General features: G+C 43.7%; 7 protein-coding genes and 1 non-coding gene across 11 annotated transcripts; 5 read left to right on the top strand and 3 right to left on the bottom strand.

Annotated features, from left to right (window-relative positions):
• The first annotated feature begins 100,973 nt into the window (after positions 1 to 100,973).
• GPRIN3 (GPRIN family member 3) lies at positions 100,974 to 103,406 on the top strand. Its single transcript, XM_077814570.1, has one exon. The coding sequence runs from the start codon at positions 100,974 to 100,976 to the stop codon at positions 103,404 to 103,406; it is 2,433 nt and encodes an 810-aa protein (XP_077670696.1).
• Positions 103,407 to 166,643: 63,237 nt separating this feature from the next.
• LOC144264460 (U2 spliceosomal RNA) lies at positions 166,644 to 166,840 on the top strand. The gene has a single exon (XR_013346061.1). It is a non-coding gene; the product is annotated as a U2 spliceosomal RNA (small nuclear RNA).
• A 4,264-nt stretch (positions 166,841 to 171,104) lies between these two features.
• FAM13A (family with sequence similarity 13 member A) lies at positions 171,105 to 359,857 on the top strand. 2 transcript variants are annotated; one of them, XM_077815021.1, is made up of 24 exons: positions 171,105 to 171,179; positions 174,366 to 174,555; positions 182,650 to 182,859; positions 191,723 to 191,903; positions 206,750 to 206,909; positions 213,844 to 213,924; positions 249,515 to 249,687; positions 297,634 to 297,675; positions 308,705 to 308,749; positions 311,034 to 311,213; positions 314,448 to 314,634; positions 318,169 to 318,245; positions 319,320 to 319,362; positions 325,706 to 325,856; positions 334,810 to 335,023; positions 336,472 to 336,610; positions 337,628 to 337,709; positions 337,836 to 338,056; positions 339,416 to 339,499; positions 344,578 to 344,673; positions 346,359 to 346,442; positions 350,330 to 350,526; positions 350,818 to 350,919; positions 352,921 to 359,857. In XM_077815021.1, the coding sequence occupies exons 1-24, from the start codon at positions 171,105 to 171,107 to the stop codon at positions 353,045 to 353,047; spliced, it is 3,141 nt and encodes a 1,046-aa protein (XP_077671147.1). In that variant the 3' UTR covers positions 353,048 to 359,857. The 2 variants fall into 2 exon arrangements, with proteins under 2 accessions (XP_077671147.1, XP_077671148.1); XM_077815022.1 differs by lacking the exons at positions 171,105 to 171,179; positions 174,366 to 174,555; positions 182,650 to 182,859; ... (2 more) ...; positions 213,844 to 213,924; positions 249,515 to 249,687 and adding an exon at positions 283,491 to 283,747.
• Positions 359,858 to 364,864: 5,007 nt separating this feature from the next.
• HERC3 (HECT and RLD domain containing E3 ubiquitin protein ligase 3) lies at positions 364,865 to 477,714 on the bottom strand. 3 transcript variants are annotated; one of them, XM_077815018.1, is made up of 26 exons: positions 477,624 to 477,656; positions 477,535 to 477,589; positions 458,231 to 458,494; positions 436,921 to 437,080; positions 434,713 to 434,789; positions 433,860 to 434,081; positions 427,067 to 427,158; positions 426,167 to 426,297; positions 424,403 to 424,563; positions 422,184 to 422,260; positions 417,531 to 417,655; positions 416,651 to 416,713; positions 414,345 to 414,456; positions 408,197 to 408,386; positions 406,457 to 406,620; positions 404,339 to 404,452; positions 402,726 to 402,749; positions 402,543 to 402,632; positions 400,712 to 400,882; positions 399,735 to 399,878; positions 398,132 to 398,298; positions 396,832 to 396,898; positions 394,811 to 394,893; positions 386,522 to 386,705; positions 384,601 to 384,703; positions 364,865 to 366,475 (listed from the first exon to the last, which is right to left on the bottom strand). In XM_077815018.1, the coding sequence occupies exons 3-26, from the start codon at positions 458,454 to 458,456 to the stop codon at positions 366,267 to 366,269; spliced, it is 3,156 nt and encodes a 1,051-aa protein (XP_077671144.1). In that variant the 5' UTR covers positions 458,457 to 458,494; positions 477,535 to 477,589; positions 477,624 to 477,656; the 3' UTR covers positions 364,865 to 366,266. The 3 variants fall into 3 exon arrangements, with proteins under 3 accessions (XP_077671144.1, XP_077671145.1, XP_077671146.1); XM_077815019.1 differs by having other exon boundaries at positions 416,651 to 416,710; positions 477,535 to 477,714; XM_077815020.1 differs by lacking the exons at positions 394,811 to 394,893; positions 396,832 to 396,898 and having other exon boundaries at positions 477,535 to 477,714.
• Positions 477,715 to 494,385: 16,671 nt separating this feature from the next.
• LOC144263917 (E3 ISG15--protein ligase HERC5-like) lies at positions 494,386 to 537,067 on the bottom strand. Its single transcript, XM_077815023.1, has 23 exons — positions 536,533 to 537,067; positions 534,242 to 534,374; positions 532,737 to 532,813; positions 531,228 to 531,449; positions 530,230 to 530,321; positions 529,206 to 529,336; positions 528,118 to 528,275; positions 525,557 to 525,633; positions 524,416 to 524,516; positions 523,119 to 523,178; positions 522,068 to 522,173; positions 521,100 to 521,283; positions 520,563 to 520,735; positions 519,175 to 519,273; positions 513,300 to 513,401; positions 513,085 to 513,207; positions 503,208 to 503,351; positions 502,254 to 502,420; positions 499,725 to 499,791; positions 499,425 to 499,507; positions 498,285 to 498,468; positions 496,770 to 496,869; positions 494,386 to 494,925 (listed from the first exon to the last, which is right to left on the bottom strand). Exons 1-23 carry the CDS (start codon positions 536,783 to 536,785, stop codon positions 494,711 to 494,713), a joined length of 3,051 nt encoding a protein of 1,016 aa, XP_077671149.1. The 5' UTR covers positions 536,786 to 537,067; the 3' UTR covers positions 494,386 to 494,710.
• On the top strand, positions 506,589 to 509,221 carry PYURF (PIGY upstream open reading frame). Its single transcript, XM_077815024.1, has 2 exons — positions 506,589 to 506,944; positions 509,063 to 509,221. The coding sequence occupies exons 1-2, from the start codon at positions 506,727 to 506,729 to the stop codon at positions 509,202 to 509,204; spliced, it is 360 nt and encodes a 119-aa protein (XP_077671150.1). The 5' UTR covers positions 506,589 to 506,726; the 3' UTR covers positions 509,205 to 509,221.
• Positions 509,270 to 510,006, top strand: PIGY (phosphatidylinositol glycan anchor biosynthesis class Y). Its single transcript, XM_077815025.1, has one exon. The coding sequence runs from the start codon at positions 509,270 to 509,272 to the stop codon at positions 509,483 to 509,485; it is 216 nt and encodes a 71-aa protein (XP_077671151.1). The 3' UTR covers positions 509,486 to 510,006.
• A 3,831-nt stretch (positions 537,068 to 540,898) lies between the features above and the next one.
• Positions 540,899 to 575,177, bottom strand: LOC144263922 (putative E3 ubiquitin-protein ligase HERC6). Its single transcript, XM_077815026.1, has 23 exons — positions 574,921 to 575,177; positions 572,593 to 572,752; positions 569,679 to 569,755; positions 567,165 to 567,392; positions 564,312 to 564,406; positions 562,907 to 563,034; positions 561,812 to 561,957; positions 561,097 to 561,170; positions 558,977 to 559,104; positions 558,216 to 558,275; positions 556,806 to 556,899; positions 555,079 to 555,268; positions 553,588 to 553,736; positions 553,378 to 553,494; positions 552,593 to 552,703; positions 550,795 to 550,965; positions 549,610 to 549,756; positions 547,386 to 547,552; positions 545,670 to 545,736; positions 544,582 to 544,652; positions 543,059 to 543,242; positions 542,852 to 542,954; positions 540,899 to 542,307 (listed from the first exon to the last, which is right to left on the bottom strand). The coding sequence occupies exons 1-23, from the start codon at positions 575,174 to 575,176 to the stop codon at positions 542,096 to 542,098; spliced, it is 3,135 nt and encodes a 1,044-aa protein (XP_077671152.1). The 5' UTR covers position 575,177; the 3' UTR covers positions 540,899 to 542,095.
• Between the last annotated feature and the right edge of the window lie 1,539 nt (positions 575,178 to 576,716).

Below are 576,716 nucleotides of genomic sequence, written 5' to 3'. Positions count from 1 at the left end.
AAATCTGACTTTGCATCCCAATCGCTAGGATACCTACAGGGGAGTAAACTACTACTATCCCCTTCAAACAGCAAGACCCAACAGGCTTAAACAGATCTAATTGCTGTATAATGACTTTTTTTATCCCATGCAGATTATTTCCAAGCAGCATGAAACATAGTGCAGCTAAGCAAGTCCCATTCTTTCCAGGCCTGATGCTACCCCACTTCCTACACATTCACTGGCTTTTCCAGCTCCATCTCACCTTGATCTTCAGGGCCATAACTGTATGGGAGTTGGGGGTGGAGTGTGCTCCCTTCTGTGGTGGCTGCATCCAAAAATGGCAGACCTGCCTGGGAACACGACTTTAAGGGGTTCCAGGATGTCAACCCGCTACCTCCCGATGGCCCAGAGAACTGAGTCAATACTCCAACCTGTTTTCCTGCCCAACTCTAAGCAGCCAGTACAGGTGGGGGAACGCAAATATCCATTACATAACACTTGATCTAAACAAGAAGACCTTCAGAAATCCTCTTTATCAAGGGATGAAAGTGGTGGAGGGTAAATCTACTGCAGGGTTTATCTCTGGCACAGGAAAGAAACTCAACGGATGTCTTTCAGCTATTGACGACAACCACTTGTTCCTTGTCAGTAGTGTTGGTAGCAACAAACTACAAGTGAGTGGAGAGCAGTAGTCCTTCTATACAATGTTCTGGACTCTTTTCCTATGGATCCTGTATTAGTTTTTCCCCTTACTGCTTGTAACAAAATGGGGAAATGAGATTAAAAATCCAATACTGAATGCAAACAGACCATTTAGGGTATACTTTGTTTGGGAGAGCTTTGTGTTTGCTTTATGGATATAACCTTTCCAGACATTGGCTGCTTCTGGTGTGATAAATAAATATTATCTTTTAAAATAGAAGCCTTGCATCACTGCAGACGTAATACAGTTGAAAACATGGATACTTAGTCACCATAAATAACAAATGGCCATTTATAGGCACTCAGCTGCCTGTCAAACTGTGTGCTTTTAAATACACAGGAAGATAGAGTGGGAATGCTTTGACTTAAAACTGCACATAAAAGCATAATTTTCTTGAATGTGGCAGATGATAGAACTGAGATTCCCTTTAAAAACCTGTCTGAAGTTTTTTGTTTCTCAGTTATTTTTTTTCTGCTCTCCCAAAGTAAGCACAAGCTTTTACACTAGAGAGAACATATGCACTTGCACATGATGTGGGTTTTTTTGTTTGTTTGTTTTTGCACAAAAAGCAAGCTGAGCATGAGCAAAAAATGCCTGGATCAAAAGCCAAACTTCCCCAAAGGATGGAGACTGCTTAGTTCTGAGATTTTGAGCTTGCCTATCTCTAGGGCAAACCTGTGATGCAAAAAAAATACAGGGGGATGATACACAGGGCCAGCCCACAACATTTTGGCACCTGAGGCAGGGAGCTTAAATGATGCCTCCCTGCCACCTCGCTTGGGCCAAAACTTTGAAAGGTCTTAACTCTGCCTTCTTCCTGTTCTACTCCTCTCATGGTACTGCTCTGCTAACAACTTAAAGTGCCTTGTTCAAAAATTGTAAGTGACACTTAACTTTCAAATGCCTGAACAGCAAATGTAACTTTTCTTGTCAGCATGAAGAAAAGGAGTACTTGTGGCACCTTAGAGACTAACCAATTTATTTGAGCATGAGCTTTTGTGAGCTACAGCTCACTTCATCAGATGCATACCGTGGAAACTGCAGCAGACTTTATATATACACAGAGAATATGAGGTATTGTTTCATATTCTCTGTGTATATATAAAGTCTGCTGCAGTTTCCACGGTATGCATCTGATGAAGTGAGCTGTAGCTCACAAAAGCTCATGCTCAAATAAATTGGTTAGTCTCTAAGGTGCCACAAGTACTCCTTTTCTTTTTGCAAATACAGACTAACACGGCTGTTACTCTAAAACTTGTCAGCATGATAAACACTGGCATTTTTATCTGTTAGAATAATCTAAGTGGTGCTTTCCGTGCCTTCTCGGTTGCAAAGGTTTGAACTGCTTCCTGAAGGTCCACAGTCTGGGCCAGTTCATGCTCTATTGAGATGGTTGCAAGGCCAACCAGCCTCTCCTGTGTCATTTGTGGAGCGTAGTGTTTTTTATTATTCAGCTTGGAGGAGCTGCATTCTCCACTGGCAACTGTTACAGGAAGTGTTAGAAGTATGCACAGAGCAACAAAAGCATTTGGAAAGAGGGTGGTCATCTTAGTTGTGCCCATATTCCAGAACAGCCTTAGGAGTTGATCCTGCCAAAATGTATCTTGAAAGGGCTTTCAGTTCATCACCTAAATCACTCACATCAATATCGCACATGTCCTTGTGTGTCAACACTGTCTCTAGTGCCCTGCATCACTGTTGTAGGTCTTCTTCAGGTATAGTGAGGAGTTTTGGAATATCAAACAACATCCCAAATATACCGCTGTGTTCCCTGAGCTGCGTGAAACTTTCTTCAGCTGACTGTATTGCACAATCTAGCACCTGGTTAAAGAATTCCACTTTGAATTGTTTGGGGTCTCTTAGGGGATTATCCCATGCCTCATAATCAAAATGTCGTCCTCTTCGATGATTCTTGTATTTTTGAATGGGTGGGAAAATGGCTTCAGTGTGAAGTTCCTCTACCAACTTCTGTGCACTCTTCAGAACATTTTGAAATCCCTCATCCAACTGGTAAGACTGTAGGTATGACTTTGCTTTGTCCAGTTGTTCCATTGCTCCAGATATATCGAGGTCAACCAACTTGGAGTCTCTTGCTTACAACATTTATTTCAAAGAGTATGTCATGCCACAACACTAAGCCACACAGAAATTTGAAGTTGTGTGATTCTGGTGATTCCATTTCCCTCTGCCACTGTTCTCCCACGAACAGTTCCTGTCATAGCATTATCCTCCATAATGGCAACTATAACATCTATCTTTCCAATTTGGTGTGTTAGGCTTTATCACCTCCACTCGACTTTCCCATCATGTGGCACTCAGTGGTTTCAGTGTCAGATGTTCCCAGATGTTGCTTCAAAATTTGTCATCGATGCATTGTTGCAGAGAAATGCTTTGAATGACATTAAATTCAGCAGCCTCACTAGAAGCTGATGCTGCATCAGTGACCACCAAGTTCAATGAATGAGAACTACATGAGACGAAAAAAGCTCAAGGGTTTAACTCTCAGATCCGTGTCTGCACTCCTCTGTTCTTTCCTCTCATGTTGGCAACGTTATCATAGCCCTGACCTCTCATGTCCGCTATTGCAATTCCCGTATCTTCCAGCTTTTTAAGAAGCACATTTGTCATACCAGCTCCTGTAGTATCAATGTCAATAAAATCTAGAAAATGCTCTGACAGTCACCATTGCAGGGCCATTTTCACTAGGTTCTGTTACAAAACGCACCATTAAAGTCACTTGTTCCATATGGCCAATGTCAGGTGTGCAGTCCAGAATAATAGAGTAATATCTTGCTGACTTCAGATCTGCCACAATCTTCTGTTTGACATTTGTTGCCAGTAACTGTATAATCTCATTTTGAATTGTTTTTCCAAGGTGGTGGTGACTCCTCTTAGATGCTCCTGGAGTACACCATCAAACTCCGCCATCAGCTCCACAGTTGTAAGGAAGTTTCCATTGTTTGGCACGTACAGCTGATCTGAAGTGCCACACGGTGCTAGGTTTTGGGTAGCAAGCATTCTCACCATGGCAATGAGCCCTTTCAGAACATTTTGCCAGTAAAGAGACTCTGATGCAATCTTCTCTTGATGCTGATCTATGGTGGCCTTTACCCTTAGATCATCTCAAGTTCTTTCCACCTATGGAATGCTCTCTGGTGATTTGCTGCCTTCTCATGGCATGCCAGATTTCTAGCCAGATTTTTCCAGTCCTTTCCATACAAAACCAGTATGCAGCATTCTGGGTTTTGGCACACATAAGCCATGGCCTCTGCACTTTGTCACCATTGGGGATTTCACGCCAGTAATGTGGTGTTTGGAAACTTCTATTTTCATTGTCTTTGGGGAACACAAACTTTTTCACTTGCTGTGGCCCATGCAGTACAAGGAAGTCCCTCAGGCTACTGCTCAAGTAGGTCCACAGTCCTGGATCATCTCGACTTAAGGAACTAAACTCAGCAGCAGCTGTTTCTTGTGCCTCCACCACTCTTCTCTGATCAACACTTTTTTTTCTTTAGGAATGTGCATGGTTACATCCATTGGAGATATGGATGCTGCAGTCGCTGCCAGGTCACCTGCCCTCAAACTGGAAGATCAGGCATCTCCTCACCATTCACATCCTCGCTGGGGCCAGAAGGCTCACCATGAACATTTGTGTCTAGGTATCTGAGGAGAGCTCCTTCCTGCTTAGATAGAAAAGCTTCCTTTGCTTGCTTGCTTTTTCTGAATGCTGCCCCAGTGGGGTGTTTCCTTCTTTCACTCATGACTGCTGTTCTGTGCCAGCTGTAGAGAGACTCAACACTCAGTTGAAGGGAACAAATAAGCAGGCTGGTCGCAGGGCCTGAGTGGGGGAAGATATCAGCATCTTAAGGGCCTAACTGGTTCCTACTACTTCAGTGGACTGCCTGTTCCCCTCAAGTGGGTTCAGGGAAGTAGCAGGAAACAGGAAGCTCCCTGAGAAGCTGGTGTTAATCAGCCCAGGCGGCTCCTGGGGGTGCTAGAGAGGTACATAAGAGGCTCCTCTTCCTCTCTCTTTTTGTTATTCTCACTCACCTTTTTGCCTGCCTAAGTCTCTTGTGCCCTCCTTCCTCCAGCACAGCACTCCACCGTCTGTGTGTCTAGAGCAGAGAGAATACTTATGCACCAACAGCAGACACAATTTTCTACACTCTGGGTCCTAGTGGTACCCTGCCCCCCCGTCTGTCACCTGAGGCAGCCACCTCAGTTTGTCTCATGGGAAGGCCAGCCCTGACAAACCATCACCTTGGTTCTCATCCCAGACATTCAATATTGAGTATCTACTTCCAACAAATACAAAACACCATGGGTGAAATTCTGGCTCTGCTGCAAAACTCCCATTGACTTCACTTCAGTGGGGGCTAGGGTTTCACCCCAGGGTGTTACTCAGCTTCAGCTGAGTTATTGCACATGATTTCAGCTCAAGACAATAAATCGTCCATGGTTCTGAAAGCTTTGTGGTGCTGGAATGAACTTTGCATTCCTAATGACACCCTGAACCCAGGCAACGTTTGCTCTTTTACAAGACTAGTGATAAAGGATTTACATGGTTCTGGTTATAGTACAAACGTCTCTGGCTAGAGGGTGCTTTTTCAAGTGTTGTCACTTACATAAGGTAAACCATGTTAACCCTTTCGTGGTGAGCTATGCAGATAAAATACTGAGGCAGCATTGCCTGATATGGCAGGCTAGCTACTTCAAACTTGTTAAGCTTGATCTCTATATATCCCACTGGGCTAAGTGGCAGAACAGGAGAAGAAAACAGGAACTGCATGTCCAACTAAGACATCGTGGTTTTTCTCTTCTGCTTATTTTACAGAGCACCAATAATGTATGCAGAGCTCCAAGGAGTGCATGCACTGTAGTAAGTTGTTTGAACTAGGACTTGGGTTGTCTGGGAATTAATTTTGGACTTACAATGTGTAATCACCAGCTAATCTGTAGGAACAGGTGACTTACGTTTGGCTTGCTTATGTATATATCACATTTTGGTACCATTCCCATATATTGGGAGTATGAATCTTGAGCGACAGCCCTCCCTCTATATGGGGGGCGGGGGTGGGGACTTGTGCCTCCGAGGCAGATGACTTCTGCATGGGGAGAGGAATCCTATGGGGTGAGCATGCTCTCTCCCCCGCCCCGGGGGGGTAAAGTAAGGATCTGGCCTTGGTCAGGAGCTCAGTCTGTTTGCATGTCCTCCTCCTTTCCTCCCCCCATGTCTGCCTTATCTATTTAGGCCTTGTCCACCTGTAGCTCCATGCCACAGAGCAAGGCCTCTGGCAGCGGGGAAAGGCTCTGGAAGCAGGGAGTCAGTGCAGCATCACACTTCTAAAAATAGCCAAGTAGACTGGAGGCACTGCTTGGGCATGTAGAGAGCCGGGTAGGGCACATCTATACTCCTCTAAGCAGTTCCCCTATGTCTACACTATCTATCCCTGTGTTAGCTGGGTGTGCAGTATCTGTACTCAACATGCTGCCACGAGTGTAGACGTAACTTTAGAGTGTAAGCTTGTTGGGGCAGGGACTGCCTGCTACTGCATTTAACAATGCCTAACAAAATATGCCCCCTCTTGGTCAGTCCTTAGGCACTACTGTAATAAAGATAATATTAAAACTACCCTCTTTTATCCTCCTAAATCCTAGTTTACTATGGACCTTGTGTATCTGGAGCATGTTAAGTGTGAATCTTAGACCTTTCCCTATACCAGGGGTTGGCAACCTTTCAGCATTGGTGTGCCGAGTCTTCATTTATTCACTCTAAGTTAAGGTTTTGTGTGCCAGTAATACATTCTAATGTTTTAGAAGGTCTGTCTGTATAAGTCTCTAATATATAACTAAACTATTGTATGTAAAGTAAATCAGGTTTTTTAAAATGTTTAAGAAGCTTCATTTAAAATTGCAGAGCCCCCCAGACCAGTGGCCAGGACCTGGGCAGTGTGAGTGCCACTGAAAATCCACTTGCGTGCCATAGGTTGCCTACCCCTGCCCTATACTTTTACTACAAGGGAAACTTACTGCTCCAGGTCCTCTATTCCAGTTCTTCACCCATGCTGCACTCTTGAACCTTCCATTATCTCTCCTCTGTCCCTACCAGCTGATCTCCCAGCACTCTGCAAACTCTTCCAAGCCTGCATCAGTTGTCCAGACTATGAGCAGAGTAATGCCGAAACTGTTCCTGACTATCAGCAGGAAGTCCTGACCTTCACTACCAGATGGCTCATAAGAGACTCGCAGCTCACAGTAAGAGGGGAAGAGACCAATAACACCAACTAAAACTTGATTATGAGAATACATTTCTTATAACACAACAAACTTGCCTGGTCATTTCCAAGATCACTAATGTTGTCTTAGGTGGATCACCTATTCAGATGATATCATTTTAGCTTCCTTTGGAACATCCTTGAACTTTCATTTCCCTATTCTCTGCATGAAAGCAGAAGCAATGTTGGTGTGAAGGTTTTATTTTTATGGCTTGGTCCAACCTCCTTTCCTAAGAAAAAGAAGGGAAATTTCATACCCACAGCAAAATTGGATCGTGAAAGAAGCAGTGCAATGACAACAGATTTTCTTTGTTCCTAGTGTTGTAGTGGTTTTCTGCCTATCATCATCACAGTTTGTATTTAGCAACAATGTGCCCATGAGTTATAGTTCTTGTTCCCTGAAAGGCTTCAAATTGCTTCCTCTCTTCCTTGCTCTCTTAACTGAAAATATTTTTGCATGTCCACTCTGATCTAACATGCCCCCCAAAACCCAATAATGCAGATTGTGATCTGATACAGTATTGGACAAATCTATTGAAGATGCTGAAACAACATGGTAATGCCATATGGGTTCCACTTTCAATTAACTTAGAATGAGACCTTTGCAAGTTCATATACACATATAAAGGACTTGTACAAGCTTTGTGTCACTCCAACTCCTTTCCAAGCATTTCTCCCTCAAAACCTCAGATTGCTATGGGCTCAGTTTGGCAGTGGGAACTGCAAAGCTCAAGGGGTGAGCACAATCTCTCATGGAGCTCCCCTGAGAGTGCCTACTGCACTGTCACTGAGGATAGTGCAACATGCTCCTCCCTGCATAACTAGCCAGCACTGATAGCTGGTTAGAAGGGAGCAGGATCCTGGTCCCCTCTTCTCCCCACACTTTTTGAGATACTTTGCATTCTAGAGCATGGTGGTGGTCGTGGTTTGTATTACTGCAGTGTGTAGATGACACACCAAAATCAGGGCCCCACGATGCTAGGTGCTATACGAACATGTAATACCGTCCCTGCCTCGGAGTGTACAATCAAAACAGACAGTGGGAGAAAGCAAGTAGTCTCCCCCTTTTACAGATGGCATGGCACACATGCAACTTGCCCAAGGTCACAAAGGTGGCATTTAGTAGAACCAGGCACTTGAACAAAGTCTCCTGAGGCCTACCCCAATGTCTTAATCACAGGGCCATTCTCCAACTCTTATCTATAAAGGTGAAGAATGAATTAAGAGGAGCTGCATGATGCAGCCCACAGAGACTGCTAGAAGCAAACATCCTCCTAATATCTCTGCCAACTAATACCACAATAAAACAAGATTTTTTTTTTTCCCTGAGGTAATGCATATCCTTTTTGGCATGAATGCAAATATGTAATTGTCTCTAACTAAACGAGCATTTAGAGAGATTTCATCCATTTTCTATTTGCTGTGCAACCCTTATGCAGACATTTATGGATTCAATGGCACTTACGATGAACAGGCTTTTTCCCCCAAGCCGAAGTCTCCAATGTGACCTCCATAATTCAAACAGATATATTATAAAGAGCCAGATAGGTATTCAGTGTAATGTGTGCAATACTACACAATAACATTAACAGTTGATAGAGGTCATGACAAGATGAAATATTTAGAGATGCACATGAGCCAAAACCCAGTGAACTGGAAGCCAAAATGTATTTGAATAAAGGGGGTGTTGAGCAATTTAGAATAACACCTTTGTAAAAATCAAAGGTCATCCCTGGGCAACTTGTGAACAGACAAAGGGCAAATTCTATCAAACACACTATTTCTCAGCAATAACTTGCCCAGCTCTAGCTTCCCTTTATGCTTTTTAAAAAAAAAAAAAAAAAAAAAAAGCAAGGGGAAGCCCCTTTAAGACTTTCTAAAAGAAGAGGGGAATAAGTGAATGTTTGTCTTGTCTTAGTAGTATTTCTTCCTCTGAGTCCTTAAACAATCCCTTTTAAGGTATTTTCTCCTAAACTCAGTCACTTTGCGCAAAAATAAACCTCATCACCGCTGCTTAATGTTGTAGTAGTAAGAAAGGGGAACAAACATCTCGGCTCTCCAGTTGTCTGCTAAGGATATGTCTACACTGCAATAGACGTGGCTGGCCCACTTCAGCTGACTTGGGCTGTGGGACAAGGAAGGTCCCAGAACCCAGGCTCCAGCCTGACCCCAAATATCTACACTGCACTGAGCCGGAGACAGCTGCCACAAGCCAACTGTGGTTTTTAATTGTGGTGTAGACATACCTTACTTTAGCTCTGTAGGTAGTTGTTTCATGGACTATGTTCCCCTAAACCTAAAGAAGGTTGTATTGCTGGATGTGAAGAAATTTTACAATACGTAGTGGCTGATTAAATTATTTAAATGCAGAGGTTAAGACAAGGGACTTTTAATAAAAGTAAATAATTATGCTGGACCATTCTGACCAGGAAATAATGTAAGTAGATCAGAATGGAAAAAAACACTTTGCATCTTGGTCTCTAATGTTGCAAAAAGGTCTAATATTTATATGTGAGAACTAGCATGTGATTTAAGACTTAATACATAGGCTCAATATTAACATTCCAAAAGCAGCCTTCCACAACTCCATCTCGACTTCTGAGACCATAACCATCCAATGTGTATCTAACTTGGGTATTTATATTGCCTCCGCTACTATCGTACGTGGACACCTTGCAATCTTTAATGCAGTTATCCTCACAACACCCCAGTGTGATAGGACATTGCTGTTGTCCCCATTGCACAGCAGCACCGAGCCTGTGACTGGCTGAAGGTAACAGGGCGATTGTGGCAGAGCAGGGAAGTGAACCCAGGCCTTCCAGGTCCCAAATGGGCAGCAGAAGTTTCCTTACATCAGTGCTTGAAGCGTGGCCCCGCCCCTCATGCCACCCCGCCCCTCATGCCGCCCCACCCCCTGGTTGCTCTTCTCCACCTCTCCCCACCAGCTCACGCTTACAGTCGGGGGGGGGAAAAATGTGGGAGGGCATGCCCTTGATACAGAGTGTTTGGAGAACAACTGAACAGCAAGTGATTGAAAAACTACTCCAATTCTTTGAATGGCTAGTGCCCTGTCAAATATTAAGGAAGGACCCAGGCCAGTTCTCTATGGCAAGATCCTGCCACATGCAGAGAAATCTGACCTCAATCCAACAAAGCACTCAGGCATATGAATAGGAGTGAAGAAGCAGAAGGTTGTGGCCTGTGCACATTTCAGGTGAAAATCGCCTTCTGTGTGAAAAGACCCCCCCGCAAGGCCAGTGTGTAACATACCTCCCACTTAAGCCCTCTTTTCCAGGCTTAGGTTCTGTGTAAGCCTCATGCTGACCCTTGTCACAGCGGGTGAATTTTATCCTGGTGGAATAATCTGCTAGCTAGTGACAGAGCACTTCCGGTGGTGGTTTTTCAACAGGTAAAACTCAAATGAGCAGCACTGATGGCTCGTCCTCTTTCGTAGTTACCTCTTCATAGAGAGCAAAGAACAGTGCTGTTTAGGGCAGCATTGTTGACACAAGTTGTGAGGCACCGAATCAATCTGAAAAGGAGGAAGCACTACCCCACTGTTCCCTTGGGACTCTGTTGCCCTTCCACTCTCTGAGTGTTCAGTGATTGTGAAAAGTGCCTTGAAACTAACTACTTGTCCATAGAGTTATCTTGGCCTGGGGCAGGGGCGGGGGGGAGCAGCACAAGCTTCCCTGCCATTGCTCTGCCTAAGGCTATGGCTACACTACAAGGCTTTGAGCGACCCTTTGAGCGGGTGTGCCGCTGCAGCTGTGCCCCTAAAAGGCATGCGGCGTAGCTGCTGTTTGTCAGCAGGAGAGAGCTCTCCTGACAACCAGTAACTTCCACCCCTCACAAGCAGCAGCGGCTTTGTAGGCAGAAGAGCGCTCCTCCTGATGACAAAACGCTGTTCACACTGGCGCTTTTCATCTGTAAAACTTTTGTCGTTCAGGGGGTGTGGTTTTGGGGTTTTTTTTTTTTTAACAACCCTGAACGACTGCGACAAAGTGCCAGTGTAAACGAACCCTAAGTTCCCCACACCTCATCAGAAGGGACCATCTATACAAATAAGGTCATTCTGTCTCCTTGCCTGGTTTACCCTGGGCCTCTCGGCTGAGACTGCTGACAAAGGCCTGACTCCTGATATCAGTGAGCCCTGCATATGAAGGGCTTGCAGGATTTAGGGCCCCAACAACCCATTACAATGATTTTTGTGATGTAGATGTGTCTTGGCTCCCAAGGAGACTGAAACCACTGATGCATTTAATAAAGACAACTAAACAGCCATTAATGACTTATTGATCTTGGGTGTATTTTTAACAAGTGACATAGTGATAAAAGCTCCTGCGGTCCATTACAATCCCCTCTGCTATCCAGCCTCCATTTTTATTTTTCCTCTTAAATTATTCAGTTGACTTCACTGTTACCAGTCCACCTGTGAGACCTAAAACTCAACATCTGTGAGCTCCTAAGACTGGAACTAAACTATGTAGGCTATATCAGGCTGGTAATGCAAGGACACTGTATGCAGTGACTAACCCAACTGCAGAGAAAATCCTCTCTACTACCCATCTTTCTCTGTAAGCAATGACTCTGTCCTCCACGGCTCCTTAGAATACTAGCATATTCCATACCTTATGCTGGGGGGAACTATAGCTACCCGAGTCTGTTTTTCAAACACGTACAGTTCCACACTTCACAAGCTCTTCTCTTGGAATGGCTTCTGACAGTGCCCTTCTCCCAACTCCTCTCTCAAGATGAAGCCAAGTGAGGGGCTCATTTATGCTATTAATCTTTTTTATGACTGCGGAGAACTGGTTATTTGTACGGGGGTAGCACCTACGAGGCCCTCGACAGACATCCAGGCCCTATTGTACTAGGCACTGTGTGACCATAACGAAAAGGTGGTCCCGGTCAAAAAGCTTAAATCTACATATAAGATGAGACAATAGGTGGTTACAACAAATGGATGAGGGAACAAAAAGGAAACCGTGATATAGCGAAGATCAGCTGAATAACTGACCGCCTTGGCACACTAGCTGCCTTACCATTGTTGTATGGAATAGGTAGCATGGCAAAGGGGATTTTTAAAGGAGAATAATGTAGCGGGGGGGAGGTTTTTTTTATGGGGAGCTACTCCCATATGTAAACGGTTATTAACCAGACCATCTTTCTGGACGGAACAATGGTACGTACTGGAGAGGAAGGGTGAGTATCCACATTTTGAAAATAACTAAAGTCTTGACTTCTCCTCACCAGAGACTGGGGTTCCTAGAAAATGCTGACACAGCATTGCAGTCCTAAGGCACCTTTGGCGTGGGGAGGGAAGGCTGCATGTCAGAAGTTCCGTACTTATGACGAGAGACTAAACCACAGTCTCTCCTGCGTATCCAGCTAGAAGTTTACAGTGCTTTTGGCACTTCCCCAAAAGCTCAAGGGATAATCCCACTTTCCTGCCTAACACTGCCCCCTCTCTCTAAACAGGCACGAATGTTCAAGGCTGTTTGTGATGTGAGTTACTTCTGTGCCCATGATACCTGCCACATTTGTCTGTGCAGCCACTGCATTAACCCTTTCTAATGCATTGCTTTTGTCATGCACTTCGGGATACACTAGGTATGACGGATCCTCTATAAACCCCAGTTTCTTATGGCTGATCAGAGACTCAGAGCTAAACTGAGAGGGACTCATACTCCCAGGAGCAATAAGAACACTGTGGCTTCAGATACAACTGCTGGATCCAAGCCAAGATCACTGTAGAAGCTGTTATTTTGCTTCCTGGCACTCTGCCTACTATAACTAAACATACACTTAATCTTAAGACAAATGGGACCTAACGAAGCCCCTCTTGTTTGTGAATCTTATAAACTGAAAGGTTTTTCCTCCTTCTGTTTTCAACAGAAGTTGATGTAAAGCCAAAAGAGTATGTGGGAGTGGGTGTGGAGTCCAACCTCAAGCCTTTATATCTGATGAGGCTGTTACTAAACTAAAATGCCTGTGTCTTTGCATCCTTCATACTGTCTATAGGCAGAATGGAAGCTGGCAGTTCTGCTTTAATTTTTGACAGTTGATTTATATTAAGGCTGGATCACCTTCCCTGCAGAAACAATGCAACTCTTAAATCTTCAGCACTTACTGCTTTGGACTGATCTTTGGAATCAAGGCTTTACAATTTGATTTATTGCTTGCCAGCGTACTAGGCTTACAGCAGGTGAATGCCAGCAGCTATCTATTTCCTTGCACTTAAGTCTGCTAAAGGGATACTGCCAACTAGATTTGTTTTATTAAAAGTCTTACAGAACCTGTAAGATGATCAGAAAGATTTTGATTTTCTTCAACTGCAAAGAAACATCTCATTACCACATTCCCCTGTAGCAAAACAGCATCATTTTCCTAGTGCACAAAAACCAAAAGCTGGAAACAAAAGTGAAACTGTTCATCTGGAATAATTAAATCCCCTTCTTTACTCCCCCTGCACAAAATGGCAGACAGCTTCCATGTGTTTGTTATATCGGAACTCAGTCTGAACACGCTGGGCCTACTTCCCCACTCATTTTCACCACCTTTACACTGCTAGGAAGAGGTAAATCCAACTCCTCTGATCCTAGCCAAGGAAGAACATGGCTGATTAGAATGCTCTTATGCTAGTAGTTTTCCTACTTACTCTTAGGACAAGAGTACAGAATTGCATGGCCTCAACTAAGGGTTTATTTGCCACTTGTGTAACATAGTGTGATTTTTAAATTGGTTTAGCTAAAAGTGCAAACAGCTGTGTGCACGCTGCTGTTTTGAATCTACTTCATTTCAGGTCGCTCGGATCAATTAGGAATGTCACAGTTTGAATGGTGTAAATATTCTCAGGTCACAGTGCCACTTCAAATAGCTCTTAAAGCTGCTTGTGGGAAAGTGTTGGAGTGAAAAGTTTGACTGACTAGCTAGGTGCAGGCAGTAGAGTAGGGTTTTTCAAAACTCCTAGGAGATCTTGACACTCAGTTCCCATTAATTTTAATGGATCCTGGGAATCCAAATCCCTTGGGCAGCATTGACCATCTCAGCATAAACTTTACCTGCAGCTCCCCAATCAGATACTATTTGTGCCTGTCACTGCACAGGAAGAGGAAGTAAATGACAGGCAAGTGGTGCCAACATCAGGCACTCTGATGGGAAACAAATGTGAGCCAAGGCATTGCATGTCTTGGCAGGCCTAGCAGAATGAATAGCCAAAATACAGCTGGTGGGAGTCTGAAAGAGACAACTGACTTCTAACAATAGCAGTCATGCAAGAGCAAGAGAGCAATGTCCCCAACATCAGAGTGGCGGGGGAGAGCCACGTAGGGCCAGGATTTCACCCAAGTTGTATAGCTTCCTGGTTTTTTAAAAACCAACAGCTGAAGTCTCACTTTGACTCTCTGCTCTTGTAAAAGTGGCGGGGGACCTATAAAGACCTGTGGAGGTCAGGACCTCCATTTCCGGTCTCATCCCAAAGACCGGAAAGTGAGAACAGCAGGGTGCAAGTTCACCACCCCTAGTCCCAAATCCAGCCACCGGGTGAGGGGGAATGGGATTAGCCTCCTACATAGGCAGCGGTCTTGTACTATAGCAGCCAAGAGACCAACTGTTTCTGTCAAATGTGGTGTATTGGGGAAGCAATCACATTCTGAAACCACAGATCACTGTCTCGTTGGAGGTTATAGGTGTACACTAAAAATTAGCAGTGTGAGCATTGCGGCAGGGGCAGCAGTTCAGGCTAGCCACTGGAGCTCAGACTCAAAGGGTCCAACAGGCGCGGAGTTGGGCAGTTAGCCTGAACTACTGCCCCTGCCACAACATCCACCCCATTTTTGGCATGCTTACTCAAGCACAGATAGCAGCTGGAGCACTATGTAGACATACCTCCAGGGGCTCTCCCAGGCACTGTGAAGTCCTCTACCATATTGCCACGAGCACACGTGCCTGCCAGTCTCCTGTTCCAATTCAGCAGATTGTAAGGGGAATGGAGCTATCGACAGTGTGTACATGGGAAAAGCATTTAACATCCCTTCCAAAGAACTTAGAAAGGGAATGGTTCGGAAGTCTGATCCCTAGTTTTAAATCCCTGGGCCGCCTTTTCCACTTAGTGTGTGGTGGTCTGATGTGGCTGTCAAGATCCAAACCAGTCTGAAGTACATGATGTTTCTACAGTAGCTGTTCCTCACTAACAGGGCTCTGATTAGACTATGAATTCACATTTGCTGGTTAGTTTGACCAAAAATCAATCCCCTCCCCACCCTTTGTCCCTCTTGTATATTTAGCTTTGAAGCTTTTGAGGGCAGGGGTTGTCTGTCTCTTACTATGTGTATGGGCAGCACCTGGCACAATGGGGCCATGATGTTGATTAGAGCCAATGGATGCTACTAACACTAATAATTAACACTGTTGCTTTGATTCTTTCTATTTTCCTTCATCAGACCCCTCCCCGCTTTCCATTCTGAGAGCTGGGCAAGGCTAATTGTTGGCTTGCAACAGGCTGATAAAACAGTGCTACACAAGAAGCAGCTGTCACAATCTCTGTATCCTGTCGCCCTCTCTAAGCAGGTATCCTGATAATTGCCATGCTTATGTCAGACAGGAAGCACCATGGGAGTGGCTGAGCATCAGAAATTTTCCCCTGTTGCCCTAGGCAACTCTGACCAAACTTGCTCAGACCTTTCTTTGCAAGATGCAGCAGAAAAGGCACATTTTTCTTTTTCATACCCCTCCATAACATCATGTCTTAACTAGCTCACTTCAGTGAGAATCTCTTCCTACCCCACCCCCATTCTTCTTAAAACTCTCAAGTGACTGATTTGGTCTTTTGGAGTAGAAAAGGTCATGGGGGAACCTAATGCTAAATAACAACTCGGCAACTTATTGCAGCCGAGGAGTCCCATGTAACAGTGGCTCTCAACCTTTCCAGACCCCTGTACCCCTTTCAGAGTCTGATTTGTCTTGCATACCCCCAAGTTTCACCTCACTTAAACTATTTCTTACAAAATCAGACATTAAAAATACACAAGTGTCACAGCACACTATTACTGAAAAATTGCTTACGGTCTCATTTTTACCATACTATAAAATCAGTTGGAATATAAATATTGTACTTACATTTCAGTGTATGGTATGTAGAGCAGTTTAAAGAAGTCATTGTCTATATGAAATTTTAGTTTTACTGCTTCACTAGTGCTTTCTATGTAGCTTGTTGTAAAACTAGGCAAATATCTAGATGAGCTGCTGTACCCCTTGGAAGACCTCTGCGTACCCCCAAGGGTATGTGTACCCCTGGTTGAGAACCACTGTCATAACACTGAAACTGGCAATCTCCTTTTGATCATTATAAATGAATCTGGTGACCTTCTTCAAGAAGCTCTCACACCTCCATTGTTTGCAGCAGGCCTTGAATATCTTGCAGGGGAAACACACTCAGGCTACAGATGTACCTTCTAAATTTTCCATGAAATTCTATTCAGCTGTTGCTGAGACATAAATTAGTTATATGCCATCATAAATGTGTGTGGTGCTTTGCAATCACAAAGTTAGCCTCAGAGGCCTGTTTATGTCTATACTGCAGTGTAAGCCTAGGGTTCACACTCTTTCTCAGACCTAACACTCACCCCTTCCATCCACATACAAATAGTGTTGACCCAGGGTCCCTGGATCCACGGGTGTGGAGGTTTCAGGCCCTGTGGCTCTGCAGTGTAGACACAGCCCTATTCAACTCGTGCTTTAGGAGTCTGCCAAAAGTATTCCCCAATCCTATGCGCTGACTTTCTCTGGCCTCTGGCCAGGCAAATTTTCCCACACTGCACCAGAAATGGAGAGCACGCTGCTGGTGTGTGGTTCTCTTCCCCCGCGCCCCCCCCCCCCCATGTGGGTCAAATTCTCCATTGGTGTGATTGCAGTTACTCCTCCTTTACACTGGTGTGACTGAGAACCGAATATGCCCCCAAGTGGTTCGCAGAAGGTGTAAATTAAAGTAGTGCAGCTGATTCTATAAACTCAGGGGGAACCCTTGAAAAGAGCGCCAAACTTAAAGGAATACAAGCTGTCAGGAACCATATCCCTGACGATGCCACAGAACCTGGTGGCTGAGCTCTGTGACTTTATCCTCCCGCACAATTATTTCAAGTTTGGTGACCATATATACCAGCGGCACCGCTATGGGCACCCGCGTGGCTCCACAATATGCCAACATTTTTATGGCTGATCTGGAACGCTTCCTCAGCCCTCGTCCACTCACGCCCCTTCTCTACCTATGCTACATTGATGACATCTTCATCATCTGGACGCATGGGAAGGAAACCCCCTGGAAGATTTCAGTAGCTTCCACCCCGCCATCAACCTCAGCCTGGACCAATCTACATGGGAGATCCACTTCCTACACACCACGGTGCAAATAAATGACGGTCTCATTAACACCACCCTATACCGAAAACCCACCGACCGCTATGCCTACCTTCATGCCTCCAGCTTCCATCCCGGACACACCACACGATCCACTGTCTACAGCCAAGCACTGAGGTACAACCACATTTGCTGCAACCCCTCAGACAGAGACCAACACTTACAAGGTCTTCACCAAGCTTTCTCAAAACTACGATACCCACACGAGGAAATAAGGAAACAGATCAACAGAGCCAGATGTGTACCCCGAAGCCTCCTGCTGTAAGATAAGCTCAAGAAAGAAACCAACAGAACTCCACTGGCCATCACATACAGTCCTCAGCTAAAACCTCTCCAACACATCATCGGTGATCTACAACCATCCTGGACAACAATCCCTCACTTTCACAAGCCTTGGGAGGCAGGCCAGTCCTCGCCCACAGACAACCTGCCAACCTGAAGCAGAGTCTCACCAGCAACTACACACCACAACATAGTAACTCTAACGCAGGAACCAATCCATACAACAAACCTCGATGCCAATTCTGCCCACATATCTACACCAGCGACACCATCACAGGACCTAATCAGATCAGCCACACCATCACCGGTTCATTCACCTGCACGTCCACCAATGTAATATACGCCATCATGTGCCAGCAATGCCCCTCTGCTATGTACATCGGCCAAACTGGACATTCCTACATAAAAGGATAAATGGACACATCAGATATTAGGAATGGCAATATACAAAAAACTGGAGGAGAACATTTCAACCTCCCTGGACACACAATAGCAGATTTAAAGGTAGCCATCCTGCAGCAAAAAAATTTCAGGACCAGACTTCAAAGAGAAACTGCTGAGCTTCAGTTCATTTTCAAATTTGACACCATCAGCTCAGGATTAAACAAAGACTGTGACTGGCTAGGCAACTACAAAAGCAGTTTCTCCTCCCTTGGTGTTCACACCTCAACTGCTAGAAGAGGGCCTCATCCTCCCTGATTGAACTAACCTCATTATCCCCAGCCTGATTCTTGCTTGCATATTTATAACTGCCTCTGGAAATTTCTACTACATGCATCCGACGAAGTGGGTATTGACCCATGAAAGCTTATGCTCCAATACATCTGTTAGGGTATGTCTACAATACAAAATTACTCTGATTTTACAGAAGTTGATTTTGGGGAACAGATTGTATAAAGTTGAGTGCACGCGTCCACACTAAGCACATTAATTCGGCGGTGTGCGTCCACAGTAGCATGGCAAGCGTCGACATTCTGAGCGGTGCACTGTGGGTAGCTATCCCGCAGTCCCCACTGCCCACTGGAATTCTGGTCTGAGCTGCCAATGCCTGATGGGGCCAAAATTTGTCACGGGTGGTTATGGGTAAATGTCGTCAGTCAACCCTCCCTCCATGAAAGCAATGGCAGACAATTATTTCGTACCCTTTTCCTTGGATTGCCCGAGCAGATGCCAGAGCACGGCAAGCATGGAGCCCGTTCAGTTCACTGGAGAAGTTATGACCATTGTAAACACCTCACGCATTATTGTACAGTTTATGCAGAACCTGAAAAACCAGGCGAGGAGGCGATGGCAGCACGGTGACAAGAGTGATTTCTCTAAAACCGCAGTCCCCGGCAATTTGGAGATAATGGTGTTAATGGGGCAGGGTCGTGCTGTGGAATGCCAATTCTGGGCTTGGGAAACAAGCACAGACTGTTGGGACCACATGGTGTTGCAGGTTTGGGATGATTCCCAGTGGCTCCGGAACTTTCGCATGCACAAGGGCACTATCACGGAACTTTGACTTGCTTTCCCCTGCCCTGAAGTGCAAGAATACCAAGATGCGAGCAGCCCTCACAGTTGAGAAGTGAGTGGCAATAGCCCTGTGGAAGCTTGCAATGCCAGACAGCTACCAGTCAGTCGGGAATCAATTTGGAGTGGGCAAATCTACTGTGCGGGTTGCTGTGATGCAAGTAGCCAGTGCAATCATTGAGCTGCTGCTATCAAAGGTAGTGACTCTGGGAAATGTGCAGGTCATACTAGATGACTTTGCTGCAATGGGATTCCCTAACTGTGGTGGGGCTATAGAGGGAACGCATATCCCTATCTTGGGACCGGACCACCAGGGCAGCCAGTACATAAACTGCAAGGGGTACTTTTCAATGGTGCTGCAAGCACTAGTGGATCACAAGGGACATTTCACCAACATCAACGTGGGATGGCGGGGAAAGGTTCATGACGCTCGTGTCTTCAGGAACTCTGGTCTGTTTAAATGGCTGCAGGAAGGGATTTACTTCCCAGACCAGAAAATAACTGTTGGGGATGTTGAAATGCCTATAGTTATCCTTGGGGACCCAGCCTACCCCTTAATGCCCTGGGTCATGAAGCTGTAGACAGGCACCCTGGACAGTAGTCAGGAGCCGTTCAACTATAGGCTGAGCAAGTGCAGAATGATGGTGGTGTGTGCATTTGGACGTTTAAAGGGTCGCTGGCGCAGTTTACTGACTCGCTCAGACCTCAGCGAAACCAATATTCCCGTTGTTGCTGCTTGCTGTGTGCTCCACAATCTCTGTGAGAGTAAGGAGGAGATGTTTATGATGGGGTGGGAGGTTGAGGCAAATCGTCTGGCCGCTGAATACGTGCAGCCAGACACCCAGGCGATTAGAAGAGCACAGCAGGAAGCACTGAGCATCAGAGAAGCTTTGAAAACCAGTTTCATGACTAGCCAGGGTACCGTGTGACACTTCTGTTTGTTTCTCTTTGCTGAAAACCCGCCCCCTTGGTTGACTCTAATTCCCTGTAAGCCACCTGCCCTCCTCCCTTCGATCACAGCTTGCTTGCAAAGGAAATAAAGTCACTATAATTTAAAAAAACATGTTTTTCTTTATTAATTGATTATAAAAATAGGGAGAACTCACAAGGTAGCCCATGTGGGATGTGGGAGGAAGGTAGGAGGGAAGGAAAAGGCCACTTTTAAAACTTGTTGAATGATGGCCTTCTGTTGCTTGGGCTGTCCACTGGGGTGGAGTGGTTGGGTGCCTGGAGCCTCCCCCCCCCCCCCTCTCCCCAGCGTTCCTGGGCGTCTGGGTGAGGAGGCTATGGAACTTGGGGAGGAGGGAGGGCGGTTAAACAGGGGCTGCAGCGGCAGTCTGTGATCCTACTGCCATTCCTGAACCTCCATCAGACGCCAGAGCATGTCCATTTGATCTAGCAGTAGCCCCAGTGTTGCATCCTGCCACCTCCTGATTTTTCTGCCACCACCTCTCATCTCAATCTTCCCTCCTGTCCTCACGTTCATCGGCCGCTTTCCTGTACTCTGCTATTGTGTCCCTCCACACGTTCTGCTGAGCTCTGTCAGTGCCGGATGACTGCATGAGCTCAGAGAACACTTCATCGCATGTGCGTTTTTTGTTTTGTTTTTTTGCTGCCTTATCTGAGAGAGCCTTTGAGATGGAGGAGGGAGGCTTGAAACATTTGCAGCTGCAAGAGGAAATAAAAGGAAGTGAAGTATTTTAAAAGATACATTTTACAGAAGAATGGCTATACTCTTTTACAGTGAACAATACTTCACATTACATAGCAGATGTGATTTTTGGTACAAGGTCGCATTTTGCATCTTATATTGAGTGCCTGTGGCTTTGGTGGTAGATGTGCAGGTGAACATGCCCCTGATGGTGTGGCTGATGTGGTTAGGTCCAATGATGGTGTCCCTTGAATAGAGATGTGGACAGAGTTGACACCAAAGTTTGTTGCAGGGTTTGGTTCCTGGGTTGGTGTTTTTGTTGTGTGGTGTGTAGTTGCTGGTGAGTAGTTGCTTCAGGTTGGGGGGCTGTCTGTAAGCAAGGACTGGCCTGTCTCCCAAGATCTGTGAGAGTGAGGGATCGTCCTTCAGGATAGGTTGTCGATCTGTTACAGCAGCGAAGGTTCAGTTACTCCTACTTGCATCCACTTACTGATATATATCTCATACCATCTTCTATATTGCCTCTCCATTTGGCCTGCCAATTTAAATGGTAACAAGCTCAGACCCGTAGTCCCTGACTCAGAGTTTGCAATTTTCTCTGAAGAATAAGGTACTAGGGAGAGCATAGATGGAGGTAGCAGCTGGAAGGCTAACGGCAATGACCATGTTTTAAGGAGAGATTTGAGGGATGCCGGCAGACAGTGTTGTCACTGATCAACATAAAGCCAGGCAGCTGTTAAAACAGGCTTTTGCCTTATCCCATTCTATCTCTATGCAACACAACATGCATTCGCACCCTTGAAGAAAGGGACCTACACTATAGAGACCAATCACTGGGATGCGTCAGAGGCAGCCAATCAGGAGCCTATTCCATGTTGCTAAATTAAGCAACAGAACAGGGACCAGAGCAGACATGGAAGGTAGGCTTCATAAATCAAATTTCCAGACAGGGTTACAGCCTTGCAGTTGAAAAGCAAACCATGCTCGCTCAACCCCATTCATGTGGCTCCAGGCTTCACTTACAGTTGCTGAACATTGCAGCAGCTTTTTATTACACAGATGACGAGAGCAGATATGTTATTACATATTTGCTAAAGCCAATTCATATTTTATACATTAAACAGGTGTTATACATATTGGACCCCATTTATCCCTGACCCGCGAGTCATTCCACTGACTGCAGTGGTGTTCTACAAGAGAAGAATTTGCACCATTATATTTATTGGGCTTAATAAACCACTTCATTATTCCAGTTTTATGCCAGTATGATGCTATTGACTTGACAGTGGTGAATCAGGCTGTGATGGCCTATGTACCCTCACACAGGCAGCAAAAGGGTTAATTGTAGCCAGAGAGCAACCAGTGCAGCTCGAGTGCAGGGGCATTAGGAGGAGCTGGTGCCAGGTCAGGCAACTCATACAGAAGGGACTTCAGACAGTAGAAGGAAGGTGGTTGGGGAGAGTAGGAGTTTGGACCCTCTCCCAAGCACGGAGCTCTAGCAAAGGTTCAAGAGAGAGACATGGACCTGCAGACTAGGAGAAAGCTCTGAGAGACATCCCAGGCTCTGCAGCGTTCTTTCCTGCTCTCATACACACGGAAGTGGTAACGGGCACATCCACAAAAGGCCCTTGGTACATAAAGCCCAGATTTAGTGGCCACTTCAATCCACAGAACTCCCACTCCATTGCCACCCGACCCCATGGGTCCCTAAATTCACTCCAGGCCTAAATTTTTGCTCAAAAAGTTATTTGGGGCCTAAGCTTCTGCCATCTTGGCCCCAGTTCTGTTTCACTTCAAACTCTGGGGTATAACTAGAAGTGATGGAACAGGAAGAAACTCAGAAAGGGAACATGTAGGCTAGCAATACCAGGAAACTTCCATATCAGTGGCATCAGCAGAATAGTCTCCCAAGGGAAGTAATGGATGCCCCAAAACTTCAGCTACTTCCAAGTGGCCAAAGTACTGGAAATTACTACACGGAGAGGAATAATCCAGCCCTGCAAGGGATGGATTGTTAACAAAGCTGATGTTTTAATTTTCATCATTCGGCTGTTTAGGTCATATCCCCATGAGATGAATGGAAGCAGTTCAAACCTTTTCTTAGGGCCAGACTGTGATATCCTTCCACAGTTAGTAACACCTTACCCTCACAAGATACGCCAAAGACTTCAAGGACATCCACTCCTCGTATAAGGTACTACTTCACAGGCGGAATCTGGCTTTCAGGGCTTTCAGGGCCAGATTCTGGCCTCCTATACATTAGTGCACATGGGGAGTGAATCTGCTCAGAGTGCAGTATTAACTAGTCTTTTGTCATAGAGACGTTCATTCACATAGACAGCAAAGGATGCTCGGTCCTAGCCACTTCCCCTTTTTTGCAAAAGGCCTATGGGCTGCATATGCAGCTCAGACAAGACCCAAAAAGGGGAAGCCTCTCAAGAAACTGCCTTTCCTCTCAGCACAGCCCTCTCTCCACCTTTCTGTTTGTGGTTAAGGTGGTTGTATTCATCTCAGCACTACACAGCCTAAGTGAGCACACACAACCGCATTTGCTCCAACCCCTCAGACAAAGACAAACACCTACACGATCTCTATCAAGCATTCTTACAACTACAATACCCACCTGCGGAGGTGAAGAAATAGATTAATAGAGCCAGAAGAGTTCCCAGAAGTCACCTACTACAGGACAGGCCTAACAAAGAAAATAACAGAACGCCACTAGCCGTCACCTTCAGCCCCCAACTAAAACCCCTCCAACGCGTTATTAAGGATCTACAACCTATCCTGAAGGACGACCCAACCCTCTCACAAATCTTGGGAGACAGACAGGCCCCCCCAACCTGAAGCAAATACTCACCAGCAACCACATACCACACAACAGAACCATTAACCCAGGAACCTATCCTTGCAACAAAGCCCGTTGCCAACTGTGCCCACATATCTATTCAGGGGACACAATCACAGGGCCTAATAACATCAGCCACAGTATCAGAGGCTCGTTCACCTGCACATCCACCAGTGTGATATATGCCATCATGTGCCAGCAATGCCCCTTTGCCATGTACATTGGTCAAACTGGACAGTCTCTACGTAAAAGAATAAATTGACATCTGATTTGTGTCCAGAATTTATAACATTCATAAACCGGTCGGAGAACACTTCAATCTCTCTGGTCACGCAATTACAGACATGAAAGTTGCGATATTACAACACAAAAACTTCAAAACCAGACTCCAGCGAGAGGCTGTTGAATTGGAATTCATTTGCAAATTGGATACAATTAGCTTAGGTTACCTTGCATAATGACTTAGCCACTCCCAGTCTCTATTCAAGCCTATTTTCCCCTTGTTTTTTCCTACTCCTCCCCCCTCAGACGTTCTTGTTAAACCCTGGATTTGTGCTGGAAATAGCCCACCTTGATTATCACACACATTGTAAGGAGAGTGATCACTTTAGATAAGCTATTACCAGCAGGAGAGTGGGGGGTGGGGAGGGAAAACCTCTTGTAGTGGTAAACACCCATTTTTTCATGCTTTGTGTGTATAAAAGATCTTCTATACTTTCCACAGTATGCATCCAGTGAAGTGAGCTGTAGCTCATGAAAGCTTATGCTCAAATAAATTGGTTAGTCTCTAAGGTGCCACAAGTACTCCTTTTCTTTTTGCAAATACAGACTAACATGGCTGTTACTCTGAAACCACACACTCTGTGTTCTTCTTCCTTCCACTCCCCACTCCCTCCCCTGTATGAATCTTTCAGGAACTAGGTCCTGGAGGGTAATGGTTGGGGCAGGTTCAAGGTCACTCTCTATGGAAAGCAATCATACTTCTGCCTCCTAGGGAAACGAGATTAAAACAAGTTGGCAAACACCACACGCTGTGCTAGAAAGATTCCCACTGCTGATCCGTATGGAAAAGCAGTGTGCTGATTACACTACAAACACACTGTATCACTTTTCTGTATGGGAAACTTCAAATTAACTCATTTATCCCAACTCACTTCACAATCTTAACATGAATTAATGTCTGGGTAGAATCAGTTAAAGCTATTCTGGCAAGCCTCAGCATATCCAATGAACAGGAGCTTTTCTAGAATTGTCCACATAACCATTACCCGTCCTCCCTATATACAGAAAGATGTTTTTCTTATCCCAGCTGAGTCGGTTACAGATATGGAAATTCAGTCGGAATATGTTTTGGAAATTCAGTGTTTTCTGGGAAAAACTGCTGCTACTCTGTCTTTTTTGGTCAGGGAAGTATTTGTTTATCAGTATGGGGGTGTTGTAAAGAGATTGCTTTAGTGTAAATTGTAGCTGTTACGAGGAAGCTACAGAATTGTTATGGAGAAGTAACTTGTGCTCTAGCACTACTGTGAGACTTTCCTAGTGGTTGGTTTTTTATCCTGGGTCCAAACGTGCTCTCAATGGGAACAGGAGCAGGGCCTATATTGTCTCTTTCCAACTTAGGATTCAATCTGGTAGTCTCTTCAATAACCTTTACTCCCAGAAGGCTAGAGTGTGGCAAGCTCTTACACCAGTGCATGGGGAGGGAACCGTCTGAGGAGCTTTTCAGCCAGACTGTACAGCCCATGCACGGGCTCTTCAGAGTTGCAGCCACTATGCTCAATGGATCATAGGGACAGTTCCCTCAGAGTTCACCAGAGGGGCAAGGAGGAGGCAAATTCATGGTCCTCCACCACCTTCAACGCTGGCCCACAGAGCAGCCTGGCCACATGAGGGAATTAAGTAGCACCTTCCTTAATGGTGGTATGGCCTGTGCAGATCCCCATGAGGTGGTGTGATTCAGAATTCCCTTCTGCTCAGCCCACTGGCTGAATACCACAGTGAGGCCCACAAGCAAGTTCACTGAGGTCACTGGGACTACTTCTCTGAGTGAAGCTTGCAACTTGAGCCCCAGCGCTGCGTTGTTTATCCCTTGGCATCATTACATGCACTCTTTGGAAACTCACGGGCACGGAAAATTAAAAGGGTGCCAGCAATAACACACATGCACACGTGTCACAGGTAACCTGACCCGACGAACACTGGGAAAGCCCCAGATCAGCTGGGGTGTTCGCTACTAAAGGTAACACTCACAGAAATGAACAGGACAGAGCTTTCCATTCGCTTTCAAGTGACTGGAACATGAGAGAGAGAAATAGAATGAGGGAGTGACAGATTTTTCTCAGTGGGGCTCTGATTCTGCTCTTAGTGCTCTGTCGATTAGCACTGCCTGGAAGGTACATTCAGAGTATAAATCTAAACGTTTAGGCTATTTCAAAGAAGGCCAAATATAGACCCCAATCTTGCAAGGGTTAATTATGCCTATGGGGTAGTCCCAGCCTGAGACACCTCGAAGGCCTGATTTTCAGAGGTGCTGAACATCTGCTGTAGCCGCTGATTTCATTTGGAGTTGTTAGTGCTTTGAATAACCAAGTCCAAGGAATCTCAAGTCCCTGGAAATCAGTGGCTATATGTTTGGTACTGAGACCTGCTACTGGCCCTGGGCCTGCCCCTACTGAAGTAAAAAGCTGGATTCCAAATGACATAAATGAGCATCTGGCTGTGATAAGTGTCTTTTTAAAAAAAAATAGATATAATATGAATTTAGTGAAGGTGAAAGATGCCTAATGGAAAGACCTGGAGAAGGAATCCTCTGTTTCTCAGCACTGTATTGTGTTTAGAGCTCATGCATGGATATCTTACACCCCTATCTGCAGAGGAGGTAAAGCATACACAGTCTCTCAGCCCTGCATTGGAGGGATCGCCCCATGGGCAGCAAGGTCCATCTGTGCAATAATGGAATACAGGTAACTGGGAGACAGAATAACACTTTCATCAACCTGGCCTCTTTGAGTCAATACTGGTAAAGGAGCAAAGAGGGCTTGCTTCTCTCTCCATTAGACTGGTGTTCATCCATGGAGTTACCGCTGATTTAAACAGAGGAAACCAAGAGCAGAATTTGGCCCTGACTGTGTAAATCAGGAGTAGCTCCACAGAGATCAGTGGAGTTGCACCAGTGTAAAACCAGGGTCCGGTCACAATTGAGCCCAGTTTTGTTTACAGATTTTAATAAAAAGCCTTTAAGGGGATTTTTTTTAATGCAATGGAGGTTTTATTTTGCTGTCTTGTTTCCTATTTTAGGAAAGTAAGTCAGTTCACCCTTAATACCCAGTGTATTCTTCCAGTTGTAAATCATATCCTCTGTGAGATACCCATGGCCTTTGGCACAGGTATGAACAATTCTCCTGCTACCTATTAAAGTAACTATGTACTTATACATACCACAGTAATATCCACTTTGCAGAAAAGTAATTGAATCTTACCAATATCTCATTGAATTGTTTAGCTAGTGCTTGATGTGTGCAATTTCTGTGGGCAGAAGAAGTTGAAGAGGCACCAGTGGCTAGAAGAATGTATGCAGTTACACCACCATAAAGGCTCTTCCCATACAGGAAGGGGAATAAGCTAAACCATATAAGACACCTTTATAGCACTGTGACTGTGCCCACACTAGGGATTGTACCAGTATAACAACTATGGTAAAAAGTTACACCCTTCACCAAAATAGTTACCCTAGTACAAAAACTGTGTGCAGACCAGGCCTAAGGTCCCTTTACACAGCTACAATGTACATTACATGCCAGAGTATAAAGGGGCCTTAGTATAAATGAGAATCAGGCTCAACAAACGTTATTTTCTTAATGCTGTGTCACTTAAGACAGCTACTAGAAATTCAACTCAATTCAAACTTCAAACTTTTGCTCAAAAGCTTTGCGAATGTCCCAACAAATATAGACTGGATCATATGTGCAGGGGGGCAGTTGTGAGTGGTTCACACTCCTCCCCAAAGAAGACCAGTGGATTTTAACAGGGTTGGGGGTTTTTTGTGATGGAATGATCTGAGTGTCTGTTTATATCTGTCTACACATGGGCAATCCATAATGTTTCTGGGGGCCTGGACCTACCCCCATTCACATGAATGGCAAACTCCCATTCACCTCAACTGGAGTAAGAGCAGTCCTGACCTCAGTTACCACTGCTATTCATCTAAACAGAAAACTTCTGATGCTGAGTAGTCCAGAACTCAGTCATTAATATTGTTGTTTGCTTATTTATGCATTAAGTGTTGACGCTGTGTTTACCTTTTGTAGAGAAGGTAGAAAGGACAAGGATCGTGCCCTAAGGAACTCTCACGCTACAGATGGTGATGGCTTCATTATTCAATATGTTGCTTAACTAGCTGCATGTAGAGAGTTGCAGGAGGCTGACTTCCCAGCCCCTAGAATGAGCCACATAAATGCTAGCCAGAATTGCAGCCACTGTTCTTAGGGAACTCATGGACTGCTTCTCCCAGAGCAACTTGCCCCAGAGAGAGTGTGTAGTAGATTGCAAAGTCCTAGTACAAGTAGAGTCCCCAGTTGCATTGTGTCTGAGATGGAATGGCTCCGGTGTCTCTCACTGGAAAGCAGGCAGCACTGCGTACCTCCTTTGCTTCAGGCTAAGTGCTCTCAGTACAATCTAGCTACTAGGGACTAGAACTGACCAAACAATATTCCTCAATTTTTTTCAGTTGATTCCACGATATTATTTGGGCAAATAATTCACACTGTTTTTAAAAAAAAAAAAAAAAAATCATATGCCCATCTGTAATATTAAACTGCTCTCTGCTGAACTAAAATGATAGTCAGACTGTCAAACATAATGACACCGTGGGCTCTATAATATGGTTGTGGCAAAATAAATCGAACAGTAGAGTTGTATACAATATTTGCAACATTGCAGGTAGTAGCCTCTGGCTTGAAATAACTGTAGTTTAACTTACACCTCTCTCATGCAAAAGGTTACTTGGTTTCTGAGGTTTTCTAAATGAGTTCCTTAACTTTAGCATGTTTCCCAGAAAGCGACACAGTAAATCTTTGGATTTAAAACTGAGGAAGTGATAAGAATGTTAAGCCGTATTTATGCTTTTTTTTTAACTGATTAAAAATGATTCATGTCTTGGACAAAAATTTGATATAAAAAGACCCTTGTACATTTGTTATTCCAGAGATAAGTGTACTATTTGGCTAGAAACAAGAATACACTCACTCTGTGTATTCCAAAAAGTGAAGAGCACAAGGGATTTACAATTTTCAATAGCATCTTTGAAACTCATAGGGACCTGATCCTTGGTTCTGGCTGAGCTGCAATGTATTTTGTTGGGAGCAAAGGTAAATTTATGCCACCTTTGCATTCCTCTGATCCCTATGGGTTCCAGGGGCCAGTTCAGTGCCCAACATAAAGTAAAAAGAAAAGGAGTACTTGTGGCAACTTAGAGACTAACCAATTTATTTGAGCATAAGCTTTTGTGAGCTACAGCTCACTTCATCAGATGCACACTGTGGAAAGTACAGAAGATCTTTTTATACACACAGACCATGAAAAAAATGGGTGTTTACCACTACAAAAGGTTTTCTCTTCCCCCACCCCCCCACCCCACAAACCCACTCTCCTGTTGGTAATAGTACTCCTTTTCTTTTTGCGAACACACACTAACACGGCTGTTACTCTGAAACATAAAGTAAAGCAGTTTCAGGGCTACTCTAACTTATAGCACCTGCTTTGGTCCTCAAGGGGACACTGCAACAACCAAGGATTGCCAGAGAGCACTGTTCTTGGTCAATGCCCCTCCCCTCAAACAAGTCCCCAGCATGCCCCCTTTGGGGGAGTGACCTACAGCCAGCTGGGAGAGGTCGAGAGCAGTTGAGGATTTCCTTACCCCAAGGGCATTCCCAGTGAACCACTTAGGACAACTTAAAGCTTCTGTGCATTGCTTGGGACAGAACCTCAGCTGGTGTAAATTGTCATAGCTCTGGATCTGTCCCTAGAGAAGCAAAAAGCAACCTTGTTTGGAGCACCAGTACAGCTCATAATGTAGGCCTTTTCTTAAAAAACAGCATGCACTCCAAGACCTGATTTTCCTCTAATTTACAGCTGTGTAAATCAGGAGCAGTGGCATTGAAGTCGCTGGAGTTGTATTGGTTTAAAATTTGAGAGAGGGGAAAATCAGGTGTAGATTTTTATTAGCCAGACATTAATGCAATGTTAGGAGTTCTGTATGCAAATCAGGGGTGAAAGTGGGCCAGTATGGTGTACCGCTAAGAAGCCGGTACCGGCCTGTATTCAGCCCCTGTAAAAGCGCTGCCCCTTCCCTGTCAGCGGCCCTGCTGGTAGGGACCCTACCAGCAGGACCACCAATGGGGGAGGCAAAAGTGACAGCTGCCCCGCGGCCAGTGATTTAAAAGGGCCCAGGGCTCCTGGCTGCCGCCGCTGCTACCACAGCAGCAGCCGGAGCCCCAGACCCTTTTAAATCACCACCGGAGCCCCCAGGGCCAGGGCCAGGGCCAGGCAGCGCAGATGGGCTGGCTAGGGGAGGCCCTCTGGAGCAACAGCAGGGGTGAGGTGCACAAAAAAGAGGAGCAACATTAGAAACACTGAGCCTTAAGTTGGCTCTGAGTAATCAGACTGTTACTTTGATAAAGGGACATGAAAACTCTGAGCACAAAAGAAATAGTTTTCCTTATGTAAAAATTGATATGGCTAATATAATGTTATAGAAGCTAAACTATGAAAGCAATGTGCATTTTTCCCAGGATATGTGCAGTGTATATTTTAGAAGGGGTAAAAGAAATGCAAACAAAACATGCTACTTAATTAAAATCCTGGTAGGGCTCTAAAGGGAGCCACAATAGGTTGTATTGTCTTTTTCAGATTGCTGTGTGTTCTGGAAGCAGGAGTTGAAAGTGAAAAGAAATCAAAACTTGGGTGGAAGTTGATTGTGTCCCCTTTAAGACAGAGTCTCTGAGCTGCTGATGGCTTTGGATCCAAAAGCAAGCCAGAAAGCATCTGTTTTAATGCAAATTACCTAACAGATAGAGGAAGGAGAGAACTGCAGCATGGCACCATTGGCTGGCCCAATATCATTAGAAGAAAACAGATAACCCAGAGTAGAAGTCAGTTACAGTGATTGGTGTAAGAAGGTTAGAGCCAAAGCCTGACAATAAAATTCATATATTTATGGAGAGAGAGCGAGATCAACACTCAAAGACCATCCAGAGCTCTGAGATAATAATAGACAGCCCCTGACTAAGTCAGCCCTGATTACAGAATGGGCCCCACCTGAGAGAAATTAGGTGATTCCAGGTTTTACTACTGAGTGGGCCCAGCTGAGAAAGGGCTGGAGGAAAGAGAATGCAGGGAGTCAAAAGGTGCCTGCAGGGTCTTCAGTGAACACCCAGGGGACAGATTGGGAGACCTAGAAGGGAAGTAAAGAGGTGAGGAAGGAAATAGCGCAGGGAAAACTGCACTATGGGTAGAGGATTTGACTAGCTGTGCAGTACAGGGCCCTGGGCTGTAACCCAGAATTGAGGTTGGGACTGGATTCCCCTACCAACCCCAAGAAAGTGGCATACAAGGGTAGTTGAGCCCAGCAAGGGGGCTGCAGGCTGAATGTGACCACGGTTTAGAACCGGTTGTTAAAGGGGTGGGCAAACTGTGGCCCATAGGCCACATGCGCTCTGCGGGACCGTCCTTTCCATCCCGCCTGAGCTCTCAGCTGGGGAAGCTCCCCTGAGAATTTTTACTCACCCAGCAGCACTCCGGGCCTTTGGTGGCACTTCGGCGGCGGGTCCTTCACTCGCTCCGGGCCTTCGGCAGCACTTTGGCGGCAGGTTCTTCAGTGCCACTGAAGACCCTGAGCAACTGAAGGACGTGCTGTCGAAGTGCCGCCGAAGACCCGGAGTGACTGAAGGAACCGATTCTTCTGCTTCTGGCAGCTCATCACTGGTTGATGGGGTAGGCTACATAATGATTCCCTGTTCTCTTCATTCCCTCTAAAGCACCTGGCATTGGTCACTTTTGGAAGACAGGGTACTGAGCTAGATGGACCTTTGGTCTGACCCAGTATGGCCATTCTTGTGTTGAATAAGTTTCATAAAGATGTATTCAGCTATTGAGGATCTAATCATCCCAGAAGCAGTGTAACATTTTCATGGACTCTTATTTTGCTGGCGTCTGACTCTGGCCACAAGGGTTTCACTACATAGTTTTCCTCATTCAGCTGCTTGATGACCTTAAAGGGCCCATCCTGGGCAGCCTGTAGTTTGTTCTTTCTGACGGGAATGAGAACCATCACCTGGTCCCCGGTAGCATGGAGCAGGCACGCGCTGAGTGGTTGTACCAGAACTTTTGCTTCCCTTGGGCCCTGGCTAAATTCTCCCTGACCAAGTCCGGAGCTCAGCGAGCTTTTCCCGGAAAGTCAGTACAGACTCCGCCTCTGATTTTTCATTGGGGGAGGCCTTCCCCTCCCATTCATCCCTCCACAAGTCCAGAGGGCCCCTCGCTCTCCTCCCATACAGCAACTCAAAAGGACAGAACACAATTGATTCCTGGGCACTTCCCAGTACGTGAACCAGTCCTGTAGGTGCTGGTTCATAAAGGTTTTCAGTATTATCTTTAGGGTCCCATTGAACCTCTTCACCAGCCCGTTGGACTGAAGGTTATACACTGAGGCCCAGGTGTGTCGCACCCCACACTTCTCCTACAAGCACCAGAGCAGAGCTGGCATGAAGTTGTACCCCTGGTCTGTAAGGACCTCCTTGGGGAACCCCACTCTGCTGAAAACGGTCAGCAGTCCGTCTGCCTCGACAGAGGACATGGCCATCTCCTTGGGATAGGGAGTAGCAAAATCTACCACCATCAGAATGTATTTTTTTTCCCTGTCCGAGTTGCCTTGCTGACGGATCCCACTGCGTCCACAGCCACCTTCTGAAAGGTTCCTCTATGATGGGCAAGGGCCTCAAAGCTGCTTTCCCCTTGTCCCGGGCCTTCCCCACCCTCTGGCAGCAGTTGCAGGACCTGCAGTACTGCTGGAGGGCATCAAAGATCCTGGGCCAGGAAAAGTTCTGTAGCAGCTTCTGCTCTTTGAGCAAACTGTCTCCAGGGCAAAAAGCTTCCACAGCTTTGACCTTCCTGGGTCTGACCTTGGAGCATTCAGCATCCCCTTTTCACACCGTGCGCTTCCCACAGTGAGTCCACACAGGCAGGGCTGCTGGGGAAGCTAGAGGGCCCTGCACCCCAACTCCGCAGTCAGAGGTGACTCTTAGCCAGCCGATAAAAGAGAAGGTCTATTCGTCAACAGGAACACCAGCGTAGAACAGAGCTCGCTATTACAGACATCTGTAACTTTCAGCCACATCTATCTTAGAAATCCAGAGGAGGGGGCCGGGCCAGCCCGCCGATGGCCGCAAGGCCAGTAAGAATTTAATATTGCTGTCACCCCTCATGCAAATCCTTACACAATTTGATGGATGGTGTTGTTATTTCTTCTTACACCATAAGGAAGTTGTAAAGCACAGAGGGTTTTATTTTGTCTGGTTGCCTCTAGTTTCGTTAAGTGGACATTGTTAATCCTATCTTGTGACAATGTGCAAGACCTTGCATCGTGTGTGATGAAAAGGGAAGCAAAGCCATCCCCAGATTTTTTCAGCTTGCTCTCACCAGGATGGGAGGGAAGATCTGACAGCAAGAGAGCTTGGGGAACTTTTCACGGCTGGGGCAAAGGTGAGGGAAGGGAGGATTTCATCAGGTGAGGGTGGAGTTGAGAGAATTCTCACTAGAAGCTTGGGGAAAATGGAGCCAGCTAGAGGGTCAGTGTACTTCTGGGGTGGGGAAGGTTTTGGTAACTGGAGGGATCAGAGCACAGGGCAGGTTTTGTAGCTCCAGGAGATGGGGTGGGAGGCCCCAAGAATTTGGCACCAAGGGGAGCTGGGCTGGGAGTGTGTCCCTGTAGCTGCCCCAGAGGGCTCTGTAAGCTGGGGTCACTAGTTTGGGCCACTTGGGTAGAAGGTGCCAGTTTGTACCCCCGAGCAATCTAGTCTCTTCTTCCACTGCATCAAAGGGGAAGAGCTCTCATCTCCTTTATGCATGAATTTGAAATCTTCCCTGTCACCGAGTGGGGGGGAGTCAGGGCCCTACACCCCCACTTCCTGCGATTCACTGTGACTCTCAGCCAGCCAGTAAAATGGAAGGTTTATTGGACGACAGGAACACAGTCCCAAACAGAGCCTGTAGGTACAACCAGGACCCTTCAGTCAAGTTCTTCTGTGGGACAGGGAGCTTAGACCCCAGCCCTAGGGCTCCCTCCATTTCCCCAGCCAGCTCCAAATTGAAACCCCCTCCAGCCGTCTCACCTAGCCTCCCTCTAGTTCCACCTCCAGCGTTTGTCCAGTTTCCTGGGCAGACAGTGTCACCTGGTCCCAACCCCACTCCTGGGCTCTCATGTTACACGCTCCGGTATCTTCCCTCAAGGAAAGTCTCCCATCCCCAATGCAGACAGTTCCAGTAAAACTCCCCTGCAGCATTCCCAGGTCAATACTCCCCACTCCCTGCTGCGTCATATCCCCTTTGTAGAGCCCAGGGTACAGCCTGTCTGTGGGCATGACAGCTTGCAAGAGGATCGGAGATGCTGCACAAAAACAAAACAAACAGTCCCAGAAATGTAGTCTCCAATGGGGAGAGTGGAAATCGGAGCACCAGGGCTTTACTCGGAGGGAGCGGAAGAAGAAAGGGGAGTGCCACGTGGGTGGTTATTAGCCAGCTTTTCATTAAGTTGATCACAATTAACCTGAAACATCCCCCTAGTCAGGATGTTCATGGTGAAGAGGGGTGATCACAGCCTGATGTCCGTGGCAAGCCAGCCTCCTCCTTCTGCAAGTGAACTGGGGTCGGCTGCTTTTCTGACCCCGTGCAGCCACAAACTCAGCACGTGCCTAGGTAGGTAAGAATTAATGATGGAGGTGCAAGTAATTTCATGCACACAACTGGTCATGTAGACAGTGATTCTGTCTCTGTGCTTTTCCTACACTGGAAAATGGCATTTGTTTGGTTTGTTTTCTTCAACATTCACTATAACAAAATATTCACTAAAGGTTTTAAGTTGGAACATTTTACTCCTCACTGTCTTGCTCCTGAGCTTCGACACATCAGCCCTGAAGAATGATCCCTGGCTTCTCAGTGAGCTGGGAACTCCTTGTAACCTAAGGAGAGTTAATTAACCAGAGTAGTTTTCCCAATTCTTTCTCTAACACCAACACATTAAGAGAAAAGGAATAAATTATTGACCAGTGGGTGATATGCTTCAAAATGTCTCCAATGCACAGCGGTGTTAGAGGCCGGACGAATCTGATTAATTGGAACTTCTAGTGGTGTCATCCCATTTACGAGAAGGAAGATGCTCTTTTGCGCATGAAACAGGTCTCAAATGGTTTCCTTTATTCATATTGAACCTGCAGGTTCTCTAGAGAGTTAGAGACAGCACAGCTGCCACAGATTTTCCCCTAATTGAGGAAAAAATATGATTGAACTAGAGAGAGAGACCATGCCATTAAGTTTCTGAGAAGTCTCTTGAGGCCACCAGAACTGTACTCATTTACAGCAGCTGAAGATCTGGCTCAGGAGACTGTCAGCTTATGTGCTGGCTGACTTTACACCATGCTTTTCAGGGATCATTAAGAAGATTTTCTTTATTTCAAGAATGACCATCACCACAGCATCTAGGCAGTAAGGCCAAAATTTTCAAACGAACTCGGCATGCAAATACCTTTGCACCAGAACAGCAATGTGTTATCTTCCAGCATCTTATCTCCTGTGAAGGCTTTCTGTATGTGTGAAGATGTACTACGGGAGTGTGACTTAGCTTGCAGGGCGGGAAGCTGACTTTATCAAACGTCTGTTTGCTCTTCATTTTACCATTTGTCTAGGTTCCTTTACTCCTTCCAACTGCAGGTCCCAAAAATGGTAGAAATGTAAGTTAATAGTGATGATTTCAGTTTCAAATCCACCTTCACTCACTGTAGCATCCTAAAATTTAGTAGATGTAGGTGACCTGCAGAGTGTGGCTCATGTAACTTATTCCAGTGAGTCTCCTCTTGATTTTAGATTCTCAAGGAGAGCATTAAAAAGAACAAGAAACATCACAAAGGTTCAATCACTTCAAAACAAACAGTCTCTTAGCACTGGGCCAAAGGAAGAGATGCTGAGTTAATTGACTATTGACTCCCTTAAAGCCTGGGACAGTAAACTCCCATTGAAGGTACAGGAGGAAATGAGTTATCTTTCCTGAGCTGTGATGCATTCAAACTCTTATCCGTATATAAGAGAATAAAAGATTGGTGAAAGTCACTGAACCTAATCCCAAATCTCCCTTTGTCTGGTCAACTAGAGTCTATCTACTTTTTAGCTCAGAGATGAGATTAAACTGTACTAACATTATTGTAAGGGACTCTAGCTTCAAATATTCCCAAAAGTGTCCTGCTCTGAACACACAGTTCTGTTCACCTGGCATCTGAGCTACTAAAATGGAAATAGAATGTGTTTGCTTTGATATCTTACTGGATCTAGCTTCCAGTGAAGTCAGCAGAAAGACTCCTATTGATATGAATGGGAGTTGGATTGGGCCCACAGAAAGTGATCCGTGCTCCTACCCTGCTTAAAAAGGGGGAAAGCGTTGTGGCTGTGAACCATCTAGCAAGCCTATCACAAGCTCAGTGAGCCTACTCTGCAGGGATGTCCTGCATCTCACAAAAACAGCATTCTAAAGAAAAGCCGGCAGTATAGATGATGATGATTGTGTCATTTTTGAATGCAGGGCTAAATTGATCTTGTTTGGCACAGCCCTGCATTGGGGATGGTGCAGAGATGCACCACAGATGTGCCATCTCAGTAGGGCAAAATACTTCCCACAGCTCCCTAGTGTGTGAGAGATTGCACAAACCCCACTACCCTTTGGAAACAGCTCTGCAGTCCCCCGAAAGGAAAGGGTGCAATTCAGGTCTGCCTTGAGTAAACCACAGAAAGGTGTTCAGGCTCCTTATTCCCTCCCCACTCAATGCACAGCCAGAATCTAACCTAAGACATGACCATTTTTCTTGTACTATGTTATATTAACTTGCCATGCTTCCTTATAGGATTTAGCATACCTATAGATCACCCTATATGTCAGATACTCAAACTGCAGTGATTGGTGTGGTATAAAACTCTAAAGAAAGTAGAATTTTGATAGCTACCCCAAAAATAGTACTTGGCCCACTGTAAAGTTTAAAAACTAGACAATTAGAAAATATGTACTTTTATTCAGTTGAACCAAAATACAGATAAAATAGCAGATATGTTGACTACTGCAACACATTTAATGTAATCACTGTCTGTTTCATCAGTGTTTTCATAAGTGTTAACATTCTAGAAAAGGGGTATACATAACAGTGTTTGCAGATGACATGAAATGATAAAGTTTTGTTCAAAGTAGAATGAACTGCAAAGAACACCGGAGGTGGCTAAACAAAGCTAGATGCGTGGTAGATAAAATTGCTGATTAATGCAAAGTAATGCACGTTGGAAGGAATAATTTGAAGTACTCCTAAAGATTTCTGGGTTCTAAATTACCTAACTACCCTGCAAAATGTCCTAGGCATCACTGTGGACCACTCAATGAAAGCATCTGCTTGATTCACCATAACAGCTCTTAAATTGTTAGGATGTATAAAGAGAGAAAATATGTATTATAATTCTACTTTGGCCAGGATGGTGTCCCTAGCCTCTGTTTGCCAGAAGCTGGGAGTGAGCAACAGGGGATGGATCACTTGATGATTACCTGTTCTGTTCATTCCCTCTTGGGCACCTAGCGTTGGCCATTGTCAGAAGACCGGATACTGGTCTAGGTGGACCATTGGTCTGACCCAGTATGGCTGTTCTTATGTTCTTATATTTTGGTTCCCTCACCTATAAATAAAGGTATAGCAGAAACAGAAAGGGTTTTTAATATTGTGGCACGTTTGTTTGGTTGCTTGTTGCGGATAACTTGTAAGCAGCAGCTACATCTAAATAAATTGCTCTTCATGAGAGAGACTCAGGCAGAATGGACTTTACTGCTTATATGCACAGTTTGTAAAAATAACTGCATCACAGCTGACAACAAGCATTTATCCAAGATCTAATTCCTATTCACTCAGATAAATAGAGCTAACATGACAAACACCAATAGCATTGTCTGATGACAATAATATTTTGGGACTGGACATAATTAGAGGCATGGAAAGACTTACCTACCAGAAGAAATTGAAAAGATTGGGTTTGCTTGTTTGGAGAGGAGATGAATAAGAGGGGACAGATGAGGTATACAGAATAAAGAATGGTTTAAAGAAGGTAAATGAGGCACATTCTCAGAATACAGGAACATGGGAACATCCTGAGAATTGGCAATCTGAAAAATTAAAAAGAAATACTGTGTTACACAGTGCAGAATTATCCTGTGAAACCTTGCCACAGACACCACTGAGCCCATAGCTTAGTAGGATTCAAATGAGGATTAGACATTTATATGGTGAATAAGAACACCCATAATTACAACAGATAGGATAAAGTGTTCTGAAGAATGTAAAGCTTTATACTTCAGGGCACTAATTGATGGGGTTAGAAAGAAGCCTCCCATCTGGACAATTTATTTCATTCATTGGTGTTTCATCTTCCTTTGAAGCAGATGGTTCTGGTATCTGAGATGAGATACTAGACTGAATGGGTCATTGCTTTGATCTGTTACGCCAGTTGCTATATTTCTGTGCTTAGCTCCTCCTTCCTCATGCCAGATATGTTTTTTGATTGTAGGATATAGTTTAGCTCAAACTCAAGGGTTTTTTTGCTGCAACAATTATCACTGGTATTTATAAATCAAGGTTGATGTGTGAGCATTTCCTTGGGGGAGGGGGTGGCTTCTAGTAACCTGCACATGCAGTCTTCTCCCTGGCCTCACCAAGAGCCTCTGCACCTGTTCAGATCCTTCATTCTCATTCCCCCTTTCAGGTTCCCTCTCCCTACTACTCATGGATTTTTGTCCTCTATGCTTCCCCTACAGTATTTTCACCTATATGTTCACCCTTCAGCATCTGCTCTGGCTCCTTTCCTCGCAGGGTGCAACTGGCCTAAGAACCATGCAGTGAGGCCTGGACAGGGCAGGCAATGATGATTCAAGATCACCCTTCCTGGTGGTCCAGCCAGTGATGCTGTTGGGCGCAGTGCGAGGGGAATCCCTATCCTCCTCTCTCTGTACAGCTCAATGGTAGCTGAGTTGGAAGGGCAGGAGGTAGCTGCTACTGTCTGGGAGACACATCGCAGGCAGTAGCAGCAAACATAGGCCTCACCCTCTGGTAACAACTTGTGTCAGAAGCCGTACCCGCATAGTGCATGGACCAGCTCTGAGGAGGTGTATTCATATGCAGAGCTATACTAACGCTTCTAATTAATGGATTCATGACCTGAACTTTAATGCACATGGTAGACGTGAGATTTATAGTGCCACCATATCATGGATTTTTTTAACTACCCAAATTTATATTTAGAAGCGTATGTATTTTTAGTTTACAGCTCCCTACATCACTCCCAACTGCCCCTTAAAAGAGTCCCTAGCTAATCTTCCTGTTGCCTAAACCCATCAAAATATCAAGAGGTTTTCAGTCATGTACAACCTACATTGTGTGATGAGAGAGATCTGTTAGGCAATCTAGGTATCTTCCTGCCAATGCAAGATTATTCCCAACAGTATATAGCAATAAAGGCCCTGGTCTTGCACAGGCTGACTCCTTTGAGGCCAAGATAGGGTGTGTCTATGCTACAATTGAAGGTGCGATTGCAGAGTGGGTAGGTAGGCCTACCAACGCTAGCTATAATCTAACGTGGCTAAATTTAGCAGTCAAGACATGGCAGCACAGGCTAGCCCGGTTAGTACATACCCAGGGTTCCAAGCAGGCTTATACAACCTGTGCCGAAGCCCATGCCGCTGTGTCTTCACTGCTATTTTTAGCCACGCTTGGTAAATTAAAGCTGGAGCCACTATGCCTATATGAGCCGCAACCACACCTCCAGTTCTTGCAGTGTAGACATACCCTGAGTTACACTGCTGTAAAACCAGTATAACTACTGAGAGTAAAATTAGACCTGGACACTATGGTTTTTATATTGCAGGGGTGTAGTACAAGATGACACATCAGGAAGGCGTATACAGTGTTGGCCTAAAAGTGAAATGTTCGCTATAATTATGGTTCTTTATCATGCTCTGATTTTTTTCTCTAAAAAACCAAGTTATCTCCTTTTTCATTTCCATTCAGGAGAGAAGCAGAATGGAAGTGTACAAGAGGCATGCATCAATCAATCAGTCAGATTTTTATATAGATGGCAGCACTATGTCATCAGATTCCAATCAATACCAGCTGATTCCTGTGCAGTGATGGCAATAATTCAACCGCAAGGAATTCTAAAGATAGATGTGGTGGTTACTGTCTAGCTGGGCAATCGGTCTAAAAGGTTTTCAGTGATGATATGCCAAGAGTGACTTCTGTTCAAATAAATGTTGCACTCGGTTGACTTGCGGGATGAAAACAAAATCTCAGTCTTTGACAAAGCAGGAAGTCAGTGTATGCATTGTTACATATACGCTGAATGACTTCATCAGAAATATCTGGACATCTCCCCATTATGGCCATGAATTTTTAAAGTATGACAGGTTTTTGTTTTAAAACTAACATTTTAAAGGGAAGGGGAATTTATAGCTCTGGAAAAAAACTGTTATTCCACTTTAATGAGAACATCAGGAAAGAGATTTACAGTTGTGATCTGTGGAAATACACTTGTTATCTATCCAGTTCTTTCTGGGTTCATGCAGCAAGGTGGTTGCATAAGCAGGTAGGTATTGTGGCCCTATTGTTTGACCTTGGTACTGCTGCATATGTACCAACATACCATGTGATGGGTGCATAAGAAATCACTGCATAATGGAACTCAATTTTGTTGACACAATCAGAAGTTAACAGTATAAATTACTGACTCATCACATGATTGTTTTAAGCCATTTATGAGATGGGGGATTGTTTTGTATGGCATGTTTCACATTTAACAATATTGAATATGCAAAATATGTGTGAAAAGGAAATAGCAGAATGTAGAATCAATCATATGTAAATACACTACACAACCAGCTACAGTGACCCCATAAGTGTCATGACAGAGTGACCAGAAGATTCCCATCATACCAGAGAAATTGCAGCCCAACCAGAATCTGAAGTTGTCAGGAGACTTATGCTGAGGGTCCACTGTAGCCCTTTGTTTCTTCAGGTATTTCAAAGTGAAATGTGACATTGGTGTAAGGATTTGCAGAGTTAATATAACACAGTGGAGTTGAATAATTGTAGACTGTGCTCGTGTTAACTGCTCATTTCATGTGATATTTTTTTTTTAACCCAGAAGGTTTAAGGGGAGAAATTCAGAAAATTGTGAGGAAAATGTTGTCAGCAGTACCCACACTCCCCCGCTGTAAGCTGCATTCTCTCTCCCTGTCTAATGGTATAAGAGTGCTGTTATTGTGGCTGAACTGTGCATCCATTTGTGAGATGTCTGGTACAGACCATTAAGTATGTTAGAGGGGAAAGGAGCGTGAGATGCTGTGAAACACGTGGAATGAATATTTACTGCACTCTCTGGGTTGTGTGGAGAGTGCATGATCAGAGAAGGTACACATACCACACCACTTCACGTATTTTCTTTCTTGATGCACTTGGCTCTAATGGTACGGTTATCACATAGCACAATACAGCTGTTTCATATCAGGGAACACTACCATCTTCCCACTGTAAAGAGAATACGTTTCTTTGTTCATGTATGCATTGTTTTTAGGAAGGGGATGAGAACCTACATAAGATCATTAAACTTTACTATTGCTAACATTGTGTTTATGGTGCTTTTCAGCACAATCCTCAATAGGAGTTTTGCCTGACTAAGGAGTGCAGGATCAGGCACGCAGTGTGTGCCTTTGGGCTCCTTTCATATACTTTTCAAAATATTTGTATTCATTTTCTTGAACACACAATGTGCTGTCTAAAACATACTTGGATATAATTATAAGACAGTATTCATTGTTAGGTACCTCAGGAAAAGCTGTACAAAGAACTATTATATAAACACTATTACAAACAATGGACCAGATCTTCAGCTGGTGTAAACTGGTATAGTTTCATTACCAACAATGTTATACTTTTAAATTAGAAAAATTCTCAATTATACCATATCCTATTTTTTCAGTGACAATAAATTCCTTTCATTTCTTTCAGCAGCTTGGTGATAAACTTTTTACCTCATATTTCTGGTACCCTTCTATGACGGATATGGCAATTTCCTGCAGTAGCCTAGACAAGCCTTCTTGAATTAAGTGTAAATATCTTAGGAGTTCATTGTGGGACAGTATGTAACATCTCTAGTGGGGAGACATGACTAATGTAAACCCTAGGAACTGTTATGAGCTACAAAGGACTCTCTTAAATAATGTGCCAAACAAGAATGAACTTTTACTTGAGTGGGTTTCCTAGGAAATACTTGGAAGGAGGAAAGAAACCCATTGTCAGCTGATTACCTGTTCCTAGGCTCCCAGGATCAAAGGCCCAAACTATAAAGTAGTGACTTTCCAATTCATGGGGGTTCCTGTTCTGAGCCAAAGGTGTTATGAACTTGTAACCACAGAAAAACCTCTTATTGAGGTTTAAGGTTTGACCACCTGCCAGAGCCCCTGTTGGAGTTGGGTTGATCTCTGGTAAGTTTATTAGCAGGCATGTAATATTTTATTGTTTTTAATAAGTTTTCTCTGTAATGCTTTCATCTTAAGAATAAATGTACTGGCTTAGAAGTGGCTGTGCGCAGGCCTGTTGAGAGAAATTTTGAGCCACAATACATCATGTTCACCGAGGCCACAACCCCCCCATTTCACTTAACTTACACTGACATTACAGGTACTGTTATCCACCCTTTCCTCCCCTCTTGTCAGCAATATGGGGTAACTTCTAACTGTGGCAATTACACTGTTTATAGTCTCAGAGGAGAAAGCAAAGCAGGTCTGTTTGGGCAGTCTGACTTGCCTAGGAACTCACAGTGTAGGCAGGGAACCATGCGGCCGGGGAAAACCCCGGTAAGGAGGGAGAGAGAGGTGAGTCTGCAGCCAAGACAGGTGATGACTCAGGAACCAGAAGCCTAAAAGTGGGTGCCCTGGGTGGACCAGGGGAATCGCAGGTGCAGGAGTCCTGAGCTGTGATACCTTCCTTGTTCAATATCCTATACTAGCCTTCAAAACACTATAGACGCTCTGTTGTAACAGTGCATTATTATATGTATTATAGTAGTTTGTAGAAGACCAATCAGGATTTCTCACTCAGATGCTCAGAGTCTAACTGGTTGCCATATGTGGGATCAGGAAGGAATTTTTCCCCCGGGTCAGATTGACACCGATCTTAGGGGGTTTAGCCTTCTTCTACAGCATGTGGGTGCAGGTCATGTGCCAGGATTAACTGTGTATATCTCACTTAATCATTCCCCTTCCATTGCAGAGGCCTGGAGCACTGGTGCACCTCAGTTCCTCCTATTCTCTGCCTGTGGCATGTAATCGCCTGGTCTTCTGTGGTCTTGTTTCGATTATTGGGTTTCGTGGGTGGGTGCTGGGTGGTGCTGGCTTGTGCTATGCAGGAGGTCTGCCTAGATGATTTCGTGTTCCCTTCTGGCCTTAAACATTTATGACTCTACTATAAGGTCCCTATTGCACTGTGAAAATACATATTAGAAGACAGTCCCTGACCACAAAAACTTTCCGTCTTAAGATCCCAATGCAGAGCAAGCTTGTAAACATGTCCTTAAGTCCATTCCTATACTGGACAGCTCTTAAGCATGTGCTTAAAGTTAAGGGGTATTAGAACTCGAGAAAACACATGGGCTGGACTGTGAGAAGCACTTGAGCGTGTGTGTGTGTGCGCCAAGGGAGGGAGCAAGGAATGCTCTCCCCCCCCCCTTTGAGTGCCCCATGATAATTTGGATTATATAGTATCCCTCAGTCTCCCTTTTCTCTGATGTATTAGGATGGATGTAGTGAGAAAAAGCACTTCAAGAATATTGGGACTTCAATGACACCAAGGATAGGTAGCTCAAGACTTCCTAAAGGAGTCTTCCTGCATTGTATGTATGCTACTTGTAGGTTATCCCTGTATATTAGTTTTTTCTTTTCAAAATTATACTTAGCCCATTTCAAAGAAAGGCAGATTGAAGTCCGATGGGGCCTGATCCAAGCCCACTGAAGTCAGTGTGAGCCTTTCCATTGTCTTTAGTAGGCTTTGGATCAAACCCATAATTTGGAAGGCACAGAGAACATTTAAAAAGTGTTGTACATGTCCTTGTATGTTTAGCTTCCATATAATTTTGTTCACATTTCTTTTTCAATCAGACTTAAGGTTGGATTCCAAAAACGAGGTAAGCGTCAGCTATAAATACAGAGATGAAAAATTTCAGTTTCCAAAAAATGCCAGAGTTGGGATAAGGACTGCTCTTACATCTTTACATGGCATGTGATTTCCTGCTGTGCACTGAACATAGCTGTAGGAGGGAATTAACTAAGATTTTAAATTTGAGTTCAAGATGGGTGGGAGAGAAAAGCCCAGTCAGGAAAAAGGAATCATAGAACTGGAAAGGACTTCAAGAGGTCTTCTAATCCAGTGCCTTGCACTCATGACATGACTAAGTATTATCTAGACCATTCCTGACAGGTATTTGTCTAACCTGCTCTTAAAAATCTCCAATGACAGAGATTCCACAACCTCCGTTGGCGATTTATTCCAGTGCTTAATCACTCTGACAGTTAGGAAATTTTTCCTAATGTCCAACCTAAACCTCCCTTGCTGCAATTCAAGCCCATTGCTTCTTGTCCTACCCTCAGAAGTTAAGAAAAACAATTCTTCTGTTCTCCCTCCTCCTTGTAACCACCTTTTATGTACTTGAAAACTGTTCTGTCCCCTCTGTCATCTCTTTTCTAGACTAAACAAACCCAATTCTTTCGATCTTCCCTCATAGGTCATGTTTTCTAGACCTTTAATCATTTTTGTTGCTCTTTTCTGGACTGTCCCCAATTTGTCCACATCTTTCCTGAAATGTGGCGCCCAGCACTGGACACATTACTCCAATTGAGGCCTAATCAGGGCAGAGTGGAGCAGAAGTATTACTTTTCGTGTCTTGCTTAGAACACTCCTGCTAATACATCCCAGAATGATGTTCGCTTTTTTTTGCAACAGTTTTACACTGTTGACTCATATTTAGCTTGTGATCCCACAATGACCCCCCAGATCCCTTCCGCAGTACTCCTTCCAAGGCAGTCATTTCCCATTTTGCATGTGTGGAACTGATTGTTCCTTCCTAAGTGGAGTACTTTGCATTTGCCATTATTGAATTTCATTCTATTTACTTCAGACCATTTCTCTGGTTTGTCCAGATCATTTCAAATTGTAATCCTGTCCTCCAAAGCACTTGCAACCCCTCCCAGCTTGTTATCGCCACAAACTTTATAAGTGTACTGTATACCATTATCTAAATCATTGATGAAGATATTGAATAGAACCGGACCCAGAACTGATCCTTGTGGGACTCCACTCATTATGCCCTTCCAGCATGTCTGTGAACCACTGACATGATTACGCTTTGGGAACGGTTTTCCAGCTAGTTTTGAATGATGTTAAAGGGGTGATGGAGAGTCTGCAGTGGAAGACTGGGGATCACAATCACGCTTTAGCAGCTGAAAGCCCAGTACAGCAGTGGCTCTCAACCTTTCCAGAGTACTGTACCCCTTTCAGGAGCCTGATTTGTCTTGTGTACCCCCAATTTTAAGTTCACTTAAACTACCTGCTTACAAATTCAGACAAAAATACAAACGTGTCACAGCAAACTATTACAGAGAAATTGCTTACTTTCTCATTTTTACCATGTAATTATAAAATAAATCCATTGGAATATAAATATTGTACTTGTATTTCAGTGTATATAAAGTAGAATAAACAAGTCATTGTTGGTATAAAATTTGTTTGTACTTACTTCCCTAGAGCTTTTTATGTAGCATGTTGTAAAACTAGGCAAATATCTAGATGAGTTGATGTACCCCCGGGAAGAGTTCTGTATACCCCAAGGAGTACACGTACCCCAGGTTAAGAACCACTGCTGTAGAGAGTAGTGAAGTTGGGTAAAAGTGAATTTAATGCCAAGGGCATCCCATGTGGTGGTAACAAAAATGTTGGTCCAACGGTATATGGGCCTCTATTAAAAATCCAAACAGGGAATCTTGCAACTTCAAAAAAATTAGGAAAGCTGCATCAGCTTTAAGGTCTGCCACTACTGAGGTGCATCTGAGAACTGGGAGACCGCTTGTAGATGCTAGGTCTACAAGTGCTGGAGGCTGGCTCTTTTTCAACAAATGCAATCGCTGACAAAGGGAAATTGCATCCTCCAACCTTTCTTCTTGGACGAGTAGGGGAAGCTTCACGGAAGTACAGTTAATAGCAGCAGGATAAATTTTAAGCCATTGGTTCTGTATAAATAAGGCTGGTCATTTAGCAGAAAACTAGGGAGGAGTCATGCTTTGACTTGATATTTAGGCACATAAGTGGCCTGATTTTTTTCAAAATCACTGAGCAAATACGAGCTGCTGAGAGGTCAGCACCTGCAAATCCGGCCACATTTATCTGTTTCTCTAACTGGATTTAGGAGCCTGACTTTAGATAACCAGGTATGAAAACGTGGGGTGAAATTTTCAAATGTGCCTAGGGCCCAGGTGTTTAAAGGTATTTAGGCATTGCTGCACTCAGCGTTGCAACATCTAAATCACGTTTTCAAAGATGATTTAGGCACTGGAGCCTAAATACCCATTGGCTCCTAAATGCCTAAATTCCTTTTGAAAATATAAATATATTAGGTATTGCTGTGCTCAGCACAGTGACCCCCAAACACCTATAAAATCTTGGCCTATATGACTTAGGAGCCTGTGTTTCATTGACTTTCCATGAGACACAGGCTCCTAAATTACATTAGAAATTTTACGCCTTGCTCTTTAAAAGTGTCCCCCTCGGTTATTGTTGTACACTTTCCCCTGCCTCCAGGGAATGAGTTTTAGTAGTTGGAAGATTGGATGGTTAAAATAATGGCTGTTGGCTTTTGGCACAAGTGTAAAGAATCGATAGTAATCATCAAAAATATATCTTGGATTTCACACTGTTGTATAAACCCAGAAAGCCATAGTCTGGAATAAATCCTACTACATAAATATGTGCTGATGTTTATGGCCACTGGTGGGATATAAATAGAACATGCAATTGGAGGGGGTGTAATAAGTGTTCCATTTTTTCTGACTCACAGATGCCTGCTTAACTCATGAGAGGGAGAGAATCAATACCAAGCCCTAAGGGGTTTTCTGCAGAACTGTGGGCGGAAGCTTTTGTTGTGTGTGTCCAATGCAAACACTTGCATTAATATGGATCAGGGAAATGTGATTTATTGTTCACATCAGAGATAGAAAAGACTGGCCAGATCACCTACTCCAGTGTTGTTTAAACTTTTCCATACTGTAACCCCATCTTATAACAGAATCCTTCCTGCTTTTAACCATAAAGCATTTGGGACCCTACCCTCATTTAGCCATAAAGAAAGGGAGGATGGTTAAGAACCCCTTTGTTGAGAACCCATCATTTATTTTGTTCCCTGACAGCGTAGAATCATTGTCTCCAGTTTGCAGTAAATAGATATAGATAGTATTTCCTTCTTCCTAGTAGTATGAAATTCTATCTACAATTTTTAGACAATTTTAAGAGCAACTTTTAAATGCAGAAAATCTACAGGTATGCTTGCCACTACTGCAGAGAGCATACCTGTTTTTTCTGGTTCACGACGGGCAAGTTGGGCAGAATTTTCAAAGCAGAGACCAGATTTGTGTATGGAAAAAGTCACAGGAAAAGTTTTACCTTTCTTCACATACAAATTTGCCACAATTCTAGAAGTAAATTGTATAGCTGTGCAAGCAAGTTTCTAGTTAGATACCTAAATAAACAGCTGTTTGCAAACAAACTTTCCTAATTTGCACAAGTAGCCCTAGTAAATGCTTATGGATTTTATATGCACGGGTCTCCCTCTTCCCATATAAAAATGATGGCCTGCTATGTCCACCTGTGTCTAGAATACAGAGAAAGAGTTTCACTTTAGGAGCTAGAGAGAAAAGATACTGCTCAGGCCTAATAGATGATGCAAAGCAACCCTCCATGAGCACCCTCAGCAGCCCCAGCCCCAGCCTAGCTGCTGCTCCATGCAGCTCTATCTCTGACATTTCTTGCCAGTGAGGGGAAAGTCACTAATCCCTTCCCCACCACCACTGGGGCGCTTTGCAGCCTCCTTTCCCATGGCTGGGAGAAGCAACAGTGTCCGCTGGCAGCAGGGAGAGCTCTGGGGAGCAGAAGTGGGGCTGGTAGGTGCTGGGGACAAGCTCGCTGAGTGGCAGAAACCAGGCGGCCTTGGGGAGGCAGCACCTCCAAACACATCCCTGGCATTACCCGCCTGCCCAAAGGACAGGGGAAGCGATAGGAGGTAGCAAGACAGGGCAAAAGGGCTCACCCACCATCCCAGCTAGTGGGCAGAGGGGCTTGGTCCCTACTCCCCTGTGGGCAGATGGCAGAGGTGGGGGGCAGAGGAGCTTGCCCCTCCCCCGGAGACAGATGGCAGAGGGGCTCAGTCCCCTGCTTCCCTGGGGCCAGATGGCAGAGGTGGGGAGCAGAGGGGCTCGGTCCCCCCCCCCCCACGGGGCAGATGGCAGAGGTGGGGCCGCAGGGACTCAGTTTCCTTCCCCAGACAGGGGCGGGCGGGGGGGTTGCACGTGCAGCAGGGGGAAGAGCTCCCCCCCCCCTTGAATGTAAAGGGCCAGCTCTCTCCTGGGGGGCGAGCCAGACCATCCCCGCCCGGGCAATGGCGGTGCGGGCGCGGGCGCGGGCTGGCAGCGGCGGATCCCACCCGGGGTCCCGGGAGGCTCCGTCGCGCGCGCCACTGCCCAGTCCCTGGCCGCCCGGCAGCGCCAGCGGCGCCCATCTGCGCGGCCGGCCGCGGAGCTCCCGCCCCGCCCCGCCCCGCCCCTGCAGCCCCCGCCCCGCCCCGCCCGCGGGCTGCGCGGTCACTGGCGGGGCTCGCGCTTCCCCGCGCGTGTTGCCTGGGCGGGCTCGCCGCTCCCTGGATCGATTTGCCTTGCGGGAGCTCGCCCCCGGGATCTCTGCGGCCGCCCCCCAGGGAGGAAGCGCTTCCTTTGCTGCACAGAGGATGGATTTCTCTGCAAGGTCATCCGTGCCTTCGGCTGAGCTGCGGCGGCGGCGGCGGCTGCCCGGCGGCGTTGAAGGTAAGGGAGGGAGCCCGGGGCCGGTGGCTTGCGGGTGTATGTTGATTGTACTTGGGGTGCTTGGGGTGGTGTGGGTGTCACACGGTCATCGGGGCCGGTCCTGCTCCACCCGTCGCTTCAGTGCAACCTGGCTTGCTTTGCCACGGAGGGAAAGAAACCGCCTTGCACCTGGAGGCGAACTCTGCCTGCAAGTATGATCAGGGCAAAGCAACCCCAAGGCATTGCCATTTGCAGAGGGCTGGGGACGGGCATAATACCAGCGAGGCACAGCAGGAAATGCCTTGCCTGACAGTGGAAATCGGGGCTGGCAAATGGGGTGAATACAAAACGCCCCCGCCCACCCACCCACCCACCCAAATGCTTTGCTGCATACGCGAGGAATAAGCAGCAAAACCGGTCTGGGTAAGGGGAGCGTGGCGGGGCCGGCGTGGGGGATGCGTCTGTGCCCTGCATGTCTGCAGCCCAAGGTTGTCGCTGTGAATTCTTAAGAGGCTGAAGCGTGGACAGGAGGAGGGTGACCCTTGCAGTTGGATGGGGGACCGCAGTCTGGGTCCTCTTCTCTGTCCTAGTGCAGCACTGGGGAAGAACCCGTTCCCATCCAAAACACTTGGACGTTGTTTGCTAAAAGCTGGTGTGCCTTTGGGATTATCCCCCCCTCCAAGGAGTCTGGGTCGTGGCTGGGGCTGGAAGAAATGTTTACTACAGCAGGAAGATAAACAAACAGAACGGTTGGGATGCAGGCCCAGATTCATAACGTATTTACACCCCATTTATAGCAGGTGGAGGGAATTGCTGTTGAATATTTGACTCTGAAAATACATTGCAGGCATTTTACCAGATACCAGCTCAGGGTCAAATCCTGAGGTCTTTACAGGGAGTGTGTCTTACTATATGTCTGTACACTGTCTAGCGTAGGGCTGCTAGGCAATACTGCCATAAAAACAATAACAAAATAATTAGGCAAACCCTCCACTGAAGTCAAAGAGGGCCTAATTCTGCCTTTTAATTACGCAGACCGTGTAAGAAAGCAGAATTGTCTTCTCAATGGCTTCAGTGGGAGTTTTGCCTGAGTAAGGGGTGCAGCAATGGGTCCAACCCATTTATTTTTTTCCAGTCACAAGTGCCGCATGTTGTTTTTTTAACTTCTTCTCATGAGTGTAATGGTCACCTCTCCATTGTAGATCTGGGCAGAGAAACCCAGATGAGTCTTGAAAAGATAATTGCTCAGTTGTTTGTTGGTTTCAGAATTATTTTGTGTTTGCTTTTATTTCTGTGGTTTGTCTCTGGGAAGCTGGTATGGTTTTTGGTTTTCAAAATGAAATAAACAGAATAGTCGGATGTTAAAGGAAGAGAGGAGGGAAACAAGGTGCTGTATTTCCATCTGTAAAAGATGGGTTTGAGTGGCAAAAATGAGTTTTGCTGCAATGTTGCTTTGCTATTCAACAGGGGAGAGTAATTACCCTAGCAACAGCACTGTTGCACAGTACAACTACTTGCCCAGACACAAGTGACGAAAAACAAAACACTCCATATCTTTTTGCGGTGTCATTTGTTTCAAAACCTTTGATTTTTTTTTTTTGCACAGATTTTTGTTTTTAAAGGAAGGGTTGGGTGGAATAAGAGTGAGGTGGATGACAGAATGAGGCTTCACAGCAGTCATCCTAAAAGAGACTAGAGAAAAGCCTGTGAGCAATACTTTGTATCCCCTTCCCAATCTCTGTCCTTGGAATGTACTTTTTCGAGGAATGAAAATACATGTTACCCTATCCTTCCCCTTGTATTTCCTAAACCAGAGTTTTCCAACCTGTGCATTCAGTGGAAGTCTGCTGAGAGCTGGCTGGTCACATGATGTTAGTTCTCTTTGTTTCCAGTTGCTAAAGTGAATTAAAAGAAATTAACATTCCATTAAATACTTTCCAAATGTTACTTTTTCCTGTAAACCAGTGCTGTAGTTGCCACGCTGTAGTAAAGCGGTTGCCTGAGGGAGATGACATTTGTCCGTGCAGGAATAGGAGTGGGGGTGTGCAAAGGACAATCACTCTGAGATGTGGGCCACGCTGTAAAAAACGTTGAGATCCCTGGCTTTGAGCATTACTGCCATTCCATACCTCAGGGTTCATAAATCTTCCAAAATCCTGTTCCTGCTCCCACTGAAGTCAGTGGGAAAACTCCAGTTGACCTCAAAATCAGAGATTGATGTATTACAATGGGGGAATCACAGTTCTTCACATGAAGTTCTTCATGCTTCCGATGAAGTGAGCTGTAGCTCACGAAAGCTTATGCTCAAATAAATTTCAGAGTAGCAGCCATGTTAGTCTGTATTCGCAAAAAGAAAAGGAGTACTTGTGGCACCTTAGAGACTAACCAATTTATTTGATTGAGCATAAGCTTTCGTGAGCTACAGCTCACTTCATCGGATCCGGTCTGTCAAGGCCTGGGGAAGCCTACAGAGCTTAGGAGCTCTGGTGGGCAGCAGGGAAGCCCTGCTGAGTAGCAGGGAAGCTCAGGTGAATTTTAAGATTACAGGAGTCACTGAAGAAGCGTTACTCCAGCAGTCAGTGTTGGGTTCTGCTGCTATGTAGTTGCTATTGCTTCTGCCTTCCCTCTATTCACTTGTGTACATTATATCAAACTCTGAATCCCAGAGCACTCTGCTTCTCCATGAAGATGGGAGGAAGCTGTTTCTCTTCCCCAAAATATGGCACAGGGTTGGAGATAATGCATTTCCTGGTGTCTTCTCAGCACTCCAAAATGACTTTGCGGAACTTCCCCCTCAGAGGGATTTTAGGAGGGATGGCAGGGAGATGAGGTGTCTCAAGTTCCAGGTGGTGGATATGGATAGTTTTCCAATTTATGTCTCTGACTGCCCAGCTGCTGTAGCCAGGAGCACTCACCTGAAAGGAGAGACTGGGGACAATGAAGATTGCACTGATACCTGTCCCCTCTGGGGCGGACTGTCTCTACAGTGGTTCTGTGAACCTGAGGAAAGATGGATTATGAGCAGCATTGTGTTTTGTTGCTAGTTCAGTGAAACATGAATGGTGCTTCTCCACGCTTTCTATTTTTTGGGGGTAAAGAACTAGAGGTGAGCAGAAGAGGTTAAGAACTTTGATCTGCTACCACTACTTTTTCTTTTTTCTCCTTTTCCTTCTTCAGACACTTTTGTTGAATGGTTGAGATTCTTGTCCTTTCCATGTGGAAGATGCAAGCCTTCCTTGTCCTGTCATGTGTTGTTGTGGATCGTGGGATCATAGAAGTCAGAGAGGGAAAAGACTTAACAAGCAATTTAGTCCTATCCCCTGCCAGTGCAGTATTATACATTTTGCTCTTGTATCTCTTTTTATGCTGCTCTGTCTGACATTTCAAAGCTTTGCCTCTTGAACCAGTGTGAATGGTAGTCCATATTGTTGGCCAAGCTAAGAATGAACAATTTACCTCTCGCTGAAGTGTTGTATTATTATGTAAAGAGTTTAGCCTTTCAGATTGTCATTAATTGGGCAATTCATTATAATAAATGCTTGTCCCTACCAGGTACGTTACTTTAGGATGGCAGGTTCTTTTAATGGTGGTGCATAAAGCAGTCCATAAAAGAAATAGATAAAAGTCCACTGTTTCATGCTCTTTAAAGCTAACTAGAAATTAATAAAGGTCTACATTTTCTTGCTTCTCAAATAAAGATCACACCAAGGAGTAGATTTTTTTATTTTTATTTTATTTTATTTTTTGTTGTTTTTTTAATTAAAGAAAGGTAGAGCATGGGCATGGTAACTAAATTATGTGTGAGTATCTATGAATTAGTTCATTATAACTTTCTACATTTAAACATAAGGACATGCAGCTCTGTTAAAAGGATACTGCTTATTTTGCTGGTCTTTAGAAAAAGGAATTTGCTTTGCTCTCTCTCATAAATTTACAAGTCCAATGTGTATGTAGTGATGTCTGAGATCACTGCGGCACCTGCTTTGGGTTACCTCTTAAACAGCAAGTGTGTGAGCACAGATATTCACTATATCTATCTATCAGTCCCTCATCACCACAGTGACTGCATGCCTCCCAAGTATTTAAAAATAGGAAATAATATATGTCAAATCTATTCTTGGTGGAATTATAAAGTTAGTACTACAGCAATGTTTCTTTGACAATTTATTAAATATGTGAATTTTTTAAAGGAAATAACAACCTCCTTTTTATATCCTGTAAGAGCAATGGCTTGATTGATGTTTAGTTTTGTGTGCGCCCATGAAGAGCTTCTTTCTGCAAGGAAGCAAAGCTGGTGAGGGGGCAGTGAATTTTTCCTTTTAGTTGGTTCCGTTAGTCTTCTCTCTTGCAGGAGTGAGTTCTATGGTCCATATCCAGCTACTGGCAAAATTCTTTCTCTTTCACTCTTGAGCCTCCCCGTATTGTCTGAAGGCATACGTGCTGGAACTAGAGGTGCAGGGGGTGCTGTCGCTGGCTTGAAGTACTAATAACCCAAATAGATGGTTTCCACCTTCAGCACCCCCACTATAAAAATTGTTCCAGCGTCACTGGCTGACACTTTCATCATTCCAGTGGATCATGTCTGCCATGATCATGGTCAGAGAAATGTTCTCTCAGGCATTTAAGTGCAATCCCATGTGTGGTTTCCATACCAGGGCAGAGACTTTTAAGAGGACTCGGTTCAATGGAAAGCCAGGGCCAAGGATGGAGCCCAGATGATGCATTCACAATGACCTGTGTTGCTAAGTGGTTGGGCTCCTGTTTTGTACCCATTGGAGCTTTATTCAGGATGTGTGGCCTCATTCTTATGTATTATGACTTGCACGCTTGGAGGTCACATGTATGTGGATCAATGTGAACAACACTGAGTCTGATGTGATGGGGTTCAACTTTCTGGCAGAGGGAAGTGGGTATTTTTGACACTGGCTTTTTGAGCAACCAGTGACATTTAGCAGTGTAACAGGACTGAAATGCTTTGGACTTTATTAACAATCTGAGGGCAGATGCCTTCAAGCATGAGGGACATTACAGAACAACTTGAAGACTATCAGTTACTATTTTTAAGTTATAAGAGTAAAAAAACATTACTGGGCTAACCATCTTCTCTTTCTCTTTCAAACTACAAAAGATTGCTTCATTTGCAAACATTAAAGGCCCAGACATGAACTTATTCCTGCAAGTCTTCCCTCTGGGGATGGCTTAGAAGCAGGTGGATTATATTAGTATATTCTGGGAATGGTAAAGTAGGTCAAATTTGAGGCGTAAAAACCTTGCTATTCTTATGTTTTTTTATTTTACTATTTAACCAACAAAACACCACACATAACAAAAATTGAAGCTGAGGCATGCAACAGATCGTTAATATTAAGGGCCAGATGCTACTTGTTGGTTTCCTCTCTGGTGCAAAAGGCAAAAGCAACCTGCTACTTTCAGAATTACAGATATAGACGGAGAGTGAAACTAGATAGCATAAAATAGATAGGAACCTAGAGTGAATTTTTACTGGTGACTTGCAAAACATTGAAAACAGTCTTTTAACGCATTGCACTGTGTTCTTGGTTTCATTTTATTTCTTTGTTTTATGACCAGGTGCTCTCTCTGGCCCAGTGAGTGTTCCACTGTGGATAAATACGTAAATAATCATTGAAAGAGGGAGAGAGAATGGCAATAGCTCTGTAGCCCAGTGGTTAGGGTCTCTACGTGGGAGGTGGGAGACGCTTGATCCAGTCCCCAATTCCAATCTCTCTAATTATTGATCCACAGTGGAGCAGCTTCAGCAGGAGACAAAGGGAGCCACACATCAATATAGCCTATTAGTTTGAGCACTGTCCTGAGAGGTGGGAGACACCTGTTCAAATCCTATTTCCCACTCTGGCAGAGAGAATTGAACTTTGGTCTTCCATATCCCAGGCAAATGCTGTAACCACTGAGCTAAAAGCTATAAGGTGGGCACCATTACTATCTCCTCCTCCAGCTGGATTTTTGAATGGGATATGTTCCTATAGGCATGCTCAGAGGCCACCCGTGACTTAGAGCGTGGCATGCACATCTTCCCTCAATTCATGAATTGCCCTGAGGCTTAGGCAGGAGGTAGGAGTCCTGATGCCTATAGTGAGCAGCAGTGCGCATATCCCAGGGTATAAAACCTAGGCACGTAGGGAACTTTTACAGCAGAAAGTTAGGCACCGAGTGAGTTTAGGCACCTGCAGGATGAGGCAGCAGCTGAGTGGGAGTTTTGTGGATCGCAGTGGTGCCACGCCCCAGGACAGCAGCGCCGAGGCTCCTCAGTTGCTTCCTGGATTACACCCCACCGTCTTACAAGAGACTTTATGACAGGATGAGGTGCAAAACAATGGCAGTAAAAGATGTTTAACTGGAATACAATCATTCCTGGTACTTTCTGAGTCAAAGAAAATTGATTTCCCCCTCCCCCCACAAAGAGAATGCTTTAGATAGTGTCTCTGAATAAATGTTTTACATTCATTTCTAACAAATTAAAACGAGGTGTATGTGTGTGTTTTCCATTGTGTTGTACACGTGGACTTTGAACTCGGAAACTGTTCTATAGCAACAAAGACATGCACTGATTGATATTTGAATCGTAGCGATTCAGTTACTTATTAAAGGTGAGCAACTCACTTCTTGTTTAGAGTCAGTGGCCAAATGTTTGAGTTTGCACATTTGTGGCAAATATGAAAGGGCAGAGATGTCGGTACCCTGCTGTGTAAACATGGAAAAAGTGTAATCGACAACACTCACGACCCCATTCAATCTACTAGTTTGAGAGAGAGAGAGAGCTTTGTGGCTAAGAGGCAGTTTAGTACTGCTTCACACTCTCATCTGTCCGCTGCTGAAGAATGGACACATTTACTTGGGTACAACTATTGAATTGAGGTGGAGGAGAGGGAAATGCCAAAATGCACAACAAATATTGCTCACAATGAATTATTTCACCAGTTATAGTCCCCCTGCCCGTGTATTATAGCCTGTCCTCTTGGAGAGACCGACTTTGTGCTTTCATAAGTCTTTTCCACCCCGGACTAATATGATATAAAAAGTAAATGGTGGAAAAAAGAAATCTGATATGTTGCTGTTACCAAGTTTTCCAAGTACAAGGAGTAGTTCACATTCAAAAAGACAAAGATTCTACTATTTTAAGAAGGATCCAGCTGCAGGTCACATTTTTTCCAACATGATGTCTGTCTGGACTGTAGATAGTAGTAGCTCCAGTAGTTGCTTTCTCTATTCACTTTACTATACACTAATAGTAGCATCATGGGATGTTTAGTTCCATTTATTTGATTTTGCTTTCCCAAGGTGGTCTCTCTTACCACAACATAAAGAAGCTTCTTAAGGGTGCTGAAAGATTTCATGTCATTCTGATGACAAGATCATGAGAGTTCAACCCTTCAGAAACAACGAGGAGTCCTTGTGGTACTTTAGAGACTAACATTTGTTTGGGCATAAGCTTTTATAGGCTAAAACCCACTTCATCAGATTCATGGAGTGGAACATACAGTAGGGAGGTATAAATACACAGCATATGAAAAGATGGGAGTAGACTTACCAAGTGGGGGGGGGGTCAGTGCTAACGAGCCAATTCAATTAAGTTGGAAGTAGGCTATTCTCAACAGTTGACAAGAAGTAGTGGAAATCACTTTTGTAGTGTTAATGAGGCCAATGTAAACAAGGTGGCCCATTTCAAACAGTTGACAAGAAGGTGTGAGTATTTAGCAAGGGGAAATTAGTTTTTGTAAAAACAACGCAGAGTATTTGTGGCACCTTAGAGCATAACAAATTGATTTAGTTTTTGGAGTGACCCATCCACTCCCAGTCTTTATTCAGGCCTAATTTGATGGTGTCCAGTTTTCAAATTAATTCCAGTTCTGCAGTTTCTCATTGGAGTCTGTTTTTGATGGTTTTTTGTTGAAGAATTGCCACTTTTAAGTCTGTTATTGAGTGACCAGGGAGATTGAAGTGTTCTCCTACTAGTTTTTGAACGTTATAATTCTTGATGTCAGGTGTTCATTTATTCTTTTGTGTAGAGATTGTCCGATTTGGCCAGTGTACATGGCAACTCCTTCAAAGTATGAAATACAACACTGCATGCTCACGTAAGAGACAGCATTTGTTAGCCCTTGCTTTTGGTAAATTAGTGTAGTGGAGAATTTACAGAGATACAGTAGAACTTCAGAGTTACGAACACCAGAGTTATGAACTGACCAGTCAACCATACAACTCATTTGGAACCAGAAGTACGCAGCCAGGCAACAGCAGAGACACCCCCCCCCCCCCCAAAAAAAAAAAAAAAAAGGCAAATACAGTACAGTACTGTGGTAAAAATTAAGGGGAAGATTTGACAAAATAGTGAAACTGTTTTTCTGCTCGTTTCATTTAAATTAAAGATGGTTAAAAGCATTTTCCTTCTGCTTAGTGAAGTTTTAAAGCTGTATTAAGTCAATGTTCAGTGGTAAACTTTTGAAAGAATAACCATAACGTTTTGTTCAGCGTTATAAACATTTCAGAGTTACGGACAATCTCCATTCCCGAGGTGTTCATAACCCTGAGGTTCTGCTCTAGCTCTTTCCTTGCTTCCGTGTTGAAGGACTCAGGGCAGGTCTGCACTACGGCAGGGATGGACGCTCTGAGATCAATCCACCAGTGGTCAACTTAGCGGGTCTCGTAAAGACCTGCCAAATCGACTGCAGATCGCTCTCCAGTTGACCCCTTTACTCTACCCCCGACGAGAAGAGTAAGGTAAGTTGACGGGAGATTTTTCTCCCACGGTGTAGACTGTGCAGTAACTTGACCTAAGGTATGTTGACTCCAGCTACGTTATTCATATAGCTGGAATTGCATAGTGTAGGTCAACTTACCACGGTAGTGTAGATATAGCCTTAGTTGAAGCTCTAAGGAGCACATAGTAGTTTGCAACCTACCAAGTTGCTGGTTGGAAAAGCTGGCAAAGAACACACATGGGTGGTGGTTTTATTTTCATAAATTCTGTTTGGCAGTGCTGCTGTAAGTAGAGGTGGCTGCATTCAGAGCGCTACCTATTGGATAAAGGCATGTGGATACCAAGATTATAATACACTCAACCATCTTGTCTTAAGAATGTATATTCAGAAAATAGTAGTTTTTTGATAGGAGGAGAACTAGGGAGCACTAAGGAGAGAGGATTGAGGGTGGCATGAGGAAGAATGTAAGAGGGAAAACTTTGGCAGTGGCAGCACTGTCTTGAAGGTGGAAGATAGAAGCTAAAAAAGGGGGTGAGGAGGAGGGAGGACGATACGGCTGCTCTCGTAGAAATGGAGGATAATTTTAGACTGGAGTTGAGGTGGGAGTCTAAAGAGGAGGTGGTGCAGGTTGGTTAATGGACTAGCCTTCTATCCCAGAGACCAGGTTTCAAATCTTCTTTCAGTCAAAAGTGACAGCTCGGCAGTTCCCTCTTAGTGAGAGATGCCAACCCTCCTTTCTTGCGGTCATGCTACATAGCACACTACTTTCAGAGGGAAACAGATTTTTCCAGTTTTACTTTTTCCCTTTGGTTCACGCCAAGATTCTCGAGTGTCAGACACAAACCAAACAGGGTTTCCCTTCACTGATCTTAAAAAATTAAGGTGACTGGAATCCTGCCCTGGCTTCGTTTTATTCTGTTTTATTTCACTGTCTCCTTCCTGGTATTATTTTTTCTCATTCTCTTCACATCCCCAAGCACTGGTCTGTTCAGCATGTTTGGTAAAAGGTTTGCCAGCATCCACGCTGAGCATACACTTATCTGCAGAAACCCATGGCCCCTGCTCTATCTTCTTTTAACCACCTCATGTCGCCACAATTTTTGACAGGGCTAATTGTTTAATTAGCGCTGAGTGGCACAGCAAGCAAGCAGAGCTGTCAGAAACAGAGCTTTATAAAATAGGTCATTTTACATGCTCTGCTATTTATTTCTCAGAACAGCCATCCCCACCCTTGAATTCTTCAGAATCTGGTTCCTAACCAGTCTGCGTCCCTCTTGAAACATGGCTCTCTTTTTCCACTTCCACTCATCCTATCCTATAAGAGATGAATTTTCTTGTACAGCAGAGCTAATCAACACAGGCTGAAAGGGTGGCGTTGGAGACTTGGTGCATTGGACAAGATAGAACCCATTATAGATTCATAGATTGTTGACTGATTTTATGCATAGTAACACCATTACTTACTAGTACTAGCGTTCACCAACTGAAATTTACTGCAATTAAGTGCCACGTACAGTAATGTGATTTGTATCTATTTTATCACTGCTTTTTTCAGAGAGTTTATGTAGGTAATGATAGAGCAGTTTCTTGCAGTGTTTTAACAGTTGGAATTAGTCCAAAAACATTGGCAGCTTTTCCACTATGTTTTGCCTCTCGACCTGGCTGACGTGCTGAGCGGAGAGAAACATGGGATATTTTTAGCTATTGCTCAGGTCTGAGTCGAGGAAAGCTTGACAGGATGGTATTTTATGGACATCTAATTTAACAGCTTCCTCAGCCCCAGGTAAATAAGACCATTAGCATAGAGTTACTCATGGTGGATGAGACAACAGGGTCCATCTGAACTAATATCCTGCTCCTAGAGGTGCCAGTGAGGGATACTTAAGAGCAAGACAAAACCCAGCTCACAATACCCTCTGCCAATTATGCTATCCTGGAAGGAGGATTCCATCTCCGCTTCCTCGGTAGAGCTGCTTCAACCCAAAAGCTTTGTAATATTGTGATCTAACTTCCTAGCTAAGAAGATACTACACATTATGATAATCTATGATAGCACCTAGAGGTTTCAATCGAGATAGGGCCCCATTGTGCTCGGAATTGTACATAGATAGTTGTTTATTGCTATCTGTATGTTCAGTTCCCGTCTCAGAGTTCAACAAGGTTGGTTGGTTGGTTGGTTTTTTAATGTGAGATTGCCCCAAATCTATGGTCTCAGTCATGTAACTGACTGCACTTAGTCACAGGGGTGCACATGCACACAACTGTGGGCAGGACTGGGGCCTCTGTAGACAAGACAGAAGGTGGAGGTAAAGGTATTAGAACTGAGGCAGGAGAGAGAGAGAGAAAAAATCAAGTTCATATAATAAGGATACTGGAAAGCCAGGCATATAGATCCAGATCTCAAGTGTCAGTCCAGCTCTTGCAGTACAACACACCATCCAGTTCTGGCGCAGAGCCCCCTTCTTACCTGCTAGTTAACAGATGACATACATGTTTTAAGTGCCTTGGTTTTAGAGTTTGGGTTTCGTTTTCTGAATGCCTAGTTGCCTGCTAGCAGTGATCTTTCAAAGTAAATTAATTCAGGCCAATCTGCCCCAATATATTTCATTTCTTTGTGTAAATCGTCTGCAAGGTCAATGATGTAGAACTCATGCATCATGATTTGACAGCCAGCGTGTCCAAGCAGCAGAAGCCTGTAGAGCAGTCAGTAGCTACAGAGAACAAATTTCTGATGAACTATGCCCATAGATCATTGGCTATTAACACCATTACACACCATATTGATCTTTTTTTTTATGTCCTCCCGTAAATCAGAGCGGGTTTATTATTAGAGGTCTCCAAATAGGTAGTGAAGGATGAAGTCTCTGTGTATGTAATCTACAGTGGGAAGGCTTGCATTTCTTTAAAGGAGTAGCCCGTCTGCCTAGTTGAAAGGCTGGAAGAGCCATATTTCAGGATTATTGTTAACTACAGTTAGGTACCTGTTCTTTCAAATGTAGGCGGAGAGAGAGAAGCAAATAGTTTATAGTGACCGGCTTGAAATGAAGGCTCAGATAAGCAGTACTGCATCCCTGTGGTCAGAAAAAAACCCAAAACCCTGAGCATATGACAGGCAAAAAGCACCGAAAAGGGAGCAGGTTTTCTCTCTGCTAAAAGGAGCAGGCATTTCCTGGAATTTAATTCTCTATGAAAGTGATAAACCTTCGCTTGAATATATAGATATAGATAATGATATGAATTAAATTATATCCTGCCATAACTGACCCAAGTTAATAAATGTCACGGCCGTCTCTTGGCGTGGCATCAAGGTCATGCTATAACATTAGCTGTTGTTGTGATCCAGAAAACAAATAGGCTATTTTTGTATGTATGTGTGCGGGGGGTTTCTTAAGAGAACATGACAGACAAATATTAGTTAGCGTGATCAGGATCCCAGATTGCCTTCTAGTGACGAAGATCTTTTGGTTCATCATTTCCAGTGACGTGAATGTGACAGCAAACAAAGAGAAGCCAAAAAATAAAACAAACAACCTGTACAAGGTGTTACGCAGTCAGTTTTGCTGCTAAGCTTTCCTTTGTGCAGAAGGACTGCTGGTTCGGGTAGGGAACACTAATACTAACCGCTGCTGGGGACTGCATGCGGTAAACAGGTACAGCTAGAGAAGATGACTAACTTTAAAAGGGGTTGTAAAAGAAAATAGCTTCCTCTCAAATTATGATAGCAAACATTTGTAGGGCTTGATCTAGCATCCATTGAGGTCAGTGGGGTTTGCAGTAGCCCCATGTAATACAGTTCAGAGCATTTTACAAACCTGAACTCTCACAACTACCCCCCGGAAGGAAAACAAGGCAGAGAAAGTAAAGTCATAATCTTCAACTTAGTGTGCCTAAAATTAGGCAACTAAATTTATATTTAGACACCTAAGTAAGTGGCTTGAGGTTCAGAGGTGCTGAGCACACATGGTCAATGGAAGATGCAGGCATTTGGAACTATGACTGGGTCTCTTGCCTTGGCTGACAAGTTTTCCTGCAATTCCCCCTTAAAACCCACTACTTGCACTTAACATTCACACATGAACCTGATCGCTAGTTCTGCCTCCACTCGTTATTCACCCCAGTTATTTGATTTGTATCCTATTTATCAGGATTGAGTCCTGGCCCTATGAATTCATGCTCACCAGGGTAAGACTCACTGGGAGAACTTGCCCAAGTAAGGGCTGCTCACATGAGTGTGTTTGAAGGAGTGGGCCCTTCAAATGCCAGGGGGTAGAGACCTTGTTTACTTGCTAGAATCTGATATACTCTTAGAGGCCCATAAAAATAACTAACCATAAACAGCCAAAGGATACAAAAAAAGAACACTGGGGTGGACTGAGAAAAGGATGGGTGGGGGGGAGTATCCTCTGTTGCACAAGTAGGACAGCTCTATTAGAACAACACAAAGGAGGCTTATCGGGGCTCGGGATCTGGCCCAGTGAATTATCTTGCTTCTGATCGATGTTACTTACATCACCTTCTTCTCATCCCAAAGGATCTTTAGAGACACAGAGAGTGGTATAGCATCACCCTTTATTCCTGTCCATGGCTTGTTCTTTCATTAAGCCCAGCCTGGTTATATACCTGCAGATGACACCCCACCATATAGTCTGTGGTCAGTTTCTAGTTCTGACAGACTGGTTAGATTTCCTTTTTTTGGATCCTATCATCTGTTTGTCTTCTGCTGTGTCCCCGTGATCATAATTTTTCCAGTTGCAGCCAGTCCCATACCCTGATTTCACATCCTACCTTCCCAACTTCTTCTTTTGTTGTACCACTTAACTGCTGCATTTCAACCTTTGATCTATGGTCCCTTTTCCAAAAAGCAAACACTTCATCTTCTTGGCATTTATTTTAAACCCAAGTGTACTAACCAATTATCTGAGGTAACTAAGAGTATCTTCGTTAATTCAGATGTGTCTGTAAATTGTATGAGGTCATCAGCACAAGCTAGAGAGCTTAACTCTCGATCACCCTACGCCAACTTCAGCCTCGTCTGACGCCACAGTTTCTTGCCTACTACTTCTTCTAAAACTGGCCTTAATCTGTTGACAAATTGCAGTACTTCCGTCATGATTTTTCCCAGTACTGATGATAAACTTATACTTTCATAATTATTCAGATCAGGAGACGCTCCTTTCTTCAGGTTTGGTACAACTATAGCCATTAGCCAGTCTTCTGCTACCTCTTCTTGCTCCTATTCTTTCAATGCTTTGAGAGCACGTGTCCCACCAGCTTTTGGAGTCTACAGAAATGCTGAGTGTGGCAGTGATCATGAACTAATGGGAAACATTACGATTCAGGTAAAGTCAAACCGTATGAAAATGATATACGAAAAGATTAAGTTGTATGGAAACACAGTCAGACCAAAGAGGCAACAAATGAACTGACAACAAATGACAAGAAGTGTTGGAAGTATGGAAGGATCATCTTGGCAAATTGCTGAACTCTGCTGTTCTTCCAGATGCAAATATTCTAGGCATGTGAGATGACCAAGGCACCTTGCAAGGTAAAATGGATATCCTCACTGAATTACCCTCAGAAGGTGAAGCAGTTAAAAAATGGAGACGTGGCAGGAATAGATTACATATAATTAATTTTAGTCGGAGTTGCTTACAGGCTATGGGGCCCAACTTCTTGAATCTTCTGTGGTCATTTACACTTGTGCAAACTGGGTATAAACCACTATGATTTGGTAGCGTTTGATTCCTATCTTGCACTGTTGTAAATAGCTACTCAAGGGGTAAGGGAGTGGGAAATCAGACCCTCTAGGTTTTGTTTGATTGTATTGGCAAGGAATTGTAATTAAGTCCTTTCTTGGAATGTATAATGGGGCGGCTGCTGGCTTCTGACTCTGGCGCCTCCTAGTGGCCCATCTGGGGATTAGTTCACCAAATAGTCTGGTGCCCTTTCCTGGGATAGCTCAGCCTGTTGTCCCACTTACTTGCTCTATGGCAGTGGTCACCAACCGGTAGATGGCGATCGACTGGTCAATCAAAGAACCTCTGCCAGTCTATCACAATGTCCAGCCACCAAAAGTCCGATCATGCAGCAGGGCTCAGGCAGGCTCCCTGCCTGCCCTGGCCCCACGCCATGCCCGGAAGCGGCCGGCACGTCCAGGACCATCCCTACCCATATGCAAAGTATGCAGCTGTGTAGGGCACCAAATTTCCTGGTGCCCTACACAGCTGTGTGCTTCTCCTGCCCTTGCTCCGCCCCAGCCCCGCCTCTTCCTGCCCCTGCTCTGCCCTAGCCCTGCCCCCACTTCCCTGAGGACTGCAGCAGGGGTCGGGCCTGCAGTCACCGGCAGCAGTAAGTGGAGTGACCTGGCCCCAGCCTGTTCTGCTCCCCTGGCTCCCAGCTGCATCGCTGGTGAGTGCTGGGCGGAGCGGGCTGGGGCCAGATCACTCCACTTCCAGCCACCCCATGATTGTGGGGTCGGGCCCACCCTGCACTCACCGGGCAGCAGGAAGTGGAGCGACCCAACCCCAACTCGGCTCGTGCTGAGGGGCGGTTCCCCCTACTCCCCAAACCACAAATCCCGCCCCCCCGCAGGGGGCTGCATAGCGCACCAAAATGGATAGGGATGGCCCTGGGCACGTCCCTGTGTGGGGAGGGTGGCCAGCTGATCTCTGTGTGCTGTTCCTGCCTGCAAGCACCGCCCCCACAGCTCCCATTGGCTGGGAACGGGGAACTGCGGCCAATGGGAGCTGCAGGGGTGGTGCCTGCAGGGATAGGTAGCGCACGGAGCCATATTCCCTCCCACCCCTTGGGGCCATGGCGCAAGGACATGTTGGCAGCTTGCGGGAGTGGCACGGGGCTGGGGCAGGCAGGGAGCCTGATTTAGCCCTGCTGCGCCACCGCCCGAGGCAAGCACCGCCCAGTGGGAGCCCGCACCCCAGCCCTGAGCTCCCTCCCGGAGCCAGCACCTCATACCCCGTCCTGCCCTCCTCTCCCAACCCTGAGTCCCCTCCTGGAGCCAGCACCCCGTACTCCCTCCTGAAGCCCTTACCCCCTCCTGTACTCCAACCGCCAGCCCTAGGCTCAGCCCAGAGCTCCCTCCCACACTCCGAACCCCTCGGCCCCAGTCCAGAGCCCGCACCCCAACCCCGTGCCCCAGCCCGGTGAAAGTGAGGGAGAGCGAGCGGGGATGGAGTGAGTGGGGCGGGGCCTTGGGGAAGAGGTAGGGTAGATCCTGGGTTGCCCTTAGATTCAAAAAGTGATCCTGTGCTTTAAAAGGTTGGAGACCACTGCTCTACGGCCTCTCTTGTGCCCCTGGAGCTCCAGCACTTTCCTCTTCGTGGCTTAGCCTTACGCCAAGTCACATTGATGTGTCTCCTCCTCTCTTCCCTCCCCCCCGTTCCAGGGTATTATCCTCAGCAGTCCCCAAATAGGTTGCCTCTAGAATGCCACTCCCGCAGTGGCTTGTAGGGGAACCTGGGTCCACTCTCTACAGCAGGTTCAAAACTGAAGTCTAGGTTTTAATTCTCCAGGCCCTTACTTCTCCTTCCCTGGACTGCTCCCTACTTTCCCCCCTTGTATGAGGAACTGTGACTGCAGGCTTCCTCACAGAAGTCCTCCCTCCCTGTTGCCAGCTCCTTGGCTTTAAAGAAGCCCTGCCTGTTTCTGCCCAGGTGAGTTTCATCCCCTATTAAGCCTCATTGCATCTTGGCTCTCCTCCAGGTACAGCCTATGGCTAATTTGGCCTCTCTTGCCTACATTAACTCCTCCAGGGCTAGTGTGGCGTTAATAATCCCTCTTAAAATGCAGATGTGTGAGGTGTTGACTGAAAGTCCGGCTCCATTCTGGAGTTCTGTGATGTAAGAGATCAATCCAGTGGGTCTTCTCCCTGAGTGACAAGGAGGTGCAAGAAGTGAGAAGACAGGTCCCTAGTAAAGATTCTAGTTGAAAATTTTCAGCTATTTGCACTAAATTCCATCTAATCTAGTAGGTTTTGGAACACAGCAACAAAGCCCAGTGATCAGTCGCTCCCTGAGACTACTGGTTGTCCATCAGAAGCCAACAGAGACATAGAGACTAAGTGAAGGATTATAATAGAATCTACTGGAATTTCCTGTAAAGGGGATACTCAAAGGGTCTGACTATTCTCTGATACTTGTGTAATTCAGGAGTAGCTACATTGAAGACAACATATAAAAAAAAATTAAGTGAGAGGGGAATTAAGACCAAATTTTTCTTGGGGGTGAGCGGAGGAGAGGGGAAAAAAAGCTGTGTGAAAGTATTGTTTCGACCCAGACTGCCTAGGACACTGATCTGATTTCACAATCCAATACACGAATGCCTGGAGGAAGGGGTGAGAGGTGTTTCAGACAAAGGGTTTAGCTTACATCAGAGAGGGATAGAGCCGAACTGTAGTTTTGTGGGGTTAGGGGAACGCTGGCTCTGGCATTTGAACAGTGGAGCAAGAATTAAGCAATTAAACCCATGACTAAACTCACTGAGCCTGATTTCCCAGTGCTTTTTCATCTTGTGTGGTCATTTACACCTTCATAAGGTGATTATAAAACACTCCCAACTCAGAAGGCTTGTGTGTTACACCCACTCTACACTTACTCTGCCAGATTCAAACCAGGGTGATCTGAGTCCAAATAAGCCAATAATAGAGCCTTTCTGCTTTAGAGCTGTAAGATCTGGACCATGGTATGTTTCCAAAAGCCAGGTTTATGCTGCTACACTGGTTTATATTAGCTCAGGATCTGGCACATGAATATTTTCCTAAGGAGGCAAAAACTTCTGTTTTCTGTTTGTTCATAAGGATAACCCCAGCTTCCAAATCCATGCACCCCTATAACTTTTGTGACTGCTTTAATAGAATTATCATTAGGCCATAGGAAAACTCACTCAGGTCAATATGAGAGGAAAACGGTAAGTGTTCAGTCTTTACATGTTGTTGGGAACTCCTCTATTCATTGGCAAGTTTTGCCAAGTTATATTATAATACAATCCAGCAGCAATTTGGCATGAATTAAGGAATGTTCTGGTATGAAGGAGAAACCACCATTATAAGAGCTCTTGGAATGGATACTAGAATATTGTTTGGTATGATCCTAGAAGTTGCAGATAGAGAAAGACCTGTTTAAAATCACTGAGTCCATTCCTTTGCAAGGGAAAAGTGTACAGTGTCAGATATCTGGCTGATCCTACTCCAGAGACCTATATTTAAAATTAGTTATTCAAGTCAGACGATAGAGGGTTGGAGCTAGATGGATGAAATTCTCCACTCTGTGTCTCCTCTCTTGTGTATTCAGACTTATTTCTTCTCTCTCTCCTTTTAGGGTGAATATAAGAACCAGAGGGGCTACATCCTCTGCAAATCCAATGTACCTGGCTATGTGGGGATTCCTTTAGTGTAAGGGCATGTGACAAAGAGAAAGATGGTATAGTCAAGGTGCTGCTGCATTCTGGTAATCCCTGGCTGTCAGAACAGCTCCTTGTGCGGGGGAGCATTATATCTGACCACAGTTTAGAGCTGTCGTCAGAGCTACTCTAAATTGTACTGGGCGGACAAATTGGGCCACAGCCAGTCCCGCTGTCAGAATGTCCAGGGCTTAAAGATTGGGTAAATGAGTTCTCCCCTCCCAGCGGTGCTAGAAACCATACTGGTACAATTGAGGATCTGGCCCTGAATCAGGGGGGAAATTGGCCTTTAGTATTTAACATCTTAACCTTACTCCGTTCAAATGCCACTCTCGTTACTGTTAATTTTTGTCACTTTTAAGCACCAGTTTCACAAGAAATGTCCTGGCTGATACTAGGTTCAGCCTCAAAGATGAGTCATTCGGAAAAGGATAAAACATAAGTATATGCAGGGTGGCACTGGAGGAGGCAGAACAAGTGTGATAAAACATTTATCTGGAAGAGGATACTCAGCAAAATTGTATGGAAACATGACGACAGAATTATACCACCCTGGAAATCTAGTATCTTACAACAGTAGTTAAGTTTTATAGCAGTGTGTCATGCTGAGTCATCTGAGTATTGTTAAAACAAAATGCTAATTCATCCTGCAGGGTTGATCATTAGTGAACGGGCTTAAATTCAGCACAGGATTATGAGAAACCCACGTTTTCATCCAGGCTTTACCCCCTAATGCCGCCATTTTTAAAGCTCCCCTGAGTAATCCTGGTCGGTCACTACACTTTACTGAGTTACTGATCTCCATCTCGTTCCTGAGGATTACAAGAAAAAAATGCAGAAGTGTTCAATGACTATTACTGTTTTGATGTGGTGGGAAGATGAAATAGTATCATATGGCTATAACACTCTTTCCATTCCATTAGTAGCTCTGGAGGATTTGAAACAGAAGGTCCGAAAGTTACACATTTTCAAATCGGCAGGTCCAGATAACTTGCACTCAAGAGTTTTTTAAAAGAGCTGGCTGAGGAGCTCCCTGGACTGTTTATGCTGATTTTTCAATAAGTCTTGTTCCAGAGGACTGGAAGAAAGCTAAAATTATGCCAGTTTTTAAAGATGTTAAACAGGATGACCCAGGTAATTATAGGCCTGTCACCCTGACATTGATCCTGGGCAAGATAACGGAGCTGCTGACATGGGACTCAAGTAATAAAGAATTACAGGAGGGTAATGTAATTAATGCAAATCAACATGGGATTATGGAAAATAGATCGTGTCAAAATAACTTGATGTCTTTTTTTTGTTGTTGAGATTATAAATTTGCTTGATAAAGGTAATAGTTGACGTAATATTCCTCGACTTCTGTAAAGCATTTGATTTGATATCATGCGTCATTTTGATTAAAAACCTAGAATATTATAAAATTAATATGGTGCTCATTAAATGGATTAAAAACTGGCTGGCTAATCGGTCTCAAAAAGTAAATGTAATTGGGGAATCGTCATTCAGCAGGTCTGTTTTCCGTGGGTTCCTGCAGGGATCAGTTCTTGGCCCTACGCTAGTTCAGCTTTTTATGGGTGACTTAGAAGAAGACATGAAATTACCACTGATAAAGTTTGCAGATGACACACACATTGGGGTAGTGGTAAATAAATAACGAAGATGCCAGATCACTGCTACAGAGTGATTTGGATTGCTTGGTGAAATGGGCCCAAGCAAACACTCTGTGTGTGTGTGTTTTTGTTTTTAATGCAGATAAATGTAAGTGTATACATCCAAGAACAAAGAATACTTGGAGGATGAGGCACTCTAACCTGGGAAGCAGTGACTGTGAAAAAGATACTGAGGGGTAAGGGATAGAAAATCAGCTGTACATGAGCTCCCCGTGTGAAACTGACTGAAAAAGGTGAATATGATCCTGGAAGGCATCAACAGGGTACTCACTAGTATGAGCAGAGAGATGATTTTACCTTTATATTTGGGACTGATGCACCTGCTGCTGGAATACCATTTCCAGTTCTGATGCCTACAATTCAAGAAGGATGTTTATAAATTGGAGAAGCTTCAAAGAAAAGCCATGACAGTGATTAAAGGATTAGAAAACCTGCCTTATAGTGATAGACTTCAGGAGCTCAATCTATTTGGCTTAACAAAGAGCAGGTTAAGGGGTGACTTAGATTATAGTCTGTAAGTATCTGCATGGGGAACAAATATTTAATAATGGTCTCTTCAGTCTAGCAGAAAAAGATAACACATGATCAAATGGCTGGAAGCTGCAGCTAGACAAACTCAGACTGGAAATATGGTGTAAATTTTTAATGGTGAGAGTAATTAACCATTGGAACAATTTACTGTCAGTTGTGGTGGATTGTCCATCTCTGACCGTTTTTAAATCAAAACTGGGTATTTTTCTAGAGGATGTGCTCTAGGAATTATTATGGGGAAGTTCTATGCTCTGTGTTATACAGGTCAGACTAGATAATCACAATGGTCCCTTCTGGCCTTGGACTCTGAAGAATTAGCACTTCTAATCTACAGATCTCAAAGCATTCTTACAGATCGTGAAATCAAGGCACAGAGAGAGTGTGACTTTCCTGAGGTCATCAAAGAAGTCAGTGGCAGAGCAGGGAATAGCATAATCCAGGTCTTCTGGCTCCCAGTCTGTTGGACCATGCTGCCTCTCACATTTGTACAACTGGCACTAATTGGCCTCTTGTTATCAGCAGTTTCAGCCAAGGATTGAATGGGCAGAAAGAGTCCCACCCTCTGGAGCTGAATGCTTCAGGTCAGACTTGAGGCCCATCAGCGAGATAGTTTTTAGGCATTTGCACTGCTCCTATTGCACCTGTTCTGTGCACAGACGGTTTTTAGGACTAAATTCAGCCTTTAGTTTCACCCATGCTGGTTCATTCATCTCTAGGCAGTGAGGTTACTGCGCTGGGGCTGAGAACAAAACCTGGTCCTTAGTCTGTAGGAAGGTTGGACAAGTTGGATCGGTGGTGACCATGGAAAGGTTTCATAAATAGGGGGTTCAGCGGGATTGATCTGATTGGTTTAGCCATCCATGCCCTTTTCCACACAGGAATTAAACAGTAAGGGCCAGATTGTGTCTGGCCTAGCAGATGCACAAGAAGGGGAGGGCACAAGCAGTCTTCTCCCCCTCCTCCTTGAGCATCCCAGACACGAAGGCCTGACAATAATCGTCTCTGTTCTGGTGAGGATAGGAACTATTCCCGCCTCTTCCCCCTTCCCCCATCCCCTCCATGGGTGCAAATCACTCTGAAGGGGACAAGGAGGAGGTGAGGCACAATCCTAGCCATTGTGGTGGTACAGCTTTGCATCATCTGTAGTCATCAGAATGTCAAATTGTACAACCAGGCCATAAGAAAAGAGGCCTGCAAAGCCTTCCCTTGAAAAATTCCTGTGTAAAATGGTTCCTTTTGGAAGTAAATTCCAAACAGAAAATGCCTGGTAATATCAGAAATACACATTGGCATGATACTGGGAAATTGCTGAGTAATATGCATCCGACTCAAGTGGGCTCCGGGGAATATCCTCTGGAAAATGTATTTTTATTATAAATTGGTTCATTTTAGAACTGTACTCTTCCCAGCTGGGCAGGAAGGCCGCCTTGCCAAAGGAATTGGCATTAAGTATACCCACACTTTGTCCCCAAAAACAAGACAAATATACTGGATGTCTTGATGTAGCACGCAAGGTTTCCTCAGCAGGGTTCCTGTACACCGTGTATTTGTGGGTATTCGCATGATCCATAACATCAGGCTTGTGAGAATGAGAGCAGAAGTTACCGCTGAGAGTCAACCCAAATAGGCAGACGAAAGGAAAGAATCCAAACCATGACTACTGTAGCCACACAACAGTATTGCCCAGGAGGAAAAAAAGCTGAAAGGGGGACAGAGGTAGTAATATTTTTAAGTAGCTAACAAGCAAGGCAATGGCAATTCAATTATCTTCTATTGCATTTCTCGTCATATTTTTAACAATCAAGCATATAACAAGAGTCAGTTACCTTCAGTAATTAACTGCATCCTGGACTCACATGCCAAGATAACCCACTTATCATGTGCTCCCCACTAAGACCATCTGCCACCTTCTAGTGAGTAGTGAATCTCACATAGTTAGCATTTTACCCTACATTTCCTGTAATTGTCTTTAAACTTAGTTGTGGTCATTGTGAGTGGTCTGAGCTTTATTTAATCAGACTAGCCTCTAGCCACCAGTTTTGACCACAGGAGTTCAATTAGCTGGCAACCAAGGCAACCCCAATTACTTTAAAGCAGGTTATGCTGAGTAAAGTAACTAGCAAGCAAGACACTGCTTAGCATAAATTCAGTGAGTGAAACTGGCCTGTTATAAAAGGGTGCAATCCTCTTGAGATCAGTGGAGTTGCACTAGCTCATAGTTAAATTTGGCCTGTTAACGTAGGTGTAGAGACAGAAATATTAACATATGTATCCAAAGCACTGTAGGTTCCTACAATCCTGACACAGGAAGTCAACCAGAAATGTCCTGGCAGTCAGCTGTATGTAGGTAAGTGATTCAGAATGAAGGGAGGGCAGATGAGGTAGAGATGATTTGATGGGGTGGCTGGACTCTATACTGTATCTAGTGTGTAGGATGTCATTTTAAATTCCTATCCTCTTATTCTACAGCCAAATGATCCTAAAAAGGTTCCTGGAATTTACAGGGAGACACAGATGTCTCCATATAGCTGCAGATAGTGCAGTTGCAAGGCCTAAGTTCTAGGTGAACACTGAAGAGTGTAAAAAGAAAAGGAGTACTTGTGGCACCTTGGAGATTAACAAATTTATTTGAGCATAAGCTTTCATGAAATACAGCTCACTTCATCAGATGCATGCCGTGGAAAATACAGTGGGGAGATTTTATATACACAGAGAACATGAAACAATGGGTGTTACCATACACACTCTAATGAGAGGTAAGGTGAGCTATTACCAGCAGGAGAGAAGAAAAACGTTTTGTAGTGATAATCAAGGTGGGCCATTTTCAACAGTTGACAAGAACGTGTGAGGAAACGGGGGGGGCGGGGGTTGGAGGGGAATAAACATGGGGAAATAGTTTTACTTTGTGTAATGACATATCCACTCCCAGTCTTTATTTCAAGCCTAATTTAATAGTGTCCAGTTTGAAAATTAATTCCAATTCAGCAGTCTCTCATTGGAGTCTGTTTTTGAAGTTTTTCTGTTGAAGAATTGCCACTTTTAGGTCTGTAATCGAGTGACCAGAGAGATTGAAGTGTTCTCCAGCTGGTTTTTGAATGTTATAATTCTTGACGTCTGATTTGTGTCCATTTATTCTTTTACCTAGAGGCTGTCCGGTGTGGCCAATGTACATGGCAGAGGAGCATTGCTGGCACATGATGGCATATATCACATTGGTAGATGTGCAGGTGAACGAGCCTCTGATAGAGTGGCTGATGTGATTAGGCCCAATAATGGTGTAAACAGTAGTAGGGACATTGACTGGATATATAGCTTGTTGTACCATTTGTCCTTGTGTGGACAAGTTGCTGGACCCCCCCCCATGCTCCCTCCTGGCTGGATGTGATATTGCAACACTTTTTGACTCACCTTCCCTACCTTCTTTTGGCCTACTATGGTGCAGGGGTTTCCTGACCCTTGACTGACCACTTCACAGAGTCCAGCCTCTCCCTGGGCCCCAAAGTCCTTTGGCAAAGTCCACCAAAAAAAATGTATACAAAACAAACCTTCAGCCTGGGCTTATCGGGCAGTCCTCGGCAGAGGCATACCTCTGTCCCCCAGTCTAGAGGCTAGCGCACCTCTTCCCTTACTCAGAGTTTTTGGTGGGCTCCAGCTCATCTGTGTCCCCATCTTAGTCAGGCTTCCACCTTGCCTCTGGAGAAGTCTGTCTGGTCTGTCTTCCTCTCAGCCTTCTCTTCAGGCAGTGGAGAGAGAGGGAGACTGCGCATATGCGGGCACTTCCAACCTTCTCTCCTCTGAGTCTCCTCCCCAACCAGACTCACCCAACTCTTCTTGGAGAAAACTTGCTCTCCCCCAGCTGGGCTTTGCTTCTAACTAGTCCTTGCCCACCCTCTGCGACCTGTGTTGGGTAGACATCCTGTGATACATGAAGCAGGGGGAAGTAGCTCCCTCCGATGGACAGCCAGCCAGTTAGCTGTAAAATCCCTCTTGGTCTGTTCCCTGTTTGCTTTACCTGTAATGGATTAACAAGCCCACAGGTAATAGAAAGAGTGGGCACCTGACCAAAAGAGCCAATGGGAAGGCAGAACTTTTTAAAATGGAAAAAGAAACTTTCCCTTTGTCTGTTGTTCTCTGGGCTGCAGGGACGGAGCAGCAATGCTGTGTAAGGCTTGAACCAGGTATGAAAATTCATCTTCCATACCTAAAGAAATTATCTGGATAGGAAATGTTTAGTTCGACACAATCAGGTTTATTTTTAATTTTGGCTTGTGAATCTGCTCTGTGCTAACCCCTGATGCTTTTGTTTGCTTGTAACCTTTAAGCTGAACCCCCCAAAAAGCTATTTTGGGTGCTTAATTTCTGTAATTGTTTCTTTTAAGATCTAGCAAAAAGCAAAAGTTCCAGATGTAATTTTTTTCCTTTTTGTTTTTAATAAAATTTCTTTTTTTTTTTTTTTTTTAAGAGTGGGATTGGATTTTTGGTGTCCTAAGAGGTTTGTGCATGTCATTTGATTAGCTGGTAACCACACCTACTTTCCTTTTTTCTTTTTTCCCCTCAGCTCTTCCCGGGGAGTGGGTGAAAGGGCTTGAGGGTCCCCCACAGGAACAAATTCCCAAGTGCTCCTTCCTGGGTTCAAAGGGGTTGTTTTTTTTGCATTTGGGTGGTGGCAGCATTTACCAAGCCAAGGTCCGAGAGACGCTGTAACCTTGGGAGTGTAATACTAGCTCGGAGTGGCAAGTATTAATTTTTAAAATCCTTGCGGGCCCCCACTTCTGCACTCGGAGTGACAGAGTGGGGATTCAGCCTTGACACATCCCATCACACTTTGCAACAATTTATGCCCTGATCCTGCAACTCACTCCACAGGGGCAGACTTCATTGACTTCAGTGGGGCTCCCCAAGTACATAAGGATCTGCACACCCAGAACAGCTTCCAGGATGAGGGCCTTAGTGAGTTCATGCACAAATGCTGATTTTGATAGAACCTTTTTGGGGTGCTCACATCTAGCACAGCCTAGAGCTTTGGTTGTACCAGTGTATTCTGGGTGTCCTGAAGAATCCATCCCATTACCACTGAGAGAAATTTTTGAGACCTTCCAAATGCCAAGCACTATATTATGGGGTGGCGTTAAGAAGACTAGCTGAATAAGTGTAGCTATGCTGCTTTTGTCTTCTGTCCACACTGCAGAGAAAACATTGTAGACTGCACTGGTTTAGTGGAACCTGTGCTAAAGACTTCATCCCATGTTTTGCAACAAAATGGTATGGCCAATGTTTGTAAAGCATGGTAGTTGTGTTGCATGGACACTCCAAGCTCAAAGTATTCCAAACAATGGTTTGTCTCAACATAGTCTCACGAAGTGTAGACAGCACCACTAAAGAAAAAGGCTTTGAGAAGGAAAGTTGAGTGGGCTTTTAGCCCTCTGATCACTCTTGATTTGGCTGCAGGGAGCAGTTTTCCTGTCAGCTCACTGGATTTTTTTTTCTGGCCAGTTATTGAATGAGCTTCTCTTGCCCACATCTTGAATTAAAACCAGTTAGTGAAAAGTCCTTTCTTTTGTTTTCCTGGCTGACTCTGCTCTGGCAAGGCTACAGAAGAGAACTTGGAAAAAAAAAAGGGGGGGGGGGATGGGGGGAGCTCAATTTGATGGAGGCTGTATCCAGTTTGTGGGGATCTTTTGGTTTCCCTTTGGAAAACTTTGGAAAAAATGGGAAAACATTTTAATGTCCTATTAATTTGCTACTGTTCCCTCTCGTTCCCCCTTTTTACAGATTCTAAGGCCAGAAGGGAGCATTAGATCATCTGGTCTGGCCTCCCGTATATGTAAGCCGTAGAATTTCACCAGTTACCCCATATGGAGCCCCACGATTTGTGCTTGACTGAAGTACATCTTTCAGAAAAACATGTGGTCTTGATTTGAATCCATCACTTCTCTTGGTAGTTTGTTCCAGTGATTAGTCACCCTCACTATTAATGTTTGCATATTTATAATTTGAATTTGTGTGGCTTCAGATTCCAGCCACTGGTTTTCTTACACCTTTCTCCTCTAGATTAAAGAACCCTTCAGCACCTGGTATTTTCTCCCTGGGAGGGTATGTATATGCTGTTGTCAAGTCACCTTCTCTGTGATAAACTAAACAGGTTGAGCTCTGAGCTCTACAAGACTCTTCCCCCTCCCCCCCCCCCAAATAATTGTCAAGACTTTTTTCTGTTCACTTTTATCCATGTCCTTTTAAACATTTGGACACCAGAATTGTATTCCAGCACAAGTCTCACCACTGGCAGGTACACAGGTAAAATCTCCTCACTGCTCCCCTGTCTGTACATCACATTAGCTCTTTTTGCAGCAACATCATACTGGGAGCTTGTGTTGAGTTGTTTATCTACTATGAGCCCTAAATCTTTTTTTCAGTCACTGCTTTGCAGGCAACAATCCCCCGTTCTGTAGGTCTGGCCTGCACTCTCTGTTTCTAAGTGTGTATACACATTTTTATTTGGCTGTAATTAAACTGCGTTTTGTTTGCATGAGTCCAGCCTATTCAAGCCATCCAGACAGTTCTGTGTGACTGCCCTGGCCTCATGATGGTTTATCTTTTGGCCAATCTTCATGTCCTCCACATACATTATCAACACTGATGTTATTTATTTTATTTATTTATTTATTCTCCCCTTTTTCAATTTGACTTCCCTACCTTAGGCCAAATTAATCAGTTTCTCCTGTCAGGTGCCAATGACTGAATCTGTCCTTATTGAGAAAGTATTTCCTGTCTGTGATTGACCAGAGAGCAGGCTTTGCAGAGATGGGATTCCTCTTCCTTCCGTTTTTTCTCCCTGCTTTTCTCTTCTATCTGTTACATCTCCTTCCTTTTTCTTTTTGTCTTCCATGTCCCAGAACAGAGAATCACTTTCCATATGGCAGGAGTACAGCTGCATCTGGATTATTGCGTTCAGTTCTGGTACCATGTTACCAAACAGATACTGATAGATTAGAGGGAGTTCAGAGAAGGAAAAAAACAATGATGATATGGGTCTCAGAAGGACCGAGTCATGCTAGAAAGGTTTGAAGAGCAAAATATGTAGCGCTCGTCTGTGTGACGCGCAACTGCAGAGGTGGTAACAGTGGCAAATATTTGAAGGGCGTTAAGACTAAGATTGGAGGGTACAAGATGGGATAATTAAAAAATAATGAGCTGAAACTACAAAAAATTGTCCATTTATACTGAACATCATGAATAGCCTGTTGGCCTTGAGATATATTAAGCTGTAGAATAGTCTGGCAAGGGAAATGGAATAAATGACAGATAAGGAATAAATGCGGAAAGAGCACTCAAGCCCAGGGCCAGAAGGCCAACACATTTTTGTGTCAAAGGGGATAGTTTACATTCTTCCTCTTTGCTCCCTCTTTCTCTTTCAGCTGTCTTTGTTTTCATGCTGCCCTCCTGCCTGCTTACCAACCACAAATTCATTCACAATTTGTACAAAATATACAATATAAATGGGGCGGAGTTCATCGGCCCAGTACTGGAGAATTATAGTGTTCCAGGGATCAAGGGAACAAACATTTCAGGACAAGTTTCCTGCTCTGACTTGGTGAAATAGGATGACTATCGGATAACCATGGAACTTAGCTAGATGCCTTGCTTGGCTGTGAGTCCCCACGGAGCAGACATTAAAGCTAATGAATTTCTATCAGCCTCAACCTGATCCTTAAACTAGAGAGCAAATTCCCCACAATTATCAGGGGAAAGAATCAGCTACATGTTCTGCTGGGAAAGAGAAATGGGTGAGAGGGTTGAAATGGGGCCATGGGATATTCCTGTCCATCTGCAACGCTAGCTAAACGCTGACTCTTTCTAGCCACCTCCGTAGCCTGTCTGTATTCACAGAGATGTTTGTTTTCCCAGTAACTCGATGTACAGTAAATCTAGGAGTTTTCCCACAGCTGCCAAAGCTTGACGTCTGCAATTTTTAGAAAACCAGGGAGCAGAGTGATTCCGTGGGACCAGTCTGAGTCGGGTTAGAGAAATTATCTTTATTGATTAATGGGTAGATAAGAACCCTGGGGATAGCGCAAATGAGGCTCTTGAGCTTAGTGACAACTAACCGCTTTGGGACAGGACCATCTTTTTGTTCTGTTTGTACGGCACCTAGTGCTATAGGGTGCTGATCCATGGCTGGGGCTGCTGGGTGTTACAGCAATACAAATAATAAATAAGTTTCTCCTCGTTTTTTCTAGGTCTCCAGCCTGGGATTACTGGGCCATAACTTTCTGAGCCACTTATCCCTGTGTCTGCTCACGTCCTTCATCCATTCTTGGTCTCCTTTTTGTCCCCTCCACTCCTGCCAGCTGTCTGTGAATGTACAAACAGTCCATTTAGAAACCAAACACAATCATTGGGCTGTCCGTACCTTGTAAAAACTAAATAGTGTCTATACCAAAAATACACATGGCTGGTCACTAACTCAGTGTCATGACACCCGATGTTTAGTTAACATTGGATATCATCTCTCCAGTTACACTGTCATTCTTGATCCCCTGCCTCCCTATATCCAGCAGCCAAGAGGTGATAGTGTTGTGCAGCAGCATAAATAGGGCCATTCTCAAGACTGCCTGCTTAATTCTTGCACCCCGTTGGTTATAGAGCCGCAATAGCAGCAAGCACTTCCCCCAGGCCAACTATTGTTCTTGGTCAATGGCATCTAGTGCTTGTGCGGTTACGAGGGTAGCTTCTTTCGTGCACTGCCATTCTTAAGAGAGTCAATAGCAGGTCAGCAAGTCCCTCTGTGGCAGCTTTCTCTGTAAGCTACCCATTTGTTTTCTCAGCTTCAGCTTCAACCCACCCTGAAGCATTGCAAAGGCAGCTGGTTGACTGGCCCAGCACTGATCCAAGTCATTCCTTACAGCAGCAATCCAGCTGCAGGAAACCCCTCTAGAGCTTCATAAATTGGAAACGTTTTAAAAAATGAATACGTAAATGCAGATTCCTATGTCCACATTTAGGCACTTAAGAAAGTGGCATAAATGAGAGGAAGGTTGGCCTTATTAAGGTACTGGACTGGGACTCAGGAGATCTGAGTTCAATTCCAGGTTGTTTTTCAGACTTCCTATGTGACACTGGGCAAGTCACTGGGTCTCTCTGGGTCTCGGTTCCCTGTCTGTAGAGTAGGCTTCATAATACTGCCCACTCTTTGCATGTTTAGACTGTGAGCAGCAACTGTGTTTGTGTGTGTGGTTCTCAGCACAATAGGGCCCTGATCTTGGCCCTTCTTAAACATGGGAGACCAGAACTGCACACAGTATTCCAGATGAGGTCTCACCAGTGCCCTGTATAATGGTACTAACACCTCCTTATCTCTACTGGAAATACCTCGCCTGATGCATCTCAAGACCGCATTAGCTTTTTTCACTGCCATATCACATTGGTGGCTCATAGTCATCCTATGATCAACCAATACTTCAAGGTCCTTCTCCTCCGTTACTTCTAATTGATGCGTCCCCAGCTTATAACTAAAATTCTTGATATTAATCCCTAAATGCATGACCTTACGCTTCTCACTATTAAATTTCATCCTATTACTATTACTCCAGTTTACAAGGTCATCCAGATCTTCCCGTATGATATCCCGGTCTCTCTCTAAATTGGCAATACCTCCCAGCTTTGTATCATCTGCAAACTTTATTAGCACACTCCCACTTTTTGTGCAAAGGTCAGTAATAAAAAGATTAAATAAGATTGGTCCCAAAACCGATCCCTGAGGAACTCCACTGGTAACCTCCCTCCAGGCTGACTGTTCACCTTTCAGTATGACTCGCTGTAGTCTCCCTGTTCACCATTTCCTTATCCACCTTTCAATTTTCCTATTGATCCCCATCTTTTCCAATTTAACTAATAATTCCCCATGTGACACGGTATCAAACGCCTCACTGAAATATAGGTAAATTAGATCCACTGCGTTTCCTTTGTCTAAAAAAATCTGTTACTTTCTCAGAGAAGGAGATCAGGTTGGTTTGGCACGATCTACCTTTTGTAAAACCATGTTGTATTTTGTCCCATTTACCATTGACCTCAATGTCCTGAACTACTTTCTCCTTCAGAATTTTTTCCAAGATCTTGCGTACTACAGATGTCAAACTAACAGGCCAGAAGTTACCCAATCACTTTTTTTTTTCCTTTCTTAAAAATAGGAACTATGTTAGCAATTCTCGAGTCATATGGTACAACCCCTGAGTTTACAGATTCATTAAAAATTCTTGCTAACGGGCTTGCAATTTCATGTGCCAATTCCTTTAATATTCTTGGATGAAGGTTATCTGGGCCCCCCGATTTAGTCCCATTAAGCTGTTTGAGTTTCGCTTCTACCTCAGATGTGGTAATATCTATCTCCATATCCTCATTCCCATTTGTTATGCTACCATTATCCCTCAGATCCTCATTAAAGACTGAGGCAAAGTATTTGTTTAGATATTGGGCCATGCCTAGATTATCCTTGACCTCCACTCCATCCTCCGTGTTTAGCGGTCCCACTTCTTTCTTTGTTTTCTTCTTCTTTATATGGCTGTGGAACCTTTTGCTATTGGTTTTAATTCCCTTTGCAAGGTCCAACTCTACTTGACTTTTAGCCTGTCTCACTTTATCCCGACATGTTCTGACCTCAATAAGGTAGCTTTCCTTGCTGATCCCTCCCATCTTCCACTCCCTGTATGCTTTCTGCTTTTTCTTAATCACCGCTCTGAGAGGTTTGCTCATCCAGCTTGGTCTACAACTCCTGCCTATGAATTTTTTCCCCTTTCTTGGGATGCAGGCTTCCGATAGCTTCTGCAGCTTTGATTTAAAGTAATCCCAGGCCTCCTCTGCCTTTAGATCCATAAGTTCTTCAGTCCAATCCACTTCCCTAACTAATTTCCTTAATTTTTGAAAGTCAGCCCTTTTGAAATCAAAAACCCTAGTTGCAGATTTATTTTTGTTAATCCTTCCATTCAGTTTGACCTGAATTAGCTCATGATCACTTGAACCAAGATTGTCCCCTACAACCATTTCTTCTGTGAGGTCCTCACTACTCACCAAAACCAAATCTAAAATGGCATCCCCTCTTGTCGGTTCAGGAACTACTTGATGAAGGGATCCATCAGGTATCGCATCTAGGAAAATCTGAGCCCTATTATTATTACTAGCACTCGAAGTTAGTCTCCCATGATCATGCAGTTTCCATTAGTATTTACTTCATTAGAAACATTTAAAGAGGGCTCTATCCATATCCAAATTTTAGATCCCGGCAGTCTATAGCACACCCCACGCAGGCTCTAGTAGTTTTCTTGCCCAGTGTAATTTTTGTCCAGACAGACTCTGTCTTATCCATTCCATCGCTTCTTATTTCTTTACATTCTACCTCATCATTGATATACAAAGCAACTCCACCACCTTTACCTTTATTTCAGTCTTTCCTAAACAGCACATGCCCTTCAATACCTGTAGTCCAGTCATGACTACTATTCCACCATGTTTCTGTTATCCCTATAATATCTGGTTTCACTTCCTGCACCAGTAGCTCTAGTTCCTCCATTTTGTTACCTAGGCTCCTCGCATTGGTGTACAAACATCTTAATTTTTGCTGTTTGGCCTCGCTCACATTCTGTACCCGAGTAGGCACGGTCATTCTACAGCCAGTATAACCTATTAGACTGGTATCCACACTGCCCTTCCTCCTTATGTCCATTTTCTTACCCACGGCTGTATCCTTTCTTTCTTCGTTTTCTTCCCTCTCAATGCTAAAATCCGGCTTAGAGATTACCTGGACATCTCCCAACCATCTCCCTCAAATTCCTAGTTTAAAGCTCTCTTAATCAGTTGTGCCAGCCTCCATTGTAGAAGTCTATTTCCTTCCCTACTCAGATGAAGTCCATCCCGAGAGAACAGTCCTCTGTCCATGAATGCCTCCCAGTGGCCATACATCCCAAAGCCCTCCTTATAGCACCACTGCCTAAACCATCTGTTGACAGTCATAATCTTGTCACACCTTTGTTGCCCTTCTCTAGGAACAGGCAGACTTCTGTGGTAATAAAAAGTTGCCCATTTTAAAAAGCACATCAGTGAAAAGAAATGGTGTTACCAACCCCTTCCTGATCCTGACCGAGTGAGGGATCATTCGGTCACTTGGTGCTGCCCTTCTCTCTTTAGGCCCTTGAGTGTTCTCCTCTCTAAACCTCATTTTAAACTCTTCCTTTTCTCTGTAACTGGCAAGGGACGTGTGAAGCATTTAGTGATAGTCTGCAAGGAGGTTACTCTAGGAAAATAAATCACAGTATCTGGCTATTCATAATGGCTGTATAGTTGCCATATATTTTTCTCACTGCCTCAGGTAAGCATTTGTCTGTATGTCATCTGCTTTTCATTTGAGGCCAGTAATTGAGCTCTAAGCTGTGAATGGTCTGCTTTCACTCTCTGCTAGGTTCTGTTCCAGCAGACTTGGAAACAAGGAAAAGAAATTTCACACAACCTTGCTTCTTCGCAGCTGTTCTCTAGCAAGATGCAGCATGACCTCAGGTCACTCTTAAGATTTACAGACTAAGTGGAAGAGCTATTTGAGTGGGGATAGCTAAAACTACTTGAAAGCGGGGGCGGGGGGAAGACAGGGTCATCTAGATTGACAAGCAATTGTTGGATGTTAGCTGACAAACTAAATACAACTTTAAGGCCACATTAGTCTCGCTTTTTGGACATTTTGGGGCTCATTTGGCCCTCAGAGGACGAAAGAATTGCATGGTAGTTTGAGAATCCATCTGGAGATGGGCTAGTTGTGTTGCTGCCTCAGTGGACTGATGATAGTATACAGCTTTTCATCTGTAGGTCACCAGTTTGAAATGCAATCCAGGGTAATGATGGCCAAATAATGTAACTGAACATCTAAAATAAATCTCACAAAAAGACAGGCCAGTCCTTGTCTACAGACAGCCCCCCAACCTGAAGCAAATACTCACCAGCAACCACATACCACACAACAGAACCACTAACCCAGGAACCTATCCTTGCAACAAAGCCCGTTGCCAACTGTGCCCACATATCTATTCAGGGGACACCATCACAGGGCCTAATAACATCAGCCACACTGTCAGAGGCTCGTTCACCTGCACATCCACCAGTGTGATATATGCCATCATGTGCCAGCAATGCCCCTCTGCCATGTACATTGGTCAAACTGGACAGTCTCTACGTAAAAGAATAAATGGACACAAATCAGATGTCAAGAATTATAACATTCATAAACCAGTCGGAGAACACTTCAATCTCTCTGGTCACGTGATTACAGACATGAAAGTTGCGATATTACAACAAAAAAACTTCAAAACCAGACTCCAATGAGAGACTGTTGAATTGGAATTCATTTGCAAATTGGATACAATCAACTTAGGCTTGAATAGAGACTGGGAGTGGCTAAGTTATTATGCAAGGTAACCTATTTCCCCTTGTTTTTTCCTACCCCCCCGCCCCCACCCCAGACGTTCTTGTTAAACCCTGGATTTGTGCTGGAAATGGCCCACCTTGATTATCATACACATTGTAAGGAGAGTGATCACTTTAGATAAGCTATTACGAGCAGGAGAGTGGGGTGGGGGGAGAGAAAATCTTCTGTAGTGGTAAACACCCATTTTTTCATGCTTTGTGTGTATAAAAAGATCTTCTATACTTTCCACAGTATGCATCCGATGAAGTGAGCTGTAGCTCAGGAAAGCTCATGCTCAAATAAATTGGTTAGTCTCTAAGGTGCCACAAGTACTCCTTTTCTTTTTGGTGTGAAATGAGCATTTTTCATTAAAGTCCTTAAGTCCTTCGTTAGCATTTCACACGATTTCTTTGATGGATAATTTTAATAGCAAGGGTATTTACCATGTAAATGTTTGCTATTACATTGTGACAGGAATAAACAAGCTAAAACAATACAAGTAACCTTCCATTAATTTTATGAAGTGAAGCATCCAAAACACTTGCACATTTACAATCGCTTTGATCTAATACACGAGTAAATTGACCTGAATAAACTGTAGCATGACCCGGTCAGCCATCATCGTACTCGCTTCACTGAGGATGGAAAAAATAGGGGCAAATTTAGTATAAAAAATGAACGCATTACTTTGAAATAAACAGATAATTAGAAGAAGAAAGTAATCAGAAAGAGAGGGGTTGGTTCAGAAGGTTGTTAATGGGATATATAGTCTTCTAGCCCTAGGTCACCGGTCCAAATCCATTACAGGCGGTGACTGAAGTTCATTACCATCGGATGCCTTTTGGGTGGAGTATATGTCATGAATTGTAGGCCCAGTTGCTAGTGTACATACACTCACAGCACAGACAGGCACAATCATTAGTACCTGTGTTCGTCAGCAGAGAGGCCAATAATTGAATGTGCACAGAGAAAGAACTATCGTCTGGTCCTTCTGGATGGCCCCACCAGCCATGCAGTGGGGCAGGGTGGGGGAAGTTTCATTGCCACTGCCTATAGGGTAATTGTTCTCTGGATTCCAGCCCCCAGGGCTGCCAATACAGCATCTTTTACCGGTACAGCACTCAATTCCCTTCTATTTTTTGGTTTAAGAGAGGGATCTGACCAGCTAGTTTCATCCAATCAGTCTTATTTTCTCAGGGCTGCCATAGGGGCAAAGTCAGTGTAAGGTCTTTCAGAGGAGACCTTTGAAACCAGAACCCTGTCAGCCGTGTGTGGATACTGAAGATGCAATGGCACGTTTTGTAAGGGTAGGGATTTTCCTGGGTGCCCTTGTCTAAAGTGTTCTCTCTTTGGGAGTCAGTGGTAGATTCGCTGTTGCCTTCAGGCTCAGACAGGGCTCTGCTACATTGTATATTGTTAGGCCCTGACCCAAAGCCCACTGGAATGAATGAGAAGACTCCCATTGGCTTTGGTTCAGGACCAAGTGCTTTGGTGCCATGCTGGGGTGAAAGATGCTCTGGTGAACGTATAGCTTGGTAACTGTTATGCATTCATTTATCATTGCAACAGACATATACCATTTCCACCGGCACAGTAGGGGGCCTCGCAGGCAGGAGGAACTTTACACTGTCTCATTTTGTTTCGAACCTTCAATGAGTTCTGTTGCCCTGCACAGTAATACGTAGTGGGTGCTTTCAGGAGGTGCTAAGTATTCTGGATCATATGTTGTGAAATAATAACGATAAATTATGTTCCCCAAAATAGATTTTGATTGTGTACCAAAATCAGTGCATAGAAACTATGTGCAATTAAAAAACAAATATAATAAAAACTTCTGAAATAAATGAAAGGAACAACACTAAACGTGGAAGGAGCATTCATGTCCATTTTGGCTACACATACAGCAACTGTGGCGCTCTCAGGTCAGTGTATGTGAAGCTGTGTCCATACTGTCCCCCAGCATGGAGGGGTAGGGGTGCGGCCCCTGACGCCGCATGGAATGGGGAGGGGGGAATGCTAAAACAGAGTTCTCCACTGACTGCAAAGGGAGGCAAGTCCGTGCTTGTTGAACCTCTAGATCCATAAGAATTGGCAAGATCTGTATTTTCCGCCGGAGAAGGTCCACTATGTCCTGGTGTATCTCCCAGCAGGAAAAGGAGAGGGACTGTTGGGCTAGGGACTCCTAGCTGCTCTTTCCTTCTCCTTACAGTCGGATATATTCACCCTCCAGGGCCTCTGTTCAAGTCTGATACAGCACCGCCTTGCGGGATCTCACTAAACATGTTGTCCCAAGTTGCATTTTTCTCTCCTTCTTGTCGTGCTCAGGCATTCCGCAGGTGTGGGGGGGACACCCCGCAAACCTGCAATGGCAGCAGTACAGATAGAACACACAGAGGTACCGTTGTCAGTCTAGTCACAATGGACAGCGGACGCTAAGATTCAGAGCGCTTTTCCCTTGCTCCCCTGAAGTTTTAAACAAAGCATGGTAATTGACACTTCAGAGCATCTGCACATGGCACTGTTCTCCAGGCCTAGCCATGGTGAGTATGGCCCGTCAGGGGCTGGAGGGAAATGAGAGATTTATTTTGTTGCATGAAACAATATGAGTCTAAGGAAATGGCACTGAATACTGGCCCCATTTTTTACAGGCGATGATGATTGTAGCTGATACCTCAATTCTGAGGGTAACAGAGGCACTGAGCACACAGCAGCTGCTGACATCCCGAAGCCACTCGAACCCACATGCTACTAGCCCGTGTACTGCAGTGGTGCCTGCTGAAGTTATTGCCAAGTGGCGTGGGAAAGTGTCCTACCATGGAGGAGGAAATAAGACCGCCATCCATAGAAATTTTCAGAAGAGGATAGCAGAGTACCTCCATGAAAGCTTCATACTGGGGTTGGGCGCCATCAGTACGTTTACACATTGTAATGGGAGGTGCATTCATATGCTTACCCAAGGTTTCTTCCCTTGAATCAGGTTCACTGGTGGTCAGCCACCGGGATTCACTGCGGTGGAGTCTCAACCAGGTCCTGGCTCGTGGCATAACTGGACCTCCTGGTCGCATGTCCCCCTCCTCGTCCTCCTCCCTGTTCATGGCCAGGGTCTGTGTCTTGGGCTCCTTGGATATATCATTGGTGATCCGTGTAGTGCTGGTGGGGTCTCCGCCAGGCATACAGCTTGTTGTAACAGCAGCAAGTCTGCGGCTCGGCACCAGATTGACTGTTGGCCTCCCTGTCGCAGTTCGTTCACTTTCACGCAACACTGCTGCTGGTCCCTGTCATACACCTTTGCCTGCATTCTCCATGCAGTCTGCTTGCAGATGTCAATATTTCATAGCTCTGCTTTCCCAGCCTCTTCTCCCCACGGGCCCAGGAAATCCAATACCTCTTATCTACTCCAGGCTGGAGCATGTAGCCAGCACAGTCAGTTGGGCAGTTGTGCACAACAACGGAGAGGTGCTAGGTGTGCTTGCCAAGCTGGGCAATCAGGAAAAGGCATTTCAAAAATTCACAGGGTTTTTAAGGGGGAGTGGGTGGGACTTCCGGTCTCCGTGACCCCTAGGCAGTGGAGTTCACAACTGTGACCGGAGTGGTCAGTGTCAGGGGTTGTGGGTCATCTGCTGGAGGACTGTTCGCATCGATATAAGTCCTGAAGTGTTTACACTCGCGCTGCATCGACCTCAGTACGCATCCATGGCTGAGCACCGCTTGGGGAGGTGGTGGTGTTGAATTATCATAACTGTACATTGAAGGGAGACAAATTTAAGTGTAGACACATGCACAGACGGGTCGACACAAGGCAGCTTACATTGACCTAATTTTGTAGTGTAGACCAGGCCTCAAAACAAAAGACTATAGGCAAGTCTTAGGTCCAGTGTAGGATAAAAAATGAGCAGCTTTTCTCCTACTGTAGGTTCTTCCAATGGCAGAATCTCCTTACAAGTTAGAGTTACACAGTGGCAGGCAGGTGCTGCTATGGTACTTTTCTTGGTGCAGTAGCAAATAGTCCAGATTGAATAGGATGCTACCATCATTTCTGGTTTTCTTTCTCCACAGTTTGTTGGGTGTTTTACTTGTGACTCGCTATTGGATTTTTTTATTTTATTTATTTTTAATAAATGCCATTGGAAAAATGTAAATGTTGGCAATTTACATTTAAGAACTGAAAAGTGTTTTAGAGATGGATGGCACCTTTTATCTTTTAGGGCATCAGTTCAAATCCGGCCCTGATCAGTAGTGACCAAGAGTAATTATCTTCTCACGTCAATACGGAATGTGGTGTTGGTCTCAGTCCAGAACCCAGTAGACATGTGCCCACATCATAAAAGCCACCATCCTAATTGGCACAGCATTAGCAGAGAGAACAAGATTTGTACAGTCACTTCACCTCTGAGGTGATCACTCTGCATTCAGATTAAGGCACATTGTCGTTGCAGTGTGGGGAAACTTGTATGGCTACTTGCTATTATTGTAGCTGCTCTGTGGAGCTATAGAACGTCGGTTTTCAGTGCCGTCACCTTTCAACTGCACCAAATTTCATGCATTTTTTTTGAAAAAGGTGTTGGGTGGTGCTTTTAGATTTCATCGCCATTTTCATCTTTAAAAGAAAGCGGGGGGGGGGGGGGGAACGAGGCAGTGCAGTCACTGCTTGTATAATAGGTGGCTTGTTGTGCGTGCACATGTTCGCTCCTTCAAAACCGTATCTACCCCAGAAATCAGCCATAAACAGAATGATCCCATGCTGCCTTTGAGAAATCTCATATGTGAAATTATTAAATTGAATAGAACATGCAGATAAGTAGTAGGATAAATGTAACAATGTGCAATAAAAAGAAACCAAATAGGGTTTTGCCAACCAATCATGTCCCTGCTAGGCTGGCAATGATACGAATGTAAGTGTAACCTTAGCTGATATAACTGTTGTAGCTGACTGGCAATTTGTCTAGTCATTGTTTGATTTGGCTATTTCTATATACTTGTAAACCATTTATCCTTTCCTTTCACCTTGAAAGAAAATGACTGTTGAGCTTTTAGCAGTGTTCTGTAATGAGCTTGTTTTCTGGCAAGGAATTTTAAGTACCTTGCAAAAGGAATTGTTGTTTTAACAAGCACTGTAACCTTGGACAGAGAGCATCAGGAATGAGGCTTTCCAGTCAAGACCTGTTGACTGAAAGGCAGAAGTCACAGCTTTACCAACTTAGGGGACTATAGGCAGAGCTTTACTAGCAAGGTATTGCATTTTCTGACATTACCTCCTGCCAGCATGGGAGCACACAGGGGTGAAACAGAGATGAGGGAATGCAGGGGTTTTGAGTGAAAAATGGACCATGTTTTCAAAGGAAAACGTTAAACATCCGCAAAATCAGAACATTTTTTGTAAACTTAAAATGAAATACAAACTCCTCTAATTTCAGGTTTCAGATTTCATTGCAAACATTTCACAGCCCTAGGCCCCAATCCTGCAAAGGGGTCTGCTGACATGGACCTTCACCAGCACATGGAATCCCCTTGACTTCAATGGGGGAGACTTCATGGGTATAAAGATCTGCAAAGATGGGTCGTTTTGCAAGATGGAGCACAAGTTTGTAGCCTGATACACAGAAACCTGAGTGTGCAACTGGTACAGTCATCTGTAATCAAGTGCAATATATGAAGATGCAGCGAAGTGAAGAGAAGCTGATTTTAACCCCTGGAGAATTTTATTTGTTATGGTATAATACTGGCTGCCAGAGTGTAAAAAAAAAAAAAAAACATAAGAGTGAACTTTGGCCCAAATTACCTGCACCCAAAGGGTATATATCAGAGAATTGCTGAATAGCAAGCAAGTTCTCAGGAGGACTGTGAGAATATGAGCTAGAGCTGCAAGGGACTGTTGTTTGTATTCCACTGGCATAAGGAAAATTGGTATAGCACACAGTGAACAGATTGGAAGATACAGTATTAAGGCAGAAGTTACACTTCCTTTTAAATTACAATCAATTAAGAAGACTTCATTTACCCCTTCTGGAAGTTTTTCAGATGAAACAAAATTACTCAAGATAGTTGAATCCAAAGCTGACTGTGAAGAGTTACAAAAGGATCTCGCAAAACAGAGCGACGAGGCAACAAAATGGAAGATGAAATTCAGTGTTGATAAATGCAAAGTAATGCACATTGGAAGATATAATCCCAACTATACATACAAAATGATGGGGTCTAAATTAGCTGTTGCCACTCAAGAAAGAGATCTTAGAGTCATTGTGGATAGTTCTCTGAAAATATCCTCTCAATTTGCAGTCAAAAAAGCTAACAATGTTAGTAACCGTGAGGAAAGAGAGAGATCATAAGACAGAAAATATCATCATGCCACTATGTAAAGCCCTGGAACACCCACACTCTGAATACTGCATCCAGTTTTGGTCACCCCGTATCAAAAATGATATATTAGAATTGGAAAAGGTACATAAAAGGGCAACAGATGATTAGGGGTATGGAACAGCTTCCATATGAGGAGAGATTTGAAAGACTGGAACCGTTCAGGTTAGAAAAGAGACCACTAATGGGGATATGATCGAGGTCTATAAAATCATGAATGATGTGGAGAAAGTGAATAAGGAAGTGGTATTTACCCCTTTCTCATAACACAAGAACCAGGGGTCACCCAATGAAATTAATACACAGATTTAAGACAAACCAAAGGAAGTACTTCTACACACAATGTACAGTCAACCAGTGGAACTCATTGCCAGGGGATGTTGTGAAGGCTAAAGTATAACTGGGTTCAGAAAAGAGTTAGATACATTCATGGAGGATAGGTCCATCAATGGCTATTAGCCAAGATGGTCAGGTATGCAGTGCCATGCTCTGGATGTCCATCAATCTCTGACTGCCAGAAGGTGAGGCTGGATGACAGTGGATGGATCACTCAATCAATTGCCCTGTTCATTCCTTCTGAAGCATCTGGCACTGGCCACTGTCTTACACACAGTTTTTGAACTTCTATGACTATATCAGTTTAGGAACTGATCTAGTTAAAGAGGTACAACCCTCTAATGTGAATGCAGTTATACCGATATAAAGGTGCTTATATCCGTACTGATTGTACAGGTTATCCGACTAGGGGTTGTACTGTTTTGACTGTATCGATTTCTAAACCGATATAGCCATCGCAGTACAAACCTGTGTAGACCAGCCCTTTCGCTCAATGCCATGTATTTAATAGCTCTACATTCAAGGGCTCAATCCATAAACTGTTGAGCGCTCCTGTGGGGTGCCCATTGAATTCAGTGGGATCAAGGGCACTTAATGTCACACAGGAAACACTACGCATTTTGCAGCAGGAGGCCATAGTACAGCGGCTAGGGTAGCTAATACCTAAACAAATTCCGAGCACTCAGCATATGGTCTGTAGGAACTGCTACAACTGTGGAAAAATTGGAATTTGAAATAAACGAAGTTGTATTGCGTCTGGTCCGCTGGGGTTAATCAGTTACAGAATGTCTTTCTCAAAAAGAAAAGGAGGACTTGTGGCACCTTAGAGACGAACCAATTTATTTGAGCATAAGCTTTCGTGAGCTACAGCTCACTTCATTGGATGCATACCGTACTCCTTTTCTTTTGTATGTTTGAATTTTTTATGGTGTTTTTTTTGTTTTGGTTTTGTGTAATAGATTTTTAATAGAAAATATTTTAAATTGGCTTCTGGCTAAAATCTGTCAAGTTTCAGCTGTCTTATTCTTAATATACGTAGTTGAGGGGTCCAGAGGAAGGCAGCGAGCGCTATGGCTGGGGGGGTGGGGGGAGGGAATGGGATGTGGGTACGGATGTGCATGTGGAAATGGGGCATGTGGAAATGGGGTATAGCTATAGGGGGGTGTAGTGCGGTACAGGAAAGAGCCTGAGGAAATAGGGGAATAGACTTCAAAGGGACTACTTCCATGCATTAAAGTTAAGCATGTGCATAAGTGCGTTGCTGGTTTGGGGCTAGAGTGCTCAGCACGTTACAGAATTAAGGTCTCCCTGGGCAGTGGGAGTTAGGGAGAGGACTCAGCTGTCACAAAAACATGTTTCTTCCACTTAGGCTAAAGCTACTCCAGAAAAAATTCCTTCAGAGTGATTGGTAGCTGCTCCCTTTCAGTCAAAATGGGAGTACTGTGTTATCACATGCTTTGTTCCCAGCATTTTGCCCTTGATTTCTCACCTATTTTTTCACCTGCTAACTACCATTACAAAGAAAGCATGAGTACAAGCAGACGTTTTTCTGAAGCAATTTTCCCCAGTTGTTCCTCTCAGATTCATAACCTATTCCTTTTCTCTCCTTTATCATGTTTGAGTATCCTGTCATGACAGTGGCATCAGCCAATTGTGAGATGCTACAAAGTGCATCTTTTTATTCAGACTTCGGGGAAGGAGGAGCATGAGAGAGGTTTTGTGAGGGGGGCTGTTGATGGGTTTTTTTTGTAATTTATGTCAAAGGCACTTAAAGTGCTAGACCGGTGCTCCGTGTTTTGTTTTTGTTGTTGTTTTTAGCTGGATGTTTGTGGGCGGGGGGTTGGGTTTTATTTGGTGAGGATGGTTCTTTCATATACTACAAATTATTGGGCCAGATTCTCGGTGTAACTTGGCAGAGCTCCATTAACCTCCATGGAGCTATCCCAATTTACACCAGATAAGGATCTGGTCCCTAGAAAGCAACAATAGGCAGGACATTCACATTTCCTCTGATTGCAGTGCTCACCTCTGATCATAACGGTTTTTTGTAACGGTTACTGTATCGCCTGACCATTAGAATTGTATAGATCTCAGATTTAACCCTCTTCTAGCTAAAAGCAAGTTTTCACGATGCACAGAAAGCATGCTCTAAACTCTGAACAGCATTATTTTTCCAGACTCAGAAGGGTTCAGGGTGTAGCCTGTCTTTGTCCTGTGCTACATACAAGCCCTTTTAATACATTTAACAAATGATGCTGAAATAAGTTTCCCTGTTTGCAAAAATAACGTGGTCTATAATAAAGGCTAGAAAAGAATCCGCTAACGATCCGTGATCTGTAGTATCGAAATTCCGGGGTGGGGAAAGCACTCATGAGAAGAAGTGCTTCAGTATTGCTCCGTATCATCTGATCCGTACAAACAGGGGAAGGATGGTGCAGCCTCTGCTCTCTCCGTGCACGTGGGAGAGCTCCATGAAGAACAGTCACCCACACTACTCCTGTGGCAGCATGGCTCCTTATTGCTTCCTGCTTAGGACTATGCCTAAGGGTGTGTCTACATTGCAAAGTGAAAGGGTGATTGTAGCACAGGTAAGCACACCTGTGTTCGTTTTAATCGAGGTAGCATGGATGACCATAGCAGTGTAGACATGATGGCACAGGCTTCACCACGGGCTAGTAACCAGAGTGCATACTCATGGTCCCTGGAAGGTTTTGGATTCTCTGGGGATATCTTACTGAATCATTTCCCTGCCATTGTGGAGAACTTTAGGCAGTGGTGCACCTTGGTCCATCCTGTTCTCTGTCTGTGGCAAAGAATGGCCTAGTGTCTTCTGGGCTGTAATTTTTTGATCTAATTTTGGTTGTTGGATTTAGTGTGCGGGCACTGGGTGGGGCTGGTGGCCTGTGATATACAGGCAGTCAGAGTAGATGCTCCGGTGGTCCCTCCCGGCCGTATTGTACAGTTGTGACTCGGGTAAGGCAGGAGATAATACAGCAGACAATCAGACAGACAGAATGAGCGTAGCCGAGTGAATAATGGGAATGTACCTCGCTCCCAGAAGAGCAACCTTGCAATATTCAACCCATCCTCTCACCTGGGCTGAGTAAAACAATTTTTTCGGTATTAGTCCTCATGATCAAGGGTGAGCCAATAAATTCTGTGCAAGGGTTGGTTAAGTTTACATGTAAAATTTGCTGAACTGCAGCCTAGTGGATAACCTTTGATCTCCATTGTTAATCAGAAGCAACCAACAGATAGTCACATGGGTTTCATGTAAATTCTTACAGAAATTGTTGGTGCCGTGTTCTAACATATCAAATCTGTGCATGCCTCTGTCAGCTTTGAAACAGTGTTCTTCCTGGTTTTGGAAATGCAGACTCTGATTATCATCAGAAATGTCAGCAGCACAGCAAAAGAAATAGAGATCATGTCTGTAATGGACTTGTAACTCTTTCAGAGACCAGTTTGTCTCAGACACAATTCCCCTGCACTCACGAAAGCAAACGTGAATGACAAATGGCACACATCTCGATGTGTACGGGTTCCAACAGACCTGTACTGTAGCTACCAAATCGGTATGACCTATCACAAATAAGTCCCAGTGAGTGTGTCACCAGCCCATCCTGCCAGTGCACATTGTCCCTTCAAGGAGTAATGTCTGCACATCAGCACTAATAACAGTTGTGTTCCCATGTGCATAAGGGAATGGAGCTTTAAATAATTCTTGCTTACAGTTTGGCTTTGCTTTTGGACTGGAGCCTGCTAAGTGAGAGATGTGGCTTTTTGGAAAGCTATACCCACTTTCCCTACAACGCACATGAAACACAGGGAATCCAGGTGCATCCCATAATATCATCCATCACCTTCACATGATGGTAGCGTAGGATGGTATCTTACTTTGAGCATCTTAATTCCTTTCTTTCAACTATGTATCCCAAACCAGGCAGGATGATATAAGTCCAGAGTGTCTTGAGTTAAGATAATTCCTTTCAAACTGCTTTACTTTCTCAGCTGTCATTTGTCTCTACTTCTCTGTCTCTCATTCATAATGACAGATCTAGGTCCCTCAGATACCATGAGAACATAAACTACAACCTATTAATAGAAGCCCCTGGAGAAAAAAAAAACAAAACAAACCCTCCTATGCTAAGACCATGAAATTACAGCACTCCCCTGGAAAGACTGAAGTGGAAATAAGTCTTGGTATCAGAGACATGTATGTATGAAGCTAAATATCAAAACTGGTGCTCTGTGATTCACATTTTCGGTACTCCACAGCAAATTGTAGAACATCTGTGTCTTCTCCAAAATTAAAAGCCCAGAGGGAAGGCTGATGTTGCTACTGTTGCAGAGTACATGTTGTCAGAGTGTTGTCAATTCTTGCAGTTTCATTGTGATTCTTGTTATATTTTGTGCTTTTTCTTAAAGCCCCGGCTCCTGGAGCCATGTGATGATATCAGACTCTCAGCTTTCATTTGAAAAGTTTCTAACCCTCATGTTTACAAAGCAAGGCTTGAAAATGTGAACCCTAAAGACTCAAAAACCAGACAGCAAATAAAAAATCTTGTGACTTTTAGGTCAATTTCATTATTTTTTGGAGGCCAGACTCATGACTTTTGAACCTTGGGATTTGGCAGTATTGACAATGTTAACTAATCATTGGCATACTTCCACATGTTTGCAGATTATTTGTAAAGTAGAGCTTTAGCTTGCAATTCTCAGGCTTTTTTAACATTTGCAGGATTTTTGTTTTTTGACAATAGAGGAAACTATAACATTGTTTTAAAAGGGGGATATGCTGAAATAAGTGGTAGATTCTTTCCACCTTGATTTGAAGTTAACAAAGTCGTTTGCCTGGGAAATGCCTGAGATTTTAAAAAAGATGCGCAAACCACACAGGGATTCTGTCTGCCCATACAAGTCATGTATGGACTCTGGCAGGCTTTCAAAACTTTTTTGTGTTACTTGTCTCAAGATGTCCAGGAAAATTCCACCCTGGAATAAGATATGACATGAAATTTTCAGGTGGATTGATTTTTGTTTGAAAGAAATGATTTTGGTGTTGAAAATCCATGGTTATTACTGGGAACTGCTTTCCATCTTTATGGTGACACTAACACCTCTTCCTCATAAAATTAAATTTCAGATGATTTCTCCAGGTGAAACACTGAACACATTTCACCTGAGCAATTCCACAGAGATTTCGGTTTGTCTTGGCATGTTTTCCTTCCTAATATTGGGTTTTATTTTCATGTTTCCTCCAGTGGCTGTTCGCCTGCCATAGGTTTTTTTTGTTCCTGTGAATTTTTCACTGCAGTGTCTGTCGGACAGTCTTTGCATAGTTTATTCAAGGAGCCCAGGATCAACGTGTGCTTGCAAGCAGTAACAAAGATAACTTCCACATGCTGTAGTCAGTTCATTTGGTTTCCTTTACATAAAGTTTCTATTGGCTTCTGATTTTGAACTGTCATACTCTAGTTCCCGTTGGTTGTTTGTTCTCTGACAATATAAATAGCTTGGTTCAAGTTCTGCTTTCGTTTACACTTGTGCACGCCCATTGGATTCAGTGGGGTTTCACCGGAGTCACTGAGAGTATGTCGACTCTCTGCAATAAAAAACCCGTGGTGCTGAGTCTCAGAGCCCAGGTCAGATGACAGGGGCTTGCAGGACTTGGCCTACGGGGCTAAAAATTGCAATGTAGACAGGTTCAGGCTGGAGCCTGGGCTCTGAGACGCCACAAGGGTTAGGGTCTCGGAGCCTGGGCTCCAGCCCCAGCCCGAATGTCTGCAGTGCAATTTTATAGTCCCGCAGCTATAAAGCCATGAGCCTGAGTCCGCTGACCTGGACCAGCCGCAGCTGTGTCATGTATCACAGTATAGACATACCTTGAGTGGAGAATTTGACCCTTGCCTAAATTAGATAGCAGAATAGTTCCCATTTGGTGATAGCAGAGTCAGTTTTTCCCCATTGTTTTAATTAGCCATTCCTTATAAATTAGGTCATTGATATCTGTTGTCATTCTAGCAGATGATTGTAGCTCCCTTTCAAGATCTTTCATTCTGCTCTTGTGTGCCCAGAAACAGAAAAGATACAGTGTTGTACTGTAGATGGAAATACCCTTGCCTGCCATATACAGCTGGAGCAGCGAAGTGATCATCACTCCGGGTACGCTGTAACTAAAGTAGGTGTTCCTGTACAGCCTTTGTCACAATAGGTGGAGAGCAGCCTGTTGGACAGATCACAGAGAGCCAGATTCTGCTTCTGTACCTCACTTACTCCTCCAGCAGTTCCACAGATGTCCGGAGAGCTACTTGAGGGGTAAGGTATTGTTCGACAACCTTGCCTATTAGAAAAGGGCCAGATTGTGGAGCCATCACTCATTTCGGGGGGCACTTCCTCACAGCAGTATTGTCATTGACTTCTCATGAACAAGTGCTCACAAACATGAATCAAGTCTCCACAACCTGAGCCTAATTAAATGTATTTAATGTTCTGAGGTTAAGTGAAACATCTGTGTTAAGTTCTCTTACCCCACTGAAGTCAACAAGGCGTCCTGGGGGTAACTGAGGGCAGGATCTTGTCCCTCTGCAGTGGCTATCCCTTGGATAGGCAGTGGAGTATAGTTTTAGTGATCACGACTTGACAGGTCATTTGAATGAATAGAATAAAAACAACTTTCCAATGCCATTTTCTATAGGTGCTAATGCATTTGCACTTCACTTTTGCAGATCCCTGGGAACTTGCTTATATGCTTCATTCAGAAGCAATTTCTTTGATGTTTTCAAAGATAGGAAGGAATCTCACCTTTTTGAAGGGAGTTTGTAGCTGAAGACCCTTGTGGGAGGGCCAGACAAAGCCAATTATAAATAACCTTATAGACCTGCCTTGGCATGAAGAAGCTTGTTAGAAGCTGCTTTCTTGGCAGGAATGAATCAAACATACCCATCAAAACAGGGGTGAACCAAACTGATCCTTCTGCCAAGTTTCCTCTAGTGTGTGTATGTGAACATCCAGTAGGCAAATACATAAGGGTTAGGAGATGAGAAATATTTATACAAGTTAGGAAAGAGCTCAAATTCATGTGGAAGTCTGCAGAAGAGCTACAAGTGAGGTATACCCAACAAGCAAAAATATTTATACAAGCTGCCAACATTTTATTTTACGTAATATTCTACAGAGTTTACTTTCCGGTGTCCAGAAGTACGCATCTGCATATGTGTGGTCCATCCCTCATTAACTAAGGGGCAGTTTCTATGGCCATTTTACGATCAGTACCAACAGAAGCGTGAATTGCCAGTAGCATTTGGCAGGATGGACCAAACCCTCAGAAAATTATTTGGAAAAAATAAGTGAATAATTCAGTCATATGAACACACCAGGGACCAGATTATTCTCGCCACAACACAGGGGACAGGGAACTCCTTGTGAATCCCTGATCATCCACTGCTCTTCTCTGGATTCCTATTTCAGAGCTTGTGCTCCACTCAAGCGCCCTAATGCGTGTCCTGATAAGAGAAAACAACGGAGTATATGTAATATATCTGGTTGCCGTTTTTAGTGCTCAATATCAATTTTAAAAAATAACTTATCCTGACTCTTGGAAGCCATGGCTGTGGGATCATGTCTCACTAGTGAGACTTTTATTGCTTCAGCTGGTAGGTGATGGGTACGTTTTGAAGCCCTGTGTCAAAAAAATGAGATACTACACCCAAGTGTAACTCCTTTGGAATAGACAAAATGTACATGAGGTCAGACTAGATGATCGTGATGGTCCCTTCTGGCTTTACAGGCTGTGAGACTTGCTCAGTTTTTCCCAAGAAGGTGTGGGTTAAAGCAGTTCCTAAAAGAATGGCCCTCCCGACCCCAGCGCCTCCAGTGGGCAGGTTTAAAAAGTAGGGATCCAAATCTCAGCAGGTTAGTTTTCGATAACATGCCATGTCCCCAAAGTTTTGTAACTAAGCATTGCCTGTCACTGAAAAGAGTTTTCTCTCTTTCCTTCCTTCCACCAGCAAGTCACCTAACAAAATCTCTGACGACCAGAAAGGAGTGGTCCTGATTCTGATCTGACTCCACCAGCTTTACTCTGTTGTGATTCCATTTACTCTAGTGTCAAAGGAGAATCAAGCCCAATGGGTGAAGCCTGTCTGGTGTGCTAATGATCAAATCATGAGGGAGGACTGCTTAAATCCAGCCTTTTCTTCGTTAATTTTCACTGGGTCTGCAAGAGGAGCTGGCAAGTACATTTGCTTGCTTCATAAACCAATTGATAGACCTAGGGAGCACAATCCTGCTCTCCAGAGTCTCTAACTCTCCTAGCCAGACTCACATACACTCTGTAGCAATCAAGGCATTGAACACCACCAGGGGGACTCCCCTTTAGCAAGACTAGGGAGTTCTCCCAGCCCTCATCAGTGTAATGTGAGGGCAGATTCTTCACCTGCTCAGCTGGAGAAGAGCTGTAAAAGGTCCTGGGTTGTAGTTTTGCTGTGCTCTTTCCGTCTCATACAGATCTGTTCCTGAGGTCAGCCAGGGAATATTGCATGCAGATAAACCTGGAATTTCCATGTTGCCCACACAGACCTGCATCCGATATTTATGCTGAAACTTATTGTCATGAGATGTAGATTTTTACAAAGGTTTTGGAGATCCCCTGCAACCATCGTGAGATCAGGGACCATGTTGATGTCAGTTTTTTCTGCCACTGACTCCCTTGATATTGATCATATTTGGAAGGGGAAGGAGGAGGGAAACAAGAAAATTGGAACAGGAGCCACCAAACCTGCCCATTCCCCAGTGCACAGCCACGAAGGACGATTACTGGTGTCTAAAGGTGGGATAACTTTCATTGTGTGCACAGTGATGGCTACTGGCTTTACATCAACTGAGAAATGAGGACTTGTGGCCTCACGCAAGGAGTTTTTTTGGCTTATTTTATATAAACTCCCCACTTCCTGCTCAGCTGATCAGAAGTTGTACTTGGAGCAATTTGGTTTGTGAATTTGTATGGGATACCGCAGCAAGATTCCTGTTAAGAAGTTCAATAGCCAGTGGGACCAATAGCCATGGTATTTTAGGGCTGGCTTAGCCCTGGACATTTTTGGTTGGGTAGAGCCCAAAGGCACGCCAAATTAGAGATACAGAGTTAAAACGATAAATTATGAATATCTGGAGGACATCAAGTTAATGAATTTGTAATGCGTCACCATGTTTTCCTGTGTGCAAAACTAGGTTTGCTGTATTCATTTTGATTTTGTTTCCATTAAACCCCTGGGGCCTGCTTCTCCTCTCACTCTCAATGCACTGCATCTCAGGGGGAGTTTTACTGAAGTCAGTGGCAGAGTTTCACTAACGCAAGTCTGGTGTACAATGAGGGGAGAATGAGACCTTTTGTTGAAAAGGGCACTGCTGGCATCAGTATCAACATCCCCACTTTACAGATGGCAAAATTGAGTCCCAGAGTGGTGGTATGACTTGCCCAAGGTCACCTAGCAGGCCAGTACAGAGATGGAAATATAGAACCCAGTTTCCTGAGTCCCAGTCTAGCACTCCACTGGCAATGGAGATGTGGGAGGGGCTTTGAAATGAAAGCCTTCTGGGGGAGACAGACAACCTACAACGTAAAAGAACAAGGCAGGGATTTTCCCAAGTGCTACCATTGATCTAGCTCTGCTTCCATTGTCGTCAATAGGAATGTTACCAGTGAATTCAGTGAGAGCAAAGTTTTGACCAACACTGAGCTCTTTTGAGAATTCCACTCTAAAAGCACATTTTAAAATGTATTCCGAGTTCAAAATGAGAGTTACCCTGAGGTTCAGATAATTCTGCTCCCTCTGTTTAAAATTCCCCCCTGCTGTTCCATCTGGAAAGGGTATTCTTGATATCCTGTTCCGTGGTGGTACTGAGTTTAGCTATGTTTCACTGGACAAATGGTTACTCTTCAGCAGTGGGCAAACAGATGTGTATACGGGATCTACCTGTAGTTCGTAAATCAGTTAATACATTTTGTCAAGAATGCTTCTAGAAGATTATAAATGCAGAATTGTTTTCCTTTATGAATATAAGTATACATAGTACTTCCAGTAGCACAGCCAGAATCAGTTCTGGTGTTTTTCTTAACATTAGTCCACAGTATTTCATTCAGCAGTTCATTTTAGCAACCAGGTTTTACTTCACAAATATTAGTCTGAAGGCATAGGCGCCAACTTCTCATGGCGCCGGTGGGTGCTTGTGCCCCCCAGCTCCACCCCCATTCCAATCCCTTCCCCCAAAATCCCCACCCAAACTCCGCCGCCGCCCCTGAGCATGCCGCGTTTCCCCTCCTCCCCGGCTCCCTCCCAGCAATTGCCACGCGAAACAGCTGTTCCACGGCGGCAAGCACTGGGAGGGAGGGGGAAAAAAGCAGGCACGCTCACGGAGGAGGTGAAGGCACAGGTGAGCTGGGGCAGGGCAGGGAGCTGCCAGTGGGTGCAGAGCGCCCACCAATTTTTCTCCGTGGGCGCTCCAGCGCCTATGTCTGAAGGTACTAGAAACTTGACACAGAGACCTGTCTATCTTCAATAATTCTATTGCAATATAAAGCACCTCACAATCTTTAGTGTATTGGTCCTCCACAAGTCGGTGAAGTTAGAGAAGTATTAACCCCATTTTACAGATGGGGAACCAAGGCACACAGAGAGACTTAGTGACTTGCTCAGGGTCACATGGGAAGTGTGACGCATAACAGGAATTTGAACCTGGATTTCCCATGTCCCAGGCTAGCCTCCTCGCCATGGGATCAAACTTCCTTTCTGCAGGTTCTTGTATCTCTAGCTTTGCATTACTTAACGTTATTTGTTCAATTCTGACGGCAGAATATTTTCCACAAACCATCCACCCAGATCCCACTTCCCCCTTTTTTTTAATAGCTTTAGGTGCCAGGTCAATCACATGACTAAATCAGTGCACAACATTCTTATTCTTTTCCATAAAATAGTCAACAACCAGGGCAGATTTTGATGCATTTGTAGCTAACGGCTACCTCTGCTTCTCGATCCTACCTTGGAAATAATTGTATGGAAAAATATTTGAAATTCAAATACTTTTTATTCTGCAAGTGAAAAATTACTTAGGGGGAGATTTTCCGAGGCACAAAGGGGAGTTAGGAGCCCAACTCCCATTGACTCAGTGCGAGTCAAGCGCCTGACAGCCCTTTGTGCCTTTGAACATCTCCCTTAAATATTAAAAAGTATTTTCCCTGCTTAAATCCGATTGCTGTTAACGCTGTGTTTCCTTCTTTAACAGATTGGCTCTAAGGGAAAGTTGTTCCTGATCACATTCCCCTTGATACAAACACTGCTCTGCAAGAGTATTGCTGGAAGAAGCTGACTGCAAGCTACAGCTCAGAGAAATTCCATGGGGACGGTACCAGATCCTCTGAGGTCTGCCCAACTTTTGTTGGTTGCCGCTTCTGAAGAGAGAGATTGCCTGGGAGATCCGCAATCCACTAAGCACCAGCACAAACAAGCAAGCATAGAGAGGAGCAGTAATGGCATTTCTTATACCAAGGCTGAATCTGCTGGAGTTTGCTTGTTTGACCTGAACTGTACTGTAGTTTCCAACATCCAAAGGGATGAGCATCTCTACGGGGATGATACTAGCCAGCAAGACATGTTTTTGCCTGGGTCCTTCAGCCAAGCTGAAGAAGTGCCTCCTGCATGTACCAAGTCGGCCAGTAACTCGGAGCAAACGGGCAGCTGTGACGCCACAGTGCAAGCACAGGTTGTAGCAAAAACCTCTGCAGCTGGACATGCAACAGATATGATGCCAGCTACCCACAATTCCAACCAGCTTATACAAAGCGACCTACCAAGGATAAGGTCACTGGCACAAGTTGATGACTGTGCAGTGAAGGTCTGTGGGATGAATGATCCAGTGGAACTTCAGGAGTTAAATTATCCATCCCTAGACAACACTATCAAGGGTAGTGAGTCCTGTCACCATTCTTCTCAGGCAAATACCCTGCAAAGAATAGACATGGAAAAAGAGAAAGCAGTGGAAATAACTGACCCTGGCTTCTCTCTGGCAGCCACTGCAGTGAGGGACTTCAAAGCTATTCCTTTTCTGGGGATCAGGCCGCAGGTTTATTCAGAAGCAGAGATAAGGGATGCAAGTGATGTGAAATCCTGTCCCACTTTTAGGACTGCACTTGCGCAGAGCAATAAGGCTTTGCCACAATCCAGCCTTGAGGGGACACAGCCCTTGTGCGAGGCAGAGAAAACAGGACCAGTGCTGCCCCAGCTCTCCAGGTTCAGAGAAGTAGGTACAATGACAGTCCAGCCTGAGAGCACATCTTTAACTCGGGAGGCAGTAATCAGGACATGGCGTGATGCTGAGGTTCAGGCAGTGGCCAGTATGGAGAGCAAATCCGCTTCCACCAGCCCAAGTATCCTTGCTGCATTCCTCAAGGGGAATCCTCCTTCAGAGGCAAAGGAGCAGTTGCACGTCATTTATCAGAGTGGTGGTGGGCAGAACCAGTCAGAACTTGTTGACAACTTGGCATCACTCCAAAAGCCAGCCTGGTGTCCTGATATGCCAGAAGGGTACGCTCTGACAGCTGCGATGGATCCAGTGAAAGCTCAGCCTGCCCAACTGCAAAAGCATCAAGGAGACCCACCTGACACCATCTGTCCAGTGCTGGCAGGTAGCATAACACCTGCCTGTCCATGCCCCCAAGGAGCCGGGAACACCCAAGGAACGCCGGCTGATAGGGCAGAAACCCAAGGAGCCTGCTTGGCCAGAGACAGCACAGACATTCCTCCACTGCCATCAGATGCTGCAGTCTTACTGAAGGCAAAACCTGTGTACCAGATTACGGTTAACACCAGTAATCAACCTGCAGCACCTCAGCAGTCTGGAGATGGTGAACCCCACCCATCTCCATTTACAGCCGTCCCTGAAACAAGCAACAACTTTCTGCACCAAGTCAGTGATTCAGAAAGTAACCAGTCACCTGGACACGGACACGGTAGTGTACCCCATGGAACTGAGCAGACAGAGACCCTGTGCAGCGCAGCTGGTAGCAGCACTGGTAGGAAGCCTTGGCAGTTCCCGCGTGTTGATGAAGTGCAAATCAGTCCGGTTAATGTCAAAACCGAGAGAAAGCCAAAGAAGGAAGAAAAGTTCATGTTACTTGAGGCTAAAGGAGGAGTTAACATGGGCACTGGAGCCGCTGCTGGCTCTGCGAAGGTATATGCACCACGTACGGTTAAAACGGAGCAGGACAAGATGTTGGAAAAAACTAATCAGGCAAAGAAGTCCAGCAGCCCGAGTCTGCAAGCTGGATTGACACCTGAGTTGAATATGAATTCTACGCACGACACCCATAGGCTGGGGACCCCAACAGCTCCACCATGTCAAATTAGCAAGGCCAGTGAAACCAGGAAGGAACCAACAGCTGTTCCTGCCTCTGCTCCACGACTGCCACATCTTGGGGAAAAGAAGAAAAAGCCCACTGTGGCCACGGAGGCCAAAGTACAGGTGCAGCAATCCAAGCACGTCAGAGATGTTGTGTGGGATGAACAAGGCATGACATGGGAGGTATATGGTGCTTCGCTAGACCCAGAGTCACTGGGGATCGCTATCCAAAATCACTTACAAAGACAAATACGAGAACATGAGAAACTGATCAAGGCACAAAGCACCCAGAACCGGAAATCGATTTCCTCGGATACATCTTCAAATAAGAAACTTAAAGGGAGGCAGCATAATGTGTTCCAGTCCATGTTGCAGAACTTTAGGCGACCTAACTGCTGTGTCCGACCTGCTCCTTCTTCTGTGTTAGACTGATAGGGGTTTGTGTGTCCACAGGTACAACCCCCTCTCCCCAAAGGTGGAAATAAACCCCACTGCTCCGTTGTATTATCTGGGATTATAATGCAGTGACCGTGGAAATTCTTACCGGAAATTTTCAGAATAGTCACTCCATTGTCCCTTGATGAGGTATCACCCCTTTGTTATTTCCATAGTAGACCCTCACCCAGTCTACTGTCAAATGAAAAGCGAGGCACTTTGCAAAAGCACAATTTTAAATTGCCAACTGACTGCAGTGAGAATGGGATCTCCTGACAAGACATGAGGCAGAGAGAAGAATCGTATAAGTGTTTATAAAAAGTCATTTTTTGTTGTATCACAAGGACTAGCATAAGGTGTGGTGGTGATTGTTCTTTTTAATTAAACTAACCTTAAATAGCTGTAAACACACACATACTCTCCAATACTAACAAATACAAATTCCTTTAAAAAAAATCTGCATTGAGTTAAGTGCATGAAAGGAATAAGGGGTTAAAAGCTTTGAGTGGTAACATAGAAAAGGGGAATTTTCAAAAGACACCAAAGTAGGTAAGTGTTCATCTCCCCTTGAAATATAACAACATTTGGTTTCCTAGCACCATTAGGCTTCTTAGGAAATCCCAGCATTAACTAATAAAAGATGTAACTGTTGATGAGGGGAATCACTAGAGCTAGCCATTAAAATTCAGAAGTAGAGAAGTAATTATGAGGAATGCTCTGTAGTCCTTTTAGAATTCTGTTTATTTTAAAAGAAAAGAGCTTTCAGGCATATTCTTTCCAAAGAGAAGAATGGTGAGCAAATCAAATACGAGCTCTCAGATCATTCTAGCATCCACTGAAACATGTGAGATTCTCTACTTACAATTACTTGCATCTGATGGCAAGTCACCTTTTGTGTGATGGTAAATCTTCATTCCAAACTCCAGGGGGAGAGAACTGGCTCAGATTCTGAACATGTAAAAACTGACTTGAGCCCGTATTGTCTCTCAAGCCTGCAAGTTGATAGGAATCCCAAACTGGGAGAGCTTGAAGAATTCACCACAAATGTACAGATAAATTATTGCCCAGTCCTGCGAATCTATGGGAGCGCCTCCTGTGGAGGGCTCGCAGCATTGGGCCCTTAGCCATGAACTAAGTAATTTAATTGTATTGCACTAACATTAATGCAGTTGAGTTTTACACAGATGCTCATGGAAAATGAATTCCAAGCTTGAACACCTAAGTGCTCGTAAGTAACGAATCTTAAAATTACATGCATGAGTACTCGGAAGTAGTAAACTTTATATGCAGTTGGACATGGCTTGTCACTGCAGGGGAGAGGGTACCACCAGACAAAACTAAGCGAGGTATGGAAGGAGTTAAATCAGCCAGCCATGCAGATCTGACTGCACCTTGGCTAGTAGGACCAAGCACAGTCATACATTACTTTTTATAGTAGCGATGAGAAAAAAATATATTTAAAATCCTCACCCAGGTAGTAAATTTTACAGAGGTCTAACTTGTATAGGAACAATGCCTCCAGAAAGGCCTCTGAGGGATCCAGGGATCCAGGACAAAAAAAAGTTTAAAAAATTGATCGAAAATTTCCCAGGTATTGCCGCTTACCGGTTACCTCTCCCTAAACTGTTACCTGTCCTTGAGAGAGTCAAAGCCTCAGTAACGTTTTCAGACACTTCCTCTTGATCCTAAAAGTGCTGCTCAACTGGTCAGAGAGAAGAGCCCCAATTAGCCATCACAGCCCCAAATAAATATTCACAGCCAACTGTTAGCAATCAATTAATAAAGTAAAGAGATAACTATATGCTGAACAAATTCAAACAATTGGAATAAACCTGAGAAAATCCTGATCTACTTGCTGCATGTCTACAGTGCACTTAGACAACTGCGGTTGGCCCGTGCCAACTGGCTCGGGCTAAGGGACTGTTTAATGACAGTGTCGATGTTTGGGCTCAGGCTGCAGGCCAAGCTCTGGGACCCTCCCACCTCACCAAGTCCTGGAGCCCGGGCTCCAGCCCAAGCCCAAACATCTACACTGCCATTAAACAACTCCTTAGCCCGAGCCCCATGGGACCGAATCAGCAGGCACAGGCCAGCTGCAGGTTTTTAATTGCAGTGTAGACATACCATTGGAGGCTAAATTAGTTGAGTAAAGTATTCAGCTGGAATTATTTCAGTTCCAATCTTCATGAGCCAGATTCACAGCAGGTGGAAATTGGCATAACTTCATCCAAGTTAATGGATGTATGCCAGTCTCACACCCTCTAAGGCTTTGGCCCCATGTTTCTTTCAAACAGATGTGTCTAGTTTAATATATACAGACACAATATACTGTGCATGCAGCATTATTGGAACTAGATAGGAATGTTTCTAGTCATCCTCTGCTATGGTTCAAGGTAGAACAGACTGTAACTAAAATCTGGTACTGGGCCCAGTGCTGCAGTCCTGTTCAAGCAAAACTCCCATTCTGTTTATGAATGTATGATTTATACCACTGTTGTGGCCTGATCCCGCACCCATCATAAGCAGTGGCAAACCAGTGCAGAACCAAGACCTTAGTGAACTGACTACCAAAACTCAAAGGTAGCAAGTACTTTCCACAAAATACGGGGCTACTATCCGAAATACAATGGTGACTCAAGGTGACAGCTCTGCTCTTGTCATAGTGCAGTGTAATTCATGTCATGCATGTACTTACACTGTGATGTGCAGAATAACTAGTGCAACACAATGATCTATATGTACATGTACTGCAACCTATTTAACGTCATGTAAATGCACATACTGAAATCATGCAGGATAACAAACTTCAGGGCCCAAATACTCCACTGGCATAAATTGGAGCAGCTCCATTGAAGTCAATGAAACTTTGCCATTTGCACTAGCTTAACGATCTGACCCTTTTGTATAAATGATCACAGGGTAATAGTCTTGTATGTTACAGACGCTCAGGGTGACCACATAACTTGTGAGAAGTTTGGTGAGGCCGAGTTGCAGGATCATTCCAAATGAGTGAAAAGAAATGAAAAGGAGTACTTGTGGCACCTTAGATACTACTGTTACTTTGAAACCTGAAAAGAAAAGGTTTATTCTGCTCTTCATTGGGATGTCCCCTGAGGGGAAAGTGGTTGTTTTTTAAGTTTTATTTTGTGATTTGTAAAGTTTTTGCATTTTGATCCTGGCTGAGTTTTGGGGCTCAAGCAGCTAGCTGTGGCAGTGGACTTTAGCCAGCAGGATGTCTTATCCTAGTCTTGCTGTTTGTTTGCCTTTCTGCAAAGCAAGCCGCTTTGACATGATCTTAATACACTGATGATAGAAGGAGTGCATCATTTGTAATAAGCTGTGGTTCTGCAATCCGCTGCCTTTTTAACCCTGAAAATAACAGCCCAATTAAAAAACCATGAATTCTGATGCATTGCAATTAGAGAGCAAAGCTGTTACCTTGCGTCACTGTTACGTTTTGTAGGTTATCTGCATTTTTAATGGAAAGTGTTTTCCCACCTTCAGTTTTGGCATTGAGGCTCACCCAGGGCCTGATGCAAAAACCCGTGAAGTCAATGGAAAGATTCCTAGTGACATCAGTGTGCTTTGGATCAGGCCTCAGGTGAGTTGTATGACTGATACATATTGAGTGTAGCATCCTGTGAGAGGAAAGGTATTAAGTACTTTGTCATATATCTCTCCTGAATAAGAGCTTTCTCACTAAGAAAGGTGTATCTGCTTCCGAGTGCAGCTTTCCATATTTATCAGATGCTATTTTGGGTGTTCCTTGACCCCTCCCCCACTTTTCATTTTACATGTTGGGGCTAGCACAGGAAGGCTCAGTACCTTTAACAGAAGTCTGATGACTTTGCCTTTGATTTAAAACTCCTGAAGATAAGAGTGGAGATCCAAATTGAGACACTGTCAATTTGGAGAAGAAGTGACCTAAACAGACATGGCTTTTGAGCACAAAACAAGAAGTGAGAGAGGAAGAAATAAATTTTTTTTTCAGCTGTGCGCACTGACAATAAGTGGAGTGTGCATACAGAAAACATGGAATGATGCTTACCTAGACTTACCCCTGGCTAATGAGAGTGCACGATCACTCGCGCTACAATATTTTAGCCAAGATTTTCAAAAGTAGCTGGTGGGTCTCGGTGCCCAACTTGAGTCAGTGTAAAGGGAGCTGATTCTCAGAAAGGGCTGAGCAGCTGCCTTGTGTAAATCACCTTGGAAAATCTTGGACTTGGTCTTTAATGACACACGCTAATATTTTGAGGTTAAAAGAGGCCATGCAGCTCATCTGGATCTATTTGCCCATCTGTCTAGTGTATATACACTGTCTTGATTTTCTTCCTGACTTCTTGTTTAAATCTTTGTTTTTCCAATAGGTTCACAGTTCTGTTGCTGCCTTTCATTAAGGCCATTCCATTTAATTATCCTGTGTATAGGTCACATTTTACATGGCACGCATTATAATCCCTCATATTGTAAATTTGAAATCATTACCATGCAGCAGCAGAAGCCTTTGAGACAGTCTTTACTGTGTTTATAATATTAGAGTAGTAGTAAATAGCATCTGCTAATAAATGGTAGCAAAGTGACTATTTCCCCAAAAGCGTGATATACAATAGTGTTTCCAGTGTATGTTTCCACATTTGTAAGATTAGCAATATTCTCCAAGCTTGAGCATTTATTTCCCACTAATTTTCCTACACTGTCCACTACCGTCTGTGGGATATTTGGGGGAAATTGCTGTGATTTGTAGAAAATCCTGTCTTCAGCACTGTGTGGCTTTGTGGCTTTGGTTTTTGCACTTCCGCCGAGGACGACTGTTAAATAGGAATTATTTTGCTTCCACCAAAGACTGATCAGGAATGGTGATGGTCATTTATTCCTGTCTGCAATGCCACATACCTTCTTATACTGTAGATCGTGTTATACTTCCCAAATGTAAATGTACTGCAATGCTCTTCTCAAAAACAGCCCTGAGTAATTACCTTTTCATTGATGGAACCAAAATTTGTGGGTATGTCCACTTTGGGGCCCTTTTCATCCCCAAAGGGGACTTAAATCCCATAAAGCTTATATAATATAATATATTTTAGCTTAGTTTAATTAAAGTTATTATTTCTAAGCTCAGTACTGAATTGATTCTTAACTTTCCTTTTGGCATATTTTCAGGCTTACAATACATTAATTCCATTCCTCCACCCTGTCATGTCACATTACTTTAAGTGGCCTCCAGTCTTACTACTGAACTTGGGCTGACACATATAGGGATTCTTCCTATGTACGTCTGTCAAGGACATACTTTTTGTTTCTTTCCATCCCCTCCTAGCATTGTGAATTTCATGTGGATTTTTGCGTGGAATTAAATGTGGGCAGTATTGTTTGGTAAGGCGAGTTGACAAGTTTGGCGTCTCTTACCACGTTTGTGTCTGTGTTGGCACCAAAGAAGTTCCCAATATTTGCTGCAGTGTTGTTGTTTCATGTTCAGGTTTAAGCCTTTTGTGCTGTTTGTTCTTGTGACTTCAGCTCAATTCTGCTCGCACCCTCATCAGCTGTAGCCATGCCTGATGCCCTGTGAAGTGATGTCAATTGAGGAGCCTTTTGTCCCTTCCTCTATTATTCCCCGTGTTATAAACTTTTGTGATTCATTCTAGTCTGAATTGTCCCTGTATGAACTTGTTAATAGGAGCATATAAATGTATGATTCAGAGTGTCCTGGGGGCGAACTGTGGCTATGGATATTTACAGAGTTCCATGGACTTCATCCTGCAGCCCACTCCCAAAAAATATTTTGAAAATCTGGGCTCAGTTTGCTCAATTTAGACCAAAATTTGCTTGGCGCTTAATGACAGAGGATGAACACGTAGATGAACTGAGTAAAATAATTGTTTTGCTTCATGAGGAATCGGCAAGATCTGTCTTAATTCCCTGCAGCTGTTTCTAGTTGTAACATTCACTAGCCTATCCATCCCTCATCACAACTGAACAACCTCTCTCGAAGTAAAGTATCGCCAATACATTTATAAACTGAAACTAAAAAAGTGAGACTGCCAGGCGGCTGCGTCCAAAAGACTGCTCAGGCATCAGCGGAAAGACTGAGATGGTCAGCAGAGCATGACAACAGAATGATCCTTAAAAACATTGTTTAATGCTAATCTCAGAAATGTCTGTGAAACTGTACGTGGACACAACCGCCTGCTGAAATGCATTCGAAGCCAAGCAATAATGTGTCCAAAAGAGTCAATAAACACCAGCACAGCTCATGTAAACTAGTCTATATTTTTACTTTGCTCTACTAGGGCAGAATTTAAGCAACTTGATAACTAAATGCCAGGTTAGAGCTTTCTCCTGCGTAAGCTATCTAGACAACCATGTTTAAAATGAACCTTGTTGGAGCTACTGGAGATTTCATCATCAACAAAAGGAACCTTATGCTTGGGGCAGCACTGACCTGTCATGGAGCTTAGCAAGGAATATGATTATGTAGCCATCCTCCCACTGGCTGGGAAAACTTGTTCTTGGTTTCAGCCATGTTGGTCTCAAAATCAGAAGTGTGTAATCAGCCTGGTGGGATGAAAGAAAATACTGAAAAAAGTCCTGTTTGCCTTCACACACACTCCCTGCACTACTCTTGCCCTGTGACCCAAAACCACACTGCGGCAGTTAAATGGTTAATAATATGAAGGAATACTATACAGAATGGTGAAAAGAAGGTCCACATGTAAAGTGAAACTGAACGACATATGTCTTTCCTATGGGTAAAAATGTCTGAAAAGCCCCAGGTTTCAAAACAGAAGGTAGAGTAACAGATTGAAGCAACCCTTGTATTTAATTTGGTGTAGGTAAAAAAAAATGTGGAAACCAGTCAGAGGAAAGGGAACAAGTTCCATGTTGGTGTATCTCTTGGAAAGTTATAAGTGGCCAGATAGATTTGGGATAAGTGGAGTTCATGGAAATAGAAAAGTTGTTTCCATCTTGACCTCAGGAACACTATATTTTTCTAGATTGGGAGCCTGAGCCAGTTTTTAGGATCCATAAACATAAAGCCAAGGGGAACCCCCCGACTCAGGCAATTTGCAGGATAGTCCCAAACATCTGTGGAGTCTGCCGTTGTCTGAGGTCATTGATCTGGGTTCTGTTAGCTTTGCATTGGCTTGGGCAGAGCCAATAGATTGAAGATCTGTGTGCTTTCTGCTAGCCCACTCTGGGAAAAGACCACGTGGGCAGGACTCATTCTGGCAACCAACCTATTAAGTGGCAGGTGGAAAGAAATATGACCCTCCCCTCTCTCAAGGAAGGATGATCAACCACCTGTTCCTTCCCTCTTATCATAGAAGAGGAGAGAAGGGATGAGAAAAATGAGGGAGAGGGAGCAAAAAGGAGGAGAAATTGAGTGATAGGGGCTTTACTAGGGGCTCCCCAAATCCTGTATCCAGGAACACACTGGTTCACTTTATTTTTTGCAATTCTTGCCTTTGGCTTATTCTGAAATAAAGAATCTGTATCTGCAATAGTCCCGGTTATTGTACGTTCCTAGACGTTGATTGTTTTGCTGATGCATATAAATGCTGTTGTGTCATGAAACCTAACTGGTAAAAGTAACTGGCAGCACCGGAGGTGAAAAGTCTCAATCTGTTGTTGGTACCCCTGTTACGCATGGGTCTTGAGAAACAAACCCGAAGTCAAAGTATGTCCTAGGGATGTGGGGAAAGTGAGTGTGCTCTCTAAAGTTATTGTTGTTAGTGTTCTCACTAGCCTTCATATTTAACTAATCTTTTTGAGATTTATTCTACATTATTGTGTGTCATCGGCAACATTAACTATGAATGTACGACCGATAAATGACGACCGATTTAGTGCCTGATCCAAAGCCTATAGAGATCAATAGAAAGACTCCCATTGATTTCCCATTGGCCTTAAACTGGGAAATGTAACAGAGACCACAATATCAGTAGTCCCTTGTTTTAGGACTCAATTTTGCAAGGTGCTGAGAATCTACTGATTGGTGCTGAGCACCCTTAATGTTCCTTGACATCAGTTGGTGTTGAGACCACTTCAGCACCTTGGCAGGATCAATCCCATGGTGAAAAAACAGAAGCAGTATGTTGAAAAGTGCCCCAGAATCTTGTAGTTATTGACTAAACTCCAATCATAAGTGAGAGGAAGGTGATCCAAAGTCAGTTGAAAAGACGGACAAGTCAGGAGTAGTGTAGACAAAATAAAAAAAAGTATAAACACCAGAGTGCTTATTGTTGCCAGTGGTGTGGTAACAAAAGGGGGTAAACTAACAAACTAAACTCTCTAGCAACCAAAATACTGTGTATGGAAGTATCTATATAGGTGTGGTGATGGCTTTGAAATCATAACTGAATTATGGACTTCTTCCCTACGCAGAAAAAAGATTAGCTCAGGTTTATATTATCGGTATGTAGGAGAAATATTACAGTACTGTAAACTTTCTGACTTTTAAAAAGAGGGGCTTTTTTCTTTCTTACCATATACCAAGGTATGTATAAAAAGTACAAGCACTATCAATATATTGGACTTGAGTCTCCACTGCCTTTCTCCTTGTGTAACCATCTACACCTTTGCAAAGCGAGTGCCAAGTGCCACCCAGTCAGAATGGGTGTTTTACACCCTCTTTGCACATGTGTAAATGAGTACACACAGTGCAAGGCCATCCAGCCCCTTGAGTTTAGGAATAATGATAGTAGTGTGCCACCTGATATTTCAGTTCAGAGTTTGGAAAGCCACTGAGATCTGAACGAGTCTTTTACATCTCACCTTTCGCTGGTTGGTGTCGTTTTCGTAGGTAATGTATTTGTACTTGTGATCTAGAAAGAACTCACGTTTTTCAAAAATGGGTGCCAAAAGTTATGCTCCTAAGTCTCTCCTTATCCAGGTTAGCAGCTGGCCTTATTTCCAAGTGCTGAGCTCCTGAATCCCTTGGGAGTGAGTGGCAGCTGCAGGTGTTCAGCTGTCTTGAAAATCAGGCCACTTATTACAAAGCTTCAATATAAATTTAAGAACCTAAATTTAGTTACCCATCTTGGCCAGTGTAGGCATTTCAAAGAAAAAGCAAAGGAGTATAGCTGGGCCGAAGATGATCAAACACCCAAAATGAAATAAAAGTCAGCATCAGTTATTTTGAAGGGCAGTGACTAGTTACTTTTCCCCTCTGTGCTTTTCCACGCAGCTGTTTTCCCCAGTGTTTTGTACTGTATCTTAAGTCAGACCCTGGCAAAGAAGGTGTGACAGGTTCCCCCCTGCGCTGCCACATGGAACTGGGGTACCACTGAGCCCTCTGACTCACCAGCCTGGGCTCCCTCTCAGCACCATGCTGCTGTGACAGGCTATAGACCGCTCCCGGTCCTACACTCTCACCAGCATTCAGACACACCTGTAGTTACATGCAGGCTTTGGCCAGCCAGTGCATGAACCAATAGAGAGGCTGAAGCCAAAATAACTCCCAGCTCTCCAGCCTAGGACCCCAGAACTGGTCCTGCCCTGGTCAAAACCCCTACCAGTAAGAATTTATTACTCAGTTCGCCTCTCGCTCAATGTGGAGAGGAATATGCTTGTGTTAAACCAAGCTGAGATTTTCCCCAGACACTTGAGTCAAGGGCACACTGGTTTAGATTAAAAACACAAAACTTTATTAACTGCAAAAAGATAGATTTTTAAGTGATAGCAAACAGATAAAAGCAGATTACCTACTAAATAAACAACACAGACTAAGCCTAAAATACTAGAAAGATTGGCTATGAATTAGCAATTTCTCACCCTGACTGATGATATGAGCAGGCTTGCAGATTCTCAAGGCACAAGCTGCACTTGCTTTGCAGCTTGGGATCTCTACCCCCGTTCTAAGTCCTTTTCCTTGGGAGTTTCTCTTAGGTGTTGAGTTGTGGGGGAATGAAGAATAACAGATGAGGTCACTCCCTGCCTTATATAGCTTTAGCATAGGGCAGGAACCATTTGTTCTAAAAGCAGTTCCTAGCCCAGTTTGTGGAAAAATACAGGCACCCAAAATGGAGTCCAGAGTCACGTGGTCTGGTCACATGCCCTTGCAGAGTCATAGTTGCCATTACTTACAGGCTGGCCGAAATGTCCATAGGAAGGCTAAGCTATTCAACTGCCCATTGTCTTTTTGTTGATGAGCCATTAGCACTGTTTGGCTTCTTCATTGTTGTACCTGAAAGGCTGACTGTGGGTGTTTTCCAGAGTAAGCCCATTTAAATACAGATCCATAATCAATGTTCATAACTTCAGATACCAAAATGATACATGCATACAAATGATAATTATATCGTGCAAATAACTTTCCAATTGACCCCTTATATGACCCATCTTCTGCAAAATGCATCATAATTATGCCATAATCACATCCTAATTTTACTATGATGAATATGGGGTGTAGTGTCACGGGTTTGGAGAGTTGGAATTCTCTCTTTACCATTCAGGCAGACTTAACAAAGGCAACACTTTTAACAAGTACCAGCCTCACTTGGGAGGAAGTATTTTTGCCTCTGGTACTAAGTTTATAACATGTGAGAGAGAGAGTGTGAGTGAGTGTGTGTGTGTGTGTTTTGGAGAGGGGTCTCACACACACATTGCGTACATACTAACAAAGGATGACATTAAAGTCACGTTAGGCACTGGCTTAACCCCAGAACAGTAAATGGAGGAATTATCAGTGTTAATCTATTGTGATACAGCAGCATCTCCAATAGCAGATACTCATTATCTTAGCATAAATGGGCAATGTCTAATTGTTTGTGACTGAAATAATTCTTTTCCATCCCCTGGATATAGAGGGTCCAGAAAACAACAGCATTGGAGTGTTCCTCTCTGCATGGGGGCAGGATGCCAGCATCCATGTGAAACTCTGCTCCTGTGTGGAAGTGGCATCCTTTCTCTCCACAGCAGAGGAGTTGAAGGCTCAGGAAAGAGCAGGGTGGAGGTTAGTGTATCTGTGACTATGTGGCCAATCAGCTATTTCACACCCCCTTTGGATGTGGTCCATTACTGCCCTGGGGTAGCTGCAGAGCACTCTGCAGCCTAAGGGCAAGATTCCCCGCACCTCGCTGAAAGACAACTAACTGATCTTGGGGTCCAGATCATCAAAGGAGTGTGCAACAGATGAGCTTGCAGAAATGCACGCTGGCTCAGTGTGCCTGCAGAAACCCACATTTGCACATGTTACCTAACCTGTGTGCATAGAAAACGGGTAATTGCAAACATAAGAGCCCATTTTGCACACATTGGTGGAGTTTTGCAACACACCCACGAAACCTCCCCACCCTTTAAAATATTAGGCATTTAATGTCAAACCCTGGAACAAATGATGTATATCATAGGAATGCTGCCAGCAGAGACTCTAGCAGGTGTTGCTACAGAATATTATCCATTATTTACCAAACCCTTCTAAGCAGTTCTGACACAGTAACTTATCCTTTTATTCTGAGATGGTTCTCCCGATAGCTTTTTCCTTTATAAGTAACGAAGGGTTTCAAAGATGCTGTATGAAACTCCCAAATTTAGAAGCTATCTTGAAAAACTGCACCTCTATGGAAGAGAAGGATCTGTCCACTTGTGGTACACAAAGCCAACTATAAAAACGAGTTAAAGTCTCGGCAGCCCACTGAGGAATTAATGGAATTTGACTCCAAAGATAAATGGAGAGATGGGGGTGAACTTTAAATGCTTGGCCATTCCAAAATGTCATTAGAAAGATGGCCACAAATCTGTTGTCAAAAGATTAGAACCTATTTATGGGCTCCTAATGCTGACTAATGTTCTTGTGGCTTCATTCTTTTTCTAATCAAAATGACTGAATGTGGCGTACTGTACAAAGTAGAGCTAGTTCTCGGCATCAGAATGTACTTCAGCATTAATTTTAGACCTAACATTAGAAACGTGCATGTAAAGACGTTGTTCAGTGATATTAACATTGCATTTAGACCTGGTCGTATCTCTTACGAAATCCTGTTCAGTGTTTTACATCACCTGGTTTCCACAATAAATACAATAAAATGAACAGTCTTAATTACTTTTGGGTCTCTGGGTGTGGGCTGGGAATGTGGAGAAGAAATAGGTTTATAAGAGTCACTGTAAGCCTATGAGTATCTACATGCAACAACAGACGAGTGCTTTCTGAAATTTAGGTGTGAAGCTGGCTGCCTAGCAAAGACTAGGGCTATGGCCGGGGCCGGGGCTGGGGCTGGGGCTGGGGCTGTGGCTGTGATTCCCAGCTTGCATACATATACTTGCACTAGTTCTCATCAAACTAGTGCACTAAAAACAGTAGGGTAGCCACAGTCGCCCAGGGAGCGGTGGCGCAGGCGAACCCCCTTGAGTTCATCCCGATAAGGCCCAGCCAGTTTTGTACCCATGGAGGCGAACCCATGCTACCGCCCATGCTGCTGTGGCTACGCTCCTATTTTTAGCATGCTAGCCCGATGGGAACTAACCCTAGTACATCTACTTGCGCTGGGAATCGGAGCCCAAGAGTGCTGGAAAACCAACATACTTAGTCCCTGCGGGGGAGGAGAAGAGATTGTAGCCAGCTTTGAGAGAGCTAGTTCAGGTAACAGAAGCTGTACCGCCGCACCTGCCGTCCTGGCTACATACCTGTTGAGTTGAGGGGAGGTGGGCGGGTGCAAGTCCACCCACATCAAAAGGCCTCTCCCCCCAGCCTAAGGGGAAGAGCCACTAAACCCGGGGCCCAAATGATTTTGGGGGACCGCTAATAAGAAAGCGGGAAACCCCGGACAGCACCTACTGCTCCTCAAAGGTATCGAGGGAGACAGCAGACTAGGTAGTCCATGCTGCACTGACTTCTCTGCTATTATTATTCAAACTAGCTTGACCAAAGCTAGCTCAGGTATGTCGTTGTGGACTGTAGTCACACCTTTGATTGCAGTGCAGACACACCCTTAGCTTCTCCTCACCCCCTGTCCAGGAGAAAAGTATGCTACATCCAGCACAGGAGGCATATCCTGTTTCCAGGTCAAACAGTTGTTTAGCCCTGGAGAGATGTAACTTAAGTCACCACAGCCATGGAGCAAGCTGTCCTCTGTCTTCCCCACATTCCGCCTGTGGAGGAGGGTGCTCAGAGCGTGGGTTTCAGAATAACCCTCCCAGAGACAACAATACTGTTGTCACAGCACAGAGGATGACTGACTTACCCCTTGTAGCAGTTCGATCACATAGGGAGATGTGGTTTTGTCATGTGCCTTCCTGCTCTCTTCCAGCAGGTGTCCCAGATGGCCTGACTGGCTCATCTGTGCATTGACACCGGGTGGGAGCAGGTCCATGAGTTGCATTCCGCTCTCTAATCTTGCCTGGAGTACTAAGAGCCTCACCTGGTGTAAATTGTCATCACTGTGTTGACTCAAAGGGAGCTGTGACAATTTACACCAGATGAGCATCTGCCCCCAAAAGTCACATGATGTTGTTGCTGCCTGTGCCACGTGTATATGGGGCTTCACACGCCCTTTTGTTAGACGAAATAGCATGAGCCCAAGCTGCTAACAACCATTTCTTTGGACAATTACACAACTTGCTTTATTAATGAGCTCTCCTGGATCCTATTGGGTGTGGTTCAGTTCATCCAGGTGCCATTGTCTGCCAGGGATTAGTTAGCACATGGAGCGCCTGGAGCCTACTGTATTTCAACAACAGATGTGGCTTTCAAGGGTTTTCCAGCTATTTGCTGCCAATGAGTCTCTTGGTTATCGCCAGCAAAACCTATGAGAGCTCTCCCTTTCCTACCCTGCTCAGGGATGCTTAATATGGCGCAGATGTACGCTAAAGTTTAAAGAGCCCATCCAGCCCATGGAGGGGGCTTGCAAAAACATGACACTTGTTGGGTTGCTTGTATAAACCCATCACTGCCCAATACCATCCTGCAGCGATAAGCGGACAGTAAGTTGGGAGCCAGTTCATGTGAGCATGAATCTAAGCAGCCAAGAAATATGGCCCATTTTCACTGCTGATACGATGCCAGGAAACAACTCTAGTGGCATTGCATCTGCTTACATCCACTCAAGAATCAGTTTGGTCCTATCTGTGCAGATTAGTTCTATTAATTGAGGCCACAAGATTCACAACATAAAAGGAGAAAACATCAGAATAACCCAAGCTTAGTAAACTATGAAACCAGAAAACAAAAGTGCAAAGCAGTTTGGGACTCAGTTTGTGTCAAAGACACTGCAACATGTACTGTGAGTGGAAATCTCAGGAGCTCTCTCATGAGATTTCAAAGCCCAGGAGCTTGAGTTACATATAGATAAGCAACCTGCATTTTAGATGCTTCTCACTGTTTTCTAAAACCAACATGTTTAAAGCTAGGCACTGAAATCTATAAGCAGGCACTGAAATAAAAATGACTGCATTTTTAGTGGCAGTGATCACCCAAAACTCCCACTAAAATCACTGGGATCCATAACTGCTCAGTATCTCTGCATATCAAGCCACTTTTCATTAGATGCCTTTAGACAACTTAGATATTTCGCTGTAGGCAGTTAGGATTGAAAAGGTTAGCACACATTTTCAAAATGTGGGCCGGCAGTGAATTGTGCATGCAGCCGCGTGTCAACTAGCCATCAGGAAATGGTAACCTCTTACCCTTTTTTATACCAGTACTGGTGGGCATGTGTGCAGGGGGATGCGTTTGCCACAGAGATGCACATTTTTGAAACTGTAGTCCTGTATCTTTACTAGAATCCAGGAAGGTGGGAATCAGAGCTGTGGTGGCTAGCCTGTAAAGGAATTTGCCTTTGCTATTCCAGCTCAGTGTTGAATGAACTTTGAAGAAAACCTGTTTCTTCGTGGCCTGTTGTGTGCTCCAGCACAAAGACGGGAATTGGGTCATTCGTGCTGAGGTTCTGCTTTAATTCTGTCACTCCATTTATTTCCTTTCCTAATTAATGCTGAGAACTCTGCTCGTGCTAATGCTTTGTCTCGCTGGTTATGCCTGTTACTCAGTCCCAGCTTAAGCTGTTATTACAGCATATCAGAAAAATGCAGGTGAGTGATGATTTTAAGAGCTCAGTGCCCACAGGCTGCTGAGCAGGGGTGGAAAACGTGCAGAGAGCTAGAGAACTAGCATTCATGTGTAACCCTTCTGCCCGTCAGAGTTGGCAGCAACAAGGGCCGGGTTCAATATCTAGGGGATCCATTCCAATAACACAATGCAAACCGGCTCGAGCCCCCACCCAGTGACCTGGGACAAATATATACCACCCCCGCTGGGCGCCTCCAAGAGGCAATACTTCCCCTCTCGCAAGCACATAGTCTGAGTGTAGCAAAAGCCTTTTAATAACAGAGAGAAACAATGTGGCATTATGTTGGGGAAACACCACCAACAGGATTCATAACACAACCCATGAGCAAAAAAAAAACCCACCCCAGGCAAATTGGGGCATGCCCTTTTCCCTTTGGTTCTTGAGTCCAGCAACCCCAAATCACCCAAAGTCCCAAAAGTCCAATGCCCCAAAAGTCTCTGTCCCTGGTCAGGGCAGCCCCAGAGTTCGAAAGTTTATCTGCGGAGCTTTACCTCCCAACCTGGGTGGAAATGGGACGGGGGTAAGAGGCACCTTACATGATCTGAAGCTGACCGCCCCATAGCTCCATAGCGGCGCTCCACTCCGCCAGCCGCCCCACAAACTCCTTCGCTCCGCTGCACTCCGCTCCGCCAACCGCCCCACGAACTCCTTCGCTCCGCTGCGCTCCGCTCCGCCAGCCGCCCCACGAACTCCTTCGCTCCGCTGCGCTCCGCTCCGCCAGCCGCCCCACGAACTCCTTCGCTCAGCTGCGCTCCGCTCCGCCAGCTGCCCCACGAACTCCTTCGCTCAGCTCCACGACCCACAAGCAGCTCCTGCCATCCACACACTGCTCCGCGTCGAACTGCTTCACCAGCCGTCCCGCAAACTGCTCCACAATATATCTTCAGGCTCCCCCACTACTTAACACAACACTCAGTGATTTCAGCTCTTAGGTGAATTCAGCTTGTAGTAGGGGAGCCCCAGTGCTGGTGCACTGTCAGCCCAAAGTGAGTTCAGCAGCCTATAACTAGATTTCTAATGAAATCAAAGTTAGCTCTGATATTCCACAGTGGAGAAAGGAGGAAGTGCAATTAGCATGTAAGGCCCTCACCAAGGGACCCATGCCACCAAGTATTAATACTTGTCCCCAGCCTCTCTCTATTCACACAGTTTTGGAACCCATGACCCTTGCCTAGCGAGTGCTACTTAGTTGATGGTGAATCCCTCCATCATAACAAAAGGCCACGTACAGTTCCAAGCACAGTTCCCATAATCAGGGTAATAACAATTTATTCCTCCTGCCCCAATAACAGAGACGCTGGGGATCCCACAGCAGCCAAAGTGACCATTTGAGCAGCTATGGTCTCCTTCTAGGCGTGGTGAGTGTGCCTATGCAAATGACATCGGCCCCTGAAGTTCTTTTCCACAACTTGCCACACCGGAAGGCTTCCATATAGAAATGCCCACAGGGCTCAGTAAAGGAAGTAAAGCTGTGTACCTACACTGTTGCATAAGGTCATTTTCATGGGGTGGTTAACCCGAAGGGAGTCAGGGCCCACTTAACCTGTGAAGGGCTTCTTTAAGGAGAATGAGCCCATCTCAGCCCTCCTATAAGCAATTAGCTGCTAGCCAGGCAGCGAAATAACAATCACCTGGAGCTGGTAAGAAGCTACCAGAACTCTGCCCAAGAAGGTTAATTTTAGAGATGGAAGGCTCCTAAGGAGAGGAGCTCCCAGAGAAGGCAGTAGCAGCAGAAGGCGGCTGCGATTACCTGCCTGCGAATCTCCCCTAAGCCAGCAGGTGACGGGACTGATTTAAAGGGAACCAAGGGAGCAGGGTTGGATAAGCTGACTAAGGTTTATAGCTAGCCTGAAACACTACTCTGCTCCAGTAAGAGAGGAGTGGCATCCTTATTTGAGGAGTGTGAGTTTGTTTAAAACTATAACCTTGCTTGGGGAGGAGGGTGCTCAGAGAAGATGCTTGTTGGGATTGGCTCCAGGCCAGGAGACGGGTTGGACTTGAGGGACTAATGAGATAGGTTTGCACTTGGTAAAAGGAGTTAGTAAACAAGACCCCACAAAGGGGGCATCTTGTTCTCAATTGCTGAGTCTGAGTAAATGATTTTAAGCACCAACCAGGCTGCAAGGTGAAGTGCTTGAGGATGGTGCCCTGTGATAATCAGTGTATGGATCGCAGAGAGGACCCATGTGATGCTCAACAGAGGTAAGTGTTCATTAGTAGTAATCTGGAAATAATAATGCATGTCAGCACTATCTGCAGGTGGAGGCTACAGCGCTAATTTTTCAAGTGCATGTCAGCAAATCTCTTCTAGACCTTCTGGTAGAGGTGGGCCTCGAAGTGAGGGTTACAAATCAGTCCAGGGAGAGCATTCCATATGCCGGGGCAGGGTGGGAGATGAGAGAGGTTTTTGTGAAGAGCTGTCGGGTAGGCAAATGAGGATGGAGTCACTGGCAGAGCAAAGAAGACAGTAACAACTCAAGAAGAGCAGACATATTTCTTCCCCCTTGGTTGTGGAGTTGCCCTTCTCCTTCTCATGAGCGAGCTTTCTACATTTAGCTTGCTGGGATGAATTCAAGACACAAGTCTTTGAGGCTTACTGGCTTAGTGTCTATATCTTGCCAACCTGATCTCGAGGAACAAGCCACTGTGAAGTTACCAGCTAAGAATATCTAGCATGCTGCTCTTCAGTAAAGGTCCAGAGTTGCTGGCTCAGCAACCCCTGTTCATGTGGCTGATGTCAGGGGACAAGATCTCTGGGTATCTCTGTCTCCACGGGATATCTGTGGTTCAGTAGCTCTTACATGCTGCTCTGGCATCAAGGCACAGGCCTCTCTGAGGGGTGTGGCACAGCACCTCTAGCTGGGTAGGCATGGAGAACAGTGCTGACACTTGTTCAGGTATGTCTCTTTCCCTTCCATGGATGAACCTCACCACCACTACTGTTTTCCCACACTCTAGTATCAGTCCCCTGATCAATTAGTTACATCAGAAATGGTGACTTATGAAACTAAGGGTTTGTAGAGGTTGGTTTTTGCTAGAAAACAGGACTGACTTTTCCATCTCTCATAAGAAATTAAATCAGGGCCAATACAAGGCTGTTCCCTAAAGTATATTCTCAAATGTTTTGCCCATGTCTAAGTAACCCAAGCAATGGGTGGGGGAAATTCTGCATTCTAATTTATTTCCTGTCACGTTGTAGGGGTGCAATCCAGACCAGTGAGGGGTTGTCACTGCCTGCCCTGGAATCCTGTGTGCCTCAAAATGCCCTGCTACTATAGCTCACAACCTGGACACCAGCAACAGCAGACAAGCATGCAGGTCACACCCTGAGCATCTGTCCGCTAGACAGCCCTGGTTCAGCAGCTCTGACCCCAGCTGCTTGTGTACAGCCCCCCACTGGCTTCCACCAGCCTTTATTTAAACTAGTAGGATGAACTCAACACACTGGCAGTCCTGAATTTCCCCTAAACTGTGTGCCCTGAAGCGTCCAACCCTCACCTGAACCACTCAGAAGTAATAAGGTTTGTTGCTCCTTTAAAGAGATTAAAGCTTATTAACTTTGAAGGGAAGGGGTTACTTACTCCAGTAAACACTGCACTGAGTTGGCTTATGGTAAAAATAAAACTTTTTTTGCTGGGTCCCCCTTTGAAAATATTTCAGGTTGTGACAACACTTCCTCCTGCCCTCCCCCCCCCCCCCCCCCCGGAAAAAAGTGACAACCACCCTATACCATGGCCACCCTTACTTCTGCGCTGCTGCTGATGGCAGCACTGCCTTCAGAGCTAGGCACCCAGCCAACACTCTCTGGCCATCCAGCTCTGAAGGCAGCACATAAGTAAAGGTAGCAATGTCATAAACCCCCTATTAGCTTGTGACTCTCTTTTGGGTGGGGACCCCCAGTTTGAGAAATGCTGTGTTAAGTGATGCCAAGTAAAAGGAATAAAAGTCGAGCTTGTTGCAAGCAAAAGTGAAAAGGTGCATCTAAAAGTCTAAAACTTGATCGAGCAAAGTACAGGCTTTGTTCAAGATAGTTTTTCTCACTAGCCACTCACCAACCATGGCCAACTTTCCCTCCATCAGAACCTTCCTCAGAAGAACAAGAGGCTGGCTTCCCTTGTCTTCCTAAAAAGAGGTCTGCCTAAGCAAGTTTCTCACCTATATTCAGATCCTAGAGACTTTAATCTCACCCTTCACTGAAGGACCCATCTCTCCCAGCTTGCAAGAGCTCTGGACCCTTATCTGTCTAGTGATTGATGCCAAAGATGGCTTCGGTCTTTGCTTATATTGTCTCAAGTTCAATGGCTTTGTTTCAAAAGGCAGGATGACCTCATGTTGTTTTTCCCCTTCCTGTGGGCCTCCCATCCCCCTGCATGTAAATGGGCTTTCCATTGTTTTGATTCTACCATGTTTAATTTATGTAGGAATCAGGTACATTGTTGTGGTGTCCCCTCCTGTCCACGTGATTTCAAACAATATAGTGCATATCAACTTTTAAAATAAATATCGTGACATTAGTGTCTGAGGTGCAGTATGTCAGGCCTGACGAGTTGCTGACGCACAGCAGTGAACCACAAATGGGCCTCTGTGTCACACCTCCTTGTTAGGAAGTTTTCCTGATAGTCACCCTAAACTTTGCTCTTTTTTTCAGTTTAATTCCACTCTATCCAGTCATGTCCCTTCACCCACCCTAAGCAGAGGTCTCTTCTCCTGGGTGTGTATGCCATTCAACCACTGTGCTTACATAAATCCCACATTGTACATCACTACCTGGCTTATTGTTTCTTTTGCCTCTGATCGTCCATATTACCCCCACATTTGATCTTGGCAGGCTCATTGAAGAAACATGCAAGAATTGCACAGCAAATATTCTGCGCCAAAAGAAAAGTGACAGGGAGCTGAATGACTGGAAAATGTGCATGCAGCAGTGATTCAGCTCCATCCTTCTGCTATATGTTTAGATGCTGCAGTTCTGTATTCATGGCAGAAGGCTGCCCTGGCAGCAACAAGAAATATGATCCTGACAACGCAGCTTTCCCCCTGCTTCAGTGTTTTATACAGAGGGCTTCCTTAATGGAAAACATGGAGAAGCAGCCAAAGCATTCACTGGAACTATTGTGCAGGGTGGGGGGAGAGTCAAATGGGGCCCAGTCAAGGGCAACCCCTTTTCGTTTGTGTGATTTTTGTAAGCAACTCGTTTTTGAATGTAGGTGAAACTTGGGGTATGCAAGACCAATCGCACTCCTGAAAGGGGTACAGTAGTCTCAAAAGGTTGAGAGCCACTGAATTAAGAGTTAGATCAGAGGGGTCAAACGTGGCCTGTGGGCTGCATCTAGCCTGTAAATCTAGGCAGACTCAGAGCCAGCAGACTCCCATTTAAAAACAAGTTTCTATCTTTCAGGCCTGCAAAGAGAACCTTCTAAATGTAACCCAAGTGTAATCAATGCAGTCCTGTTTGCCTAAATCTGCAAGCAGCCTGAAACAATTCCTCACAGTGTGAAATCCCCTCTCCCTTATTAATCTGATAGGAGTGCTAGCTGTAAAACCCAGTGATGATATGTTCACGTTTTAGTGAAAGGCCTGGAGAAAGGGGGTGGGTGGGCTTGAAGCCCATGGAGTGAGGGGAAACGAGTGTCTTGCTGCAGGGAAGAAAATGCAGAGGGGGAAAAGAAAATGGGGAACATTCCAAAGACAGGAAAGGAGGGGAGGAAGGAAAAGAAACCCAGGGCAGAAATACCAGCCGCTTAAAGGGAGGCAGATTTTTCTCAGGGAATGATGAATGTGAAAATAGTGCTTTGAACAAATAAACACTTATGACACAGGCCATTTTTTGTCTTGAACTCTCTGCAAATCTCTTACTGACGTCAGTGAGCATTGCACTGTGTACAGTGGGGAGTACCTAGTCTTAAATTTATACCCTGGCCCAAAGACTGCCATTTTACACACACAATATGCTCTCTCCTCTGACTGAGTTTGATCCCCGTGAGCTAGATCTTGCTGTTAGCTTTGTTGTGGCACAGGGGAGCCAGTGAGTGTGGCGGGCGTCTCTTTTTCCCCATGCAAGTAAAAGGTTAGAATCTCTTCCTAGTGATTGCAACAGGAAGCAGCCAGATCTTTGGAGTAATTCTGTTGGTTCACTGCAGTGTCACCAGAAATGACTTTGGCTCAGTTCTACATTTATGTGTGTTCAGGATTTGAGGATCACACTTCAAAACTTTCAATGAGCTGTCAAACCTTGACAAGACTTGAAAAGACAACAAGCCTTGGCAGCACTTTTGCATTGCATGGCTAACTGTCTGCCAGGAGCAAAAGTGACCCTCCTCACGTCTACACAGTCATATGACCAATGGATTAGCATTCTTCGTGATAAAATATTGCAGCACGCTACCACCTAAGCTGCAGGTGTGACAATTCTACCGTGGTTTGAAATCTATAATGTGTTGTTCACAAAGGGTTAAATCTTCAATGTATGCACAGGCTTGGCAGAAGGGGAGCACCAGTCAGTCACACTGCTCCATGGTTGCTATGACAGGGTTTCAGTACTTAGCGTCTGGAGCCCCTGTGCCTCCCTTCCATGGAGAACCGTGTAAATGCATCAGTGGATCTGCTGCGATCCCTTACCGACCTCCTCCCTTCTGCAGTGCCACAGAGCAAGCCATGGTGGAGCATAACTTAACAGCATGTAGTAGATGCAGCGTCTGCTCATGAAGCCTGCTCCTCCTGCTCACAAGAGCAACACTTTGGCTGCATTTGATGTACATGGCAGGAGGGAGGCAGACTTCACCCCAAGAAGCTGTGCATTGGACACACGTTTGTTAGGTCTAGAGCTTAGTTCCAGCATGCATTGCTTTAGTAAATGGGGAAAACCAGTAGTCTACCACTTACCCACCAAACCAGGCAGCAGTGCCGTCTCCCCATCAGCACCCTCCGCCAGTGCACCTCCAGCCTGACTTAGTGGGCCTGCCTCCAAGGGTGAGCCCATTCTCCAGTGCCCATCCATGCCTTCACAAGGTGGTTAAGTGGTGCCAAATATAGTGGCTGTTTTTGGAGCTGCGGTATCTATCCACTGGAAACTGGACTGAGACAACCGTCCCTTTCACCTAGACCACCAAATAGCCACCAGGCAGTAAGAACTTTTGGCCCCCAGTGCCAGGGTTCCATTTGAATTGATGACCTAGAAGTGAAAGGTTCTTCTATATTCCATTACGTAGGCTCTGGCTTAATGCTGGATAACCTTGTAATTACATAAATCGAAATGAAGTCCTTGCATGTGACGAGTGCACCAGCCCTCACCCAGAGCCATATTTTTCTTCATGACCCTCTCACAACAGAGGAGCCAGGGCATGAGTTCTTTGCCAAAGGTCATCCAAAAGTCACGCTGCTTGTCGCAACGTATTTCAGCTGCTCTGCTTGGTCCAAGTGTGTTCGTCCATCTGCTTCAGCGGGCACAAATCTCAGGCAGGAAATTTTTCAAGCCACCCAACCTGCAACTACGATCATCTTCCAGAAAATTTAAACAAGATTTAGTGTCTAGAAGCTAAAGCTAGATAAACTCGGGCTAGCAATAAGCTGCATGGTTTTAACAGTAAGAGTAATTAATCATTGGAACAACATACCTAGGGATGTGGTGGATTCTCCATAGCTTCAAGTTTTTAAGGTTGAATGCGTTTCTCAGATATATACTCTAGCTCAGCCCCAAGATATGTGCTTGACACAGAAATTACTGGGCAAGGTTATCTGGCCTGTGTCATGCAGGAAGTCGGACAAGACGATCATAATGGTCCTTTCTGGATGTAAAAATCTAAAGAGCTCCTCTTCCTCCATGTGGCTGTGCATGATGTCATAGAAGGCTTAAACTTGCAAGATACTGAATGTTTCCTCCCACTCACCTTCCATTGAGAACAGTTGAGAGTTGGTGATGCTCAGCACTCTCAAATTGGTCCCTAATTAAGCTGATGGAAAGGGGAGCACAACACAGACCACGTGGTCTAGACACATGATCTACAGTTTGAAACGCCAGCCTTCCAGCAGTGCATGTTTTGTTTTGTTCTGTTCTGTGTATTGCTACGTGTGTAGCCCTTTGCTGATTAGCACTGAGAACCTTTGTGGGAGAAGTGGGCTTTATGGTGGGTCCGAGGGGTGGCTGAGGTGGGTCACAGCTAAGAATGCCAAACTGCGGGCAGAGTGGTAAAACAGAGCAGACACACCCCAAACTCCTGGCTTATTCTATAATTAGATTCACCAAATCAGTATCAAAATTGAGCTCCTGTGTCACCACACTGGCTAAAAAGCCGCCAAAAACACAGTCCTACAGGCAATCCAGCCCTTATCACCACCCAGACGTGGACTGGATTGGGGCTGGTTGGATAGCCCTGTGTCTGGTAACGGACAGCACCTGCCAGCCTCATTAGCCAGGCCTATAAAGGCTGTGAGGAAGGGGGGAGAGAAAGGCCAGACACAGAAGGAGCCTTCTGGTCTGTTGCTGGCTAGGCCTGTACTTGGCAAAGTCAGCTGCAAAACCTGTACATAGGTGGACAGTGGTGGTGGGAAAGCAATTATAAATAAAGAACACTGGTGTCGCATCAAGCTGAGGTGTTCCTGACTGATTGGAGCGGGCAACAGGGGCCGAAACCAGAGGGGCCCAGCATGTGCCTCGCTACAGAATCATATACATGGCAAGTGATTTTCCAGGTTCATAGATGAGGATCACAGCAGTGATGTTAAATGTGCTCGCTTGCAAAAAAAAAAAAAAAAAAAAAAAAAAAAGGTCTCCAGTTTACCCAAGCAGGTTGGGGGTCATTCAGTCCATTGTTTAAAGCTCCTCTGTGTTAGAAATCCCATCCAGAGATGTGGAACAGAACTGAAGACAAAGCAGTGATGTCACAGCTTGCTATTTATAGCTCAGCTTCTCTGTATGGAAAGTTACATACTAACCAATATGGAATCTTTGATCATATGTCCTTACATGCTTTGCTGAATCAGAGGGGTAGCCATTGACTCCACTGTCTCTGAGGTGTCTTCAGGAAGGACTCCCTGAAAAGCTGATTTCCTTCAATGGCCCATCACCACATGGATGGCCATCAGCCAATGATGGCGAGCCTGAATGTAAACTTTCCTGGGCGGTGTCACCCAGAAACACAACACATGGTTGAGATAAAAATACATAGCAAATATTCCTAACTTCAGATACAAAGATGATAAATGCTTATGAACAGGATTATCGTATTTAACAGATTGCAACTTTTCCATTGATAACTTGCATTACATACCTTATCAGATTTAGTGCAACTGTGCATCAGTAGTGATTGTAACAGAAGTGGGCACCTGATTATCATTCTTTCTATACAGCATCACAGTGGGATTTGTATGAACACAGGGTATTCTCGAGGCCTGATCCAAAGCCCAGGAAGTCATTGAAAAGGCTCCCATTGACTTCAAAGGGTTTTTGATCAGGCCCTTAGAGTGCAAGGAGAGGACACAGACTACATAATGCATGTCACGGGGATGAGACTGTACCTACAGGAGAAGTGACATGGTTCAAGGAATCGGACTCTAGACTGGAAGCCAGGAGATGTGGATTCTTTTCCCTGCTGTGTTACTACATCTCAGCTTTGCTTCCCTTTGTCTGTTTAGACTGTAAACTCTGTGTCTGAATAACACAACAGAACTCCAATCTCTGTTAAGTAATAGTGATAAGTGAGAGGGATAGAATACCAGTGAACCATTTCAGGAGGGCAGCTGGACTGGATAGCTCCCATTTGGGAGCAGGAAAGAGGAGAGGTCAGCAGCAGCTTGAAAAGATCACAAGTTTCTAGAACAAAAGCCGCTAAAGGGTGCTCACTGAAATAGTGCATCCTGGGTACAAGAGCCCTTCAGGTGTGTTACAAAGAATCTCACAGGCCCATGCACAATGGAAGAGGTGGAGCTTCCTGGCCAGGAGTCTGTGCTATATGGACCAATGCTAAGGGCCCAACCTGACCTGACAGATGCTAATGTATGGTAACAAACTTCCGCACTAACTGGGAGGAGGTCTACGTTGTCAAGGCTTTTTGCACCATTTCAGACTGTTCAGTAAACGTGGGAGACACTGTGCTATAGCTAATGCCATCTGTTTCTCCTAGCACCCTTTGATATACTTTAGGACGTTTTCTGCCATGGAGTCTTCTGGTAGCTTTCTTTCCACTGAGCATAAACTACATCCTGATTATTTTTTTCCAGTGAGGCTGACCGACAGAGGGCATCCCTCTGATCTTTACCCATGAGTGATGTTGAGATTTAAATAAAATTCCTAAATTCTTTGGCCTCACAGAGAAACTCCTGCTCTACGAATGCTCTGGTGGTTAATAATTTTACGAAATTAAGGGATTTTCAGGAAAAATTAACTAACTTGATCTCCATCTGGGAGCCATAGGGAATGTGCCTCTTGTCTTTACCTATTTCCTGGAAAAAAAATTTCATCTCTGGGCCAGTCAGCCTCCAAGTTCCTAGCTTCTTCAGGGGTTACAAGCAGATCAGAAGTTCACCATGGCATGATGTGAGAGCCTTCTCCAAGGGACACCTCCCCAAATACTGCACATCAACACAGGCTTTATTAGCTATATGTCTTTCATGTTAAACTTTGGTTTATATAGCATATCCTAAGTAGAATATTTAAAAAATAAAATCTAAGTACAAGTTAGAGCTAAAGCGTTCACCTCTCTCCGAGGGTGCATGCAGTCCAATACATCTGTCTCATTGTCTCGTTAAGTTACAGCTGAGTCTGAATCAAAACCCCATGGGCTAGATCCTGAGCTTGGTGTTAATTGGTGTAGCTCCATTGGCACTATGCTACCTTTCACCAGGGGAGGCTGTGGCTCTGATTCAGAATACCCCTTCAGATCTCAATCTGAATTTCACAGCTGGCCTCACAATATATCAGAAGCCAAATCAAAACCTTAGATCCCAAAAGGTTTGGGGAAGCTTAGATTTGATTCTGATCCCAACTTTGAGGCTCAGGTTTATTGACCCATAATTTGGTGGCCTACACTCCACTTCAGTCAGGTCTATCTTATTATCTATTTGCTGTTACTGCTCATCCCCTGCCCCAATTTCTCTTTTACTTCACTGTTTTGTCATAATCCTTGATTACGAGCTCTCACGGGCAGGGAAAACCTTTATTTTTATGAGTCTGCATTGCACCTAGCACAACAGGGCTCTGATCCCTGATTGGGGCCGCCAGGTGCTATTGCAATAATGAAAAATAATGTATTTGTTAAATGCTGACCGCGCACTTAGATAGTAAGCACAGCGCAGTTAGTGCTGACCGTCCCTGCCCTGACCTGCGGCTTGTTTTGTATTTCTGTGAATTGAATTAGCCATTTGTCATAATGTTCCTGTTTGAAAAATATTCCTCTTTTGCTGTAAACTGTTTGAAGTCCTAGACGGTTCTTTTAGAACTATGGTATGATGAATTAACAGGCCTGGAGACTGAACTTTGGTCTTACCCCTGACGTTGTCCACAAGCAATGAGGCGCACTGCTGATGCACCATAGGGAAGCTTGCATGGCTCTTGACTGTGCTATACTTTATTTCCAGCGCTCTTATGGTCCCTTTGGAATGCTCTTAATCCACTAGCTAATTGCTCAATATACAATCCAAGAAAGAACATGGGTTAAAAAAGGTATAAACCATTAAATGAACAGGCTATAAACTGTCTTAAAGCAAGCACTATCGCAGAAGCAGGGTGTCTTTAACTCTTCCAGGCACTGATATGTCTGCCTTTGGGGAAGAATTAAGAACTTCAAGCAAAGCCCACAAGGGCTGAACAAGTTGCTGTGACATTGCTTTAATATTTGCTTCTCTCTGAGCAGCAGCTCTGTGTTGGGCATTAGTGCCACTGTGCCTTAAAATATCAACTATGAGGGGCTCCTTGGGCAACACACAGTGCGAAGGATGACTGGAGCTTTTCCTATGGTTTTAACGTCTGTCTCGGTCCTGATTTCCTGAGTCTTTACAAAGAAAAAAGTACGTCTAGCAGTGAATTTGCAGGACTGGAGTAACTCCTGCTGGGAGGGTTTAAAGTAACGTCCAGTCTATCCCTCCCAGTGGTGGAATATCATTAGGTTGTAACAAAAGCTGTTTGCACTAGACGCTTCATTCGATTGATTAATTTGCAATACTACTGTAACTCTTTCCGTGGAAGGGGTAGGGAAAGAAGTGGATATGAAGGGGAAAGGGTCTGAAATTGCCCAGCAATAACTACATTTGCACCCACAGAGCTGGCTGAAAATCTGGCCTTATGGAAGTCAATGTTAAAACTCTGATAGATTCCATTAGTGACAGGATTTTACCGCAGGTAGCTAGATGTTTCCCAGCATGCATTTCAAGCAAAAAATGCAGTAAGAATTATTTGCCAGGTTGAGGCTCAGCTGAAAATCAGACTCTAAAATCTCCCCAGCCAGACTTTAATGCAGTGAAGTTCTGCTAGGAGTCAAGTTCTTGTTACCCCTTTTGCCCTAAGTGGCTAGCCAAAATTTAGGATCTTGTCGGTTGTCCCAGTCAGGAGGAGAAATTGATGGAGTCTGGTACCTTTTGATTCAATCTTCTCTACAAAGAATGTACGAATTCCTTTTTCCACAGATGAGAGGAGGAACCAAATCACCGTTTCCTTGCACCAAACTCCTGTCAGCCAGTACCCCACCCAAAAGCCCTCTCCAGTCTTTTCTCAGTGTTTTGCTACAGAGGGTCTGTTCAGGCTGTCTCTTGCTTTCTGCTCTCTGACTCTCTCTCTGCGCCAAAACAATATCCAGCAACGCCAATATCCCCACATCGTTTGAACTCCTGAGTGGACTCGCATATCAGTGTTCTGGGCAGTGAGATGCTTACCTGTCTCATCTATCTTAAATGAAAGGCGGCAATTAAATCTATAACATTTATTTACATTCCTTTATCAAGCATAAAACGACTCCAGCTACAATGAAACAAGTCTGTCAGGTCCACCCATGACATTGGCCAATAATTATCACTTTTGCTGACGGACGGCCCTGTTTGTTCCTTATCACAGGCCTGAGCAATCACGAAGCAAGTCTTGCCGAGACCTGAGAGGTCAGTTTTGTTCAGAAAGGTTATCTGCTTTTATCTGTTATGCATTTTCACTTCACTGCTCAACTGAGCCCCTGACACAAATTCCCTGTGTATTTCCCCTCCTTAGTATTTAAAAAATGATTCCAAACCATTAAGCAGCTAGCTGTAACTCTTTTCATGCAGTGTTTCTGACATTTATTTAAGTGGATGGTGCACCAGCCTAAGCTAAACTAATCAGCACTGTTATTTATGAGATGCTCCTTGCCTCAGCAGCAGTGAGCAATCTTACCTTTCCTTGCCTTCTCAGGTAGGCGTGTCTCAGATTTATACATCATTCAATGACAAAAATGCCCCTCAAATTACTGAGGAAGAACGCTAGCTCAGTGTGTTTAAAAAACCCACTATTGAACAGTAAGAGGAAGTGTGCCTAAGAGAGAGAAATAGACCACTGTCCTGAACAAAAGTATTTTCTGTGGTCGTTGAAAGAGCACTCTCCAAGAAAAAGTCAAGGATACTTGCACCAAATGCCCTGTGATAAATATAAATGCAGCCTTCCATCAGCAAACGTAAACTGTCGTCCACTATCATATCCTGAGGGGCATTGTAACTGGAGGAATTGTTTGTGTCTGTTTAAAGGAACAGGAAAAATTTCATGCACAATATCACCAGGTTTGAATTAGGTGAGTTACAAACAGAGCTCAGACCTTATTTTACTACAATCTTGTCTCCCTTTTCATTCCTTCCCATTTTCTTCCCTTCAAATTTGGTTTGGGAGACAATGCAAGAAAATGTAATGGTCCTTTCAGTATCCAGACCCTGATTCAGCAAAGCTTATAAGAACATGGGTTGGGTGTGTTTTTTGTTTTTGTTTTTTTTTTTTTAAGCAACATGTATGCTTCAGGGCTGCTTTAAATAGGGATAGTGGTACAACTAACTGGCTAGCTGACTGGCCCCATAATGGGAGACAGTAATTCTCTAGAATCAGATGTTTGTATAAACTATTCCGCAATACTGGATTAAAAAAATCACTTTTTTAAAAAAAAAACAAATATCCCTGTCAAAAAACTTGCTTGCTAGATCAGCAGATATTGAACACGGAAGTGGCATATGAACAGTCAAAATGTATTTGTTTAAAAATACAGCTCTGCTTCCAAGAGTCAGATTTTAAAGCAACATCAGCCGTATTTTAGATTCACAGACTTCATTCTGAACATCTGCTATCTCCTTCTGTATACGCAGGCCATAGAACCTCTTCCCAGTGATTCCTGCATCAAGCCCATAACTTATGTTTGAGCTAGACCATATCTTTTAGCAAGATGTAAACCATGATCTAATAAAGTCTTAGGCCACATCTACACTAGAGACCTTACCGTGGCACAACTGTACTGATGCAGCTGCGCCGTGGTAAAATCTCCCGTGTAGCCGCTCTGTGTCGACAGGAGAGGGCTCTGTCATCAACATAGTGCTGTCCGCACCTGTGCTTCTATCCGTGTAAACTGTGTCGCTCACAGGGGTGTTTTTTCACATCCCTGCGTGACAAAAGTGCTGGTGTAGACATAGCCTCGACATCTCTTGGATAAACTGAAAAGACTGAGATTCTTAAGCCTCTCACTGCAGGGCAGGTTTTCCAGACTTTGTATTGCTCCTAACACTTTTCTGAACCATTTCCAATTTGTCAACAACCGATGTTTGAACGTCTTCTCATTTGGCAGATTTGAACGTGGCCCTAGAACGGTCAGTCTCCAGCTACGGGTTCGGAGACATTGTTAATGCAAGCATTTCCACTCCCTCTGCTGTGTGCCTGTCCTGTGGATACATAGACCGTTCTCCAGAGTTGTTGATGCAGAAACTTTCACCAAACCTACTTTCACAAATAAATACATGTGAAGACTTTGGCAACAAGTTGATTGAAGAGAGCAAATGCTGCGAAAATGGCAAATCATGCAGTATGAGGGATTGTTTGTGTTAGAAACTTTTGTTTAAAGCCACAGACAACATAGTAATGAAAACAAGATCCCAAGAACTGCTAGTTTTCCTAAAGAAGCCTTTATGTTGTTCCTATTTTTGACTTGGCTTATAAAAATAAGAGCTGTGCTATGTAAGCAGCATCTTATGACAGTTTTCACTTCATGGTGTGCTTGTCATTTTTTGCTCATTTATTTGAAGCCCTTTTATACTTAGACCTTTCCTGTTTACTTTGTTGGAGGCATGTTGAATAGTGGATTCAGAATTTTAATACCCCAGATTTCTCACTTTACAGATGTTCATTAAGGTAATGATTAAAATGATTGTTGCAGAAAACTAAAATATCCTTGATTACATCACCCTGATCACTCTTTCTCTTTCCCAAATAACACCAAAGCCTGACAGCAGCACCACTGCTGTTAATGGTGTGTCAGCACTGTCATTATCCACACCTGGTATTTTAGGGATTTGCACCTCGGCTGTGAAAGACAAACAAGGTGGTGTGATCTGTCATCTCAGCCCTGGTGCACACCTGAGAAATCATTTCCTCTTAATTAATAAATCCACACTAATAAAAAGGGAACTAAAGCTGTGAACATAGTATTCTGGAGAATTATTTGACGAAGGGTAGGGGATAGTATGTGTAGACAGTTATTACTCGATTGTTGTTGTTTATATTCTGATTTCAGAGAGACAAGGTGTGTGAGGTGATATCTCTTATTGGACCAACTTCTGTTCATGAGAGACTGAGACACAAACTTTTGAGCCACACAGAGCTCTTCTTCAGGTCTCTGTGTGGACTGAAAGCTTGTCTCTCTCTCTCTCCTCCAAAAGTTGGCCCAATAAAAGGTATTCTCTTTCATTTACACACACACACACACACACACACACACCCTTTGTCTCTTTAATATCCTGGGACTTACATGGCTAAAACTGCACTGTATTGATTTCAGTAATGCCAAATCCACCTCCCACCATTCATTCAAACTTTGAATCAGACCCTCCCCCAGATTAAGACAAGACTAGCTTAAAAATAATTTTAAAATCTGGGCTCTTTCTCTTCTGGTTTCTGAGCTTTTAGGGTTCATGTTTTCAAGATTTTGTCTGCAACCATGAGGCTAGAAACCTTTTTTTTTTTTTTTTAATGAAAGTTGAATCCTCACACATTCACATGATTCCAAAGCTTGAGCTCTCAGAAAAACACCCAATAATGTGATTCTGGCAATCAATTCAAGAGAGCTGACAGCACTGTTAATACTTTGACAAGACTTTTCAGAATCTTCTTCTATTTTAATATGTAAAACCTCAGGTCCTGCTCCTGTTCCCTGTCAAGTCAATAGCTAAACCTGAAGCAAGACTTGGGGCCTCAATACATTTTCAAAACAAGCTTTAAAAAGGAAAATTAAATACTGACAATATTTTCATAATAGACTAGACCCTCAGGTGCCATAAATCAGCATAATTCCATTGACATGAATTGTGCTATGCACATTTAAACCAGCTGAGGATCTGACCCAGAGGGGTTCACTGAAACTGGCAAAAGTCAGGAAATGTAGAATTGAGAGGATTTTTGTTCTCCTTAACCTACCCCGTGTATAGCTCTTGCATCAGCTCTAGGCTCTATCTACAGTAATCTGTTTGCTCTAACATCTCTATCCATGGTATCTGAGCACTAAAAGAAGGAAAATCCACCACTGTTTGCTTTTCCATGTAAAAAAACCAAAATTCTCTGACAACATGAAACACGAATTTTTATGTTTTTTTTAATAGTGGGAAAATGCTGAACTTTAGTTTCCCTATTTATTTATATAAATAGGGAATCAGTTGAACACAATATTTTATTGCTATATTTACAATTTTTCAGCAAGTTTGAAGCCTACCAGTGCCATCAATCATTATAATACAATTAACGCAATGATCCAGTAATAGTGCATTGTTTCTTTGTCAATGGCCCTGCTGTTTCAGCCTCTTGTTTTCATTTTTCAGTTTGTTTAGTGCTTTCCATGTGTTCTACAATTGTCTGCCTTCGAACGTAACCTACAGCCTTGCTGCTTAAAGTACAGAACAGCACATTACCATCGACATGAAATTTGTCCTTGCCAAACTCAGTGACATGGTCTTTAGAGGGGATTTTTAAAGTTTTTGGCATCTTTTCATAACTTTAATTACTCACAACTGAAGGCTGAAGTGAAATTTGTGATGCATTAAAACACGAACCCTATGCGCCATTGAGTAACCTATATATGCCAGAAGCAATTTATTGGAGCTTAGCTATGTAAATTTAAAGCACATTCAAAAATCAACCACAAGAGTGGGAGGTTGTGCACCTTGAATAAGTGACACCGGTACTTTCAGTAAAATTTTAGTATTTATTTTTTCACAAAATGTAAAAACTAAAGAGTCTCTGTGTTTTTTTTAAAAAAAGTGAATTCTGCGTTTTTCCATGGCAAATGGATTTTTAGGATCCCTGCTGTTCAGTGAACATAATACTGAGGCAGAACGTGTGGGTTAAAGATGCTGTTTTTGTGCATTAACTGTGCGTGTCATGGTTTTGAATGGGGTTCAGTTTAGCTGTTCCTCCACTGTGTTTCATTTCAATTCTGAACTTTGTCTGAGGTTGAAAGAACCAATTTGGCAAGAATTGTCTCAAATGTTCACCCATCTCTTGAACTGAATGGAAAATGCGGGGCAATGCTCAGCTGTCCTTATGAAGATAAATATCTTCTAAAATACAAATATGACCTAAATTTGCAGACCAAAATTTAAGAGGTAGCTTTCTGCCCCTGAGAAAGTCACGTTGCTTGGCTCCATTGTTACAAAGTGTGATGTTGCCACCAGAGGGAGCTTTCATCTAAACATAAGAGCCTTGTGCTGTATATTAGTACAAGAGCATCTGCAGAGCAAGTTAGTGTTTCTATTCGCTGACTCCAGCAGTTTATATGCTTCTCATAGGACACAATCATGAGTCCAATAAGTAATAGCAGCCTGTTCTTTATATTCCAGTGTGACCTAATTTAAGAACAATCTGAAGACTACTTATCTGATCGGCCCTCCCCCAAGAACCTATTAAAAATGTTGGCTAGTTTCCTTTCCCCTGGAGATGGTCCAACTTTGGGGTGTTGTTTTGTCATAGAAGTAAATGATTCAAGATCACTTTCTTTTAACACAACTTTTTTTGGTGAATTTCCATATTAATAGAAATATTTTTGCAGTATGTGTATTCACAGGTGCACATCCCACAATGCAGAAATTAGACTTGCAGACTGAAATTGAATCCAGTTGTGTATGACTGGCATGAAGCTGAGATGAGGCTCAGGGTAGAGTCATTAAAACCCTGCTGAATGCAGGCTGCCATCCAGCTATTTTCTGAAATCTGTTTGTTTTTCTGCAGACCTAGGTACTGCAATCTGACACTGCTTATAATTAAAACTAGGAGAGCTGCAATTACAGCAGGGAGTGATTTCTTGAGCAGAGGTTTTGTTAACTAAACAAAAGCCTGAGAATCAAGGCCCCATATATTATATGGCCACAGCATTTATCAATGAATCCGCCCCTTTCCACAAAATTGTACACACAGACTCAAGCTTTCATTTTATAAACAAAAGTTTCATATACTTAACAATTGTGAAGAAAATCTTGAAAGGGTGACCAATGCAGTGTTGTCTTCCTAAATTTGCAGACAGCCTGAAACAATAGCTATGGGAGGAGCAAACTGCCCAATACCACTCCAATGAGTGGTTGACTCTGAAACCTAAACACGACAATTGAACCAGCAACACTGTTAACAATTTCACTGCTGCTCAGTTGAGTAGAAACATCCACCTAGTGTGCTGATCCCAAACTTACTCCTGCTCCTCTATAAGTGTCAAAAAGCCTCACATGACCCTTATCAAGCTGCCAGAAACTCGAGCGTCCTACATGTATGCTGGTGTGTTTTGTTGGCATGAGTGTAGGATTGTTGTATTACTTACAAGGGGAGAAATCAGGAGTGAATAACATAGGGACTCCTCTGCTGATAATACCTTTGTTACAATACACCATCACAGAATTTGTATTTGCCATGTATGTTAGAGGAAATTCTTTTAGAAATGTTTGAGAGTTTTTAAACTTTCTGTCAGGACTATTTTTATATATCTTCCATCTGTAAAGCCGGGTGACAAATAAATGTAAAACACCCCCTACAATGACTTGAAATAGCTTTCCTATATCTAGAAATGTCATGATTTTAAAGTCCAATATCTTGGTCTCTTTGAGAGGTAGAAGCAAGTGCCGTGTGTTCCACTGAGAACCCAAGAATATTTGCTTCACAGTAGTACAAAGTGCTGGGAGGGCAGTTCCCTATTTGGAGTAAGGAGGAGGAAACATTTTCCTGGAAGGCTAGCTGATTTTTAAAAGATATTGAAAGCAGATTGCAGTTGTTCACAGTTCTGGAATGTTTGTCCATCTCCCCAGTACTTTTTCTGGCAGACAGAGTACCGGTGATGTGATATTGGTATACAATTATTATATGATTAGGAAGTGTGAACATAAGGAATCCTATTTTGTATCAATCGGTAATACCATTGGGTTCAGACCTAATTTGCATACTGTGGGGTGGGGTAAAACACCAATTACAGGCTAACTGGCTTCAATGTAAATAGACTACACTAATGGTGGGTTTAGACACTGGACTCAAGTGGTTATATCACCCAGTAAGAAATATGAATTTGAATTCATAGTGGTGTCTGCAGCTGCAGCTAATGGAGCAATTGGTGATGACACCGTAAATTGGGATTATCCACCACTGATCAAAATGGTGAATTTCTCACGAGGCCTGAGGAAGAACTCTGTGTAGTTTGAAAGTTTGTCTCTCTCTCACCAACAGAAGACGGTCCAGTGAAAGCTATTACCTCACTCACCTAGCCTCTCTCCTGTTCTTGTAGTTGACACAGCGACAGCACTTTTGTATGCAGGAGAATCCTACCGTGTTTTGAACCGGGAAGAGTTGTTCACTGTGACAGGTCACTTTCCCACTGAATCCAGTGAAAAAGGAGAGCAGAATTTAATAATGTTTCTTTCCATGGTCAGGTGATTGTTAGAGGCACTTAAATACCATTGATGGATTTAGATTATAGAACCTAGATAGGTATCCATCTAAAGTTGTCCATTACTGTGGTCAGTGGGTAGGTAGGTTGCTCAACCCATAGATGGTCAAATGTTTTGTTTCCACTTTGGTCAGCAGAGCTTACTCGTTTTTTTTGCTCAGCTCTGGTGACACTAATTTCTACAGTCCTGATTAGTCCCTCTTTGGATAACTGATGTCCCAAACTGAGTTTTATTTGTAGTGCTATAGCACCTAGGAGCCCATTGCGCTAGGTGCTGTACAAACATGGAACAAAGACAGTCCGTGCCCCAAAGAGTTTACAATCCAAGGCTAAGACAAGAGGCAACAGATGGAGACAGACAGATCAATGGGGAAGTACAAGTTTTGTTAACTTGATATCAACAGTCCTCTTAAAATATCTTTTAAAGAAAACTAGATGATGTACCATATTTGAGCCCTACTCCAGATAAGCACTTTAGCGTATGAGTAAACCCATTGGCTTCAATCAGATGACTCGTGTGCTTAAAGTTAAGCAGATGCTTAAGTATTTTGGTGGACTGGGGCCTTATTTTTGTCACCATAGAACTCTTGAAATTCAAAATACTATTGTCCTGACACATCCATAAAAAATAGAACAGATAATAAGTTATGGCCCAACATGACCCAGGTATGTTGTGCGTGTAGCTTGCAAAACTGGAGTGACTGATTTATTTGGATACATTGAAAAAGTACCTGCCTGAAGCCCTAGACACTGATTTAAAACATGACAAACTTCAGATAAACATTCAAACAAATTATGACTTCCTCCAAAAATTCAGTTCAGCTCCGAAAATAAAGAGCACACCAAAAATGAATCCCCCTTGTCATACTGAGGTTTGAATTCATGTTTATTCTTTGGAGTGCCTATAGTCCTTGCCTTTAAGCTCACACATACATAACATCCTGCCAGGTGTTTAAAGATTTTGGTGTTCCCACTCCAGGTGTCCCCTGAGAGGGAGTGATTTGTAATACAGATTGGCGGCAGCCACAGTGTTCCAAGTCTTACAAGTCTCCTGATATTTGGTGGTTTTCTTAAAGCCCCAGCTGCTGGAATCCTTTGATTAAGGGAAAACTTCAGCTTTGATTTTTTTAAAAAGTCAGTTTTCTAGCCTTCATGGTTGCAGAGAAGTCATATAAATGTAAAATGTTAATCAAGGTATATTTTCACTAGACACCCCATGTTATAATATTGGTACAGCATGTCTATATCACGAGCACTGTCTGCTAACTTTAAAATGGTTGGAAACACACTTTTTCTTTAAAGCCAGTTAGGTGGTACAGGGACATTAATAGAAGAGGCTTTTCTTCAAACAGTACCTCTCTTCCTATTGGTTGAGAGGTCTAAAGCTGTCTGCTCCCCCATGTCAGGACTCAGATGGTGCATCTACACAGCAAAAATGAAACCTGCACCCGCGAGTCTCAGAACTGGGGTCTGCTGAGAATTCACACTAGTGGGGCTTGCACTGCAGTGCTAAAAGTAGCTGCAGTGACACTCCAATGGGGAGTGGAGCTCAGGGTCTGGGGAGAGGGGAGGGTTTCAGAGCCAGAGCTGGAACAGCTACATAGCTATTTTTAGTGCCATAGCCTGAATCCGCAGACCTGGACTCTGAGACTTGCGACTGTGGGATGGGTTTTTTGGCTGTATAGATGTATCCTCAGTGATGGAGGGGGAACCTGCTGGAATCCTGGGATGGCAAACCTCTTCCTTCTAATCTCAGTGCTTCTGAGTCCTGTTTTCATGCCTGTTGTTCCTCTGTTTTCATACACGAGTCCTTTGAAAACCCCACCCTGAGTCAGTAACACATTGGAGAAAATAATATTCTTGCTATATTTTTTTCAGACTTCTCCATGAGCCCTTAGCAGCTCTTTAAAGCTATCCTTTAGGCCCCAATTGGCTTTGACTTCATTTGTTCTGGAGCTCATCAGCCACAGATAACAGCTGAAAGGTTCAGGCTGAGATGAAATCCTATTTTTGCCATGTTACACTCATGGCATTTGTATTTGATGGGGGAGAGGGTGCATTTTTTTTAACCCTGTCCCAAATACAGTTACAAAACTGATATAAAACACAGAAGCAGATGGCAATTAGCCAGTATGAACAGGAGGGAAAAGAGAGATCTTTGAGGATCAAATTTGAAAAAAGATGAAAAGTCAGTGAGATGGAGAGATACAGGAAGGCTGCTGGAGCAGAGAATGTTCTTACACCGAGAGTGGTGAGCTTATTCAGCACTTTCTGGCCCTTTACCTAAACAGGGAGAACAAGGGACCAGGTTTTCAGCTGATGTAAATACAGGATCTCTTATCATTGTGATCTGGCCCATGGTGAAGTTACACCAGAAGAAGATCTGGCCCAAGAACTATGAGGTAGGCTGAGGGAAGCCCCCAGACCTTATTTTTTTTTTATTAAAGGAGCATATATTTTAATTGGGTAATTAAATTAATGGGCGGGGGGAGGTCAGAAAAGCTGCTTGAGAAAGAGGGTGATATGGTCACATGTATTTGTGCACATAGATTATGGGCTGCATCATGGGCCTGGAGGTTTCTTCCCCAAGGAACTGCAAGATCTGTGGGGTTTGGAACTCTCTTCTCCCACACTCCTGTGGAACATGATTGAGGTTCTCCCCCAGGTGAACCTTTCAGAGATTCATGGGCCTTTTGTCCCTGTCCCGGGGTTTTATAGTTTCATTCCTCCCTACTGTCACTTACTAGAAACTGTTCCAGATTTACCCTGTGGTAAATAGGAACAAAAACTAGCCCACTGAATTGTTACAAGACAGGATGCATCAACCTACATTTTAAGAGGAATTTAATTGGTTTCACAGATGCCAAATGTCTTCAAAAGGTCACGGCGTTACTATTCGTTCTGGGAGCAAAGAAAGAAATAGATAATGAAACAAGATCTCCTAGGCAGAGCTGGCAGTGATGCTGTGGTGATGAGCGTCATTTAAAAAAAAAAAAAAAGCCAGAAGGAAATGTATAACTTTTGTATTCAGTACAGCGTTTGGATGATGTGCAGTAAATAAGGCCTGGGGCTGCACATTGAATGATGAGCATAAAAATAAATATTGAATAGTCCATCTGGTGCACTGAATGAGGGGAGAAATAGTAGGTGACCATGTAATTCGAGACTGGCATCGTGCATATGAGCAAGGAGGCTGCATTAAGGTTGCAGCGGGACAGAAAAGGACAAATGGCTGAAAACCATACAATTCCCATCCACACACTAACGTTAACTGGCCATTGTAGATAATTAGGTGGCTGTATCAAACAAAGACAGAAGTGACCATAAGAAGTTTGAAACAATGTTTGAAATAATTATGTGGTTGAATAAAAATGAAGACACTTGGGCCAGATCCTCTGACTATCAATCATTGTTGCTTGATTACCTTCAATGGAGCTATGGCAATTTACACCAGCTGAGAATATTTGTGGTTGGTTAGGTCACCAAAGCTACAGTTAAGGTTGTGGGCTTGTTTCTCATCCTACTAATATTAGTTTTACACCAGTGTAACTCTATGAATGTCAGTCAAGCTATTCCTGATTCTCACCAGAGTGAGAGCAGAACCAGGCACTGTATATTTATTTCAAGATTCCAGTGATTTCTTTTTTGGTTTGTTTTTTTTTAACAAACCATTTGGGTGGATAAAAGTGCAACCTTATATCAGACAGCCTAACGTAGGCCCTGATTCCCCCACTGCCTGGCACCTTGTGTGGTCATTTACACCTGCGTAAAGTGGATGTAGCAAATCAGAACAGTTGTGTTCTTCGTTTTGCCCAGCTGTAAGAGAAAACACAAAGTGCCAGGTAGTGGAGATTCAGGCCCTTCTTGTCCATTTCCATAAAATAAAAGCTTCTGTTCTGTCCATTGTCTAACGGCTGTGGAAAAGATTGTACCTGTCTCAGCCTTGAGTACAGGGACAAAATAATTGCCAGTTTCAAGAACAAAAGAGCCCTTCGCAAGTGTGCTTTCAAATAGGTGGTTTGCAATGTCACCAAGCCCCTGCTCTGAGACACTTTATAGTAAGACAAAGGCAATTGAGAAGGTTCAAAGCTTCAAAAATGATATACCTCACATGGCCATGTCATGGGAAAACCATTTACAATCCAATCTTTTATCGGCTAAGATGTGGTTTCATCCCCTCTATTTTTACATCCACTCCCATTTGGAAGGGAGGAGCTTCATATGGCATACGTTCTTTGAGCTGCTTGACCCTTCAACTCCATTTTCAGTATGCAATGGTCTGAGTATCTGGGGAACAGCAGACCCACTGCAGCATGAATTTTCTGATGAGACTGAACACTTTGGTCAGGAGCATCTTTGGGATTAATGCTAACCCAGAGCAGAGCAGTAGTTGGACCTCAAGAATCAGGAGTCTGTCACTCACCAGATGAGAAGCCAAAGGGTAGGGTCTGACAAACTACATGTGTGTTTTGGGATGGGGGTGGTGTCTTGTGAATCTCTTGCTTAAATAGTTCATCAGCGGGTGTAACTTGGTGTAGCTCCATTGGAGTCAATGCAGCCGTGCTGATTTACACCAGCTCGGGATCTGTGTGCTGTAATAGATTTAGATATCCATCTCTGCCAACGTTTAGAAATTTGGGGCTCTATGATTTCCCCCCAAAATAACACTTGGTGAAGAGGAAAATCTGATGGCTTCCCTTCGTGGTATGTGTAGGTGCTTAACCCACGTAACTGAAGTGGTAGTTCATTGGTGGTATGCAGGCAGCGGTGGTATTTTAGGCCAGGTCCTCAGCCTCCAGCATGGCTGCTTTGCAATGCTAATGGCTGACCCAAGAGGCCTCAAGGAATCTCCATGTGGCTTAGAGCCAGAAAAGCCAGCACTGTCTCATCCTCTCACAGCCCTCAGCACAGCGGCAGGTGGCATTTAGGCCCTGATTCAACCCCCAGTGTAAGTTAGAGCTGAAACCCATCCATGGAGAATGCTTTAACCTTAGACCTCATGCAGGTCATTCTGGCTTTGTGGTTGGCTTTGTGCCAGGTGGACGGCAGTTCATAGATGGAGCTGTGGTTGCTAATGTAGCTGGGTTCTGATACCTTAACTGCTTTCAAGGTTAGGACCAAACCCTTAAATTGACAACAGAAGCAGGCTGAGAGCCTGAGGAGGGACCAGAGCATAGGCATCTGTGTGATCTCTCAGCTCTTTCCTCAGGTAAAGGCTGCATGTTATATATCTTCTGCTTGGTCAAATGGCAGGGTAACCAAGGCCATCTGCTGCTTAATCCCTGCTGGTCCTGAGTACATCCTGGCAGTATTTGGAGGTGGGGGAGTAAATATTTTCCAATACTTTGCATTTTCCATCACCCAGAGTCAGTGCATTGTTTTCACACTGAGTTTAGATTCAATGAATTAGTTATCCAGTGTGGAGGTGACAAATGCATTAGATCACTGTGGCCAGGTCCTCCTCTGGGAAGATATAACCTCAGTGACTGTTACCTCATCTGTAAAATGGGGTGTATGCTGCTTACCCGCTCTGATGTTGTGCACTGAGATCTATGAATGAGCAGTGCTCTAATTGCGAAGTGTTGTTGTTTACAGGCTACACGAATAGCCTACTGTTCACTTTGTAAAGTACATAAAGGTAAAGCCATTCAAGAACTAAGAAATGTAGCCAGGATCATTTGAGCACAGAGACCTCCTGTTTCTACTGAGGACAGACTGAGCAGTTAACAGCAAGTCCCTATGCTGCATATTCCCATGTATAGGCAAGGGTGCTAGACTTCACTGGCTAGAAATCACTGGCCACTCCATGGGGGAGAGACAGTAGAAGTAACTTTGTATTCTCCAAACCAGCACTGACAGCTAAGTCAGCTGTCAGCTACAGCAGGGAAGGAAGGCTGGGGAAATTGGGGTAAAGCAGAACAATCAGTCGCTGATGTGTCAGGTATGTTGACGTTCTTTCCATGCAGCCAGGGTCTAATAACTGGGGACTTGTTGACAGAGAGTGAGCGTCGGATTCTGCTACTTCTCCCAGAAACTCTCGTGCATTTGGAATCCATGAAGAGAATACAGTCAGTGTTCGTGTGTATTTCATAGCAGCTGAGATTGCTTTTGAGCCAAATCCTGGATCAGGATCAGAGCGTACTTGAACTCTGGGAAATATTGAGTCTGGATCCAACTATAAATTTTCCAGCTCAGCAACCTTTCTAATGTGGTGTTAAATAAACAGGATTTTTAAAAGTAGTGTAAGAATAAATCCAAATACAGTGCTCGTTCAGTGCTTTGTGAACTACATTTCCCAGAATGATGTTGGGGGAGGGGGTGAAATGTACACAAGGATGGTATTTACAGTATGACTAGAAAAATGAGAGAATGTGGAAAAAATATTTCCTGGCAAAGGGCCAGATTTTCAGAAGTGGTCAGCAACTGCAATGAGTGGGAGCTTCTGGGTGCGGCGCACCTTTGAAAATATTGTCACTTCATTTCGGTGCCCAAATGGGAGCAGCTGTGGGCTGAGCTCTTCTGAAAACCTGACCTAACATGTATTTGTTCTCCAATTATCTAGTATCTGTCTCTATGGACAAGATCTTCAAAAGGTAGGCTTCTACGTTGGAATTTTCAGAGACCTATGGGAGTTGGGTGCCTAATGCCTTTAGGCATTTTTTTAATATTTCCAGCCCTGAATCCTTATTTAGACTCCATAAAGAGTAACTGAGTGTCCAGCACTTTTTTGAAAATCAGGTTACTCAGGTGCCTAAATATCAACTTAGAAGCCTCTTTAAAAAAATTTAAAAAAAGAAAACCTTGGCCTAGAAATATACCAATTCTTTTTACCAGTTTACGGTGGGACTACTCATGTATTTCCAATTGCTGTACGACAGTGTAAATAAGAACTATTTGGCTAAATCCGTCCTTGATGTAACTCCAAACACTTCAGTGGAGTTACATTAAGGATACATTGGAATCCTTGCTCTGAGGTAATTTTGCACGGACCATGGAATCCCTTCCAAAATCTTGAACATATTTAGTCAGCCAAATGATTCATATTGTTTCAATTACCATCCTGGAATACTTTGTAGCCAGTGAAAAACAAAACCGCTGTTGACGGGAAGCTGATGAACCCATTAAAGGGAGCCTGCAGTGAACTGCCATAATAATACCAAGAGTTAACTTACTGCTGAAGAGTGTTAATACTGTGAAAAGTGACTATGTAAAAATGGCACCTTCTTGCTCACAGCTGGGGTGTGTATTTAGATTCAAATCTGCTTCCTCTAGTCCTCCAGAGCCAACAAAGCTTAGGGAGAGTGAGCTGGATTTTGTTCCTTTTTGAGGAGCCACAGAATTGCTTACAGTCAGTAATACCTGTTCAACCTCATTAAAGGTAATTAGGTTGTTCAGGTGTCACTGAGGAGGATGCACTTTGGCTTGTAAAACACTGTTATTCCTGTTGAAGATATACGGAGTTCTTTCCTCCTTGTGTAACTCAGATCCAAAGAGAAATGGACAAGTACTCCATTTCTTTTTGCGAATACAGACTAACACGGCTGTTACTCTGAAACCTGTCAGATCCAAAGGTAAGTTTGCAGGGCTGGCACTCAGGAAAAAAATAATCATTTTACCAGAAACAGAGTACGTTGACATGGAAATCACAAAGCCACTAAAAGTGGGGCCTTGCAACACCATTGGCATAAAATTCTGTTTCAGAGTAGAGCTATACTTTAAATGACTGTTGCCCTTCTAACAAATCTGAACAGCTCATGCTGGATTCACTGCCATATGACTCCACTGAAGTCACCAGGATAATAGTGTCACCAGATAATAGGTAAGGATTAGCTGCATGAGTATAGGTTCCCAATGCACTTTGCATTTTGATTAGAAAGCACTTCACAGGCTCTTTGTAGGCCAATGCTGACCACTAGTGAAAACCCTAACTCTGCTCCCATGCAGTTAATGGGAGGTTTGCAATTGACTTCCCTGGGAGCAGTGTTCCACTAATGCTGAGCACTTTTGGAAAGCCCACCCTCTGTGCAAGGATCACTTCACCCACGACTGAACAGCATCCACTTTGGGAACATGGCAGCTCTGTAACGGTGCACAGCAACACACAACGCACACAGGCGGGGAAGGAAATTCATTAAACACATCTTAACAATTAAATTAAACACAGACTTTTTTCTAATAGGGATATTACAAGCCATGTAGCTACTGTATGAGGTGAATAGGATGCTATTCATATAGCCTGCCTTTATGGGCAGACTTTAGATCAAATGTAATATAATAATATTGAGCTCAATATGCTTCACTAGGGTGGGTAAGGAGGATAACCCCTTTTACAGATGGGGTAACTGCCAATATCTCATTCCTGAGAATATTTTTGACCCCAAAACTTTGGTTGCATCCTTCTCAGGTGTCTGCTCAGTCTTTGCAAGTTTAATAGACCGAGTGCATCTTGCAGATATTATGAGAGCACTGTCGCGATTCACAATGGGCCACTGGAAAGCATTTCACTGACAGCTGAGGGATAGATAGCTCAGTGGTTTGAGCATTGGCCTGCTAAACCCAGGGTTGTGAGTTCAATCCTTGAGGGGGCCATTTAGGGGCTCTGGGGCAAAAATTGGGGATTGGTCCTGCTTTGAGCAGGGGGTTGGACTAGATGACCTCCTGAGGTCCCTTCCAACCCTGATATTGTATGTATGAACGCAGCAATAGAAAATAATGTAAGTGTATAGTGAGCTGCAGGTTGAATCTGGAGAGTGACAAAGCTTGGAGTAGATGAATGGGGAGAAAAGACTTGTCTTTAGACTCCTTAAAGAAGTGGATGCCTTTGCGAGGAGGGCTGGAAGTTCAGAGAGCATGAAAACGCTAGTTAAGGGATCCTGAGTCTGAGTGATAGGTTTTATTATTACTATGCTATTTCTGTATTGTGCTTATTCTTCAATATACTGTTCCTTGCCTTTCAAGCCCACCCAACCCCCTGGGTCTGAGCTCAGGTGTCTAGCCTGAGTCTCCCCGTTCAACATCCACCCTGCTAGTTTGAGCGAAGCTAATGCAAGTCTGTCCCTCCACACGGACCACCTCGACCCAGCTGCACTTTAGATCTGCCCATAGTGATCAGGCTGAGGATAACGGGTGGTTTAGAGTTATCTTCCTCCCCAACCCAGTCCAGGTCATGGGCTGAGCAACACAGGGATCTGGCCTTATGTGCTTAAACACTATACAAGGGCTAGCAATATAGCTATTACACAAAGCAAAAATGGAAAAGGCCCAGGAATCACCCACTGCAAAAGACATGCTTTGCAAGGTAATGTCATGACATGTTCTCCCCTCCATATTAATGGGAGTTATATGCATCCAGTATCTAACATAGAATAGGTGTCCAGAGTCCCAGGCCAAACATCTCTTGCCCAGACAACAAACTGTGACAAGCCAAAGAACAGAAAATCCAAACATGGGTAAATCCTCCCCGTTGCTAGCGAGGCAAGCATCCTTCCTGTATGCTTTCTGGCCTGTCTGTGTGATCTCTCAGCCCTTTCCTCAGGTAAAGTCTGCATGTTATATATCTTCTGCTAGGTCAAATGGCAGGGTCACCAAGGCCATCTGCTGCTTGATCCCTGCTGGTCCTGAGTACATCCTGGCAGTATTTGGAGGTGGGGGATCAAATATTTTCCGATATTTTGTACTTCTCCGCCCCCCCTCCCCCTCCCCCAATGACTAGGGAGGTGGTGGAATCTCCTTCCTTAGATATTTTTAAGGTCAGGCTTGACAAAGCCCTGGCTGGGATGATTTAGTTGGGGATTAGTCCTGCTTTGAGCAGGGGGTTGGACTAGATGACCTCCTGAGGTCCCTTCCAACCCTGATATTCTAAGATTCTATGATTCTGTGACTGCCTTGGATCCCAGTTCATAAGACGTAATAGTCATCTCTGAAGCCTTCGTATTCACACAAGGAAAAAGTAGCTCTGCAGGCAGGGCAAAGGTCTGTGCTGGATGGCTCCACTTTATTGCATCTCCAACAAACACAGAATAGTTTAATCTAATTTGAGATTTCAGGGGAATTGAACATATTAATACCCTGCAGAGCTGCAGGGACATTGAGAAATAGTTTCTTCCGATGGACAGCCTGGACTTGCTCACTTACAATGAAGAGTAGTAATAAAAAAGCAGAAACCTCGTGAGCAATGGAGAGTACGGAAGCATTGCTGACCAGCGGCTGTGTTAGGATATTGTGATGCACTGCCACCTTGTGTTGCATTGGCTATCAGCAATCAGCATCTCTATGAAACAACAATTATGGCCCTACCCTAGGGTGACCAGACGGCAAGTGTGAAAAATCGGGACAGGAGGTGGGGGATAATAGGAGCCTATATAAGAAAAAGACCCAAAAATTGGGACTGTCCCTATAAAATCGGGACATCTGGTCACCCTACCCTACCCTGAAGTGCCTGATTAATGACTTCTAGCTCATGCACAGTGATTAATGCACTTCCCAAGCAAAACTGATTAAGTTGGAGTCAAGATAGCAAATTTGTATCAATTATGAAAAGGAGGGGGAAAGTAGAACATTGTAGTTTGTTGGAAGGCAAAGAAATTCTAAGTTATTGTTACAGTTTCAAAGCCCATCAGGTCATATGGAAATAGAGTTAAAGTTTCTCAAATAAAATTCTGTCCTTCCTCCCTGTATTCCCACATGCCCGCCACTTGAATTCATGAGATAACTTTTCACCTGTATGCCAATTGCATTCACAAATTTTAGGCACAAATCTCCACTATGTTGTCTCTTGTTAGACATACTACTGTATGTATTGGGCAGCTACAATATGTGTGCCCTGGACATTACACGATATACTCCTCCAATTATTCTTTCCTTGATGAGTCAATATATGCCAACCTCTTGCCATTTTTTATGTGTCCATCCCAAAACCACAGGCTTGACCCACCCCACCTTCTCGGTGTTTACTCAAAAGTCCCCAGTGCTACACATCTTGGGCTTGAGTCATCCCTGAGATAGGCTAGCTTCCACCAGGGAGGAGGGTGCCTGATAGTAGAATTCAGCCAAAGGGGTTCACCACTGGGCAAGCAACACTACAACCCCACTCACCAGGGATCCATACCCAGGAAAAGCCATCCCACAGCTAAGCTTGTTCTTGCTGAGACAGAGCTTTAACACAGTGACTCACAGCTCTGGATGACCCGAGACATGCCAGAAAGGCTTAAAACAGGAAAGAGCTGAGAAAGAACAGACAGTGGATCCACTGCTCTTAGTTGTGTTGTCATTATCAGCATTTTATTTTTCCAAAAAGGGTGAGAGTGACTGAAAAAGGAAGTGGAACAGGAGTTTAGTGCACAGACTGAAAGAGTATTAGTGAGTTTCTTTGGGATGCGGGCCTGGACATCTCCAAATATAGAGAGTAAAGCAAAGAGCCAACTCTTCCTGTCACAGCTGCTCTCAAAGGATAACTGCAAGACAAAAACTAACAGACATATCTTCCAGAGTCTAACAACCTCTTCAGGTGTTAAGAAAAATAACTTGTAAGACTTTGTGTCACTGTGCCATCTGGTGATGTCTGTCATAACAGTGTTTCCTACAGTTGAAAATTTTTAGGAATTGGCAAATAGTTAATAACTCAACCTCAGTTACAATTGATCTGTTGTAAATGGTGTGGTTTAATTGATTTATGAACACTTATTTATTATTATTATTTGAAGTATTTGCCTTATGGCTGTCCAAATGACCTCTGCTTTGTTCAGAGGGTTTAGTACCATACCAGGAAATACGGTAGAGAAGGGTTTTCTGCCCTAATGTTTTTGCTTCCCATCCCACTGCACTGCTGTTCAGTATGAAACTCTGAACTGATGGGAAGGAGGTGCTGAAAGCTGCTTCCCTTGATTTCTGGCATTTGTTTGGATTGTTTATTGCTTTTTAAACTCCAGCAGCCCCACACTCAGAGAGGTACTTACCTTCTCCCAACAACCAGCGGCACGGATAGGCCAGCACTGTGGGCTCAGACTCTTCTCTCAGTAAAGCAGGGGTTGCAGCTGGATTCTAGTGCTATCTAGTGCCCTATTAAATCAGCTGACCTCTCCCATCATTTGTAGTAATGCATGAATACATATCCAAACAGAGTCTGTCAGTATTTAAGTTTCTACGCCAGAGGAATTGAACTATCAGCTCTTGGGCCCAGCTTTTGAAAGGTATTTCAGCATTGCTGTGCTCAGTGTTGCAATGCCTTGCTGATTTAAGAGGCTCAATCTCACTTAGGGCTAGTCTACACTGGCAACGCTAAAGTGCTGCCGTGGCAGCGCTTTAACATGACTTCGGTGGTCGCGGCAGAGCGCTGGGAGAGAGCGCTCTCCTATCGCTCTAAAAAACCCACCTTCATGGGGGCGCAGCTCCCGGCGCTGGGAACGCAGCTCCCAGGCCTGATGCACTGTCTACACTGGCGCTTTACAGCGCTGAAACTTGCTGTGCTCGGGGGTGTTTTTTCACACCCCCGAGTGAGAAATTGCAGCGCTGTAAGTTGCCGGTGTAGACAAGCCCAAAGTCGACATAGAAGCCAAAGTCCCATTGACAGTTGATTCAATGTTCCGAAATTCCTCTTGCAAATGCAATTTAGGCTCTTAAATCAGTTAGGCGTTGCAATGCTGAGCACAGCAATGCCTAAACACCTTTCAGTATTTGGCCTGGGGCTTTATGGTGTGTGTTTTTGAGGCAGCTGGGAGGTGGGGCTTGGAGAATAAGTCCATATCATTTTTAACTGAAAATATTACAATCCTGATACAAGTGCACATGCTCATCATTTCATATTCCTACACTGGTTGTCTCATATGCCTCCTAAAAAATCCTTAAGCAGGCTAGATCCTGCCAAGTGCATGCATAAAATATGCCGGGTTTAGAAAATCTGGGCAAGGTTCATCATATATCATACATCACTTTTATAATATTATTGCCATTTATCACTGGGCAGCATTTCATTACTGGGTAATAATGCCATCAGGCACCAGCATTTATCTCCTCTTGTAACGTAATTCATCTTCAGTAGTTTAATCATTGAAGTAGGCTCAGTTAGTGGGGACAACACTGTCTGTTCATAAAACTCTCTTCATTGTTCCCAAACGGTTGCTGGCAATTCTGCACTACATTGTGGGGCTGCAGTATATTTGTTACAGGCTTTCTGCTCTCTTCCTTCCCCTCCCCCTATCAGATTGGTTATTCTTTGATTCTTTTTGCAACGCCCACCAGACTAATTATGTAAACAGTTTATAACCCTTCCTGTCTCTTGGGACTCAATGTGCTGCATACTTCAGTCCTCTCTATGCCAAAGCGGCAACATCAGTCATCTAACGTAACTACTAATCACTACAGAACCATGGCTGCCAATGTCCTTGTTCTGAAGGTGAAATAAATCCTTTACGCTCAGTTACAAATGTGTATATCCTATGAATGAGCCAACCAGCAACCCAGTGGTTGTTCACAACAGCCTTGGAGGCAGTGGGGTAGAGGCACTTGGTGGCAACGGTTGCTGCTGTGTTTGGCTTTTTGAAATCCATCTGAGATTTGCTTCTTCTCCCAGGCCGTTAAATTTTAAAGGTGTTTCCCAAAACTTAGCTGGAGCGAATTCTGGCTAAACAAAGGGAAGACAAAGCGATCACCAAAGCCAGAAAGTTATGTTTCTAGAACAACTGGGACACAGGAACCTTGGAATTGCCAGACTGCATCACAACTGAGGTCCATCTATTTCAGTATGCCTTCTCTGACAGTGGCCTCTGTGACAGATAGGGCAATTTCTTGCAATACCCTGGTCAAACCTTATTGAATTAAGTTAAACAGTGAATTAGGTTTATGTATCCTTGTGGCCCCAGGGCTGGTATGTATTGCATAGAATATCAGGATTGGAAGGAACCTCAGGAGGTCATCCAGTCCAACCCTCTGCTCAAAGCTGGACCAATCCCGAATTTTTGCCCCAAATCCCTAAATGGCCCCCTCAAGGACTGAACTTCAAATCCAGACTCCAGCAAGAAACTGCTGAATTGGAATTCATTTGCAAATTGGATACTATTAATTTAGGCTTAAATAGAGACTGGGAGTGGCTAAGTCATTATGCAAGGTAGCCTATTTCCTCTTGTTTTTTCCTACCCCCCCCCCCCAGATGTTCTGGTTTAACTTGGATTTAAACTTGGAGAGTGGTCAGTTTGGATGAGCTATTACCAGCAGGAGAGTGAGTTTGTGTGTGTATGGGGGTGGGGGGGATGTGAGAAAACCTGGATTTGTGCTGGAAATGGCCCACCTTGATTATCATGCACATTGTAGGGAGAATGGTCACTTTGGATGAGCTATTACCAGCAGGATAGTGAGTTTGTGTGTGTGGTTTCTGGGAGGGGGGTGAGGGGGTGAGAGAACCTGGATTTGTGCAGGAAATGGCCTAACTTGATTATCATGCACATTGTGCAAAGAGTTGTCACTTTGGATGGGCTATCACCAGCAGGAGAGTGAATTTGTGTGGGGGGGTGGAGGGTGAGAAAACCTGGATTTGTGCTGGAAATGGCCCAACCTGATGATCACTTTAGATAAGCTATTACCAGCAGGACAGTGGGGTGGGAGGAGGTATTGTTTCATATTCTCTGTGTATATATAAAGTCTGCTGCAGTTTCCACGGTATGCATCCGATGAAGTGAGCTGTAGCTCACAAAAGCTCATGCTCAAATAAATTGGTTAGTCTCTAAGGTGCCACAAGTACTCCTTTTCTTTTTGCGAATACAGACTAACACGGCTGTTACTCTGAAACCCTGGGTTTAGTAGGCCAATACTCAAACCACTGAGCTATCCCTCCCTTTTTCCATAGGAGAGAGGGACCACAACCTTTCCAGAACCAAGAACAGTGGAGGGCAGTTAGGCAAATTCACTCAGGTTGCAACATCTCTAGAGAGTTACCATTAACTGGAGAGAGGCATGAATATACTGTTTTAAACTGGATTCTCCAGGAACCCTGTGAGAAGAACCCTGCAGCAGGCAGATGTGGGATAATTTCCTCCTCCCTGTCCCCCCACAAACATTAGTTCTCATCCTGATCTCTAATCATTAGAGATAGTCTTAAACCCTGAAGTTTGAGGTTTAATATCACTTCCAGCAAATTATCATTAATTCCGATAACTCTGAATATTCTTAATGTCCATATACATGCCCATCCCTTTTTGAATCTGGCTAAATTCCTATTCTCAGTTTCATGTGGCAGTAAGTTCCACAGTCTAATTATACATTGTGTAAAAAATGTGTTTCATTGCCTGTCCACTTTTTCTTGTGTTATGGGAAAACAGAAGTTCCCAATCTACCTTCCTGAGACCATTCATTATTTATATACTTTCACCGTGCCCCCTCCTATTCTTCCCTTTTTAAGGTAAACAAGCCAATCTCCTCGATCACTCATCACTGACCCACACTGCATGCAGTATTCCAGATGAGACCATACCATTGATCTATAGTCTCCCTATTAGTCTCTTCCTTAAATCCTAATGTTTTTGCTTTTTTGACTGTGGCTGAGCTTTGAGCAGTGGTCTTCACTGACCTGTCTACAGTAATACCCATGTCCCTTTCTTGGGTTGAAGAGTATAGGGGTGTGAGTAGTCCCTCCAGTATGCATTTATGACATAGAGGCCCATTGATGCCAGCTGGTAAAAGGTTCACTACTCTATCAGCAACTCCTATCAGGCCTGACAAACTCACTACACCTAGCACACTCCTTTCATAATGTTCACCCATAAAGAATAATACATGAGATATCTAATAGCAGCTGATGTCATAATGATCCGCATAATCATTGTGAGATGTATGTAGGCCACTGGGGCTGTATAATTGCAGATCCACTAGCCTCACCCTTCTGCCCACACCAGGCGATTTCTTAAAGCACAGGGAAGTCACAAGGAGCAGAGCTGTTCAGCACAAGGAAATCACACATTCCCTCCACAGGCTTTCCAAGCTTTGCCCCCAGATGCAGGGGTAACTGCTCAAGGGACAGTCACGTAGGCAGAAGGGGTGGAGTTTTGCCATGGAAGGATTGAGTTTTCAAAGATGGAAATAAATAATCATTTTGCACGTAGGACCTAGACCTGCAATCCTTAGTCACGTGAATGGATCTTCATGTGTGAGAAAGGGTTTGCAGAACTGGGCCTTTATATAGCACATTTCATGTAAAGGTCTCAAAACAAATGTGGAAACTGAGGCACAGAAAGGTTAAATGACTTACCCCAGCTCACATAGCATGTCAGTGGCAGAGCTGGGACTGGAACCTATGTCTCTTCTCGTATTTCTGTGCTCTAAACATGACTCACTAACTAATTAATTACCCTCTTGCACACACACTCACTGAATGTACACGTGGAAATAATGCTGATTTATGGATGCACCACTATTGCTCCTCCATTGAAAATGTGCCGTGTTTCAGATCAGAATTGACTCAGGTCCCAGTGCCACAGTGCATAGTCCAATGAGAGTTTTATCTGAATAAGGATGGACTAACCACATAGAACTCGGGCCCTGAATGCTTTTATGCTCCAGAAAGAGGGAAAATTTTCTGTAGTAAAATTTGAGAGAGTCTCTTCATAGGAAGATCATAGATTTTTTTTAAGGCCAGAAGGGACCTTCATGATCCTCTAGCCTGTTTTCCTGTATATGAACAGAATTTCACCCAGTTACCCCTGTATTGAACCGAATAACTTGTGTTTGAAATTATCCACCACTTCCCTTGGTGGTTTATTCTAGTGGTTGATCATCCTCTGTGACAGTTTGGGGAATTTGTCTGTGTAAAACTTAAGAAATCCGGATTGATTTTTATGAAGTCTATGAATAACACTGACCATCAATGTGTATTGAAACAGCCATTTGCTAGCAAAGACTGGTCATGTATCTCACAAACCCTGTGTGGAAACTGCTATGGGAAGACAATCAAAATGTTAATGTGCCCTAGTAGAACAATGAATGTGCTAAAGTGATTGTCTACCTTCACAGAAGCTGGTTCTCCCAGGTTGTCTTTTGCAGGGTGTGGCTGGAATGGAAAATCCCCAGGAAAGAAAAGGGACAAAGAAGTGTTAGGTGCTGATGTTCAAAAAACACATGCTTTCTGTGTGGGGAGGCCTTTTGACTGTGGGACCTGAACAATCTAAGGACGGAGAGCTCCGGAATTGTGGGTATAAGACCTTGACTGGAACCTGAAGGCTAAGCAGGAAGAGAGGTGTGTGGGGAGGACCTGAAACCCCAGAAATGACTGACCGATGCCCAAAGGGCTCTTGGAGTGCAAGGACAGTGGATGAGAGATTTGTGTGCAGGTTTTGTTGTTTGTTCTATAGATCTGTATACCTCTTGTATCTTCTCTGTGAGGAAAGTGTGAAATCCCTTTGCAGAGTCCAGGTGTTTCTTGCTTACACTGTCATGCACTCCCTGAAGAGGGAAATAGTAAACTAGAGAGTCCACAGCTTTGGTGGAACTCAGAACATATAACAGCTACTAGGGAGGCTCAGGAGAGCTGGCACTATTCCAGGGCCTAGGCAATTAGCCTAGATAGTCTCTTCTGCCAAGTTCGCTGCACTCTCCGGGGAAGACCCAGAGACACTGCCTCAGCTCTACCTAGCAAGCCAAGAGCACATGGTTTGGGTCCAGAACAACAGCCTAGTGAAGGTTCATGGGGGTTATTCAGGAGAGCTGTAACAAACTGATGGTTAAAAATGTGTGCCTTGTTTCTAATCTGTATTTGCCTGGCTTCAGCTTCCAGACATAGGTTCTTGCTATGTCTCTCGCTGCTAGATAAAGACCCCCACCCCCACCCCCCTTTTTTTCCTCCCAGGGTGTTTTCTTTCTGTGAAGGTACTTACTCACCACAATCAAGTCACCTCTTCATCTTTTTGACACCCTAAGAGGTCCTCCAGCCCATGGTCTCCTGAGGTACCTCCTCAAGAAGATAACAGCAGCTGGGAGGAATAGGTTTGGACTCCCCTGCCTGGCCAATTTTTGCTCCTGACCAACAGTGTGCAAAGGATCAGTGACGGTGCAACACCATCTGTCGCCTCAGCTCCAAGAGGAAACCACCCACAATACTGAGCACCCCAGGGCCAGCATGCTGGAGATTTCTCATATGCACTTGGTTGGTTTGTTTCATTGGCTATATATGTATTTAAAATTAGGATAATTTCCTAATGTTGTTAAAAATGTTGATAACACTTTAAATTCTCTACAGAGAACACAGATCTGACATTGAAGTCTAGATTAACTTCCATCAGACAAGTGTAGCAATCAGCTTTCTACACTGTGAGGATGAATCTCCAGGGCATTCTCCCACTTGGGAACTTATTTAATATTGCAGCTATTATCTGTAGAGTCCACACAAGCAAGATTTTGTTCATTTAGAAGTACCATCTTGAATTCTTCCCTGTAATTATTTTCAGAAGTCTGCATCTGAAACACTCCTTCCCTTCACTGTGGATAAAACATCTGTCTGATGTAGTCTATTCTATTTTATAGAATATTTATGTATTATATTTTATATAATATTGGCTTGTGACAACTCCACGTCAGAATTACAGTAGCATCAGTAGGAGACAAGCCTCTATCTAAAGAATTTTATATCCATAAGTACAGGCTAATATTCTCCTTACAGACACCTAAAACTAAAGGAGGCTAATCTGAGACACTTTTATCGTCTTTTGAATTTCGCATCAGTATGTATCAGTAATACTGTAATTATAATATGGCCACTGAGGGGGAAAGTCCAGTCTAAAAACTCTCTGCATTAGACTGCTATCCAGCAGATTTGCCCTGTAAAGCTGGAGGATCTCTGAGCTGTCTTGCTAAATTGACAATTACTTGCTTTGGGTGTGAAAGTGGGGAAATACAGAGGGAGATAAACTGGAAGTGGCTGACAAGTTGGACACAATAAGTATCTCATTACACATTGTATCATAGTGCTGTAGTCCTCCCTTGCTGGTTTTGGTGGAACTTTGGCATGACTTATGTGTTTATTTTAATTTCTGTACCATCTATTCTCCCATCCCCTTCTGAGCTAATTCAGTGTCTTGCACTCTTGGCCAGTGTCCTACTAAATCTTTATCGCTATGTGTTAGTCTAGTTCATTAACTAGCTCACTCACCACTGTTGGCCTGATCTCATGCTCATAGAAATCGATAGGAGTCCGGCCATTGGATCAACCTCTATCACATTGTGAGATCTCTAACCCGGTTCATGCAATATTATTTGGAGAAAAGAGATAATGGTGGATTATTCCAAATGTCCTAAACCTTCAAGGACTATCCAAAGCAAATACTATATGTAAGTACCCGTATTTTATTATCTTCAGCATTTCCTACAGGCAAGAAGTCAAATAGCAGATTTACAAATGGTTAGACAGATAGATATTTGGTGTTAGCAAAAACAATTTCTCCTAGACATTGCCACTTTTTTTTCTTCCTGAATTGATGATAACTTTTAGTCTGACAAATAGTCAAGAGACATATTTTTCAAGCTATTTAGTTTTTTATATCAAAGTAGCCACACCTAGGAATTTGTTGCCTCCAACAAGAATTAACATTAAGTGAAATATTGGATATATCAATAAAGTGGGGGTTAAAAAGACAGCTCAGGGGAAAACTCATCCTGCTGAACAACATCATTCTAGTTCATCACATGGTTAATTTTATTAAGAGCTAAAATAAATACAAGTGTCCCTCCTCTGTTGGCTTTTACATTGGTGTCCATCCTCATAGTAGCTGAGCACCTCCTAAGAGTAAGAATAATGATCTCTCCCTCTCTCCTCCAGCAAGAAACAGGATGAGTTTGAAGGGGGTGGGGTTCAAATTCATCTCCAATACTTTGAGATACATTGATATAAAATTGGAGTAACACAATCATATGCCCTGGATTATTGATTAAAACTGGAAGCATTTTCAAGATCTAATTTATTCTTCACTGTTTGTGCTGCCTTATTCATTTCTTTAAGTCTGGACAATGAACATAGGCTAGTCAGTTTCTAGTCCATTTTAATTTCTGATTTTCATGCATTAGCACAATGCTGGCACAGGACATGAGTGTTTGCTTGTTTTGGTTTCTTAATGTTTTCAACTGAATCAAAATAAAAACAAGGACACACTTGCATTATTCTTAGGTTTTCAAAAATGTTTTGATAGTTTTTATCACAAAACAAAACAAAGATTTGGGGGAAGGTTTGGTATTCTATTGACCCTTCAGTGATTGTATTTGGCAGGTGACTATACGACTGTCATCAAGCAAAGATGAATGGAAAGCTGACTAAACCAGAGTGGCAAATAGAACCTCATCCACACTCAGCTTAACAAACTAATTTTTCAATAATGGCTGAATAATTGTGCCAGCAGAGCTTGAATCTGCATGCACTGATTGGATTTATAAGTATCTATTTGTGTGCAGTTAACTAGTTTACAGGCCAATACAAGCAGTCAATATTGACAGTCTTACAATGCTGTGATTTTTTATTATTGTAATCCACAATATCTGGTGGAGTTTTTTTCTTAAAGCCCTAGACCTTGGGGTAAATACACCTGGATCAGAGCTTTGTGCTTGCTTTTTTCTTTTTTTTTTTGAAAAAAGCAAGTTTCTAGCCCTTGTTTCAGAGAAAAAAAAAATTGAAAATGTAACCTCTAAGGGTTCAAAACCTAGAAGATCAAGAAAAAATGCAAAATCCAGTATTTCAAAATGTCATGTTTTTAAGCCAGTTTCATGATTTCTAGGGGGCCTGATGCATGACTTTTGAATGCCTAGAGCTAGCAATACTGCAGTTTCCCCCTCTCCTAGCTGCTATTTGTGCAAACAATTCTGCCTTTTCCAAGTGACTGGTGATTTTGTAGCCCTTCTGCAGGAGTTTTGCAAGTTGAAAAATGGTGTGTGCAACTCAAACTACAGTTCTTTTCAGTAGGTTTCTGTATGAATCTTGTCTGGTAAGTGTCTGAGTTCCTGAACCTTTGCCAAAAAGCTTGAGGCATATGACTTCAACTATTTTCTCTAGTACTGGAATTTGGCTGCCAGCTCCGAGGGACCCATTGTGATGTAGCCAGACCTCCCATCATGAAAGGTACTTGGGCTCCTTGTTGAGCTGTGTAGGAGTGCTCAGTGCTGGCATAATTCTAGTGCTGCTCCCTCTCTCCTCTCCATTTTTTACCCTTTCTCATCTGCTTGGGCCTGATTGTGCATCCACTGCATATGAGCAACTCCTGAAAAGGCCAATAGGAACTGCTTGCATTGCAGCAGCTGCAGAATCCAAAGTGTATGAACTTTCTTTTTAGAGTCTGAATCAAAGTAATTACCATAAAAGTATCTGGGGAAACACATCACAAGAACTGTCAGTGCGGTCTTTACGCAATAATGTCATTGACTCCCCAGACTTCCACTATTCAAAGAATCTTTCACTTGCAGCTCTTGAGTCCTCGTTCAGGAAGCTAGCATTGAAAATTATGTGTTTGGCTACTCTCCATGAAAGAAATACTCAATAAGGAAAATTGTGGTTCGGGGTAGATTGAAGAGAGAGGGAAGCTGAAACCGTGTTTTTAGAATTAGTGCTTTGTTTTGTTGAATGATATCTTGACTATAACACAACCCATCCTAGAATGCCTCAGGCTTACTCTACAACAGCTTACTTGCAGCTAATTTTCAGGTCTCTCAACATGTAGTGCCAAGAACACTCTTGGAAAGGTGATACTGTAATGATTTTGAATCAGAAATAAATCTTACAAAAGTTTGACTTCTAGGAATTTAATTTCAGAGGGGGCAATCCTCAGCTGTTCTGACAAAGTAATAGTTAAAAACTTACAGCAACTCAGAAGCAGAGGCGGAAGGATTAAATGGTTTAGGATTAAAGTCCATTAAAAGAAATTACTTGTCTGCTTCACCAGATAAACTGTTCCTCTGAACAGAATGTAGGTGACTATCTTCAATTTCCTAGTAAAAACTGTGGGGGCGGGGGGAGAAAAGAAAATAAAATCCATAGATTTTTCCTTGGCTGAAAACACATTCTGTCAGTCCCTCACTGAGGTAGGAAAGACCAAGGCATGGATCTTGTGTAGGCTACAGACGGCAGGGATCAGATCCCAGCACGCAGACAGAGAACTAATGTACCACAGCAGGTTTCCCAAATGCCTCCAGCCCTAACACTGCTTCTGGGGCCTTTTCTCTCATTGGGATCAAAGGGTTATTTTAGGGGCCAGAAACTTTAATCTACAAATTTTCTCCTTAGCTCAGCTGAGCTGAGGACAAAAGTCTTTTTTTTTTTTTTTTAAAAAAAAGCAGCTCCCAAACAGAACATCATTTGGACTTGGTGTTTGAGTTTATTATTACATTTTGATCTTTTTGTAGCCCAAGAAATAAAAAAATTTAAAAGGTGAAGCATACATCATTCACTACAATTGTATTAAGCAATCAACTTCTATTTAAAATGTGCAGTAGTCATACTTATATAGGCTCCTAGCCAGCAAAACATGAAAGCATATTTACATATTTCATTAACTTTACACAACTGGGACTATTCATGTGCTTAGTGTCACAGTTGTTGGCTATCTGCTTTGTAAAGTTGTCAGTCCAATAACTAAAGTGTTAATTATCTCTCAATGTATGTGTATAGGCTGAGATGAAATTCAGGTGAGTTCCTGTGTTCCTATTTGCTATAGGTGCTTTAGATCAGCAAAATGGTGATGCTTGCAATTGTTATTCCACCCTGTGTCAAAGCAGTTCCAAAGCCAGCAGCAGAGTACTTGCTTCTCAGCTGATGCCACTGTTGTTTGGATAATTCTTTGGCATTCTTCATGCTATTAAGGAGTGCCAGAACTATAACACTCGTGTACAAATGTACCTCCATTGCTATTATTAGGAATGGTAATAAGAAATATTTATTAGATAAGTGCCCAAAGACTCCAGTGGGGCTGGGGGCTGCACAAATATAAAGACAGTCCCTGCTGTAGGGGATTCACCATCTAAAAGGCACCAACCAGGAAGAGCTCAGGAAGGGAAAAATAAGATGAAAGAGAGTGAATGTGGTGAAGGATGGGCATAGCTGGCTAGTTCAATGGGCCTAGATTGTCAATGGAAGTTAGGAGTCTAAATATCTCTGAGGAGCTGGGCCCTGATTTTTGTTTTTAGGTGGGGGAAGCAGTAAGGTGAGGCAGGGCAGGAGCAAAGGCATTAGTAACCATAAGTGTAAGAAAAGGAAGGTAGGGGTGGAGAAATGGTCAGAGTTTCCTGCCTTGCCATGATCAGCAGACAGGGTTTGGTAGGCAGCCAAGGACAAGCTGTTGTCCCCCTAAGACAATGGCCTTTCTACCTCCTCCTGCTATTGCCTAGCCTCCCCTCCCTCTTCCACATAAACCCCTATTCTTCTCCACAGGCTTATGTATTCAGTGATCCAACCCCACCTTTTCCCTGTGGCCGGGCTAGGAAAAGGTATCTTACCGTGAACCCTTCTACTGTGCCTGGGCAGGCAAGGTGCAAGGCAGTGGTGGGGGTCATGCAGCATCAAGCCAGTACTGAAAGGGAAAGAATTTGGAAATCCCCTGTCACTCTCCATGGTAATCTGCTCCCCTACTGGAAGCCCTCTGGTTTTAGGCTAGGACTAGTTATGGACTCAGTTTCACTGGCAGGTTCTCACTTTCACAGGCGCCCTGTTGCAGGGCCAAAAGCTTGTCTGGCAGGGTGCCCTGGAAAAGCCCGCCCTGCAGCATGTCCCATAGCAACAGCAGCAAGGCAGCCAACCTAGCTGTGACTATAGTAAGAGGAGGAAAGTTATGTTTGCTGCAGGGCTGCGCCCCTTCCTGCTGTGCCCCTGCAGAGGCAGTGAGATGCAGCTGGCATTGAAGTGAATGGCAAAGCTCCCATAGATTTCACAGACTGTCATGGGTGCATCCCTACCCCGCTTCTCCTCCTTGCTAGAGCGCAGCAGGCGCGGGAACGCGATTAACCGGCTTTGGGCGGGCTGCCCCCCCAGGCAGGATGGAACGTTGTGTCGGCAGGCGCGAGACAGGGCCGCTAGGCACCCACCACAGCTGCTTTGCGGGCGCCTGGCGGCCTCGGGCGGAGCGCCCTATTCCTGAGCAGGGCGGCGGCTGGGCCGGAAAGCCATGGTGAATCGCCGGGGGGGGGCGGGGGCAACGTGCACGTGGAGCGTATTTACAAACAGAGTTGGGACAGGGAGGTGCCCCCGCTTTACCCCACCCAGGCACGGCCCGGGGAGGTGGCGTGGGGGGTGTCCCTACCGCGCTCCCCCGCCTCCGGCTGCAGACAATGAGGCGGAAGGTGCCACGTTAGGCGGGGAAGCGCTTTGAGCAGCAGCTGCAGCTTCCCACATTGCGACTACTCAGGTAGGAGAAGGCGGAGGGCTGCAGCCGCTAGCGGGGCTCGGCCCTTTAACCCCTGCATGCAAGCGCCGCCGCGCAAGGCAGCGGCGATTGGTCTAGGCGGAGGAGGAGCCCGCTGCGGCCGGGGGTGTGTGACCGCCCCCTAGCCCCTGAGGCTAAGGGAGAGCAGCGCTCTCCGGCATGCCAGCCCAGGAGCCCCCCGGTGCTTTCGCTGTTGACTGGGGGGGTGGGGTCGCCCCCCTCCCCGGAACCTCTGGCTCTGTCCTGTGTAGGGAGCGCAGGCGTGGGTGAGGAAGGAAGGGGGTTGGCAGCACCGCCCTCGCCCCATGGTCCCTGCTCCGGTGCCCTGAGCTTCCCCTTCCCCGGGGAATGGCGCTAGGAGGAAAACAAGGGCTGTGCCTGGTTGCGGGGGCGGGAAACACCTTCTTGATCTCTCCGCACTTCCTCGTGGTAGCGTGGGGGGAGCGCACACCTACCTGTGCCCTTGGCCGCTCTCTTTCCGGGAGCATTGGAGATGGGGAGCTGCAGGCCCGGGCACAGCGCCGCTACGAGGCTAGTAATAGCGATCGTACTTCGTACATGAACGGGTGAATCCTCCCAGTGTCCCGTCTGTGAAATAAACAGCCCAGCTTTACAGCTGGTGTAACTAAAAACAGGGAGGCCAAGAGCTACATTTTCAGAAGTGACCCCTGATCACCGGGGCTCCAAATTTCCAAAACCGAATTGTGTGAAATCGGTTACTCAACCCTTGGACGCAGTGTCTGGCAATGCGGCCCTACAGGATTGGTGGCAAAGGTGTGAATGGAATCTAGGCGCTCTGACTCCACTCTCAGCCCTGTCTTCTAACCCCTGGGCAGACTGATAGGCTTTTTTAAAGAGGTGCTGTTATCTAGGGCAGTGGTTCTCAACCTTTCCAGACCACTGTACCCCTTTCAGGAGTCTGGTTTGTCTTGAGGACCCCCAAGTTTCAGTTCAACTTAAAAACGACTTACCTACAAAATCAGACATCAGAATACAAAAGGTGTAAAAAAAAATTGGTTACTTTCTGATTTTTACCATATAATTATACAATAAATCAATTGCAATATAAATATTGTACTTACATTTCAGTGTATAGTGTATACAGACCAGTATAAACAAGTCATTGCCTGTATAAAATACTGATTTGTACTAACTTTGCTAGTGCTTTTTACATAGTCCGTTGTAAACCTAGGCAAATATCTAGATGAGCTGATGTACCCCCTGGAAGACCTCTGTGACTCAAAACAAATTAATTCAATTTAAAAAATGAATCACGATTAATTGCAATGTTAATAATAGACTGCCAATTTGAATTTATTATAAATATTTTTGGATGTTTTTCTACATTTTCAAATATATTTATCACTTACAACACAAAATACAAAGTGCACAGTACTCACTTTGTATTATTTTATTACAAATATTTGCACTACAAAAAGATCAAATAAATGGTGTTTTTCAATTCACCTTATACAAGTACTATAGTGCAATCTCTTTATCATGAAAGTGCAATTTACAAATGTAGAATTATTTTATTACATAACAGCGCTCAAAAACAAAACAATGTAAAACTTCAGAGCCTACAAGTCCACTCAGTCCTACTTCTTGTTCAGCCAATTGCTAAGACAAATGAGTTTGTTTACATTTACGGGAGATAATGCTGCCCGCTACTTATTTACAGTGTCACCTGAAAGTGAGAGCAGGTGTTTGCATGTCACTGTTGTAGCTGGCATTGCAAGGTATTTATGTGCCAGATCCGGTAAACATTTGTATGCCCTTTAGTGCAAGCTACAAGTCAAAGCACAATCTTTTGTTTATCTTTTTTTACGGTGCAAAAATCATTTGACAGCCCTACTGTACAATAAATCAAACTCTTCTGCCATCCCCAATTCAGAAAAAGATGTGTACATCTGGCAGTGGTATTTGTGGTATAGTAGATGGGCTGACTTGTTTGTAAACCTTCTTTTCCTTTGTTGCATTTTCTTTTTCATACTTCTGAGAGTCCCAAATTCAACTGGTTTTAGTGAGTATTGTTGCATTATTTTATAAAGTCACGTTGCAAAGGATGCATGAGAAGATGCGCTAAATTTTTTTTCACGTTCCCTGGCTTTCTGAAACTCCACCACACGCTGAACTAGTTCTAGAGCATGAAAACAGCAAGGAGTTTCAGTGCTGGTGCTCTGCCTGCACAAGCTCTAAAGCAAGTGATTATGAATATATGCCATACTTTCAGGATGGGGGACTGTGTCGTGGGAAGCAGTGACTTTGAAAAAGATTTGGGAGTCATGGTGGATGATCAGCTGCATATGAGCGCCCAGTGTGACACTGTGCCCAAAAGGGCAAATGTGATCCTGGAATGCATAAACAGGAGAATTTTGAGTAGTAGAGAGGTTAGTTTACTTCTGTATTGGGACTGGTGCAACCACTACTGGAACACCGTGAATTGTGGGCACTAGAACTGGACACAAAGGACACTGGAAAATTGAAGCGGGTTCAGAGAAGAGCCACGAGAATGATTAAAGGACTACTTATGGTGCCAGAGAGACTGCTATGAGAGGAAATGGACTAGATTGGGTCAGTCTGTGCATTTCCAGTGTTTTCTGCACTCCGGCCACACCTGAGGTTTCTTGTCCTGTCCAATTCCCTTAATCTCTCTCCAGATCTGTGCTCATCACCATAGTATCTGAGTTTATTTTTTTCTCCACTGTTCTAAGTTGTGGTATCCAGGGATGCGCATGCCTCCTGCCCCACTGGAATTATTAGTGGGAAGAGGGAATTTAAATTAAAAAAAAAAAAGGAATTGGGAGTGTGGAAGTTCTTCAGCCCAGCAGAAGGTCAGGCAGTGTGGTCAGCTGTAGCTGTTTTCTTACTGCGGCTGTCCACAGCATTTTCCACTACATGCATCCAATGAAGTGGGTATTCACCCATGAAAGCTTATGCTCCAATACGTCTGTTAGTCTATAAAGTGCCACAGGACTCTTTGCGGCATTAGCAGAGAATTCTCTAGTTCTTCCTCTGTGTGGGCAAGAAAGGAATGAAGGGAGGGTCCAGGAATACATAGACTGGCTGTTGTCAAGGCCAGCTCCCTGTTATGTGTGGGCTGTCATGGTAGCAATGCTGTATTCTGGTGTGACAGTGGAACCCATGAACAAAAGTCACTTCGAACCGTTGTGATATTACGTACCGTGGAAGAGGGGGATTATTTGTGGGAGGGATGTGGGGAAGTTCCTTTGAACATTTAAATACTCCTCAAACCTTTCTTTTCCTCTAGGGAGTGTTGCTTCATCACCTGAAGTTTAGATTTATATGCCTAGCCAAATAATTTTGGAGTTAGCTTGTGCTCTTGTGTGTCTTTGCATCACGTGCTGGTTATTACCTCTAATTAGAGAGCTGATAATATAGACCTGTACATCATGTCCTCTGGATTACAACAGAGTGTATTTATTTCAAAAGCCTTCGAGCAGCATCTTCTGCCGGCATTAATGTGGTGGTACAGCTCCGTGCTGCAGGAAACCTCTATGTGATTAAAGCTAGCTTGGCAGCCAGTGATACTCAGCTTGTGGCTCTAGAGGGCCCTGGATATATCGCCTGTGAAATGCACAGTCTGATCGGAACCCTTCATGTGCTGGCCGTTCTTGGGGTTGGAACAGTGGTTGCATAAATGTTTCCCATACAGGAGCACTCTCCTTGCTGCCTGACGCATTTAAGTGCTTAGGACGTACTAAGATCAAAGTGTAATGTCTGTTCTTATCAGTTTAATATCTGATATGTCCTTTATTTGAGGACTGTATATTTAATTGATTTTTGAAACAGGGATATGGAAGAGGAGCTTGCTCTGTCCACCCCATGCATTGACCAGGTATTGCAGTGTTTCCAGAAACGGTGCATCTTCTTTTGGAGGGGAAGTGGGGGTGGGGGGTAAGGAAGAGGGAGAGAGAAGCCAATGTTATGTCAAATAGTGGTGTAGAAGCAAAAAGCAATCATGGTGGAACATGGTATTAAGTTGCAATGTTGCATCACTGTGATTTTACCACATTAGTTTCATGCAATACCACAACCAAATACCCCGAAGCAGAGTTGGGATGTCTTACAGGAATTATTTGGTGACTCTCTGTGATAGGGATGATTGCTACTGATTTTGTTCTATACAGATTTTGTGAGTCACTTATGGCAAATCATTGAAGGTTTCCTAGGTAGGGAGATTCACTGCAGTTAAGAACCTCTGTGTGTCTGGGTCTGCCTTACTTCTCCAATGCCAGAAATACAAACTGATCCTTGGAGCTGTTGATGCAGCCTGTTTTCCTTCTGACAATTCTCAGCCTGACCCCTGGTCCAGTAACTGCTGGGAGTGGGGGAACAAGTCACCCAGGAACATGTATCCAGGGGAAGGACCAGGGAATGCTTAAACCTAGGCTGGTATTAGATGGTAGGTGTAAGAGAAGATTGGACTGTGTCTGTGTGGACAATGGGACGCTGAGCTGCGGTGCTGCAATGGGCAAAGTAAGTGGAGGTGGGATGGGGATAGCAGCATTTGGAAAGCATCTCTGGTTTGGAAGAGGGATCGAGGAGTAGACGATGCGTGTACTTGTGAGCTCTCTGAAGAGGTTAAGCAAGTACATAATAATAATACTGAAGGAGGAGACCCATTGCATTTTAATGAAGATAGTGAGTTTAAAAAAATGCAGGCTCTGGCTCCTGTCCGTTCTTGTTAATTGCATCTTTCAGTTGCAGTAACTTCTCCCTGGTGAACACTACTCACCATTGCCGCCTTTGGCCAACTGATAATTTTTTACTCTTCCACTATTATGGAAATGAGAATTTCTTGTCCACTCCAATAAATAGGTTTATGAAAGCCTTTTAATAAATCGCTTGTTATTTATCTTGGGATCATGGTTTAAACCCATCACTCTTGCGGTCCACATGGACAGTCTGTTCCCCAGAGACTGTTGACCAGATCCTAGTCTGAGATGTTATCTGGTTTCACCTTTGTAACTACAATGGAGGTTAAGAAGAACATGGCTTTGTGTGATTTTTGTGAAAAGCACATTAGGGGCTTAAGGAGGGGAATGGAATAGGAGGATGTTGACTCAAATCCACTCTTGAGTCCTATAATTCCTTGAAGGAAATAGAAAGCTAAAAGACAGTTGATGTTAAGGTAATAGTAACCATCTGTTACTGTTACCTTCACCTGCAAAGTGAGGGAATGGACGTATTAAATTGACAAAACTTTTCTTAAAGGAGAACTGAAATTTAATATAGGAGATTCTAATACTTTCACCTAATTACAAAAAAGACTCAGTCACTTACAGAAAAAATCTCCTTGGTCCCAAGGCAATATTTATGTGGCTGATGTCAGCTGGGCCCATCCCCTTCCCGTCTGACTTGCAGTTCAGTTCCTTCTAACCTACCCCTGAAAAAACTCTCTTGTCTCTGAACACCTAATTTTTTCTCTTGAAGTTTAATGCTCCTGTACCTGATGGCCCAGCCCACCTCTAAGGACCAGATTTTCAAAGGAGCTCAACCTCTACTTAGGCACCTAGATCCTGATTCAGGAAAGCAGCAGGTATTCCTGACAGCACTATAATTACATGTTTAAAGTTAAGCACATGCCAAAGTGCTGTTCTGAATAGAAATGGACTTCAGTACATGCCAAAGTGCTCTTGTGAAGTGCAAAAACAACGAGGAGTCCTTGTGGCACCTTAGAGATGAACGAATTTATATGGGCATAAGCTTTCGTGGGCTAAAACCCACTTCATCAGATGCATGGAGTGGAAAATACGGTAGCAGATATATATACGCAGTACATGAAAAGATGGGAGTTGCCTTACCGAGTGGGGGGGTCAGTTCTAATGAGACAGTTCAATTAAAATGGGCTATTATCAACATGAGGAAAAATCACTTTTGTAGTGGCCCATTTCAAACAGTTGACAAGAAGATGTGAGTAACAATGGGGGAAATTAGTTTTTATAGTGACCCATCCACTCCCAGTCTTTATTCAGGCTCAATTTGACGGTGTCCGGTTTGCAAATTAATTGCAGTTCTGCAGTTTCTCGTTGGAGTCTGTTTTTGAAGTTTTTTTGTTGCCACTTTTAAGTCTGTTATTGAGTGTCCAGGGAGATTAAAGTGTTCTCCTACTGGTTTTTGAATGTTATAATTCCTGATGTCAGATTTGTGTCCATTTATTCTTTTGCGTACATGGCAGAGGGGCATTGCTGGCACATGATGGCATATATCACATTGGTAGATGTGCAGGTGAATGAGCCCTTGATGGTGTGGCTGATGTGGTTAGGTGAAGTGCGATTCCAAAAGAGTGCCGAATATTCAAAAGAGCTCAGCACTTGGAATGCAGTTGGAAGATCTGGGCCCTTCTTTTAGTGCCTAACGGGAGCTGAGCTGTTTTGAAAATCCAGCCCAGAATTTCAACTCCTAGTTGACAGGTTTCAGAGTAACAGCCGTGTTAGTCTGTATGTTAAGTAATTTCTGATCCTTGCTGGGAATCAAACTCTGGTACAAGCCCGAATGAAAGGGAACTGGGCAGAGTCTGGAACTCTCTCTAGTGCTCTTCCAAGTGTTGCAATCCGGAATTTTATGGATGCTTGAATACTGTCAGTTACTGGTAGCATGTCTCATGCTCCTTCCCCCGGCTGTGTTAGGGCTTGTGTACATGGAGCTCTAGTGTGCGGCAAGCAGGGATGTGAATACAGAGCACATTAACTTGCCACACACAAGCTGGCCATGTGGACCCTGGTACCACGTGCTATAAGTTCTGTAGTGCACTTTGATGTACGTGTTTGCAGGGTCCACTTGCCCAGTACATGGCAGGCTACCATGCTGTAGATTTAAACCCTGGCTTGCCATCCACTAAGTCTCTGTGTAGACAAGCCATTAGTCTCTCTGTTCCTTTTGCCATATGACCAGTACCACAGGAGAAGAGGATGACCCAGGAGGATTGTTTGTGTCGTTTAAGCTTCAGGGGAGAGGAGAGAGGAATGAGCGGTATCACAGGCATTTCAAAATTCAGGTCGTGTAATGGGTCTCCTAGTACTGTACTCTACCCTGCCATTTCTAAGTACATTACTGGATTGAGATGAGGTGGCATATTAGTGCTGAATTTGAGGTTAATAGAATTATGCCTTCAGAAACCTTACATGAAAATTTATCAGCTCATGCACCAATCTACTTGCCTATCTTTTGCCGTGATTGAGGCTAATAGCAGTGGGAAAAGATAACATTCACCTGTGTAAAAATAATAATGATAATTCTCTCTGGGTGAATGGAGACATTTTGCAAGGCTGACTTAATCATACATAAAATTGGTGACAGAACTGTGATGTCTAAGACTTTTTCACTTTAACTGTTAAATGTGTTAAGTGAAAAAATGTCACTGTAAATTGCTGCAGGAACATGCCCCATCAATGCAAAAGGCCTAGATGTTGCCCCTGTTCTGATGCCATCCAGAGAGGTGCCATGGTTATTTGTCAATAGCTACTTAATTATTTTTGTTGCCAAAATGTTAGAAGGAATTAATGTATTTGCTACTTTGAATTGAATGGCAACTGCAGTTTACTAGGTTCGGCTAAATGGAGCAGTCAAAATGATACAGAGGGAGTGATATATGCGAGATGCACTCTACACAGAATGTATTTTGTTTTGAAAAATCAGCATTGCTTCAGAAAGTTGAAAAGTTTGTGCCTTGGCGAGTAGTGCAGTGTGGAGTCTTCGCAAAGGGATTTGTTCAGCCTGAAGGTATGTTTGAGTTTTGTAACAGGCTGGAAGGAAGAGCGAAGTATTAGTGTCACTAACTCAGAAATGGGAACAATGATGCTAATGCCGCAGTGTCACCGAGCGTTAGCCTCTGCCTGCCTGTAAGAAATGCCTGGTAATTAATGAAGAGATGTTAACGACTTAAGTACCAAGTCACATGACTCCTCCAGACTGCCAATAAAAGACTCCCTGGAATCAGATTTCAACTGCAGGGGGCTGATCCCAGCCATGTGTATTGAATCAAAAGCTAACTTCGCAGGAGATTCATCCAACGAAATTATAAGAGTTCCGTAGCAATTTTTGGCCCATATTTGGGGGGATATTTTTGTCTTTTTCCCTGAACTGTAAGGCTTTCATGGCATGGAATCTTAATCGCCGTCAGTACTCTGCTTAATGCTTTCATCCCATCTTCATCAGTTCGTCCAGACACTTCCTGAAAGAATGGGGGCAGGCGCATTAGCCATCTGTGTGAGTACAGGCTGCCTGTTGTATGCTGTGATTACTCCGAGTATGCGGAGGGAGGCCTCTCGTTTATTAAACTGCGTAAACTTAACAGTGTGTGCATTTACAGGGGAAGATGCTGGATAGTATCAACATGTCTCAGATTGGCTGGCTTATTTTTTTCATCTTTCAAATCTAAACTAACCAATCACTGTGGATCTAGTCAGGATTTTCCTCTTCTGCTCCATCCACAACATCCTTGCACTGTGAGCGATTGTTAATTTCATGGGGGGGGGGGAGGGAGGAAATGAGTGAATATTTCCTAGTTTCTTTCTCACTTTGACTCTGAATTGAAATACAAGTGCTCTCTCTCCTGTTTATATTAGACACCTTGTTCAGGAGGCTGTTACACTGGGAACATGTTTCAGAGTAGCAGCCGTGTTAGTCTGTATTCGCAAAAAGAAAAGGAGGACTTGTGGCACCTTAGAGACTAACCAATTTATTTGAGCATAAGCTTTCGCTAAGGTGCCGCAAGTACTCCTTTTCTTTTTACTGGGAACATGGTACATGTACTAGAACTGACATGTTTTTGATTGATTCAGTAAACTAAAATGGTATGATTGGTATTTCTCCTCTCTTGTTTTTGCTCCTAGTCTTTTCACTCTATTTTATGTTTAGATGACCTGTTGCCCCTTCAAAACAGTGTCTAGTGATGGTGAAATTGATTGACAGTTTTGTTTTTTAACCACAGGCCAACTGCAACATGTAGTTTAATTAAGATAATTTGAAAAGGGAAGACGTGAAAAAACGTGTTTCTGAAGTGTGTGACTAGTCTTCTAAAATTCATACTGCTGTCTTTTGTTACACTCTGCAATGCCATTAAGCAAAAAAATGGTTAAGTGGGCCAATCATTTATATCTTTATCTAAAAAAGCAACCAATTACAGGAATCAGTGAATTTAAAAAAGAGAGAAGTATACCCATATTTTGATTGATTTTTTTTTTCTCAACTGAGACTAGGTAGGATTCAGTCGGCTGCTTAGACACTGCCACAGGGAATGACAGGTTTCAGAGTAGCAGCCGTGTAAGTCTGTATCCGCAAAAAGAAAAGGAGGACTTGTGGCACCTTAGAGACTAACAAATTTATTTGCGCATAAGCTTTCGTGAGCTACAGCTCACTTCATTGGATGCATTCCACAGGGAATGGTTTCTTACTGATCACTTAAGTAGGGGTTTTTCTTTCTGCTAGAGGCAAGACTCTTATATTTTACATACTTAGGTCTAACAAAGATTTATAAATATGTCAGGAATTACACAGGATATGTCAGCTTTAAACAATTTCCTTTTTCTAGTCTCTGTTAAAGGATAGGACTGGGAGATCTGGATTCTGTTCCTGGATCTTTTACAGACTTCCCTTGTAAACTTGAGCAACACACCTCACCCCTCGGGGCTTCAGTTTCCCCATTGTGAAGTCGAAATGGGTTACCACTTACCAGCCAGTGATTCTTTGAGGCTAAGCGCATGCATTAGACTTTACAAGTTTGGGGCCTTTATTAGAAAAGTGTTTCAAGATCCTCTGATGGAAGTTTTATTATTTATTTGTCTGGTCCTTACAACCCAATCTTTGCATTGGCATGTATCTTAAATGAAAATAGCTTATGGTAGTCACTTATCATTCTCATAAGAAATATTATTTCTTAAATGGCATCTTGGCATCAGTCAGTGGAAGCTGGACTTTGAACATGAACTATACTTATTTATCATATGTATTTAAAAGGTGATCATTACAGCATAATTTTTAATTATGTGGACTTAAACCCTTTCTCAAAAGTATGGAATATTTATAACTTGTTCTATAGCCTTAGATACACAAGCAACATCTTCTGTGTATGTCAGACCAACACAGTCCAAGAAAGTCATTTACATACCAGATAGAACGAAGTTGCCAAGTCCTGGTATCAAACAGATGATTCTAGTACACATTTCCTCAGAGAAGCTGTGCTTAGCAAAAAGATGCAGCAATCTTGGTAAGAAACAATTAATGCAAATTCTCTGTCTTGTACCTGGAACAAGGTATAGCCTGGCTTAATAGCAAAGTCTGGGCAAGTGTTCAAGTTAGTTAATGAGGTGGAATTGAAACATCATGTTGCATTTAAAGAGATTAGAAAATAGTCATGTTTATTTGAAAACAAAATAATCAGTGTGAGTATTGTTAAATAGCTCTGTCCCTTTATGTTGTAACGCACAAATCACAGACAAGACTTGAGACATTTCTACCAGGTTTCAGCGAGGTATCAGTGCTTGTTATCAATACATTCCCAGATTCAGCTGTTTCTCATGTGCCACACTTTGAATTCCATTGTGTCATGGATCATGTCCACAGGTCTTGTTAGCTGCTAATAAACTTGATGCCAGAAATATGTGCAAACACTTTTTTAAAAATGCTGGTTGAATGGATTTAGGTGAGTTATATTCTGCTTACCTAAATAAACCAAAGATGATGTGATGGATGGTGCGTTAAGCTACTGCTAGATGAAAAGAGTTCCTCTTTCAACCGCAAGCTACCCTATCTTGGTTTACATTTTTACCCTTATCTATAACTTACCCTGTTACCATTAGGTTTTATCTGGACACTTTATCTTGTGGATTCTTCATCTCTTGCAGTCTTAAGTCAAGGTGGGTTATCTTTCCAAAAGATAATGGTGTCGTTCAAACAGAAGTTATGAGCTTGATGCAGAAATTATTGAGTGAGGGAGGTTCTTTTCTCTGTGTTATATAGGAGGTCAGACTCGGTGGTCAGAGTGGTCCCTTCTGGCCTTAAAATCAGAGTCAAAGTTGATGATTGAGATTTTGCAGCTGACATACGTGGTCTCTCCTGAGTCTGGCCCACTGGTTACTGTAGCAGTATAGCTTGGATACTCAGCAGTGTATTATCCACCCTGTCTCTTAGTTACAGATAAGTTGTTGCTTTGGGCTCCTCCGCCTTACTTTCTTTTTCCTTTCGCTCCCCTTGTTCTCTGTCCTACCAGTTTATAATGTGCTACTTCATAGAGATTTTGTTGTGGATTAAAGTAAAACAAAACAAAAACCCAGCCCTGCAGACTGTTCTATTTCAAAACCCAAAAGCTTAATTCTTAACTGACATGCCTGTGCTGTAACTATGCAAATAAATGTGTAGTAAATGTGACTGACTGCTCTCTTGTGCTCCCTTAAGCAAAGTAAATCAGCAGTGAGGCTGAAAGAAGACATGAAAAAGATAGCAGCACTGCCACTGAACAAGCAGAGGGATGATAGCTGTCAGAAGGTGTTCGGTGTGAGTCTCCAGGACCTCCAGCAGCAGGGTCTTACCAAGAATGGCCTCCCAGCGGTGGTGTGGAATACAGTAGAATATCTGACCCAGCATGGTAAAGTTAACACAGTCTCTTTCATTTAATAGTGTTATTTATGTAAGCCTCTGCAAAGGAAGTTTTCTGTTTATTTTCGTTTATTTGGCATGAAAACTGAATCAAGCTGTGGATCAAACTATGTGCTGAAAACAATACTGCATTTGGCTTTCCTTTCTTGGTTTGGTTGCCTTTATGTGGAAGTATATTCAAATGGACATTCGCAAATGTAATCTGCTGTGTTGTAAAGTGACTATAAAGAATCTGTTCATTTTATAATTCAAAATGTTTTTATAACTAGCCTTCTACTATTGCTTGATTAAAATTAACCAGATATGCTCATCATTTCCGACTCTAGGTCCTACACATAAGCATAGTAGTGAATGTGTATGATAGTGAATAAAATGCCATGTGTAATTGTAAGCCCCAGAATGGGCTTTTTGTTTTTATCAACTAGCACTGGAAGGTTTCATGTAAGCCTCTGAACTTCCAACGTCTCCTTACATACATTTAAGTTGTAGAACAGAATGAACTTCTTTCTCAGCGGATGAAATGCACCTCTTTGCAGAGGGCCAATGAAGGCCATTGGTATGTAGGCAAAGCCCTTCCGTGGCTCTTAAATGATGGCTAAGTCTTGTGCTGGCCTGCTACATAGGAGTGAATTTCACCCTGTGAGAATTTACATCTTCTCGTCTCACCCTGGAGAGTGGAACAATGTCCTTTTTAAGGATCATCCTTCATGCCTGCTTTTTACAAGCCCTGTAACACTGGTTAAATTGCAGTGTTTTGGGTTTCCAGCCCACACTTTGAGAAAATAACCAAGCTTTTTTAAAAAAAACTCATAATAAGCTAACAGGGATTAATATAGGAGGTGAATTCCCAGTGCAATAGCTGTTCGTGATTAACTCTTAACAAATAACTTTCCAAGTAGGTTAAGCTAAACAGGGACAAAGCACTCTTCTTCTGGAATAAGTGTCCACCTATAGTTATTCAGGAAGAGCTGTTCCTGGATTATTCCACGGTCAGACAAGCCGTAAGATATTTCAGATGTGATGGAGGAGGGAGAAATCAAGGGCCTGAGTCTCTTTTCACTTAAACTTGTATAACTCCATTTCAGTCACTAGAGGTACACTGGTATAAAAGTGGTGTGAGATCTCAGTCACCGCCCAAGACCTTTTCATAACAGGTGATGTGGGTGATTGCTGTTTGGGGTCATGGTTTGGACCTCACTTTTGTTTGTTTGATTTGGTTAGTGGGAAGGAGGGTTGATCATTTTTAGATTCATTTTCATTTTGTGTCATAGCAATGAGGAGGCCAATTTGGTAATGCCTTGATGTAGTACTTGTAGCATGTACAACCCTTTGGAATTGGAGGCACAATACCAGTCCACTGGTGTAATAATGTACATTGGAGAATGATTAGGATTCTCAGCATACATTATGGTGAAATCTTCCCTAAACCCTTGAGAAGATTAGTAATAAGTATTCCTCTGTTATATGCGTTGTGAAGGGCCAATAGTCTGCCCTTGGGAAGTAACATACAGTGCTTGGGCCAGATTCTCCACTACTTTGCCTGTCTGACACCAGGGGAGGGTCATTGTCATAAACTGATGCAGTGCAGTGGGGTCTCAAGCCACGTGTATTTTATAGTGGTGCAGTGCTGTACCTGTATTACTTTGTGGCTAAAGTGTGGTTGGGGTGGGGATGAAGATTGACTGGTGCTCCCTTTGAAGTCTTCCAGTGTTCCTTCTTAACTGTCATGAGAGAGCGTTGTGGACTGTGATAGCATATAGTAATGGCAGTAGGCTGGAAAACTTGGTGTTTTTTTTGTAAGAAGGTTCCTAGAGCAGATGTTCCTGTGGATTTTTCTCCTCTCCATTGAAAACATTTCTCTGCAACTACAATTTGCTTTCCCAAAGTCTCTGAGCAAGACTGTGGACTTTGTTTAGAAGGCGTCTTGGCATTGATCCCCAGTGGTGGGTGGGTGTGAATGAGCAAGCCTCCCACAGTGCCATGACCACTTAAATGAGTATTCCTCTGCGTACACGAGATGCTGCTGGGTTTTGCACAGCTTCTTCAGCTCCTTCTGTTTTCCCACGGTACCCCTCTGGCCATCATCTTGTCTTCTTTCACTTGGGTTTCCTCGGGGACTCTTCCTCTGGTTTTGTTTTCTGTTTGGATTCTTCTTTATCCAAACTTAATAGCTTCACATTTTCAGTTAGTGAGAGAAACAAACTCCTCTGGAGTTTACAGGCTGAGAATGGCTCCCCTTTCTGTACCTCTGAGTGTGGCCTCTTTATGTATCATCTGACAGATTTCCTTTTCTTTATTGTCCCAACACCTTGCTGTTTGAGTTTAATTTTACATTACATATTTTCCTTTTCTACTGTCACTCTCATGAGGATGGCAGGGGAGCAGAGATGGGCGAACTGGAGCAGTCAATTTCTGCGGGATTTAAAAAAAACAACCCATGAACCCTGTTCTAGCCTGTATGGCTGGAGACAACCTTCCAAATGTGAATCAATGCAGTGCCTGATTTTGTCACCCCTATTCATTCTGAGTAGTGTGTTACTCTGTGAGGAATTGTACTGAAATCAGGTAGGGGATTAGCTGAGACCCATCTGGTGAATGTACCCTTTTCTTTAGATACATGACTCCTTCCTCTTGGTTGCTCTGTGCATCTCTGATCTTTAGATTGTAAGCTTTCCAAGGCAGGGCCTTGTAGATATTGCGGACCTGTGCAATAGTAAGCATGTAATAACAGCTAATGTGAGATCATTCATCAGCAAGCCTAGCACAGTCCCCTAGGTCAAAAGTGAGACTGATGGAAGACAAATCCGAGGACTCCAAATGGCTTCTGTGAGTGGGCAGGGTTGTGTAAGGAGGGGTCAGGAGGGAGGAAAGGGATCTTTGCTATTCAACCCCTCCTTAACCTTCTGGCTACATTTATTGAGAGAAAAGGGGATGTGTCTGCTACTGTGCCCTTCTTCCAACCTCCATTGTTGAACCCAGGGATGTCCTCTGTTTTTCTACAAGCAACAGCAGAAGAGAATTGACCTGCTTTTTTATTGATCTAATCTGCATAATGAGAAATACTCTTCTTTCCCAGTAGATTCACGAGGCCATGGGCTAGGGTTGCCAACTTCCTAATTCCAGAAAACCGAACACCCTTGCCCCGCTCCTTCCCTGAAGCCCTGCCCCTTCCCGAGGCCCTGCCCCCGCTCATTCCTTTCCCCCTCCCTCTGTCGCTTGCTCTCCCCCACCCTCTCTCTTGTGCTCATTTTCACTGCAAGGCCTAACCAGGCATATTTATTGTTTTGACAGATGTATTATGCTAAATTCGGTTTAATTTGTTACAGGACGCTAGAGCTGGCAGCAAAATCATCAAAAAGGGTAATTTAAAAAAAAATGAAATTTCACAAAGGTTTTCATGATTCTTTCCCTCCCCTCTTCCCATTTTTCGTAACCAGCTCCATGCACAGAGATGCAGTGAGGGGGATGGGAGCGTAGAGGGGTTGGGACGGGGAGGGATGCAATGATGGGGGTTCGGGGCGGTTGGGATGGGGAGGGATGCAACGATGGGAGATGCGGAGGTGGGACACAGAGAGGGGGACGGGGTGCGGCCCCGTTCCCAGCACTCGGAGACAGGGATACACATACCTCAAACTCCTGGGTGCCGGCAGTGGGGCAACAGATATGCCCTTAGGCGAGCCACGGTCTACGGCTCAGCTCGAGCCCAGCCACACGAGCAGCGCGAGGAGAAGAGGGCCAGGCAGCAGCAGGAGAGGTGTGCTCCACGGGACCCTTCAACTGCCGTCTGCTGAGCGCTCGTGAGTCGTGCTAGTTCCTCCCCGACCTGACCCAGCCAATGGGAGCTGCGCCTGCAGGCGTGGGGCAGGGCATCACGTGGCCCCCCCGGCCACCCCTAAGACTAGGAGCCGGACATGCCGGCTGCTTCCAGACCCGGGAGCCGCGTGGCGACTAGCAGGGAGGTTGCCAACCCCGCTGTGCGGCGCAGCATCGCCGCGAACCGCACAGTCAACGGCCTGCCAGGATCCCTTTTGGACCGGGTGTTCCGGTCCAAAACTGGACACCTGGTCACACTACTGTGGGCTGCCTTTGACTGCCACGTTCTTGGGTGAAGAGACTCTGTGAGTTTGTTTTCACTGCAATTAAAAACCCGTGGCTGGCCCATGTCAGCTGATTTGGGCTCACGGGGCTCGGGCGAAGGTGTTTTGCAATTGCAACGTAGGTGTTCGGGCTTGGGCTAGAGCCTTGGCTCTAGGACTACGTGAGGTGGGAGGTTCCCAAAGTTTGAGCTGCAGTGCAATCCCAAATGTCTGCACTGCAATTAAACAGCCCCTTAGCCTAAGCCCTGTGAGCCCGGTCAGCTGTCACAGGCCAGTCCCAGGCATCTCATTGCAGCATAGACATGCTCTGTGTATTACAGATGATTGGAGTGAGATTACCACCACCATGCTTCAGTGTTGTTTTATTCGTGTGGCACGATGACTTGTGAGGATGAAGGATAGGGAGAAGATGCTTGGGAGCCAATCAACTAATGGTCAAGGGGAAAAGATCATGGTAGTATCCTACTGGTGTATTGAGAAAATGGACTGGTGGTGGTACACTGCGCTCCCTTAAAGAAACCTGACACCCAAATGCCCCCATCTGTCTGCAAATATAAACTGACTGAATTAGATCCTCGTCCCTGGTGGAAACTTAAGTGAGCCCTGGGTTCTAAACTGAGACGGTGATGATCTGATAAAGATATAATCCCCATCCTTCTCCAACGTGAAAACAAGAACTAAAAGCTGTCCGCTTGGGTGAGAAGAGCCTGAGATAAACTCACGGTTTTCAAGGCAGCCATGAGCTCCTAAGCTAACCTGGAAGAGCAATGTTCTGCATAGATGTTGAAGTTAACTAGGAAGAATAACTAACACAGCCCTCCATGTGAACTCGGTTAATTTAGATGGGAAATAAGAGGCACACAGTGCACCACCACTAATGCCAATTCAGTTCCATCCTGGTGCTCTTACTAGAGTGAAAACACACATGAATGGTCACTGCTGACATCTGAAGTTAGATGTGGACAACCCACTATAGAACCCCTGTTCAAGTTCGTCTTGAACCGAATGCCTAGCCAAGCTAGCTGCTCTGGCTGTAGGTCAGCTGTATCATAGAATCATAGAATATCAGGGTTGGAAGGGACCCCTGAAGGTCATCTAGTCCAACCCCCTGCTCGAAGCAGGACCAATTCCCAGTTAAATCATCCCAGCCAGGGCTTTGTCAAGCCTGACTTTAAAAACCTCTAAGGAAGGAGATTCTACCACCTCCCTAGGTAACGCATTCCAGTGTTTCACCACCCTCTTAGTGAAAAAGTTTTTCCTAATATCCAATCTAAACCTCCCCCACTGCAACTTGAGACCATTACTCCTCGTTCTGTCATCTGCTACCATTGAGAACAGTCTAGAGTCATCCTCTTTGGAACCCCCTTTCAGGTAGTTGAAAGCAGCTATCAAATCCCCCCTCATTCTTCTCTTCTGCAGGCTAAACAATCCCAGCTCCCTCAGCCTCTCCTCATAAGTCATGTGTTCTAGACCCCTAATCATTTTTGTTGCCCTTCGCTGGACTCTCTCCAATTTATCCACATCCTTCTTGTAGTGTGGGGCCCAAAACTGGACACAGTACTCCAGATGAGGCCTCACCAATGTCGAATAGAGGGGAACGATCACGTCCCTCGATCTGCTCGCTATGCCCCTACTTATACATCCCAAAATGCCATTGGCCTTCTTGGCAACAAGGGCACACTGCTGACTCATATCCAGCTTCTCGTCCACTGTCACCCCTAGGTCCTTTTCCGCAGAACTGCTGCCTAGCCATTCGGTCCTAGTCTGTAGCGGTGCATTGGATTCTTCCATCCTAAGTGCAGGACCCTGCACTTATCCTTATTGAACCTCATCAGATTTCTTTTGGCCCAATCCTCCAATTTGTCTAGGTCCTTCTGTATCCTATCCCTCCCCTCCAGCGTATCTACCACTCCTCCCAGTTTAGTATCGTCCGCAAATTTGCTGAGAGTGCAATCCACACCATCCTCCAGATCATTTATGAAGATATTGAACAAAACCGGCCCCAGGACCGACCCCTGGGGCACTCCACTTGATACCGGCTGCCAACTAGACATAGAGCCATTGATCACTACCCGTTGAGCCCGACAATCTAGCCAGCTTTCTACCCACCTTATAGTGCATTCATCCAGCCCATACTTCCTTAACTTGCTGACAAGAATACTGTGGGAGACCATGTCAAAAGCTTTGCTAAAGTCAAGAAACAATACATCCACTGCTTTCCCTTCATCCACAGAACCAGTAATCTCATCATAAAAGGCGATTAGATTAGTCAGGCATGACTTTCCCTTGGTGAATCCATGCTGGCTGTTCCTGATCACTTTCCTCTCATGCAAATGCATCAGGATTGATTCTTTGAGGACCTGCTCCATGATTTTTCCAGGGACTGAGGTGAGGCTGACTGGCCTGTAGTTCCCAGGATCCTCCTTCTTCCCTTTTTTAAAGATTGGCACTACATTAGCCTTTTTCCAGTCATCCGGGACTTCCCCGGTTCGCCACGAGTTTTCAAAGATAATGGCCAATGGCTCTGCAATCACAGCCGCCAATTCCTTCAGCACTCTCGGATGCAACTCGTCCGGCCCCATGGACTTGTGCACGTCCAGCTTTTCTAAATAGTCCCTAACCACCTCTATCTCCACAGAGGGCTGGCCATCTCTTCCCCATTTTGTGATGCCCAGCGCAGCAGTCTGGGAGCTGACCTTGTTAGTGAAAACAGAGGCAAAAAAAGCATTGAGTACATTAGCTTTTTCCACATCCTCTGTCACTAGGTTGCCTCCCTCATTCAGTAAGGGGCCCACACTTTCCTTGGCTTTCTTCTTGTTGCCAACATACGTGAAAAAACCCTTCTTGTTACTCTTGACATCTCTCGCTAGCTGCAGCTCCAGGTGCGATTTGGCCCTCCTGATTTCATTCCTACATGCCCGAGCAATATTTTTATACTCTTCCCTGGTCATATGTCCAACCTTCCACTTCTTGTAAGCTTCTTTTTTATGTTTAAGATAACATCTAGTGACGCTCTGTTATACAGACAGAATTTGCATTTTATGGGGGAAGTTACCTCTTTAAATGTTAAAAATAGCCCATTTTTTTCCAAAATCATCTAGCTTAGCCTTTTTCCAGAATGACTTTCTTATTGGAAGGTAAAGAACGTCTTATCTCTGGGGGGAATTTGTTACTTTGCCCAACTTCTCGCACAGCAATGCCATTCTTTACTGTTCTGCAGTGGTTCCCATTGTCCAGCAGATGTCAGAATAGCATTTCACATTGCAAGATTGCTTTCTGTGCACAGGTGTATTCTGCAAGTTGGGCCTTGTGTTTTAACCATGTCTCTTTCTGACTCTTTAAAATGTTCCATGCTTTGTTTGTAATCCTTTTAGTATTAAGCTTCAGCATGAAAGAGTAATTCTGCAGAACTGGTTTGAAAGAATGCTACGTTTTGGTTACTGGGGTGCTTTTTAAGAAAATATACTAATGCTCTTCAGTTTTGTGGAGTTGTTCTACTTAAGTGTTTGAATCTAGGAATGTCCTTGGAATGTAGTGAACTTTTTAATATGATGTAGTTCTCCTGGTGTCCTCTATGGAAGATGTAAATTTCTTTTACTTACCTGAACAGGTACACTGAAGCAAATAGGGGACTTTTCACATGAATGAAGTTACTCACATAAATGGTAGCAGGATCAGGACCTGACTGGGCACCAACTGAAGTATGTGGAAATAGGTTCCAGCCATTTGTGCCCAAATCCAGAATGATGCTGAATATTGACAAGTTATACTGAAGTCATTAGGCGTTGTGGGTGCTTGGTAGATATTTGTAGGACTCAGGAGCTGGTCTTCAACATTCATTATTACTTTATCTAGAGAATCCACTGGCTAATAGCTTTGTGATATTTGTGGTGTCTTGGTTACTTACAGAATGGTACTGTTGGGTGTGCTAACTGAAAGCCAAGTGTATGTTGTTTGTTTTACTCATGATTAATATGTAATTACAGGGCTGACACAGGAAGGTCTCTTCAGGGTGAATGGTAACATGAAAATGGTGGATCAGTTGCGTCTGAAATATGACCGAGGGGAGGAAGTGGAGCTGGCTAAAGATGCTGATGTGTGCTCAGTAGCCAGTCTGCTGAAATTATTTCTGAGGGAGCTGCCAGATGGGGTGATCACTTCTGCATTGCATCCCAGATTTATACAGCTTTATCAGGGTGAGTACAAGTAAAATCCCTTGATAACCTTACATGTAGTGGCTTTCTTGGGAACCAGAATTTACAGACTCCACCTGCCCGTATAGCATTTCTTGCTGTCTTGCTCATTTTGGATTTCCCTTGGCATCAATCACCATCTCCTCCCAATGCATTTGCTTGCTTGCGTGTGTGTGCACAAACATGCACTCCTAACAATTTGAGTGCAAAACAATGCACTGATGAGAAGAGAAAGCGAGGCCACAGTCGCACTTTCTCCATGCCTCCCCCTTGGGGTGATGTGTTCTCTTGGAAATGCAGTGAAGAAGCAGTCCAGGAGTGCAGGAATTGCTTTTGTAACTGGCCCTTGTGCAGGCTGTGCAAATGCAGGAGAAAGCTCTTTGCACCCTTCTCCACACTGAATATTCACATACACAAGGACACACTGTTCCATTGTTGAAAAGAAGGTGTCATTGTTCAGAAGGGCCCTTTCCTGGTTACAGCCATACTTACTGATGATGATTATTATTATTTTAAGATTTCATCAGCTGCGACTTATCTACCTATAGTGCCTCTTGTATTTCATTGCTGTTATGAAATGGAAAATTGTTTAATGCCTCGTCCTCCAAAAGGTCATACCAGTGCATTATGTTGGGAATTACCAACACAGGTAGGCAGCCATTTGGAACAACACAGGTAGCCAGCCATTTGGAAAGCTCCATTCATACTTTGGAATCCACAGGCAATTTCCCCTAGGAATGGAGAATTCCTCTGGATGGAGATATATACTCATTTCCTCTCTAATTAACAGAGAGATCTGGCCACTGAATGCCACTGTTGCATTTAAAACACATTGGTGCAGTGACAACCTATAAAGAACAGCAAATAGAATCTTTGGAAAGCTGAGAATCTTGTAGAGCTTTAGAGTTCTGCATGACAGTCAGCTCGTGGGAAACCAGAAACACCAGCTGTTAGTGAACTTCCACTTTGCAAGGCAGGGTGGATGCGTGTGAAAGAGAGCGAGAGAGCTGCTAAACCCCTTAGTTTAGTTTAAAAAAATTGTTTAAGTGAAATTGACAACCAAGTGTGTTAGCTTTAAGGTTGTTACTATTTATTTCCACTGAAAAGAGGATTTAAATGTATGGAAATGAACACCAATACACTCTCAGTTCATACAATCCCAGATAAAATATCACAACATATTCTAAAGGCACCCTTAGCTCCGCTCCATAGTCTCACCCAGGCCCTGGCACAAGTCTTCCAGGAGAGGGTTTGCAGCAGTGCAAGTCGCTGCCATGCCTTTGGCAAGGTGCTTGTAGCAGGCCACCATTGCCCCAAAAGTGGTGGTATTGGCCAGAGAAGATGCATGGGTAGGTGATGCACTGGTTCTAGCACATCCCTATTGCAGCCTCTGCCAACTGGCTTCTGTGGTGCACCTGGCAGAAATTAATGCTCCCTGCCATGGTGGAGGACATGTCCATCCCTCCCTCCCTCCCTCCCTCCCTCTCTCTGTCTGTACAGAGAGTCTCATTGGTACAGGGAAGTGTGATTGGTACTTGCCCACCCAAGCAGCGTGAATCAAACCTATAGACTAACAGGAAGCATCACTGCTTGGAGATTTTGTTGTTGTGATCAAGTCCCCCTTGGAAGTGCTCTCCAGCCCCCAGACTAGGGTCCCCTGTATAAGATTGTTTATTCATTCATGTCTTATCTTTTTGCTGCTTGATTTTTGCCTTGTAAAGACCCTGGTACATTCTAGGAACCAGTCAAGCACAAGCTCTGTACATAAAGCCCTTATCCCCTTTCACAAGTCACTTCCTTTCAGCAGGCCAAGTTGTTACGGTAACTTTCCTTCCAGAACACAGGAAGCTTTTTCTTGTATAAGCCTTTTGTTGCATTCCTCCCTGGAGTAGGTATGTATTGAAAAGTGGGTCCCACTGTGTATTGTTTGTTTTTTGGCACTCTGTGTATTTATGTTGAAGAGCAACCTAATTATAATGCTTGCTAAAGAATGTTCCTGTGCAGTCATGGCTCCATCTGAGAGTGTTCTTTTCTTCATATGTTGTATCTAGAGTGAGATCATATATTCCCCATTCTCATCAGTAGCCGTGTATGGCAAGGTGAGGCACATTTCTGGCTTTCTGTAGTATCATTGGAAGGGCTTCCTAGTACGAGAGAAGGGAAGATCTGTTCTGCAACAACAGTTCATTCCTGTGTATCCCTTTATATCCTGCTTCATAGCCAAGCGCTGTCCCAATTAACTCCTTAAAGACAGAGCTAAAATATGGGTTCTCAACTTCTGTTGGCCAAGTTTCAGCCTGAGAAATGGGTCCAAGAATGGAAATGGATCTCTTCATCAAAGTATTTCAAATCCAGCACTGTAATAAAGCTGGCCCGACTTCCTGCATGGTGCATTGTTATTGGCTATCGCTGTTCATTTTTTTGAACATTGCTTGGCTTGTATTTTCATTTTGATTAATATCATGGTTAGCAAGGAGCTAAAAGAACAACTTGTTTGTTGTCTAAATGCACAAGATACTTATCAACCAATAATGACACTTGAATCTGCATTTCATGTGTAGATAACATTTAGTGCAGCAGTAATAACAGTAAGGACGCAAAGCTTTAGAGAGGGAGAATAAATGCTGCTTTATGAAGTGGATTATGAGACCCATCTCTGCGTCATTATGTTCCTGTTTTGGGTAGTTTACCCCTGAGCTACCTGTTTACATTATTATAAAAGGTGGGGTTTTGGTATTTCTTTTATTGACTTAAACAAGGTGTGATCTGTTGCCCAAAGGCAGGACCACATCTTAAACATGTCACTGTGTCTGACAGATGAGCTGATGTAGGTATATTTTTAGGATGGTGTATGAATGAATAAAAGAGGGTTTCAAAGTTTCCCAACTCCCCATTAACCACAGTAGCAATTGTAAAACTTAACTCATTGCATGGCACTTCTTAATTATTCTCAGTCATCGTGTTTGGAAATGGGAGGGAAATGAGTAAGGGGCAAAAGGGATTGAATTAGATGATTAGCTAATGCTTACTGCTCGTTCAGAGAAACCCAATATGTATAGAAATATGATGACCCATTACAAAGCTGTCCCCATTGTTCAATTATGTGAATGGGTAGTGACATGCCATGAGACTAAAAACGACCACACAACTGTATCCCTCCCCTCACGGACTGTCGTCTGCTTACTTCTCTCTCTTTAATGCACCCAATCACAGTTCTGTGCATTTCTCGATGCTGTGCATTATGTCTGGAAGTAGCTCCCTTTTTCTCCAACTTCTCTCCTTTCTTCAAGTCTTCCGTCAAAGCGCGCTTCTTCTGGCTGGGCTTTTCTTGTTCATCTCTGCTCCGTCTTGTTGCCTGATTTTTTTTTTTTTTTAAATAGTATGTGTGCTCACACACAAACTAAGCAAACCTTGTTGTCACGATACTCACCCAAGAGCAGTTTTCACTTGTTCCCTGTTACCCTTCTTCCTCCTTTCCACCATTTAGGGCCAAATTTTCAAAAGAGCTCAGCACGCTGGATCCTGTACTGTTTTTGAAAATCTGGCCTTGTATGTCACAGTAAGAGCTGCTGGGCGCTGAGCACTTCTGAAAATAGGGCCCTGATTCAAGTGCCCAAACTGGAGCTGTGCTTCCTTGAAAATCCGGGCTGTCACGTGTTGTTGCAGTGATGTTCACCTGGTAATTTAGGTCACAATGCTGCGAAGACTTAAGCACATGCTTAACGGTGTGCATTGTGTGTAGTCTTATTGAAGTCAATAGGACTATACAAAATCCATAAACGTTACTGACTTCAGTAAGATTACTCACAGAGCATAAAGCTGAGCATAAGGTGCATAAGGATCAGAGCTTTAGATTGTGAAGTCCTGAGGCCGGGACTTTGACTACCTGCTATTTACTTGTCTGTATAGTACCGTGAACAGCAGTGACACTCTATAAATGATTGTGTTTTCTGTGCTGTCCACTAGTTGTTAAGTGGTTCTTAATGCTCTATTTTAAAATGGAATAGAAAACTGTAATAGCAGATGATCAAACAAGCCAGGAGTAGTCTGTGTGCTTGGTTGTCATGGCACGAAAACATTTGTGCCCTCTGATAAGCTTCAAAGAGAGTGCCCCATTTAGAGAGATACTGTCAAGTGTGGTTGAGACAGATTTACCCTAACACGTTTACAAAGCCCATGCAATGCTATGTGTGTGTTTCCTGCCTCCTCACAATTCATCAGTCTTCATATTTATTGTAAGTATTAAGAGGACTGAATAAAATGGAATGTCACTAGTGGTGCAACTTGTAGATTTGTGCCTCTTTTTTTAAAATTGTGGTGGCGAGGGAAGGCTTGACTTCCAGCCCCTCTTATATGCTTCTCCCCCCTTTCCCCCCGCCTCGCAGGGGGTGTCGAGAGAGAGCAGCCACCTTTGCATATCCCCATTTCAGCTTGATGCGGAGAAGCTGTATAGATGCCTGTTCAATGAAGGAGGAGAGGGATCGGTGCTTCACACTGTTCAGTAGAAATGTGTTCTCACTCCCAGACTGTTCCTGTCTGACCACCGAACAATCTGAGCTTCTCTTGAAATCACTGGACATGGCATGCCTAAGATCAGAGTAATGCTGAGCGAGGGCGAGGGTTGGATCCTGCGCAGGGCTAAATACTCCTCCTGCTCCTGATGAATACCTTGCAGGATAGTACACTTAATGAATAGGGAAATCAAGGCCATTGAATTAAGTCTGCTGCTGTGATATTGGTAGCTTTGTTTACCGCAAGAATGCCCTCCTGGCTTCAAAATATAGCGTAGAGAGGATTAGCATCTTGCCAGTTTTTCCAGGGATGAAAGAACCTTCAGTAGATGGAAAAGTACCGAACAATCTCAGTTGCCAGTTGGAAGGTGAGAGAGACAATTAGCTCTCAAAGGCATTTCCTAATCAGGTAGTTAGGTGTGGGGAGACATGTTTTCCCTGAGTGTTAGGATTTGGCTTTACTGATCATAACTGTAAGCTTCTTAGGGGAACAAATATTTAGAATAGTAGGCAGTGTTTGCTGCCTAATCAGAAGTATTTGTGGAGGTTTAATTCTAATGTTCTCGCAACCTTGTGGCAGTGATACTGACCTGGCTTTTTAACCAGTTGTTGTTAAAACAAAAAGGTAGTTAGTAATCAAATCAAAGGGATTACCCAATTATCTGTGCAAATTGAGATACTATTAACTTCCTTATTATAATTGCTTATTATCCCAGCCTTTCAAAATTGTCATAAGTCTTACGAGCCCTAGTAAAAAGAAAGAATGGAAAAAAATAAACAAAAACCCTACTAAAAAGAAAAGAAGTACTTGTGGCACCTTAGAGACTAACCAATTTATTTGAGCATAAGCTTTCGTGAGCTACATGAAGTGAGCTGTAGCTCATGAAAGCTTATGCTCAAATAAATTGGTTAGTCTCTAAGGTGCCACAAGTACTCCTTTTCTTTTTGCGAATACAGACTAACACGGTTGTTACTCAAAAACCCTACTGTCTCACCATATGCTGATGGATGATAATGAGGCATCTAATGGTATTTTAGCATATGTCTTTCAAAAAAAAATTACTTGCCATGGATTAAGTGAGAGAACAGAATTTTGCAAATCTGCTTCGTGCCATGTTTGACCTTTTCCCTTTGAGGAAGGCGCTAGCTTTTGGCTGCAGAGAGACCAGCACAATTAAAATTAATGTGTGTCCTGGAATTGTCAGGTATGTTTAGACATTAACTGTGAATGAATTCTGATTTAAGCTTGTAGTGTAAAAAGAGATAGAAATAAGCTTAATTTGTAATGTGCATTGAAATTTTTTTTAAAGGGCTTCTCAAATCAGTACATCGTATAATCACTAGCCTGAGAAACAGTTGTCTCTGGTATTTCAACATGCTGTAATTCCAGTTAATCTAATTTATGAGAAACTATACTGAGTGACTGATGTGAGAACATTTATTGCCTGGCCTTCCTAAATTACATGCAAGATAAGTCTTGTTTAATTTTTAACTGTAAGAATGTCTGACTGCGCAAAATATAAAGCACATCCCAACCTAACGATCGTGCCCTCAGTCTCCAAACTGTGGCAGTTGTAACCATGTTGATCATTCATATTTTTCTACTTCGCGCTCTTCTTTCCCCAGGGTACTCTGTAATTCACCCTGAAAATAGTTACTGGGCACAAAAGTGTTTTTTAAAACACCAACTACTTCCTTTTTTTATTATTATTATTATTACTATTATTATTATTCACAGTCTCTGTTAAAGGGGTTTGGGAAAATGTAAGCCAAAAATAGGATTGTTTTGAAAGTCCTTGGACCTGTGGCTTAGTGTACGGAATTGTCCCCTACTGGTATTTGAAACTGAGGGCACTATATCAAAAACATCAGTTCAGGCCTTAAAGCATAACCTCCATCTTGGCTGTCAGTAGCAGTAACATCATTTTATGTATCCTCTATCCTAGCCTCCAGCCATGAAAGGGCAAGCCCACAACACAACGTCCTGTCCCTTCTTTTGCAAAGCACTCTGCACGAAGTGCACAAAACATCGAGCTGTTCCAAAGCAGCATGTACTTGGCATGTATATTGTTCTAGTACGCACTTGCTGAGTTGCCTCAGTCACAACATGCATGGTTTAGGCTGTTTACTGGACACGGGTCTCAGAAGTCCCTGACCTCGTTGGGACTTAACCAGAGGATGCTCTGTTCCAAAACCAGAAGGCTTTACCTTTTGAACTAAAGAAGCTCTTTTTGACTCTCAGCATTATGTATTCTCTCTTCAAACCACTAGCTGCTTCGGGACAAGACCCTCTTCTGCTAGGAACACATAGTACAGGGATGGGCAACTTTAAGGTAGTACACGGTGACAGAATCCACTAAAACCCTTTGGTGGGCCTGGGGATGTGATGTGGTGGGGGAGAGAGGTCAGGTCCTGGGGAGAGGCTGGGTAGAGGTGTGGAGAGCGAGCCCACCCGTGCTCACTCCTCCAGGGTGGCTGCTGTCCTGAAGAGGTGGCACAGCTCCCCGCTGTGGCCCGTTGGATCTTGCCTCAGCATCATGTGACATGCATGTCTGCACACAGGTGGGGCCTCCCCTTGTGACTCCATGTCCTGCCCCCTTCTTGGCCCTGGTGCTGCGGGATCGCCTGCCCTGAACTAGTAAAGTTCAGGCCAAGTGAAGTTATCCGGCAGATTAGGTATGGCCCCAGTTGTCCATCCCTGACAAAGTAGGTCAGTATCGGTGAGACAGAAGAATTCAAGTGGGGTTAGATGGAGCAAGGACGTCTCTCCGGTAGGAAGGGAGAAACATGAGGAGCTATAAGTGTTACTGAATACATCTTAAATCAGTCTGAGGAAAAAAACCTTTGTTACCTGTCAGTTTTACTTGCAGCATTAAAATTAGGTAGAAGCAAAACATTTCTGAATGAAATGATTTTGTCAAAACAAAATGATCTGATTGATCCAAAATGACTTTTTTTAAAAAAATCAGAGAACCTTCTTCATACAGCCATAGAGCAAAGGGAATGGTAGAGCTGCAGCAAGACACATTGCAAGATCCAAGAGCCATCCTCTGAGATTGGGAAAGAGCCCATGGAATGGCTGAGTGGGAGAAAGCGATCGGATAAATTAGAGAGGTATGGTACAAAGAGAGAGAGTTTGTGACTAGTGGAAGAAGCAAGGGGAGAAGATAGGTCAAGTATAGAGGGAGAGCAGGGAAAGGGGAATCGTAGCCCCCTCCCCCCCCACAAAAAAAGCCCTTATGAACCGGTGATGGTGTGGCTGATCTGGTTAGGTCCTGTGGTGGTGTTGCTGGTGTAGATATGTGGGCAGAGTTGGCATCGAGGTTTGTTGTATGGATTGGTTCCTGAGTTAGAGTTACTATGGTGCGGTGTGTAGTTGCTGATGAGAATATGCTTCAGGTGTCTACACCAGTGACACCATCACAGGACCAAACCAGATCAGCCACACCATCACCGGTTCATTCACCTGCACGTCCACCAATGTAATATACGCCATCATGTGCCAGCAGTGCCGCTCTGCTATGTACATCGGCCAAACTGGACAATTCCTACGTAAAAGGGTAAATGGACACAAATCAAATATTAGGAATGGCAATATACAAAAACCTGGAGGAGAACACTTCAACCTCCCTGGACCCACAATAGCAGATTGAAAGGTAGCCATCCTGCAGCAAAAAAACTTCAGGACCAGACTTCAAAGAAAAACTGCTGAGCTTCAGTTCATTTTCAAATTTGGCACCATCAGCTCAGGATTAAACAAAGACTGTGACTGGCTAGCCAACTACAAAAGCAGTTTCTCCTCCCTTGGTGTTCACACCTCAACTGTTTGAAGAGGACCTCATCCTCCCTGATTGAACTAACCTAGTTATCCCTAGCCTGATTCTTGCTTGCATATTTATACCTGCCTCTGGAAATTTCCATTACATGCATCTGATGAAGTGGTTATTCACCCACGAATTTATGCTCCGATACGTCTGTTAGTCTATAAGGTGCCACAGGACTCTTTGCCGTTTTTACAGATCCAGACTAACATGGCTACCCTTCTGATACTTGCATGGTAAAAGTGTGTTTTGAGGCAGGATTTGTGGGCAGAGGTTTGTCACACAGGTATAACTGCACTGAGTTTAATTTGCATTAATCTGGATTTAATCCTATGTAAATATGGGCTGGTCTACACACAAGCTTGCATCAGTTTCTAATCTAGTTATTTCAGTGCAAGTTTGTGTGTAGACCAGCCCTTACAAAAGAATCTGATCCTGATCATTTAATTAGTTTAGTTAATGTCCATCAATAAATTGGAGGTGAGGAAAGATCGAGCTCAGAAACCATGTTCTTTCTCCCCCTTTTCTTCCCAGACACTAGAAACAATGCTGAGAAGGAGAACAACTTGAAAGAACTAATAAAAGAGCTGCCTGATGCCAACTATTGCCTGCTGAAGTACCTGTGCCGGTTCTTGATCCGAGTTGCTGAGCATCACACGGCAAACAGAATGAACATTTTCAATTTGGCCACCGTTTTTGGACCAACTTGTTTTCAGTAAGTTCATGGGTTTTTTTTTTTCCTCCCCTTTCTTTCACTTCAGCTGAGCACGTTTTGAAGCAGGTGGCAAGAGACGCAGCTCAGAATTTTCACCGTTTCAGTTGATCTTATAAATTCCCTGAACAATGGATGCAGACTTTAGAGGTAACATTTGGGGTTTGGTTGTCCTTTCGGGGCGTGAGGAGGGAGTTTGTTAGCATTTTGAAACACTTTTTTTAAGCAGTTTGTTAGGTGGTGTAGACAGGAGAAAAATGGAGCAGAAAATCCCCCAAATTTGTAGAAGGAAGAAAGTTGCATCTACACAGCTTTCTTCCTTTTCTGCCACACGCCAGGGAGGCTTCTCTGCACAACATCTAGAGAGGGGGCAGTTAGGGAAGAGAGCATCACAGGGCAGCTGCTGGATGCTGCCTGCTCCATGATTCCAGGTAGTGAGACATGCAAATCCTCTTGATTCAGGAGTGTGTGATCCAGATCCAATGGCACTGTGGCGCTGACGGGAGCTGTGCTCCTAGAGGACCCAGAGACCTATCTGGAGGGGATGGGACTCTGCAGAGAAAGAGGGAGTGGGATTTGACACTAGATTCATTGGTTCTACTGACTGCTTCCTTCTGGTCCAGACTCCTCCTCCTCCTTTCTGGAGGCAAGGATGTAATGGACTCCTCCAGTGCTAATGTGAAGTTTGGAGTTCATTGTGATGGAGTTTCAGATAGTAGGGCCCTGCGCAGAGATGCAGAGTTTCTTCCTACTCACTTGTTTTTACAGCCATTAACCTCCATGCTTCAAAATCCCAGGTGGTTGTTGAAGTAATGATTATTTTAGATAACCTCACTGCATTAAGTGATGAGTATTCTAGTAGTCCGTGCTACCAGAAGTGTCAAATTATTGTCGTTTGAAACTTTAACCAGCCTGTTGGTGGTGGGGACATGGTGTTTTTGGTTTCCTTTGAGGTTGAAGAGTCCATAAATAAACCTGAAAGTTACAGATAATAATATTGTAAATTTTATTGTGTTGTTAGTCTCCATCACTGGAATCAGAAAAAACAAACTCAGTACCACAGGATTGCAAAGACTGGTGTATACAGAGTCACATATGTAGGTCACCGTTAAAAAGCCAACATTTACCAGCAGTTACACCCCGGGGTAGAAATGGTCATGAATTGTGACTGAAGATTTGCATTGGAAAATGCTGCTTTGTTGAAACCAAAACTTTTCCTGGAAATGGGCAAGTTTTGATGAAACTTTCGTTGGGGAAAGTTTCTGAGGTCCAGGATGGAATTTCTGGTCGAACACAAGAATAGTTAAATGCCCAGGGGCCCGGGCATTTGCCTGGGTTATGAGAGACCTAGTTTCAAGTGTCTGTCCCAAATCAGGCAGGACTTGAACCTGAGTTTGCCACATCATAGGTGAGTGCCCTGACCACCAGCCTGTTGGCTAGTTTGGGTTGGGTGTGTCTTTGGTTTTGTTTGGTTTTTTTTTTTTTTGGTTTAAAAAAAAATTTGAAAGGTCTTGGTTTTTTCCTTGATGTGCAATGGGGGAAACATCTGAAATCTCAAAGCTTCGCAGGACAGGAAGGCTGCTGCCACCCAGCACCAGAAATGGGTGTCACAGCAGCTATGCAGGGCATTAAATATTAAAAAATATGTTCTTGGGCTTCTTTTTGTCCTTGGAATCTGTGGTCTTGCTCATCAGTGAGTAAGCAGAGAAGTTAATTTTTTACCAAAGCAGAACAAAACGCTTTACAAGAAGAAAATGAAGTTCTGCATTGTAGCCTCCAACTCCTCATGACTCCTCATTCATTTTCTTAATGAATGACTCTCAAGATGACATTTCTGTCCAACAGAGCTAGGTGGAATGATGTATTTTGATGAGAAGGGAAGGAAAAGGTGGCACGACCCACAGGTGGAAATGGAAAACTTCCAAAGAAAAGCAGATCAGTGGATTTCAAACCTAAGTATTTGGTACGCTCGAGCTGAGGCTGTGCCTGGACACAGGCAGACGGGGATGCCTTTGGCCTCATGTAGGTTAGATTTATTTTGCCTAAAATTCTCCATCATTGCTGCCAGCTACACCATGATAGCAATGGGGAGTGCTAGCATAGATGGTAGCCTGGTAGCTGCTGGCGTTTTAGACCTGCTCTGACAGGGTTGAAGGACCGGATGGTTACAGTGCTGCTGTCTGGTCTGTACTAGAGCTCTGTCACTGTTGTTGGCAATGGTCAGAATCTAGAGACAAAGGAAAAGTGAGTGTTGATGCCCAGGAAAATGAAGTGCCAGGATTCTGTGTGTTTCCACCTTTTTAGTCACTATTTCTCAAGTGAAAAAAAGAAAAGATCAAAATACCAGGTCAGTGTAGTTCTCCACACAGAAAAGATAAAGCCCCTATGCCTAGTTACTGTTGTTTTAAGGTCGCAGTGACTGAGAAGGTCGTGGGGCTGATCTGTATTCATTTACAAATACTGTATGTTACCCAGTGTTCGGGATGGTAGCAGTATGACTGTACTGGGTTAGTAGAATGTTTTATATGTATGCTGGTTTAGTTTAATAGCAGGCCTGATAGGAAACTAACAGGAAGGCAACACAATGGTCCCAGATGAGCAGCCTCCTGCCTGAGCTATTAACTGGGAAGTACTAGCAGAGTAATAAGCCTTGTTTTGCCACAGCTGGGATCCAAACACTCAGAAGGACACTAAACAATTCAATAGTCCCTCTCTTGGGCAGGGGAGTCATTGTCAGGGAACTGTCCCTTGGAAACAAATTGATAAGAGACATGCTCCACTGGAGGGTCTGAAGAATCAAAACCTCCCTGGCCCCCTGCCAAAGGGTGATGAGGCTTGAATAAGACAGGCACGCCTATAAACGTGTTGGTCTTTATGCTTTGTTCCAGCTGCTAAAATTAAACAATACTCTGGTTTAAGAAAAATGTCTGGTATTCACCACTGATGGTAATCTCCCAAAGGGAAGACATGCAGGTGCCGGTCCCCGTTGGCTTATTTTTCTTCTTAGCTTTTGACAGTTGGCTGCTATATCTTTACAAGATCGAGACATGTCAGAGTGAAGAGATGTAGATTCTTATTTTAATAAGTCCACATTTATTTTCAACCCAAGAAAATTCTTTTAAACATTTCATCAGACCCATTCTTCTAGCAGCATGGTGCCATTGAAGGAACGGTCCTCAGTTGTTCAGGGATCTGCTGGTAATAGGTAATTATACGCTATAGTGAGGAGAGAGAGGCTTTAAACCATGAGCAATAATTCAGATTTCTTCAGCCCAGTTTTCTGGTTGTGTAAGTGCGTGAAACTGCAACTCAGTGATATGACATTCTGTTCAGCTCTCCTGGCTAGCATGGAAGGGAAACGTAGGACCAAGGCTCTGTCCTCACGCTGCTCTGCCCTCCCTTCTTTGCATCCAGTACCAGAGGCGCCCAGATGTGTCCTGTTCTTGAGCTCAGGAAGCGCTAAATGTCGGCTCATGGATGGTCACCTGTAAGGGATGCAGGGGTCTCTGGCTAACAGTATGCTGTGCGTCACCCCAGGGTTTCTGTCCTGAACAAACCTATCTCACTCTGAAGTAGATGAACAATATTGGTTCTTTTCTCCCCCACAGAGAGGTTTGTGTTGAGAGGGAGAAGCTCATGTATCCAACTGTAAGTGTTGATATAAGTTGTCTAGTGATGCCGGTTACATTGCTTGGAAATAGTACAGGAAAATTTCCTTGTCTGATCTGTGGAGTGGAGCGTAGTTAGCAATTGGATATTTTCCTCTGAGACTTCCCTTCTTCTTTAGCTTAGCTTGCCCAATCATCTCCTGAGCTCCATACTCCTGATCAGGCCTCCCCTACTTGTGAGGGAGAGGGTTCGTGGAAGGTCTTCTACAGGGGCTGTGTGCAGAGATGGAGCCGGGATGCAGCCGCACTCAGTGGCATTCTACTCTGCAAAGCCTTCTGACAACAGAGTCGATATTCATACCCAAGTGAGTGCTGCTGGAATGGTCCATGCCTGCATGCCAGTTAGAAAAGGGAATTTTGTGTAAGAACTGGGTGGGTGGTGAATGGTGGCATGCTCCTGTGGGGGTGAAGGGAGGGGAGAGGAGGAGCAGGCAGGAGCTGACCATGCATAGAGGTAGAGCATCTTGCCAACACAAGGATCTCTGGGGATTAGGGAATTCTTCCCTTCATGGGAGATGCATTAGACGGGAACTCCGTAGGTGAGCTTCTTGGAATCACCTAGATCCTTTGTACACCTCCAGTAGGTATTTCCACAGGAGGGTATGGTGTGGTCCCTCCAGTGTATGTCTGTTTTTATTTGGATAAGGCCATCCCATGTGCCATTGTGGAGCCAAGAAAAATATAATAAAAATGCAGGTTTCCTGCTCTCCCACAAGGCCTTGTCTGCAATCGGAAATTCCTCCGATTAAGCAGTTGATGGAGCTGTGCTGGGGCTGACCCATAAGAGTAGACAAGGGCAAACCGAGTTTTGCAGTGATTGAGCTAATCAGGTTTTACCCCGATTATGAGAAGGGATAAACCTCCATGAGCCCGGTCTGTGCAAACCCTTGCATGCCTTTGTCTATGCTTAGGGGTCAGCATTGATGCAGCCATATCTATTGCTGAATAAGACTATTCCTGAGTGTGGGCAAAAGCGAAGAGTTGCAGACATGCTGATTTTTCCACTGAGAAGTGGAGCTGGAAGGAAGAGTTCAGTAAATCCTAACCACTAATTCCAATTCCAGTATAGTCCAAAGTGAAATATTTAGTAAGGGTGTCTTTTGAATTAGGATAATAAGGGATTTATTTTTGTAGCTCTGATTTCAATACAGTTGTTTGTAATACTCTCCTAGATCCTCACACATGTCTTCCATTTCTATCAATCCTACTTTATAATCGGTACATCGCAGCAGCTGTTTGAAGTGGTGGGGATTTTCATGCCCAAACCCTTGACTTTTTCTTAATTTCTTCATGTAAAGACAGAGGCAAACTAGCAGCATGCTAGAAGTTCTAGCCCCCACAGGGCAAAAGACAAAATTGCGTTCTGACATGAACTAGGAGAATAGAAATAGCAATTAAAGCATGAAAAATTGCAAAACTGCCCCAAAGTTTATGCTGCTAAAAATTAACAAATACCAGAAATGTGATACTGGTGTGTAAATAATTATTAGGTCAATCATGAATATTTTTTGACGTTGCTGCATGACAATTTCCCCCTCTCACTCCTCCTTTTCTGTTACAACATTAAAAGGCCGCCTGTTGACACATTTACAGTGCTCACTGACGACTGTTAATTTCCCAGTATTGATTAAGAGAGAGGTCAGTGAATGCTAAAGTGATTTCTGGTGGTGTCGATTAGTTGGTGATTGTTTCAGAACCTGTTCGTCAACTAACAATTTAAGGCCTTGATTGTTTTATGGATTATTTTACAGAAACATTTCCTTATTTGAGTTTGATTGCATGGTAAATGAGTCTAGAGTAATAGCTTTATAAAAAAAAAAACCCCACCCCATTAAATTGTTAAACAATGAACAAGGCTCCCAATGTCAGCAACATGGAGATCCATTTTTATTAGTAAATTAAATGCTGGCAAAAACACTCAGGCAGAACAATGTAATGTACTTGTTTGACTTCCTTTTCTCCTTTGGAACGCAGTTGCTGCATGTATTTGTGAACTGTCACAAATTGTTGCAAAGTGTTACAATCCAGTGTAAATGGTGCAGAGAGAACCTGTAGAAAGATGTGCCCAGCTGAAACAAAGAGAGAGACCTTGCACAACAAACTAATAATTTGTTTATAAAATAAAATGTAGCCAAGGGCAGCATCTAGCCTTGAATATCGGGGCTGGTGGTGGCCTAATGTTCGTGTCATAGTCTACAAATTAATAACAATAAAACCTTGTAGTTATGTAGAACTTGGCATCTGGAAGGACATCCAAACAACTTTTCAAGCTGGATATAGGAATCTTTCTGTTCCTCAGTGAAGTTCATCTCTAGGATTGAATGTGACAGCTATTACTATTAGTGCTCACAACCGACATAACAATTTTGGACAGGAAACAAAGAAAAATACTTCAGCTAGCTGAAACTGATGGAAGAATTTGTAGGCAGAGTGGGCCTGATCCAAACCCCACTTAAGCCAATGGGTGTCTTCCATTTGGTTCAGGCCCATTATGATATCGCTAATTGGAATATGGCTGAAATGGTGGGGCTAATGCTCCTGTTTCCATAGGATCCCAAAGAGCACATGTGGTCCTGACTGTAGTTTTATGTGTCAGCTGAAAGACAGCCCAGTGCCCCTAACACCATGTTGGGACATTTCATGTGTCTCCCAACAATTCATTAAACAAAACATGACTTTTTAATTAACCACAGTGGCTTTCACTGGATCAGAGCAGCAGCAACAACAAAAATAAAGTGTCAAAGTGAATTGAGTTGGCACAGTATGAGGGATCCTTATTTTGGGGTGTTGTCTCCAGACTCCTGTCAACTGCAACTGATTGCCATAGAAAATGTCCCACATCTGAAAGGTGCGCTTACCATGGTTTATAAGCTGTATGCTCCTCCCCTGTAATTTTGAAAGGATAGATTTAGCCGTTAAAACTCCACCTTGTTTATAAGCGTCACAAAACATTTTGTAAACTCCATAGTCTGTGGAGTTTGTAAACTGTGTAAACCAAATAGCCTTATTCAAGGAGTTTGGAAGCTTGACAGATCACAGAGAAACATTTGTAAGCTCTTCAAACCAAACAGCTTCTATTCTGGAAACATAGCTCTTTAGGAAGGTGTAATTTTATACCTTCCTCTGCCAGCGCTGGTAAACTGTGGTCCTGTATAATTGTTTCTTGAAATCACAGCTAAAAACATGTTTTTCTTTTATATCTTCCGATTTTTTTTTCTGCTTATTACTTTATTCTGCATTTGTATTACTTAAATCTGTAAATTGGTGATGAAGGTCTGTAGGAAAGCTCCTTTATGGAATGATGATGTGGTGGATCATCAGGAAAGACAAAGCAGCCACAGTGATGAAATTTAAAATAGTGCAAATTGTGAGTGCCTTTAAAAGCAGATGGATGCTATTTTAAAGCACAGTATTAAACGGCGTTGCTTTTTCTGCTTGCTGGATATTTGCCCTTTTGTGATGACAAAATAAGTTTAATTGCCTCAGGTGAAGGCTTCTTATTGTGATGGGCAAGAACATTTTTCTTTCTGATGTTGTTGTTGTTTTGCAGCTGGTTTCCATAAATAGGCATTGTACCCTTTTCTCGTCCCTTGTGTCTTTCTTTTTTGTAGTGTGGTAGCTGGAGAACGCTTTCCAGAGGATGGTGATAATTCTTCAGAAGAATTTTGTACATACATGGATTTTGACGCCTCTGGATTTTATAACCCATCTTACACATTTTATAACAGGGAATAGAGGAAATTTACACAGATCAAATGCACAACAAATATTGGCTGTTTTAGTCCAGTAGCTATTGGTTCACCCCTACAAAGGTATGCACATATTTGGTTTCAGGAGGATTACTTGTGCTGAGTAATTTTTTCCGGATCTGGCCCTTTGAATATCTGAAATATTTCATATGGAGGATTACTGTGGGTTCTGAATAAGGGTCCCCCCCAACTGTGTCCTCTTAATCAAACCTATATGGTGTAGTACTTTGTGCAACTCTCAGTTTATGTATCTGCAACTAATAAATTTGCAGCCTACTTGAAACCCACTCACAGATGATCATGTGGGGCTGCACATGTAGCCTCCTGTCAAGAAAAAGCCATCCCTTTGAGTTTCTTTTCTTTTTTTAGTGAAACATGTTCTTTTGCTTGGGCAGGTAAATTTGGACATTGACAGATGCCCTGCTAGGAATAGGGTTGAAGTCATGGCCAAACAGTAGTTTGACTCGTAATCTCTTGGAACCAGGCTCTGGCGCATGAATGAAACTTTCAGAGAGGGTGCATATTCTCCTGTTTGCATGCACCTTTTGTTTTCTGTTCCCACCAATTCTCTTGCACTCCAAACCTGGCTATGGGGTTTTAGGCCAACAGTGAATTGCAGCATTCCACAGACTGCACTTCTGCTTCACTTATTTGCCCTAGATAACTATTTCACCCACAGCTAAATCATTATACCCTCTTGTAGTCTGCCAGTGTACAAACGCCAGTGTGTACAAACGCCAGTGTGTGTGCATTTTAAGTACCGGTAAATTGTCTCTGATTTACTCTTAGAATCATAGAATATCAGGGTTGGAAGGGACCTCAGGAGGTCATCTAGTCCAACCCCCTGCTCAAAGCAGGATCAATTCCCAATTTTTGCCCCAGATCGCTAAATGGCCCCCTCAAGGATTGAACTCACAACCCTGGGTTTAGCAGACCAATGCTCAAACCACTGAGCTATCCCTCCCCCTTGCATCACTGTGTCTGAAGAATGCGAGGAAAAGGTGTGGAAATAGACCACAGTATAACTCGAATAGTACGCTATGAACCAAATGTGCTTTTCAACTTCTGTTTACTGCTTGGAAGAATAAAATCTCTGTGTGAAAAAAAAAATAAAAAAAAATGGGATTTTAATATTTGTAATGGCTGAGACTTAGATTTGTTTTCCCCCTCTATAATGTGTCAAGTATTTCTTGGGATTCCAGCATGGAATATATTGATTCTGTGCAAGGGCTGTTTGCTGGGCATATTTGCTGTATGAAATCCAAGGATCCAAACTCTGCTTTTGGTTTATTGCTTAATTTGCAAAAGTTAAAAAAGTGACCTAAATTTCAACAGGGGTTATTCATTTGAATTGTACCTATTTTGGCTGCTGGTGACATGTAACGCATACAGACATAGCACACAGACTATTAGAATGAAAGTAGAGGGACTGAATCTTTAAAACTAGAATTGTTGTTTAACTTGCAGCATTGGCCCGAAGTGCCTTTCAGGCTATCTTTGGTTCCATTTTGTCTCAGCCCCCACTGACCCTGCGCCTGCAATGAGCTCTGCACACCTGGACTGTACATTTGGGGCCAGGGTATTCATTAAAAAATACACCTCAAAACACGCATACATAATTGCTGTAATAGTCACTATCACAAATTAAGCTTGGAATATAACTCCTGTAATGTACAGTGCTATTGACACTGGTTGAAACCTTTTTGAAGAACTTTCCCTTTGAGGTGAAACTCTGTAGGAGCTCACTCCAGATATTATTTTTTAATTTTGGGTTTGAAGAAAGCAATTTAAGCCATTTTTGAGCTACTGAAGAATGAAGGAAATATATTTTTTAACTAAAATATATAAATACCTTTTTTTTTTTTTTTTGCTGACTGGTAGCTCAAAATCACTTAGACAAAAAATTCAGATGTGGCACATACCTAGTCCTCAGTGAGGAATAGTTATTGTCAGCTGTGAAGGAAGAAAATTCTGAGTTAAAAAAAAAATGACGAGTTGAAATATTTGCTTGTGAGCATGATGAGTAGGGAATTTCTAAGACTTTTGCAGAGCCTAAGGAAGCCTTGTTATAATGAAATCCAAACGCTACAGACATGGGTTAGTTGATAAAATCACCCAGCCAAGAGTAAAATTCTGGTCCTACAGCTCCAAAACACAGGCCCTTACCTCTTGAGCTAAAAAGAAAAGTTATCAGGCAGTAGTGCAAGGCCACATATCCTGTGTGTGGGCCAGCACTAGAGCCAGACCTACATATAAACATCATTATGTCACAGTCAGGCATGAGGAGATTTCTGAACATTTGTCCTGCCTTGCTAGGGGTTGGCCTGGAATTAATCTCTGGTGCTGCTTGGGAAGAAGTGTTGTTGATTTGTCCCTTGTATTCTCCACAAAGATGTGACCAAAGGGTATGATTTCCCTTCTCTTACTAGACCCAGTGCTAGTCAGGACTTTAGTACTGCCGCAGCTACAGCAGCTCACTCCTCTGGTCCCCAGTGATCATGTTCAGCAGAGTAGGAGTAGGCATTGTTTCAGCTCCCCATTGAAGGGCTCATCAGTGAGGTGTGAGGGGAGCTTCTGAAGCCACTCCTTCTCCGTGATGCTACTGGAGCATTCATTGGAATGGGCAGAGCTCACAGGGCAGGGATCAAAAGGACTCTGTTTCTGGACTGGTTGCAAAGTTGAACCGATGTGAGTAGGAGGAGAGGAGAAGTAGGAATAATTAATGTGAGTGGGGGGAGTTTTAGGGAGTCCCATTTGTTTCTTTTTCCCGTTCACAAAAATACCAAGTTTTTTGCATTTAATTTCCTTATTTCAATGCCATGTTAAGGCAGTAAACTGCAACATGGAAAATATCAGAAAATAAAAGAAGGTTCTCAAAAGAGTGTCAAATCATTCCTATTTCACATATCTATGTAATAGCTCTTTATTGTTAATTAGGCAGTTACAGTTACATTTTAATACACAGTTGGAGTAACGTGGAGGAGGTAATGTTACTCTGAGGGCCTTAACTTTTAATATTGTCTGACTTCTTTCCTGTATAAATGATTAAGTTGCCATAATATAGTTGTTGGCATCTAATTATTAGTTACAATACTATAATCCTGTAAGGTGCTAAGTGAGTTCTGGAAAAGCTGTTCTTGAGCAAAATGGGACTGAGTCAAAAACCCACTGAAGTCAGAGGAAAGATTCCCATGGACCTCGGTAGACTTTAGATCAGGCCCAGTGTTTGCCCTCTTTGGGGAGTTCCTATAGCACAAGAAGTTCTGACACAGAAACGGTATGGCCAGTCCTGTTGTAGACCATGGGTGAGAACAACGTAACCCGAGGCAAAGCCTGAAGATTTATCACTTCTAAAGCATTCCAGAGTTAGTTCTAATCCCCAGCAATCTAGCATTTTAGCATTATCATCTAAGTTGAGGTGTTAGTTTTTTGTTTATTTGTTTAAATTCTGTGAGTGGATTTATTGTTTGTGAAGGTGAGGGATGAATATTACTGGCTGGAGATTAAAGTTTGCACCTTATTGCTCACTCGTTGACCTGTAAGACGCCTGTTATTGTAGACCTGGGCTACTGCCTCTGACTACAGGCTGCCCCTTGTGTGTGCAATTTTCACTCCTCACCTGATCCAAACTAGACAATCTAGGCCGGGGTCTCAAATTCAATTTACCTTAGGGCCAATGCCAGTCCTCAAATCCTCCCAGCAGGCCAATAATGCCACTCATGCCACCCAGAACCCGCCCCCCCAAAACTCTGCCTCCCCCACTTGCCTAAGGCTCTGGGAGAGAGAGTAGGAGGTCTGGGGTAGGGAATTGGAGTGCAGGCTCCGGGAGGGAGTTTGGGTGCAGAAGGGGTGAGAGGTTGGGCTCTGGGAGGGCGTTTGGCTGGGGGAGGGGGTCTGAGGTGCAGGCTCTGGGATGGAGTTTGGGTGCTGGGTGCAGGCTCTGGGATGGGTCAGGGAGTGGGGGTGCAAGAGGAGGGGGTGGGGTTGCAGGCTCAAGGAGGGGGGAGGGGTGCAGGCTTGGGAAGGAGTTTGAGGGTGGGAGAGGGTGTGTGGGGAGGGGGTGCAGGCTCTGGGATAGGGTCAGGGGGTGCGGCGCTTACCTGGGGCTCCAAGGCGGGGCGGGCTGGGGTGCCTTGGTGCGCTGCTGCCCCCAGACACCACCCCTGCAGCTTCCCATTGGCCGCACGGGCGCTCGGGGATGGGGCAGCATGAGGAGGCACAGCCCCGCCCTGGCAGACACGTGGAGCGAGCAGGCAGACGCCACTCAGCTCCGCTGCGCTGCTGGGGCCCCGGGCCATTGTAAATCACCGGGGGGAGACACGCCCGGGGTGGCAGGTGGGGCCAAGGGAGGTGGGGCCCCAAAACTGCTGGAGCCCCACGGGCCACACTGGGGAGGTTTGTGGGCCGCAGAAGCCCTGCGAGTTTGAGACCCCTGATCTTGGCCTTAGAGGCAGTAATAAGGTTTTGTGGGGGGAAAAAACAATTCCTGAAAAGTAACTTTGTGGGGTTGGTTTGTTGCCTCTTACTGATCTCTAGGTTAAAAAGGCTCAGGTTACAAGTAAAGAAATGTTTACTTTTCTAATTTTCAGCTCTTCAGACTCACCCTGCAATCTGAGAGTCATGTTCTATTTCCATTATCTGCATCATCACCACTAAAAAGGGTCAAGGCCTCTGTTACAAGACAGGGCAAATGAGGCCCCTGGATACACCTGTGGTTGGACTTACAACTCTGTTGTTATTGCATGATGCCCTCAGTGATCTTTTGGTTGTGGCGTAGAAGTGCCAGTGATTGGATCTGTTGATGCATGAAAATGAAATAGATTTCAGCTCATTCTCTCTTAGCTCTATCAACTCTGAAGGAGGAGCAGGAGTAAAGTGCAGTAAAAACTTTATTTTTGTCACTATCATTGGTGGATATGACTCTGAATGCATGAAAGGAGCAAATAGATGCTGTTAAGAGTAGAATTGCATTGTAAAATTGTGTGTGTATGTAAATAAAATGTCTGGAATGTTGGTAGAGTGTTACTTCAGTGGATAGCTGAAGTAATGCGATAACCAATGAGAATGAAAATAATTGATCCAATAGAAATCTAGCACACTACTAGATTATCCTATGTCTAATATTAATGATTTGAATTATAAGTACTACTTCAAATTATTAATGTTAGACGTAGGATAATAACACCAAAATTGCACCCAGTCATGTTCCTAAATAACATGAAAATATTTGCAGGTGTGACATTCCTCTGGTGTATTTTGTGGGCTATTACATATCTAGGATTGTTTTGTATATTTTCCCCACTTGTTGAGTTTCTGTTGCACAACTGGGTTTCAGTGGTAATTATCATATGTCTGTTCTGTCACCTCACATCCTGTATATGAAATGAACTGGTGACTACTAAAGATTGCAACGCCGCTCATGGAGATGGTGTTACTGTGCTCGTGTAATGGGCCACTTACATCAGTGGGAGGCAAATTTAAGTTTAGACTCATGCACAACTAGGGCAATGCAAGGCAGCTTTTGTCAGCATCGCTTAGTAGTGTAGACCAGGTCTAAAACCAATCAGAGAGATTGTGAAGCTGAAGGCTTAGGCCAACTCTAGGCCTACGTATCAACTGAGAGTCTCTCAGGCTTAACGCTGGTGGAACGTTATTCAATTTAAGTGATTAAAATTACAGTAAAATATGTAGTGTTTGGACTTTCCTAAATGCTGGTGAACGGACGACTTTAATACTCATGCTCATCTCTGTATTTCTCCTGTTAAGAGTAATATCTATACATGTATGTTATATAACTCTCATATGTCTGGGACAGATTTCATGATAACAAGTCATTGCTGAGTTTTGGTACACCACTTAGAGGAGAGATGGGTCAGTTGATGCCCATTAAAAAGCAACATGTCCAGAGGGAACTCCTTGAGTCTCCGTACAATAGGTAGCAAACAGCTTACGGGACAATGAAGAAGGGGGAACTCCCACACAGGATGACTTCACCGAAGAATTACCTCATGGACTCCTCCCATCACCTTTTGCATCTGTGAGCAAGGGGGTCAGAACAGTCATATGGCAGGGGTTTGGGATAAAAGCTGACTAGTGGAAGGAAACAAGATTCTTTTTACCAGACTGGATCCTAAGAGGCAACAACTTTGTCTGTCAGGTAAAGGACCCTTGGCTGCCATAGCTGGGATAAGCCTCAGAAGCTGAACCTATAAGACTGTTACTTTGATCAGAAGTTTTATAAAATAATAACCGAAGTTTGTCTTTGTCTGTCTCTTCAATATTCTTGTTCAACTGTGTCTTGCTACATTTTTATTTAAAATGAATAAAGCCTAGATAAGTTTATTACAGGTTCGGACTTAGTGTTGTCTTATTGGATAGGGAGATATGAGGAGGAACTGACCAATGGCATGTGTTTGGTCCTTCAGGAACAGAGGAACTCAGATTTTCTGTGATGATATGTTGAAAGGGGTCTGATATCACCTGGGTACATTTACTTGGTATCAAGAAGGACTGTGATTTTCAAAGGGACTGTTTAAATTTGATATTAAGGCTGGCAAAAGCAGAGGGAGTTATTAAGCAGTGTGGTTAACTTTCCTGTTGTTGAACAGTCTGCTCTGACATGGAACCCAGTGTTGAGATAGCAAGGAGAGTGACAGAGACAGGGTGTTAAGCCTCTAATGTGTGTGTGTGTGTGTTTATGTTGCACATTTAATAGCACTTTTGTGTATAGTCAGTTTAAGTGTTCCACCAGTATAGTCAGGTGGTCCCCTGTTGTTTGTGTGGATCTGTCGCATGGCAACAGGTGAGAGAAAAAATTTAAAAAATAAGAAAATATGATCGTAAAACCACAAAAATTGTCAGAGGGATACAAGGGCAGGTGTCATGCTTGAAACTACTTTTTACTAAGTGTTTTTTTTTTTAAATTGAGTAGATTACATGTTGCCCATGGTTCTTTGAAATGTTTGCAATTTTGGTCACACTTTATAATGTCCACTTATAACTAGTTTAAGGGGTTATAAATGACTAATTGCTAATCAGTTAATTGATTTAACAGCAATTGATTAGCCATGTATTGAGTCCAATGTGTTAACAAATTACTTATAACCATCTATGCAACATAGTGCTCATGTCTGTAGCATGCTTATAACCTCTATTTAGCGATTTCTAAATTATTTATAAATGTACCATATAATATAAGGTGTGACCACATTTTTAATAGCGGGTCAAAGTAATTGAGAACAAATGCAATAATTGTAACCAAGGTAAAGTTTGAATGTTTAGAACTTCTTTCATTGAAAGCCCATTCACAGGTAAAGGGAGTTTTTTCTATGTACCAGCAAGAGTATCTAGTACAATATGATGGCTATGTCCAAGAACACTGGTATTTTGAGTCCTTCTAATGCTCTGCTTGATGTTTCATCCAATTTTGCAGCGTGCCTTCTGGATTTGAAGGTATGAAGGAACAGGAAATCTGCAACAAAATAATGGCCAAAATGCTGGAAAACTATAATACCTTGTTTGAGCTGGAGCACACAAAGAAGGATGATGAAAATCATGCATGTGAAGAGCTAGCAAGAATTATTTTAGTGAAAGTGAGTACCTGTAATATTGCCCTTTCAGTTTTGATGCAATGCTGTGATACAGGTGAGACCATGCAGGGTGCAGTCTAGAATTCTTCACAAGCTGGATGGGAGGCATTGATACTGGTATAATACATTTCTCTGATATTGACCTTCATATGCTGCTACCACTATTTCAGTCTTCTAATGACTCTGTCGTTTAGCAGGTCATTTTTCTACTGCCATTTGCCTTTTGATGCCCTGGGAGTTTATTCTATTTAACAAGTTTATTCTCTATTAAATTTAACATAGCGAGTGCCTATGATTAAACAGGAAACATCTCTAATAATTTCATTTAGTTAAAATAAAAAGGTGGATCTAAGAGTGGTGGGGTGGAGGGGGTGACGGAGGTCCGTGTCCAAGACAAGCGAGTATAATGCCCAGGGGCCACCTTGGCAAAGGTTCAGTCATGCACCGACCTAAAACATCATAGTCCCTCACCACTGACTTGCAGTAAAGAAAGTATCACCTTCCTGGAAAGACCTGTACTTCTGGAAGCAATTAACTGTAGACCTGTGGCTAATGTTTGGTGTTATTCACAGTCAATTTGGTATGATCTAACCAAACACTCGGGCAAAAAGAATAAGAGCAACCTGTTTACTCAAAGCTGCATAACTACTTAATGGGCCCTTTGACGGTGTGTGTTCTGCCATTCCTGAAAGTCACCTTCCTTGTATCCTGGCAAGTGTCCCTAAACCTGCTGATTGTGTAATAAATTCTAGATGGCGCAGTGGAACTTAAAAAAGGAATGATAATAAATTAGTTCAGTATGCAGGAGAAAGTCCATGAGGTTCCAGATTACAAAAACTCATGCATCAGCAGAAGGTAGCAGCACATTGCTCCCTGTCACAAAAATACAATTACTTTACAGATTTATTGACTTGCTCCGGGTCACACAGTCCAGCAACTTGCATGTGGTTTGTGTGCAAAGTCAATTCTTCTTGCAAAGCTATTGAGTAATTCCCATCTACCATTGGCTAGTGGGAGATTTACAATAATTGCAGTGTTTGCACAAGTGAAGAGTTTTTGGTCCAAATTCTGATCCGATTTACACCCTCCTGCAATCCCGTTAAACTCTGATGTTGCATGGGGTATGAACCAAGACAGAATCTGGTGCAGCAAGCATTGGCTACAATTTGAAAATGCAGGTATGCCAGAGCCTTCCAGCTCCTCTTTGCCGGGTCCAGTTGGTTCATCCTAGGGTGCCAGTCTCAGTGGCCTCCCAACCCTCATTCCACATGGAGAAGAGCAGCAGCTGGGGGGAGCCTTTGCAGCCTCCTGACATCATCATTTCCTGGACTCTGAAATCTGGACATGGGGTATTTCCATCCCGTTCATCATTATCTGTTTTGCCATTGGTTGTACTACCCTTGCATCCAACTCCCTCTCCTGCCGTTGCAGTCCTGCAGGTGCCCAGCCTCACCTTCCCAGTCCACAGTGCCCATCTCTCCCCTTCCCTGCCTCTTCGCTTCTCCCTCTTTCCTCCCTTCATCCCACAATTCCTGTCCTTATACTTTAACCCCAACTTGTCCTTCTGCCCCCAATCCAAATTTAAATTTATATAGTAAAAATAAAACAAATGTTGTAAAATAACCACTTTGTGCTATCAGGCCCTGGTCTCTCCTACCCCTGATCATTGTGTCTGTATGTTATATATTTTCCTCCACCCTTTTTGGTGTATTTTTAGCGTTGTTTCCTCCTAGGTGTGTGCTGCGACACTAGGGTACTGGGACACGATTCTGTGGGAATCCTTTATTTTGAAACGCTACATGAAGAGACCAGGGGATGGGAACAGAGGGGTAAATAGGTGAAGAAAATGAATTAAAAAATGTTTCTCCAGCACTGGTTTAGACTTTTAAAAACATCAGTGTTGGCACAGAAAGATTCCTGATGCAGAGCTGGGGGCAAGCGCCAAGGGCCTTGGACAAAGGCCTTTTGTATTTTTGTATGGTTCTGTGCCTCTATTTTGTTGCTGAAAGGTGGCGTGGAAATCAGGAACCTGCTTTTAGACAGAGCCTTAGTATAGATTTTTTTTTTCTTTTCTTTTCTTCCCCGTATCTTCTCTGTCTTTCATGAGTGCATTTCAGACACGTGATTGCCAGCTGTCCTCACATCCTGCATACGTAATGCTCTACTTTTAGAACAGGCACCAGGCCTATTCTAGGTATTTGGTGATAAAACATGATACAAGGGGATTATGGCTTTTGCCATCACTTCCCACTTAGGGACTGCAGCATCTTCCCTTGAACTCCGTTATGCTCATCACCTTCTTGACCTCATGTGACACATGACGCCCTGTGGCCTGGATATCTTAAGATCTGCCCAAACTACAAATAAAACCTTTTGCTTCCTTAAAGGAAGGGAATATGCTCTTTTTAAAACTAAAAACGTGGATCAGTCGACCAAGGCCATGCAAAAATCACAGGTGGTTTTTGAGTTGCATTTTGAAAAAACTCTTGAATGCAAAAACCATGCAAGATGCAAAGCATTTAAAACTCAGCACCTCGTAGTTTTATTATTGTACAAAGTGCAAGAGTTTTGAAAAATTCAGTGTTTTGGAGGAAACCAAAAGTAAATAGCTTTATGAGAAGGAAAAAAGAGAAGTGACTCCACAATGCTATAACAATGTAAAATATCAAAGGCGAGATTGTGACTCTTGCTGTGTGCCTGCACAGGGCCGGGGGGGCCTAGTGAGCATCTTCATCCCTGCATGTGTTTCACCTCTCTCACAGATGGGCAAGGGTGGGGACAGGACATTGGCTCCACTCCCCTACGTGCTCAGCTGCCATGCACAGGAATATAAGATGTGCCAAGGAAAGGGTTGGCTTTCCCCATGGATCAGTAGGGAAGCAGGGACTGAATGAAGACTTTCCAAGTTACAGTTGAGTCCCTGCTTTGCTCGCTCCTGGGACAGTACAGCTGCATGCTGCCTGTTACTCAGGCCATATTGTAAGATTATAATCTCAAAGCAATGAAAAAATCATCAAGGCTGTTCCTTAATTTTCGGTACCCTTCAATGACCTTGAGAGAGTTTCTGGACCACTATCATATAGTGGCATAATTATCAAATTGGGGGTGACTCCTTTCTGTGGTATTTGCCAGCCTAAAAATAAGAGAGAAACTAGTAGAGTAGGTGCACATTAACAAAAGGGTTGTGTGTACAGATTAGATACCTATCTTGTGTTGCATACCTCTGATTTACAAGAACCATAAAATAAGACCTCAGTGCACCCTCCTAATTTCGGCATTTGTGGAGTAGTGTCACATCAGAACTTGGATTCCTTGACCATCCATCCAGGAAAGAGGACAGCATAACTGGACTGCTGTGTCTGAATTGCACTGTGCGTATATGTGTGCTAAAAGAAAATGTTACTCATGTTCTGCTTTATAGCAGAATTCTCAGCGTGTTTAGATATGGTCTTGACTCAGTTTTGTGGCATTAAACTGAAAAATAACGTACATAATTAAAATATAAATCAATTTCCCATTTCATTATTGCAATTTATCACCTGACCTGTGAATAAACTTGTTTAAGAAACCTACCCAATAATAATGCTTCCTTCCATTTTTATGTAGTTCCTTTCATTCTAGAGGATCTCAAAGTGCTGTTCAAACTGCAATTATAGACAGTCTAATAATACAGTTAGCCATTGTTATGCAGCCACATCTGTGATGAAATGTGACAACTGATTAGCAGTGATCAATAATGCTAATTGTTATGAATCCCAACAGTTATGAATTGGAAGTGAAGAATGTCTTTATTCAGTTTGAACTGAGGAGGGAATCTAGGCAGGCAGAATATAATTACCCCAGTGAGTCTTGCCACATAACTACTTCTACAAAAAAAATATAGTGGGATTTTTAATTACCAGAAACCATCAAGACCTCAGTCTTACATTGTATCTCAGGTGAAAGGTGACACTCCAGTAGCAGGGTGACTCTCAGCAACATGCTAAGGCCTTGGTTGAGTGCTGACTTGGATGGCAAAGTGCAACCTGGCTCCCGGCCACGCAAAGTTTTTTCCTTTGGAGGTCTCCCACCCAAATATCTTTTTAGCAGAACACTTTAAATTTGTAATCACTGACCAGCTGACAGCACAGAGATGAAAATGCCTGCACTGAAACACAATAGAACCTGCTTAAGCAGTGGGTTGAACAGGGCTTGATGCTGCTCCTCGTTTAGCTATAGGAGATGTGGCAAAGCCTTGGAACTGTCCTTTTCTTCCCTTTTTAGTGACAGAGCAGACAGCCCCTGTTTGCCTGGATGCAAAATACCAAGTAAACTCTGTTTATAAAATTACAAGTAATCTCTAGTTTCAGAGTAGCAGCCGTGTTAGTCTGTATTCGCAAAAAGAAAAGGAGTACTTGTGGCACCTTAGAGACTAACCAATTTATTTGAGCATAAGATTTCGTGAGCTATATTTCATACAGTTCATGCATCCGATGAGGAGGGGAAGTTAGTTAGGGGATTTGAAACTGTGGAGTGATATGAAAACTGATCTCCTGCCAGCTTTTTCTTTTTAGGTGGTCTGTAGTTTTCCCTTCACCCATTTCTACTATTCAGCTAAATGGTTCCACTTCACATAGGGATTAGCTGGCAAACCAGATTTCTGCACTTGGTGCTTTAAATCACAGCAGTGTTCTAGCAGATGTGTGTGCTGCTAGCCCAGCATCATGTCCACTGTTGGTCTATGAATGCTTAGTTAGATTTTTGTGAGAGAACTATCCAGTGCGATTGTGTTTGGAAATGAAATCGTTTGGGGCCTGATCCTCAAGGTGCTGAGCACTCTGGGCCCAGTCCAGTGAGGCAAAATACTTAAGCATGTGCCTTACTTTAAGAGTATGAGTGATCCCATTGACTGCAATCTTAGCCACATGCTTAAATACTTAATTGGATCAGGCCAGAGGGCTCAGCCCCTTGCAGAATCAAGCATGTTATCTCCAGGTAGAACAATGAAGGTGGAGGTTCAAAAGTAGTTAGTGTTGGTCTAACTTTGCTCCCATTGAAGTCAGTGGTAAAACTCCATTTCCACTTCGTACTTTTGCAAACCCCACCCTGAGGTTACTGGACAGAAAACATCCTGCACACAGCAATTTTTAAAATAATAGTCTCCCTCCCTTTCCTCAGCCCTCTTCTCACAAGTATGTAAAACAGCCTAAGCACTTCTATGACAATGGCCAGAAAGAGTTTCCCAAAACTGTCCCCTTGGGTGGCTGGTGGTGAAGTCCCTCACTTCCTCCCTAATTTTAATCAACTGATCTTCCCCTTCACTCATCTCTGCTGAGATACTGGACATTATATATGTAACAAACACAAACAAGTTGTCCCTCCACTGGTCAGGAAAAGAAGGACCCGTGCTCTAGTCCCAAATGTGTGTCTTCCCCTGGGAAGCTTTTGAAGTTCTGAACAGCTTCCTTCTAATTATGTCCAGTTTAATATTTTTCCGTGCCATTCTAACATTGTACAAAGGCCAGAGTTTTCTAAAGGGCTCCGCATTGGCCTAACTCTTCTCCCATTGAAGTCCGTGGGAATTGATCCTGTTTGAAAATCCCTCCTTAAGGCTATAGTAGCCCTGATGAACCTTGCAGGCTTCTTTTCTTTCTGTATTACCATATTTGGACAAGACAACAACCGGTCTCTCTCACCTGGCCTACAGAGCAATCAGCGTTTATGATAGCAGACTCAAATAAGAGAGCAGAGAGCAGTGTGGAGAAAAGCACCTGTGAATATCTTTCTTTGGCTTTCTGGGTAATGTTTCCTTGTTTAGTGACTATTGTACTTCAGTGTTATCCACCAATGAGCAGATGGGCATATTTATAATAGGAGCAAAAAGTGATTAGCTAGGGTGACATTTTAAGATGAGAGCTGACAGGAAATGAGCAGTATGAAATGTGTAAGGGAAAGTTTACAAGCCTCCAAATGCTTCACCTACAGCAGTGTGTTTAATGCCAAGGGGGGGAAAGGAATGCTATTATGTTTAGTCTATGTATAAGTCAAGTAGGAATGGGAAAGATCAGATGATCCTCAAATAATCACATGTATAATTTTGGCATCTCTTTTGAATGCTCTTGACTCAGGAGCTTTAAGTATTATTATTTATTATCAATAATACTTAATTATTTGTATTACTTTAGCACGTGGGAGCCCTATTAATAAACCAGGATCCCACTGTACTACACCCTGTACTTACATAAAACAGAGTTATTGTTTTCGTGTTATTAATACATAAGAGTTCATTTAGTTGAATTTAGCTGAAGCACTTGCAAAATTATAAAGCAATAGATAGTGGTGTTGCTAACGTCAGGTCTATGCTGCTTGTTGGCATAGCTTTATTAATTAGGGAAGTGAAAATCACATCCCTAACCCTCATAGCTATGCTCCCTCCCTCCATGTAGACACAACTTAAACCGAAGTATGAGTTGCGGGTATACTTACGTCCCTGGGGGAGCTAGTTTAACGAGCCCTTAATATAATCCTGAAGACATACACAGATCTGCATGTGCACCAAGGATGTAAAATTTCCCTGCACCATGTTTTTGTACATAGAACGCCACTGTGAAGTGACAGACTGCATTGAAATATTCTGTTGTGAGGCTAAAATAGAATACTTAAGGTACAGCAGATCTCAACTATTATTGAATCAGGTGGCAAATCTTTTCCTGCCTCCTTCCATCTCTATTTCTCGGGTACCTTCTTTAAAGAGAACCACCAAATTTTTGTCATTTGAAATCATGAGGGAGCTTTGCCTTTGCTTGGTGCCCTGTTGTGTGTGTGTATATATAAGCAGGCAGGTGCTTGGCAGTAATGCTGAGTGATCTGAGTAAATAGAAAGTTATTTGTGTGTGTGTGCATGTTTATTTTTAAGTATTTTTATTGTCTGTTTATTTTTGGGGTCTCCTTATATTAGGCCAGTTGTGAGCAGTCCCTGCCTATCAGTCTGACAAGAGCTTTAGAAAGAGAGGCACCGAAGTCAACGCCACGAAGCAAGGTACAGTAAAATGGGCATATTTGCAGACACACCATTCTGTTGTGGTTCAGTTTCCCTGCCAGATGGGAAATAAGAATTTTTTTACCTGGTCTTAAAGGGAATGAGAGGTTTTCATGTTGCCAAGATCCCCTTGGTCGTCTTCTTCAGATTCCTCAATCTTCATGCTGCTTCTCATTAATCAGTCACACAATTGATCAGTCAAGTTTCACAGGAACCCTGAGCGATAGATACGTATTATAACCATTTTAAAGTTTGATAAACTTGAGGCCGTGTTTAGAAGAAGGGCATGTTATGAGAAGGCAGACCTACTCTAGACAGGTTAAGTGTAGATATTTTTCACTGTGCGGAGTTCACCAGATTCTGAACTATGGTATTTTGATCTTCACTACTTTTAGGGTGGGATTTTCAAAAGGGCTTAGCATTGATGCAACTCTCCTCCCATTGTGATCAGTGGCAAAACTCCCGCTGACTTCAGTGGGAGCAGAGTTCGGCAGGCACTGTGCACTTGCGAAAATCCCATCATTAAATACGTTCAAGGACAGGTAATGCCTAGTAGCATACTGGCCTGTGTTGGGGTCTGAGTGGAGTCACACCACCCCAGGGGCTGTGTGGGAAGGCAGAATGCTTCCCTGGGTTCCTGGGTACACAGTCCAAGCACAGCTGCTGCACTATTTCTTAAGAGAGTGCCACATGATCTTCTCTGCATTTCTGGCCATTTCTGCTGGCCATTGCGGAGCATGGGGGTTGGGGTCCTTGCCACACCTCTACTGTAGCTCTTTAGGTTGTGGCTTGTGCCCCAGAATGTTCTCGAAGTAAGCAGTCCCTGTTCTCAGGACAGCCCAGTAAGTGCAGTTGTGACTGGTTCCTGTGCAGGTCTGAGAGGGAACAAAAGCTCTAGCTATCGGTTAGACACATTCTGTGTCTCTTCTACCAGGTCCAACCACCCTTAGGCCCCGATTGTCTATACTTAGAGAGAACAAGCTTGCATGTAGTTAATAGCACATTTCCAGTAATTAGAAAAGTCCTATCTTGTGTACGTAGGGAACCTCTGGGACAGTAATTGAACGAACTACGTAAGTACATTTAAAAGTAAGTATTTGGCATTCCAGTAAATTATTTATTTTAAAATTCAAATTGATGAATTCTCTTTGGGCTGTTTCTCTATGGCAAGTTTCTGCTATTGTGCGTGTGCTTGACTTTTAGATCAGCAGCCCAACTTCTACTTTTTCAGGGCTGGCTCAAAGCAAGAGTAACATGAGATGCTAGTCTGGAGAGCCTGAATTTCTCCCACATCTAGGTCATGCTTTTCTTTGAGGTCATGTTCTATTTATGGATTACTTTACAATAAATAGATAAATCAGACACCTGTTCTTAAACCACTCAGAGAGAACAATAAAGGTCCTTAGTGCTGATCCAAGCTTTGCTGTTCCATAAACAAACCCATGTTACAGCACGTACACCTAGCTTTCTGGTAAGTTGCAAGGAATTGTAGCCATGCATTTGCTTTGGCAATGTTTCTTTGCAGGTTTTATTTTAATTTTGATACTGATTCCTTATTTAGCATGACAGTGAGGGTATGTCTACATGGTAGTGTAAGCCCCAGGTTAGTGGGACTCGAATCAGCAGACCCGGGGTTCAAGAACCAAGGGCTTGAGTGTCTACGTTGATTGATTGTTAACCGTACTTTAAGAATTTTCTTACCCGAGTTCGAACCTCGATCTCTGATGTCCACGCTGCAGCACGCAGACCCGAGTCAATCCAACCACATCCCAGAATCCCTAGCACCCTCTTGAAATGTGGCTGCTCTAGCCCTTTGACTGTGATGCATTGTGGGAAAACGTGACTGTCCATCCTGCACATTGCAGGAAGTTTGAACAGCCCGCCAACACATCCTGCCAAGCAGTCATTTTGGTCTTTGCGCTCCTAGCTACGGGACCCAGCAACATGAAGGAGGCATCTTTTGATGAACTTCTCTTGCTTGCACTTTCACTCCTGTGTCAGGAAATTGACAGAGCTTCCGTGAGATGCGGATGCATGGTTCAGCAGTGTTTTCTGACCCACCAAAGGCACCTCACAGACCTTATGATGGAGAAGGAGGAGGACACAGACCTGGCGGACTCAAACTAGTTGTTGCTGCATATGACACTTGGTACAGCCACTTCCGAAGCATGGCCACAAGCACAAATTGGTGGGATCCCATTGTCATGCAGACCTGGGATGACCAGCAGATAGTCCAGAGCCCCCGCATGAAGAAAGGTACACTTCTGGAACTTTGTGAGTCTTGTGCCCTTAGTTTGCCATCCTCAAGTTGTACATGAGTACATAAACCACAAAGATGTAGGCTTTTGTGGATAACAGAGGTCAATTTATGAATGTTAGCGGGGTGCAATGAAAAAGTTCATGATGCCAGGGTTTTTTGCCGGTTGGGAGTCTACATTCACGGATAGGCTGGGACACTATTCCTACCAAATGATATTGTCATAAATTGAATTACTGTCCCCACCATTGGTTTGGAGGACCCTGAATACCTCCTTTTGTCTGGGCTCGTGAAACTGTGTCCTGATTTCCGAGGCCCTGACAGAAGACAGTTTTTAATTACACTCTCAGCAGGTGTAGAATGGTGGTTGAATGTGCTTTGGCAGATTGAAATCCCTCTGGAGGTGTCTGCATATCTGTTTGGATTCCATAGTCATCAGTGCTGTCTGCATTACTGTAGCTTGCTGTGTCTTTGTGATGCCCGAGGGTGAGCTATGTCTCCCTGAATGGACCTGTGACAGCAAAGGGCTGCTGAATGCAACAGGTCACTTCACTGTCTTCACTCGGCACCTGCTGCTGGCTTCCTTCAGGCCCCATGCTGGGTTCTGGGGCCAGTAGGGCTCCATCCTGGCTGACCAGGTCATCCTACACCACCATTGACTCCATGCTCAGCACAGCACCCAATCAAACTCCTCATAAAACGGGTGTGATGATGGGTTGCCTGAGGTGCGGTTCTGGTCTCTCTTTTTTTCTGTACTCAATCTTGAGATGCTTAATCCGCTCCCTGCACTGGTCATTGATCCAGTAAATTTGCATCATTCCTAGTTTCTTCGCTATTTGCTGGTATGAGTGGTCATTCCTGGTCCTCTTACTGAAGTCCATTGTTTTTTCTGGCCTTGCACCAGAGATTTACCAAAATCTGGCTGTGCTCCTGTGACCATGAAGCTGCTTGCTTCACGAAAGACGACTTCTGGTCAGTCTCTACTGCTGGCACAGAAGGCTCTCTCCTGGTGTGTGTGTAACCTGGTGTTTGGAAGCCAATGGAAGTGTTAAATGCTGACTGACCGAGCTGCTGTACTGTACCAAGGGAAAAGGAGTACTTGTGGCACCTTAGAGACTAACCAATTTATTTGAGCATAAGCTTTCGTGAGCTACAGCTCACTTCGTCGGATGCATTCAGTGGAAATGGAATGGATCCGATGAAGTGAGCTGTAGCTCATGGAATCTTATGCTCAAATAAATTTTTTAGTCTCTGAGGTGCCACTAGTATTCCTTTTCTTTTTGCGAATACAGACTAACACGGCTGCTACTCTGAAACTTGTCTTTATAAGGATTGTGGTTAGAGAGGAAGTTGGCCCATGGGACTGTGGGATACTTTTGGTGGACTCCCAAGTCGGGAGGGCTGCCTCTAAACTGCAAAGCAATAGACCCTAACCTGAGAGATTTGTGTGTAGATGGAAATGGGGGTTTGGGCTCAAGCCTGAGTCTCAGCCCTGGCTTATGTTGCAGTGTAAACATCCTGACCGTCATGAGACCTTGAATCATTCTCATTAACTTTGCTTATGGCATCTTAGCTCTTAAGGTGTCAGGTGTGACAGATGCTGAATGTGTGCAGATGGATATGCTAGATGGAAACACATGTGGGTCTTTTGTCTCCTGAACCCACTTGTTGAACTAATAACAGTGGGGGTTACAGTCACAGAAAGGGGACAGCAGAAAACGAGCCACCTTAAAATGTTACTGATGTTCCCTTTCCAAACTCAGGACTCACAAGCTCAACATGTGCTTGCAGGATTGTCTGTTTAACCCTTCATGCATTTATTATTGAATGCCCCTCGATTGCCAAAATGTGTGTTTTGCTGTATGAATATGGAAAAGTCTCTCTGCCTCACACATATAATTAAATAAAATCCCTATCTGGCAACTGTGGAGAGAACACATTTTAAGAACAGAGGAAAATGGGAAATTTTAAAAGTTGACCAATTAAGAGCAACTTGGCAACAGGGAAAGAGTGTATTTTATATGTGTAGCAAAACTTTTTTGTAGATGCTTTTCATTTCCTTATAAAAATGTTGCTACGTTCTCTAGCACCAGTCCCCAACATTCCGGCTTATCAGAGCGTTCCTGCTGTGTTTGGACCATTACTATTGTATGCTGTAGTGTTTTCTAAAAAATGGGTGTCTCCATCTCTTTTTCATCACAGACTACATTTCAAGACCCTTGTGTATGTTTTGTTGCAATATCTATAACAAATGAAGTAGATTAAGGCTGTGTCAAAGCAGAGCAAAGTCCCGTTTATTTTTTTAGTAAGAGATATGGTCTCAGGTAAAAGGCCACATATATATAAATAAAATCTTGGGAGGACAAAAGGAAACGAAAGGAGAACTGAATGTGGGTATTGGTTACACAGTGAAACAGTGGTGATATATATTTGAAAGCTATTTGGCTGCGCTTTTTATTACTTCCATCTCAAAAGTCTCTGTTGTTTGGAAAGATCGTAAAATAGGTTCTGATGCACCTTAACTTTCCTTCCCAGGCCTCAGTAGCAATCGAGATGAAATCAGCATGTTTAAAACAGGAGTTTTTATACCTCATTATATGCCTTGTTAATCATTCTTTTATCTAAACAACTTTGCTTAAATAATTTCCTCTTTCAACAAGGATGTTTTTTCTTTTCCTGTGAAGCTGAAAGCAAATAGGTTCACATAGTGGGGGATGGGGTGTGGAACACTAGTGGCAGCAGAGGGGGTTTTCATGCTTATGTTAAATCGCTGTGCGTGTTTGGTTTTACCCAGAAGAAAACTTACCACGGTGGTGGTTTCATGAACAGATAAATGAATAAAAATGAGTTAAGAATCTAAGAATGGCCATACTAGGTCAGACACAGTGGTCCATTCTGTTTTCCGACAGTGGCCAATGCTGGGTGCTTTAGAGGGAATGAACAGAACAGGGCAATTTATCGAGTGATCCATCCCCTGTTGTCCGGTCCCAGCTTCTGGCAGTCAGAGGTTTAGGGACACTCAGAGCATGGGGTTGTGTCCCTGACTACCTTGGCTAATAGCCACTGATGGACCTATTGATGGCGTTGTTCCTTTCAGCTAGCTTTCTTGACTTCTCGGCAGCCCTTTGTTTTGAGAGAACTCTGCTGCACTAGGACTGCACCCCGCTCCCCCCATCCCTTTTTTTTTTAGGTCAGCATTTTAACTTAAGGACTTATTGCTATAAGATTAAAGTTGTGTCTGTTTGAACATGGTTCTTTGTGCTGAGAAGGGAGTGTTAAAGCAAGGGGCTGGACGTCGAGGCTCGGGTTCTGTTCCAAGCGCTCTTTGACCCTGGCCAATCTATTCAGGCTCAGTTGTTGTTTTTTTTCCAAAGGAGTCCAAGGGAGTCAGATACCCAAATCCCACTGAAATTTGATGGGAGTTGTTCGCCTAATTCCCTTAGGCTGCTTTGAAATTCCCAGGCTTAGCCTCTTTGTACCTTAATTTAGCTGTCGAGAATAGGTAAAGATTATTACCATCTCACAGGGCTGCTGTGAAGCTTAATTCATTAGGGCTCAATAGTGAACCACTTTACACAACCATGCAGGGGAGAGAGGTGGAGTAAACTGCCCTCTTACTTCCTTTGGTGAGCTACCTTCACTGCATGGGTGGCGGGAAGAGCTTCCATGAAGTAGCTACTCCCTCTTTTATACCCCCACATTGCCACTGGCTAGCACAACTGAGCCAGGGCAGCTGGGGAAGTAGTCTATACCAGGTGTAGATCTGGCACAGATTTTACACGCCCCCCCATCCCCACGCACTCCCAGACTAGTTTTGCAGAAACTGTGTGGCATATTCACTGCTGATACAATGCCGGCACAGCTCCATTGACTTCAGAACAGCAGCCCCACGTTGATATCAGCAGGGAATTTGGCTCTGTGTCTTGAAGAGAAAGTGTTGGTAAAGGTTTGTTTGCTTCCTGACTGATTCTATGTGAGCAGCTCTGACTGGAGAAACCAGTTATTAAGCATTTGGAGATTAAGTCTGCAAATGTCAGTGCTAATCTAAGTTTTCACTAAAAATGGAGAGAGCCATGATGGTTGGTCAAAAAATATTCATAGAGTAACTATTTTAACACGTTTGTGGGTATTTTTAAGATATCACCATTGCTCTGCATTACGGTATTGGAAATGCATTGGTTGTGATTAGATCAACGGCAATAGGGAATGAGGGTTGGTAAACACTGTTAGTTTTGTTTTATTGGTGGACGTTAACTTTCTTCGCTAAATACTATGGAGGTAGTGAGACAGGGTTTACAGTCAGCTTTGCCAGCGTCCCATTTCCAGCCCTATTTTCAGCCGCCCCCCTCCTTCCTGTGTTAATTTCATTAAGTAACCTCCTTTTGGCCTCTCAAAACTCCATGCTTAGTCTCAGAGGAAGGTTGGTTATTTATTTATTTATTTGCCAAGTTCCAAGGAAACGGACCCAGCTGAATGGAGTCGGGGCAAGTCACATTTGAAATGTTGGTAGAAGGATCTAACGTGTTTTGGCATCTGTTAATACCTAAAAAGAGCTTAGTTTTCAAACCTCAAACTTAATATAAACTTAACGCACTTAAGCAACTGCAATACAAAGCAATGGTGTGCTACAGATATAAAAGATCTGTCAGCGTTTCCTTTATAACTCTGCTCTTTTACGGAGAAGCTTTATAGCTCTGAGATTACGCTATATTAAAGGTTGATGCCTGGCAGGCTGTTTACACTTGTTCAGCATTTTGTTTTAAAGGGCAGAGACAAATGTAATATCCTGTCCAGTTTGAGTTTCGTATTGTAACAGGACAATAATGCAAGATACAAACATGTAATATGGACTATTCCTACTGAGTAACGGCAGCCTAAAAAGGAACCAATGGACAGTCTGTACTGTCAAAAATAAATAAATACATGGCTGCAGATCTGCACTATTCAAAGTCTTTTTGTTGTTGCTCTTTACAGTCATAATGCAGAGCCCACAGAAATATTAACAACACACCTTTTGATATGTGGACATCTCAGACCCATCACCAAGCCAGCAGGAGCCATTTTTTTTTTTTTCAGCTATCTTGGCTTCAGTCCAGTCTTCACTGATGTGTGTCACAGAGGAATCGAGTGGGTGCATAATCCCTGCAGAGAGCTCAGCCCCAGGAGGGTCCCCTATGCATTAGCACCGAAGGGGAAGGCCAGGCAGGAGGACCAGTGGAGGCAGAGAATCCATTGGGATGCAGATTCTCCTTTTCCTCCCCAGCTCTGTGAGGTCAGTGTGTGGGGGTGTGGAGCCTGCTCTGCAGCCTGAAGCAGGATTCCCTGGGCAATTGGCAACTGGGGCTAGTAAGAAAGGATTTGTCCCGTAATTTTAAAGTACTTATTGAACATTAAGTCATTGCTAGAAGACTGAGTCCCATCTTGCTTTCTGAGCACTGTCAGCTTTGGGCAGTTAGAAAAATTAGTCTGATTTTTTTTTTCCCCCTTTCAAGAATTAGAAGAGGCCCTTGTGCCCACATGCAAAAGGACCACACTCAATTTTCTGGAAAGGTAGCATCAATCCATTTACCTTACTGAAAAACTGTATAGATAAGAACTGGGATAGCCTGAACTGGTGCAGACTCGATCGATTCTGTGCCTGGGTGGACACAACAGGCTGGCATAGTTGATGCACTTTCAACTCTAACAGCTGTCATCTTTATCAGTGATCGGAGCTAACAGGGAACCTCCTTAGTTTGCTAACGGAGGGGCCCCACTTTTCCCATCTCCCTGGCTCTCCCCGTTCACACAGGCCATCCTCTCCAGATTTGCTCAGCCAGCCGTGTTCCCCTCTCATCCCGCTTTATGACCTCATGTATTGTTCCCACCCCCCTGGTTCTTGCTGTAGCACTCCTTAACCCGTGGTCGAGCTGTGGATCACAGGCTGACTGCCTGCCCTGCACGGTATTCCCCTTTCTCCCTGGCCATGCTCCCCCCTCATGCTGCTCCGTTATCCCCTCTAGGAATGCCCTGGGCTCTACTCTCCTCCTTTCTACCTGCCTTGAGCAATGTCAACTCAATTTCACATCCAGGGATTATTCACCTACAAAATGAGTGGGACGAAAAGTATTCTTGAAGTGATGTAATCTTTTCTAAGCAGGGAGATCTCTGTAGTTAACTGGTTTAAAATAGTATCCAAGTGAGGTCTCTAATACATTGAAAAAGCAGAAACTTCCTTTAGAGTCACTTACGGATCGTGTAAGGAACTTGGGAACATGAGAGAGAGAGATTCTTGGCCAGCGGGATGTTTTTGGTGGTAGGGAGAAGGAGCTCATTGTTTGAGGAAATATACAGTCAGCATGATCTAGGGTACTGGACTGGGACTCGGGAGAACTGGATTCTCTTCTTGGCTTTGCCACTGACCTGCTGTGTGACCCTACATCACTTCTCTCTTTCTACTTCCACTTTTTGTGTGGCTTGTCTATGTAGACTGTGAGCTCTTCAGGGCTCCGTCTTTCACTGTTGTTATTTGTATTGTCATAGTGCATAGAAGCCATAGCCATGAACCAGGACCTTGTTGTGCTAGGATCTGTACAAACCCAGAGCAAAAGGACTGTCCACACTCCATAGAGATTAGCCTTACTTTGTACAGTAGCAAGCACATTGGTTGGGGCCTCTAGATGCTATTGTAATACGAATTATAAATAATAATAATAGTCATTTTGAGCTAAATACATGGTCCAGAAGGGGTTAAGCAAAGCATTTGTTTCCACAGAAGGTCGATTTAAAAAAAAAAAAAAGGGTGGTCTAAAAGTGCCTCAGTTCACGAGCAAGTATGTAAGGGATGACAGAGGTGTCACATCATGCTGACAGATTTGTGACAGGAGTCGCTGCTTATCAAAGAAAGCAAGTTAAATGTACGTTCTCTGCCATTCCTTATTATTATGCACCTACCTGCTTGGGAGGGGAGTGCTGTTAAGTGATATGACCAATAGGTGGATTCTGACAATTTATCATAAGGATATTAGATATTTATTTCAGCCTACCAAGATGTGGACTTACATTGTGGGGTTTTATTACTGGCAGTAAACCCTACATGGGAGAAGTCCCTGCAGGTGCTGTGGGGGCCAACTTCCCCATCCCCAGTTGGCAGAGGGTGTTTTTTTGTAAGAGCCTTGCAAATGATCAGGGTAGTGGGTAATTTTCCAAATGTAAACAAGCTGATTACACAGGTCAGGAATTTAAACATAGTAGAGAATGTACATGCAGAGGTCATCTGGAACTGCTGTTAAGAACACAAAACAAAAGTCCTGCCTTTCAGATGCTAGCCTGAAATCTGGGTGTATATAGCATGGTTTTCCAAGGTTTTTGGCAAGGATGAGGAGAGGATGCAAGTCATCAGTCTTTTCCTCCCACCCCCAGTGAGGCTGTTTGGAAATCTAACGCAAATATTACTTTTAGCTTTGGTAGTCTATAAAGCTGAAGATGGGGAAGACATGCAGGAAGGGAATACTTGAGAGTAAAAAAGAGCAACATGGTGGGATGTCACCTTTTGTGGGAAATTCATCCTTTGTTATTGCTGTCTGTTAAACCTTGATTCAGTATTTGATGTGGTGCTTGCCATGCACCTGTGAAGTATCATAGCCTTTTCCAGGAGTTGTACCAACACTGAATGGAAATATTCTTTTAGAGCCTGTCCAGCAGAAATTCTCCAATTTGGTTTATCAACCAAACTTGTAATCTCATCAAAAAAGATATTAAGTTAATTTGACAGGGTCTATTTTCCATAAACCCATGTTCATTTGAATGAATTACATTTCACTCCTTTAGTTCATTATTTATTGAGTCCTGACTCAGCCACTGCATTATTTTGCCTGGTATCAATGACAGGCTGGCAGGCCGATACTTACCTGGCTCATCCTCTTTACCGTAGTTAAAAATTGGCACAACGTTAGCTTTCTTCCAGTCTTCTGGAACTTCCCCGGTGCTCTAAGGCTTATTGAAAATCAACATTAATGGGCCAGCAAGCTCCTCAGTGAGCTCTTTTAAAACTCTTGGATGGAAGCTCTCTGGACCAGCGGATTTGAAAATGTCTAACTTTTTAGTAAGTTCCATTTTAACATTCTCCAGAAATACTAGTGGAATGGAAAGAGTGTTATCACCATCATTCTTTTTCCCCCCTCAAATACAGAACTGAAATATTTATTGAACACTTCTGTCTTTTCTGCACTGTTATGGATAATTCTACCATTTCCATCTAGTAATGGACTGATACCATTCTCAGGATTTTTTTTTTATCCTAATATATTTTAAAAACTCCTTATTGTCCTTAACTCTCCTGGCCATAGATTTCTCCTTGTGTCTCTTGGCTTCTCTTATCAATTTTCTACCATTCCTAACTTCTGATTTATATTCATTACTGTCAACCATCCCTTTTGTCCATTTGTAATATATATATTAATTTTTTTACAGCTCCCTTTGCTTCCCCTCTAAACCAGGTTGTTTTTTTTTTTTTTAATCCTCGCTGTGGCCTGTGGGTTTTTGTGGCATCTAGGAAGGTGTTCTTAAATGATTTCCAATTGTCATTCACGTTTTTCTGATTAAATTCTTTCTCCCAGCTGATTTGGCTCATACTTGTTTTCAGGTTTGTGAAATTGGCCCTATTAAAGCACCAAGTATATATATCACTCGTCTGGACTTTATTCTGCTTGCATATTATAAATGTGATCAAGTCATGATCACTTGTACCTAAGCTACCATTAAATTTTAGTTGTGTGATCAGTTCCTCTTTATCTGTTACAACAAGGTCTAAGATAGAATTCCCCTATGTTGGCGGCAACACTTTGTGAGTTAGGAGATTGTCATCTATAATGTTTAGAAATTCCAATAATATTTTAGTATTGGCAGCATGAGACCTGCAGCATATGTCACTCAGATTGAAGTTCCCCATGATCACACAGTTCCAGCCCACCCCCCACCCACCCCCGCTTTGTAAATAGGTGCTTAATGAAGCTGTCATCCTGCTCCCTAGTTTGATTTGGTGGTCTGTAGTAGACACCGACTGGTACCTCATATTGTGCTTGATCTGTTAGGACCTAGGACCAAACTTTTTGGCCTGAGGGCCACATTGGGTTTCCAAAATTGTATGGAGGGCCGGTTAGGGGAGGCTGTGTCTCCCCCAAACAGCCAGGCGTGGCCCGGCCCCCGCCCCCTATCTGACTCCCGCACCCCCGGGACTCCTGCCCCATCCACCACTCCCTGTCCCATGACCACCTCCAGACCCCCCCAACTCCTGACTGCCCCCGGGACCTCTGCCCCTTCCAACCCCCCTGTTCCCTGCCCTCCGACCGACCCGACCCCTATCCACACCCCCTGACTACCCGCCCTCCCCAACTCCCCTGCCCTCTATCCAACCCTCCCTGTCCCCCTACCGCGCTACCTGAAGCACCGATGGCTGCCGGTGCTGCAGCTGCACCGTCCAGAGCAGCGGGTCAGGCTGCGGCTCTGAAATTGCGCTGCCCGGCCTGCCCAGAGCATTGCGCTGTCGGCGCAGCAAGCTGGGGCTGCGAGGGAGGTGGGACACCAGGGGAGGGGCTGGGGACTAGCCTCCCTGGCTGGGAGCTCAGGGGCCGGGCAGGAGGGTCCCGCGGACTGCAGTTTGCCCACCTCTGACCTAGGTCCATCTGAGTTATCAGTGACTTAAAAACAGGTAATGCCAATTTTGACATAAAGTGCCGCTTCCCCACCCCCTTTTGCTAACTCTAGACTTCCTAAATTGGTTATAGATTTTAACCGTCCAGTGGTGCTAGTCATCCCACCGGGTTTCAGTAATACCAACTAGATTGAATTTATACTTTTAAATGAGCAATTCCTAGTCCTCTTCTTTGTTACCCAGGCCCCGAGCATTGGTGTATAAGCAAATCAAGGATTTCTTCTCTTCTTGTCCTTTGGTTCCTTGATTAATTTTGTTCTCAATATCTCAATTTTGTGCTTAGTGCCAATATCTTCCTTCTTCTTACCTTTCCCTTTTGCTATTAGTTTTATCCCTCCTCCAGCTAGCCTGTTTACTCTTTTTAAGCCCAGAGTTTCCAGTGGGATTGAAAAACAAAAGAACCCATTTCCAAAAGAGCGGTGACGGATATAAAGAATAACAACCTCAGACAGAGTGACAGTAATATTGGCTAGTTAATATGTAAAAGCAAAATTGGCAATAGCAAGGAATCTAATAGACTTTTTCGTTAAGTTTGAGTCAATATATGAACACGAATATCCTGCAAATGTTAGGCCTTCAGGTACCATGTTTTCATTTTTGTTTGTGCCCTTATTTCTGATCTTAAAGAAGGTAGACTTGTTAACAATCATTGAAACCAATAAGAATGTTGCTGCTGACTTCAACAAGTGAAGGACTGGGCCATATTAAAAATAGGAACAATCTGTCACTTCTTACTCTGCCAAAATTCCTGTTGTTCATTTATTTGGTTCTTTGAACTCTCATTGATTTGAATGAGTGTTTTGCCTGGATAAGGAGTGCAGATCATGGCAGTAAGTGGCATGCAGAGGAGGGCCTTAGGAAAAATTCAACATTTCAGCAAACCATGATGTAGGATTTCTCTTATCCTGTGGCTGAGCAGATTTTCTTCAAGCATTTTGTCCTAATGAGTTGCCTCTGGTACCCGTGTGACCTGTGTTTAGCACTTGCACGCCACCAGAATAATAGTAATAATTAATAATCTGAAGTAGTCCCCATATTCTGAAAACAAATGTACAAATTACAGTAAAGGAATCTTCAAGCAGAGACTCTGAAAAGATCAGTCCTAGTGTTAAAAAACAAATAGTAATATGACCCCCAAAGGGTAGGCTTGAGTGGTAAGGAAACAACGTGCCAATCATATATTTCCATCCTTTTAGCAAAGTGCTTGTGCTGTAAATATGGAAATAAGATTTCTGCACTAGTAAAAGAAGCAGATGTGCCAATACACCAGAGCTGCTCCACTGAAGTCCATGTATGTAGGTTTGAAAGGCTCGAATACATTGCTGGGAAACTTGTCTTTCTCCATTTATGGTGTTGCTCAACTTACCATCATCACAAAGAATTACAGACTAACAAAAGTATTTGTGGTGCCTGACTGACATCATTGGCATTGTCCTATCCTGCATGATAAATCAAGAGACATAGGCAGGTCCTTCAAGGAAAGTGAATAGTTTATATTTACACCCTATTTTTCTCCTACCCCATACTGTATATTAACAGCTCATTAAAAAGGGGAGGAATCTAAAGCACTGAAATAATTATACTGGGTTCAATTCTGCCACTGTTACTCTCATTGAGTAGTATTTTATCCGTCCAAAACAAACTGGTAAAACAGCAACAGAAACACAGTTGCTCTGTCACCGCTGTTAGTTTGTTGTGGCCATCTGAATCAAGAGCAAAGAACCACAGCGGAATAAAAGTGACCCACTGTAAGATATCCAGTTTGCAGCCTCTCTCCTGTTTCTCATTTGGAGAGAATTTATTTAAAGTGGTACATGCATAATTACAGAATTAAATTAACAAATTTAATGTGATGATTAGGAAAATCTCTGTAATGGTGCGACTGTATAAAAATATGCCATGGGAAGAGGCAGAAGCTTCCATTTCTTGGAACATTTAGAACTAGACTGGACAAAGCATTGGAAAATACACTGTGGAGAATAATCTTGTATTGACACAGGGTGAGCAGGGTGATCTCAATCATCTTCTCCATTCCCAATTTTCGTAACATTTTGCTTTTAGTGTTGGCACACCTCTAATTTTAAATAGGAGTTATGACAGACAAGTGACTCATAAGAGAAGTTACTCATCTAGTCAAGTTGGGCCAGATTCTTCTTACACTAGCACTGGTGGAAGCTAGAAGTAATGCCCCTGAGGAGAATTTAAAACTGGGAGTTAAGTGAGAGGAGAATCAGAAACCCACTTTAGACGAGAACACCACAAAGATGACCATGTAAGACTGTTGTTGCAGGAATGAAGTAGTACAATAATTGCTTTCATTCTGCTGAACTGAGATGAAAAACAGAAAGAGCCTGAAAGCAGGTGACCCTTTGATAGTACACTAGTAAGTGATTCATCATGGATACTAAACAGCATATTGTAGACAGATTCATTTTAATATAAACTTGCATTTCATTTATACAGAATGACACTCAGAATGAACTAGGGGTATGCACACAGACAATGCAACAAAAGCACTCAGGAATCCTTTAAACCAGGGTTCTCAAAGTGGGGGTCGGGACCCCTCAGGGTCACGAGGTTATTACATGAGGGGGTCATGAGCTGTCAGCCTCCACCCCAAATCCCACTTTGCCTTCAGCATTTATAATGGTGTTAAATATATAAAAAAGTGTTTTAATGTATAAGTGGGGGTGGGGTCGCACTCAGAGGCTTGCTGTGTGAAAGGGTCACCAGTACAAAAGTCTGAGAATCCCTGCTTTAAACATTAACCTGTATGTGTCTCTCTCCTATTGATTTTGGCAAGAGATCATATTTGTACTGGAAGGCAGCATACAAATACATTTCTGTAGTTCTGCAGAAACACTACAGACTGACAGTTCATTACAAAATTCGCAAATCCCCCATTCCCTCCGTCTGTCTCCCTTCCCTGCTCGCTTTCCTAGGGTGATTAGCCAGGATTGCATTATTCTGCATAAATCTTGGTGTTCTTCTCTACTAGTTTTACTTTATTGTATATGTTTAAAAATAATTGTCATCAAAGGGCTGACAACAAAGCTTAATTTAGTAATTTGAGATATTGAATCATTACTATACTGTAAGCCCTGTCATTTAAAAATCTGTGTCTAAAATGCAGTCACCAGCATGCAGGTAGGCACCATTCCAAACATCAGTTACCTGCTATAGCACCACGAGTGTCACCCTGCCAGATTCATGCAAACACAAGACATTTTGCATATATTTTTTTACCCATGTCTGCATGCAAAACAGAAATGTTGGAGAGAGGAAAGAAGAAGGATTTACAGCTAAAGAATTACTGGCATATTAGGCCTGATTCACTTCTTCTTTGTACTTGGTGGTTGCGTTTACACCATGTATGGACTGAACACAAGGCATGTGAAACAATCATTGTGATATCAGTGCTCTGCACAAGTGTGAGAACCACAGTGAAAAGCAAGACAGTGAAAAATCACATTTACATCTGGGGTGGAAATATTAATGATTAGGGCTTCTTATTTTACGTTAAAACCAATAAAACTCTTCAGGGCAGTTTTTGAGAATAGGTCTTCGAAAACAAAGCCCATCCATATCTCTTGTAGCCCCTCCCTGCTAAATACGTCTGATATTGTTGGCATTTTAGCAAAACACTCTTAGATGCACAGATTTTCAGGGCCGGAAGGGACCATTAGATCATCTAATCTGAGCTCCTGCATAACAGCAGAGTAAGTCTACTGTCTTTTCATGGCACCCCATGTCAGTAATGAAAAGTGAAGCTAAAATAAGAGCTCCAGTTCCCCAGTATAACACAAGCCAGAGAATTTCCCAAGCCAGAGTTGCACCTATATTGAGTTCTTTGTTTGCCATGTGGGAGAATTCCCAGGTTCCAACGTAGTCTAATTCTTTGGTTTATTGCATATGATGAACTTTAGAAGTACGTGGCTGTGGGAGTTCAGTTATATTATGTTCTGTCTTTACTGTTTATGTGAGAGATTTGGAAACTCATGTATTCAATCCATCCTGTCAGAAATACTTCCAGAGTTAGTTTTTGGTATTGGACTAATCCTTCCCATGCTGTACAACAGCTGATTTATAGTAAGAGACCACCTATCACTGGAAGCTTGGATGAGTTGGTAGTCCATGTGATAGGGGCTTGGGGAAGAACTTAGTTTAAAAAAAAAGTGGGGGTCAGGATTGGGGTCTTATCATGAGCTTTACATGTAGAGCATTATTTAGCCTAACACCAGCCCTTCTGAGTCAAACAAGGAACAGTTAGGATCAGGACAGCAGCTGCTTATGTAAACAAATATGGAGGCACAAGGAAATGCAGTATGTCTTGCTCCATCAAGAAGCAGCAGGCATATGGATAGGCCTTTCCAACAACACACACACACAATTAAGTGCAGCTAAGGCCAGGGATGGCAAAATGTGGCATGTGGAATTTTGCAAAGCTGTTCAAAGCTGCCTTATTTTTAATACAGACTCAAGTCATATTAATAATGCAAGTATGCAATGTTCTCTCATGATTTTAGTAGCCTGAGACGTCTGGTATACATGGGCTGCATTTTCTTATTAAGGATGAGGACAGCTGCAGTCTATTCCTTTTCGTGCCTTCTTTCTTTACGTGCTGTTACCAAGAGCAGTGAATAAATAAGTTCAGATATGCTTAGCATGCTGCCATCGTTTTAGGAGCTCTGATAAAGCCATGCAGAAAGCAGTTTCCCAAACTGGTCTCATGTCTCTAGAACAGAATGTATCTCCCAGTATTGATTTTTCCCTCATTCTCAAAACAAATTCCTCCATCTGATTCCTTGATTCCTCTGAGGTTAGGTCTCAAAAGTCTTTTATAAAAGTGGTTAAGCTCAGAAAAAGTGTCTATGGAGAAATGGCATCGTCTTTCACAACAGATCTGCTCCTTGGCTATGTTCAGAATCATATCTGTTTACTTGAGTAACTAAACTTATTGCTCTTTACTTGAGTTTGCCTTCAGAGACAACGCAAGTGAGAGACCATGAAGTTTTGCATATCAACAACAGAATTGTTAACAAAATTGCAATTACAGTGCCAAATTATACCTTGAGAGATACCTGTTCAATCCGTTGACTGAGTTGGGTAGCTATAAGTGAAGGCAAAAGTTGGCACTGTAATTGCAATTTAGTTAACAATTTTGTTATTGGTATGCAAACCATAATAAAAGTAATTTATGTGCTGTTTGAAACCAATGGGATTGGACAAGTATAACTGAGGATCGAATTTAACTCCTAGAATCTTTGTTATTGATGGTGATTCTTGAGCAAGAAAGACAGGACCTTGCCTTCACACTGGGGAACAGCAGGATTAGGTGAGTAGGGGGAAATACCTTTTTCCTTGTTAAATGGAGCACACTTGATGTGGAATTCACCAAGGGGGTAATAAATAGGGAACCCCATAATGCCCTACATACAGTTATTTTCTAGAGTAAATTTGCTTTTTAAATCAAGTGGAGAGGTTTCTAGAACCAGGATTTCTTGAATGAGTGAACTGTTGCTTGGAAGTCATCCCGACAGAACTCCACCCTACTAGTGAAATATTGTTCTATATATTCGAGCAATTGTGACACAGATTTATCCTCAGTAATTAGTATCTTCTGGCATCTCCTCTCTGGAATTAAAAAAGGCTAACGCTCCAGTCCAACAATGTATTTAAATGTGCACTTAACTTTAAGTATGTGATTACCCCCGCTGAAGTCAACAGGACCACTCATGTGCTTTAAAGATAGCATGTGCTTAGGAGGATTAGGCCCCAAAGTAATATCCAACCCTGTAAATCCCAACCAACTTTGTCCTCCATAAGGTTGGAGTGGAGAAACACTCCTTAAAATATCAGTGCCAGGGTGAGTCTTAAAGCTTCAGACATTTTAATATAGCAGTGAATCAAAAGCGTTGATGTTTGAAAAGGCCAGCTGCACAGAGTAAATGGTTTAGTGATATATTATTTAAACATACAGATACAGTAACCATTCAATCTAGATCATTGTAAATGAAAATTATGTTGATTCAGTTAAGATTTTTGATGTCAGATAAATCCTTCACACACATGGCATCTTATTTATACTAATAAACCTTATTTAACCCTTCCCTGGTAATTATTTAGATTTTTTTTTAAAGAAGTTATTGACAACCAAAATGGCTCAACCATGTTTCTTCAGAAGCTGTCAGCAGCATATGACTTACCAGGGCCCTGAATAACAGAGGCCAAGTTTCTAATCTCCGTTACACTGGTGTAAACCCAGAGTAACTCCACTGAAGTGAAGTTTCAGCAGTGTAACTGAGATCAGAATCTGACGTAGACAGTGGTGGATGTGGCAACAGTAGCATAGAATGTGATGACAGGGGATGTGGAATTTTGTGACATCACTGTGGCGGTTTGGAAAGGCAGAGCTTGTGCTTTGGTTTTGAGCGAGTGTGAGAATTAAAGACTGAATCTGGTGTGTTCAGCTGCCTTTGCTGCCTATACTAACCTTTCTGGCGGTGTGCATAAATAAATCTTGGTAAGACATATCTCTCGCTTTCTTCAGACTCACATGGTGGTGTGTTTTCTAGTTGAAAACTTGATTTGAATTAAACCTCTTCAAACATGCTTTGTGTGTATATTTTTAACATAATGTCAACAGTATTTTAAATGATTGGTCAAGTTATTTTCTTAAATATTTTCACGATTTAGGCCCCAGTTCAGCAGGGTGTTTAAGCACATGCCTAACTTTAAGCACCTGAGTAATCCCACTGACTTTAGTAGGGTACTTGTGCTTAAAGTTAGGCATGTGTTTAAGGGCTTTGCTGAATTGGTGTCATAGTTGTGAAAATGCCGTTATAGTTCTAATTTATTTGGTTAATAAAATATCAGGGGGAATGAGTGACACTTGTAACAGCCTATGTTGGGAGAGATGGAAATGAAGCCTGGTAGATGTGCAGAATCAAGATTGGCACTTGCTTCTGTATACGGGGATATTCTGTAATGTGTTCTGTCATGTAATGAATCAGGCCCTGAATTGTTAGATACAAATAGTACTTGAGAGGGGATGGCATTTTGGCAACAAGGAGGGGGGTAATTAATTTTATTTTTTTTAAATGACTCCCCAGATTTAAAATCCAAAATTTAGTTCCTCCATCCTGGGATGGCATGGGTGCGGGGGTGTCCAGACACAGTGTACTCCTGACTTTGCTCTGTCTCCAAGCAAGTCTATGGCTGTGATGTTGGGCTGGTAGGAGGATTGTGACACTGCACAACCTTTGATGGAGTATAATGCAGGAAGAAATTGAGATCTCTGGGAGTTCCATAAGGGACTTAAAGGATGCTGCTACCCCCAAAAAATAAACAACTGGGAACAACATGAAGTTCTTGAGAAAATCTGTCTTAAAGCAGAACCTAAAATAGTTTATCTTGAATGACCCAGGTGGTAAGCTTACAGGTCTGTGTATATGTGATTTGAAACTACATCAAAACTATTGATCATTCAAATGGAGTGAATATGTTTGCGTCAAGAGGCACCAGTGGTCAAATACAAAATGTAGGTAACTAGGCAGGTGGCTCATTTCCAAGTTACCTGATTCGACAAATTGGGTAAGTCAGGTTCAGTGAGAGCGAGTTAGTTGTCCTATAGGTGAGAGATGCATCTGGCTAAGGCTCCTCCCACTTCCCCAATTGTTCATGAGGCAGAAATAATGCTGATAGATAGATAGATTGCATGTTAAAATATACAGCTTACATTGAGAGCTAATTGAAGTGTTTTAGGCAAAATCTTAGACTGGTGTTAAATTCAAATAGCATTCTGCGGGTTCTAAATCAGTCTGTCTTGTCCCAGCTTTAGCAAAACCAAGAGCCTTTACCTGTTCAGTATAGTGGTTAGGCTAACATATATCAACCTGGAAAAAGAAGAGGGTCTTTGCAACAGATTAGATTGGTAAAATGTAGAGCCCTTCAAATAACACATACATCTGTATCTAGGTACGTATATGGTTCCTATCATCTTAGTATCAGACCACTTTTATATTTTTAAGATTGCAGTTTCACTTGTATAAATCATATTTTGAATGTAGTTGATTTTGCAACCAGGAGAGTGCTGTTATAATGAAATACTAACTGAAAGCATATTTTTGTGTATGCTATTTTAAACTATAACTAGCCGATGTTATTTCCGCTTTATTTTGATTGCCTTATTCTGACTTCTTCTTTGTTTAAATGTATATAATTATGGAGTTATCCTAACTATATGGATGTATAACTTAAGATACTGGGGAGTATCTTTTTTCCTCCCTCAGAGGATGAGTGAAGGTCTTTGGTGAAGAAGGATGATCTGTATTAGGATCTGCAACTTTACTGCATGCCAGTGAAGATATAACTAGATATATTCACTGCCTCACTCATGGAATACTTATAATCCCTTGTGACTCTGAGTGCCAACTGGCCAGGAGTACAGAGGGTGTATAGGGGCTGTAGGGGTCTCCTGGTTCCAGTGTATACATTCTAGTTCACCAAAGAGTGTCATATGAGGTCTCAAGAAGAGCCAGTGTCATGCTGGGCATCAGTATCATTGTGAAATATGCGTACCGATGGTGTGGAAGACATCACTTATGTACACTGAAAATGATGTTCTTAACGGCTGTGGCTAGGGACTGGTTCCAGCAAAGGTAAGAAACAGGATTTCTGTCAGATAAGAAATTTTTATCTGCTTACATGTTGGATACTTTCATGCTGGGTCTCCTCTCACCAGCCTGAACTGAATGCTAATGAAGGACTGTGAAAACTTCAGAAAGATAAAAATAACAGGAGGAAGTAAACAGTGGGCTGTGGAGGGGACCTACCTTGTGGTGCACATCAAAGATTTGATCGAGTATAGTTGGGGGGCAAAGAAGAGACCCTATCATCCTTCACATAAGTAGTAAATGGACAGTGAGTTTGCTTCATGGAAGAGGGGTCTCAGCCAGGCTTGGTTGAAAACTCTGGAGAGAAATTTGGGTGCGATAAGCTTCATTAGACAGGAGGTAACTTGTTAGTTAAGTTTAGTCTCTAGAAGCATGTTATGATTTTGTTTTTATATGTAACCATTCATTTCCGATGTTCTTATTTGCTATCACTTGAATCTCTGTTCTTTGATAATAAACTTATCCTTGTTTTCACTATAAATATATCTAAGTGCTTGGTACGTTGTGTTCCTTTGTGAACAGCTGGTCTGGTAATTCTGTGAGTGTCCAGTGGATAAGGGGCTGGACGCCACAGGAAATGCTCGGAGGACTCAAAGGTTGGTGCGTGCCTATTGCTGACCCAGATAGAGAAAGCAAGGCCTGTGGGGGCCTGGAAGGTAGTGTTTGTGTTGCCAGGAGGCTGGTGGTTTCAGTGAGTTGACCCATAGCAGGTACAGACAAGATTTCCTTATGCTAAGGGCAGATGATGGTGAGGTGCCTCTCAACCTTGAGTACCTCTGCGGAGCATCACAGCCTCCTCTTTAGGAATACAGAAAGCTAGGATTTGCCATACTGCATCAGATCTTTAGTCTATAAGATCTGTTATCTTTCCTCTGAACTTGGCCAATGTCTAATGCTTCACAGGAAGATGGAAAAACCCCCATAGTGCACCTAGCCAGTTGTGAAATACTAACAGTGAGGACTGCAAATGGATGCCTTCCTGAATGGTCAGTATATGCCTTGAGGGGAGAGATTTAATTATCCTTATTTCAGCGTGATTCAATACAAATTTTTACATTGGCCATAAAAGTATCCAGTCTCTTTTAAAGTTCAGATACAGTTACTGACTTCTGTGACCTTGCTGGGACAGTGAATGGCTGAATCCAGTCTGTGTGAACTGGTATTTCCTTGTATTAATTCTACATGATCCGATGGCTAATTTCACTCAGAGACTTTTTGTTTTCATATTGTTGGACAGCCCCTCGCACCTGAACCAGAGCACAAAATCTGTGTATTCAGCACAAAATCAATTCACATTTCAAGTCATGAAACAGCTGTCTCTGGATTTAAAATATAGGTATTTTTATTGTCTTAAGTAATACATACAGTAAAATGTATGTACACAGACACGCCCTAGCTCTGCTTGAGCTAGAATGCTAAAAATTACAGTGTGTCCATGGCAGCACGGGCAGTGGCTTGGGTTAGCCACCCAAGTACAGTCTCACCTGCCACCCCGGTATGCACTCAGGTGGCTAGCCTGAGCCACCGCCTGGGCCACACAGCCACTCTGTTAGCATGTCTTGTCTACCTGACTTGGGAACACAGGTGCCGGCTTCCTGCAGGCCCCAGGGGTGCTCAACCTCCCACTCCCCCGCACCTGCATGCCGCGAAACAGCTGATTGCAGCGGGTGGGAGGCGCTGGGAGGAAGGGGGAGGAGTTGATCGGCGGGGGGGGCCACGGGCGGAGGAGAAGCACTGAAGGAGGGGGGAGCTGGCAGAGTCGGCGCCTATGCTTGGGAAGCACGTTCCCTGCTGCAGTGTACCCTTCCTGCACAGACCCACCTCTTAAGATAGTGCAGCATGTGCTCTCCTCAGTGAAAGCCTCCTTCCCTTGAGAGGGAACCATATCTCACCGTCCTGCTGTCCCGCTGGGATAGCTAATAGCAGCTGTAGCACAGTCTTTGCGTAAAGGGTCAGGCATACTCCTGTCTTTGTCATGTGTCATTTGAGGTTCAGCTTCATTAATGAAAAGGTTATCAGCAGACAGATGTTAGGCATTTCACTTTTCCCTAAACAAAGCTTGCTGTTTGGCCTGTCCTTGAATTTATCGGTATCTCTTAACATCAAACAACATTAAGTTGTTTACTCATTCAGAAGGATTTCTGTTCTGTGGTTCAGCTTGGTGTGAGGCTTATGCACTGATTTTAATCTAACAGGAGACCGTCCCCATTTGGTACAATTAACATCGTGCCAGAAAAAAAGCCAACCATTTTTCTCCAGTGCAATCTGCAGCAACTCCTAATTGTACCAGGATTGCTGTATACTGGTGGCTGGGAATGCAGGAGGTTGATAAAAAGCATAGAGAAGGTAACAACTTTTGTGGATATGATGGTGAACATGCAGAATTTTTTAAGGCATCTCCCAAAGCAAAAGCAAGTGGCCTTAAGCAAAAATCAGAAACACTCTGCTGTGTCCAAAGGTCAGCCTGAGGGAGGCAAAACTATTGCCTCCATGAGGAGTTATTTGTAATTAATGAGGAATGATATCTTTTCTTTTTCTAAGAGTATAGTTACCTGCACAAACTTGCCATGTCGTGCTAGTGTTGTCCTGTTTGTGAGGAATTAAGGGGACATTTGGGATTGCAACAAATCTTGACCCCTACGGAGCCCAACAGTGTGGCTCTGATGAGCTGGAGGAAGGGGCTCCTTGCAGAGAGAGCTTTAGAGATGGGACAGAGACATACATGGGCAGGAGTTCAGGCCAGGACTGGCAGACCAATTAATCCCACCATGAGAAGGCAGAGGTTGCTAGTGCTGACCTCTGATTCATGACATTTACCCTCCCATCTGTTACCAGATTTGCCTGTTACTTTGGGTTATGCTCATTTTTTCGGGGGTGGGGTGGGTGGGTGGGTTCTGTAATTCTGTCAATGTACTCCTTGTGTCACTTGTGTTCTCATATGGAGCTCTACTTCTGCACGTTCCCTCCCAGTGGAGCTATCCTGCAGGACCTAGGTTCCCCAGGGCTGGGATCTTCCAGCCCCAGAATCAGATGAATACACACATAATAACAGAGCGCATCTGAGAGGACAGGTTCATCAGCACACTCAAGCTGACCCCTTATATGCCCCTGGACTCAGCAGGCTGGGTCGAGCAGCACTTCCAAGCTGCCACCCTCGTACACCCCAGGTTCAGCACGTCCCTATCCCCACTTTCATGTTACAATTGTTCTGGTAGTAACCCACTTGATGAGCAAACCCCAGAGGATTTTTGGACGCTGCAGGGATCTTTAACCTAGGCATGAGGAGCGTTGCTGCAGAGCGAATGAGGAAGCCAAAAAACACCCACGAGGGGAAGAGAGAGAGAAAAGCAACCAGCTTGACCATGGAAGTTATTTATTGCCAGGTAATAACCACAGGAGAGCCAAACAAACAAAACAGTTATAATATTAAATCTAACTTAAATTTGATTATAAAAGTCAGATTTAGAAAAGTGACTGATCACACAAGTCAGGGTCAGAAGGCTATACCTAGAGAGAGAAAGAGAGAGATGTGTCCTTACCACTCCATGAAGCTTGAGTCGATTGGTGATGGCTGAGGTTCTGGAATGCTGGAGACAGGCAGAGCCCCGAGCACGATCAGTCAGGAGAAGATGAAGTCCCAATGGAACTGATGCAGATTTTGGATCCAGGCATCAGAGCACTTACCTGAGCAGGGGTAGGAGTTTTTGTAGGGAAAGAACAATGGTTCAAGGGAGAACATAAGATTTGTTTGTGGGTAAACTGATGGCTCAAGAGAGTATACCAAAGTTGTTTTGTTCAGGCTAGACAATAGGAACTGATCATTTCTATGGGCGGTGTTCCTTTGAGGGAGCTCACGAAGCAATTAGGCATCTTCAGTATTTTGGATACCAATAAAGTATTTATTACTAGAATTGGTCTGATAACTACTGAGCTGGGTGTGTGCAGGTGTGGGTTCATTAACATCTGGAGCAGAGATTCCCCCATCATGCAGTGCTTTCCTGCTTTTCTGGTCCGATAGTTCAATGCAGTTCTTGCCTTGGAATTTCTGTTCTCCATTCTGTATGCTAATGGAGATCCCTCTCTGTCCCATCTTCGATGCAGATGAGGCTAGGGGAGTTTCCTTAATCCTGTCATCCTTGTCCAGAGGGGTTTAGGTGCATCTCTCCCTACCTTTTCATTGCTTTTTGTAAGCTTTTCTTCTGATTGGCTTTGGTTCAAGCAGAGGCTGGGGGAGCTGGGGGGAGGGGAGAAGGTCTTTTGTGAGTCAGACAGGCTGGGTACTGCATCCTGGTTCCCCAACAACACAGAGCAGATTGGTAACACACCCCCACCAGCTCTCACTGTATAGCCCTTGGATTTCAGTTCCTAACCAGCTCTAGCTAGCCCAGTGTGTAGAACTATGACATGTGAGGCAGCAAGATGGTATTCCCCTCAGGCAGAGGAGGTCTCACAGGGGAAGTGGGGAACTGTTGTCCAGCAAATAACCACAATACTATGGTGTTGTGTTACAACATTGTCTTGTTGCTTGGTTCCAAATAGTATGGAATAGAGAATGAAGCATTCCTTTTTTTCTCCCTTTACCTATTAGGTTTGGTGTGTTGTAATTGTGCAATGAAAATCCTAGCCTAAAATCTGGTTTTACAAGCATAATTGTCCCTCAGAGTTTGTGTGATACAGATATTGGCTTGTAGCAGTAGCATTATATAAGTGATCCCAATACCAACACAGGAAAGAGGGAGAAACAACTTTAGAGAAAAATAAAAGGATTCACTAGGATTTTTTTTCCTCCTATGGACACCTGTGTGACGGGTTGGATCACAGAAACCCCTTTGGGACTGGCAACTGGTGCACTGAGACTACCCCAGACCCATTTTCCCTGCCAGCTTGGGACTCTAGAACCTTGCCTTGTTTGAGCCAGACACGCTTGCCTGCTGCAAACACAGACCCAGGTCTGAACCATGTCCCTTAAAAGCTGCAGGCTTACCTGAAAACAGCTTAAGCAGTGTTCCTGTCTCCAGCACCCAAGTACCCAGTTCCCAATGGGATCCAAACCACAAATAAATCCGTCTTACTCTGTGTAAAGCTTATACAGGGTAAACTCATAAATTGTTCGCCCTCTATAACACTGATAGACAGATATGCACAGCTGTTTGCCCCCTCCCCCCAGGTATTAATACATACTCTGGGTTAATTAATAAGTAAAAAGTGATTTTATTAAATACAAAAAGTAGAATTTAAGTGGTTCCAAGTAATAACAGACAGAACAAAGTGAAAAGAAAAGGAGTACTTGTGGCACCTTAGAGACAATTTATTTGAGCATGAGCTTCGTGAGCTACAGCTCACTTCATCCATGTCAAGGTTCCTCCCCCACTCTGAACTCTAGGGTACAGATGTGGGGACCTGCATGAAAAACCTCCTAAGCTTATCTTTACCAGCTTAGGTCAAAACTTCCCCAAGGTACAAAATATTCCACCCGTTGTCCTTGGATTGGCCGCTACCACCACCAAACTAATACTGGTTACTGGGGAAGAGCTGTTTGGACGCGTCTTTCCCCCAAAAATACTTCCCAAAACCTTGCACCCCACTTCCTGGACAAGGTTTGGTAAAAAGCCTCACCAATGTGCCTAGGTGACTACAGACCCAGACCCTTGGATCTTAAGAACAATGAACAATCCTCCCAACACTTGCACCCCCCCTTTCCTGGGAAATATTGGGTAAAAAGCCTCACCAATTTGCATAGGTGACCACAGACCCAAACCTTTGGATCTGAGAACAATGAAAAAGCATTCAGTTTTCTTACAAGAAGACTTTTAATAAAAATAGAAGTAAATAGAAATAAAGAAATCCCCCCTGTAAAATCAGGATGGTAGATATCTTACAGGGTAATTAGATTCAAAAACATAGAGAATCCCTCTAGGCAAAACCTTAAGTTACAAAAAAGATACACAGACAGAAATAGTTATTCTATTCAGCACAATTCTTTTCTCAGCCATTTAAAGAAATCATAATCTAACACATACCTTGCTAGATTACTTACTAAAAGTTCTAAGACTCCATTCCTGGTCTATCCCCGGCAGAAACCAGCATATAGACAGACACACAGACCCTTTGTTTCTCTTTTTCCTTCTCCTCCAGTTCTTTGTCTCTCTTGCTTCCATAGCTCTCCTGTGAGCAGCCGCTTGGTGTTGTTCTGCTTCTCTCGCTGCCTCCCTTTCTTGTTCCTTCTTCAGTCGCATGAGTTCTATCTGTCTTTCATGTTCCCTTTGTCTTTCCTCAACCTGAAATTTGGCTAATTCCAGCTGTAGTCGAGCTGCAGATTTTGTCATTCTAACCTCTCTGTTTTTAACTAACTTTACACCCGAGCTTTAGAAATAAACAAACAAAACTTGGCTGTAAAACTTTGCTGTGCTGGAATAGAATACCTATTCTCTGATAGTGATTGTCAGATGAAGTGAGCTGTAGCTCACTTGATGAAGTGAGCTGTAGCTCACGAAAGCTCATGCTCAAATAAATTGGTTAGTCTGTAAGGTGCCACAAGTACTCCTTTTCTTTTTGCGAATACAGACTAACACGGCTGTTACTCTGAAACCAGAACAAAGAGAATTACCAAGCAAAATAAAATAAAACATGCAAGTCTAAGCCTAATACAGTAAGAAAACTGAATACAGATAAAATCTCACCCTCAGAGATGTTTCAATAAGCTTCTATCATAGGCTGGACGCCTTCCTAGTCTGGGCTCAATGCTTTCCCCTGTTACAGTCCTTGTTCCAGCTCAGGTGGTAGCTAGGGGATTTCTCATGATGGCTGCCTCCCTTGTTCTGTTCCACCCACTTATATATCTTTTGCATAAGGCTGGAATCATTTGTCCCTCTGGGTTTCCACCCCTCCTCCTTAGTGGAAAAGCACCAGGTTAAAGATGGATTCCAGTTCAGGTTACATGATCACAAGTCCTGTGAGACCCCAAGCCTTCATTTCTTGCAGCCTGACTCACAGGAAGGCCTGCCTGCAAACAGAGCCATCCACAGTCAATTGTCCTGGTTGATGGGAGCCATCAAGATTCCAAACCACCATTAATGGCCCACAGTTTGCATAACTACAATAGGACCTCAGAGTTGTATTTCATATTTCTAGTTTCAGATACAAGTGATGCATTTATACAAATAGGATGACCGCACACAGTAGATTATAAGCTTTGTAATGATACTTTACAAGAGACCTTTTGCATGAAGCATATTCCAGTTACAATTATATTCACACTCATTAGCATATTTTCATAAAATCATATAGAGTGCAACGTCACAACCTGAACAATAGTTTTTTATTTGGAAAGCCTCAAGATATCAAAGCATTTATAAGTCATGGTGTTACAGACCAAGGGGTGTGAACAGCTCTAAAAATTCAGTCTGACACATAGTGTCTTGTTTGTTTTGCAGAGTTGCCAAAAGGCTCTCTTTCCATTACTTTTTCTAGCATTGTGTGAGGCAGATTCTACAGATGAAATGTCTGGCAGAAGTATTCTGTGGCGGTATTGGTCATGAACATAAGAACAGCCATACTGGGTCAGACCAAGGATCCATCTAGCCCGCTATACTATGGTCCATCAATGGTCAATGCCAGGTGCTTCAGAGAGCATGAACAGAATAGGCAATCATTGAATGATCCATCTCGTCATCCACTCCCAGCTTCTGGCAATCAGAGGCTAGGGATACCCAGAGCATGGGGTTGCATCCCTGACCATCTTGGCTAATAACCACGGATGGAATAGCCTTAATGAACTTATCTAATTCTTTTTGAACCCAGTTGTAGTTTTGGCCTTCACATCATCCCCTGGCAGTGAGTTCCACAGATTGACTGTGCACTGTGTGAAGTACTTCCTTTTATTTGTTTTAAACCTGCTGCCGATTTATTCATTGGGTTGCCCCTGGTTCTTATGTTATATGAAGGAGTAAATAACACTTCCTTATTCACTTTCTCCACACTATTCACAATTTTATAGACCTCTATCATATCCCCTCTTAGTCGTCTCTTTTCTAAGCTAAAAAATCCCAGTCTTTTAATCTCTCCTCATACAGAAACTGTTCCATACCCGTAATCATTTTTGTTGCCCTTCTCTGTACCTTTTCCAATTCTAATATATATTTTTTGAGATGGGGCAACCAGAACTTCACGCAGTATTCAAGATATGGGCATACTGTAGATTTATAGTGTCATTATGATATTTTCTAGTGGTTCCTAACATTGTTAGCTTTTTTGGCTGCCACTGCACATTGAGCAGATGTTTTCAGAGAACTATCCACAGTGACTCCAGGATCTCTTTTTTTTGACTGGTAACAGCAAATTTAGATGCCATCATTTTGTATGTATAGTTAGGATTATGTTTTCCAATGTGCATTAATTTGCATTTATCAACATTGAATTTCATCTCCCATTTTGTTGCCCAGTCACCCAGTTTTGTGAGATCCCTTGGTAACTCTTCACAGTTTGCTTTGGACTTAACTATCTTGAGTAATTTTGCATTGTCTGCAAATTTTGCCACCTCACTATTTATCCCTTTTACAGATCATTTATGAATATGCTGAACAGCAGTGGTTCCAGTACACATCCCTGGGGGACCCCATTATTAACTTCTCTCCATTCTGAAAACTGACCATTTATTCCTGCTCTTTATTTCCTGTGTTTTAACCAGTTACTCATCCATGAGGGGACCTTCCCTCTTATCCCATGGTTGCTTACTCATTCGAGGCCCTTCCTTCTTATCCCATGACTGTTCTTGTACTTAAATCAGTTTGCCTACAATTTGTTAAGGGCATAAGGGGAACTTTCTGCCACTTCCTGGCCTTGGATCACTACTCCCATATCTAGCACGGCATGTGAGTCTGCTCTGTTTACACACACATTTATTTATTCATTTATTCCTTATTCATTACAGTATTATAGTAGAATTGTTTACATCTTCGAGAGTGTAATTCCTGCTGCCTCTAACAGGGAGCTGTACCTTAAAGTTACAACCGAGCCTTGTAGTTTGCACAGAATAACGTGTGTGTGTGTGTGTGTGTGTGTGTTCATACATAAATGTTGAATAACAACAATTCCATTCAAGTCACAGAGGCAGAAAAGCTCTCTATTCAAATACTAAAATAATAAAAATAATTTATGATTTTATTAATTGCATGGAGTTTTCTGCTGCTGTGACTTGAATGGAGTTGTTGTTTAACATTTATACTGTGGTAGCGCCTAAAGGCCACAGTCAAGTTGGTCCTCATTGTGCTAGGCCCTGTACAAACATAAAACCAATGACAACAGACCCCACAGCCTCAGGAAAGTGAAGGCTAGGAGTGCCAGCTTTCAAAGAAAAATACACTTGCCACATTAAGAAAAAATATTGCCACTGAGAGGTCATTTCTTCTTCCCTTGATGAGTTTAGTGGCTAATTAAGTGTGTTTATTTTATAATGCTCTGATTCTAGTTTTAACTATGATTTTGCATGAGGAGCCCCTTTGAAACCCACTGGCTGTCTGGGTAAGCAAAAGGCTTGTTGCATTTGTCAGGATTGGAGCATCAGGCCCATGTCCTCTTGCTCTTTGAAGTACAGCAGAGCAAATTCTGTTCTATTTAAGGCTTTTAATAATGGTAAATCCTTTATATTTCATTCAGTCATCAATGTTTATAGCTTTCAAAGCAGCACAACCAAATGATCTCTATATCAGCTCCTATATACATACATCTCCTTGTGCAACATAAACTATAGTAGCATCAGGGATATCTGGATAAATAAGGCACTCCACGTTGTCAAAAAAATATCCTATAGACTTATTGAACTGGAGTCCTCGCACCCCAGTGCTGGCTTCAGACACCCCCCATATCTCCCAGAAGGACACACAGCTTCACTTTTTGTTTCCTCCAGTCACCTTCAAACCAGTCCAACCTGCAGTATGGAGCTGCTAAGAGCCAGATTCTGAGGCTCATACTTCAATGCACACAGCCCCACTGATTTCAACAGAAAATTGCTACCGCTTGAGGAGTGGTGGCAAAATCTGGCTGTAAAGGTGAAATCCTGGCCCCATTGACAAATGGGCCCAATTTACCCCTGGCAAAAGGCCTATTGACTTCAGGGAGGCCAGGGTTTCACCCTAGGTGTGCAGCCTACAGGCTGTAGGCCAGAGACACTGAGCAAATGCTATTTCACTTAGTTTATTTGTTGCTGAAGTCACTCTGTCTCTGGTGCATGTGACATAAATGGTAGAACAGGGAAAGGTGACTCAGCCTGAGGTGCTTGTCTCTTCCCAGTTCATCTTAATCCCACCTTCCTCCTTTGTTTCCATAATGTCTGTCCCATGCTCATGCAGGAACAAGGGTAAATGCTTCTTATGGTCATCTATACCCTTATTTTATCCACTGTAGAAACTTAGATCAGGCGAGCTTCAGGCCTTCTCTTGTGCCTGTGCATACAAGTGGTGAAATGGTGGCCGAATGACGTGAAATTATACCTGCCTACAGTGGAAAACTGAAAGCCTGAGATTTCCCTTTTCATTGACCTCAGGCCTGCACCGGTGTACCTGGGTTTCTCTTTGCACTGACATCTCGAATACATTGACGGTTTTCATTTTACATAAGGAAAATAATAATGCTCTATGAGGCACCTCACTATTCCCTGCCTTAGTGTGAGGAGGACTCCGGCAGCCAGAGGCAACACAAGCGTTCCCCTCTCAACCCTTGCAGACTTGGCTGCCTCTCTGCAGGTAAGTAATAGGTACACCCCAATGCCCCCCTCTCCCTTCCAGCATTCTGAGCATGCCCTGGAGTTTTTGGCTCCCGTTCCACTGGACACTCAAGAGAATTTGCAGATCCACTACTTCCAAAGGACCAGTACACACCAGCTTACCAGTTACTCCTCAGGATCACCACTCTGCTCATCACACAGCACATAGATACATTTACCATAAAAAGAAGAATTTTGTTTAAAAAAGAAGTGAGATTTGAGAAGAAGCAAGTAGAATTAATGGAAACAAATGGTTACATATACAAAATAAAATTATAACATGTTTTCTAGAGCCTAAACTTACTTAGATAGTTATTGTCATGTCACATAGAGCAAAAGCTTACCCAAATCCTTCCCGTGTATTACAGCCAGACTTGGCTGTGGTCTCACGTTCACAAGATAAGTCACACTGTCCCCTTGCCTCTTCAGTGGAAAGATCCCCTGTCTCTTTGCAATCCCAGATATATCAAAACAGTCCTTCAGTCTTATTATTTGTAAACAGGACACCTCTACTCATTGTTCTTTCCTGTGGCCTCCTTCTCTTGTTGATCTTACAGTCTTTTAATTTGTATCTGTCTCCACTTGCAGACAGGCTTACGTTGTGGGACACAAAATGCAAAATATACAGTTGACCAGACAGAGAGAGAGAAACATGTCCTATCCCCTGCCTGAACCTCCTGGTGATCTACTTTTAACTTCAAGTCTTTAAGAACTTAATTTCCAGTATAACCTAACTTCATAAATATTAGTGATACGTACATTTCATAATGACTAGGATGACCAGTGCATTCCTGGTTCTTGGTAGAGACCTCATATGCCACCTAAACACCTGTGCCCTCTGTCAGTTGACACCAAGAAGTTCCTGGGTTACATGCCCCCTTTAAAAGAATCCAGAGGATGGTAGGAATTGTCTCCTGTTGGAACAGGACCTCTCCATTGCTCCTCTACTGTCGATTCCATACCAGCCTGCAGCTGCATCACCACCAATGGTGCTGAGATTTTGGATAGTGTTCTGACAGCTGAAGAAATTCCTCAACAGTGAGAGTCACAGGCCAAAAGCCTGAAACTAGGTAGATATGAGTGCAATTATTATTATCCTTACGTATCAGATATGAGTGCAATTATTATAAACCTATTCATAACCAGTTTCCGGAGACATCTATCATTCTCTCTCATAAATCAGAGAATCTCTATTAGATCACCTCAGGGTTATCTTATGCAGTGTTGTTGTAGCTGTGTTGGTCCCGGGATATTAGAAACACAGGGTGGGTGAGGTAATATCTTTTATTGGACCAGCTTCTGTTGGTGAGAGAGACAAGCTTTCGAGCTTACACTGAGCTCTTCTTCAGGTCATTGTGAAATGACCTTCAGGGCCTGAAGAAGAGCTCTGAGTAAGCTCAAAAGCCTGTCTCTCTCACCAACAGAAGTTGGTCCAATAAAAGATATTAGCTCACCCACCGTGTCTGAGATATATTGTTATTATTCAGAACAGACAGGAGTGGCTGTAAAAATCAATGTCCAATCACCCCAAGGGGAGAACAGAAGGTTTAAACCCGCAAAATAAGCAGTTAAATCAACTGATTGTATCCAGTGCTAGTGTACTATAAAATATATTAAGGTCTTTTATGAAAGTGTACCCTGTTCTGTACTTGATGGTGGCTATCAGATATGTACACAGACTATGGTTATAAATGTATGTATTTGTGTATGTAGAAAACTGTACTTCTAATTTTTGGGGAAGCTTCAGCTCCACCTAGGGTGACCAGACGTCCCGATATTTAGTTATTTGTCCTGCGTGCCAACAGATGTATGGTTGGGATGCCATTTGTCCTGATATTTTGGCTCGGGACTGGAGGAGTACACTGGTAAGAGGTCACCTGGGATCCCGGCGGTGCTTATTTGCGGCGGCTCCCAGGAAATGGCGGGCAGCAGGACCCTGCAGCCCCTAGGCACGGGGCGACCAGGGCGGGGTCTCTGCCTGCTGCACCTACCACAAACACTGGCTCCGTTGTGGCCAGTGGGAGCTGTGGGTGCGGACAGGGCGCAGAGCCTCCCTGGCTGACCCTGATCCTGGGGCGCTGCGTGCTACTCACGCCCCCAACTAAGTCCTGCCCCCAACCGCTTCCAGCCAATGGCAACTGGAGCCAGTGCTTGTGGCAGGTGCAGCACATGGAGTGGAGACTCCGCTGGCCGCTGCTGACCCTAGGAGCCAGAGGAACCTGCCAGGTGCTTCCCAGTGGGTGGGAACCGACCCCCAGGTAAGTAGCAGGGCTGCGGCTGGGGCCCTGTGCCCGCAGTTTGTGGCGGGGCTGTGGTCGGGAGCTGGGGCTGTATGTTTCTGACAGGGCTGGAGCGGGGGCCGTGTACCCCCGACCCATGGCGGGGCTGGGGCCCTGTGCCCCCAACCCTTGGCTTCCTCAGGCTTTGTATCCTCCTTCCCCCATAGCTCCAGTGGGGGGGGGGTGAGTCTGTGGCTGTCCCCCCACCCCCATGTGTCCTGATATTTTGTTCTTGTCATCTGCTCACCCTAGCTCCACCTCACAGCAGGGTGGTGAAGCAGTCAAGAAGGGAGAAGCATCTCCCAAGCCAGATGTTTACACAAAGCCAACTTCAAGTACCCCTCCATTATCCAGCCTGGGAAATGACAGTGAGGAACCATTAGAGTTAATGTGAAGACATTGACTCAGCTGGGAATTTCCTCACATTTCATACCTATAGTGACTGAAGAAAAATACTGCAACCCCTTTTAAAATGGAAGGGGTTTGAAGTGAAATCCATCCAGAAACTGAGGGACAGCCTCTAGGCGGGAGGCTGTGTGTGAGTATTGGGTTTCCTCCTTTTGACAGGAGGTATGCTGGGAAACTGTGCAAAGGCAATAGTTAACTTGTATTCAAAAAAAGGATTTTATCTACTATGGAAGTGTAAAATCCAAGGGTGCGACTTTTAGTTTGTGTGATTTGTATGTGTTTGCTTCCCTATATTATTTCATCTTTGAATCTGTGGTTTTTCTATTAAATAAACTTTTGGTTTTTATTCCAAGCAGGATTCTGGTGTGTAAACTGTGTGGAGTGTGGGGAGCACAAGTGACGTGATGACTGGGGGGGCTGGTTTCACGCCGTCAGTGGTGATGAACCAGAGGGGAACTGTCTGAGTGTCTGGTAGTTAAGAACTTGGGGAGCACAGATATGGGGAGACTTGGGACTACAAAGGCTGTTGGTGTCACCCTTCAAGGGGTAACTAGGCTGGTGGAAGCCAGAGTGAGACCTTGTGTTTGTGGGCACAATACTGATGTCAGGGATCCGAGCCATAGCAACACAGAATTAAGACACCTTAAGGTTACAGGACAGGCGGTGACAGAACCCCTTACAGGTCTGGGTGATTTCAAAATCATCACAGTGGCTTCATAGCAAAAGTTTTGGCAACAGAAATATGTAAATCCCTTTCCTCCCCAAGTAACAGGTGTTCCATATGTAATTGCTTGAAGAAAATCCATCCTGTCCCTCCTTTTAAGTCTAATTCCTGCATGACTTCTATCAGTTGCTGTCCCCAAGAACTAATATTTTTCCTGTGTTGTAAAAATATTTTTCTTTCGGCTCCTGTTTATACTTCCTAACCTTTCCGGTCCAAATTTCCCATTTGGATGTGTGTGTTTGGCACCTGTCCAAGTCAGTGGGAGTCCTGCATGGACACATGAGTGCAGAATTCAGCATTGAGAGATTTTGTCCAAAATTAAACCATACTACTTTTGAGCATTGTTATGGATATATTTATCCTGGGGAGCAGACATGCAGTATGTGTTGACATTAACTGCAATTAGAAGTTTGAGCTGCCCTAACAGATTTTAATTCCATTGCTAGTACTTCCTGTCTTTTACAGTCTCTGTTTCCTATTCATCTCAAGGAGAAATAATTAATTTGTCTTTTAGTCATCTATGATATCCTACCGTCATGTAGAAAATAACTTTACAGTGATTGCAATTACCTTCCTTTGGTTAATTTCCTTGATGATCAGCTGACACATCTTTTCAGTCTTTATTTTTTTTTTAATTGTTTTCATCTAGTAAAAGGTTTGGTTTATACAAATGTTTTGCAGTCTGTCATTCTTTGTTATTTATACACTATTCTAACTTGGCTTTCTACTACAAATTAGCTGGAAAGGTTGCTGTGCCCTTCTTTCATTTTCATTTTGTTCTTTTTTTTCTTCTCTAGATCACAAAGTCCACCAGGGAAGGGTCTATACAGGAACGTCTCTTGCCACAACCAGAGTTGTCAGATGGAATTCCTCAGGTCAGCCTCCGATTAACTGACAGTAGTGCATGTTTGGAGGAAATGGATTTACCAGATGAAATCTCTTTCATTAACAGTGCTGCATTCTTCTCCAGGTTAGTGCTCCTTTCTTTTCATAAAATACATCTGTGGATGTGTTTATATTCGGAGTATTACTATATGGCCAGGACAGAAAGCAGGTGTGTAGCTTTGTATCAGTATTGTACATGCTGCTGATGCTCAGATTTTAATCTTAAAGCAGCCAGTTCCTTTTACATTAAATAGGGCCTGCATCAGGTTACCATCTGCATGGAATAAAACATTATGCTACATGCCTAACTAAGCAAGGGGACCATAATTCACCCAGATTCCCAAATGCCCTGACGCTCTTTGAAATGCAATTTAAGACATCCATGATTTAAGACTAATGTATTTCTAAGATACTAATTGGGAACTATGGAAATATTCAAATATACTCTTAATAAGAGGATACATACCTAAGCCATTTTTATGATGTCTTCAATTTTATGTTTCATAGGCATGTGGGGGCAATTTTTAAGCACTCCTGTTGGGAGCCAGTGAAGAGGGAAAAAGGGTAGCTTAAAAATACTTTTAAAAAATAAAATTTCTCAGCTATACTGTAATAAAAGGGCATCAGTTCATTTTTGCTTTTTTCACAGTTTATTACATTAAGTTTAATATTGAAATAAATTTCACTAACTGGTAGAACTTAATCCCATATTGCTTTCTGTATATACCATTACCTGGCAATCCAGCTCTTTTCTTCATTTATACACATGTTCATGCACACATTTGCCTACTCTTATGGCACACTTGCACATAGGGCTGAATTATTAAAAACGTGCATGGTCCAAATGGAGTACTGTGTGCAAACAGATATTCAGATGCATATATAAAAAGAACACACAAGTTTGTTCCCCATAAAAATTTGCATGCATATAAACCTGGCCTGTTTTGTAAAGGAATGTGGTTGAGAAAGCTGTTAAACATTTGAAACTGTGTTGAGAAATGTAGATGTGTTTCTGGAATAACTGAACACACAAACTGAAGGAAGGTTGCTCTTGCCGCAGGCTTCCTATGTGACTTTAGTCTTGTGACTTAATCTTTCTGTGTCTGAGTTTCTCTGTTTGTAAAATGGGATAATAATACTTACTTGGCTTATAGGAAGGTTTTGAAGCTAAATTCATTAAAGTTTTTAAAGTCACCCTTGAATAGAAGGAAGTACAAAATATTAAAATAATTTTAAAAATGGTCAGTATGGTGCAGTGGTTTCTGAGGCTGCTGTGTCAATGTGAGCACACTAAAAATGTGTGTATATGTATATTATATATTACGTCTGTATGTGTCTGCACGTGCACACACAGGATGGACGATGCGCTGGGAATGAATGAGTTGTGTAGTGCGGTGGTTCTCAACCAGGGGTACCTGTACCCATGGGGTACGCAGAGGTCTTCCGGGGGTACATCAACTCATCTAGATATTTGCCTAGGTTTACAACAGGCAACATAAAAAACACTAGCGAAGTCAGTACAAACAGATATTCAGATGCACATGTACAAACTAATATTTCACACAGTGACTTGTTTATACTGCTCTATATACTGTACACTGAAATGTAAGTACAATATTTATAGAAAAGTACAACCCCTGCCAATGAGTTCCACGGATTGACTGTGCATTGTGTGAAGAAGAACTTCCTTACATTTGTTTTAAACATGCTGCCTATTAATTTAATTGGGTGACCCCTGGTTCTTGTGTTAAAATAACACGTCCTTATTCACTTTCTCTCCATACCATTCACGATTTTATAGACCTCAATCATGTCCCCCCTCAGTCATCTCTTTTCCAAGCTGAACGGTCCCAGTCTTTTTAATCTCCCCTCATACGGAAGCTGTTCCACACCCCTTGTCATTTTTGTTGACCTTCTCTGTACTTTTTTCATTTGTAATATACTTTTTTTGAGATGGGGCGACCAGAACCGCACACAGTCTTCAAGGTGTAGATATGCCATGGATTTACATAGAAGCAATATGATATTTTGTTTCTTATTATCTGTCCCTTTCCTAAAGGTTCCTAATATTGTTAGTTTTTCTGACTGTCACTGCACCCTGAGCAGATGTTTTCAGAGAACTATCCTCCATGACTGTAAGATCTTTCTTGAATGGTAACTTAGACCCTTCATTTTGTATGTATAGTTGGGATTATGTTTTCCTATGTGCATTACTTTGAATTTATCAACATTGAATTTCTTCTGCCATTTTGGTGCCCAGTCACCCAGTTTTGTGAGATCCCTTTGGAGTTCTTCTCAGTCTGCTTTGGATTTAACTATCTTGAGTAATTTAGTATTTTCTGCAAATGTTGCCACCTCACTGTTCGCCCTCTTTTTCCAAATCATTTATGAATATTTTGCACGGCACAGATCCCACTGTTTATCTCTCTCCTTTGTTTCCTATCTTTCAACCAGTTATTAATCCACGAGAGTACCCTCTCTTATCCCATGACTGCTTACTTTGATTAAGAGCATTTGGTGTTGGACTTTTTTCAAAGACTTTCTGAAAGTCCAAGTACACTGAATCCGCTGGATTATCCTTGTCCACATGCTTCCTGACTCTCTCAAAGAATTCTAATAGATTGGTGAGGCATGATTTCCCTTTACAAATTTAACTATGCAAAGTATTGTTTGCAGTCAAGGTATATTGCAGTGCATAAAATATGTATTTTATCCTTTCTGAAGTCCCTGCTCTGCACCATGTTGACTGTTGATATAGAGAACAATTTTATGTTGAGGTTGAAGTATTTCTGTACGTATAAAAAGAGATAATTTTGTCTTTCAAAATAGGTGGAGTACTGTTTGTACCAGCAATCTGTGCCAGGTACCTAATATATATATGTTCTCTCAAGAATTACATCATCTTTAAAACTATGTGCTAAGGGCAAACTGCTTTGCATACAGTAGCAAAAAACACAACTTTAAGCCAGGCCCTGTGGAAGAAGGGGTAAAGTGAATAAGCATGCGCGCACACACATTTTCCCAGGACTTCTCCCATTTTGAAAGTGCGTGGGTATAAATGGCTGTCAGAGCTCTACCAGCTAGAAAAGAGGAACATGCATAAGGCTCTGATCCAGCAAAGCACGTGCTTAACTTTAAGCACTGGTCCCATTGACTTCATTGGGATTAATTGTGCACTTAAAGTTTTGCGTGGCTCAAGTGCTTTGGATTGAGGTTCAAATGGATTTTTTGTTTCAGGAACAGGGTTTGTGAAGCTTATTCAGTCACAAAGGAGGAAAGGCCTCCTTCTGCCAAAGTCTCTAACATACAAGTTCGAAGCTACGTGTGCCCAAATATAACAGTAACAGAAAGCGTAAGGCTTTCTACAGCCCAAAGGTAAGTGGGAAGCATTTTTCACTCAGCCAAAGCGCAGGGTGGGAGTGTGTTGTGCTGAGCAGAGGTCCTTTCCGGATGCTGTTTATATTTCTGTAGAGTACCAGATGTTTGCTACCTATAGACTTGTTAGCATCTACCATCATGAATCCCCTGCCAATTAATAAGGCTTTGCTGCGTATCGCTCATAGCCTTTGCATATTGGGGCTGCATCCATTCTTGATCCTGGCAGCATTTTCAAGGACATTTGCCTGTACTGGGAGATTAACACCCTCCTTGCTAGACACAGCTATTACACACAGACTTACCTGGCTAAGAAGTGTTTTTCCAGGTACCTGCCTTATCACCAATTTACATATTCAGGTGGTGGGGGAAAAAATCTGCAGGGAAATTTGAAAGAAAAATTACATGCAGATTCCAGGACCTGAAACCTTAGAGCAGGCTGCCAGTCTGAAGTCACTTGGGGATCCTAAAGTGTAAACCAGCTTTTGGAGTGCTTTTCATCCATTCTCACCTTGTGTCATAGATCATAAACTCTTGTTTATGGCTGCAGTCTTAGCTGCCGTGGGATTTGCCAGCAGAACTACCGTGTAGTAGCTTTCCAACCTTTGAATGTTTTCAAAGGGAAGCTTGTTTACGTCAGCGTTTCTTTCACAAAGTAACTTATATTGCCTCTTGTCCTAATTCCTACCATCGTACTGGCTTATATGTCGTTAAAACAAGGTGTGGGTTTGTGTACATAGCTGCACCCTGTTCTTAAGGATGATGTTTGTGCGTTCAAACCGTAAACTGCTGAGGTGTCAATACGTATATCTGTACGCTTTAAAATATGTACATAATATAAACACTTGCCTTTTGTTTTGCTCACTTGTGACTTTCTTTTTAGCAACTTTCCTTTAAAAGCAACACAAGCAAAAACTTGTCATTGTTCCGTGGTATGTGATGTGATAAGAACTTGATTACATAGTGCTGAGAGAACAAATCAAGCAGATCTGTTTTTTTAGTTTATCTGGGTATTATATTTGGTACATATTTATTACCCAAACTAACAACTTCCCTTATCACACAAGAGCCTCTATAACAGGTTTGCATAAGGGATCAGAGCCAAACAACAATCCCTGCCCTGTGAGCTCTCCTGAATCTTGGAGAAAACTGCTGATTTCTCAACAATGGAGCAAAGGTTTAGGGTGAGGTTGATTATAGAGAGTGGTAAGTTCTTTGGGACAAGGAATATCTTCCTATATGTCTGCATAGTGTCTAGCATCTTTGTGGGGCTGTAGTAATATCCTTAATAAATAATGGCTCAGTGAGGCACTATTTTTCATTTAATCGAGATTTGTTTTCTCTGTGTCTGCCTCTCTCTGTGCTTTAGGCTCTGTTGAGTTAGTTTTTCCAAGCTGACTCACTTAATCTTGAGAGTACATTTCTCTCTACCCTCATATGCAATCCGTTCCCTTCTTTCTTGCATTGTGAGATGCTGGCAGTATGAACTGTTACATAATGAGTTTTCAAGAAATACATTCTCCCAAGGCACAAGCAACTAAGACTTTTGCGATTTATGTTTTTGTTCAGCTTAGGTGATTGTGATCTAGTAGCTGGTTGTGGTCTGAACTGTCACTTTGTTGTCCCTTGGCCATCTATAATCAGGTCACATTGTCAATTAAAATAACATGTGAACACATTATTTCTCCTCCAGTAATTCACCTGGTTTGATTGCAAAAAAAAATAAAAAATAAAAAATTCAGATGCCCCTCTCTTCATCAGCCCAGGACAGGTAAATTGCTACCTCTTTGGGCTTAGAGTCTGTATGCTAGAATCAAAACACCTTATTATCAATCCATGTGAGCATTGGCACCTCCTTGTTTCTAGCAATCATGTTTTAGTCTCTTTGCCTAGAATTTCTCTGGTGACACAGTGGTGGCTGGAAAGCTGAAGAGTATTCTAAATCTTGTGGTCTGAACAGTGCATCATAAGTAGAGGTTCAACCAGTGGAAACAGCAAGAGTTCTTGATGGGACAAAGAACTAACAGCTTACATGTGAGAGAGAGGTCTATCACTAGCTGTACGTGTGAGACTGCATTTGATTGACTCATCTTTTTAGTGGCTGATCTGGAAAAAAGATACTTCTTTCATTTTGTGTGCAAAGGACCTTTCTGTCCTATGTGTGGAAACTATTCTGGGGACTCAAGGACTATAAGGGTATGTCTAAACTGCAGTTAGACACTGGCTGACCTGTGCCAGCTGATTCGGGCTGGGGCTGCGAGGCTGTTTAATTGCAGTGTAGACTTCCAGGCTCAGACTGAAGCCTGGGCCCTCGGACCCTGTGAGGTCCCATAGCTCAGGCTATAGCCCAAGTCTATGCTGCAATGAAATAGTCTTGCAGCTTCAGACACAGTAGCCCAAGTCGGCTGTCACATGCCAGCTGCGGCTCGTTGTTTGCAGTATACATGTAGCTTCAGTGGCCCCAACGAGCACGTCATTCTAAGAATGATTCTGTATCCCAGTTGAGGCATAAAGAGAAATCTGAATTGAAACTCTTTCCAGAGTTCAGGCTTTTCCTCACTGAATGGGAGGATTGTTCAGTACTTCCTGCTTTTCCCTGGTGGAGAAAGACTTTTCTTCTCATGAGGCCAGCGAGAACTCCTTACTCTGGTGCCTGGGGAGTCCGATGGAGTAGTCATGCTACATTTTGCCTTAAGCAAATTGGACTGCACTCCTCCTCGAAGAGTTTGGAGGCCTTTTCAAGCATGAGATATCAATGGGCTCTTGCACAGAAGAACAGGCAGTACTCAAATGGCTGATGAAGTTTCAGCCTATCCTTGAAAAGTCAGTTGATTTTTAACCCTGACACCTAGATGTACATCTCTGCACATCCCCAGCAGTTCATTATAAACAGATAAAATTGACAGTTCAGAGCACTGACCATTTAATGTTTAATACTCGAGAATCAGTGGATCCTTTTCTCTTTTTATTCTTGGTGTTTTCCCTCATGTGCCAGTTGCATTGTTCAGCGCTGAAGATCAGTGTAGCAGGCAGGCCGGCTCCAGGCACCAGCTTTGCAAGCAGGTGCTTTGGGCGGCATTCAGAATGGGGCGGCCGTCCGGTTCCCGCGGCGGCAATTCGGCGGCAGCTCCGCCGCTCTTCCGGGCACGGTGACTGCTTGGGGCGGCAAAATTGGTAGAGCCGCCCCGGTAGCAGGATTCCTTTTCAGACATGAATACACCAGGTAGTTTTGCATTTGAAGCTTTGTGATTTTTCTTCCTGTTGTGCTTTCCAGAGAGCATCTTCCCTGGCCATCTCCAGGAAAGACTAGTATAAAAGGTCCCAGTGCTGAATCAGAATCATGCATTTACTTGTGCACTTTCCCCAGTTCAGCTGCAAGAAATGTGGTGTGGAATGTTATGTGCGTGTGCAGTGTAGTGTTTGCTGAAGGAGTTCAGCTATGATTTCCCATGACAGAGATATTTTTAATCAAGGTAGTCAGCTGGATGTCAAGTGAAGAGAGGGGTTACAAGGGTAGGCTTGTCACTTGGTGCTCCTGTCATTTTGCTTGGACACCGGACTCTCGCTAGAATGCACGTCTATATAACGCGAATTCGGATATAACGCGGCCGCAGCTATGGATCCCAAATTTAAGTACTGTACAGTACAATTTTTTTTAGTATAGACACGATAAATCAACCGCTGAGCGCTCTCCTGTCGACTCTAGTACTCCACCAGAACGAGAAGCACAAGCACAATCGATGGGAAAGCATCAGCTATTCATGCTTGATCAAGGTGTTATCGCCACTTTAAGCAGCACTATTGACGGACGTTGATACGACAAATGATAGAAAGCGAGTTGTCTGTCACCGATTTTCTGAAGAAGTTGACTATAAAAGACTTCTTTTACATTGGCGGCGATTCCTGGAATTTATTATGTGCTGAAACGATAAACCGCTGTTGGATGGTGGGTTGAGAGAGTCGTTTGGCCACCCGCTCCTGGAAGAAAATAAAGTAAGCAGATCACAGTCTGATGAGGAATTCGACTTCGAGGGATTTACAGGCAGTACGACCAAACAACATTCCAGAAGAAGAGGAAGATGAAGTGGACGTCGTTCCAACGTCAGCTGCGACCGTAGCCGGCTTAGAGACTGCTTTGAGATGGTGTGAGACGCAAGACGTTGAGCCTATAAAAATTATGCAGCTACATAGCCTTTTGCAGTTTGCTAAGCCGAAGCAGCACAGCAGCACAAAGCAAAAGCAACTCACCGACTTTTTTAAGAAAAACTAGACTAGTTTATTGTAATGTTTAAATCTCTAATAAAGCAACACTTCTTTTCTCGTTTCTTTCCTTCAAGTAGGAGTTTATTTTCTAAGGTTTTCTATACTTCATAGATGTGACATTTACTGTATACAGTAATTTCATTTTAACACGGTCCCCGCTATAACGCAGTACTTGGCATGGATCCCAAATCCCACGTTCCGGTCCGGTGTATCTGTAATCTGAGCATTTCAGTCCTGTAAAATCCTTCTCCTTCATGGCCTAAGGAAAAACAGATTTGTATTTGTATTTTTATTTTTTGTAAGTGATTTGGGTACTGAAAGGGTCTGCTTACCCAGAAGTAGTGGAATCTGCACTTCGCTGCATTAGCAACCTGCCTCAAACTTGACTCAGAAGGACCACTGGTTTAGGGGTCAAAAAGTAGTTTTGTCTCCATATCTGTTTGGTCCCTGGTCACTCTGCCAATTGTGGTAGCATGATTTGAGTGCTATGGTGCTGTGGATCACTGGGAAACTCCCAAATGTCCATCTGCTGTTAATGACTTTCCGTCATTAATGACTTGGCAGGAATCTGACTAGTGACCCACAGTCAAAAAGAAAAGGAGGACTTATGGCACCTTAGAGACTAACAAATTTATTTGAGCCTAAGCTTTCGTGAGCTACAGTCACGGCTGCTACTCCACAGTCAAAAGGTTCTGTTACCCCATTGCCAATTCACTGAGTCAGCCAGGCCTCTCATAATTTCTGTACTTCCTTATTTTATTTTACTCCCTCAGAATTTTAGGATCAAGTGGGGATGGATTCATAAAGCTGTGATTGGTAGTGAGTGAATGTTAAAATGATAAAATACATAGGTTAAGAAAAGAGTAGGGTACATATGGGTGCAGTGCTTAAATTATTCAGAAGTACAAAGGTTGGTTTGAAAGTAATACAATATACATAGTACATAATCAGCAATAACCCAAATAAGATTAATAAATGTAACAATACAATTTAGATATTAGCATCCAAGTATTCGTGTACATCACTCAGGGAAAAAGTTATACAGAGAGTTGGTTGTGGAAAGCAAATTGATGGCTGAGTGAAGATTGTCCTTCAGTAATTGAGAATTTACAAAATTGTATTTAGAAAATACAATCTGTCAGAGAAGTGTTTCAGTTACTTTCTCGACTGCACTTATCACTGGCACTCCAGCTCATCTCTCCTAGTATTGCTGATGTCCAATGATGTGTTTTAGTTAAATTACTGTTAGAAATTACCCAAACTTAATTTGATTATTATTGCTGTGCATAGCGCACCATTAGTTTATGCAGCATTTTACAAACACAAACCAAAAGAAGTTCCCTGCTCCAAGCTAGCGGACTTATTCTGAACCTTCTTACCATGAATTGTTTACCTTACTTTGGATTGTTGATATCACGAGACTCTGTGAAGGGATTGCAGAATATTTTTAAAGATGTAAAAAGAAAAGGAGTACTTGTGGCACCTTACAGACTAACCAATTTATTTGAGCATAAGCTTTCGATGAATCCGATGAAGTGACCTGTAGCTCACGAAAGCTTATGCTCAAATAAATTGGTTAGTCTCTAAGGTGCCACAAGTACTCCTTTTCTTTTTGCAAATACAGACTAACATGGCTGTTACTCTGAAACCTTTAGAGATGTAGTTGCCCCTCTGGGCAGCTCTGGCTTTTTAAAATTGTAATCAAGATTTTAAAAATGAGTGGCTCAAGTGTTCCTATCATTGCTATGTCTAGACATTTATTACTGCACAGGCCTGGCATGTTGTCTGGTCATTTCAGGAATTAATAGTTGCAGTGGCCAGTAGCAGATGCTTAAGAGGAAGGTGTAAGAAATACTACAGTAAGCAGTTATAAAATAACAGGTCTGTAGGGAAAGTTTTCTCTTAAAGCCCTCATTAGTTTATGATCATCTTATGCCTTGAAGCATGAATGTTTATATCCCATCCAGACAACTTGGGGTTTGGTTTTGTTGTTTTAATCCTTTCTATTGTAATTCTGGATGTTCTTGTTATCTATGCAAATGGCCGGTCCTTTTCTGAATCCAGCTAAGCTCTTACCCTCAGTGGTATCTTGTTCACTCATAAATTTGTTCAAAATGGCCACTTCAGAATCACAAGAGCATCTTCTGCCTCAGATTTCAGAGGCAAAATGTTCTCTTTTTGCAATGCTCACAGCCCTGCATCAGCCTGAGAGCTAAGGATCAAATGTGAATCTTAAACACTGGTCATAGCAGTGAATGGCACTGATTAATAGGCTGCTGAGCTGGCACCATTGTATTCAGCTGTGCAGGAAAGCAACGTTCATGTTCGTTAATATGAAAGGTCAGGTAAAGTGAGGCTAGCGTGCAGCAGAAACAGCCCACAATTTTGGGTTCAGAGAGCTAAAGGCAAACAGGATTCTTGCAGTAGGGGGTTAATATGCGTAAGGCCTTGTCTACACTGCCACTTACAGCGCTAAAACTTTCTTCGTCAGCTGTGCAGACATACCCTAAGTCACAGGGTTTCTCGCAGCCTACATCTCCCCTCCTCCCAGCATTGGTCTGACTGCCAGTTCTGTCCAAATGCAGAGATCAAGTTACTATCTACAGCTCACTCTTCTCATAGTGACAGGTTTCAGAGTAGCAGCCGTGTTAGTCTGTATCCGGAAAAAGAACAGGAGTACTTATGGCACCTTAGAGACTAACAAATGTATTTGAGCATAAGCTTTCATGGGCTACAGCCCACTTCATCGGATGCATAGAATGGAACATATAGAAAGAAGATAGATATATACACACACACACACAAAGAGATACAGAGAACATGAAAAGGTGGAAGTAGCCATATCAACTTTAAGAGGTTAATTAATTAAGATGAGCTATTATCATCAGGAGAAAAAAACTTTTGTAGTGATAATCAAGATGCCCCATTTAGACAGTTGACAAGAAGATGTGAGGATACTTAATATGGGGAAATAGAGTCAATATGTGTAATAAGAAAAGGAGTACTTGTGGCACCTGAGAGACTAACAAATTTATTTGAGCATAAGCTTTCGTGTGCTACAGCTCACTTCATCGGATGCATTCAGTGGAAAATACAGTGGGGAGATTTATATACACAGAGAACATGAAACAATGGGTGTTACCATACCCACTGTAACGAGAGTGATCACTTAAGTGAGCTATTACCAGCAGGAGAGTGGGGGGGAGGGGCAGGAGGAATAAACATGGGGAAATAGTTTTACTTTGTGTAATGACACATCCACTCCCAGTCTCTATTCAAGCCTAAGTTAATTGCAGATTGCAAATCCAGTTTGCAAATTAATTCCAATTCAGCAGTCTCTCGTTGGAGTCTATTTTTGAAGTTTTTTTTGTTGAAGTATTGCCACTTTTAGGTCTGTATTTGAGTGACCAGAGAGATTGAAGTGTTCTCCAACTGGTTTTTGAATGTTATAATTCTTGATGTCTGATTTGTGTCCATTTATTCTTTTACGTAGACACTGTCCAGTTTGACCAATGTACATGGCAGAGGAGCATTGCTGGCACATGATGGCATCTATCACATTGGTAGATGTGCAGGTGAACGAGCCCCTAATTGCGTGGCTAATGTGATTAGGTCCTATGATGATGTCACTTGAATAAATATGTGTACAGAGTTGGCATCGGGCTTTGTTGCAAGGATAGGTTCCTGGGTTAGTGGTTCTGTTGTGTGGTGTGTGGTTGCTGGAGAGTATTTGCTTCAGGTTGGGGGGCTGTCTGTAGGCGAGGCCTGGTCTGTAACCAAAGATCTGTGAGAGTGAGGGATCGTCCTTCAGGATAGGTTGTTCACATAGTGCCTTCCAGCTGAGCCTGAGCCCAGTCATTTCCTCCCAACACCCATCTCGTAAACCACTTGACTGTCTGGTAATTGCTTCAAAAAGAGCATTCCTTTGTAGTATATCATTTGCTCCGGAAGAGGCGCTAACTCTGGAGGGTATTATACCACCTGTCACACAACCCATCATTGTCAGAGTTGGCTTCCATGAATCTGCTGCTTGCAGATTGAGAACAGTGGATTTTTGTGTGACTCTTCTAAAACTTCTTGTAAACAGTTGCAGCTTATCCCCTTCCACACTGTCTATTCCAGAGTAAACAATGTGCTGTGAATACATAGAGCGACGGATTAGCTTTTAATCAATAAAAAAGACATTTTTGTATGATTGTCTCTTTTAATTCTAGATGGATATGAAGATTGACCTTTCAAAACTGCATGTTTTTGTCAGTGTTTGTCACATCAATTAAAAAAAACTGTTTGTAATTTTAACTGTTCGGGCTTGATTTTTAACAATGGGAGCTGCTGGTTGCAGAATAAAATCTGGCCATTAGAGTGGACTTGTTCCCTCTGAAATCAGGGCGAGTTTTACAGTTGTCATTGCTAGGAGCAGAGTTAGGTGAGTAATGAGCACTTTCAAAAATCCCACCTGCCGCAGTTAATATTCAAAGTGTTTGTCATTGCAAAGGCAGGCAAAATCAGCTCATACTAGCCAATCAATGTGAATGAAGCATTGCACTTAGGAATGGCATCGCAGGGGCTGACTAAGGCAGAATTATCCCAAGAGCTCTGACGGCGAGTTTACATTGCAGTGCCTGAATGTATTTGCTTGGCCTTGCATTCTGCCAGCTCTAACTAGCAACCAGAGAATGGCTTTCTCATCATCATGGGCTCACCCTTATCTTGTCTTTCCTCACTGTCTTTGGGAAAGCTGCTCTGTCTGTGGTACTATCATCACACAACCTCTGCATTCCCCAGCCACTTGGTAGCAGTCCCTTGTGCTCAAGAAGGTTATAAAAATGGTTCCAGGCTCCAGGGCCTTATCTGCACTAGCATTTCACCCAGTGGTAAACCCTCTCCACCCCTGAGAGCATAATTGTTCACTATTTTCAAGCAAAATTGATGTTAAATCTGCTTAATGTTAAATATGCTCTTAGTCTGCATGAAAAAAGTCTGTTTTTAATCGTCGGTGCCACTGTGCTGGAGGAGTAGTTAGCTTTCTATCTAGAAGCGTCACACCTCTATGGGATCTTGTGTGTTATTTTATTTATTTGTATTCCGTGCTACGTGTAGCATGGAAAGATACCACTCAGGATTAGATTAATAGACTCATAGATTTTAAGGCCTGAAGGGACCATTATGACCACCTGCTCTGACATAACAGGCCAAAGAACTTCACTCAATAACTTCTGCACCAAGACCTTCCCTCCTGAAACGGGTACCTAGATGCATAACTAGCCACCTGCACATGCATTTACATGTACGATCACAATAAATGCTTCTACACACACACCTGTGAAGTCTCCTATCTTCCCTGTCAGGCTCCTGATTTCGGAAGCTCTCTCTTTAGCTCCTAATTACGAGTCTGAGGGTATGTCTACACTACGAAATTAGGTCAAATTTATAGAAGTCAGTTTTGTAGAAAGCGTTTTTATACAGTCGATTGTGTGTGTCCCCACACAAATGCTCTAAGTGCATGTAGTCGGCGGAGTGTGTCCACGGTACTGAGGCAACAGTCGACTTCCGGAGCGTTGCACTGTGGGTAGCTATCCCACAGTTCCTGCAGTCTCCGCCGCCCATTTGAATTCTGGATAGAAATCCCAGTGCCTGATGGGGCTAAAACATTGTCGCGGGTGGTTCTGGGTACATATCATCAGGCCCCCCTTCCCTCCCTCCTTCCGTGAAAGCAACGGCAGACAATCATTTTGCACCTTTTTTCTTGAGTTACCTGTGCAGACACCATATCACGGCAAGCATGGAGCCCGCTCAGCTAACCATCACCGTATGTCTCCTGGGTGCTGGGAGACGTGGTACTGCATTGCTACACAGCAACAGTTTATTGCCTTTTGGCAGCGGACAGTGCAGTGTGACTGGTAGCCGTCGTCGACATAGTCCTGGGTGCTCTTTTAACCGACCTCGATGAGGTCAGGGGTGCCTGGGCAAACATGGGAGTGTCTCAGCCAGGTCATTTCCCTTTTAAGTTTCGTCTCATGGGATTGAGTCCTACCGGCAGTGCACTGTCTTTTAATCAGTAGCCAGCAGAAGACGATGGCCAGTAGTCATACTGCACCGTCTTCTGCCGAGCACCCAGGAGATGATGATGGCTAGCGGTCATACTGCACAGTCTGCTGCCAGCAAGGTGTATAAAGGTAGATGAATTGTTTCAGAGTAACAGCCGTGTTAGTCTGTATTCGCAAAAAGAAAAGGAGTACTTGTGGCACCTTAGAGACTAACCAATTTATTTGCGCATGAGCTTTTGTGAGCTACAGCTCACTTCATCGGATGCATACCGTGGAAACTGCAGCAGACTTTATATACACACAGAGAATATGAAACAATACCTCCTCCCACCCCACTGTCCTGCTGGTAATAGCTTATCTAAAGTGATCATCAAGTTGGGCCATTTCCAGCACAAATCCAGGTTTTCTCACCCTCCACCCCCCACACACAAATTCACTCTCCTGCTGGTGATAGCCCATCCAAAGTGACAACTCTCTACACAATGTGCATGATAATCAAGTTGGGCCATTTCCTGCACAAAGTGGCTCAAAACAAGAAATAGACCAGATTTGTTTTGTATTCATTTTCTCCTCCCTCCCTCCCTCCCTACCTCCGTGAAATCAGCGGCCTGCTAAACCCAGTTTTGAGTTCTATCCTTGAGGGGGCCATTCAGTTTCTCACAAAGCCACCCCCTTTGTTGATTTTAATGCCCTGGAAGCCATGTCGTCAGTCGCCCTTCCCTCTGTCAGGGCAACGGCAGACAATTGTTCCGCGCCTTTTTTCTGTGCAGACACCATACCATGGCAAGCATGGAGCCTGCTCAGATCACTTTGGCAATTAGGAGCACATTAAACACCACACGCATTATCCAGCAGTATATGCAGCACCAGAACCTGGCAAAGCAAAACTGGGTGAGTAGGCAACGTCAGCGCAATGACGACAGTGATGAGGACATGGACACAGACTTCTCTCAAAGCACGGGCCCTGGCAGTGTGGGCATCATGGTGCTAATGGGGCAGGTTCATGTGTGGAACACCGATTCTGGGCGTGGGAAACAAGCACAGACTGGTGGGACTGCATAGTATTGCAGGTCTGGCACGATTCCCAGTGGCTGCAAAACTTTCGCATGCGTAAGGGCACTTTCATGGAACTTTGTGACTTGCTTTCCCCTGCCCTGAGGTGCAATAATACCAAGATGAGAGCAGCCCTCACAGTTGAGAAGTGAGTGGCAATAGCCCTGTGGAAGCTTGTAAAGCCAGACAGCTTCCGGTCAGTCGGGAATCAATTTGGAGTGGGCAAATCACCTGTGGGGGCTGCTGTGATGCAAGTAGCCAATGCAGTCAAAGATCTGCTGATAGCAAGGGTAGTGACCCTGGGAAATGTGCAGGTCATAGTGGATGGCTTTGCTGCAATGGGATTCCCTAACTGTGGTGGGGCCATAGACGGAACCCATATCCCCATCTTGGCACTGGAGCACCAAGCCGGAGAGTACATAAACCGCAAGGGGTACTTTTCAATAGTGCTGCAAGCACTGGTGGATGACAAGGGACGTTTCACCAACATCAACATGGGATGGCCGGGAAAAGTACATGACATTCGCGTCTTCAGGAACTCTGGTCTGTTTCAAAAGCTGCAGGAAGGGACTTTATTCCCAGACCAGAAAATAACCGTTGGGGATGTTGAAATGCCTATAGTTATCCTTGGGTACCCAGCCTACCCCTTAATGCCATGGCTCATGAAGCCGTACACAGGCAGCAAGGACAGTAGTCAGGAGCGGTTCAACTATCAGGCTGAGCAAGTGCAGAATGGTGGTAGAATGTGCATTTGGATGTTTAAAAGCGCGCTGGCGCAGTTTACTGACCTCAGCAAAACCAATATTCCCACTGTTACTACTGCTTGCTGTGCACTCCACAATATCTATGAGAGTAAGGGGGAGACATTTGCGGCGGGGTGGGAGGTTGACTCAAATCGCCTGGCTGCTGGTTATGCACAGCCAGACACCAGGGAGGTTAGAAGACCACAGGAGGGTGCGGTGCGCATCAGAGAAGCTTTGAAAACCAGATTCTTGACTGGCCAGGCTACGGTGTGAAAGTTCTGTTTGTTTCTCCTTGATGAAACCCCCCGCCCCTTGGTTCACTCTACTTCCCTGTAAGCTAACCACCCTCCCCTCCTCCCTTCAATCACCGCTTGCAGAGGCAATAAAGTCATTGTTGCTTCACATTCATGCGTTCTTTATTAATTCATCACACAAATAGGGGGATAACTACCAAGGTAGCCCAGGAGGGGTGGTGGAGGAGAGAAGCACTAGGAGGGGTGGTGGAGGAGGGAAGGACAAGGCCACACAGCACTTTAAAAGTTTAAAACTTTAAAACTTATTGAATGCTAGCCTTCTGTTGCTTGGGCAATCCTCTGGGGTGGAGTGGCTGGGTGGCTGGAGGGCCACCCACCGCATTCTTGGCCGTCTGGGTGAGGAGGCTATGGAACTTGGGGAGGAGGGTGGTTGGTTATACAGGGGCTGTCGCAGCGGTCTGTGCTCCTGCTGCCTTTCCTGCAGCTCAACCATACGCTGGAGCATATTAGTTTGATCCTCCAGCAGCCTCAGCATTGAGTCCTGCCTCCTCTTATGACGCTGCTGCCACCTTTCAGCTTCAGCCCTCTCTTCAGCCCGCCACTTCTCCTCCCGGTCATTTTGTGCTTTCCTGCACTCTGACATTGTCTGCCTGCATGTATTCGTCTGTGCTCTGACAGTATGGGAGGACAACATGTGCTCAGAGAACATTTCATCGCAAGTGCGTTTTTTTCGCCTTCTGATCTTCGCTAGCCTCTGGGGAGGAGAAGATCCTGTGATCCTTGAAACACATGCAGCTGGTGGAGAAAAAAAAAGGGACAGTGGTATTTAAAAAGACACATTTTATAGAACAGTGGGTACACTCTTTCACGGTAAACCTTGCTGTTAACATTACATACATAGTACATGTGCTTTTGTTCCAAGGTCACATTTTGCCTACCCCCAGCGTGTGGCTAGCCCCTCTCCCCTCCCCGTGGCTACCAGCGGGGAACATTTCTGTTCAGCCACAGGCAAACAGCCCAGCAGGAATGGGCGCCTCTGAATGTCCCCTTAAGAAAAGCATCCTATTTCAACCAGGTGACTATGAATGATATCACTATCCTGAGGATAACACAGAGAGATAAAGAACGGATGTTGTTTGAACGCCAGCAAACATACACTGCAATGCTTTGTTCTACAATGATTCCCGAGTATGTGCTACTGGCCTGGAGTGGTGAAGTGTCCTACCATGGTGGATGGAATAAGGCTGCCCTCCCCAGAAACCTTTTGCAAAGGCTTTGGGAGTACATCCAGGAGAGCCGCGAATGCCAGGGCAAATTAATAATTAAACATGCTTGCTTTTAAACCATATATAGTATTTTAAAAGGTACATTCACCAGAGGTCCCTTCTCCGCCTGGCAGGTCCGGGAGGCAGCCTTGGGTGGGTTCGGGGGGTACTGGCTCCAGGCCCAGGGTGAGAAACAGTTCCTGGCTGTCTGGAAAACCGGTTTCTCCGCTTGCTTGCTGTGAGCTATCTAGAACCTCCTCCTCATCATCTTCCTCGTCCCCAAAACCTGCTTCCGTGTTGCCTCCATCTCCATTGAAGGAGTCAAACAACACGGCTGGGGTAGTGGTGGCTGAACCCCCTAAAATGGCATGCAGCTCATCATAGAAGCGGCATGTTTGGGGCTCTGACCCGGAGCGGCCGTTCGCCTCTCTGGTTTTCTGGTAGGTTTGCTTCAGATCCTTAAGTTTCACGCGGCACTGCTTCGGGTCCCTGTTATGGCCTCTGTCCTTCATGCCCTGGGAGATTTTGACAAATGTTTTGGCATTTCGAAAACTGGAACGTAGTTCTGATAGCATGGATTCCTCTCCCCATACAGCAATCAGATCCCGTACCTCCCCGCTTGGTCCATGCTGGAGCTCCTTTGCAATTCTGGGACTCCATCATGGTCACCTCTGCTGATGAGCTCTGCATGGTCACCTGCAGCTTGCTATGCTAGCCAAACAGGAAATTGACATTCAAAAGTTCGCGGGCCTTTTCCTGTCTACCTGGCCAGCGCATCTGAGTTGAGAATGCTGTCCAGAGTGGTCACAATGGAGCACTCTGGGATAACTCACGGAGGCCAATACCATCGAATTGTGTCCACAGTACCCCAAATTCGACCCAGCAATGCCGATTTCGGCGCTAATCCCCTTGTCGGGGGTGGAGTAAGGAAATCGATTTTAAGAGCTCTTTAAGTCGAGAAAAAGGGCTTCGTCGTGTGGACGGGTGCAGGGTTAAATTGATTTAATGCTGCTAAATTCGACCTCAACTCCAAGTGTAGACCAGGGCTGAATCTCCTGGGAAAATAAGGAGACTTAAAAAGAAAGTGGAGGTGAGATGCTGTACTCTCAAATGCTTCTGCTTTCTGTCGTCTCAGCTTTAATCTAGGGACAGTGCAACCTCGGTGAGGCCAGAGAGACTAGAAGCATGGGGGCAGAGCATCTCGCCCCCACTTCTTTGCAGAGCACAGAGATTATGCATTGTATTGCAGGTAGTGTGTGTAGCTCCCCTTGTGTAGCAGGGAGGGGCTTTCACAGTGAGAGCTGTGGTGAGAAGAGCAGGACCAGCAGTAATGGCAGAGCAGGGGCTGGAATTGGCCTCGAGGATCCCATCTCTCACTGAGCTAGGCAGGTGAGTCTAAACCAGTACCCAGAGAGACAGTCCCCCCTGAACGAACCAGAAATCTCAGGGATATGGTCCCCCTGCCCCCCCTCCCCCCGGATGTCTATGTTATTTGTTTGCCCTCTTTTGGTGGCTGCTGAAGTTTCTGACATGAGACACCCCCCCGCCCACTCATCAGGTGTCAGTGAACAATGGTTTAAAAGTCCTATTTCCAAGTGTTTAACTTAAGTTTGTATTTATCTTTCACTGTCTCTAGGACACCTAAATGGCTAGTAACATTATTTTATTTTAACTGACTGCTGTGGTATTCCTGTTACTGTAGCAGAGCAACAGGTACTGTGGTGAGGGGGCAGGAGCAGAAAATGAAAACAGAAAGAAGCAAACCCAGAGCAGGCCAGTGGGGTCATGTGTATTCCTCAGATGTGTCAATTGAACTATTGCATCATTTGCATAAATTCTCCAGGTTTCAGACTCACCAGGTACACACATACCAAACAGCTCTCAGAAACATAGTGCCTCACCAGGTACACACATACCAAACAGCTCTCAGAAACATTGTCCCGCCCAGGAGCAGCTCAGTGCAGTGAGAAGAAAAGAGGAGTCGGAGCTAAACTGCTGTTGCTGCCCTAAATCTGAGTCCTGCAGCCCCACCCCTTCCATCAGTGGTGCCTCCTTGCCCAGCTCCAGCCTGGAATGTGAAGAGCTGGTCCTGGGAGCAAGTCTGGAGCCCCACACTTCCTCTAGCACGGGCTAGGAACTGCTCACACTCACATCCACCTGATCCTCATTAATCATCTGGAGAGAGAGCCTTCTATATTGTCACCAGCTACGGGAGACTACCAGTAGTCAGGGGAGAGCTGCTCACTTCTAGAACCAAAGGGACATATTCCCAACAGGGTACTCGGCCACTTACCATCCAGCCTACCACCAGACACCCAATACATTATTCTTCACCCCCCACAACCAGTCACATCTCAGCCAGTTTCCACAGGATGATCATCATCGTTCACCACCTCTACTACAGTAAGAATCAATTGCCTGATGGGCTGACATCTTAAGAACTTCTGTGAGGTGTTTTAGGAAGTATAATGGGTGGAGAGATAGGAGGTCTGGAGCACGAGGGAAAAAGTGAGTGTTTTGTGAGTGGCCTGTGTGTCATGATTGTTGGAGTTATTTTGGGAATGGGAAACAGTGAAATGGATGCAGGGTGTTTTTGTTTGGTTTTTTTGGTGTGGGAAGAATTTTATGCAGAGAAATGGATCATCCCTGAACTTCAGTTTGCGAATGACAAAGACTGTGGTCGTGGTGAAAAATGAGGAGGACAGGTCAGTGATACAGCGCTGGGGGGTTGAGGGGGAGCTGATAGGGAGGCTGCCATTGGGTGCTCAGCACCCACCATTTTTTCCCTGTGGGTGATCCAGCCCCGAGCACCCACAGAGTCGGCTTCTATTCATAGGGTCACTTCATTCATAGACTCATAAATTTTGAAGGACCATTGTGATCATCTTGTCTGACCTCCCTGCATAAAACAGGCTTTAGGACTTCCATTAATTAATTCCTGCTTTGAGCCGAGTATCTGTGGTTAAACAAGCATATCTCTTAGTAAAACATCTAATTGTGATTTAAAATTTTCCAGCAAAAGAGAATCCACCACAACCCTTGGTAAGTTGTTTCAGTGGTTAATTACCCTCACTGTTAATTTTTAAAATCATATTTCTAATCTGAATTTGTCTAGCTCAGCTTCCAGCCGTTAGATATAGTTATACTTTTATCTGCTAGATTGAAGAGCCCTCTTTTATCAAATTTTTGTTCCCCATGTAGATCCTAAAAGACTGTGTTCATCAGGTCACTCCTTAACCTTCTCTTTGTTAAGCTAAATAGATGGAACTCCTTGCGTCTTTTGCCAAAAGGCATGTGTTCCAATCTTTTAATCCTGGATGTGGACACCAGAACTTGACAGAATTTTCCAGTTGTAGTTGTATTGTGCCAAATACAGAGGTAATATAGCCTTCCTACTCCTACTTATACCTCCAAGGATCACATTAGCCCATTTAGCCAGTGTTGCACTGGGAGCTCATGTTCAGGTGAATTAGCCACCATGACCTCCACGTCTTTATCCGAGTCAGTGCTTCCCACAGTAGAGTCCCCTATCCTGTAAATATGGCTTGCATTCTTTGTTTCTAGATGTGTGACTTTGTTTGGCTGTTCTGAAATATGGTTGTGGAATCCCTGCCATTGCAGGTTAGTCAAACATCTGTCAGGGATGGTCTGGGTTTATTTAATTCTGCCACAGCACAGGGGGATGGACTAGATGACCTCTTGAGGTCTCTTCCAGCCCTACATTTCTATGATTGTTTGCTTGCTTCCTGTTCACCAAGCGATCCAGATTGCTCTGTATCACTGACCTGTCCTCTTCATTTTTTACCACTACCACAGTCTTTGTCATTTGCAAACTTGATCAGTAATGTTTTCTTCCAGGTCATTGATAAAAATGTTTAAAATAGTGTAGGGCCAAGAACTAAGTCCTGCGAGGCCTGCGTATAAACACACCTGCTTGATGACAGTTCCCTGTTTACAGTTACGCTTTGAGATCTATCAGTTATTCATTCATCCTTTTGAAATAAACTGAATCCCATGCAATATATATAGCTATTTTGGACAGGACTGTTTAAATGGGATATTCAGGCTACTTTACGTGGACAATTAAGGGTTACGCTTTGAAAATGCACCTTCTATTTATACGCACACAGTGTTTTGATTATGCACAGGGACCATCTTACGTAAGCAAAACTCTTTCCAATGGATTTTTCACATAGAAATGCCATCATTTACATTCACAAATTATATTACACCAAAAACTGCACCTATCCATTGTGTTCACAATTAGTATTGGGTTATTTTTTTAAGTTGTTTAGATATTTTCTTTTCCTTGTAACATACATCAGACTTCCATCAGGCATCTGATTAGGAGGTGCTTATATCACTGCTTCACATGTGATGTGTCCGAAAAGGAGAAGCTACTACATAATTTACTAAAAAGAAAAGGAGTACTTGTGGCACCTTAGAGACTAACCAATTTATTTGAGCATGAGCTTTCGTGAGCTACAGCTCACTTCATCAGATGCATACCGTGGAAACTGCAACAGACTTTATATATACACAGAGAATATGAAACAATACCTCCTCCCACCCCACTGTCCTGCTGGTAATAGCTTATCTAAAGTAATCATCAGGTTAGGCCATTTCCAGCACAAATCCAGGTTTTCTCACCCTCCACCCCCCCACACAAATTCACTCTTGTGGGGGGGTGGAGGGTGAGAAAACCTGGATGTGTGCTGGAAATGGCCTAACCTGATGATTACTTTAGATAAGCTATTACCAGCAGGACAGTGGGGTGGGAGGAGGTATTGTTTCATATTCTCTGTGTATATATAAAGTCTGCTGCAGTTTCCACGGTATGCATCTGATGAAGTGAGCTGTAGCTCACGAAAGCTCATGCTCAAATAAATTGGTTAGTCTCTAAGGTGCCACAAGTACTCCTTTTCTTTTTGCGAATACAGACTAACACGGCTGTTACTCTGATACATAATTTACTAAATATTAAAGCAGTGTTTAAGAGGCACAGAACTGATCTTTAGCTTTAACTGAAAGTTTCATCAGAACAGTCAGGATCTTATTTTTTCAGTGGGTATCTTATGTGTGTATCACAGTGAAGGGAGGCACTGGATAAATGCTATACTGCTTTTCAAGTGGCAGACACCGCCACAATCCTTATAAAGACAGGTTTCAGAGTAGCAGCCGTGTTAGTTTGCGTCCGCAAAAAGAAAAGGAGGACTTGTGGCACCTTAGAGACTAACCAATTTATTTGAGCATAAGCTTTTGTGAGCTACAGCTCACTGCATCGGATGCATCCTTATAAAATCCATTAAGTAGATCAGTTATTTCCTCAACCTCCTACTTCTGTGCTGTTCACAGTTCCTGGTCTCTTGTCTCTTTTCATACTCTGGGGAAAATACTTACGATGCAGTAAAGTGTTTAAAGTAAGGAAAGAGGAGAAAGCAACAGTATAATAATGATTGCCATGATGCTTTCTGTCCAAATCCTTATGTTCAGCCTCTAAATGTTGATTTTTGGGAAGCTGAGATTATTTGTCTCAGCCGGTGTCTTTTTTTTTTTTTTTTAAAGAAACCTTGATAGAAGATTATGAGTGTAAGTTGTTCAAATTTGGGTGCCGATATGGATTTAGATGCCTAGTTTTAAGTAACCCAGTTGAAATATTTTGGCCTCAGACACTTTTACTTTTTTCACTCATTTTTTGTTGTTTATTTCTGCTAGCGCATACAATATGCTAAGAGCAGTATAGGTACAAAAGAAGGCCCTGTCCCTGCCCAAACTAGCTAATTTCTATCGTGCCTATACTCTTTCTATGCAAGCGCACACACCTTTGTGTATGAGAGTAGGGGTTGCATAATAACAATGCCTAGCTCTTATATCTTTTCAGCAGTCGTTCTCAAAGTGCTTACAAAGGAGGAGAGTATTATCCCCATTTTATAGATGAGAAACTGAGCTTTGGAGAGGTGACATGACTTGCCCAAGTCGATCCACCAGGCTAGTGGAAATAGAACCCAAGTTCTCCCATGCCAAAGCTCTGTCCACTAGGCCATTTTGCCTCTCATGTAAGAATGATGGTTGATTCCACTCTGAGTCCTTCCTGATATATGGTAGGGATAAACCTTGAGCTGATGTTCTCTTGAGGTGGTGATGCCATTTATCCCATGATAAGCACACAGCTTGTGAAATGTACTCCCACTGCAGGCAAATTAGTTTTTGCCAGCTTAAGCAATAGAAATTTGATAGAGAGATTAAAACATGCATAAGAGACTTTATTTCGTTTAGTCTTGGAAACAGATTTAACAAGTACAGACAACAATCAACAACAACAAAACTTGTGTGTTGCTCAAGTTTTACATGTGATAACTAGCCTCAATTGTGTGGGAGCATAATTTAAAAGTATGATTGGGAGACCGAAAAAAATCTCTGCTACATTTAAGATAGTGAAATGACTTCAAATTAAATATGCATTGTCCAATCTGATATTACTATTACAGGTAGCTACTGTAAAAGGAGGGAGATATATATAGATGTATAGGTGTGTGTGTGTGTGTGTGTGTGTGTGTGTGTATGTGTATATATATATATATATATATATATATATATATATATACCTATACATCTATAGAAATAGATATCTCCAATATGAAATATCAACAAGCAGAGGTTTTTGGTTTGTGACATAAAGTGTTCCTGGTCTGCATAGTGTATAGTGAGAAATGACTCGTGCTGCGAGATCAAGGATAAGGGAATTTTGCACTGGTGTAGCTACACAAACGTAGTAATGGGATAAAATCCCCAGTGATGCACTGCACCAGTGTCAATGCAGGTTTGCACTGGTGTGACTTACCCCAGTTTGAATAGCAGATAGTCCTAGCCATAGACATGGCTGACCTCAGTCCCATAGAGTAGAATCATAGAATATCAGGGTTGGAAGGGACCTCAGGAGGTCATCTAGTCCAACCCCCCGCTCAAAGCAGGACCAATCCCCAATTAAATCATCCCAGCCAGGGCTTTGTCAAGCCTGACCTTAAAAACTTCTAAGGAAGGAGATTCTGCCACCTCCCTAGGTAACGCATTCCAGTGTTTCACCACCCTCCTAGTGAAAAAGTTTTTCCTAATATCCAACCTAAACCTCCCCCACTGCAACTTGACTCTTTTTTGACTCTTTCTCACATTTTCCAATGTCTACACCATTTGATTCTTAAAGCTGCCTTTACTCCAGAAATAATTAAAGCGTTGGGAAAACAGGGCTTCTAGCAAAAGGCCAAAAGTTAGGTTTCTCTATCTTTGATCTCTCTGCACTTAATGGGCATTAAAGTTTCGTGCCAGCGAACGTGTGGGGAAACAGGAGCCATGATACCTTGCCGCAGACTTAGCATTTTAGAAATGTTAAAGATTCAGCTGAGGGAAGGGGTGCAGGAAGTGAAGGCCCCTTGAAGGGAAACACCATGGGGAAAAGGCACAAAGAGGGTGAAGCTGAGTTTGAAGTGGTGGCTCTGTAGGGAGCTTTAAGCATACTCGCCTGAGCCCTACAACTTATTTTAGAATAATGCCAGGAATGGTCCTCTTCTGATGCAAATTTCCAAGTTAATCTTTTGGTAATTATCACCTCCCCTTTCATCTGAAAATTCTCTGCAATCAATAGACTTTGAGTTAAATGTGGGAGCTGATTTTTTTTTTTTTTTTTAAAGCTGATTTAGCATTCTGTTGGCAATACAGTAGAACATCAGAGTTCTGAACACCTCAGGAACGGAGGTTGTTTGTGACTCTGAACAAAATGTTATGGGTGTTCTTTCAAAAGCTTACAGCTGAACATTGACTTTGAAACTTTGAAAGCTTTGAAACTTTACTATGCAGAAGAAAAATGCTGCTTTCCCTTTATGTATTTAGTAGTTTACATTTAACACAGTACTGTCCTGTATTTACTTTTGTTCGTTTGTCTCTGCTGCTGCCTGATTGCCATCTCCAGTTCCAAATGAGATGTGTCATTGATGGGTCAGTTCGTAACTCTGGCGTTTATAACTCTGAGGTTCTACTGTACCTGGATTTATAGAAACATCATATGGCAGTAATTGCTGTTTTATATGAAAAATAGAGCACTGCCTGATAAATATCAGGTGCATTTAATATCAAGTCAGGAAACTATACTATGCAAGGGTTTTTTAAGATCAAGAGCAATTTTATATATAAGATTATGTAAATCTTCCTCTTATCTTGTGCTTGGTTTTAGATAAATAAAAACACATTTAATTTAACAGGAAACCATGGAGGTTTGTGTGTTGCAAATAGTCACTTACTTGAGAGAAAGGTCAATAATAACACCCAGGATCTGAAAGGGCAGAGAAGCCTATGTCAGCACTGCTGCTCTTTTTTTAAAAACCAGAACCACTTTATAATGTGCATGGGTGTGATTGTTACGCCACAGAGCACTACATCTGAAACAATCTACAGAAGCATTGCTAGTGACCTTCCAGTGAGCCTGTCAATAGTAGCAAGCATAAAACAAACAGCTTAACACACTAAAGCAGAGCCACTTCTCAGTTTATTAGCCTCTTTTATGTGTTTCCATGACACACCCCCTGCTCCTGTGTGTCTGCAGGACTGTCCATTGTTTTTGTTCTGTTTTGTTTTTTCAATGCAAACTCTTCCTTCTCCTGCTGTGAGGGACCAGGAGGTGTAGATTTTAGGCATCCTTGTCTGATGTCTGGCAAACCTGTGCTAATCCCTGGGGGTCTTTTGGTTCTCAAAGGATCTGACTGCTCATGACTAATTCATATGATCTACATCCACATGGAAGCTTTAAACATGTAGTTAACAGACTCTGGCCATAGCTTCCCCTGAGTCTGTGTCTGGCTCCTCTGGGCCTTAATGTCTCTTTAGGCCAATGCTGTCAATGTTGTGTGGGGGGTGGAGGGTGAGAAAATCTGGATTTGTGCTGGAAATGGCCCAACTTGATGATCACTTTAGATAAGCTATTACCAGCAGGACAGTGGGGTGGGAGGAGGTATTGTTTCATGATCTCTGTGTGTTATAAAGTCTGCTGCAGTTTCCACGGTATGCGTCCGATGAAGTGAGCTGTAGCTCACGAAAGCTCATGCTCAAATAAATTGGTTAGTCTCTAAGGTGCCACAAGTACTCCTTTTCTTTTTGATATTAAATCAGGGTTACAAGATGGGGTTGGAACCACTGTGTTAGAACCAGCCCATAGATCACTAGAATTTTAGCTCCTAAATGGGAATGACCAAGGGCATTATCCAGAGCACTATTTATCCCTTCCTTTAATCCCTATCCAACAAGCAAAATCATCCATTTCCAAGGAATAACTTTTGCTGCACAGTGGTTTTTTTATTTATTTATTTTAGATGTGGCAGCAAAGTCATTGCTCATTTCCTGGGAATTGTTGGCCAGTGGGTAATGCGGGGATGCCAGAAACTCTCTACATGCCTGCCTCAGTGTCCCTTGAATGCAGGATCATGTTCCAGGTATCAGAGAATTTGTTTTCCAAGACCCCAGTGTCCTAGAACAACTGGTTAGTGACCCGACGCATCCCACCATTGGTGGTCCCAGCTTATTTTCCCCCCCAGCTTTCCTCATCTTGGAACATGAAGATCGAGGGGTCAGGGTTTTAGGTTGCCATTGGCAGCAGCGCCAGAGTATGTGGAGGCAGCAGATTTTGAGGGCATCAGAAGTAGGATTGCCAGGTGCCCAGTTTTCGACCAGAAAGTCCGGTCGAAGGGGGACCTGTAAGGTGTCCGGTCAAAAGTACTGACCGGACACCAAAGGTCCAGTTACCACTTGTAAGGGCACTGAAACAGGAGGATTGCTGCCTGCAAATGCCACCACCAGCCTGCCCCCTGCCAGCCTGGCCTGGGGATTGGGAGGGGCCAGAGCACCGTGGGGCGGGCACCGGGTAGTCAACCCATACCAGCCCCTTCTCAGCCAGGGCCACCTCCTACCTGCAACTCCTGACTAGGCAGGCAAGCAGGCTCTGGGTCAGCTCCAAGCCTGACTCTGCAGGGCACAGGAAAGTCCTGAGAGGGGGGGAGAGACTGGAACCAGCAGGGAGTAGGGCAGGGGGGGATCAAGCAATGGGTGGGAGGGTGTAGTGTCCAATCTTAAGAAATTGGAAAGTTGGCAGACCAAGTCAGAAGGGGCATATTGGGAACATCAGTAAAACTAACCTGTGCTGTTGCTTCAGTGCACTTTCCTTGTACCATTTGAAATGTGCAGTTCCTGTCTATTCTCCTCCACTGTATAGAGCCTGGCTTTGTATTGTTGAATACCGTGTAAACTATTTATTATTTATTTGCATTACGCTCGTGGCAAGGGGCGCCAGCTGAGATTGAGGCTCCATTGCACTGGGCCTTGTATATACCCAGAGTAAGAGTCAGTCACTGTCTTGAAGAGCCCAAGATGTAAATAAAACAAAATCCATATAAAGTATTATTAATAATATAATCTCCTTGTTAAAACAGATTTACTCAGATCATAGGTGCCAACTTCCTCTACTGGGGGGGTTCTCAATTTCTGCCCTACCCCCTCCTCAGCCCACTCCACCCCACCCCACTCCACCCCTTCTTCCAAGACTCCCCCACTCACCCACCCCGCCTCTTCCCGCCCCCATTCCACCCCTTCCTCAAGCCCTATCCCCACCCGCCTCTTCCCCCAAGGCCCCAACCTCGCCCTGCCTCTTCCCTCCCCCAAGCGTGACCTGTCCCCGCTCCTTCCCCTCTCTCCCAGCACGTCCTGCATACCACAGAACAGCTGTTCCGTGGCTGCAGGAGGCACTGAGAAGGACAGGGGAGGAATTGATCAGCAGGGCCACCGGGGGGCGGAAGGCACTGAGGGAAGCCAGGGGAGCTCCCACAGAGTTGGCGCCTATGACTCAGATCCTCTGTGTGGTTGGAGAGGAGAAATCAAATCTGCAACCCCGTGCTCTGGGTTGTCCCTCGGCCTCTGACTGCCATATGCTAGGACTAGATGACAGGGGATGGACCACTTGATGATTGCCCTGTTCTGTTCGTTCCCTGGTATTGAATACGTCTATCCTGATACATGGATTTTAAAACCAGGATAGAAGTAGTAAAGTAGAACACACGAGTCAGGCTAGAGAGAGATTCCTTAAATGAAGGGGGTGTGTGTGGGTGTGTGTGTAAAAGATCTCGTGGTATTTTTCATAAGAGTATGGAGTGTATGCTGTGTACTTGATGAGAATTTCACTCCTTGCACTTTTGTGTAGTGTGATGTGTGCCTTTTACCCTCAGCATCAGAGATGGCTGCATTTCAGAGATGTGTCTAATTACTAAAGCACTTTAGGATCTTTTTGATATCAATGGCAGTCACTGTATATACAGTAAAATATTAGAAAAAATGTACAAGTAATGAGAATATTTATCTGCTCAATTTATCGCAAAGATTCAGTTATTTTGATGCTTTTTCTATATAATTTTTGAACACTGAAGGGTGTTTACATTAGAAAAAGCTACTGGGCCAGATTCAAACCTGATGCAACTCTGTTGAAGTTACTAGAGTTGTGCTTGTGTATACTAGGTTTCAATTTGGCCCCTTTTTCTTAAGAGACTGATTTCTGGCATTAAAGCTTATGCTCTTTGGGGCAGGGACCATGTTTTTGTTGTGTTTGTACAGCGCCTAGCACAGTGGGGCCCTGGTCCATGACAGGGACTCCTTGGCACTACCACAATACAAATAATAAATGATGATGATGATGATTTATTATTATTAAGGTTTAAAGAGATCACTTCGGGCTGGTGCATTCGAAATGCCTTTAGAAACATTGGTACACATTGCTGAGGATAGCAGTAATTCCTTGAGAATCCCTTTGCAGCTAGTCGGTGTCAAAGGGAGGCAGTTTGGTTGTAATCTCAGGGCATGGCGACACTTGCAGATGTAGAGCGCTGTGAGTTAAACCCACCTTCGTACAGCACAGTAGGGAAAGTGCTGCAGTCTGTCCACACTGACAGCTGCAAACACACTGCAGGTGCTGCAAATGTGGCCACACCAGTGGCATTGGGAGCGGTGCATTGTGGGCAGCTATCCCACAGACCACCTCTTCCCGTTCTGGCCCTGTGGCTTGTGGGAAGGGGGTGGGGAGTGCGGGGCATTCTGGGTCCTGTCCCAATGCCCCTTGATACATCGGTTTGCATCCCAGCATTCCCTTTGCTTCCGTTCACATTTGGCACCATCTTTCAACAGTTTTTGTACTGCGTGCTCTGTCTTCCCTTTCGCTCTGTGGGAATGGAGCCTGAACTGCTGAGGAATATGCTGACGAGTCTCACCAGCACGTCACGTTTGGCAGTCAAGTTATTCCTCAAGATTCAAAGTGACAGCGAGGACTCCAACGATGATATCAACTCGAGTAACGCATATGACACGAGTTTGCTTGCTTAAAGGCTCGCTGGCGCTCTTTGTATGGGAAGCTGGACCTGGCCGATAACAGCATTCTTGTGGTTATATCTGCGTGCTGTACCCTCCATAACATTTGTGAAGGGAAGGGTGAAAGATTCACTCAGGCATGGAACTCGGAGGTTCAACACCTGGAGGCTGAATTTGAACAGCCAGAGAGCAGGGCTATTAGAGGGGCACAGTGCAGGGCTGCAAGAATTAGGGATGCCTTGAGGGAGAAATTTGAGGCTGAAAGCCAACAGAAATGTCTGGTGTGGTGCCCTGCACAGGAGTGAAGTGCGGTAGGAATCTGTGTTTTCTACGTATGCTACACTGACTTGCAGTGCCTGTTGCTTTCCTGGGCTAAGGTTTCTTTTACGTTATGCAATAATAAAGATGTTTTCAAAGCCAAAAAATCAGTTTATTGAAAAGAAAAACAACACAACTGCTTGGGAATCACAAAGGGCAAGGGGGTGAGGTGGGGTGGGGAACGGTACAATCACAGATTTGTGTATGTCCTGTCTGGAGTGCTGTGCAATGCGTGCTGCACTTCAGGATGGCTACACTGCATGGTGATGGGGGTTGAGTGCAGTGTGTAAGGGTCATAGTTTTCAGGGCTGGATGGTGAAGCTATGGGTGTTGGAGGCAGCAGGTGGCGGTAAGAACCCGGATGTTGGGGAAAGTGGTTTGGAGGTGATGTGGTGGCACAATGGAAAGAGTTTGGGGACAAGGGCTGCGGGGGAGGGCGGGGGTGGTAGTGCTCTGCCTGCCTGGTTACAAGCGCCTGGATCGAGTCTGCTTGGCACTCCATGATGCTTATCAGCCGCTCTGTGCTTTGGTGCCAGCAATCTGCATTCTGCTGGAGGACCCTCCTTTCACTCTCCCGCCACTTCTGCACTTTTTTGTTTTCATTAGTTGAATTCTGCATGACTTCATGCAGCATGTCCTCTTTGCTTCTACATGGCCTCCTCCTGATTCTTTGCAGCCTCTCGGCCGTTGATAACACAGACAGCTGAGATCTCAAGGTTGCATCTGTAAAGGCAAAATGCAACACTTAACAGAGGCAGCATTGTTCACGCCAGACAGAGCAATGATTCCCCTGTACTCAAGAGCAAGCACAGTCTACACAATAGCATAATTTGCCTGTCCCAAAGCGAGCGCACATAACACACGGGAGCCCCAAAAGTGTGAGTAAGCACAGGGTCAAGTGTGACTGATGGTTTTACAGCTATACTGTCCTCTGGGTTTCTGTGCCTTGGGGAGAGCCAACAGCGGCAGGGGGCCCCTATACTGAACACTGTCCCCACATTTTCCACAGCAGTTCATCCTGGAAGCTATCTCGCTGCTGAGGGTGACCTGGGAAGCAAGGGAGGGTCGTCTTCTGCAATGCGGCTTCTTCCGTGGCCCATATGCAGCGCGCCTGTGTGCAGCAATGGTCCCCCCGCCCCTCATGGCACAGGGGCACAGACAAATTAGCCTGACTGGGAAAAGAAACACAGTGGGTCTCCCGAGAAACCTGCGCAAGTGCATTGCCCAAGTTCTTGCTGAGACCTTTGAAGAGATCACTGAGGCCGATTACCGTGATGTGAGAGAGCACGTCAATGCCCTATTCCGCACCTAGGCATGCATGCAGCCCTAACTCTCCTCACCCCAAGAGCCCGCACCGAATAACTTCCTTCCCAAAATAAAAGCCGCTTACCGGGAACCTCCTCTGGTGTTTATCCTTCCCCCAAGCACCGGCCACCGTGACTGGCTACCTTCCTCCTGGCTTGAGAACAGCTCCTGGCTGCATGCCTCTAGGGATTCCGGGGTGTCTTCCTCCGCCGGAGCACCCTCGCTCCCGCTTTGCTGCTGCCCCTCCTCCTCCTCCTCCTCTTGCCTTGTTGAACTGGGCTTTGAAGTGTCCATGGTGGTCCTCGGAGTGGAGGTGGAGTCGGCCCCAAGTATCGCGTCCAGCTCTTTGTAGAAACAGCAGGTTGCAGGGGCAGCACCGGAGCGGCTTTTTGCCTTGCGGGCTTTGCTCTAGGCATTCTGCAGCTCCTTCACTTTAACCCTGCACTGCAGTCATGGCCCCTTTCCATCAGACCCCTTGATATCTGCCCGAAGGTATCGTAATTCCTACGGCTGGAGCGCAGCTGGGACTGGACACCTTCCTCCCCTAAACACTGAGGGAGTCCAGCACCTCGCCATTGCTCCATACTGTGGATCTCCTGGCGCGTGGAGGCATGGTCACTTGGAAAGATTTGCTTAGAGCACTCCACGCCTGGCTGAGCAAACAGGAAGGGGATTTTCAAAATTCCCAGAGAATTTAAATGGTAGGTCTGACGGTTGGTCACCTGAGGGCAGGGCAGTAGAGTTTAAAGTGATGACCAGAGTGGCTAGCACAGGCATTGTGGGACGCTTTTGGAGGCCGATCAGAGCCCACTAACAGACCAGGGCGTCCACAGTGAGGCCGCGGCGCTCCAGCGGGGGCACAGCAAACGTTATTCCACTCGCTGAGGTGCAGGACCAGCAGCGCTGTAGCCGCGGAGACAGAGCGCTGTACGTGCCTTGCCAGTGTGGATGGGGAGTGAGCTAGTGTGCCCGGGGCTCCTTTACTGCACCGTAACTCGCAAGTGTAGCCAAGCCCTCAGTCTTATACCATTAGTCCAATTCACTAGGACACACAGCTCCACCATGGACCTGTGCACATGGCTGGAATAGGTCATTGTATTTTCAATGTTTCTTAAAAAGAAAAGGAGGACTTGTGGCACCTTGGAGACTAACAAATTTATTTGAGCATAAGCTTTCGTGAGCTTTCGGATGCACATCGATGAAGTGAGCTGTAGCTCACGAAAGCTTATGCTCAAATAAATTTGTTAGTCTCTAAGGTGCCACAAGTACTCCTTTTCTTTTTGCGAATACAGACTAACACGGCTGCTACTCTGAAACAAGTGTTTCTTAGTCACTCATGACATTTTTGAAACACAAATAAACTTCTAGTTAAGTTATGGTGAATTAGGCAAGAGGCTTTGCTCACTGTTTCATGAAATTGTATCTGTGCTGTAAATACAAAGGATATAAGTTTGGCATCTTGCTTAGGTATGTCGCATTTCCAGTAGCCTCTAAGGTTGGGATCTGTGCTAGCAATTTATGCCAGTACAGTTGTGTCGATTCAGGGGTGATTTTTTTTAAAATGACATTTCTATACTGGCAAAAGCTTTAGTGTAGATGAAATTATACCAGTTTAAAAGTACTTCTGCCACTGTAGCTGATTTCTTTCGGGAAACCATTATAAGCTATACCAGCAAAAGCACCCTTTTGCAAGTATAAGCTGCATGTAGACTAGGAGGGTTTGCTGGTATAGCATCCTTTCTGCTGTAGACTAAGAGGGCCTAACCTGGTTGGCCTCTATGCACTACATTAACATTATTATTAATTATTTGCCTTGTGGTAGCACCGAGAGACACTAACTGAAATTAGGGCTCTTTGTGTTAGGTGCTGTATATAGTTAAATAATAACTGAAGTGCTGCTGATTCCCGTGTTTTTTCCTGTTCTGAGGACAAACAGATTTCAGTCCCCAGAGCTTTCAGCCTGGCACTTTTGACTTGCACAAAATTCACTGGAAAGAAAAAGATCTCTTTCACTTAATGGCTCAACAGCCGTAAGTTGCATTTTCAGGACAACTGGATTCTGATCTCCCTTGGATCATGTCTGTGACTTTATGGCTGTTTAAATCCCCAAAGCTATGCATTTTTTTCTTTTTCCATTGTGACTCAGGACCCATCCAATCCCTTCGTCATTAGAAAACCAGTTGTTTTCCCAGCGTACTTGGGTTTGACATTCATTGATTGTGTGTATGTGGCAGGGCTTTGTCTATTAAGAGCAGGACACAGTTGCATCAAAGGATGTTCTGTTCCTGTCCTCCCCGCAAGAAGCGAGAGCTACGTGCCTGACGTGATGTCATAGGTCTGGAGTCAGGACTGCAATCTGCAGAAGACATGCCTGCAGCAGGGTGAAAACAAATATCGACAGGAAATGCAAGCAGGCATGGCATGCACAGGGATCACGTAGGATGCTTCCCCCTAGAGGGACCTGTTGTGCCTTTTCACGTCGTCACGTCAATTTAAAAAGCAAAAATCTTGCTGCTGCTGATACCCGTGTTGTGTTTTTAATCTTCCTGGTGATCTTCGTCTGGCGGACTAGCAATTACTTCCTCGTGCCAATGCAGTTCCTTGCTGGAACCTTTTGTCTCCCTAAGAGGCTGCGTGTGTTTTTCTCAGGAGCAGCCATTGGTTGCCGTGTCCTCTGATTGTCAGCCTCAGCAGTGGAATCGTTGTGGGGGAAAGTTTCCAGTTACCAGGCTGGCAAGCCCACAGAAGAGGAGGAGGTAGGCAGACAGAACTGTTGCAGCTGCGATGCCTGATTGGCTGGACGCTTCAGCTGCTTCTCTGGAACAAAAGGTCAAGGAGTACTGCAGCAGCAGATCAGACCGCATTACTTTTACTTGCAGAAGTTTGGAGAGGGTACTTGGGAGCTAGCTTCCCAGAGTGGAAGTAGCTTGCTGTATTCTCCTCCAGTGAGTTTTCTCTGTGTCGCGTATTGCAGTATTAATCCTGCGCCTCTCTCTTGTGGCTAGGAAATAGGAATGCACTAGTGTGAGAAGATCTCCGCTGCAGAGAAAAACCTGTTGGGGGAAGAAACAGTTGTATGTTACCAATATAAACTTTCATTTCAGGAATGGCTTGTGAAATCATGCCTCTGCAAAGGTATATTGCTGTTGTTTTGTTTTGTTTTTTTTACTAGCTATTATTTAGATTCATGTAGACATTAATCATTAACAGGGTTGGAGTGATGCCATGGCAGTAGCACTTGTACATTGTAATAGCACTGTATATTATGTATGGATGACTTCTTTCTAACAGTTTACAGGATATGATTTTTTTTTTCATTGCTGCGTGAGACTTGTGTAGTTGTTTAAAAGTTCATCTTATTCCTGATTAGCCTCAATGTAAAAATACTAGACTTGCCTCCTTAATCTCCTCCACCTCAAACATGTCTTGCCTATTCTTTATAGCAAATAGCTGAATTTCTAGAGTTCCTGAGGCAGGTTTACAGGATGTGTCTGACCATCTCTTTACCAATTCTTTGGAGCATATGAGCCACATCTTTGCTTTGTTTTCTGTGTGAAGGATTCAGTCATAAGTGCTGGAACTAAGGGTGTGGGAAATGCTGCAGCACCCCCTGGCTTGCAGTGGTTTCCCTTATACCCAGGGTTTACAGTTTGGTTCAATGGGTCTTAGCACCCCCACTATAAAAATTGTTCCAGCACCCCTGATTTCAGTGCTTAGTACAAACATGACCCCATTCCTTTCCAGGGAGCCTACCATGATGACACAGATGGGTATTTTGAAAGGGTGCGAAGAGATTTAGATGCCCAAATAACTTTCAATGGGATTTGAGTGCTTAAAAGCCCTTTTTGCTGTTGTAAATTTCTCTCCTATTGATGGACAGGGAGTTCCCATCCCTTTCCTGTAATGTATAGCTGTTGTGCAGTAATGAAGAATTAACAGCTGGACTGACAGAACACAACTAGAGATGCCCTGATCCTCTGAATACTTTCATCCAGATACATGTCAGGTGTAATCCTCCTTTGTAGTTGCCTTAGAAACAGGAAAAGCTGGGGTTTTCACTGGACTGTTCTCTTTTCATAGCACCTGGACACACAGCTCCTTAGAAACAACTGCTGATGTGTGTCTGTGCTAAAACACTGTAGGGTAAACTGCAACTGGGCTCTTAAAATGGAAATATGTAACCAATTAAGGGGGAAATGTAATCAGTCCCTTGATTATGTCATTAATATTTTTGCTGGCTGGTGTTTTAATTTTCTAAATGGTGTGTTTCCTTTCCTCTTCAATAAAATATGGTGAATATTCACCTTCATGCTAAACTAAAGACCAGTGAATGCAGTAAGTGATTGATCCGTGCTTTTTCAGCATTGTTCTAAGGAGTTAGCGTTGTTAACAGCTTCTCTAAAGTTGCTGTATTTTCCTTGCAATGATAAATAGGAATTGAATTTGATGTCCAAACCATATTGCCCTGCTCCTGGACGCAATGTACTGTGGAACATGGAGAATCAGCTCTGTAGGCAGATGTGGGGGAGCTCTGTTTTGCAGTGATGCAGTCAAGAGGCCTTCATGTGGATGTCTGCAGAGAAACAGAAGTACTGTCTGTGCCTTACAGGATCAAGTATTCACTGTGATGATTTCAATTCCAAGATACTGTCTCTCTGCCGTCAGAACCAGTGGCTGTTACTGTGTTCTCTGCAGCAGCCTCTTGACTGTAAATGTGTGCTCTTCTGGGGAAAGTAGCTCTTATTCACAGGGCTGTCTTGACTATGCTCCTTGTTTCTGTTAGTTGAAATGATTTAACTTGAGAGCAATTAGAAATGCAATGTGTTTGAACAATAATGCAGTTGATTAAGAAAGGAAGCTTTTTTAAAATTCTTAATCGGTGATGAAACTGTGCACATGGTGTAGAATCATTTGGGTTTCCTATTTTAAAGTAACAGTTTAGAATAGACACATGAATATTGTATCTCCTTGGTTTCTACACCCCCTAAATTCCCTTAATCTCTAGACAGATGCACATAAAGTCCTGCGGGCACCCTACAACATCATTCTCTCCACCACACAATTCTTTCATCCTAAAACTTCCTAACGTAAAATCTCCTTTCTTCCTACACTGTGTTTTCACTGCAAAAAAGGTGGTGGTGGGGTTTACAGAGGAATCACTGTGCCTTTCCGATCCTGTGCCTTACCTTTTGTAGCGGAGACAAGGGACCCGGTGTTGACCTTGCTTAGTTTACTTAATGATAAAAGTGCAGTGCCTTGGCACCATTAATACTTTACAGATGGAGAGCTGATGTGTGTTACGGTATCCTGTGGTAAAACGTATTTTTTTCGGCAGTGAAGACAGAGCCTTAGATTCCTGGGTGCACTGCTCCCATTGGCTAGGCAGACTAGTGACAACTTCCAAGTGCTACTCCACAGACCAGCAAATGAAAGCACTTGTGCAATGAGCTTCAGTCCCCTTCTCCCTTTTCAGAAAACAAATATCTTCCCAGCAACCACTAAATTTTGGCCTGAATCCTGCAGTGATATCTGTGTGGATGAACCTCTGCATCATGGACCAGGGCTCATAAGCACAAAATAGACTGTAAGGTCTTGGGGACCCAGACCATCTTTCTGTGATGTGTTTATGCCATGTCCACAACTGTTGGTCTCTGATCTATATCTGAATCTAGCCCGAAAAATCAAAATATTTCATTTTGTACATGAAATATCATTCAGTACTTCTGAATTTTTGTTTTTGTTTTGTTTTGTTTTCATTTTGGCAAAATAGACACACGTTGGCAAAATGTTTTGGTTGACCCAAATCTGCTTTTTTCGGCAAAGAAAGTTTCAGCTGAAAAATTTGCCCAGCTCTAATCAAGATATTCATGTCGGGGAAGGTCTGTCTAGATATCACAGAATATTATATAATTATCTATGCACGTAACCATGTGTACTGTACATACACATTTCATGCTATATATAGATGTTTATCGAAGGAATGGTATGTGAATAGACATGCTGTCTTTGTAAGAGAGAAACACAGTATACGTGTCCAGGGCATACTTTCTTGTGGTGCATGAGGTGGAATGTCGAGTGTATGTGGTACTTCTTTGTTCCCAAAACACTTATTGCACTCCTGTTTTTCAAAGTCAGCATCAGGAAATGACATTTTTCATTTCATTTAGTTAATACAGGGGTTCTCCAATTTTGGGGTCCTGACCCACAGTTTGAGAACCGCTGAGTTAATACATTAAGTATTCTTCTGAATAACAGTAACATAATTTTATTATTAGCAGTACTATTGACTCAAAATTTCTTATTTATTTTAGCTGAGTGTGTGTATCATATTACAGACTTCATGAAGTTGAAACATGTGGCTGCTTTCACAAAATGTACCTTCCACATCTCAGGTTCAAGGAGCTGGCTGATAAGAGAGCCATGTATGTGATTTAGATTCTCAGTGGCCTCTAATTTTTTTACAATCTGCCAGAAATTAACAAATTGGAGGAAGGAGTAAGAAAACCATGTCAGATATTTTTAAACCCTTTTATGGGCTGATGAGTGTAGCTAATGATTTCCAACTGGGCTGCTGGTGATGCCGAACTCCCTTTGTTCCCAATCTGATTGTTTCATTTACCGTCTCTGTTTTTATGAGTACAACTGTATTTTAGCTGGAGTAAAATGTTCCTATTCTAGTGTGTTTTCTTCTTGGTGGAATTGTGGACAGGTTGTTTGTTTTAGCTTTTCTTTTTCAGAGCAATGAGCAGCTGATCAGAAAGTTGTATTGTAAGATAAACCTGATGAAATCATATTGATCCTTTGAGTTCGTTGGAGGGAGGGTGATACAGAAATCCAAAGTGCTTTATAAACATTAGTGAAATAAGCTTCACCGTTGAACTCTGGGGGGTAGAGATTGGAATTATTAAACCCATTTTACAGGTGGGGAAACTGAGGTACAGATCATAAATGACATATGCAAGGTCAGACATGAAGACAATGACAGAGCAAGGAATACAGTCTATATCTCTTGACTTCAAGTTCCAGGCCTGATCTGCTAGATCTGTGACTCAGTGCCTATTGAAACCACTGAATGGGAGTCTTTCCATTGACCTCCATGAGAGTTGGCTTCCAGCTCCTAAAGTGCAAGCCGATCTGCAAATCTTCTCATTTATTAAGCTTTGCCTCCAGTTTTTTTTCTGTGATAAATATTCTGGATGTGATCAACATTGTAAATGAAATATAGTATTGTTAACTTGAACTATCTGTAACCAAGTTCAATTACTTTCTCTTGCCAGCAACGGCAGATCAGAGAAGAAAATCTAGATTTTTATTCTGAAAGATTGGGCCTCTCCATATGTTCACTTGACACCCATCAACTTTTTAGAAGCAGTCCAGAAACAAAAAGGCTTACAGTTACTTAGTCAGTTTGGTTCCTTTATTGTGCAATGTGTGTGAAAGTGATTGTACATCTTGCCACTGTTAAATTCTAGGAAAGGGTGCAACTTTGGCTGGAGTACACTTGGAGTCATTCCTTCCACCTCCTTCTAACCTATTTTCTGGTTTTATCCAACTGGAGAGCATTGCCAAACCACAAATAAGGAGACAAAACTCTGCCCTGTCTTCTTTCTTTTTTTTTTTAAGATTAAAATTAGTTGAGATTTATGATTAAAAAAGAAGGAAGGAAGGAACAGGATTGAATACTATTTACAGCAGCTTACAAAGATAAACATATCAGTAATATAACAAGATACAAGCAGAAAATAATTGTACAAAATTACACAATCATAAGTTTCCACAACATGCAAATAAACAAAATTAAATATAAATATGGCCTGTAGTTTGCAGGGGGAAGGGCGTGATTCCACTCTGCTTATCGTGCTGTTATAATTAGCGCTACAGTTTTATCACAGAAATTTTTAATACATTTCATAGCAGAGGTGTGTGGGAAAAGATAAGTCAGGGAAAGGTGGGAGTGAGGAGCCCATAGGGGGGGTTTTGGAGAACAAGCCCGCCCACACTCACTCTTCTGCGATGGCTCCTGTCTCATGGGGCTGGGCCTGACTGGGTGTTGCAACATGGCCCACGTGCTCGTAGTACCAGTCCATAGATGGAGACAGAGGGACAGATGGACCAAAAGTGAGTGGCATTGCAATCCCATGCGCTAGGTCACAACGCTGATCAAATTTGGCTCACTTCCCCTCTGTCTCCATCTACAGAAGGGTAGATGCTCCAACTGAATGGGCCAGGTCACAATGCCTGGAACGGGGAGCCAGGCCCAGCTCTGTGGGACAGGAGGTACTGCTGATGGGTCATGAACTTCATTCAAATTCACAATTACCTTGAAAACCTCTGCACCAAAATCGTAGCCGTATTAAAATAATTTCTCTTTCCACGCTGCTGTTTTGTAATGTGAGAACACTAGCAAAATATACAGCAAAACTCTGACCAGGCTGAAGGAAGTGTCACTGCTCTTTTTGAGTCTGCAGTCCTTCATCTCCTTGTCATCAGGAATCAGTATATATTATTGAGGCAGTGCACATGTAGATACTTGGTTGTGGTTTAAATGATACGTGCCTATACTGTATAGTGGATTTCTCTCAGGTTAAAAGAGAATGACTTCCTATTATAGACTTGGTACTGATGCCTGAGTCTTGTTGTTGAGACATAGGTTAGCTAATAATAAGACCTTCTCAGTGGTACGACATACTAATCCTGCACATTTCTCTCAGCTTGTTTTTATAAAATTGGCCATTTTTAAAATGCCAGATAAATCAGTGCTTTGATCAGCACAGATGCTCAACCTCATACTAAGAGGTCATTCTGCCTTCCTTGCAGCCTGCAGTCATACCACCACAAGCCATTATCTTACAAGCTAAGGCAGGGTCTACTTGGGTCAACACTTGGATGAGAGAAAGAGAAAGTCTCCGGTTTTGTGGAAAATGGAGTAGGAGACTCCTCTGACCCTTCTAAGTCAATGCCAGGCTGGTCCCCGAAATATTGTTAAGGGCCTTTTAGATTATATATGTGGCATAGGTTCAGGAGAAAGATAACTGTTATTGAATAGATATCTAATGCTTTGTTGCATAGGCCCTAATCAGCAAAAGTACTTATTTGCCTAACTTGATTTCAGTGGGATTGCTGACATGCTTAAAGTTATACACGTCCTTAAGTACTTTACTGCACTGAGGCCATCAGGAAGAGAAGTGCTACAGACATAAAATCTTTCTGAAATTTGCTGGATATGAAAGTTGATCTTTAGGTCATCCACAGAACAAATGAAGAGCACTGGTCTCTGTTTAAACAAAGACAGGTCATGCCAACAGTTACTCCACAGTGGTTTCTGAAATGCCACAGCACCCCCTCTGTAATTAAAGTAGGAAACCACAATGGTATCTCTTAATAACTGAAGTAAATGTTGATTTTTAATGGTGACCACTCAGAGTGCTGAAACAGCTGTTACAACTTTGTTAAACTTGTGTTTCCTCTTATTTACATAAAGGAAGCTGGATTTTATTTCTACCAGTTATTATGCCGCCTCCTTTCTTTTTTCTCCATCACCCACCTTGATAGTATGGCTAATGTTTTTGGTATGAAGCTTCTTCTCTTCAAAGAACCTGAAATATCCTGATAATATTTCTCATTAGCAATCCTTCCCTTTCTCCCATGGTTGTGGAGGAGGAGAGTACAAGGGAACAGTTGTGATGTTAAGAAATCACATGCAATAAAGATTAATCAGGTATGTCAATCTTGCACCTTTCACTCAGACCACGTCGGCTTTAAAAAATAATGGAGTGCTGAAGAATCTGTGGGGAAAACTGTACATTCAGTGCAAAATACTACCATACCGTGATATATCGGTTTTCTGTGAGGACTGTTTTATGTTTCCAATAACTTCATTATGCAATATTCTATAGAGATTTATAAATATTGAAGATCAAAATAAGCAAAACAAAAAAGTGCCACTAAAATCTTTTGCAAAAGAAAAGTGTTGCTGTCTCTTACACATGTGCATTAGCCTTACACGCTCATTGTGAATGGAAGGAAGAAAACTAGACTGTGATATCTTTTTGGTCTCAGAATAGCAGATCTCCCAGTTGAGCCCAAAATAACAAAACCTGTTTTAGCATAGATACCAGTAGTAAACTGATACCGTTGGCTTTTCCATGGCGCCTCCAATTGTCTGTATTAAAAGTAGCAACAACAGTGTATTTCCATAAAAAGTGTTGTGACAAAAAATAAATTGATCTATTTTGAAGTCCAGAATAGCTTTTTAAAATGTGATGGAGAGGAAAGAAGAGCCTTTATTTTTATCTAACTTTTGGGGACAGAACAAACATGCAGTCTATGGCACAGCAGTAGGAAAACATGACCTTGGCTGAATAGTATACTCTACTGATGTCTAGCTCCTTTGTCTCCACTGCAAAACATTGACCTTTCAGTCAAAGTACATTTTGAACTATTCTAATTTAAAACAAATGAAGGATTAAAATCAAGGTCCTTCCCAGTCTCTGTACCTTTGCAGAGCTGCCTTTCTGACAAGGGTGTGATTGTGGAGAGCTCTAGCCAAGTACAGGACTGGCCATTTGGTATCCTGGGCCGTAAGGGTTCTGGGATATCCTGGGGTGAAAAGTTTGTCAGTCCTCAGTACTGGTTACCCTAATCAAAAACTATCAGTCCAAATGGACAAGAATTTAGCTCAAGCTCTGGGAAAGGCTCACCTGTTCTCTTACTTTATCTAACAAGAAATATGAGGAATATTGTTTTTAAAAAATATTCTTCACTGAGAGCATGAACACAGGTCAGCTGCAGGTACAGCCTACCTTTCATGACCATGGGAAAGGGAAATAATTTCCAGGATAGGTACTCACAGATGCATTGGCTGTGAATGTTTGGCCTTCAACCAGAGGCACAGTGGAACCTTGAGAACTTGCCATATGATGGTGGGAACATCTTTGGGGAGCCAGTGGAGTCCATCCTTACAAAGGCTCAGGAAAGCAGTGGCGCAGCTTTGTATTTTATAAGCATTCAGAAGTTTAAATTCAGATTTCCACATTCGTAATAATAGTTGTCCAGTGTGTGTGTGTTGGTCAGTTTTTGTAGAGAAAACAATAACCCTCTTTTGACTTGAACTGAGTCAGAGTTCATGAATACATCCCTTACAGTGTGTTACCTGCATGGCACAATTCCTGCCAGGCTATATTGACTGCTGGCTAAATATAGTGCAAGGGTGTTTTTGTTGTTTGTTTTGGATTATGACAGTGTACCAATAAACAGTTCAAACTTCATGGATGTCAAAGCATTAAATATTTTTTTGGTTTGTTCTTTATGGGTAATATGTTTTGTGTGTTTTTCCATAAGAAAAATATTTGCTTCAAGATCAAGTAGCCTATTATGTGTTACACCAGCTAGGGAACATTACTGGCATTCTACCAGTCTTTCAAATCAGATTTTTTTTTCATCAGCTCAGTAGGAGACAGGAATGCAACATTTCTTTAGCAGCAAGGACAACTAAAGATAAATGCATTGAGATTATTATTATTTATTATTTATTTTAGCAGCAAGGACATGATCAGGATTTAGATGTTGCTGTGGGATGAGCGAGAAACTGCCTACTTTTGAAGGATTGTCTGAAAATGCCATGCACGTCTGTTCAAAATCCTAATTGTGGGAAATCTATCAATGTCTGGAGCATAGTTAACCCCTCTGCTTCCCAGTCAACTGCTTAGCCATGCCAGTGAATGGAAGCTGAACAGACAACTATTAACTTAAATCACTTCTCCTCTCCCCATATATATTCAGTGCCTTGTGGCTATAAATAGTGTGTAACCTTTAACAGGGAGATGGTGGGAGTGGAAAATCATAATTTACAACCAAAAACCCAGTAATTTTTATTTTCTTCATGTGTTCTGTAGTTTACAGAAGGACTAGCAGGTTCTAATGGGTGGATAGTCTGCTGAGGACTGTAGAAATCTAGAAGGTACCGGAAATTAACGTTAGAATTGCTCACTCATTCTACTACTGTGCAAACAGTTGACTTGGTTTTACAGCAGTAAATGCTAAGTAATCCTTTCTTTCTGAAAAGGTCATTGTCTAATCCCTATTACACAGTGCAGTCCACTTAAATGTTTACGATTTCTTAAAGACTTCAAGCATTTTGTTCAGGGCCATGTTTTGAAAGGGAGCAGGTGAGGAGTACTTTTTACTGTGTGTCATCAATGATAGATCCCTCAGAACAAGATGTTTCACTGTGCCACTCTGTGATCTTTCTGTCAGGAAACATCTTAAGTGTCGCTGGCAGTAAAGGAGTCTTGTGCAAAATACTTTTCAATCCATTACCATCCTACTGATATGGTGTAACTATTGGAAGATAACCCTTTATGGTTTAAATCACATTGTTTGTTTGTATATCTTGCATCTGATTTTTCAACGCGTTAAAGTAGGTAGAAATTAGTTTAAAAGCTCTTGTGTGAGGCTCCCAATTCTCCTCGTACTACAATTTGTGTGTTTTTGTAAACAAGATGTTACCTTACAGCAGCAGGCTACGAAATGTTGTTTTAAATTAAAAATGGTAATAATTTATATGTGGGAATTTTATTTGGATTTCCAGGGGGCTTGATAATCTAACATCCAGTTTTGGGAATGCCTAGGTTACATGGAACTCGTGGTTCAAATCTGGGCATGGTTTACAGGTCTTCAACCTTCCAGTGCACACTCAATCAAGTAACTAACATGCACTTGTCTGGGGGAGGATGTGCTTTTTGGAATAGATCTTAAAAACTGAGATAACTCGCTCTTTGCGGATATCAAAGCACCATAGCATACTTCGTAAAATTAGGGTAAAACCCAGTGTTCCTGTCCCAAAGTCTTCCCCTCTCCCTGTGATGGTGCTGTGACACGGTATGTTGCCACCATTCATCCCAGAGGTGGCTGTCTGTTAGTGCTGGTGGATATAGACAGTTATAAAGCATTTAAAGTTATTATTTAGCCTGTGAAATTTCATAACTCTGTAAGCTAAATGAGATGGTTCTTTTTTCCCCCTCTGACTAATGCTGTCAGTGTAGTTTTTCTTCTGGTTTACTTTGCAAAAATATATAGTGATGAATATATATGTTTGTGTACGTAGAAAACTTGTTTAATGGAACTCATAATGCAATGATTTTACTTGCAATCAAATGAAAATATAACTCAAACAGCAGCTTCTTCCGCTAATGCTATCACTTCAACAAACCCATCAAAAAATCTCGAGTGGATATCTATATAAGAAAGTTATTTTGACCTTTTAATGTCATTGTAATGTTTTCTGTGACCTGGGAACTAACTGGGAGCCCTAAGATAGGGAAAGACAATGTGTATGGGTGCGACGAAGTTGATGTCTGTTCTGTACTGAAAGGCATTTGATGTTGTCATACCAAATTACACTGATGTCTGGAAGTTCTGACAGCACTGTGGATTGTTCTGCACTTCGGCTTTATTTTTTTATGTTCTGCATAGGCCATAGGGACTGTATTGGCATTCAGGCTATAAATAAAGCTGTTATGTTATTGAAGTATAATGAGTAAATGATGAAAACTCTGCCTCTGTCCTTATGAATCATAAGAACCTTTTTATTGATTTAATAAAGAATGGGCAACAGATTATAGAGAGACAAATATACACACATAAGGACTACATATGTTGTTGTGATTAGTTTCTTTCGGTTATAGATGCTTGTCTTTGTAGAATGTGTTATGTATACATGCTGTAGTTTGTCTTCTGCAAAGCAATAATAATAATAATTGGCCTTACATGACTCTCTTTAATTCTTCAGAATACTGTACAAGCAGTAACTACTGCTCTCAGCTCTCCTGGGAGGTGGGTGTTGTTCCCACTTTAAACACAAACAGAGATGCTAACTAAGTGACTTGACAGGGCACAGGGGAGCCTGATTACACAGCACCTCTGAAAAGTACATTGTGTGCTCCCCTTTACAGGAACAGTTAAACCAGCCAGTGCAGGAGGTGGGGGAACCATTGCACCTACCCCCGCTTCCCCCTCTCGCTGAGCATAATCTTGCCCAAGCAGTGTAGAACTAATCTTTGGAAATGAACAACAAACTTTCCACGGATGGTTGAATTGTTGGATCAGTTAGAGGAATGGGAATGCTGCAGAGTCATTGTTGTTCCAGACAAAGTAGTCATCCTGGGTTTTGCCAGATCTCGTAATTTCAACAGTAGCCTCCATTCCCTTCTCGGTGGTATTTTATGTTGCCTTAGAATTCTAGACCACCGTGGAACCTAAAAACATAGGTGTTTTCTCAGAGAATGGAGCTGTCATTTCATCATGAAGATTATTTGCCATCTAGTGACACAGATATCTGTCATCTTGTCTAGACATTTCCCTTACTTGCACTCCAACAGGGGATGAAAAGGATAATGCAGAAACATGCCTGTAGTACTCTCTATATGCTGGGTTGATTTCATTCTGTTTTTAAAAAATTATTTATGGATATGTTTGGTGTTCATTATGGTGGGGCTGTAATTGCATTGGCTAGAGTCAGTAAATACAGCCCGAGGCAGATTTCGCTTATGAAGCTGTATGTGGCTGGCTCAGGGTCAAGTTCAACTTGTGGATGCTCAGACAGCCTCCGTTTGACTCCATTGGGAGTTGCTGATGTATGTCAGAGTACAGTACTTGGCCCTATTCCAACAAATCCACAGAAACTTTCTTTTCACTTTTATTCTGTTCTTAAAGATATATACCAAGATACTTTTGTAAATGTACGAAATTACACTGTTTAACATCTCAAACGAGTCATGGAGTTAAGGATAGGTGTTTCGCTAGTCCTCACTGCTGGCCTAGCTCTGCTCCCATTAAAGCCAGTGGGAGTCTACACTGACTTCAACAAAATCAAACTCAATTGACTCAGTGTAGGCAGAGTTAGGCCAGCCCTGTGTAAATGTAAACATTAGCAGTAATTTTCATATAACAATCAGTTTCCCTCTTGATTTATCTGATAAGACCAAAGTCCAAGATTCTGTGTATCTCTCTCAAGAGCTGATGACATCTTAAGTGTCAGGGAGCCAGCTGCAGCAGGATCAGTCTCCTGGCAACTCACTGGGCACAGCTGGCAGGGGCTGCTGGGTTGACTGCACTTCCTCACTGGGCGAGGGGTGTAGCTAAGCTACTACTTGGCCCAGCAGCAGCCAGAGCTTGCTTGGCTGCTCAACACATTCCACGCTACAGCTGCTCTTGGTTCTGCTTCCTGTTCTTGTGCCCTCTTCAATTCCTACCCTTCTCCATCCTTGACTTCTCTGGCTCACCCTTTGACTGTGGCATTCAGCTTCTGATCCTTGGCTCTGACCTCCAGCTCTGCTTCCCAGCCACACTCCCGGGTGTGTCCCAAGGTCTTTATTCTTGACTCCAGCTCCACGCTAACCTCGAGGCCTGGCCACCCCTTGGCTCTGACCATTGGGCCTGACCACCATGTCCTGGTTGTGATCGTGATATCAAGCTTCTGAAACAATGGAAAGACTGTAGAGAATTCTCTGTTTCCAGTGCACATGAGTTTCTCAAATCTTTTACTATGATTATTTATTATGTTTAAAATAATTTATACAGATCCCCAAATTTACACAGCTCTTTGTGGGCCTGATTCACAGCTCAATGACAATGTTGGAAAGACTTCCGCTGATTTCAGTGGGCTTTGGATCATGTCCTATACGTGTGTAGAGTAAGGCAAAGTTTCTTGCCCCAAAGACTTACAATCAATGTCTCTGTCTACCCGATGCATCTGACCATAACATGCATTTTTGTATGGCTTGATTAGGGAAGTTTGTGTTCTAACGCTGGGTTTGTATGGTGGCTGGGACATGATTACATAACTGTGTTGGAGGAGGGTCTGTGAATAGGAGTTGATAATACCAGAAACAGTCTTTTCCTGCACTGTTCAATCTGCTTTAGAATCTGGAGATCCCATTCCTGAAGTGGGAACACTGAATTGCCGCTCAGTGTCTTGTTTAGGTATGACTGAGAGTGCAACACAGTTCCTTGGCATGAGTCTCTAATCTTTTATTTTATTTTTTTCCATGCTACAAATAGCAAACATGTAGACACCTGTTCCTTGACACAATTCGACTTCCAGCCCTTATCCTGCAAACACTTACGTGCTTAACTTTACTGTTGTGAGTAGCCCTATTCGCAGCAGGAAAATTAAGCACATGCGTAAATATAAGTAGGATCAGGGAACTAGAACAAACTGGTCTTTAAACAATACAAAGGCAAATACTGAACAGCGCTTTGGAGAGGAGAATCCTTTAGCGCTAAATTGATTCTAATTGTCAACAGCCCTACAATCAGTGGAGTTGCGCCTGGGCTGAATTTGGCCAGTAATCTCAAATCAGAGACTCAATGGACTCAAGTCAAGGAGGAACTGGTTTTTTTTCATCTGTATTTATTTTAAAAATGGTTGAGTTTTACTCAGGCCTGACTCACGACTGTGCCACTCCAGTTTTATACCAGTGCAACTCAGTTTCATTTAAGTAGAATAAAACCAGCATATTGCAGTGGTGAATCAGGCCTAGAATTTTTCACTCTGTGCACACCTAGTTACTAAATTGGCATCTTAAATGTTTTTAAATAATCTTTCTTGTTTAACAGAAGGTTTTTGGTTTACCTTTACTAGCAGGTTATTCAATTCTGGAACTGCACGAAGCAAAAGGTCTGGTTATTCTGTTGGCAGAATTTCTGTATTGTTGCTATGGGAATAGTCCTTGAAGTGCTGCAGAATTGCAGTGACTCCTGACGGTTCTACAGCAGATCATTCCACATTCATGATCACTGGCAAATTAGTTGGGATTTCATGACTTTGAGGACTATAATTTAAAGTTCCGTTCCATAAGTTATTGTAGAACAAAATACATGCATTGAATATAGCCTCTGGGCCAGACACATGGTGTTTTGTTTTTATCTTGTTTTTGAAAGATCAAATGTTTTGCTACAAATTAACCTGCTAATAAAGAACAGAACTACATACTAACTTTAAAAATGTGTTTTATTTTTAGTTCCCAAGAAGATGAGCGGCCTATGTCACCCTTCTATTTGAGGTATTTACTACTCCTCCTTTTTGTTGGTTTCTCTGTGTGGGAAGGACTTGATATTTTAATATAATGTTGGGGATGATGCCAGATATGTGTGAACAGGCTCTAATTAAGTCTAAGATTATTGTTTAATGTCATGATCACCGGCCAGTGGGGCAGGTGAATCCTCTGAGATGTAAAAAGATTGAAAGCTTGTGGGCGTGGGGTTTGATTTAACATCAGACTGGTCAACTTTTCAGTTAGCGGATGAACTTGATTTTCATGTTGATTACATAATTTCATTACATCATTTCGTTCATTAAATAATACTCATGCTGTACCAGCTCAGTGGTGGCTTTGCCACAAGCCTGAGTAAGAGACAGCACATAGTTGCACTGCCCCAGAAACCGGGTGGAAAGTCAGCAGCCATGCAGTGGCTGCTCTCCAGCTATTGCAGGAAGCCAGTGCAGGAAAATAAGAAAATGCCTTACTTCCAGACATGCCTGTTCAGGGGGGAATTGCCATCTGTCTGGATGAGAGAGAGAGGCTTGTGAAGGACTCCTAGATCTTGAAAGGTGTGTTTGGGGGGTGGTTTATTGATTGTCATAGCAGTGGAGATACATTTGCAGATTGCTAGGTAGCCTAAAATTTCAGCCCATCGCTCTAAGCTGTATCTCTGTCTACCACTCTGAATAATTCCCCTCCCTCTTTGGTGTTTACACTTGGATACTGGTGGACTCTCACTGTATTTCCACCTTCCCCTGTTAGTTGTTGCCTAGAAACTTCACTCCTAGCTCTCTGTCAGAATTACTGATTCCCTCCCATTTAGATTATTTTTCCTTCCCTTACATTTTTCCATGTGGAATCTCATTTTTGTTATTTTCTGCCCATATTTCTAACCTCATTAGAGGCCTTTGTTGTTGTCTCTCTATCCCGCCTGGTGTTGCAACTTTACCCATTTTAGCATCATCTGCAAATTTCATTAACGTGCTGTTCGTTCCATCTCCCAGATCATTAATGAAAATGTAAACCAAGATCAGACCCTAACATAGATGCCTGTAGTATCCATGCTAGGTAGCTTCCCCACATCTCAATGCATTTTCATGGATCTATTATGCCTTAATGCTGTGTTTTATTTTTACTCTAAAATAGACAATTCCTTGTAGATATTGTTACAACAATAGCTAAAAATAAAAGATCATTGGACAAAAGTTGAAACAGATATACTTCCTTCTGACTAACCCTGAAGGTTGTGGTAGGGGGAGGGAATATAATAAGGACTCTTACTAATTATGTGCCATACTGTTTTCCTTTGAGTTTCCTTTCTGTTAAAAATGAAGTTTATATTCCTTTAAGATCTGATACATGAAAGCATTCCTATTCAGGAAAGCTCTTAAGCCTGTACTTTTTTCTTTTTTTTTTTTAAGGATGGACAAAGCACATGCCCAAGTGCTTTCCTGATTTGGGACCTAGTGAGGGCTGAGACCTCCCTTAGAGCAGAAATCTCCTGGAAAGAAGATCCAGGAAAATATCAGTTGAGCTGGAGTGATCAAGAGAGATTAGGATGCATGGTTTGAGTGGAATTATTGGTGAAGAATCAAGAAGCCTATTAGAGGGAAGGATGGACTCTGTGGGATTAGAGGAACAATATTTCTTAGGAGGAGGAAATTAGAAAGATTCAAGTGGTCTCCTAAGTATAGGTTTGACTTTAATGGGAATGGATGAAGGCGATCTGAAGGAGGGGTGACTTTGCAAGTTTGAAGAGGAGTAAATGAGAGCCAATAAGCAGTTTGAAAATGAAGAAATGGCAAATAAGAGCAAAGAGGGAGTAGCACACCTTGTGATACAAACCCTCATGCCTAGCTTGTTTCTTTGTAACAACACTGAGAAGCAATTACTGGTAAATAAAACCAACATTTCTGATGTGTTGTTTATCACACATCAGAAATGTGTAATTGTTAGGCTGGTTGCCAGGTGGAGGTAATTTGACAGGGGAGCCAGCGCATGCTGGGCAACGGCTGGTGCTTTTTCAGTTCAGAGCTCCTGTGGTGGGTGGCAGATTTTCCCATGTGACTTTAGGGAAGCAAATGACGTGTTGTAATCAACTTTGTTCCAGGGGGAGTGGGGGAGAGCTCTTTGAATCAGTGCATAAGTCTGTCTGCTGGTCCATTTTATTTGTCCTGGTTTGCCGTTAGCCAAGTTTACATAGTCTGCAGCCTTATTCATGTGATATAACAACTGAATGATTTAATGTAAATACATAGGGATATGGGTTGCTAGGAGTGTAGCGGTTTCTGGGTTTGTACTGTAGTACAGTAATTTCATGCAGACAGTTATGTAACATGCTGGGTGGATGTGAACAAGAGCTGTTCATATTCCAAATGCTACGTAATTCTTGGCTTCTGCCAACTAGAAGAACATTCTATCACTTTTGTGAATGTCATGATGTTTTTATTAAACTCAGTTACTTGATTCTGTATTTCATAGTCCATGCCTGGTGAGAAACAACTTTCTTTTCCTTGATCTTACTAAAAAAAAAAAAGAAAGAAACAAAACAACCGAAGGGCAAGAATTAGTACTTAAATGATGTTCCGCTTATTATTTTGAATCAAAACTGTTCGTAACCCACTATTATTAAAATATACTAATTAAAAAAATCCATCTTTTGGGGATTTTATTGGAAACTGGGAGGAGAATACTACTCAAGTAAGTCTGATCAAGATCTAGTGCACTTGCTCAGAGGTGCTGTATTGAATACCTTGCAATATGAATATTGCAATAATAAAAGAAAAGGAAAACCTTACTGGCGATTGTCCTAGAAGTTCATGCTTGAAGGGCATATGTGTTCCAGAATGTCTTATCATCAAAGCCATGTGAACATTAGAACTGAAATTGTTACATAAGAGGGAGTGCTCTGGACTACTTAGCTTATACAACAGGAAAGCAAATGTCAGCTGTGTTAGATAACGTAGTTTCACGTGCAAGTAGCAGCTGGCAAAGTCAATTCCAAGTAAGGGCAGTTGCGCCCAGTCTGGTAAGATGAACTAATAGAAGGTAATAGTGATCTGTGGTGAAGTCTATGTTCTAGAAATTATGTTGTCATATAGACTATTTTTAAAGAAATTTCTCAATGGGTATATCTTGACGTAAACCAAAGGAATGGAAAAAGCAAATAGCCTGATTCATGAGTTACTATTAATGAGCTGCTTTGAGATGCAGGGCTGTCTCACTAATGAGTACCAGAGGCACAGGAACTAAAAGTGCGGGGAGTGCTGCAGCACCCTCAGGTTTTTACGTGGGGTCACTGGCTGTGTGCCCAACCCCCCAGTCTTGGGACCCTGCTCCCAGGATCCGGGCCGGGGCTCTGCAACTGGCCCCGTGCCTGTCCCCAGCCTTTGTCCTCTTACCCCATCCAGGTCCCCCCATCACGGAGACACGGCACTGCTCCCGGTCCCAGCTGTCGTGGGGGGGACGCACGGACAGGGGTGAGGGGCCTGGCTGTCAGCACCCCCCACTATTAAAAGGGTTCCAGCACCACTGATGAACACTGTATTGAAATGATACCATGCCCAACCCAGGTCTTACTGAAGTCTGTGGCAAAACTTGATTGACTTGAAGTCTGGCCCTGCACACACTGCATTCATGCATCAGGTGGTTTTCCCCAGTGTTATCCTTGTGTTTTTCCTTTCAGTGCCACCATTCTCTTTCTTTGTGGTAATCCCCCTCCCACTCTTTCTCTCTTTAACATCTGTCCCATGTTACACAAGAGAAATGGTCTTATCAGTGCAGCATTACTGACAAGAGTGTTAGCCTGTAGGGTCTGTATGGGTAAGTCATGCAGTGACATTTACTGTATCTATTCAGATGTCAGCCTTTCAGGACAAAATTGAAAATCTGTTTGCAGAGTTATTGGCTGTTACTTAAGGGGCTGATCCGTCAATGTCTTGAGCACCTCCTGAGAGACTCCGAGTCATGTTAGCTAGTCAGAACCCTTTCAGTGTTGGGCCCTTTGAAAAAATGAAACCTTGTTTGGCTGGTGGTTCTGTGCTCCACTGCATGTGCAATAGATGAAAGTGGAAGGGGCGACAGAAGCCTGGAGTATAGATCTCTGCGTACTTATTGCTGTACTCCAGTAGAGTTCTAGCCTTAGCCAGGGTACTTGCGTCACTCAGATATCTCTGCTTTGAACAGTAGGTGCCAGTGTCCACCAGTCACAGGAGATTATACCCGAACTAGGGATAAAGGGAGGCATATATAAGAAAAGCAAAGGAGAATTGCTGTTCTCCATGGGATTAATTTTTCCTGGCATTAAGATAACCATGAAAATACAGTATACCACATTACGGTAAGGCTAATTGTGTTACATTTGAACTTCCAAAAAATGAAAATATTAAGAGAAGGTTGAAATCAAGTCCTTACCATGGTTGGACATAGCTAGGCATTTGCAGCACATCACCATTTTCAGATTTTATACACAAAAAAGAGTCCTCTTCTGCTTTGAAGATTTGTACATCAAATTTCAGCATGAAGCAAATTTTTTATAATGGAATTGTAAATTTGAGACAAAACAAGGTCTGTTACAGACCTTAAACTATAAAGGAGAAAGCACCTAACATTACGATTCTGGATAATAAATAACTTTTAGATAGATTCCAACATCTTCTGATACATTTAAATATTGAAAAGTCCCATTGTTAAACCAGAGGAATTATGTACCAACTAGACTTCGGAATTTTTCTGTTTTTAAAAAGCTGTAGAAACTGTTTTCACTGGCATTTTTCCTCAAGCAGCTTTGCTAGAAGAGTGAACTTGTTTGCCTCTTCTGTAATTTTCCTTTGGTTATCATTTACGTTTTCTTTTTGAACATTTTGCTTCTCTGCATAAAGTAAGTAACCTCCTGTGCAAATGATAGCATTAGTCCCAAGCTCTGAGCTCTCCATAGCCTGAGACCTTGATAATTATAGGTCATTATTGATGGCCAGAAAGCAACACTGTATGCTTTTAAAAATATTTTTAATGTTTTAGATTAAATTTATAGATGTTTTCCATGCTGTTTTAATGCGCCTTCCCTGGGGCAGAAGGGAAAAGCCAGTCCTGTGCAAGATTATAGTACGGTATGTTCTGACTAATTCTAATTACAATGTTTAATATTCGACAGTAATACATTTTGCTCTGCAGTGCCTCTGTTATTGCGTGGGGAGGGAAGGGGGGAGAGGGGAGAAGGTTTTCAGTTCCTGAGTAACTCATATGGCAAGTGCAATAATAGGTAAATGATACACTCTGCACAAGGTGCAGATATTGGGAAGTTTAATTCAAAATCATGACAGGGTATATTCAGTTTAGATTAAAAGACTAAGATTAATTAAAGAGGTAAAGAGTTGTGGTACCCAAACTTTTCTAGTTCTGACCTCTGTGGGAGCCATGACAAATGTGGGATCAAGTGCAAAATGAAATCACCCTCATTTGCACATTTTTGGTAGCTTTATTGTAACAAAGAACTATACGTGAAATTCTGGACTATGCCTCTAAGAGTATGTCTACACTGAAGAAGAAATTGTGTTCTTAACTGGTGTTAAAATAGCAGTGAAGGGAGGGAGACTCGGCTTTAAATTCAGGTTAACAGTGTGAGTTAAAACCTAGAAGGCAGGGCACCCTCATGATCATGAGTTAAAAGTGAAGTTGCTGGATCTTCACTGCTATTTTAACCCAAGTTAGTTAACCTGAGTTAAGAACACATCTTTTTTTTTCAGTGTAGACTTTCTCTAAGAGACACAAACACAGAATTTGTAGACCAAGTGGGGTATGGCGAAGGTGGCTTAAGCTACCTTCAAAATCTCCCAAGTCTTGACCTTCCCTGGGAGCTGGAGAGGACTCTGGCATAATTTAGACAGCCCTGAGGGCCTGTCTAAGTTTTATGGCTGCTTCCTTGGGCTACCCCAAGGGCCACAGCCCTGCCCAGAATCTCCACAGTGTTGTGTGCTGCAGCCCCGCCCCAGCACCCCCCGCTCCTGTCTCCATCCCCCTTTCCCAGCAGCTCCGCTACTCCTGGTCTTGTAATGGGGTTCTCAGAGGACAACCTTATGGCTGTCTTCCGCAGTGCTTACACTGGAGGGGAATCCTCCTCAAGGCAGAAACAGGGTTTTTAGGGCCCATTTACACCACTCCAGCTCTTTTACCTCTTGTAAAGGTGCCAGAGCAGAGATGAGACTCTAACCCTATATTTTTACCTTGATGACTTACATGTGAAATCATACTCAAGATCTTTTAAGATTAATTTCCAAAGATATCCAACCAGTAACTAGTTATCTTGAGATGCATGCCTCTCCGTAACATTGCTGTGTTCAGTTTGCCTAAGTCCATGCTACACTGATTGTAATTTCCAGCTTTCAGTTTATTCGTGTCAGAAGTTTATTTGCAATATTTTAAAATAGCATAAATAAACAAGGAGAACAGAGGCAGAAATGATTGAGCAAGTGATGAAGGCTTACTCTTTGCTAACAGATCCTTTGGGTCAGATTCTCCTCTTACGTCAGTTTGACACCACTGGAACTCCATTAATTTCAGTGAAGTTACTTCTGTTTTGCCCTTGTGTACGAGGAAGATCAAGCCCCTTACAATGAACGTGCCCAGCTTTGTAATATTAGGTGAGACTGGAGCTAATTCTGATAAAAACTGGTCTGTTGAACTGTAACAGAAATAAATCAGTCCACTTGCCTAATGGGCCTAAATGGAACAGTATATAACCCCTCTCCCCCCGACCCTCCTTTCATTGGAGTTAATAACAATGAGAGCTGGGGTTGCTCAGTACCTGTAAAATTCAGGTGCCCATAACTAGGTGCCTAAATATGAATTTGGAGGCCTACCTTTAGGCACCCAGGTTTGAATGTTTTGGCCTTTATGTAGCTGGATATTAACTGGCTTGTCCTGTATTAATGGAGTAGTACTCGAAAAATTTAGCATCTGTTGTCCGAGATGGAGAGGGACCTGGAGGATATGGCCCTGACAGAGCTGAGGTGTCCATGAGACTTAGGTTGTATTTGCAAGTCTAGGGAGCCAGGTGTAAGCTAACACTGGGGCTCTCTGGTGATTCAGACCCCTCCCCCCCGGGGGAAGAAGTGTGAGGGGGTTGTGGGAGCAGGTCAGTGAGGGGTTGGTGTTTAAAACAAGACTTTTGTCAAGAATTAGTGGCCTAGGCTAGTTCTGAGGGAGCATGAAATCCCAGAACTGGATAACTCTCCAACTAATGTCAGTGGGGCTTGGGGTGGAGCAGTAGAAGTGCATTATAATGTAATGAAAATAATTGACTGTATATATGAATGAGTCAAACGCAGACGGAGAAAATTATTCACCAAGCAGGACATGAGTTCACATTGTTTCACTGATTGATGAACAAAGCTGCTATTTAGAGGCAATTAATTACGCAGTAAGACATGACAAGTAATGTGTTTGGGGCATTCATAGCATGCCTTTGGTGCCTTGTGAAGCATGAAGCTGAGGACCAAGTGACTTCAGCCACCCAAGAAGTTCAGCAAACCCCTAGGAAATTGTTGCCAGAAGTGTTTCTTTGCTCTTAGCTTTTTGAGAATTTCTCATTAAATATCTCCATGTATTTACTGGAAATTAACATAGTCAGAAATACGTTTGTGCCTAACATTCTAAAGCTATTTCATAATTCTGTTGACTCCGTCAAGAGATTTTTTAAAAAATGGCCTAACTTCCTGGCTAATGTTACAGAATGGAGTAAATAAACCCATTTAGCAGTGCATTTTAATTAAGCTTCAAAATTAAATAGCATGGAAGGCCAATTACTGTGGAATTATAAGAAATTTAGTGTATCTGAAAACTTCTCCTTCAAAATCCCACTATTATTGAGAGACAGGCCCAGTAAAGAGCATTAACATATCACAGGACCAAGAAAAAGTTAAATCCTATTTCTTTTATATGGCCATGCTTACTACATAAAGAGGTAGTTTCTAAAATTTAAAAGGGCTAATGAAGCTTAAATTTTTTTTGAAGTACTTTCTCTTCACCAGGTGGTGGTGGTGATGGGGTGTGTGTGTGTGTGTGTGTGTGTATTTACTTCATGCTCTCTATGTCCATGAAGTAATTTTAAAATCAGTATTGTCTAGCTCTCAGATAGAACCTATACAGTCCCTTAGTAGATATTTTAACAGCTACCCCTAAATAGTTGCCATATGTATATGTGTCATCAGAAAATAGAAGGTTTAATGGACTTGAAACTGAATCAGTGTTGGTGAAGTCAGGTTTGTTATGGGTTAAAATCACTACTCAATATACGTGAAGGTTATGAAAATGTTTGGAATTTTATACACTGTCTTGCATTTGATTTTTTATTTACTTTTTGCCTAGAAGAAGGAACTGCACGCTCTAATAATCCTTTCTCCCCAAGTTTAAATGAAATTACATGATAAAAGGCAAAAAATAGTTTTAGGGAATAATAATCATTCCCCCATAAACCTTCAAAATTCTGCCCAAAGTGTGAAATATCACTAGTAAACAAATGGAATGAAGAGCTCAACACTACAGTCATGAAACAGGAGTTTCCTTTTTTTCCACAACAGTAATTTTGCTGGAATTATATGGTATAAAGTGAAGGAAAATGCTATTTTCTGAGTTTAATCTCCTCTTAAGCGTCCTCTCCTTTTTTAGACCCCATGTCTTTTTAACAGAAAGCTTATTGGGGATGGAGAAGCGAAGAGAGATGAGATAAAGGGCAAGTGAATATGTGTGTGTTAGATTTCTATTATTTATATATAATACATATCAAATATTGATATGAGAAAGTACAGAAATTGGCTGTAAAGTTAAAGTACAACCACACTTGTGGCAGTGATACATTTGTGAGAAATTACATTTATTATGCGACTTTGGCCACTTCATCTGCCTTCTGCCAGGCAACCCATTCTCCGTGGGATTTATTCAAACCTTCCAAGAAAAATATTTAAAATTTCAACTCTTTGAAGTTGCTGAGGGGTCATGGGGAAGAGACTGTAGTGGGTGGGTAGACAGCAGGTGAAATGGTCAAATATGTATGATCAGTAGTATAGCCATGGGATAAATTAAATTAATCAGCTAGATATCACCTACATGTGTGTTGAGGAGAGTCTTCCTCTATATCTGTCTCTTTGTGTGTGTGTAAGGATAATATTAAATACAATAAGATGATACGAATGATAAGTGTACTAATCTGAAATATACAACTGTATGTGTATTCTAATGGTATAACATCCATGTATATACATGGAATCGACTGCCAAATACACATGTGCTTTCATGCTATGTGAATCCTTTGAGGAACCGTGTCTGGGTGAACAGTGCACAGGTGAAGAGTGCACAGGTGAAGCCATAGTTGAAGGGAGTGGCGTGTGTGGGTGCACTGCGCTAATTTACACACACCAAGCTGGTTAGTGGGGATGCACTCAATCCCTTGCAGGAACTAAAAGCCTTCTGGCTTATCTACAACATGTGGGCTTGCAGTAGTTCTGTCCTCTAGACCTGTAGAGATGTGTGCTGTTGTGTGACTTTACTAAACTGATTTTTGTGACACTTTTATTTTACCTCCTCCCACCAGTTCAACCTCCTCTCCCTACCACTTGCTACCAGTGACGTGACAATGTGCTTGCCTTCTGAGGAGAGCGAGTGCTCCAGCCTTTTGGCTGGCATCAGGTCTCTGCAGGGAAGCTACAGTAGTTTGGTGGGAGAAATATTAAAGAGAAAGGATAGAAAAAACCTTAGAAACTGTAATTGGTTTAAAGTAATAGAGCAATTGTTGAATCATCAGCAATTAAAGTTTCTGAAAGGATGCACCTTGCATGTATAGATTAAAAACACTAAATTTCTATTAGTGCGGCACAGTAAACCTAGAATTCTTGAGTAAGACTTTCACAAGTCCCTCTTGTAATCTAGCATAGTGTTGTTTTACTTCTGAGTACACCAGCCAACCCTGCTATTGATTCTGTTGCTGATAAGAAGATAAAGCCAAATGCAATGTTTAAGCTAACTTATTTGGTTTAATTAATATTGTAGGCGGGATGAACAGGAGTGAAATCTCATGTGCCCTCTTATCTTCAAAGTTGAGTCAACACATGGGGAGCAATCTGATGGTACATGGAAAGGGGAGGGAATTTCTTTGGCCTAATCTAATCTGACCCTGCAGTTAGATTGCAGAGCAGTAATGGCCATGCGGGATGGCACGTCACCTTACTTGAAAGTGCTTTGAACAGTGAGTGGTGACAACTAGAATTCTGTTATTTTACCTCTTCCTGAGCCTGGAGTCAGACTTAGAGGCAAACAGAAAGGCGAGAAAATATACTTAAAAACAAATGGTGGCGGGGAGCTAAGAACATGAAAAACAGGGAGTTGGGGCAGGGGAATCTGGGAAGAGGAAATATGTTTTACCTTTTTCCTGATGAGTAGTTTAAAACCTGTTAAATGTTGAGTCACTTTATAGCGTGTACGTTTTGAAATCTTGACTCAAAAGAACAGAGCTCATTTGATTAAACTAAGTGTGATCTACAGCTGCAGAATATTCAAGAGAAGAATCATAATGTGCTATACCTAAAATACCTTCCTTTTGACTGTAGTCTCTTGGTAGTAAATGACAAGCAATCCAATTCTGAGCGTACTAACCTTGTATAAATGTACATTCTAATAGTGTGAGTCAAAATTCCGTTGAGGGGTCAGATAGCTCAGTGGTTTGAGCATTGGCCTGCTAAACCCAGGGTTGTGAGTTCAGTCCTTGAGGGGGCCATTTACGGATCTGGGGCAAAAATGGGGATTGGTCCTGCTTTGAGCAGGGGGTTGGACTAGATGACCTCCTGAGGTCCCTTCCAACCCTGATATTCTATGATTCTAAGCTTGTCATGTGCATATGTAATTCTAGGAGATGAATTCCTGCTGATGAATCATACCTTTAATTAATTTAGTAGATGGTTTGGTGTCTAAGAAAAGGCAATGAGAGAAGAAAAGCCAACGTTCTCCTTCAGGTGTTCCACGACAGTACTTTGGTAATTAGATCTTTCTTCCCTTTCCACAGTGCCCATGTATCCCAAGTGAGCAGTAACATTCCTGCTACTGGAGAGTAAGTGTCTCTGTTTATTTTTAAGTTTTGTTGCTGTCATTTGTTGTCTACTTAAGCTTTTAAAAATGTTATTCTCTTATTTTTCTGTAATAGCCTAGTACTGTCCAAAGAAAAGTGCATTGTGTATAGTGATCATAAACCACTTCCTCTCAAATAAGTGCCTGGGTGTCGTAGTTCCTTGCTTTTTTCCCCACACCCGTGGGATGTTATGGTTATGTAACCACGGAGATTTCAAGAAGCACAACCTCACTGTGCTATAAAGAGACTCCTTACCTGCCTGACATTCAGGTCCCAAATTTTGGCATATGAATTTATTCTTGCCCATATGTTATATACACACACACACATACACATTTAGCAAAGTTAAAATACACTGTTATGATATTGCTAATTTTTTTGATTTGTTTGATTTTTCTGAGGGTTTACAAACTCAGCTAACATAATAGTTAGCAACAAGTTTATAAACTCTTCAGTGGCCTCTTGGCCCATGTAGAGGTTCACATTCATAGCTAACGCTTTCAAAATTAACCATCAGATTCTCTCAAGAAATCATTTTAACATAAGAACATTTTAGTGCGCTAAATGTTATTGAACATGAATGAATGAAACAAATCTGGAGTTTCTAATCAAGTCTTTTGTGAGCCATGATGTTCCAGAGAACATAAGACACTTCAAAATATCGGGGGAAGTGCGAGAGAAATTCCTTTTTTTTTCAAACTGTCATGTATCGGAAATGTTTGTCTGATTTATCTCAGTCTTTACCTCCAAACCCTCCCCTGTCCCAAAAATAAGCAGAAGAAATTTCAAGAAAAAAGGAACATTTTTTCCACAAAGTGAGAATGCGAGGGTTCAGTTAGGTTTACAATGGAAACAGTCTCACAACCTTGACTCTAGTGTCACTACAGTGACTCCATCACTGTACTGAAGTGAATAAAAGCTCTGCTGCTCACAGTAGTTCTTATTCCAATCTCACACCAGAATCAAACAGGAGTCATTCCATCAAAATCAGTAAGTTGCAGCAGTGTTAAAACAGCATGGGATCAGAATTGGGCACTTATATATAGTTGAGTAAAGTTTATGATGAGTTGCCCTACTGTGTGGTCATCGTACTTGTGAGAAGGTAATCACTCATCATTCTCACAGGTGCTACTATTTCTTATATAATTTTGTTTCACCTGGTGGAGATATATGATGAGTGTAACTATGAATAGCCTTCACCCTGATAATCTGTCTGTCCACACTTTCAGTAGCATGCCCTTAACATACACTTATTAAAGAACTTGCTGCACACACATTCATGTCACTTAAGGTCCTTACTTCAAAGAGCCTTTCCTTCTGGCAGGCCTTTCACAGGGGCCAATCACAGTTGCAGTCTGTGCATTCTGTCACAAGGGACTGCTCCCTCCTAGCTCGTCTGGGAGTCAGTCACCCCAGAAGGATGGGGGCAAGTTAAAGAGGAGGCATGACTATAGCCCCAGCCTCACATCATCCAGGCCAACAATGCTGGTCAGGTGCAGTGAGGGAAGTGCACTGCACCATCGGAAGCGGAGGTGCAGCGGGAGCATTCTGCCGGTGCACCAGGGAGCTGTGAGAAGTGTTGTTCCTCACCCGTACACACCGCTCCACCCGCTAGGGGTGTGGGTCAGCACATGAAGAGCCGGTGAGAAGGGATGACGCAGGCCCGTTTGCACATATTTGCATCATGCATGCACCAGCCATCCAAACCTAAAGCAACCCCCCTACCCTGGGTTTGCTTGTCATGGGTCACCCAGCATGAGGTGTTTTGCCCATGTTGTATCCCTCTTTCCACCACCACCACCCCCAGTTTTCCCCCTCCCTCCCCAGAACTGGGAGTGAATTTAAAAACACACAGTAAAAAGCTGTAGACCCTGTTATCTTGGTATGGGTTGTCTAATCACTTGAATCTTAAATTCTCATTTCAAACTAAAGTTCTTCATGTCGGGGTCTGTTAATTCGGGGGGGCTCCAGTTAGGCACCTAAGTAAAAATGGACTCCTCTACAGAAGTATTGAGTGGCCATAACGGCCGTTGACGCTAATGGGAGCTGAGAATGCTCAGCACTTTTGAAAATTTGGGTCACTGCTTAACGTGCCCCATTTTAGTCAACCACATCTGAACAATTTAGCTGATGTCTTGCCATGCGTCTGCTATCCTTAGCATGTTTCTGACACTACTGCAGTTATTAAAAAATTGTGACTTCTAAAAAGGGAAAGGTTTTCTGGTAAGTTTGTAAGTTTAATTGACCTTATTTTTCATCTTGACAGATATTTAGAGAAGACGATCCGCTCAGCAGTGGAACAGCATCTCTTTGATGCTCATGGCTCAGGTGGGCAGAGTTCAGAGGACTCCGAATCAGGAACATCATCAGCCTCTTCAAATGTATCCACCAGGCAGAGGAGGCGGCATCACAAAGAGCAGGATGAAGGCCGACGAAACAGAGACGTGTATGTTCACGATTTCTTCTCCTTTAAAAATGATATTTCATTGATAGCATCATAATCACACCCATTAAATAGGCAAGACAGTGGCTCCGTTATTGCAAGCCTTGGCCCCCGTTCCGCAATTGACAGCGTACAGAGTGCACCTGTGCTGGGCTCCATTGGCTTACTTGGAGCTGTGAACTGCAGAACCAGGGCCTTGATTTGTGGTCGTTTCACAGCGGAATGGGCTGACGGGTGTCAGCCTAAAAGTAGTGTTTGGTTTTTGTTTTAATTGTATGTATCTGGAAACAGTAATACTCCTGAAAAAATCAGTTTTGGCATTTGTTACTTAATACTGGACAAAAAATAACCCTTTCAAATGCTTTTGTATAACAAAACAGCTACAAAATTGGGACCAAATTCTAGTTTCACATGAAGAAAGACAGCTTCTGTTCAAATTTTGTAGTGCTCTGTGTGTGCATTTGGGAGAAGAACGTGCCCCTTTTATTAATCAAAAATCAACCATTTTTATCTCAATGGTTATAAGACAGATAAACAGTATTTTGAGACAGCTTTTTTTAAATGCCTCTCAAGGATTAGTCATACATAGTATTCCTCCTGATGACATACAGCATATAATACAGATGTGTCACCATCGCATTCTGAATAGAGGTTGTGTTCACACACCGATCTAAGGATTTTTTTTTTTTACTGAAAGGAAAAAATGTGACCTTTCCCCACTTTTAGAAAATAAAAAGTATTTTTAAATGGGCAAGATGTTTGCACAGTCTAAGCTGTTTCAAAATACATATATAGAAGACTTCATCCCAAGAATGTGTAGTATGGGTGTGTGAGGGGAATTTGATATATTGCTATTTTTTGTAGGGCAGTACAACTGTATACGACGGCCAACATGTTTAAACTCAGACCCTGATCTTGCAAACATTTACACGTCTGTTTAACATTAAACGTATGAGTAGTCATATTAACGTTAATCATGTGCATAAGTGTTTGCATAATTGAGGGCTTAAAGTTAGGCTCTTAAATACATATTATAGGTGCCTTTATAAAAATTACCTTATTTTCAGAGCTGCTGAATACCCACAAATCTTACTGGAGCTACAGGCCTTAGCATTTTTTAAAATCAAGCCACTTTTATTTCGGGGGCCTAACTTTAGGCACCCGGGCTCAAAAATTATAATCCATGCTACTTGACATCCAGGAATATAGATTCATAGATTCCAAAGCCAGAAGGGACCATTGTGATCACCACTGTGTATAACACAGGCCATAGAACTTCCACAAAATAATTCTGAGGGCATATCTTCTCGAAAAACATCCAGTCTTGATTTAAAAATTGTCAGGGATGGAGAATACACCACGACTTTCGGTAACTATGGGATGTTAACATAGCAGAGAAATGTTCCTGCAGTAAAAGCATTTCTAACTGACTTTTCAGGTAAGTAGGTCAGAAGCGGGCTAGTGTACGTGTTTGGCAGCATATATTGCAAGGCAGTTTTTTCTGCACAGCCTCCGCATCGCATTGTATATTTGCTGTTCGTGCTTTCTAGCCCATTTAGCTGCTAACTCTTCAGTCCTGTATTTATCCCAAAGCCCCAGACATTAATTTAAAGCAAATCAAAAGTCCTAAATGGCACCGACAAATCAGGTCATTTCTCTGGTTTCATAGGGATAAATTGTCCTGCAATCTGTTATGGTAAATTGTGAAAATTGAAAATTTCATTTGAGACCTTTTTGATTTTGGCTGGCTTTATCTCTTTGCTGTCTGGACACAGGTCTAAAGAAGGTCCATGGTGCCACACAGCACAGTGGCAACATACAACTGGGATAGTATTTATGCCGTAAATATATGGATGGGCTTACATTTTGCACACCACGTGACCTACCGTCTAAATGTAATGAATCGCATCTCAGTGGTTTCAAAATAATAATTGCACAAAGTTAAATGGGTCTGGTAAGCCTTATCCAGAGATTTATAATTCTCTGTCCTCTACCTTTTCCAGGGACAAAACATAGAAATGACTTGTGACCTAGAAAATAACTAGAGCATTTTTTAAAACTATGAATACTTTTGCCCTCATGAGGACTAGCCAAACACCTCAGTGTCAGATTCTCCTCTCTCATTTACACCAGTGCCACACCAGAGCAACTTCCCTGATGTTACTGAAAGCAGAACTTGAGCTTTGTACCTCGCTGTACAAAACTGCTGTGGATGCTTACAACTGTTACCCACCATTCCAGCCTTCCATCTCTGGCATGATAGATGTGCTTTTAGCCTGAGGGAGCATAGAGGTTGGGAGGAAGGAGATACATATCGATATACAAATAGAAGATACAGTGATGCATGTATTTTTGAAAGTGTCTCTATTATTGCACATAATAGAAAAACACCTATTAAGGAGGGCAGAGGAGTGGCACTGCAGAAGAACAACTGCAGGGAAAGGGAGCTAGCAGAAGATCTTCACCCTCCTAAACAAGGAGGCAAAGATGAGCATAGATGACATGTCTGGAAAACACACAGATCTGACTAGACAAAACAGGAATTTATCCCAGTGCCCAATAAGAAGCATTTAAGCAAGCAAACACATTTCCGTGCAACACAACAAATCACACAGCCCTCTCTCACAGCAGTCCAGTTATTCTTGATGAGGCATTTTCGTCCCCATCCTGTTCTCTGTTGTTTATCACTCCCTCACCCTTCCCAAAAGAGGCAGGGGGTGGTGGTGCAGTGGAAATCCCTCGTGTGTTCTTACCCTGCAAACTTGGGTAAAGAGATGAGTTACAGTAGGTTTGGGAGACATGCCCAAATTCTGCTTTCAATTATACCGGAAATTATTACAAGTTGTTAGTTGCTAAAAAAAAAAAAAAAACAAAAAAAAAACCCCAAACGTTTTGTCTCTGGGAAAGTTAACTGGCATAACCTTTTAAAAATAACTAGTACAGCCAGGGGCTGATCCATTCTTTCCACTGACTTTGGTGGGAGTTGGATCATTTCCCCAGTGCTGATGACCATGTTTTCTCATGCGATGTAGTGCACCTGTTTTTAACTCCTTGTTGGGATTTCGGATGTCACAACCTTTGTTGTGTTTCTTGCAATAGGTTAAACGCAGATGGGGTTAAAGAGACAATTCCAGAACTGCACCAGTCAGCATAATGCATTTCTCTGCCAATAGCATAAATGCAATAGGATTGTGTTTTTAAAAAACAGCTTGTTGCAATGTAACTTGCCTTCCTCAGAGAGGTCATCAACAAAGAAAACATTCCTTCTGGATTCGGAAGCCTTGAAGATTGTATTCTGACTCCTCAGGAAGTAGAAAAATTACAAGAAAACAACTCCGGGTATATTGGAGAAAGGAATAAACCAAAACGGCAGAAATCCAGCACCAAACTTTCTGAGCTTAACGATAACCAGGATAGCCCTGTGGTAAGCAAACATGCCATACAAAGTACAGAGAGCGTCAGTATCATGTTGGGAAAGAGCATCCCACTCACAATCAAGCATCCCGCTTCCCCACTGCCTTGTACCTTGTGTAGCCATTTATACAGATGTAATCACTTGCACTTTGCACAGATGTAAATGGCTGGTTAGGGCCATGGAGAATCAGGCCTTACACTTTTAACAAGTTTCAGAGTAGCAGCCGTGTTAGTCTGTGTCCGCAAAAAGAGAAGGAGTACTTGTGGCACCTTAGAGACTAACCAGTTTATTTGAGCATAAGCTTTCGTGAGCTACAGCTCACTTCATCAGATGGATGCACGAAAGCTTATGCTCAAATAAATTGGTTAGTCTCTAAGGTGCCACAAGTACACCTTTACTTTTAACAAGTGCATTGTGGTTACAGAAGGGCCAAATTCAGACACTGACCCTCTTAGTCTACACATAGCTATTTTTGTTTTTAATAGAGCAAAACAATATGGTTTCAAAAATAGAGTAAGGAAGTGAAATTTGTCCCCAAGCCTGCAAGATTTTAGTAGGATTGAGCCTGTTCAGCACCTCACAGATTGGACCATCAGCTTGTGTGGGGCTTTTTTTTTTTTTTTTTAATTCTGTCCGATAGTTTTCCGTCACATTGTAGCTTATCGGTGTGGTGTTTGTAGTGAGTGAGTGCCAGGGCATTATCAGTGGGTGAATTTGGTGGTTACCCTTCCTCTCAGCAGCAGCTGCATTTCAGAGGTGCTGTATACAAAATGCTTCGGAGTCCTTTAGGATGAAAGGTGATCAATCTAGATACATCACACCTTTTGACTGCAAACATATCTGGCGCATTTGCAATGTACTGCACATCGCGAGCACAGTGGAATGTGCACAGCCTGTAGAAGACATGGGTTTACATTGTGCAGCCTTTTTGTTTTGAATCACAGAATGTTGTGATCCCTGTTTGACCTTCCCAGTAGAAGACAGTTTGCCCACCGTGACAAACTGCAGAAATCGCTGATGCAACATCTCCTTCCCCGTATAGCCAACACAGGCACTAAATGTTGTGTTAGCAGTTTAGAACTTACAGCATATTTCAGCGTGGGCCATTGATGAAGACAGGCATGCAATGCCGCATGATACTTGGCACATCACAAACTCTTAGCACCGCTGGTAGCATTACAATACCCTGAGAAAAGAGTAGGCTTTACCAGCTGTGGAATATTTTCTCTGGTTGTTGTTGGTTGAGTTCCAAAGTCTCCTATAGGTGAGTGCCCGTTAAATGTGATATGTTTTGTTTTGAAAAAGTACATCGTGTTCTGGCACACTTGTTTTAGATTACACAGCCGTGGTTTATTTATCAGGCTAAAATGTACACAGATACCGAAGAGGGAATGAGTTGGGTTCTTTTGTGTATTAGATAGAAATGGCATTGATAAAATGAAGGAAAGAAACTGAGAAATCATAGGCTCTGTGTATTAGATTTAACATGAAGCAACAGTATCCGATCGCATATAATAGACATTTAATGTCTGCACCCTTTGAGACGCTCTCTCCTTAGAGCTGCCGCACGAGACAGATTTCAGCGTTTGGGCCAAGAGTGTAAGTGCAAGGCTCTTTTGTGGGTGTCCAGGAGGTGAGGACATGCAAGGAGCCTCCCCATCCAAAAAAGATCCTCTTGCACAAGGTAATTACAATTCTGAAGTAACTGGCCAGAGTCGAGCTAAATGCTCTGTGGCGGCAAGCACTGACCGTGCAGTAGCGTCCCTGTGGGACAGTATATGCAGTTGCCTCCCTTCCCTCTCTCTAATGGGGAAGACTCATCATTTTCTTTGGTGGGGGATTCTTCTTCTGCTTCCCATTACTGCGTTAATGGATGGTACAGTGACAGTCCACACACATGGGAAATAGTTCTCTCTTTATTTTAAATAAATGTGAAGCAAATTAGTTTCTGCAGATGTGGGGCCATGTTCTGGCTCGGTATACACATATGCAACTTCCACTGAAGTATCACTGAGAGCCTGATTTGCTTTTACACTAAGGCCCATTAATACCACTCCTGCAGTGTAAAGAGGCGTGAAAGTGGACATTACACTGATGTCCCCATTCAGGCCCCTTCACTCAGCCAGAGTGAAGTCTAAATGAGAATCTGGCCCAGATTGTGGCCTTTAAGAAGGAAAGACTGTCAAAATATCTACTTGACTGAATACCTTGGGGTTGAGGGGTGGGCGAGGCTCTAACCCAGTGGTCTCCAACCTTTTTATGCCCAAGATAACTTTTTGAATCTAAGGGCAACCCAGGATCTACCCTGCCTCTTCCCCAAACGCCCCACTCACCCCATCCCCTGCTTCCTCTGTCGCTTGCTCTCCCCAACCCTCACTCACTTTCACCAGGCTGGGGTAGGGGCTTGGGGTTCGGGAGGGGGTGCGGGCTCTGGGCTGGGGGCCAAGGGGTTCGCAGTGTGGGAGGGGACTCAGGGCTGAGCCTGGGCCAGGAGGTTGGGGTGCAAGCTCTTGGAGGGAGTTGGGGTGCAGGAGGGGGTTCGGCATGCAGAAGGGGGTATGGGTTGCTGGCTCCAGGAGGGGGCTCAGGGCTGGGGTTTGGGGTGCAGGAGGGGATTCAGGGTGCTGGCTCTGGGAGGGGGCTCGGGTTGCATCTTGGGGTGCAGAAGGAGGGCAGCACTTACCTCTGGCAGCTCCCGGTCGGCAGCAAGCACAGCGAGGCTCAGGCAGGCTCCCTGCCTACCCTGGCCCCACAGCCCTCCTGGAAGGGGCCAACACGCTGCTGCGGCCCCTGAGGGAGGGCAGAGGCACGTGGCTTTGCATGCTGTCCCTCTCTGCAATCACCACCCTCGCAGCTCTCCCGGTCATTGGGAGCTGCGGGGGCGATGCTTGCAGGCAGGAGCTGCTCGCAGAGGGAGACCTCTGGCCGCTTCCTGGAGCGGCGTGGGGCTGGGATAGGGAGTCTGCCTTAGCAGCAGCCACGCTGCACTGCCAGAGCTTGGGAACGACTGGGGCATCCTTTAGGATCGACCCGTCGATTGCGATCGACCCGTTGGTGACCACTTCTCTAACGTCTCTCAAATGAAGGGCCATCAAATTGCATTGCCTATAACAGGGGTCGGCAACCTTTGGCACCTGGCCCGTCAGGGTAAAGCCGCTGGCGGGCCGTTCCGGTTTGTTTATCTGGAGTGTCCACAGGCACGGAGCCCCGCAGCTCCCACTGGCCACGGTTTGCCGTTCCCGGCCAATGGGACCTGCGGGAAGCAGTGGCTAGCACATCCCTTGGCCCGCGCTAGCTGTTCTTTGTGAAACACTTTAAGGGCTTCTGGTGACAGGTACTTGTTTAAGTGCCACACTGTTGTTTCTGTTGCAGGAAATTGATAATAAAGCATGCTTTTTTAAATTGTAATTGTATGAAAGATAGACCTATGGCTGCTGTTCCCCTGTTCCATGTAATACTTGGTTTGGATACAGTGTTGTAATAGCCTCCAGCGTTGTTGTTCTTTTTATCTAATTTATTATTTTAACCTTTGCTGTGTTACAGAGTATGGAAAGTTTTAGCTCCTCAAGGCCGACAGCCAGAGCAGGACCTGATGACATGGAGGTTTTGTCTGACGAAAGGTGACTTTTATAGCTTACGTTTTGCTCTCCAAGTGGTTCTATATGATGTGATTGTTTCTTCCATCCACACTGCAGCTGAGAGCATGCTTCCTAGGGCAAGCAGACAGACACTTGCTGGTTCTGCTCAAGCTAGCTTGCTGAAAATCGCGCTGTAGCGTGGGTAGTGGGCAGCAGCTTGGGCTAGCCACCCTATGTGTATGTAGGGGCGATGGGTGGGTGTGTACTCAGGCACTAGCCGGAACCACCCCTGTTACCATGGCTACGCTGCTACTTTTAGTGTACTAGCTCGAGCAGGGCTAGCATGTTTCTGTCTCCCTGCGCTGGGAAGCATGCTCCCATCCGCTGTATAGACAAACCCTCAGGAGCCCATGGGGGTGACTTTCAGTTTGCTGCAGAGGGGCTTCATCACCACATTAGCCGCACATTGGACTTGTATAGAGAGGAGATTGGCTCTGCAGGAAAGCCTCGGCCCTCTCTTGTATACCAGAAGGGGGCTTGGCGCCTGTGCCACATAGAATAGCATGGAGAGTAGGGAGATAGGCCCCAGGATCTGTTTTCTCATGGGTACTGTAAACCCCAGCACACACCCCAAGACAACTGTTGCAGAAGGGCAGCTGATGCACTTCAGCACAGCTCCCTGGCCCCAAGTTTGGGGGTCCCAACCCCCTTTTCTGCACTTCATTTTCCTCCCCCACCCCCCGAGCCCAATCACTCAACTTTGCTTGAGTGAGGAGAATTTTACTCCATCACTGCATTTGTGAGTGTAGGGTTTGTTGGGAGATGTGAATTTGTTTGGATTAAGGGCAGCAGAATTTAATTCTGTTATATTTTCCACAGATAGCTTCTACGAGGAAGCAAAATGGATGGGATAACAGCTTAAAGTGCTGTGACACTCACTGAGTATCACACATTTACTATATTTACAAGCAATAGCAAGTACGCTCAAATCCTTTTAAAAGAGATGGTATTGGCAATGATAGCCAAAGTATAAAAAGTAAGAGGGTACAAAAGTCTGTTTCCTTTCACTATGAGACAGTCTGGTTTATTTTTGTTTCTTTTCTTTTTTTTAAATAGCAAAGAAAATGAAAACGATGATGTGTTTTTCATGCACTCGCAGGTTGGTATCTTCATATTTGTTGAGATTTGGTCCTGGGCAAAACAAACAAAAACATTGAATTTTATAGAACTAGCTGGTCAGGACGGTAAATGCTTCGAACGAAATGTTGTAACTGTGAGGCAGCGCCCTGACCTCCAAAATGGAGTTTGCTTTGTTTTTCTCCTGGATATAGTTGAACAATGAGGTGTCTTTAAAACATCTGTTCCTTTCCCTGTAACCCCTACTTATCAAAAAAAACAAAGTCACTGAAGTCAGCAGTTTGACATTGAGTTCCATAAAGATCCTGGTGAGCAGGGCATGTGACCGATTAGTTCACCATGTACTGAGATTAACTTTGTCTCTCCTGTTTTTTTCTGAAATAATTTTGGTCTTTTCTATATGACTTCCCATTGTGGCTTCCTAATCTTGGTGGATAAATTTTCATGACACTGTCTGATGCAAATTGAATTTTTTTCCCCCTTTCTGTCTTGGGGATGGTGACTTGAGGGAGGGAATTGCTTATTTAGAAGGGGTCTGTTTCTGCCCTATGCTAATCATTTTTCACCCTGGCTTCTTGCCAGCGACTCTGTAAGTATTCTAACATACCCTGAGAAGCCAGCAAGGTACGGTTCAATTGGAGTGATGACCTGAAAAGCATTCATGCCATCTTTTTACTGCACATTTCTTTTCCTGTGCCGGTGCCTCCACAAGACTTTTTTGTCCCTTAAAGTGGCAATACAACAAGTGCAGCTCTGCTGGTAAGTGCCAAGAAGGAGCGCCAGCATAAGTAGGCTGCGGGCATTTTAATCACTGGTTCATTTAGACAGCACAGCAGTTAAAATGCCACTGGAGACTTATCTGCAGTAATGCCCCTTTAGTTACTACCGCTGGTGGAGCTGCATCAGTGGCAGAGTGGCAGATTTTAAGAGGCATGGGGAAAAGAAAAAGCTATTGTGAACAAGGGCTATCTGAATTCCACGTGACGGGTTGGAGGTTGAGAGGGGGTCTGCAGCTGATATTTTTTAACCCATCTGCTCGCGCTGTTTAAAAATAGTAGCTGCTCTTTTGTTGACATTGTTAGACTCTTTGATTTCCAGCTGTGTCGCTCTCAAGAAGCAGGAAGGGAAGGGAGAACGGGAAGTGATTGTCTGAAAATGATGCATTATTGGGCTCAGCGTAGCCCTGTCATGGCACGTTGCTACAGAGGTTATGCAGGCCATGTTTTCAGTGAGGGAGGTGGCTCTGCCTTAAGGCTCAATTTGTAGCTTTGCCACGAGCTCTCAGCTTGACCAGAGTTCACCCTGTGACTCAGAAATGCAGTCTAGTCCCCAGTTTCCCCTTGGCTCCAGGGAGGGAAACAATCTGTACCTGCCCTGCACCAGGTACAGATAACTCCACGCTGGCTCAGCTGGGCTGGCTAGCACACTTATGGGGGCACAGAGGGTACAGCCCAGGCTTCAATCATGCCTTGCCCCTACCTCTCCGTGCTGTGTGGGAGAGGACACAGGGGTCTGCAGAGGCTGCTGTCTCCAAGCTCCTGCATGATGTGGACGAGAACTTCCACAGGAACTTCTAAGAACTGACCCTTGGATTTCAAACTAGTTTTGTTTTGTTTCATTTTATTTTAAAAAATCTGGAATATTAAATTATGGTTTCAGAATGAACTTCTCCTTATAAAGAACTTAAAATTCAATAAGAAAAGTGCAGCATTACCCCTGAGATCGCATTATATAGGAATTACAAGGTCAAGAAAATGTTGCATTCCTTCACGGTAGTTTTACATTCCTTGTGCCTTGTAAGCCTGTTGATTAGGGGAGCTTAAAACATACCTTTTGTAACAAACAACTCGCTCACAATAAGTGAAAGGCTTTTACTTACCCTTCCACCCACCCACTTTGGCATTGGTTGTTGCACATACAGTTTTCGGTTTGCACTGGACCCTGGATGCATGCATGTAGAGCCCCATGTGTTCTGCACTTCTGGAGCATTGGAATTTGCCAGAGTCCATCCTTTGCTGTAGATATATGCTCCAGAATCTAAATTTTCCTTTTAAAAAAAAAAAAAAGTTTCTAGCACTTAGGGTTGCAAAGGAAACCTTTCCAAACCGGAACTGAATATAACCAATGTAAATGATGTCTGTCTGCATCTGCATCCACCCTGAAACAGTAGCTCTCAGAGGCATGTAAACTGTTCCCATTCATTTCAGTGTTGACTTCGAAATGTAACGGTGCCAATCTGTTCATCAGCATATTAACTGCTGATTATAGTGACATCCAGCTGATGTGCTCATTCCACAAACTAGAATGGCTTCCCAGACCTTTCAGGTCGTAAAAAAAAAAAAAAAAGAAAAAAAAAGGTGTGAGGGGCTTCAACTGCAAAAACCTCTAGCTTCCACCTGCCAGTGTTTATAATACAGTTAATGCATTTCCAGTATTCAACTCTGCAGCACGTTAAACATGTCAGGGGTTGAGTAAAATAAATGGAATGGAATGCCAAATGAACTAACAGAGGGGTCCTGTCGGGTGGTATTATCTTTCCCCCAGTTAAATCACTAAAATCTTTCATTTTTTACATTTATGCAAAGCTGCAAATGATTCCCCAGATGCAGTGAGACTTGCATAATTCAGGGGGTTAGCCACAGAATGATTAGTGTCTTGTCCCTCTTGGAAGGTGTTCCATGTTTCACAGTTCTAGTAGTTTGTTGGTGGGAGGGTCAAAGAGCCCTTTAAAACAAATGCAAAAGAGACTTGGATTCACTTCTGGATGTTAGTAGAATACAGACTTCTGACACATTTCTGTTTCTTTCTTACATTTTGAGATGGCTGAGTACAACATTGTCATACACAGTTGAGAATAAGAATCATGTTTTGGTCTCTGTTTAGACGGCACCTTGTACACTTACTATAACCAAAATGATAATCGCTATCCTCATTCCCCATAATAAGCATAAAAGGCTACCTCTGCTTTGTTGTCTTACCTATGAAGAAACAGGAATGAGCGATACCTGTAGCCTATGTCATTCACTTCCATTCTGGCTCTAGCACCAGCATTTCAACTATGGTGTTGCAATGTGCTGCTTGCCCCTATGGCATCTTCCACCCCTAAAATGAACAGCTCAGTAAAGGACCTGATTTTTTTGAAAGGGGTCAGAACCTGACCTTCTCTTTTGCAGCTCCAGTTTTGCCAGGTACAAATAAATCATGTAAATATCAGCCTACCTGATTTGTTGATTTAGTCATGTAGTTAAACTCTAAGTGGCATCAGTTGCAATCCCAGTTATTTACAACTACAATATTTGTTCCTACAAAATGTAGCTGTGAAAGATTTCTAAAAATCCTATCCAAAGTGTCTCATTGTACGATTTTTGTTGTTTAATGTTACTAATGCCAAGAGTATATTATGACTTCAGGCTAGTAAGATCAGTACAGAGTTCTTTAGATTTGTAAGGCCTGGTAATCTGTTGACCCCTAAAGCATGCCGCTTCCCATTTCTTCTGTTGCTATTTATACTGCCAACTCAGCTTCATAACGGCTGGAAGTCACTTGCATCAGGCAACCAAAAAGAAAATTTTTGTCATTAAAATAGTGAACTATCCATGGAACTGTAGGTTGAGATTGTTAATTCAAATGCATTAGGTTACACTAGTGCACATCTGTCGTTTTGTCTCTCTTGGGTTTATGCCACCGTTATTCTTCAGAATGTCTAATGGTTTATTCATAATATTAGGAGCTACATGAGTGAGTAACTAGCCCAGGCCCTCAAGAACTGAGAGTAACTGATTGTTATAACAGGACAGATCCATTTTTAAGCAAGAATTTCAAATATTGCAATCAACTAAGTGACCTCAAAGGAAAACACATGTCATTAAGTTACTATGTCCATGGAAATATTTACAGTGTGGTGAAATGTACCTATCTGGAACATGCATTTATATCTGCTGCAGACATAATGTATCCCGAATCATGATGAATCATGAAAGTATAAGGTTGTTGTGGGAAAACAGTTAATTCTGTAATAAGTAGAAATGATGGTAATAAGGTAAATTACATTTTCTGGTTGCTGCCTTCTAAATGGTCCCTTTATTCCTGAATGTTCTGTTAGCTGCTAAAGAAAATAGTTTAGTATACTCCAGTTGCTGTAGAAACTTAGTATGGTTTTTCCCCTCCGATGCTTTTATTAATTACATCACTTCGAAAGCTCATTGCAGGATTTTTAGTCTTAAATTAGTGTGATGACAACACAAGGGCAAATTATAAAATGGTACAGTTTGTCCTTTAGGGAGTGGATAACACTCTTTGTTTCTGCCCTGTCATGAATCCTGTTGTTCTAGGCATCTGTCATCATTTAAATCTCTTCAGGAAAAAAACCCACGTTTTTGTTGACTGTAAGGAAATATTTTAAGTCCACATGTGGGAAGCAGCTTGTAAGATATTGGGTAGGGAATTGACATTTGTGCTTATGATACACACGCTTAGTGTTGTCAAGTATTTCCTTGGTGCACTGTAAAACAGGGAGAGTTAAGTTCCTAATTCATAGTAATATCAGCTAGCATTGCCTTATTTTTGTTAAATAATGTTTAAAAAAGCTAACCTACAGAAAAGAGAAACAAAATGCAAAGTTATACAAAAGCATTACATAGCAGTATTTTTAAATACCTGGAACTTCAGCATCAAGGTTATAAATATTTAAAAAGTCAAGATATCATGCATATTCTCTGAGCAGTTTTCTCTATTGTAGAATATTCATTGCTTTGCTGAATACAATAAAATTGTTGTGTCTTAGAATATTATAAGTAGGACACAAAATTTGTATGTGAGTTAGGGACACACTTGTATGCAGTGTCAATTCTGACAGCTCATTCCGTGCAGCTTTGAAGTGTGGGCTGGATCCAGTGTCATTGTCTGTACAATGACAATTCTCTTTGGTGACAAGTTTTTTGGACACAGAAACTCTCAGTATAATCTATATCGCTCACTAGATTGCAAGAGGTTCTTTTTGTTTGTTCATTCGTTTGTTTTTAACATTCTGCTTGTTAGTTACTTACGTCACTGTGTTCTATCAGTTAAGAATAAACTATGCGTACTGAAATCAAGTATTATGTAACCGTTTATGTATAGATCATCACTACTGTTTATATATTATAACTACTGCCTACTCTGAATGCTCTGTGTTTGTATAGGTCTATATACATACATACGTGCTTTACTTTCTCTTTTCTCTGTCCCCCCTCCCCCCACCATCCTGAGTAGTTATGAAGGTCATTATTCAAGACTGTTCAGATTCCTGTGCGTTAGCAGCCCGCAGGGACAGCTCCCCTACTTTGTCTGATAGTGACAGAACTATTGAGGAGATCAGAAGGTGATACACACCGTGTGTGCACACGCACAGCATCTATGCTGTTATGCACACACTTGCAGTGTATGGAGTGGGAGAATAGCAGTGATTTCTGCATGAACACGCAGCCTATGTAGTATTCAGCGGGTGAATAATAGTGAAGCAAGCAGCCGTTGCTTCCTGCTAGATATAAATTATGGATCACTTACTTGACAGCAGGTTGTGTGCTTTAAAAAAGAAAAAAAAAAAAAGTACTTGCTCTTTTCTTGCATTTTTTTGGCTTTTTCCCAGGGTCTGCACTACTTCCAGCTGAGATGCCAAACCCTACTGCCGTTTAGATTTGCGCAACATTGCTTTAAAGCCCAGAGCTCCTCCATAAATAGTTCTGCTCTCCCCACGCCCAGCTAGAAAACAACCACAGGAAATCAGGGCATGTGCAGCCAGCACAGCTTAGCTGGCACTAATTGATCTGAGCCTGCCCAGCCTGCATGAGAGCATTGGTGTACGGGGCCTGCGCTTCTCGCTCTCCCGACGCTGCTGCCTCAGGAGCAGCGACCGCTGCTTTTAAAAGACACCATGTTGCTCCCGTAGCCTTAGCAACAGCAACGGCATTTTTGTTGATGTTCCAAAGAGTTTCACTTCTTTAAGGAAACGCACCCACCCTCTCTTCCCCCCTCCATCCCTGTTCTTCCCAGTCAGTGATTCGAGGCTTTTTTCAGCTGCATGCAGTTGTCTGGACAAGCAGCCTTGGGAGCTCCTTGTGGCTTCCTAAACAAGGAAAAGTTCAAGGAAAGCAGATGGACGGATGTTTTTGCCACTGTGAGTGACCAATTAGCATTTTGGGGTCACTGAACAGGGAATTTATTTTCTGAGCTGGAAGCATAGTGGACGGTTTGTTTTTAATCTTTTAGCTTAAAGGAACGCATACTTGTTGCTGCAGCTATAGGTATTTTTTACCTCCCTCTCTGAACATTACTTTTTTATTTTTTCTTTTTTTTTTTTTTCTTTTGCTGTGTGTTTGGGATTATAGCAGATTTCAAGCATGAAGATTCAGGAGCACTCGAGCATTCCCGAAACCAAATTACAGAGGAACCAAGATGCTGATGGTCAGGAAGATAGCTTCGTCTCAGAAGTGCCTCGGCTGGACTTGACAGCATTGTGCGATGACAACAGCTGGGAAGGTACAGTTGTGTGCTTGCTGGTATGACACAAAGAGAGAGTGAGGGAAACATGAGTGGGGTGGACGTATCTTTGGGTTTACAGTGCCTGGCCAAAAACAACAGGAAATGTATTTTGATCTGAAGTCTGGAGGAACTGGAAATGGAATATTGGATTGGTGCCAAGTCGGATTGTAATTTAGGGAAAGGAGGGAGAATGTGTTTGCTCCTTTCTTGCAATGATTCTTCCTTTCTGATTTAAGGTTTATTCTTTTCATGGTGTTTTGCAGCTCAGGCTAGTGAGGAGCTGGATCCCACTTAAACAAAACTGATCATTTTATAGACAGAAGAGAATATCCTGCTTTTTCCTTGTGCTACCCCTCCCCATTCCCACCCTACATAGATATGAAAATCAGGTTTCAAGAAAGACTATTCTATTTCCTATCCTCCAGTGGTCCTTAGGGACAGGCTTCCCTAGTCTGTGTTATACTCCATGTAGAATTCTATTCACCAGGTAAAAAAGTAATGTTAAGTTGCTTGCAGTTCAAATGTCTTAACGCTGTGTCTTAGTTTGGTTTTCCAGAGGTTTTTTTTGCACTGACTCCATTAATGGGTTACATATATTCAGATGCACTCAACGATCTTTTCAGTATAGCACTTTGCAGAGATGAATGCAGGAGTTGTTTGTTTTATTGTTTGCATTGCATGTAAATAAACGCTGAAATCATACTCCTGAGTAATTTACAGCATGTAGGCTGCATGTTTGTGGGGAGGGGAGCCACTTACTATAATAAGCATTTTCCAATCAGCAAAATGTCCAGGCTTTCTGATCTATCCCAGAGATGCTAAGGGACCAAGTTGCTAAGGAAAATAACTTTTTTTTTTTTTATGCATATTGTTGAATTACACAATTTGGGCCCAATCCTGCGAGATGCTGAGCAACTCCACTATCATCAAGAGGAGTTGAAGGTGCTCAGCATCTTTCAGGATCAGATCAATTATGATTCCTGCATATATCCCTTTCTTCAGTGTGCAAGTGAGTGTGCTTTTGTTGTTAGTCCTGAAACTTGGCAGGCGTGGATTGGGAGGAGCTCTTGATATAGAAAAAAGAGTGTTTAAAAAAGAGAGAGAGAGAGAGAGAAGCGTGTAACAGGCATCTGCTACTCTGAAAAACAAAACCTGGGAGCAGTGCAGCATGTTGACAATGGCCAGGTTCTTTGTTCCTGGTTCCATAGCCTACGTGACACATGTCTTTTGCTTTCCATGACAGTGTAGGGCTGGGCAGACCAAACCAGTAGCAGTGGGTGCTCCTGATTCAAAGTCAGGCCACCAGCTACCTTCAATTGCATTGAATTTCTCCACCCCCACCTCCAGCCTGGGAATTCCCTGGATGATATCATCATGTACAACACATCTGATGAAAGGGCAGCATGTACTGAAGGAAGTCTCCCAAGAGACCTCTGATTCATTATATTTTATTGGGATTCTCATTAGCCATAACCTGAAGGGCTTGGACAAGCATACAAGTATTTGTGTTTTCAAAGGTGACATAGGCAAGAGTCTCCCCTGTGTATTCTGCTGTCACTTGAACCTTTTAAAATAAAAATTATTTTCTTTCCTTGATGCCTGTGCGTAACTCCCATTGACATTAACGGAGTCGTACGTACACCTCAAGGGGAGAATAGACTTATAAGCCTGTCTCCCAGAAACTGTCCCACCTCGTGATATGTGCTTTAGTTCCGATTCAAAGAACTTTTCTGGAAATGCTCTGACTTGCTTAGAGACTCTGGACTATTGTCATGAAAATGAAAGGGGTACGTGTGGGTGTATTTTTAAAAAGCACTTCTTTCAGGCTGTTTTTCTTCCTCCTTCCTGTTTAAAATACATATGTGATGGAAGAGGAGTTTGGCAAAAGGGACAGCCAGAGCAGGTGAGACATGTGTCAGTTGTCTCCAAATGTCACCATTTTGTAGCTGCAGTACGAGTGCAGCAAAATGGTGGCTGCTGTCTCTTGGTGAACAGGAGACTTTGAACCATTTCAGCTATGAATGTGTGATCAAGCTGGCAGTGGCTAAAAAGAGGAAGATGCTAGCCCAAACTCATACATAATTTCCACGTCTAGAGCCCGGCTTTGTCCATGAGATGACTCGTGAGTCACTGCTCACAAATATGAGTAAGGGGTTCACAGTCTGGCCCCATTCTTATGATCTGGGCAGTCTGACCCACGTGGCAGTGTACATCCCTGCATGTCTTCCCTCTTCCTCTGAATTGGCCCTGCAGCTGTGCTCGCTTCCATGGTAAACAGCAAAATCTTCCAAATTCAAATACAGTGTAACTGAGCTCAGAATCTTCCTTAAAATCAGTGAAATGGCCAGTTCCTTAGGAAAGCAGCTCATGGTTTGGACTGCCTGTGAAATTCTAGCATTGTGTACTCCTCATTGCATACGCTGTTACATGTTTAGATGCCACAGAACTCTGGGTTCCTGGTGGATTGGCTCATAATTGGCTTGTGAACACAAATTCAGTAGCTGAGACTCCCTTCACCTCCAGGTATCACAGCCTCCAATTAAAATTCTTAGGAAAGATCTGAGGGGAAGCAGATATGAAAACAGTTCTACAAGATAGTCTTGTGTGGGGAGTGGCTATTGTTCTCTTACCTTTACACACACAGACTAAATCTCATCATTTTTAAACCACAATGTCTTAAAGCAAATTAAAGTCTCTCTCCCTTGGGGGATTCTTCCAGGCACTTCACTAGAACTGTGACTGTTATCACTGAGTATCTTTTGGGGGTGAGGACACAAAGTAGCAATTACGCTACCCACCTGAGGTCAGCATCAGGTTAGAAAATGTTCATCTTTGGGACCGCTGAGACTTCAGAGTGCATGGATAGCTCTGTGAACCCCAGCCCCTCTGTGCTCCTTGCTCTGATCTAAGCAGTGTACGGAGGTGGCCCACTTGTTGGCAGCTAGAATGAATTCAGATTTGAGGCTTGTCTACATGTGGAGTTGTTGCTGATTAACTTTCTGAATGTCCAGGCCCTTACACAGAGAATGGTTATCCCCACGTGGGGTGACATTTGTTCTGTCTGCATAAAGACTGACTATATGGGTCCTATGCAGGAGGAGTTTGGGGAGGTGCAATTCTTCTTCCTTCCCTCCCCCTCCCCTTCCCCCCCTCTCCCCCCCCACCCCCCCGCACACACACACAAGGGCTACCATTCGGCTGGAGTAGCAGCTGCAAACTCTCAAGGACGGGAGCCAGTGGATCTGCATAAAAACAATCTGCGGCTCCTGATGTGGGCCCTCCCTGGACCACCCCCCACATAGCTGGCACACAGACCAGTCTTGCGCTACACAGGGTGTGCACGGGTACTCTGGTGCAGCCCCTGCAGGGCTTAGAGTATGCTTTGCAACAGCCCCTTGCACCAGAATGAATTTCACTGTGGTGCCCATAGGCATTGAAAAAAGAAGCTATTGCTGTGCAGCGATGCCATGGTTTAATAGGATACATTCAGTTGACACAAATTGAGCAGGTTTTGTTCTCAGTCAGAGCATACAGAGGGTGAACTGGGCTGTTTCTGCATCAAATGCTAAGGTGAGGTACCGATAAAATGCATTTCACAAAGAGCAACACTGGCCCTGCACCTCATCTCTGCTGCCTGTAAATGGGTTCTGTACTGAGGGCTGTTTTTGACTGCTAGGGTAGCCTGCAAAGTCAGTGAGTCTGTGCAGGCTGGCAACAAATAAAACAGAGCGTTTCCAGAACCGCTCCCATCACAAAGGATTTTAATCTAGTTGTTGTGGATCAAACTGCCAGGAGTGGAAGGGACACCCTGCTGCTTTCATAGTCAAACGTTGCTTTGCAAAATTACCACAAAACTTTACTGGTTTGGGCCCCAAACCTACTCCCCCACCCTTTACCACAATGAAAATGAAAGTGAAAACAACTAATGATATGTAATGTTCCCACTTGCCTAAGGCTAGTCATGTTTTCCCAATGGGAAAGTGGAATATTGCTGGGGTGACCCAAATTGTCTGTCCCCCAGTTTGCTGTCTACTTTGTCTTATTTATTTTGCCTTAGAGTATTAAAAGAACACTATAAACTAAAATTTAGACCAGATTTTGTCATAAAAATCTTCTGTTAAAACCCACAATCAACAGCAGTGCTTTGACTTCTCTAATATAAATTTTTTTTTATCCCTGAGCTAAGATGTGATAATGCTTCGTTAGGGCTATATATTATTTTGATACACTAAGAGGGGCCACAGTATAAGAATATTTTTTTAAAATAAAAAGTTATTCTCTCTACTGGTACAACACCTTTCATTCATTATAAAACTAGTATGTGTGTTAATTAATACAATAATTGTATTAATTAATTTTAAAAGATCATTTTAATTCCTTTCATTTTCTTCAGCTTTTTCAAATGGAATTTAGGGCAGCACCCCAGCTGATAAACACTGGTATCGTTCAGTTGCTTCACCGGTTCACACTATCTGAAAATCTGGCCTTCATGTGTTACTCCGCTATCTGTCTCCTTTCAGAAATAGTGCTCCTTTCAGTGCTGTACAGCACTTTGTATATCCTTGTCCAGTCTATGGATCCATTTCACAACTGCATTTGCATCGGTATGCATAGATTTTAAATATGGTTAGGTGACGTTTCATCCTGTAGAGGACCACATGAATTTTGTGAGGGTAAACAAAATAAACATATGGAACATTCCCTATAAGAGGATAACAGATGGTCTTGAGATAACCATATACATTTCTTCAGCCTAGAGACCACTACACTGCATTTTCCACACCTCTTGATTTAAAATACTTCTATTGTCAACTGAAGAACATCACTTATCCTTCATATGGCCATTTGTTAAAGAGGGAACATGGTAACATATATATTTGCACCTACAGAATTGCACGCATGCACAACAGGTGGCTGAAAGATTCAATGACAGATTAGCTGTGGGACTGTGAAAGGTAATATACCAGTATTGAAGAGGAGAGTGAAGGCTACAAACATAATACTCACATTTGCCTTTTCCACACAGACTCGGAAGAGACAACGCTAAAGGAATTGAAATGGAAGTTCCAAACCGACAAATAGAATGTTCATACATACACACTCTGAAGTGTTTACACCCATGAGCACAATCTCTAAGTAATTTCTTCCCTGTACTTAGGCATGTCCCTTATTACTGAAGAATGAAAAAAGAAATAGAAGTGCTCTGGTTGCTGGGTAGAGGCATGGAGAGACTCCCCTATGGAGAAGTGGTTGACAAGACTGGCATTGTTTAGTTGAGAGAGAAGGTGAATAAGAGGAGACATGATAAAGGTATTCAAATTAATGAATGGCTTAGAGAAAATAGATAGAGCACTCCTATTCACCTTTTTACTAATGCAAGAACAAGGGACATTCAGTAAAGCTGAAAATACACGTAAAACTGATAAGAGAAAATATTTTTAACACAAGACATAAATAACCTGTGAAACTTATCCAGTCCAAGAATTTAGCAGGTTTTGTAAAGTCTTAGTTGTTTAGATAGGGAATGAGAGCTTCCATTATGAGAGTCTGACATTAGGTAAGATAAACACATAAATGATACAAATCCACATGCTTCAGGCCATAAGCCAACCACTAACTGAGAGGGACTAGGAGGAACTTTGGGTCAGTTATTCTATAATTGTGCACGACAAGGAGCATTTGACACTAGCCACTATGGGAAACGAGATACTGGACTAGTTGGACCATTCATTGATCTGATTCCATACAGCAGATCATGTGTTCCTTTGCTACTTGCTCCATTTCTGGTCAGGCTTTGTTAGCCATTGTGACCTCCTGATCTAATTTTTTCTAAATATTACACACCGCAAGTGGAACAACTAACCCAAAGAGTCAAGACCTCGAGGAATGAAAGTGGGAAATAGTCCGTTTTCTGAAGCAGCCATTTGTTCCATCCAAGTTTCAAACTTTCGTTCCTTTTAGGACTTCCTTCTCCTCCCCCTTTCTGACCCATTCTCCTTTAGAATGTGCATTTCAGCTTGTCATCTGTATTTGAAATTAATCTGGTAGCGCACATGCCTCGGTCGCTGCTGACTGTAAAACCACTTGTCTCAGAGCCCTCTTGAGTCATTTTGTGGTACCTGATATCAGGAATGTAAATCTGCCTCAGGACAAAGTCACATACGTCTTTGTTCACAGGTTGTGTAGTAGCTGAGTTTGTTTACTACTATATGCATTCCTTTTTGCCCTCATTTTTTCCCTTCTAAATCCCAGCAAGGCATAATACTAATCCCACTGACTGTAAATCACCCAAATGCTTCTTATTTTAGAAGGTCCGACTCTAAAGTTGTTAATTCTCCGTGATGGGAAGAGGGATAAGCAGAAGAATTATATGAGATTAATTTGACCAGTGAGGGTGGGGAATCAAAGGATGCCCCTTTTGCACTGGACATTAGTTTCCACATTTCACTACCACGGAGCCTCAAAAGACCTTTCTGAAAACATTGGGCTGTGTTAAATTCAGGGAAATAGTTGGATTCTGGAATGCATATGGCCCCAAATCATCAAAGTTTGATTCAAGGGCTCGTAGATTGTGGGTTTATTTTTTAACCTTAAACCTCTGTATTTTCTCTCTCTCTCTTTATTATTGGGTTCCTTGAGCAAAGCATTTTCAACACCAGGAAATGTCAAGGATAAGGCAATTTAGAAGACATTTGCTGCAGAGATTATGGAAGGGAACTGAAATTTACATTATATATATATAAAATATAGCCCTACCAAATTCACGGTCCGTTTCAGTCAATTTCATGATCGTGGGATTTTAAAAATAGTAAATTTCATTATTTCAGATATTTAAATCTGAAATTTCATGGTGCTGTAACTGTAGGGGTCCTGACCCAACTCTGAAGGCAGCAGGGCAGAAGTAAGGGTGGCATGGTATGGTATTGCAAACCTTACCTCTGCGCTGCTGCTGGCAGGGCGCTACCTTCAGAGCTGGGCACCTGGCCAACAGCCACTGCTCTACAGCCACCCAGCTCTGAAGGCAGCATAGAAGTAAGGGTGGCAATACTACAACGCCCTACAGTAACCTTGTGACTCCCCCGACAAGTCCCTTTTGGGTCAGGACCCGCAGTTTGAGAAACGCTGGTCTCCCTCGTGAAATCTGTATAATTTCGGGTAAAAATAGCCAAAAGACCAGATTTCAGCAGGGAGACCAGATTTCAGGGTCCGTGACACATTTTTCACGGCCAAGAATTTGGTAGGGCCCTATATATATGTATAAACTAGTGGTAACATGATGTACACGTGTCTTGTAGTTAAAAAATTACACATCCATCACAGCTGAATCAGTGCATCTTTTCTGCATCTGTGGTCCTTTGGGGCTTTTCTGGAGTCTGGCCACAAGTGAAAGTTTGCCTTTTCAATCTCAGAACCCTATAGAAGGGCCATTGTGCGGATACCACCTACCATTCCTTCAGGAGTGACTTAACTTTCTACGAGCAGCATCAGTCATTGAGGCAGAGGGGTGCAATTTTCACTCCCATACCAGTGAGGCGACATCTAGCTTTTGATGCATAAATGATGTAAAGCACTTTACACCCCAGTTGGTACTGAACTGAGTATTCTCATTAATTCAGTAATGCAGAGGACATTGGGCCATACGGTGATTTTACAAGAGGACAGGAATACGGAAATGTAACATTATGCAGTAAATGGAAGGGCTACATTTTTCAAAATTTACAAAATAAAAAGGCCTGATCTCTCTCCTTGATATAAGATCGGTATCAGAACCTGTATCTGCAGGAAGCAGATGATTCTATCGCTGTTTTCAGGCTCTTTCCAATGATTCATCACCCACTATTTGATGATTTTTCTAACTTTTTTTATTTGATTTCAGAACTTCTTGTTAGAATTACTTGTTCAAAGCACAACTCTTAGATCGTCTAATCCTGTGGTGCTAAGTAGGAGCATGCAAACCAGATTAGTAAACTATCTGAACAGAGAATGTTAGACCCCTTATGGCATCTGGACAGAGTGATCACGGGATTGAGATGATTTTTTTTCAGTTTGTTCCAGTATGCTAATTGGCATTCCCAAAACAGATTTCCCTTTCTCACACCCCCAGTCTTCCGAGATGGTTACTTTTACCGTCAGCCGATTAATTCAACCCGTGGATGGGAGATTTATGAACAGTGCTAGTGTGAGAGTGACTGGGTGGCTCCTGGTGTCATTTATTTATTTATTTATTTTATTTATTTTAACGTGAGAATAATTGAGCCTGGATGATTAATTATTAACACTTTTATAGCTGCAATAGGCTAGACACAACTCAGAACAATAGTAAGATCTGAACCATGCCCCCATGAGATAAAAATTGACTTTTAGCCATGATGCAGTGATTGAGGGTATCATAAAGCAGGGAGGGGATAAGGTGGGGAAGGATGAGGGGTCATAACAATGTGATCACCTTGTTAATCATTTACGGCATTTGCACATCTTGTGAATCAACTGATTCCTCCTGCACGTACCGTTCTGCAGTCCTCAGTTACCTCCTTTATACTTGAATATATTCAAGTCTGTTCAGTTCCAGCCCCAAAGGTTTGGACAGCAAAGGGGGAAGGTGCTGTCAGGTTTAGTGTCTCTTGGAATCAGTGAGCAATGATGACTGGCCAGATTTAGGGCTTAGTTCTCCACTGCCTGGCACCTTGTGTAGTCATATACACACCTGTGCAGCGTGCTCCCATTTCAATCTGGTAGCATTTCACACTCCTTCTGCCCTCACTTTGCACACAAGTAAAGGGTGACGGCGGGTGCCAGCCAGTGAAGAATCCAGCCCTCTCTGTAAAGGAGGGGAAAAGTTGAGAAGAATAGGGCTTTAAAAATTGTCCCATGTCTGTGGTGATCATTGAATGCATTTAGAATAAGGAAAATTAAAGCTCACTTTCATTGAGTGGTTTCAATTGATTTCTAGAGCCCGTCCCAGCTTTCTCCTCTAGGCAACGAGACGGCTTAGACTCAGACGAAGCTCACCTGTCCCCTCAGGCCGGATGTCTAATTCGCCAGCTTCTGGATGAGGACAGTGATCCAATGCTGTCCCCTCGTTTCTATGCCTATGGGCAAAGCCAGCAGTACCTGGATGATACAGAAGTGCCTCCCTCCCCTCCCAACTCCCATTCATTCATGAGGTAGGTGGTGATTTCACAGCAGCCATCTGAGCTGCAGGCTTTGCTCCCAGCACTGCCCAGTAGCAAAGGACTGCAGAGTGGTAATGAGCTGCATCTCGTTTACCAAGATAATGCCATGTAACCTGATGTGTGGGTGGGGCTGGTGATCCCCACCAGCAGAAGCCTCCTCACTTTCTATTCCAGTGATTTCTAGTAGTGGCTTCCAGGTTTGTGCGTGGATCCCCAGGATACTTCTGTCACAATAAAGATGTTGTCGCATCTTGCTGTGGTGTGTCTGTCATTACGGAGAGGCAGTGTGATGCAGTGGACACCTGATCGGAGTCCCAGCTCTGACACTGACTGTGTTGCTTTGGAAAAGTCAGTTAACTTTGTGTGCCCCAGGTTTCTTCATCTATGACATGAGAATAATGATACTTACCCTTCTGTGTAAAAGGCTTTGAGGTCATCTGCAGGTAAAAAGCACTTGAAGTGCTAATGATGACTATGAGGTTCCCCAGGTATTGGCCTGGTGAAAACTGTGTTGTGATGTCCTATATACTGGTTGATATGTATTTTAAGGGATTTATAATTTGGTCATAAAAACTTTCTCCCCACTGAGATCAGATCTGTGGTCTGAGATCAGATTTTTTTTTTAAATGGAAATCATTCGGACCTGGGAGTATGACAAATGTGGTGGCAATTCTGACAAAGAATGGCAAAACAAATGTAGACACTCCCACTATTTGTATTGCCAGTTCCACATGATATATATGTATTTATATTTTTAAATTCAGTCTGAACAACAGCACATCACAGGCTATGCATTTTGGCCCAATTGTAGCTCATCCCAGGTGCTGTTAATCTTGTTTTAGCATGCGGGCTAAGGGTGGAGTAACTTGAACCACTCCAGAAGTATGAAATATCCTGGAAGTAGTGATGCAGGAGTGGCTCATCATTGACATTCAGATGTTTTTATTCGGAGCTCCTGCTCTTTGGAAAATGTTTAAACTTTGGACAATGAATAATGCGAGACTATTCCCTCACCTCCGTCTGGCTTCCTCGCCTCCCTCCTCCCCCCCTTTTTAACATTTAAGATGGAGGGCCAGTTACCAGTTCTCCATCACATCTCTGGAGTTGGCCAGCTAATCTTCAGGTCTTGTACCTCATTTTAGAGAGCAAGTTGGTGGACCTGCTTTCTCCTAAATTTCCTGCTTGCTTACTTCTGAATCGTAGCAAACAGTCAACCTACTCACCTTCAGTCTTCTGCAAAGAGTCTAACACCCCATTTCTTGGTCTCACGGCTCCTGGATTCTAACCCTTTAACTACCAATTACATCACGCCTAAATTTAGCTTCGTGATGTCCATGGGAGTTGAATGAACTTACACTCAGGTGTAATTGACCCTCTGAGCGTGCAGATGTACATTGGCTGCTTACAGAAGATCTAACTGCATTCTGTGCTCCCTACAGGAGACGGAGTTCTTCTTTAGGATCTTGTGAGGATGACCGAGAGGATCTGACACCTGCACAGCTGACCCGGAGGATTCAGGGGCTTAAGAAAAAGATCAGGAAGTTTGAGGACAGATTTGAGGAGGAGAGGAAATACAGAGTAAGTTCTCTGCAAGTGAGCACATGTAACCAAATGAATAGAGCCCAAGCTGACAAGATCTTCAGGGGAGATTTTCAGATACAGCCCGAGTACCTGGAAACAGAGGGAGGTGGAGCTGCCCCACAACCAATGGAAAGCACGTATTCATGTGTTAGCACTGCCAAGTGAATTCCCTTCCAAAGCTTTAGATGCTGGGAGCGCATGCAGGAAGTCATCTAAGAAACTGCTAGGATTTTTATTACCTGTTTAGTAAATATGCCCAAAGCTGGTAACCATGTGAGAGAATGGCGAAGTTAAACCTCTTATTTATTGACAGTTGGGCTGATGGGATGCACATTTTGTTTTAGTGAGGTTCTCACCCTGGGGAAAGCAGTAACTCCAGGGTACTCATGTACTCGGGAGGGGAGGGGAATGAGCTCCTTGACTCTGGTTCCTGCACCCTTGCAAAGTGCTGCTGAGCAGCACGCGTGAACAGTACTCCAGTCACTGCTGATGTTTTCTTCTGATGGACAGGAAGCTTTGTAACTGAGAAAAGATTCTCACACACCCCCACATTTGCTAGTGATTTAAACTGAAAAGGTTAGTTCTGAAACAGTCTTGTCTGTGTTAGGAAAAGCTGGCATCAGACAGGAAGAGTGCCCTCCTGCCTTGTTTTGGAGCTGCTGCAGATGGCAGTGATGATTCAGTGTTTCTCCTTTACAATATAATATCTCGTACTTTCCACCTTCAGAGTGCTTTACACACATGAATTAACCCTTGCAACACCCTTGCATGAGAATTGTTATCCGTGTTTTACAGAGGGAGAAACTGAGGCAAGAAGTTTTAAGAAAGTAACCCCAAGCCACAGGGGGAGTTAATAAATAGAATTGTGATGGGAAAGCAGAAGTTCTTGGCTCCCTCTGCTGTGCCGAAACCTCTGCTGACGACAATAAACCTGTTTATACAGATCTCGGTTTGAGGTTCTCTCTCCACTCCCTTCAGGATGATTCACTGTGGGTCTCTGTTCTCTTCCTCTAGCCTTCCCACAGTGACAAAGCAGCCAACCCAGAGGTGCTGAAATGGACAAACGAACTGGCAAAATTCCGGAAGCAGCTTAAAGGTGAGTAACTGCAGGGGGAAATGGCTTAGATTGACTTGGACCTATCCTGAAATGCTGCCTGGCGCTATTACTCGGTAACAGCAAACGCTCTGTTTCTCCATCGCCACCAAAAAAAAATCCATCTAGAGTCAAAACTGAAGAGATCGGAAGAGGATCTGGCTCCTGTGATGCGCCAGCGGAGCAACACGCTGCCCAAGAGCTTCGGGTCACAGCTTGAGAAGGAGGAGGACAAGCAGCTAGACCTGTCGGATAAATCTGCAAAACCCGCGGTGGAGGTGACCTTGGACTCTATCCAGAAGAAGCTGCAAGAAAAACGAGCAGAGACAAACCGGCCTGAGGACATTAAGGTACAGTGCACGCAGGTCAGGCTAGATGTTAGGACTTCAGATACAGTCCTGTAATGCTCAGCTGTCTGACAGCTTCTGAAATCCATGCAAGGCCTCCTTGCACACTGCTGCGTTTAGAATCTAGTGATATTCATATATGTATAACATACAGCATTTTTAAAGTAGTTTTACTTTTCACTGGAGCACTGTAACATCAATTTTTGTCAAATAATCTTGAACTACGATAGTAGGCTGGTCTTGCTTAGTCTTTCTCGCTATCTCTCTCTCTCTCTCGTTTTTCTGTGGCATCCCTCACCATAGGGTTGAAGTACGGAATTGATCATTTAGATTGTCAAAGAACCATCCACACTGAATTTCATAATGGATTCTGTTCTTTGCCTCTCCCAGGTTCCAAGAAGTGTTTGATGTGCTTTTGTTCTTGGGTTCCCCCTTCCCATGTTTGGGTTTCCCTATCTTCTGTTATGACAAGAAGGCTTAGGCAAATCACGTGGGTCTTTTTGCACTTTCTGAAGATGGGCATGCTTTGGCTTTGTCTGATCTTTCATGGTAGCTCGTTCAAAGTCAATCACCCTTGTCTGAGGGCACTTTATGTCCACTCTTAAGAATTTCATATCTGGCCTCGTTAGCTACATGGTTGTCTCTGAGTGTGATTGGCAGAGAAGCGGTCTCGGTCTGATGTAGCTAGTTCCTGAAACGTTGATAGCCTCATACATTTAGGCCTTGAGTTCGCTGACATGCCAACTAAGCAAAACCTTTTTTGAAAAATAAAAATATAATCCCTGACGAATGCTTTTAGAAAAGGTGCAGACAGAATTCTCTCATCGCTTTGAATTTGCAGGACAAAAAGCAGCAAGTTGAGAGATTTAAAAAGAGTCTGTGGTTGTTCTGTGGGGCCTACTGTAATATTGCGTGCAGTGATGGAACAAGTGATGGAATATATGGTGTTGGATTCGAAGGGCAAGTGTCTCTCGAAAGACTTACACTGTTATGTCCTCTTACATCAAAATAAACAATAAACCTTAACGAGTATATAGCACTTTACATTTTCAAAGCACTGTAAAAACTAATTAATCCCCTTGATAAACACACAAACCGTTACCCCTGAAATCTAAATGTCATTTAGCTGTAATTTGTTTCCATAACACATAACGTGGACCCTTTATGGTAATGGTTTCTTAAAGTGCATCACAGGATAAGGGACTCAGGAAGTAGTGGCAAGTATTGCAGTCTTTATTGCAAAATAATATGGCTTATTTTTTCAAACTACAGTATGAATGCAGATAAGGCTAAAGCTCAGTGTTCTTGGAGTGCAGAAATATGACTTTTTTTCTCTTCCCCCTCCCTCCATCTTTTATCTAGGACATGACTAGAGATGAGATAGCAGCTGAGAAAGTGGCTCTTCAGAAAGCACTCTTGTATTATGAAAGCATTCATGGAAGACCGGTACGTACAGCAGCACACATGTAAAATAGTTGTTTGACTTGTCTTTGCCTGTCATAATTAACCTCCCGCCACCTTATAAGTATATTAACACCCATGCTGGTGGGGGGAAAGCACAATGATTTTGCTAATCAGTCCCAGCCCCTTTACTCAGTGCAATCACTCATCTGGTGAGAAGTGCTTTTAGACTTGCATTAACTGCGAGGTTTAGTGTATATCAGAGCAACAGGCTCTTAATTATGGTTGGTATCCCTGAGTTTTGCACTGGTGGAAGCTGGCTGGATGTAAAGAGAAACTCATTTGGGACGTTGATAGTGTGAGGGAGAGTAAATTCATTTATCACCTTTTTGAGACTGTTGTAACAATCATTTAAACAGCGCACACCTCTGGTAAATTCTAACGTTTTCTCGTTCCACTTCGCCTGTCTTCTGCTGCCAATGTATCAGAAGGTGCCAAGTTGGCAAATTCTCTCTCCCCTTCAGTGTGCTGATGCTTTGGAGTCCCTGATCCCTTCTTTTCCCTCATGCCTGAAATATTTGCTTCTGAGCCCATTGTTCTAAAATTATTTATTTTAATTTCCCCCCTCTCATCACCATCTAGATGGCTACCCAAAGGTCACATGATTATTACTGCCTACACTCAGCCATCTAGGTAATAGACTTTTATTACTGTGTAAGGCACAGCAACAAAACCATTCCAGGGAGGTGATTTGTCCTTCCTGTCTCCTCTCTGAGTCGAGCTTCTGCTCTCACAGTGTTGTAAATCGGGTAATCCCCCACTGAAGTTAATGAACATACACCCGTGTAAAACCAGTGTGACAGCAGAATCTGGCCTATTGTTATGCTAATAAAAAACAAACAAAAATATATTATAACTGCTTCTTAATTTTTTTTAAATAAGCTACTTTTACAACCCAGCAAAACTGAACCCAGTAGCCAGGGAGGCTGCAGCTGACCATCTTTCCTGTTTCCAGCTACTGGCATTGCTGCAGTGGAAAAGTACTGAGAGATCCAGGATAATGTGGATAGTTGGGCCACTTAAAAAAAAAATTAAACAATAAAAATCAGTGGAGCTCAGATTTATTGTGTAACTGGGTCTGCACCAGTGTCAGATGAAGCTGCAGAGGTAGACACTAAACAGCTGTAGTTAAACCAGAGAGTCTATTTTTGCAGAATTCCTAGAGCCACTCTAACGAAGCAAGAAATGGTCTGTTCTTCATTAGCTGCTGTTCGCCACATGGCGTGGGCCCGAAATTTCGACCAAAGGCTCTGTTATGCTAGTTGCCTTTTCATAGAATCGTAAGATTGGAAGGGACCTCGAGAGATCATGTAGTCCAGTCTCCTAACTCAGGGCAGAATTAAGTGTTGTCTAGACCATCCATGGCAGGTGTTTATCTAACCTCCTCTTACAAGTCTCCTTTGAGTGAGATTCCACAACCTCCCTAAGCAATTTATTCCAGTGCTTAACCACCCTGACAGTTAGGAAGCTTTTCCTAATGTCCAACCTAAACTGCCTTTGCTGCAATTTATGCCATTAATCCTCAGAGGCTAAGAAGAACAGTTTTTCTCCCTCCTCCATGTAACAGCCTTTTATGTTCTTGAAAACTGTTATGTCCCTTCTGTCGTCTCTTTTCCAAACTAAACAAATCCAGTTTGTTCAGTCTTCCCTCATAGGTCATGTTTTCTAGACCTTTAATCATTTTTGTTGCTCTTATCTGGACTTTCTTCAGTTTGTCCACATCTTTCCTGAAATGTGGTGCCCAGAACGGGACACAATGCTCCAGTTGAGGCCGAATCAGCACAGAATAGAGCGGAAGAATTATTTCTTGTATCTTGCTTACAACCCTCCTGCTAATACATCCCAGAATGATGTTTGCTTTTTGTTTTGCAACAGTTAACACTATTGATTCATATTTAGCTTGTGATCCACTATGACCTACAGATCCCTTTCCACAGGACTCCTTCCTAGGCAGTCATTTCCCATTTTGTATGTGAGCAACTGATTGCTCCTTCCTAAGTGGAGTACTTGCATTTGTCCTTATTGAATTTCATTCTGTTTACATTTCTCCAGTTTGTCCAGATCATTTTGAATTTTAATCCTATCCTTCAAAGCACTTGCAACCCCTCCCAGCTTGGTATCGTCCACAAACTTTAAGTATACTCTGTATGCCATTATCTAAAACATTGATGTAAATATTCAGATATACAGATAGGGACCACACTGTGATGGGTTCAATCACAGAAACACCTTTGCGACTGCCACCTAATGTGCCTAGACTACCTCTGAGCCTGTTTTCCCTGCCAGCTTGGGATTTTAGTGCCTTGCCTGTTTGAGCCAGACACGCTAGCCTGCTGCAAACACAGATCCAAGTCTGAACCTCGTCCCCCACAAGCTGCAGGCTTAACTGAAAACAGCTTAAGAAGTGCTCCTGTCTCCTGCACTCAGATACCCAACTCCCAATGGGATCCAAACCCCAAATAAATCTGTTTTACACTGTATAAAGCTTATACAGGACAAACTCATAAATTGTTCGCCCTCTGTAACACTGATAGAGAGATATGCACAGCTGTTTGCCGTCCCCGGCCAGGTATTAATACATACTCTGGGTTAATTACTAAGTAAAAAGTGATTTATACAAAAAAGTAGGATTTAAGTGATTCCAAGTAATAACAGACAGAACAAAGTGAATTATCAAGCAAAATAAAATAAAACACGTAAGTCTAAGCCTCATACAGTAAGAAAACTGAATACAGATAAAATCTCACCCTCAGAGATGTTTCAATAAGCTTCTTTGATAGACTGGACGCCTTCCTAGTCTGGGCACAATCCTTTCTCTGGTACAGTCCTTGTTCCAGCTCAGGTGGTAGCTAGGGGATTTCTCATGACTGCAGCCCCCTTTGTTCTGTTCCACCCTCTTATATAGCTTTTGCACAAGGCGGGAATCCTTTCTCCCTCTCTGGGTTCCCACGCCTCCTTCTAAATGGAAAAGCACCAGGTTAAAGATGGATTCCAGTTCAGGTGACATGATCACATGTCACTGTAAGACTTCATTACCCACTTGCCAGCACATAGGTATGCAGCAAGACTTAAAAGTAAACAGAGCCATCTACAGTCAATTGTCATGATTAATGGGAACCATCAAAATTCCAAATCACCATTAATGGCCCACACTTTGCATAATTACAATAGGACCTCAGAGTTATATTTTATATTTCTAGTTTCAGATACAAGAGTGATACATACATACAAATAGGATGACCACACTCAGTAGATTATAAGCTTTATAACTGTACCCTTACAAGAGACCTTTTGCATGAAGCATATTCCAGTTACAATTACATTCACACTCATTATATGATTTTATGAAAATATGCTAGAGTGTAGCATCGCAGATACATCCTGAAGACCCTCTAGTGACAGGTAAAGAGCCTCTATTTCCTCAGTGCGCTTAGGGATTCTTTTTCCCAGTCCAAACCTTATATTTGTTTATTTTTTTACAAAACATGGGAGTTTATCCTCTTTGAAGTGGCATTAACTGACGGTTCGGTTCTCTGCCTCAACAGGCACCTTTCCATGTCGTTTTCTAACCCTTAAGGACAGCATAGTCCAACAGAAAAGCAGTGCCAGGGCATTCTGCACATTTTTAGGTCCCAACATAGCCTAGGCAGGGAGGATATGATCCTGATTCACCACTGCATTACTTCATTTTGTGCCCTCGTAACACCATTAAAACCATCTAGTTACAGACAATAGTCCACAGTTTACAAGGCAACACTGACTGCATTAGCTAACGAATGTAATCTCAGCAGCATGAAACCCAGGGAAGACCATGGTGAACCTAGACTTGTGAATGCTGTAAATGGGTGGTGTATCTTTGGGCTCCATATTGCTGGTTACATTCCTCCCTTCTATCCAAAACATCCAACCAACCCCACAAAACACCACCTTTAGAAAAAGAAGAAACCTATCCTGAAAAGAATCAACCTAAAACAAAACAGCATAAAAGGAAAATGATGATAAAATCTAAAATATCCGAAGTGCACACCCTACCCCAAGCAGAGTTTTTATGCTAGGGACTTGTCTGTTGCTATCAGTTTTACATGGAAGGTGCTCAGATACTACAGTGATGAGCAGCACTTTAAAAGTCGATAGAAATGACATCAAAATCAGTTAAAGAGCCCTTATAATGTAAACTTAGAGCAAAGATACAATGGAAGAACAGACCAAGGATGTGGGTAAGACACTGGTGAATAAAATGAAGAGGATAAACTATATGGTCATGTGAAATATTCTACTTGCTGTTTTCCAGTCTCACCCACGAGATATTAAAGATACAGAAACCCATTTAATCAAACGATTCTGTAGAAGTGTAGAGCTTCACTTTCTCATGCACCACTGTTAGCTAGTGTAGATTTAAATCTCCCCCTCTCCTCTCCTCCATTCTCCCCAGTCATTAAAAGGGATTTTTACTCCCTAACATTTTTCCAGAAGATGAGCTGGAGAGTAAAATGAGCAATTCTGTGCTAACAACTTGCAGGCATCTTAGGGAAGAAAGTGCAGAGGCAGAGGAGAGTCATTGCAATGTCATTTTACATAAGGTCTGTAGATCAGCATGCTTGGGGAGGGACTTGCAAGGGAAGGCAGTCAGTCATCACAACTCCTTTCGCTTGTTCCTAGGTCAAAATTATCACCCTGTTCCGGGATCCCAGACACAAGAATGTGGGTATGAGCCCTGTGCTTTTGGCCACAAGTACAGAAGTGGCCACAGATGCAGACTGCCTAGTGTGTAGGGATCTTGTAATGAGAACAAATGAATACTAGTTTGAGCCTAAATGTCTTAACCTCCGTTTATCCACATTACAAAAGCACCACACAGCTGGAAGTTAGGCCAAGGATTGGAAGAGCAGGGCTAAAGGTATATTGGCAGGTCAGAGTGGCAAAGTTCACGCTATACTAATCTCAGGACCATTGCTGTTAGCACATCTCTCTTTTGAACCCAGATAAATGAGGGTGCAGGAGCATACATTACAGACTAGAGTATCTGCTGCCAGACTCATGGTCCATTCTTTCTTGCTTTTCAGGTAACAAAAAATGAGCGCCAGGTGATGAAGCCCTTGTATGACAGGTACCGGTTGGTCAAACAGATCCTCTCCAGGGCCAACACCATTCCTGTTATTGTGAGTACAGTACTTCTTTAAGGGGGGTTGCTTTGGTTTGGTGAGGGAGCTTTTTTGGCGGGAGGAGGACAGGAGAATCACACCTCTGCACTCCGCTCAGTTACAGAGGCCCAACCTCTCCCATCACCAAAGAACCGAGTACCTGAACGACTGCAAGTCAATTATACCACAGCAACTGGGACTAGTGAAGAGCTGGTCAAGGACTCCAATGCCCATGGATGTTGAGCACTTTTCACCTTGTGGTGCTCCTCCTTCCATTGGGTTGCTGTTGATTTGTCATTACATAGTTTTTGGCTAAGGCCTCACCTCCTTTTTCACTCAATATCATAGATTCAGTGTTGGTCACTTACGTTGGCAGGAATGGAGACTTGTGTCTTGCCCACGCTGCTGAGGAGCTCAACTACACCAGCAGCCAGACTGCCCAGTTTGTCTGAAGGAGAGAACAGGACGGGACAGGCAGCCTCCCAAACCTCAACACTTACTAGCAGAATACACAAATGGCTGCTGCTTTCTAAATTGATGCGAGGAGTGCTACCACTTCCATGGAATCCCACACATCTGTCCTGCAGGGTCATTGTCATCAGTTCCATTTACGTGTTTTTATCTTCAGTGGCCCAAATTTGAAGCTGCTTATGTCACACAACTGGTATTGCCCTCGTCACTGGCCCTAAAATTATTGTACTATAAAACACATACGCACACTCATTTCACCCTGCCAGTGAAAGTAAGCTGTTCTATATTGATTTCTGCCTGCTGTTTGTTTCACAAATGATCCTGTGTCCTCTCTCTACTGCCAGGCCATGCTTGCGTTTTGGCAGTTGTTTTAACAGAGCATCTGTTCAGAAGAACAGACTGGCAAAGTGTTACTCAGAGCAGTCAGACACACTGGCGAGCACACTTTTCTGGACGTTCTTGGCATGCCCTGCTCTATTTAAAAAAAAGAAAAAAACTCCTGGAATCATTACTGTGAATAGTCCCCTGTGTGAACGAGGTACGTAAGGCTAGCAAGTAGAAGGAAGCCATCCAACCCAGTGCCACCTCTTGGCAGTTTAGCGCCAGCTTCTCCAAGGAGCTCAGTTCCCTTTCAGGCACCAAAATTGAAATGGCCAGAATTTCAAAAGTGCTCAGTCAGCCCCCAGCAGCTGCCATTGAGAACAACGGTACATGTCTTTCCCCTTCCCCCACCCCTCTGAGAACAGTGAGAGCTCCTGGGGGCAGAGGACCTTTGCAGATCCGGCCGTGTCAATTAGGTGCCTAAATGAGAACTGAGTTATTGAAAGTCTGGCCTCGGTTGTGAGTGCTGAGCGCTTTCGAAAATTGGCCCGATGGAGTTTTACAGGGCATACAGAGCCACATGTTGTCTTTATACATCAATGGGGTTGCTTTCGTTGTTGTTTTTTCCTTAAAGCATTTATTTTCCCGCTCACGCACAGCTGGCCCTTCCATGCATCGTGTTCTGTTTGCACGCCTTTGGCACCGAAGTCCATTGCTCAGCAGCGACTTGAAAAAAAAAACCTCTCTCTGCTTCAAGGTTTTCGCCAGGAGTTTTTTCTTTTTAAGCAGCCGTTTTCTTCCGATGGTCTGGATGAGCTAAAAGAGTCATGGAGATGAGAGGAGAGCAAGAGAACAGGTGGTGGAGGAGAAAGGGGTTCACAATGTAACCTACTTGTTAACACCTGTCACAGGGTTCCCCCTCCAGCAAGCGGAGAAGCCCTTTGCTGCAGCCAATTATCGAGGGTGAAACAGCTTCCTTCTTCAAGGAGATAAAGGTGAAGACCTCCAGCTGCTAACTAATTGCTCAGTCTGCATCAGTTTCCCCTTCCCGCCAATGACGGATTGATTGATTGATTGATTTTGTTCGTTTAGTATTGATTCTTTGCAGTGTCTCCAAAAACATAGAAATCAGTAGCTGCTTAAGCCGAGCCAGTTTTGAACAAATCCCTCCTTTCCGTTGCTGCAGATCAGCCTACAATATTTCCTTGGCTTTGTGTTTTCCCTCTCCGCACGTATTTTACTTGATAAAAACTTCACGATTGTTGGTTGCACCTCTGCTTTCTTTTTCTTTTGAGTATTCCTCACCAGTTTTTTGCTGTTCTTTTCCTCACACCAAAGCTCTGAGGCTTTTCTGCCACACCATGGCTAGGTTGGGCTTTCCCAGAACACGAATAGGGTCTCGGCTCACACACACGTATAGGTTATGGAAATTTACCCACACCTGTTCACCTCCTGGCTGTGTCCAGTTCTTACTTTACACTTGAAACGACACTTCTGGAAGCAGAGTGAGTACAGCTTAGTTACGTTAGTGAATATTTGATCTGCTTGGTTTGGCTGGATTTTTTTTTCACTCTCTGCTGCCATGAGTTGGTATTTCCCAGCATTAAGCACTGATGTGAAAACATTGGGCCAGATTCATTACTGGCCTAACTGCATGTGCCTTAAATAGTTAACGCACTAGGGATTAATTTGGTCCATATTACTTTTGTCCAAGAAAGTCGAATCACCAGCACCAAGGGGCTTATCATATGACACAATTATCTGCATGCTTTTTATTGCCATCACAGTATGAACAAGAGAAATGTACAGCCGTACATTCTGATTTCATACCCCCTCTGCCCATTTGTCTGTTAACCATCCAAAACTGGGTAATAATGCAGATATCATGAACTAAATATTCTTTGGTTATATTATTGCAGGCTAAATATTAATTGCATATATGAAGTACATATTAACTAAGGTGAAGCTACAATATCATACTTGTTAAGTGGCTGTGTGTTTACATAGCAGCTTATCCCTCAGTGAATTGTTCTTAATATTTAATAGATAATTGCTGAACCAAGCTTGAATTAAGGGCCATATTTTTTTAAAATGTCCTCTAATTTTGCACCACCAACTTTGTGCTGTGATTTCTTTCCAACTCAAGGTGTGATTGCAATACGTGTAGACATACCCAGGCTAGCTTTAATCTACCTAGCATGAGTACCAGCGGTAGTGAAGTCATGGCTATCTGCCCAAGGGCTTGTCTACGCTTAACATGCTCCAGCAGCAGAGCCGTGCCGCTGAGCTGGGTTGCGGGAGCACTTCAGTGTAGACAGTACCTACCCCGATGAGAGGGGTTGTCCTATTGACATAGGTAGTCCACCTCCCTGAGAGGCCATAGCCAGGTCAATTCATTGGAAAGTTTGTTCTCTGGGAAAACTGATGCACTACAGTACTGGGTTGAAAATTGTATACTTTAGAATGTTTTAAGGTGTTGGGGGCTCCAAATTGATGCCTGCAAAGGCGAAAAAATAATTAAAAACAAATTGATTGCAGATGTAGATAGTCACCTGTAGCCAATCAGACTGTAACTGCATAAGTGAATTGATTGTGGGGACAAAATTAGAGGCCAGGTCGAGGCCCATTTAAAATCATACTTCTACACGTCTGTCTGAGGTATTTCCAGTTGAATTCTTACTAAGGAGCCTCCTGATTCGCCCCCTTCAGTTCAAGGGGCTTAAATCTTTGCAGATGATCTGTGACCATAAATTGGAATCCGAGGCACTAACGCCCCGGACAAGTGACAGTTCTGTGCTGTGTCTGATGGTGTCTTGTCATCCCTCTGGTTCCAGTTGGCAAAAGCTTGTTACCATGATTGCTCCTTGGCAGTTGTGGCAGCGAGTGCAGTGCGGTTCGAACTGGAACAAGCCACTTGAACCAGCCCCACTGGGATAGACTTCAGTGACTTATAATATCCACCACACTCTGGAGGGGGAGGGGCCCGAAATAATCAGTTTTAAAATTTCTCTCCCTATGGCAAAGGAGAGTAGCAAACACTCCCGGACATCTGAGCAGGATCTGTTGTTGCCTTCCCCGTTCTTCATTGCTTTTATCCTAGCACTTAGGGCTAGTATGCACAGCACCCTGTACCTGGATACAAAAACCCATGCACTGCTCTCTGAATTAGCCAGCAGGGTCAGGTGTGAGAACAGTACACAACAGAAGGCACTGGCAGTCATTCTTCCTTGGCCTAAGTTTTATAACTGGCAGTGAAGCTGTGTCATGGTCTGTCTCTAGAAAAGCTTTAAAATCTAATCATCAATCAAAAATCATGTTATCTTTTACCTGTTCCCTGCTGCTTTTCTTCAGATGTTTTTAGGTCTCTGTTTTTATTTCATTTCTCCCTTGCTAGCCAGTGGGTGCTCAATCTGTCGTAATTCTCGGTCTGTGGCTTCATATCACATTTCCATGGGAAAGGCCACGGACCTCATAAATACATGATTACAGGCCAAAGCCAGACCTGGTATACACTTGGCCATTTACACATCATTGACCTCAGTGGGTTCTGACCTGAGTACACAAACTCTGAATCTGCCTCTGTTGCTTCCTTTCTGAATGAAGCAGAAGGAGATCTAGGTTCGAAAGGGAGAAAGATCTTATAGAAACAACTGCAATACTAGCAAAGGGAACGCAGGACAACCGGCAAAAGAAGTTGCTATTTTTAGCCACAATTCAGCAGTGCGTGTTAGCACATCGTTTCCTTCAAGACTTCATTGGGACTGCTCAGGAGCTCATTAAAGCTAGAGGGGTGCGTCAGTACCTTGCTGAACCAGGCATGTGTCAGTCCCTAGTTGAAATATTTCTTCCCTATCCTATTATTTCTTTTATCTTATTTGCTGTCTCACTCCCTTGCTACCCATATTGTGGTATACAACTGGCATACAGCAACTTAGCTTGAAGCGAGAGGAGGACAGGGACCAATTGGTTAGGAGCCGGAACAAGGTCTGAACAAATAACTCAATCCCAGAACAGGTTCCTCATTTGGGAGTGCCAGGGAGCGGGGGGTGTACTTGGCTGTTCAGAGCCCTTCACATTGTGTAGCTGTAAACGCAGGGAGTTCTCACTTAGCCGGGCCCCCAAATGTAGCTTGAAGGAAGCGCTCTCGCTAAAGTATTTCAACTTTTTAATGTTATAGTTTCATCAAGATACAGTCTAATTCTTGAACTTCTCCATTGGACTGAAATATCACAAACCCTCCCTTTGTAACTCCTTGTCACAACACAAATCAGTCCTTTAGCTCTCTGGTTCTGACAGTTCCTTGCTGTGTTCTATCATCACCATATGCAAAAGTTATCAGCAACATGCCAAGCGCTGTAGAGCCTTTGGGAGGCATCCACCATAGGAGAGGTTTCATGCAAATTAATTGGGCAGCTTGTGGATTTGTCACAACTAAATCACTGAGGGGCTTAGGTGTGGAGGATACAGAGAGAGGACACTGGTACCATTGAGACATGGCGTCCAATGGTTGTCAAGTTTGGAAGTACTTGTAGCTTAATCAAGAATGCTGAAAATGAACAAAAAATAGCAGGATGCCAAGAATTCTGATTTTTTTCACCATGGTGATTCTGCCTCACTTTGTCTCACTAACAAAGCTGAATTTGTGGTGGTGGTTTCTACTAATAATGGGTTGGGGCTCTGTGTTACTACTGATATTACTGATTACTACTGATATTTTTAGTGCACTGTAAATCTTAGAGCAATTAAGGTGCTGTCTCTGTCTGTCGACCTCTTTCCATATCTGTAGCCCAGTGCTTGTGGTAAAAGAATATGATATGCGGGTTGTATCTGCAGAGAGAAGTAGTAACCTCTTGTTATGGGGGCACTGTGTCTCTTTCTGTAGGAGGAAGAGGAGGGTTCCGACGAGGATGGCAGCGTGAAACCAGATTTCACAGTCACCCTGAAACCAGATTTCAGCGTGCGGAGTTTCCTGGATCAACTAGAAGATGAGGCTGATGGCTTCATTTCTCCAGTGGATGATAAGATGCCTTCAAAGAGTAGCCAGGACATGGGGCTTTCTACCCTCCATGCTGCTTCTATGTATGTCAAGTTTCTTGAACTATACCGGGTGTGGGCCTGGATGCAGCAAACCACAGCATGTGCTTAAATCTCATTGAAGCCAGAGGGACCTTAGTACATGGTTAAAGTTAAACACATGCTTAGTTGTTTTGCTGATCAGTGATGGGACTGTTCACATTCTTAAACTTAAGAGTCGTGTTAGTTTGTTAGGGAGTGTTTGTAGGATTGGCTACATATGTTTTTGTAGAATTACTATACCATTCCCATTTTAATTTTCTATGTAATTTTTATATCTATAATTTAACCCTACAGGCCAGAACTCTTAGAGCAGCTCCAAGAAGTCAGGGAAGAGAAAAAACGGATCAGAAAAAAATTGAGAGAATTTGAAGATAATTTTTTCCGACAAAATGGAAGGTATTTCATTTCTAATTCATCCATCTATCTCTATAACTACTGCCAGTAATACTTACTGAGAGCAAAAGGCTCTGAAAATAGAAAGTGTCCTATGTATGCTACCAAATTAATCCTCATTTTGTTATCCTCAATTTGTTGATAGGGAAGCTGGGATACAGAGCATCTGTTCCAAAGCCTGTTGAAGTCAGCAGGGGTATGTCTATACTACCTGCCGGATCGGCTGGCAGCAATCCATCCAGCAGGGGTCGATTTATCACTTCTAGTCTAGATGCGATAAATCGACCCCCGAGCGCTCTCCGTCGACTCCCGAGCGCTCAGGAGTCAATTTATCGCATCAGTTATTCACGTAGCTGAAGTTGCGTAACTTAGATCAATTCCCCCCGCCCCCCAGTGTAGACCAGGCCTGAGAGTCTTCCCATTAATTCTGTGAGTCACAGCCCATTGAGTTTAAGAGTAAAATTTTCAAAAGCACCTAAATCCCATGAGGAGTTAGGCACCTAAGGGACTTAGGGCAAAATTTTCAGAAGTCCCAAACGCAGCAACGGACCCAAGATGAAAATCCAAGTGTTCCAAGCTCCCTCTAATGTGCTCGGAGCAGTAAATCATATAAACCATAAGTTAAAATCTAGAGCTAACTCATGGACTGACTCCTAGGAATGTAATTCTTTGGGACAGAAGAATAATCTTGTCTGAAGGGACACTATAGAAATGTATCTCTCTATCCCTCCCTCCCATTTGTTGGTCTGTGCAAACACTACTTTGGTACTTAATGGGTAATTCATTAAATAAATTAATGTTAAATAGCAGCACTTAAAACAGTGCAACAAGAGGTGTAATCATCTCTCAAAAAGAAATGTGAAACTTGATAGTTAAATGCATGTGATTTCTTGTAACATATTGTGTATATGAAGAGTCTGTTCCATATTTAAGTCTCCATAATGAGAAATAACATGCTACACCCTAGACTTTAGAGATTCTGGATAATGAAAATATGTACTCTAGGGGGAAAGATGGTCCTACAGTGAATGCAAAGGTAGGCCCACTTTGGGGAGGGGCTCAACTGATATCATAAACCCTACGAGCTGAATTTTCTCCTTGTACGAGCATGGTTCCCATTGACGTCAGTATAAACCAAGTGCATCTGAGTGGAGAATTTGGCCATAAGTCTGCAGCTCAAGCACTCACTCTGTGTACAGCATCAGAGCTCAGAAAAAGAATGCAGCTGGGAATTCAGTTCGGTTGCATTGGCTGCTGGTGTTTGTGTGTGTGTGTGTGTATACACTTGTACATGGACATGTATCTATGTCGCATATGAGCTGATAATATCCATGTGCTAAATGCATCTATTTATGCTCCTTTGACTACCTCACCAGCCCTTTTGTCCCGTGGCTCATCACTCGCAGAGACTTTTTCTAACATTCTGAATCTCTCCTCAGCTTCAAAAAGGACCCGGGGTTAACTTGCAACAAAAAGTTTCCTTCTTTCTGTCGTCGCAGAAGTTTCTGCCCAAAATGTGTGGCCCAGGTCCCAGGATGGGCAGTATTCAGTCTTGCTCCATTGACAAACTTATGGTCTGATATCCCATGACCCTCCAGAACTGGAAATGGAAACTTTTATACCTTTGGAAAGGGGTACCCACTCATAATAGCTTCTGTTATAACCAGTGAGAGAGTTTCAATGGAACAGGAAGCTGTCATAAGACATGATAAACTGAACACTGTTTGAAGTCTGGGGGGGATAGTATAACTGGCTCTGATACAAGAATGTCAATATGTTCTGACTCTAGAACAGTATCAGGATCACTTTCAGCTTTGACACAGAAATATCCTGAGTTTCACACCCCATTATTAGGTTAGTTTATGCACCTTTTTTTCCTTTTGTAGCTAACTAAATATGACATTCATCATTTTTCTCTGCAGATGACAAGTAACGGAGTGGGGGATAGCTGGGGAAGTAATGTCCTGCCAGAAAATTCTCACATCTCCTCCTTGTTTCTGTTAGAAATGTCCAGAAAGAAGATCGCACTCCCATGGCTGAAGAATACAATGAATACAAGCAGATTAAGGCAAAGCTGAGGTTGCTGGAGGTGCTGATCAGTAAAAGAGATATTAGTTCCAAGATTATGTAATGAAGCTGATCGACTTCACAGAGTGGCTAAGAAGAGACCGAGACAACCAGATGAATGCATGAATGGTGCAGCAGGAGCCCTACAATGAGGGGCTCAGCAGCTCCCCAAGAACTGAAAGGCCATTTTTAGAGGTGGGAGGTGGAGGAAGGGTGGCTTACATCGCTCTCTGCACTTGCTGTAGTCCATTGTGCCACCAGGCCAGTCACCTAGACTGGGGTTTCCAGCAAGAGAGCGGTGATGCTACGCTCAGAGACTGCGCGGAAAGGGTCCTTAGCTTTGATTCGCTTCCCAATTCTGTCATGTTTAGCATATCAGAGTCAGATTATGTTTTTCCAGAGAATCATAGTGAGAGGCTGACTGGTATGAATAGTGGTGAATCATCCAATAACCTCCTCTTTCCCAAACGAGTGCCCTTTCCAGTGGAACGTGACACATGGTTCCTGCTGTTGGGAAGTCCTGAGGCTGTTCTCTCTCAGCTACAGTGACAGTGAGCTCAAGCTCCCAAATTACCTGTAGGTTTGGTGTTTGGGAATTTGGCCTTTTCGGTTACCCCATTGAGTGCTGGAGAATTGCTATTAATCAACACCCTGCCTACTGCATTGGCCTTTAGTGTGACTTTTCCCAGTGTTTGATTTTCTTACCCATGTGTTTTCTAACTGTCACTTCTGCTTAGGTAAATGGTAGCTGCCTCTGATCAGAAAAGCACTGTCAAAGGAAGTTCAGCAATACGCTTAGTTGCCAGGTCATCTTAGCTGGCATTTTGTATTGTGACACGAGGACTGTGATTGAGCATTCGGATCAGAGTGGAGGTTCTGACGGCAGTAGTCAGAATCCTATTGGATTTTAGTAGCTGAGATGTTATATTGAAATGCACGAGCTGCTCTGTCACTACAGCTCTCCCCGTTCAGGTGTCTGGTAAGCAGATTGAAGATCTGTCCACATCAACATAAACAGCCCACCAATCTTTCAGTGTCTGATATTGACATGAAAGGCTGAGCTGGACAGTCCATATACGTATAGTGCGCACACACCCGAAGGTTTGTTCTTTTGTGCACTAAATGGTAAGACCACATGGATTACAGCACTCAGTGTGAATTGCAGAGACGGGGATACAGAACACAGTGAACTCATGGTCTTTTCTTCCTGCTCATAATTGCAAATTTAAATACTTCGGAGGAGAGAGGATGCTTCAGGAATCGGGAAACTTTGAGCCAAATTCTGCCCTTGGAAGGGTGCGAGTCTGAGGTCAAAAGTTGGAACTTAACACACTCAAGTCAACATGAACAATTTTCAGAAAGGAAAACATTGTGAATGAATTATAGACAGGTGTTTTAGATGCTGATGTTAGACATTTGCTATTTTGAAGGGAAATGAGCTCAAAAAAAGTATAAGGCTCTTATTACTGTCGTGCTGAGCATTTGGCCTCCATTATTTCCTTGCATCACCCTCAAGAGCTTCAATGTGCAGCTTCACACAGCCCAGGGAGAGGCCCCTACTTGGAACTAGGGCAAGAATTCTGACTTCCCAGGGCAGGATTCATCCCTGCTGCATGTAGATGGAGCAAGCCTGCATACTCCCTCCTGCATTCTGATCCCATCAGTGAGCCAATGTGGAGGAGCAGGGCAGTGGATATTGAGTGCAGGGATTGCAATTGTGCTTGGCCCTGGTATAGGTCAGATGAGGAGGTGGGAAGCCTGCCTGCGTCCTACCCCATGCTTACGTACAAGGACAGTCTGGCTCCAAGATACGTGGCAGTTCATGTTCCCTCAGCGCATTTCCCCCACTTTGCTATGTCATGTTGATTCTCGCCACAGTAGATACAGAACATCTACAGCGTGTTTCAATAGCTTCTGTATCTCAAAACATATTAAAAAGAAATGTCTCTCTCTTCCCCGTCCAAGAACCCTGGCAAGTTTATCTAGAACTGTCAGGCATCAGACAGGGCCCGTGAGAAGTAGTACATTAAAGATAAGCCAGCGCCAGTTGGTAAGAGGTAGTATAAATAAGTTGGGTCTTTTCTTTTGCTAGTCACCAAATTCATTGCACTTAGGGGGATTTTCCAGGTTGTTCTTCATCGATCACAGAATTATCCCCTCCACCTAGAAGAAATAGGAGAAGTAGGAGAGACTGAAGCCTATATTTTAAAAGGTAGCCTTTAGTTTTTGGGTGCCCAGCCTAGGGCCTGATTTTCAGAGGTGCTGAGCACCCACAGCTTCCATTGACCTCCGAGTTGTAGGCACTCAGCTCCTCTGAGAACCGGACCCCAGAGATGTCTATACCTGGGCACACACATGCAGAGGTGACTTTTGAAAATGTGGGCCAGATTGGCTGACAACAGTCCTCTTTCTCTTCTGCATGCAAGATGTCTGAGAGTTCCAGGAAATAATAGTGGTGCCATTGTCCTCCAAACCAGCTTTATGCCAGTTGAAAGGGTGCAGGGGAGGGTTGGGTATTTTGGGCATAACTGTTTAATATGACAGTGGTGTTTAGTAGCAGAAATGGTAGGACAAAAATGGCTGCTGGGTTTCTCAGAAGTCAGTATTGCTGGTTGCCTTTTGTACGATTAGGTGCCAGTTAAGTGACGCACTCAAACCCATGCTTAACTTAACCATGTGACAAGTCCTATTGAAATAAGCACATGCTTGAAGTCAAGCCTGTGGCTGGTGTTCTTGTGAGTAGAGATCGACTTAAGCACAAACTTAAATACTTTGCTGAATCAGGGCCGTATCTCCTTAATACCTAAATTACAGTGGCTGCGATTACCTAGCCATCAGTGTCTGTAGCCATCATGCAAAACTCCAGAAGTCACAAAGACTACATTTTGTTGTTAAAAGCCTGCTTGAACTGTGTACTGATAATTAACTGTTTTGTTGCCCCTGACCATTCATGACCAACCGCATATAGCAAAATATTTTGTTTTTAAATTTATAAGACTGTAGGGTTTTCTGACTGCCTAGCTACTGCTGTTTACATGGCACCTTGCTATGATTTCAGATACTTTATATAAATTATAAGTATAATGATGCACTTTAGAGAGATTATATTTTTAAAGTTTGAAAGCTAATAACAAAACCTATATAGCCAAAATTGTACTCTAAAAATCCTTGTCTAGCTCTCTGTTGTTAAAAAGCTGTTCTTTATACAAAAACATAAAATGAATAGCACCAGTTGAGATGTATCTCCTGCAAACTGATTGAGTTTAGTAGAATTTACTGCAGTTCACAAAATAGCCGTACAGGTACTGATCAACCCCTGCCACCTCCAAAAAATTTCATGCAAAAATCAAATCATTGCTATCATTTTTTTTATCTCAGTTTTCCTTTGTTATTTCACTTACTGTAGGCCCTTGAGTGTATAACCCAATTTATATTGCTGTTTACATGAGAACATGTTTGAATGCAAGTGAGAGTGCTTTTAATAGGAGTGAAGTGCAGTACAAGTATCTACTTCAAATAAAATGAGTAAGCTGTTGGAATAAGACAAAATATACTTCCATGGCAATAGAACTTGTAGTCTGTTCTCTGGTGGCATTATGGTCTGTTTGGTAACTGGCTTCGCATGGCCTCAAATGATACCGACACATGTCCTTTTGTTTTTTCAGGAGTGCGTGGTTGTGTATTAACTAAATGTTAACATAATAAATGAGGTTTATTTAAAAATGATGATGATGATGATAAACAGGGTACAAATATGATGATAAAAGTAAAAGAGTTAAAGATGGCAAAAGCTTGTAATTTTCACAGGTAGCATTTGCTTTTATTCTGTTTACTTTGGCGTAAACCCTCAATTAATAGATGTTTATATTAAATATGGTGTAATTAAAGCATCTTATTTCTTGATCATGCTGTTAGGATTCAGTTTTTATTCCATATATGTGCAAAAATTCATAAGTGCCGTCAAGTCATGGTAAAAGCCCTTGTGCCTGAGAGGGAAAAGCATAGATTAGTGACATCTCAGCAAGACTTCCATTTAGGGAAATGTTTGCAAAATGGTGATTCGGACACACTGGAAACAGAACAGAAATAGAAGCGTGCTTGCTGTCCAGTAGTATAACGTGGATAAATCACTGAGAGTAAGATATCACAGTCGATGCCTGGTTCTGTACAGATCTCATGTCTAGGTTGTAATGGAAGTAGCTGGTTAGAAGTCAGAGGGAACTTTATCTGCAGCCTTGGTGTTTAGGTACGGTGTTTGTTAAATTTGCAGAGGCTTCTAGTGCAGTAGTTAACATGCAGTGTGTTTATAGCATGGATTTTGTCACACACGAATGCTTTGCAGGTGGTATGCAAAGTTGTACCGTTGACTTATTCACATTTTCCGTGCCCCAGGGAACTCGCAGTGAGGACCCACAGCAACATCTGGGTTTCTTATTGATGTGGGAGAGAAATTGCATCGGTGGCCAGTGATTGCGGGGGAGTGGAATTTGTGCACCCCTGTTCATTCTAGAGAGGAAAGTAGCTTTGAATTCTGGAATTGGTGCCATGTTGCAGTAGTTATCATTAGCTATGCCTCTGTGCTAGTTTGGGGAATCACTGCATGTGGTTAACAGCTGCTGCCTGTTTGCAGCTGCTAATGTTCTGAATAATGTCTCTCATTTTTGTGTGCATTTCAGAAAGTAAGTGCTTTGCTACACTGTGCACACTTAAAAAGTGCTGTCTAGTTGTTGAGAGATTACTGGCTCTAGTGATATTCTGTATCTTGGGAACATTGTTTGAACTGGCAATATCTGCAGAACAAGAAGGAACCTTTTCAGTGCATCGACAGTATGCCCACTTCCTGCCAAAATCCTTGCAGTGCAGTTAAATGCATAAGTTTGACTGCTTCCTCTTGCTTTTCCCCTCAGGGAGTCATTGGGTTATTGAAATGCCTGTGCTGTGTTGGGACCTGATCCTGCTGCCCCTAGAGTCCACAGCAACGGACCTGTTGATTTGCACAGGAACTGGCCCTTAGTGAAGGCCAGGTGCCAGCTGGAAAAGGGTTTGGACTCTGACCTCACAGATATGTGAGACCGGTCTGACTCTGAACCTCGCCTGCATGGTGACATACACATGAGTCTGACAGGCTGCTTCTGGGAGCCTTAATCCAACTCTCACCATTTCGGAAAGTGGTTTCTTTTCTGGTTTCCCTGTAAGTGTCTGCGTGGCCCCTACTAAGCAGGGGAAGGGATTGACACATGGGAAATGTGATGACATTCTAAATCCTTCCAGTTAACGTGGGCAGTGAGGAGAGCGGAGGAGACATTTCTGTGAGTGGATTTTATGCAAATACTCTGACAATCTGCAAGCCTTTTTATTGGTAGGCAAAGGGGGAGGTACTTAGTGCCATTTATTTTTTTTTAAGTCCTGTTTGTGCATTTAGGGTGGGTTTCTGAAAGGAGCGTAAGGGAGGTAGGCACCCAGCTCCCTCGGAAGTCATCTAACTTCCTTCAGCTGTATTGAAAATTCCACCCTGTATCCTCAACTGCACGATATGGAGTTCTAGGATCCAGGATTTTAAAGGGACATGACCAGGCTAAAAAAAAATATTGGTCCTTCAAAACCTAATATTGGGGTAATTTTTTTTTTTTTTTTTAAAGCGCATGTCAGCCAGTTTCCATCTGAATGCAAACATGCCTATGGTCGTGTTCGCAAACAGCGTTGCAGCTGTGTGCTCGTGCATGCAAACCAGAAAGTGAGACTGCTTGCCGTGTTTGTTCACGTCCCTGCTGCGTGAAAGTAAACACGCCGCAGGATGGGCGAGAAGATTTGCCGCAGTTTCGCTCTGTCTCAAACCCTAATGCATTATGAATAATCAGCATAGTTAAAAATATTTTTTTTTAAATATATGGGGTGAAATCCTGACCCCACTGAAGTTAATGGGAGTTTTGCCATTGACTACAGCAGGACCGGGTTTTAGATAGAATGGAACGTGGTTTCATCAGAATGACCTCTGACCACTTTTCTCTCCTACCCTATTTCTACATGCTTTTTATAAGCAGATACTAAAACAAAAAAAACAAAAAAGGATGAGGAAAGGCCGTATTCTTTTGAGGCAAATAGATTTCTGCCAATGGAAACCATCATTTGCAGTGTATAATGCCTCTTTATTTTTGGACGTGAGATTGGTGAGTCCTCTACAGGTTACCTTATTAGCTTTATCCATGAAGGAACCATATGCTGTGCTAGCCTTACATTTTGATGTATTGTTGAAGTATCTTGTTGTCCTTGGCAAAAAGAATTGTCAAAGTTCTTGGCCTTGTACATCTAGAGGATCTGCACATCCAAGCTATTCATGATGGCATGCGGGGCATCCAATTCTGTCCAACCTGTATATTATCTGTTCTGTATGACACAGGGTATTTAATGCTTGCTACAACCTGTATGTTCAAAGTATTCATTGTGCCTACTTGTGCCTCTCTGTGGACATCTGCATGCATTGGTGTAAACCATCTTCTATTATGTGTATATGTATATACATAGAGGCGTATATATTTACACAAATGACTGTGAGTGTGTGTGTATACAATTTGATTTTGGAGTTCAGAAGCCAGTAACAGCCAGATGCATGGCTGGAGAAAAATCACTTTTGCAGACTTCATTCTCTGTATGAAAGCAACTCATAACCGGCTTGTGCAAATGACATATTTAACAAATAATGAAATTTTAGCCAGTGTGGGCCCAGTTCTATGTTTACATGATTTATGTAAGCAAAATTTAATTTGAATCTACAGTGTCTTTTTTAATGTAAACTGATTGACAAATGTTATGTGTACATTTTTGTACATGATTGTATTTTGTATGAAACAAAGGAAATAAAACTATTTTGACTGCAGGTCTCTAGCAGTCCTTGCCAACTGCATGCCACGGTGAACGTCTGCGCGAATTGATAATAAAAGGGACTGGTGCAACAATCAACAGGCTCGGTAACCCTAATTAGGGATTTGGCTGGCGAAGATTATGGGTGAGGAGAGGAAAAAGGAGCTGCACGCATCTCCAGGGATAGAATACGATATTGTTCTGAGGTGAGGGCCTTGCTAAGTTAAGTCCTGAACTAGGGGTGCTAACAAACTGCCCTGCTGGTCCTAGACATTTGGCACTGATCACCATGGGCGGAAATAAATGTTAGGTATATCCTGCCTTGGGAATTTTTGCTGATTTGATAAAATAAATCTTTGCCATTTAAAGGCAAAATGTTTGCCCTGCAAGAGTGTTTTTCTGAGCTTTAGGTTCTCTCACCTGCAGCAGGGATGATTTAGCAATATCTAAAGAGAAGTGTGCACTCCATGAGAGGTGGGCAAATCACCCCACCTGCCTTTGAATTTGGTGACAAAATGTTTACAAGGGCCCCCCTTCAGCCCATCCCCTGCCCCTCTGATATATTATCTCATAGGGGTACACAGGGAGCTTCCTTATATAAGTCTGCTGTAGAGAGGGGGATGCCACTGTAAAGTGTGCAGGAAGATAAAAACCAAGAGGCAGGTCATGCCAAAGGCATCCATGTTTCCAAGTCACACCCTCACTTCAAAGCTTTTGAGTTTTCTGCAAACAGAAGCAAACTTAAAGCCATTTTTAAAGGACTAGCACTCGCTCCCTAGTGGCAAAATGGTGTGGGTATGGCTCAGTTTCCCAGTTTAATTGCATTGCAAACTCCATCCCTGTGTGGCTCTCTGGGATAGGGACTGTTGCACTTGTTTAAAACATCTGTGATCCTCTAATTCTCCCACAGGTTCCTTTAATCTTGGAGCATTAAAGTGCTGACTTGCTGCCAAGTGCACATGACCACCACCCTCCAGGCTGCCGCCCTCCTTCCCTTAGTGGAGGAGTTCTATGCTGTAAAGCTTTGTGAGTTTCTTACTCTGGGGGCTGGAAAGCATCTGCTGCTCTGAACAGTGCAGGATTGCTGCCAGGAGCATGGCTGGGAAGTAGAGGTCCCTCCTCCCCATCCAAGTTCTCTCCCGAACAGACCCGATCACGGCTAACTCCTTCTCTCAAAGCAAACTCAGGAGCCAGGCTCTTCTAACCCAGCATCTTGTCTCTCTTTGAGGCTTTAGCTAAGGACTTCTTACTCAAGCAAAATTCCCATTGGTAGAGTAGAAGCCAATCCTGAGACAGGAAGAGCTATCTTGGGAGATACTCATGGGAGGTGCATGCTCTGGTTGGTACAGGCTGCCTAGCTGGAAGAATGAAGCAGCCACATAGAAGCCAGGTGACATAATCTCTTAAGCACTACCATGCTACACGATGCCCATCGTCAGAAGCAGAGCACCCAGAGCAGCTTCTCTCTCAGGAACGCAGGAACTGCCAGAGTGGATCCGACCAGTGGCCATCAAGCCCTGTTGCCCATCTCCAACAGTGCCTTGTACCAAATGCTTCAGTAGAAGATGCTGCAGTAGGTAGCGATGGGCTAACCGGCTCCTTCCCCCATCCCACCGCCCAGACAATTTCCTCCTGGAAGCTAGATGTCCGGTTATGCTAATACTCCTATTTGCGCAAAGTATGGAGGCTTCAGTTACCGATAGAAATATCCAGTCCTTTTTTAATCTCTGCTAATGAGATTTAATCTCTTGGGTGACAATGAGTTCCCCAGGTTCATTGTGCAAGAGAGTAATTCTTAGCAGGGTTGAACTTGCCACCTCTTGCGTCGGTTCAACCCGACGTTGTTTGTGTAGCAGGAGACAGGGAGAACAGAAATGTCCAATCTCCCTTCCCTTGAGCCGTAAGTTCTCTGTCCTCCAGCAAGCATGAACAATAGGTTCTTAGAAATAATCTCAGCATTGAACTCGGGTGCTGCCGGGGGAGGAGACTGAGAAAGTCCTTCTGAAAGCGTGGACATAGCCTCAGCTTTTGTGCTAAAGCCTTTTCCTCCTCGCATTCCCCACTCACCTTCTCTTCCCATAGCTACCATATTTTCCAAAGCCTGAGAACCAGACTGGAAGTTGATCACCATCCTACCTTTGAGGACCTGGGCCTGAAACACCAAGAGGAACACCCTGTGACCCAGGGTGCCTGGAGTAGCCCTCACTGAAAATGCCAAGGGCAGGGCAGGCTCCAAAAAGAAGTGCAGATTCTCCAAAAACTAGGGGTTTGTGACCAACAAGTCAAACTGTGCTCCTGATCCCGCCACTAGTTATCAAGAAGCTGAAAAAAGGAATCACACAGCCTGCTTTATGTTTTTCTGAACCCCAAAGGGCCAGACACATTACCAGGTCAATATTAATTTGGATCTTACTCAAAATACCATGCTGCTAGCCAATCCTTTAGTATCTAAAAATAAAGGTTTATTAGAAAAGAATGAGAAGAGAGTTGTTAGATGGTAAAGCAATTAGATATATAACTAAGGCTTTGGAGTCCATATATCAGGTTCTTAGCAGTTGGTGAGTTTGCTGGCTTGGAGAGTCCCTCTGAAACGCATCCAAAGCTTGGAGGACTCATTCAGTCCTTTGTTCAGCTTCCAGATAAGTTACTCCAGCGTAAAGAAGCAGGACTGAAGACAAAATGGAGAAACAGCAGCAACCTTTTGCCAGGTGGTTTGTACTTTTTGTCCTAAACACAAACTTACCGAACATGGGCATGGAAAAGCAGAGTCCCCTCTCCATGGGCATGTCCCTAGGTGTCCTGCTGACTCATAGGTGTATCCCTGCCTTCTCTCAATGGGTTCATTGTACAGTTGATTGCCTTTGCTCGGCCATCAGGCAGGCTAGAAAGTGATGATGCCAATCTGGCTGCGGGTGGCACATAGATACACAGCACAGGTTTGAGATACAGATATGCCACGCATATTTATTGCGCGCCATACAACGTTACTAATGTATAAACAAGATTATCATACTTGGCAAATCATAACTTTTCCATTGAGACCTTATATGGCATATTTTGTATTAGTGGTATCAACAGCATTGTAAATGGTCACCCATAATCCACCCAGCATCGCACACCCCTCTTGCATTCAGCTGCCACTGCATCCACAACGACGGCTAGGGGCTTTTAGCTCCACAGCACCTGAGGATCATCCTTTAACAAGTTTTGGGTATTTGGGCATACACAATACCCCAGCCACACGAATCCAACTGTAGAGAAATCAGAGCCAAACCACTTCAAAGAATAAAATGGGGGAAGCACTGGTCCCCTCCTGCACCCCCCTGCAGAGCAACAGCCTATGAAAGGAAATGAAACCTCTAACCTCCAGCAGCAAAAGACACAAGGAAAGGATTGCTCTGTGCACCTAATCAATGCTTTGAGCAGCTTTCCCTTTTCCAGGTTGTAATGACAGTAATAGCACCAAAAAACCATCTTGGTGAGCACAGGGTTGCCAACTGCCTAATAGCACAAACCCAAACACCCTTGCCCTGCCTTGCCCCTCCCCTGAGGCCCCACCCCTTCTCTGAGGCCCCACCCCCACTCACTTCAGCCCCACTTCCTCCGTCACTTGTTCTCCCTCATCCTCACTCACTTTCACCGGGTGGCGGTGCAAGATGGGGTGCGGGTTCTGGGCTGGGGGCAAGGGGTTCAGAGTGTGGGAGGGGGCTCCGGGCTGAGCTTGGGGCAGGGGGTTAGGGTGCAGGAGGAGGTTTGGGGGGCAGGTTCCGGGAGGGAGCTTGGGTGCGGGAGGGGGCTCAGGGCTGGGGCAAGGAGTTGGGGTGTAGGAGGCAGTTTGGGGTGCAGGCTCTGGGACACAGTTTGGGTGTGGGAGGGGGTTTTGGGGTGCAGGCTCCGGCTGGGCAGCACTTACCTCAGATGGCTCCCAGAAGTGGCCGCATGTCCAGCAAAGGCTCTTAGGCTTATGGGCGGCTCTGCACACTGCCCCTGCCTGCAAGCACTGCCCCCACAGCTCCCATTGGCCACGGTTCCCCATTCCCAGCCAATGAGAGCTGTGGAGTCAGTGCTCGGGGCGGGGGCAGTGCACGGAGACCTCTGCCCGCACCTCGTCCTAGGGAGCTGCTGCCGGACATGTTGCCACTTCCGGGAGCAGCGCGGAGCCAGGTCACATAGGGAGCCTGCCTTAGCCCCACTGCGCTGCCGGACTTTTAGCAGCCTAAAATCTCCCAGATGGGCTTCAGTAGCCTCTGGGAGCTTAAGCCAGCAGAGAACATTCTTCCCCTCTCCTGCAGCCTGGGGAAGTTCTCATGCGCCCACAGTCTGACACCGTAATGAACTGCACCCTGATACTCAAAACACCATTTTACAGAATTGCTTGTGCACTGACAGAACAGTACCCAGAGAAGATGACAGAAATAGGCACACACTTAACCCCACCCTTCTGCGGCTCTCAAAGCACTCCACAAGGTGGGGTACAAGGAGAAGAAAGATGGCACAGCTGTTAGCTGGGACGCCGAAGAGCTGGACATAGTTCCTGGTTGTACCCCGATTACCTGTGCAACCTTGGACAAGTGTCTCTCTGCCTCAGTTCCCACCTATAGAATGGGAATACTACTACCTCTCTCCATCTTGGCTAGTTAGGCAATATGTGCTTTGGGGGCAGGGCCTCTCACACTGTTTGTTCAAGGAAGCCCTGATTTGAGGGGGTCCTTTAGGTTCTCCCACCACATAATTGAGTTGTCTGCTCCATATTACTGGTGCAGCTGAAGGGAAGCTGACTAACATACATCTTTCTGATGCAAGAGGGAAGCCATTAGTTATAGCATATACCCATAAAGTCACTTGGTGTAGAGGAAAAGGCAGAGGAAAGAGAACTATAGCACCATCAGCGCTTCCACGGAAGCGAGCAGAGCCTAGTGGAGTGAGGAAGCCATACTTTCCTACCACGCTTCTCTCCAAGCTGAACGCCCACACACAATATTTCCATCCCTCTTCCACACCTTCAAACAAAGAGAGCAAATGATCGGGGAACTAAACATCACATTTATTGCATAATACTGAGGTATGTACACACACACACATAGAAAATAAACATTTTCTATAGCTGTATTTTTGTCTTTAATGCTGTTTTATAAAGAGGCTGACAAGCTACCAATGTAGTAATCAGCACATTTTAAAAAAACCCATGCCTACAACCGTTTGTTAGAGAGGTGCAAAGTTCAATACTACGTATCAAACATGGTACATAAATACTGTATGTTCCATAAATATGTCCGTTCTCCAACAGGGTTTAAAATTAGATTTACACCGATTCTTGGAAAATGAGAGATTGTTCACCATTTTAACTGATCATGGGGAGGGCTCACTAATCTTTTTGTGAAATGGGTGGTTAATTCATCCTCTTACCCACCCAGAAGCATTAATGTACATTTCAAATGTGATCAACAGAACCTTTATAACAAAGATTGCCTTTAAGTCCCAGCATTTAATGGAGACACAAAGTGTCAAGTAGAAAGTAGAAATGTTGCACTGAAAAACTAACCCCTGATTCCAAACATCTACAAGCCCGTGGGTTTGATACACTGTCCTGTGGATTTGATTCTGATTTCTTGGAGCTGCCATCTCACATTTGATCAGGATCACTTGCCTGTGAGGAGGAAAACTAGGACTAGGTTAACCCCACTGTAGACTTCTATATTGGTAGAGATTCAATTTGGGAAACCAATTTCCAAATTTTGTTCTTCCTCAGAACTAAAAAGAAGTGACCTTGCCCCCAAGAGAACCCTCTAAAAAAGGCTAAGCAGGGAAAGACACAATCAAAATTTGAGACCAAAAGAAAAAACACAGAATCCAGAGTCTGGTGCAAACAAACTGAGTGTGTACCTTAAGAAGGGGGGTTGGAGACAAGTGTCACAATAGTGCTCCCACCCCAGTACCCAACTGTCCTGCAGAGAGGAGGGTAGTGGGCATTAGATGTAGCAATTCTATGTAAGCAAGACCCAGCTTGCATTTGGGGGTTGGGTGCAGGGGGAGGGGAGGAGAGGGCAGTAGTAAAGCAGGGAGGGTTGGACAGTTCAAAAAAAAAAAATCCACCATTTCACCCACTGCCAGAAACACAAGGCGCAGCAAAGATCAAAATATTGAGGATGACGGAAAAAATAAATGGGGGATGGTGGAAAGAAAACTGCAAGCAACTGCTGCCAATAAAAACAATTAACCAAAAAAAAAGTTGAACTGATTTTGTTTGATGGGTTCGAGACTTCAGTGCACACATTCTCCCTGCTAAAAAGCCCAGAAAGAGTTGACAGTTTCATGCTGGGCCTCCGTGTCCTTTGATGCTAATATTTTTAAAAAACATTCTGATCCATTATGTCACAAAAATAAAACCTGCTCCATTTGTTGTCTCCGTTTCTGTCACTTGCCGATCAGGCCAAGCTAAAGCCCTCATAGTGATCGATGGCTTGTGTAAGCCGCATGCTCAGGGTCTCCTTGCTGCTGTACTTGGGCAGGTCGAGGAGGTTATAGCAGGTGTGAGCTACGGGCAGGTACTGGTCCCCGCTCGACGTGGACTGGATGATGATGCGTAAACTTGACATGCCATAGATAGGAATGCGGTCGCTGCCGGTCAGGAACACTGAGAGACCAGAAACAAAACACATAACTTTAAGAAGGCAGCCTCACACGAATGAAGGCACCAAAACTGGACGGCAAATCCTGTCACCAACTAAAACCCCCACATCAAATTTTTCCACATTGACTTCTGTGAGTCCCACAACATTCAGCCCAAGGGTCTGTGGCCTCAAATGGCCTCCCTGGCTCCATCCTCAACCACTCTGTATGACTCCAATTGCTGTAAATTCATCTGCAGTGACCCCCCAGCTGACCCCCAACTGCTCTCAAATTTTTCCACATTGACCCCCCTCTGTGAACCCCAATGCATGTAGTCCTACTGTCTGTGTCCTTGGATGACCTCCCTGGCTTGAGCCTCACCCTCTCTGAACGCTGCATGACCCCCAATTGCCTGGAAGTTCATCCTCAGTGACCTCAGCTGACACCAACTGCTCTCAAATTTTTCCACATTGACCGCTCTGTGAACCCCAATGCATATAGTCCTACTGTCTGTGTCCTTGGATGACCTCCCTGGCTTGATCCTCACCCTCTCTGAACTCTGCATGACCCCAATTGCCTGTAAATTCATTCTCAGTGACCCGAGCTGACCCCAACTGCTCTCAAATTTGAAAGGTGTGAATGACTGCGGGTCTGAAGGCACATGGAGCAAGGAGAGCGAGGCTAAAGGTAGTGGGGGGTTATATAGTCAGTGCAGAAAAACGTGGAGGCAATAGGGCTCATAGTGGGGTCACTCACGGTGAGTATAGCGATAGTGGAGTCACACAGCGATAGGGTGGAGGAAATGGGGGGTCATGGAGGGCCAACGAGCAAACATTTAGAGGCATCCTGTGTTATAGCCCGCATGACACTGTAGGAAAGGAGCCCATGTTACACTAATGTATCATCACTGCTGCCAAACTGTAATAAATCTCATACAAAGTATGCTGTGTTCGGTATCACTGGAAAAGTTTTAGTCCACTGAGTATGGTTGTCCTATATAGCTGGACCATCCCATAGTTGTATATGAAGTTATGAAACTTTGCTGTGTGCTTGTATCTCAAACCTGTTGCTTCTGGGTAAGACAGATTTACACCTGGGCTAGCCAGCCTGCTTGATGGCCTATTACAGGCAAATCAGTTCTTCCAGGGTTCCCTTCTGAGGTCTCTTCAGGAGCATGCAGCCAACGAATGCCTCCTGACTCAGCAAGGACATGTGACCCAGGCCTCCAGGTTTGTGTATGTAACTTTCCATGCACCTGGACTAAGAGGCATACATTGCAGACTGTGACATCATTCTTTGTTTTCACTCCTGCTTCACATCTCTGGGTTACGATTTCTAACAAAGGGAAGCTGATGGACCCCAAATCTTTTTGGGTGATCCAGAGAGCCTTATTGCAAACTAGGAGGTTTAACAGCACTGGTATTATCCTAATCTACAAACTCGGAAATCAACTATAATGTATATTTTAACTTCTTAATAACTCTTCCTTTAGTTTTTAGCTACCAGAGGATTGGCTACAAGTGTGGTCTTTGGGTAAGGCATGAGCTATATCTTGGGGTGTATGGCTGGTTCTTTGGAACTGGAAAAAACTAACGTGCTGGTTTTGGTTTTAATAACCCTACATCACAAAAATCCAGTTGTCTGGGTGGTGAGATGGGCTGGATTGCCTCTAGAGGACTGTTTTGGCTCCTTTTTAACTCATAGAAGTGATACAGGAGCTCACTTTTGTTACTCGTTTGGTGACCTCTAACAATAAACCACCAGTTTGGGGGGGGCGGGGGTGTCTGACCTGGTTCCTCATCTGTCCTGAATGTGGCATTCTCAGCTGTGATCTAAACCAGGCTGCTCTTGAAGTCGGTGTGTCACAGAGAGACAAGCTCTAGGTGATGGGGGTCATGCAGGCATCAATGAGGAAAATGTTGGAGGCAGCTGTGATTATGGAGGGGGCCACTGAGTGTGAGGCTGGAGGCTGTTGGGTCAGAGCGTAAGGCAGACTGTACAGGGGGTCATGCTGGTGTCAAGGAGGAAAAATCTGGAGTCAGTTGGGGTCAGATGGTCTCAAAGGATAAATTTATAGATAGTTCGGGTCTTGAGGGGGTCAGTGACCACTGCATAAACTCCAAGACCTCTCGTCTTTCTCTCCTTGACCCCGTGTGACCTCACTGCTTTCATACCCACCCTCACTGACGCCTCTGTGACCACACCTACCGGTAAATTTGTCCTCTGTGACCCATCACCTCCAAATTTTTCCTATTTGACCCTTGTATGACCCCCAGTACCTCCAAGCTTCCTCTCTGTGACCCTAAGTGACCCCCATCTACCTCCAGCCTTATTCACTCTGACTCTACTGCCTCCACTCACCCTCAATGACCCGTCCATGATCCCAGCTGCCTCCAACTATTTCCTCATTGACCCCTGCATGACCTCTGCTACCTCCAACTTTACTCTCCGATTCCCCTGCTTCAGAGGGCTACTGACTCTGGGTGATACTGAACAGGCTGTTTAGGCCACGTGTCTTGAATTCTAGTCACACGGCTCAGAAAGAAACTACAGAAACCAAGCTGATGCCCTAAGTGCCTTTTGTTAAGGGACTGGAGAGCCCCCATACAGGCCACAACCTGAGAGGCCCCTTGTGTCCCCCAGGGCTAAGGCACCACTACTCTGTCCTGTTTTTAACGTTTATCTTTTCAGTAGGTATTTCACGTTTGCTAGCCGTAGTGAGAGCCATGGTTGAGGCATGTCTGGACATGCTGCGATGTGCTGTCACAGAGCGCATGCATAGCCTAGAGCAGTGCTTCTCAACCCTTTTTGGCTCAGGAGCACAGACGGGTGTGTTAAGAGTGTCTCTGGGTGGCGTGTGGTGCAACAGGAACAGACTCTAGACCGAGAAACAGATTCATCTGACTGCAGCTAGCACGCCTTGCCAGACCCCCCAGCAGAGAGTGAGAGTTTACTTACTTGCTGTAGTTGTACCTAGGATCATAGATTTAGATCCTATTGTAGTTTTCAATAACTTTTTAAACCAGCTGGTCTCTCTCAAACGTGACGGGATTGCTCAGGGGGGAAGGGCAGTTCATAACACTTGGTGCCCCCTATGAGGATTTTTACCAGTTTTGTAAAACTACAACACTTGGGGTCAGGGATTGCAACCATGCACTCCAGGTGGGGAATGCTATGTTAGTCTCTTGAGGACAGATAGTGGTGGGCTAAAGCCTCTACAAAAAGAGGGTGGTGAAGAAAGAGGTACACAGTTATATCTCCTCCCATGGGGGACCTTAGTGGTCCTGAGATGCCTTCTTGGTGGACTCTCAACAAGCCCCTTGGGCTTCGCTCCACGAGCAATGGGGAAAGTTCATGACTACTAAGCCTAAAAGGGTTATCAGAAAAAAGGCCCTAATTCTAGGATGCTGGAAGGCTGGCTCTGAAACCCATGAAAGGCTGAGACATTTGTCTACACTACCACTTACTCTGGTACAACTTACATTGCTCAGGGGTGTGAATAATCCACCCCTGGAGCGACATAAGTTACACCAACCTAAGTGACAGTGTGGACAGCACTAGGTTGGCGGGAGAGCTTCTCTTGCCGACATAGCTATCGCCTCTCGCTGAGATGGAATTATTATGCTGACGGGAAAGCTCTTTTCTGTTGGTGTAGAGCACCTTTGGACTCCCCGCTCCCAGTGTAGACTAACCCTGAGTCAGGTCCATGCAGCCTTGAAGGACTTACAAGTGCAATTGGTGGGAGAACTGCATGCTTGTCAGCTCCTTGAGAGCAATCTGCAGGCTTCTCAAGCCTCCATCTTGAGCTCTTTAGTGACACTGGAAATGGTCACTAATGAAAAGGAGGCATTGTCTGAGAAATGTCAACAACCTGGGCAGGAGAATTAGAGAAAGAATTGGAAGATGCTCAATCTGCCCTTTGAGCGCTAATGCAGGAGAATCAGGGATGGAAAAGAGCAGCCTCCCATGGTCACTGCAATCGAGTCATTGCTAAATTACAAGCCAAGTCGGAAGTGAGGTGGGGTAAGATGGCCACCATTACAGATTCCCGTGCAACTGAGTTCTCAATCTCCTCCTTCTCAGAGGAGGAGGAGGGTGATTTATATACCCCATAATATGATTATGAGTGTGATTTATGGCATGATGACCCAGATCAGGGAGACTGTCACCCAAATCCTATGGCCCAGTCACTAGAAGCCACTGTGTCAGATGGAGACCAACCGAGCGGGGCGATCAAAATGGCAGCCGCAAAGAAGTGGTAAATGAGACCACAACCACTGCACTTTCTCCCAAACAAATTCAAGCTGTTGCTCAGTCCATGGGACCTTGAACAGCAGAAACCATTTGGAGCTGGCTTTCAAATTGGGAAAGGGAAACGAAAGTAAATGGATGGACAAATCAAGATTTTTGTTTTGTGGTTGCAGCTTCACTGTCACCTAATCTCAAATCAGCTATTCCCCCCGGAGATTCTAGAAAAGCATGTAGATGAGGAACTGCAACTAAGAGAAACTCAAAAGAAACTAGCTGCCACACTCTTAGGGGAAAATAGTTTGTACCCTAGTGCCATGAATATAAAATGAGACGCCCTCTGGCTTTTGGGAAGTCCATGATTTAATCTTCCTGGGTGCCAATCATGATAATTTGGTCAACAAACAAATGTTAACAGCAGAGGTCCATCCTGGTCTTACAAATAGGACTGCTGTTGTGGTCAATTCAAATAATACTCATGGTGAAATCCATGCATATGGAGCATGGCAGGATAGCTCCACTAGGCAGGACTTAAAAATAAAAGGAAAAACAGGATCTGTTGCAACCATTCAATTGAAAAAGGAAGGAGAGGAAAGAGGTCACAGTAGAGAGATAAAAGGGGATAAAGGAAAAGGAAAAGATCAAAAGGGATCTTCTTATTCTGAGTTGAGGGACCATTAAAAAAAAATATGGAGCGGTAAAGGAAGGAATTCCATACTGGAAGCTAATACTGAAATTTTCTAAACAAGACCACATAACATCTGGAAAGCCTTTTGTTAAATCTGTGCCTGTAAACACAGTTAGAACCTTGGCTGGTGCCCAAGACTGGAGCCTAGTGCTCCCTTTCTACAATAGGACAGCCTGTCCTGGCAACCTAGGGAGGTTCCCTTATCCGGGGATCCCTGGGGGTGCCCCAGTGTTAAAATCATGATAGAGGATAGGCAATATAAAATATTAGTAGACACCGGAGCATCCAACAGTATCCTACCTGTAGAACCAAGTGCAGGTGGGGTCCTTAAAACCCAGGAGAGACATGAATTGGCTGGATACACCAGTCAAACCCATTCAGTACCTTTTACAGGTGGAAGTCCAGTAATAATATCCGGGGTACAGACCGAAGCAAAATTTGGGAAACAAAATTTGGAAGATGATGTAGGGATTCTTGGGAGTGATGTTCTCCAGGAAACCCCTGCTATCACTGATTATGGGAAACAAATTTTACGGATTACAAAGGGAAAAGTCCTCAGTGGACCAGGGGATACTAGTTGTCACAACTAGCAAAAGCAATTCTCCTGTTTGGTTGGCCTGTAAACTGGATGGTTCCTGGAGACTACTAACTATCAAGCACTCAATCAACATACTCCTACAGTTTTCCCAGTGGTGGCATCCTATCAGGACCTATTAGAACAAGTAACTGATGGAAAGAAGTGGTTTTCGATCGAACTAACGACATCTGGTCTGTCCTTGTGGTCATAAAAACAAAGAAACCAAACCAATACAAGTTTGCCTTCATAAATAAAAGTCAACAATTTACATGGACCTGACTTCCTCAGGAATTTAATAACTCTCCCACATTATCTTCTGCAGCCATGACAAAAGTTCTGGCTCCTCTTTTGGAAACTAATCCAGTATTGTTGTGTGTTGATGACACATTAGTTGCCACAGACACTGAGGAAGAACATAAAGAAGTACTACCTTGGTTGTTTAAATTACTGAGTGAGGCAAGATTAAAATTAAATGTGAAAAAGGCTCAGATCGCCAGTCATACAGTATCCTTCCTGGGAATTGAAATTGGCCCTGATGACAGACAGCCCCTTCAGGAGCGAGTCCAAACTATCTTAGACCTCCCTATACCAACATCTGAACATGAACTGAGAACCTTTCTGGGATTAGCAGGATTCAATAGGGAATGTATTCCAGGATTTGCTGAAATTGCTAAACCCCTGTATAAAATTCTCAAGAAGGGAGAAATTTGGGAATGGAAGTCGGAACACGGTCAAGCAGTACAGGTCTTAAAATAAAAAATTGTCCAAATAACTGCACTGGCACATCCTAACCCACAAACACCTTTTATTATAGAATAGGAGCTTCATCGACTGCTCTTTCTGTTGTGTTAACGCAACATCAGTTGGGCAAGGATAACCTATTGCCTATGACAGGTTTCAGAGTAGCAGCCATGTTAGTCTGTATCCGCAAAAAGAACAGGAGGCCTTGTGGCACCTTAGAGACTAACTGCCTATGCTTCTCAGCTTTTTAGCCAAGTGGAGAAAAAAATTTCTGCATGCGTAAAACAAGTTCTAGTAGTGTGTTGGGCCACTCAGCATTTTGAATCTCTTACAGGATTAAATACTGTTGTCCTGAGGGCTCCCCGCACCCCTGTAAAATATCTTTTCTCTGGAAAAATTAAAGATGGGTAGGTATCAAATTCTCAGCTGGCTTGCTGGACTTTCACTCTAAGGATTGAGATTTGCAGGTAGAGTCTCCAACTGGACTATCTAAAACTGCTTTATTATATTGGTAGATGGGAATCCCATGAGCGCCCACTTCCTCAGCTGACCATTCGAAAGAGGTACCTTTCTGAGACTCCTTTTCTGAACAAAAATCTATTCAGGTCTGGTTGTCCCACGTAGCTGGAAAAGCCTACACTGATTTTGCATTTGTAGATCCTGTCAATCAGACACTGATTGCTAGGAAAAGTAATACACATTCGGCTCAGTATGTGACTTGGCTGCAGCGTGCTGTGTCTTGGAAAATGTTTCTTTAGAAAAAGATCTATCCGAGTCTTCCCATTCTCAATGGGTCTGACTGGTTCTAGTGGACTGGCTTCCAGAATGGAAAGAAAACACTGTGTGTTGCTCAGATGGTAATCTATAGCACATGCCGAATGATACCTGTATATAATTATCCTTTTGAAAAGAAGAATTAATTGGCAAAGTTAAAGCTCATCAAAAGAAAGGACCCGTGGCAGAATGGAATATTTGGGCTGACTATGAAGCTAAACTGGGAGCATTAAATGGACCCTGCGGGCAACCTCCAAAACAAAATGTTGTAGCAAGGATTCAAACCAAAGAGCCAGAAAATACAGATAGTCCCGCTGCAAAGCAGGGCAAAGGTCTAACTCTGAAATGTCTCTGAAATGTCTCTTTAAAAAGGCTAGTGAGGGAGGAGTTTCTCTCTCGAATATTACCTGAAGGGGCGGGGGCTACTCATTGCAAAGCCCCAAGGCCAGTGGGTGTGGGTAGTGCCGAAACATTTAAGAAGTGAGATCACTTATCTTGCACATGATCCAGGGGGTCATCAGGGCATTGCTTGTTCAACTGAAAGTCTGTTGCAAACAGCTTGGTGGCCCTCTGTAAAATCTGACATTGACCAACGTCACAAGTTTGGTTGCAATTTGCAGGAGATAATACTACCTGCTTCTTGTTTACAACGTCACCTGAAAGTGAGAACAGGCGTTCGCATGGCATTGTTGTAGCCGGTGTCGCAAGATATTTACATGCCAGATGCTCTAAAAATTCATATGTCCCTTCATGCTTCAACTACCATTCCAGAGGACATGTGTCCATGCTGATGATGGGTTCTGCTCGATAACGATCCAAAGCAGAGAGGACCGATGCATGTTCATTTTCATCATCTGAGTCAGATGCCACCAGCATCTTTTTCGGTGGTTCATGTTCTGCAGTTTCCACATAGTGTTGCTCTTTTAAGGCTTCTGAAAGCAGGCTCCACACCTTGTCCCTCTCAGATTTTGGAAGGCACTTCAGAGTCTTAAACCGTGGGTCGAGTGCTGTAGCTATTTTTAGAAAACTCACTTTGGTACCTTCTTTGCGTTTGTCAAATCTGCTGTGAAAGTGTTCTAAAATGAACATGTGCTGGATCATCATCCAAGACTGCTATAACATGAAATATATGGCAGAATGTGGGTAAAACAGAACAGGAGACATACAATTCTTCCCAAGGCGTTCAGTCACAAATTTAATTAACACATTAATTTTTTAATAAGCATTATCAGCATGGACGCATGTCCTCTGGAATGGTGGCCAAAGCATGAAGGGGCATAGGAATGTTTAGCATACCTGGCACATAAATACCTTGCAACGCCGGTTACAAAAGTTCCATGAGAGCGCCTGTTCTCACTTTCAGGTGACATTGTATATAAGAAGCAGGCAGCAGTATCTTCCCTAAATGTAAACAAACTTGTTTGTCTGAGCAATTGGCTGAACAAGAAGTAAGACTGAGTGGACTTGTAGGCTCTAAAGTTTTACATTGTTTTGAGTGCAGTTATGTAACAACAACAAAAAATCTACATTTGTAAATTGCACTTTCATGATAAAGAGATTGCACTACAGTACTTGTATGAGGTGAATTGAAAAATACTATTTCTTTTGTTTATCATTTTTACAGTGCAAATATCCGTAATAAAAATAATATAAAGTGAGCACTGTTCACTTCATATTCTGTGTTGTAACAGAAATCAATATATTTGAAAATGTAGAAAAACATCCAAAAATATTTAATACATGTCAATTGGTAGTCTATTGTTTTTTTGTGTTAATCGCGTGAGTTAACTGCGATTAATTGACAGCCCTAGTTATTACTGGTAAGCAGAGTTCCTCTATCAAGTACATTTACCTCAAAACGGAAGACAGTTAAAGTGGTACCACAGGGGATAATTAAAACCCTTTGGTAAATCCTAAAAGTTAGAGATTCTGTCATTGATTTAAGCAGGGCGAGAAGCCCTCTGTTTTTGTTCTTTTTCAGAAACATGTGCAGGGAACATCATTACCACCTGGTATTTTATGAGAACATTGTTACCACCTGGTATTTTATGAGAATCCTGGCATCTACTATGTGGGATCATGGCTACAAGATCTATTTGAAACTGCCGAAGTTATCGGGATGCAGCAGCATTGGACTTACGTGGGGAGACCTGTTCTGAGTTATCGAGCTCCCTCAGTGGTAGAGGGGCCATGGTCTGAGCTATCATTGGCAGAAATCTGAGGACTTTATCTTTCAAAATCATATTAGGAGAAAATAATTCATTTTATAGAATAGCTTACAATAGTGGATACTATTGGAAAAATGGATTCTTAGCTTGATTTAGGATATAGAATTGCTACCCTATGTAGCAGAGGTAGTCAACAGGAGGACAGTGGGCCAAATCTGGACCACCAGAGGCTTTTCAATGGACCTCAAAATCTTTTTATTTACTTATTATCATTATTCTTGTTATGTTCTCTGGAGTCTGGATCTTGACTATATCTTGATCAAGAAATTTGGAACTTATAGAAACTCTTATACAATTGTAGGACTGGACGGGACCTTAAGAGGTCTTCTAGTCCAGTCCTCTGCACTCATGGCAGGACTCATATTATCTAGACCATTCCTGACAGGTGTTTGTCTAACCTGTTCTTAAAAATCTTGAATGATGGAGATTCAATAACCTCCCTAAGTAATTTACTCCAGTGCTTAACCACCCTGAGAGTTAGGAAGTTTTTCTTAATGTCCAACCTAAACCTCCATTGCTGCAATTTAAGCCATTGCTTTTTGTCCTATCCTCAAAGGTTAGTAAGAACAATTCTTCTCCCTCCCTCCTCATCTTCCCTCATCGGTCATGTTTTCTAGACCTTTAATCATTTTTGTTGCTCTCCTCTGGACTTCCTCCAATTTGTCCACATCTTTCCTGAAATGTGGCACCCAGAACTGGACACAATACTCCAGTTGAGGCTGTATCAGCTCACAGTAGAGTGGAAGAATTTACTTCTTGTGTCTTGCTTACAACATTCCTGCTAATACATACACTCCTGTGACTTACCTTGACAAAAAATAATTGATCACCCCTGTCAGATAGTAATAGATGGTCTTTTTGTGCATGGCAAACCTTTTCTGCCAATTCAGTTGAATCTACTGTAACAACTGAAACCTGGTATGATGGAGGTTGAAGTACTTGTGGAGGCATGTACTATGGGGAATGCTGGTTTAACTTTACATTTATTAATGATATAAATTTTAGTTATTATTCTAAGTTATATGTAAGTCCACAGAAAAGTGCTGAATCACTTATTTTAAGGCCTGTCCATTAGCAATCATGAGGTTAATACCACTTTTGCTCCCAAAATTACTCTTTTGCCAATTCCTAAATCATTACAGCAAAAGCTGCCCGTTGAATCTGCAGGACCTATCCAACTGAAGGTTGGCCAACCCACCAGAATGCTTTAAAATGCTCAAGTTCAGGTAGTGATGCTGATGCACACAGTTGCTTTCACAGTTGCAATTCAAAGCATTACTGCAATCTTGATGCTGGGAATGTGTTATTTGCTCTGCCATTACAAATCAATATGGAAATGGCATTAACCAAACGGTAAAGGAAAAAGCGGTATGAGGATACTCACTAAAATGTGGGTACGGCCTGACACTAACTTGGTAAAATCTGACAGTGAGCCAAGAGGGATGGATTGTTATGGTACTGGAGACCCCCCATACAGGCCACACCCTGAGACACTCTTGAGTCCCCGGGGTGAGGCATTTTTACCCTTTCTTGTTTTTAATGTTTATCTTTTTAGTAAGTATTCTACATTTTCTAGCAGTAGAGGGAGCGATGGTGGAGGCAGGTCTGGAGACGCTATGTATGTGCTGTCACAGGGCACATGTGTAGCTTCGAGCAATGGCTCTCAACCTTTCCTACTATGGTATCCCTTTCAGGAGTCTGATTTGTCTTGCAGACCCCCAAGTTTCACCTCACTTAAAAACTACTTGCTTACAAAATCATAAAAACACAAAAGTGTCTCAGCACACTATTACTAACAAATTGCTCACTTTCTCATTTTTATCTTATAATTATACAATAAATCAATTGGAATATCAATATAGTACTTTATATTTCAGTGTATAGAGCAGTATAAACAAGTCATTGTATGAAATTTTAGTTTGAACTGACTTCGCTAGTGCTTTTTCTGTAGCCTGTTGTAAAACTTGGCAAATATCTAGATGAGTTGATGTACCCCCTGAAAGACCTCTGCGTATCTCTGGTTGAAAGCCACTGGCCTAGAGTACATATGGGTGTGTTAAGAGCGTCTCTGGGTGGTGTGTGGTGCAGTAGTGACAGACTCTAGACCGACAAACAGATTTATCTGACTGCAGCTGGCATGCCTTGCCGGACCACCCAGCAGGAAGTGAGATCTTACTTACCTGATGTAGTTGTACTTAGGACCATATATGTAAATCCTGTTGTAGTTTTCAATAACTTGTTAAAACCAGCTGGTCTCTCTCAAACATGACTGAATTGCTCGGGGGGGAGTGGGGGGAAGGGCAGTTCGTAACACTACATATGAGTGTAGGTGCCTAGGCACCCAGGTTTGTAACTGTTGGCCTTTCCCTTTCTGCCTCCCCTGCCAGCCCCCCTGCTACAAAGAGACTTACCCATACCCTTTCAGACCTAGTGGGGGGAAAGCACCAGGGGACTGCAGTTATTATTGTAAGCAAGGCAAACACTGTCCCTGCCCTTTGGTAACAAAAACCAGAGAGGAACAGGAAACACAGCGAGGGAAATGCCCTCTGCAATCAGCAGGAGCCCCATAGGGATTGTGTATACATGTATCACTCGCCCACTTCCATCTGGCTCCCCCGGGAAGCTGTCCCCTCTTCCAAGCTGAAACAATGACATCTCACAAACGTTTGATCATTTGAAACTCACTCTCTGCCACCTGCATTTAGCTATTGCAAGAGGAGGATTTACCCTGAAACCTTTTCAAATACAGGGAGATATTCTTATCCTTCAGGCCCTGTTCTCCGCTGATGGGTGTCCCCAGCCTCCTGCCCAGCTGGCCCTGCAGTCACTGGAGTGACATCAGCAGGGAATCTGGCCCTGTGATGTTGGATTTGTTAAAAGGAATCAGCTAAAATAAATTGACAACAATTTCCAGGCTTGCCTCCTCCCCGTGCCCCGGGCCAGCTGAGCAGTGGGCTGGTGGCTGCTTGCCAAGCAGAGCTACCACAAAGACTGGACTGGAACATGGAAAAAACGCCACAAATATGCAACCTGGCCTCTGTCATGTGAAAATAAACAAGGGCAGTTATAAATAGCTGTTGTCCTGACCTTAAACAACAGACTCCCAGGCTCTAGATCAAACCCAGATCTTTCATATGCAGCACCCCAATCATCCACTAAGCAAGCATCGCAGGCAAAGAAACACTTGCTCATTTGAATGTTAGCCTTGCAAAAATGCTGATGGACTGCCCCCCTGTGTGAACCTCAGCACAGCTCTGGACACAGATATGTGCAGCCTTCAGAGCAGACGAGAGCACTGGTTCCTTCTGGATTTCTCGCTGGCATCAACTCACCCTGAAGGGTTGCAGTACAGCTTTGCGGAGAATCAGAGGGCAAGGGAGGGAGGAGGAAGGAAGTGTGCTGGCAAAGGAGGCAGCAAGCACTGGCAAGAATGCAGAGCCTGGGGTGCTGCCCACGTGGCATGTAAAGTCTGAGCTGACAGTGCTCTATGGGGACAAGGGCCCAAGCTCTGCTGAATTCAGCAGTTTTACTTTGCAGACTTCTGCATCTTCACGTCTACAGCAGAACAAATGACCAAAAAAGGGGAGAGGAAGAGGTTTCCCCTCTGTAACAAACCCCTCTGCCTATGGACAAACCAAATCGTCTGAGAGCTTCAGCTTGCGGAGTTCCAACAACTAGTTAAAGGATTAGTTGAGAAGTCCAGCAGCAGCTGGTAGGACATGGAGTACCACGCACTATAGGGTGGGCTTTTCACAAGCATGCAGGAGTGGGCCAAACCTGGCCCCACTGAAGTCAGCGGGAGAGTTACCATAGACTTCAATAGAAGCAAAGTTCGGCCAGCGTTGAGTGCTTTGGAAAATCCCACTCTGCTACCACAGGCCCTACAAGAGGCCTACCCAGGAAGCCAAGGACCAACAAGAAGGAAAGCGGAGACCACCAGAGAGGTCCCTGCAAAGAAGTCGAGGGGAGGGAGAGGGTGCTGCATATTCACTACTTGTTGTTTCTATTTCAGCTCCCTTCTGGCCCTCCCAGTTTAAAAGCAAACTCCATTTTTCACCACCGTAAGAGAAAGAAAAGTGGCTGAACTGGTTTCACATGATAAATGCAACACAAACCATGATTCTCCTGTTACAGTGGCACCCAGGGTGCTGAACTGACACACAGGAGCCCCAACCAACTTGCAAATCTAAAACCCACCCTGATTTCCCACGGGGAAGGGTTTTCACAGTGCTTTGAGGGAAGAGAGAGCCTTTTCACAGCTCACAATCCTTGTGTTTCATTTTCTTTCACGGAGCCAGCGACTCAGCATGCAACATTCCACAGCTCCCCCCTGCCTGCAACAAGGCCTTTGCTCCAGCCTCAGGGAAGGAACATCTCTCCTCTATACACAGCCCAGGGCACTCAGACAGCTCCAGGAAGGGAGCAGGAGAGCGAGGGCTGCTGATTTGGATGCTGGCTAAGAACAGCAAGGGTAAGTGACTCAGGAAGGGAGTTCACAAGCAAGTTCTGGATGTTTAGTTAAAAGGAGGGGTGGCCACTGAGCCAAGCATCAGGCTTGGAAACTTAGAGGAGCTTGGCTACACGCTCTTTTTGTACCAGTTTAACTATACTGGTTTAGAAGAGTTAAATCAGTGCAACCCCCCCGGCACGGACCCAGTTATACTACTATGAAAGGGCTTACATCAGGATAATTGGTTCCACAATGGGCTTTGCACCAATGGTTTCTAAACTGATATAGATACAGAACAAGAACAAGAACAGCCCCTACTAGTACCCAGGGGGGAGAGGTTTGGAGAGGACAGTAGCCAGGAGATGAGGTCAGGCCGGAGGGAGAGGCTTACTAATGTAGACCAGTGGTGCAATGGGTAGAAGAGGAGTTGTGACGTGTGTGGAGGGGCTGCGTGCTGGGAAGGCAGGCTGTTCAGCCAGAAGAATCCATGCAAAGGCGGGGGGAAGAGATGGTGAAAGAAACAACAGGCAGCCTCCACATGAGAACATCAGGGCCATCTACAGCCCAGAAGAGGGGAAGCTTCCAGAGCTACATTTATCAAACATTCACCAATCGTTCTGCCATGCAGATTTTCAAAATCATCTACACATTGATCCACCAAGGGAGACATGCAGCAATGTTTCCCCTTAACGATGACACCTGTATAAAAATCAAAAATATCCTTCTACTTGCCTCCTCCCTGCCACGCCGCGAACAGCTTAGAACCCAAAACATGGGAGGTGGGGAAAGCTCCATGTTCTACAGGATTCGGTTCTATGGCCCAGTTTTCTAGCATCTCACCCCAGGGCTCTGGAGTAATTAATGCCACTGGAAAGCAGGCCTGTTAACCTCACCAGGTTTCTGTGGGACAGAGGGCCATCTGGGTGCTGGCGGAGGGACCAAGGAAAAGTTTGGAAAGAAGAATGTGTGACGAGAAGAAAGGAGCAGGGAGATGAAGTTTTGGTGACCTTGAGTGAAAATGGCAGCTAATCCCTAAAGGCGCCTTTGAGAATTTCACCCTCCACTGATTAGAATGGTACCAGTTATTGTTATTATTATTGTTACTATACTTGAAGGAAACTAAAGTTTGTCTCTTTTCTGTGCTCTCCATTGCCCCTGAGGGGTCAGCAGCAGCAGGGACCGAAGCTGGGACTGCTGGATCTAAAACCAAGAGCCTCTACTACCTGAGCTAAAAAAAGACCCAGGTCCGTTCGTTCAGATGGTTGCAGACTCAAATCTCTCTGTGGCCCAGACACTAGAGCAGGGGTGGCCAACCTTTGGCTCCGGAGCCACATGGGCAGCTCTTCAGAAGTTACTATGCGGCTCCTTGTCTAGGCGCCGACTCCAGGGCTGGAGCTACAGGCCCCAACTTTCCAGTGTGCCGGGGGTTGCTCACTGCTCAACCCTTGGCTCAGCAAGGTCTTGGGAAGGTGTGATACACTTACACAGACTTTGGGTCCTGGTCCAGCCTATGCCCATTCAGGAAGATGCTGAGCAGTTTATTGACCTTGGTGTGGCCTATGTGGAAGCAGCTGGAAACTGTCTTTTTGGTACGAGGTTTAAGTCTTCATCTTTTACAACACCAGGCCATCTCTTTCATGTCAGCATTCAGAACTTCTCCTCGGTGACTGAAAAATCCCAGTCCCGTACTGCCAAACAGCTATCATCTGCATCAATAAAATGCCTGGGAGCGGCATTGGGTAGGTAAGTTGGGAAAAGGGTGAAAAGTGTTAGTGCTAGAACTGAACCCTGAGGTAAACCATGATTTTGGGACCTCCAGGAGCTGGTCTTTTGTCCAAGCAGACAGATCTTGGAACAGGTAGCCTCTCTGCAACAATTCCACAGCTGTGACAACCCACTTTGGTAGGACCAATGACAGTCAGTAGAGTAGACCTGTATGACAAATTTTGCCAGGATTTGATGACAATTACGCAGTTTGATCTGAAACCTGCTTAAATCTACACTTTGGATACTATCAGTGGAGGAGGCAATTCTTTGAAGAATAAGCCTTTCAAGTAATTTGTACACACAGCTTAGCAAAGTGATGGGCTGGTAACATGCTGCAGTTGGTGGTCAGGTTTTGACAGGGCTATTCCTTTTGCTCTGCCCCAAATCTTCAGTATTTTATTCTCCTTGATGTCTCTAGACAGAAAGATGGCTAGCCATTTTCTGCTAGTTTTTACCAGATTCTTCAGGAATTTGTGGGAGAGGTTACCAAGCCCATAGACGTTATCTGTTTTCAATTTAAATTTAATCTGTGGTGAAAGGCTAGAGGTCGTCTTTGTTTTTTGGTATTCACTGTTTGTACTGTCGCTATTTCTTCTTCACCTCTCCTTCGAACATTTTGTCCTTGTCCACGTTTGTAACATTTATCAGGAGGGTGGCAATACTCTTCATAAAGACTGAGTAACAGTGCTCTGCTGAAGGCTTCTCAGAAGCACCACACTTTTCTGATGAGGGCCCAGGATCTCAATATGTTTGGTTCCTCAGTAGCCTGCTCCCATCTTGCTCTTCCAGAAGCTCTGAAGTTCAAGTTGTCCAAGAGATGTGTGGCAATGCCTGGGCATCACACTCTACATACTGCTTGAGAAGGAGTTCTACACACTCCGCAGGTCGGCAGGGAATGTAGGTCTCATAGCAACCTTTTGGAATTGACTCCATGGCAGCTTCATATATGGCTTTTATGAACCACATGTAAGTGTCCTCAATGGAGATGTGTGGGATACAAGTGATGTAGCAGTCAGTGAACTGGGTAAAGCTGGGCCAGTTTGCCTTCTAATAATTCCAGTGAGGGCTTTTATTGGTACTCCCAATAGGTACAATTACTCCACCTTTGATAAGGATCAAACTATGTTGACTGTGTGGAAAGTTTTTCAGTACACTGCTTACAGCCTGAAATGAATGATTATGTGTACTGATGATCGAGGTGAGGCCAGGGAAGTAGTCTTGTTTCCATCTGGCAGAATGAAAAGTATCCTGCTGCTCTGGATCATGGATGAGGTGAAGGTCATGGAGTGAGACTCAGTCAAAAATGTCAACTCCGTTTTGATCAGACCATCCGTAACCCTAGGGGATACAGTGGCTAGTAAAGTTTCCAGCATAGATGATATGGTGTGGGACCCTAAGAAGAACGTTTGGAGTAGGCCGGGTGACTTGTACACATTTGCCACTCTGAAATGATCACCTCTCCCAGCATCATAGAGGTCTGAATTAACTGGGAGTGGTTCCGTGCCAGCAAGATTGGCTCTAACATAGGCAGCACAGCCATGTTTACTATGCAGAGAGTCATGCAAAAGGTCATAACCTTTGACTTTAAGGCAGCTGGCAGAAAGAGAGATGATGTGTCTCCTGGAGGCAGATTTCAACTGGTTTACGTTTCGACTTTAGGGACTAGAGAATGGAACGTTAAGCTGAAGGATTTTCAGGAATGGGCCAATATCCAAAGTTCCTTGATCATGGGTAAGGTCGCTGAGTTCACTTGAAAGTCCACGCTGACCAGGACTGAAAGCTTTGGAAAGCTATTTGCAGCTTTGGCTTCCCCTGCCGAAGCAGGGTACTTACGTGGTATACAGCGGGAACATAGCTGCATTATACTTTCCACTAGAGAGAAACTACTCCTTTTTGTATTTTCCACGCCTTCCTTGGGAATGTGTCAAGGGAGGTGTGAGCTGTGTGCCTTTTTTTTTTTTTTTTCTTTTCCTTTTTAAGAGCTCCAGCTGTCAGCCCTGGACGGCTGGGGCTTGTGCAGAAGGGCTGTGCACACCTAGGAGGTGGGGGGGATGGGATAAGGGGGAGCAGCACAGTCAGAGCCCCGCTGACTGGGCTCGGGCTCCCCTTTTCCCCCACCCACCCCAATCCCTCACTGGGAGCCCAGACTTGGGCTCTCCTTTCCCCTCTCCTGCCCAATCCCTCACCAGGAGGCGGCGCCGTGGCTCCAGCTGGCAGCTCCGGGGTGGCAGCAGCAGAGAAGTAAGGGTGGCAATGGCATGCAAAATAGGCTGTGAAAAGTGATATTGACAAATACCCCTTTTCAAATTGCCACCCTTACTTCTGAGCTGCTGCAGGCACGGTGCTGCCTTCAGAGCTGGGTGGCGATATACGTACTAGGGGAGGGCGGGAGCGTAAGCGACTTAAGACACAAGGAAGTGGGGGCACAACCAAATAAGTTTGAGAACCATTGGACTACAGGGATTTTTAGTGCCAAACTTAACATGGGAGTGAAAAGGAACAGGAGGAGAAAGGCAAAAACTATTCTGGTTAGTAGTTATTATTTAGACACCAACCTTTCCACTTTGATTGTGCAGCAAGCGTCAATGTAGCTACTCTAGATTTCACCCATACAGCTGAGGTTCGAATCTGGGTCTACAATTTCAAGATGTGGCTAATACCACTGCAAGATACTTACAAAGAAATTTCTTCTTCTTTTCCAAGGGAAATTCATGAAAGGTTTCCCAGAACATTCTCACTGTCGGGTGTGTAGCGGAGTAGTCCCCCTTGTAGATGGCACACTGTTAAAAGAGGCACAAACTTTTTGCTTATGAGAGAAAGTGATGCTCCTCCACTAACTTCCACTTCCTTAGAATCCTAAGCAGGAGGAATTCAATTAATAAAAAGCACAGTTTAAAAATCTAAGAATAACTGCTGATATACGAATAATACCATGCATGATCATTTACTGTCGACAACAGCGGTTTTCAAACTTTTTTTCTGGAGACCCAGTTGAAGAAAATTGTTGATGCCCACAACCCAACCAAGATGGGGATGAGGGGTTTGGGATGTGGGAGGGAATCAGGGCTGGGGCAGAGTGGGGCCGAGAATGAGGGGTTCAGGGTGTGGGGGGGGACTCTGGGCTGGGGCAGGGGTTGGGGTGCAGGAAGGGGTCACAGCTCTGGGTTTGGGGTGCAGGCTCTGGGGTGGGGCTGAGGATGAGGGGTTTGGGGTGTTGGAGGGAGTTCTGGGTTTGAGTGGGGCTCAGGGCTGGGGCAGGGTGTTGTGGTACAGGAGGAGGTCAGGGCTCTGGGCTGGGGCCAGGGATGAATAGTTTGGGGTATAGGAAGGGGCTCCGGGTTTAGGGGGGCTCAGGGCGGGGGCTTGGGGCACAGGCTTACCTCAGGCGGCTCCCAGTCAGCGGCACAGCACGGGTGCTAAGGCAGGCTTCCTGCCTGTCCTGGCACCGCGAAAGCGGGCAGCAGCAGGTCCAGCTCCTAGGCGGAGGCATGCAAGCAGCAAAGCGTGGCTCTCGCCCGCAGGCACACCCCCCCTCCAGCTCCCATTGGCTGGTTTCCAGCCAATGGGAGTGCAGAGCCAGTGCTCGGTGCGGGGGCAGTGTGCGGAGCCCTGTGGTGTGTCCCCCCCCACCTAGGAGCCGGACTTGCTGCTGGCTGCTTCCGGGGTGCAGCGCAGTGTCAGAACAGGTAGGGACTATCCTGCCTTAGCCGGGCAGCACCACCGATAGGACTCTTAACGGCCGGGTTGGCAGCGTGACCAGAGCTGCCACAACCCGGTGCCTTACATTCCGTGACCCAGTACTGGGTCGCAACCTGCAGTTTGAAAACCACTGGTCTACAGTACAAGCCCAGTACTACTTATAAGGTGTGGAACAGGGAAAGAAACTAGATTATATGCTTGTATTTAGAGGGTACAATTCACCCTCATGCAGAGGGGCAGCACAAGCCCTGTGTACTACATGAGTTCCACTCAAACTCTTGGCCTTCCGCTGCCCTCTCTGCCCCACGGTGAATTTCCCCCTGAGAGAGGGACCAGCTATTCTGTGTTCATATCCTCCGTTGAATCCAGACTTCACCCCTAAACCAAGATAGTGCAAATCCTTCTCTTCCTGCCTTCCTCTGTTGGTGGCAGGAAAGCTGACGGGCGATAATGACTTTCAAGGGAATCAGGAGAAGGTGCTCTAGTGAGGAGACAAGAGAAAGTTCCCATAAGAGGCTGAGGGCTCTATCCCATCCAAACCCTTTGCAGTGGGCACCCAGTGTCCAGATCATGGATATACTTAATACTACCCACATGATAGCTACTTCTAGGTACTAATATGGCCCCTATTACCATCATATCTGAGCACCTCACAATCTTCAGTGGATTTCTCCTCTCAACACCGTTTGCGAGGCAGGGCAGTGCTATTACCCTCATTTTATAGATGAGAAACTAAGACAGGGAGAGACTATATGACAAGCCCAAGGTTGCACATGAAGTCTGTGTCAGATTGAGGAACCAATCTCCTGAGTCCCAGACTAGCGCCCTAAGCACTGGGCCATCCTTCCTGGTTTCTGTGGCCAAGAAGACAAACAGAAAAGATGTCCATGTCAGCTTACCTCTTCCATTTCCTCCCAGTTGTAGTTGCTGTTTCCTACTATCATGGCCCTCAGCTCTGAGGGCTGGAAGAGTTCCAGGACCTTCCCACCGCACACCTTCAAGAAGCCGGTGGAGAAAGCGATATACCACTCATGGACGGAGAGATTGAAGATGTAATTCAAGTAGGCCTCAACAAATTCCTGCCTGGTGTATTGAGAGAAGGGGAGGGGAGAGAGGAGAGAGAAAATATTGTTATTCACATTGCTGTGTTTTATTAAAAAACTGTCAGGAACTGACCGTTCACGCAGTGGGCTGGAAGCTAGAGGCACACACGCTCAGTCAGGTCTAAAAAGGGGACTTCTGTGTATTATGAATAAAATGGACACGCTGTTCAGGAGGCTGGAGTGAAACGCTTCCAGTCCACCCCATGTCTCAAGGCTCTCCGGTAACGGTACACACGAGTGTAAAGAGTCAGAGAGCAAGTGGCATCGTAGGCCTGTCTGACCCACAGGCAGTGGAGAGCTCCTCAGACAGCATATGCTGTGCATTATGAAGACAGACCCACTCATGGGCAGAGCATCCAGATGCCCAGAGCATCGAGGGCTAGGCGTCAGCTGAGCCTTTGGGAGCTGCTGAGGCAGGGAGTCCTTCTCTTTGCTGTGCACATTTCAGTCCACATTACAGCTGATGTTCCACTAAAGCGGAAGTCAGCATTAGGTCTCCATAGGACACATCAGCCCCTCAGCACAGCTCTCCCAGCCCTATGTTTAAGATGTGCACGAAATAACTTACTGCTTCTTTCAGCCATCCAGTAAAGTGACTAGGGAACTGGGGCAGGAGGGGGGAAGTCACTCAGCACAGCATTTCCTACTTTCTCTATACTGACCTGCTACTTCCTGATGCCCTTAGTTGATGCTTTCCTCATGGCTGGGAGTCAAACCAAAGGGTCAGAGACTATGGCCAAGATTTTCAAAAAGAAGAGCCTAAGAAGTCTATATTTAGGCACCTGTTGGACAGAGCTCACTGGCAACTGCTGGGTGCTCAGCACTTCAGAAGAGCCTAAACTGGAGGTCCTATTTTAGAAAGCCTTGGTCTAAACCTACAATAACTTCCATCTCTTTTCCATTAACACACATGCTGTGTGTGCTGAGGGCTGTGAAGAAAAAAGATACAAGGAAATTCTAGAGTCAGATACATCCCAGTAACAGCTAACCTAAGTAACAGACAGAAAGCAGCGAAAGGCAAAGGACCTGATTCTTAGTTACACTAAGATCTCATTACACCACTCTGGCAGTGTAAAGGAGCTCGGAAAGAGCTAGAAATTACTCCCTGAGAATATCCTTGGCACAAGGGCCTCCATGGTCAATGCAGAACTGGTGTCAGAGCTGTATGCCAGCCCTGCTTGCACCCCTAACGTAGGGGGTATGCTGAGGACGGGCTGGAGGAAGAAGTAGGAGAGCTGAGGGCAGGAGGGTGTTGTGAATCAAGAGCCCCGTGCTACAGCTATTTCTGGCTTTTTAAGAATTGATAGGGGGCCCTGGGAAGCAGAGTTGAAGCCCTGACATTGCTCTAATTTACACAGAGGGCCAGGCAGGGTGAAAGAAGTGACTCAGTTGAAGTGTTTATTCCTACAAATGCATGTGAGATTTTCTTCATTTAAAAGATGCTAATATGGTTAAGTGAACTCATGCAATATTGGAGATCCCCAGTAGAGGGTGCCATGGTTTCTACATAAGGATAAAGTCATCTAGAAAAGATTCGAACTAGGGTCTGCGGCCCATCAGGGTAATCCACTGGTGGGCTGCGAGACATTTTGTTTACATTGACCGTCTGCAGGCACGGCCCCCCGCCACTCCCAGTGGCCGTGGTTTGCTGTTCCTGGCCAATGGGAGCCATGGGAAGCAGCGGCCAGCAGGTCCCTGCGGCCCATGCCGCTTCCCGCAGCTCCAATTGGCTGGGAATGGCGAACCGCAGCCATTGGGAGCTGTGGGGGGCCGTGCCTGCAGACGGTCAACGTAAACAAAATGTCCTGCGGCCCACCAGAGGATTACCCTGACCGGGCACGTGCCGAAGGTTGCCAACTCCTGGATTAGAATAAAATATTAGGGTATTTCTACACACAGTTTTTGCTCCAGCTTACTAAATTGGTAAACAACCCAATGGAGTCATCCTCTTCTTTCATATGGCATTTAAAAACCAATTAGCTGGGATTATAATTGAATCTTGAGATTCAAAAGCCACTCTAATGCTTCTGGGGTAGCTGGGTGGGTCACAATTTGTTGTGGGGGTGGGATAGTTGTCTGTGGTGGGTCACAATTTGTTGATTCTTTGATTTTCCATTTGTGGAGGAGATAGCCACACCTTCCATGCACTGTCCGAACGTGGCTGAGTGCAGAATGTTGCCGATGGAGTTATTAAGTGGTACAGCCCTACTGTGGATGCATTTATACTGGGGTAAATGTGTGTATAAGAGTATAGCCTGTTATAAACACCTTGATAGGGTATAACTGGGTCCACACAACAAAGGGGTTGTACCAATTTGAGTAAAATGGTTTTCTTAGCATTCAATTGGTGCAAAAAACTATGCAGACCAGCCCTGAGAGAGCTTGGCAAGAAGTAGCAGGCTTCTCCCGGATTACAAGAACTACACACTGTTTTGCTTTGAGGGTGGTCCAGAACAATACTGGAATAAAACACAATATCCTGTAGCCTTTGGCACCAAAAGCCAGAGTCTTGCGCCAGGCATCATTATGACTCCTCCACCTCTTGCTAAGGACACATTTATTCTCCACCCTCCTCCCTCTCCTCACTACACTTTTACCAAAATAGTTCACAAATGCCTACTTTCAGAAGAACGTTATTCATGCAAAGACCCAGCAATAATTCCCTTTAAAGCTGTTTTCAGTATGCCCTATAGTAACATGGCAAACTCAGAGACCTCCTAAAGCTTGTCTGTGGGCTGCTCTTTGGGATGTGGGTGGACTTGACTTCCCCGAATTCTTCCAGCAGTTGTTTCTGCGTGACATTTGGTAACAGTTCACACTATTGTTCGCTTGCTAAGCGAGTCAGGAAATGGAGCAGAGTCCAATAGCTGGGTCTCTATCTGAAGAGGACACAATCAAAAAACAAAACGGTGACCTCCCGAAGAGTGGGAGAAAGAGATTCTTATATATGCTCTTGGGTAGCATGCACAAGGGAAATGTGAGAAAATAAAGAAAGGAAACAACAGACAGAGACATGAAAGCCTGAAATAAGGAAGCAGGGGGAGGGAAAATTGGTTATCCAGTGTGCATCTTTTATTGTTGTTTTCTTGACAGTTGACGGAGCCCTTGGGGAAATTCCCACTGATAACGTCAAGACACTAAACACTGATCTGTTGCCCAACATCCCTTTTCTGCCCCTGTGGCTTCAACAGAAGTTTTTTACTTGAACATTGGCTGGAACATGGTCATTTTGATGTAAAATCTTACGTGGCAACTATGAGAAGGGATCACTGCAGATGCTTCACAGTTCACCTGTCTTTGGTATTATCCACATATCCAGTATATCAATGTCCAGGTAAGCAGTTCCGAAGTATGAAATACCTAAGGGTGTGCATTCAGCAGGTTATTGGGGTAAGGAAGTGCAGCAGATCTATCTCACTGCCTCCAAAGCAGAGAGGAATGGAGGGGAAAATCATCAAGCAATGAAACCCTGAGAGTCACTAATTAACCAGATCCTGTTTCATCTGCACTCCGAGGGGGCATGTTGGTGTGGTATGTGGAACAATAATGAGCAAGAAGTGTTATTTACTTTGGGAAGGTGGAAACAAGTGGATCTAAATGAATTTTCAACAATGAGGGAAAAGTCCAAGGGGCAAATTAATCAGTAGTGCTGACAGGTGACTATGGGTGGCCAGCTAGGCTTTGTCTACACTAGACTTTAGACGCTAGATCAGGTTTGCTAGCACAATCTATACCTTCAGAATTCTAGTCAAGAGAAAACAGTTCTACTTCAGCATTTGCTAAACTGATTGAGCTAAAGTCTAGTCCAGGCTCCACCTTCTCCAGAGTTTTTCAGCCTCCAGGTCATTAACACATTTGCAAAGACTAAACTGAACACTCCCCAAATGTTTATTCCAGGCTACAGCCATTTGTGCTTTACCCTAGAACAAGCTAACATACACACTTCTTTCTCTAAGATAGACGTGTCCTAAGCTTTTGTCTTCACTGCAGAAAGGTGCGTAATTTACATCCCAGTGGAGACAAGGCATGGATTTATTTATTTATTTATTTTACTTCGGTGTAGTGGACCTAGGTCTCCACTAGGATTTTACAGTGGCAAAGTCATCTTGAGATAAAAAACACACTTTTGCTATAGCGATGACATACCCTAAGACGTTTGTTATAGCGTTTACTAAAAAGTCAGCCTACAGACAACTCTTTCATTACACCAGTCTTGGGGCTACCGATTCTGTTTCCCAACTCTTTGAGAAACAATCAGAACCCTTTTTTAGATAATCAGATTAGAAGAAAAGGACTTTGTCAAGTTTGCCAACTTCTTGAAGATTCCCAGTGCCAATCCCAAGACATGCTAACGAGCAGTCACTGAATCACACTGTTTCACTATCCCAAAAAGAATTATGTGCCGTTTCCAGTAAAAACAGTGGTGCCACAAGTACTCCTTTTCTTTTTGCGAATACAGACTAACACGGCTGTTACTCTGAAACCTGTAAAAATCCAGTTACAGGATTAAGAGAAGAAAACCGTTTAATAGCTGAAAAAAAGAAAAAAGGTAGGTGTGTTGGTTCTAATCCAAAGAGCTGGTTCAAGTTGAAAGGAGTTAATTACCATTTGTCTTACAGTAGCACCTACAGCCTCTGATCAAGGCCCCACTGTATCAGACATGCATAAAAATAGATGGTTCCTGCTTCAAAGAGTTAACAGTCTAAGTCTGCTGGACTTAACCTTATTCAGTAAATTTACTGTCATGTCCAGTATTTGTCCTGCAAAATCTCAAATTAGTCTTCAAGGGTGAAAATCACCATTTGTGGAGTGACCATTCAGTGCTCTATACACTACATAAGCAGCTCATCATCATCATCTAGCTCCAAAACCACAACCAAGACCTGGTGTTATCGCTTATCTTAAACAGTACCTCGGGGTGCAAGCTGTTGACAGAGGACACTGCCTTAGGCAGTGTTCACGTGTTTGCCTAAGCTCTCCGCATTCACATTTGGGGTCCTTCCTCAGCTTCCACTTAGTCATATTGTTACCAGTCTTTGCCACCCCAGCTCTCACTCAGTTTAGAGCATACCAACATTCTCCTTCTACGTCAGTGCGTGAGGGCAGTTATTCTGAAGGAGACAGGTTCTCCAGGATCAGGAGCCTCTCTCACCATTTTGTTATTCTGTAGCCTTCCCCTGTGGTATTTTGTGGTGAGGAATTTCAGAGGCACAGATCTTTCTGGGCATCAGCCTCTTGGATCCATACAATGACTGTCTTGGATCATGCACCTGGTTTTGTCTCTCTGGCCTTCCTACTGAAAGCATCGAGCTCACTGATGGTGGTGCAATCACCGCAAGGCAGTGTAGAAGTCAGTTTCAAAGTCCCTGTGATGGTCCCACAGGACTGACTGAGGTCAGTATCAATTTTGTGTGCATGGCTCACATGTGACCATAATGGTGCACAGAACTGCTCAAATGAGTAACACAAGGCAACACTGGTTGCTCTGAGTGTTTTGGGACCAACTCCCTATTTTGTATTCGCAATTTTTTTTGAAGTACACAGTTCCTGGAGTTCACTTTCCTTTTTCAACGTCTTAATGTGCTCTTTGTATGTCAACATTCAGTCTAATGTGACCCCCAAGGTACAATGGATATTTATAATGCTCAAAGATTGTATCATCCCCCAATATCTGGAGTTTTCTCTTGGCCTGATGGTGTTTCAATAGTATTCTCGACCTATGCACAGGGAGCCAGTTAAAATGTGCTTGATATCCTCAAATCTTTCCAACTGGGTGGCGATGCAAAGCTCATCTGCATAAATAAATCTTTACACATTGGGGAATTCTGGTTGCTAACTTGTGTAAACATTAAACAGCAAGGGTGTTAGAACTGAACTTTGGGGCAACCCATTCTGTTGAGTCCGCCATTTACTTTTCTAATCATCCATCTCAACAAAGAAACATCGATTCTTGAGCAGACAGGAGATGACCTGGACCATCTTAATATTGCTCTAAATTCTTGCCAGGTTCAGAAGACGTGAACAATGGTTCACAGTGTCATAAGCAGCGGACAGACCTATAAAACACTACCCCTGTAATTTTGCAGGTTTCAAAGCCATTTTCAATTTATTGAGTTAGGTTTACAACTTGGCCACAGCATAAATATCCTGGGCGGAAATCAGCTTGGTCATCAAATCAGTTGCCCTTCAACTAAACTATTCTACTTATATTCATCGGCTTATGTAACTTGTAGGTTGATCAGAATAAGGATACTGGTAATGCAATAAGGATACAGTAATCTTTGCATCGTTAAGGTCTTTACGTGGTTTGAGTAGTGCGACCACTTTGACCTCTCTCCACAGCCTGGGTATCTGCACTGTCTCCATACAAGAGAGTTAAAGAAATCAGGTAGATACTTCTGTGCTCTTGTGCCCTAGGTGTAGTAATAGTTCATTAGATACACCATCACATCCAGCCACCTTTCCACATTTCTGAATTTTCATAGCTATCGTGAGCTCTGCAGTATCGAGCTCTTTCACTGTGGACTTTGCTGTCTCTGAGGAGTGAGTGAGCCTCCCACTTGAATTGTTTTGTTTCACACTGTGCTTTGTGGGCTGGGTTCCCATTTAGGATGAGTTAGTGTGCACTTTGGTTGGGACAGACTGTGGCAGTGCGCTTTGGTTGTTGTCCATCCGGGTTCAGCTTGCGAAGGGTGGCTCATGCTTTTTTGCTATTGTGCCATAGGTTTGTTGTTTCAACCATCTACCTCCAGCAGTTGCACCCGTCCTTTGTCATCTCTCTCACAAGCATTGCCCCAAGCCCAGTGGTTTCTTCATTGAGTCAACAATTCTGAATAACTTTTATATTGTTGGTGGGTTTGTTCTGAAAGACCACACATATAACGTCCAATGTCTTGGGATGTTCTTTGGGCAATCTTCCACAACAGCAAGACAAATTCTCCAGAGTTCTCGTGTGTCACAGTACTTATACAGATGGATTCATCCAATTCAGAGGTAAAGTCTTCCCAGTCAGCCTTTGTGAGGTTGAATCTTGGCAGGTACTTTGTTTTCCTGGGTTGTACTGCAGCCTCTATTGTGACTTGCACTGGCCTATGCCACAATCTTGGGATTGCTGCCATGACCTCCCTTCTGAAGTTACCTGCATTTTCAGAAGTGGCAAGAGCTAGATATATCCCCTTGTTCCACCATGCACTTTGGAAAGAGCATTTGTCCTGGGAGGTCATACAGCAGAGTCAGGTTGTTTGTTGCTGCCCACTTCCTAACTTTTTCCCCATGGTTGTCATTGCTGGGGTGTCCCCAGATGGTCCGGTGACTCTTAAAGTCGCCTATGAAAAGGCATGTTTTTTCTGTCAGGCGGAAGTCAGTTGGCCATGCAAACTGTTCACATGTAACAGAAAGTACTGCTTTGGTCAAGTTCAGCCATGATACCATGATCTTTCATAACACTGTTTTTCGTCAGCCTTTTATCACATGCAAGTATTGTGCTGCCATAAACGTTGCATTTAGCATTCGAACCTATATGCATGCCAGGGATGTATGGTGCTATTCTCTCTCTCTCTCTCGCAGACATATGATGTCTGCTTCCATACCAGACAGAATGGCAGCCTTCTCTGCAGAGAATCCCTCCACTCTGGAACGGACGATTTCAAGTGTCATCTCTGGCTCAGGCCTTTGGAAGGGCCATTTATATGGACGTCTATGTCTTCTGTTACAGTCTTGATGCGTGTTTTCGTATTTGGTCTCCCCCATAATCAGTTGCAAAGGGAGATTAGCAGCTGCATTATGGGCTTAAGTGATGGATAGGGCCTTATACGGAGAGTGCAGGTGAGATGGGGTGAGGGTCATTCACCAGGCCTTAACAATGAGGGGTAGAAAGTTAAACTCTTTTGAAAATCTGGTCACTTATTTAAGTGCTGAAATGGGACCCACTGGGTCCTGACATCTTTTCAAAGTCTGGCCCAACATTTCCCCTGCGTTAACCTATCTATCCCCTGTCTCAGTTCGTGATCATCCATGTGCCCACTGATGTAGGCATCACCAAAAAAGCGTTTCGGTTGCTATGGCTGCTCAATGATAGTAACTCACCTATTGTCCTTCTGCACAGTAATTTTGTCTCCTTCTGGTATTAGCTTCTTCTGCTCTGTCACGCCATAGCTTTCTCTACATATCTATGTTTAAAAAAAAATAAAAAAGTTGTTTCCCCATTGTGTGTGTCACCATACAAGCTTGCAGGATGGGTGCAGGGTTCTTTTACTCGCTCCAGGTAAAGTGCATAGCTACTGACACACAAAGGGCTAGGGAAGGAGGCTGGGAAAACAGATATGATGAGTTAGAGAAAAAAAATACACAGACACCCTTCTCTGCTTGCATCATTTTTCATACTCAACATTTGCTCTTAGATCATGATTTGCAATCAAAGCCAAATGCAAACCTAAAAGAGAACCAAGCCACCCTATTAAGCCAACCGCATGCTGAAAAACAAGAGATTGATAACTGCTAAAAATTACATTTAACCAATGCCATGTGTATTGGCACCAACAAAGTCCCCTTTGAATAATGGCAATGCAGGATGCTCAGTTAATCTACTCTCACAGTAGATTACCAGACCACTTGATAAGTCTGATGTGCCACTTTTGTCTCTGTTCATAACAGAGCTAGAATGCCAGCAGTACAAAGGCACTCCATACATAATCATATTATTTTAAAGTGTCTCATGGATAAAATATTATGAGCCAGATTTTTAGCCAGCCAGCACAAATGAGCCACAAAAGAGATCTCCTTCAGACCATTTGGGGAAAATTATGAATCCAGTTCAAGGCATCAACACAGCAGTAAAGATGTCCTTTTGCCTGAAACCAGGCACAAAAGCGCTTGGGGGAAGTTATATAAGGTTATTTTAACTGTTCTTTTTATAGGCGGATGGGATCAGTGCTAAAGCCTCCTGACTTCACCCTGAATGGTAGCACAGACCTGGGTGTGGCTGTGTTAGACCCAGAATTGGTTCACTCTAGAGCCAAGATTTATAAGCCAGCTTTATTTTAAAAGCCCTCCCTTATCAAACAAGATGAAGTCTAGCCTTCCCAGAGCACAGTGAGGTGGGAAGGATTTCTTCACAATATCCAACCCAATACCTGGCCATATCAGCTATATCAGAGCCCCTTGGGAAAGGAGCTTTCGTGTCTTCTTGCTAGTAACAGGTGTGCTCAGATGTTGGACTAATGCATCCATCTCCACCCCAGACACTCCTCTGTATAAAACAGGACAGTGATAAGCACCTACTTGTAAATTTAGGGCCTACCCAGAACATCCTGTTCCATGTGAGACCATCTCAGCTTGGGGCCTGCCATGGTATCGTAACTTTGAAGTGAGCGAGGTGCCTCTGGGGGCATGTTTTCAGACTGAGCGACCAGGCAGAGAAACCAGAGATTCTCCTGGATTTCCACCCCACTGCAGAGGCCAACAATTGCATTTACTAGCTGGGAGAAAATCTTTTGGAGCCTCACTATTTCAGCCTGCCAAAGCCAGTGTCCTCGTGATGTAGTGCAGCGTTTTGGCTCAAGGAAGATCTGACACAATAGTAAAATATCGTTCCCTGTGAATGTTTGAAGTCACAAAAGGAGTCTGCACTGTTTACCAACAACAGAATGATAGAAGTGGCAGGAGGTCAGACTAGATGATCATTATGGTCCCTTCTGACCTTAAATTCTATGAGAAGAAGAAAAAGAAAAAAAAAAAAAAGATGGTATGGGGTAACATTTTCAACAGCAACCAAGCGACTTTGGAGCCAAAGCCCCATTTTCAAGAGGGACTTTGGAGCCTACACCTCACTGAAGTCACTGAGACACAGGCTCCTAAGTGCCTAGGTGATTTCTGAAAACGGGAGTTGGGCACTTTCGAAAACTAATCCACTGAGCAGCGCAGTCTTCTTGACTACATACACAAGAACAGTAGAATACCCGCAAGGAAGTTTAACATTTCTGCAATATGCAGCACGTATTTTATGGGCATGTTTGTGTCTAACCCACAGCACCCACACGTGTCTGTGGCCTCTGTGGGCACCCACACAACAAATCACATCACTGACAAATGGTATTAATTTGCCTTACTGTAAAGTTCAGGCAGAACGTTTCTTCTACATCATCCCCAGGATAATCTAAAAGCTGCTGAAGACTCCTATGAGACAGGCGGGGGAGGGAGGAGAAGGAGACAAATCAGACAACCAAGAGGCAATACTCCCTGTGCTTTATGTTTAAAGGAAAAACCCCAGCAGTGAATGTAAATAATATAAGTCAGAGTAACAGGACAAGATAGAGAGAAATTCTGGGTTGTGTAAAGGAGCCCAACGACATGCATTCCCATATACACGTGTGCATTAGAATAAATGAAGCACTACAAATTCTCAATCTAGTCTGTGTCTGACAAGAACAAGGATCCTGTTTAGTGGCCCACTGCTTGGAAAAAGCATTTGATTTCTAGCTCTGAAGGACCACAAGATAGGTGTGAGGGCTGCAAAAGGGGGGGCACATCCATAGTTCCCTTTTTTAGAGTCCCACCAATGTCTCCCAAAATGTGGCTGCAGGACTCCTGTACCTTCCTGGCCTCTCGCTTTGCCCCATCAATTCTTTTTTTTAAATATGGTTCAACTCTGAGCTAAAAAAAAAAAAATCACATAGCAATCTATGTCAGATGATAATCAGACCAAGAATCTCATGTGACCTGAACCTTGCGACCTGTGAGAGCTAGGGAAAAACAATGCTCAGCGAGTAACTCTTCAGTTTCCCTGTGTTCAGGAGAAGCCATTCCTCTTTGACATTTGATTGCCTTTCTCGCCGGTTATCATCACTGTCGCTTACGGTGGCTCCGACAGAGATCAGATCCCCATCAGGCCAAGCAATGAACAGATGACAGAGCTTGTACGGTGGAGAATTTACAGTCTTAACTGATAAGTCAGACCAAGGTTGGAATGGGGGAAACAGAGGCAGAGAGAGGCAATGTCACTTGTCCAAAGTCACCAAGCAGGTCAGCAGCAGAGCGCGGACTAGAACCCAGATCTCTTGAACCCCGACCTGCAGCCCACTACCTGCCCATGTGGCTGCTGAAAGCTCCAGAAGACAAGCAGCCTCCCCCACGACCCTACTCCACTCTGGTCCAGATTCAGTCAGCCACTTAGGCACGTGAGGGGGCACGCTGATTTCAATGGGACTCCTAGGTGCTTAGAATAAAGCATGTACTTAAGCACTTTGGTGGATCAGGGCCCCTAGAATTAATTACTTGATCGAGTGAGCAGGTCATTTATTTAACTAACATTAACCAGTTTAACATACGTTGTTCTCAGATGAACACCTTCCCCTCCCAGTCCCCACTAGAAGTCAGAGCAGCAGCCTAGATAGTCCTTCAGCATTATACCTTCCTTCTGTAGGGGACAGCTCCTTTAAGTCTTCTAAGCAGGGCTTCACATTCAATAGTTTTTTGTACAGCGCCAACGGGAAATGGAGGTCCACCACAGTGAAGTTGTATATAGCAAGTCCACACACAATGCCGATCAAGTGAAACCAGTTGTGCTCTACAAAACACTTCGAACACATAGGGAAGTCACAGTTAGAACAAAATTCATTGTGCAGCTTAATGGAACACCAACGTATATTCCCCCTGCAGATATAAACATATTGCAGCATCACAATTTGGATTGTGATTTTCGGCCCCCAAGCAGCTGCCGTAGAGATGTGGAGCTTGTCTGAAAACACAGCCACTTCAGTTGGTTGCCTAAACGGAAGCTGAGCTCTTCTGAAAATCTGGCCTTCGACTGTGAACGTCTCAGAGCCGAGACTGTGCTCCTTGACTGTTTGGACAGCACTGCCCATCCAGTAAATGGTACTGTAAGTCATTATTAATAATTGTATTGTTAATGAACTGGCCCCAGATATTTAAGAGGGACAGATGTAAAAATATCACTTGTAGGCTCCACTCCTGCCATGAGCTCCCTGTGAGCAGAACCCCCAGTCCACACAGAGCTCATGGCAGGATTGGAGCCTCAGCCGAATCATCACCTTAGATTGTTACAGCCGAATTACTTTTAATCTGTTATGCCTTTTGCACATCCCTGAAGTTGGATCCTAATGAGAGACGAGCCAGGTTCCCAAGGCCACAATGTTTCCATTCCAAACACTGCAGGACAATGTTTCAATCCAAACAAAAAAGCCTATTTTCATTTAAAAGTCATGCATAACGGCATTGTTATCCAGGAGCACACAAGTCGCTACTGATGTATTTCACGTCCGTCTTCATTGCTGTTTGGTTTGAGATTTGTGTGTCAGTGACAATAGCATTGCACACATTTTTTAAACTTTGCAACCATCCGAATGGGATATTTTCATGTGTATACCACAATTATTCTTAGCACCGTCTGATTTACTATTTTCACAATGTTAGTACTAACAATTGCAGTGTAATGTTATTTGTGGGTTACAAAATGTAATGTGCTGTTTTCTCAAGTTTAAAAATAATCAGATTATTTAAAAAAAAGCACCACACATACTTGAACAACTACCCGACAATGCAATTTTCAATTCTGCAGCTAAGAAGAGAGAGTGACCCGTTTCTTGTATACCTGACATTCATTCCACACCACTCAAAACAGAGGTAGGCAAGTCAGAGTAACTGTGCTATTTTAATGGTTATGTCACGGGTGCCTGACACTGTACATTAAAAAGCTCAATGCATGAATGAGATATTGTAGTGTATTAATTATGATCATATGAAGAGCAGGGGATGCACAGAAATTTGGAGTCCTTATGATCGGAAGTCTCTGATTTTGTACCTCCCCAGTTTATAGCTGAGACACCAAACTATCGAATCAAGCAATGAATACACACCGTCCAATTGCTCCACACTTATCAATTAGCATCATGGGAAAAAAACGAGAGGAAGCTTACTTTCTCTCACATAGCTTTTGTCACTAACTTCAATGTAGCACGTGTGTGCTAACAACGCAGACAGGTCAGTGACTCACCGTGTCTGAAAACCACAACAGGTTCGATTCTGGATAGCAGATGAACATTCCATAGATGGGATTCAGGAGTTCCTTTAGCAACAAGAGAAAGAATTCCTTCGTGACCCCTCCAGCATCAACAGCCTCCTCGCCATCAAAGATCACCTGCCATGAAAACAGGTAACTGATCAGGATACCGAATGTGACTGTAGATTAGAGGCACAAATTTAATCACAGGTCATGCAAATGAATAACTGTAACATACAACACCAGCTTCAACAATGGGACTGTTTCAGTGCAGGAGGCAAGGGGGAAAGCAAAGTACTAAGAAGACTTTTTTTTTTTAAAGGGATGATTCAACATATTGGGCGGGCAGGGTGGAGGAAAAGTCATAAATAATAAGCTGCTCTGCAGGTCATAGCACACTCCCTCCCCACAAGTAGGAGGGCAGTTCTCCTGGTCACAAGTATTAGGGGCACGGATACCAGCAGCTGTTGAACTCTGCGGCATCTTCTCAGACATAAAACATATTCATTATTAGGTGACCCAGCCTAGTTCTTCCTGCAAAATGGCAAAAAGACATTGCATAATACTGTATAAAAACAAGATACTTGTTCTGGGGTTTATTTTCACTTTGGTCTCACATCCCCCTCCCCATCCACACACATACAGTAGCCACATCAACGGAGTCCTCCACATCGGATGCCAAACCCCTCCCTATGGCTTCCTTTACCTGGTCTTTTTACAAGGAGGGAGAAGTCCAAAGGTATTGAGCCAACCAGTCCCAACAAAGCCTGCTGATCAGGAAGGAGGCAGACACATCCCCCATTGGTTGGATGAAGCCCTGCTACTAGTTATAGCTCTGGTGGATAATATACCTTATTATGAGCCCAGTGTGTGGGTGGCAGGGATTGGGGGGAACAGTTTTCCAAGAGAATTGAGAAGGAAACAAGGAAAATAAGGCAGATTAGGGAAAAAAAACTCCTGAAGGATCTTACTTTCAGAGGCTTTTTCAAATCGATATCTGAATGAATGCTCAGCTCCCTCAAAGCATCACCAACCAAGTTGCTCCTGCGGACGTGAATAACTAGGAAAGGGCTTCTGGCCAGCAGAGGCTCCAGAGTGAGAAGCATGAAAACATTTTGCAAATTCGCCCCATTGATCGCCACCTATAAAACAGCACAAAAAAGAGAGAGATTGAAAAAAGCAGGGTACCCTGGCACTATTTATTTCTTGTCGTACCACCACCACCACCAACTAGTTTGTGACCAATCCGTGGTCTTCCTTCTTTCTGCCTCTTGTTACACCAGCAACAGTGATCTGATTACTGTTGAGCGTGAGACCCAGGGGATTCACTACAAATACTCTATTCACAGCAGCACAGTGCTCATAAATAAACTGCCTCCCAGGAAGCTGAAGTCCTCAATATACAGAACAGGTGCAACATAGGAAACAGCAGTTCAAGCTGCTCCCACGCTACCCGTGGTCATGACTTGGAAGGACTTCCTCAAGGAGCGAGGTGGTAGTTCAGTCTCTGTGGATCATTCAACTTTTAGCCTCTCTGCCGAGTAGGATTACTACTTGGCTGGTATTTGACCGGCCTATCCATTTTTTTTTTTTTAATGGATTTGCCAGTTGACAGAAAAATAATTTAATCTGCTGGGGTTTTTTTATGTGGGTCTAAAGATTTGCATCAGAACCAAAATAGACTAGGATATCTAATGTTAAAAGTTTCTGTGTCCAGCTGAAGACGCAGCAGTGTTCCCACTTCCACAGTTTAAGCAATAACAGACCAAAACTGTTGGAAATACAGCAGCTGTCTCCCACCAACACCCAAGTGCACCATGTGTGTGTCTGAGAGAGGGTTTGAGTCGATGTAAGTGGCTGTTGAAGAGTGAGTGGGTTCCGCAGTTGCCCTGTGGTTGGGGGTTGAGGTTGTGGCAGCTAGGAACTAGACTTTCTCTTTTCACACAGTCTGCAAAACAGGCATCAGATGGTAACAACTTTTGGACACTAGCAACCTGTGCTACATTTTAACCAGTGGCTCATTATTAATGACCCTCTCCACCCGCCCTGGTCCTCGATGAATGTCGACAGAAATGACCCCATTGTTCACACACGCCATTTTTACATTCACAAAGATAACCGAGGGAAGCACCCTGTAATGTGCTAATTAGTATGTAGCATCGCTGCCATCTACTGAAAGGGATGTATCAACATCGTGGTCCTCAGCTAAACCACACTTGTGTGCTCTAGGGAATGGAATCCAGAACTCTAGTGGAGGACAGTGGCTTGTGACCACTGTCCTCCACTAGAGTTCTGGATTCCATTCCCTAGAACACACAAGTGTGGTTTAGCTGAAGACCACGATGTTGACTAGTGGCCACAAATTTGATCCAAATTGGTGCTTGATCATTTATACTATGATAAACCCAGCACTAAGTTTCTGAGAATCACTCACTCAACATCAGGATCTCCAGGTGGAAGCCGTATTTGATGCCACCCACTTAGGGGAACAGAATGAAAATCTCACATTATGAATGTATTCCAAGGTGCAAATCACAATTCTGACCACAGTGAACCTCTCCTAGTGAAATAGCTCTATTTACATAAAGGATTACTGCACAATAAGGACTCTAGCAGCGCCTCAGTGGAATCCAGTAGCAAGAGGCCCTTCAGATAGTTAACAGCCGCGAGATGTCACAGAACTACATTAACGATGAAATCCTGCCCATGTATAAATGATTAGCAAACTTCACCTAAGTACGTGGGGGAAGGCAGGAGAGAAGACTATGGACAGGCAAAGTGAAAGAGAGGAAAGCTGGCTACCTGCATCTGCAGTTCAGCATCCGTCTGTAACATTTTGGTCTTGGCTTGAGCATCGAAGATGAAAGGATAAGAACAGAGTGTCACAGCATCCTAGAAGGAAGAAAGGAAAATTTCAGTTGCTGTTTACGACTTGGACAAGCACTTGTGAAGAGAAGAGTCAATTTTTTTTTTTTTTTTTTTTACCTGCATGATAGATGGCCTTACTTTCTGTGGAAAGAGAGAAGGAAAAAAAGGTTAATTCTTTTGGTTCGATATTCCAGGTCTTGCTTTTTTGGATGGATTAGTTCAGTGGAGATCCAGCTCCTCTGAATCTCGTATCTTTTGGGATGAAACCCCCTGCTTCTTCCTCTGAGCAGAGGGCTGCGTCAAGGCTTATATGCCAGCTAGACCCCACTTAAAGCCCAAGTGGTCCGTAAGCCTTGAGCTGACCCTATGCACAGGGGTGAATTTCACCCCAAAAAATCAACAACATTTACTTATTAACTTCTTATTACTTCCTCTCTAGCTTTGCTAGTGGGACTATCGCAAACAAATAGATACTATTTTAAGCCCACAACTCTGACAACATTAAGTTCAGTCAATTACCAAATGCTACAATTTTCATTTAACACATTTATCCCTTTAACCAGCTTTTCAATAAATTGACTAAGTTTCACCATTACAGAGCTGCCTTATTGCTCTGATCACATCTCATCACTTTGGCTAAAACAAGCATAGGATATTACAGTATTATCATACAACTGAAAAGGGGTGTCACAGCTTGCACGTACTTTGCAGTCTTTACTGTCCATAAAAGTAGATAAACAACTTTTAGTTGCAACCATCTTTTATTATTGTGGCCTCCCTTGATATTTTTCTTCTCCCTCATTCAGAAATTTGGTCATAGTCATTATTAATGCTAACAATCCCTAGCTTCTGTATCACATTCGCCATTCACAGCTTTCAAAGCGCTTTACAAAGGAGGCAAGTATCATTACCTCTGTTTTTGCAGATGGGAAAACTTAGGCACCAAATGATGAAGGAACTTTCCCAAGATCACCCACGAGGTTACCAGAAGACCCTGGAATAGAACCTGATCTCCTGAGCCCCAGTGCAGTGCCCTGCTCATTGGGACGACAATGTTTCTTTCTAGGGAGCAGATTATATAGCCAGTGATCATCTTATTCTATAATACCTTCTTTAACAATAGAAGTAAAGGATGACAAGGTGGATGAGGTAATATCTTTTATGGGGCCAACTTCTGTTGGTGAGAGAAACAATTTTTTGAGTCAAACAGAGCTCTTCTCCCAGACCAGAAGAAGAGCTCTGTGTGGCTTGAAAGCATGTCTCTCTCACCACCAGAAGTTGGTCCCATAAAAGATATTACCTCATCCACCTTGTGTCTCTAATATCCTTGCACTGACATGGCTACTGCTACACTGCATGGAAGTTAAGGGTAGAAGTTATATTTTTATTATATATGATTTGGTTCCTGAGGTTCTGATTAAATTAAGAGGATCAAGTTAAACAGTGACTGAATTAAGCTGAAGGCATAACACCACATTAGTGAATTTTAGAGATCATTTAGGAGACATTAAATATATATTTGATAGCTTTATTCTTCTGATGGCATTGTTTTAAGTTATCGTCATCGAGCTAGTAAGTACCCAAATCAAAGACGGCTTACCCACATATGCTCCTGTATTCAATATATTACACCAACAATCAATCATTATTACTAGGGATACTGAAATTTATAAATAGCACTGAAGAGGCGAAGATGGACAGCAATTTCATAACTCATTAAAACCCCTTACCATTCCTGCTTGATGCAAGAACCACATAAGATAGTCTTCTTGAATGTCCACCAAATTGGAAATCTCTGGGATATAAAATGTGTCATATTCCACATGTTTAACTTTCAGATTCACCTGATTAAGAAAACAAAAGGTTTAAAATTTCAGGGTATATGCACTTTTCCCACCTTTAAAACACACAGACTCTTTTCCTTTATTGGGGACTCCACACATACTCAGATCTGCCTGCATAAAGCAGCTTGCAGGATTGGGTCGTGTAGCCCAGTGTGCTAGCTTGCCTTTATTAGTATTCACTGCTTTGCATTATATTCTGCTTTGCATTATATTCAGCAGTAATGCAAGAAACCTACAGGCCTGTATCCTATAAGACTTTAGCATCAGCAAGTTAGCATAAGGCTTGAGGCCTATGCACTTTGAACAGATAAACTTTGCACAGATAAATGGCCCAACGGAAAACCTCAACTATTTGGGGAGCCGAAAATAGAATATAAGGGGAAGTTTTGACCACAGGTACATGACTCAGCCACAGAAGTGTCCTGGTAATGAACTGATGTACATAACAGGTACGTGAGATACATCTAAGGCTAACTTGCTTGCTTGCCTATATATCTTTTCTCATAAGTTTCTTATGGGTTTGACTTTTATTATAATAGGTTTATAGGTTTATATTAGAGTATATTTTGGCTGTAATACAAGGGATCTACAGGCCACATGTTGAGCTGTATGTTGAGCTAAGTCAAAGTTAGCATACATATGTTTGGGATCTTTCACCTAGATAGATGGTGATGAGCTAAAGCATAAGGTCCATATATGGCTGTGACCTTTAACATAAAGGATGCGTTAATTAGGTTGGCATAGGGGCTTTCCTAAGTTCATACCCTTCTAAACTTAACAGGTACGCCACAACTTGGAAAGAACCGAAATAACAAATGTGATACCTAACCACAAAAGGGACATGGTAACGAACTGACGTGTATAATAATAAGTTATAATAATTGATATACTAGCCTATAGGGAAAAGACACTCCAACATTAGTAAGGTGAGTAAACAGAAATAAGAAAAAGGGGAAAATTCAATACTGAATATGCATCAAACTTAGCGGCGTCAGCATAACATATTATAAAAGTGGCATCCCAGCCGAGGGGTGGTTGGAGAAGGAGATGTAGTCCTTGGAAGGTACCAGAATGATGGCCACTGGTGATGATGAGGGAGGTGATAGTGATGAGGAAGACGATGGGTAACATTTCAGGTTGTTCTGCAAGGGATGGTGTGAGTGTACAGATGTGCAGATATACATTCCGTAGTACCTCTATCTACCTTACTGAGCTAGGGTGTTTGTGACTGTGCTAAAGATATTAATAAACTATATTTGTAAATATAAAAGAGTTCCCATAGTGTGAGTGTTGCAACTGTGCACATTGGGGTTCCCAACTACATAATAATTTAAATAATACTTGGGGCACGAACCTGTTAACCCTCAAAGTGATCACTGGAGATTCTTACATAGTCAATATAATTAATATATAATCTAAAGATCGGGCAACAGTCCAAAAAGAGCATTTGCAAACAACTGAGGTGCCTCAGATTTTAGTTTGCATCCAAAAACTTGTGTCATTAGTTACAGTGCACATGGAAAGACGCTAAAATACAATCAAGAAATAACTCCTCCTCTTATGTACAAAAAGATTTAATCTTTCCTGTTGCTTTGTGCTACTGCTATTTTTAGAAAAGAAAATAGATATCAAGAGAATGGGGTGTGTGCGTGTGTGTGTTTTAGTGTTAACATTGTGCAGCGTCCCATGTGCTTTGCTGGTGGGGTGGTCTACCGAAGTTCAGCTATTTATTAAACTGTTTCAAACAAAGCCCTATAAATTTAAACAACGTAGCCTCAAGTTCAGTTGAAGGGCTACCATTCTCTTTCCTTGGCTGCCATTATAAATGTCTGTGGTAGATGATGATGTGGCTCCTCAACCTGGGGCTTGTGAATTGGCGTCACGGGTTGCGACCACCCGGTCCTTCCCACATTGCTCAGGGAAGAAGGACTGGTATGGAAAAGGTCAGAGAGCCCCTGAACTATGACACCGCACTGTTCCAAGACACACATGCTTGCCTCTTACCTTGTGAAGTTTCTCTAGCAGCCTGAGAGCAGCTGTAATGTAACTACTGAACAGGACAGGGATCAATAATGTTTTTCTTCCATTCAGGAGATAAACTACTGCGCCTTTATAGAGGTTCACTAATCTCAGGAAATATCTTGGGCATACTTGAGACCACCAGTTATCTGCAGGGGGAAAAGATTATATATATATTTATATATATATTGTTATTAGAGCACTTGGTGATAGCAGGCATTACAGTGATGGAATCTGAGAAAAAAGTATTGCAACACAATACAATATATTGTACCGCCTCTCTCTGTTTTAAAGATGGGCTCCGCAGTTTCATTAAAAGCTCTGAAAAATGCAAGCACTGACCCAGACGATAACACATATATGCATTTGTGAAGTGAAGGTTGTAAGCAAGGACTCCTTTCAGCAGTGGAGTTGGGGGAAATTTCCACACACCTCCTTGGCCATAATTTGTATTCCTATTCGTTAGTCACATGTTCTGTATTCTGCAGAGCAAGTGACAACCATGGCCCAATAGTCCAGTGACTGCCAACAAGCTAACCCGATTCCAGAGACTGTACTAGACCACAGAGTGGCTGTTCCACGACCTGTCCAAACCCTCTTCTCCTAGGATACAGCATAAGCATTACACCCACAAGTCACTCATTGGTTACTGGGAAACTCCCATGTGCCATTTCCATCCTTAAACAATACACTCCTACCCCCACGCAATGACACACAGTGATCTAGATTCCAGTTCCCTCTCAAGAGGCTTACAGGCAGAAGACAGGAGTTAGCCCTGAGCAGCAGTTTGAACCCAGGACGACTCAGGGGATCCCTAGGCTCTTTCCTTTCCTCCACCCCTCTTTCCCTTCTTAGCAACAACCAATTAGCTCGTCAGTAGTGCCCCTGTTCCCAGCAGTGGTTGAGCCCACATCGATTTTTTGCAGGATTCCGTTACCTTGCTGAGAACTCAACATGCCTTCTTAAATGAAGGAGAAATGCTCACCCCTCTGCATCACTCCATTCCTATGCCTGGCCCCTCTCAATCCATCTGCCTGCGGGCTTTTCCCTCCCTCTCCCCATGAAAATCCGATAAGTGTTTAAGATCGGCCCACACCACCTATTTAGAGGGGGAGATCTTCTCTAGCCAAAGGCAATACCCCCAGCCCAGGCTCTGCTGGGACACTGCCTGTTAGCTTCTAGCTCTGCTCTGTTCGCAATACTGGACCACGACCCCTAGAACCAGTCTGCCTTTAAATTTTGTGAAAAACAAAATAGCATTTAGAATTCAACCACTAATTTCAAGCATTAGGAACAAGCCACTATCTGGTGATTTACCTCTTGGAGGTTTTAGTATTTAAAAAAACAGAGGCTGGAAGGGAGGGGTATAAGCACCCTGTACAGTTCTAGACAGTCACAAACACAATAAACTAGGATTTCTATAGAGATTGATTCATGGATGAGGCACAGCTGGTACTAACGTCTCGATGAACAAAGAGAGGAAGAGTCAAGTATTTGAACCTCAAACCAGCCATCAACAGAGCACCGTGAGTGACACTCAGTACCAGCTTAACTCTGCTATCACTGAAGCCAGCAGTAGCTTAACAGCAGAAGAGTTTAGCCAACAGGGAGTGCTTTTGAAAGTCCCAAGTCTATGTTTTGTGAATGATCTCCCCCTAGTGCCCCAGACTGGTGTTAAAGGCATGACACAGAACAAGAGGCACCCCTATGGCGCTCACCCCTTACCTAATACTTTGCTGGGGTTGGTATCCAGTCGCAGAATGGCCATCGCGAGAGGAAGTGTTAACGTTATGTAATGCTTCGAGTCTTGAAACAGGGGGAATTCAGGGAGAATCAGGTAGATTCTCATTGCTTCAACGTCTGGTGGGGAGCTGGACAGCTGGGGAATCAAAAAGCTTTCAAAGCTCTTTAAGATCTGGAGGGAAAAAAGGACAAGAGAAGGTGACTCAGCATACATCCCTGAACATAAGAACTTAAGAATGGCCATACTGGGTCAGACCAAAGGTCCATCCAGCCCAGTATCCTGTCTACCGACAGTGGCCAATGCCAGGCGCCCCAGAGGGAGTGAACCTAACAGGTAATGATCTAGTGATCTCTCTCCTGCCATCCAACTCCACCCTCTGACAATCAGAGGCTGGGGACAGCATTCCTTACCCATCCTGGCTAATAGCCATTAATGGACTTAATCTCCATGAATTTATCCAGTTCTCTTTTAAACCCTGTTATGGTCCTAGCCTTCACAACCTCTTCAGGCAAAGAGTTCCACAGGTTGACTGTGCACTGTGTGAAGAACTTCCTTTTATTTGTCTTAAATCTGCTGCCCATTAATTTCATTTGGTGGCCTCTAGTTCTTATATTATGGGAACAAGTAAATAACTTTTCCTTATTCACTTTCTTCACACCACTCAAGATTTTATATACCTCTCTCATATCCCCCCCCATATTCCTCTTTTCCAAGCTGAAAAGTCCTAGCCTCTTTAATCTCTCCTCATATGGGACCCGTTCCAAACCCCTAATCACTTTAGTTGCCCTTTTCTGAACCTTTTCTAATTCCACTATATCTTTTTTGAGATGAGGGGACCACATCTGTATGCAGTATTCAAGATGTGGGCATACCATGGATTTATATAAGGGCAATAAAATATTCTCCGTCTTATTCTCTATCCTTTTTTTAATGATTCCTAACATCCCGTTTGCTTTTTTGACTGCCACTGCACACTGCGTGGATGTCTTCAGAGAACTATCCACGATGACTCCAAGATCTTTCTCCTGATTAGTTGTAGCTAAATTAGCACCCATCATATTGTATGTATAGTTGGGGTTATTTTCTCCAATATGCATTACTTTACATTTATCCACAATTAAATTTCATTTGCCATTTTGTTGCCCTATCACTTAGTTTTCTGAGATCTTTTTGAAGTTCTTCACAGTCTGCTTTGGTCTTAACTATCTTGAGCAGTTTAGTAACGTCTGCAAACTTTGCCACCTCACTGTTTACTCCTTTCTCCAGATCATTTATGAATAAGTTGAATAGGACTGGTCCTAGGACTGACCCTTGGGGAACACCATTAGTTACCTCTCTCCGTTCTGAAAATTTACCATTTATTCCTACCCTTTGTTCCCTGGCTTTTAACCAGTTCTCAGTCCATGAAACAATCTTCCCTCTTATCCCATGACAACTTAATTTACATAAGAGCCTTTGGTGAGAGACCTTGTCAAAGGCTTTCTGGAAATCTAAGGACACTATGGCCACTGGATCCCCCTTGTCCACATGTTTGTTGATAGATTAGTAAGACATGATTTCCCTTTACCGAAACCATGTTGACTTTTATGTTCTTCTATGTATCTGACAATTTTATTCTTTTCTATTGTTTCAACTAATTTGCCCGGTACTGACGTTAGACTTACCGGTCTGTAATTGCCAGGATCGCCTCTAGAGCCCTTTTAAAATATTGGTGTTACATTAGCTGTCTTCCAGTCACTGGGTACAGAAGCTGATTTAAAGGACAGGTTACAAACCATAGTTAATAGTTCCGCAATTTCACTTTTGAGTTCTTTCAGAACTCTTGGGTGAATGCCATCTGGTCCCCGTGATTTGTTACTGTTAAGTTTCTCAATTAATTCCAAAACCTCCTCTAGTGACACTTCAATCTGTGACAATTCCTCAGATTTGTCACCTACAAAAGACGGCTCAGGTTTGGGAATCTCCCTAACATCCTCAGCCATAAAGTCTGAAACAAAGAATTCACTTAGTTTCTCCACAATGACTTTATCGTCTTTAAGTGCTCCTTTTGTATCTCGATCGTCCAGGGGCCCCACTGGTTGTTTAGCAGGCTTCCTGCTTCTGATGTACTTAAAAAACATTTTGTTATTACCTTTTGAGTTTTTGGCTAGCTGTTCTTCAAACTCCTTTTTGGCTTTTCTTATTACATTTTTACATTTAATTTGGCAGTGTTTATGCTCCTTTCTATTTACCTCACTAGGATTTGACTTCCGGTTTTTAAAAGATGACTTTTTATCTCTCACTGCTTCTTTTACATGGTTGTTAAGCCACGGTGGCTCTTTTTTAGTTCTTTTACTGTGTTTTTTAATTTGGGGTATACATTTAACTTGAGCGTCTATTATGGTGTCTTTGAAAAGTGTCCATGTAGCTTGCAAGGATTTCACTCTCGTCACTGTACCTTTTAATTTCTGTTTAACTAACTTCCTCATTTTTGCATAGTTCCCCTCTCTGAAATTAAATGCCACAGCATTGGGCTGTTGAGGTGTTCTTCCCACCACAGGAACATTAAATGTTATTATATTAAGGTCACTATTTCCAAGTGGTCCTGTTATAGTTACCTCTTGGACCAGATCCTGCGCTCCTCTCAGGACTAAATCAAGAGTTGCCTTGCCCTTGTGGGTTCCTGCACTAGCTGCTCCAAGAAGCAAGCATTTAAAGTATCGAGAAATTTTGTCTCTGCATTTCGTCCTGAGGTGACATGTACCCAAACAATCTGGGGATAATTGAAATCCCCCACTATTATTGAGTTCTTTATTTTGATAGCCTCTCTCATCTCCCTTAGCATTTAATCGTCACTATCACTGTCCTGGTCAGGTGGTCGATAATAGATCCCTACTGTTATATTCTTGTTAGAGCATGGAATTAACTATCCATAAAGATTCTATAGAACATGTGGATTCATTTAAGATTTTTATTTCATTTGATTCTACAGTTTCTTTCACATATAGTGCCACTCCCCCAGCCGCACGACCTGTTCTGTCCTTCTGATATATTTTGTGCCCCAGAATAATTGTGTCCCATTGATTGTCCTCACTCCACCAAGTTTCTGTGATGCCTATTATATCAATATCCTCCTTTAACACGAGGCACTCTAGTTCACCCATCTTTTTATTTAGACTTCTAACATTTGTGTACAAGCACTTTAAAACCTTGTCCCTGTTTATCTGTCTGCTCTTTTCTGATGTGTCAGATTCTTTTTTATGTGAATGTTTCTTGTCTGATCTGGCCCATGCTTTATCCTTTTCCATCCTCTCCTCCTGACTAAAACCTAGAGAATCTCTATCAATAGACTCTCCTCTGAGAGAAGTCTCTGCCTGAACCACATGCTCCTCTGCAGCAATCGGCTTTCCCTCTCTCTTAGTTTAAAAATTGAAGAACAATAAAAGGCTGGCTCAGTGCTCACCTAAGACCATGCTGTGCGCATCACATGTGCTCACAATACCTGGCACATTTATCTCATTACCAGCTCTTTTGTACTCTGCTACGTGTCAGTACGATTAAGGGTCTGAAAATAACCCACTAAAGCAAGGAAGTACTTTGTGAAGGCTGAAAATCCAGGCTGACATTCCCATCTGTTCTCTCTCCCTGCAGGGTGGACTCTGGGAGTGAAGGGCAGCAGGAGGAAAAAGGTAAAGTGACAGTAATTTAATCCATTGTTTAAGCTTTTGTACACTTAAATCTGACACTGATACTAAAAATCCTTATTGCAGACCTGAGTTTCTATTCTTTCTATTCATCTTTTGTTACACTTTATTATTATAGTTTTGGGGGTTTACATGAGCAATGTCACACTCCCCTTTCCAAAAAACCCTCCTATATTTGGCTCTGTTGAAATACAGTATTTGATAGGTGGTGAGTAGATAGGTGCATACAGCAGTATCCTCTTAAAGTGCATTCATTTTTAACCCATACAAAGACTATAGGATCACTGTACAGAAACCTAGAGGCTGCAGCGTAATGCAATAATGGAGAACTGTCATTCCATTTCACCTACTGTATCCAAAAATACATTAAAAGAACATTAAGGTTGCAGAGTCAAGCACTCTAGTTAGGAAATGCCCCTCTTCCCCCACTTGTTGCTACTGCCTCCCCTCCCCCCTCCCCAGTCTTCTGCTCCTGTCCCTCCGCCCTGCACCTCCTTTCCCCGTTCCTTAACCCTCTGCATTTTGAGTTGGTTCACAGCATGGTCAGTCACTCCCTGGGGATGGTGCAGTCTGGTTGGCAAGTAGGAGCTGTGAGAACATACTCAGTGCAGATGGAATCTTCAGAGAATTTAGCTGCCAAATTCTAACAAGTCTCTATTGAGCATGTGCAAACTCAGATTTTTTTTCAGGGGTTTATAAATTGGGTAGATTTTCACAGGGAGGGCAGAGGGCTCATCTCTGACACCCAGTCAACCCCCTTGCCAAATATCAAGTCCTTGCTTTAAAGCATTGAGGCACTAAAGCGTCTCAATGGAACGGTTGCAAGAATTTTTTTTTAACATGGCCAAAACACTGTATTTTTCCCTAAACACATTCTGAGAAACGGACGAGCAATTCTAACTGAAACGTTCTCAGAAAAGTCAGCCTGGAAAATTTCAGCTTGAGGTTTAAATTTAGCAATGTTACAAGCAGCTGAAAGCAAGGTCTTATAACTGGAAGTATAGGGCAGCCTTAACTACAGGTACCGGGACCTGGGCTGCCTATAACAAACGGAGCTTCATTATACTGGAATCCATTGTAAATGGGATCCACTCTGCATGCAACAAGGATACTATGAGTCATGTTACCCACAACATTATTATACAATTCAATACACTTAGGTGGTCTCTGCTCTGGGGAAACCGAGGACTAAAAAAGCAGGTTGAGACTGAGGTGCAAGATGACAAAAATCTAACAGGGCAACTGGCTAACTTAAGACAGCTTTAAATACTTCAGGCATATTAAGATCTATTATTCCGTTAATTCTAAAAGCTACTTTTCAATTTTTAATTAACATGCATCGCTATTAAATTTCGCTCAGAGAAAAAAATCTCTCTTTTAAACAGGCCATTTATAAAGCCCAGAAAATAGGTTATAATGAAAATTCCAGCAGCGCTTTCACTCTATCATCATGATAATAGCTAGAAGAGTGGTAAACATCTGTGTCCATAAGTGACACAAATGTATTTCAGGAGGCTTTAAAAAGGACCATATCTCCTAAAGGTCTTAGGAAACAAATCCATCCGTCATTAACTAATGCTGCACTAGAGAGTATATTGCCTCTTGCTTACACCACTGTGAATCAGGAATAGCTGCGCAAAAGTCAATGGAGTCACTGGTGTAAACCATATACTTGTATCTAAAGGGGTCTCATTTCCTCCGCAAGCACATACAACTCCATCTCCCATTAACATCAGTGGTAGAAGAGACCTCTAAGAAGTGCAGTTACTTTACAACTCCTGGAAGTCTGACAGAGTTATAGAAAAACGTTAATATTTCTCACCAGAGCATCTTCAGTAGTTATTTAAAAGACTATGGGCCAGATCCGCACTTGGTGTAAATCAATTTAGGTCCACGGACGTCACCGCACCAGCTGAAGGTCCTACTTTGCATTAATGGCAGAGACCCACTGTGATAGACTGAATTTTGTAAAGCAATGAGTAGCCAAATACAGATGCATGCAAAACTAAAATTCTGCATCACAAGATGTACTTGCGCAGTTTAATTTCTATGTGACATTTCATAGTGTCCTAGTAAACGTTTTGTGAAGTCCTAGTTACAGCACTCTATTATTAAATCTTTCCTAAGACATTCACAGAGAGCTGAATTTACAGGTGGAGGGGATTAGCAAGCATCTACTCTGCATATTGCACACGCACTTAATTGCAAACACTTTTTAAAAACAAGTACAGGGCCAGATTGTCACCTGGCGAAAATCAGTGTAGCTCCATTGAGATTATTAGAGCTATGCTGATTTACACTAGTTTAGGATCTAGCCCCTGTAGCTTTCAATAAAAACTGCTTAACATTTTAAAAATTCACACGCACACGCACACACGGAAAAAACCCCTCTGACAACACTATGAAAAACAGTTATTTTTAAAATACTTATACAACACCTTTATACCTGGTCTAGCAGGATGGAATGCTGAGAGTTCATTAGCTTCTCAAACAGCACTCTGGTGGAATTCAGGTCAATTCCAGGGATTTTGGGGCTGGTTTTAAAATGTTCATCGATTCTAAAACAAAAAACAAGCCCCAGACAGACATGAGTATAGGAAAGATACAAGATACACAGGCAAAGTGCACCAATGGGGAACGGGTCTATAGACAGAGAGATAACAAGACTTAGAAAACCTGGAATCTTTGGCTAAATACAATAGTGCAAGATAGACTATTCCTTTTATTGTACTCCCTATGGGTCCTAATTTGGGAACCAGAGCCCTGCACTGAGTCCACTGATGTTAGTGGGATTGCACACAGTCCAAAGGGTCTGCCCACACAGATCCAGTTGCTGGATTGGGACCTAAGCTTGCAAAACGGCAGTCCTGCTAAATGTGGCAAGAGTCCCTTTGATTTTCCCCTGGGTACTCAAGGTTTTTTTGTTTTGTTTTTTTTCCAGGAGAGGGCAGACAAAGATGTTGACTGTGATTAGGGCCACACAGTAGAACATGGAATGGTTTTCAAAAAAGATGAGGCTGGGCTTTTCAAAGTAGCCTAAGCGAGCTAAACCCCCAATTCCTATGGGCTAACTCTCTTACCTTCCTCTGACCACCTCACCCTAAAACCTTCTAGCCCTCCAACTAATCAAGGTCCCAATCTAACCCCCAATACAGTTAAGAGGAGTCTTTCCATGGCCTTCAGCTGGTGTTGGATCAAGCCACAAATCCTTTTCTTTTTCGGCCTGACAGACATCTTTGAATGCAAAAGGCTGCATCTCATTTGGAATTGCCGAAGTTGAAGAGACAGACGTCAAGCTTGCAGAGAACAAGCAGTCTAACCGTTTGACTAGGCCCTGGAGCTTCATGCAATGCACTTAGTAAGTGATCTGACCCTGCATCTGGCACAGGTTTAACGGTTTGTATCAGATGCCTACAGCACAACTCTACGCAGGAAAAAAGCCTGTACAACTTGCAGATGGCAGTTAAAAGGCAATTTCCACAACTCCACAGATCCCAAGTATTTCCCCAGAGCACTGTGGGAACTAGCCAGCCTTAGGCCTGAACAACGCTAGATGCTCTCACCTGCACGCCGCTTATCTTCCCCATTCAAATGAGGTTCTAGGGTTAGTAAATAGAAGCATTTAAAGTTAAAAAAAAATAGAATATTTTAAATAAAAACTGAATTTACACCCAAATACCCCTGAAATGACTGTGTGTTGCCTTCTCAGAGGGTCTGAGCTGAAGGCTTCACACTACTGGAAGATGGGAAGAACAAATGGTGTTTTTATTTCCTGTCTGAGCTGCTCTTGGAAAAGTCTGCCCAGTTTAACAAGTCTTCCTTCACCTAATTGCAGGCCATGACTCATCAGGTCCCCATAAAAAAACTCCTCAACCTCATTTTATTCTATTACCTCCCAACAATTTATAGACACAGTAGTCACAACCCAAACCCTTCCCAACCCACCCTGGTCTTTCCACTGAGCTGTGCATACTCACTTTCTGTAGCCTCCTCCCATTGGTCACGCTCTCTAATCCTTTACCCATCTTTATCACCTTCCTTCGAATTATCTCACTTTCTATAGGTCACTTGGGTAAAAACAAGAAGCTCAAAACTTTCCAAGGATGACATCACCAAATTGGAATTACTGCCTCGTTCTTACAGGGCCGCACCTGTACTCAAGCAGTTCCACCACAAGAGCACGTATTTCCCAATAGTGACATGTTGTGAGCTTGGGCCTAGTTTGCTATCATCCCCAAACCTTCTCTGTGTTATTGCACTGTAAATGGCAGTCTCACCCAGCCCATATACCTACTGTCATTTTCACTTCACTTTACCCAAATACTCCAACTCTCTCCTTTAGAGGATATTGTTTTGATGACTATTTCCTCAGATAAAAAATAATCATAACTATCCACAGGGCCACCCCAATGTCTTTAAGTCGTTTAAGCAACATTTAATAAAGCAATTCAAGTCTGGTGAGTTTCACTCTGATCCCTCAATAGAAACAGACACACTGACTAACAACAAACTCACAAGTCTTTTTTTTAAGCAATTCATCTTCCTTTACCAGCAAGTCACGAATCTGCCCCTAAACCTCTTCACTACATCTATCCAGTCATCCCTCTCCATCCCATCACTCTCTGCCTGATCACAAGTTCTTTTGTCTCACGGCCCACTGCAGCAGTGAATAAAGTAGGCGACTCCCATCTTGTCTCTACAGGACAGCAAGCACAAGAAAGTCATGATTCTTGACCCCATTTGGCTACTTACTTCTTCTCCAGGAAGCTTCCATTCCAACAGGCAGACGACGACAAGATCTGCACAACTTCACTGCTTGGAGGGGGAAGACAAAAGGAAAGAGGGGTGCTAGTCTGAACAGATGTCATGCTACACTTCTGCAGATCTCATTTGCTCTTGTACCAACAAGTCGAGTGGCCTCCCTTCTATCCCTTGCAAGCAAAAATATTATCATAACCACCCCTGTATTATAAGTGGGGAAGACTGCAGGGCACAGGGGTTTAGCGACTTCCTCAACGTCCCATGACAAGTTTTTTGGCAGAGATGGGCTGGCACTACTTCCTTTCACTGACAATGCTTTCCCTAGGCCGCCCACATTGGAGAGGGAAGGGATGTTTTAAATCAGACTGTTGAAAATTCCTTGCTTCTTTTTGTGAGCTCCACTCTTGTGTTAAAAGATTCTTTCTTTTGAATCCAATGCCCCCATCCTTCACTTAGGGTCTGAGAAAGCTCTGACACATCTTCCTGGTTTTGCTAGGAAGATCTGACCTGGGATTCCTGATATAAATCATGAATTGGTGCTGAAGTTCAAACAGAGAGAGAGAGAGAGAGAGTTTGTGTGTGTGTGTTTGGCCCTTAGATTTCTCTACCACTTTCAAAGCAAACTTTGTGCAATAATCAGAGTGGACCATGAGTAGTGAAATGTACCTAAATACGTACCTTTTTAAAAGGGTTGCATCTGAACAGTTTCCGAAAAGCTGAATTCTCACCTACTGGCCTTTCCCTGTGATATGAGCGAGACCCAAACTAGAAAATGCTGCTAAATTCTAAAGCACAGATGCCAACAAAACAATTAAAGAAAAGCTTGTAAAAAAAAAAAAAAAAAAAGGGTGGCTTATACAATAACACCTACTTGACCGAATTAGAGTTGTTCCGTTCTAACAGCTTTTGTTTCCAAACGGCTATAGTTTCATCATTTATTAAACAAGTGTAGCATAATTGATTTATGGTCCGGAAATCGTCAGCAGGCAAGGAATTCTGTGAGAAGATACAGATCTCAGTATTTAAGGAGAAGACACATAACACATTTCTTTGGGGTGGGTTGATAATAGGGCTGTCACATCATTTACCATCCCAAAGGCATCTCTCCCCCACCTCCGAAGGAAAAGATACTCCCAAACAAAATTAAAAAGGGAAAGAGGTAAAAGAAAAAAAATTGAGAATTTGATTTCTTACACAGTGCCAAAGGCCATTTCAAAGCCACCACTGACAAGTATAGATTGGGTGGGCTCAAGGGGCTGGTTTTATAACAGTGACTATGTGATTTATATAGCTCACAAAGGATGCTTGTCACTCTAAGGCACCCATCTCTGAGGAAATGAGGGGGGAAAAAAGGTCACCTAACGCCTCCCTATCCCCTGCCTATCACCACTGTAGATCTCTCAATTCAGTGGTCACAAAACTCCATCATGAGCTTATGTTGGCAGATCATCATCATGCTCAGAAACCACACAACAGGGACCCCTGTTCTACAACTGAAAAATATCCCTCTTTTAGAGTTTTCACTGCTGTTAATCATAGAATATCAGGGTTGGAAGGGACCTCAGAGGCAGGGATTTCCCTACACCCCCCCAAATTTCCGCCCCAGTTTTATGAACTAGTTACATGCAGTGTTGACAATTTAGTGATTGTTTGGAAATTTGAATTGAAACTGAAACATTAATATACACTTTAAAAGCATATAAAGTATATGATAAAATACGTGTATCTGAAAAAGTATAATAGATTTGGAAAGTATGAACACAGACTAGCTTCCTTATGCAGCTGTTGTTTTTTATGACAATGTCAATGCATTCATGTCGGTGATGTTGGCCAACCTAATAATTTCAGACCATGATGTGTAAGCAAAGTCTAAATGAGCTCTCCCTGACAGCTAGTGATGAGCTGGGGGCTGGAGGGAAAGGCTTCATGACCAGATTGTATTTACATTCATACCTAATCTACCTAGGTATCCAGCCAACAGAGCTGTGTTGCCCAAGTGATAGATTTTGGCTGGGACTGGGTTATAAATCACTTGAATGGGGGTGAGGGGAGGGGGAGAGTATAGAATCATAGAATATCAGGGTTGGAAGGGACCCCAGAAGGTCATCTAGTCCAACCCCCTGCTCGAAGCAGGACCAATTCCCAGTTAAATCATCCCAGCCAGGGCTTTGTCAAGCCTGACCTTAAAAACCTCTAAGGAAGGAGATTCTACCACCTCCCTAGGTAACGCATTCCAGTGTTTCACCACCCTCATAGTGAAAAAGTTTTTCCTAATATCCAATCTAAACCTCCCCCACTGCAACTTGAGACCATTACTCCTCGTTCTGTCGTCTGCTACCATTGAGAACAGTCTAGAGCCATCCTCTTTGGAACCCTGTTTCAGGTAGTTGAAAGCAGCTATCAAATCCCCCCTCATTCTTCTCTTCTGCAGACTAAACAATCCCAGCTCCCTCAGCCTCTCCTCATAAGTCATGTGTTCTAGACCCCTAATCATTTTTGTTGCCCTTCGCTGGACTCTCTCCAATTTATCCACATCCTTCTTGTAGTGTGGGGCCCAAAACTGGACACAGTACTCCAGATGAGGCCTCACCAATGTCGAATAGAGGGGAACGATCACGTCCCTCGATCTGCTCGCTATGTAATGAAATGTTATTTTTATTGTATGAGTAAAGGGCAGTAGAACTGTACTTAGCCTGTGCTAATTGAGGGCAGAGAGAGAGAGAGAGAGAGAGGGGACAGGTGTTTTGCTTGATGGTCTGCCTGAGTGACAAGTACTATTTGACCTAGCCCGCTCCACCGTTTAAAGACAGAGCTGATTAGGCTCCATAGATAGTCTTTTGTTCTGTTAAGTGATCACTACAGCTGAAATCACTGAGAATCAGGTCTAAGTGCTTAGACCTGCTGTGGGACAGTGTTCCTGTGGAAGACACGGCCCAGTCTGCACTAGCAGCGAGGTTCCCACACTGAGAGCTCAGCTGAAATCACTGAGAGCTGGGTGGAACCTCAAGAGACCAACTCACAGAGGTCACAGTGGCAGGTGGCAGCAGAAGGTGACAACGCAGGGCCACTGGCAACAGAGTGATGGAGTGAACATTGGCACAACTAACAACAGTGGCTAGAGCGAACAGTGAGCAGCTGGAGGAACGAGCAAGGGGCCTTCTTGCCCCCCACCTGGGAGGTGAACTCATGTGAAAGCACCTCTGAACTCTGAGTCTCCACTGACCAAGGACAACACTGGTGAATGTTAATGAGGCTGTTAAGAACAAGCATGGCTGTGGCATCATACTTTCTATTTAAGCAAGAGATACCAAACACTACAAACTGGAGGCCAATGTTAAGTGCATTGTCACTTGTTCATCCTGATGTTGAACACTGGTTCCAAACAAGACCAGCAAATGCTCACTATCTTTCTGCAAGAAACTTAACTGACTGGCTAGAATCATGCGGTGCAACAGTGAAAGACTCTACAGCTGAAAAAGTGAAAAACTCTCTCACCACATTCAAAAAATTTGCATACATGGCTGATGAATGCACCGATGCAAATGGGCATCAAGTATTAAGTCATTGTGTATGGTATCTTGATGTCAGCGGTAGGCCAGTAGTTGCATTTCTAGATGTTCAAGTTATAGAAGACACATCGGCTGCATCTATGACAACCCACATCTTAAAAGAGTTAAATGCTTGTCAATTGGACCGCAAACAGATGGCTACTTGTACATTTGACAGAGCTGCAAATTTCTCTGGAAGACATGATGGAGTATAAGCTTTGCTCAGAGAAAAGTGTAACCCTAATCTCTCCTATACACACTGCAGAGGCCATCTACTCCAACTAGCACTAGTACGAGCTGCAGACTCTTCAAAAGACATTTAAAAAGCTATAAATTTAATGTCTTCATTATATTTTTTCCAGCAAGATTCCAAAAAGACTGAATATCTTGGAAAATATAGAAGATACATTGGGACTGAAGTTCAAATTAGTCCAACCTGGGAAAGAAAACCCTCTAGCTTTCTCATGAGAGATCCTTGGCTGTTGTATTGAAATTACTCCAGCCATTATTACTGGCTTTGGAAAGTATCTACCAAGATGGAATGGATCTAAGTAGTGAGGTTGGTGTATTACTTTTGCTACTACGTTCAGAGAAGACTATTGCCATTCTCTCTCTTGTAAGTCTACTGTTGAAACCACTTGGGTCATTAAACAATGCCATCCAGGCATCTGCTACAACAGTAGCAGATCTTTGTCCAGCAATCGAAGCTACATTTGGATCAGAGAGCTATCCACCGAAAAAGTACTGGAAGAAGCAAAGACTTCAGTCTAGAAGTTGACTAATGAAGGCATTTATACTGAATCCTTCAGTGAAGAGGACAAGAAGTGTTTGTTAAGACAACTGAAAAAGTACACGGACTTGATTCTTAAAAATCTAAAACAGCGACTTCTAGATTCTATTCAACCTCTATGTAGCTTTTACAGATCCCTGTCCTATAAAACATCGACAGCTGAGTGGAGTGAGGCATTACCAGCAATGGAGCTGCCATGTGCTCAGGACAGAATAGAGAATTTGAACACAAGTGGAATATCATACGACGAATGAATGAAAATTTGACTTCAACTTCTTTTTTTTCATCACTAGTGGCTCTACCCGATCTTTATGCTATGTTTCCTGGGATGAAAGAAGTAGGAATTCATCTCTTGCTACTCCCAATCACAACAGCTACAGTTGAGCATTCTTTTTCATCATTGAATAGAATTTTGTGTTCTGAAAGCAAGTTGTCTTCTGCCTGATCATGTGAATGAAATAATGAGCATATCAATTGAAGGAATGGAAGTACCGGACACAGGAGAAGCCACCAAAGATGAACGCATTGCATTCAAGAAGTTCATTAACAGAGATGTGCAAAATTATAACAAGAAAACAAGAAGGATGTAGATGTAGTGCTTCATAGAAGGCTTAAGTAGCCAACTTTAATTTGTGTGATGATTTTAAAACATGATCTAATCTAATAAAAATGGTCATGAAACATTTTTCAGTTTTTACTGTGGTGCCATACAGCCCACCTTCACCCTCACAGTCTCACCCCTCATCAGCCGTGACCCCCACCTCTAATTTCAATCCTGGGGAAAAGACTGCTCAGGAGGTCATCTAGTCCAACCCCCTGCTCAAAGCAGGACTATTCCCCAACTAAATCATTCTAATCAGACAGGCTAACCCTTCTTCCTTTCAGAACTGATGCTACCTTTGTGAATTCAACAGCAAAGTAAGAAGAGGTTTCAGAGTAACAGCCGTGTTAGTCTGTATTCGCAAAAAGAAAAGGAGTACTTGTGGCACCTTAGAGACTAACCAATTTATTTGAGCATGAGCTTTCGTGAGTGAGCTGTAGCTCACGAAAGCTCATGCTCAAATAAATTGGTTAGTCTCTAAGGTGCCACAAGTACTCCTTTTCTTTTTGCAAAGTAAGAAGAGACACTCTCCCCACCCCTACACACATTCTCTTGTAGAGAAAAGAGCAAGCATTCTTTGCTTACCTCAGATTTGGAGCAAAGTACAAATGTCCGGTCTCCACCACAGAAGATGTGTTTAACAATGTGATATTTAAAGGCATCTATTGAAGAAAGAGATACAATCGTGTTACAGATCGATCAACACAAGTTTCCTACTTCTTTCAACTATGGACCTATATTGCCTAAGGCCCTCCGCACCCTCAACTCCGACTGAGGTCAATGGGAGCGGAAAGTATTCATCGCCTTGTTAGCAGATGCTCAGGGCTTGGGCCTTTAAAATAGAAGGGGGCATAAAAACTCCACTTTCGTATCACAAAAGAAACATCATGACTGCAGAATAGGGCAAGAGAGACTCTTTACAAATCTCATCTATTTGCAATTAGTCACAATTAAATGCAATTGACCATCCCAACAACCTGGGGGGGGGGGGGGAGGGGGGTTATTTAGGAACATAGGCCCAGATCCTACAACTTGAATCAGACAGGTGGTCCCTATCACCTGCACGGAACCTATTGCAGGATCAGGGCCTATATTTTTGTATCTTTTGCCACTGAAGGCAATGATTAAAACTCTCCGATCTGAATGGTGCAGGATCAGCATATGAGTGACACAACGTATGCATTCCAAGGTGTTTGGCCCTGTTCGCTAGAACTGTCTAACTAATTCTGACAAGACTGATATTGGTATTTAAAACTAGTTGTCTTAGCCAAAGCTGTGACTACTGTCTCAAACTTTGTTAGCTGTGAATATTCCTAATGTCCTAATGATTCCTAATGTCATGTTGATTTTCACATTTATGAGAATCTCCTATTTATCGTGTAAAGAGCTCTCTTTAAACAGTGAGACCTGAAATTTTTTAAATTCGTTCATTTTTTAAAGTCCTTAAAAAATGTTTAATATTTTTTCTGCTCCCTTGCTAATATTTATAATATTTACAAAAACTGACTATACAAGGCAAACCAGTAAAACTGACTATACACAAAGTGCTGTTTAATGGACAGAGTAATTAAGCTTTAAAACAGAGGAAAAAATACAACTGTATTAACTTCTTTTTTCAGTTTTTGTAATCCTACATGTTATTTGCAGCTTTAGTAGGTCGTTTTCAGACAGAAATGTGATTTTCAAGTTGATGGCCTCTATTTAAATAAAATCCTGATACAAACAGCTGAAAACCAGAAATATTAATTGGGATAAAGAAAACCTGGTATTACTTTAATGCTAGCAATGAGGGGAATATAAACTCTCCTTGTAAGTATTCTGAGATGGGAGAGGGCAGGGTCCATTTTAGTTAGGAAAAGATTTTATACCTTGATTTTTAGAAATCAAATCTGAAATTACATCCAGCTGCTCTTGTACAGATTCAAATGTTATGAGCTGACTTCAAAGTTCACTTGTGACCACTTGGATGACATCACCCCATTCAGATGAACAGGAGATTAATTCCAACAGAGGAGCACGCTTGGCCAAATTTATGAACTAGGAGACTGACCCAAAGGCCACTGAAATCAGTGGGAACCTTTCCACTGACTTCAGTGAGTTTTGGATCAGGCTTACAATGATAAAGATCAATCCCCACCCTATGTTTTACCAACTAAAACTACACCTACTTTTGAATTTTAAAATAAAAGCTGTCAATTATTTTGTAACATCGTTATAAAGAAAGCCAGTATGATGTCTATGGAGAGAAAAGTCCTCATTCCCTAATTACGATGGGATGGTTTCCCAGCAGTCAGCCACTGAACGACTCATCAGTATTTCAGACTGGACCAGTGGCCCAGTCTCGGGCTCAGCACTGCCAGGCAGAAAATGAGAATTCCCAGGGCTCCTCCCAGTTATGTTTTTTTGTTGTTTGCAGTTCCACTCTGAGGGCATGTCTACACTTACCTCTGGAACGATCGATCCAGCAGGGGTCGATTTATCGCGTCTAGTGAAGATGCGATAAATCGACTGCCGAGCGCTCTCCCGTCGACTCCAGTACTCCACCGGAGCGAGAAGCGTAGGTGGAGTCGACGGGGGAGCGTCAGCAGTCAACCTACCGCAGTGAAGACACCGCGGTAAGTAGATCTAAGTACGTTGACTTCAGCTACGTTATTCACGTAGCTGAAGTTGCGCAACTTAACTCGATCCCTCCCCTCAGTGTAGACCAGGCCTAAGTCAAATGCAAAATGTCTTTAGCTCATTTCACACTGTGCTTGTCTCTTTGATATGCTACTCCGTATCACACACAGAAACAGAACACTTACCAGCTCTACCTGAGAGCTGCCCATTGTGAGCCACCCAGTGACCTTTTACTGGAGATGGGCATTTAACATTGCATATGTGTCCAGTTCCCAGCTGGCCTTTTGTTCCGCAGCCGAATGCATAGATCAGTCCTGAAGAAGGCACAAGGGCTAGAGTGTGCTGTCTGCAATGAAGACAGTTACAGTGTTTGTGCCAAGTTTAAATAATGTTTTTTTCAAAAGCAGACTAAAAACTAGCCAGGAAAACTATGGGCCAGCACCTGAGCTGGAGTAAATCAGCACAGCTCCATTTACATCAACAGCAGATTGATGATTTGCACCAGAACAGGAGCATTCAGCCATGATAAAGTGCGACAGAATCCCCTATGCTAACGTGAGGGATGTGGATACCTAAGACAGTTGGGACACAACTGGAGCTCTATGCATAGCAGTGTGAAAACACACTCAACCTTTCTCCTAAACACACTTGGGTTCATCCCTCAAATGTAATGAGTTTGCTGGTGTTGGCCTAGTCATTTGCAAAGGTCTGTCCACATCACAAGGCTACTACAGAATGTAGCATTACTAACTTACTCTCTTGCTGTGAGCGAGGTTGGAAATAATTAGGGTGAGGAGACTGCAGCTACAGACTCAGACTTTCAGGCCAGATGGGACCATCGTGATCATCTAGTCCGACCTGAACATTGCAGGCCACCCAACCCCACCAACCCTCTCCTCAATAGGGCCATAATTTCTGGCTGAGCTACTGAAGTCCTCAAATCTTGATTTAAAGACTTCAAGTTACAGAGAATCCACCATGTACTCTGGTTCAAACCAGCAAGTGACCCATGCCCCACGCTGCAGAGGAAGGTGAAAAACCACAAGGTCTCTGCCAATCTGACCTGGCGAAAATTCCTTCCTGACCCCAAACATGGCGATCAGTTAAATCCTGAGCATGTGGGCAAGACCCACCAGCCAGACACCTGGGAAAGAATTCTCTGTAGTAACTCAGAGCCCTCCCCTTCTAGTGTCCCATCTCTGGCCATTGGCGGATGGGTCACATGCCACTGCATAAATTCATCAAGCTCAGTCTTAAAGCCAGTTAGGTTTTTTGCCTCTACTGCTCCCCTTGGAAGGCTGTTCCAGACCTTCACTCTTCTGATGGCTAGAAACCTTCATCTAATGCCAAGCCTAAACATATTGATGGCCAGTTTATATCCATTTGTTCTTTTGCCAATATTGGCCCTTAAATAACTCCTCTATTTTCCTGGTGTTTACCCCCCTGATGTTTTTATAAACTGCAATCATATCCCCCCTCAGCCTTGGTTTTTAGGCTAAACAAGTCAACCTCCTTAAGTCTCCTCTCATAAGGTAGGTTCTCTGTTCTTCTCATCATCCTAGTAGCCCTTCTCTGCACCGGTTCCAATTTGAATTCCTCTTTATTAAACATGGAAGACCAGGGTTACACACAGTATTCTAGATGAGGGTCTCACCAGTGACTCGTATAATGGTAATAACACTTTAGGATCCAGTTGGATTTTTTTTTGTATAGGGGGAACTTACACAGCACTAGGCCATAGCATAATTAACAGCTGAAATCAGAAACAATCTCATTTACAGAGAACATTAAAATTCAGACATACAAGAGGCTATAACCTAGTGACCTGTAAGTGTGATCTACAAGCAGAGAGGTATCTAACCCCTCTATCTGCACCTGAAAAAATACAAGGGCTATCATCTGGGCTATCCTCCACAAGATGGAGTCGTCCATTCCACACAAGCACTCACCTGCCACAAGCGATCTGGGACACTTCGGTGCCCATCAGCTCCAGAACCCTCCGGGGGTTAACCTCATCATTCATGGAATCATGGCCAAGCTGCCCACAGGAACCCGCACCAAATGTGAACACGCCTCCACTCTGTTAGCAAATCAGACAGCCCATGCACCATTTAGTGAGCCATTTCCCAGTAGCCGATATCTCCGTCTTGTTTCACAACCATTCCCCAGCTTAAAGAGAGACTGTGCTAGGTATGGAGGTATATGAAAAGGCAGCTTTCACAATTCCTGACAGTGCAATGTCCAGGGAAGCATTTATAAAAACTAAAATGGTCAACTCAACTGCTGGAACTCTCTCTAGGTACTTCTATGCCACACACGCTGATCCTTCACATCTGTTAACAATCCCAGCTACTTTCAGATGGTCAAATAGCACAAATGACTAAGACAGCTTCCCCCACTCCTGGATCAGTATCTTTGCTGCCCCATAACTTTGGAGTCCACTCCCTTTGAGGAGACCGGAGGCAGAAGGCTGTGATATTTGCTAATGAGCTGCTGTATTTTTGTGGGCTCTGCCACTGATTTGCTCAGGTTCGAATTGTATTGTTATGCACTGTGTTTTTGATGTCTTGCCAAGGTACAGGGGGTGGGGGGTGAATATAAAAAAAATAATTCAATCCAAATCCAAACCAACAAATGTTAACATCTCCACTACAGAAGAGTAGAGGGAGGGTGGTTTGGTGATGAATCTTAAAGTAAAACAAGATTTCACACTTAAAGACAATCACGCTGGGGCCAGGAGAGAGGTGCTAAAAGCCACAAAGTTCTTTCCTTCTATCACCCAGAAAGCTAAACTAAGCGAACCCAGGAAGTAAGAAGCTAGTAAGGAATTCCTGGATTGGTGCCTTTACCTTTGTCAGGACTGCTGTATGTTCCTCTCCACAGCTGATGTAGACGACCTTCTGAGTCCGTAAGAGCTTCACATGGCAAGGGGATTCTCGGTCTGCATTAGAGACAATGGGAGCAAAAGAAGCAACTCATCAATAAGGTGCTGAAGTATCTGAAAAACTCTAGTAGCCTGATTTTCAGAGGCGGCGAGCACCCACAACTCTGACATCAGCAGGAGCTGCAGGTGCTGAGCAACTCCAAAAAATATCAGACTCTTAAGTGCTTAAATAGCATTTTCCATCTCCAAAGTTTAAGAGGGGCCACAGCAGGATCCAGCCATAGTCAGCAGGTGAGCCAGCTAGGTAACGTATTGCCAGAAGACCACGTGCGACAGAGTTAAGTTCTGCAGACCAAGGACATTCTCAAGGATAACGCTGCAGGGGATACAAGAGAAACTTGCGAAGTCACACTCAGGGATACTTTGGCATCCAAACTGGCAGAGGCAGAGAGTCAGGGAATTAGATGGAGTGTTTCAGCCCAGCTCTAGCTGGAGAAGAAGAGATGCTGGACAAAGACAACCCCCGGGGAGCGACAAAGAAATGACTCACCTGGAGAGAATATCCGACAAGGGTGAAAGGATAAAAAAGAAAGATATCTACTGGGATGGCCAGAGTACCTGAAATCAGTTCAAATGTGGTCAGTGGACTTTTTTTAAGACTGCATTTTCATGTGTAACAATTTCCCATCTACCAATACATTGTTGCTTGTTTTATTTGATAGTGGCCCTGGTTTTAATCTTTGTTCTTTCAAGATGGTTACTAGAAGTCTAAATACTAAGAGGGTAAAACTAGAGTGTCTGGCTTTAAATGAGGATAGTGACACAATAGGCAGCCCAGAAACTTGGTGGAATGAGGATAATCAATAGGTAAGGCTAAGATTTAGTCACAGGTATTTTTAGTAAAAGTCATGGACAGGTCACAGGCAATACAAGAAAATTCACAGGCCCGTGACCTGTCCGTGACTTTTACTAAAAATATCCCTGACTAAATCTTAAGGGGGTTGCTGCTGGGGGGTGCCGGGGCCACAGCTGGGGTGGGGGCATCTGGAGGGGCTGCTGTTGGGGAGAAAGCCGGGGGGGGGGGGGGCCTCTGATGGAAGGGGGGGTCACCCTGGGAGGCTGCTGCTGCGGGAGGCTGGGGCCAGCTGCGGCACCCGTTGCTGGGAGCAGCCAGCAGCAGCTGCACCGGCCACCTGGGCACCTCTGCCAGGGGCCACCCGGGAAAGCGGCTACTCCGGCTGCCTGGGAACAGCTGCTGGGGGCTGCCAGCAGCAGCTGCACCAGCCACCTGGGGACCACCACTTGGGGCCGCCGGCAGCGACTGCATCGGGCACCACTACCAGGCGCCACCTAGGGAAGCGGCAATTCCGGCTGCTTAGGGACCACCACTGGCAGCGGCTACACTGGCCACCCAGAGACCACTGCTCAGGTGGTCCCCAGGGTCAGCCACACCGGCTGCTGCTCGTGCAGTCCCCAGGGGTAGCTGCCTGGGGCCGCTTGAGCAGTGGCCGGTGAGGCTGGCCCCTGGGCCACTCCAGCAGCCGCAGGTGTGGCTGACTGCAAGGCTGCCAGAGCGGCTGGCTGCAGAGCTGCTCTAGCAGGGGCTGGTATGGCCACCCTGGGACCACCTGAGCATCTGGCCCCGGAGCCAGCTGCTTGGGTGGCCTTGGAGTCAGCCACACTGGCCCCCGCTGAAGTCACGGAGGTCGTGGAAAGTCAGGGTATCCATGACTTCCGTGACCTCTGTGACCAACACGGAGCCGTGTCAATAGAACACGATAATACCAGGGTACAAAATATACAGGAATGACAGAGTAGGTAGCTCTGGTGGGGGAGTGGCACTATATGTAAAGAAAGCAGAGAGTCAAAGTAAAAATCTTAAATTAATCAATCCATACCATAGAATCTCTATGGATAGAAATTCCATGCTCGAACAATAAGAGCATAGCAGTAGAAATATACTACTGACCCCCTGACCAGGATGGTGACAGTGACTGCAAAGGCAGAAAACATAATAAAATGGTTGATTTCAATATCCCCATATTGACTGGGAACGTGTCACCTCAGGAAGAGATGCAGAGATAGAATTTGTAGACACCACAAATGACTGTTTCTTGGAATGGCTTCTCCTGGAACCCATAAAGGGAGAGGCAATTCCTGATTTAGTGGCGCACAAGAGCTGGTCCAAGAGGTGAATATAGCTGAACCACTTGGTAAAAGCAATCATAATATAATAATTTTAACATCCTTGCAGGGAGAAAAATACCAAATTAACCCATACCATGGTAGCTTTTAGCTTCAAAAAGGGAAACTACACAAAAATGAAGAAGCTACTTAATTGGAAATTAAAAGGAACAGTCGGTCAAAAGGGTGAAATGCCTGAAAACTGCACGGACACTGTTTAAAAACATCATGAGGTACAAATTAAATGTGTACACCAAATAAATATAAACAGTAAGAGAACCAAAAAAATGCCATCATGGCTAAACACTCGCGTAAAAGAGGAGGTTCGAGGTAAAAGGCATTCTTTAAAAATTGGAAGTCAAATCCTAGTGAGGAAAATAGAAAGGAGTATAAACTCTGGCAAGTCAAGGCAGGCCAAGAAAGAATTTGCTGAGCTAAGGATACAAAAGCTAACAGCAAAAAAAAAAAATTTAAGTACGTCAGAAGCAGGAAGTCCACAGGACGATCAAGGTGCTAAAGGAGCACTCAAGGAAGACAAGGCTGTTGCAGACAAGTTAAACGATTTCTTTGTATCAGTCTTCACTGCAGAAGATATGGGAGAGAACCCCACATCTAAGCCATTCCTTTTAAGTGACAAATCTAAGGAACTGTCCCAGATTAAGGTGTCAGTACAGGAGGTTTTAGAACAAATTGATACATTAAACAGTAATAAGTCACCAAGACCAGATGGTATTCACCCAAGAGTTCTAAAGGAACTCAGATATGAAATTGCAGAACTCCTAATTGTGGTATGTAACCTATTTCTTAACTCAGCCTCTGTACCAGGTGACTGCAGGTCGCTATTGTAATGCCTAATTAAATAAAAAAAAAAGATAGAGGCAATCCTGGCAAATACCGGCTGGTAAATCTAATTTCAGTACCAAGCAAATTGGTTGAAACTATAGTAAAGAACAGAATTATCAGGCACATAGATAAACACAGTATGTTGGCGAAGAGTCAACATGGCTTTTATAAAGGGAAATCATGCCTCACCAATCTATTAGAATTCTTTGAGACTGCCAACAAGCACATGGACAAGAGTGATCCCGTGCATATAGTATATCTGGAATTTCAAAAAGCCTTGACAAGGACCCTCACAAAAGGCTCTTACGCAAAGTAAGGAGCCATGGAATGAGAGGGAAGGTCCTCTCATGGATCAAATAACTGGTTAAAAGATAAGAAACAAAGCGAAGGAATAAACGGTCAGTTTTCCCAATCGAGAGAGGTAAATAGAGGAGTCTCCCCAAGGATCAATTTGCAGAAAATATAAAATCACTCAATGTAGTTAAATACAAAGCACATTGAAAAGAGTTACGAAGTGACCTCACTAAACTGTGTGACAAAATAGCAAATGAAATTCAAAGTTGATAAGTGCAAAGTAATGCACATTGGAAAAAGTAATCCCAACTACACATACAAAATGATGGGGTCTAAATTAGCTGTTACCACACAAGCAAGAGATCTTGGGAGTCATTGTAGATAGTTCTCTGAAATCATCCACTCAATATGCAGCAGCAGTCAAAAAAGCTAACAGAAGGTTAGGAACCATTAGAAAAGGTATACATAATAAAGCACAAAATATTATAATGCCTATATGAATATGAATGTATTCATATATGAATGTATGTGATGCCCACACCTTGAATACTGCATGCAGTTCTGGTCACTCCATCTCAAACCAGGTATTTTAGAATTGGAAAGGGTTTAGAGAAGGGCAACAACAACGAATGGGGGTATGGAACAGCTTCCATATGAAGAGAGATGAAAAAGACTTGGATTGTTCAGCTTAGAAAAGAGATGATTAAGGTGGCATATGAGAGAGGTCTATACCACCATAAATGGTCTGAAGACAAAGTGTATAAGGAAGTGATAGTTACCTCTTTACACCACACAAGAACTAAGGGTCACCTAATGAAATTAACAGGCAGCAGGTTTAAAACAAAGAAAAGGAAGAAGTACTTCACACAAGCACAGTTAACCCGTGGAATGCATTGCCAGGGGCTGTTGTGAAGGCCAAAAGTATAACTGGGATCAAAAAAGAATTAGGTAAGTTGGTCAAAGAGGTAACCCTATACTCCAAGTCTCCCTTTGACTGTCAGAAGCTGAGACTGGACAACAGGGGATGAATCACTCAAAATTGCCCTGTTCTGTTCAATCTGGAACTGGCTACTGTCAGAAGACAGCATACTGGGGTAGATGGACCACTGGTCTGACCCAGTATGGCTGTTCTTGTGTCTTAGTAACCATAATTATAAATAATTGCTAATAACTCCCCTTTTTTCACCTTGTACCTGTGGACTGATTTGCATGACTCAGAGGATTAGGTATCCTAATTAGGTCCACCTTCACACTCATGCCGCCTTCCAAAACACTAGATGGTAACTTATTACCAAAACCCTGATAAGAGTCACCTTGTGAAGGAAGGATTTGGACACATGGGAGACATCCATGACACCACCTGCCCAGGGCATCTCAAGTAGAACACAAAGAAAGTGTCCAGTATTTCAGGAGACACGGTGTGTAAATGCGTTGTCTTTCCTGATTTGGCACCTTTTACGAAAGAGTCATTGCTTTAGTTGCAGAGACTAATCTCTGCAGAAGGTAATGGGATGCTTCTCTCTCCAAGTTTTTTGTAGACAATATGTAGAAGTCTGTCTTCTCCATAACAAACACACAAAACAATGTCACATGTGCTACTGATGACCATGGCCAAGCATTTTAAGAAAAGATGAATGTCCGGTAGCTGTTGGACTTCAATGGGAGCAGCTTCATACTCTGCACTCTTGAAAATCAGGCCACCTATTTATAGCTTAACTTTAGGCACTTACTTTTGAAATCTTTAGCCCACGTATCCAACAGGTGGAGAGGGGAGACCTGTGCCATTCTATAGATTTTTTTTTTCTATTTGAATTATAACAGAACCATAATGCTTTGCCTGTTCACCCTATGACCACCATTCTGATGCAAGGCTTAGGGCACGTTGCCTGGCACGGCACTTCTGTGGATTGTTACAGAGAGATGGAACATTAAATCACTTAAATACTTAGTGCTGCGAAACACTCGCAAATGCCTATAGATCATGCTGTTAATGTTATTAAGAATAATTTACAACAGCTAAATCTTAGATGAGTCACTTATGTGAGAGAAAAGTTTTAGCTCTTATAAAAACACACATGAAATGCCCCCACACCTTTTCAAAATGTGTTCTGCCATTCCTCAAAAGAACAAAAATAAAGGAGATACCATATAAAGCATTAATCACACACCACTACTGTTGAGAGAGAAAGAGAGAAACTTAATAGCTACAGAAGGCAAGCTCTGGGACAGGAACTGTCTTTTTGTTCTGGGTCTGTATAGCGCTTAGCACAATGGAATTCTCTAGGAACCCTGCTCCATGGGGTTCCTAGGAGCTACCACAATGCTAATAAATAATAATATGGAATGGAGGATTGACCTGCCCAGACACTGCAGGAATTCTCCAGCACTGATGAGACCGTGCACATTTAGCATTTTGCAGGTTCAAGTCATACCTTCAACATTCTTTGCACATTTTCTGTGTAGTTTCAAAATACATGTCTGTGTTAGTTAGGTGGGCTGCTAAAACCTGTAACTTCCACTTACATGTATGTGAAATGTGGAGCAACTTCATGGCTTTATTTTGCAACATATATAAGTATTATGCATCGATAATATTTTGCAATCTACATTATGAAAATGCAGCATATTACAAAAGGCAGTATGTACTGTATATATACACACTTATAAACACGGCAAAACAGAATTATCATTAACTTACCCGCATTGCATAATCAATAGCCTATCTAGTAGTTAAAGCCACTCAGAAAACGTTTAAAGAATGCTGATAGGCTCATTTGCACCCACAGAAAAACCCCTCTGATATATACACCAAGTTGAAAATGTGTTAACAACAATAGCAAGGTGTCCCAGGCCAGGATGGACATGGCATTTGCTTTTCCGAAACTGATTCTAAATCCATGCTACAGACTGTTTGGAGACTAGGCTACAACGAGCTTTGGCTAGTACGGCTGTCAGAGAAAAAAAAAAAAAGTCATTGGCCACATACTACCAATAAACAGTTTTGCAATACTGTGATAATGTCTATTGCTAATCATTGTAGATTGTATACCTGCTTGCTGCTAGCTTCAACCAACCTAGGGCCCTGATCCTGCAGGCTGTTCCACATAGGTGGATCTTGGCTCCTCCGTGGAGCCCACTGACTTCCTCAGGAGTTACATATGCTCAGTGCCTCTGCAAAAACAATCAGACCACTGATTTAGGTGCCAAAATATAGGCACCCAGAAATGTTTGCCTACAATCTTTTTGACCTTGCTAATTCCCATTTACATCCGCAGAGTTTCCTTCCATTGATGGTATAAAAGGCTCATGGACCCTTTGGGAGGAATCACGTTTCCGTGCTCTCTCCTATAGGCCACTTGGTAGGATGAAGGATTATTACAAAAAGCAAAGCCATGACCAGCAATCAGCTCATCCTCCATTGTTAAAGGTTCCAATACCTTGCTCATCACTTAAGCCCAGCTGTCCTGAGTTGTTCCTCCCCCAGCCAAACACAGCTCCGGAGAGAGACAGAGCAAAGCTGTGAGCTCCGCCGGCAGCAACCTGAGCCAAGGGGATCCCATCGAGAGATGTGACGCGCTGCGGGCTGGTTTGAGAGGGGCATTCTTTACCCAGGCCCAGCTGGCCATAGTTGTTCTGTCCCCACGTGAAGAACTGGCCGTCTGAAATGAAGAAGGACAACTGAAGTTAGTAAGTAAAATCTGCCCAACATGGAAACAAATCTGTTACGCCTGAATAAGAAACAGTGCTGTGGGCTTCAGTGCTACTGAAGGCAGGAGCGGTGACCAATACGCTACTGGCGACAAAAATGTGCACTATGGAGCTACCACGTAAAATAATAAATAAAGTGTGTGACTGACTTAGGAGATTCAGCAGATATTATGGTAAAACAGACCGTGGATTAACAGAGTGGAAAACTACTCTGGCTTACACACTGCCACATAGAAAAAGGCACGTGTTCTACATACTGAAGAGCAGCACCCAGGAATGCTTTTCCCAATGTCACAATGACTCTAATCCTGCAAAGACTTAAAAAGAACTCTAGCTGCCCTACAACAGCCTGACCAGAATTCTCTCCTCATTTCCTTGGGCTCCCTCCACCCGCTTCTTGTCTCCAGTGGTTTTCTACAGTCTTCTACTTTGATTGCAAGCCCCTTGGGCAGGGCTGTCTCTTTGTTATGTGAGCACGCAGAGCACAGCACCATGGGCCCATGGCCTCTAAGCACGACCACAACACAAATATTATTAATTATTATTATTATTATTAACACCATCGACTGAATGTGACAGTACCTGCCGCAAGAGCTAGGCAATGCCAATTGCCACAGGAAACCTGCAGTATCGTCTGTTGGTTCAGTTTCTTTATTAACCTAAAGAGGAAAGGTTTTTTTAAAATGTAACCACACACACAAGGAGATTAGAGTTCATCACATCTTGCCATCACACATGTTTATTCTAACCCCAAACCAATATTTTACCTGCAACATTTGTTTCCCCTACTGTGATATATAGTCCTAATTTTGAGGAGATTACAGTTACACCCATTTGGGTTACAAAGTAGTGGAGAGGCTAAAAACACCCCTGGACACTACAGACTTCAACTAGCTTTAATAGAGCCAAGCAAACTTTTTCAGTACAGCTGAGTTCCATCATTTGTAAATTGCTTAGAACAGCTCGTTCACAGTGTCTATAACGCTAGCCTCTGTCAAGCAACTGGTGTTTTTCTAGTGTCAATGAATGGGATGTGCAGTTTCTTTCCATTTACTAGCTTAAGGTCTTGCATGGAGAATGGCTTAAAGCTCATAAGATGTAGTTATTTCTTTGAAACATTCAGAAAATGGCACTGAGGGGGTTTCCATTTTTACTTCAATGATTTTTGTATAACTCTGCTCAAGTCACAAGAGATGTTTTCCTAGCAGCCAGTACTGTAGCGTCAACCTGACATCTGCGAGCCAAGCTGGATTACTTCAGACCATGCATCATCAAGATTCTGAAACTGGAACTTCATTAACCGTTTTGCTCATGATGCACAACCTAGAAGAGCTTTCAAGGTTCCTCGTCCATCTCTGTATTGGCTCTGCCGGGCTACCAGGAACAAGTAACAGAGAAAGCATATATCTGCCCCTAAAGTAAGGTGATCTGACTCACTACGTACAGGGACTAGGTAGCTGGATTAAGGTGATGTTTTTCATCATTTTTCAGATGATACCAAGCTTATTATGCTTTTTAAGACACTTTGAAATGATAGGAACAAATCAGATTAAACAAACGTCAAAAACATCAGCGCTATCTAAAGACTTCTGAGTAATATTAACAACAGTGCTGATATGGGCAGTTTCATAGTTCCTTATTAAACTGTGATGTGCCATAAACTCAACTAAGTGGAAATGAGTGAATAGGCAACATTGCATGAGGTTTTCAAAATCACAGTGCTCATTCATACATCCAAGTTTACTTCTCTAATCTTGAAAGACAGATCCCATAGCACAAGAATTTTTAGGGAGTAAGAAGGTGATTGGGTGCTAATCAGCATTTTCATTGCATCCCAACTCCCCCCGCCCTTCTCACACAAAGTTCTAAAACATTATATCATCAGGGGAAAAAAGTATCTGCTAATTCATGCCCCATTTTTCCTCCTGGGAAACCAGAGTGGGAGGTCCATTTCATCTGTGATACCGTCGTATAATGTACCGGGTTGTACAGCAGAACAAAAACTCATCTCTGCACCAAAAGGGACGAATGACTTGCAAGGTCCTTCACTTGTAGTTTTTATTGTGTTTAAAATTTCCCAGGAATTGATTGGTGTATATTACCAAAAAAAAAAAAAAATTAAAAAACACAAGTGAAAAATAAGTGCAAAAAAATTCACTTCCGTTTTCAGGGTCAAAATCGGGGTCACTAGGGAAGGATGAGAGGACAGAAAAAAGGCAATAGAGAAAATAGGAATATTTCTCACCCAGAAGGCAAGATGGTTGCTCGGTACCCTGGGCGGCCCATGTTACTGAGCCGCCATCTCTCCTACTGGTCCAGGGAGTTCCGACCCTTCTTTTATGAGTACTGGAGCACACACGTGCATGTGTATCTTCCACTACATTGCCTCCCTTTAACAGTCTTGCATTTACACTGAGACTAAATCATAATTAACATAAATAATGTAACGGACTGGATTGTCTTAACTTAATCCGTATTTTCATGTACTTGAAAGGACCAACATTCATTGCACCGGGGGGGGGGGAGGGGGGTAGAGAATCAGTGAAAACCAAATAATAGCTTTTGTAAAACCTGAGATTTTTTCCAGTAAAAACCAAACCCAAATGGCCTTGATGACTTGATAAGCAGAATACGGATGGGGAGAAAAGTCCTCCCTTTATTACTCTTAAAACAAGGAGGGCACACTGAAGTTAATGAAAAGATTCACCCAGGCCCAGGAAGAAGAACTAGAAGATCTAACTTTATACGTTGCATGTGAAAACTTTAGCATTTAGTTCCTGTAAACTTTACCTTGGTACTGCCACAGAATCTTCTGTAGTCGTGATCCCCAGCTGTCCATCACTACCTGCACCCCAGGCAAACAGCTGGCCCTGGTCACTGAGTGCCACACTGTGAGACTCTCCGCAGGCAACATGGACTATGTGCTGATCTGCCAATGCTCCAATTTGCTCTGAGGAAGACAGGAAACCCACTAAGCAATAGGGCATCTCTCATATTTATGCATGGACATTACAGCCCTGTACATACACCACATATACTTGAGTATAAAGAAGACGTGTGTTTATACAGGACCTAGCATAATGAAATCCCGGGCTTGGTTGGGAAGCCCGCTACGCACAACTAGAATACAAACGATGAAACAAAAATTGAATTACACCTCTGTTTATGGTGCTTACCTGCATCCCCATCACCCATGGTAACGGATCACCTCATAACCTTTAATGTATTTCTCCTGAACTGTTTCCACAAACATGCTGCATTTGTGACCAATGTAGTTTTAAAAACCCAACACCGACACTGCAGCAGAGAAAGACAGAGTTTCAGAAGAGCTCAGGAACTAGCAGCTTCCACTGTGGCACGTATCGCCCAATTTTCAGGGGAGCTCAGTACTCAACACGCCGGGCTCTCTTGAAAGTCTGGCCGAGACTGTGGCTGCTGAGATTTTTGAAAGTCTAGCCTGATGTAGCATGCGAGTAATGTGTACCAAAGCAAGTGTTATTAAGGTACAGATGCAGGGCACGTTGCAGCTAAGTATTTAGGGAGCTAATAAAGCGAGTTATTCATGAACTGGACTGTCCCCGTCTGAGATTGCCTCACTCAGCTCTCTTGTGAGGAACCAGTGAGTGATCTAGCAGGCCCCTCCAAAACTTCTCACTCCTTCCCTACTTTACCCATCTTCCTAATGCTAGCTCCACCACTCACCTCTCTTCCCTACTCGTTTCTTGGGACAGTACCCAGCTTACCAAAGCTGAGCTGCTAGCATATCACACAGTACCCAGACTGAACCAGGTATAAATCAATCGACCCAATTAAATTACTACAAATTATAACACTCTCTCCTGTTTGCATCAAACAGTGAGTACATCAAGAGATTTTACAGAGGAGTAAAAGTCTGTCACCCTGCCATAAGAATATTGTCTGCAATTAATTTTTCACTACTAAGTCACTCTATGCATCTGAAATAGCTTTAATGCTATTGTAGCATCAGCGATCACGGCACTTTCATTACACAGGGTTTTTTTTAAGTGCTTACCTAATTAAATGGAAAATTCCTGTCTTGCAATAAGCTGGCACATGTTTGGTAGCAAAACTTTCCCACCAAACTTGTAAACTCAGAATTATTTTTTATTAGACAAAAATTAAATACAGATGGAGCTTTCAGACTGGACCAAAAAGGCTTTGCTCTGTAACATGCAGGCAAGGGATTCATTTTCATAAGAAAACCAGGTTGCCTACAGCAGGAGAGGGAAGGGAGGTGAGATTAAATTCTATGAAAATAGTGATCAGTACTTAGTAACTTAGTCTCTGTAATGGTAACTTTTTCTACCTAACTTAAGATTTTCACCTTGTCATATAACAGGAAAAGTGGCATGCCTAGCTCAGGACCCAGTTGCCAAGAGCAGCCATGTAAGTTACACACACGAGTCCCAGGTTTGGGCAGTCCAGTGCCCAACTGCAGCACTCTTTGGCCTGTTTTGTGCTATTTGCGTATGTGATTTGCGTGGCCTGTTTTTACAGACAGGCCCCAAGCAACTGGCTGCTGCATGGGGGCACCATGGATGATGGTAAGAATAGAGCACAGGAGTAACACACTTCAAGATTGATTTTGGTTCTAGTTCTAGCAGTCTCTTCCTTTTTGTGGCCAGACAATTGAAAAAAGGATGTCAGATCATCTTTAAGCTCAACATGTAGCATTACTGCCTTAGGGTCTGAAAGTCCCCAATTAAAATCCCCAGCTGGAAAGGAATCTTCACAAGAAAACAGAGTGAAGAAATGTCAAATAAAAACATTCCTTCCATTCGTGAGTAACTCATTTTGTTACCTTCTTAACTATAAACTGCAGCCCACCTCTCATGTTACCTTAATTGGGCTTGCTATGATGCACTTACCCATCTGCTATTACAGGCTGTGCAAGGTCTATTCAATATATTCATCACAAACCCACCAGTTTCCCAAGTCTGTTCTCTGCACATAGTGCTCTGCTCATAGCCAAGAGCTCCAAAGGCACAGCCCATATGCTCTGTATTAGCTACATCCTCTTCTGATCGGAACAGATGTTTAAGCCCCACACACACCTCTGGTACGTGCAATGCACCATGCTATAGAATCTACTGCTTCCCTGTTGAACACTACAAAGTGTTACAGGCAATGGGCAACTACTTCCCTAACCCATCCTCCGTCACCCCCTCACAGAGTGTAGAAGACAGACCATTTAAATGTCTGATGCATGTTTACAGGTTCCCATTGGCAATGGCATGCGATAACTGGATGTCAGCAACAGGCATTACTGGATTGAAAATATGCAGAGGAGAAGGGTGTGGCTAGTGCTTTTTATTCCCACTATCTTCCTTTTACCATATTTGCTGGAGAATCATAGGCCCAGCTGAGGTAGTTTAATGCACACAGGAGTTCACAAAGTAAAATGGTGTGAATCCTTAGAGAATGGAAAAGTGTTTAAGTATCCAAGCAATTACGTTGAAGAGTCAACCTCATCTGACAGCTCTGTAACTCCAAACTGCAAGTGTTTATAGAAAACACACCCAGTCACATCCCTTCATTTCAGAGAACAGCCGCGCCCCACTGCAGCATCTATGTTCGGAGCCAGCGTGCCAGCTGGCAATCCCTGAGGGAGTTCTGAAATGTAGCTCTTCTGTCCACAGGGCCACTTTAGTCACCAGCTCCCCGCTCACCCACTTGTCCTAGGAGAAGGTAACAAACTTTGGTTTATTTTAGGATCATCCTCATTAGATTTTTTTTTTAATACAAATTGGACCTAAGTATCAAGCCCTGTCAAGCTATACTTGGTGCAAGGTCTGTCCCAAGAGAGCTAGGGGTAAAGGTGGCTTGGCTTCCAGTGTACATTTAGATCAGCCCCAAGTTTGCTCTGATTTATTCCCGTCAGTGGCCCCAAGGGGCAATTTTAGCAACTGGAATGAAGAGATGCTGCAGCCACACTCTCTGCGCAGGTGGAATTTTCCCAGCTGATAACATCCCCCAGCTTTACAGCCAGCCCCTTTGCATCAGTGGAGCAACACAGAAGGGTTAGTGTACAATGGTGAAGAGGCCCACTGTCTTCAAGACAGTTTGACTTCACAGCAGTGTAGGAGTAGTGCCCAGTTCTGGTAATTGGGACCCCTGCATTCTATTCTTGACCCTGCAGCCTTGGACAAAGGGAGCTTCTCATCGATTTCAATGGGAGCAGAGGTAGGCCCCCTGCTGAATGGGAATGAAAATACCACCTTCAATCTCTGAGCTTTGGTTCCCTCCCCATCTATAAAACAGGGATAACATCTACTCCCCAAGGAAGCTTATTTGTAACACACTGTGAGATCCTTGGAGGCAAGGGCCTATTAGAAGTGCAAAATTTTAAGTCTCTCATGTTGACCGGGCTCATACGGTCAGTTTAATTTTTGTTTTGATTTTTTAAATATTTCATTTAACTATTTTAGTTAAAAACAATTTTAACAAAAAGAAACCTGATTTTAAAAAACTTGAATGTTTAACTAAATTAAAAAATTCATATGCTTGTTTTGTTAAAATATTATGTTTGCGGTTGAACGAAAAAATCCAGAAAAAATCCAGTGGTTGTTTTAGTTAAACAACCAACAAGAATGCACTTTTATGTAGAAATCCATGATTAAATAAAGTCTTCCTGACTAGTGATTTAAATCAATTTGATTTAAATCAAATCCACCCTGATTGTCTGCATGCAAGATAAAACCACTGCACCATTAATCAGGCCTTCCTTTTCCAACTCATTTCCTAGTCAGGTGGTGTTCCCTTCCCCGACGCAAGAGGCACCCTTTAACATTTGCAAGACAGGTTTTCACCAGATGATTTATTATACATCTAGTACATATAGCACCAGAAGCAAGCCTAGTACTGCACAGATATAGAACAAAAAAGTTACCCCAAGAACCGTGCCATCTAAATGTAACAAATGTTACGTACTGAGGCTGCACTGGCAAAATTCGGATCCGTCATTCTCCACTGATGGTGACAACTGGTGGAAACGGCAGTGTAGACAAGGTGCAGGCTTTTCCAACACATTGGTGTGCCTTCCCAGCTGAGACACCACACCTCCTCCAAGGCTTGGCAACAGCAGCTTTGCAATGTAGGTTAGGTGAAATGACCAGCAGTTACCAGCTTACTGCCTGAGGGCGATGAGTGCTGCTCATGGTATATCTGACAGCTAGTGTTACACAGGGCATGTATGGTCCCATACAGTGCCCACACGCCACACCAAGAGAGTACTAAGGCTGCAACTTGAATCGCTCAAAAGGCAGGAAATGCCGAAGTCGGCCCGTGTAACTCATTCTGCCTCCTTGTGCATAAGCATTATGACCATGTTTAATAAATGCCACTCACTCCCCGGGGGTCCTGCCGAAATAACAGCACGTGACTGCACAGCAACACAGACACAATAAAAAATACATAATAAAAAAACAGTTGTGTGGGGAGGTCCAACAAAACGAGACTGGGAAGCGGAGGGTTACGGTGTCTTCATACCTCACACTAACTTTTAAATCAAACCCCATTTTCAAAGTACCTGGTGGGACGAGTCCCCAGACATGTCACCCTCCCCCCAGCATGTCTTTGGAGAATGCCACCTCCCCTCACCCATGCACATATGAAGTCACTCTATTTTAAGGCTGACAGCAACCACGCACATTGACTCAGCCAATTAGAAAAGTCACCTTTGCAGTGCAGAACACGGAGGTGGCTGTGCTGGTCTGAATCACAGCAGCGTGGATGAAGTCAACCACAGTGATTCAGGATCTGTGGATTTTGTTCCAGAAAGAGCCGGATAACTTAAATATAAAGATTTTTTATAGCCAAGAAGAAACCCAGGTTATCATGGCAATAAGCAGCAGAATCCCTAGCTAACAACAGAAAAAACAGTGCTCGGCTAAGCGACTAGGGTTGCCGGGCGTCCAGTTTTTGATTAAAAGTCCGGTTGACGGCGCAGCGGGGCTAAGGAAGAGGCTCCCTGCCCCTCCCCTGGCTCCGCACGGCTCCCGGAAGCAGCCGGAATGTCCGGCTCCTAAGCGCGGGGCAGTCAGGGAGGCCCCATGTGCTGCCCCTGCCCTGAGCAGCGGCTCCGCAGCTCCCATTGGCCGGGAACTGCAGATCCCACTGGACCCTCCACCTAGGAGCTGGACATGCTGGCCACTTCCGGGAGCTGCCTGAGGTAAGCCCTGACCGGCCCGAGCCTGCACCCCAAGCCCCCTCCTGCACCCTAACTCCCTGCCCCAGGCCTGAGCCCCCTCCAGCACCCAAACTCTCTCCCAGAGCTCGCACCCCTCACCTCCTCACACACCCCAAGCCCCTACCCCAGCCCAGAGTCCCCTCCCACACTGAAAATCCCTCCCAGAGCCCACCCCCAAGCCTCTGTCCCAGCCCTGAGCCCCCTCCCGCACCCCAAACCCCTCATCCCCAGCCCCACCCCAGAACCTGCACCCCTAGCCGAAGCCCTCACATTCTCCCACATTTCAACCCCCAGCCCCAGCCCAGAGCCCTCTCCCGCACCCTGAACCCCCCATTTCTGGCCCCACACCAGAGCCCGCACCCCCAGCCCGCACCCCAACCCCCTGACCCAGCCTGGTGAAAGTGAGTAAGGGTGGGGGAGAGTGAGCGATGGAGGGAGGGTGGATGGAGTGATTGGGGGATGGGCCGCCAAGAAGGGGTGGGGCCTCAGATAAGGGCAGGGCAGGGGGTGGGGCAAGGATGTTTGATTTTGTGCAGTTAGAAGTTGGCAACCCTGTAAGCGACTAGGGTCATGAAGGAGCGTAACAGGCTTTGCCTGAAACACTCTACTCTGGTTGCTTCTGGGAAAGCTTTGATTGACTCACTGAGGCAGGTGGCTCATTATCTGGTCTGGATCCAAGGGAGATGGGGACAGGGGGAAGTGAGGGTCATCTAGGATGTGGGCTGAGTAGCCTGAGAGAGGAATCCTGGGAGCAGCAAAGTTTGGGGAAGTTTGAGCCTATTTATTTATGTTCCCTGATTTTTGTTTTGTTTGTTAATAAAGCCAAAACTCAAATGGGGTAGTTACTAAAAATAACGCTGGCAAGTCAGGCAATTCAGAATTAAATTTCAAACTAAAATGTTTTCAAATTAAGGCATGTTCAAAGCACCGGGCAGCTGAGTGTTTACTCAGTGAAGGTACTAACAGCAACCTTAACTTTTCCCATTAGCTCTCTCTGTTCTCTGCTTGATTAAGGGAGATCAAAGAAAGAAAGATCACATGAAAGAAACTTAGTTATTCCCTGTTCTATTGTACAAGGAGTTAGAATAATATGGTATTGTGTTGCAAGATGATCTAGTAACACCACTTAGTTCTTATAAGGTCTGATCCAATGACCACTGAAGTCAATGGGTTCTTTCCACTGAGCTTAGCAGGTGTTGGCTGAAAAGCGCTATGTGGCCTGGACCAGTCATTCACCGGCATTTCATCACAGCACTTTACAAAAGGTGGTCAAGTGTCAACAGCAGGTCACAAATCTCCAGAGAATGAGGGCTTGGTGTATTAAACATGAATATTCAACTGGCATCCCACCACCAACCTTCTCATCACGGGCTTCCAACAGATGCTTCTGCACCTCCTCATAATGGCCCTATTTCTACAGTACACAGAAGCCTGTGCTTTAAGCCTCATTGAAGTCAACTGAGTTTAAAACATGCTTAGACACCCTGCTGAACTGGTGCCTGCAAGACTCGAGCAGGTAACACAACAGTTCAACTGATTGTAATCGAAAGCACTCAAAGGGAAAAACCTACCAAGAACTCTCTCTCCTCATCACACTCTGATCACCTCTCTGTGGTTTGTCAGCACCACCCACATCATCTGATCAGTTGCAATCTTTACCACTGTGTTATCTATAAGTATAATTGGTAGCTCCTCAGTCTGTTATTTCTAGCATCCGTAAAGCAACATTCATGCTAAAGGTGCCGTAAATACCAACACAACTTTAGGACACTCCTAAGATGCCATTCCTATTAAGTCTGCCTGGAGAACTGTGAAGGCCGAAACCAATCTATTACCGCTCCGGATGACTGATAGCCCATTTTCAGACAGGTTTCAGAGTAACAGCCGTGTTAGTCTGTATTTGCAAAAAGAAAAGGAGTACTTGTGGCACCTTAGAGACTAACCAATTTATCTGAGCATAAGCTTTCGTGAGCTACAGCTCACTTCATTGGATGCATACTGTGGAAACTGCAGAAGACATTATATATTCATGGTCTCTGTATATATAATGTCTTCTGCAGTTTCCACAGTATGCATCCGATGAAGTGAGCTGTAGCTCACGAAAGCTTATGCTCAAATAAATTGGTTAGTCTCTAAGGTGCCACAAGTGCTCATTTTCAGACAGGAAACGACACACGGCACCAACTCAAAAGTTCACTCATATTCACAGGGGGAATACCACTCCTGCAGACCAGGGTGTGACACTATGGCTGATCTCTCAACACCTTTTCCTATGGCAGCTCACGCACTCTTGGACAACAGGGTTACTGGCCCTTTCCCATGCATGGATGATCAGCCCTGGCCAGGGAGCTGAAAGCTACGCTCTTATTGAGTAGAAGCATCGGTGGGAAAAAGAGAGTAACAAGTAAATTCAGGAGTCCATCTCCACACCCACCTTCTTCTCCACTTGATCACAGATTAACAAACTACTCTCTAGCTCAACCAGAGTTGCTGCAATTATGCACCAGATTGGCCTTTCGTCCTCTCCACTTTGTGACTGTGGGGAAGAATCACAGACAATAACTCATCTGATAGAAGAGTTCCCAACTTAGCATTTGAAGGGCAGTTTACATCACCTACCCTCCCTTGATACAGAGACTATCCTCTGGTCTTTGAGCTTGGATGTCTGCATATGAGAAGAAGAAAACTGTTTCTGTATGCTCAGCCACCTCAAACACCAAAGTATAATCCCCTGGAACTTGCGAGGCTTGCTCTTTCCTATATCCATCCAATGGCCATGCTTTACAATTCCCAAATTTGAGGCCCCTTTTAATGCTTCTGGAGAGGAAAGGTGGGGGAGAAAGAGAACAGGAAGTTTCATTGGAACCAAAATCTCCTGCAACAAAATCTTCCGGCAGCCAGATTTGGTCTTTTAGGAGGCAGCTCCATTCACATCTGAAGCCTAATTCACCACTAGTGCGGATCAGTTAGCTGCATCAACAATGGAAGCTGCAGTGCAGCAAGGCCTTTGGTATGTTTACTACAGTGCCACCTGAATTGCACTGGAAGGGAAAGAGAAACGGAAACAGATACAAATAAAATGTTGCATCATGAAATAACAATTTTAGAAGTGGGGAGAAGAGAGAGAAATGGAAATTTTAAAGGAAAGGTAAGGCAGCTGCAACTGTCCTGGGGCATGTTGTGATCACCAGAGGAGCTACAGACTCCAGCAAATCAAGGCTGGTGACTGCCAGGCAATGGGACCTCAACTTCTGCTGTCTTCTTTCATCCAAGGCACTCTAATGATGCTTATCTGCCTATATGTAACGTGTGCCACTTCACACTGAACATGGCCTGAGTAAACCCTGCTCCAGTTTATGAAGCTACTTATGGTAGGGCTAAATATAAGAATTCAGGAGCAAAACATGACATGTTCCCTGCTCATCTGTATACCCAGAACAGCTGACAGCTCAGAGCAGCCCCGGGGCATCACACTGCATCTACTTCATCAGCTACCCCAACTCAGCTGCGCAGCTGATGGTCATGAAGGTGAAGTTTCCTCTTGGCCACACATGGCTGCCTGGTCTTCAGCTGTGCCCAGCCCTTGGGAATGTTATGAGCACTCTCAATGCCTCATCGACAACCCAGAGACAGGCTGGTTCTCTCGCAGCTGACAATCAGCTAGAGATGGTTCTTAAAATGGCCACGTGCACATACAAGGCTCCTGAGGACAGGCCATCGGTTGGAAGAAGAAAGCCCTGTTGGGATAAACACTCTCCCTTCCCACATGGGTAAGGCTAAGATTTTGTCATGCATATTTTTTGTAAAAGTCACAGACAGGTCACGGGCTATAAAGAAAAATTCATGGAAGCCTGTGACCTATTGGTGACTTTTACTAAAATGATTCATGACAAAATGGGGAGCTGGGGGGGAGGGGGGATTGCCTCCCACAGCGGCTCAGAGCTCGGGGGGCCCCCACCATCTCTGGCAGCAGGAGCATCCCACAGTTCTTAGCCGCCACAGGCCGTGAGGGGACCCTGCAGCACCCAGTCACCGTGAGCTGAAGTCACGGAGGTCTCTGGAAATCAGATTCCATGACTTCCAAGACCTCCGTGACAAAACCGTAGCCTTACACGTGGGTCATGTGGCAGCAGTGGCAGCTCACCTTCTACAAGGGGACCACCACCAGTGATGGGAGCAGGAATCCCACCTCCCCAGCTCTCTTCCAGGGTCAGAGAAGGAGAGGTCAGCCCCCGGCAAATGGTTTATTTTTTAGTTATAACTAAATAACTAAGAGGTGGCCAGGAACGGGGGAGCGAAGACAGGTTCCTCTCTTTCCCTCCCACAGCAGTTGCACAATGGGGTTAATACAACCCCTATAAATTGTAGTGACTTCTGATGCCAGCTGGGGAGGGCAAAAGAGAAGGGAACCAATATGAGGCAAGCAGCACTACTCAGGAGGCAGAAAGCATCTCCACCACCCACCACTCCATGACGGGAAAATCGGATCACCCGCCTTGCTTGCACACTGGTTTTCCCCGATCAGGCAGGCTCAGTAATCAGCTGCCTTAGCACAGCATGCGAAGGCTTACCTGTCTTGAGGGCTGGATGGACATATAGATTAAAGGGCTTGGACATTAACACTATCATCATCTACAGCTTAATAAAAAAAAAAAAAAAAATCACAAGAGCCTCTGTCCATGTAATACTGCCCACAGGGGTGTATTATGGTGATTATTGAATACCTTCCCCACAGTATCTGGTATTTATCATTGTGGGCACCTAGATACTCAAGCTGAAGGGCCATTGGTCTGCTGTAGTATGTCAACAAAGAGAACGATGTTCCATGGCAGGGGAGCGGGTCTTAGCTCCGGCACAGCTTAGACAAACCTGCCAGGGATGGTCTAGGTTTCCTTGGTTCTGCCTCAACACAGGGGGCTGGAGTTGACTTCTCAAGGTCCCTTCCAGCCCTGCATTTCTATGATCATTTCTCTTAGAACTGGTTCCCTCCTCTCCAATGCAATCCAGATCAATTTCACAAATACTGCTCAAGAATATCCTGCTACTAAGAGGGCAGAGGGATTTAAAACAGCATTTCATACGGTTACTGACATTTTAAAATGACTTAAGTAACCCTCAGCCCTGAGATAGACTGATGTCATTTACACACATTCAGAGTAATATGAGACAGTTCCCTGGTGTGGATTGGCGTTTACTCGGACCCGGATTCATGAATCACTTTTGGTTAGCTTTAGGGAGATAAATTCATGAGAAAGCACATTCCAACCACATTGTTGCTTTAGCAATGATACGTAAGGGAATAAAGTGGTAGTTTGAGGAAGTATAGGATGTGCAATGAGGCAGTGATTTCACAGCTCCCAGATAGATACAGTATGAAAACAACTTGCTGTCTCTGGAACCAGCTAGCTTAAAAAAAGGGGGGCAGGGATTCTTGCTGTAGTTCTTGTGAATATATTCAGGGTGTTTGGAGAAAACATCAAAATGCTGGACATTCTCATTGCCACAGGGCTAAAGTACAAATGAGTCATAAAAATACCGTAGCTAGAACATAGGCATTAATGGAAAACTCCAGTCTTCTCTTGTAAACACAGTAAAAACATTGTGAAGTTCAAGGCTAAACAATTCAGTAATTTAATAGTGGTTGTTCACTAGAAGAGCAGTGGTGAGGCATAAAGAAATATGCTCCCCAACATTAGTGCAAGAGTAAGGCCAGGAATCTGTAATGATATTACACTAAAGAAACAAAAAGAATAAATTTAGTTGTCTTTGTCTGCACAACATTCAAAGGGCATTCTAAGCCCTTGTGTAGAAGGAGCAGCTGGAGTAAGTCAACTGATTATCCTGACAAAAAAAAGTGCTTTGTTCATGGTTTGAGTGGAACTGAGGAACTGTAGAATGCAGGTTTACATCCGAGGTTACAGTTGCTGGGTAATTACCAGGCCTCTGGGACATTTCAGGTCTTGTCAGAAGAGAAACAGCAACAAGCAAGTGCCAGGTGGATTACAATTTTCCCCTAACTTGCTAGAATCTGTCCTACTGCTCCCTTAGCTAAGAGTTAAAACTCGCAGCACTATTTTCTTTATTGTCTCACTGGAAAAACAAAATGAACGTTAATCGGAGTTTATACACTTTGGGGGATGGGGGGGAACTAGGGTGAAGGAGACAAAGGATGCCAAAGTTAAACAATCAATAATGGGAATGCTGACTTTCATCTTTATGTATCCCACAAATTGTTCTAGCAGGGGCATGTTTCACACAAAGGTACATCAAGTAAACGTGTGATTGTGATTATGAATGATGATCTGCGGGTGTCCTTACAGGGGTAAAGGGGCTGGACTGTTTTCTGAAGGGAGGTTAACTTTTTCTGTGATTGCAGAAGAGATATTTCTGACCACTTCGACATTTTTCCATCTGCAATCTCTGATGCTTAACAAGTTCAGTGGTCCCAAAATGGTTTGTGCTCCTCTGCTCGGGTTTCCCTCGCCCAGAAAGGTCATGCAGGACAAGACCATAAAGTAGGAGCATCCTCTGATTGGCTCCTGCAGAACCGACTCCTAAAAGCAGAATCGCTGTGTTTCTGCTGCAGAGAGTGCAGAACGCAGAGTCGACAGTGGGACTGTGCGTTATTCCCAGTGCACTGTGGAGGTCTATTTTGCAGTGCAGAGGAGATGAGAGGGGGCTTGGAGGTGGGGCAAATACAAACCAGGAGAGCAAATCTGCCACAGGCCTAAGGAAGTGCACTACGGCAGCTCTGAGCTGTGCTGCCGCTCCCTGTGTAGGCGGGGGGAAGAATCTTGCACATTCCCTTTAGCTCCCTCATGAAAAGCCTCTTTACTTGGGCTGCATGGGCGGGAACACCAAGCCCAGAGAGTCACTGGTGTTTAAAGTGCCTTTATTTCCTCTCCTTCCTGTTTCAGTTTGTCTTTCTGCAAACAAGAAAGGAAACTGAGGGGCAAGAGGCGAGCACAGCTGCAAACCAACAACCCTCCCAATTGTGCCACTCCTGCCATCCTGCCAAGTGGCTCTCCAATTTACCCCGCGGCTCACCCAGTCCGTACAGTCACCAACCCTGCCTTGCCCCCAGCCACCGCTTTCCATCTGTGACCTGCTCCCTCCTGGGGCTGCTTCCAGTGAGTGCAACAACTCCCGTTCGTGCTCTTCCCACAGTCTAAATGAAGAAGCCCTGGCACAGCTAACTCCTCAACCACCTGCAAGAGGTTAAGCGGGGACCAAGCCTCCGCATGGCCTTTCCATTCAAGATGCACATCTGTTCGCAGGTTATGATTAACAGATGAGCCAGAGCGAGCACTGAGATTTCCAGGCACAGCTAACCCTGTACTGGAGTTTAGAATAAGTGCAGCTCAATTTGCAGAATACAGGCTGTCAGGGACAGAGAAATCCAGGGGATATGGATCATTCTGTGGCTATTCCTACAACTCTCCAGAACCCTTTTTTTAAAAAAAAAAAAAAAAGTAAAGCTTAATTAATTACATGTCAAGCCTCCGGGCTGTGCCGATAGACTCCACAATGCAAACAGAAGCACTAATGCCTTGTCGATCTGCAGCTCTCCAGGCAATGGTGGTAAAGGAAGCATGGTTTTCTTCGCTTCCTGTTGCTAGAGGAAAGGTGCAAGCTTCCTTCCCCACCCCACCCCACCCCACCCCCATCTTAATATTATAGGCTCCTTGGGACATGGCCCATTTGAAAAAGTGGGCCCTTGTAGGACGTGAGGACCAAGGACCCACAACACCAAATGGAGCTCCTGGCACTATACCTCCAGGTACGAGGAAAAAAACCTGAATAAACAGCGCCTGTGTCTTTTAAATGGCTTAGCACACTTCTGGTGCGGCATGAATAATTAGCATGGTGAGCCACTTCACGCTGTTACACAGCATACCATATGTTGGAATGGTGCCGAATTGGTGTGGCCATACTGAACGAACGGTGAGCACATGGCTTCACATGACTGAACTGCAAAAGAAGATTCTGGGAGCAAAATCTTTCTCTTAGCATCAGACAGATGGCAGAGGTGAAACTGACTGGCTCCATGCTGCGTGTATGATCAGTACTGATCTTTGGGTCACCAAATATCCACTTGAAAGCAAAGAACACGTGTAGAACACCCGAAGGGGAGCATGGGCTGACGGGGGCATCTCGACCCTGTTGAAGGACATCACGCAGGGGGCTGAAGTGAATGATTGGTAAGGGAGCGAATGTGGGGTAATATTCAGTTGGCACCACTCTGCAGTCTCCTCCTAAAGTATTAATTAGGTTAAAAATGAGTAGCTACACACCCACCGGGCACGCTTTTAAGACATGTGACTCCTTTGAGGAAAAAGAGTATAAAAATCAAGCAAATTAAATTACTGTTGGGGAATTCCTTAATTGACGCTTAAAGAAGCAACGCTGCTAGGCAGAACGGCCAAAACTCTGCTCCGTGGTCTCAAGTAGGCCTGTGAGCCAGAGGGGTTTCCAGGCAGCCAAGGCCTTGCCTCGAGGGAATCCGAGACAGACCCGAGGGCTGTGGAGACCAGACCTGGAGAAAGGAAGTCGTCCATAGAATTTGGTAACCACCTTCTCTGTTTGCCAAGCAGGAACTGTGTGAGGCCAGCACAGGGCCTGTTTGTGTATGTTTGCGAAAGAGAGGCTCACTAAGAGGAATGTATAGCTCTTATTGTATAGTTCTTTCACGTCTAACATAGGAGTTATGTGCTTAATGTAACCCTTTACCGCTTCTGTAATTCCTTCTCGAATAAACTGCCGTGTATGCCAATTAATTACTGTGGACCTTTTTCACTGGTATGACAGTAATCTGCTCCACTGGGAGCCAGTGAAGATCCATTCGGGGTAATAGCCCCCTGGTGCCAACACCATACACCCAACAAGAACCCTTGCCTAGTGCCCCTCAACCTGTTCTGACACTTCCATGCAAAAGCAACTGCTGTTGAAGTTACATGCCCCTTTGGGCAGCTGCACAAGTTGTGGGTCATACTGGGCAGCCAAGGCTCAACGTGAGATTGGACTCTAAGGAACCCATGCCAGAGGAGAAAGATCTTCTACACCCATGGGTGACTCAGTCGAAATTTACAAATTAAGTCTTGGGGAGCACATTTATATCTACTCCAATAGAAAGTAATCATGTGAAGTTGGAGATGTGGAGACATTAAACTGGTAACTCTCGGGGGGGAAGGGGAGGGGAGAGAAGAGAAGAGCACAAAGGGGAGGAAATACCCGTCTTTACAGAGGGTCCTTTCAATGGGGCTCTTCCACTTCTAACTGCTCTGATCTGCCAATTCTGTACAAGTGCTTGAATTAGGGAGAAGGGAGTTTGCAGAAAAGGAGTACTTGTGGCACCTTAGAGACTAACCAATTTATTTGAGCATGAGCTTTCGTGAGCTACAGCTCACTTCACTCAAATAAATTGGTGAGTCTCTAAGGTGCCACAAGTCCTCCTTTTCTTTTTGCGAATACAGACTAACACGGCTGTTACTCTGAAACCTGCAGAAAAGGAGAAATCTCTAAAAGTTCTACTCTTACAGCCTATCCCCATTGGGTCTGATACCCCAGACTGGAGGGAGGACCAGAGTCCAGCCTGTCAGACTGGGATTTTACCGGCTGTTCCTGTATGATTTTTGTATTACAGCCATGTGCCTGCCTGGGGTGAAAATACACTCGACCTCTTTAGTAACCACTTTCTGAGACCTCTTGCATCTCCAGAGCTGCTCTCTGTAAGTGTGGGACACTCATCCAGAAGGAGCTACCTGAACACACACACACTCCATCCTACTGTTTGATGTTTAAGGACGTTGACAGAAGGAGGCTTTATAAAGTGACCATCTAATTTATCAATGAACAGATGTGGGGCAGGAGAAATCACTAGTCAGCTGGAATTAGGAAAGGGACAGAAAGTGGGACATTCAGAAGTACTCAGTGCTGGTCTAACTCTGCTCGCACTGAAGTGGCTGGTGAAACTTCCATTGATTTCAACAGGAGCAGAGTTAGGTTGATGTGCAGCACTGCTGAAAGTCCCACCCAGAATGTTGCTAAAGAGCAGATGTCACCGAGGGAAGGAACCGTCTTGGCCGTGACGACAGAATGGCACGATCCCAAAACACTACTGGAGGCTTTTGATGCAGCAACTGCAAAAGCCTCCACAGGGCAATAACGAGTGGGGATAGGAATCTCCCCTTAGAGATGCAGACTGTTGGGGGCCTGATCCTACCCCCACTGAAGTCACTGAGATTTTCCGCACTGACTTCAGAAGGCTAAGGACCGCCGAACACTTTCCCTGTTCTCTGAGACAGCAAAGCCGGGCAGTAGGGCAACGAAAACCTTTCCACATTCCAGGTGGGGCTCGGCAGCTGCCCTTCCAGCCAAGGCTGCCTGGGAGACGCAACGAATCTGTGCCTACCCTCTGGCCAGCTTGGGTTCAACGGCCTCCTAGGGGACCCTGGCCCACTTCTGGGGCTACTCCAGCCAGCCACAAACCCACTGGCACAGCTGGGATCACAGGCTATTTGCACTGCTGAAGCCACAGCCAGGGTTGTGACAATAAGCCGGCAGGAGTTTGGGTACGTACTGGGCCCCAAAGCCTAGACCAAAGGAGAAGGCAGTAAAGTAACAGCACTGGCTTTAAGTTTAAGCAAAGCAAAGAGCTAGGCTGTGAGGTCCTCTCCCTATGCAGCCCTTTCCAGCAACGCTCAACAACTGGCCACCAGACTTCCCCACCTGCTTTCCACCTTGCCCTGCCCCTCCGACCTCACACATGCAGGTGCTAAGATCGGAAGCGAATGCAAATGCATTACCCAGTCCCTCCCCCGCCAGCACTTTGGGTCACCAGTGAGTCTACCCTTTCCGTAGCTCCCCTAACTATAAAGTGAAGCCTTATTTATGGATTCAGTTTGCTAACAGAGAGTAGGACAATAAGCCGGGTCATTTCGATGTCTAGCCATAAAAATCCAGATAGTGAGGGGGAAGGAGGCAGTTCCTATTGTCCCTACTCACAAGTTAAGCTGAGTAATTTAGGCCCTGACCTTGCAGGCAGGCCTCCTGCCGCCAACGGAGCAGCAAGCTGGAAGCCTTCAGGAGCTTTAAAACTTCTCTCACCATTCAGACTCTTGTATGGGTATAAAGGAACTAGGAATTTGAGATGGGAAGATGCTTTCCTTTCTTTTAGAGTACTGCGCTCCTGAGCATCCCCAGCTGCCTTTCACATAGCAAGCTCTAAACCCTGGAGAGGTGCGACCCGAATCACTGCTTTGAACGATAGCATGAGCGACACAACGCCTTACAAATGACAATGACATGCTCTCTGAGAGCATGTGGTTTGGGTAACATTTTCAAAAGCAATTAAATATTTGAGATAATCAGCAGTAGGTGAAATGGCTCTCTGGTTACGCTGGAAAGGTGAACTCGGGATCAATCCAAGAGCTTCCTACCCCAGCCTCCCAATCCCATGCTGCAGTCTTGACAAAATCTTTATGGGAAGCAGCATGATCTAGTGGACAGAGCACCATACTGGGATTCAGGACAGCTGGATTCTATTCCGAATGCAGGCACTAGTATGACCTAGGGCAAATCACTTGACCTCTGTGTGTCTCCGTTTCCCCCTCCTACCTTTGTCTATTTTGTGAATTTAGACTGAAAACTCTTCTGTATAGTCTGTCTCCATATAGTACCTTTGCACAGAAGCCACAAGCAAGATCAGGATGCCATTATGTGCCACAGCAACACAACTAATCAATAAGATCTGTGGGAAGAAATATTTGTATCCAGATGAATAAAAATGACTCAGTTGGGTACTAAGCCACACAAGTGTGTGATTTTTAAATGTTAGTCTCTGATTCTGGGTGGGGTTTTCAAAAATGCTGCAGTCACTTAGGAGCACAAGCCCCACTGAAAATCAATGGTATTTGTGCTCCTAAGTGAGCGAGGCACTTTTGAAAACCTCATCCTCCATAAATAACAAATTGAAAAATAAGTTGTAGGACCAAAGGAATTTCAATAGGACAAGGGTACTCAACCATTTCCAAGTCACCCGCCACCTTTCTTCTTATTTGCACCACTCCACCCTTTACAAAATGAGTAGGGCCCTATGTTTTCTGTTTTTAATTTATTTAATTTTATCTGGGAATTTATCAGTGTTCATTACTATTACAATAAAAACAGGTCAAAAATCAGTGGAAAAAGCTATTGATAATTTTTCTGGGTAAATATGGGGGTTTATTTCGGAGGATGGAAGTACTGGGGGGAAAGTATTCAGTAGATTAATGCTTTGATGGATGGAATTCAATGTGGTTTGCTGCAGAACTAAAACAGAACTCAAAACACAACGCCACCTCTGAGTTTAAGAAAACAATATATCTCTAATCCCCAAATAAAACTTTTCATTTGAATAAACAGTTTACTGTTGTAGACTTAGAACTATTAGCCTATAAATATTTACATTTAATAATTGGGCCACACCATTTGCAGTGCATACACTCAACTTCATTCTTTTCTCCTGTTTTTTTTTTTTTTAAAGTTTTGAATACTTCCTTGTGTTCTGAAACGTATTGTGATACAGACTTTTATTGTCTTCCCGTTTTAGCATGTCAGATCTTTAAACCATTATCTGCTAACAGCTTCAAATGTGTACGTGTTGGGTGTGAGATTCATCAGTACGTTCAGATGCACACGCACTTCAGAGTTTGCATGAGTTCCTGTTTGTTTATTGTGAGTATCTTCTAGACTAATACATAGCTTTACTTCAACAGGCAACTTTGCATACACACACAGACGAATGTATTATTGTAATACATTGTATGGTATGATATATATCATACCATACAATGTATTGTATTTTCCTAATAAAACAAATTATTTTTTATATATTTGAATGATACAAAGTAGGGTGAAAAATCAGGAAAAAATGAATAATACTTTTTGTATAACCTGGGATTTTTTCAGTAAATATCAGTTTAAACTGAAATCTAAGGGGCTTAAAAATGGGCCATTCCAATATACCGGTGAATCTCACAAAGGGAATTCTACTTTGAATAAAATCAGTCCTTTGATCCTGTTGTCTAACTGTGTATAGGCTAGGAAACCTTTTAAAAGCACATAACTGAATATCCACAAAGTTTTCTGAGAAGTATTTTTCCATTTCAGCACTGAAGAGTGCTAAGGGGTATTGCAGTCCCATGCACCAGGTTGCAACGCCACTCACTCAAATTTGGCCCAGACACCCTACTATCATGATGGAGGGGCAGTGGGGCCAAATTTGAGGGCATCATGACCCCGTGAGACAGGTCCCAAGCCCACTCATTCAAATTTGACAAGACAGAGAGGAGGCCGGGCCAAATTAGAGCGAATGGGATTGCAACCCTGTGAGTGGGAAGGCTGGTCACATCCCCCTAGAAGGTTTGATGGGGGATGTTCCCTCCCCACCCCAGGTTGAGAACTGCTACAATAGTGGATCACATCCAACTAGTCCAGTATCCTGTCACAAACAGGGCCCTGAACCAGATGCTTCAAAGGAAGGTGTAAGACAACTCCAGAGCAGACAAATAACGAATAACCTGTCCTACAGGGGAAGTTACTTCCTCGCCCCAGCTCCCCCGCCCTTAGTGGTTGGCTAATGCCCTGCAGAATGAAGGTTTCTATCACTTAAATCTTTGCATCCCATGAAAGCGTGGAAGCTTTCACTATCCGTATTGTTCCAGTTGTACTGGACACGAGCCAACGAACGGGAAACGACGATGAATTTGAACACCACGCTCAGGCTGCGTCTACACGACAAGCTAGGGGTGTGATTCACCTACTTGTGCTAGCTTGAGTATAAACAGCAGCGCAGCCAGAGTAGAATGGGTAGCAGCAGCAGGGACACACACACCCCAGTTTCAGGAGGGCTTGTGCTTGACACGGCTCAGTCATGGCTCCATGGCTGCTACCCGAGCGACTGCGGATAGGCTGCTCTTTATCCTCGCCATACCTCAATCAGAGCTAGCCTAAGTACAAATACATGAGCAAGGGAATCACATCTCTACCTCACACAGGAGAAGTAGCCTGGACCTGGATTGGGTGGGAAGTGTTGGTTTGAGGTTGTTTTTTTTTTTTTTTTAAACCCGTTTAATATTCTGGTTTCAGTAAAAATCACAGCCAAGAAATCCAGCTCTTTGGAACACACTAGAATGAGAAAGATATAAAGCAGCTCCAAGCAAACTGGGATGTTACTGTTGGAGAGATGAGTTTTACAAAGCATCTGTAACGCCTTCCAGAAAAATAAAGGTAAGGGGATCGACTCACCCTTGTGGGCACATGGGAGGGGAGGGGTTGAGAACCCACAGTTTGTACACACAGGCTCTGCCAGTTCACACAGAATGGGGAGGCGGGGGGGAGGAATACCTTGTTCTAGAGTTGGAAGGACAGGGACAGACTGTGGCACAGATTCTTCTGAGAACCTTGTGGGATGGGGTGCCTACCCGACACAAGCATAAAAGGGTTAACCTTGCCCTGCCCCAGAAGGAGCAATGGTGGTGAGTCCTTGTGTGAAGCATAGCCAATCAGGGAAGAGTTGTAGGGAGCAACCAATCCGGGCCCAGCAGGCTCAGATAAAAGGGAGCTGCAAGGCAAAATAGGGTCAGTTTCTCTCATGGAGCCCAGGGAGCCCTGGGCGGGAGGGATAGCTCAGTGGTTTGAGCATTGGCCTGCTAAACCCAGGGTTGTGAGTTTAATCCTTGAGGGGGCCATCTGGGATCTGGGGCAAAAATTGGGGATTGGTCCTGCTTTGAGCAGGGGGTTGAAGTAGATGACCTCCTGAGGTCCCTTCCAACCCTGGTATTCTATTTGTCTCTGGTATTCTATGACAAGGACTGTGTCCCTGAAGGGCTGAGAGAACTAAGCATCTTGGACAGAGCAGCTGCTGGCAGGAACCAGGAAAGAAAGACGGAGCTGAGCAGCTGAGTGCCCTGGGTAAGGGCGAAGAAGCTGCTGGGGCCATGGGGAAGTGGCCCAGGGAAATATAGCAGCATTGACAGAGAGCACAGAAGAACAGCAGGAGACTGCTAGTTACCGGGTCCCTACTACGCGCCACTGGGGAAGTGGCTGGACTGTTGGACAGCAAAACACAGATGATGACCTAGCTGGAGTCGCAAAGAAGTCACTGCCGTTCTGGGAGTTGAGAGGAGCCGTAGGTGGGAACAGAGACAGACTGCTGGCATGCAGACCATTGACGTGGGCGTCGGCCTCAAGCTAATCCCCAGCTCGATCAGGAGACGGCAGTTGTCTGGCAATGAAGGCTGTACCCCATGACACCCTGCTACCAGAAGAAACCCTCTTGTTCCCCACCTGTCTAAAGAAACCCTGCTATCAGCAACTGTGCTAAAAATAGGCTTACTCTCCCTAATATCAATGACCAAGCTTCCACTGATACCACAAGGAGCAGGATCAGCCCCTGAGGTTGCTCCTAGCAAGATGTCAACCCCTACACTAATGAGACCTTGGATTCTGGGGAACACAGTAAAGTCTGAAAGGCAGGGGAGAGCACTGTAATTAACAGCCCTCCCTTCCTATAACGCTAAGAGAAAGCAAGCCACATTTACACAAAGTAGGAAACTTCTGCACCAGATCATCTATGCCCATATTGATGCCTCTACTTTTGTGCAATGCTTGGATACATCATGGTTTCCAGTAACCAAACCCACCTTATTCAGCACCCTAATTCTGTACAATTCAGCATGATTTAACCATCAGCACCCTAATTCTCTACAATTAAGCATGATTAACCATCAGCTCCATTCATTGCTGAGTCACAAAGAATTCATACAAGAGTTTTCACATGAAGAATCAAACAAACATGTTCCCCCACCACCGCAGCTGGTGTTTGAAGTATGCAAAAAGAAATCTATGTACCTGGCTTGCTTCCCTCGCTCTGATGGCCTAGCTGTCCTTTGGTGTTCAAGCCACAGGTATAAACTTCTCCATTCTCCAGTAAGAAAACAGAATGGTTTCCTCCACAAGCCACCTCCTTGATGTTTCGGTCGTGAATGAACCCATACACCTGTGGCTCAGGGATGATTGCTTGGAGATTGCTACCTATCCCAGGCTGGCCAAAAGACCAACATCCCCAACATAACATTTTCTCTCCCTTCAGCAAGTTATGTAGCTTTTTCCTTCCTGGGGAAGAAGAGAAATGAAAAGTGATGAGTAAGTGACGCAACCACAGCCTGTTCTGAGAAGGCAGCGGAACCAACAGAAAAATATTTCCTGTCTAATCACGTCATGTCTGTGTTTTTGCTACATGGATTCACCTTTAATCCTTACCAGTAAATAGGGCATTAGACAGTAGAATCAGGACACATGGGCTCCATTTCCCACTCTGCTATAGACTCAGTGTGTCACAGCTACTGTGTGTTATTTAGCTGCCCTGGCAATGTATAAGATGGGGATAGGGTGCTTACTTTTTAAAGTGTTTTGAGATCTAGCAGAGAAAAGCACTAGACGAGAGTGCTAAGTATTGTTATTTAGACAAAAATATTCTTCCTCCGACCCTTGAAAGCCCACTACAGTGTTCTAAACTAATGGCTCAAAACACACCAATTTCTAACTGCACTAGTGCAATGTTTTGGGCAATTACAATAGAACACCTTTTTAAAGGATGATATCTGCAAAGAAGTTATTTAAACAGGTCCCGATTAGATTGATCTCAATTGTTTACAGGGTACTGGCCAAGTGCAATACCACAGTACACTACTAGCTGAGAAATCCAAGTAGAGAAGGAATTTGCACTACTGAGCATAACCAAAATATGTTCGTGTGCACACATGTCCTCCCACCCACCCCAAGGCCATGAAGTGTCCAGGAGAAAGGGTGCACTGCCTACAATTCCCACGGAGCATCACAACAACAGTTTAGCATTTCACAGAGCTGTACAAACAAGATACTGATGTTAAAGCGACTTGCCCAAACCCACATACTAGAACTCCTGACTCCCCATCCTCTGTTGGGTCCACTAAACCATCTAACAGCCAGCACCTTCAGAGGGAACAATAATATGGGACAAAGAAACAAAGAGACACAAAAAAGGAAGGAAAGAAGAAAACATGCCGTCAGTCAGCACTTGACAATGCCATAAGCCAAGCTCACTCCTGGTTTATACCTGGCAGCAACGAGAGAAACAACCTCTCATTCCAGAAGAAGCGACTGTGAAATTCTCCCAGCAGGCCGAATCTCAAAGTATTTGGGTCATTTGTTACAACATGTTGCACTAACAATAAAACTCCACCCCTGAAGCCTCAGAGAACTCCTTTGTCTGCTCTAAGAATACAACAGGACTGAGTCAATGTTACTATTTTGGGGGAAGAAGGAAATGGAGGAAGAGAAGGAAATAGCCCTCGGGATCCTTGAGGGGGTCATTTAGGGATCTGGGGCAAAAACTGGGAATTGGTCCTGCTTTGAGCAGGGGGTTGGAATGGATGACCTCCTGAGGTCCCTTCCAACCCCGATATTCTATTATACCTATCTAGGCCCTAAACATTTGAGTGATCATCTCTCACCCTGTATCTTGGTTGAGGTCAGCTGAGGTGGACCTGCTCTCAATTCCACTAAGGCAGGACTGAGAAGGCTGGAGTTTTCTCCTGGAATGGGTATGGGAGAGTCCCTTGCTGGGTTGCTTTAGAACATGCTGCAAATCCCATTTTTCTTTGTTGGCCATTTTTTTAAAAACTTTCAGGGCTGTTCCCGCCCACCCATCCCCTCACCCCCCCCCACCCCGCCCCCATGGTATAGACTAAATCCTCTGCATCAGTGGGGAACTGATCCTTTTGATAGGTGAAAGTCTCCTGTCAGGATTCCTCCTGTGCCAGCTGACAGGGCTCTGTCCACCTGTGCAAATTGGTTCTTCCATGTATTTTGTTTTTTAATTATACTGGACACAGATGCCTGGTGAAAGATAATTTGCACAGTAGCTGACACTAAAATAGATCCCAGCTGATACTCACCATGCAGTGATAGTTAACTGTACCACAGTATTTCCCTAAGAAGAGGCAATGCTGCAGCACGGTAAAAGAGGCGTGCGGAGGTTTTGGATGGTTTGTTTTTCAAATGATATCTACTTGAATTAAACTCACATTCCCTCTCCAAGAAGCCCATCATCCAACCTCTGGGTAGCAACACAGCCAGCGCGATCCAGAGTGAGGCTGCAGCTTCAACATTCGCTCTGGGACATGACTCTCTTCCCAGCATGCAGACTGCTCAACAGCTATCCACAAAACAGCAGCCCTACATGTCCAAGTCCAAAAGCTCTGATAGTGAAAACAGGTGCTGCTCCATTGACTGCAAGAGTTGCACCGACATTACATCTGGTCTTCAGCATTTGTTTATACCAGAGAGCTACACTGATTTCTTACAATATATTAGCTATATATTAATTTTCTGGGTGTGTGCATTGGAGCTGGATGCAGAGAAAACCTCTCATTCCAGAAGAAGCGACTGTGAAATTCTCCCAGCAGGCCGAATCTCAAAGTATTTGGGTCATTTGTTACAACATGTTGCACTAACAATAAAACTCCACCCCTGAAGCCTCAGAGAACTCCTTTGTCTGCTCTAAGAATACAACAGGACTGAGTCAATGTTACTATTTTGGGGGAAGAAGGAAATGGGGGAAGAGAAGGAAATAGCCCTCCCCAAGAGTTGCTAGGCTGTGGTTTGGGGTAGAGCTGGCTGTCTTGTTTCCAGCTGCTAAAGTTAAAAATACATGGAACAATTATTTTCCCTGATTTAATTGCCCATGTAAGCAATTGCAGTAACTGCCACCGGGATGGTAAGTGACTGACAATTGGAGGGAATGTGGCCCCCAAGACCATCTCTTAAGATGGGATCCATGCAATGAAAAAGTTTGGGAACCCCTGTAATATAAATACAAACTCGGGTCCAGATCATCAAAGTACCTCAGCCCCCATTTAGCCCCACAAATTAAGTGGCCAGATCTGCAAGTGCTGAAGAACCAGCAGCTCCTACTGAAAACAATGGGAGATGCTGTGTGCTGAACTCTTTTGACAGCACGGTGGCATAAGTGACCACGAACTTGAGTTTTCTAAACCGTTTTTAGGAAGATCTGTTTCACCATCTCCATAACTGCAAAGGGCACCATTGTGTCTCTCAGGCTTTTTTACTGACACTTCCCAGGAAGTGCTATATTTGCAGGAAGCAGAACAAGACACAAATGCAGCGCCTATTTGAAAGAATGACAAATCAGATTTTCCAAAGGTCCTGTAAGTCCTTGTCTGTTCCTGCTTTATTTCTAAGACGTTGTGCGTTTTAAAGTTTAAGTTAAAATTCTTTGTTGTTTATAAATGCATCATGCAAGAAGGCTGCAAGTTTTGTGTGTCATATGTTCAAATGGGTGCAGTGTTTCCTGTATACTTATCCACGAGACTCACAATGGAAGCTTCCTGGTCCACTGCCGATTCTATTTAAGGCTTTTACTCTTCCTTGCCGTTAATGTAGTGAGTGGAAGCTTCATGTTATCTTGGGAGTTAGAGTCTGAAAGCTCTATTAAAAAACTCTGGCCTTGTCTACACAAGACAGTTTTGTCGACAAAAGTCCCCTTGCGTCGACAAAACACTGGCGGTGAACGCACCAAAATGCTCCTCCCGCAGATGTAACTCCCCTGTTACGCCCACACAATAAAACCGCCTCAACGAGCGGCTCAGAGCTTTTTGCGACGCAGCGCCAGCGTAGACCTGCAGTTGGTTATGTCGCCCGAATGGGGACAAAATGAGTTGTCCCACCAGGGCTACCCTTAGGATTTATGGGGCCCTACGCAGTATTATTAAACGGGTGCCCCTATGCCGGGGCGGGGCAGCAAAGGATACCAAGGCACCCGGCTCGCCTCATGGCGGCAGAGAGTCACAGTTCCTCACAGAGACCCCCGTACCCTCTCCCTCACGCAGAATGCGCACCCCTGGCGCATTCGGCTCTGTGAATACGGCCCCGACCTAAGGACACTGCAGTGCACGCTGGGTGTGCGGGAGCCAACCTGCTCTTATATCCTGTCATGGGCAACAGGGTGGATAAAAATCAATGCTTTTTTTTTTTTTTAATCGGATTTTTTTTATTTACATCGGATTTTTTTGATAAAATGCTTTTTGAAGAAAAAACCTATCTAAAGATAGTTTTAATTAAAATACATTATAGCTCAAAGATATCTCATCATAGAATGGTTTCAGAGTAGCAGCCGTGTTAGTCTGTATTCGCAAAAAGAAAAGGAGGACTTGTGGCACCTTAGAGACTAACCAATTTATTTGAGCATGAGCTTTCGTGAGTTCCGATGAAGTGAGCTGTAGCTCACGAAAGCTCATGCTCAAATAAATTGGTTAGTCTCTAAGGTGCCACAAGTACTCCTTTTCTTTTTACATCATAGAATAGGGATTATAAATTCTAATTCTATGGTATGAGACAATATATTCATGTAATGTTTAAGAAAAGTTTTGTACATGAGTTCCAATTGTTCATGGATTAGGGATCCAGTCTTACGGGGTTCCAGGTGCTTCTGTATAGATTATTTAGGTTAATCTTTCTATCTACTCAATGGGATTCAGTGCTTAGTCTAGAAGACACCATCAGAGATGCTTAGTTTTGCAGTTCTCAAACTGTGGATTTGTGTCTCCAGAGATAACATGCTTGTTAACAGCAAAAATGTTTTTAAATACAAAAAAAATAATAAATAAATAGAGGTGAGAAATAACAGACCTGAACCCTATTGTCCCTCTGCAAATTTGTGTACACAGAGTCAATCCCTTACCTCTCTCTAAAAGTACAAAGTTTCAAAAAGTTCAATGAATTGAAGATTGCTGGGGTCGGAATAGATCTGGACAAGGAGAAGTCTGGAGATGAATGTGAGAAGGGAGGGACAGGCAGTGGAAACAAAAGTGAAACTGTTTGAGCAGCATATTCCAGAAGTCTTGAGGTCTTTCTGAGTGTAGCCTTCACTGATTTGAGATCTACCATACCATTCTCTCACGAGAAGAGAAAACCTATAATGGCAACAGGCTGTAAAAGAGACCCAGTTTGGGAATATTTGAATGAAGTTCCTCTACCTGTGGGTAAAACAGGCATGTGTGCAAAATGCAAACAGTGCAATAAAGAAATGCAAGGCCTGGTTGCCCGAGTGAAACAACGTAATGAGAAGTATTCCTTCTCAGGAGGAAGCTGCACTGAAGATGATGAAAGCAACAAGTCTGAATATGCAGGATCTTCAGGTTGGTAAACTTTTTTATTTCATACTTCTTTCTTAAGGACTGCCTGTCTTCCTTCTGGACTATTCTTGAATTCTCATGTTTGAGCAAAAAGTATAGTTGTTACTCTATGGTACTATCATTTTAGATGCAGTTGTGATAAAAAATAAAAAGCTGAAATAGGCAGATCTTCCTTTTACAATTTCACCTTTAAAGGAGTACTGAGTGTCAGTGAATGCAATGAGCAATACTAAATGAGCAGTATGGTAATAATAATTAAATAACTGCATTGACTGATTTTCTTTATGAGAATCCATCCTCAACATACCGGATTCTAAAGACTATCCACCATTCAAAAAATATGTGTTTGCTGATGATGTTTTAAAGAAAGTCACACCAGTGAAAGTTACTTCAGCACATGAATTCAGAGACTGTTGAAGTGATAATCTCACTTTTAACAGCAGTAGCTTCTTCTGCCAGTGTAGAAAGAATATTTTCTTCCTTTGGACTAATTCATTCCAAATTGAAAAATTGTTTGGGACCTGAAAAAGCAAGAAAGCTTGTTTTTCTTTTCCAGATTATGAACAAACAGAAAAATGAAGGTGAAGGTGACTGAGTTAGCTGCAGAAACTAACATTTTAGTTTCTCATGTTGACCTGGCTGACGGTCTATTTAATTTTTGCTTTTAAAAAATGTCATGTAATTATTTTAGTTAAAAACAATTGTAACGAAAACAAACCTGATTTTAAAAAATTTGAATGTTTAACTAAATTAACAAAACAAGCATATGAATATTTGAAAATATATGTTTGCTGTTGAAGAAAAAAATCCAGAATACATAACGTTGTTGTTTTAGTTAAATAAAACAATGTAAATGTCTGTCTGGTGATGTTCTCCTAATACAGCATGGCAAGAAAATCCTCCAAATATTAAGGATTAACCTGTTGATTTGGAGACAGTTCACCTCCCAATGACTTCATAAATATCTGCTTCAATTACCTTTGGTAAATGAAATAACCAAACAATCATCCATTTTCTGATATAGCTGGAAAATTAATCTGAAAAGTTTTCAAAATAAATCACTTTAAAAATGTGTAGTGTGTACCTTCTAAAAATAAAACCTACCTCTATCTCTGAGTTGTGAAGAATACGTATAAAGGTTATAACAATCAACAAGAATGCACTTTTATGTAGAAATCCATGATTAAATCGAGTCTTCCTGACTAGTGATTTAAATCATGATTTAAATCAATTGGATTTAAATCAAATCCACCCTGACGGGCAGTGGGTGAAGCTGCCACTTGGGGAGGCTAGCTCCCCAGCCCACCTCTTCTGCCTGTGGCCCCACCCATGCTCCACCCCTGCTCTGCCCCAGACCTCACCCTCACTCCACCCTGGCCTCTCCCCACTGTCTCCCTCCTCTCTTCCCTCCCCCACTCTTCTCACCCCTTTCCAGCCAAATCCCTGAACCCAACTGAAGCAAATGACATTTGAAAAAAAAACACTCTTCTGCCATTTCTTTCTAAAGAAAATGGAGCATGTTTTCCACTGCATGCCAGACGGTGAAGACCGGACATGCAGAAGGTACCTAATTAAAAGCACTAAACTTGGGAATAAAAACTTTCAGTCACAGGTTTTTTTGATATGCCCTGAAGTTTGTCAGAGATTTATTTGCAAAAACTTTGTAGTAAAGGCGAGTCAACTGTCTTGCTGAATACAGCATTACATATTATGGAATACATGATGCTGCTCTTCTCTGTTTTACATTTTCTTAATCAGTATTTTTAAGCTGATTTTATATTTTAAATGTACTCTTAAACCTTCATAATCATTCCAGATTACTACATATTTAACTCACTGAAACAAAGACATTATTTTAAATTAATCAGTCATAGAGGTTTAGTGTGTTTAGAACAATGTTCATTGCTTTTAGAAAAAGGGAACACTAATTTACTTTGTGTGATCTCCACAACAATAGACATGTTCATGAAATTTCACCAACATTAAAAAATATGTTTCCAAAGATTTTAGGCATAACAAAATTTTATATGTTACTAGGTACTGATTTTGCTGGAGGGTTCTCTTAAAACTAGTTCATCAGATAGTCAGAAGTAAAGAAAGGGAAACTTTTTGTCCAGCTATCTGGAAGGAAAGGGCTGTTGTCCCTTTAAGGGCTCTCTTCAAGGAGGGAGAGAGTGTGAAGGGAGAAAGGCATGAACAGAAAGGACAGGAACACTTCAGAAGTCTTTTTTTACTGTAGTAATTAAAATGTGTATTTTAGATAAGGGTGGCCTTTTGTAGGATTTATTTTAAAAAAAACATATCTCTGAAGAACCAAGCATTTCAGACTAAAGATGACTGTGGATCTAAAAATCTATGCAAGGATTTTTTAGAGATGTGAAGATTATAAAATCACCAACTCACTAATGAAATATTTTTAAAGCAAATTTTAAACTAAAGGTCATGTAGACTAGCATGTTTGAGTAAATATTACAGTAATACACTACTGTTTTTGTCAGTAAATCCAGAAACTGACAGTATATACCTGGGGGTTGGCAAATGCCTGTTAAATGGCTTCATTACCCCTTGAATGGCTCTTTAACAGTTAATAGGGCTGGCAGGCAGGCAGGCTTTTTCACTTTTAAGTTACTAGATCTCTTCTGGAGTAAGGGTCACCAGGCTGCAGCAGCCAGCTGTGGGAGTCTGCAGGAAGGGTCAGAACAGGGATAGGAAGATCCGGCTGGGTGAACACTAAGACCCAGTGGTGTCCCAAATTTTCAGGTGCCCTAGGCAACCCTGTATTCTGCCTATGCCTAAGGATGGCCCTGTGTCCCACAATGCCCATCCTGACTGCTCTGGTCAGCAGTTTGAACTCCACTGCCCTGAAGGTACATTGGTATGCGCCCTTCCCCCCCGCCCTTTTGAAGGCCTGGGAATTTTTGAAATTCCTCTTCCTGTTTGCTTTGCATGGACGGTTCACACAGCACCTTCCCAGCAGACCATGCTGGCTTTCCACAACAGATGCACTCCCGTGTGGAGAACACGGGAGCTGCTGGATCTGCTGGGTGTATGGGGTTGTAGCTTCGCTCCAGCTGTAGGAACTTTGAAACCTACAGGCTGATTGCTAGTGGCATGAAGAAGAAGGGGCATGAAAGGGACATGCAACAGAGCCTGTGCATCTACGCAGTAGGGGCCAGGCGGAAAAGTTTGTTAACATACACCGAGATGTCCCAGGAATCCTCCATAGAGATGTCTAGGAAACTTTCCTGTAGGTATTCTGCAATCCTCTGCCAAAAGTTCCCTGGCAGAACTGCCTTGTTTCTCCCCCCTGCTGTAGGAAACTTTGTCGCACCACCTGACAATTATTTTTGCAGGGACCAGAGTGGCACATAGGCGAGCAGCATACAGAGCCAGTCTGAAGCCACACGCAAGCAGGAGATGTACCCTTGCATTCTAGGTTACCCTTAGGAGTGAGATATTGGGTTCGATAATCCTAGCCTGTGGAAAAGTGTACCAATATTCAGAAAAGTCTCCCTTGGGGCTTCTAGTAACCCCCTTCAGAAACCACCCAGACTCTTCGTCCATTCTTCCCAATTCTCCCCCGCGCCCCCTGCCAAACACACCACATTTGGGACTTGCGCTGACCTGTGTGTTACCCAAGGAATAGTGAGAAAGAGGTGTGTGTACATTTTATGATTCACAGCTGTGAGCACATTCACAATACTGGAGCTTTTCATTATTTCTTTGGCTCTTGCAGATGTGCCCTTGAGGACCCACTCCTCCACACCGGTGAAGTGCCACCATCAGATAAGGCAGTGAACTCATCATGCTGCAGTCAGAGCACATCCACGCACGAGTCCCCCTGCAGCTAATACAGAACTCCATTCTATGCCCTCCCCAAACTCCCCACCACATTCTACGCATGTTCCCGGTCCCTCGCAGTACGCCTTGCACTCCACCTCTAGGGACTTGTTTCACAGTGAAAGCTGGAGTTACACTCAGCTGTGAGAGCTGTAACCGAGACCGTTCTTCATTTCCATGTCCCTAGTTTGACCAAAAAATTGTGTTTTGACCTGTTATTAAACTTTCTTCTTTGATACAAATTGACTTTTTATTTGTGTCATACACAAGTTAGTTGGTGCTAACATTTAAACACAGTGGCTATAGGCAGGAACATTTGCTCACTACAATTAAAGCTCAGGAAGCAAGCACTACAGGGGCCATTCAAGGCAGCAAGTAAACAGTGCCTGGCCAAATGCTTAGACACATTACTGGGAATCATGGTCAAAATGCTCTTTCAAGGCCTCCCTGATTCGAATAGCCACACACTGTGCCCCTCTAATTGCCCTGGTATCTGGCTGCTCAAAATCAGCAGCCAGGCGATCAACTTCAGTGCTCCACTCCTGGGGAAACTTTTCCCCCTTCACTTCGCAAATATTATGCAGAATACAGCAGGCCGCAATGACCATGGGAATATTTTCCTCATCGAGATCTAACCGGCCAAAAAGGCAGCGCCAACGACCTTTTAATCGGCCAAAGGCACGTTCAACGGTCATTCGGCACCTGCTGAGCCTGTTGTTGAAGCGCTCCTTGCTGCTGTCTAGTTTCCCAGTGTAAGGCTTCATGAGCCATGGCAGCAAGGGATAGGCGGGGTCTCCCAGGATCACTATGGGCATTTCAACATCCCCCATTGGGATCTTCTGGTCTGGAAAGAATGTCCCAGAATGCAGCTTTCTATACAGTCCAGTGTTCTGAAAAATGTGTGCATCATGCACCTTCCCTGACCGCCCTGCGTTGATGTCAGTAAAACGGCCCCGGTGATCCACCAGCGCCTGCAAGACCATAGAAAAGTAGCCCTTTCGGTTGATATACTCCCTCGCAAGATGGTCTGGGGCCAAAATTGGGATATGAGTTCCATCTATTGCCCCTCCACAGTTAGGAAATCCCATTGCCTCAAAGCCATCAATTATTTCCTGCACATTACCGAGAGTCACAGTCCTTCGTAGCAAGAGGCGATTAATGGCCCTGCACACTTGCATTACCACAGCCCCCACAGTGGACTTTCCAACTCCAAACTGATTTGCGACTGACCGGTAGCAGTCTGGAGTTGCCAGCTTCCACACAGCAATCGCCACTCGCTTTTCAACAGTGAGGGCAGCTCTCATTCTGGTATCCTTGCGCCGCAGTGCTGGGGCGAGCTCCGCACACAGTTCCAGGAAGGTGGATTTGCGCATCCGAAAGTTCTGCAGCCACTGCTCATCATCCCAGACGTGCATCACGATGCGATCCCACCACTCAGTGCTTGTTTCCCGGGCCCAGTACCGACGGTCCACCGCGTGCAGCTGTTCCGTGAATGCCAGCAGCAATCTTGAATTATTTGTTTCCATGGCAGCCAGCAGGGCAGGCACCACCGAGTCATTCTCTGTTTCGCAGCTCATGAAATAATGCAGGACCAGACGTGTCGTGTTCATAACGTTCATCACCACAATGGTCAGCAACTCAGGATCCATGCTGTTAGACAGAGATGGCGGGTGCACAGTTTACAAGGGCTGTTGAAAAACGGCACGAAACAAATTTGGAAGCCCATGAAATGATGGGATGGAAACAACTGCATCATGGGATGGCAAGCACGCCCCCCCCCATGATGCATCTCAATCCATTCCCAGAGCTCCCAAAGGCAGAGGGTTACAGAGGGTGGCGAGTTGTACAGTGGGATAGCTACCCATGGTGCAACGCTCTCTCTGTCGATGCAAGAGCAACGACTGTGGATGCGCTTTGCCAATACAAGGAGCGTTGTGTGGACATGCACAACCGATGTAATTAAAACAGCTTATGGTCGTCGACGTAACTTAAGTCGACTTAATTCTGTAGTGTAGACAAGCCTTTATCCTGACGGCCACCATGTGGAAATCTTCCAGGACAGGCAGCAGGTAAAGGGAAAATATATATATATATATATATATAAAAGTTTTCAAAAGTGACTAGTCATTATGGGTGCACAACTTGAGACACCCCTGGGAAATGGAATCTGATTTTTCCAGAGGTGCCATCCTGTGAAAGTGAAAGCCCCCAAATTGTCTAAGGTGGCAGAGGCAACATGTGGGGGGGCATGTAGGGTCAAGTCGTCCCCCCCCCCCCCACACACACACACAGATTGGCGTGGTGTGCAGGGAGAGGTGCTCTGTCCTTCTCTCCCTGCACCTCCCCCGTGGCACGTTCAGCCGCTCTCCCTGGCAGCCAGGTGGGGAGCGGGACAGAGCTGCTTCTGCCTGAGAGAGCTTGTCTGGGAGGCAGCGGTGGCTCACTCCAGGCCCGGGCTCGGCTGCCGAGGAGAGGGGACGAGCATGTTAAGGGAGGAGGGACCCACACAATACTCCAGCTGAGGCCTCACCAGTGCCGAGTAGAGCTGAACAACCGCCACCCCTGTCTTACACACAACACGTCTGTTAATAAGCCTCTGACTGCCAGATGCTGGGATGGACGATAGGGAAATTATCGAGTGATCCATCCCCTGTTCTGTTCATTCCCTTTGAAGCACCTGGCATTGGCCACTGTAGGAAGACAGGATACTGGGCTAGATGGACCATTGGTCTGACCCAGTGTGGCCACTTTATGCCATACACCCCAGAATGACATTTGCTATTTCCACAACAGCACCCCATTGGCGACTCCATTAATTAATAAAGTCACTAGTCCCTTTTGTAAATTAGGCCCAAATCTGCAAGATCAAAGATCTTTGGCAAGTCCAACCACAGCACACACCCACTGTGTTCCTCATTGATTTTCAATAGAACCTGACATGTAAATCTGAACACAACCACCTCCATGTGGGATTTGTATTAACATCTACAGAATGGTTGTATTGCAGCACATCAGTTTGTTTGCAGAGACTCTCCAATGCTAAACAAGGAAGAGACATCTGCAAATCCCAACCTTCCAAAGAGCTCTCTAGCTAGCAAAATAAAACCACCCCCAATGAGGGGTGGTAGCTTTGTCGGGGGGAGCGTGTCTCCCACTGGTGCTTTTTGTGGGTAAAACTTTTGTCGGTCAGCGTTTTTTTCACACCCCTGACAGACAAAAGTTTTACTGACCAAAGTGCAGTGTAGATATAACTTAATTAAATAGAGAGACAAGGTGGGTGAGGTAATATCTTTTAATTGGACCAACTTCTGTTGGTGAGAGAGACAAGCTTTTGCGTCACACAGAGCTCTTCTTCAGGTCTGGAAAAGGTACTCAGGGTGTCTACCTAAATACAAGGTTGAACAGTTTAGCACAGGGGTGGGCAAACTACAGACCGGGGGCCACAGTTGGCTCTTCAGACATTTTAAGCTGACCCTTGAGCTCCTGCCGGGGAGCACGGCCTCCACATGTGCCGTGGCTCCGCGCAGCTCCCAGAAGCAGCAGCATGTCCCCCCCTCTGGCTCCTACGCATAGGGGCAGCCAGATGGCTCCGCATGCAACCCCTGCTCCAAGCACCGCCCCCGCAGCTCCCATTGGCCAGCAACTGCGGCCACCGGGAGCTGCAGGGGCGGCACCTGCAGAAGGGGTAGCCAGAGGGGGGGACATGCGGCTCCTTCCGGGAGCTGCTTGAGGTAAGCTCAGCCTGGAGCCTGCACCCCTGACCCGCTCCAGCATCCCAACCCCCTGCCCAAGCCCTGATTCCCCTCCCGCCCTCTGAACCCCTTGTACCCACCCTCCTGCACCCCAGAACCTGCACCCCCAAGGCCGGAGCCCTCACACCCGCACCCTGAACTCTTTATTTCTGGCCCCACCCCAGAGCCCGCACCCCCAGCCGAAGCCCTAACCCCCTCCTGCACACCAACCCCCAATTTTGTGAGCATTCATGGTCCACCATACAATTTCCACACCCAGATGTGGCCCTTGGGCCAAAAAGTTTGCTGGCCCCTGGTTTAGCACAAGTAGTTAAACAAGTAATCTAAGGAACCACTTAAGATGAAGTGGCCCATTAACACCCCTGTAGTCATAGGACACTAACACCTTTTTGTCCTACACAACACTGCATCATACCAAACAAACATAGGTAGCTCTTTTTCAAACATGGCATCTAATAATCTCCTCATGTGATTATAGGAACTTACTGTTCTAAACACACCACCTCTGGGACAGTGAGTTAAAGTAAACACGGTACTGTACTCACAACAAAACGCTCAATGCTGAGCGCTCCCAAAACAGTGATGTCTGCCAATTGGCGGAGCATGAACAAATAAACTTTTCCTTCACTGTTGTTCACTGGACTTCAGTGGTAACTAATGTGCTTCTTCTACTGACACTGCCCCAATAATTACAGAATTTACTGCACGGTCCCTTCGCTAAGCCCCTAGTCCAGTGGTTCCCAAACTTGTTCCTGCCGGGCCGGGCCGGTTTGTTTACTTGCTGCGTCCGAAGGTTCGGCCGTTCGCGGCTCCCAGTGGCCGCAGTTCACTGCTCCAGGCCAATGGGGGCTGCTGGTAGCGGCAGCCAGTACGTCCCACTGGGAGCCGTGATCAGCCGAACCTGCGGACGCAGCAGGTAAACAAACCAGCCCAGCCCACCAGTGGCTTTCCCTGAACAACCAGTGGAACAAGTTTGGGAACCACTGCCCTAGTCCAATGTTTTTTCTCCTAACAGAAGGAATTCTTGTCCTAGTCACCCTCATTTTGCTACAACTCGACATTTGAGCTAAAACAGGACATGCAGCAAAAAAGAGCAAGGCTTACAAGAACAGTTCCCCGTGTGACAGAACACACGGCACCTTCACTTTTGTTGTATAAGCAAAGTATCCTCAACACGTGGGACATTTCAAACAAAAATCTTCCTAATCCCTATTTTATAGGCCAGGTGAGGACAGTGTCCCTTTTAATATCTAGTATATAAAGGGGGGAAAAAAGTCAGAGTGTGACTGTATCCCAGAAGCTTGGTGCCACTGCACGGACACCTATTTATGGGGCTAACAGGGCTGAAAGAGGAATCTGGTACTGAAAATACAGGTGAAATCACTGGACTACGGAAATAAAAATCCAGCCAACTCCTTAAAATTCTGGGGCGTAAGTCTTTGGCAATGTGAAGAAGTGGTGGGTGAGTGAATGGGTCAAATGATCACCTGGGGGCCACCTTTGCCCTGGCCTGCAGGAGATCCAGGTACAACACCTCATTCCTCCTTCTCCCCCCGCCCATCCTCCAGAGACTGAGAATCCTCCTGGTGTGGAGGGCAAAAAAATTGGAAGGGCTTCACATTTTTCTCCATTGACAATCCTGCCAGCTGATCAGGTAGGAGCACTGACAGACTTTTAGGTGGAGTCTCCTTGAGTCCTCAGACAGCTTCTGACAGCTACATAATCACAAGCCTCAGCATCAACAGAATAGCTAAGGGGGCTCCCCGAGGCCTCTGCCTGGGAGGCCAACCTAGGGATGGACAGCTCATTTACTTTTTGCTCTTGGCCTAAGACCTGCAGTAATGTGCCGGTGGAGTTCTCTCTGAGAGTATGTCTACACTACGAAATTAGGTCGAATTTATAGAAGTCGGTTTTTTAGAAATCGGTTTTATATATTCGAGTGTGTGTGTCCCCACAGAAAATGCTCTAAGTGCATTAAGTGCATTAACTCGGCGGAGCTCTTCCATAGAACCGAGGTTAGAGTTGACTTCCGGAGCATTGCACTGTGGGTAGCTATCCCACAGTTCCCGCAGTCTCCGCTGCCCATTGGAATTCTGGGTTGAGAATTCCAATGCCTGATGGGGCTAAAACATTGTCGCGGGTGGTTCTGGGTACATATCGTCAGGCCCCCGTTCCCTCCCTCCCTCCATGAAAGCAAGGGCAGACAATCGTTTCGCACCTTTTTGCCTGAGTTACCTGTGCAGACGCCATACCACGGCAAGCATGGAGCCCGCTCAGGTAACCGTCACCCTATGCCTCCTGGGTGCTGGCAGACGCGGTACTGCATTGCTACACAGTAGCAGCAACCCATTGCCCTGTGGCAACAGACGGTGCAATAGGACTGGTAGCCATCATCGTCATGTCCGAGGTGCTCCTGGTCACCTGTGTGAGGTCGATCAGGAGCGCCTGGGCAGACATGGGTGCAGGGACTAAATTTGGAGTGACTTGATCAAGTCATTCTCTTTAGTCCTGCAGTCAGTCCTATTGAACCGTCTTATGGTGAGCAGGCAGGTGATACGGATTGCTAGCAGTCCTATTGCATCATCTTCTGTCGGGCAGGCAAGAGATGAGGATGGCTAGCAGTCCTATTGTACCATCTTCTGCCGAGCAGCCCTGAGATGTGGATGGCATGCAGTCCTTCTGCACTGTCTGCTGCCAGCCAAAGATGTAAAAGATAGATGGAGTGTATCAAAATAAGAAATAGACCAGATTTGTTTTGTACTCATTTGCAAACACCCACCCTCGCCCCCCGTCTAGGGGACTCATTCCTCTAGGTCACACTGCAGTCACTCACAGAGAAGGTGCAGCGAGGTAAATCTAGCCATGTATCAATCAGAGGCCAGACTAACCTCCTTGTTCCAATAAGAACAATAACTTAGGTGCACCATTTCTTATTGGAACCCTCCGTGAAGTCCTGCCTCAAATACTCCTTGATGTAAAACCACCCCCTTTGTTGATTTTAGCTCCCTGTAAGCCAACCCTGTAAGCCGTGTCGTCAGTCGCTCTTCCCTGCGTCAGAGCAATGGCAAACAATCGTGCATCTGAGTTGAGAGTGCTGTCCAGAGCAGTCACAATGGAGCACTCTGGGATAGCTCCAGGAGGCCAATACCGTCAAATTGTGTCCACAGTACCCCAAATTCAACCCGGCAAGGCCAATTTAAGCGCTAATCCACTTGTCAGGGGTGGAGTAAGGAAATCGATTTTAAGAGCCCTTTAAGTCGAAATAAAGGGCTTCATCGTGTGGACAGGTGCAGGTTTACATCGATTTAATGCTGCTAAATTCGACCTAAAGTCCTAGTGTAGACCAGGGCTGAGTTAGTGCTGTCATTTTCAAAGGCAGACACGTGCCCTTGGCCCCAAGGAGCACACAATCTAAATTCAACACAACAAGTGAGGATCATAAGCGGACACCAGGGGCACAAGGGGAGGACAAGATGACAAAAGCATCATGTCAGTTACATGGGCACATCTTGAAAGTATTGTCATCATCGATTTCCGTCTCATTTCTTGGAGATGGCATTCAGCACACGATGCCTGGACAAGATCCTGCAATGTACCAAATGCTTCTTAAAGGCCACTGAGCACCCTCAATTCCTGCTCCTCAACGAAAGCAGAGGATGCTCAGAACTCCTCCCCAGCACTTAGCACCCTCCAGGATGATGCCCTTATCTACTAGTCTGAGACCATGTCTCCACTAGCGAGCCTACAGAGGCACAGCTGACCCGATGCAGCTGTGCGGCTGTAAGATCGCTCGTGTAGCTGCTCTATGCCAGCGGGAGAGAGCTCTCCTATCGATATAATGAAACCACCTCTACAAGTGGTGGTAGCTACGTCAGCGGGAGAAGCTCATGTGTTTTTTTTCACACCCATGAGTGACATGAGTGGTAGCATAGACACGACCTGAGTGCAACAAATTGGGATCCCCAAAATTAAAAGACAGTGACACACACCATTTGAAATTTCACACGCACGGATGCTCAAGAGTCTACAGGTGGCAGAGTGCTCCCCCCACTCAGCCCCCACTCTTAAACACATAAAGGGCTGGATTACTGCGGGGGAATCAACATACAATAACACAAGGCATTCTGGCCATAGGGCTCATTCCCACTAGTATGAGATTGCCAAAGGGAATCTGTTTCCCTGGAAGTGTTTTACTGCCTACTCATACTCTGACACCCAGTATTCAAGATTTAGGCCTGGTCTACACTACAGTTTTAGGTTGACATAACGCAGCTTATGTCGACCTAACTCTGTAAGTGTCTACACTACAATGGTGCTCCAGCCAACGTAAGTCGCCCACTACATCAATTTAATAACTCCACCTCTACGAGAGGTATAGTGCTTAGGTCGATGCAGTTAGAGCAGAGGTGGGCAAACTATGGCCCACGGGCCACATGATCATTAGGACGGGGAAAATGCTTTTGAGAGCAAAATGCTAATTCAGCTGATTATTTTAGTCATTAAGAACCCCAGAGAGAATTCACTAGCTATATGCTTTAGACTTTTAGAGGGTGCTTCTTTGTCTGGGTGACACAGCCATAAATAAATTGCCTACAGTGCATTTAAAAGACTCTGAGAATCTATTTTTCTGGGACATCTGCCCTGCCTTATGTGGACAGAAACCAATTTTTGTTCTTAAAAATAAATCATATGCAAACAGACACTGAATTAGGACCCAATCTTGCCAAACACATAGCATTACTCAAGAGAGTAGTCCCATTGAAGTCAGTGGTACTACTCGCATGACTAAAGTTATACTTGCGTGAAAACGGCTTGCAGGATCCTTGCCTGGGCAATTTTCTAGAGTATCTTTAATGGTACAGTACAGGCTAGACCATTAATAGTGATTTAAGGTTTTCTAGATGAATGAATTTTGCATATATTACAATTTAATCTCTTAGCATATATACAGACACATGCCACTAAGGTGCGCAGAAGTACAGTGTACTCCTTTGTAGAGCTACACCTCGTAACATCCGTTTATAGTCCCCAAGACTTTTGCAACCGCATATAAAAACCCTCTTATTAAAGCCACTCCTCTATCAACATATAGGTGGGCTAGTGTATTAACTTTACTATACTGTAATTCCTATACGATACCCAAATATCTAAGTCACCACCAAGACCCGCTCACTGTTAGCATAAGCCAGTTTATCTTTGACCTTATTGTCCTCAGAGCCCAGGGGGAGTTTGTGGATGATGCTTGCACACGCTCACACAAAGGTATATAAGCAGCATTCTCTGACGGAACACGTGGTCTGCTTTTCAAAGATGCTGCCGCTGAGCTCCTGAGGCGGAGAGTCGGGGGTTGCGCAGCATTTCTGAAAATATCAGGCCAAAATGAAACTAAGAATTGGTCTCTGCCCCCTACAGAGGGCCAGACAGGGAGAGAATAAGATGCTGAAATGGGTAAAAGGATAAAGACTTAACTGCAGAACTAAGCAACATCCCTCTAAATACATTCCTGGAGGTATCAGGCACAAGGTAGATAAATAAGATCTGCCCTAAATAAAATCCAGGGCACATCATTTGGATCTTGACAAATTCTGCAGCAAAGCAGCTGCCTCCCTAATAAAAGCGGTCAATCTTTCTTACCAACTGTGCTGTGTGTATCAGCTGAGTTGTGAGAGAAACCACAATTCCAGGAAAGCCATGAAAACCCCACACCACCCAGACAAGTCCTTTAAATGCACACTCCCTATCTCCCCAGAAAAGCCTGGATGCTAATGCTGCTAACCCTGGTAGGCTGCAAAGAAGCGACGGAGCATCTTGCAAGAAGCCGCCTACCCTGGATTACATGCAGTATGATCTTTGCTTGCTCTCCTCGCTCGCCAGCTGAGTACATAGCTCGCAAATCCCTGTTATCTCGCTAAAAAATGAGCGGGTAATTTAGTCCCTTGCACAGCCCAGCCTCTACTGAACTGTGTGAGGGTTTGTCTGTTTTTTTCTGGCCCTTTTCGCCTTATGCACAGAAACGTGAAAGGGGGAGGGGGAAAGTCAGGCAGACCTGCTTGTACCTCGGGCTAATAAACGCCAGCAATAATCTCCCTCCCAGCAGCCCCATCCACTGTCGACACAGGCAATCCCCGAGGAGGAGAGCGCGCTTGGGGGAAAGGGCTTCACGGGGCTGACTTGGTTACAGCTTCACAACCCTGCCCACCCCCGCCCGGAAAGCTGAACGCGGCGGCTCTGCCTCCTCCCACCCACCCCCCCGCCCATGGCAAAAATGCCTGCCGGGGGGATCTGAAATCGGCAGCAAGCTGGGGTCACAGCCATGGAGGGCTGCCCGGCTGCAGTGTGAGCGAGCGAGCCAGACAACGCTACTCACCTCCAGCGGCGGCGGCGGCAGCTGCTCCCCGCGTTCCTTCCAGCGGCGGCGGCAGCTGCTCCCCGCGTTCCTTCCAGCGGCGGCGGCACCTCTGGCTCGGGCCGCGGCTGAACCCTGCGGGTCACTCGCGAGCACAATAATAAGGAAGTTTTCCCCTCGCCCGAGCAAGGAAGCAGCCCGGCCGATATCGGTGACTGACGCGGCGAGGCGTCCAATGCGGGCCCCATAAACTCTCCTGGCTGCACCAATCGCCATGTCCTAGAAGGGATCAGGGAGGGTGGGGCTAAGGCCTGGGTTGGTAGGAGAGGGAGGAGGACGGGACTGCGCAGCGATTTGTTCAGCCTGGCAGAAGTGGAGTGTCCAAGGGGCACGTAGTTACATCACTTGCATTGGCTGCGGGACGAGGCTGGGGCGGCTGCTCCATATGCAAGTGGGGAGGAGCTACATAGAAAACGGTCTGAACTCGAGCATCTCCTCCTGGGCTTTTAAATGGGTGAAATCAAAGGAAGGCAGTGCTAGGAAGACAGCCAGCATTATGGTTTCAAAATGAGAGTGTTTGGGGTTCACTCAGGAGACGGAACGAGAGAGAGAGAGAGAGAGAGACTACATACATAGAGCTGATATCGCAGGGATAAAGTGAGAAATCATGTGATAAATATTATATCTTTCCCATTAAATATGTGAAAAGACTAAGGTGACAAAGTCAAGCACTCTACGGTTAGGAAAGGCCAGCATTACGGTTGCCTGTGCAACCTAAATTCACCCTCCTTCTGCACATGCCTTGTGATACCATCAGTAATTAAACGATCATGCACTACCGGGTGTAGGTGTGTTGGGCCCAAGATATTAGACAGAGTGAGGTAATTTCTTTTATTGGACCAACTACTGTCCAGCGACAAATTTTCGAGCCACCCAGAACTGTTCTTGGTCCAATAAAAGATACTACCTCACCCGGCGTATCTCTCTATGATCATGTACTGTTTCTTTCCACAGGACCCCTGCCTCATACAGAGGACAGGAATGGTGCTCACTGAATGAGCCCCTATTCAAGAGAGAGGTCTGGGTAACTACATGTATATCCGATAAAAAACGAGTTCGCTGAATTAGGATGCCCCACGGCACCAGTCAGTTTGGTATTTTTGCAAAGGCTCATGTGTAAGGATCACATGGGGTGAATCAGACTTGGGAGCCTCATTATTTGCATAATAATCACAAAAGGTTGCTTGTTTTAACCAGAGGTTTCACATGATTTCATACAGCTTGGCGAACATGGGGACTGTCCACCCCCGTGCGCAAGTGCTGAGGATATGGCGCAGGCAGGCAGTGCCTTGCACAACACACTACATACAGCTTTTAATTTCTTGAAAGTAAAATTTCTGATGGTGACAGGCAGGTTTTCATGAGCGCTTGAAGGAGGCGTTTTACAAATGCACTGGGGAAGATCTCTGTCTCTAAATGTACCTGCTGCTGCCAGAGCAAAATTGTCCTGGCGTGCACCCCAAAAGAAACCGGAGGGACAAGAAATCTCCAGCTGTTTCATCTCAAAGAGTTTACTTCAGATTGCCCCCTGGATAGAAGGGGAGTGAGTGAGGGTGAAGAGGCCACCCAAACCATGGCATTTCCTTGAAGCAGCAATAATTCTGGCATGGAGCTCTGCTGCTTACGTCTCCTCTGCTGAGAAAGGAATGAAAGACAGTGACTCCATCCCTCCCTCCCCCATAAACCTGGCAAAGCCCCGTGGAACTCAGGTGGTGGGTAGCTCACGAAAACTCATGCTCAAATAAATTGGTTAGTCTCTAAGGTGCCACAAGTACTCCTTTTCTTTTTGCAAATACAGACTAACACGGCTGTTACTCTGAAAGAAGGGGGATGATACAATAGAATTGGAAAAGGTTCAGAAAAGGGCAACAAAAATTATTAGGGGTATGGAGCAGCTGGGACTTTTCAGCTTGGAAAAGAGATGACTGAAGGGGGATATGATAGAGATCTATAAAAGCATGACTGGTGTGGAGAAAGTAAATAAGGAAGTATTATTTATTGACTCCTCATAACACAAGAAGTAGGGGTCACCAGATGAAATTAATAGGCAGCAGGTTTAAAACAAATAAAAGGAAGTATTTTTTCACGCAACACACAGTCAACCTGTGGAACTCCTTGCCAGATAATTTTGTGAAGGCCAAGACTATAACAGCGTTCAAAAAGAACTAGATAAAGTCCTGGAGGATAGGTCCATCAATGGCTATTAGCCAGGATGGGCAGGGATGGTGTCCCTAGCCTCTGTTTGCCAGGAGCTGGGAATGGGCGGCAGGGGATGGATCACTTGATGATTACCTGTTCTGTTCATTCCCTCTGGGGCACCTGGCATTGGCCACTGTCGGAAGACAGGATACTGGGCTAGATGGACCTTTGGTCTGACCCAGCGTGGCCGTTCTTATGCTCTAAGCAGCACTCCCTCCCTGTCTTTTGTGCCCTCTAGGGATATCTGCTCATGTAAGGTCCTCCCAGTCCACAGAAGTGAAGGAGACTATTGAAGACATAGGATGGGGGTCTCCAAAATCATCAGTGCAGGCCTACTTCTGCTCCCATTGTAATCAGTAGTAAAACTCCCATTGACTTCAAAACTGAGTATGTTTGAAAAATGTCACCCTGTTAGCAATCACACCCAATCCTGCATATAGCTCATGTTTAACTTTAAGCACATCCATAATTGTATTTAAAGCACTGAGATTACTGAGATGTGCAAAGTTAAGCATGTGCATACATTTTTGCAGAATTGGGGTCTTTATCTGTAAAGATATTTTATTCAAGTGAGGTTCACCTTTTCTCTGTTTCTGTCAAAATATTATTTGTAGTTGTATGAGCATGAAAGATCCCTTCTTTTATAACAACATCACGTCAAAGTGATTATTCCCCTTTTTTATCTTTTAATTTTTGGAGTCTTTGGAGACATTTGGTAAAAAAAGTATTTGCCCTAAAGCTCAGATTTTTTTTTTACCGAGTTTCAGCCAAATTATAAATTCGGGGAGGGGGGTTTCAAGTGAGAACACAGCTATAACTACTGGTGACTCATTTTCTGATTTTAAATTGTTGTGCAATATTGCTTTGGGCTGTCTAAAAGCTTCTGCGTTCCTCCCAAAGGCTACCTGCATTTCAGTGGTAGGTGAAGGGGTCTATACTTCATAGGCCAGGTTCCATAGTCTTTTTTCAAGTCAGGCTCCCAGTATTAAAATCACCCCTGTGCAGAGGACCAACACTGCTTCAGTGCCACTTAAGGTATCCTGTGTTAGTGTTTGAACAGTGACACACACTTTTGCATGGGCACAAAAGGAGGGTCCTTTTGGAAATGACGCCCAATATCTACAGTCTTTCTTTCCCTTGCAGTTTCCAGGGTTCTACACTGATGGAGTTCAGTCCACCCTTATATGTTGCATTTAGCACACTTATTTTGCTTAAAAGACCATCCACTTAAAAATTACACTTCTGACTGAAAATGTTTCGTGTACTGTTTTTACAAGTTGCCTCTAGATTACTATAAATAAGGGATTAGAGGAAAAATATATTTCTCTTTTTATTTTATTTATTTATTGCTTTGTTTACTTTGTGATTTGGAAGCACTTTGTGTTTAGTCACTTTCTGTGTTTTCTCCCATATACTGTTAATTTTCTCTGTTGTTTGCATAGGTCGTTGACAGAGCTATAAGAGGAGAAGGAAACCATGAGAAGTATAGGGAAATGTGATTATAAAACCACAACATTTGTGAGAGGAACGCAAGGCAAATATGACACCTGAAACTATTTTTAAAGTATGTTTTTAATTGGCTAGGTGTCAAGTTGATGGAGATCCTTCAAAGCTACTGCAGTACCAATAACTAAAATAATAAATAAAATAATCTCTCTTCCCCCTGCTATTCTTTTTACTGTTATGTTCATATATTTCTTGCATCCTGAGCTCAGGTTCTCATGTGCTGCAGACTTTCTTCCTCTGGTTTTTCAGTCTGCATATGACAGGCTGGTGAGTTTTGACACTCACTCACCTTCTCTTTGACATTCCTATGCAATTACTCGACAATGAGATATCCTGGCATGTGTATACATTTTCTACAACACAAAATCCAGGCCTGGTCTACACTCAATTTTGTAGTGCTTTCGTTATTTTTAAAGGAATTTAGGCACCTAAAGGTGAAAAAATCAATAGACATTAGGCACCTAGGCATTTTTAAAATCCCACTAGGCACCTATCTGTATATTAGGTGTCTAAATACCATTAACAATATGGTCCTTAATAGTTTATTATAGCCTCACTTGAGTGAAGAGCAGTACATGCTGTGAAATGTTTGACTCTTTTTTATAGTTCCACATGTAATTCTGAAAAATCAATCTACATATATTGGATTCCAGCAATGGTGGTCATTACAGAGGAACCAGACCTTGACTCAGAGATTATTGTCTTCAACAAGATGTGCGTGTTTCCCTACCTATGAAATATAATTGGCAGAGCTCTCTGACTATCTCACTTCTGAAGAGATCATGCAGCTATTATGAACACAGATGATAAAACATTACCGTGATGCTTTTCAATGTAAGTGTGCGACGCTTTTTAGACAGCTTGGTTTTCATACAAGCTGAGGGGAGGGATACTTGACACAGCCATCAGCTTAAGACAGTTGTCATAAACATACAGCTAAGGCTAGCCTAGAATTCCTCCTTACCAGTAAGGGGTTAAGAAGCTCAAATAACCTGGTTGGTACCTGACGAAAAGGACCAATGGGGAAAGAAGATCCTTTCAAATCTGGGCGTGGGAAGGCTTTGTTTGTGCTCTTTGTTGTCTGTTCTCTGGGGAAGTAGAGAAGCATCAGGTCAGAAAACTCCTTCTCCTAAAATCTTCCTAAAATGAGTCTCAGTATTGCAAAAAGAGTAAGTAAATAAGGCAAAGCGCATTAGATTATCGTTTGTTTTTATCTTGTGAATTTTCCCTATGCTTAGAGTTTTCCCTATGTCTCTGTTTTTTGTAACTTTAAAGTTTTGTCTAGAGGGGAATCCTCTATGTTTTGAATCTGATTACCCTGTAAAGTTACCTTCCATCCTGATTTTACAGAGGTGCTTCTTTTACTTTTTTTTCTTTATAATAAAGTTCTGTTTTTTAAGAATCTGGTTTACCTATTTGGTTGGTATATTATTCTCAAGCCTCCCCAGGAAAGGGGGTGAGGGTGCTTGGGGGGATATTTTAGGAACAGGAACTCCAAATGGTCCTTTTCCTGAATCTTTGTCTAACTCACTTGGTGGTGGCAGCAGTACCCATCCAAGGATAAGGAAGGATTTGTGCCTTGGGGAAGTTTTTAACCTAAGCTGGTAGAAATAAGCTTAGGGGGTCTTTCATGCGGGTCCCCACATCTGTACCCTAGATTCAGAGTGGGGAAGGAACATTGACAACAGTGGTTCCCAAACTTTAACAACCTGTGAACCCCTTTCACAAAAATGTCAAGTCTCGTGAACCCTTCATCAAGGAGTATCAGATGTGACGCAGCATGAAGGTATTTAAGAAGCCAACTCAAAGAGTTCCTCCTACACAAGCATTCAGATCTTGAGCCGTCCGGGCAAACAACGCACGGTACAACAAAGCCTAAACTTGTTCTTCATCATAATTTTAAAAACAATACTAGCAGCCTATTTAATTTTAAAAACAGCAAAAAATATCCACCTCCCTTTCCATTTCTTATAAGGAGCCTTGAAGTTTAAATCTTCTCAATGTGATAGATATGCTTGCTTTGATCTGCTTAGCTCTAGGAAGTCCAGGGGCTCTGCGCTGCTGGCCCTGTGCTGCCCGGGATCCCTAGGGACAGCTCTGTTTGCCATTAGGGAATTTTTCCCCAAGAACCCCCTGTAACATTTCATGAACCCCCAGAGGTTCATGAACCCCAGTTTGGGTACCACTGACTTAAGACAATGCATTCCTCACTGCAGCCAACTAGCTCTGTGGATGGAATGCTGGCCCAGCAAAGCTAGTTACTTGGCCTGTTTTTAAGAGGTCTGGAGTTGAATCCACAACGCAAGAGCGGGAACTTGACATTGTCCAACACATCCCAAGGTGGGGTTGCTGTTCCAAATGCAATTTAGGCTCAAGAAAGACGATGAGGTAGCAGCATTCATCTATTCTGTAAAGCTCCTTCCGATAGGTATCTATCTTCAGTGTAACAAATTTATTGGAGCATAAGCTTTTGTGGGCTTTAGCCCACTTCTTCAGATGTAGAAGTTTAAACTGGAGTTTGGCAGGTGAATAAATATATACTTACAGAGATGGGTGTGAAGTATTATTATGCGCTAATAAATTTGTTAGTCTTTAAGGTGCCACAAGACTCTTTGTTGTTCTTGCTGAAACAGACTAACATGGCTACCCCTCTGAAACTTAACTTTGGTGTGTGTTTCAGAGTCCAATGTTGATTGCACTTCTTCCATCTTTGTGCATGGTATGAATTTTTAACTGTGACTTATCTGGTGATCATAATAATACTTATGCATTTGACTAGCTGTTAGCCGACGGCCAAGGATGTTTGGTGAGGTGCCAGCTATGCCCGTTTATACCATCCGTGACTTTAACCGCTAGGACGCACTGTCCCTTCGCGGCGGGCAGCCCGGGCTAGGCTGACGGATGCCCCAAGGTCCTAACCACCCGTGACTTTAACTGCTAGAGCTCAGAGCTCCTTCGCAGCGGGCAGTCAATACTGACTGACAGGTGCCCCAATGGCAGCACTAAGAGCCTCTCCACACCCGTGACTTTAACTGCTAGAGCTCAGAGCTCCTTCGCAGCGGGCAGCCAGGATTGACTGACAGGTGCCCCAAGAGTTTGCCCCGTGGAGGCGGCACAACTCAACGCTAGGCTCTTAGTACTCTCACCTAATGGCCAGGCTTTAGAGCCAAAACGGCTGAGGTTCTTTAATTGTGTTGGCTGCTTTACAGTAAACCAGAGAAAACAAGTCAGGCTTATGCATAAATGGTTACCAAAATTTATTAAGCTAGATTATAATCATGTGGTTACAAAATTGCTAGTGCCTACTTATTTAAATGTAGAGATGTTACACACACAAACAAGTTACAAAACTGAAGCCACAATCCCAAAGAAAGAAAACAAAGTATAGAGCTCTATTTCAGAATATGTGTACACTAAAGATAGGAGATCAGGTGTGGGTGCTTCTTACCCTCCTTGCATCTCTCGATTCCAGCGGTGCCAAGCCAGGTCACTCAATTCCGCGGAAAGACGAATAAGGGACAAGGCGTAGGAACCCTCTTAGCTGCAGAAGCCTTGGGAGGCTGTCACTTATCTGACCAGCAGATGGATAGTGAAAAGCACTCAAAAATCATGGTGCTGTAGGTCCCCTACTTATACCTCTGTACTCCTTTATTCTCTTTCTCCTTTCTTATGCCAAATTGAGGCTGGTCTGTCTGGGTGACGCCAGCTTTCGCAAGAGTAGTTTACACTTGCAAGGGAGAGAAACAATAAGTGTCGACTACTGGACATTTCTTTTATCAGGGTAAATATTTTCCCAACTAGGATGTTGGTGTGTGTGCATCACGCTATTTAGTAGGGGCTAAAAGCCATGTCTGTCACAGGGCCTCTGCCTGCTGTGAGCTTAATCGTTGTATCTGCCCCCAGAGGCACACCTGTGCTTTCACAGCTTCAAAGGCTGTGCTGGAATATATGTTAAGTGCCCTGTTCCGGCTTCCTCCTGTGTTTCCAGCAATGCTGGTCTGAGGGGGGGCGGGGCTGGCTGTCTGGCTACACTAGCGCTACTCCTCTTCAAAACACTTCACAAATAGGTACTAAAATAACCCTCTAAATCCCCCTGGGAATTAGGAGTTATTATAGAGCAGTGGTTCTCAACTGTGGTCCACCATTTGTTCAGGGAAAGCCCCTGGTGTGCCAGGCCAGTTTGTTTACCTGCCGCGTCCGCAGGTTCGGCCGATCACGGCTCCCACTGGCCGCGGTTCACCGCTCCAGGCCAATGGGGGTTGCAGGAAGCAGTGCGGGCCGAGGGATGTGCTGGCCGCCCTTCATGCAGCCCCCATTGGCCTGGAGTGGCGAACTGCGACCAGTGAGAGCCACGATCCGCTAAACCTGCGGACGTGGCAGGTAAACAAACCGGCCCGGCGCACCGGTGCTTTCCCTGAACAAGCGGTGGACCGCAGTTGAGAACCACTGTTATAGAGGAAATATGCTCCTTCAGCAGTGGGACAGCTATCAACGATGTAAGCTGTAAGAGGCTTCATTTCAACTGGCTACCAGTTTCTCAAGATGCAAACTGACTCTGAGAGGCATATGGTGAACCTGTGGCAGCTCCAGGTTTAGAATGCTGCTGTTTTCAGCTTCCATTCCTAAGCTCCAAATCCTAGACCACAGTTCTCTTTAAATACCATTTCAGTTCTCTTTGTTCTTATCCATGTGAGTCAATTAAAGTCTGGCCACATATTTTCCAGCCTGGAGGGGAAAAGAGACAGATTGCATGTGAGAGTATGATTACAGATACTCCAGAGCCAGGGTACTTTCGGCCAGACCATCTTGCTGAGATCCTTGCAGAGGGAAACCCTCTATGGATGGATCTTTCTCCTACCATACAGAACACCAGCTTGAGTCATAGCTGATCCAGCGCTGACCTCACTGTGGGTGCAACCAACCATAGTTGTCAGCACATGTGGACAATCAGACATGATTTCTAATCCATTAAGAACTGTTATGGGAGAGCTGTTGGAGACTTCTGATTTAAGGAGGCAAGCAGGTACTGTTCATATTTTGAGGGAATGATGTTTTTGAAAGGAACTGGTGGAAAATAATTGTCTGGAGCTGCTCTAAACCACATTAGGGACTTGGCAAGGGCAGATCCTGCCCCAGCATCAAGGAGCCACAAACATCTTTTGTGCTCTTCCCTCTGCTCCCATGGTTTATTTGGCACAGTTAAGAAGCTGACCTTCCATAGTTTGTGGAATGTTACAGTTTTCTATTTTATTTTTTTACCTTTCAGCTCATGTTGTCTCCATGGTGATGTAGAGTATCATATCTCTTGACCCAGGAATTCATAGTTGCAGGCTGTATTTTCATGCAAATATAGCATTGGTCTGTGCTTGGTCATTATTACTTAGCAACATTGGAGATGTCATACCCACATCAGGTCATTAAATCTTCTGTCTCTCCTTCACCAGTAGCCAATGCCTAATTCTTTAGAGGCAGGCCAAAGCAAAGTAAAAATACACACAAACCTAACCAAAATGCTGTTCCTGGTAGCTTGATAGCTATATGGGTAATTATTCAATGCTGTATCTAGGGTAAGTCCCTTCCTGACTACTGTGATGATCAGCTTGCACCCAGAAGCATGACATTTGATTACCAGATCCTCAGCTGGTGTAAATCAGGGTAGCACTATTAACTGATTGTTGATTTACACCAGCTGAGGATCTGGCCTGAATCCTAGCATGCAAAGTTAAGCATGTTATTAGTAGCCAAACAATTATCATGATTCTCATTGCTGTTCCTTGCTAGTGCTAGTTACTGTCCATTCAGTATGAAACCATAATCCCTGCCTTGAAGAGTTTACAATCTGAGAAGCCAAATGACCAACAAAGGGAGGAAAGGGAAGAGGAACAGCCCTGCTTTAAATACCGTTTTTAGTGCCAATTGCACAAAGGTGCTGTTTAGCCAGATAATCAGCTTTCTCAGTATGCAGCAGTAAGAGAAAAGGTGCCAGCATTCATATAGTATCACTTGAAAGTAATATTAAAATCATTCCAAAAACAATGTCTGTGTGTACTCCCCAAAATCAAGTAGAAAACTGATCCAAAAGGAGCCTGGGGCATTCTGAGACCTTTGTGCCAGGGTTTCTTCAGGTATGTTGGCAACAAGAAGAAAGCCAAGGAAAGTGTGGGCCCCTTACTGAATGAGGGAGGCAACCTAGTGACAGAGGATGTGGAAAAAGCTAATGTACTCAATGCTTTTTTTGCCTCTGTTTTCACTAACAAGGTCAGCTCCCAGACTGCTGCGCTGGGCATCACAAAATGGGGAAGAGATGGCCAGCCCTCTGTGGAGATAGAGGTGGTTAGGGACTATTTAGAAAAGCTGGACATGCACAAGTCCATGGGGCCGGACGAGTTGCATCCGAGAGTGCTGAAGGAATTGGCGGCTGTGATTGCAGAGCCATTGGCCATTATCTTTGAAAACTCGTGGCGAACGGGGGAAGTCCCGGACGACTGGAAAAAGGCTAATGTAGTGCCAATCTTTAAAAAAGGGAAGAAGGAGGATCCTGGGAACTACAGGCCAGTCAGCCTCACCTCAGTCCCTGGAAAAATCATGGAGCAGGTCCTCAAAGAATCAATCTTGAAGTACTTGCATGAGAGGAAAGTGATCAGGAACAGCCAGCATGGATTCACCAAGGGAAGGTCATGCCTGACTAATCTAATCGCCTTTTATCATGAGATTACTGGTTCTGTGGATGAAGAGAAAGCAGTGGATGTATTGTTTCTTGACTTTAGCAAAGCTTTTGACATGGTCTCCCACAGTATTCTTGTCAGCAAGTTAAGGAAGTATGGGCTGGATGAATGCACTATAAGGTGGGTAGAAAACTGGCTAGATTGTCGGGCTCAACGGGTAGTGATCAATGGCTCCATGTCTAGTTGGCAGCCGGTGTCAAGTGGAGTGCTCCAGGGGTCGGTCCTGGGGCTGGTTTTGTTCAATATCTTCATAAATGATCTGAAGGATGGTGTAGATTGCACTCTCAGCAAATTTGCGGATGATACTAAACTGGGAGGAGTGGTAGATACCCTGGAGGGGAGGGATAGGATACAGAAGGACCTAGACAAATTGGAGGATTGGGCCAAAAGAAATCTGATGAGGTTCAATAAGGATAAGTGCAGGGTCCTGCACTTAGGACGGAAGAATCCAGTGCACCGCTACAGACTAGGGATCGAATGGCTAGGCAGCAGTTCTGCGGAAAAGGACCTAGGGGTGACAGTGGATGAGAAGCTGGATATGAGTCAGCAGTGTGCCCTTGTTGCCAAGAAGGCCAATGGCATTTTGGGATGTATAAGTAGGGGCATAGCCAGCAGATTGAGGGACGTGATCGTTCCCCTCTATTCGACATTGGTGAGGCCTCATCTGGAGTACTGTGTCCAGTTTTGGGCCCCACACTACAAGAAGGATGTGGATAAATTGGAGAGAGTCCAGCGAAGGGCAACAAAAATGATTAGGGGTCTAGAACACATGACTTATGAGGAGAGGCTGAGGGAGCTGGGATTGTTCAGTCTGCAGAAGAGAAGAATGAGGGGGGATTTGATAGCTGCTTTCAACTACCTGAAAGGGGGTTCCAAAGAGGATGGCTCTAGATGTTCTCAATGGTAGCAGACGACAGAACGAGGAGTAATGGTCTCAAGTTGCAGTGGGGGAGGTTTAGATTGGATATTAGGAAAAACTTTTTCACTATGAGGGTGGTGAAACACTGGAATGCGTTACCTAGGGAGGTGGTAGAATCTCCTTCCTTAGAGGTTTTTAAGGTCAGGCTTGACAAAGCCCTGGCTGGGATGATTTAACTGGGAATTGGTCCTGCTTCGAGCAGGGGGTTGGACTAGATGACCTTCTGGGGTCCCTTCCAACCCTGATATTCTATGATTCTATAACCATCGACACAGCTGTCATCATCAGGGCTGGTGAAACTGTTGAGGCCCACAGTGCAACTTGCAAGGGGCAGAGCTTGTCAACAGAGGGCTCTGCACTCAGGAACTGACTCCCAGAAGAGATCAGAACAATCCCAAGCTAACTAAAGCCCACGCGACTGACAACATGAGACTCCCAGCTTCCTTTTCGAAAAAGCAGGTTTCTCTAGCTCTGGGGCTTTCTGAGAAAAGCTTGAGAGAGTGACGTGAATGCACCCTAAAGACTCAAAACCTGAAGAAAAATTATCCAAACGTCTCCGACTCAAGGAATATTTCCAACACACCTCTGAACAGCATACTAACCCACAGAGACCTTTCTACCAAGACTACAAAAAGAAGGATTCTAGGTGGACTCCTCCTGAAGGTCGAACCAACAGACTGGACTTCTACATAGAGTGCTTCCGCCGACGTGCACGGGCTGAAATTGTGGAAAAGCAGCATCACTTGCCCCATAACCTCAGCCGTGTGGAACACAATGCCATCCACAGCCTCAGAAACAACTCTGACATCATAATCAAAAAGGCTGACAAAGGAGGTGCTGTCGTCATCATGAATAGGTCGGAATATGAACAAGAGGCTGCTAGGCAGCTCTCCAACACCACTTTCTACAAGCCATTACCCTCTGACCCCACTGAGGGTTACCAAAAGAAACTACACCATTTGCTCAAGAAACTCCCTGAAAAAGCACAAGAACAAATCCGCACAGACACACCCCTGGAACCCCGACCTGGGGTATTCTGTCTGCTACCCAAGATCCATAAACCTGGAAATCCTGGACACCCCATCATCACAGGCATTGGCACCCTGACAGCAGAATTGTCTGGCTATGTAGACTCCCTCCTCAGGCTCTATGCTACTAGCACTCCCAGCTATCTTCGAGACACCACCGACTTCCTGAGGAAACTACAATCCATTGGTGATCTTCCTGAAAACACCATCCTGGCCACTATGGATGTAGAAGCCCTCTACACCAACATTCCACACAAAGATGGACTACAAGCCGTCAGGAACAGTATCCCCGATAATGTCACGGCAAACCTGGTGGCTGAACTTTGTGACTTTGTCCTCACCCATAACTATTTCACATTTGGGGATAATGTATACCTTCAAATCAGCGGCACTGCTATGGGTACCCACATGGCCCCACAGTATGGCTGACATTTTATGGCTGACATTTTATGGCAGCCTAGGGGCTGCTCTAACCAACCCTGGGTTCAGATTAACCCTGAGATGCAGGGAGCTGTCCCCTCTGCTGTGCCACACAGAAACTCAGTCCAGCAGAGAATTTGGGCCCCTACGTTTCCAACATTCTCTGTCCACTCTTGTTAAAATTTATATTATCTCTTGTGTCTGGTGGCTTATTTTCTGATGTTTTTTTTTTAAATTTGTATTTCTTTATTTAGCCTCTAATCCTGGGAATTATTTCCCCTTACAGTGTCTTAACACATAAGTGCACAGGTCTTTTCTCATCCATATTGTCCCTGCATTGTCTCAGAAGAAATAAAACAAGCCTTATATTAATATTGGAACAGAAATGTTTTAGACCTGAAATGAAGGCAGATTAAAAACTTCTATTAAAGGTCTGGTAGATGGTCCTCGGCAGATATGTGCTGATGTATCTAGTCCCTGGAGGGATCTGTCCGTCAGTCAGCAAGCGACTCAAAGTAAGAATGACTCACAAAGGCAGAACTCTTGGTCTAATGGGAGAAGATGCCGTCTGACATAAGCCAGACATTATTCACCCGTCATCCATAAACATGCATGAGAGCTATCTTTTGGGGGAGTAGTAACCCTGAGCTGACCATAAAAGTCTCTTTGTCACTGGAGGGAATGAACCCATGTATGTTTTTTTTCTGTATTCCTTCCATGGTATAGCTACCTCCTGGACCAAGAGTGATGGGCTATCATGCCTGTATCCCATACAGGAACTCCACAGCAAGGCCGAAGTTATGCCAACCATACTGCAGGTGCAGTTGTGTATACAAGTGGTCCAGTGGCTCTCCGCCAGCCCTTGCCAGCCTTTCCTCCAGAACATCCATTCCCCACCCTTGGCTAAACCTCTTCACAGAGCACATCTCACACCCTTTGGCTTATCTTGACCTAGAAACTCCAAGGAGATTTTGTTCTAAAAGGATGCCTGACAAAATCAGCTATTCTTCACTGCAAACAGCATTAGGGCTTCTTTAAATGTGATAATCAGACATTTAGACAGGAAGAAGCATCTCAGAAAACACTTTCTAATGTGAGTTTCATACACTTTCTCTGGCCAACACAGACTCTTTTGAATTAATGTCTTAAAAAAGGTTCAGCTCCTGTGGATTTTTGTTTGTTTGTTTTGGGTAATGTACGAGGAGCTGTAATGTAGACACAACTTGATGCCCAAAGTACTGTTTGTGAGGGAGTTTATTTTTCTAAGATCAGAGCTTATTTGAGAATGAATTAAAAATAGCCTTGCAAGTTACTCCAGGCTCTCTCTCTCTGCATCGTATGAGATAGAGGAAATTTCTGCGGGCTGCAGATAAACCTATAATCATTTAATCTGCAATGGGTTACTGTGAAATCCAGACAGAAACCATCTTTCTTATAGCTGCACAGTACTTACAGTCACTCAGAATTTCCAAGCCCTAGTGTAGAATCAGAAAGTATAACAGGAAAGTAACAAGTAGATGAGCGGTAGGCTGGCTTGGGGTAGTGCTTTAAGCTGCCATGCAGGAAAGCTGAGTGGGAGTCCCAGCTCGGTTAGGATTTGGGAATACTATATGGCAGAACATTCATCCCAATTAAATCTCATCACTACAATGAAAGAAAAGGCAGTGCATAAAAGTGGCACAGGGTCCTGCCAGTTTCATCACACACTTCCACTTTACCCCCTGCAACACCATGGCAATCTATCTCCTCTAGGAATGACAGAGTCAGGGATTTCAGCTGCTGCTGCTCTCTGAAACTCCTGTAGCGGGAATGTGTGGGAGGAGGCATCACAACATAGGGCACTTTCTCTGCTTTGGCCTACAGTTTTAGGAGGAAGGAGCACGATGCCAAAGAGAGTAGCCAGACCTGCCCGTCCCACAGAGAAGTTTCTGGAGGCATGTGTGGAGCTGGTGCTCCCGCGGTGACCCTACTCAGATCCAAGAGTTTAGTTTCCTCTGCACCGACAGAAGCAAAGGGAGTGTGGGGCCAGCCCTCTACAGGAATCACCTCACTTATCACTGAAACGCAGCCGCCTCTGGCGCGAAACATAGGGCTTGTCACACAGCACACAGCAGCAACACCACAGTTTAGGACTGGAAGTGAAGAATACTGTATATAACGTTTGTCCTAGATTTACAAATCAGCATAAAGCAAATATCTCCCCACACAGCAACATACTTGACCTGGCTTACTAATGTAATAGGAAATTGGATCAGAAACATAATTATGTTGCACATGATAAACTTGAACACTCTTAGCTCAGTCTTCACTTCCTACTGTGCCCGCTTCTGAAAATTTGCTTTACGAAGAGAGAGAACCAAGGAAACACAACAGTACACAGGCAGTTGTACAACAAAGAAAAACACTGTCAGCTGTACATATGAAAGGCTATCCTCATTTATTTCAACACAACATTTGGCAAAAGGGCCAGTAAAACACTTTCTTACACATGAAACTTGCTTTAGGTACCTGCCCACTGACATATTCAACAATGTATAACAAACATACAGTACTCAGGGTAAGCAATGAGCACAGTTGTCGGTCAATGAAAAAGATGCAATATTTATATGCTTTTTACAAGAAAAACCACAGAAAAATACAAAAAGTATAGTCTGCAGTGTTTACAACCTTGCATAGTATTATCAGTGTTGGGCCTTAATTCTGCAAAGTACAGCCAGCTCCCAGGGCCCACCAGGAAGCCTGCATAGGTGCAGGGATCCATGCACATGGAGTTGCTTGCATAATTGGACCCAAAGAGTTTAACTTATGGTAGCAGTGACATTTATTTAAAAAAACATTGTGCTTTTGAAAATGAAATCTATTTGCTTAGGACTCCACACACCCCGTTTAAAAATTACGTACAGTGAAAATAAGAAGTTCACAGCATGTTGGGAATGCAAAGCCCTTGCATTAATGCTTTAAAAATACAGCTTTTAGCAAAGCCTGGAAATGACTGACAGAATATAAAATATTTGCCATGCTGAGTCCTGATCCTGAAACCTCTTACTTGGGGGAGTCAAAGACAGTGCTTGTGGGAGTATGGACTGCTCAGTCCAATACAAATTTGCAGGTTCAGGCCCCCTTAGGTATTGGGTAAGGCTAGAGAACTCATCACTAATATTTCTGATCAGTGGAAATTTCATCATCCTCTCCCTTTGACATTACTACTATTAAGAATGCATTGACAGCATGCTTGGTTCTATACAAGATACAAAGTATTGAGAATCTCTGCCCCAAAGAGCTTACAGACAAATCCAAAAAAGACACAGTGAAGACAGGATGCATTGGGAAACCTATAGGAGAAGTGTTAATTGTTATTTGTTAATATTACAGTTGTTGACTTGCTTCTTGAGGTCACCCTGTGAACACAATTCAGGCTTCTGCTGCTGGCAAAGATAGTGACTTATTTTGGTGAGTAATCAGGTCCATGTCAAATAAGAGCACTGTAGAGTTACAGAGTCATCACTGTCTTTACCAACCCCTCCTCCCAGCATCCAATTAACCTCTTGCTCGCTGAATGTGTCAGTGTGCTGGAGACTTTCCAAGTGGCTGCAGGGAGTCAGTTGCCCATCTCCCATTAAACACCCAACTCCCAATTAATTCTGTCTCCCATATGCTCCTTTGAAAACCCCAGCCAGAAACATCTGTGAAGCAGCAAGATTCTTTTAAATGGTGGGAATGTAGGAAGCATGAGAGTTAAGACCGGGAGGGTGATTTTGCCTAACACAGCAGTCTGGTAGGTAGCACTCAAGTTAAAAGTACCTATTATATACATTGTCAACCTATTTTATATACCATTAATAATTAATTACAACGTGTTCTTTTGATACATATTAAGGCTGGGATTTGCAATGGAACCTAAGAGACTCATTCACCCAAATCCAAATGAAATTCAAGGAGAATTGGGCATTTAAATCCACTAGGTACCTTTGAAATTCCTATCTCTCTCTCTCTCTCTCTATATATATATTTATATACACACACACTTTATATCCAATGTAAGAGATTATGCAGGGAAAAAGTCATTTAACCAATAATACATTTTCGTTTAGTCAATATTGCACTTGGTTAGTTAGTTCACTGACTTTTTACAAACCTGTTCTACAATCTTAGGTACTTGAACAAATGTGGTGATTCTCAGGCCTGCAGTCAAAGTGCAATCCCAATGGATGAATGAATCTGAATGTTTTTAAGGTGCAGTACAAATAAAAGACAGGATTTGGTGGCATCTCCTCCAACAATAGAATACTATTGCAAGTAAGACATGAAAAATGTTTTTTTAAATTGCTCTTGGCCACAATTTATGATAGGTTAAATTTTTCATAAAACTCTAAGGCATTCAGGAACTTTTCCCGAAAAATCTCTTTATTGCTGTATCTTGGGAGCGCCAAGATGTGATAGCAGGTATTGGCAACAGGATGGAAAAGGTCCGGGTTTTCTTTTTTAAAGTCTGCAATAGTGAATTGAAAATGTCTCATCCCTTCAGCAGGGATTCGATCCGTTCCTGTCAGAAAAGCTGAGGGGAGAAAAAAAAAGTCAATAAGATGCAGACAGAAAACACACTAAGATAACATTATTGGAGGACAAATGGGGTGGCGGGGGCAGAGAATCACAAAGTAAATATACAGGTAATTGTACAAGCTACTTGTTTTGTGTTTTTTGTTTTGCACTTAGTGTACTTGAATATTTTGAATCCTTTTACTTGCTGACTTATAATGAGAATGATCCCTTCTTTTCTTTTTTAATTAAAAATATTTTTTAAGTTAGAAAGGCGAGGCTAGGCTTTCTGTGTTTAAAAACTATGAACCTGATCCAGCAACCTTCTTGGATAAAGCTGGGACTACTTGTGTCAGTAAGGAACACTCACATAATTAAGAACTCCACTTAGGCCCCGACCAAGTCATCTCTTTTGTGCCCCCTCCTTCTGATCTGTGCCACAATTTCACCTCAAAATTTATAAAATTAAATACAAAAAGACACACAGGAATTTGGGGGGGGGGGCATACTCAATGCTATCTTTGGTTATCTTGCACTAAGTTACTATGGCAATAGATGTCTTGAAATACCTTGGAGAGAGAGATTAATAAGTAGATGTAGCAGAATTTCTGTCCTGTGGGGAATTGCTGATATTTTGACATTTGTTGTCATCCCAAATCAGGAAAAAAAGTCCAAATTTCAATTTTTTTCATGGACTGGAAAGGTCATAAACATTTCAATTAGGAAATGTCTAAACATTTTGTTCAACATTTTCAATCAAAATTAAATGTTTCAGGACTCCCAAATTTGAAACATTTCATTTTGGTTTGGTGAACCAAATTAAAAAGTTTCATTTTGACTTGGTTCAACATTAATCTGGGGCCTTCCTTAAATGTCACAGCGTCTCATGAGAGTTGTAGTGCTGGTGCCTAATGCCCCAATTCTCCTGTATGGATGGGGCTTCCTGGCTGGATTGCATCTCCCATGATGCATCACAGTCTCCCTGCTGGTTGAACCATTATGGTGCATCATGGGAAATGCAGTCCAGCCAGGGAGCACTTGCCCATAAAAGAAAATGGGGGCATGGGGCAACTGAACTACAAATTCCATAATGCTCTAGGGCTGCTCAGGTGAGCATAGATTAATGCTGAACTGACCTGAAACTAAACATTTTGATTCATTTAAAAAAATCAAAATGTTCAATTTGGGGCTACCTGACCCAAAACATTTTGTTTTGATTTTCCTGGAAAATCAAAGAGTGTCAGCAAAATGTAAGTTTTGCCTGTAGAAATGGCATTTTCTGTTAGAAAAAATATTGTGACAGAAATCTGCACCCCAGCTCTACTAATAATCAATCAATCAATATAATCAAAGAGGGAGATGGGGAAAAAGGCAGAAGTCTTGACTCCTCGTCCTCTGCTCTAACCACTAACACATACTTCTAAAATATTTCCAGCAGATGAAGAATTAAGAAGTAGATATTCTTCCATTTAATCAAACTAAATACTCTCATGAGGTAATTGCTGTGAAGCTAATCAAATACCTCCGGCCTCAGCTGCATGCTGATTCATGACCCATCACCTCCACTTGCTCTATATTAGCCTTAGGTGGAATAAACTTAGGATACCTAGGGATGTTCAGAATAAATGAAGTACAGAAGAATCATGGCTAAGTCAGATGCACTGGGGCAGAGTCTAAGAGTGAGACCTAAAGGAACAGAACTAAAATTTGGCAAAGAAGGCTCTGGCATGGAAATGATGAAAACAAGGCCAAATACAGTAAAAAGCAATTTAAAGCAAAATTATTTTACAACCAAAATGTTTTTTTGTGTTTTAAATAGAGAGAGAATATTTAGTGCATTATTTAAAGTGCCTGTTTTATTACCAAGAAAATTCTTCTTCTTTTCTTCTGGGAGTTCATGAAACACAGCCCAAAAATTCTTGATGGTTTGATCAGACTTTTCATAATCTGTGTACTTTGTATTCTGTCAAAGAGAATAAAAATAGCCCTGCCCCGTTAGTCTAGAAATATAAGACCGGAAGGCACCTTGCTAAGTATTATCTAAACCATCCCATTATCTAGACTCATTTGTCTAACCTGTTGTTAAAATCCTTCAATTATGGACATAACACAAGATGCCTAGGTAATTTGTTACAGTGCTTAACTACCCTGACAGGAAGTTTTTCCTAATGTCCCACTTAATTTTCCCCTGCTGCAGTTTAAGACCATTACTTCTTGTCCTGTCCTCAGTGGTTAAGAAAAACAATGCATCACTCTCCTTTTTGTAACAGCATTTACATAGTTGAAGACTGTTATGTCCTCCATCAGTCTTTTCGTCTCCAGATTAAATAAACCCAGTTTTTTTAAGTCTTTCCTCATAGGTCATGTTTTGTTGCTCTCCTCTGGACTTTCTCCAATTTGTCCACATCTTTCCTGAAGTGTGGTGCCCACTGCCCAGAACTGGACAAAATACTCCAGTTGAGGCCTTCTCAGTGCTGACTAGAGTGGAAGAACTACTTCTCATGGCATGCTTACAACACTCCTACTGATACATCCCAGAATGATTATCACTTTTTTTGCAACAGTGGTACATTGTTGACTCATTGAGTTTCATCCTATTTATTTCAGATTTTTAAACACCCCTGTACTAACGCAGAAGTTCAGGGCACTCTAATCAAGGGTCTGCCTCAACCAGCTATAGAGAAAGGAGTATAGTACATGGATTTCAGATCTGGGAATGGATTTCTAACATGCCCACTTTGCAGCTTGAAGGTGGTGGGAGGGAAGGATTCAGGTCAGATCCGGGGTATTGCTTTAGGCCCATCTCTAATTCTTCTCTTGTTTGTTGTTTTTTTTATCTTAAGAAGTGGTACCAGGAAAACCAAAGGGGTGTCTTTCATATGGGGCAAATTTCCAACAAGGGTGTAATGGGTGGAGCTCTGAAAATTGTAATTAGTATTTGTATTACAGTAATGCCTAGCGACCCCTGCCATAACTGGGGCCCCATGGTGCTAGATGCTGTACATACGCATAGTCAGCAAAGGCACCACTCTTCTACTGTTTTACTTTGAGTGCCCAAAGCATGCTTGGTGCGGTACTCTGCAGCATGGACCTCCAGATCATGTTTCTTTGGCTACAGAGCACTAAAAATGAGACAACAGCACAACCCAAAAGAATTTAAAGGAATATCAACCTGTTTAGCCCCAAAATGACTAGTAGCCACTAGGAACAATTAATTGGGTCACTGGTGTGAACCTAAGTGAAAAGCCCCTCATCTCTTACCAGGCCCCTGAACCACCTATTCTCTCATTCATGGGATATGTACTCGACAAAAGAACAAAGACAGGGAACCTATATTCAGCAAGTGAAGCAGGTGCATGCTCTGCTGGACTGCATTACCTCTTCCAGCAGCTTCCAGTCATATTTTGTATGTCCACGGAAAACAGTAAGGAACTCGATAGGAAGGAAGAGCTTCCACTTTTTAGCTGGACAGCCTCTTAAAAACCCATTCCTGAAATCCTCAAATGGCTTCTTTACCGATTCATTGAACACATAATTCACGTATGCATTGACGTATTCTTTCCTGCAAAGATATCAACCGAATGCTGTAGATTTCTTGCTTTTAGTGAAACAGAGTGAGGGACAACTTTAAAGGGGAAACCTACAATAGTTCATTCCTGAATATGGCCTTAATCCAACACATGCAAGAAACATTGTGCACATGCGTAGCCATCCCACTGAGTTCAATAGGATTACTTATGTACATAAACAAACACGAATGGCCACTACAAATGACTGTCAATTCAGTCACCCCCATGAATGCATTTTCTGTGCTATTTTTATACATTATATTCTTATGAATTGTTTATATTGTAGTGGTAGCCAAGGGTCCCAGAGTAAGACATGGCAGGTATTCTTTATTTTGTGCTGCATGCACATTTATGAACACAGATCCCTGGTCCATATTCTGCTCTGTTTTACAGTGGGATAAATCCAGAGTAACACCCATTGAAGTCAACAGAATTATTCTGGATTTACACAGGTTTAACTCAGTTTGATTCTTCTTTTTATTTGTGACAGGAATGATTCACTGGAATTGTAGTTCTATATCATCTACCCATTTTAATTATTATATATAGGGCTTAAATAGGGCTTTCAGATTCAGAGATTTTAAGCCCAGTCGGGACCATTTCTGAGCTTCTGCATAACACAGACCAAAGACTATCATCTCCCAGTTACCCCTGTGTTGAGGTTATCCCTGATACACTGTAAGGTTAATGAACTTTTACTTCCAACTATCCTTCTGTCCTATGTAACAAACAATTTGCTCGAAAGAAAAATCTTACAGTTTAAAATCAAATTATATATATATATATATATATACATACATACAAAAATCGATACCTCTTCCAGGACAGAAACTAAAACACTAGATGCTTAAAGAAAAGTGTGTGTGTGTGTGTGTGTGTGTGTGTGTGTGTGTGTGTGTGTGTGTGTGTGTGTGTGTGTGTGTGTGTAGAGAAAGAGAGAGAAAACTACCTGTTATGCTTTGTGATTGGAATGTCTGCACCATTTTCTTTAAGTTCGATGGAAACTATAGATCCTCCTTGTTCCTTCATTATCTACAACAGTCAAAGGCAAAGTAAAAAATTGAATGCTGGTTTACTCATACCATTCTTATTCTTTATACTGAGCCTGATACTGCAAACACTTATGAAGGTGAGGACTTAACTTATATGATCAGTTGTGCTGATTTCAACGGGACTACTCATAAATCAAGTTACTCTGTGTATAAGGGTTTGCAGAGCTGGGCCCGTAAGTAGGATGATAATGGCTTACTGTGAAATCCATCATCATGTTCTCAAGGATGTCATCATAGTCTTCATCCAGCATTTCTTGAAGATTCCTGTCAGACAAGAAGCAATATGGAAATAGACTCTAAATAATTTTGTTAATGCAAATTAGCAAAATATTTTCTATTTCTGTACATATACACATTTTTTGTCTTACATCTTATCTAGCACCATTCATTCCGAATGACCCACAAATTGATCTACAACTAGTCTATAAACTTCAGGTCTGATCCAGCAATGAGCTTCATGTGGCCTGAGCAGAGCACCCCTGACTTTCAAGGAATTCCATGCAGACGTATGGGTCAGCTTGCACCCAGGTCATTGTAGGACTGGAGCCTCGGACCCCCGTCCTACAGTTATATATGTCAATAACCTTACACACGAATAGTCCCACTGACAGTTACTCACATATGTAAGTGTGTGCAGAATCAAGGCCTGAGGCTGCTATGTTTACTGAGTCAAGACAATTCCATCATGGACCATGGGGATGATAGATAAGAACAATTTTGTCGTGCACAGCAGCACCACACAGCAATTTAAGACAGGAAGTGAAGATTTTTTGGTAATTTGGTTCACTGATGTAATTCATAGTTTGTTCTTTTAATTTTTGTGTGAAGCACTTAGTTGCCATGGTGATAAGTGCTGTGCAAGTTAGTGAAATAAGAAGTGAAACAGCAGGGGGAGGAGGTTGGGTAGGCAGAATGCAAGTAACCAAGTTGGAACTTGTCCAAGACACTGAAGGAAATAGACATGCTATTAAAAAACAAACAAAATAAATTGCCATGCAGTCTTTGTGATCCTGGTCTCTTACTTCTCAGCCAGAATGAGCACCACAGTATCCCCATCTTGATGATAGGACATTGGTTCAAAATTGAATCAAAGAGAATAACACTATCTACTGAATCACCACCACCATTTCCTGCTGTACATATCTGAAATCTCGTATTCAAAACCTAATGCAACCAAAGCTTAGTTTTTCAGATCTGACATGATCACAGCATAGAGAAATAATTCTGTTATACTAAACATTTAAGTTGGTTAAAATGGAATCACAACAGAAATTTATAACCCACCAATCAGGAGACTATTAAATAAGATGCAGCTTTGTTTCAGCCAGGTCTAAATTATAGCCAACAACATTCTTAGGGCTTGTCTACACTTGCAAGTTTTGTCGCCAAAAACTGCCTTTTGGCAACAAAACAGCAAGAGCGTACACACTACAATGGGACTTTTGTCGTGAAAAGCACCCAGTTTTGGTGACAAAAAACTTCCACCCCAATGAGAGACTTGTCTTTCCCCCTCCCTTTATTGTCCACAAAGAGCCAGTGTAGACACCGCTGACTGTTTTGTCGACAGAACTGGCTTCCGCCAGTATCTCACAATGCCTGCCCTGATTGCTCTGCTCAGTGTTTTGATCTCTGCTTCCCTGCAGCCATGTGCCCCTCCCCTTTCAAAGCTCCGGGAAGTATCTGTGTGTTGCTCCGTTTGGGAAACAAAGAAAGAGCAAATCATTGGAATGCTCCTGTTCTGCCCTGCACTAGAAACATAGCGGCAGGCAGACTGCTGCTGTGGGGGAGGGGGCCAGACTGCTGTGCTGTTTTGTCATTCGTGTCACTGTGGAGAGCTCCCAGAGCTACTCACGATGCTGCTCTCGGCAGCTGAGGGGGCTGTGGGAGAACCCAGAGAGAATCCCAAGGTGTGCAGCGATCAGCTCTTTCTTCCCACAACACTGCACTGTGGGATACATACCCACGGTGCATTGCTCACCCTGTCGATGATGGTCTCCCCAGTGTGGACATGATCTGTCAACAGAGGGAGCAAGTGTGAACACCCTGTGGCGATTTTTTTGTTTTGTTGACTTTTGGGTGTCGACATAAGTTTTGTCAACAAAACTTGGTAGTGTAGACAAGCCCTTAACTTGTCCGTTTGCAGGGGTGCAATTCAACCTCCTGCCTGTCCAATGCCTGGCCCCACTGAAGACAAAGGGAGTTTCACTGTGGACTTCAGTGGGCGCAGAGTTTCACCCTTAGGGTGTGTCTACACTGAAATCGAAGGAGTGACTGCAGCACATGTGGACATACCGAGCTACCCGCAATCTAATTAGCGTGAGTATCGATACCAGTGAAGCCACGGCAGCGCAGGCATCAGTATCAACTATACAAGCCTGCCCAGGACTCTGAGTACTGAGCCAGTCTGCTAGCCCACACTGCTGCAGCTTCACTGCTAGTGGTACTCATGCTAACTCGATTAAAGCTAGCTCAGGTTTGTATACACGTGCTGCAATCCACTTGCAGGGCAGACGTACCCTGAGTGTCTCATCTCTGGAGCATGTCCCTGTCCTAGTATTATCATATCAAAAGCAGTATGGTATTATAAGTTCATTGAAGGCATGTACTTGAATAACTGTATTTAGCTCTGTTTTTAGTGGTTTCTATGCACACCACAAAGTAGGAGACCCTCCCCCCCCCACATACTTTTATTTAATGGCACAAAGCTTGGGAAATTGTTTTCATACCTCCCTTCTGTAGGAGACAGCTCTTTTAAGTCTTCTAGAGTGGGTGGAATATCCAGCAACTTTTTGTACAGAGCTAGAGGGAAATGAAAGGGAGCGATCTTCATGTTATACAGTGCCATTCCAAACAGAGTGCCAATCAGGAAAAAGGTGTCTTCGCTTCCCGGTACCTAGTTTGTGTGTTTAAAAAACAAAACAAAACCCTTATTACTGACTTTTATTATGGTGCGGAGGGAGTGTGTCTAGTGGCTAGAGGCAGGGGACTGGGTGTCTGGATCCGTGAATTGTATTCATCGTTCTGCTGCTGAGTGCCTGGGCAAGTCACTGACACTCTCTTATAGTTATGTCTAACCTGCAGTTGGGAGGTGTGATTGCAGCAGATGTAGATACACCTGAGCGAACCTTGATCTCGCAATAGCAGTGAAGTTGCAGCAGCACAGATGACACTCACTCAAGTATATGCCCAGGGTCCTGGGCAGACAGGGCTAGTCCGTGCCACTGTGGCTTTGCTGCAATTGTTACTTGAGCTAACTTCAAAAGTATCTCATGTTTGTCTACGTGTCCTACAATCACACCTCCTGATTGCAGTGAACATACCCTATGCGTAAATAAAGAAGTAACTGCATACATACAGAACCCTATGCCTGTTATTTAAAGGAGCAAGCATTTCTGAGGCCCAAAATATGAACTAGAAACTCCTTTAACTGAGAATCTGGTTGTTGGTGGGACTCCAGGATTTCCCCTAATGGAAGCTGAGCTTGCTCAGTGGAATCCAAGCACTGCCCACAGGGAGACCTGCAGCATTTCTAAGTCTGTTTCTCACAGAAGACATGACCCAGATGGTGAGCCAGTTCATAAAAACGTGAAGGGGTGACAGTCATATGGGGAAATACCAGCTAAAAGGAGATTTTTTTTTTTAAGGTGAGGTTAAAAAATAGTATCATCTTAATAACTCACCTGAGAGGGGAACCAAATCAGCTTGGAGTCCTCCAAACTTCTGAATATCTGTGCTTCTGGACAACACAGTTCCCTTGTAATGATAGTGAAGAACTCCTGGGACAACCCTCCATCATCAATACCTTGTTCTCCAACGAACTGCACCTGAACAGTCCAAAAAGACCCCAACAAAATCACTGCTCTTGTGTCCACACTGAAATGATCACTTGCACAACTCCTCCCAGCACTAGGCAGTTACTTGGGCCCTGAAATCTGCAGAGAGCTCGATGCAGGTGCAAGGGACTGTCAATGCATATGAAATTGCAAGATTGGGGCCCTCGTTTGCAGAGGTGGCAATAACAAATTGAATACCCATAACTGCAGTGGCTGTTCAGCATGAAACACTTCAGTGTGTTTACCCTTGAATGATCATCATCTGTTATACTGGACAGGAGATGGAGATAGAAGGAGGAAAAGGTATAAGTGATACCACAGTGTTGTCAGCTGTCATAATTTTATTTTGAGTCTTGTGCTAGTTGGTATTTTTCTGAAAGCCCCAGCTCTTGGAGTCATGTGCATATGTGAAAAAACATTTTGAAAAAAATGTCTAGCCTTTGTAGTTGCACAAGCAAGCTTGAAAACATGAACGCAGGTTCCTAAAACCAGAAAGCAAATAAAAAGAATCCAAAATGTATTATTTTTAAAGATCTTATGCATTTTAAGACCGTTTTATAATTTTGGGGGCCTGACTAGTGATTTTTTTGAATGCTTGAAGTTGGCAGTACTGGTACCATAATCTGACAAATTAGATCCTTATCCTTAAATCCAAGGCACTAATTCTTCCCCTGCCCAGTTTTCACAGGTTCCTTTGCTTCACCAATATTTGTTCTTAGTGCTGTTGAAAGATGCCAGCTAGACAGCTATTGTCACCCCCTTTAATGATGATAAGCCACACGTGAATGTTATATGCATGAGGGGTGAAATCCTGACCCCAAAGAAATTAGTGACAACACTCCCATTGATTTCAATGGGGACAAAATTTCACCCCTAGGATATATATCACTGTTGGTCTGAAACCTGTGCAGTTATTTACATCAGGGCCAAGTGGGTGGAAAAGGCTATCATTCTGACTTGGTAATGTTCTACACTCCCTTTCCCTGATGTAAAAGGCTACACAAGGGGCAAATTTGCACTGTGGCTTTATGCACCATGCCTGCTGTGTGAATAAGCAGGAGACTACTATTTCCAAGGCTGTCTTTTGAGATGGCTCAGTGGGAGAAGAGAACGGAAAGGTGACACTGGCCTTTCGATAACAATACATTCACTTACCGAAAACACTACTGGTAGTTTTTTACATTGGAATAAGCACAGAAGCTTGAGCTTAAACCTTATTTTATAAACAGCATAGCACCATCTAGTGGAAATCAGTTGGTATTACCTAATTTTAATTCCAAATAATAGCCATATCTGCATTAAAAAAACCCTGATATTTGTTATATATAACACACACATGCACACACAATGCCATTAAAATAAAATTATATGTATTTACTGTTCTGCATCATTTGTATACTGGTTCTCAGAAAACTCTATACTCCCCAAATGTGGATTGCTGTATATAGCTGTAATTCCTTCTTGCCATTCTAGCGACAATAATAAATCACATGATCTTTTGGGTCATGGTTTCTGATAATCTCAGAACCCCTGGATAGAAATAAATTATCCAGGTAGGAGTTTCCTGAACAGCTAAGCCTGACTGTTGTGTAAATAAATGTAATACTTTGTTAATTTAAAATGAGTGTTAGACATGCTTATGAAAAAAAAATTATAGCATGTATAGTAGTCACATAGGCCTCAACTTGTAAAGTATAAAAGAATCAAAGGAAATGTCCTCATGCACATCTGTAATAAATTCAGGCTCCCACTCCCATTATTCCGTGCTCTCTCATGCCTGATACAGGGTCTCTCTCTCTCTCAAGTCTTCTCTTGTGGTATGCTTTCTTTGAAGTGCTCTTTCATTCTATTCCCCAATGCATTTTCTACTTCTCCAATATACTTCTCTACTCCTCCAATCTCTCCCATATGTTCCCTTCCCCTCTTTGCTCCTCCACTTCACCTCCCAGTTGTTTTGCTGCTCCATCCCTGTCATATCATAGCAGCAGTAAATAGCATTTACAAAATCCAGTAGCCGTGTCCACATTTGGAAGCACATGTGGCTTCCATGTGCTTCAGTTACCTTTTGTACGATTACTGAAATATTTGATAGAGTGCCGTCTTCTGGTGGGGCAGCTCTGCGACATCAAACATCAAAGCAAGTGCTGCATTATCTGGGGCATTTGCTGACCCAGTTTGGGGAGTTTAGATTTTTTCTGTATGTCAGCAGGTATTCAGGTCAAAATGCAGGCTATGGGGAAGCTCACTTGCCAAAATGTAATAATTTTTGTCTCATTATTTTTATGACACTGAATGACATTAGGTACTAAGTATTTGGTATTTTTGTTTGTTTTTCTTTCTTTCTTTCTTTCTTTCTTTTTTTAACTGGGTTTAAAACACCCTAGATTCTCTTTTCCCAGTTTCCCACTGGAACCATTTTTTCCTGAGCAAGTTATAAATCTCTGAAAACAAAGATTTAGAGCAGTCAAGCTGTAATATGTTGAACAAGCAAGATTTCAAAAGAAATTCCAATGTCCCACTGAAATCAACTCAACAAATTCTTTCCTCATCAGTGAGATTAAAAATAAAAATAGACTAAAAATTAACTCCCCACAAGGAAGTATTGCTGACCCTCCACACGAGTACAATTTGTCAACTCCGGGGAAGCGTATGTCTGGGAATGGTCCAACAACTTTTCCTAGAGGTGCACAAACAGCTGTAGCCTCAGCTTGTTGCCATGGTTGAACTGCTCAGGGAAGTGCTTCGAATGAGATTAAGTATCAGGGGGTGGCCCTGTTAGTCTGTATCCACAAAAACAACGAGGAGTCTGATGGCACCTTCAAACAGATTTATACTCCTCGTTGTTTTAGAATGAGATTAAATGGCTACCTCTGTTGATCCATTAATCTGGTATGGTACTGATGTAGTACCTACACCAGAGTCTCTGAGAGTCTCCAAGTATTTAGAAAATAGAAACCACCCTGCCTGCCTCCCACACCATGGGAGAAATGGCTTAATTAGCTGACAGCGTGGCGAGCCAAGTGACAGTGATAAGGGTGCCACTAGTAGGCCTTTTCTTTTTGCGAATACAGACTAACAGGGCTGCTACTGAAACCAGTGATAACTGAATACCTCTGGCGGGGGCCGAAGGGAAAGAGGAGCTGGGACCAAGGCAAGAGCAGCTGCTATGAATACCGCAGCGCAGGAGAAGCAAGGGGGGTGGGTGCAGCTGAGAGCAAGGCAGCACCGGCTGAGGACTAGGAACCGAGGGGCAAGCAGCCCGGGCTGCACAGGGACTCTCCCAGGCCGGCGCAGGAAGGAAGGAAGGAGGGGCAGAGAGGAGGAGGCTGGCCCTGTGAGTCAGCACAGCCGCGGCAGAGCAGGACCATGCGAGGACGGTATGTGAGCAGGACGCTCGCCTCAGTGCTGCTCTGCAGGCAGCCCCACCCCGCGGGAGCCGGCGCGGCTGCGGCTGCTCACAGACCCGGCCCGGGGGCAGCCCTGAGCCACTCCTCGGACAGGCCGGAGGGCCAGGAGCAGCCCACGGCCTTCGACCCGGCTGTGCTGCAGTTCCTGGTCTGCCCGCTCTCCAAGCAGCCGCTGAGGTGAGGCCGGCCTCCCGCCCCTTCCCTTGGGCTCGGAGAGCTTCGGGGACCCTGGGGAGCTGCCGCCGCACGGGGCAAGCCCGAGACCCTGGCCCCGGAATTCCTGCCGGCAGCCAACACGCTCCCCTTCCCCGCCCCCGCGGCGTCCTCTGCCCGCCAGCCACGTGGCTCCCGCCCCGTCCTCCTGGGAGACGAGATTTTAACCCAGCAGGGACCCGAAGTGACATGTCACTGTCCTGCTGGAAAACACAGCAAGAGCCTCTCAGGCGGGGCGGGCAGACTTGCTGGCCTGAGGGCCGCACCGGGTTTCGGAAGTTGCATGGAGGGAGGGTTGGGCGGGGGCTGTGCCTCCCCAAACAGCCAGGCGTGGCCCGGCCCCCGCCCCCCGGGGCCCCCGCCCCATCCAACCCATACATTCCCTGCTGGCCCCCCTACCCCATCCCTCTCCCTGTCCCCTGACCTCCCCAGTAACCCCCGCTACCCCATCCAACTCTCCCTCTCCTTCCTGACTGCCCCCCCCGGACCTCTGCCTCATCCCTCCACCCCTTCTCCCTGTCCCCTGACTGCCCCCCCCCCCCGGGACCTCTGCCCCATCCATCCACCCCTTCTCCCTGTCCCCGACTGCCCCTGGAACCCCCACCCCATCCAACCCTCCCTCTCCTTCCTGACTGCCCCTACCCCCGGGACCCTGCCACATCCATCCACCCCTTCTCCCTGTCCCCTGACTGCCCCCCGCCACATCCATCCACCCCTTCTCCTGGTCCCCTGACTGCCCCCGGAACCCCCATCCCATCCAACCCCCCCCCTTCCTGACTGCCCCCCCGGAACCCCTGCCACATCCATCCACCCCTTCTCCCTGTCCCCTGACTGCCCCTGGAACCCCCACCCCATCCAATCCCCCCTCTCCTTCCTGACTGCGCCCCTGGCACCCCTGCCCCCAATTCAACCCCCCCTGTTCCCTGCTCTCTAACTGTCACAGCCCCACCCACACCCTGACCACCACCCTGAACTGCCCTGTCCTCTATCCAATCCCCCCGCTCCCTGCCCCCTTCCCGAGTGGCTGCACCAGGACAGGCAGCCGTGCCGCCCGGCTGGAGCCAGCCACTCCCCGCGCAGCACCGAGCACCAGGTCCCGTCGGGCTCTGCAGCTGCACTGCCCTAGGAGTTCACAGCCCCCCACTCCCCGAGCACGGCACTGGCGGCACAGTGAGCTGAGGCTGCGGGGGAGGGGCTGGGGACTAGCCTCCCGGGCCAGGAGCTCAGGGGCCAGGCAGGAGGGTCCCACGGGCCATAGTTTGCCAACCTCTGCTCTCATCGCAAAAGGAGCTGGTTTTTAAATCAGCCATAAAGTTAATTTGAATGAGAGCCTATACCATCAGATAAGTCAATTTTGGCAGGTCACTCGCTTCCAATTTTCTGCAGCTGTTCATTAACTGAACTGTATATCTGCCTGGGAGAAGGAAAGGAGTTACAATGGAAGGTAGGGGTGTCTGTGTCACACCCACTCATGCTCTTCCTCCATTTTCACCTCCTTGGGCATGCTATTTATATCTACTAGAATTAATTGAAACACAGCAAAAGGTGAGAACTCAATGTAATCTCTAGGGTTCATGACTAGCACATGTGCTCTGTGGAAGCTACAGTTTGCCATAATTTATTTTTACACCTCTGCCATTGCAGACACAAACACAATCGGAAAGTACCCTATGAATAGCCTTGAGTATATAATTGTGAAGTACAACTGAGCTGAATGGCATTTTCTACACAAAATCTTAGTTCACAACTGCACTGCTGTAGGGTGCCCAAGCACTTAAGGAGAGTTTTCATTTTCATAATTTAAATGTTATAAATTTTGTTATGAAGAGTCACACCCTACCTCCATTCTAAATAGTATCTTTATCTGAAGGCATGATTTCCTGCTTTGAGAATGTGTCCTGGTTACTTTCTGTTAGGATAATTCTACTAGTTCCATAGTTTCTAGCTACATACTTCCATTGAGATGTTCGTTTCAGTTGTCTTTCACCCCCCTCCAAAAATAAAAATAAAAAAACCCAACCCAAAATCTTCAACAACAACAACCTGGGTCATTGTATCTACTGTTCAATTTTTTTTAACCAGGTATGAAGCATCCACCAATGAACTAATTAACAAAGAGCTGGGCATCGCGTATCCGATCATTGATGGCATTCCTAATATGATCCCTCAGGCCGCAAGGATGATTGACAGAAAGGCCCAGGGTGAGGAACCGAAGCAAACCTAGATAGCCGTCATCATTCAGACAAAACCTGAAGACTAACCTACGCCCACAGTAACTGGGGAAGAAAGATGTTTCTGTCACTGCCTACGCTAACTGTACTTGTTCCACTGTTGTCCTTAGCGGGTCTGTTTTATTCAGCCAGTGTGGATGAAAAGTTCCCAGAGGGCTGCACCAGCACAACCAGCTTGTGTTTCTACAGTCTGCTTCTTCCTATTACCATACCAGTTTACGTGTTCTTTCACCTTTGGACCTGGATGGGTATTAAACTTTTTAGACACAACTAATAAGGCAAAAGCTTGGAAGGCACCACAAAAGTAGACTTGCCAACCTTGGGGCCGCTCGGAGAGAGCGATGTATCTTCACCTACCCACACCCTAATATTATATTCCATGCAGTTGCAATAGTCTCCTAGCATAAGTGGTGGTCTTTATTAATCTCCCAATGATGCCTGAAAATGTAACTTTCTGCACAAGCCTTGATGCACAATGGCCTCATTACTGCTGAGAGAGATAATTAAATAACATTTCTCTTGTTCCTCCTCCATGTTAGCACGTCCCAGCAAAACCTATTGGTGAGTTGTAAGGCTATGCTACTAGCCCGTCAAAGCTGTTGTGTCTTTGAAAAGAATAAATGTTGTGCACTGATTGAGATGAATTTTTTAAAATAGGTTATGGTGAGTTTCACTATGCCTCTTTAAATGAGCAGCACCATAATTCGGTAGTTGCCTTGCCGGTTTGAACTGATGTCTGCAGTAGAATGCATTTGTCTTACTGTACTATGGAAATAAAGAGTATAATACATCAAACTTGTATCCACATGTGCTTTGCAGACTCTGCATTAGGAGCTCTTCGGTCCCTACTGAAATGTAGCCACGTTGTAGGTGCCTGTAACACTATAGGTCTAATTTTAGATGGGGTAGTGAAAAGTAATGTCTCTAATTAAATTATAGGGGGAAGGAAGACAGGGCATTTGTTATTACTGAAATAGGCATTATTATGATTGCCAGGATAGCAGAGCTGGCACACCTATTCATGGGATAGTAGCCTGGGGGCTCCTGGAACCTGTGCCAACCGGCAAAGGTCCCTACCAGCTGGGGATAGCAGTAGTGCGGCATGCAGCAACCAGACCCTCTCCCCAGCCCCTTGCCAGATCTATGCTGTCTGGGGAAATGCAGTACAAAGGGAGTAGAGCAGGGCTTAGAATCTGGCCTATTAAAGTACCCGCTGTTTGTTGTTAGGTGACTCTTGGTTCTCACCCATTTCTAAGTCTTAGGTGGGGTAATGCGCGCTGTGGAGGTGGAGTGTTTTTTAAAGCGCAGGGACATGTTGTGTATTAATTGGTCTGGGTACACCCTGGTGGTGCACTTCAACATGGTTCTGTTTGAAACTACTGTGTTAAAGTGCACTACTAGGGAACCATTAGGGTGCAAAAGCAGGGTCTACAGGGACCAATTAACACACAACACATTTGTGCGCTTTAGAAAGCGCAGCCACGTTTAGTGCATTACCCCACCATGTAGACAGCCCTTAGTCAACCAGTGCCAGTCATATTAACTTAAATAGGCACTCCTAGATGGACAGAGAGAGACAGCTGTGATGTTGAGACACAGAATGGTGGTAGCAAAAGTGACTCCCCTGCATGAGCTAGACCATACATGTACAAATTGTCCTTATGCATACTGTTGCCACCTTGATGTAAAATGCAAGAGGGTAAGGGTGAAGGAGCAGAAAACTCTCCCTACGTAACCTTTTAAGCTTAGGTTGGAAATGTGCTTCCATTTACAGCTCAGTAACAAATATCTCCATCTTAAAATTGAAGAGTAACATCTGTGTGTTGGATACCTATCTGGGTAGTGCGATTTATATACGTTCCTGCAAAGTGCATCTCTGAGCCTGTGATTCTGGCTGGTCACATATATGGCGACTCAGAGCCATCCCTTAGGTATGGTGAATCGGGATGATTGCTGGGGGCCCCGCAGGGGGCAGCGGGGAGGTGAGGGGTGAGGAGCCTCACCACCAGAACCTTCTCCTGCCCACCGGTAGGTCTCACTCCCTCTCAGCGCCTACCGCAGATCAGATGTTTTGCGGTGTCAGGAGGTGCTGGCAGGGAGGGGAGAGAAGTGAGGGCGTAGTGTTCTCGGGGGAGGGGGCGGAACTGGGTGCGGAAGAGGTGGGGCAGGGGCGGGGTGGGGGCAGGGCCCAGGCAGAGTAGGGGGAGCAACCCCCAGCAGATTAGAAACTCAGCGTCCATGTCCCGGGTCCTGCATCCCCCTAGGGATGGCCTTGTGGGGACTGGTTAACATTGGTTGTGGCTTCTAATGGCGTAGGGGAAAGCTATTCCTTGCATTGGGATAGACTCAGTGATATGTGGGGCGCGTCTATAACTAACCACTATGACCCTAAGTAAGATGGAGCCACTTGTAGAAGTTGACAGAACAAATACAGCAATAAATCAAAGAATAAAAGTCTACCAGATTCATTCTTTGCTACCTCCCTGCCCCTCAAGTCTAACTCTGGGAAACAAGAGCTGGCCCCCTTTGGATATAGCACAAGACGACAGCAAGCCATGACACTGCCCAACACTGTGAGGTAGAGAGGAATCAGGTAGCATATTTATCCCATTTTCACAGAAACCAAACTACAGGTAAATATTCTTAAAGACTTAGCTACTGAGAAATCAGAAGACAGTAATAAGACAGTCATAAGATGCTCTAGGGAAAAGCAACTAGTTATAATCTGGGAGGGCAGACAATATTTTTGATGTGTTGCTTAATGAAGCAAAGCTGCAAGCAGGGCATTGGATGCTGTAACTCATGGCATAAACGGCAGAGTGAACCTGCGTGTTCGCACTGCTGCGGTAGATGCGGGGTGGGAACCGCTGGCAGGGAAGAAGGGCCACCACCGAAAGAAAAAAAAATATTGGATAATAAGAGTTATTGCATTTGCTGTCTCTCGTGGCATAGATCGGATAACCAGACCACTCCAGTGCGTAGTGCTGATACTAGGAGTTTGGAACATAGAACCCTTTATGACCCTATGATGCTGTCGTGAGATCTATGTAGATCCTGATCCTGTGCCCATGCTGAGCTCCATTAAAGTCCACTACCCAGATTTCCTGCAAGGTCAAGACCTTAGTCACTCATCCATCTAATTGTTTTTCCATCATCGCTGGTGCCAGAGCGACAGAAATTGAAACGGAGGCCTCCTTTGTAACTACAGGATGGTACAGCAGAGGCAGGAGCAACACAGTCATCTCCCATGCTGTGCCACTGGGGCGTCTCATCCATGGTGTGCGGGGGACCATCTCCACTCAGGACAGCAGCAGTTAGTCTCTGTGGCCAAGTCAATTCTTGGCCCCTAGCGCTGGTCATGGAGATGTGTTGTACACACATTGGTTTGCCTGGCCACCACTTTCACGTACAGCAGACTACCCAACAGCCATAAGGAGGTGACCTAGCAGTGAAAGAGTACTCCATTGGATAGTGCTAATATGAGTTTGGAAAATAGAAACCTATCTAGTGAGATCTATGCAGGTTGCCCATGACCAGTTCCCTTAGCCAGCAAGTCATCCCCCCCCCACCCAAGCTATTTCATAATTAAACCAACCACCTGCCATTCACTGGGTATTTGTATTAGCCCCTTGCTTTAATCAAACAAAGCTTAATTGTCACGTGTACCAAGATTGAGAAGCTAATTCTAGCCTACATGGAACATGCTTTTCAGTAATTTCCATGATACTTTTCCCTCCTTCATTTTTAACTGGATTTTAAAATGCCTGATGAATGCTGAAAAGATGTCCTTGTTGGTTATGCGCTATATTAAAGGCGAAGTACTCTAGAGCAATATATTCAGAGTTAACAAAATAATCAAGCTTGATTTCTTACTTTCAAGAATTTCTCAAATGTTTTAGGTGGTGCGCTCCTCAAATACTGCCACACATCATCCACAAGGTGTGTTCTTCTGATCTCTAAACACCACGGACCTCGTGGCACCAGGAAAGAGTTTGCCTACAAAACAAAATAGACAATGCATTACAAGCTTTACATTCTTTTAGTTTTTAAATTGTTAAAAAAACCTCATTGACTTTGGCAATACTTACGTTATATATCCTGAACAGAATTTGGCGGTCAATTTCATAAACCACAATCTTATCTTGCATGTCAAAGATGCAAGGGTATGCAGTCAGTTTCAACAAAGCCTTCTGAAATTACAAGAAAGTTTCATTTTCAATTAGGAAAATGTATTTAAAATGTCACTGTGATAAAGACAAGCTGGATTATCAGTTCTTCCTCTGTCCTATCTCAGAGTCATGTTATGTACATAAGGCAGTATTTCTAAAAGGAATGTCCAGAAGTGAAATCCCCCATTTGTCTGTTAAAATAGCCACTTACAGGTTCTGTTCCATACTGTGAGTACCTCAGCTCTAAAGCCTGATATTCTGCACCCTTATTCACAATGCACAATACCTCATTACCAAGTAGTCCCACTGAAATCAGAATCAGGCCCTTGGCATTTTGCATGCACAAGTGCAAGGTTTCCATTTACAAACTTGGTACACTTCTGAAAGCTGCTTTCGAAATTTGGCCCCAGGCATTATAGTTATAGCAGTGAGCATGATTGCTTACTTTGTTTAAGAGAACTGGATAAATTCATGGAGGCTAAGTCCATTAATGGCTATTCGCCAGGATGGGTGAGGAATGGTGTCCCTAGCCTCTTTTTGTCAGCATGTGGAGATGGATGGCAGGAGAGAGATCACCAATCATTACCTGTTAGGTTCACTCGCTCTGGGGCACCTGGCATTGACCACTGTCGGTAGACAGGATACTGGGCTGGATGGACCTTTGGTCTAATCCAGTATGGCCATTCTTATGTTCTTACGTTCTTAGAGCCTTTGGTTTAGTACCTTGTCAAAGGCTTTCTGAAAGTCCGCATACATTATATCCGCTGGATCACCCTTGTCCACATGCTTGTTGACCCCCTAAAATAATTCTAACAGATTGGTGAGGCATGATTTTTCTTTACAAATGCTATGTTGACTCTTCCCCAACAAATCGTGTTCATTTATGTGTCTGATAATTCTGTTCTTTACTATAGTTTCAACCAATTTGCCTGGCACTAAAGTTAGGCGTAAAATTGCTAAGATCGCCTCTGGAGTCTTTTAAAAAAAACTGGTGTCACATTAGCTATCCGCCAGTCATCTGGTACCAAAGCCCATTTAAGTGATTGTTTACACCATACTTAATAGTTATGCAATTTCATATTTGAGTTCCTTCAGAACTCTTGGGTGAACACCATCTGGTCCTGGTGGCTTATTACTGTTTAATTTATCTATTTGTTCCAAAGCCTCCTTTATTGACACCTCAATCTGGGACAGTTCCTCAGATTTGTCACCTAAAAAGCATGGCTCAGGTGTGGGAATCTTCCACACATCCTTCAGATGCAAAGGATTCATTTGGCTTCTCCTCAATGGCTTTGTCTTCCTTGAGTGCTCTTTTAGCACCTCCATTGTCCAGTGGCCCCACCGATTGTTTGACAGGTTTCCTGCTTCTGATGTAGGCAAAAAACAATTTGCTGTTAGATCTTGAGTCCTTGGCTAGCTGTTCTTCAAATTCTTTATTGGCCTGTCTAATTCTATTTTTACACATGGCTTGCCAGAGTTTATGCTCCTTTCTAGTTTCCTCAGTGGGATTTGACTTCCAATTTTTAAAGGATACCTTTTTGCTTCTAACTGCTTCTTTTACTATGTTGTTTAGCTATGGTGGTACTTTTTTGGTCCTCTTACTTTGTTTTTTAATTTGGGGTATATATTTAATTTGCGCCTCTATTATGGTGTTTTTAAAAAGTTTCATGTACAAAAGTTCCATGAAGCTTGAAGGCATTTCGCTATTGTGACTGTACCTTTTAATTTTCCTTTAACTAGCTTCCTCATTTTTGTGAAGTTCCCCTTTCTGAAGTTAAATACTACTGTGCTGGGCTTTGGTATTTTCCCTCCCACAAGGATGTTAAATTTAATTACTTTTTGGTCACTATTACCAAGTGGTTCAGCTATATTCACCTCTTGGATCAGATCCTGTGCTCCACTTAGCACTAATTCCAGAATTCCCTCTCCTCTTGTGGGGTCCATGAGAAGCTGCTCCAATAAGCAGCCATTAATGGTGTCTAGAAATTTTATCTCAATATCCCATCCTGAGGTGACATGTACCCAGTCAATATGGAGATAGTTGAAATCCCCCCAATATTATTGAGTTTTCTACTTTTATAGCCTCTCTATTCTCCTAGAGCATTTCACAATCACCATCACCATCCTGGTCAGGTGGTTGGTAGTATATTCCTACTGCTATACTCTTGTTATTCAGGCTTGGAAATTCTATCCATAGAGATTCTATGATACAATTCGATTCATTTATTTATTTATTTTTTTTTTTAAACTATATTTGACTCCATGCTTTCTTTCACATCTAGTGCCACTCCCCCATCAACATGATCTACTCTTGTCATTTCTATATATTTTGTTCCCTGGTATTACCATATCCCATTGATTATCATCATTCCACCAAGTTTCTCTGATGCATCAAAATCCTCATTTAATCCTCATTTATCAATATCCTCACTTAATACCAGGCACTCAAATTCACCCATCTTAGTATTTAGACTTCTAGCATTTGTATACAAGTACTCTATAAAATGTGTCATTTTTTAGTTGTCTGCCTTCATGTGATGTAATTGAATGGGACACTTTTTCACTTGACTGTTTCTCTTCAGGTCCTAGCTGTAATCTAGCAACTTCTATCCTCTCATCTTTACTAGGATATAGAGAATCCCTGTTAATAGAGTCTCCTCTATGGGATGTCTCAATCCTCTGTACGGTCAGCTTTCCCCCAGCCCTTTCCCCCAGCTCCTCTACAATCTTCTCAATTTTACATGCCAGCAATCTGGTTCCATTGTGATTTAGGAAGAGCCCATCCTTCCTGTAAAAGTTCCTTCTTTCCCAAAAGGTGCCCCAGTTCCTAATAAACCTAAAACCTCCTCCCTACACCATTGTCTCATTCACACATTGAGACCCTGCAGCTCTCCCTGGCCCTGTGTGTGGAATTGGAAGCATTTCAGAGAATACTACCATGGAGGTCCTGGACTTCAATCTCTTACCTAATAGCCTACATTTGGCATCCAGGATCTCTCTCCTATCCTTCCCTATGTAATTGGTACCTACATGTACCACGATCACCAGCTTCTCCCCAGCACTGCACATAGGACTGTCTAGATGTCTGGAGAGATCCACAACCTTCGTACCTGGCAGGCAATTCTCCATGCAGTTCTCCCGGTCATCACGACCCCAGCTATCTATATTTCTAATGATTAAATCTCCCATCACTATTAGCCATCTCTTCCTAATAACTGAGATTTCTTCCCCCAGAGAGGTATCTTCAGTGCAAGAGGATACCGTGACATCATCTGGAAGGAGCGTCCCAACTATGGATTCATTTCCCTCTGACAGCCCCTGAGAACATCAAACTGGCGCAGACTCGGGGAGGGACCATTCTACACTGTCCTGGAAAGTCTTATCTATGTCCCTCTCTGTCTCCCTTAGCTCCTCCATTTCGGCCACTTTGGTCTCCAGAGCCCACACTTGGTCTGTGAGGACCATGAGCTCCTTGCACTGAATGCACACACATGCCACCTGCCCACAGGCAGGTAATCATACATTCCATGCAATGAACTGGATCGACCCCACTCTACTGTTGGACTTCTGCCTGCATTCTTTTATATTCCTGCAGTTTTTTTGGGTGGGGGGATGTTTGTTGGCCTAAACCAGAGGTGGGCAAACTACGGCCCATGGGCCACATCCAGCCTGCAGGATCGTCCTGCCCAGCTCTTGAGCTCCAGGCCAGGGAGGCTAGCCCCCGGCCCCTCCCCCGCTGTCCCCCCTCTCCCGCAGCCATGCCATCGTACAAGCAACGCTGCTTGCACCTGCCCACCTCCCAGGCTTTCCAATAAGCCAGTCCTGCTGCTGAGCGGCATGGTAAGGAAGCGGGGGGGTTGGATAAGGGGCAGGAGATCCTGGGGGGCAGTCAGGGGACAGGGAGCAGGAGGCAGTTGGATGGGGCGGAGGTTGGGGGAGGGCAGTCAGGGGACGGGGAACAGGGGGGTTGGATAGGGGGTGGGGTCCTGGGGGGCCTGTCAGGGGGCGGGGATGTGGATAGGGGCCAGGGCAGACAGGGGACAGGGAGCAGGGGGCTTGGATAAGGAGTGGGGTCCGGGGGGGGGGGCAGTCAGGGGACAAGGAGCAGAGGGGTGGATGGGTCAGGGGTTCTGAGGGGGGAGGGCAGGAAGTGGGAGGGGGTGGATAGCGGGCAGGGGCCAGGCTGTTTGGGGAGGCACCGCCTTCCCTATCCGGCCCTCCATACAGTTTCGCAACCCCGATGAGGCCCTCGGGCCAAAAAGTCTGCCCACCCCTGGCCTAAACTGAGAGAATGTTAAACTGAGAGGGAGAGTAGCCCTGCTCCCTCATTAACAGTTAATGGATCCTAAAGGGCTTAGGCAACAAAGCCTCCTTAAGAAGCTCTCAGCCTTGCCTAGCAGGCCACTAAATCAGCACACCGGCCCCTCAAACCACACTGCATACTTCAGTCAAGCAGCAAGCACACAACAAACAGATATCAAAACTCTGCAAACTAAGAACCAATGAGACTCAGAAACAAAGTCCACTATGAGATAAAGATAGGAGAGACCTCAAGGATGAAGTTTAGCCCTTGTCTATGCTGAGGATTTCAGCCATCAGTGCCAAACCACGGATATAGCTGAACTAGTGCAAACCCCTAGTATTGACAGGGAAAGCCACAAGCAGCTGTGATCTGCATGGGTGCACCTTCCCCTTGCATAGTGCAAATCATCATGGCTTATAACCCACTCAATGCTAGGAGTTGCCCTGATGCAGCTGTATCAGTGGCTAGTCACTGATATATGGAATCAGGGAATATTCCCCAAGAAAGAAAAGACCTGATTAAATCTATGGCTAAGAAAAGGTGAAAATCTATAAAACAGCCTCATGTAACAAACACTTGGTACTGTGTGCAGAATTAAAGCTGCTAGTTAGAAATAATGAATACACATCCAATCAGCATGAGTCCTGAAGTCATACCCCATTCTCCCGGATGCGATTTCTGCATATTCCTGTATCAGACTCATTTAAATTAAAGCAGTGCAAAGCCCTGTGTGAACACTCTTGAATCAGTTTAAAAATGGCTTATGTCAATTTTAATATCATTCAAAATGGGCTTTGCACCAGTTTAACTACAAGAATTGGAAACAATGCCTTTGGTTAAACCAGTGAAAATTAGTTTGCAGAGTGGGTCTCAGTAACAAACAAAATCTGGAGTGAAAATTTGTTTGAAGTTGTTACGTAGCGCCCTTCCATGACTCAAAGGAAATTAAAATGTTCTGTTGGCTTCCTGGTGAAAAAAGTTCCAAAGGACTGTATAAGGGTACATTAATTCTGAATGGATAAACACAAAAATAAGAGGAAATATAATGGGCCAGATCCTGGCTCCCATTGCAGCTATTTTGCAATGACTGGCCAATGGCTTGGCTACGTCAGGCATGGGGGAATCTCCAGATCATGGAGCACCAATGTTTCCTCCTATGCTAACTCTGCTTCCAAGCCCTCAGTGAAGGGGAGATGTGGCCATGGAAAAGGAGGTGTAGCTGGGGCGTGACTGTGCCCAGTCGATTTCTGACTGCCAAAACAACCTTGGAAGTCATGGGCAGCTGGCACAACTTAGAAGAGCCTTGCTGTTCTGAATGGCGTATCGGGGCCAGCCCAATGCCCAGTAGCCACAGGATCGGAGAGGTTGTAGAGCTTTCTAAGCTGTACTGGGGATAGAAGGGCTGGACCCAAGGATTTGGCCCCAATATCTCTAACTTCCTAAATAACAACAAGAAAATACATTGCAGTTTTGGAAAGATGTTATACTTACCGTTGCTTCATTCGAATGCCAAGCCTGTCCCCAAATCCCTTTCACTTCAGGTACATAGAAGTTGTTTTCCTGTATTTTGAAACCAGCACTGGAATTCACCTGCATCGATACGTACAGTGTTAAAAGGAAATGGCCAGCAGATCCTATGAGCTAGGAACACTTAACCTGTAAAACAGAACTATATTGCAAATGTACCACAGCACTTTTCACAAACGAGCAAAGCAGTGCACAACGGCAGAAGTGCAAAAACAATACAATCAATATAGAACCATACAGCTAAGAATCATAGCATACTCTGTGCATTAACTGAGAATTCCAGGGCCTCATTTTCTTTTACACCAGAGCTCCTTTACACAACTCTGACAGTGAGCACATATTGCATTTACACTCATTTAAGGCCCTTCTTTACTATGAGAATGGGGAGAAGGAGCCTTAGTGTAAATGAGAATCAGGCCCTTTGTATTATGCCCTATCTTAGAATGACATAATGAACTTGCAGTGTAGATTACCCAAGGGAGAAAATTCTACCAAACGGGGATGAGAGCGACAAAGAAAGGCCTTTTACTTAGAAGTGGCAAATATGGGGAGACGGGGGAGGAATCAGAAAAGAAACAGATTCTAATCAGGTCAGTAAATAAAAATAAGCAGAGCTAATTCAAACAAATCCAGGGCTTCCAGCAAAGACAATAGCTTAGGGTCCCCATGATTTAAGGCCCAATATTCCGTGTGTAAGTTTACTCCAGTTCCCTCCAACTTCCCATCTGCCCCCAAATCCTAAGCCAATGGCGGGGCAAATCCAGTGGGGGTGGTCAGAAAGTCATGTGTCCAGAACTGGTGCACGGGCTTGTTGAGAGAGAGTTAAGAAAGTGGTGAATGAAACAGGAAGAGGGGGTGGAATTGTGATGCTGCACGTCCAGGACAGTAATAAAAGGGGAGAGAACCCCTAGCTCTCCAGAGGATTCAACTTATTATGACCTCAGAGCAGCTGATCAGTGTGAAAAAACTTCTGCAGCATTAGAGTGCAACCAGCAAACATCACACTCACATTTCAACCTGCCCCTGGGGTGGGGCCCACAAGACATGGGGCAGTCCCCTAATGGAAGAATAAGAGGGAAATAGAGTTCAGACTCACTGATTGCAGACCCCTTTGCAGGTTATTCTTGTGTAGTGGACCAATAGGGCCTGGTAATGGGGCAAAGCAACAATGATCTGACATTACAGTTCCATTCTCTTAGCACTGATGGGACAAAGTGCATCCTGCTCTGTAATCAGCAATTGTACCTCAGGTATAAAAGCCATGTATTCATAAATTCAAGGAATAAATACATGAAAAAATATTCTAATCGTATGTGTATTTTCTAACCCACCAGAGTCAACTGCTTTTCTACCTGGTAAAGAATCTGCAGCATTTTCAAAGTCCTATTCAAGTGCGGTTCACAGGTAACTTCTTCAGAGTTTCTGACTTGCATGATGAAATTAAGTAGATTGATTCTGGAAACCCTTTGATACGTGCTCACTAGGTCCTTGAAAAAAGATATTTCTAGATTTGACCACAGGGATTCTGTAAAGAAAACAACTGTTGACATCTCTACCTTAGACAACATACAAATAGTTCTTAGTAAGATCTGTCCTTTGGACAAACAGCAGTTCGTTTTGTTTTTAAATGAACCGAATAAAGCACTGGTATTAAACTAAACTAGTAAATCTCAAACTCATATAATGCTTTTATCTGTAGACTGCTTCAGACAAGTTATCCCTTAGCATGTCTTTCTACATAACCAGCTTGTCAAAACCCTTTTCCATTGTAGAAAATATCTGGGGTGAAATCCTGGCCCCACTGAAGTCAATGGGAGTATTTCCCTCCTCCCTCCCCAGAACGTGCTGAAGAACTCAGGTGATCCAGCTGTACTGCTATCAGACCTTACCAAGAACTTTCAGGTCTTTTTGTTGGAGACTCAGGATGGCTTCTGCTAGCCGATCAAGAAGACGGTTAGACACGTTATCCTGTCCCCGTAAAAGGACAGGAATGATCAGGTAGATCCTGAGAGCTTCAGGTGAGCTGGGAGAGGAAGACAGTGATGACAGCAATTTCTCAACTGCAGAGATCACCTGGTGGATTGAGGGAGAGAGGGGACAAGAGAAATTAAAAAATGCAGCTGAGTTTTGCCATAATAATTTATTACTTATAGCAGCAAGACCAATATAGAATTCCCATGTTCACGGACCATCTTCTTTCATATGCTGAAGTGGGACTCAGGAGATCTGGGTTCAATTCATGACTCTGCCACAGATTTCCTGTGCGACTTTAGGCAAATCACTTAATCTGTCAGTGCCTCATATTCCCTATCTCTAAAATTAGGATAATAATAATTCTTCCACCCTTGTCCAGATGCCTGCCAATTTAGAGACTGTAAGCTCTTTGAGACAAGCACCATCTTGCACCCTGTGTTTGTACAGTGCCTAGCACAATGCACACCTTCTGCACCACCATTTTGCAGATATTGATCAATTTCACTTTGTCAGTTTCCCTTTCTGTTTCTGTTGCTCTAGCAGGGAGAGTTTGAATTAGGAAAACAAGCTTAAAACAAAACACAAAACAAAAATACCATGAAAACATTAGGTCAACCTCAGTTATTATATGGCCTTCATTGCCATAATATCTTGGCAACTCCTAATTTAATACAAAGAAATAGCAGCAAACAAAACTCTTTGCTCCACTGGAAGCAGCTCTGAGAGGTAGTAGATTTGTTTTTTTCCTGTTTATGTTAGGGTCTATAAAGCACTTGAAAAACCCAGACCTACATTTTGTCAGCATCCTTTGTGGAAAAAAATGTGATGATCCAAAGCTACTGAGTATCAGTGTAACAAGTATCATTTCTATACCACTTCTTACCTCCTGCAAGCCTTTTGGTTTCTTGTTCATCTTCTCATAAAAAAGAAGCACTGCTGACATATCTACGCCTGAGATTTCTTTGGAGGTTCTGAAATGTTTGTCTCTACTGGAAGGGAAGAAAAATCAGGGATGTGAAAGATCTGCTCCTCTGCTGTGTATTTCTGGCTAAACTTTGACGCATTTTAACAATCCCTGGGTATGAAGGGAATGTACATTCTGAGAAATGCTAAACCCTAATTCCAATTAATATAATTATATTCTGCCTACCAAGAAATTCTCACTGCAGCATCAGTTGAATGCTATTCCGTACTTCCTGTTCTAAACTTTCACATAGCGTGGCTGTGTGTTGTTAATCAGCTGTTTGCCATATTCTACCCTAGAAGTGGTTGCATTTCAGCGCTGGGTAAAGTAACATTTGTGAAATGATTTGGAATCCTTCTGGGTACAAGATGCTGTATAAATGTAAGTTCATTAACAACAGTAAATGTTAATATGTGACAAACCTGTCCGATCTTCATTTTGGGTAAAGTGCTTTGCTCATATCCATGTGATAAACCTCTGCTCAGATCCTCTGCCCTCTTTACATATGTAAAATACCCATTTAGTGGGAGATGGGAGCATGAAAGGATAGCAGAGTTTTGGAGACCAGGAGACAAATTTTCAAACTTGGATGCCTAAGTCTTGGCTCAAGTGTCCATAATAGGCAACAAAGTGATTAGATTTTGAAAGAGTGCTGAGCACCCCTAGTTCCCACTGACCTCAATGGCACCTGGGTTTGCTCAGCACCTTTGAAAATCAGACCACTTATTTAAGTGCCAAAATGTGAATTTAGAAGCTTAATTTTAGGCACTCATTTTTTAAAATCTTGGTCAAGATCTATTATGTGGATCAGAGGAGAATTTTAGCCTTTTCTTGAAAAATATTCTATAGACTTGTATTTTACAAATCCAGATCATCCTATCAATCTCTACGTTCTTTGTAATGTAGCTAATTTCTGACAAATTTAGACACAGTGGATGTACTATTTTGTTTTCAAATTAGTGCACTCTACCTTTTGTCCAAGAAACTTCCATTGACACAAGCCACAGATGAAAAGATCAGATGAATATTCCTGTTAATTTAAAAGAACAACAAAAAACAACCCAGAATTAATCATTCCAACAAAAAAAGCAGCAAGAGCTATTCAGTCTGAACAAACAGCAAAGATGTGCACAAATTGGTTTGTGATTTAAAGAGGCCAGTTGTTCTAAATGCCACTTTCCTTAGATGACTGGTTCTCAACTCTGGTCCACCGCTTGCTCAGGGAAAGCCCCTGGCGTGCCGGGCTGGTTTGTTTACCTGCTGCGTCCTCAGGTTCGGCCAATCGCGGCTCCCACTGGCTGCGGTTCGCCACTCCGGGCCAATGGGGGCTGCAGAAAGTGGTGTGGGCTGAGGGACGTGCTGGCCACCCTTCCCGAAGCCCCCATTGGCCAGTGGGAGCCGTGATCGGCCAAACCTGCAGAAGCGGCAGGTAAACAAACCGGCCTGGCGCGCCAGGAGCTTTCCCTGAACAAGTGGTGGACCACAGTTGAGAACCACTGCCTTAGATTGAAAATACTTGGAAAATCACTGAGCTCCAAATTAGCCATGTGGGGATAGATTTTCAAAAGAGCCAGTTTTTGAAGTACTCAGCATGTGTAATTGGGGCCAGATTTCCCGAAAGAAAGTCAGCTCCCTTTCAGGCACCTCAAAAAGGCGAGATTTTCAGAAGTGTTCAGCATTCCAATGTACCAAGTTATGAAAATCGGCCCACTTCTTTCTGTGCCTAAAAGAGAGCTGAGCATTTCTGAAAATTGGACACCAATTGTGAATGCTGAGTCCTTCTGAAAATTCCAGCCATGCTGCTCAATGGACTTTCATCGGGCTCTTTTGTTTTGAGGCCACCACTCTTTGGGGTTCAGTCTCCCCCTGGATGTGCGCTCTTAACTCCCAATAACACTAGTGGCAATGATATATTTGCAATAAGAGGAGGACACACTCCTAAAGCTGGCCGGTGTGTCTCAACCTCTGTACTTGTGAAATGTCCACTTCCATCTCTTCGCAAGAAAATAGTGACCAAGGGCCAAACACGAGGGCCCTTACTTCATTAATGTGAGTTTTGCCTGAGCAAAGATGAAGTAAAGCACGCTGGACTGAGTCTCAAAACAGCAAACAAGCAAATATCCAATTCTGCATCTCTGTCATACTCCTTTTAATTGCACTCCCTGCAAGATTTTTTGAAAGGGAAGAACTGTACCAAGAAAATACAGTGTTTTGAAGGTTTAGAGTTTACAGTATTAATGGAAAAACCCACCAGGGATCTGACTTACTTCTTTATATTTTCCCACTGTTTAGGATCTGAATTAGAAATCCATTTATCCACCTCTTTGTCTTCCACTATGGCAGTTCCGTTCAAAGTAACATATGGATTCTGTATAAAAGGGGCAAGAATGTTAATGAGGTTAGAAGCCCAGTAGATGAGACTCTGGTTTGCGAGGATCACAGCCTTCTGTGGGCCAAACTGGGAGTGAAAAAATGGGCTTCCAATCAGTAGACCAGGGGTGGGCAAACTACGGCCCGTGGGCCAGATCCGGCCCCTCAGGGCTTTGGATCCGGCCTGCAGCACGGCCACTGCTCCACTCCGGGAAGTGGCCAGCACCACGTCCCTGCGGCCCCTGCGGGAGTGGGGGCAGAGAGCTTCGCGCGCTGCTCTTGCCTGTGGGTACCTCCCCCGAAGCTCCCATTGGCCAGGCATGGGGAACTGCGGCCAATGGGAGCTTCGGGGGAGGCACCCATAGGCAAGGGTAGCGTGCACAGTTCTATGCTCCCCCTCCTGCAGGGGCCGCAGGGACATAGCGCTGGCCGCTTCCTGGAGTGGTGCGGGGCTGGGGCTGGGGCCAGGGCAGGCAGGGAGCCTGCCCTGGCCCCGGTGCATGCTGCTTCCATCCCGGAGCCACTCCAGGTAAGAGGTGCCGGGCCAGAGCCCAAACCCCTCCTGCACCCCAACTCCCTGCATCCCAGCCCCCTGCCTATACCCCAGCGCCCTCCTGCACTCTGCACCCCTCCTGCACCCCAACCCCTTTCCCTGAGCCCCTTCCTGAACACCACACCCTCTCCCACACCCTGCACCCCAACGCCCTGCTCCAGCCCTACACTCATGGCCCTGCAAGCAATTTCCCCACCCAGATGTGGCCCTCGGGCCAAAATGTTTTCCCACCCCTGCAGTAGACAATACCACAAGCATAAAATACAGAAATGATGTCATGAGAGAGAAAGAGAGATTTGCTTTTCTAACACAATTTGGTCTCAGTGAAGGGATGGAGGGAGGTGTGGAGAGTGCTGTGATTTTGGAAGAAAAACCTATTATGGGGCTAGATGGCAAATCCAAATTCATATGTGGCTCAACAGCAGCAAAGCAGAAGCCTTGGCCAGGAACTACATTGTTAAAAACATGTCAGATACTTCACATACCTTTTTCTTCAAGCAAAGCACAATGCTTTGGTTTCCTCCTGCAATAATTTTAATCACCTTTTTGGAGGTACTGTTTCCTGTGAAGGGATAAAGAAGAAAAGGATGAGCCAAAGAACAATCCCTTATCTTTTGAAAGTTCAGTGCATGGACAAGGCATATAAAAACAAACCTTAAAAACTCATCAAAAGCTCCCAGCCCCAGAAGTGATTCTATATAACATTTATTTATCATGATGAAGCAGTAAATGTATATCTATGATGGGATCAGCAAGCAGCATGGGGACACTGGAAGACGGTGGCTGGCCAATCTAAAAGCAGCATGCAAGTTCCTGCATCTTCTGGTGGGCAGGAAGAAGCCTGCTGTGGAGAAGCCCCCGCTGAAGGGAGCTGTGTTTGTTTCTAGTTCATGGAAGGTCTTGGTTCTGGATCTGCAAAACGGAGACAGAGCTCCTTCCACAGATGAGTGGGATTCTAGTGGTTATCAAACCTAAAGAGACCCAAGGAAAGTCACAGTCTCCTAAATACAAAACCCAGAGGAACCCCATTTCTGAGAAGGGTAAAGGCTGTCCACTGCAGGTTAACCTGAGTCACCTTAAGGTTATAATAAGCCCATAAAGAGGGAATCTGTTTCGGTAGTTGATTACTGTACAGTTTTTGTGGTGCTATCTAGCTAGTGTTCCTCGTTATTTTCCATATTTTCCTTTGTTACTCGTACTTACTTTGTTGTTAGAAAAGTGTGATATAATGGTTTCCAACTGTAACTTTGTAATATGGTACTTTTTTCATAAGGGAATATAAAAAAGGAAGAAGCTAATTTTGATCTGCCCTCAATCTCACTGCATGTTTAACCAATATAGGAGAGAGATCTGGATACATCCCAGATGCTCTGAGCAGCTACAAACCCAGGAGCATGGAGGACAACCCTGAAAAACTATTGTTATAGTCCTCTTCAGAACTGCCTAGTTATGGCCAGGGTCTGCTGTTGAGAAGACCATGCTGTCCTATTCATTAAAATTGAGTTTGGCACCAGAGTCGATGGCTCTTCACTAGCTTGGTTTCCACATCTCTAACGTTACTAGACTCAGTCAATGCCTCATGGACAAGACTAATTGAAGAGGTTTAAATATGAGTTTCAGAATAAGGTGTGAAGTAATTTAAAATGACTTAATTTTTTAAAAAATCCAACAAATGAGAATGCACAGCCCATCTAGCTGACCAGCAGTAGGTACAATGAAGTAAGTAGCTATTAAGCAACCCTTTAAGGCATGATGTTCTTTCTACAATTGCACTGGATCAGAGAAGAGGCAACTGAGACAATTAAATAGATTGAACAGCACAGCAGTAAGAGTAGCCTGCAGTACATTGCCTGAAGAGGAGAAAGGTACAGAGATACCAAAATCCACAGTTGACCCTTAACATCTATTCCATGGCTGCTCAGTAACACCCCCTGCTGGCTCCCTGTGGTGTAGCCAGCACTCCCTGCCACAGTTTCCTTCCCAAAGGTTGTCTCTGTGGCTTTCCAGACACCTGGCTGTGATGGAGATGTGACTTAACCATCTGGCCAAGTGACAAACAAACTTAACTTGTTCCCGGGTAGCAAAAGTTCAAACTAAAAACTCCCAAACAAGCAAAAGGGCTTCTGCCCTTCAGGGCTGCCCTTCAGCAACGCCCTCCCGGCCCCATTCCCAGCCCCTTTCTGGGCTAACTTTGGAGAATATAGCTGCCTCTGGGATAGAGCACTCGGCCCCTAGGCTTGCTCCCCTGGAGTACCATTTCCCCCCAAACCTCAGTTCAGGGCCTTCCTCAGGAGCCAACTCCCTGTGGTTCCAACTCAGACTGATCTCACACAGCCCCTTTAAAAGGACCAGGTGTTCACAAATCTATCACTTGACCTCTCCTTAGTCCTGCCCCCTCAGGGTGGGAAGCAGCTAATTAATTATGGTGGCACAGGTGTGTCTGGCCCCCATCTCCCTTTAGAGGGGACAGTTACCCTGTGACAGCTTATTTAGGGTGCAGGCTGAGAGGTAAAGAAGATACCAGGGCAACTGTTGCTTCAGGCTAAGAAACCCTGCAGGAATGTTTTCCCTCAGAGTCTTCTAGTACATTAGTCATCAGGGAAACCACCTCAGAGTCTTCTAGTACATTAGTCATCAGGGAAACCACCTCAGAGTCTTCTAGTACATTAGTCATCAGGGAAACCACTCATTTATTCAGGCTAGGGAGAAAGATGGTAAGTTTTGCCTTTGGAAGTGAGTGTGATTCTCATGAGTTTGCCCAATTTGAAGGCGAAGATAGCAGTTAGTGACTTTGTCCTGGCAGGAGGTTCCCCACACAGATATCTACTTAGTTCTTCTCAAGTGTTTGTAAGGTCAATTGTCTCAATTGCCTTCAGGCTGTCCAATGTTTAGGGACAAATCTTCTTGTTCCCAGCCCTCTTCACCCACGCTCTTGTCACACCCCTCGTTAAACAAAATGTGTTTTTCATTTTAAAAAACAAACTCCTACCTAGTTTGGATCTAAAATAACAAAGTACAGCTCAAAAAGATCTACTGTGCAAATTACCTGGGTTGAGTTTTCCACCATTCACCCAATCTGAAGGTAATTCGACAGGCAGTGGTATCAACTGATTAGATGTGTCACCATTGCCCAGCTGTCCTTCTGCTCCACAACCAAATGAATAGACTTTTCCCAAGGAGGGGACATAGACAAGCGTGTGCCACCTGTTCAGAAAAGGAAAATGGACCACATAAGAGTGCCGTTGAGCTAGTTAGGATAATACAGATAGGCACATTTTCAGAGCAGGACATGGGGGTGCTTCCCATTAAAGTTACTAAGAACCATGCTACAGAAGACCTCCAGTCAAATTTGTAGGGCGCTCCTTACAATAAGCATGCAGAACTGAAAGAACAATGTATGCATCTTTAGTTAAAGGAGCACTGTTCCACTGATTCCAGATAGCTCTTTATTTTCTAATTTTGAACCAGTGAGAATTACAAACAATAAAGTGTTCTGCGTTGATATTTTTCCATTTGGCAAGCATAAATATTTTCCGTGGTTCTAGATCTGATCCAAAGCCAACAGGAGTCAACAGGAGATTTTCTGTTGATATCAATGGACATTGTATCAGGCTGTTAATATAATATATTAATTATATAATATATTAATATAATATAATATATTTCATAGTTTAATTTCAATATAATTTCATAGTTTCCATCATTCACAGTTATATTGTAAGGAACCACCATTTTCCCATGTTGTACAGGGATTGACTGGAAATTTTGGTAGATTTCGTCCCTGTTAGGTAACTTGATGGTCTTTTTCTGTTTGACACATGTATATATTCTTCATCACCTGGTGAGAGCAGCCAGGGATTATGGGTACAGTACAATTTTTAAATCTGCTCACTCCATTGGAGCGGGACTTTGTCCTCATGAAGCTCAATGCAGGGCAGGGTCTGTGTGTGGAAAAGTTAATAAATAAAATGTGTGTCTGGTCAATATTCTATCAGCTGTGAGCTGCTAAAATAAGGGGATCTGAAAAAAGTAATTTAGAGATTTCTTTTCCTAACATCCTCCAGTGCTTCCCAAAAGCTCCGCAAAGTTATCTCTTTGTCGTTATAAAGCTTCAAAGACATTGCCATTTCCTACCTTCCGCATGCTATCTGAGACACCCTTGCTCCAAAGAGCTCAGCCACAATACGAGGTATCAACTCATTCTGGGTGGAGCTGTGACCAAGCTGCCCATAATCTCCAGCTCCAAAGGTACACACCAGCCCATCCTTGGAGAAGAACAAACACTCATGAGGGTCATGTAATCTCAAAATAGCACACACTATTAAAAAATGGTAATTGCCAACTATGGGCCAGATCCCGCGAATGCTTACACAACTTCACTCACATGGATAGTCCTGTTGATTATCCATATAAGACATTAGAGAGACAAGGTGGGTGAGGTAATATCTTCTGTTGGACCAGCTTCTGCTGGCAAAAGAGACAAGCTTTTGAGCAGTTGGTCCAACAGAAGATGTTACCTCACCCACCTTGTCTCTCTAATATCCTGGGACCAACTATACTACATACATGTAAGAACATGCTATAGACCATAGATCAGGGAATGGGTGATGCAAATACAAATGGAATAATGCTAATGTAAGGCCTGATCCTGCATTACCTATACATGTGAGTAACTTTACTCCTGAGAATAGTCCTATTGCTTAAGGGCTTTATTCATGTGAGTAAACCTAGTAAATAAGTTGTTGTTGTTGTTCTCAGTCAGTGAGGACACTATAAAAACCATCAAAAAGTAATAACGTTTGGTCTTCATTGACAGTTTAACTGCGTGTTGTTAACATTGCCTTGAGACATCCAGTCCCCATGTACTTGGGTTCAAAGTTTCAGCTTCTGCCAGACACTACTGGAATGTCCCTTCGGTTCTTTGATAACCCATGGCTGAATGAGAACAACAACTCATTTAATGTTCTGCAGGAATTTAAGCAGACTATGGTCCTACAAAAAACTCAAGTTAGCAAGTGCCAGGGGCCAGCTTCACATTCCCATAAATGTAAATATTGCCCATACAGGGAATCAACACTCTAGCAGTTAGTGTATCATCTTTGTTGGACTAAACTTCCCTTGCGCTCTGTGAAGTGAATGAATTCAAATTCAATCAAACCTGTGAGAGAACGGCAGTGTGCTCTCCACCACATGAGATATACACAGTCTTCTTATGTTCTAGGGCTCTAATGTATGAAGGGTAATATTTGTCTGAAAAGAAAAAACACAGTGTCGATTGACAACTTTGGTAAGTCTAAAGCAAATACAGGTCTAGAAAAATACTTATAGCCATCCTTGGAATGACTTCTTAAAAAAAAGCCTTTCCCCTGTATATAGAACTTGCTTACAAGGCTTATTCACCTTCCGTTACAATGCATAATGCTTCATAATACCCTGGCAAGTTTGTTTATTTGGTTGTTTTACATATTTATGTAGTTAGAGCTAGGAATAAAACTTGAGCCAATATTCAAACCTGAGGGCCTTAAATTAGGCTCTTAAATCCATATTTATGCACCTAGATAAGTAGCCTGATTTTCAAAGATGCTGAGCACCTGCAGTTCCCATTGACTTTTGTGGGATTTGTGGGTGTTCAGTACCTCTGGAAATCAGGCCATATATATTTAGCTATGAATTTATGATCCTAAGTTTAAAAATCGACCAACATTTCCACATCTGGATATCTAATTTTCCCTCACCTTGTACATATAAAATCTATGGAACAGAAAATTGAAGGAGGGAGGTAAGTATAAGAACATGTACTTCCTTGCTGCAAACTACCGGCAGAGCATAATGTGATCAGGGAGAGAACTCAGAGGCCTGAGCATTTTATGAGCCCATGCTATCTGGGAGGGAGTGTAAATGATTGATTAGTCCTCTGGAAGTAAAACACCAGACTCCCTTGTTCCAACTGGTTTTTCCATGGGCAGTAGCTGATCAGGGCAAACTAGCAAGTGGAACACCAATCTATCTGCATTTGCTGTTCCCAGAGACATTGTCAGATATCATTGCTCTGATGGTCGTTGACATCCTTAATAGTTTCTGTGTCTGTGTCAAGCTCCTCTGTTAGGAAAATATCCTCCCCACCTAATTTTTATGCTGCTCTGTGTCTTTCCTTACTTTCTGTGTCTCCAAGTCCCAGCTGTCCAAAATCGTTCTTCCCCCATGAGTAAACGGCTCCAGAGAGCGACAGGGCAAGGCTGTGAGTTCCTCCTGCAGCAATCTGAGCCAGTGGGATGCCTCTGAGTTCCTGCACCAGTTGTGGTTTGTGGGTAAAGTCAATCTGGTTCCCCACTCCAAGCTGACCGTGCGAGTTCTGTCCCCAGGTAAAAAGCTCACCACCTTAACACAAGAAAGAGAAAAAAAAACACATGACAGTTTCAAACATACAGGTTTCCACCTAATGGGCCCTCATACTTTCACACCAGGGACCCAAAGATTGAGCCTAACTTCTTTATATATGATTTGAGACCCAGTTAAGACTCAGTAATGGCAGAGATCCTGGATGCCTCAGCACTGGCTTTCAGAGGCCCATAGCGAGGTTAGCCTTGGGAGCAGCTGGAGGAGGTGGTCCCAAACCCAGCCTTCTCTACCTTTGCTCCATAGTGTTTTATCAGTGCATGATTATATTACATCATCACATTATCAAATGATGTCATCACATGCTGATAAAGGTGTCAGGCTGTAAAAAAGCAGTGTTGCCAAAATGGGGACAATAAATCAGTTCAGGACTCGCTGGATCTGGTTCTGATTTGTGAAAATCAAGAGAGTGCCCTAAAGTTGTGATGGGTCGTAACCCTCCCTGCCAATCCGCAATTCATAGACCTTTCATCCATAGATCTCAAAGCATTTTATCGCCCCCATTTTATATATGTGGAAAGAGAGAGAGTAAAGTTCAGTAACTTGTCCAAGGGCACACAGTGACTCACTGGCAGAGTCAGGAATAAACCAAGGATCTCCTTACTCCTAGCCCTATGCTTAGTCTACTTGATGTAGCTGCCCTCTGCTATCTACTAAGGATCCAATCCTGTAATCCCTGCTCTGGAATAGCTTCATCAAAGACATAATGAGTAGCTTTCTTAAACAATTTTAATGGAAAAGTGGCACTTCTATACATTCAGTATTTTAAAAAGTGAAAAACCTGAATGAATAATTTTGACATTTATAGAAATAAATAAATGATTCACACAATTTTAATATGAAGAATGAATTATGGCTCAGAGTAGGAGCTTTTTTTTTTATTTCCAGGAACAAGTGACAGAAAGAAATCTGATAGGAAGCGGTATGACAATAGCCCCATTCTCTTTTATCTAATGTTAAATTAACACATTCTGTCATTTGGAGAAAACGAGTATGCGCATTCAGAGAAGAGCACGATTTGAGATATACAGGTTAACAAATTCATGTAAATATAGTGAGAGTTATATCTGTCCTAGGTATTTACAGGGTCCCATAACCACTGGACCACTCTTCCTTTCCGGCCCTTGTGAAAAGAGTTTCCTATCCAGTATTTACCTTTTCATAATAATGCCATTAACTAATTGTGATACTTAAAATTTTAGCTCTTGAGGAGAGGGTTGCAATACTCCGATTTAATAATTTAGAGAAAACTCTAAACAAGGAGAATACCTTTAGACAGTGCCATGGAATGATGGTCCCCACATGCGATTTGGACAATGTATTTGTCTCTTAATTCTTTCAGCAGTCTGGAAAAAAAAAAACACATGAAGTGCTGTGAATCTAACATAAATTATTCGAATCTTAATCCAAGAAGAGCCTGCCTGAGAATCTATTTTTATCCTGTTCTACCACCTTCAGCACACTTAAATGTTGTATAGTCTTGATTCTAACCTTCTGCCCAGGTGTAGTTCCATTGGGTTCAGCTGAGCTGATCTTGATTGAGACCAGCGTAAACTAGAGTAGGATCAGGCCTTATATTTACATATTGTTTAAAGTCTGACTGGGGCAAGGTTACAGAACACAACATCACAAAGGTGATGGCAGCGTACTTATGCGCTTCCTGTAGGTCAGTGGGTGAGCCAATTTATACAGTTCAGTCAGATGCTCCATGGTCACTTTGGGCCCCACCCTCACCACATTGAGAAGTACCTCTACTCCACAAGTAGTCCCACTGAGACCAGCGGGGCTCATGGAATAAGGTACTGCTTGATGCTAAGGGAATCTGGTGCTCAGATAGTCCATTTAGTCCGGTGCTATTAACAATCCTCAATTGTCTATTTCTTGCTGAGTTAAAAAAACAAAGTAGGCTCCAAACCTGACTCTGCTCCATTCCCCTCCTTTACAACGGGAGCACCCTCTCAGTCCATTGCTGTAGGATGCATTTTTCTGTCATCGTTAGGAGAAACAGGCAGGCACTCACATGCTGCTTGTAAGTACTGCTATCCTCAGACACGCTCAATGCACGACAAGCCTTGTTCCAGCAGTTGGTCTTTCAGGGCATTGACCATGCTTTCTGTATAAACAAAGCTACTCCCTAACTTACCTTTTAGACCCATCTTTTCTTTTATTGAAAAAAACAAACAAACAACTCTTTCTTCCCTAGGCAAAGGGGAAACATCTCTCCAAAATACCCCCCATTTCAGTCTCTGCCACTGTGCACCATTGGCCTACTACAACCATTCCCTACTTCCCTTCCCAGTGGCTGGGGCAACAGTGATGGATGCGTTCCTTCTCTTGCCCTGTTATTATTTCAGGACCTCCCTCATCTTTCCTCCTCTGACGACCATTTCATCCTTCTTATCTCTCTCCCTGCTCTCTCTAGCTGGCTGTCAGTTACACTTGGCCCCACATTTCCTGCCCTGACTTTGATGCTAAGCTGTCCCCTCTCCTCTCAATCAATCATTTACCCTTATTTTGGGCCACTTCAGCCCAGATCTTTCTCCGCTTAAGTTCATTATTTGACCCACAGCTCTGGACCAACTTCCCCCCTTTTTTGGTCACTCTCTGAACTTGTTTCAGAGTAGCAGCCCTGTTAGTCTGTATTCGCAAAAAGAAAAGGAGTACTTGTGGCACCTTAGAGACTAACAAATTTATTTGAGCATCAGCTTTCGTGAGCTACAGCTTGGTCTCGCTCTCTAACCACCATCATCATCATCCACTGAGACATTTCCCACCTTATCTTTGACTTATCAGCTGTGGCTGAAATGCTCCGCTCAAAAAGTTTTCCTTCTGAGGTGAGAATGAGCATATATGCTGCTCCACAGTCCAAGGAATGCCCCCTCATGTTCTGTCCTAAAGTCACGTATTCTGCAGAGTAAATCAAGACAGAAACCCACAATCATTTTGAGACATTGAACATATTAAAAGCTACTCAGCAACTTCACTCTCTGTTAACGCATCACAGAATGAGTTTCTGCTCCTCAGCCCAAAGCTTTGCACATATGCATGTACTGGTATGTGGCCTTTCTCAGGCACACAATTCTCTCCTAGGTGGCCTGCAGAGCACCCAGATGACCTGGATATAGTAGCGTTGCCGTAACAAGGGCGAGGCGAGTGAGGCACTTGCCTCGGGCGCGCAAAGCTGAGGGGCACAGAAAACTCCCCGGCAGGCCAATCGCTGCCGCCATCTTCAGCGGCATTTTGGCGGCGAGGGTCCTTCGAATTGGGCCCCACACTTCGTAATGCCGCCGACGTGGACGCAGTTTTATATTCTTGCCTCGGGCGCAAGAATAGCTAGTTACAGCTCTGGTGTGGGCCACAGGTTTCAGGAATGGTCGAACCTGACTCCTCCCCCATCCACGTGGTGGTGTGTTCTAGTGCATCCATACAGTTTGTACACCCACCGTCCGAGCCTCCACAACTTCCCATAGAGAAAGAAACACCTGCAGAGCTCAGTTCTGTGGCTTATGGAACCCACGCAGGACCACTTTGCTTCCAGTCTCCCAAATGCAGTGGAATGTGGCTTGACTAATAATAAATTATGATCTGATTTTCAGAGGTGCTGAGCACCCAGATCTCCTTCAGCAATAGCTGTGAGTGCTCAGTTCTTCTGAAAGTCAGCCCAGCGGATTATTACAAATGAAGGAGAGTTTTAAACCACTCTAAGTTGCTTGCCACTATTTTTTCTGGCTGTTTGTCTTTATTGCACATCCCTGGGTCTAGACAATGGAAAACAAACTAGTCAGTTTCACTGTTGTATTTTGTCTGTCTGGATCTCATGCCTGCTGGGGTTCACTGTCCTGCAGGGAAAGGGTTACATCCATAAATTAAAACCTGTATTAGTGCAACAGCAAAAGAAATCATCAAAGCATTTCTGGTCAGCTTAGATTTTGTAACTCTTCTTCTTCTTCTTTAACAGTATCAAAAAGGGAGGCAAAAATTAGCCACCGTCCCTTTAAATTAGATTTTTCTACCCTATAGGTCCCCTTCTCACAGACTCTATTCCATTACCAAAGTAGAAGTGTCCCACTAAATCCCTTGAACTTCATTCTTATTAGACTTGGACTCCTGCACACAGGAGTCTGTGTTTGTTTGTTCTTTTCCTTCCAAAGAAATCTGCTCAGAGGGGTGAAAAGGGGAATATGATTACGCCGGGACCATAACCAAGTCAATAGTTTTTATCTAAAATTGGGCTTTAGTGCAGAAGCTTTAACATTCACAGTATATAACAGAATCTCAGATACCAGTAAGTGCGCATCAGGTCTTTACACCATTTTGCTAATCTGTGCTTTCATTTGCCTTATCACATAGACGTTACTACGCCATAAGTTATGGTCCTCTCATTCAAATTTATCTTAAAGTAAATCAACATGAAACCAGTGATTAGGGCTTACATTTACATGCCCAAGGCACTCAGATCACTGAAAAGTCAAGGAGAGTCAAGTATCTATAATAACAACAAAATTCCCATTTTTCGGCCTCCTGCACTTCACCCAATATTGCCTGGCAGCTGCAGGCAGCCTGACAGGCCCCTGAGTAATGTTCTGCACAGCCTCTGGAATGGAAACCGAAACTGGTACTTGGCACCACAGAGAAAGGAAACTGCTCTAGTGAGAAGAGAAGAGAAGAAATAAGAGTGGCAGCAGGGACCTGGGAATTGGACTTCTGAACAGCAAGAGTAGGCAAATCACAAACCACTTGGAGTTTCCTGTGAAAAATCAACCTAAGTCCTAAATTACCTTGGTCTCCTGTGATAAGTTTAATGTAAAGAGAAAGAATATAAACATATTAATGCACTGTAAAATCAATGTATTACAGAATCACAGCAGGGGCACCTTCCATTTCTATCACACATTTAACTCTAAAGGGGTTAGATCTGGGTACAGGACAACAAAAAAGAAAATGTCTTATATTGGTCCAGATTCTAAGCTGCTGGAAAGCAGCGCAGCTCCCTGACATCTCTGGAGCTATGGCAGTTTACACCAGATCAAAACCTGGTCCTTGGGTTTGAAAAACAAATACTCACCCGGTTTTCTGTGTTCACCCTCTTTGTCAAAAATGAGAATGCTCCCATTTCTCTCCACGACAGCCAGGGAGCTCTCTTTGCAGTTTATCTGGCTGATTTCTTGCGGGTGCTTCTTGAAGAAGTTGGGGTGGCAGTTTGATTTTGGGACCAACAACAACGATGAGGATGCTGCTCCTGCTGGTTGAGGAGGTGGTGACAATAAACTCATTTGGCTGCTGGTTTGTTGCCTGCCTGTCTGGCTGTCCCTTGGCATTTTGTTAGATATGCTCTTATTCTCCAGCTGTATTCAGCACTCCAGAGAAAGCCAGCCAAGACACGCTGTACTGTGCAAACAGCTCCGGATGTAGCCAAAAAACAGCTGATAAACACAAAGTCCACTGGGATCCACGTTGGAAAGGATACGCCTGTCTCTCAGCTTTTGCTTGCGGCAGTAACTGGAGAGAGGCAAGGGTTTTTACTCTTTAAAGAGTTGCCAAAGGAAAACAGAACCAGGCAGCCTGCGGATTGTTTAGCCCATAAAAGTTCCCTGCATGACCGATGCCACCGTGAGCGCGATCGTGAGTGGGGAGAAGGGCAGAGGCTACAGGTTTAAATCCCCACGAATGGCTCCGCCCCTCTGCCTGCGGTGAGAGGGAGAGACTCAGGGGAGGTGTGGCCTCTGCAGGAAATCGAAAGTCGGCTCCCTCCCCAAGCCCGCTCCCTCGCGCAGGGAGGAGGGGAGCTTAAGCTTGCACGTCCCCGACAAAGGCAGCAAGGTGCAGGCAATGAAAAGAGAAAAATGTCGAGCCACCTCCATTGCCTTGCAGGAAACCCTTGAGGCAGAGTTTCTTTAGCCGGGTGACTGAGCGGATGCAATTCACGGTCTCCAGCAGAGACAACAAATCTGGGGCGGCCACGACTCAGTGACCGGCGCTGTGTCAGACAACGCAGCCCTTTCGGAGCACCCTGGGGAGGAGGGGTTTGGGGTGCCTGGGTGCGGGCGGGGTTTGGGGGGCAAGAACAGAGAACGGGATGCTCTCATATATCGTGCCAGATATTATCGCACCTGGCAGAGGAACTGGAGATGTTTAGCTCCTCCCATATTTCTTTTACCCCGGTACATCCCATAAAGTTGTAGTAGAGGAGTCAGTATTTGTATTTGCTTTTAACCAGTTGGTAATGGAGGTTTAATCATCGAAAGAAATGTAGGGTCTCGAAGCAGATGTGTGTTTAACTTCCATCTTGAGGATCTTAGCCAAGAGCTATGTGAACAGAAAATTGGCGGGTGATCAGAGATGATAATATTACTGATTTACACCTTTACAAGATAGCACCTGAGGGATCATAGAAAAAATCTAATCTGGAATAGGAGGCATGAACCATAGAGAAATGTGTATTTATGCTTTGTAGGATGCTTCAATCTCCAAACATCCATTTGTCCACTGTCTTTCAGCAGGGGTAATGGATAGTTTGCAAAGGCCTGAGATTTTTGTTTAGAGATTTGTCTACAATATCAACCAAGACATCATTCCAATCTGCTCCTGGTACCACTGGGACATCAGTTCTGTTGGAAATAATGTCTGTTTTTTCTGCAATAAAGGGTGCATTCTCACCCCTAGGATTACATACACTCCCCCAAATTAATCTTTTAGCATTGAAAATGCCTTCAATTATTATGTATCTGCCTTCTGGAGCCACTCATGACAGAATACGTTGAAAAATGAGGTTCTTGTGGATTAATACCACTACTTTCTTTCATCTGGAGTTGAAAAAGGAGTGATATTCATGTTCCCACTCAGTTTTTTAATTTTGTCTGCATCTTTATTCCTTAAACGGGTCTCCTGAAGAAAAGTGTCTCAAAGTTTTGCTTCTCCTGGGGAGTTCATTATACCACTGTGCATTCCAGGAACAAAACTTTAAAAAGAGCTCGTGAAAAATCAGTGATTGTTCAGCTGCTAGTTGATGCCCAATAGATTGACAGCCTCCAAGTACCTCTCCATAAAAACAAAACAAAAACATCCCATACTACCCTCCATCCCTGTAACAGTCCAGATTTCCGATATGGGCATGTCCAGATTCTAGGCAGTGTATGCCTGCACCGACCCTCCCTTCCCCCATACACAATACAAATTAAGAATCCCCCAGAAATATACCTGTATTTACCAAAATACCTACATGTGCCAAGATCACGCTGGTAGCGAGATCTAGGCTTGATTCCCGTTGTATTTGCCAAGCATCCAATGGGATATTGAAGTATTTCACAGAGTCTGTCAACTTCATTATGAAGATCACAGTCTATCTGAGGCTGTATTTAATATCTGACCCCCTAAGAGCTCATTTGATGCCATTAAATGCTGCTGTCTTAGTTAAATTTGCAGAGACGTCTGGACACAAAGAAAATTTAAAATCCTTATACTCTAGTCCCTTTTTGCCTAGCAGCAGACATCAACTTAGTCATTAAATCTTAGCAATTTAAAGAGTTATTATTGTTCTCTCTCCTTCTGGCCCCTACCACTTGATGGGCACTTTCAATCTCCACTAACTCAGAGAGCATGGTCTGGAGAAAGCTAATCATGTTTTTCCCTCCAGCCCTTCAGAGATGCCCAGTAACCACAAATTATTCCTGCATGATTGGTTTTCAAGATCTTCTTGTTTCTCCTCAAGACTGGTTAGTCTGTGCCTTAAGGAAGCATTCTCTGTTCTAACTTCCTCCAGTTCTATGGCAGTTTTTCATAGTTCATTATCTAAATAGGTGAAACAAGCTTTGACTTCTCCTGGATCTTTAGAGAGCTCATGTATATCTTGAGATAAAAGATCAAATATGATAGTTTGAAAGTTCTTCAGAGCTGCCGAGTTGTGTGAAAGAGGCTGCTTCATTTCCTCAGCCTTCTTTCTTTAGAGACAGGCTTGGGTTATTTGGTGTTTCTATTTTTCCCAGCAGGATCCATAAAAACACAACAAAAATGGTCCCCCTTGTTTAATTAGTACATTTCTGACAGAAAGTTATTGTGTAGGTATCCATGAGCCCTTAATTGACAAGGATTAGCATGCGGGGATTTAGGAAACCTGGAGTCGGGCAGCCATCTTCTCTACAGGTCAAGTGAACCCCCCCAAGATGAACATTCTCATGGATGAAAACTTACTCCACTGACACACCTGTTCTCTACCCCGAGCCAACTTCTGAAGGATGGCAGAGACTTGACTTAGAAAATACAGCCTCTGGGCCAGAGCAGAACACACAAACGGATGCTGTTTTTGAGTTGTTTCTCTATCACTGTTCAGAAACAAGACCAGGCCAGAGAACAAGGTTTGAGGGGAAGAAGTGTGTGCGTGTGTGTGTATGCATGTGCACGTGTGTGTACGTGATATAACTCTGAGAGGTTTCTCTCATCCATCTGAATTTGCATTTCTTCCCACCTCCACCTGTCAGTCCTGGAGTTGCAGTTTATGAAGGATGCATTCTCCCACTGATTCTCAGCCTCAGTCGAGTGAAGAGCAATTTTTAACAGTTGTCTCTCACCCATCAGAAAATGCCACCCTTCTGCAAACAAAGAGAATGTTGTGTTGACTATTAAACTTCTTTAAGAGTACAAGCAACACAAGTAGTAATGCCTGTAGTTAAGGTTTGCTTAACACTATAATCATATAACTTCCAGTTTTCAGAAGATAAACTTTAACCTTTAGGGCTGAAATTTTCCATGCTTTGTGCCTACCTCAGGTGAAACTTTTTTGGAAAGTCTGATCAAAAACAGTTCATCCACTTGTAGGAATGAGGTCAATGAACAATATGTGAATATTGAGTTTTCCTGCTTTTTCTTTTAAACAGTTTTTAGCCCTCAGGGTAGGGAGCAGTTAACAGACGTAGAAGAGGTGATGTTGTGCCTTTTCATAAAGTGAAAATGTATCTATTTCACTTAATTATACAACATAGAACACTGCCATTTGTGTATCCGCAATAGGATTTTGTCCATTATTTCTAGAAGTTCAAGATCTAGTCAAACTGCACATTTTTTACTAAGCCTCCTGCATCATTTCTAAGTGACTATGTGAGCGGAAATAAACGGGGGGGTACTCATGTGATTAAAGTCAGGCAGGTGCTTAAATATCTTGCTGAGTCTGGGACCAAGCAGGAAGTGTGACTACTTCCACTCTTCTGTATATTCTTTTCCATTCCTAATCCCTTTATTTTCCCGAGATGTCCATCATACATAAAATAGTGTCAGGTCATTCAATCCCTTTTTTCGCTAGAGTAATATCAACAGGACCAGATGATTGACTTCTTTACTAATAAAGACAATGTGAAGAATGAAGGAAATAAAAGCGGGTTACAATTTTATTTGACATGACTTTCATTAGCAAACTACATGCAACTAGCCGTCAGATCAAGGAAATCAGAATTCTGTGCTGCTAAATACTAAGAAAAAGGCCATGTAATGCAATTTCTTTCTAAGTAGATCTCATTGATTTCAATGGGGAGTTCTATTTAAACATCAGTGATATAATGTGGACCTAAAAGTTTACATTGTCTTTATCTAAATACAGTACAAACACCATTCTATGCAAAAATATTATAGGACTTTATCCCATCAAATGTATTTTCTTCATTAACATTCTTTTCACCCTGCTCACCCAACTACCAAATAGGTCAGAATTATTCACATGCAATTTCACTCTTACTACATTGTATTGAATAGTGTTTGCAAGTTGCTAACATCAAAATGAGGCCAGAGAATTTTACCTCCTTAAGACGCTACCAAAAAAAGAGGAGGTCAAAATTGCTTCAATAACTGGCAGAGTTGTCATGAAGCTGTGAAATCTGACAAACAACGAAAGTTAAGGTTATAAACTGGAACTCACTGTTTGATCTGCTGCGTGCAGTAAACGGGCTATAATTTTGTATTAGGTTGAAAACTGAGAAAATAATTCCTTGGACACTGATATTTTATATTTTTCTTTTAAGTTGTCTTTTAATACAATGCAGAGTTAAGAATACTTGATCGTAACATATACGACTAGTCTCTATTCTTCCCATAAACTTCAAGACAATATTTTATGGAGTTTCTAATACAAAAATGTATACTCTGAATGGTTAGAGTGTTTTTTTAATTTGAGATTTAAGTGATATAACAGTAATTTAATATAGTTTGGTGGTTAGATGCTTTTAATACAGGGCAGTTAAATTCTCATCCTATAGCACTGCAGTTTTGGACTAGTGTTAGAGTGTGCCATAGTTTTGGTTATAAACCCTATTTTAGGTTAGGCTCTTCATTTCTCAGCTTTGGTGAGGCTCAGTCAAACTATTACACTTACATAGATATTATTTGGGTTTAATCAGTTTCTTCACGTAAGTGAGACCCTAAATAATTCTGACACTCCTGAACAAGGGTGTTTGGGAACTGAAGCTGAAGATTTAAAACAAAACAAAAATGGGTTGGTTTGTTTTTGTAAGTGATGTGTAAATTATTCCAAAGTTTTTCTCCTGTATCGGGCCTGATGCCAATGGGAATTTTGGTGAGAAAGAAATCCAGAATAAAGAGACTAGGGAGCATTTCTGTTTCTGATGCATGTTGTGCATATTTGTGACTCAATTTTTGCCAAACCCCCGATTGTTATCGATCGCTAGAAGAAGCTTCTCCCGGAGTCTTTCTATTGTAGAATACTGTGGGAGGATCAGGATATGAAAGCAGGTCTGTGCTTCAGGGATGTGATCTTCAGACATAGACACGTGTGGATTGAACTTTATCTTTATACAGTCCATTCCCATTACAGGGATCCGGTCACTTCCTGTGAGAAACACTACAGAGCAGAACAGAATTAGATTTCAGCTGGAAGAAGAGTTAGAAGTATGTATTTCAAGTTATCTTTTATAAAGTGATAGGCATTGAAGGAATATTTACTACAGCACATTTCATATAAACTTATCTCCAATAATGCTTTTCAGAATGGTACAGTTTCAGAATGATATTCAAATTATTTATACAGCCCCATAGGCATGAATAGTGCTTTAAGGCCAAACAGATAAACAAAGTCCCTGCAGTTGAGATGCTTACAGTCTAAGGCCTTGATCCTACAAACGTTGCACATATGTATAGTCTCATTGACATCAGTGGTGCTAAACACACACATAACCTGATCCAAAGGCTGCTGAAGTCAATGGGAGTATTTCGTCAGAAGTCATTTTTACTGCACAGAATCTTTGGGCACTGTACACCTTGGGACAGACTTTGTAGAACCCCAGAGGAGTCAATTCTGCTCCAAGGAAGAGTGGCTCATGGTAACTACTCTATTTTGAAAGATTTTGGGAGAAATAAACTCATCTGTTGGTGGACATGATACTCACAGAGAAAGCCCTTCTTCTTTGCCACTGTGAGCTCATGGAAAACCTTCCAGAACATTTTGATGGTGGGGTGTGATGGAGTGTACATTCCCCAGTAGACTGCATTCTTCAAAATAGAACAAAGGAAAAATGTTTACTCTAAAGATGTGAAACTCAGTGGATAAATCAGAATAATATTGGAGAAGATTCTTTCCCCTGTTCCCTTCACACCTGTTCAAATTTGTTCCAGTCATAATTAGCATTTCCAATTGCCACCTCCATCAGTTCTTGAGGCTGGAAGAATCTAAGTATCTCTCTGTCCAGGACTTTGTAAAATCCCCTCTTGAACTCCTCATAAACCACCTCCACAGATTTGTTGAAGACGTAATCCACATACTTGTTGACAAAGTCCTTCCTTCACAGAAGCAAAGAGAGATGTTGTTTAGCTCACACACAATATTGTTCTCTTCATACACATAGGACAGTAAATATATTTGCCTGGTCACCTTGCTCCTCACCTCACAGAAATACAATAGTAATAAGAATAGCTTTTATTCAGATACAGTTTGACACACAATTTTTCCTGTAATTTTTTTTAAAAGTATTTTTCTCCTTATTATTAGAATTAAACTGACTAACATTCCTTTGACACTAAGGAAGAGGGAAATATTCATTTAATGGCTCAGATAATAGTTTCAAAAGGTGGTTATAATAGAAAAGTTTCTACTGAGGTTCTAAAAAGAACTAGGTGAGTTCATGCAGGATAGCTCCTTCAATGGCTATTAGCCAGTATGACCAGGGATGCAACCCCAGCCTCCAGGTATCCCTAAGCCTCTGACTGCCAGATCCTGGGACTCGACGACCGGAGATGGATCACCTGCCAGATCCTGGGACTGGACGACAGGAGATGGATCACCTGATGATCACTTGTTCTGTTCATTCTCTCTGGGGCACCTGCCATTGGCCACTGTCAGAAGACAGGATACTGGATAAGCTGGATCTTTGGTCTGATCCAGTATGGCCGTTCTTATGTTTTGTATCCCAGGGGTAGGAATTACTTTAGAATCTGACCCTCCAAACATTTATTGCTTACTACTGCGAACTATCCCACTGAAATCATGATAGTCCCAGTGACTACTCATGACAGTAAGAGCTACACTCAGTACTAAGTATTCACAGCATCTGGCCCCGAGTTTGTAACAAAATGGCAAAAACTTCATTAGGGATTGTGTCCTCATCGGGACCCTGAAGTGGGTAAAGTTGCAACAAGTGCCTTTAGACTGCTCGTTTCTAGGGAGAGAGTCCCGGTATCATGCAATTGCACACACACATTGGGGGAAATGTTGGTGAGTCTCTCACAGACACGTGCCAAAAGAGGAGTTGTTTTAAATCAGCTCATCAGGTGACAAGTCAGGGGCTCACATAACCTCAATAGGGAGAGGAGTCTGGGACTGAAAAAGGAGACACATGGTCACTCCCAGCCTTCCACACAGAGGATGGTGAGATGGACAGAGGCTAGCTCAGGTCTCTATACAGGGGTGTTTGTAAGTGTTAATCTTTTCCTGTACCTTCCACCTTATCCCTGCTCTCCCAGCTAGGAGGATTTGCCTCATTATCATTGGCATGTAGGTACTGAGAACTGCAGTACTTAAAAGGACACTATTGTAAAGAGCTGGACAGTTGCTCTGTCTCTGAGGCCTGGCTGTGAAAGCCCCACCAGTTAGAATTAAATAAACCAATCTGCATTAAGATACTTGTTTTTGTTGTTCACAGCTATGGAACTGCCATCTGGAATCAGGTCTACTTCCTTGTTGTCCCACGACACCTGAAACCATGAAAACATTCTTGTGAGAAGAGGCAACAATCCAGGCAACCTTCTCTCCATTAAATAATTCCCTACTAAGGTACTTGAAATCAGTATGGCTGCAAAGTTCCCACTGGTGTTGTGCACGTTACAGAAACCTTTAATTCAATCACCTTCAAAACTGCATTATAGTGGCAAAAGAGAATGAGGTGCCTGGTGCAAATGTGACCACAATTTCAGTGACTTCCCATAGCTGTTACATGGGTGTGTCGGTAATGTGCACAGGTAGAGTCTTATGTGTCATTTTCAGATGGGTATGTTTCTCAGCATTAAAGAAAATATGAAGATTTTTGTCCTCTTTTTGGCTTTCCCCATCTCCCCTTCAAACCCAGGTCTTCTCTATCATACACAGAGCTTTTGCTCATTGACTGACAGGATAGAATGGGCTAAATTCAGCACCAGTGAGGTCCATGGAATTGCATTTGCTTACAAGAAGTCGAGATCTGGCCCACTGTGATTGGAAGAGACCAGCCTCAGAGCCAAAGGGCTCGTCACTCCAGTAAGAGGCCATGCTAATCAAAACAAAATCAGTTAGTTCCTACGAGTATCTTATTTAAAGTGTGGTTTTCATTTTCAAAGATTGGGAAGCAGGGAAAATAATTTGTGTTGCAGAAGCACGTCGGAGCCCCAGTCACCAGCTAGGACCCCATTGTGCCAGGCACTATACAAACACAGAACAAAAAGATTGCCCCTGCCTCAAAGAGCTGATAAAAAACCATTCCCATAGTGGCTTATTCTGAATTTCTAAAGGGGACAGTCATTGTTTCCTAAACTGGATAGCATGTGGGGGGAAAGAAAGTAATAAGCAACTGCAGTAAGTTCATGAAAAGCTTCTAAATACCACATCAGCAGTGTAAGAGCACCCAATCCACCGTGTGAAGCAAAGAACAACATTTCAAAAGTGACAGCAATTGTAACTACTGTAGTGCACAGCAAATGAAATGGACATGTATCATAATGGCTTCCAGAGGTACTCACACAATATTGTATCTGAAGATTCTCTTCAATATCATCATACTCATAATCTAGAACTGCCTGCAAACTCCTAAAGGGGGTGGGAAGAAAAAAAAGACAAAAATATACTTATACGCTGTTAGATGACAGACCACATGATAAATTACCCTGCATCGTGAGTAGTGAAATCCCAACCATTTATTACCTATTTGTAGTAACTATGAGTCATTATGTTTAGTAGACAACAATTTAAAAAAACTATTGATTGTTTGTAGATTAAATTATGCTAACCATAGTAGTAAATACTGTAGTTAAACGTATTTCCAGTTGCAAGCAACAAAAAATTGTAAATTCTGCACTCATGGGTAGAAGAACGTAATACATGTCAGAGACAAAGGCCACCATGAAAAGTTTTGGGCTCAAAAACCAGGAGAAAATCTACAACCACTTCCCCCATCTCTGCTACCGTATGCCACAGAGTTCTGTCCTTCTCATCAATCTCTGTCTCCCTTCCCTACTGCAGGTCAAGCTGGGAATTTTTTGTTTTCTCAATAACTGTCCAGGAAAAACCTGTATCTCAAGTCTGGTTGTCCCATAAAACATATGGTATTTCAACTTCCTAGAAGTCAAAATGAGTTTTGTTATAAAGCATAAGTTGCTTTGTGTTGCGTCACTTATATGTATGTTTTAATTGTCCAGCGCAATTACCAGTAACTGTAATTTGTCCTTTTATTTATTTATTAACACTGAATCTCTGGGCTTTGATGACAACACAAGCTATTCAGGCTTTGCTCTGTTAGTTATGCTGACATCCTTACAACAGTGCAATGTATGTAATATGTTGTATTTCACAGCTGCCTATGCTGCATTCTCTCCTCCTGTTCCAAACAGACAGCAGAGAAGACGTAACGTATGGCAGGATGTGCAGCTGTCTGGTAGATCTTCACTGTTAGGGCTTTGTGTGGCTCATGGTGCTAATGATTCTCTAACATAAAAATGGATCTAGATGTAATCATGAATGCCTCTCCTCCTGTTACAATGCATGACCTTAATCCCCAAATCAAACCACAACCGACAAGAAGGTACAACAAAAATAGGCAAAGCCAGACAGACAACCTGGTACGAGGGTGGCCGAAGTGTGGAATGCTACAGTGTGGCTCACAGCAGCCCTCATTCTTAATATGGGCCCAGAGAGTGGAGATTATGAGACTGCATATAAAAGTCCATTCGATCAAGACTGCAATCTGCTCTATTTTAAGAGCAACTGTGCGGCTGGCAAATTATTGCCAACGCAAGCCTCACAAAGGCAGCTTGCATGACCCTGACATAGAACTCAAGCACAGAAAAATAACAGAAGGTTTGTTACTCTTATGCTTCCATCTATCTATGTTCTTATATAGCCCCCATTTTACCTCAGTACCTGAATATCTCACATATATTAGCCAATTTATCCTCACAATCCCTTTGTAGGGAAATGTTAATCCCATTTTGCAGACACGAAACTGAGGCAGAGAATGTAAGTGACTTGCCCAAAGTCACACACAGGAAATCAGTGGGAGAGCTGGAAACGGAACCCAGCTCAAGTCCCAGGTCAGTGTCTGAACCACAAGACGATCCTTCCTCCACTCTACAGACAATATAGTGAAAGCCAACAAACTATCCAGCCCATTCATATACATGTGGGTATATGAACACACTCCTTTAGAGATCCAGCTGGAACCAATAGCTGAAATCACTTACTTCCCTACCACAGGACTCAGCTCTTTCAAATCTTCGAGCGAAGGCTTCTTATCCAGAAGTTTCTTAAAAATAGCGAGTGGGAAAGGGATGAAGGCAATGACCCTATTGAACAGGGAGAGCCCACACAGGACCCCAAAGAGGAAATACTTTTTCTTCTCTACTGAAGACTGGAAAAAAAACAAGCATTGCAAAATTATAACTGGAGAACCAAGTAAGTAGTAGGTCATGGAACAGAAAAAACTAAACAAGCCAGAATAGAGAGATTGGAAAGACAAAATTTACAGTAAATCTTTTGGTTCATTTTTGAGCCCTAAAAACGTTAATGACAGAATTTTTTATATTAGTTAAAGGGGCACCAGGTCAAGATCAATCGGTGCAAAATGTAACTCCCCCTGCAAATTTTTTAAACATTATTGTTCTGGTAATTAAGAAAAAGCAAAATCATCAGCAACAAAACTTATCAGTCATTAAGAAGAGCTGAAACTATGTTTAAAGAGACCCCACCAGAACCTTCTGATGCTCCCGAAGGCTCCAACCCTGCTCCATTCAAGTCAATGGCAAAACTCCCATTGAAACAGATGGGAGGAGGACAGAACCCTAAGTAGGGGGTGGGACACCTGGAATAAGAGGCCCGCTTCTGTTTTGAAGCCCAATCCAAGATCCACTGAACTTAGTGAGACTCTTTAAGGAGAACTGAATCAGGCTACTGGTAAAGAGAGGGCATCTGGCAACTTTGGGGCATGCATTAGTCACAGATCTGCCATCAGTGGATTTCATTGTCCTCTTGTGTCTCACTGGGGAATGTGTTAGAGGTCTCACTCTGTGGCTCATCTGCAAAGGACAAGAGTCCGTTTCAGGCCCCCCGAGCACACCTTGGCTCTTTAATTCAAGCTGTAGCAGTTCATGCTTTTAATCCCTGGTGCGTCGGCCAAGATGGTGTCTGACACACTATCACTTCACAGAGTGCAAACCAAAGGCAATTAATGAGCAAAATTATCTTGAAAAGCCGTCTTTTAGACTTAATTTGCTGCATTACATCTTCCCCCTTTTTGTTCACATTTATTTGGAAATCGAGGTGAAGGTATTTACCTTTTTTCTTTCCCCTCCCTGATAAAAATAGATATTGCTGAGCAATAAAACTAAATTTCACAAAGGAGTCAGGACACAGAATTAATTGGGCCACTGCCAGATAAAGTGTACAAAAGCAGCATTTGACCACTTGAAGAGTTCCCACTGATTGTAGGAATTTAATTGTTTTTGACTATGCTCGTAGTTAGCCTGGGAATACCAGTCATTCAGAATTCTAGACCATGGAACTGGTCCCCCATCTGACTGCAGCTCACCTGAACTCTCAGAGATGCACTTTGAGGATCAGTTACAATTTGTTTACTAATGGAAAGTGTCAGTATATAGAACAGTAACACACACATTGCTGTGGTCTGGTTAATTACTGTGGTCAGCCAGGGAATATAGTCTGAGTGGTTAAAGTTCTCTAAATTTATTTCTTAGACAATATTTCTTGTAGGAATACAGGAACTGCCAGACCTGGATCAGAAGTCCCGCTAGTCAGAAGCGGCAAGAACCCCTCAGGAGGTAGAAGTGGTATAATCTGCCTCTCATAAAGATCTCATCCTAATCCCTACTATCTAGAGAATGATGTAAAACATGAGGCATGAGATTTTTATCCCTTTAAAAACTATTATTTGTACTATTATAACTCTGGATAAATTTGTAATCCATATAAATGTCCAGTCCCTTTCTGAATCTCATTAAATTCTTAGCCACAGAGAGCTCCACAGTCTAATTACTCACTGAATGGAAAATTATTTCCTTCAATACTTTTCAGTTTCGTTGAATATCCCCTTGTTCTTGTGTTGTGAGACAACAAAGCTCACTATTTATCATGTATAGAGCATTCATTGATTTATGTGCTTTAATCATGTCCCCTCCTTTCTATGGTAAACAAAGCTAAGTGCCAGTCTTTGAAATCTCTCTACATTCAAATTTTCCCATGCACCTAATCATTCTCTGAACCGTCTCCAATTCCGCAATATAAAACACCCAGGTGGCACAGATCCTCTGCTCTGGAAAATTGCCACAGCCTTCCAAGACCCTCCCCTGCCGACTCCAGCTACCATGCAGAAGGTAAGGAAGCTTGGAGTCAAAATGCAAATTACTTCCTTTGTCGCTTGACCCTGAATGGTTTGAGCAGATTCTGACTTACAGTGGTAGGAAACCACATTGGGGACGCAGGGTCACAATATACGAACATCCCATATTGTGGATTCACCATCTCTTCAAATACATACAGGAAGAATTCTAACGTCACTCCGCCCGCATCCAGGCCCATCAACTCCCCTTCAAATTGCACCTGCAGAAACACAGAGAAAGATGGCTATTCTTTGTGGCCGTTGTTCCAAAGTCATTGCAGACTAATATTTCCCCAGAAATGGAACAATCAACTCCACATTCATCCCTTAGTGCTGGAGTCAAACTACTAAGTGCAGTGTATGCATGGCTCTAGGGTCTGAAGTAATCAGCCCTTTCCAAGACCAGAGCAGGAACAACTCTGCAAAGGGATGATTTGGGAAGACTTCATCATTCCTGCTCTTACAAATTGCCATTCTTACCTCTCTTTTGAACTGTGACTCACCTCCTTTCCCTCCTCCACCTCCTGAAAAACGATGTCCACAACACACTGCTACAGTACAAGTTAGGTCTGCTTAGAGACACACTGCTCTCTCTTCTTTTCTCAAGATAAGATGAAGTTGGCTTTTGAACTCACCAGCCCTCTGAGGTCCCATGACAAAGCAATAGACAAGCCACACCAAGTCAGCCTGCATTCTAATGAAGAACCACAAGCTGTGGTGTCATGCCGATCCAAGGGCAGGAAGTGTTAACAGAGAGGGGTAAATGTTCACGGTCGTGCACATGTAAGACCACAAACCTTGCAGTAATTGATCTTTGTTAATAGGGGGGGATCATATGGTTAAAATCTCAAAACCCTGTTTAAAATTTTCAAAGCTGTCGAGGGTGACCAAGTATAAAAATCTGCCTAATGCGTTGAACTGATCCTTGCTAATTGGCTAATTAGGCACCTGTCTTCCGGTGCATGCTAGCTAGAAATGACCAGAAAATGTTTTTTCTTCCATGGAAAATTCTGACTTTTCATCAAAAACGGAAACCAAAATGTTTTTGGGTTTTCACCCAAAAAGTTTTCATTTTTTCCCCCCCAACTAAAACATGACGACATTTTTGTGGAAAGCAGGCACTTTTCACAAATAATTTCAGGTAATTGAGAGGCAGTTTAAACAGAAATTTTTCCATCAGCCCTAATTCCAACCAGCTATACAGTTTCTCTAATCTCCCCGGTATTGCTAAGTAGGAAGAACATGACGGGGCACCATACCAACAACTGCTTTTTCAGGACACTGTCCTCCACCAGACTTAGTTTACGTAAAGTATCTTCAACCAGGTTGCTGCGTTTAACTAGCAGAGGAAAAACAGGCAACGCAGGAAACTCACTCTCTCTCAGCCGTTCATTCTGTGTCAGTATGAACTGGGCTTCTGCCTTCGCACCCTAAAAAAGAATGAAAATATAACTCTATTTCCAGTATCTTGCCTGAAAAAAATACTGCAGTGATAATGGGTACAACATTTCCCCCTCTATGTGACATTTGCCCAGCTCTAAACACTAACTTATTGCATTGCATTGCACACCCATTTTCTTTCATTTGAAACCTACTGTGTTAGAAGTAACTGGTATTCACGTCATACAGCATAATTAGAACTTCTTTTATAAGGAGAGTTAGATAAAAATGTGAATTAACTCCATATCAAAAGAGTCATTTTCCAGGAAACCATGTCAGAAATGACTATGGCAAACCATAGATTTATGGCCTATTGCAACTATCTATAACCCACTACCCCCCCACACACACACTCATGGCTTCCATGACTGGAGGGGTGTTAACTGGACACTTCACCTGGTATGGTCCCTTGAAATATGTTAACTGCTTATGCTAAAACTGATCCCCCTCGTATTTAGCTGTGAGACTTTCATATCTTTCCCCAGAGCTCTGTGTAAGCTCAAAAGCCTGTCTCTCTCCCCAGCAGAAGTTGGTCCAATAAAAGATATTACCTCACCACCTTGTCTCTCTATGGCAAACCAAAACACCCATTGGTAAAAGAAGTGATGTTTAAAGGAGTAACTTCTGATGTTCAATTGCAAATTCCATTACATCAAATTTTGTTACATCAAAATGGCCCCAAATCCTGCAATTCAATCCACATAGGAACACTCCTGAGCCTGGTCAGACCCCAGCCCCCGCCCCCACCACCGAGGGCTCAGAATGCTGATGCAATGTAGCAACACTTAATAAGATCTAAATAATTCTCATTTAGGGGGAACTACTCTTCTCCTATAGGAATAGCAGCAAGGTCCTAGCCAAGGCTCCAGAAGCCCTTTGTTAAAATTCTGCCACCAAGACACAGGGAAATTAGGACAAATCCCCTCCCCCACCTTATAATGAACTAAATTCCACTGAACTGCAAGTGTATTTTCAAATAATTGTCCTGGGAGACAATGCTCCCAAACTCCACTACAAGTTCTTTTCCTCTCCCCCCTTCACCCCCGAATCTAAAACCACACTGATCCATGTCATGTTACAGGGTCGATCATGTTAGTATAGTATTTGAACAACCGATGCCATTTTTCCCCAAGAAGAAAATATAAACCTCTCCAGCAAAATACTCTACATTGGCAAGTGATAACACCTGGTGGGTCATGAAAATACTTTACTTAGGCCATGGCTACACTACAGCTTAAGTCAGCATAAGTTGTGTCGTTCAGGGGCGTGAATAAGCCACCCCCAGGAGTGACGTAAGTTACATCGACCTAAGTGCTGGTGTGGACAGCGCTATGGACATAGCTACTGCCACTCGCGGGGGCTGGAGTCATGAAGTCGACGGGCGAGCTCCCTCTTGTCGGCATAGACTCTGCACAAGCAGTGTTACAGCGGCACCACGGTAAGCTCTGTAGTTTAGCCATAGCCTTAGTTTGGAAGAAAAAAAAAAAAAGTGAATACATTCTAAGCCCCTCATTTTAGCACATGCTCCTGGGGTTGAAATGTCACTCTAGTTCTGTGGCCCACAAAAAACAAACCAACATAAACTGTGTTTCAGAGTATACAGAGACCAGGTCATACCTCTTGCATGAAAAATGAATCAAGGTGGAACACATGAATCTTGGAAACCAAGTTAAAGATAAAAGGGAAACGGCAGAATATGACGGGAACGTGGTCTTCATGACACGAATTCTACCAAGGAGAATGGTACATATCTTTTGAATACTTAAAAATAAAACAGGTAAGTCCCACTTTCCGCATTCTTAACTCATGGATTCACCCTCTTTCCTCCCTCCCCACACAAAAAAATGGCCCTGCAAGACTGCAGTCTCCTTCCCTTTCTTGCCTAGGAGGGAATTATAACTGTCCCTCTACCCCTTTGGATTAGCTGCTGTGCATCAAGGGCAGGTCCTGGGGTGCATTTCCCCCACCAACCAGGTACTGCAACTAAACCCAGACTTAAAAAAATCAAAACACGGCTACAATATGGAGTGAAGATCAAGGTTAGACATTTCAGAGGTAGGCAACAGAGTCTAATGGTTATGGCACTGGATTGGGAGTCAGGAAACCAAGGTTCTATTCCTGGTTCCGTCACTGACCTACTGGGTGCAACTGGGCAAGTCACTTCAACCCTCTGCGCCTCTATTTCCCCTCCCATGTTTGTGTGTGTTTCTCTATTTAGATTGTGAGCTCTTCTGGGCAGACACAGTCTATTGCTTAGCGTCTGTTCAGAGCCTGGCACAGTCTGGCCCTCATCTCAGCTGGAGGTGCTAGGTGTTACCATAATAAGAAACTGCTGTCTTTTAACCACCCATTGTCCTGAGAAACTCTGGAATAACCAGGAGATGGTACAAGGTCATACTCACAGCTGTAACTTGCCATGAGCGCCACCTCCATACATCGTTTGAAAGAATAAATGTTCCGGAGATTTCATCTATGTAAAAACTGCTTAACTGTAGCGTGTAGTTAGCCTTCCTGTTTGCCTTGAAATGGAACAAAATGTGGGTTCAGATGCACATGTTTGCTTAGAACCGGTGACGATTCTCTGTGCAGTTATTCAGACTAGACATGCTTACTCTGTACAGCTTTTCAAGCACTTCTAGGAGAGGTTTGGTGTCCTGGTAACGGGGGAAGGCGTAATATGGCAGCTGAGATACTACAGCCTTTTTCAACATCTGCACCACATTGTCCAAAAAGGATGCTGACAAGGATGACCAGCATTCTTCTGAAATATGAGGGGAAAATATTCCTGTAAATGAAACTCCCCTGCCAAAAAACCAATGAAACAAAAATCTCTAAAGAAACACACACATCCCAGCCTTCCTCCACAAACACACCTTGCAGCTTGCATACTTATGAACGATACATGATTCAAAAGTGTTTTTTAATGCAACGTGGTTTTGGAGGGAAACAATGCAGCCACTAAATGCAATCAGACACCATACTTCAGCTATTTGCACCCACTCATATAAAACACACATACAAAACTACAGCAGATGAGAGCAACACCAAGCCTAAACATGTGAACTTACGACCACCTCAGGCCAATAACCAGAGTTCCAGGGTAATTTTCCTAGCCCGTCTAAGGCTTGTCATCCCTCTCTTTGAGTCCCTCTCTGCTGGCTCCCTCTTCTCTATTGTATCAAACATAAAAGTTACTTGTCCTTAATTTCAAGGCCCTTCACAATCTATCCCTACCCTACCCTCTCATTCAGTGTCGAAAGGTTGAGTCCTGCCTCCATGATGCCAGCCTCCACTGTCCACTTGTTAAACTTTCAAACAAGCACCTTCATGCTTTCTTCCACGCTGCCCCATAGGCTTGGGAGTGCGTACCATAAACATCCACACAGCTGCCTCATTATCCTCCTTCAAAACCCCACTGCCAAGGTGCCTATACATCCCTGACAACAACTGGGCTACTGGTGTGCTGAGACCACTGCCAATCACGCTGACCAATATTATCTCATTGTTTCCTATGCTCGCCAGTCTGTCCGCGTCCACCTCATTTATCTTGTCTTATCATTAGATTGTAAGCCTTCTGGGGTAGCGACTGTCTTTTTGTTCTGTGCGTACAGTGCCCCATGGACCAGGAGCTTGTGTGTCGAGGGTTTCTAGGCCTGGTAGTAGAAACAACAACAAGAAAGGGAGCCCACTGGTTGTTTAGGATGAAGGTGGCGATATATGGTCCATGAGTTGTGGAACAGATGCACATGAAATTGAGAAGAGGAGCTGAGGAGTAGAGTGTAGATGGAGTGTAGAATACATTAGTTCCTTGCTTTTTAGGGTTTGCATTGATTGACTATGCAATCTAGCACCTTTGGCTCTAACTAATAAAAATTGTGTGAGAGAATAAAACTCTCTCCCTCTCTCTCTCACACACACGTCATATGAAGATTTTGGGACAGCAGCACTATCCACAAGTAGTGAAGGGACGAGGCTAAAATGATCACTTTGTATGTTTGCACCAGTATGTTAACCGTGTCCTAATTAAGTCATTTTAAAATGTGTGCTGAAGTTACCGTCTCAGGCAGTGGCTTCTCCTCAGGCTCAAAGTGAAACAACCTTACCCAGAATGTCTGAGGAGCGGTCACTCATGGTATTAATGGCCTGCGCAAGTCGCATAACAAAAGGCTCCAAGTTCGGTTCTTTGTACATCACAGAGCATTCTGGCAGGAGTAGGAAAATAGATAAAGCCTCATGATGAGGAGAACGCAGTGGAAGACCAGGAATCAGATCAGCCAACAGATAGGGATTTATCTGTATGCAATAAAATCAAATAAAGAAAGGTAGAAGAGAGAAAGCATTTAGAGAATGATTTGCAGTGCCATATACAATAAAGCCAATACTTTCTACCTGGCATAATGCTGGACTCGAAACTTTGCAAAAAAGGAGTTTTTTTATGTAGAGTTTAGATGCAATTAAAATAAAAAATAATTTATGTTAAAATTGGGGCAAAAAGGGATGAAGAGAGGTTTGTTTGTTAGAGTTGCTGGATACTTACTATCAATTGTGCCTTAAAACTGATTCCTAAGGACTATTTTGCACCTTTCTATTCAGAGATGAGGAGCCGCTTACTGGCCCAAATGCCTAAACTATCCCAATGATTTGGAAGCTGTGCTGCTGCTCTGTTTCCTGTCTGTCTCCCAATTCCAAAGTCATGGTGTTAAAAAACAGAAATACTTTTGACATTATACCACACTCAGGGTGATTTCGACATGGGATAAAGAGTTGTTCCCATCCACTCATATACTTGGCCAGCTACCTCTTTTTTATGTTTAAAAACAATTCCTCATACTTGGCCGGTGAAGACTTTGGGAGATGAGAGGGTTAGGGAGATTAACAGTCTATGAGGAGAGTCCATGTGTTAGCATATCCAAGTGCAACGCATCACTGCACAGGGAGCAGAGTTTGGATCCTACGCTTGTCCTGAGCAACTTTGGCAGATGGCATTACAGACCCTTCATGTCTTCCCCAAACACACAAAGAAAAATTCCCTTGCAAGTTAATTAATTAAATTAATCAGTAGCTTCCTGTGTGGTGAAGTGGGAATTTACTTAATGTTTTATAGGAATACGGTGTGTGCCTCAGTTTCCCCTATATGTTGCACAAGTATCTAGGTGGTGGAACAAGGGTGGATGATTGTGCAGAGACCCTAGAGGGCAGGTGTGACTGCCGCCTAGCACCCTGGGCCCAGACAATGGACAGACATTCTGTGTCCTGACAACTGATAGCCGGGCCTCACCCTCTGCAAGAAGACCTGGAAACAGATCAAAAGACGGAGGAGGGGAAACTGAGGGTGAGCTGCTGGAAGCAGGTCAGTCTCCTGGTTTGGGACTTGTGGGGGGAGAGCCCAGGGCTCTAGGGCTCCCCAAATTGGACTTTGCTGAATCTTCCTATTTTCTGTGCTAACAAGATCTGTTCTGTACTGTGTTCCAGATGACTAAGAAACCCTTCTGTTTTACAAGGCTGGCTGAGAGTCACTGCTGACTGCAAAGTTGGGGGTTCATGGCCCCTGGGGCTGTATGGAAGGCTTTCCCAGGTACCCTATTCACTGCAGGGAGCTCACAGCATGAAAAGGGTACTGAACACTCCAAGGTCAGACGCAGGAGATGCTGAAGCCAAGAAGTTGTGCCCTCAGGAGTGTGTGCCCTGCACGGTGTCACACTACAAGAGGGTCCTGTCTCAACTTCATTCAGAGTAATTCTAGAGTACCAAGCCTGTGCACCCCTGATGACCTGTTAAATTAAGTTATACCCTGGATGTAATTTGCACAAAAACTTGCAAGATGTTTTACCTGGTTAACAATCCATTCCTTTTTGGTTAGCTCATCAAATACGTCCCTCGCCTTTTGTAGATCAACACCAATACAATTTGCTTCCAAAGCAGAGCTAAGGTGATTAGGAAAAAAATACATCTCATTTTATATAATAAAGGAGGATGCTGCAATATACCTCAATGGTTACATTTTGGTTTTAGGGTTTTTTTTAAATCTTTTCTAGCAAATGCTCTTTCCATTTTTAACAAGTATTGATTTTTAAAAGGTTCTTCTTCAGAATTTAGTGCTGTGCAATGTGCCAAACTGACAGCCCTAGAAATTGGATCTCTTTGCTCATCTACAGGGCAGAGAGTGGCAATGCAAGCTTTCCCACAATGCCCGGTCAGCGTGCCTCAACCAAGCATCACCTGTAAGGGGGAGAGGACAGCTGAGTATTTGTGCCCATTCAATCCTTGGTCACTCTGCTGAGACTGTTAAAAAAGAGGGCCAGTTCCAACTGTGACATCGACAAGGGTCCACTGTCCGGGAAATGACCTAAGACGACCTGCTCAGGTCACACTGCCACCAAACAGCCCTCAGACGGTCCCAAGTGTCAGTCACTATTTTAATGAGCTGGATTTGAACCAGTGACTCTTTAGGCTCAATAGCACAATACCAACTCTGTCCCCTAAATCAGCAAAAACTATATGATACACCTGTGGGTTTGTTTTTTTGGTGGTTTGTTTTTTTAACATAAACAAGCTTAGAATTGTTGTAGCTCTGTAAAAAGCCCCGAAGGGTTTTTGTTAGCCTTAGAGCTGTAGAACTGCTAAGTGAAGTGGAAGAGTATGAGAACACATCTTAGCTCAGCCGACAGCTTGTTTCTGCAATTCTTATTCAGGTATTTTAAAATTAAAGCTTTAGGAAACTCAGATAAATTCCATGGGCTAGATCTGCCCTACCCAGGATGAAGGAGTGGGAAGAGGAGAAAGGGAGCATTTTCCAACACACCCCTAAGCACACTCACAGACTAGGTGGTCAGGATTCTTAGCGAGCACTTAAAAATGCTGAGGAGGCCAGTAGTCTGGCCAGCTGACAAGCATGGTCTGCTGGCTAGTGGTATGGTTGGGTGTCTGGCTGCCTAGTGCATTTACTGCTGGGGATTCAGTGTATTGAATGGTGTTCCTTTATTAAAGAAGTAGCGGAGTGTATCACAACTACATAATCCCCCTTTGCTACCTGGAATCTTCTTGTCCCGCAGCAACATGACAGTTATTCAAACTTTAAAATGGCTGTTACTGCTCTGCTTTAACTCCCTTGCCACCTCTAAGCCCAGCAAGTACATCTTCTGGATACAGGGATAGGGTTTTGCCTTCATAATTTAGTTCACTTACAATTTTAGCTTCTTGTTTAAACTTAGCAAAGAATGGCATTGAAAGTATCACTTACCTGGGTTTTAAAAAACTTGCACTTAAACAAGCAGGAGAAGAAAATATCAGGGCTATTTCCCTACAAAAGGCACAATAATACAAGAAAGTAGGCATTAAACAATTATGCCACCTAGTAGGTCAATGTATTAGCACTCAGACATTTACAAGATTGAATCTTAAGCAATTACTCTGTTATTTAAGATATTAAGAGAGCACATTTGTGTCTGTTTTATTTGCATGATGAATTTTCTACTGCCAAAAGATGCTTTCTTAAGACATGTCATTTAGAGGAAGATACGGTTTGCTGCAGGATTTTTATTCTCTCTCAGGGCCTGATCTAAACCCCAGTGAAGACAGTTTTTCCATTAACTTCAACGGGTTTTGCATCAGGCCTTTAGAATCGAATCTGACTCCAAACGAAATGAGAGGGTGTCTTTCAAGTCAGTTTAGAGTCTGCTTCCATTCCCATTCAGCAGCAAACAGGTATCTGATGATTCAATGAGAAACAATTAAAGAATTGAGTTCAGAAACAGTGTTTAGTCATGGCTGATTGTCATCAAAGAGTGTTCATACAAGGCTGGCTAAATTGTAGGACAGCCACGTTATAGGCTAGGTATGGGCACATTACTGAAACTACTAGGCCCATACCTGGGTAAAGGCAGTAAAACAGACCCTACTTTTGTTTAAAGTTTATGAATCAGTTTTTAGTACATTGACTATAAAAAGAGTCTAAAGACAAGTCTTCTCATCCCATAATGTAGAAAAGTGGTAGACACCAACCTTTTAGCCTCCTGGAATTCATCAGTGCCAGCTGTCACTGCCAACCATTTATCTATCAATGTCCTGTCAAGCCTGCTAATCTTCGGCAGGATATCTGTGGAAGAGATCCCATGTGCATGCTCAAGATCCTTAAATAAAACCAAAAAGCAAAGATACAACATATGAGTGTATATAAAATTATAAACCACCACTGCAAATAAGCTTTTTACAAAGCAATTGATCAAATCTGCTCCCACTTTTGCTCAAACTGAAGACCCTGCATTTGCATTAGGCAGATAAATGCAACAGGCTACATGGAGAAACTACCAGTTCTCTAATCTTGTAATACTCTTCCTGACATTAAAGTAGGTTTAGTTGAGTGTACTACCATGATGTCCCTGATGCTTCCCAAATTGAAAAGAAAATGTTTGTTTTTATTTACTTTTTGTAACAGAGTGGGAGGACAAGCAATAAATACGTGCAATTCTCGTGCCTTGGATTCTGAAGCAGAAGGAGATCATCATTACTAACCCTTAGAGATGGCACCCAACTGTACCTATGATCCCTCAACTTAATTTTAGCTCCTGAAGGTCACCAATTTTCCTCTTCACAGTATCCCTTATCATCTATCCAAGAGTTAGCAAAATGAAAAAGGACACGGGTTAAGGTATATTGTAGTAACAGTCTGAAAGCTCCTGCATTGATTCTCTATGACAACCAGCTCTTTGAGACAGCAACCAATTCTAAAACCATGCTCCCATTGCAGTCAATGAGAGTTTTGCTATTGACATCCATATGAGTGGAACCAGCCCTAGAATGATCTGGACACAATTCTAGAGAGGAAGAAGGGTGAATACAGGAAGAGAGCCACTAACTAGGTTTTGGATATTAAAATTGTTAAATTGAGGGGTGGGGGGAGGGAGAGGAGTTAGGGGACCACCGTTTCCTACCAACCACTGTGGGTCTCCAGATCTGCTTTGTATTTATGGATCACACTTTCCAGAAATTAAAGTGAGCTGCTTGAGAAATCCTTGAGCTGATGACTGGAGGATCTTCTCTGCTCAACTGGCTCTCCTAGCCTGAACCAGGCAATATAGATAAACGAGCTGTGTTCTAACTAACTTCAGATTACTGAATGAAAACTTCCAGTCTCACCTGGACCTCCTCCTGCTCCAACAACCATCACTTAGCTCCAACCTATTTCATTCAGCAGACTACCAGGAAGGGCTTTGTGGGTGACTTATGGTTAACGGAGCATCCATGGAGAACCACTATTCTCCACCAAAGGGCTCAAAGCCATAAATCATCACTAGTCTATTGCTATAGTTAATTAATGTTTTTACAGAACACTGAAGATGCAAAGCTCAATGTAAGTACCAAATATTATCATCAGCCCATACTGCAGCTCTTCAATCTCAACTTCCTCCTTGTGAGATTATGGTCAGAATTATACCCACCACTGTAACTCTGATTCTTTCTACCATTCTCTGTGTGCTAGGTTAACACTGGGTGATTTACTCTTGCAACACAATCTTGTTATATATTTCCTTTAAAAACAACATTGGTTCATATACTTGAGTATATTTAAGGAATGGATTTTCCTTTTTTAAAACACTGTGTCAGATCCTCATGCCAAATCAACAAAGTTTCATTGAAATCAATGCAGTCATGATCACTGACAGCAGCTCAGGGTCTGGCCCATAAAATATGATTTTAGAAAAAAGTTACTGAGAGCAAATATTAAAGTTGCATAATACTTCCCATAAAAAAGTAATAAGAACCTTAATTAAGACCTCAAATGCCTTTATCGTTTACAGCCAGCAAAACTGAAACTTCACAAGGAAATAAACTTAGGGTCAGGGAGGTGTCTTTTGTGGGCCCCATGTAAATCTATTCAGATTTGGCTGAGTTATAAACTGGAAATTACCGTTTTCCTCTTTGTGTTTTGCTAACTACTGCTTGGCAAAAAGTGCTGCAGCTGTTAATTGCTTCCAACCCTTTCTCCATAAACACGACATCTCTACTTTAAAATGAATAAAGCTTACATTTGCTAACATGCTAGTGATATACTGCTTGCAATTCTGCCCACCATCACTGAAACACATGAGTTAAATGAAATCTACAAGACAGGGTATCACTACCTGGGACTGAAGAGTACTGACGAAGTTGACATACATTCCAGCAAAAATCATTTTTACTTGGACGCCCGACAGATCTACAAGAATACGAATCAGATCAACCGCAAATCCTCAACGTTTACTGCTGCTATTTATGCTGCTACTTTATTCTCTTGGGCCTTAGGCACTGATCCAAAGCCCACTGAAGCCAGTGCAAGTCCTTCTATTGACTTCAGTGGGGTTTTGGATCTGGCCCCAGACCTGCAAGTTGCTAAATGCCCGCAGCTCCCATTAAAGTCAAGAGAACTGAGAGGGCTAAGAAATGTCCAGCAGCTGCTCAGCATGTTACAGGACTGGACCCTGGGAGATGTTACAGAAAAATACAGGCAAGAGCCACCACAACATTTTACTCCCCCATATATTTTCATTGGATATTCTCTGTTTTTTGAAAATAATTACATGACAGTTATATTAGAGTGATGATATCATCCGTTTCTTCGTAGTCCAGGTTAGTGTTAGATTTATGCCATGAAGCATGAGGGCTTTATATTCCTTCTAAATATAGATATTCTAATACCATCTAATATTACTGGTAATGTTTTTGTTATTTAAGTAAGTGCCAAATCCTTTTTTAAATCCAACTAAAGGTCTTGACCTCAATTATCTCTTGTGGCAATGAGTTCCACGGATTCATTATGCATTGTGTAAAACCAAACATATTTCCACTTATAATCTGTACCGTTAGCTGAAACCAGGCTGCTGATGTCAAAGTTCTGTATCTGCTCCCCTGGGTTACTGGCTGTTCCATTTTCAATGTGTCTTTGGGGACCGCGTCCAAAAGATATAATCTGCCCAGAAGTAGACATATAGACCAGGGTGTGATAGCTGCCAAAGAGAAGAGATAACTTGTTACAAACCTGTCACAGAAAACTCTCTGTTCTCCCTTCCAGTCAATAAGAGTCAGCTGATGGTAAAACAGGGTTATAAAGGCACTTGTACAAATTCACTAGGACATCTAGTGGTTGGAGCACAGCACTGGGAATCAGACAAGATGGACTTTATTCTTCACCACTGCAGACTGTGAGACGTTCAGTAAGTCCCAGTCCCAGTGTAACTCAGTGTTCCTGTCTGAGAAGGACTACTTAGAGACCAAGGCCTATTTGCCTTATTTGACTTCAGCTTGGCCCTTGATTTGCAGAACAATTTGAGATCAATGAAGAGCAATACATACACTATACATAAATGCCCTGCCTTATTTTTATTTCATATTACAGTATGCATCAGACCTCTGAACCCTCTAGAATTTGCTATATAGAGACCATCCACAAAAAATTCCAGACAGCAGAACTACCTCAGGAGTGTCTAATCTGCCTATCCAAGTTGTATTATAATTATATATTAAGAGCCGGCTTTACTGGAATACTCTGAATGCTTTGCATCCCTCCAGTGATGACAAGGAGCAAGAAATCCAGTTTCATAGGCCAGTTAAAGCTGGGTTTACAGAAGTTTACTGTTAGTGAAGGAATGAGTGCAAAGCAGTCAGAGCACACCACTGAACTTCACCCTAAAACTCTGTTTCTACCGGCTGCTGCAAACACCTAATGTATCTGTGTTCTCACAGAACTGGAGGGTAACTTCTTCACTAATTGACCTTAAGATTGTAACTGTGCAACTTTAGCTTTATATTGAAGCAGTTATTTGCTTTTAATGGGCACACAACTGGTTAAAAAAAAAAAAAAAAGACCCAACATTGTCTATCTTCCTTTAGAAAACAATATTGTTTTTCCTTGCAAAATGTGACTATTATGAAAAACATACAAGCTACAGTATACACCTTCCACATGCCAAGTGGGAAACTGGACCACCTATCCATTCGACCTTTTGAGGACCAGGCATCTGGGTTGAAGAGCGATGTCCCAGCTGTCCAGCACTGTCATCTCCAAATGTGAACACACTGCCATCCTGTTGAAACAAAAGCAAATTTAGTTTGCCATGGTTATGGGACTTTCACCTCCTAATTCTTTTTAACCCCTCCAGCAAAAAAGAAGAAAACCTGAAGACTGTTGAGAGAAGATGATACAATCTAGCCATACACAAGTGAAACCAAGGAAGGATCATATTCACAGTGGGCACGTAAACTAATCCAGTTTGGGCTGTCAGCATGGTTTGAACCTGGGATTTCTCATACTAAAACCATGAACCTGCTGCTTGAGGTAAAGGGCTAAGTTCCCTGTATGGAAGAGAGAGATTTATACCCTCTTGTAAGGCGTAGCCAAAATAATGGGGGTCAAACCCCCCCCCCCACACACACACAGTGGATTACAAGCACACGGATCCAGGGAAAAGCAACCTACTGAACATATGCACTAGCTGGTCGGAGAACATTTCTACGTCAGAAGTAGTGCAAGGATGTTGCTTTTACTTCATGTGCTTTCCATTAATTTTTGATAATTTTTCAGAAAACAGCTTTTGGTACCAGAAAAAAATACATATTCCATTTCTATTCTCATTAGAAGTCCTTTGTTTAGGCTGAAAGTAAAATTTCTTTTAAAAATTTCCGAAATACCAACGTTTTCCTAGAGTACAAAACCTGTTTACATTTGTTATTACATCTGTTTGTACATAGTGGAATAATTGTTAATTTTAAGATAAACTACAAAACAGTCACTATAAGTAGGGTGTTTCCAAAAGCTCTGTTTTGGGAACCAAAGCATTTTGAATTATCCATTGATAATGGAGATTTTCATGGTTATACAGCACTTTGGGCCATATCCTACTTCCTGTCTTCCTCATCTGAGTAGTCCCATCATAGGTTTGAGTAAGATGAGCAGGATTTGGCCCAATCCTACACTTACTGAGGTCAATGGCAAAGTTTCCATTGAATATAATGGGAGCAAGACAGGGTCTCATAACCTTAAGCTGCCCTTGTTCTTTTTCACGTAAACACCCAGCAGGGGTTTCCAACACCAGAGGCTGTAGCAACGTGCAACCCGGGCATCCTTGAGCACATAAACATCCCAGAGACCTCAGTGAAAGTTACGAGGCCTAAGGTCTTCGCACAAGGTTAGCACTGCCCAGGTCTTCTAATCCCTCCACCCCAAAATCAAATACAGACCCTTAAGCCTTGCTGTGCCATCATACCAACTAAGCATGAGCTCATGCATGCGTGCACACACACACACTTATTTGTAGACAGTCATGGCCTGGCCGCGCATCACACAGAAGGATTTGGAGCATACCTGGGTGAGCACTGCAGTGTGCTCATCTCCACAGCTGATATAGACCACACCAATAGTCTTCAGAGCAGCTACCGCATACGGTTTGAAGACTTGCTCTGTTGGAGAAGCACAGATTCCTATAGCATGTGAAATGGCTTCTTTCCTTTCATAACACCATCCACTAGACGTTGGGTTACCCTAACCCTGCTTTTTAGCATCTTGCCCTCTGAGATTTCATATCATCTGACCATGATTTATTTAAAAAATATTTAAAAGGGAAGGGGAGTTTAAGGGCAAAATGAGATCATCTGTGCTTTCGTCTCCTCATATTTACATACACACCTTCTACAGCATCAGCTAGTGCAAGGAATGTAAGTGCTTTGTCTGGTGAGCAGAAATAGAAACAGAAGAGTTTTTGTTCTAGGCCATGTTGAAGTTGCATTTGAAAGCTCTCAACCTGACTGTAGTTTGTGTCTTTGTTTTGGATTTGTAATCTACAAACAGACCACAGGTTTGGCTCATGGTGGGAAATCTTACAGGCTGAGCAAGAAACCCAAAGGGGGCTTGAAGATGCTGGCTTAAATATCTAGACTGCCAAACAAAACAACCTGCCACTCACGAACCTCACATTCCATACAGGTTAAATCTGGCCTAACAGATTCTCTGCAAATAGGGAGCCATCAAAATTTCCATCCAGACAGAAATTGCATATTGTTAGCTTGGCAAAAATGTTATGAGTAGAATACTGTCACATTAACGTGCTGGTTTTTATACCATCCACTTCCAGATGAATTGGTCATTCTTTCTGGTTTCCAAACATCCTACTGTCTCCACAGCTGCCTGACCTGTGGGCCCTTTATACAAGCTGTGGAAATGTTTTGGTCCGAGCTGGCTGAATAGAGTCAATCATCTCATCTTTTCCTATCCAAACACATCATTTTCTTCAAATTTAATCACTGTTCATGTGATTCACTGATTTTCTGCAAATAGTTCTTACCTGGTATCTTGTTTGTAAGGGGGACATTAAAAAAAGAGTTCAATGTTAGAAATTCAAGCTGTTTTGATTGGCTAGGTGGTATGTGTGACAGTCTGTCCCCCTATATTCACCCCTTTTAGAGGATTATGGTAAAACTTGTACAAAGTATGCACTGGGAGGTATCATTTGAAAACGCAGGATTTGCTGATCATTATTGTCTTGGTAAAATGTGTGTGGCAACACTGTATGTAAAGATTTCGCTGTGTGGCATTGCTGAGACATGTTGCAACCTGCTCTGGGGGCAGTCACAAACCAGTTCCCCAGAGACAAAAGGCTAGCCAAGGGCTCAGCTACGTGTCAACAAGATCAAATGGACCCTCAGCTGATTAAGTGGCCGCTCTTCCGCAGGAGAGAGGGTGTTGGCAAAGAATTGACATTTTGACAAAGCAGCAGCTTGAGCTTCCTGACAGACTTTCTGTCTCCTGAGTGCCAGCTGGAGGTGATTCTTGTGGAAGAGAAATGGCTGGAAGAGCAGACATCCCAAACCACCTCTTCCTTTCTCTCCACCCTCAGCATCAACAACGCTTGAAGAACAAAGGAAGCAGCATTGGAGAGGGATCCTGACTGAAGGATTCAGCCAGTAAGACAGTTGGAACTCCTCCTGAGAGAGCCCTTTGCTTTGAATTCACTTAGCTTGTTAAGCATTAGTTACATTTTACCTTTTATTCCTTGTAACCAATTCTGATTTTTATGCCTTATTACTTGTAATCACTTAAAATCTTTCTGTAGTTAATAAATTTGTTTTATCTAAACCAGTGTGTTTGGGAAACTTCATTTGGGAGAACAGGATTTGTGCATATCATATTCCAGGGGTGGGCAAACTTACTGGCCCTCCGAGCCACATACAACTATTTTTAGAAGTTCAAGAGTCAGGTCACACCTGCTGGGAGCTGGGGCTTCAGCCCCACTCCTGCTGAAGCCCCAAGCCCCAGCACGTGCTCTCCACAGGCCTGAAGCCCTGAGACTGCTCCCCTCCCCTCTGGACAGAAGCCCCTACTCCACCACCCCCCACAAGGTGAGGTCCTGAGCTTCTCCCCACGGCCCCCTGTCTGGTAGGTGGACACTGGGAGGGAGTCTGGGGGACTTGTGAGCCGCACTTTAACTGTAAAAGAGTCGCATGTGGCTCATGAGCCACAGTTTGGCCACCCCTGTTATTCTATTAATGAAATAAAGGACTTTATATGAACTTGTATTGTCCAGGAGGGTGTTGGGCAGTACAAGATGCACATTTCTGAGGGGAAGTCTGGGACTGGGAGTTTGCTGGTGTTGCCCTGCAGCGGAGTTCATGACTGGCTGGCTACAGTACTCATACAGTATAGCTGGGAGTAACCTACTTGCTGGAGGCTGTGTGTGAGCAGACCAGGAGTGGTTGCTCTCACGGCGAAGCAGTGTAAATGTCACCCCAGGTTGGAGAATTGAGGGGACACAGCTGTCCATCAGTCCAGATTGTACCCTGGGTAACGTCACAGGATGTTTCTGCTCCCTCTTTGGGTAGGAACAACTCTTACAATCAGGCTTCCAGTGTGAATATGAATTCAAAATGTGTTCCTGCAAACATTCTGCAAATGTTTGCTTAAAGTTTCCCGTTTTGGTGATTTCTCGCCAATAAACTCATTTGATAGAACATGAACAGTTGGTGCAAATTCATTCAAACATGTACATATCCTTTCCCCCCCTCATATTCATCTAGTTCTAGTCATGGTTCATTCTAGCGAACAGTGTAAGTTCATCCCAGCAAACAGTCTAAGTCCATTCCATTATCTCAGGAGAGTCTATACAACAAGATGAAATCTGGAATTAAGATGGAGTTTCCTTGAGCAATGAAAGGATAGAGTTACCTCTTGTATTAGCGTGATTTAATCCCAGCTGCCGTGAGTTGTTCCTTCCCCACCCATACACAACTCCTGAGAGAGACAGCGCAAAGGTGTGTCCCCCGCCGGCAGCAACCTGAGCCAAGGGGATCCCGTTGAGAGATGTGACATGCTGTGGGCTAGGCTGGGAGGGGGTTTCTTTACCCAGGCCCAGCTGGCCATGGGTGTTCTGTCCCCATGAAAAGACTCTGCCATCTTTATTTTTTTTTAAAAGAAAGAGAGAAACAAAGTAAAAGACGACACACCTTCAAGCGACACGTGCACTAACTAGCTCACTAAGAGCTGTGAAAAATTATGCCCCTGATGTGAACTTGATGCCACAGAGGAGGGCAGATTTACCACGCAGTCAAGCCACATAAGGGTGAATTCTATGCTCACTAATCCACACACTACCCCAATGACTGTGGGGTGTGATGACAACTAAATTTGGCCCATACCCATTATTCCTCATGCTTGTGATTTGGCAAATACCTGGAGCTGCATGACACTGTGCTGACAGAATAATTTTACACAACTTGTGTTGGTAGCAAACTGAAATTAGTATCTGTAGTTTCCTAATCCATCCAAAGCTGAGGAATCAGGTAGTTCTGTATGCTCATAGAAACTGTTACATTTTTCATCTAACAACAAATAATGAGCGGAGAATGCTTTTCTCAGCGTCCCCTTCTACCATTTTAATGCCAGTGAACCTGTATAACAAGATAAAATACCACCCTCTTAAACATGACACACTATGCCAAAGGCATATATTTAATGTAGTGCTCGTGACAAGTGCCAGATTGACAGCCCTGAACCCAGTGCCTTCTGTTTAGCCACAGAACAAGTACAGAACAGGCAACAGCAGAGGAAGCTTCTTCTCTGCCCATTTAACCATCCTTGCTGGATGTAAGAAGCCTCACTGCATGTAGGAATTGTGATTCCTCACTAGGAGAGGGAAGAAGGGACACATTCATCTCTTTATTACTGAAGATGGATTTTAGCTATCAAATGAACAATTCCCCAAAAGAACATGGGGAAGATTTTTGACATTTTCTTATCTAAATAGCAGTTTTGAGAAGGGTTGCCTTCCCATCACAGACAACACCCAACACAATAGCTGGTTTCAGAGTAGCAGTCGTGTTAGTCTGTATTCGCAAAAAGAACAGGAGGACTTGTGACACCTTAGAGACTAACCAATTTATTTGAGCATGAGCTTTCGTGAGCTACAGCTCACTTCATCAGATGCATTCAGTGGAAAATACAGTGAGGAGATTTATATACACAGAACATGAAAAAGTGGGTGTTATCATACACACTGTAAGGAGAGTGATCACTTAAGATGAGCTAATACCAGCGGAGGGGGGGGGGAAGGGGGAGAGAAAACCTTTTGTAGTGATAATCAAGGTGGGCCATTTCCAGCAGTTAACAAGAACAATGTACATGGCAAAGGGGCATTGCTGGCACATATCACATTGGTAGATGTGCAGATGAATGAGCCTCTGATAATGTGGCTGATGTGATTAGGCCCTATGATGGTGTCCCCTGAATAGATAAGTGGACACAGTTGGCAACGGGCTTTGTTGCAAGGATAGGTTCCTGGGTTAGTGGTTCTGTTGTGTGGTATGTGGTTGCTGGTGAGTATTTGCTTCAGGTTGGGGGGCTGTCTGTAGGCAAGGACTGGCCTGTCTCCCAAAGTGTGGGTCATTACACAAAGTAAAACGATTTCCCCATGTTTATTTCCCACCCCCCACTGTTCCTCAGACGTTCTCGTTAACTGCTGGAAATGGCCCACCTTGATTATCACTACAAAAGGTTTTCTTCTCCTCCCCTCCCCCCGCGCTGGTATTAGCTCATCTTAAGTGATCACTCTCCTTACAGTGTGTATGGTAACACCCATTTTTTCATGTTTTGTGTGTATATAAATCTCCTCACTGTATTTTCCACTGAATGCATCTGATGAAGTGAGCTGTAGCTCACGAAAGCTTATGCTCAGATCAATTGGTTAGTCTCTAAGGTGCCACAAGTAACACAATAGCTAACGCTTTGACAAAAAAATGTTACTAGCAGCTCCTTTGTGAGCATAACTAACCAATGGCTAACTTGGCCCCACTGGGCTTTTTCAGAAATGAGGTACTAAGCATTATTTGGGCTGTAAGAAAAACAGAAAAAGATAAATTGACATTTGCCCGCATCACACTGATTGCTCTGCTTGTATATTGTATCCCTTTGCCCTCCCTTTTCTCTGTCTCATCTATTAGACGGTAAACTCTTCAGGGCAAGGACTGCGTACTACTCTGTGTTTGCATTGTACCGGACACGATAGGGTTCCATTCTAGGTTGGTCCATGAGCACTACCGTAACGAGCATGATTACTAATAATAATTTCTGTTAAAGGAGTAATGGATAACTTAACATCTGACTGACACATAAATTAACTGCACCAAAGAACAGAATTGCTTGCATGACACTTTGGAAATAATTTAAGAATGAAACGTGTATTACCTTGTGCAAGTGCAACCGAGTGATAGTGCCCACAGGTGACTTGTATTATTCGGAGAGCAGAAAGGCCATCTATTTTCCTGTAGTAGAAACAGGACAGCCAAGTTAACTTGGCTTCTAGATCATATGAAAAACTCAATTATGTTTCAGAAAACAGATAATGTAATATTATATTTTATAACACTGACTCTGCAGTCTCTGTTTTACCGTTGCCTGGCCATTAGCCAGTCAGAGTTTTCTGCAATAGGTTGTTTCTCCACTACTTAAGATAGATGCATATAAATGTGTCATTTGGACTCTGACTTAATTTGTCCTGTGCTTCAGTGGCCTATTATTCACACAGAGGTGAACGCGCACTGTATTTTGAACCTATTCGGAATAGATTCTTACACATCCACTGCAATGTAACTTTGTTGACAGCAAAAGTATCCATATATAAGCATTACAGCTGGAGAGCATAGCTACAGCTAAAGTTAAGGTTCCCTGAACATGCCCATGCTAACAAGACTTTTGCCTAGAACTTTGTCAAACTTTCACCTGGAGGGGTGAAACTTTCTGGATCTGGTTTCTTCCTAATCATGAATGTCTTTAGAAAGCTCAAGCAAATATTGTTCTGCTGTTTGTTTTACTACAAAGGCAGGGTGGGAAACAGAAAGCAAACATAAATGTTAATAATGGAGAAAATGTTGTAAGGTTGTTTTTTTAAGAGCTTGGGTGTCTTAGCAGTTTGGAACAGAAACTAAAAATTTAGCATGAAGATTGTTTATAGATCAGATTTTTTGGTAGTCTAATGAAAATCCATTATGGATTGGATTATGGATCACTTGATGATTACCTGTTCTGTTTATTACCTCAGTGGCATTGGCCACTGTCAGAAGACAGGATACTGGGCTAGATGGATCTTTGGTCTGACCCAGTATGGCCGTTCTTATATCTGAATTTTAAGGGTCTAAAAAGCATTCTATATTTCTTAATTATAAAAGCTTCTTTTCTAATAGTGCTCTCTGAGTATACTCTGTTGGTATTGCCTATGCATGTAGAACAAACTTGACTGGAGTTTTAGACTGTTCCATACATTTTGAAAAACCCTGTCTCTTCTACAGACTTCCTGGAGGAGCCATGTTTGATATGCCATACGGTCATCCAGACTGGGTCTATTCCATGTGCTAAATTCCCACTTAAGCCTGTGTGTAGAGTGCTTTTAAGAATGGGCCCAATATTTTTCACTAAATCATTTTCAAGTGTGAGTTTTAATACACTGCTTACAATTTCCCAACCCCATGCCCAGCAAGCAGATAGAAAGGGCATGCATGGGAGGGTGGAGTGGGGAATAACTAACTAACTAAAAATGTTGTCTTACAAGACTGAAAAACAACATTATGAATGGGTAAAGAAGTGTTAGAGTTTCATCTGATACAGGATCAGAGCATTTTGTTCCTGAGTTCAGCAAGGCCTCAGAATGTAATATGCCAGCTAAACCACTTCACGCATGACCAAACAGTCATGGTCTGGTCAAGGCGATTCTTCTTCCGTGGTGTACAGATGTTAGTGACTATTTTACAACATTCACTGGCTTTTTTAGAACTTGATGTGCTGAGGAGTTATTTGCATCCCTGCTGGTGAGGAGAGGTCTAGTGATCTCCTGCTGGGGAGTAAAGTCGGGGAAGGAAAGACTTAAGGTCAAGGAAAGAGCAGGCACCATCCCACCACGATGATTCCCCTAGGGAAGTGCAGCTTTAAATTGGTCATGCCCCCATAGGATCATCCCTGAGCCATCACTGCCACATCCCCTTCCTGACCAGCACCACCCACTTTTGGATCTTCTCTGTTTGGCTGCTACCCTCTTCCCCACCCCCACAACAAACTATAAGCTCTAGAGCTTGATCCTCAATTTTCGGTGCACCCTGCAAGAGAGTTGAGACCTGTTCCCACACTTCTTGCACAGCCTAAACTTTAGTCAGGATTAAAGTAGCTGATCTAGTCTTTGATACATCCAATTTTGTGGGAGGAGGAGGGATAAGGGAAGGAGAGGTAAACAACAATTCTCCTTAAACAGGAAAGAGACAGACAGAAATATACTTGCTATAAAAACAAAGGGTTTGTGATCGTACTGTTCGTGCTTTACATTTCCGTATACCATTCAGTAGTCATGTCATAAACATGTCAGGTGCAAAATGGTTAGAAAAAGGTGTATTTGGCAAAGGAACCTAACTTGCATTGATCTGACGTTCGCGGTGGGGGATGCAAAACAAATGTCATTTACAAGAACAACTAACAGGATTATGTGAAATAAACACGTCTCCCCTACTTTAACTTGTGGCCGCACCACTGCCCAAAAATTACAGGGGGCAAATCCTGCTCTGGCACTGACTTCCACTGGAACACTGATGCCAGAGCTGAATTTAGGACCATATTCACAGATGAGTGCGTGTACTGCTATTTATAAATAAGTCCTGTAACTGCACTTGAAAAAAAAAATATCTGAAATCCTCAAGCAGTTCTCTCTCCATGCATGCCGAAGCCTACATCACCCCAACATAGTTAGCAGAAAAATCTCTTCTAAACAAGCTGCAAACAATTCAGGTGATGTTGAACCACCATCTAATCCCTCATTTATGATAAAAGAAATCATACAGAGACAAAGTTAACTTGTGGATGAAATGCTGTGTTTGGGTAAGTAAAGAACATGCTATGCAAGAGTAGGAAACCACGCACAGCATCTAAATACTCTTACACCTGTTTTGAGACAGCTAGATGTGAGATTCAATGCTCTGCAAACTTCCCCCAAAACTCAACTTTTCTCTCTCAGACCTTCCAGTTCCAGTCCTGACCAATGTCAAACTGTAGTGGTTTCATGACGTGCACAAATGGGGACCATACAGTGAGTCTGAAACATTACGCTTAAATGGCTACTTACTTCGGGATTAAACTTTGTTCCTTAAATTCTCCAGTGCCCAGCTGGCCTTCAGACCCAGCTCCCCAGGAGAAGACCTTTCCTTTGTTGCAAACAGCCAGCGAGTGTTCTTTTCCACAGCTCACATGAACAATAATCTGTGCTTCTAAAGCTTGAATTTGTTCTTTTTTGGTGGGGAAAAAAAGTTATTCAGAGGTTACAGAAAGAAAAGATATACACAAATCCTACCTTCCAATAGCAAAGGATTAGTCATATAGCAACACTCAGCTCCTGGGGGAAGAAATTCACATTGGTGATTCCTCCCACTAATTAAGAAGTAGCATAAATAGGCTCTAAATGGAGTTTCCTTCCTCTACTGGAAAGATCAAGGCTGACACAGGACCATGAGCATGTTGGTTAATACAGAGGAAAAACAAGAGCACTCTCAGGTTTCTAACACTTAACACTAATGTGCCTTGGGAAAAAATTATGGCAGTACCACAAGAATATAAGAGAACTTTTATACGAATGAAATATTTAAACACGTCAGCCTAAAATCTTAATTCACCTTCCACAGCTTTTCATTTCTCCTAAGTTTGCTAATTACCAATGTTATTGTACTTTTACTTGAAAAGATGGGTTGAGAGAACTTTCTCTCTTCTTTGGTGCTGGAAATAAGTCATAAACCAAATTTGTAGCAATAATTTTATTGGTAAGAACAGACCATGATATCTTTTGTACAGAATTATGACTTCAATGCAGGAAAAATCAGAAAGTAGGCTGAGATGGACAAAGCACTAACATTTAAATAGCTTCAAAAATAGTAAAAAGAGAAAGGACGGGGGGAAATTTAGCCAAGTAATTGTCTTTGTGTAAAATTCTATTTTTATCCAGACTTACAGCAATGAGACAATCCTTCCACTCTCCTGATTTTGAACCTAAAATTTTGCCTTGCCTTTATAAAACTGTTATAAGCTGCCTGGAAATAACATTATTATAAATATATATTTTGAATCTAGATAACAGAATACAATTCTGCTTTAGATAGGGCTTTGATGATCCAGGCAGCAAGAAGAGAAATAAGCAAAGGAAAGAGAGGCTGGTAGAGAACTGGTAATAGAGAAAGCAACTTTCCTATTCCGGAGGAATGGAACACAGCCCCAGGAGTAGGAAAGAAGACAGAAATTGTGAGGGAAGTATAAGAGGAGAGCAGGGAGAGGAAAGGAGTGGATTCACAGGGGAACAGCTCTATGTTTACTTCTGAACTCAATAGAAAAAGAAAAGGATGCAATCAGATAGAAAGGAGACAAAACACATTGCTTCCTGATTGGTCACATTCCAGCCATAAACAATACTAGTAACCAGGCGCTAGGACAATGGTGGGAAACCTGTGGCCCGTCAGGGTAATCCGCTGGCGGGCCGCGAGACAGTTTGTTTACACTGACTGTCCGCAGGCATGGCCGCCCACAGCTCCCAGGGGCTGCGGTTTGCCGTTCCTGGCCAATAAATAAATAATATATAGAGGTGAGAAATAACAGACCTCAACTCTATTGTCCCTCTGCAAATTTGTGTACAGAGTCAATCCCTTACCTCTCTCTAAAAGTGAAAAGTTTCAAGAAGTTCAGTGAATAGAAGATTGTTGGGGGTGGAATAGATCTGGACAAGGACAAGAAGTCTGGAGATAAATGTGAAAAGCAAGGGACATATGCTTTTTTTCTAAAATATTATATTTGCTGTTGAAGAAAAAAAATCCAGAATACTTAACGTTGTTGTTTTAGTTAAATAAAACAATTTAAATGTCTGTCTGGTGATCTCCTCCGAATACACCATGGCAAGAAAATCCTCCAAATATTAATGATTAACCTGTTGAATTGGAGATAGTTCATCTCCCAAGGACTTCAGAAATATCTGCTTCAATTACTTTCGGTAAATGAAATAACCAAACAATCATTCATTTTCTGATATAGCTGTAAACCTAATCTGAAACGTTTTCAAAATAAATCAGTTTAAAAATGTATAGTTGTACCTTCTAAAAATGAAACCTAAAAATGAAACCTCTCTGGGTTGTGAAGAATAGGTATTAAGGATATAACAACCAACAGGAATGCACTTTTATGTAGAAAACCATGATTAAATCGAGTCTTCCGGACTACTGATTTAAACTATGATTTAAATCAAATCCACCCAGCTGGGCGCCTGCCCCAGTGCCGGGACAGCTCCGGCCCCAGCGATGTGGGTGAGGAAGAAGCACCGCACAGACCACCTGCACCCAGCCTCCGGAACCACCCGCCTCGCCCCACGCTCCTGGCCCCCGGCTGCCCGAGCGGGACAGGGCACTGCCCAGCCTCTTACCCGGCGTGTAGCTGCGAGGCGGGGGCCGCTGCCCCGGGCGGAGCCTCCTGCCCAGCTGCCCCCGGGCGTTGGCCCCGCAGGAGCAGACGGTGCCGTCGGGCCGCAGCAGGAGCGTGTGGCGCTCCCCGCAAGCCGCTTCCAGTAGCGTGTGGCCGCCGCCGGCCTCTGGCCCCCGCCGGCACCGCACCGGCCCGCCGGCTGCCGCCTCGCCCAGCCCCAGCTGCCCGCAGGAGCCGGCTCCCCAGCAGTACGACATGCTAGACCGGTGGCGGCGGCTGCTGCTTCGCCCAGCCTCTGCCCCGCCAGGGGGAAACCTGCTTCCGCCCTCTGTGTCAAGCCAGCCCAGCCCAGCCGGCCCCTTTCCAGCCTGCCCTGCCTCGCAGCTGGGGTGGGGAGGGAGCTTGCCCTGGGGCCCCTTCCCTGGCATTACAGGGGGCCTTGGAGGCCAGAGAGAAGGCGCCTCTGTTCAAAGTCACCCAGGGCAGTGGGGCCAGGGTGACCAGATTTTATAGGGACAGTCCCCATAGTTGGGGCTTTTTCTTATGTAGGCTCCTCTTACCCCCTACCCTCTGTCCCGATTTTTCACACTTGCTCTCTGGTCACCCTAAGTGAGGCACCCAACTCCCATGGGAGGGAGACACCAAAGGGCTCTTCGTGCCTTTGGAAATCTCTCCCCCCAAGTGCTTTTTATGTGTGTACAAACAAAGCCCTAGCCCAGCAGCCTCCCCCAAACCAGAAAACAAACCCCAGCCAACCAGGAGAACAGAATCAAACCACTTGCCCTCCTTTATCAACTACAGGCGTTTGGTCCACCCTACTCCTGCAGCCACACCCGGCATCCATCTGAAGTGCCACTGATTTGCAATGGGCTTTGTGTGGGCACATGAAAACCACCCACCTGGAAACCATTGCAGGGTCAAAGCTGTATGCTGTACACTGTAACTAAGGCCATGTCTACACTACAGAGCTTTAGTCAGTACAGCAATGCCAGGAGAAGGAATTCTTCTGTGGGCATAGCTACATTAGCTAAATCCACAGAATACTCTTTTGGTGGCGTAGTTGCGTCTACACTCGGGGTAGCTAGTGAGAGTGACTTTTTCCTCATTCCTAGCCGATATAGCTATGCTCACAAAACTTTGTAGCATAGACCAGGCCAATACTCTGTTAAAAGACGCCATGTTCTCAGCTGGCCAAGCTTTTCAGAGAGGTTCCACATTTTTGCTAAGGAACTGGGGCAAACCAAAGCCTGAATTGTAAATGTTAAGCACATGGGTAATTTACTCACGTGAACAGTACCATAGAAATCAGTGGGATTACTCACATTGGCAAAATTACACACATTTAAATGTTTGCAGGATTGAAGACCTTGACTCTAATAGGAATCTAATCGGGATGTGGTTAAAATGGCAGAACTTTCCTAGTATTGATGCAGTTATACTGGCATCAGTGTTTATAGCAGTACAGTTTATGCCAGTTCAAGAAGCAATATACTAGTGTAACTGTGTACACTTAGGGCTTATACTGGAATGATTATATTGGTTAAAAATTCACACCCTTAACTGATACATCAGTATAACTTTTCTAGTGTAGACCAGTCCTTGCAAGCAGCACCATGGGTTCGTTAGTGTTCACACAGAGCAGATGGGGACATGATTTTTTATGGCAATCAGAAAGAGCCACAGAGTAAATTACATGGTATTCAGTGTATCTGACAGATTTGGGGGTTCAGTTCAGACCAGTAAGGGATTGGGACACTGCCAGTCCTGTAACCCTGGGTGCCTAAAATGCTCTGTTGC

The sequence above is a fragment of the Eretmochelys imbricata genome, chromosome 4 (genome assembly GCF_965152235.1).
Source record: "Eretmochelys imbricata isolate rEreImb1 chromosome 4, rEreImb1.hap1, whole genome shotgun sequence".
Classification (NCBI taxonomy): domain Eukaryota; kingdom Metazoa; phylum Chordata; order Testudines; family Cheloniidae; genus Eretmochelys; species Eretmochelys imbricata.
The sequence above is the reverse complement of the archived record's forward strand: the minus strand, read 5'-3'. Positions and strand labels throughout refer to the sequence as shown.

Excerpts from the sequence above, each read along its gene's own strand:
- LOC144263917 (XM_077815023.1), bottom strand. The coding sequence starts at position 536,785 with ATGCCAAGGGACAGCCAGACAGGCAGGCAACAAACCAGCAGCCAAATG. Across the intron at positions 531,450-532,736 it reads TTCCATGGCACTGTCTAAAG|GTGGTGAGCTTTTTACCTGG; the intron begins GTATTCTCCTTG and ends TCTTGTGTTAAG. Across the intron at positions 502,421-503,207 it reads TGATTTGGTTCCCCTCTCAG|GTACCGGGAAGCGAAGACAC; the intron begins GTGAGTTATTAA and ends CACACAAACTAG.
- GPRIN3 (XM_077814570.1), top strand. The coding sequence starts at position 100,974 with ATGGGGACGGTACCAGATCCTCTGAGGTCTGCCCAACTTTTGTTGGTT.
- PIGY (XM_077815025.1), top strand. The coding sequence starts at position 509,270 with ATGTTTCTGTCACTGCCTACGCTAACTGTACTTGTTCCACTGTTGTCC.
- HERC3 (XM_077815018.1), bottom strand. The coding sequence starts at position 458,456 with ATGTTATGTTGGGGATGTTGGTCTTTTGGCCAGCCTGGGATAGGTAGC. Across the intron at positions 399,879-400,711 it reads ATTTGAAAAAGCCTCTGAAA|GTGATCTTTGATGGCGAGGA; the intron begins GTAAGATCCTTC and ends TTTTCATGGCAG. Across the intron at positions 384,704-386,521 it reads ACTGGGAGGAAATGGAAGAG|TGTGCCATCTACAAGGGGGA; the intron begins GTAAGCTGACAT and ends CTCTTTTAACAG.
- LOC144263922 (XM_077815026.1), bottom strand. The coding sequence starts at position 575,176 with ATGTCGTACTGCTGGGGAGCCGGCTCCTGCGGGCAGCTGGGGCTGGGC. Across the intron at positions 572,753-574,920 it reads GCCTCGCAGCTACACGCCGG|AACAAATTCAAGCTTTAGAA; the intron begins GTAAGAGGCTGG and ends CCACCAAAAAAG. Across the intron at positions 563,035-564,311 it reads ACACTGCAGTGCTCACCCAG|GATGGCAGTGTGTTCACATT; the intron begins GTATGCTCCAAA and ends TTGTTTCAACAG.
- PYURF (XM_077815024.1), top strand. The coding sequence starts at position 506,727 with ATGCGAGGACGGTATGTGAGCAGGACGCTCGCCTCAGTGCTGCTCTGC. Across the intron at positions 506,945-509,062 it reads CTCTCCAAGCAGCCGCTGAG|GTATGAAGCATCCACCAATG; the intron begins GTGAGGCCGGCC and ends TTTTTTAACCAG.
- FAM13A (XM_077815021.1), top strand. The coding sequence starts at position 171,105 with ATGCTTTCATCCCATCTTCATCAGTTCGTCCAGACACTTCCTGAAAGA. Across the intron at positions 311,214-314,447 it reads GGCCGACGAAACAGAGACGT|AGAGGTCATCAACAAAGAAA; the intron begins GTATGTTCACGA and ends TGCCTTCCTCAG. Across the intron at positions 319,363-325,705 it reads TGTTTTTCATGCACTCGCAG|CAGATTTCAAGCATGAAGAT; the intron begins GTTGGTATCTTC and ends TTGGGATTATAG.